Below are 551,438 nucleotides of genomic sequence, written 5' to 3'. Positions count from 1 at the left end.
ATTTCCCAGCCGTTTCCCGGAGACCTGGTTTCAGAAGGAGGACTTCACGTGTTCCTCTGCAGAGTGATGGTGGTGCTGCAGTGCGGAGGGCCTGGTGGTGTTTATTAGCAAGACGTGTGTGCTGAGGGAACAGGTGATATATTTCAGGTGCTGGGCCCCCTGGCGGTCTGGGGAGGGAATTCCTATTTGATGGGCACTCCAAGAGAAAGAGGAGACAAGAGGCTCAGAAGTCAGGACCAAGACCGGCCACGGGTGCCCCGTGTGAAGAGGGCATTTCGGGAGCCGGCCCGTGCTGCGTGCGTGGGTGCTGGTGTCAGGCACCCGGGTTCACAGCCACCGTGCCACTCCCTGACCTGGCAAGTCACTGATACTCTCTGAGATTTCATTTCCTCCTTTCTATAGAAAAGGTTAATTTCCAAGAGGGGGAATAAGCGAGACCGTGGCCCGGCTCCTAGCTCGGGCTTCCCGAACGGTGTCCTTTATGATCGCTATCTCCACACTGACATCTGTGCACAGAGAATCCTTGAGCTCCCAACAAGCTCCTGGAGAAAGGCTCCCTGGTTCGCAAGCAAGCTCATGGTGAGGGCAGAGATGGATAGGAACCTTGCTTATCCAGTGCCAGAGGGCGTGGGGATCTCCTCCAACAAGCCCCATGGAACGAGTCACCGCCACAGCATTTGGACACACTCAGGGAACCTGCATGGTCTGGAGCGACGGTGCCAATTCCAGAGAGGTTAAGCAACTTACCCAAGGGCACACAGCCTAGACTCAAAGGACTAAACCTACACTACAGCTGTCTCACCTCCCGGCCACATGGTGCCGCTTATGACATCACTGGAGGCTGAATCCGGCCTCTCCTTTGTCAGGGCCGCAAGGGTCTTCGGAGACAGTCCAGCTGTGCTCCTGGCTGCAGAGGTGGGAGGCTGAAGCCCAGAGAGGTCACAGAGCTGTGCAGAGGGTTCTGACTGCCCGCTGCTCAGTGCTTTCCCACTGCTGCCTCTGGGCCAGGTGTTCAGTGTCCTCACCTTTCCTGGGATGACATGCTGTCCGGTTGGGCGGGGGGCTGCAGTCAGCCTGCAGGAGGGCCAGTCCCATCTGTGCCACATATAGCCATGGGACATAACCTCTCTGGTCATTCTCGTCTGCTGTAAAAGTGTAAAATAATAGCGCCTGGTTATTTACGAATTTATCTATGCAACAAATTAGGATGTCAGAATTTAATAGGATTTAAGAATTTAATAGATGCAACAATATTAGTTGTAAGCCTGGCACACAGTAAGTAACCAAAGTATTAGCTATTACTTTATTATTATCAGTCATATTTTAGGCGATATTTTCCTACTTACAAACCAATAAGACAGTGCTGTTGTGAATAGCTGTGTGTCTCGTGTCGTCCTCATCAATCATGTGAGCGTGTGCCAATTCCCAGAGAGGTTTATCTATCATCTTTCCCAGAAAAGAGGAGTTGGCACTTGAGATATAAAGCCAGGATCAAGACTGTCCCTGTCCTTCAAAAAGTTACAGGAGGATGCCTACCATTTCTGCTGTCACCTGCACTAGGATTTTACTTAACATTTTGTTTTCCTTTTTAAAATAAATTTATTTATTTTTATTTATTTATTTTTGGCTGCATTGGGTGATCGTTGCTGCACGCGGGCTTTCTTTAGTTGCGGCGAGCGGGGGCTACTCTTCGTTGTGGTGCTCGGGCTTCTCACTGTGGTGGCTTCTCTAGTTGAGGAGTACGGTCACTAGGCACCTGGCCTTCAGCAGTTGCGGCTTGTGAGCTCAGTAGTTGTGGTAGACGGGCTTAGTTGCTCCATAGCATGTGGGATCTTCCTGGACCAGGGCTCGAACCCTTGTCTCCTGCACTGGCAGGCGGATTCTTAACCACTGTGCCACCAGAGAAGCCCAAAATTTTGTATAGGTATATAAAGTTCTAAAATTTTCCTTTTCCTCAGCCACAATAGGTCTTTCCCTGGGCCCCAAGGGAAGTGGGTTTGCTGACCTTTCTTCAGTGGTTTGGGGATTTAATTTTTTAAGGGAGAAGTGCCTGAGCAGAGCTTGAAGCATGCACCCTTGAGGCAAGTTTTCTCTCGTCTTACTACCTGTTCCCAGTATTTCTCACGGGTCCTTGATCGAGGTCCATGGAGAAGGGCCTGTAACAAGTGTAAATTCCCTGTGGGTGTGTGGTTTTTAGGATTTCATACTCTCATACTCGCCCACATTTGGCCTTTAGCCTTTGATTCGAATTTTTAGAGTAATTGTACTCACACATATGGTGATTCCATCTTCTACCTGTGGCCAGACGGTAAGCCAGTGTTCACTTCCCATCTTTCCTCCAAAGTGCCGGTCTTCCCCGAGATTTCAGGGTAATTGCCTTGCAACCTCTTTGAATGAGTCAGAAAAAGTCATGATTTTGAGGATAATCCACTTTTTTCTTTCTGTTAAGGTGGGATTGGCATTCCTTAGAGCTTTCTATATCCCAGGAGCCAGAAGTCACCCCAGGGATTCTGAAAGAGTCAGTTTTCAGGTGACACTTCAGGGACTCACTTCAAGGTGGTCACTGCTTGGACCTGATGTGGTCCAGGCTGCAGAAAGGGTTCAGAGGAATTGCTGGAAGAGACGGCCTCAGGGAGGGGCCTGGGAGGATACTGTGTAAGTTGAAGAAAGAATTGTAGACCTGTGGGAGGGTCAGTAAGGGCCACACAACAGTGCCACAGTGTCACCATGGCAAGTCCCCCTCTTTCCCACTCCAGGTACATCCTCGGTCTGTGCCCCCTCCACGTCTACAGGCGGCTGCACATGGAGGAGAGGGACACTGCACTCTGGTTCCTTCACATCCACTTACTGCAGCTGTTGACGGCCAGAGACATAGAGCAGATGCAGTTTTCCCCTCAGCCCCTCCCAGGGCCCAGCCTACTGGACTCTTCCTGTCCAGAGGCCAAGCCAGAGCTGCCCGAGTCACCTTCCTGCCAGTGGTGGCCTCTCTTATCCTTCTCTCGCTAATGAGGATGACTTAATTCCAGCCCAAGACAAAGACACTGACTTGGTCTCCAAAAGAACATTTATTTCCAAAATTGAGGCCACAGAAACAGAAATTCCCCCTCCCTGACCTCTGCTACTCCCATCAGATAATTCCCCAGCCTCCACAATAAGATGCCTCTTTGGCCCACAAACACCTTCTACAGAATACCCCTGTCTGGGGTCCCACAAGCCCCCAAGGCCAGCTGAGCCTCCCGTTCACAGCTCAGCATGTTTTAACTGGGGTGGCTTCTTTGCCGCCTCCTCGGACAGGAGCTCGTTCCAGAAAGCCACTTCCTTGTCTTTCAGCTTCTCGGCTGCCTGGGTGGTGACGCCAATCTGAAGGTACCCTTCTTTCTGGTCATATACTGGCCAATGGGGAAGCCCCTCCCCGTTGGGATTCCTGGGAACAGAATCACATAGAAATTCCCCAAAGCTACTGTGTGGTCCCAACAACCCTCAGAGATTGTCAGGGACCCCCTGGCTTCATCTCTGCCAAAGGCTCATATGCCTCCAGAGACAGGAGGCTGACCATCTCCTGGGCAGCCTGTCCACTGAGGGAGCTCTCACGTCAGAGGTCACAGGGCGGGGAGTTTGACCATCACACATTGGAAGCTCCTCCCACCCAGCAGACACGCCCTGACCCTTCCCAGCCCTGCTCTATCTTTGCCACCAGCTCACCCGTTCCGAGCAAAGTTGGCCCAAAATTTCATCACCATCTTGCTGAGATCGGTCTCCTCTTCTGAGGCACCATCTGTGGGGAGGAGACAAAGCCATTGCTACTCAAAGTGTGGTTCAGGGGCAGCAGCAGCCCTTGAGAACTTGTTAGAAATTCAGAAACGGAGCCCTTACTCCAGACCTACTGAGTCAAAACTGCATTTTAAGAAGATCTTGGGTAATTCAAGTGCACTTTAAGCTTGACAGTTACTGACCTAGGTCGGGCTCAGTGAAGGGCTGTAGTCAATCCATGAACTGGCTGCCTTGGTCTTCTGTGCCCACCCTCCTGCCCCTGCAGCCTCAGGGTCGCAGGGCCACACCCCAGGGTTTCTGCTACAGTAACCCCACCTCCCAGGATGCTCTCCTTTGGGTCTCTTCTCAATCTCCTTCACCCACACACATTTTCATAGAATCTGAAAAATAACCAAGCTGCAAGGTCCCCAAATAGTCATCCATCCAGAAAGTGCCCAGAGGCACTGGGTGTCATGAACAGCCCTGGGTTGTGTCACACACAAGTTGTCTGTAACTGCTGAGGGTTAAGACATGAGAGACATCTGTGAGAGGTATTCTTTAAAATAGTATAATCCTAAACATATTTAATTTTAAAAGATATGAGTTTTAGATAGATAGATGGTTGGACAGACAGACACATATTAGTCCTGATTCAAGGTTAAGAGCAATTCTAACCTTACTCTCACGTACATTCTGATATGCTCTTGTGAGTGCGAAGTGAGTGGTGGCATTCTAGCCCTGAGCAGGGCCCTGCAGGTGACCCACCTCCTGTCTTACTGATGCCCAGGTCTGGATTCTTAGAGTGACCATGGATGAGGGCACAAGGATACACATTATCCATCATGCACATTAGAGCAAGAGAAAGGTTGGGACTCTTTGTCCTTCAACTCTGTTATGGTGAATTCAGGAAACTAAGACCTGGAGAGAAGGAGGAACTTGCCCAAGGCCACCAAACCAAGACTTGAACCCAGATCTCCTAACTCCAAGTCTGTAGTCACCAAAGGGCCATCACCTTTCAAAAATGGAGCCCCGAAGACCGAGAAGAGCTCATCCCCGTGGTCCCCTATCACCGTCTTGGGTTTCATCTCTGATGAGAAGCTTGGGCGATACTGGAACTCATACATGTAAGTGGGGCCTCCAGCATCTGGAAGACATGGATTCACGCACAGTTCACTTCAGCAGACGCACCCCTGGATGGTATCAAGGGCTCCAGAGGTGGGTGGGAGGGGCGCTGTGAGCAATCAGGAAATTGGGGGCATGCCTGGTCCTGAGTGAACAACAATATTAACAGCAGCTGCCCATTGTGAGAACCAACTGTGTGCCAGACCCTCTGTGTTCCTGCAGGAAGCCCCTGGTTATCAGCATAACAGAGAAAAACAGTTTGGGAAAAGTTCTATGACTTGTTTAAGGGTGTACTGCTGGTGGAGGTGGAACTGGATTTGAGCCGGTTATTGAATGAATGAATGAATGAATGTTGAAACTTTGGGGAAACTGATTCAAAATAACTATCGTTATAGAGGCATTGGGTCAATACATATCAACCTCTTTGCCTACTGATGCATTCACACACCAGAACGTCTAGATACATAGTTTATGTACACAGAAATACCACGACATTTCATTGCTGACAGGTTAGTCTTCATTCCCTTGGAGAATACCTGCAGCCTGACAGGTGCCTTCTATTATGCCCATTTTTGAGCGTTTCTGGTGTTTTTCACACGTATTCCAAGAAGAGTGAAGTAAATCCAAGTTGCCGGTCTGAAAGTGCAGATATTTAAATACAAGCCTATGCAGAAAGTGGACAGTCTATTCCTTGTGTCTCAGGAAACCACAATTCAGCGTTTCCTTTTTCTCTGTCATCTCACAGGTCTTGTTTCCTGCTTGGCCCAGGGAGTGCTAAGGTGGTGGCAGAAGGAAGAAGGGGCAGAGGAAGGGTAAAGTTCCTCCTTCCCCCTCTCCCCTGCCCCTGCTCTCACCACCCCCTCTCTAAGCCCCAAGAAGATGTCAGTTTTCCTGCTGATGCTTCAGCAGAGTTGCCCATCTTGCTCCTTCAGGGCCAACTCACGGGCCACCCGCCTGGGGAGCTCTGTGCTTTGCACTGATCATTAGGCCCAGAGCGAGTGACTCTACCGGGGAAGGGTCAGGCCCCAAGTCAGACTCGCGGGGAAATATCACACGTTTTCCCTTCTTGGGGACAGAATCACATTTGGAAAATGCAGAAAAAAGGAATAAGAACAAAAAGATCATATCTAATCCCACCGCTCAGAGGAACCTCTGTTAATATTTTAGCACTTACCCCGCTTATGTATATAAAATAAGGATACTATTGGATGTGTAGTTTTGTAATGACTATAATAATTTCTTCATATCATTAAATGTTTGTCCACTACATAGTGTAACAATATATGCCATCCTCACAGGAGGATGTAGAATAATTTATTTAATTGCCTCCCTTCCCCCCGCTCACTGCACTCTTGGTTTAGCAAGAGGCGTTGTTTGGAAGAAGCAATCCGTCTGTGGTTCCATAATCCACTTGCTAAACAGCTGCTTCAGGGTCAAGCAGAACTCAGTGAAAGGAGGGTGTTTACCCTTGCCTCTGCTACTCAGAAGTGTTAGAAAGGAACTCAGAACCCAACCATACAAAGAAAGACCTAGTGTGAGTGAGAGAACTTAATTATGGCAGCATGCTGCCCAAAAGATATTCTTCCTTTCATTCCTCTTCTTTTTTTTTTCAGTGTTTTGCCTTAAACCACTGAGATTTATAAAAAAATTCCTACGGGGGGGACTTTTCTGGTGGTCCGGTGGTTAAGACTCCATGCTCCCAGTGCAGGCGGCCCGGGTTCAATCCCTGATCAGGGAACTAGATCCCACATGCTGCAACTAAAGATCCCACATGCCATAACTAAAGATCCCGCATGCCATAAGTGAAGATCCTGTGTGCCACAACTAAGACCCGGCTTAGCCAAATAAATAAATATTTTTTAAAAATTCCTACAATCACAACACACGTCTTCAAAGGAAAGTAGGGAAGAGATTTCAATAATAACAGTTAGGAGCAACAAGAGAAGCAGAGGGAAGGAGAGAGCTAGTAATAAAAAATATGCAAATTAAAACAGTGTGATGTTCTTTTTTTTTGGTGAGGAAGGACTTATATAAAATTGGCAGCATTATTTTTATTCTTTTAATCTGACTATCCCAAGTGAGAGACTAAGAAATCCACACTCTCATACACCAGAAAGCAATTTCACAAAATGTATCAAGAACTTTAAAATTCTCCTACAGCTCAGCTTAATAATTTCACTTCTAAAAACCAACTCTAAGAAAATTATTTGAGACTTGGTTAAAGATTTATGCACATAAGGCTGAGTATGATGTTTTCTGTAGCATCAAAATGAGCAGCCAGGCTAAATACCCAATAGGACAGGAATACTAAAGTAAATTTTAATCCATCATACCATGAAATAATTGATATTTTCCATGAATTTTTATTGACATTGAGGAAATGCCTATAATATAGTTGTCTATGAACATAAAATTAATTTTAAAACTATGTGTAAGACATGGAAAGGCTAATAGAAAAAAAATGTCAAAACTTTATAGCTGATACTTCTAGGTGAAGGAATTATGAGTAATATATAGTTGCTTCTTTAACATGTTCCCATATTTTCAAAACTTTCTACAATGGTAAGTTTAATTTTATACTCAGAAAACTACTCTATCAAAAAGAAATTGAGAGAAATACAACAATGAAAAAATGACATTGATAAACTCTGGGAAGTGCTGGCAATAGTACACTGAATTCAAAGTCACGGGATGTCAGATAAAAAACTCAAGTCCAGTATGGCTGGGAGCAGCATGGATGCTGAAGGGGATACTACAAGTCAGACACGTAGCAAGAGGCAAGACCAAATTTATGAAAGAACAGATTTGACCCCAGGCAGCCCCTCGCTGGTCATCAGGACCCTAGGGAGGAAGAAATGGTAACTAGCGCCTCCAAATTACTGTACTGAGCGCTTGGGGACAGAGTGAGTCAGCCACAGCTACGTTTTATCACGCTTATAAAGTCTCAAAGTTCAAAACCCTTCTAGCACCGTTAGGCAGAGAGGTCTGGACCACAGAACCATCTCCTGGCTTGCAGACTAGGTGAATGAGGTCTCCAAGAAATGAAGGGCCCTGTGAGTAACTCAAAAGGTACCCAAAAGGGACACCTCCTCTCCAGGTGAGCTCATCCATCCCTGACCTCACACCCTACACACAGTCTTGGGTCAACGTTGGAAGGTCCTGTGGTAGACACAGCACACACTGGGAGAAACAACAGCCAGCCACAGACATTGACGTTCTTTAGACCACGTGGCCCCACTCTTCCAATACTCACTCCTTTCAGCTTTCTTGGTCCCAGACAACACTCCTGGTCTTACTCTTGGCCTCACTCTACCCCCAGCTCCACTGGTTAACAAACTAGTTTGCAGGTAGCTCTGACCTTGGAAACCTTCCAAGACCTATCTTCCAAGATTTCCCCTCTAGCCCCACAGACCACCGCAATTCAGGTGAGGAGCCCTGTGGCAGATGCTGTCGGTGCCTCCCCATATCCCCTGCCTCCGGGCATGCCAGCCTGAGTTCCACCTCCTGCATCCACAGCTCTTTGCCTGAGGTCTTTGGCAGCCAGAGACCACTCTGCCCATGTGTGCAGCAGGTCAAAGCACCAGGGAATTAACTGCCCTTGGGAACAGCCTTCAACCAATGACTCGTCAAAGTTGGAGGATAAATACCCCAGCTCTCTTGCCACTCTCTTGGGATAACCCTGAGACATGTGTTCTGCTGGTTTCCCAGCGCTCCCCAGGTCCAGGTGTCCACAGCGGATGCTTTCTTGACAGTGCAGGGTGGACTGGCTTCCTCTCCATTCATGTCACTTCTCCACTCCTCTACTGGTGTTTCCTGGGATCACCCCCCAAATAAAATATTTGCATTTGGATCCTTTTCTCGGAGTCACTCCTGGTGGAAACCAAAATAGGACAGTGCCCCACCCCAGGCCAAATGCAATCAGCCTTGGATGTACGACCCTCAGCAATTTCCACACGTGTTTGTGCTGAGGGCTGGGCAGGACAGTCAGTGAAGCTGGGGCGGTCAGTGTCCCTCTCCCGTCCAATGTCTGGGACTCACCTCTGTGGTGACGGGCCATATTCACAGATGGGACACCAAACATCGCATCTGCAATCAAGTCCAGGAACAGGTCTTTCTTTCTGGCAGGGTCATCTGTTCCTCCTAAATACTTGTCAGCGGCCACCGCGGTCAGTTCCTCAGGGATGCTCTGAAATAGATCGAGTGAAAGTGACCACTGTTAAATATAAAGTGGAGACCAGACTTATGAATTATCTGTGCAGACAAAACCATTTAAGCCATGTAAGCAAAACTAACTCTAGCTCATTTCATGCACATAAGCAAAACCTAACTTAGGTTAATTTTTGTAAATCCCTCTGACAATCACAAAATAAACTTAAGTCATCTCCCTAAAATAGTATGAGATAATCACTTTTAACCAATCCCTTGCCACCTGAAAACCTCTATTGTAATAAGCAATCACTGAAAATGTTAACAACTTCCTCAGTTTCACTTTATAAGCCATCCTGTAACTTCAGGCCCCCGAGCTGCCCACCAGTCTTTGAAGGTGGAAGCCCCCAGGGCGTGAACCCCAGGGCGTGAATTATTTTTTATGTACCATAAACTCTTACCAAATACTCTTCATTCATTTGGTGGTTTTAATTTTACTATTTCTGGATTTTTGACTTCACCACCCCTGGTGAGTGACACAGTTTCTCTTCTTGTGTTAATGGTGAACTTTTTGAGCCCAGTGCAAACTTTCCCCCTCCCTCAACCCTGGGTAGTGATTAAGAAAAGCAGAAAAAGTGGGGCAGAACCCCCCAGCCCCAGTCTTCATTCTGCCATTAGTTGCTTTGCAACTGGGGACAAGTCTCTTCCTCTCTTTAGGGCTCAGCCAGTTCCTGTGATTCCTAGACTCTTACAAGGATGGGGTAGGACTTCCACATGAGTGATGTGGCCGTCTTCTGGTCCAGTTTGCCTTCAGAGAATGAGTAGCCCATGAACTGTTAAAACAAAGGTTAAGCAATTGTGAATCATCCGGTAATGGCAAGAAAAACCGAAGTGACCAACAAACCAAACCAATGCAGGCTGAAGGTCACTGTCATATCTTGATGGGCATGGGTCTTTTTTTTTGAGTCTTTTATTGTTTATTTATTTATTTATTTATTTATTTAACATCTTTATTGGAGTATAATTGCTTTACCATGGTGTGTTAGTTTCTGCTTTATAACAAAGTGAATCAGTTATACATATACACATATCCCCATATCTCTTCCCGCTTGCGTCTCCCTCTCACGCTCCCTATCCCACCCCTCTAGGTGGTCACAAAGCACCGAGCTGATCTCCCTGTGCTATGCAGCTGCTTCCCACTAGCTATATATTTTACATTTGGTAGTGTATATATGTCCATGGCACTCTCTCACTTCGTCCCAGCTTACCCTTCCCCCTCCCCATATCCTCAAGTCCATTCTCTAGTAGGTCTGTGTCTTTGTTCCCATCTTGCCCCTAGGTTCTTCATGACCATTTTTTTGTTTCTTTTTTAGATTCCATATATATGTGTTAGCATACGGTATTTGTTTTTCTCTTTCTGACTTACTTCACTCTGTAGGGCAGGGGTCTTTGATGAGTTGGGCAAAATCAATGAATCAAATGGACTTTTATATCTAGAAATCAAGGAATGCAAAGAAGATAAAGTAATTGTTAAGGGAAGCTGTCCCAGTCTTTGTGTGTGTGTGTGTGTGTGTGTGTGTGTGTATGTATGTATATATATGTATATATATATGTGTGTGTGTGTGTATGCGTGCATATATATATATATATTTAGGCTAGAGTCTCCACAGTGGTCATCAAGACAGAGAGGGAAGGTTTCAGCTAGCCAGGTGTTGAAGTGGAGGGCTCTGGGGCAGATGACACAGACCTCACAAATACCCCGCCTGTGTTAGATAGCAGAGAAAGCCCCAAATTCTGCCATTATGGTTTTGGTCCTTTGGTATAACCTCTGAAATCATTCTGAAGAACTGCAGAACCCTGCACATAATGACTCCATCAAAACTCTGCACTGGGCTTCCCCGGTGGCGCAGTGGTTGAGAATCTGCCTGCCAATGCAGGGGACACGGGTTCGAGCCCTGGTCTGGGAAGATCCCACATGCCGCGGAGCAACTAGGCCCGTGAGCCACAATTACTGAGCCTGCGCGTCTGGAGCCTGTGCTCCGCAACAAGAGCGGCCGCGATAGTGAGAGGCCCGCGCACCGCGATGAAGAGTGGCCCCCACTTGCCGCAACTAGAGAAAGCCCTCGCACAGAAACGAAGACCCAACACAGCCATAAATAAATAAATAAATAAATAAATAAAATTAAAAAAAAAAAACCTCTGCACTAAGTGACTTGACCAAACTCTAGCACAGCTACAAGCAGCTTAAGGCCATGTCCCCAGGATGACCCCAGGCCCCCTTAAAAAGCTCTGCGCTGCCAGGAGATTTTACTGTTTGTTCTAGCCAAAACCTGGTGATAGGCAGGTATGTCCCTGAACCCTTTCTTAGTGCAGTTACTTTAGAAACCTTGTAATTATAAATCCTTTTTCTGCCCTTTGGGATGTAAAACCACTGCTCCAACCTGTTTTCTCAAGGACCTGAGAGCAAACTTTTATGAAAAGCAAACATTCAGGGGATAATTCTTGCTCTCTCCCCCAGTCCCTGTGGAAAGATAATGCCTAACTTCAGTGGGAGACTTGCTTCTACTTACACCATGGTCTCCTGTCATAAAGACAGAAGTTTGTTTCTTCTCCAGACAAATGCCAGCTAACAAATCCAGGTGGCCCAGTTTCATGGACAAATCCCCCTCCCCGTGCCCACAGCCTTAAACAGGCTCCAGCCTTTTGTTTCAGAGATTTGGGTTCAGTTTACAACTGATCTTTTCCCTATAGCAAGAGTGTCACTGAATCAAACTCATTACCACTTCAACTAGTGTCTGGCTTTGTTTATCTTTGGCAGAAGGGAAAGCTCTTCCTAACTTTTAGAAGTCAATTTTAACTCAGGAGGAAGCAGGCTCCTTTGAATCTTTCCAGTTAGACGACTGAGAGTGTGGGGTGTGGGTGGGTGGAATTTATGGAGAAACTATGAAAGCACCAAGCCCAGGGGAGAGGCTGCAGGTCCCACGCCTCACTCTCCTTAACTCCCAAGCCCCTTCCCCTTTCCAGGCCTTGGGTTTCTCATCTGCCCAATGATTATCTCTACCAGCCCTCCTGGCACTGACATTTCAGGATTCTTGGATACAAGGACAAGCAGAGAGTGTGTGGGGATGTAGGTCCCCAGGGCCGCACCACCCAGGTGACAGCTGGGCCATCGTGGAGAAGGTTTCCACAGAAACGTCAAGGTGTATGAAGGCCCCAGAGGGGGGTGCGTAGAAGGAGGGGTCCTGTGACCAGAGATGGGAGGGGTGATGTGACGGGCAGGGGAGGCGAGTCTAAGAGGCCTGCACTTTCTCACCATCGGCAGAATCCAGCCACACTCCTGCTTGTTGATTCCCACGATGTAGGGAACGGGGTGGAAATTCTTTTCAGCCAGAATCTCTTCAGGCACCTTTGGCAGCAGCACTCCGTCAAGCACGGTGGGCAGGAAAGGAAAGCTCTGGGGAAGAGGGCAGCGTCGTGTCTGTGCTTCCCCTTCGAGGTCACACCGGCGTCCCCCTCTCCACCTGCCTGAGCTCACGGCCGGCATCGCAGACCTGCGTGCCCATGGGCGGTGGCCACATATTCAGGGTCCTAACAAAGGGGGCTAAGTCTGTGGACCCCAGAGGGCAGAACTCTGACCAGGGCCGGCAGTGCTTAGGTGATGCGGGCAAATCTTCACTCAAGTTGGTATAAACTATATAACATAACGTGTATTTAATTTGAAGGGTATGTATATCTACATGCATCTCTCCATCTATAGTCAGTTCTTGTAAGCATCTTACCTCTCTGGGGTCTCCATGTAAATCAAGAGCGAAAAATTTCTGTGAAGACAAAGGCAGAGGTTGTGGGTGAGAAGGCTTCCTGGGAGAAAAGCTGATCCTTGTGAGCTGTGCGTCAAAGGTATCAAGTCCTCCCTCCTGGTGCCACCCTGGCTGGGCTGAAAGGAAGTGGGCAGGGCACCAGCTCCCCTGGGCATGAGCACAGGGTATAGGTATGGGACGGGGGAGGGGAGCTCTGGAGAGGACTGTTGCTTGTGCCTGCCCTGCCCTCCATCCATCTCCCCTTCTTGTTCCTCCAGGCAAAAACACCCCAATTTTCCTTTGGGGGACCTCCTCTTCCCCACTCTCATTCCACAATTCCAGGCATCTATATGAGACCTGAGGTTCACCATCTCCCTGAAGACAGGGATTACTTCAGGGATGGACATGTGCCCATGTCAGTTCAAGAGTTTCCCCAAAACTTTTGCTGGAATTATTGGGAAAGAGGGTTTCTAAGCAGATAGGATGTAGGTCTAGAATACTGTTCTTGTCTAACCTCCCCAGGGGACAAATCTGCCTGAGAATGAAGCCAACACAGAGAGGTAAAAAGCTGAGGGATAGAGACAGAGTCTTAATAATATCATATGTGCATCTGGATCAGGACATGCCTGAAGCCATCAACTCCTGGACTTTTCAGTTAGTAACCTGAAGATTCTGTTACAACATACCCCTTTCTAGTTTTCTCGTCTTGCATTAGAAAATCCTGACTCATACAAGCTCACTGAAATTCACCCCACCCCACGCTTCTCTTTGTTGTGAGTTCACCAAGATTGTGCTGATTTTATTGTGACACTGTAGCTAACAGGCCTGACCAGTATGCAGGAAGTCCCAGTAAGGGTCCCTCCGTTATGGGTTGTGGCCCTGCAATCCAGGTGTGTGTGTGTGTGTGTGCGCGCGTGCCCGCGTGTGTTATTGGGGAGAGAGGATAATCATGGAAACACCTCCACGTGATCTCAGAAGATCTCAGAAGGATAACATGGGCTCTTAGGTTCTCTGGATTCTCCCAAAGTCACCGACTCTCCCCTTATAAGCGGATCTCTTGTACCACATGGAGAATTGCTGAAATAAATTTACCTCTTTCCAGGCATCAGGAAACAGTTGTGTTTTTGTCTTTGAACACACTGGTCACCTTATTTGAGCCTGAGAAACCAGGATCCAAGGCTACACTGGACTTAACCCATGGAAATAGGGCAGAGTCCAGTGCTGGAGGCTGGCCGCTGGGGGTCCAGGAGCATCCGCAGGGGTCCAGGGTCCAGACAGAGAGGCCAGGCACTCGGGCTACTCCAATAGCTCCCACTGGCTCTAAATGTGGTGTTCTCTGGGTATCTGTTGTGCTGTAGCTTCCTGTGATGACCCACTACCATAGCCATCCACTAATCCTGAAATGTCACCTTCTCTGTGACATACTTGGAGTATGGGTGAATTGGGGGGATAAGCGGATAGATGGACGATAGCTAGCAGATTAGGTGATGGATGGATCATTGATTTTAGAGAGATGGATGATGAAATACAGATATATGAATGATTGATAACAGATGAATGAATGTTATAGATGAATTGATATTAGATTGATGAAAAGATATTGATGAATTGGATTCATTGGTGGATGGACAGATGTATAATAAGATGATGAATGAATGGATGGATGAATAGATGGATGGATGGTTGGATGGATGAATGGGTAGATATACGATTATGTGAGAATCACTAGAGGCAGACATGCAGAAAATCGGGCCATCACTGGGTTGTAACTGAGGTGGTTTCTAAATTAACCAAGACAATTGTGACAACCTTTCTGAAAATCTTTGTTCTAAATAACCCCATTCCCCAAATTCAGGATGGTAATCACCTCTGAGAATATGTAATGTTTAATTTCTTAAAAATCTATCAGATTCCACTTATGAGAATGAATCTAGGATGGGCAAATTCATAGACAGAAAGTAGATTAGAGGTTTCCAGAGACAGGGGGGAAGGGGAGAATGTAGAGTTACTGTTTAAAGAGGTAGGGATTTTTTGTTTGGGATGATGAAAATTTTTGGAAATAGTGGTGATGGTTGCACAGTACTATGAGTATAATTAATGCCATTGAATTGTACACTTAAAATGATTAAAATGGTAAATTGTATGTGACATATATATATTTACAGTAAAGAAAACAGTCACATATAAAAAAATCTATCAGAAAAACAAGATCGGAAAAAGTAAGTTTTGATAGATATGAGGAGTTATTACACAGTTGTTCATTATGTTATTTTTTGTCTTTGTTAACATCTGAGATATTTCATAATAAAAAAGAAAGAAGGAAATTCCCCATTCAGATCCAGAGCTCTGACACTGCTCTTGAGAGGTGAGAAACTGTCCCAGGTAGTTTTTCCAGGGCAAGGGGACAGCTGAAATGATGAAGCCTGGGGCCAAGTTTACAGGACGGGGAGCTTGTGTGGCCACGAGAGTGGATGTACTTACCATCTTCAGCGTTATCTCCAAGAGCTCGTCCTCTGTCTTCTGGCGCAGGCAGTGAATGAGGACAGCCGAGGTGGTGGTTTTACACCCAGCAAAGACAGCAATTTTCTGCAGAGATCACAGGTGACAGCAGAATTCAAGAGCCATGTCTCTTCCCTCCACCAATAACGAAGTGTTCTGCTCCAACCTCAATTTCTAAAGTCAACACACGGTAGCAGAAGATACTCTCGACGAGTATGTCCTGGATCCCAGACGTGCCAATTATATTCCTCAGCCTCTGCTGCCTTATCTCTGTTCAAGTGGACATAATGATCTCAAAGCTGAACATCTAAAGACAGGCAGCATGGAGTGGGGCTTAAGAGCATGGAATCCAGAATCCACTGTCTAATTTCAAATCTCGGCTCACCCAATTAATAGCCTTTTGGCCTCAGGCTAGACACTTGCAAAGTGCAGCCAGAGGGGAAGATGCAGAAGGAGAGAAGTCAGGCTCCATGATGGTGGAACCATGGAGAGTACACATGGGCTGCCCAGAGCCTGGTCCAGTGTCTGACATACAATCAATGCTCAGTATGTATTTGGTGAAAAATTAAATAAAAAGGCACATGAAGAAGTAGAGGGGAGAGAGAGAGAGAGAGAGAGAGAGAGAGAGAGAGAGAGGGCAAGAATAAGAGTCTTGGATTCTTCATTCTGCCAATTTCTGGTCCTGTTTGATAGCAAAATCCAGCACCATTTCTGCCACCTTTGTTTCCTTTAAATAAACTCCCCCTTCTTGACTTAAGCCTGATCAAGGGGCTTCTGCTGTTAATAGCCAAAGAATTCTGAAAAGCAGTCTCAACAATTGTTTAAATTCTTGGTGTCTTATCTCCTCCCCTCCTGCTCACCAGGCAGTCCCTCTACGTCTGCCTGCTGCCCCCACCCGGCCACCTAACCAGCGCTCACAGCCCGACGAAAACGCTCCACATCAATGACTCCAGCGCACACTCCTCAGCAGAGCCTCCCTGTTGCTCACCTTTCCTTGGCTTCCTAACGCTCTCCGAATAAAGACAAAGTCCTCACCAGGTCCTATGCAGCATGGCCCTGCCGATGGCCCCATCCTCACTTCACTCCAGGTTCCGTCTGCTCTTTCTGCTCTGGCCACAGCAGCCTTTCTCACTCTCTCTCACTTGAGATACCTGCTCCTGTCACAGGACATTTGCACAGGCTGTTCCCTCTTCCTGGATATTCTTTTCTTACCAAGTAATTTACTGTTCATCTTTCACATCTCAACTCGTTGATCACTTTTTTTCATGAAGCCTTTCCTGAAAACCTCCCCCTATCCACTGGACTAAGTGCTCCTTTTGGATTCTGTTATAACATCAGTTATCTCTCCTCTATTGCTCTAGTCACAGTTGACATTTTGTAAGTTGTGCAATTATATAATTATTAATCTGTCTCCTCAATTATAACAGAAGCTTCATGAGGTTGCGAGATGTCAGATTATATCAAAACTATTTGTTGAGTGAATGAATGAATCAATGAATGAATTCTTCAGGAACCCACCCCAGTCACAAGCCCCCAAGGAGAATCCACTCCAGGCCCACATGGTACAAATGAGTTCACCAGACCTCAGATCCTGAGAGAGGCAAGACACAATGACAGTCCACCAGACACATCCAGCCCAGCACCCCTCCTTTAGGAAATATGGTCAGTGGACCGTGCATGGGGCTGGCAGCCCAGAGTCATGAGCTTGAGTCCGGCTCTGCCCTGATCACTCGCTGACCTTGGCAAGTGCTTCCGCTCTCTGCCCCAGTTTGCTCAGCGGTAGAAGGTGGAGGTGGGCTGAGGTGTGCCCTTGCCCTCCCTGCTCAGCTACCCTCACTTCTGTGATTCTTTGAGGATGTCAGCCGGCTCCCACAGTAAGAAAGACCCTGACAACTCCAGGAGAGCAGAGCAAAGGGTGTGGGGACAGGCCAGTGTGAGACCTACCTTAGCTGCAGCCTTCATGTCCGTCTGGACCAGGATAGAAGTGAGGGCCACGCCACTCTCAGAGATGGCCCGGTGGAAGAGGTTCTTGGCCAGGGGAGACAACACCTGGGAGGAGGGTGGCGAGAAAGGGAGTTTATGCTCACAGGAAGGGGTCTTCAAGAGCCACCCCCATCCACAGCCCTGTCCTGGGCTGTTCCCCTGGAGACCTTGGGGCCCGGCTTCTGCAAGAAAACCTCAGCTGGAAGGAGGCAGGAGCAGAGTCAAGGACAAAACAGGAAGTGTGTGGCACACACTGATTATAACAATCAAAGTATCTGAATGGCAGCTCAGCAATTCCTAGCAACACTTTAAAGGCACAGTTCTGATTCCCCGTTTCCATTACTTAGGATTTATTTTAAGGAAAATGATCATGGAGGCACACAAAAATCTCTAAAATGTTCGTGTTATTTATAACAGTAAAAATTGGAAATAACACAAGGTTCTAATATATGACATTGGGTAAATAAGGTATTTTTCATTCTTACAATGAAATACTATACTCGACTATACACACAAAAAATATAAAAGAATAACTAATGGTTAGGGAAATATTTGTGTTATAATATTAAGGAAGTTTTTTTGTTTAAAAATTCATAGATACAGATAGATAGGTAGATAGATGATAGATGATAGATAGATAGATAGATGATAGATAGATTCATGGAAAAAAGACTAGAAAAATAAAACTGTCCATGGTGACAATCCCTGGCTAATGGGATTGTGGATGAATTTTTATTTTGGGGGAGTTATCTATGCTTTTCTTTTTTCTCCATTTTATAAAATAAAAACATTTTCCTCTGAATATTCAACTATGAATCCAACATACTGTTTTAAAAATGCAGTAATAGCACTGACCTTCTGCTCAACTGTGAGGCAGCTGGAGGGTTTCTAACAGCTCCCAGCGCCTTCTAGTCTGCTTGTCCATCTTTGCTTCCCTCAGTGTCTCCTTATTCCCATTCCCCACATCAGGCTCCCAAGTTGTGTCTGTGTTCCATATCCCCGGTCCCATCCCCCCTTCCATCCTCCTTCCTCTCTCTACCCCTCCTCCCCCAGCCCAGCTCCATCCTCAGTCCCAGAGACTGCTGCCCTCCTTCCTGAGCATGAACAAGCCATCAGACCTCCTCAGAGGAGGCCTCTGACCTGTTCTTAGTGCTCGTGTCCCCTTGAACCATAGATCTGGCTTCAAGGCAAATAATGACATTGCACCCAACTTCATGGTTGCCTCTTTTTATTCAGAATTTACACCCACCCCTACTTCCCAAGAGGAGTGAGATGAGTACTAACGGTAAAATGATTAGGAAGGAGAGTAAGAGCTCAACCAACACAGGACAGGAGGAATGTCTCCGTTGCAGCCGTGGCTGGAGATATGGCCCCAGGATGCTAAGCTGAGCTCTGGAGGGCCAAGGAGAGTTTGGCCGTAACTTTCCACCATCTGACACTGCACAGACTAGGGTCAGCCTTGAATCCAGGTCTTATAAGTAAAGGTCCCATGACTAGACTGGCTGGTCTGCAAGGGGTCCCATCGGTAGCCACATCAGGGCCAGGAACACTTACAAGAATAGAGACACTTTCCCCTCCTGCCGACTCTCCAAAGATGGTCACAGAGCCTGGATCCCCTCCGAAGTTGGCAATGTTCTCCTGGACCCAGTGCAGTGCGGCCAACTGGTCCAAGTGACCCCAGTTCCCCCGGCTGTGTTCATCCCCTGTGCTGTGAGTAAGAGAACAGGGTGGGGTTGAGAGCAGAGATGTCACAGCAGGGCCCTCAGGACCACAGATGGGGCTGGGGTTCTGGGTGAGCCTTCTGGAAAAGGCTGGGCTTCCACAGCACTGACACTGGGGTCTTCACCTGCCTCCCATCCTGCAGCATTGTTCCGCTGTAGCGCTCTACACATCCATCCCACATCTATTTATTGAGCATCTACTATTCTACAGTTCCAAAGGGCATTCCAGGCAGAAGAAACAGCACAGGCAAAGGCCCCGGGGTCCAGTGAACAAAAGAGTGAGTCTAGGACATACAGCTACAGAGGGCCCTGAGGGCCTCGGTAAGGATGTCAATGTCATCTTGAGTAAGTTAGGAAGCCATTGCAGGGATGACATGATTCCATTTATGTCTTAAATGATCACTTTGGCTACTGTGTGGATCAGACATGGTGTAAAATAGCAGGGTTATAAAAGTAGGTGTTATGGGACTTCCCTGGTGGTACAGTGGTTAAGACTCACACGCCCATTGCAGGGGGCCTGGGTTCGATCCCTGGTCAGGGAACTAGATCCCACATGCATGCTGCAACCAAGAGTTCACATGCAGCAACTAAGGAGCCTGCGAGCCACAACTAAGGAGCACACCTGCCACAACTAAGAACCAGCACGACCAAATAAAGAAATAAAATGTTTTTAAACAAAGTAGGTGTTATTACAACAATCCAGGGGAGAGACACAGAGTGCTTTGAACAGGGTGACCACAAGGGAGGAGGTGAGAAGTGGCTGGATCCTGAATACATTGTAAAGGTGGAGCCAAGAGGATTTGCTGGTGACTGGATGTGGGGTGTGAGAAAAAGAAAAGAATCCAAGTGCCCACAGGCTTTTATCCTGAGTAACTGGAAGGGTGGAGCTGCCTGCAGCTGAGCAGGAGGCCCTGTGGGGAAAGGAGGAGTGTTTGGGGGGAGGGGCATCGGGAGTCAAGGGTTAAGTTTGTCTGTGGAAGGGAGAGGTGCCCTCAGATGTCCCATGGGGATGGCAGGAGGTAGTTAATGATGTACCTGTGGGTTTCAAAGGAGAAATGGGCTAAAAATAGGGAGCTTGGAAGTGCCCCCAAGGTCACTCAGGGAACCAGTGGGACAGAGAAGAAGATGCACACAGAGGCTGAGATGGGGAGGGCGAGGGGGAGGGCCCGGGAGGGGCCGAGAAGGAGCAGCCATGAGGGAGGAGGTGGCCAGGAGCCAAGAGAAGGAAATTTTTCAAGAAGATTTGAGGGATCACGTGCGGTTGCTGCCAAGGCTGGACCACTGGTGACCTGGACCAGAGCAGTCTGGTGTCTGGTCGGGCTGAAACCCTGACTGACGTGGCAGAGGAGAGCCTGGGGGAGAGGAAGGGGGGAGAGTGTACGCAGTTATACTGTAACTGGGAGCAGCCGTGGGCCGTGGGGGAAGGAGATGAGGAGTCTCGGTGAAGGTGACACATGCCGGGACATGACTCGCCTGGGACAACCCTCCTCCAGCCCATAGGTCTTTCCAGTGAGATGACCACCCCTCCCCCAGCCCACCCACCAGCCATCTGAGGGCAAGAGGTCCTGGGGCTGGTGCATTCAGAGAAGGCTCAGTAACTGTGCCTGCAGGAAGTCCGGTTCCTGTCCCCACGGAGACTCCACGGAGGAGACTCGAGCCTTCGCTCACGCATGTGCCAAGCTCCACGAAGGAAATGGGGTGAGTGGGCCCTACGCTCCTCCCAGTAGATGTGTCCACTGGAGTCAGGTGCTCGTTACAACCTCCCAGTTCCAGCCACCCGTTCCCCCACCTACAAGACTTTACGGAGCTCCCACATGAGTCTGCTCCTTCTTTACTTCCCCATGAGGTAAGATGTATAAGCCTCTAACTGCTGCGCTGCATGTTAACTGTCATCTTAGAGGCATGCAACATGCTGGGCAGCACAGGTGAAAAAGAGATGAGTATTTCAGACGAGGTAACATTTGGGTTGGGCTTTGCAGGCATAATAGGAGCTTGTCAGGCAGATTAGGCATTTTACATGCAAGTAAGTGGACCAGGGTGGCTGGGGAAGGAGAAGGTAGGTAGAGCCCAATTATGAGGGGACTTGCACGTCTTAGTAGGGAACCTAGCAAAGAACCCTTTGAGGGCTTGCATGACCAGAGTGGGGTCCTAGCACTCCCACACTGAGGGTCAATGTGCCGTGAAGAGAGTCCAGTGTCTTACCTGAAGAATCCCCAGATGCCCAGGCGGTACTGAATGGTCACCACCACCACGTTTTCATGGGCAGAGAGGGCCAGCCCATCATAGGTTGATGCCCCGCCCAACATCAGACCTCCTCCGTGGATCCACACCATCACCTGGACGGGGAGGAAGCAACCATACAGGTCACAGGAAGCAGAGCCGGGAAAGACCTCAAGAGGCGGTCTGGTTTGGTCACCTACCCGTTCTCCCAGCTGTGGCCCAGGCCACCACCCCACTCAGTGCACCCTGGCTGCCCTTGCCTGTCTCCCCTGCCCCAGTGCCACCTCCTGCCAGGGCTCTTCATGCTGAGAACATCATCATGGGAACAGCCAAGGCTAAGAGCGTCATCTTCTCCCCAACACTCCCCCCGCCCTCACTCCTGGACCCCTCACGCAGCTCAGCACACTCTGCATGCAACGGCCCTTGCTTAGAAGCTTATTTCAGCTTCACCTTAGTTACCTTTTGTGTGGTGAAATAAACTTCTCACGTGAATGATGATCATGTCATGAAGCACACGCCCCGGGTGGTACCTCTTCTTAATAGGCCTTCCCGCTGCCTCCTCTGCTCCCCAGATTTCACCCATCCTCCAAAGACCAGCCTAAAAGCCACCTCCTCTAAGAAGTCTTCAATCATTTGATGAATATGATCTGAAAACCTACTAGGTGCCAGGGACTGTGGTAAGAATTGAGGCTGAGAGTGGACATGACAATTTATAATGCATGGCCCTGAATTTAAAGAGTTCACATAGCAAGAAAGTGAGAATGGCTAAAATAATAGTATAATGATTTTGTTAGGGCTTCCCTGGTGGTGCAGTGGTTAAGAATCCACCTGCCAATGCAGGGGACACAGGTTCGAGCCCTGGTCCGGGAAGATCCCACATGCCGCGGAGCAACTAAGCCCGTGTGCCACAACTACTGAAGCCCAGGTGCCTAGAGCCCGTGCTCTGTTACAAGAGAGGCCACCGCAATGAGAAGCCCGTGTACCACAACAAAGAGTAGCCCCCCGCTCGCCACAACTAGAGAAAGCCCGTGCGCAGCAATGAAGACCCAACGCAGCCAAAAATAATAAATAAATAAAATAAATAAATTAAAAAAAAATGATTTTGTTAATTAAAAAAAATCAAAGAACTCATACATGAACTATGTGTCAAGTACTGCTCTAAGCATTTAAAAATAAACCATCCACGAGATAGGGACTACCATTGTCCCATTTCACAGACAGGAAAACTGAGGCACTTAACAACCCTGAGGTCACACAGCTAATAGGCGGTGGAGGCAGGACTTGAACCCAGGCAGTCTGGCTCCAGAGTCCACATGTTGAGCTGCCCAGCACACGGCAGCCAATGGCCACGGTGCAGTAGGCTGGCTGTTGGGGCAGGAGGAATTTCTTCCCTTCAACTCTAACTAATGCATCAGCAAGACTTGCCTCGTGTGCTGTGTCAGACACTGACATAAATCTTGATATTCATCATTGAACACTTGTGTGCGATTATCCCTGATTTGAGGAAACAGAGCCAGGTCTCTCAGCTAGTAAAAGGCGGAACCAGGATTTACACCCAGACCCTGCGGTTCCAGAGCCTGTGTCCATAGTAGAGGTTCTCCAGCTTCAGGTTCCTGGAGCCCCTGCTCCTCCTACACCTCTGATCCCTGCCTACCTCCGGGCGGAGGGACTGAGTGTGCAGTCACCTCTGAGTCCAGGCTGAGCCAAGGGCTGGTCAGCAGTGATTTGCTGAAGAAGCTAGTCCAGCTCTGTGCAACCCAGATGCTAAGATCCTCCAAGGCAGGGGCTGTGTGGTCATGGTTTTATGTTCCTCCTTTCTCTTAACCCCCAATTCTACCTATGCATATGGGGGCGCTGAGTATGTACTAGGGGAATGAATGCATGAATGAATGAATGAATTGTCCCCACCTCTTTGAGCCAAGCACGTGCAGGGCCACCTTCTAGTCACAAGTTCACAGATGCCCTCCTCCACATCTGGGCACCATGCCAGGGGTGTTCCTGGGAGATGGCTGGGAGCTCACACCCCTCCTGTCTCTACCCCACTGACCCCTCCTTTCCCAGCAGACCAGCGCCACCCTCCAGCCTGAGTCTGGAAGGCTGCCCCATCTCTGGGCTTCCATTTATTCTGGAAATGCTGACTCACTGGGTCATCAGCTTGTGTCAAAGACAATTAGGAAGTGAAATTATCTACAATAAAATCTTGATAGTTGGCAAAGGCAAAGGAAAGTGCTTCTCTGTTGCTCCAGGCTCTGCATCCTCTACCTGTGACACTGAGACACTGAAAGTTTGTCAGAGAAGGTCTTTGTGTGCTGAGGAAAGGCCACACACAGGCTCCACTTGCTAGTGTGTGTGTCTCAAAGAGCGTGACTTGGAGATCAGGAGACCCGTGCTCTAGTCCTGCCAACCCTACTCTGTGACCTCGCCTTCCCCTCACTGGGCTTCAGTTTCTCTATCTGTAACGGAAGGGTTGGGCTGTTGGCTTACCTCTAAGATTCCTTCCAGCTCTGACTTTATTGGAAATTATGTCTTAGCCACCCTGGGTATCATATTCCTAATCTAACAAGTAAGAGTAATCCTTCTTGTCCATCTATTAGCATGAGAGACCTTAGAAAAATTAAAATGTGCATTACAGATGCACAGCAAACTCCCCCAGAGGCCCTATGTCTGTCACTATGGGAAACTGAGGTGTGGAAAACCTGTGTTCCCTGATGTCAGGTTTGGCTGTGGTGGTAAAGAAAGCCCTGGGGCCCCTGGGGAACAGCCTGGGGCCCCTGGAACAGCCTTGGTCCAAGACGCCCCAACCCAACACTGCCTTCATCCCCTTCCAGTCTACACCAGCCTTGCCCATTTGTTCCCACTACTTACCGGCAGCCTGCTTCTCTTCCTCAAGTCAGCAGGAGTGTAAATATTTAGGTAAAGACAGTCTTCGGAAAACTTGAGATTAATGTTCTCCTTTCTGTTGGTAAAGAGCTCTGAGAGCCTCTGCCCCACCACTGGGTCTTGGGAGCACCTGGGAGGGGCAAGGAGAGAAAAGAATTCTTGAAGTTCAATCAGAGCTGACCAAGGAGATGTCTCCTGCGGTCAGGCCACGTCTTGCACTGGCAGGTTTAGGGCAGTAAATAGAGTTGTTCTCACCAGACTCAAGACACTGGGTTAGGTAGGAGGCTACCAGGGCCATCCGATGGGGGCTTCTCAGGCTCACCAAGGTCTCCCAGGACCAGGTATGGTGAGGCCTGACCCTCTTCCCTTCCTGGGGCCTTTGGGAGGCCCTGAGTCAAGGAAGGAAGCTGCCTATATGCTGATGGGCCTGGGAAAGGACCATTTCCTGCATGCCCTGGGTCCAGACCAGCTCTCCGCTGGGCGCTGTATGATGCCCGCTACAGGGTGACCATATTCTGCCAACAGAGAAACATGTTCTAGTCCACGGGAGACTTCCATAAACCAGGAGAAATCACTCAAATGACAGTTATTTACGGCCTACAACAGGTCAGAGGTGAAATATTTGTGGGGCAGCTTTAGGAGAACTACGTTCTAGTCCTGCCTCAGCCTAATTTGCTGGGTTTCCTTGGGTGAATTCTTTGCCTGCTCTGGGCCCCAGTCTGCTCCTCTGTGTAAATGAGGGGAGTGATTTCCATAAGGGTCCTGCAGCACTGACATGCTAAAATTCTATCATCAACCCATCACAGGCAAGAACTATTGGTTGGTCTAATAGGAGATTTTATTTTTAATCATTTAAATTTTATTTTATTTATTTTTTTATACAGCAGGTTCTTATTAGTTATCTATTTTATACATATTAATGTATATATGTCAATCCCAATCTCCCAATTCATCACACCACTACCACCACTCCCCACCGTGCTTTCCCCGCTTGGTGTCCATACGTTTGTTCTCTATATCTTTGTCTCTATTTCTGCCCTGCAAACCGGTTCATCTGTACCATTTTTCTAGATTCCACATATATGCGTTAATATACGATATTTGTTTTTCTCTTTCTGACTTACTTCACTCTGTATGACAGACTCTAGGTCCATCTACCTCACTACAAATAACTCAATTTCGTTTCTTTTTATGGCTGAGTAATATTCCATTGTATATATGTGCCACATCTTTATCCATTCATCTGTCGATGGACACTTAGGTTGCTTCCATGTCCTGGCTATTGTAAATAGAGCTGCAATGAACATTGTGGTACATGGCTCTTTTGGAATTATGGTTTTCTCAGGGTATATGCCCAGTAGTGGGATTGCTGGGTGGTATGGTAGTTCTATTTTTAGCTTTTAAAGGAACCTCCATACTGTTCTCCATAGTGGCTGTATCAATTTACATTCCCACCAACAGTGAAAGAGGGTTCCCTTTTCTCCACACCCTCTCCAGCATTTATTGTCTGTAGATTTTTTTTAAAAATTTATTTATTTTTGGCTGTGTTGGGTCTTCGTTTCTGTGCGAGGGCTTTCTCTAGTTGCGGCAAGTGGGGGCCACTCTTCATCGCGGTGCGCGGGCCTCTCACTATCACGGCCTCTGTTGTTGCGGAGCACAGGCTCCAGACACGCAGGCTCAGTAGTTGTGGCTCACGGGCCTAGTTGCTCCACAGCATGTGGGATCTTCCTAGACCAGGGCTCGAACCCATGTCCCCTGCATTGGCAGGCAGATTCTCAACCACTGCGCCACCAGGGAAGCCCTGTTTGTAGATTTTTTGATGATGGCCATTCTGACTGGTGTGAGGTGATACCTCATTGTAGTTTCGATTTGCATTTCTCTAACAATTAGTGATGTTAAGCATCCTTTCATGTGCTTGTTGGCAATCTGTATATCTTCTTTGGAGAAATGTCTATTTAGGTCTTCTGCCCATTTTGGGATTGGGTTGTTTGTTTTTTTGATATTGAGCTGCATGAGCTGCTTGTAAATTTTGGAGGTTAATCCTTTGTCAGTTGCTTTGTTTGCAAATATTTTCTCCCATTATGAGGTTTGTCTTTTCGTCTTGTTTATGGTTTCCTTTGCTGTGCAAAAGCTTTTAAGTTTAATTAGGTCCCATTTGTTTATTTTTGTTTTTATTTCCATTACTCTAGGAGGTGGGTCAAAAAAGATCTTGCTGTGATTTTTGTCAAAGAGTGTTCTTCCTATGTTTTCCTCTAAGGGTTTTATAGTGTCCGGTCTTACAGTTAGGTCTTTAATCCATTTTGAGTTTATTTTTGTGTATGGTGTTAGGGAGTGTTCTAATTTCATTCTTTTACATGGAGCTGTCCAGTTTTCCCAGCACCACTTATTGAAGAGATTGTCTTTTCTCCATTGTATATCCTTGCCTCCTTTGTCATAGAACAGTTGACCATAGGTGCATGGGTTTATCTCTGGGCTTTCTATCCTGTTCCATTGATCTATATTTCTGTTTTTGTGCCAGTACCATATTGTCTTGATTACTGTAGCTTTGTAGTATAGTCTGAAGTCAGGGAGTCTGATTCCTCCAGCTCCGTTTTTATCCCCTCAAGATTGCTTTGGCTATTCGGGATCTTTTGTGTCTCCATACACATTTTAAGATTTTTTGTTCTAGTTCTGTAAAAAATGACACTGGCAATTTGATAGGGATTGCATTGAATCTGTAGACTGCTTTGGGTAGTAGAGTCATTTTCACAATATTGATTCTTCCAATTCAAGAACGTGGTATATCTCTCCATCTGATTGTGTCATCTTTGATTTCTTTCATCAGTGTCATATAGTTTTCTGAGTACATGGCTTTTACCTCCTTAGGTGGTTTATTTCTAGGTATTTTATTCTTTTTATTGCAGTGGTGAATGGGATTGTTTCCTTAATTTCTCTTTCTGATCTTTCATTGTTAGTTTATAGGAATGCAAGAGATTTCTGTGCATTAATTTTGTATCCTGCAACTTTACCAAATTCATTGATTAGCTCTAGTAGCTTTCTGATAGCATCTTTAGGATTATCTCTGTATACTATCATGTCATCTGCAAACAGTGACAGTTTTACTTCTTCTTTTCCAATTTGTATTCCTTTTATTTCTTTTTCTTCTCTGATTTCTAGGACTTCCAAAACTTTGTGGAATAATAGTGGTGAGAGTGGACATCCTTGTCTTGTTCCTGATCTTAGAGGAAATCCTTTCAGCTTTTCACCATTGAGAATGATGTTGGCTGTGGGTTTGTCCTATATGGCCTTTATTATGTTGAGGTAGGTTCCCTCTATGCCCACTTTCTGGAGAGTTTTTATCATAAATCAGTGTTGAATTTTGCCGAAAGCTTTTTCTGCATCTATTGAGATGATCATATGGTTTTTATCCTTCAGTTTGTTAATATGGTGTATCACATTGATTAATTTGCATATACTGAAGAATCCTTGCGTCCCTGGGATAGATCCCAGTTGGTCATGCTGTATGATCCTTTTAATGTGTTGTTGGATTCTGATTGCTAGTATTTCGTTGAGGATTTTTGCATCTATATTCATCAGTGATGTTGGTCTGTAATTTTCTTTTTTTGTAGTATCTTTATTTGGTTTTGGTATCAGGGTGATGGTGGCCTCATAGACTGAGTTTGGGAGTGTTTCTTCCTCTGCAATTTTTTGGAAGAGTTTGAGAAGGATGGGTGTCAGCTCTTCTCTAAATGTTTGATAGAACTCACCTGTGAAGCCATCTGGTCCTGGGCTTTTGTTTGTTGGAAGATTTTTAATCACAGTTTCAATTTCATGACTTGTGATTGGTCTGTTCATATTTTCTATTTCTTCCTGGTTCAGTCTTGGAAGGTTATACCTTTCTAAGAATTTGTCCATTTCTTCCAGGTTGTCCATTTTATTGGCATAGAGTTGCTTGTAGTAGTCTCTTATGATGCTTTGCATTTCTGCGGTGTCTGTTGTAACTTCTCCTTTTTCATCTAATTTTATTGATTTGAGTCCTTTCCCCCTTTTTCTTGATAAGTCTGGCTAAAGGTTTATCAATTTTGTTTATCTTCTCAAAGAAGCAGCTTTTAGTTTTATTGATCTTTGCTACTGTTTTCTTTGTTTCTATTTCATTTACTTCTGCTCTGGTCTTTATGATTTCTTTACTTCTACTAACTCTGGGTTTTGTTTGTTCTTCTTTCTCTAGTTCCTTTAGGTGAAAGTTTAGATTGTTTATTTGAGATTTTTCTTGTTTCTTTAGGTAGCATTGTATTGCTACAAGCTTCCCTCTTAGAATTCCTTTTGCTGCATCCCGTGGGTTTTGGATCATCATGTTTTCGTTGTCATTTGTCTCTAGGTATTTTTTGATTTCCTCTTTGATTTCTTCAGTGATCTCTTGGTTATTCAGTAACGTATTGTTCATCCTCCACGTGTTTTTCCCTGTAACTGATTTCTAATCTCATAGCGTTGTGGTCAGAAGAGATGCTTGATATGATTTCAATTTTATTAAATTTACCGAGGCTTGATTTGTGACCCAAGATGTGATCTATCCTAGAGAATGTTCCATGTGCACTTGAGAAGAAAGTGTAAATCTGCCGTTTTTGGAGGGAATGTCCTATAAATATCAATTAAATCTACCTGGTCTATTGTGTCATTTAAAGCTTTTGTTTCCTTATTAATTTTCTGTCTGGATGATCTGTCCATTGGTGTAAGGGAGGTGTTAAAGTCCCCCACTATTATTGTGTTACTGTTGATTTCCTCTTTTATAGCCGTTAGCATTTGCCTTACGTATTGAGGTCTTCCTATGTCGGGTGCATATATATTTATAAGTGTTATATCTTCTTGGATTGATCCCTTGACCATTATGCAGTGTCCTTCCTTGTCTTTTGTAACATTCTTTATTTTAAAGTCTATTTTATCTGATATGAATATTGCTACTCCAGCTTTCTTTTGATTTCCATTTGCATGGAATATCTTTTTCCATCCCCTCACTTTCAGTCTGTATGTGTCTGTAGGTCTGAAGTGGGTCTCCTGTAGACAGCATATATACAGTTCTTGTTTTTGTATCCATTCAGTGAGCCTGTGTCTTTTGGCTGGAGCATTTAATCCATTCACGTTTAAGGTAATTATCGATATGCATGTTCCTATTACCATTTTCTTAATTGTTTAGGGTTTGTTTTTGTAGGTCCTTTTCTTCTCTTCTGTTTCCCACTTACAGAAGTTCCTTTAGCATTTGTTGTAAAGCTGGTTTGGTGGTGCTGAATTCTCTTAGCTTTTGCTTGTCTGTAAAGCTTTTGATTTCTCTGTGAAATCTGAATGAGATCCTTGCTGGGTAGAGTAATCTTGGTTGTAAGTTCTTCCCTTTCATCACTTTAAATATATTGTGTCACTCCCTTCTGGCTTGTAGAGTTTCTGCTGAGAAATCAGCTCTTAACCTTATGGGAGTTCCCTTGTATGTTATTTGTTGTTTTTCCCTTGTTGCTTTTAATAGTTTTTCTTTGTCTTTAATATTTGTCAGTTTGATTACTATGTGTCTCAGCGTGTTTCTCCTTGGGTTTATCCTGTATGGGACTCTCTGTGTTTCCTGGACTTGGGTGGCTATTTCCTCTCCCATGTTAGGGAAGTTTTCGACTATAATCTCTTCAAATATTTTCTTGGGTCCTTTTTCTCTCTCTTCTCCTTCTGGGACCCCTATAATGTGAATGTTGGTGTGTTTAATGTTGTCCCAGAGGTCTCTTAGGCTGTCTTCATTTCTTTTCATTCTATTTTCTTTATTCTGTTCCGTGGCAGTGATTTCCACCATTCTGTCTTCCAGGTCACTTATCTGTTCTTCTGCCTCAGTTATTCTGCTATTGATTCCTTCCAGTGTATTTTTCATTTCAGTCATTGTATTGTTCATCTCTGTTTTTTCTTTAATTCTTCTAGGTCTTTGTTAATCATTTCTTGCATCTTCTCAATCTTTGCCTCCATTCTTTTTCTGAGGTCCTGGATCATCTTCACTATCATTATTCTGAATTCTTTTCCTGGAAGGTTGCCTATCTGTACTTCATTTAGTTGTTTTTCTGGTGTCTTATCTTGTTCCTTCATCTGGTACATATTCCTCTCCCTTTTCATTTTGTCTCTCTTTCTGTGAATGTGGTTTTCGATCCATAGGCTGCAGGACTGTAGTTCTTCTTGCTTCTGCTGTCTGCCCTCTGGTGGATGAGGCTACCTAAGAGTCTTGTACGAGGTTCCTGATGGGAGGGACTGGTGGTGGGTAGAGCTGGGTGTTGCTCTGGTGGGCAGAGCTCAGTACAACTTTAATCTGCTTGTCTGCTGATGCGTGGGGCTGAGTTCCCTCCCTGTTGGTTGTTTGGCCTGAGGTGACCCAGCACTGGACCCTGCAGGCTATTTGGTGGGGCTAATGGTGGACTCTGGAGGGCTCACACCAAAGAGTACTTCCCAGAACTTCTGCTGCCAGTGTCCTTGTCCCTGCAGTGAGCCACAGCCGCCCCCCACCTCTGCAGGAGACCCTGCAACACTAGCAGGTAGGTCTGGTTCAGTCTCCGATGGGGTCACTGCTCCTTCCCCCTGGGTTCTCATACACACACTACTTTGTGTGTGCCCTCCAAGAGTGGAGTCTCTGTTTCCCCCAGTCCTGTCAAAGTCCTGAAATCAAATCCCACTAGCCTTCAAAGTCTGATTCTCTGGGAATTCCTCCTCCCATTGCCAGGCCCCCAGGTTGGGAAGCCTGATGTGGGGCTCAGAACCTTCACTCCAGTGGGTGGACTTCTGTGGTATAGGTGTTCTCCAGTTTGTGAGTCACCTACCCAGCAGTTATGGGATTTGATTTTATTGTGATTGCACCCCTCTAACAGTCTCATTGTGGCTTCTCCTTTGTCTTTGGATGTGGGGTATCTTTTTGGTGAGTTCCAGTGTCTTCCTGTCAATGATTGTTCAGCAGTTAGTTGTGATTCTGGTGCTCTCTCACCAACTGTTGCTTTAAATACTGCTTATATATTAACTCATTTAATCTTCACATCAGCCCCATGATTTAGGTTCTATTATTATCCCCATTTTACAGTTGAGAAACTGAGGCACAGAGAGGTTAGAGAATCTGCCCAAGGTCACACAGCCAGAAAGAACCATACTATGTAGTGTTTATGTTTCCAAGGACATTATAAGCCACATTTCCAGATCTCAGTGTCCCCACAAAACAGCATGACTGCCTCCAGTATGTTGATGAGGTAACTGAAGCACTGAGGTGCTTGGATGACACAGCTGTCAAGTGGCAGAGTCAGAGCCCCAAAGATAAACTCTTGATTTCCATCCCGGGGGAACTTTCCCCAGATCACCAAGGCAAGGGGCATAATATTCATAAAAGAAGACAATCAAAAGTTTAAAAAGAGAAAATAAGTCAATGTCACTAGTATTCAGATAAATGTAGAATAAAGAGAATAATCATATATATAATGATGATGATAATAAAAATTATCATTATTTTGCCTACTCAATAGCCCAAAATCATTTTTAATAACCCAAAACATTGCTAAAAATTCAGTTAATGGAGGTTTTCATATATTAATTAAAGGGATGCAGTTGGAATATTTCTGAAGGGAAATTTTTAAAATACTCTTACTCGGAAATGTTATTACTTAGAACTTATCCAAAAATATTTATGAACATGCATGAAGATCTAGCTACAGGATATTCATCATAGTGCTACTTATATTATCAAAATCATCAAGAACAATTAATAATCCCAAATAAGAGATGCGGTAAATAAATCGTGATTCAATATGCAATGTAATGCAGCTATTAAATGTCAGGGTGTGATATTTAATGACATAGAATGATGTTCATGATATACTTTCATGAGCAAAACAGGCATCTAAAGTATCTGTCTTGGGGTTTCCCTGGTGGCGCAGTGGTTAAGAATCCGCCTGCCAATGCAGGGGACATGGGTTCGAGCCCTGGTCCGGGAAGTTCCCACATGCCGCAGAGCACCTAAGCCTGTGAGCCACAACTACTGAGCCCATGCGCCACAACTACTGAAGCCCGTGTGCCTAGAGCCTGTGCTCCACAACAGCAAAAGCCACTGCCATGAGAAGCCTGAGCACCACAACGAAGAGTAGCCCCCGCTGGCCGCAACTAGAGAAAGCCCGCGTGCAGCAACAAAGACACAATGCAGCCAAAAATAAATAAATTAAAATAAATAAATTAAAAAAAATAAAGTATCTGTATCGTGTAATATGATATTGTGATATAAGAAGAAATATGTATTTGATCTTTGTCCAGTTTCTGCTGAAGAGCTCTTAAAACCCTTGAAATCTCCTGAGTGGTGTATACTGTTGGGTTAATGAGGTGACTTTTGGTTCTCATCTAAGGGCAGGAACTGGTTGCCAGAGGAACAACCATGTGATTAGAGGGTTGGAACTTTGCGTCACAGCCCCCTGACCTCTGGAAAGGGGAGATGGGCTGGAGAGGAATCAATCACCAGTGACCAATGCTTTCAATCATCCTGTCCATGTAATGAAGGCTCCATAAAATCCAAAAGGACAGGGTTCAGCGAGTGTCCTGGTTGTTGAACCAGAACTCTTCTAAGGGCCACCGTGCTGGGTCCCAAACTCCAGAAGGATGGATGGATGCTCCTTTGTTAGGGACCTCACCTTATGGATCTCTTCATCTGGCTACTGGCTTGTATCCTTTAATACCCTTCATAATAAACTGGTAGTCTAGTGAGAAAACTAATTTCCTGAGTTCTGCGAGCTGCAATGGCAAATTAATAGAACCTAAGGAGGGGGTCACAGGAACCTCTAATTTATAGCCAGCTGGTCAGAAGCATAGGTGACAACTTGGACTTGGAACTGGCATCTGAAGCAGAGGGTGTTACTGTGGAGCTGAGCCCTTAATCTGTGGAATCTGATGCTATCTCTGGGAAGAGAGCATCAGAATTAGCTAAATTGTTGGACACACATATGGTGTGTGAGAACTGCTTTTTGGTACGGGGGAAAAACCACACACATTAGAATTGGGTACAGAAAATTATGTGATTACATTTTAAGGGAGAAATTATGCAACAGATAAAAGACTGGAAAAATAGAATCTAAAATATGAACAGCAGTTCTTGCTAGGTGGTGGAGTTGTGTATGATTTTCATTTTCTTACCTTTACTTATCTATACTTTCTCACTTTTATGTAATAAGTATGTATTACTTAGTACTTACAATCAGGAAATAAAATGTATACTTGCAATAAAAATAAATAAAACATATTAATTGCAATCAGGAAATAAAAAGAATGAATATTATTTTAAAAGAATGGAAGAAGTAAGGAAGGAAGGGAGTAAGGACAGAAGAGAAGAAAATTCAGCAAGAGGCAGGACCCTGGAAATTATTAGAAATCTCTTGCTGAGATAAATAAGGTCTGAATCAATGCTTGTAGACATCTAAGGTGCCTTGGGGGACAGTTGTGAGTCTTCTTGCCCAACTTGACCAGCTAACTAGAACACATCAACCATTGTTCTGCTTGTGGCTAGGTAGCTAGACACACTTGGGAGTTGAGAACTTGCCCAGTCAACACCCCAAAGCACTACCCACCCACACATCTCCTGGCCCACCTCACTTCCCACTATGGTAAAGTTCAAGAAGGAAAATGAATAGAACTGTGAAAATTAATAAAGAGAACCCTCACTAAAATGGAATCTGGAGGTCAGGAGGGGGAGATCTCAGGAAGATATCACTCCACCTCAATACAGATACCCCTAGGAAGAGACATACTGTGCACCTCTGACCAGAAGTGACACTTTACTACAAGAAAGATTTCCTCCTTGCCTGGCAACAGCTCAGCCAATCAGAGACTGTCATTACTCAGCCAATTAAAAGCCACTACATAACAAACTCCCAGTTTCCTCCAATGGACTTTTTGTTTATAACAGTGCCTCCTAATTTCCCCTTCGGCTCTATAAAAGAGTTTCCTTTCCTTTTACCAGACTTGCATGTGGTTTGCCATAGTTGCATGTCCCCAACTGCAATTCTCTGCTGCTCCCAAATAAATCTCTGGTTTTGCTGGTAAAATATCTGGTTGTTTTATTGTTTTAGGTTAACAGAATCATTACTTTTGAAGCCCCTCACCTGCTCAACTTTCTATTTTTTTCCACAGCACCTATCATATTCTAACATATTGTATAGTCTATGTATTAATTTGCATATTGTTTACTATCTATCTGCCCCTGCTAGAATGCAAGCTCCATGAAGGTGGGATCTTTGTTCTGTTCACTAATAGATTCCAGGAAACGAGAAAATGCCTGGCAAATTTGCTCAATAAATATTAGTTGAATAAAGGGCTCTAGAATGCTATGAGAGTTCTGGAATGTTTTTAACGATCTACAATATCTTGAGGATTCCAGGATGAAGTATGAACCACTCAGAGGATTGCCTTGGCTCCTTCCTGCATCCCTTTGAGGCTAACATCCCCACTGGAAGATGCCAAAGTCACACCCTGACTTACATGGGAGGGTAAGAGGTGGTATTCTTCACGAAGATCCACGGTTCTGCAGGCTGCGGCGGAGCAAACCTCAAGGATCCAAGAGGGGGCTTGGCAAAAGGGACTCCCAGGAAAACGGCCACAGGCTGTGCAAAACCTTCTAAGCTGACATATTTCCCCAGGACTTTGCCCTGCGCGGTGTCCACAACAGGCGGTGAGGGTGGTTGCCCTGCTGGACATTGAGAGGAAATGAGGACATGTCAGTGGTGAAGGTGTGAACTGGATTCTGGGTGAATTTTGTTACTTTTGCCACGTGATCTTGAATGTCCCCTCAACTCTCTAAGCCTCAGTTTCTTCTTATGTAAGAGAGAATGAAGCTAACTGTCCTTCCTAACTCACAGCTCTATCCGAAGGAGCGAATTGCAATTGGAGGTATAACAGCATCAAATAAGACATAAATGCAAAAAGAAGAGCCACTGGGAATGAAGACGGCATTCGGTTTCCACACTTAGGAGCATGTGGAAACAATCACCGGATGCTGGTGCCGAGCTGCACGCTGGATGAGAGGATGAACAAGAGCCGGCTGCTCTCCTCAGAAATCTGACCTTATGTGGGGGATGAGCCACATATACCTGACCCTACTGCTGGGAGGAAAGTGGTCCGTGTCCTGAGAGAGGTACCAAGTAGGGTGCCATAGGAGACAGAAGAGGGAGCGAGGCCTTCTGACTGGTGGCTTCATGGAGGCAGTGACCTTGGAGCTGGGACTTGCAGTAGTGGGAGGAGTGACAAGGGGAGGTGGAAGAGGGTGGTTAAAGGTATAAACAGAGATGAGATTGTGCAGAGGTGAGGCTCTGCGACAGCAAAGTGCAAGACCTGCTTGAGGAAGAGCGATGGGCCCATTTGGGTCAGGAAGAGTAATGGGGGTGGAACATAATCCTGGATGAGACAGGTTCATGTCTGCGAGGGTCTCAAACGCCAGGCCAGTGATTCGGGCTTTATTTAGTGGGTAAATGAGCAGCAGTGAACCGTCCTGGAGTAACAGAGAGTGACACAATCAGCTTGAAGAGGCCCCTTCTGCTGGCTCTGAGCAGGGTCATCCAGAGGCAGAGAGACTGGGGCTCAGATTCCGTCTGTCCCCTTCTCATGGAGCAGACAGTTCTTTCTCACTGAGCTGAAATGCATCTCCCCGAAGCTGCCACATCAGTCCTGGTCCTACCTGCTCTGGGACATCCTGCACCTTCATGTGACAGGCAGCCTTAGTGACCCATGTTCATACCCATCCCTCAAGTCTTCTCTTGTCCGTCCTCAACAGCTTCAGTTTGTTTAAGCATCCTAACAGGAAACGATTTCCAGCCTCTCATCCTCCCAGTTGTTGCCCTTTAGATATAGACAAAAGGTCAACCTCTCCCTCAAAGTATGTGGCCAGAACAGAAAAGAATAACCCAGATTTGGTCTTACAGACAAATCCGATGATAACCTTCAAGAGAGATGAAGTGGACAGACGTCCAACTGGCGAGGGTGAAAAAGTGGGTGATTGGCTGAGAGGTATAGGCAATCCTGGTAACAGCAGCAGTTACCACTTGTGTTATATGTAATGTTTGTATATTGAGCACTTATTATGTGCCACATGGGCATTCCAGTTCCTTTAAACTAATCTTCACAAAAGCCTTGCTAGGTAGACATCAATATGCCCATTTTTCAGATGAAGTAACTGAGGAAATGGAGGCAGCCAGTATGGACTTTCTTTTTTTTTAAATTTTATTTATTTTTGTCTGTGTTGGGTCTTGGTTTCTGCACGTGGGCTTTCTCTAGTTGCGGCGAGTGGGGGCTACTCTTCGTTGCGGTGCGTGGGCTTCTCATTGCGGTGGCTTCTCTTGTTGCAGACCACAGGCTCAAGGCATGTGGCTTCAGTAGTTGCAGCGTGTGGGCTCAGTAGCTGTGGCACGTGGGCTCTAGAGCACAGGCTCAGCAGTTGGGGCGCACGGGCTTAGTTGCTCCACAGCATGTGGGATCTTCCTGGACCAGGGCTCAAACCCATGTCCCCGGCATTGGCAGGCATATTCTTAACCACTGTGCCACCAGGGAAGTTCCCAGTATGGACTTTCTAAAGGTGGAACTGGCGTGGCCCTGCCAGGGGGTAAACAGCAGTAAGGGAATAACCTGCCCCTAATTTGGTTCTTACTCTGCTCTTACCCTCAGTTCCAGGCCTCTCACAGTATCATAGCACCAGGAGGAAGATAAAACCCAGTGGAGCCTGGGCTGTCAGTGCACTGACAGCCAGAGCACTGGCTCTGGACTCAGGAGATAGAGATAGAATTCAGAGCATGATTTTCCGGTTGACCTTGGGCATGTACATGTCCCTCTCTGAGTCTCAGTTTCCCCATCTATAAAATGGCACAGATGCATTCTGAGGTCCCTTGCTGCACCCTTGTATTAACCAGGTGTTTCATGTTCTGTATTCTGATGCCTTGACATCTGGGGCCTTGCTGATTCTGGAGGGACTGCCCCTCCCAGAGTTCGCCAATCCCTAATGATAGGAATGAACTTCCCCTTCAAGCGTGCCAGAGCCTGTACCCCAACTACCTTCTTTATCAGGCCCTCCACATCTGGCCACTATCATCCTGCCCTAATCACTCCAGGCCAAGTACCTGACAAGTGTGTAGTCCCTAAGCCCCAGAACCTGTTGAAATTGGCTACTTTGCTTATTCTGCTTCACCTCTTCCTTCCCCCCAGCAACCAAGATAAAGCCCCTTACCCCTAGCTCCTCCTTCTTCCCTGTGCCTCATGACCCATCCAGGGCTTCACCTCCAGGCCCACCATGGTAGTTCCGTACTCCTTCCTCTGGGGAAATTGAGTCATAAACCATCTTTTCAATGACAGTTGGTTCCTGATCTGTGGGCCTTAGAATACCCCAAATTGTCTATTAATACACTGTCTTTTTTTTTCTGGCTGCCCTGCGAGGCATGCGGGATCTTAGTTCCCCGACCAGGGATCAAACCTGCGCCCCCTGCAGTAGAAGTGCAGAGTCTTTAACCACTGGACCGCCAGGGAAGTTCCGATACACTGTCTTTTAAAACAACTTCTTTATCCCTTTTTTGCCCTCTCTCCATTCCAGGCACTCTCTCAGAAACAACAGCGCATTTCAACCTCACGACAGCCTAATGATGTAGACACAGCTGTCACCCCCATTTTATAGAGGGGGAAACTGAGGCACAGAAAAAGGAAGTCCTTTGCCTAAGCTCACAGTGCTAGTAAGTGCTGAGCTGGCATGCAAACACACACACTCTGCCTCCAGAGGCGGTATTAATATTCTGGTAAGCCAAGCTCCAGGATTTGGCCACAGTCCGTATTAGTAATCAAGAGGAAAAGATGTGGAGCTCTCCAAAGTCCTCAACTGGGATGCAGGAGGTTAGCTGGTGGTCCCCCTCCGGTGTGGCAGCGTGCAGCCGAGCCTAGGATGTTTATCGTCCCCTGTGTCTCCTGCCGCGGGGGACCGGCTGGGCTAGACGGTCCAAGTCCACAGAGCGTGCGCTGCTGCAGAACCGGGCCTGTCACTCCTTCCCCTTGTCCCCCACAAGGATTTCCAAAGGTCCCCCGCTATTTGAATTTAGGAGGACTCACCCCAAGCCGTGAAAGTGGTGAGGGAGGACAAGACCAGAGCGAACAGCCACATCGTGGAAGGACAGCAGCTCCTGTGCCCGCAGGTCTCGGCACTGCTCAGAGGGGCTGTTCCAGTCCCCGCCCCCAGCTCCCGCCCCCAGCTCTCTGCACAGGCTCCCGCCCCAGTTGCTCAGTAGCCTAATCTGGAAATAACAGAAAAGCTCTCCCACCCTTCCCTGTGGGCTGCTGTTTAGGGCTGTAAGCCATGCCCACCCAGAATTTACCTTCTTTTAAATCAAGAGCCCGGACTTTACTCTCCAATTACAGGTAGCCACCTCCAGGTTCAACGATTTGTTTCATAAGCGTTTCTCCCTTCCCGGACTCTAGCCTTAGTGCGCTGTGAGCTACCCAAGGCAGACACCAGCACACAGAGGCCTTTGGACAAGGGGAGGCTGTGGTCTGGGGTCCTCAGAACAACTTGAAAACTTTCAGAGCAACTCCCAGACCCACAGCTGCCCAGCTGGGGAATTAAGGGCAAATCTTTTCATTTCCCTGGGCTTCTATTTCATAGAGTTCCGTGCTCTTATTTTGGAAACATCTTAAATTTCATTCAGTCTCCCTTCTGATGCCTAAATTAACTTTACAATATTCCTGCTAAGTGACTCAGCCTCCTGTTGCACACCTGCAGGGTCAGGGAACTCATTCCCTCTCCAGGCAGGGATCTTTGGACAGAATGTTCTTACAATAAAGGGACTCCATCTCTCTACAGTCTTTGCCTCTAATTATTCATTCATCCATCCCTCCATTCTTCCTTCCATTTATTCATTATTTCACTTATTCATTCATCCTCCAAACATTTACCAAATACTTGGCACTATGCTAAGTGCAATGGATACAAAGATAAATTCAAGACATGTTCCATCTCCTGGAGGAGCTCACCATGTAATAAATAAGACAGATGCAGGGAGAGGTGATAGGTAGATTGCAATGCAATCTGAAAGCACCAAAGTAAAGGGATACAAAGTGCTCTGAGTACACCTGTGAAAGTGCCACTTACCCACTAGGGACACAAGGAAAATGCTCAAAGCCTGTTTTATAGAATTATTAAATGTTGAACAACAGGACATTCTCTAAATACATTCTGGTACAGCTGCCTAAGGAAATACTATGCTTTCACTCAAACTAGTGATGCACACCTCTATTTATTTATTTATTTATTTTTGGCTGCGTTGGGTCTTCGTTGCTGCGCGTGGGCTTTCTCTAGTTGTGGCGAGCGGGGGCTGCTCTTTGTTGCGGTGCGCGAGCTTCTCACTGGGGTGGCTTCTTGTTGCAGAGCACGGGCTCTAGGCACGGGGGCTTCAGTAGTTGTGGCACGCAGGCTCAGTAGTTGTAGCGCATGTGCTTAGTTGCTCTGTGGCATGTGGGATCTTCTCTGACCAGGGCTCGAATCCGTGTCCCTTGCATTGGCAGGCGGATTCTTAACCACTGAGCCACCAGGGAAGTCATACACACCTCTATTTATTGACAAGGAAAGGCAGTCATGATCTATTGTGAAGGGGAAAAAACCAGATTATAATATAGTTATGGCTGCTTTAGGAAACAGTTTGGCAATTCCTCAAAAATCAAACACAGGGAATTCCCTGGTGGTCCAGCGATTAAGACTCCATGCTTCCGCTGCAGGGGGTGTGGGTTCGATCCCTGAGGATCCTGCATGCCACGTGATGAGGCCAAAAAAATTTAAAAATTAAAAAAAAATCAAACACAAAGTTACCAGATTTCCCAGCAATTCCACTCCTAGGTATATACCCACAACAGCTGAAAACATAACTATACAAAAACTTGTACACAAATAGCTGCATTAGTCACAATGGACCGAAGTGGAAAGAACCCAAATATCCAGGAACTGATGAATGGACAAATAAAATAATATCTATCTATACAATGGAATATTATTCAGCCATAAAAAGAAATGAAGTACTGGTACATGCGAAACATGGATGAACCTTGAAAATACTATGAAAGAAGCCAGACATGAAAGGACATATACTGTATGATTCCATTTGTATGAAATGTCCAGATTAAGCAAACCCATAGAGGCAGAAAGTAGTTTAGTGGCTGCTGCAGGCCTGGGGTGGGGGAATGATGTGCGGCTGCTAACGGGTAGAGGCTTCTCTTTGAGGTGATGAAAATGTTCTGGGATTACATAGTGGTGACGCTTGCACAACTCTGTGAATATACTGAAAACCACTGAAGTGTACGCCTTAGAAAGGTGAATTTTATGGTGCGTGGATAATCTTTTAATAAATAAATATTTTTAAAAATCTAGGGCTTCCCTGGTGGCGCAGTGGTTGGGAGTCCGCCTGCCAATGCAGGGGACACAGGTTCGAGTCCTGGTCTGGGAAGATCCCACATGCCGCAGAGCAACTGGGCCCATGTGCCACAACTACTGAGCCTGCGCTCTAGAGCCCGTGAGCCACAACTACTGAGCCCGCACGCCACAACTACTGAAGCCTGTGAGCCTAGAGCCCATGCTCCGCAACAAGAGAAGCCACTGCAATGAGAAACCTGCCCACCGCAACCAAGAGTAGCCCCCGCTCGCCGCAACTAGAGAAAGCCTGCGCGCAGCAACAAAGACCCAACACAGCCAAAAATAAATAAGTCAATAAATAAATTTATAAAAAAATTTTTTTAAATAAATAAAAATAAAAAATCTAGTCATGTACAATATCCCATTATAATATAAAAAATATCTTTCTTTGGGGAGGAAAAATTTTGGAAGGTTATACCTCTAATTTGTGTTGCAACAGCCATTTCCTGGCTATAATATTGCGAGTGTTTTTATTAGTATTTTTCACTTTTATTCACTCAGACATTCATTTGACAAATATTTACCGAGCACTCACAGTGTGGGAATGACCGTGCTGAGGGTTTTGTATGTAGGATCTCACTTAGTTCTCAAAATAAACCTGTGAATTGATACTATGATCTCCCCGTGCTCAGTGAGGACAAGGAAATGGCCCACAGTCACACAGCAAGTAAGAGGAAGAGCTGAGAATTGTACAAAAGCCGCACAGTGTTATAGACCTTACTCTGAACGTGGTGTTAACCGGAGTCGTGAGATGTGAAATTTGTTCTTGTCCGTGGAGAGGGAGCAGATGTGAAGGGGTTGCCTCTAGGGCAGCAGACTGAAGAGGCAGCTGTGCCTTCTCCATGCCTGCACTGTTTTCCAACTGTCATTTGTCAAAACTGACCTTGTCCAGGCCAGGCCAATATTAACATTAGGAAGAATTGGGCAACCATAAAGCACATGACAATCTTAGAAAAGCTCATGGGTTCTTGGCCAACGTCATAGGTTGTGGCTGAAATGAAGCTTCTGGAGACCCAGGTTCTAAGAGTGATGCTCGTGTGTACCCATTCTAGCCACTGTGGCAGGCCGGTGAGGGCTGAGGGTTTGGGACAGCAGCAGAGTCAGGCCCCAGAGGCGACTGCTTCTACAAAGATTGACCTGGGCTGGGCTCCTCCCTTTTACCAGGAAAGAAACATGGGTCCTAAAGAACACCCCAATAAAGAACACCCCTATCTCTATCCACACGGGACAGCCCAGGTGGTCCTCCTAAGCAGAAAACAAGGCTGTTTCTAATCACTTTGCACTCATACACTCACACTTATGTGCGTACACACACACACACACACACACACACAGTCACACACACACACACACACACAGTCACACACACACACACACACACACACAGTCACACACACACACACACACACAGACACACACACACACACACACACACACACACAGACACACACACACACACACCTGTTAAGGCAAAACCATCCTGCCTTTTGCCCTGGCCAGCTGGCCTTTGCAACTTGAGACACAGACCTGGCTCTTAGACTGTGAAGACTGTAGGATGCTGTCTTAGCAAAATATAAAAGGTAAGGATGAATCATTCTCCCAGCCCCACTGTTCCATCACATGCCCTCTTGTGACACCCACAGTTCCGCAAACACGCGCAGCTATGCCCAGACCTTGGAGTGTCTGCAGCCGGCATGCCCACTCCTGGCTCATGATGACTCTGCAGAAATGGGTGTGGCATCAAGCCAGACCTCAATTTGCTTAACCTGTGCCCGCTCCCTGGGTCGCACCAGCTGTAAGTGATACAGCTCTTGTTTCAGTGGCATTTGATAGAGATTACAGCTTTTAACTTGGGAAACTGCCATATGGAACTAGCCTGAAGAGGAAAATCCTATACTGGCCTTAATGCCTAAGTAGCTGGGCAGGTCTTGGGACAGAAGACACCTCTAAGCTCCAAATCAGACCCCCGCCATCTCCATCAATTCACTCAACAGATACATGGAGAGCACATACTAGAACAATCACTGGACAAGTCTGAGCCCATGTCCTGCTGGACCATTCAGCTGGACTCTGTCCATTAATCATGGGATTAATTAGGCAGAGTCTTCATGGTGGAGAACGCTGCACTGGGGGACCAGAGGTCTGGAAACCCACAGGGTGACTTCAGACGTCCTTTTTGGAAAGGGAGTGGTGAGAGGCAGGGGTGGCGATGGCTGAGGTGATCCCTCATGCACCATCCACCTTGGATCAACATTCTATGAACCTGGAATTCTATGAAATTTTTCAATGCAGCCTAGACATATACAGTGTTTCTGGAATCTGTTATTCTCATGCTAACATCACATTTTTAGCCATATCAGCATACCGTCTGTACTATTATGAGCAGTTTTCTTTTATTTTTTAAAATTTACTTATTTTTGGCTGTGTTGGGTCTTTGTTGCTGCACGCAGGCTTTCTCTAGTTGTGGCAAGCAGAGGCTACTCTTCGTTGCGGTGCATGGGTTTCTCATTGTGGTGGCTTCTCTTGTTGTGGAGCATGGGCTCTGGGCGTGCGGGCTTCAGTAGTTGTGGCGCACGGGCTCAGTAGTTGTGGCTCACGGGCTCAGTAGTTGTGGCTCATGAGCTCTAGAGTGCAGGTTCAGTAGTTGTGGCGCATGGGCTTAGTTGCTCCGCAGCATGTGGGATCTTCCCGGACCACGGCTTGAACCCATGTCCCCTGCACTGGCAGGCAGATTCTTAACCACTGTGCCACCATGGAAGTTCCTATGAGCAGTTTTCTTGAATGAATTAATTCTTTTTGTTTTAATGCAATTGTTCAAAAAGAAAATTTTACCCATTTCCATAAATGGAAGATTATAAATTGTCATAAATTAAAGGTGTTAAAAAAGTAAAAATTCAACTGAGTAAAATTTAAAGATCCTATTGGCTCTATTCAATGATTCATGAATCGGGCAGTATCCCATATAGCAGAAAGAAAGATGTTCAGAGAGCTATACAAAATGAAAGACTCTTATAGGCAGAAGGAGGTGGGACAAGGAAGTTACTAAATTAAGAGTGGATTTTTTTGTGGCATGGTCACCTTACATTAAGGGGTGGCAGGGGTCTATCAGGCCAATGACCTCACTGGTTCTGACCAGGCAATTCCGGATTGACATAAATCTCAGCAAGATCTTTTTTTACCCATCTCCTAGAGTAATGAAATAAAAACAAAAATAAACAAATGGGACCTAATTAAACTTGAAAGCTTTTGCACAGCAAAGGAAACCATAAACAAGACGAAAAGACAACCTTCAGAATGGGAGAAAATATTTGCAAACGAAGCAACTGACAAGGGATTAATCTCCCAAATATAACAACAGCTCATGAAGCTCAATACCAAAAAAACAAACGACCCAATCAAAAAAAGGGTGGAAGACCTAAATAGACATTTCTCCAAAGAAGACATACAGATGGCCAAGAGGCACATGAAAAGATGCTCAACATCATTAATTATTAGATAAATGCAAATCAAAACTACAGTGAGGTACCACCTCACACCCGTCAGAATGGCCATCATCAAAACATCTACAAACAATAAATGCTGGAGAGGGTGTGGAGAAAAGGGAACCGTCTTACACTGTTGGTGGGAATGTAAATTAATACAGCCACTATGGAGAACAGTATGGAGGTTCCTTAAAAACTAAAATAGAATTACCATATGACCCAGCAATCCCACTCCTGGGCATATACTCGGAGAAAACCATAATTTGAAAAGATACATGCACCCCAATGTTCACTGCAGCACTATTTACAATAGCCAGTTCATGGAATGCCCATCAATAGACGAATGGATAAAGAAGATGTGGTACATATACACAATGGAATATTACTCAGCCATAAAAAGGAATGAAATTGTGCCATTTGCAGAGATGTGGATGGACCTAGAGACTGTCATACAGAGTGAAGTAAGTCAGAAAGAGAAAAACAAATATCATATATTAACGCATATATGTGCAATCTAGAAAAATAATACAGATGAACCTATTCGCAAAGCAGAAATAGAGACACAGACGTAGAGAACAAAGGACACCAAGGGCAAAAAGGGGGTGGGATAAATTGGGAGATTGGAATTGCCATATATACCCTACTATGTATAAAATAGATAACTAGTGAGAACCTACTGTTTAGCACAGGGGGAAGAAAAAGAAGGTACAATCCGTTTGTAGGACATATATTAAGTTAACCTTAAAAATGCATTCCAATATACAGTAGGTGCAGACAAATACTGTTTGGTTCCACTTATACAAGGTACCTTGAATAGTCAAATTCATGGAGTACGAAAGTACATTTGTAGATGCCAGGGGCTGGGGGGTTGGGGGGATGGGGAGGGGGAATGGGGAGTTAGTGTTTAATGGGGACAGAGTTTCAGTTCAGGAAGGTGAAAAATGCAGTAGATGGATGACGGTGAGAGTTGCACAGCAATGTGAATGTACTTAGTGCCACTGAACTGTACAGTTAAATATGGTTAAAACAGTATGTTTTATATTATGTGACTTTTACCACAATAAAAAAAAATTTAAAAAGGGGGGGATGGCAGGGGTCTATCAGGCCAATGACCTCACTGGTGCTGACCAGGCAATTCCAGATTGACTGGTTTAACATTTCACTCCTGGGAGAAGTTGAACTATAATTAAGTTAGATATTAAACCTGTTTGGTGACATGTGCTTAGTGCAAGTGATTCCATTTTGGGACCATTGTCTCTTTTGACAATTTTCCGCTTTTGGTCAGAGTCTCAGCTTAACTGAGAGACGTGATAAAAATTTAAGGCATCAGTGCCACGCCCAGCTACCACTCTGAAGTTTCTGATGATCCTCTGTGTGGTATTCACAGGTCATGATGTTCTTTGCTGAATCTCTGTTGTATTCAGAGGTCATGATTTTCGATTCACATTTGTTTAGTTGGTTATTCTCTTTGTTCCTTTTCTGATGTTCCAGTCTTTGGGAGATTAGCTACAAATATGTATTTAAAGATTTTGAGAGGCTACAACACACCAGGGAAATTACTATGATTATTAGAAGCAGGATAATTCCCAATGTCTAGAGTGTACTTTAAAGCCGTGGTCCCCAAGACCTAAATCAATCAAAATCTTTTAAGTCAAGGGAAGACTCCATTGAAAGAGTCACTTGCTTAAGGCATGTGGCTTGCTCAGTGATCTCATGCTCAACTGATGTTCAACTTCCCCAGAAGTGTTAATCCAGGTGCCTCAAGTGTCATGGTCCACAGCAAAGACACCTACTTGTTCAGCTAAAAGATAATCAATGGTAGTTTTATTATCAAAAACAACCTGTCCGATATATACACTACCAAATGTAAAACAGTTAGCTCGTGGGAAGCAGCCGCATAGCACAGGGAGATCAGCTTGGTGCTTTGTGACCACCCAGAGGGGTGGATAGGGAGGGTGGGAGGGAGATGCAAGAGGGAGGGGATATGGGGATATATGTATACATATAGCTGATTCACTTTGTTATACAGCAGAAACTAACACACCATTGTAAAGCAATTATACTCCAATAAAGATGTTTAAAAAAACAAAACAAACAAACAAAAAACAACCTGTCCAGAGAGTCTAAGGATTTTTGTTGGGCAACCATTATGTTAGCAGAAGATCCTGCAATACTTTTAACAGTTGAGGAGAGGTTTCAGATCATAGCCTCATTTGCACTTACTCCTACCCGGGAGAGTAATCTGCCAAAGGAAGCTAATTTTGAATAATGAATGCCTTCTGATAATTCCCACTTGAGTCTGTGTCTCAGGGCTGGAAAGGCATCAGCCATGGAGGTCAGTAAAATTTGAGGGATGACAGACCACACAGGCAGATTTATTCCAGTTATCCTTGCCTTGTGTTCGTCTTTTTGTACACAGTTTGGGATCACAGGCAGGGAATCAGAGACAGGGAAATGGACCCCCAGGGTCACGTTGTCTGACACAGTACAGAGGGGACTGAGTTTGTTCCAGGGAAACTGAGGCATTGGAAATCAGAGTAAGTTTGTGACAGGAAAAACTACAGAATTACCACCATCGTGGCAAATCTATCAGTCATTTGGAGGTTGGATTACCATTATTTGCAATGTCCTGAGGTATTTGAGCAATGGCATTATCTTTCCAGGCCAGAGCAAAGCAAAAGGTGGACAAAAGAATTATAAAATATTTTCATGGTATAAGAATTAGGAAAAGAATGGTCAAATAGCAAAGGAGAAATGGAATGAAACTTTCTGGATCCAGTGTCTTGGTAGGAAGTAGTCTACCTCAATGTTGGCTACTTCTTTTCCTAGTCAATTTGATTTTGAGGTCTCCAGCAGGTGTGCAGTTCCTAGCGTCCAGAGGAATCCTTTTAAGTTGAGAAATGAGGACCCAAAGGACTTCCCTGGTGGCGCAGTGCTTAAGAATCCGCCTGCCAATGCAGGGGACATGGGTTCGAGCCCTGGTCCAGGAAGATCCCACATGCCGCAGAGTCAATAAGCCCATGCGCCACAACTACTGAGCCTGCGCTCTAGAGCCTATGAGCCACAACTACTGAGCCCGCATGCCACAACTACTGAAGCTCGCGTGCCTAGAGCCCGTGCTCCACAACGAGAAGCCCCTGCAATGAGAAGCCCACGCACCGCAACGAAGAGGTGCCCCTGCTCTCTGCAACTAGAGAAAAGCCCACGCGTAGCAACGAAGACCCAATGCAGCCAAAAATAAATAAATAAAACAAATAAATGTATATATTAAAAAAAAAGAATCTGCCTGCCAATGCAGGGGACACGGGTTCGAGCCCTGGTCCGGGAAGATCCCACATGCCATGGAGCAACTAAGCCCGTGCACCACAACTACTGAGCCCGTGTGCCACAACTACTGAAGCCCGCGTGCCTAGAGCCCATGCTCTGCAACAAGAGAAGCCACCGCAATGAGAAGCCCACGCACCACAACGAAGAGTAGCCCCCGCTCACCACAACTAGAGAAAGCCCGCGTGCAGCAACAAAGACCCAACGTAGCCAAAAATAAATAAATAAATAAATAAATTTAAAAAAAAAAAGGAAATGAGGACCCAAGGTTTAAGTCCCTGATATTTGGCTGTCATCTGGGTAGTGAGGAGGACCTGTTATAATGGGTTCCCTTCCAAGGAGATTCAAGGACAGTCTTTGTGCTTAGTGATTCCAAATCAGAAGGGTGAGAAAAAACTTGAAACTTTAGTTTGGAGAGTCGTAGCCAGATATTTGAGGAAACTAGAAAAATTCAGGATCCAGTCCAGTTTACAACAACATGTCTTGGATTTATCTTTGTATCCATTACACTTAGCATAGTGCCAGGCATTTGGTAAATGTTTGGAGAATGAATGAATAAATGAAATAATGAATAAATGGAAGGAAAGATGGAGGGAGGGATGAAAGAATAGAGCCACAGACTATGGAGAGATGGAGTCCCTTTATTGTAACAACATTCTGTCCAAAGATCCCTGCCTGGAGAGGGAATGAGTTCCCTGACCCTGCAGGTGTGCAACAGGAGGCTGAGTCACTTAGCAGGAATATTGTAAAGTTAATTTAGGCATCAGAAGGGAGACTGAATGAAATTTAAGATGCTTCCAAAATAAGAGCACGGAACTCTATGAAATAGAAGCCCAGGGAAATGAAAAGATTTGCCCTGAATTCCCCAGCTGGGCAGCTGTGGGTCTGGGAGTTGCTCTGAAAGTTTTCAAGTTGTTCTGAGGACCCCAGACCACAGCCTCCCCTTGTCCAAAGGCCTCTGTGTGCTGGTGTCTGCCTTGGGTAGCTCACAGCGCACTAAGGCTAGAGTCCGGGAAGGGAGAAACGCTTATGAAACAAATTGTTTGAAGAGTCTCTGGCTACCTGTAATTGGAGGGTTTAGTCCTGGCTGTCAGTATAAAAGAGGGCAAACTCTGGGGAGGGGAGGGTGTGTCTTAGAGGTGGCCGGGGGGTTCGGGGGGGTAGGAGCTTGCAGCCAGAGCTGGAGAGGGCGGGACTGGAGGAGGGCAGAGCTGAGAGGTGGGACCGCACTGCCCCTCCAAACTCCTAGAGACCTGTAGGCATGGGAGCTGCTCTTCCGTACTGTGGCTCTCTGCTCTGGTCCTGACCTCCCTCTCCACTTCCACAGCCTGGCATGAGTCCTCCTGAAATGCAAATAGCGGGGTGACATTTCGAAATCTTTGTCTGGGACGAGGTGCCAGAGATGCATATAGGGCAAAAGTTCCCTAGCAATGGCTCACCCTCTGGACTTGGAGCTTTGAGCCCAGCCAATCTGGTGGCAGGAGACACAGGGGAGGGTAAACACCATGAGACACAGCTGCACAGGCCATGTGCAGGAGGGAAATCAGCTGACCTCCCGCCTTGCTGTTGAGAACTTTGGAGAGTGCCTACTATTTTCCTCTTGATTATTAGTATGGATGAGGCCAAATCATGGAGAGCGGCACACTCACATTAATACCAGAATATTAATACTGACTCTGGAGCCATAGTGCATGTGTTTGCATCCCAGCTCAGCACTTACTAGCTGTGTGTCCTGAGGCAAGAACCTTCCCTTTTCTGTGCCTCGGTTTTGTATTTCTAAAATGGGGGTGACAACTGTATCTACCTCATTGGGCTATTGTGAGGTTGAAATGGGTTGCTGTTTCTAAAATGTGTCTGGAATGGAGACAGTGCAAAAAAGTAATTCATAAATAAACAGGTTGCTTTAAGATACAGTGTATTAATAGACAATCTGAGGTGTGGTAAGGCCATGGATCAGGAGCCAAATGCCACTGAAAAGAGAGTTTGTTACTCACAGTTCCCCAGAGGAGGGGGCGTGACACCACCATGGTGGGCCACGAGGTGAGGCACCGGGTGCATCAGGAGGCAGAGGAAGGAAGGAGGAATTGGGCGCAAGAACCTTTATCTTGGTTGCTGCGGGGAAGGTAGAGGCGAAGCAGAATAAGCAGGTTTGGGATTGGCAAACTAGCCAATTGCAATGGGCTCTGGGGCTTAGGGAGTTCCCACAGTTGTCAGGTACTTGGCCTGGAGTGATTAGGGCAGGATGATAGTGGCCAGATGTGGAGGGCCTGATAAAGAAGGTAGTTGGGGTACAGGCTCTGGCACGCTTGAAGGGGAAGTTCATTCCTATCATTAGGGATTGGCGAACTCTGGGAGGGGCAGTCCCTCCAGAATCAGCAAGGCCCCAGATGTCAAGGCATCAGAATTCAGAACATGAAACACCTGGTTAATACAAGGGTGCAGCAAGGGACCTCAGAATGCATCTGTGCCATTTTATAGATGGGGAAACTGAGACTCAGAGAGGGACATGTACATGCCCAAGGTCAACCGGAAAATCATGCTCTGAATTCTATCTCTATCTCCTGAGTCCAGAGCCAGTGCTCTGGCTGTCAGTGCACTGACAGCCCAGGCTCCACTGGGTTTTATCTTCTTCCTGGGCCTATGACACTGTGAAAGGCCTGGAACTGAGGGTAAGAGCAGAGTAAGAACCAAATTAGGTACAGATTATTCCCTTACTGCTGTTTACCCCCTGGCAGGGCCACGCCAGTTCCACCTTTAGAAAGTCCATACTGCCTCCATTTCCTCAGTTACCTCATCTGTAAAATGGGCATATTAATGTCTACCTAGCAAGGCTTTTGTGAAGATTAGTTTAAAGGAACTGGACTGCACATGCAATAATTAAAAAATTATTAAGAATTTCAAGATAGCAATAGCAGAGTACTAAAGCTACCACGGAGCCTGGAGGCTTCTGAGTGGGTACTGTGTGACAGCCCAGGTCTCACACCCATGACAGAGCTGGTGACAGAGCTGGGATATGACCCTTGCCAGTTTGGCTCTAGAACCTGGCTTTTTTTAGAGGTGACATCTTGAGGGACAAATAGGAATTAGTCAGTTTCAGAGAAATGCACAGGTATGAGGCCCAGGGGGCTGGGTGTGCTTGGGGACACACCTGCAGGTAGTGCAGGATGAGTGGAGCACAGAGGTAGGGTGGACTGAGGAGGGGGAGTTTGGATTTACCTTGAAGGCAATGGGAGCCACTAGAGGGCTTTAAAGAAACATGCAATAGGTGCCCAATAAATGTTTCCTTATTAGCACACCGTCTGTCTTCTCCATTAGACTGAGAGTTCCCGAGGACAGGGTTATTCCTTCTTTGTATTCTCTATTTCCTTCCTGGAATGGCTGGGTATGATTTTCTTCTTTTTTTCAAATTTTTTTAAAAAATTAATTAATTAATTAATTAATTTTTGGCTGTGTTGGGTCTTCGTTTCTGTGCGAGGGCTTTCTCTAGTTGCTGCAAGCGGGGGCCACTCTTCATCGCGGTGCGCGGGCCTCTCACTATCACGGCCTCTTGTTGCGGAACACAGACTCCAGACGCGCAGGCTCAGTAGTTGTGGCTCATGGGCCCAGTTGCTCCATGGCATGTGGGATCCTCCCGGACCAGGGATCGAACCCGTGTCCCCTGCATTGGCAGGCAGATTCTCAACCACTGCGCCACCAGGGAAGCCTGCCGGGTATGATTTTGATCAATGAATGAATGAGTGAATAATGCCACCCAAGATATAACAATACAAAACCCAATGGGTCTTTTCATCCAAACAAGAACCGCTTTTCACTCTCCTGGTCAGGGAGGTGTTGAGGGTTCAGATAGGCTCTGAGACAGGTCAGTGAGCAAAGACCCCTAGTCCTCTGGGCTTCCCTCAGCCTTTGCTTGGCAGCAGGAGTGTGTGCCGGTGCCACCTGGTGGCCACAGTGCTCATGTTCTATTTTGATTGTCTTCCTCCATTGCCAAGGGGCCCCGTCAGGCCAGAGAAGGGAAGCAGGAGCCTGGAGTGGGCAGAAACGCTCTGCTCAGCATGTAACCAAAATTTTGGTCCCTGTTCCCAATGCCAAGTGATAATGAAGCAAGGTTTTGAGAAGAAAGGAAAGAGAAAAAAATTTTTAATATAACAACACTTCTTTTAATGTACACACATCATTCTCCTATCGTTTCACTAGCAAAACCAGGGTCTTCAGAACTCAGTATTAATTACAATACCATCCCTCATGGCTATATATAGCCTTAGAAACACTTTGTGCTCTTTAGATGTGGGGGCAGCAGGAGAAAATGGAAAAGAATAGTGGCTTCTCAGGATAGCTTCACCAAAGTGCCAGTTGATCCAATCCAATTGTTTGGAGTGAGAAAAATTTCTTGTCAAGTAGTTCATCATCCTTTCCAGAGTTTCACAGAGAACCTCGTACTCTTCTGCTCTTGGCACTTAGAAGCATTCCAGTCTTTCAGCTCTTTGATTATTCCTCCATTCAACAAGCATATGTGTTTCACTCACATCACAGTCCAAATGAGTTTTGCCAACTGCAACTGGCCTTCCCTTGTGATTTGGCATCTGGCTTCTCCATCCTGTGATGCTGAGATCTTCCAGAGCCTCCTGAGTCACCTCTGCTGTTCTAGAAGAGTCTCCTGGAGAGACGGGAAGCAATTGGAGCTCACCCTGGGGACACAGTTGCCGGTAGTAGCCATTTTTTGGTAGTTCATTCTACCACAAGCACACTGGTGCTGGCCAGGGCCATTTTGGAGTCCTTGAGATATTTATTTATTTATTTATTTTTTGGTTGCCCCACATGGCTTGTGAGATCTTAGTTCCCTGACCAGGGATTGAACCTGTGCCCTCTGCAGTAAAAGCACAGGGTCCTAACCATTGGACTGCCAGGGAAGTCCCTTGAGAAATATTATTTTGCCAGCAAATGAGGAGGGTAGGAGACTAACATCTTGAAAACTACCGTCCTACTCTCTGAAAGAGGGCAGGTCTATTTAAGGAGAATTTTGAGGGTAGGGGTCACAGGACTATGTGACCGAGACCTCGCTGGGCTGGTGCTGTTTCTTTCGATATATCTGTGATTCATGGCCATTGCAGTAGTCTGCCTCTGGTCAAGATGTTCTGTTTCTCTTCTGCTTGATCCTACACACCTGTGACTCAAATTAAGAAGAACTAGCCAAACAGGCTAGAACTTATCAGCATAGTTAGCAGACAGAAACAGCATGTGTACATTATTTGATTTAATGCATGAGTTAAAAGAGAAGGTCAGTTGTTAAATTTTTAACTCTATATTCAGCTACATATTCCCCACTGTCAGTTATAACCTTCCATATCTATGGGAGTGAGGACTAAAAAGTCATCTGGCTACTTCCTGCTGAAGGGGGCAATGTTAAAAATGGGGAGGATTAGAAGAGAGAAAGTTCTGGACTTTCATTTTAAAGGATTCGCTTGTCCCAAAAGGTGCTCTAAAATCCTGCAAGATAAGCAGAGAGGCTTTTTCTTTCTTTCTGGCCTGATGTCACCTTTTGTTATATTAACACCTTGGAGGGCATAAGGTTGCAGTCGGCCGCCAGGTTCTCAGTAGTACAGAAACGTGTCTGAAACCACATCCATAACAGCCATCCAGCTCTGTATTCAATGCCTGAACCACAGTTACTCTACTTTGATTTTTAAATGTGTACTTTTTCTTAATGGTTAAAGCAGATGTACAAGTATCTGTAATAGGCCACAAACAGGCTGTTCTGGTTAGCCTAAAGTTCAAAATAATGTATAAGCCAGAATGACTTTCCCATACCTCAATATGTGAAAATTTCCTCCATCATTTTCCCCTTTTAGTTTCAAATCTCTCCATAGAAAGCACTGATAATCAATACATTTTTCCATTGTTGCTGGAGTGGTTTAGCTGCCTGCTCCAGGTCCGTTATGTCCCTCAGTGCTAGGCTTACTCTTCGTTTATACCTTTGCCTAGTTCTCCACGTTGGGGGAAAACTAATCAGATAGGACAAACAAATACAGTGAGGTATGCTGACAGGGAAACACTTTATAGGCTATGCATTTAATCAATTATACCAAATTGTCATTCAAACATTGTATATGTGCTTTTAGCAGTACACTCAAAGCAAGCAGTGATACATGTCATGAATAGTTAGACAACTTCACTAGAGAATTTTCTTTCCATCCTGAACATTGGGGTTAAAAGTATGGTCAGAAGTAAAACAATAATTTTCCATTTTGATAGGAAGACAAACATTTGGTAAACAGTTCAATTAAGTTAGCTGGATGGTTCTTCAGGGCTGATACAGATTCTTGGGTCAGCTGCCTACCACTGCTGTTGTCTTCTTATCCTGGTGTGGTTGTCATTTGGGGTCAGCAGTCTTTTCTATAGACAGTTCAATGCAGAGGCCCTTCTTAATTGGGAAATATGAATTTAAGAGTTGATTCCCTTCAGTTTCCTTGTGCATGAGGTTCTTGAGAATACCTGATAAGAAGCCTTTCATCTAGGCTGGAGACAGTCTTTTAAATGATGCTTTTTCCAGTATGCATAACCCCTTGGTTATAGATCATGGGGCACCTGATCTTCATCCAAAGATAGATTACAGTGATCAGCTTCAGAAACAAGCTTAGAATATCTTCTTAATAACTCAGTTAAACTTAACAATAACGTAACATAGTAACAAAGAGCTATTTGGGAAGAGAGTTTTAGATGGTAAATACTGACCTCAATTAACAAAACTAGAATTTAACACCTACTGAAATGTAATCTTTTCTCTCTAAAAGTACCCTCATTTTTACCAAATATAGCCAAATTATGATTGTAGAAAGAATATCCCAAGTGGAAAACACATTTTCTAACCATTTCTTTTTTCATTGTGAGGGCATCAGTCTTGCAGTCAGGGAAGGCTTTAACCCATCAAATAAAAAATGGGGTTTGCCAGGGAGCTGGGAGGATCCAAGTGGCTGTCTTGGGTTTCCCATAGCCCTGACTGTTTAACTCACAGCTATTGTTTACCTATCTTAATTTCTCTGATTTAGGAGCAGACTGTTGCCATGTTATAAAGACATCAGGATGGCAATGAGGAGTTAATTTTCTTTGTAGAAGCAGAATGGACTTTATCTACATGTGCTATAATCTTTATAGATTCTGTTGTTGCCTTTGCATGCAAGTCAGTTAGGGCATTTCCCTAATACTCAGGTTCAGTCCCTTTGGTGTGAGCCTCAGTTTTGATGATGGATAACATTTTATGTCAGGTCATATAAGATTTTAAGGAATTTCATATAATTTCTGTAACACCCACAATATATTTATATAGACATAACAAAAAGAAGGCTTAATGTTACCTTTTATTTGACAATGCTTCCCCTCTAATTTAATCTACCAAATAATCCTAGTTAGTTTAATATTTTTTCTGAGATGCCTCAGGGGCCCTCTGAAGCACCTCAAAGTTAGCTGGAGGTCAGAAGAACCTTAACTAGAATTTGACATTTGGGAAGTTTGTCAAAAATATCAAAAAGTTTCAAAACACTTGGTGAGCAGAATTACATGTCATTTTGAAACAATACTTATTCACTCAACCAAAGTAATAAAAGATTTCAAAAGCAAATACAAGTCACTTAAAGGCAAAGAGATTCACACAATCTGTTTTCAAAAGCAGCATTTCAAGAAACCTTTGTTCTTTTAACAGAGAGAGAAAACCAAATTCTTTTTTTTTTTTTTGGTACCACCTTACTGTTAATAACAAAATTCATTTATTTAATTAAATTCAATCTAATCTTAATCAATCCTGATCATTAAAAAACCCTCCTTTTTTCAAGGTTCTTTTTCTGTAAACCTTCCATAACTTTATGTGTCCGTATTAATTTGTCCCCTTTTTTAAAACTATAAACAACCAGCTCTAGGACAAAATTATTCTCCTTTTTTTTCCCCATGAATATATTTCCAGTCTTCATGTCTTCTGTCACTGACAACATATATCCTACTATCTTTACATATTGAAATGTTTCCCTTATTATTTTAGTAGCTTTAGTTATATATAATAATTTTTTAACTCTTAGAAACCTTAACAAAACCAAGAAACAAGTAATTTAACTGGTTGTGATACCAGCATTCCTTGATTAGCAAACTTAAGAATTTATTTCATAACCTCCAAAAACATAGTTTCCTCATAGTATGATTTCTCTGGCATGTGGTGCAAGATGCATGTCTAATAAACCCAAACGTCTTTAGTTTCCCTCTCGTAAGAAGACAAAAGTAGGTAAACTTAGATTTGTTCAGCAATCAATGTTCCAGTATTTTACCTTAAAAATGATTTTGACATTTAATGTTATCATTTAATTTAATTTAGCAAAACTCTAAAATTTCAAGTTACCAGAAATCTGGAAAAACTATTTTTAAGTAGACATTTCTAGAACATAATTATTCCCAAAGTGTTCACTCAATAGCTTTTATCCCATACCAAGTTAATTTTCTTGCTGACAGATTTTGCAGTAGATATACTGGGCTGGCCAAAAGGTTCGTTCAGTTTTTTTCATAAGATGTCTCTAGTAGCACTTAGTTTTCTTTAACTTCATTCGAAACAATTTTGTTAGACTGTATGTGACAGCTGTCATATCAGCATGCATTTTAAAAAAGACATCAGAATTGGTGAATTTTTGTATAGCCATTTTAATATTGAAGATGGAAGAAAAAAAGCAACATTTTTGGCATACTATGGTTTATCATTTCAAGAAAGGTAAAAACGCAACTGAAATGCAAAACAGATTTGTGCAGCGTAAGAAGGTGCTGTGACTGATTGAACGTGTCAGAAGTGGTTTGTGAAGTTTCGTGCTGGAGATTTCTCGCTGGACGATGCTCCGCGGTCAGGTAGACCAGCTGAAGTTGATAGCGATCAAATCAGGGCATTAATTGAGAACAATCAACGTTATACCATGTGGGAGATAGCCAACATATTCAAAATATCCAAATCAAGCCTTGAAAATCATTTGCACCATCTTGGTTATGTTCATTGCTTTGATGTCTGGGTTCCACATAAGTTAAGCGAAAAAAACCTTCTTGACCTTATTTCTGCACGTGATTCTCTACTTAAACGTAAGGAAAACGTTCCGTTTTTAAAACAAATTGTGACGGGTGATAAAAAGTAGATACTGTACAATAATGTGGAACGGAAGAGATGGTGGGGCAAGCGAAATGAACCATCACCAACCACACCAAAGGCCGGTCTTCATCCAAACAAGGTGATGTATATATGGTGGGATTGGAAGGGAAGTCCTCTATTATGAGCTCCTTCCAGAAAACCAAACGATTAATTCCAACAAGTACTGCTCCCATTTAGACCCACTGAAAGCAGCACTCAACGAAAAGCATCCTGAATTAGTGAATAGAAAACGCAAAATCTTCCATCAGGATAGTGCAAGACTGCATGTTTTTTTGATGACCAGGCAAAAACTGTTACAGCTTGGCTGGGAAGTTCTGATTCATCCGCCGTATTCACCAGACATTGCACCATCGGATTTCCATTTATTTCGGTCTTTACAAAATTCTCTTAACGGAAAAAATTTCAGTTCCCTGGAAGACTGTAAAAGGCACCTGGAACGGTTCTTTGCTCAAAAAAATAAGTTTTGGGAAGATGGAATTATGAAGTTGCCTGAAAAATGGCAGAAGGTAGTGGAACAAAAGGGTGAATACGCTGTTCAATAAAGTTCTTGATGAAAATGAGTCTTATTTCACTTAAAAACCGAAGGCACTTTTTGGCCATCCCAATAGTATGAACTTATTGACTCTCAGTAAGCCCAAGTACAATAAAAGTACTATACTTAATGTTGATGATTCTAAAGATGTGCCTTGATAATTAACATACTTAAACAATGAACTTAAACTGACTTTAATACTAGATATTAATTTAATATTGAATATTCCTCAGATCACGTGAACTTGAAATTTATTTAGCTTAATTTCTCTTGTATTTAGAAATGTTTGATTTGTAAGCGCTTACTTTAAGCCAATTAAATAGAGCTCATTTACAAATTAACCTCAGCAATATTATCCAAAGACAAAGACACATAATGAGACATGCATATATCCAGACAGACCACAGAGATCTCATAGTTTCTGCTTGAGGTTAAAAATGCCTCTTTGCCTTTTTTTCCCCCTTGGCTTGAGGTTCTGTTGCAACAAAAATAGAAATGAAGTTTCCCTTCTCCTAAGAACAAGGAAAATAAAGGGAACAGTGAACAGGCTAGAGAAGAAACATAATCTGGCCTGAAAGAGTTAATCACTCCTAGTTTTTTGTTTTTTGTTCCAACTGTTACTAGCATCTGTAGTTTCTGTAACTAGATTTGTACTTCACAAAGCTAACCTATTACTCTTTAACACTATGTGAATTACATCCTGCACTCCCTTGTAGTAAATCACCCCTGTAGCATTTGCATTTCAGAAAAAAGGTCGCAGGCGGATAACCCAGAGACAAACGGACCCAATTACCGGACTGCCTGACGCCAGCTGTGACTGTTTTGAAATAATGCGGGAAGAAGAAGAATGCAAGACCTTCACTACTTTGATCCTTATCATCTACCCCGGACTGCAGCCCTACATATAAAATCTTCTCCGATTCCCGAAGGAGGTTGGGGGCACAGTCCTTGAGGCGCTAGCCTGCTGTGTCTTCCCTTGTGCCTGGCAGAAAAATCAAGCCATCTCTCTCTTCCTCCAAAATCTGTCTCCGACTTTTCTGTTCGGCATCGGTGCACAGAGAAGCCGAGATTTCGTCCACAAAATGGGGCTCCTCCGGGATCTGCTCGCAGGCAGGCGGCTCCGCCGTGCCCCTCGGCTTGATCGGAAGCTTGCGGATCTCTCTCCACGCCCTTCAGGAGAGCGGAGGGTTCGAGGATATCCCTGAGTCCAGATCGCCAGGGACTCCCTGCCCCAGGGCTGTGCCCCGTCACACCCGGCCCGCCGACTCGGCTGCGGAACTCCGAGGCTGCGGCAGAGAACGCGGGAGAGGCTGACCCAGCAGCTGCCAGGCTTCTTTTGCCTCAAGGACACCTTCTCTTCTCTTGCCCGTGCCGGCCTGGACTTCCACTCTGAGAAAACACTAAATATTGGAGGATCAGAAAGAGGGCATACGGAGGTCGCGACACACCCCGTCAGCGCCTACAGTGAGTCTTCGGGAGTGCACTCCGTGACCTTTTACCGTCCCCGTAGGGGAACTTCGTTTCCAATTTGGGGGATTTTCCTGCAAAGGGAAATCCTGATGTGGAATTCTCCCTGCAAAGGGAGATTCTGATGTAAGGCGCCGCTTTGGGGCAACCGTCCAGGTTGAGTGGGACTCGGAAGTCACGTTTGGGCAGGTCTCTGCCATATGTTTCTCTTTTTTCTTTCTGAGCATCCCTTTGCTGTTTCCTTCTATGGTTTATGTTTATGTGTGACTTCCAGCTGACGAGGTGAAGGTTTATGTTTTGATTTGAGCGCGCTAACATCTAACGTCTGTTACCAACTGCTCTAGCCAAAATGGGAAGCGCTTCCTCTAGGGTTCCTTCCACCCGCATCTGGGAACTTTTAGGGAAAATCTTAAATGACTGGTCGACCTGTAGCTATGATCCAATGACAAAGAAAAATGGCTTGAAAATGGGTCTCCTACAATTAGATCTTTTTTGCCACAGGATGGGGAAAATGGACTGAGGTTCCCTTATGTTCAGGACTTTGTGCCCCTTTTATTATAATCCTGCTCTAGGTGGCTCCATAATCAAAAGCCGGAGGAATCAATTAAAAAACAAACAAACCCCAAAAAACTCCCCTGACATTCTAAATGATCCTCTTCTAACTTCTCCCAACTCTCAGGGCCGGCGGGGAACCAAGCTTCCCAGTCCTGCAAGTTCCCTTACTTCCTCAGATTCTTCTGATCAAACTAACCCCACCTCCCCAGAGGGACAGTCCCTGCTGGGACATTTTATCAGCCAGTCTGCCCCGGTTATCAGAGCCAATCTGAGCACTATCTGGTTTAAATTTTAGCTGTGAAAGCATGACCACAAAAAGAGAAAGATCATTTTTGACAGTATGGCCACAGTATTCTTTAGACTCTGGAGAAAACTGGTTAAAATAAAACTTTTCTTAAAATTGCAAAGCCAGTTCTTTTTGCATGTGCAATTAGAAAAGGCTAGCTTGTTAAAATACTTTTCTTCAAAATTCTGACCCTGAGAGAACAAAAATATGCCTAGGAGGAAGCTTGAAGTTAACTCTTATCCTGTCCTTGAGTTACAAACACAGCCCACTTTGCTTGAGAGTTCAGCCTTGGGTTAATTAGTAGAACTTCAAGCCAAAAAAAAAACAAAAGGAGGCAAAGAGACATTTTAAATCTCAAGTGGAAACTATGAGATCGCTGTCTGTCTGGATATATATGTATGTCTCAGTATGTGTTTTTGTCTTTGGATAATATTGCTGAGGTTAATTTGTAAAGGAGCTCTATTTAATTGGCTTTAAAGAAAAGTAAGCGCTTACAAATCAAACAATTCTAAATACAAGAAAAGTTAAATAAATTTCAGGTTCATGTGAACTGGGAAATATTCAATATTAAATTAATACCTGGTATTAATGTTTAAGTTTGTTGATCTAATTAATCTAGACATGTCTTTAGAGCCATCAACATTAAGTATAATACTTTTATTGTGCCTAGGTTTAATATAAACTAAATAAGATCTTATTATATCTGCCACAAATTTGTCAGCAATGAAAATAACTCGATGTGAAGAAACTTTTAAGGAGAAAAATTGCAAATGAGATAAGAACTTTGGGTGAAGTTTTAGGAATAATTATGTTTTAGGAATATTTACTTAAGCATGATCTCTCCAGATATTGGACAACTTGAAAATTTAGAGTTGTGCTAAATTAAGTTAAAGGATGGAAGTTTATTAAATAACTAGGCCATTTCCAAATAAAATAAGATACTGGAACAGTAATTACTGAACATTGGCTTCCTTTTACAGAGAAACAAAAGGTTTAGAACTATTAAAAAATGTGTTTGGTGCCACACTGAGATATTTTCTATAAGAAAGCACATTCTTCAAAAATTATTATTTGGATGTATGTTTACCAATCTACAGAGTGCTGAATATAAAGGACAGTTCATGGTTGCTTAAGGAAAGTAGAATGTGTGTTTTTAGTAAGGAAGGTATGAGGAATGGAATTGCATTTTATTAAGGGAAAAGGAAGTAGGTCTGACTTACAGGTGGCTGTTTCTGAACGGGAAAATAAAGTGATGGATACAGAAAGTGATAAAAATGGTTTGCAGAATGTGGACCCTTAGGAAAGAGTTTTATGCATGGTACAAGTTTTCTTAAGATGTTGAACTGCCTTGGATGACAGATTTAAAGCTTGCTTGCTTGCTTATTGATTTATTCATTCATTCATTCATTTTTGGCTGCATTGGGTTTCTGTTGCTGCGCGCGGGCCCTCTCTAGTTGGGGCCAGCGGGGGCCACTTTTTGTTGCAGTACGTGGGCTTCTCATTGCAGTGACCTCTCCTGTTGCGGAGCACGGGCTCCAGGCGTGCAGGCTTCAGTAATTGTGGCTCGCGGGCTCCAGGCGTGCAGGCTTCAGTAGTTGTGGCTCGCGGGCTCCAGGCGTGCAGGCTTCAGTAGTTGTGGCGCATGAGCTTAGCTGCTCCGCGGCATGTGGGATCTTCCCGGCTCAGGGCTCGAACCCGTGTCCCCTGCATTGGCAGGCAGACTCCCAACCACTGTGCCACCGGGGAAGTCCCATGCTTCTTTACCTTTTAAGTGATCCGTTTGATATTTGCCTTTAAAATCTTTTATCGTTACTTTGGCTAAGTGAATAACTACTGTTTCCTAGTGACTTATGATCTTATCTGACTGAGTGTTCTAAACACTTTTGATTTTTTTGATAAAACTTCCCAAATCAACTGTAATGAAGTTTCTTTGACCTCTAGGTAACTTTGGGGTGCTTCAAATGGCTCCTGAAACATCCCAAAGAGAGAGATTACACTAATTAGGTTCATTTGGTATATTAAAAGTATGTGGGAAGTATTGTCAAATGTGTAATATATCTTCTTAGGTTATATTGTATGGTAATTGTTACTAATATAGATATTCTAGAAATTATGTGGAGTTTCAAAAAAATTCTGATAAGTCCTGGTAAAATGCTATCAGTCATAATTCTAGTTATTATCTTAAGTGTCATATGTCACAACAGTAACCAAGTTACCTTGTTAATTACATTGTAATCAGATTTTAAATTTGCCTTAAGTCTTTTGTCTTTATAGACACAGTTTCACTCCGATGCCTTTGCAAAAATGCTTCCTCTTCAAGAAGATTTATAAAAAGGACTTTTGGATAAATACAAGTTGCTGACTTTCAGACCATAATGCTAAATTGGATATAAAGAAGCTCTTCTCCTCAAGCTACTTATGGTTTACAACAATTTGGTGATTTACACTTATGGGTAAAATTAAAACATTTATCTTCTCTATCTGCTCCCTCCAGAAACTGGAAACTCTTAGGTCCCCAGCAGCTTTATCAGATAGATTAGGAAGGCTACCTCACTAACAGGTATAGAAATCTCATGGTACTTTCGGGACCTTGAAAAGGGAGGAAATCACCTACATCTGGTAAGCGAAATCTGTGACAAGCCCTTGGTGTGACTTCCCTGAGAGGTCTTTTAAAAGTTCAGTCTGAGACTCCTATAAAAGTTTCAGCAAGCAAAAAGCCTATATGATCAATTACAGTTATATAAATCATCAGGCCAAGTTTATTGATACCAGACTAAAATTTGGTTCTCTCTCTCTGTTAAGAGAACAAAGTTTTCTTGGAATGCTGCTTTAATAACAGACTATGTAAATTTCTTTGCCTTTAAGTGATTTACATTTGCTTTTAAAATCTTTTGTTACTTCGGTAAAGTAAATAAGTATTATTTCACAATGCTCTATAAAGATTATGATGGCACACGTAGATAAAGTTCACTCTGCTTCTACAAAAATTAACCCCTCATTGTCAGACTTTTGCCATCCTGATGTCCTGAAAACATGACAACATGTCTACTCCTAAATCAGGAAATTAAAAATGGGTAAACAATAGCTGTCAATCAAACAGTCAGGGCTATGGAAAATCCAAGACGGCTGCTTGGCTTTTTCCGGCTCCCTAACAAACCTCATTTTTTATTTGACGGGATAAAGCCTTCCCTGGCTGCAAGGTTAATGCCCTCACAGTGCAGGAAAAAAATTATGTTTTACTGAATATTAAATTCTAGTTTTGTTAATTGAGGTCTGTGTTTACCAAGACTCACTTCCCAGATAGTTCCTTGCTGTTATTTTATATTGCTAAAAAGTTTAATTGAATTATTAAAGGCCACTCTTAAGTTTGTTTCTAAAGCTTATCTCAGTAATCTATCTTTGGATGAAGATCAGATGCCCCACTACCTAACCAGAGGATTATACATACTGGAAAAGACATAATTTAAAGGACTATCTCCAAACTGGATGGAAGGACCCTTATCAGGTACTCTTAACTAGCTCATACACAGTAAAACTAAAGGGAATTAATTCTTGGATTAATTTCCACTCACAAAGGGCCCCTGCACTGGACTGGCCTATAGAGAGGGCAGCTGACCTCAAAATCACCTTAAAACAATGCTCAAACAGAGGAGAAACTACACTCACACCAGGATGAGAAAAAGACAACATCAGAAGTAGATAGCTTACCCAAGATCCTGGACCTGATTCATATGCCCATTTATAATGTTCTCTTGACTTCTTGGACCTTCGCATATGAATCAAATGTTTTTCCATCATAGGCACGCTCCTATGCTAGCTTTAAAAATCAATCCAGTTGTTGGGTTTGTGGCCAATTACCTATGTCTAGTACTTCTGGATCACCTGAGTGGATTTCTCCACTCCAAGGCTCTAATTGGTTGACTCTTAAGAAATTAATCTTAAAAGGAAAATTATAATCATGTTCAGGCCACTACTGATATTACTAGATAAGTTCCCCTCACCTGACCAATTAATAATACCTGCTCTGACCCCGACCATAAATATGAATTTTCCTCTATTACTCAAAGTTCAATCAGAGCAACAAGCAAAAATTTCAGCCAAGGAATAAAACCTCCCACAATTATGGGATGGATTTATGTAATTAACACCAGGCTATGGTAATTTAAGGTTAAAGGCTTCTCTATGTTGGGAACAATTAAATCATATTAAGGATAATCATTCTAGTAACACTAGGAAACTGGGCTGAGTACCTTATGGACAATGCCAATATATAATTTCCCTGAAGAATAGGGATTGGTATAGAACAGACTAAGTCAAGACAACCTGGGATATACTGAGCTGCACCTAATGGAAGTTCTTGGCTTAATTCTTACTTATGACTTTATTACTACCAGCTGCTATTTGTATTTTGCCTACTTCAAAAAAATTATTGTTTCTTACGTTACCAAATGTGTGACTGAGCCTCTGATAAAATGAGGATATATAGTTCCATAGGAGATCAAATGATTACCATAACCTAACTCTAGATATGAGAAGAAGCAACAAGAGGGAATATCCTGGACCATAAGAGACTAGGAAGACAGGTGGTCCAGAGACTTCTGGATACGAGTAAAGGCCTAGTCCAGTAATAGCACATGGAGTGGCCTATCAGCAAAATCTTCGCCAGACCTGGGAAAGAGCATTCCTAGTACTGAGGGACAAAATGGTCATGAAATGCCCCAAACCATGGTTGAAATTATGACCATAAAGGGGCCCTGCCGACTGAAAACTGACACTTGCCATCTACTTCTACAAGGATTAAATCATGAGCTTCTGTAGCTGGTGACCTTCAACACCCTCTACAAGGAGTTCAGGGTGGAGATCTTAAATGAGACACTCTGCTCTGGGAAAAACAGACAGGACAGGCCTTCAGATAGTTAAATACTTTCAGGAGAAGATTTTATGAGCCCAAATTCTTGCATCTTCTCATACCTAGAGAAACACTGACATCATTAACAGTGACACTAAGGTGTTATTTTAGGCAAGTCCTTTTATTGCTAAGAACTTGAGTTTTCTGAGCTGCGTTAGATTTGGGATGTTACCAGCCATTCTCAAAAGAACATCTGCTGGCAGCTGGTAACTGCAACCTTACTTCTTAAACGTCTCCTCTGGTAACTATTACACTTTTAGATGAAAAACTTGCTTTAGATCATATGTTAACAAAAAGAGAAAACACATATGTAGTGACCAGTAGCTCCTGTTATTGATATGTTAATACCACATCAAAGGTTAAAACCTACTTTGATGAAACTAGATAACCGGCTACCTAGCTACAAGTCTCCCCAAAGCTCCAGGCCTAGATTGGGTTTCAGGCTTAGTCTCCTAAAAAGAAATGAGATCTATTTTGTCTATTAACGTTTAGGTTGTCACTCCTCCAAATACTTCCAACAGGGTCTGTTACACCTACATCAATCACACTGAGCTAACAGAAGAGGACATAAAATTATATCTATGACCACACCAAATGGCTCCATTCCTTTAGACAGGGTAACCCAAATGCTGATTCTATCTAGACCAGGATCAAAATTACTACCGAACGTAACATGGCTCTTAGTCCTGCTCGGGCCCCCGGCTACAATAATTCTTTTACTAATCTTTGGCCTCTGTTTTTTTTTAAACTACTTGTTAAGTTCTGTCTCTTCCAGATTACAATAGGTTCACATCAAGATAATGATGATGCAAAGATTCCAGCCATTTCTCAGAACAGATCCTGCCAAAACAACAACAGAAGTCACCCCAGGGCCCTTAATAAGACAGGGTGAGAGCTCCGTGACCCCAACTAGGTAGGGTCTACGAGCCCCTTGCCAGCCTAAAGAAGCTACAGAAGACATACCGTCGTCCCCGTCGTCCCTTATCCTCCCAATGAAGATTTCTTGGGGTTCACACCTCTCAGGGGGGATATAAAATAGGAGATAGATGGGCCCCTGGGCCGGATAGCTGGTGTTTGTCAAGTGGAGCAAAACTGAAGTTTGTCCTCAGCCAGACAAGAATGACGCCTGTTTCCCTCCCTCCATTGATATGGAGGGAATGAACTAGCAGTGGGGAATTTGTTGCAGCAAAAATAGAAGTTTTCCCTCTCCTGAGAACAAGGGAACACTGAACAGGCTAGAGAAGAAACATAACCTGGCCTGAAAGAGTTAATCACTCCTAGTTTTTTCTTTTTTTAACTGTTACTAATCTGTAGTTTCCGTAACTAGATTTGTCCTTCACAAAGCTAACCTATTACTCTTTAACACTATGTGAATTACATCCTGCACTCCCTTGTAGTAAATCACCCCTTGTAGCATTTGCATTTCAGAAAAAAGGTCGCAGGCGGATAACCCAGAGACAAACGGACCCAATTACCCGACTGCCTGACGCCAGCTGTGACTGTTCTGAAATAATGCGGGAAGAAGAATGCAAGACCTTCACTACTTTGATCCTTATCATCTACCCTGGACTGCAGCCCTACATATAAAATCTTCTCCGATTCCCGAAGGAGGTGGGGGGCACAGTCCTTGAGGCGCTAGCCTGCTGTGTCTTCCCTTGTGCCTGGCAGAAAAATCAAGGCATCTTTATCTTCCTCCAAAATCTCTGGCTCCGACTTTCTGTTCGGCATCGGTGCACAGAGAAGCCGAGATTTCGGCAACAGTTCTGCTTATTAACCCAAGGCTAAAGTCTCAGGCAAAGTGGGCTGCGTTTATATTTCAAGGACATGTAAGAGTTCACCTCGAGCTTTCTGCTAGGCATATTTTTGTTCCCACAGGGTCAGAATTCTGAAAAAAAGTATTTTATCAAACCAGCTTTCTCTAACTGCATATGCAAAAAGAAACAGTTTTGGCATAAAAAAACTTCATCTTGGCAATTTTTCTCCAGAGTCTAAAGAACACTGTGGCCATGCAGTGTTAAAAAAAAAAAAAAAAAACTTTCTAGGAGCATACTAAAAATCACCCAGTTTTGTAAAATACACCCTAGGGAATAACTACAAGATTGAATAGCGCTCTCATTACTCATTTTCCTTTTAGACATAGGCTTATAGCTGTAAGCTGGTCATTCGGCCATAATCCTTCCCAAGGGACTTTCGGACGGAATTGAGACGGCACCTCCCATGTTTAAAAGCAGACAAACGACAAAGGAACAACAAAGGAACCAAACCCAACAAGGCCAGCTAAACAAACAGGAACCTTTCCAAACTCAAAAGAGAACAAAAGGGAACAACTTCCCCGGGTTCTCTGGTCCCACTCAACCGTGACCTCCATACCAACGGTGCCACAAACACCTCATAAAGGCCTGGAAGTTTCACAACCTTCCTTAAAAGTACGGAATCAAGGATCTCGGTGTGCACACCAGGGGACTTACCCAAATGGCCCAGGTGTCTCGACTCTTACAAAATCTGTTTCCTTTTCCTCCAAGAAGGTTCAAGTTGCAGGAGACGACGTCCTATCTGGGGAGAGAGACCGGAGTTCCCCAGAGTTAAATGGGGCTCCGGCAGCTGCTTGGACAGTCCTTCACTCTCTTCCCGGAAGGGGGCCCTCTTGCCGGCATGGGCTCCAAGTGCAACCTGGGGCGGGGGCGGGGGCGGGGGCGGGGGCGGGCCCTCCCCGGGGCGGGCCCTCCCCGGGGCGGGCCCTGCCCTCCCCTCCCCGCTCCGACATTGTTCCATTGGACTTGGGTAGGGGATGAACACCACCCCACTGGGGAGCCGAGGTGCCTCTGGCTGGCTCAGCCAATTTGTAACCGAAAATTTGGTCCCTGTCCCCGATGCTAAATGAGAATAACGAGGGCAAGGTTTTGAGGATAAAGGAAAGAAGAATTTCTTAATGTGCCAGCAAATGAGGAGGGTAACAGACTAACATCTTGACAACTACCGTCCTACTCTCTGAAAGAGGGCAGGTCTACTTAAGGAGAATTTTGAGGGTAGGGATCGCAAGACTATGTGACTGAGACCTCGCTGGGCTGGAGCCGCTTCTTTTGATACTTCCGTGATTCATGGACATTGTGGTGATCTGCCTCTGGTCAAGGCAAACCAGACTGACTGTTTTTCTGCTGACTGCTTGATCCTACACACCTGTGATTCAGGATAAAAAGAAATAGCCAAACAGGCTAGAGCCTATCAGCATAGTTAGCAGAGAGAAGCAGCATGTGTACGTTATTTGAATTAATACAGGAGTTAAAAGAGAAGGTCAGTTGTTAGAATTTTAACTCTATGTTTGGCTACAAGCAGACATACCTGCCTGCTCAGCCAGTTAGAGGTGCCTCTGTAAATGCCAACCCAGGTCAGTCTGTCCTCACCTGCAAGATCTGCGTCCCGAATCCCCATAACTTGAGGCCAAGGGAGTCATTGATCTCACCCCATAGGACAGAGAAACCCTTTATCTATGGCCACTCAGACCATGGTGCTTTCCACAAGGGCCCCTGCCATTGTCAGCAGATGATGGAATTCAGGTGAGGAAGCCACGAAAGGGAGGTAATGACCAGTGTCCTCCCAATATCCTCATCCTCTTCCTAAGATCCTCTTCCTGATTCTGTCCAGAGAAGCAATGTATCCAGTTACACAGTCTTTCTCCCACCCCAGACTCTCTTACAGCTAAAGTTGCCAGGTTAACATGAATCTGGCCAATGAGATGTAGATGAACATCCAGGTAGGTTTCTAGGAAATCTACTCTTCTTCAGAGTCAAGAGGCACAGATTCAGCAGGCCTCTGCCCTTTGCTCTTTCTCTTTATTTCCCTTCTTCCTGCCTGAAAGTTGGGCAAGATGTCAGCAGGTGGATTAGCCATTTTTCTCCATGACTGTGAGAACCGCATGCTGTAGATGGTAGAACAGGAAGCCAGAAGGAGTCCAAATCCTTGATGACTTTCTTAAGCATCACCAGAGGCATCCTGGGCTTCTGGGCATGTCCAGGAGGAGATCCTCACTAAAGTCCTTCTCCAGAACCGGGGACACCTCTCCCTTTTCTTCCTGCTGAAGAACAATCTTCTCTCTGACTCATTGCCTATTTGTTACAAGAAAATGAGAAAAACTCATTGTTAAGAGACCATGGTTAGATTTCAGTTACTTGCAGCCACTTATCATCCTAACGCATATGAGTATAACATTTTTGCTTTTTGATAGTGAGTCCAGATGGACATAAGAACCAGACAGCATGGCATTGGGGTGTGTATGGAGAAAGCCAGCAAAGATATTTTCCTTGAGATACAGGAGAGGTCTGTTCAAGATGAAATCTCTTACTTGGTGATCTAGGGCAAGTCATTTACTTCCTAGCATCATGTAGGCAAATTATATTTATATATAAATGTATATAGATTTAAGTGCATGCATAGATGCATATATAACATGTGTATATAAAGTATGTATATGTGTACAAATTACAAATGTGTATACATATAAATAAATTTATTTTCATATCTAGTACTTATTTGTAACTGAAGAGGGTGTTGGAACTAGTTGAGGACCCATGCCCCTACCAGCTGGACCATGGTATATGCCTGGATGGCTGGGGACCAAGGAATATGGCACATCTGAGTGGTTAGAAGCACAGACTGCAGCCAGACTTCCTGGCTTCAAATCCCAGCCCCACCAGCTAGTGAGTTGTCTCTTCTCTTTGTGTCTCCACTTTCCCCACTTACAAATGGGGATAATAACACTACCTCATCGACTCATTAAGAGGATTCAGAGAGTTGCAATTTGTAAAGCACTGGGAATAGTAACTGCGGCGGGATAAGCTAATGTGCTTGTTAATTGAATGTCAGCCCAGTGCATTGGCCTTGTCCAAGGTGCTGATGCTCCTAAGGTCTCAGTCCTCCTGGGAACCATGGCCTGTGAGACCTGGATGGCCCCATTTTCTATTTTAACAAAGCCAGGTCCTGCTTGTGCCGTGCTCCCTTCCAATCCCAAAACTCCGGTGGGGAACTCTATACATTCAATTGCTTACCTAAAAATTCTAGTCTTGGCTCTGACACTCCCTGATTTGATTCTGCAGCTCACTTGAAATGTCAGAGTGGCAATGTCCTTCCTTCCTTATCTGTGAAGTGAGTTTGCCTCATTTATCGGCCCTGCCCTCTCACTCTTCTCCATTGATAGGTTATTGTTACCATCAAGTGACTGGAGATGGGAGTCAGGGGTCAATGGCAACTACCAGGGAAGTCTGGGGCGCTGTGGTGCAAGAACAGAAATGTAGCAAGAACCTGGGGATGAACTCAGGGTGGGCAGTAGGCAGGTGCCCTGTTGTTGGCCTGACCATGGCCTTCACGTCTGCCCCAGGCTCACCGTTGCCAGAAGCTGGGTTTTTGCTTCAGGCCTCTCCTCTTCTGACTCCACATCTTCCGGTCCTAGGCTGAGACTCCGGACTGGAGCCTGAAGCTGCAGTAGGTGGGGTAGCTGCTCCCTCTATATTCTTTGCTGTAGAAACAATCAACCGTGGCTCAAGGGTATGTTCCGGCCACGACCCCTGCTGGGCCTTCTCTGGGGACAGAGATGGTTTCCCTTGATTTCCTGCAGCCCAACCCCTTACCTTCATGCCCTGCTAGGGGCCCAGCTCAGCCCCTCCCAGGCCTGATGACAAGCCAGTAGCTAATAAGAAAGACATCAGAAGCCAATCACTTGCCAGCTCTTTCAGGAGCCTCTGCTTACCACACTTCTGTCTCCAGCTCTTCTGGGTCATAGCTGAGGTCAGGGCCTCCCTGAGACATGGCCCAGCTGAGGGAACATCTCCCTTGCCAGCAGCCTAATGGGGACTGACAGCGGAGGGCTTGTGAGGCAGCCAGGTCCTGCAGGAGGTTTGCTGCTGCCTGGCAAGGCCTGTGGAGGCTGGTATTTCCGAAGCTGGAACTTCCTGCCCAGTGGTCACGTGCACTCAGGCCCAAGGAGACTCAGATATGGCTACTCAGACCCCAGTTCAAACCTCTGGGGCAGTTTCCTAAGGAGGGGACAAGGGAACAGAGACATTGTTTCGGCTACATGAAAACACAGCAGTAGCTGGGCTGCCTTTGAAATGGGCAAAGATGGGTGAGAAGGAGAAGAAATAGATCATCATTATGTAACTGACAGGTACTAAACATATAACAACGAGCTGTGTAAGCTAGCACTATTCTGAATCCAATATTAATATTTAATCCTATCTATGATCCCATGAGGTGGTGGGGTCATTGTCATTCCCATGGATCGATGATAAACTGAGGCAAAGGGAGGTTAAGTAACTTGCCCAAGTCTTCACACAGTTGAGTGATGGAACCAGGATTTGGATCCAGGCACTGTGGCCCCAGAGAGGTTGCTCTTAAGTGTTCATCATCTTATTTGATCCTGCAGATCCTCTTGGCAGTCTTATCCCCACTCTTCAGAAGCTAGAGAGACTCAGATTTTACATAACCTGTCCAAGATTCCACAGGAGTAAGTAGTAGAGCTGGTATTCAAACCCAGGTCTAACCTGACTCAAAACCTTTGTTCTTTTCACTAATCCAGGGCAAACCACAGACCTCAGGCCAAATCCAGCCCACTACCTGTCTTGTAAATAAAGCTACTTTTATGCTACAACAGGAGAGTTGAGTACTTCTGACAGAGACCTTTACAGAAAATGTTTGCTGAAACCTACATTAAAAACGTAGAATGGGTGAAAAGCAGCAACTCCTACTTCTGTCTATCAGCAGCTGCCTAGAAAGGTAGTCAGTCATTCACATTTTAGTGTGAATTCACCAATCACATCTGTGGTCGCTCCCTGAGAGTATATCATAGAGTCAAAAACAGAAGGGGGGACTTCCCTGGTGGTCCAGTGGTTAAGACTCCACCCTTCCACTGCAGGGGGCATGGGGTTCCATCCCAAGTCAGGGAACTAAGATCCTGTATGCCACGCAGTGCGGCCAAAAAACCCCCCAAACAAACAAACAAAAAACAGAAGGGACTTTACAGAATCACCTAATCCAACCTTTTCATTTTACCGATTGGAAAGCTAAGGTTTAATAACAGTTGCCAGGAAAACAGATGAGATATTGGATCTGGGGTGGATTAAAATGAAAAGTCAACATAATGCAGGGCGATGGAGATTTAGAAATGAACTCTGTTGTCATACTAATTTCATCTGGGGTGAGGACAGAGAGAGATGCCATGTACTATCGGAAGAAAGAGGCCCCCAAAGGTAATATATACCTGTGAGTCTTCAACATTTGAGAATCTGATGAATGTATCAATTCTCTCTCCCAGAAACGTAGACACAAACTCACGCACACAAAAATTTGCGTTTCATTTCAGAAGGTTCTGATATTTCTGAAGCCTATCCATGAACACTTAGTGTTAATAACCCCTGACCCATTGCACAGATGAACAAATTGAGACTCCACATATCAGGGCCTTTTGGAAGGAGATAAAAATGAACCTCTATCTCTCCAAACATAGGACAGGAGTGCGATTAAAATTGGGACATTTCAAAAGCCCACCAGTTTCTTAAAGTGAAGCCCACCTGTGAGGCTTCTCCAACTACATTTGTTCAGCCTAGGGGACAGAGTGGCAGCCAGCCCCCCAGAAGAGCTGCCCTTTCCCCCTCTGCCCCAGGCTCCCTCCTCTACTCCCGCAGGGCCCCTTATTAAATGTCTGCAGGCGTGAGGGGAGGGCTGGAAGCAACGTGGCTGCCTTTTGTTTGATTCATTATAATAAACCCTAACTCCAATTCTGGAGGTAGAATTCAAATGATCAGATGATAATAATACCCCCTCTGGGATGTCTGCCCAGCTCCAATTCAACAAGCCAAACCCACCCTGACGTCTTCGGCATAAATGTATTTGACTTTCCCAATGCTGCTGTGTGCAAGGTTGGGTTCATGGCTATCCAAAAAAAAAAAAAAAAAAAAATTCCATAAGCTCCAAATGGGAGGGACCTTAGAGGCATGCAACCCCCTCTCACAGCCCTGCCTGACACTGAGTTCCCTCTACAACCTCCCTAAGAGACGCCACTACTTCCGGCACCATCCCATGCTCTGCTTGGCCTCAGTTCAGCCCTGGGGCCCACCACCCACTCCCTGACAGCCTTTACATACTTGAAGACATAGACTGAACTGTTGCTTGTCAATACCTGCCTCATATTGGTGTCACTGTCTATCTGCTTACTTGCGTCAAAAATAACAACGTAAGGTCGCACCTTCCCCAAACAATACAATATAGCACTAAGGCCCTAAGTGTTAGTGTATCCCTCTTCCCAGAAAACTGCACACAAGTGCTAAATTGCACATTCATTTCCATCCAACTGGAAGTTCTGATGCCCTTGAAATTCAGCCCTAGAAACGAAAAAGCAAAACTACTAACTTGGTATCCACTTTCTACTTACATAAAAATGTGTCAATCTCAGAGCTAGGATTACAGGTTTAACTCCCCCCCCCCCCCGCCCCCCCAGTCTTCCGTTCCATAGGTTATCAAACGAGTTGTTTGGGTGAAAGGTGGGCCACTATGAGCAGAAGCTCTACTTTACTAGCTGGAGGCTGATCACAGAAGACCCATTGGACTTAATTTGTAGCATTTTACCTTCACGCCAGAAAGAATTCCACTACCAGATACATGGCACAGGAAATATCCTTTATTATTCTGTACACTTAATTTTCCATGAAGAGAACAGCTTTTAAAATAAACGCACACCAGATATAGAAATCTGCATGACATTGGAACAGTCCATGACACAGGGCGCCACTGAAAGAGTCCTTATTTACATAGAAGTGGAGAAACAGAGGGATGAGGGCGGGAACCCCAAAAGCAACTTCACATTCACCAGAATTTTGGTGACTTCTATGATCGCAGCTATAGCCATGCTGCACATCGCAGAGCTGTGGATTTTGGGCCTCATAAGAGCATGAAAACTTACCCTCAAATTCCGCAAAACAAAAGGGTTGGATTTATTGTTTAAAATACCAAGTGTTTCTGACATCAGTTGAAGAAATGTTGTCGAAAGAGGAACTACTGAATGTCCAGAAAAATCATAGTTCTGATATGTCTCTGCTCAGTAGTAGGTTATTGGTCACTAGATCATTCTGGAAAGTCCTACAGTAAACCATGTGCTTCCTTCATTGTAAATTTACAACAATAACATTGTTACGGAGACAGGAAATTTTTTTTACTGGATGGGACCTTTGATCTCTGATCCAACCCTTGCTTTTACAGACAGAGAACTCTGAAGCCCACGGAGGTGGAGCCCCTCTCCCCAGGTGACCCAGTAAGACAGCCGCAGACCCAGGTCTGTGCAACTCTAAATGCTGTGCTGTTTCCCCCACGCCACACTCCCTCTCTGTTCTTCTCCCTTCCATGGCTTTCAAAGGAAATAAAGAAATGAAATGAGCTCAGTGGGCTTCTTACTAAGAAATGACATCTTTGGTAAGAATGTTCGGTCTCACATTAACGGGATCATTTGGCAAGAGACTGGCTCCCACCTGGGCCGGAACCCCTCTGAGAATTAAGGCAGCTTTGAGGACCTTTATTTGGCACGATATTTGGCAAGAGTTGGCAGGTCCCCTTCTCCTCTGTCTCATTCGCATCTAGAATGAAGACCGACTCACAGGTTGACACTAAATGTTATAATTAGACACTGAGTAGATGTTAACGGGATGGTATTAAACAGATATTTTTACACTTCATGGAAAATAATAATTCTTTAAAAAATCTGGTAAAGTATCAAAAGTGCTCTATCCAGTACACAGAAGCACCCTTATCCGGGATAACCTCTACTATCAAAAAAAAGGCCTCAAATAAGAAGTCAAACATTACTTATGATAAAGCCCATGCTCCCTCTCCATCAAGTGTGGGTGAAAGGTGAACCCAGAAGGTCTGCCAGCACCTCCTCGAAAATGTCCATGGGTGTCCCGGGTCCCCCCCATCTCCAGAGCCCCTCCCCAGGCTCGGGAGCCAACTTCCCCCGCAAGGCAGCACCACTGGGTTGGTTGGTGTTGGTTCAGCTAGCACCGCATCTCTGATTCGCCTTCGGACAAATGTCTGGAGGCAGAAGGGCCACGTGCAGTTGGCAAAGCGCAAACGTCAGGCTCTCTCTGAAGGGTGCCCCTGATACACAGGCTTTTCTGACTCATTTCTGCCAAGTAGACTCAGCTTTTCACAACCCCGCTGTTCCCTAGAGTGACTATTTTCATCAAAGGAGAGCAGCTAAATCATTTCCTCTCTAGCAACCAGCTAGAGGAGAATAAATGACATCCCCCCACACCCCTTCTTCCAACACATTGTTCTTTTGCTAAGAAATATGCCTTGGCCACTTGACTGGATGGATTTTTGTTTATGTTTAATGACAGCCCTGGATGGGGTGAACCATATTGTGCTGGGAATTTCCAAGTGCTCTCAGCTGAGAGTCAGGGGCTCTGACTTGAGGGTCCAACTGGATCCCTTAGTAGCTGGGGAACCTTGAGCAAGAATGACTGAAATGCTGGACCTTGGTTTTCTCACCTGGAGAATGGGGACACAGAAGCCAGCCCTGCAGTACTTGCTGGGCGGATGGGAGTGAACGTGGATGAAAGTGCTTTGTTAAAAACAAACAAACAAACAAACAAACAAAATGTCACACCTAGGGAGGAATTATCCTTCACGGGCGGATTCAGTCACTTGTGAGGCCAAATTCCATCAGTGACGGGTCACCTTGCTCTCATCCCCAGACCCCTTACCTGTTTGTTCCACTCTGTTGGATGCTGCCAGGCCCCATCTTTTTCAGGGTCCAAGACACCTGCCACTTGGGCTGTCTCAGATTGTGAACTGAACTTTTTATATGGAAAGATCCAAAGTCTCCTGATTTTCCTACTTTTCTTTAAAGAATGACATAAGGACCCTGTCCCTGGGAGAAAACCACCTCCCTGCCCCCAGCCGGCCCATCTTCCACAGACTGCATGATTAATAGATTAGGGTCAGTGACACCCCACTTTCCCCAAAGCACCTTTTGGATGTGTGTCACCCTCTACTCCCAGTGGAAATGATGTGGCCTTTTTTTTTTTGCCCAAGATTCTGCAACAGGGGCTCCCACAGTCAGGACGATAACGCACAACTCTAGATTGCCAATGAGAGCGTAAGAAACTCAGACCATAAACAGAAATTCCAAATGGATGCCACCGGCTTACCAAACTACAAATCGCTTCTCTGAATGAGCTGAGACTAGCCACCAGCACCACCAGAGGGCACCACTTATAAGTTTGTATCAGAAATCAACCTGAAATTCTCTACAGCCGCCAACCTGCTCCGTCAATTGAGACTATTCTCCCCTCAACCTGAGTGACCGGGGTGCTATATGCTTGGTTCCATGCTGCCCTCCACGGTGCAAAGTATGGCACATGAAGAGAGACAAAGGGAGTTTTCAGGGCCCACTCCCCATCACTCAAGACTCCTGGTCCGGGCTGGGTGGGATTCCCAGGGACAGGCTTTGCAGGTGTCTGTGAACAATACAGAAACAGACAGCCTGTCGGCTGTGCCCTTGGACACCCACCTGGCCCTGTGAGGACAGCAGAGGATCCCGTAGCGGAGACACGCAGCTGGCCTTGCTGGGTTCCTGTCCTGAGTCGCCCAGGAAGGTCTCAGGAGCCACAGGTAGGTTCCTGAGCTCCGTGCATCTGACAGAGCGAGACCCGCATGTTGTCTCTACAGACTTGTCTGCTTCTTCTGCAGAAGCCACTCACTGCGACACCCATAGCTCTGGACCCTCTGAGCGCCAGAAACCAGAAGAATATTCCAGAACACACACAAATCAAACCCAGGTCAACCAGAGTGAAAACTAATCTATGAAGATTTCTGCTCACGATCCCCCAGAGCTTCTATCCACGGACTTCAGAACAGTGACAAATATCCCCAAGCTCCCCAACCCAGGTCCAAACAACAGAGCACTGACCGGGGCAGACGAGAGAGGCAAGATCTCCGTACCTCCCAAACTCAGCTGGGCTTTTTATTTGTGTTTTGGTTTTACGGTGTCTGACCAAAAAGCAACATCCTCTGTCTCATTTGGTGGACTGAGGATTTCTTCTGCGGCCCAAAGTACCAGCAAACGAGGTGGGGAGTTCTGCCCGAGCCCGTGGACGTCATCTCGGGCCGGCTCCCACACTGGGTGAGACTTCCTCAAAACTAAAGAGGTTCAACAGAAGTCATTTTTTCCTGTTCCCTCCTCTCCTCTTCTCCCACAAGGCTTACCAATCCAAGCTCACAGCCCTCAGGCCAGGTGAACAGAAGGTGAACGAAAACCAGGTCGCTAAATCAGTTGTAACTTGGAAAAGAGGAAGAGGGGGGTCGGAGAGGAATCCCCAGACAGTGTCTGGGGTGGTAGGAAGCCTTTGACCTGAACGTTGGTGCAGCAGGGTTCCTCCTCGGGGTCAGATTCAGATGGCCAGCCAGTGTTCCAACTGCAGAGGAAGACAGCAAGGCTGTTAGGCCAGGGCCAGGGTGGGCAGGGACCGAGGGACAAGGGCCAGCTGAGAAGGGCAGTAAGACACATGGCGGGGCAGAAAACACAGCTGCTTCCTTCAAAGACCCGGAGAACATGCAGGCCAATCCCCTAATTGTCACTGGCACCCAGAAAGGGCAAAGGAACCTTCACAAAGTCACACAGTATGTCTGAAGCAGGGGGGGCTCACTGGGACCCTCCTGGCTCCCCCACCCCCATATTTTACAGGGGAAAAGGGTGGGACTCAGGTCAACACGTTACTGATGTACCTACAGCGCTTCCTTCAAGATAAGAAATCCTCAGCCTAATTTGGGGATACTCCGTGGTCACAACTCAAAGAGGGAGAACCGAGTTTAGGAAAGTCTGGGCATTTGGTATCTCAGGACCAAGGAGTGGAGGGGCAGGTGAAAGCTGGTAGAAGGCAGAAGACAGGCCCCTCTCCTCCGTTCGTAACATCACATCCCCAGGGGCTATAGCGAGCAGCTGCTCTGGGTTTTCTGGAGTGTGGTGTGTGGTCTTGCCTCGCCCCCGCCCCGTGGCCCCCATCAAAATGGTCCAAGCTGCACCTACTTGGAACTGCCTGACATCCCTCTGGGCCACCAGGTGATGCTCGTTCTCTGGGGTGATGCCATAGGCCAGTCTCTGTGAAAGGACGGAGAAGGGGAGGAGGCCTCAGCTTGGCCAAGGGACACCCTTCCAGCAGCCCAGAGGACATCACACATCAGGGCCACCTGCTATTTGGCCCTGAAGTCTCACATGGACAGCAGGAGAGGTTCGTACAAGACACCCTGGTTTGTGGAACTGCTTGGTTCACTTTGAGACATTCATCCAGTGAATGTTTATCGAGTCAATGACTGTAGTCACACACTGGCCTAGGCCCTGGGGATCCAGAGCTGAAGGTCGCCCACACATTCTGCTTTGGGGGAGCTTACAGCTCATGGAAGGGGCTGACACTGAACAGAAACACACACCGGCAATTTTACAACCACGATCGGAGTCAGTGCTGCAGAGGTCAAGTTCAGAGCACAATGAGAACTCAGTGATGGGACCTCAGCCCTGCCTGGGGATTGGGGCTGCCTCCTTGGGCTGTAGACACAGGGTGGACCCAGGGAATGCGTCTGGAATCAATGCCTGATCACTAGAGGGGGATCCCAAAGTGTGGAGAATAAAAAGCTCAAAGCAGGTCCTGGTTCCACGTCCGGGATGAGCTCACGGAACACGGGTCCTCCCAGTGACCCAGAGGCTCCTGGACTTCGGGATTTCACGGACAGGAAACACGTCACAAGGGGGAGGGGGTGGACACAGCCCTGCCTGGGACCCTCTGCCCTAAGTTCCTGTACAGCTCACTCCTTTACGTCCTCCTGTGTCTTTCTGTCCCCTCATGAGAACATGAGCTCCGGGGAGCGTGTCTAGGGCTGAGGATACTGCCTGCCCCGTACAGATACTCAGTAAATATCTGTGAAGGGAGTGGATAAAGGAATGAAGGGATGAGATCTTTATAAGTAAGGACATGAGGAAAAGACTATCACCATTATTTATAAAAGAAAGGGCATTTAACAACCAAAGTATAGGAAAGACATAATTTTAGTTAAAAGGCAGATCATGCGTATATGTATCTGCAATGTACACAGGTCAAAGAAGAAAATGTATTTTGGAAATCTCTGGTTTAGGCTGCTCAGGTATCAGGTTCACAACAGAAGCAGGTGAAAGCCAAGATACAAGGTCACGGTGAGTTTGGATGGGGAGAGTGGGGGACACCTGGGGACATGACAAACCTTAGGAGGTGGGACACAGGAGTGGGCACAGTTAATGCAGATTAACTGCTCCTTAGGGGAATGGAGGGCTGAGCTCCTCACATAAACAACGGTAGGAACAGAGTGGGAGCACACAGTGCATATGACGTTCAACACGAGAGCAGGTGCCGCGTGGTGACCATCTACCGTGTGCCAGGCGCTGCGCCAAGCACTTCCTTTCACCTTTCAAGGTCTGTATGATTACCCCAGGTCACAAATGTGGAACCTGAGGCTTGGGGGTAAATAACGTGGCCAGTGTGGCAGGTCCGTGTGACTCTAGAGTCCGTGTCCTTCTGTCTCCCTCTTTCACCCCAGCGGGAATGACTCGGGATGCCCCCTCCCGTGCTGTCCCCCACCCTCCCCCAGGCTCGGCCCAGAGCTCACCTCGCGAAGGGAGCCCCGCGTGCTGAGGAACTTGTAGACGACGTAGGCGGGCACCAGGACCATGGAGGAGCCCGCGATGCCCCACCCGACCCAGTTGGCCCAGAGTGGGAAGATGTAGTCATCGTAGGTGAGTGGCTTGAAATTGATGATGCTCACGACCACCACAAACTGGGGGGAAGGGACAGAAGGAAGAGGGAGAGAGACAAGGAGAGGGGAGAGAGAGGGAAGGAGGTGGGAGAGAGGGAGGGGTGCAGAGAGGGACCAGAGGGAAGTGAGGACCAGCGTGTGAGACGGATGCAGGAATGGAGAAGATAAGGAAGGGGGGAGATCGAGAGAGAAAGGAGGAAGAATCCAAGTAAGGAAGGATAACAAAAAGTAGACAAAGAAACAGGAGCAATACAAAGAGGAGAAGACTAGAAAGGTGACCTTGGAACTGAGTGGTGGCACAGACAGCCCCCGGCCCAGACCTGGCCCCAGGCTGGCGACCCCGCTCATGTGCAGCCTCCTGGGAATCAACAGGGCAGAGCATCCTGAGCATCTGTCTGCGTGACCAGGGCCCTGCATCCCAACCTCCTCCCCTCAGAAGCAAAGATCCCCACCCCCACCCTCACCCCAGACACACAGCACCCCTCCCCCGAGGATGCCCAACCCCACACTACACACCAGGAGGAACGCAGGGCTGACAAACTTCCAGCAGAGTCTCCAGTACAGGCCCGGCTTGAACCCCATCATCTGCTGGATGTCATTGCTGAACCTGTCCACACCTGCGCACACACAGGGCAGGCCCATCACAGCGGCCCCTGCAGAGCCTGGGGCCACCCCTGCTGCCTTCCCAAGAGGGTCTGTCCCCAGGTGGAGAGCAGAACAGTTATCTCCTAAGACGGGGATACCCTGGCACTTAGGAGACCTGGGGACAGGCACTTGGCCGGTTCAGAACAGGGGAGAGAACACACTCAGAGGTAGCATTCCCTTGTAGGTGCCGCCCCAATTCCTTTTTCAGAGGGAAAACCAGGGCTCGGGGAGGGGAGGGGACTTGGCCCTGGTTACACAGCCAGGGTGGCCTGACTCCAAAGCCCAGCTCTTTCCTCCCGCTCCCTCTCTCTTAAAACAGTGATGGCTGTGTATATAGAGCTTTCCCCGACTTTAATCTGGTAGACGAGACCAGACTGTTTCCAATGATTAGAAAAGAGCGAGTGACACATGGGGAAGAAATGAACAATGACAACACATTTCACTTTCTACCACGTTCTCCCCATTCAGCTCTGGAGTAAGGTTGCCAGAGAAGACAGAGGACACTCAGTTACATTTGAATTTCGGAGAGACAACAAAAGTCATTCTAGTTTAAGTAATTTCATGCAATATTTGGGACATATACTAAAAAAAATGATTCATTATCTGAAATTCAAGTTTAACTGGATGTGTTGTATCCCAGATTTGCTAAACCTGGCAACCCTACTCTAGAATGAATTACATGGCTTGAGGAGCAGCGGCTTCCTCTGAGTTCCTCTCTAACAGCTGACACTGATGCCTTTGGGGCCTTTGTGTCCTCCTTTTAAAGGGAGCTCATGCAAAGGTGAGCTGAGGGCTGGGAGAGCTGCGTCCAATAAGCAACTCATTCAACTCTGGGATCAGCCAGTGACTGCCCTGGAAATGGAAAGCCCCTTTGCACCTCCAGGCGAAAAGGCTCCAGAAGCACACGGGGCCCGAGGCTTTGCCACACGCTCAGGACCCAGCACGTACCATAAAACCAGGAGACGCCTATGGCCTCCATGAGCACAGCAAACAGAATGGAGGTCCCCGCCGCAAACGTGTCCAGCAGGGTCAGCACGTATATTCCACCCTGGGGCATGGACAGAGAAAGCCTGAGGCCATGATGGATAGAAATGGCTATCAACTCTTACATCCATCAAAATTTAGCTGTCCCCTGTCCCGCTCACTCAGAACTCACACCCACCCCCAACACAGATAATGGGATTTCTGGTGCTACTGTGTTGCTGCTATGTATTCTACGTATTCACTGGGTCTGAGGGTGGGGACTTCAGCCAGTAAAAAGCAAGATGGATTTTATCAATAAAAAAAAAATGTTGCCTGCCGTATCAGTAAACAAAAGATGTTGCAGCCATCACATTATAGCCACCGCTCTGAAGGTGAGCTCTGAGGGAATTCAGGATAGAAACAGGATGCCCGCCATCTAGCAGTCAGCAAAAAGCTCGGATACTGGCCCTAGATAGCTGAGGTCCATATCAAAGGAATGATTTCAGTGAGCCCAAACTCTTGCATCTTCCCATACACGGAAAAGCACGAAATTCCTTAACTTGAGATGTCTGGTTTTCTTTAGTCAACAGTAATCTTTTGATGTAACAACTACCTGATCTTTGCTGCAAAAACTCACGTATCCTGGCTCCTCCCTTACCTCTCTGGAGCAGTCCCTCAGAGCTATCTGAGATGCTGTGTCCCAGGCTTAAGTCCTCAGTTCTGTCCACCGAATAAAACATAATTCTCAGCTTTCAGGTTGTGCACTTTTTTCAGCTGGCAGTTTAAAATGGACTTTTGCTGCCCCCCCAAACCAACAAGCAGTTGAAAGATTTGTCTGGATATCCTCAGGCTCAGAAGGGACCGATAACAACGGGGTGTAACCCTAGGGGACTGGGCCACGGAGTTCAGGATACCAGGCACTGCCATGGTTCCCCTGAGCTCACCCTAGCCCTACCCCTCAGCTTCAAGTCTGGGAATATCTGGCTGGATTGAAATGCAGCCTCAGAAGCCCCAGGTGACCCAGAGCCCAGCCCCCCTCACCTTGGTTATGCAAAACAGGGCCAGAAGGAAGGTTCCAAAGGAGACACCAAATGTGAAGAGTTTCCGGTGTCGTTTCAGGACCTGGAAGTCGTCGGCCAGGCCCGTGATGACCGCCTCCATGCCTCCCATCTGAAGGGAACCAGGCAGGTGGGACACAGGGGTGAATGAAAAATGTTGTCCAACATATCAGCAAACAAAGGATGCTGCAGCCATCAAGCCATCAGCCACTACCGCTGCCCCCGCAAAGGTGCACCTGAGGGGACTCAGGATGGGAAAGAAAGGATACTGGCCCTACATAGCTCAGGTGCATATCAAAGGAATGATTTCAATGAGCCCAGACTCTTGCATCTTCCCATATATAGAAAAGCGCTAAATACATTAACTTGAGATGTCTGGTTTTGTTTAATTAACAGTCATCTTTTGATGCTCTGACCACCTGGTCTTTGCTGCAAAAACTCCTACATATCCTGGCTCCCCCCTGACCTCTTCAGAGCAGTCCCTCAGAGCGATCTGAGAGGCTGCCTCCCAGGCTTGAAGTCCCCAGAAAGTCTGCCAACTGAAACATAATTCTCAACTTTCAGGTTGTGCATTTTTTGGCTGCACCACGCACATGCGGGATTGTTAGCTCCCCAACCAAGCAGTGAACCTGTGCCCCCTGCAGTGGAAGCTCGGAGTCTTAACCACTGGACCACCAGGGAAGTCCCAGGTTGTGCATTTTTTTTTCAGTCAACACAGGAGTGAGGGACTCTCTGAACCCCAGTCTCAGGCCTCCCGGCTCCCTTGGACCTCCCACAGCCCTGGACTCATGAGCCCTGGAGGCTGCCTTGCTTCTCTAGAGAAATCAGCAGGTCCTCCCTTCTCCCCATCCTCTCACCCCACTTCTGCCCTGTTCTCAACCAACCTCAGAACTCAGAAACCATGTGGGAGAGGCTGAAGAGTTAACTCCTGTCTCCCCCTTATCAACAGGAACCTGACTCCTGTCCACTCACTCAGCCTGAGTGGATGCCTATGAAATACCATGGGAAGAGTGGTTGGTTAGAGAACAAGCGTTCTAGCCACGCCCTCTCTGAATTCAGTTTCCCATCTGTAAAAGGAGAGTATTGGGCTGGCTTATCCGAGGTCCCTTCTAATGTAGAGTTCCATGATGCCAAGTAGGTTTCTCTTGGTTCTTGGCTTTGGCCTAAATCTTGCCTTTCTGAGCGAGTACTGATTTCCTTGTTTGCATTTAAATAAGGTCTTGTGCAAACAACTACTGATCAGGGGCTTGAATGGGGGGGAGCTTTAGACTGAGTAGTGTGTGTGTATTTAGGGGAGGGAGGATCAGGTCTAGTGGTGTCTGTTGGGGGATGGTATCCCCAGCAAGGTCACTCACTGAGCTGTCAATTCCCAGAGCCAGGAGCATGACGAAGAACACGACAGCCCAGAACGTGGATCCTGATAGGGTGGAAATGGCTTCTGGGTACAGGATGAAGACCAGGCCAGCTCCTGTAAGAAACATCAAGGACCTCATTAATAGCTGGGACTGTTGGTCTGAGCTGCAGATGATACGAGAGCATTTTGAGGCCCAACAAGCCCCAGCCCAGCCCCATGATATTTGGGCAGTCACGTGTAGATGGAGCAAACCAAGGTCTAAAGATGACTGATGAAGCCAGCTCCAGCCTGAGTTCACCTATGCACCAAGGAGGTTGTCCTCAAACAGCCAAGCCAGAGGGCAGTGCCTCTCCTGGACCGCTACAGGCAATGGGCCTCAAACCCCACCTCCTGCACCCCATGAGGGATCCTCTTACTCTCAGAACTTTGTGATTTTCAGAGTCCATCAGAGGCAGCCCCTCCCCAAGTCTCGGCCTGTTTGTGGCCATAAGAATATGAGAAGCAGCGGGGAAGGACACGAGCTGGTTGAACAACTTCAGTCGCCTGAGTCTCAGCTTTCTGATCTTTAAAGTGGGTCTATTACCACTTGCCTAGTGACACTGCAAGAACTAAACCAAGATACGTCAAGTGCTTAGCACAGGGGCTGGTACAGAGTCAGTGGTCCAAAATCTATCTGGTCTGGCCTGACTCAGAAAATGATTCTGCCTGGACTTCCTACTGATGGCCTCAAAGAAAGTGGGCAGCTGGGAAAGCTCCGTGTCCAGTCCTCTCAGTCCCACAGCCACAGGAGAACTGCTAAGAAAGAGGTGAGTTTTTCAGCCCCCTCCTCCTCAGTGGGCGAGTCTGCCCACCCACCTTCAGTGGCAACATCCTCAATGTTGACCTTGTGTTCGTGGGCCATGTAACCAAGGATGGAGAAGATGGCGAACCCAGAGATGAAGCTGGTGACACAGTTGATGGTGCTGGTGAGCAGGGCGTCCCTGAGGGAAAAGAAAGCACTGTTAGTTCAAGTGGTCTGACTCTCCCCAACCCCGCTTATGGACTGCTGGACCGTCTATGGAATCCACGGCTTCAAATGCCAACCCCCTCTTCAGCGTCCCTGCTGCCACATGGACCCCCCAGCACCCCACCATCACAGGGTCAGAACCTGTAGGTGCAGGAAATAGGTCAGCAGCTTCTGGATGAAACACTTTGATACCAGAGCCTGATATAAAACTCTTGTTGGGAAATCGAGTCACCAGCCTCCTTCCTCAACCAACTTTCTGTGGCTCCCCAGTGCCTCTCAACTTTTCACCCAGGCATTCAAGAGCTTTGCTGAGAGGACCCAACCTTCTTTCCAGGCTTATTTCCCGTGACTCCCCAACATGTACTCTCTGAGCAAACCAGTTAGCTTGCTGGTTCACAAACATACCACGTCCCCTGGCTTTGCTCATGCTGTAAGTTGTCCGCTCACTCCGCGTCTGCCTATCGCAACCCTAACTATCTTCCAAGGCTCACCTCAAACGCACCTCTATGCTCTTGCTGATCCCCCAGCAGATGGCTGATCACCCCATTTCCTTAGCCTCCCTAAAGCCTGTCCCACTGGTCTGCATTCATCCTACTCTGTCTTGTACCAGGGAGGTTATGATTCTGTCTTAAGCCTTGGATAGAGAGGGATGGAAGCAGCCCCATCTGTGCCCATGTCTGAAGCCCTCACAGCACTGGGGCTGCAGGAGGCAGCATTAAATGCTTACAGGACCAGATGATCTAGAGCACGGTCTTCTGACTCTACGGCACTGAGCAGACTTCTCATTCTGCTGTGTGGTCTTAAGCTCTGACCCTCCCAGGCCCTCACCCCTCAAGCAACCAGCCTGGATATACCAACCTTGTCTGCCCGGGCATCAGATGGACAGACAGGCAGTGCTGGCTGCTCTGAAAGCCACACAGTTCCCCTCTGTCCCAGCTACCCACCCTCATGATATCCCAGTGTTAGTGGCCTCAACTTTCCCAGCTCCTCACCCTGCATCTATTTGGGAGGTGTTCTGGACTGACATATGTTCATCAGGACCCCATAGGCTATGTTGGAGTTCACAGAACATCCAGAATGGTCTACTGTGCTTCATTTCACAGGGAAAGAAACCCAAGAAGAAAATTTGACTTGTCCCAGACCAGAGCCCTCTCTCCCATCCCTGCAAGGGTTGATTCCCAGGATTTAGAGCTTTCCAGAGCCCCAGGAAGGATCTTACCTATAGCAGTTGTTGTCAAATTTGTTGTAACTAGCAAATGCAATCAAGACACCAAATCCAGCACCCAAGGAAAAGAATATCTGAGTTGCAGCATCAATCCATACCTGAAATGGGCAGATAAAGGCCATCACCCTCTGCTTCCACAGAAGTGGACTACCTCACTGCTCCAGAAGGGCTGGGAAGCCCCAGGGATGCCCTAAGACCTGAGGAAATGAGGTCTGAACTAGAGACGGGGAGCCACGCAACTCCTGCTCTCCCGCAGCCTGTACAAAATCACTGTGGAGAGAGGCTGGGGTCTCTCTAGCACCTCCCAGCCTTGGGTGGTCATGAGTGAGCTCACCCCAGAGGAACTCACTGGCTCAATCTGACATCCTGATTTTTAAAGGAAGTTAATAAACAAAATGTTCTAGGCTAGAATGTGGATAGGGCAAGGGCAAAGGGTTATGACTATCTCAGGGGTTATGGAGACAACATCTTCAGAAAGGGGTAATGATTCCTAGTAGCTTCTACCAACCCATAGACAGTGGTGACTCCTTGGTGGCCAATGGGGTCTACTTCCTTCATCTTTTGGATGATGAAACTGCATGGCTGGAAGCCCGGAGATCTGAGCTCCTCTCCAACCTCTCAGCCTCATGGTCTTGCCCTGGTCAATTTCACTGTCTATATCTCAGTTTCCTCATCTGTACAGTGGGGATAATTTTACCTAGCTCACCAGGACTAAGCCACAATTCGGATTTGTGAGACTTCTGTCATCTCCCCACTCGTGCTATTCTAGACTTCCCCTGCTTTGTAAGCAAAGGGTGTAATGAGAGAAGCAATCTGACGGAGGAAGGTAGATCTGCTCCCTGAGACGGCACTCAGGCTGAGTTTCTACTGTCCAGAAAGACTTAGGATATTTAAACAATGCAGAACAGATAGAACTCTGACTTGCTTCACAATTTACAAGGCTGTTTCATGTCTTACGCTCTGTTATTTTTCTGACAGTTATTAAGGAAATACGTTTTTCTCTTGGTTACTGGGCTATAACACTGAGTTGTGCTGGGACAATGGGAGGTGTGTACTGGGAGGCGTCCGTCCTAATCCTATGTTGATCTTGCCTGCCAGGATGATTATGGGTTCAAGTAGAGTGTGGGGAAGTCTTTGGGGATTATGAGGGGAAATACTGAGGTGTGGTCACTGAGGCAGACGCGAGGGAGGAGGCTGGAAATCATCTCAGCTGTGATTTGAAGATGCTCAAGGCACTAGGAACCTCTAAGATTGTCCCTGCTCCCAGCCTCACTGCGCTACTTTGGACGCCACTCCACATTCACCCCGCCTTCATTGTAATCTCTGCCTCTGGGCAGGACAGTGAGCTCGAGGGGCTGTGAGGGGAGAGTCAGCAGGGTCTGGTCTCCCTGCGGCTGACGCTGCTCCTTATGCCAACATCACAGATGGTACCAGAGGCCAGGGTTGGAGACCAGAGTAGAAATAGGGCTAGGGTGGCTGGGGTGAGGCTGGGGCCACGGCACAGGGCAGAGGTAAGAACCCAGGACAGGGTATTGCTTTCCTTGAAAGGAGGGGTCTGCAAAGGCCACTCAACAGAACCACAGATCCCAAGCCATCAGAGCCGGACAGGCTCACGGAGACTGTCAGGTGCAAATCAAATTGGCCTTGGTCAGGTGGAGAAGCTGCAGCCCAGAGTGGGAAGGATCCATCCCAGGCTACGCAGAGCTGGGACCAGATTTTCTTTCACTGCCTGCACCGAGAACCCTCCCCAACCTGGGCCCAAGGGTGGGTGGTCACTGGGCACTGACCGTGGCCTCTTTGAGACGGTAGAAGTCGATGTGCAGGTAGGCGTTGATGCCATTGGAAGCGCCGGGCAGCGTGATGCCGTGGACCAGGAGCACAAACAACACGAGGTAAGGCAGCGTGGCCGTGATCCACACCACCTGGCGGTGGACAAGCTCGCAGTGAGAGCCTGACTCTGCTGCCAGCGGGGTGGGGGGCTGGCGGGGGGCAGCCAGTCACACCCTCCCCACACCTTCCTTCACACAGTGCACGGGCTAAAAGCTCCACCTCCAGGCCAGGCCTGGGGCACTCCAGGACAGAGTGGACAGACCAAGGCTGCACCCAATGAGAAAGTCAGCACCCTGGGGGCACCGCTGCCAAGGAAGCCAAGGGCAGCGAGGACGCAGACTCTCCTGGTGCCCAGCGCCTCCTGCTCTACAAGCTTCCCGCGCTGACTTGCCCCAGGTGGAACTAGCACCCTCACCTTTACGCCCTCCTTCCTCCCTTCTCTCCCCCGCTCGTTTACCTTCATGCAAGTGTATCCTCCTAAGCTCACCGCCCAGGGAGGGATGTGGCAGAAAGCAGAATCCCTGGCTGCTCTTTATTTGCGGATGGGTTTAGGGCAAAGACAAACTGCCTCATCCAGAAACCCATAAGGGAAGAAACTGTCCCCAGACTGAAAAGAGACACCAGCCCAGCCTGCCCACGATGAAGAAACAGAGAAGAGAAGTGGGGAGAGGAGAAGGTTGCGTAGGCTTCCTCGCTGTTCCTTCTCATCCCTGACTATACATTAGACTACTCTGGGGGAAGTTATAGACAAAAATGTCCAAGTTCAGACTCCATTTTTGGACTTTCTGATTTAATTGGTCTGGGATGGGGCTTGCATTCCATGCTTTAAAAGCTCCCTCAGGTGGATGCAGGGGACAAAGACAGATGAGGATCACTTATTGAGCAATCTCCATCTGCTAGCCCAGCAGTGAGGACCTCTCACCCCATCCTCCCAACTGCCCTGGAGGCGGGCAGGATCAGGAACTGCCCTCATCTTGCGGGTGAGGACACTGTAGCTCAGGGGGCATCATTCACCCCGAGGTCACCCGTTAGGGAACGATGGTGCCTGGGCTCCAACCCAGTGGTCTGACCACAAAGCCATGTGCTTAATCACTCACGCTACTGCATATCTGAGACCCAGGTTCAAGTCCCGGCTCTGCCAAGACGGCTGTGAAACCCTCTCCCTCTCTTGGCCTCAGGCTCCCCATCTGTACAAGCAGGCTGGAGTAGGTGGCTTTGGAGAACCTTCCAGATCAACATTTAGGCGTTCGGTACAGGCTTGTAGCTGCTAAGTGCTGGTTCAGCCAACGCCTGTGAGCGGCGGGTGGGCAGACAGGACTCCAGGGTGGCAAGCGGCAGTGTGTGCACACTTGCCCGACGCCCTGGGGGCTGACTGACCTCCGCCCTCTACCCTGCGGTGGTCGGTGGGCCAGGGTCACAGAGTGTGTGGTCTGCGGTAACCCCTTTCCCTGATTCAGACTGTACCTCGCCCCCCAGTATCCCAGCTGCCAGCTGTGGAGCCATCTTCCCAAGAACAGAGCCTTCACCGGCCAAGACGGGAAGTGTGAACACTTGCAATTCATTTCAGGCCGGCTCTGTGGCTTTGGCAGCCTGCTAAGAAAAGATCCGTGTCCTGTTCCAGACGTAGTCTGGGAAGAAATAAGCAATGCTCTTGGTTTTCTCATGAGCCAGGGTATAAAAACAATTAAAGACAGGACACAGCAATGCCCTGCATGAAGTTCCTTATTCTAGAAAGCCCCTCCCCATGGGCTGCAGGGGTCCTCGCCTGCTCTGGAGGCAAAACGTGGGCAGGGACTTCAGGCGACAAGTTTCCATCTGCGGGGGGCTTCCTAGGGCAACACTCCCGCCCCACTCGTCATTACACTCCTCAGGGGAGGGCGTGAGTCCTCCTCCTCCAAAGGTGACTTTGCACAAAGAAACGGAGCATGCGAGGCTCCACTCCTTTTCTCTTTAGCATCAGTCTCCCCACAGACAACTCAGGCCTGCTCCAGCCAAGTGCTAAACAAGGCGGGGCAGGCTGTACCCCTTTGGCGATGGCTACAGGAAGCTTAATCTTGGGGTGTAATATTAGAAGCCTGTGGTGGCCCCTCACCCAGGCCGGCAGCAGTAGTAAAGCTCATACACCTTCTGCAGCTCTGCTGCCTGCAGAGGCCAGGAAAGCCCTGCTCCTGATACCCAGGAGAGGCGCAGAGAGGCTGGACAAGGCTGGCCTGGGGCTTCTGTAGTTTTGCTTGCAGCTCCTTCCACTGAAAACCCTTTCCCTCTGCCCCATCTCTACCTGACCTAGCCCAATGCCACCTTCTCCATGGTCTTTGCAGACCCTCTCAGTCTGAAGAGTTCCTTCTTCCACTAATGTAACATCTTATGCTTTTTGGACCATGGGCACTCATGGTAAGAAAAACCTTATTTATCGAGACATATGGGTTGCTATAACTGAAACACAAAAATTCCACAAGACAGCTCTAACTTTAGTATGTGCAATGCATGCTGTTATTATCTAGACGATTTCATTTTGAAAAATTGTGGTGACCCACTAAATTGATTTAATGAGAGTTGAAAAACCCACAGTTTGTATCTCAATTAAAGTGCAACCTACCTGATGTAAAACTGTCTTCAAGGTAAAGTTAAGTTTTTTAAAAAGCAAGATCTATAATAGTGTGTATAGTTTGTGACCATTAGTGTTTTTTTTTTTTAAACTTTTGGGTTTTATTTATTTATTTATTTATTTATTTATTTATGGCTGTGTTGGGTCTTCGTTTCTGTGCGAGGGCTTTCTCTAGTTGCGGCAAGCGGGGGCCACTCCTCATCGCAGTGCGCAGGCCTCCCATTATCGCGGCCTCTCTTGTTGCGGAGCACAGGCTCCAGAAGCGCAGGCTCAGTAATTGTGGCTCACGGGCCCAGTTGCTCCGCGGCACGTGGGATCCTCCCAGACCAGGACCCGAACCCGCGTCCCCTGCATTGGCAGGCAGACTCTCAACCACTGTGCCACCAGGGAAGCCCACCATTAGTGTTTATTGAAAGGGGGACACACATATGTCTCTGAACGGAGATGCAAGAAACTAATAACATTGACCTACACCTACCTGGCTATAACACACATAATACTACAATCAATTGAATTTGTCTTATTTCTTCTTGCATCACTAGTACTAGCATCAAGCCTGGCACATAGTAGGTATCCATAAATGTTTAATGAGTTGAATTCAAAAGAACACTTAATGAAGTTCCCCAAACTTATTTACCCACCTACCCTTCTTCCTACCTTCCCTTCTTTCCTCACTAGTCTGTCAATAAATATTTACTGAAGACCTACTATGTGTCAGGTGTTGGGATGGTTGTGGTCCTAGCCTGGTTTTGCTCTATCTTAGAATTCCTCCAAGCCCTGGTCTGCATTTCATTTGGGTTCTTCCTTGGGGCAGATACCATGTCTCCAATACGCTGATAGGAAGTTCCACTTCAGGCTCTTGTCAAATTTTATTCCTGTTGGTTGCTGGTCCCGTCACTATCTTTGCTATCTATGGCATAACCAAGACTTTAGGAGAACCAGAGAGAACCCTGATCCACCCCACTTTTCAAAATCAGTTGCCTAGGGCTTCCCTGGTGGCGCCATGGTTAAGAATCTGCCTGCCAATGCAGGGGACACAGGTTCGATCCCTGGTCAAGGAAGATCCCACATGCCGCGGAGCAACTAAGCCCGTACGCCACAGCTACTGAGCCTGCTCTCTAGAGCCCGTGAGCCACAACTACTGAGCCCGCGTGCCTAGAGCCCATGCTCCGCAACAAGAGAAGCCACTGCAATGAGAAGCCCATGCGCCACAAGGAAGAGTAGCCCCCGCTTGCCGCAACTAGAGAAAGTCCACGCGCAGCAATGAAGACCCAACGCAGACAAAAATAAATAAATAAAATAAATTTAAAAAAATTCAAAATCAGTTGCCTAATGAAGCTTCTCATAAATTCATGCCTACCTGATTATTGTTGCCTTGTAACCCCCAATGAACATACACACTGTGTGTTCCACACTGACTCTGGGCTTTACCACAAGACTTATCTTGTTCATTGGGACAATAGCAAGCATGATGAAAACAGAGACTGGAAGAGCTACTTGTACATTGGGGCTTGTCTGCTTGGAACATGCTCTTGGAACTCAGCCATCATGCTGTGAGATACCCAAGCTACAGCGCAAGGCTATATGGAAACCACCCAAGGTGCTCTGGTTGACAGCTCCAGTTAAGCTCCCAGCCAGTACCAACTGCCATCCATGAGTGTTAGCCATCTTGGAGGTTCCAGCCCAGTCAAGCCCCCAGACATGTAGCTCAGGCAATATCACATGGAGCAGAAGAACCACCTTGCTGAGCCCAGTCAACCCACAGAATCACGAGAGGGAATAAAGTGGTTGTTATTTCACGTCTCTACATCTTGAGGTATTTTGTTACACAGCGATAGCTAACCAAAACACTGGACAGAATATTTCCCAGCTACAGCCTCTTTAATACAGCCAAGCTCCACATGGACCCATAGGGCCCAAATGGAGCTGTTGTTCTCATGATATTCCTCAGGCTCAGAATCAATGTGGCCCATGACCTGAGTATACTCCACCCTGAGGTGCTGACTACGGGGGGCAGTGTCACCTAAGTCAGAATGCCAACTCTGGCAGGCTCTCCTAGGTCATCGAACCCTGTGCTCCTCTCTCCAGGAAACGTAGACCCTTGCGAGCACTCCGCACTGTGTCAGAGGATGCCCCAGGATTCATCTAGATATCTTCCGGAGCGTTCTCATCTACTCAAAAATTCAGAGGTGGGAACAATCAATTTTATAGTGAAGGAAATGGTTATGTGCTAGAGAAGGCTGCAATATTTGCACGCAGTTTTAGTCCAGAATTTAAGATTTATCAAACACACGTCAACAGGTTGCTCTGGGCTTTTTCCAGAGACCCTTGGGGTGTCCCATTCCCTGGTCTCTGCTATTAGGGAGGCTTTGGTGGGAAAGTGTGAAGAACCCTGATCCTCTTGCACTCCCTCATCCTACTGCTGGGGAGTCCTGGGCTTAGGGAAGGGAGGGGATTCGTCTAAAGTCTCCAGCAAGCCAGTGGCAGAGCTGGGGTGCAAACCCAGGTTTTGTACTTCTAGCACCACCTTTTCTTTTCACCAACTACCTGTTTATAGGTAGGAAAAAAACATCTTTTTTGAGGTCAACCTCCCAACTGAAAGAGAAACAAAGATATTACCTTTCCTGATGTCTTCACTCCTTTCCAGAGGCTAAAAAACAGGACGATGACGACGACGATCAGACAGAGCAAGAGCTGCCACTGGGGCAGGCCGAGGTCATGAATCCCACTACTCTCATGAAGGTGCAGGACGCCACGCCTGCGGGGGGGAGAGGGGAGCGGACCGGGGAAGATGGTGTCGTCAGGGAGGATGACCAAGGCCTCGACCACAGGCCAGTCCTCCAAAGTGCACATTGATGGAGACAGGCCCTGGGCTGCCCCGGCTACAGCCCTGCATCACTTGGACCTGCCCTGCACAGTCATGGCCTGTGCCCAGCACCTCCCTGCCCTGGGCCAGCAACTCATCTGGGGAGACGTCCTCACACAAGGCTGCTTTTTAAATGGCAACAGAAGCTTTCAACATAACAAATATCTCTTGAGTGCCACCTGCAAGCCAGGTCCTGGGGAGATGGTGGTAAATAAACAGAGGAAAGGTCTCTGCCCTCATAGCACTCATGGTCTAAAGCAGTGGACAATGGAACATTTGGCAATGTCTGGAGATGTCTTTGATTGTCACAACTTGGGTAGGAGACATCTAGAGGACAGAGAAGTGGGACATCCTATGATGCACAGGACAACCTAAACATCCTATAAGGCACAGGACAGCCTCCAAAATTCCCATGTTGCTGAGGTTTAGAATCCCTGGTCTAGAGACTGAGATAAGAGTAAACTTTTCTCCTATTTGGGAATATCTACCCCAACTAAAGGTATGTGTATCCTCTGCTTTAGCAATTCCACTCCTGGGTATTTGCCCAGTAGAAACATGTACATATGTTCACCAAAAGACATGGTCTAGAATGTTCATAGCAGCATTATTCATAACAACCCCAAATTGCAAAATAAATATCTATAAACAGTAGACTACAGGGACTTCACTGGTGGTCCAGTGGCTAAGAATCCGCCTTGCAATGCAGGGGATGCTGGTTCGATCTCTGGTCGGGGAACTGAGATCCCACATGCCTTGAGGCAACTAAGCCCGTGCGCCTCAACTAGAGAGAAGACTGCACACTGCAACAAAAGATCCCGCGTGCTGCAACTAAGACTCAAAGCAGCCAATAAATAAATAAATATTAAACAAAACAAAACAAAAACAGTAGACTACATAAATTATGATATATTCATAAATTGGAATATTATATAGCAACTAGCTCTGTATGGTTGAATCTCACGCACCTAATTTCGTGAGAAAGAAGTCAAAACTGAAAGAGAACTGCTGGGGGCAGGTGACAAGGCTGTGGACAAGTAGGTGATGGCTCCAGCCACATGGAGCTCCTGGGTGACAATAGCGGGTGCAAACATTCCCCATCTTGAGCCTTTTTCCTCTTCAGTAAAATGGCTCTCACGAGGCTTACATTGCAGAATGTGAGACAGTGCCTAGAACCCAGGAAATGCTCAGCGCCAGTGGTCATTGTAACTATCATTCTGATTGAGTCCCAGCCTTCAAGGGGCAGCGGGCATTGGCAAAGAAGCTAAGGAGTGCCCAGAAAACTCAGCCAAGGGAGTCAGTGTGGCGGGCTCCAGGGAGGGGGTGGCTGGTGCCTTCTCTGCGGGCCTGTGGGAGAGCCGGTGAGTTGAGAAGGGGTGCCCAGGTGTGGTAGGGGCGAGACGGGGAGAGGGAGGTGGGTGGTGACAGGCAAACAGAGGAGTCTGCAGTGAGCGCGCAGGAATGAATGAGCAGAGCTGTGTGGCCGATCAAGGCCCACAAAGACCCGTGTCCCCATCTCCAGAACGGCCTTCATCCCCACTGCCCCCAGGCAGGATGCTGTGGCTTTAAACTACTCACCCTGCATCAGCTTCCCTGAGCAGTCAGTCTCTGTGTCTGGCCCCTCCTAGTCCTATCTCTTGATCTGCAACCAACACCCCCGTCCTCATGGCCCGATGCCAGGCCGGACCCATATTCTGTTCCTCCAGGACTACTGTAAAAACTTCCCCATCCTCCCGCCATCCCAGTCTCTCTGCCTCCACTCGGCCTCCTTAAATCCACAGTCTGTGCTGCCGTAGAACCACCTGATTCATCTGAAGTTGTGTTCTAACTTTGTCACTCTTCCGCCCCCGAATCCTCAGCGGCTCCTCATCACCTAAAACAGTGGTTCTCACTGGGGGCAATTTTGCCCCTGCCTTCCCTGGACACTTGGCAACAGCTGGAGACATTTTTGGTTGTCACAGCTGGAGGGCAGAGGGGTGTTACTGGTGTCTAGTGGGCAGAAGCCCAGGATGGGGCTAAATGTCCAAAAGGCACAGGACAGCCTTCCCACCGCAACACAGAATTATCCAGCCCCAAATGTCAAAAGCATCACCGTTGTGGAATCCTGGTAGAGAGGATAAAAACATAAGCCTTTCAGAATCGGCGGCCTTTCTCAATCGTCCTGTACCAAGTGCACCCCGTGCCTTGCCACACCATGCCTTTGGCTCCTGGCGACCACCAGCCACTTGTCATTCCCGAATTACATGAAGCTCTTGTCACTCTGGGCCTTGGAACTGTCTGTTCCTTTATGCCTAGAACACACTTCCTGGCCCAATGTGTCTGCCTGGTGAACTTCTGTCCCTGCTAGTCTCAGCTCAAAAATGAGGCCCTGGCTGAGGTCCGTCTCCTATGCTGAGAAGGAGGGAGAGAGAGGGAGTGGGAGAGGGAGGGAGAGAGAGAGGAAGAAGAAGGAGAAGGAGGGGAAGGAGGAGGAGGGGGAAGAGTAGGGGGAGAGAGAGGAGAAGGGAGGGGAGGAGGGGGGAGGGGAGGAGGGGGAGGGGGAAGAGGAGGAGAAGCATGGGGTTCGGGAGGGGAGAGGGGAGGGGAGGGAAGCGAAGGGAAGGGAGGAGATTGGAAGAGAAGAGAGGCCGGGCATATCTAAAAAGATGGGAGAACCAGAATCAGGTACTGAGCCCATCTGACTCTTAATCCTGCTTCTTCCCATCTCTTTCCATACGGACCAAGTATTGAATGGTATCAATAACCATTTGGCCAATTTGACTGTTAAAATCATGAAAAAAAAAAAAAAGGCACTGAACCAACTGTGCTTGCCCTCAAACGTGCTAAAATGACTCTAGAATCCAATCAGATGGCCGAAACGCCTCCTAACCAGCCCAGGTGACCCACATGTGTGTGAGGTCCACTTTCAGCCTGGCAGTGGTTGTCTAGATATTTCATCAGTGAAAAAGCCAGACTCCAGAGCTGATTTCCAAGAAAAGTGAATCCAGCCTCTTCCCCCGTAACAGGCCCAAGCCTTGGGGGTTAGTACAAGTAACTTGGGTTTGTTGTAGTTTTCCAGCAGTTTAATGAAAATGAATCATCGTGGAGTACACGGTCCAGACTTTCCGAAGTATACAGGCCAAACGGGCTCAGATCTCACTTTACATTTAAGTGCAAAGGGTTAGTGTTGGGGTGGAGGGAGAGTTCTCTTCCCCACCAGGAACAGGCAGGGGGTAGAAGTTTTCTATTCCCTGAGCGTGTTCACCAAGGGTGCCCTTTTACAGATTAAGTTACAGAGCCTCGGGGTTTCCTTCAGCCTTGGGCTATTTGGCTTCAGGCCTGGAGTCTGGGGAGTATCGAAGTTTTGTTCGCTGGAATGATATGTTCAATCTATCAGCTTAAATAAGTACAAGATGGCAAGAGAATCGGCCAGCAGGCTCCGAGGAAAGCAAAAAAACCAAGTAATCTCCTCAGGGTTGGCCCTGGGAGTCCTACCTGCTGGGTCCCCAGACTGAGAGGGGGTAACTTTTAAAGCAGAAGCATTTAGATAAAAGGGCCATTAAAAACAAATCCAGAGGCAGCTCATGACTTAGATACTGAGAAGCACACAAAAGCAGCTTCAAGGGCTTCCCTGGTGGCGCAGTGGTTAAGAATCTGCCTGCCAATGCAGGGGACACGGGTTTGAGTCCTGGTCTGGGAAGATGCCACATGCCGCGGAGCAACTAAGCCCGTGAGCCACAACTACTGAGCCTGCGCGTCTGGAGCCTGTGCTCCGCAACAAGAGAGGCCGCGATAGTGAGAGGCCCGCGCACTGCGATGAAGAGTGGCCCCCGCTTGCCACAACTGGAGAAAGCCCTCGCACAGAAACGAAGACCCAACACAACCAAAAATAAATAAATAAATAAATAAATAAATAAATAAATAAATAACATTAAAAAAAAAAAAAAGCAGCTTCAAGGTGAGAAAGAGATGCACGAGAAGGGCTCCGATCTCCCCACAGGGACTCCTGCACTCCTGTCCCGAACACACCCCACTGGAGACTCTGATGGGATGGAAGAGAAGACGGGAGAGGCCTGTGGATGGGGCGAGGGCCTTAACTCAGACGGCCCGGGTTCGGATCCCAGCTCTGCCACTTCCCTAAAACCTGTACCACTACATTCTTATCTGTAAAATAGGAGTAATTCCCCCCTCCATGAACTGCGAGGACTAAATGGGACTTGGACGTGAGAAGATGCTTGGTGCCTGGCTCACGGCAGCTGTGAAGCTTGGGGTGGGGATGTACTTCAAAGGATGGAGGAGGGGAAGGAAGGGGGAGGAGAGGAGGGTACAGGAGCTCTGCAGAGCAGGAAGCTGTAGAAATAAGCCCTGGGTTCTGCTCCCCACTACACCCCCCAAGCCCCTGCGGCCCCACGTAAGAGAATGTCATCTCCTTCCACCTCATTCTGCTCACAGACAAGCCGGGAGGAAGTTTCAGGCTGTAATTAAAGCAACCTGGGTTTCAAAACCCAACTCACTTCTCCCTCTGGCTGGGGCAGATCTGCTGGCTATGAAGACGTCAGAGAAGGAATCAAATAATAACTAGACTAGAGACAAGGCTATCATTTCCCATTTTAATTTATAAGGACGAGGGTTGCCAAGAGCAAAAAGAAAGATCCTGTTTTCTTCCTTTATCATGAGATGATAGAGAAAGCACGGAACCAATTACATGTATCAGCAGCACCCTGAGCTCCACTATCCTTTACCGTCTCCTAGTCCAAACCACACTTATAAACTAGGAAGGCCTAAAACCTCCGCCTGCAAGGTCCCTAACGGTTCTGGGAATGTCCGAGGCCACACCCCTAAGGAGAAGAATAAAGGAGGCCCTAGATTTTCCATGACATGATACTGTAGGCATGTTAGCCTGAGCCCACTGAGAATCTTATTCTGTTTGAGATGGGAGAGTGCAGTGGCTAAGACAGGGGCTTTCAGCCTTGGCTGGATATTAGAATCACTGGAGGGTCGTTAATAAAAATCTCCACGCCCCACCGGCTGCACCCAGACCAACGAAGTGAATCTCTGGGTGTGGGATCCAGGCATCAGTGTGTTTTAAAGCTCTCCAAGTGGTTCCAATGAGCAGCCAGTGTTTAGAATTGCTGGGCTAAGAGCCTGGACTTTGGAGCCAGACTTCCTGGATTCAAACCCACTTCAAATGTCACTTCCAAATGCATGGCTGGGATAGAATCTAAGCTGGATAGATGTTAGTTGTGACTATGACGGTATTTTGGAATAATCATAGCCGTTTATAATGGCTAGAATCCAATATAACACAGAAGTTAAGCCTTCAGGCTCTGGAGTTTCACTGCCTGGCAAAGGAGGGGCCAGGGTGAGGAGAGTGAGGCTCCTGGGGGCAGAGTGTAAGGGGGCGCTCACTCTTGGGGTCCCGTAGCTGCAAACCGTCTGGGTCCAAATCTTGGCTCTGCACGGGACTAGCCATGTGGCCTCGGGCCAGTGATTTATTCATCTGCGAAATGAGGCCGCGTCATGTACGCAATGAAGGTAAGAGTTACAGAAACCTCATCAGGTCGGTGTGAGGCTTACACTGAAATAACACATACAGAGAAGTTAGCAGAAAGCTTGAGGCGCACGGTAAGTGATTAGCTGTTGCTGCGATGAGGAGGAAGACAGGGATGGTGGTGTTACTGAGATGCTTGCTTTAAGTAACAGCAGTCCTTCAGATCCGTCTGGGGCTGTAGAAGGATTTCGAATTCCATGACAACTGTGGACCCTCTCCCCACAAAATTCCCAAATCTACATAATTGTGCACATGCCTGCTGGAAGTCTGCAGAAAACACAGATGGGGGCAGGTGGACACACAGGTCCAGGACCCTTAGCAAATTCTCCGCCATGGCTCATTGAGGGTAGTTCCTGGGTCCTGAGAACCCTGACTCCTCTGAGCCCCAGGAGGCAGCAGACTTTCCAGAGGCCACCTTTAACCACACTAAGACTCCTTGGTCATGCTGCACCGAGATGGCAGGAGTGGAAATGGTCCTCAGGAACCCCACTCTCTGGATAATCAGGACTCGTTCCAAGGTCCTTGGCTTAGGGAATACATAGGACCAAAGAAGAGTGGCCCTAAGGTTTTGGTGTTGGTGAATTTGTTGTTTTCCATCCTCTAGACCTGCACTGCCCAATACGGTAACCACGAGCTTTTTACACATAAACGAATGAAAATTAATGAAGTTAAAAATTCAACTTAGTCACGCTAGCCACATTTCAACTGCTCACTAACCCCGTGTGGCACGTAGCTACTGCAGTGGGCTGTGCAGACACAGGACATTTCTATCACGGGGAGTTCTCCTGAGCAGCACTGCGCCAGACCAGCAGTCAGCAAGGCATGCCCCACCACCCCCCCCGCCCCCCAATCCAGCTGTGGCCCATTGAGTTATGGCCTGTGAGCTAAGGATGGTTTCTATCTTTTCAAAGGGTAAAATCAAATAAAGAATATGCAAGAGACCTATGTGGCCCACAAGGCCCAAAATATTTCCTATCTAATTTTTTACTGGAAAGTTTTCCAACCACTACTCTAGACCATGTGTACCTTGAGAGTGAGGTTTGAGTGGGATTTACTTGTCCTGCCCCACAGCTTGTACCAGGGACTTTCTGCTTAGCTGCTAACACTTGCGTAGGGGTTGCTAAAATGGGACTCACCCCCGCCTGAAGCATAAAGACGATAGATGCTACATTCTGAAGAGACCACCATGCAAACATTTGAAATTAGGTGACTGAAAACAAGTTGACTATTACCGACCTCAAGGACTTAAAAGGATGGAGTAGAGGTTGAGAGGATTCTAGGGAGTAACAAAATAAATAATGATGGCTATGGGTTAAAACCACAGAATTAAATAAACACCAATGAGCCCATACTGATACAAATGAATAAATGAGTAAACGAACGAATGAATAAATAGGGGAAAAGGGACTTTTCTCTTCAATTAATCTAGAGGGAATGATGGGAGTAGAAATCGCTTTAGACCAACACTATAAATAATAATCCTCATTTGCAAGACTCATTGAAGGATGGTAAGAACTGTGGGCAAAAGTCTGATGACAAATGAGATATTTGCATAACCTCAAAGTAACTTCCCAGAAGACACTTACTAATTACAGAGAATAATGCTACCTCTGCACAGGAGAAAGCTGGTAGATGGCACTTTAGCCGAGTGATCAAGGTCAACATGCCTAGTAATAAGAGACTGGCATCCTGTACCCCCGATATGATATGCACCGAGAAGGACACAATGTCATTTCCAAGTTATTCTTGCCAAAAATGTTAAACTCAGTCTAATCAGGAGAAAACAATGACCAACCCACACTGAGGGCTATTTTATAGAAAAACTGACCAGTGCTCTTCAAAAGCATCAAGGGCATTACACTCAAGGAAAGACTAAAGAACTCTCACAGATTGGAGGAGACTAAGGAGATGTGACAATTAAATGCCACATGGGACTCTAGGTTGGATCCTGGACCAGGATACGACATTAGTGGGAGAACTGACAAATTCAAAAATAGTCTTTAGCAGGTTAGTTAATCCATGTTAATTTTCTGATTTCAATCATTGCACTATGTTTGTATAAGGTGTCAACATTAGGGGAAACTGGGTGAAGGGTCTACAGGGGCTCTGTGTACTACATTTGCAACTTTTTTCTACCTCTAAAATGATTTCAACATAAAATGTTTCTTTTTTTAAAAGATGTTCTGTCTTCTACCACCAGTCAGTGCCTCTCATGCACATAGTCCATATAATTTCTCTAAGCTGTACACAGCTGGCCTTCCTCCCGCTTCCTAAATTTCACTCACAAACTCTGGCTACTTTCACGCATGGAAGCTCCAGAGAGACAGCAGCACAGGGGGGACCAGGTGACAGCTTCAGGATCAGATCGACTTGGGTTCAAGCTGCAGCTCCATCATCTACCAGCTGAGCCCTTAGGTGTTCCCCTGGCTGACTTCATCAATTCTTACGACACCTCCTCCTAGAAGCCCTCCCTGACCACCTGCACTAAAGTTCCTTTTCCCTACACAATCACTGTGTAGCACTGGTTTTAGTTCCTTAAGAGCACTTATACTCCCTAAAATGTGTTTGATTTCCTGAAGGGCATGTTCACGCCGTACAGTGTTCTTGCTTCCTTACCTTTTTGCTAGCGTGTTGTCTCCCCACCCCCATTCTGTGCCAGAACACAAGCTCCTCAAGCTTTGTCCACGGCTGTATCCTTGGCTCCTAGCCAGGATCAGGCCTGTGGTGGCTGCTGAGTAAACATTACAGTGACTGGCGTGGCCCCCTCCCCTCCTGTGGTTTTCCTTAGCGTTTGGCTCAGGTCCTGCCCAGCACAGGTCTCGATGCGCCCGTGTGAACAGGACAAGGGGTTGATGACTTACTCATAAAACTCTGCTGCCGGCGTGAACTTGTACTTGGAGTACGTGGTATGGTTGCCCAGCACGGAGCTGTTGAGGAGCTTGGGATCGGTGCAGTTGGGGCTGTTCCAGGCATGGCCGCAGTCAGTCCAGGGCAGGTGAAGGGTGAAGGAGGAGAAGAGGTAGTAGAGTGACCAGGCAATGATGACATTGTAGTAGAAGCCAACGTAGAGTGCAATGAGGATCACAGCGTAGCCAACTCCTGGGTGGGGGGCAGAGGGGGTCAGGCAGGGGCTTCCCCAGAACCACCTCTCCTGGGGAGCTGGCTCCAACCATTGCACTGCCCGACCCCCCACACCTCTCTTTTTTTCTGTAGCAGATTGTCAGAGCCCTAAATCCCCTAGGGCCCCACCCCCCATTCCTTTGCCTGAGGGCTCTCTCTTGCCCCTGGAGCCCCTTCTATCCACTCATCAGGCACGGCAAAAGTGCCAGGACCTTTAATGACCCAGGGAGCAGCCGGGTCAGGTGTTGGAGCATAAGTATCCCAGCTCCCCCCACCCCTTGGGCAGGATAACACTGAGGCATGATAACATTCTCTCCCAGCGGAATGAAGCCCCTTGCCCACGGTGGAAAGGCACGTGATCCACTTATCATGTCTGCCATGGGAGCAAGAGGGGAGAGTAGTGGTATGCGTGCTGGGTACTTCTGACACTTCTATGAGTTTTTTCCATTCAGGAAAACAGACTCCCTCTGGTCACTCAGCTGTACAGCCTGGACTGGAGCCCAGATTTCCAGACTTTCTAGGCTAAAGCTGTTCCTGACGCCCCCCAATGCGTTCCATGTTACTTTGAATGGCGGACGCGCTTGACCTTGCCAATAACTGTAATTCTCGAGAGAGTTGGTCTACCGCAGATCCCACCTTTGGAGCAGATTCTCCAGGGGCACACAGAAGTCTTGTAGAACAACCTTTGACTCCCCCAGATTCCTTCTTTACCTTTGAAAAATGGGCAGATCTTCCACACAGTGGCTGCCCCCTCCCGGTTGTACTGGCCCAGAGCCAGCTCCATGTAGAACAGGGGCATGCCAGCGATGACGAGGAACAGGGTGTACGGGATCAGGAAGGCACCTGGAAGACACGGAAGCAGAGCGTGAGCCCCTCGATCCCTGCCAGCCTGGGGCCTGCCCCTCAGCGTGTGTGGACCCATGTCAGCCAGAGCTGTGAGGGTCCTCATTCATGTCACCCGGCCACTTCTCAAGGGATGTCTTGTGGTAGGTAAATCAGAGCAGTTAATACAAATAACCATAACATAATAATAGTTATAGCAATAGTCATAATCATAATCATAATAATGAGGTTCTGTGCTCAAATTAGTAAAATCTGTGTTCATCAAAGCTAAATAGGCTTGGGCTTCCCTGGTGGCGCAGTGGTTAAGAATCCGCCTGCCAATGCAGGGGACATGGGTTCGTTCGAGCCCTGGTCTGGGAAGATCCCACATGCCGCAGAGCAACTAAGCCCGTGCGCCACAGCTACTGAGCCTGTGCTCTACAGCCTGCAAGCCACAACTACTGAGCCCGCGTGCCACAACTACTGAAGCCCGTGCACCTAGAGCCCGTGCTCCACAAGAGAAGCCACTGCAATGAGAAGCCCGCGCACCGCAATGAACAGTAGCCCCCGCTCGCCGCAACTAGAGAAAGCCATGCACAGCAACAAAAGAACCAAAGCAGCCAAAAGTCAATTTAAAAAAATAATTAAAAAAAAAAGCTAAATAGGCTTGTTTCTTGCAGGATTCTCCTAGCCTTTGATACACAAGCACAAGCTGTGACGGGCTATGAGGGAGATCAGGTGCAGTCTTTACCAAATTAATTTCAACATAGAACCCTTCCTTTCATGAATCACAACTCTGGGGAATGCCAATCACCCCAAACCCTTCCTTTTATAGGGAAGGCAATTGAGGCCAGAGAGGGAGAGACAGTGCCCAAAGTTACATATGACTGAGTTTTCATTTTGCTCATGTCTGTATCAGTTTAAGGTCACCTCGGGTTTTCCCAAACATGACCTCACTGGATTGTCCTTAGTCTCACATCAGCTCACAGAAATAATCAGAGAGGGTCATTATCTCCCCCCAGGGGAAACTGAAGGCAGAGAAGGGAGTCGAATTGGTTTTGTTTGCACTGTTGCTAAGTGACAGAAGCAGGATTCGCATTCATGTCTTCCAACCCATCAAGCTCACTCTGTTACTGCTGGCTGAAGGTAAACAAACACTGGAGCAAAGAGGCCAGAGGCTCAAGTCTCTGACCAGGGAAGATGCCCACCCAGAACACTGCCGAAGCTACAGGGAGCCCTTGGCAATGGGCAGCAGAAAATCCCTGGGAAAATTCCTGGTAGAATTAGACACGTCTGAGTTCCAGAGACAGTTCTCGGTATGCCTGGTAGCCTGGGGTGAGCTTAACGGGCTCTGACGCCGTGAGGTGACTCACAGGGGTACTTGCCACGTCAGCCTAGGCTGCTCCTTGGCCTGGTGCAACCGGAGGTGGCCAGGCCAGATCCACACTCCTCTCGCCATTGGCCTTTGGCTGAGATGTCGTAATCTTGGAAACCAAACACTCTCTGACCCGCCCACACTAGGAAAGTGCAGAAACCGGGAAATACGTAACGATGATAATATTAGGAATATAATATTCCCTGCTGTGTTCCAGGCACTGTGTTCCATGCAATGTCTCATTCCATCTTCACAACAACCCTAAAAGTATTACTACCGCCATTTTAGATGTGGAAACTGGGGCTCCAGGCTAGCAGAGAATTGTGGCAAAGTCGCATGCACCCAGAGTCAAACTCCCCCAGCTACTCAGACTGTCAGTCTCCACTTTCCTCCCAGGGCTTCTCCTCAGGAAGCCCAGGGCTCTTAGGGACAAAGCATGAAGTTTTGGCCGCAGTGCTCTGAGACCCAGTCCTTCTGAAGCAGGAGACGGACCAGCAGGGTGGGCAGTAGGGAAGAAACCACTGGAACATGAGTACCTCCTATGTATCAAGCAGGGCACTGGGCACTGGACATCTGTGATCCCATTTACCCTACCCAGAAACCGTCTCAGGTGGCAACTGCTATACCCATTTTTCAGAGGAGGAAACTGAGGCTTAGAGAAATTAAGTGACTTGTCTAAGTTCACCCAACTGGTCAGTGATAGATCTGGGATTTGGGCCCAGGTCTGCCTGGCTCCAGAGCTCCAGAGCCAGTCCCCAAATATTCTGCTGATTCCAGAATATCCCAGCCTCGATGGAGGACATGAGTCTGCATAGAGGCTTGGTGGAGGGTGATCTGAAACTGGGACTCTGGGGCCAGCTGAGCCAGCTGGTCTGCTGGTCATGGGCTGGTCCAAGCCTCCAGCCCCTGCTCCAGGCTGGACTTCTTTGAAACGGCCACATGCCAACCTCTCTCCTCCCCTCCTCATTTCTACTCTCAATCTCCACCCTTCTCTTTCCCCACACAGAGAGGGCTAGTCTGGCACTGGAACCCACGTCTGTTCACGCTGCTGATAGCAATGCTGGTGTTGCTGATGGAGGTCGGGGTGGTGGTGGTGACGGTGGAGCTGGTGAAAGTAACAAGTACCATTTATTAAGCCTCCGTTATATGCCAAGCCACACACTAAGTTTTTGCATAATTATTCCTTTAAAACCATCCCTGAGAATTACCACCAATCCCATGTAAAAGATGAGGAAACTGAGGCTTAGAAAGGTCAAGATCCTTGTCCAAACTAGTAAGTAAGCTTGCTTGGCTCCACATCTGGATCTGTCGGAGCCCCACTCTGCCTTGTGGCCGCCTGTCACTGCCCTTGGGGGTCTGGAGCCAGAGAGTAAGGGAAATAGACGTATTAGAGTATTTAACAGGCCTGAAGACTGAAGTCAGTGGCCCAAGGGACAACAGGTAAGGAAAAAGCCAGGAGTCACGGCTCAGATCTTGGCACCGTGGTTTGCCGCTGTCAACTAGATGTTCTTTTCTACAACCAGAGGAACGAGCAACACCAGCCAATTCACCAGGGATCTCACATTGGCCAGTTTTCTCAACTCTAACCCTCTGGGTGGCACTGCCAACAGGTAGGTAAATTGCCCAGTTTGAGATTCATCTCCTCTTGTGCTGGCTGGGAGTTCCAGTGGAAGGAGAGGAGGAAAGATGATGGGTCTGCACAAGCCCATCAAGCTGGCATTTGATGCGGGCCAGCCAAAGCTTCAGGTGGGAACAGACGGGGAACGTTCAAGAATGATGGAATGGCTGAGTACGAATGAAAACCAGAAAGCTGCCCAGTGGCCAGTGTCTTATTCTAAAAGAGGACATCGACCAGGGAGATGGCCCAAGCCCCCTTGCAGAAAGATCTGGAGGAAGCCAGGACAGAGCTGAAGAGTCAGAAAGAGGTTTCGGGGGTGCCTGAGGTCAGCTAAGGATGCTTCTCCTAGAAACAGCCCTGCAGCAGCTCCTGGGACACCGAGGATGGTTGCAAACTTCCTAGAAGGTACTGCTCTGCAAGGCTCATAACTGCCACATTCCCACGGCCCTGCCTCATCTCCATGCGTGGCAGTGTCAGCTTTATCCAGCCTCATGCAGGGCCAGAGAGCTGAGAACCTAAGGAGCTACAGGCCCAGAATCCTGGCTCTGGAATGCTCTGGCTGGGCTGACAGGGGCAGACCTCCTGAGGGTCTCAGCTCCTAGGAGTCTCCAACATCCACACACATACACAGATGCGCACCTGTACATCTTCATGCAAAGCTACACACGGATTCTGCACGTCAACACACTCACACGAACACAGGAAGAAAAGACTGTCAGCTGCAAAAGGGACTCCGACCCGTGGCCTTCGGATGAATTCAGTGAGAAAAGCATCTGTCTGGCACACACTGCCTGATGCCCCAGCATTAGAGAGGAACCCTGCTGGTCAGAGAGGGGTTCTGGACTCCTCTGTGCAAATGCCAAGTCCTCAGAAAAGGGAAGCCAGCGGTCACTCAGTTCAGAGTGGGAAGTGCTGGAGCAGACCCCTGGTGGGTGAGGAGGACCCCAGGGGAGGGGACGGGATGCCTGTGGGAGGTGGCTCAGCAAGAGGAGGTGCGGGCCAGGCCTGGTGGGGGGGTGGAGAGACTGTGATCAGGGAGGGGCTGCAGGAGGGACAGGAGGGTCCCTTGAGACCTCACTGGACCAGCTTCCCAGTTGGGGGAGGGCAGGATTCCTCAAACTGGCCACATCCTGATACCTTAAGAAGCGAAAACCCACAGAACTGTTCGCCTGGTGCCTGCAGCTCAGCTATGGGTTCTCACTGCCCGTGGCTTTCACCGGAATTCCAAGAAAACCTCGGTCAATGCCTACGGTAGCCAGATTTGTCCCCGCTCCCCAAGTACCCCAAGGGTATAGACATCAGGGTGCAAAAGAAGGTGAGATTTCAGTAGAGACAGGGCTGCCTGCAGCAGGCCCACCCGACTTGCAGAAATGGGGACAAGAGCACCCGTGGAGACTTACCCTGCGATATCTACACATTTAAAGGTGACAACTCAGGCCACAGCTGTTGAACCAAACCTGCTCTATCATCCTACCTTGACAACTCAGCATGGTTCTATTATAAAGTTCAAATCTGGAATCCCCAGTTCTTGGAGCTTTGTGCTGGAGTGTGGAGGCCTGGGGGGGAGGCCGCACCCTGCTTCATCCCCACCTCAGCTCCAACCAGCAGTGTGTGAGGCCTTCTGCACGTACGTGTGGACTCTTGTGCCCACACGTCTAAGCTCTGTCCACAGCCTCTGCAGACAGGGGGCCTCTGGCTTCCCCTTGGGCCTGGGGCTGTGCAGGCCTGTAACACAGCCCAGGCTGGGGAAGCAGGGTCCAGGTAAGAGGACCTTGTAGACTGGGGTGGGTGGATGTTGGAGTGTTTGGGCAGGGAATTCCGGAGTCCAGGTACCTGGAGTTTGATGGGGGTTAGAATCAGTGCTCTGGGTGGGCAGGCCCTCTCAGCCCTGGCCTGGGTGAGGCGGAGAGGAGGGCAGAGCAGGGCACAGGGCCCTCTCTGCTCTCCGAAGCACAGGGTCCAGGGCAGACCCCCTGTCTCTGCTCTGGACTCCTGACACAGAACTCCTAAAACCCCTGCAGCTTCCTGAGTGATGGGGGTGACAGGAGCATCTTACGCAGAGCTCCTAAATCCCTGGGGATTTTCTGGGTGATAGGAGTGTCTTTTGTTCTAATGAAGCCACTCTTGGTGGGCTTCTGGATGGGGGCTGGTCCCCAGAAAGATCAAGCCATGATTAGAGGCTTAGGACTTTCAGCCCCACGCCCACCCTTCAGGGAAGGAAGAGGGGCTGGAGATTGAGTTAATATCGATCATGCCTTTGTGAGGAGCCTTCATAAATATCCCGAACGTAGGGCGTTTGGAAAGCTTCCGGACTGACGCACTGGTGAGCACATGCACGTACTAGGAGGGTGGCGCACCCCATCTCCACGGGCTCAGACGCTCCTGCACTCAGGACCCTTCCATACCTCACCCTCTGTGTACTTCTTCACCTGGCTGTTTACCTGTACCCTTTATAATATCCTTTATAACAAACTGGCAAATGTTTCTCTGAGTTCTGTGAGCTGTTATAGCAAATTATCAAACCTGCAGAGGGGGTCATGGGAACCCCTGATTATAGCCAGTTGGTCAGAAGCACAGGTGACATCTTGACCCTTGTGACTGGCATGTGAAGTGAAAGAATTCTTGTGAGACTAAGCCCTAACCTGTGGGGTCTGCACTAACTGCAGGTAGTGTCAGAATTGAACGGTAGGACACCCACCCCAAAGTTGGAGGATGGGTTGGTGTTAGGAAAACCCCTACAGATTTGGTGTTAAAAGACTGTAGAATGTGTATAAAAATGGAGTTTTCCTCTTACCCCCTTGCCTCGATCTGAGGTAATCCTGGCCCCCAACCATGCTATTTATGGCTTTGTGACCTTGAGCCAATGTGACTTCTCTGAGCTTTGGTTCCCCCTTTGTAAGGGGGGATAATACCTGCATCACTGGTTTGCTGTGATCGTTAGAGATAACGGAGGTGAAGTCCCTGGCACTGAGGTGCTCTGTAAATGGGAAGCATGTCCTGCCATCACATGTAAGAGCAGCTGGGATGCGCCTTTGTAGACTGGAAACCACAAGCAAGGGATCGCCCGTGAGGTTGAAGGTGGCTGGGTCCTCTGCAGAGCACAGCACAGAGGCTCTCAGCACGGAAGGATTTTGAGGCAAGTTGCTTGGGCAACTCATGCCCCCATCCCAAGTGAGGCTGGCTACTCCTCCTCGTGTCCAAACAAGATTGCTGACCACGAGGAGTAGATCCAAGGATTCCCTCAGGCCACAGCCAGCCCCATGAGCAAAAAGGGCTCCGGCGGTACGGCCCAGATTCTCCTTCAAGAATGAAGGACCTGTTCCCCCGCAGCTGGGACTGCTCAGCCCTCGGCTGCAGCCCTTTGGGAATTGCCTCGGCTGAAGCCAGCTGCCTCGCCCAAGGCCACATTCCCTTCCCAGGGCAGCTGGCATCCAATGACCGATGGACCCTGGGGCATACAGTCCTGGCCCCCTCACCCCAACTCAGGACTAGTCTGAAGGGCCATCCCAGCTTCAGAGGACACCATGGTCAGCTGAGGCTTTGCTGACCCTGGCAGCCCAACCTCTCCGTCTGGCCAGCTCTGCTTCCTCCCTTCTCCTAAATCCCTCTCCCTGCAGCCTCCACCTACTGCCTTCATTCTGTCCTCCAGAACAAAACAAATCAGACTTTTCCAAAGCAATCCTTTGTGCCCTTTGGGTGCCAGGCGTAGGGTCCCCCTCTGAGTCTTTGCCAGTGGCCATTTCTGTAAGGAACCATGCCTGTTCCTATAACAAATCACGCCCAGGTCATTCAAGTTTGTCAACACAGACTCTCTGCCGTGGGTAGGGTAGCTGAGCCATGTGGTGTCAACTTGTGTCTTCTCTGCCCCAAGACCGACCTTCTCCTTAGGACCCTCAGCGACCACTGTGGGGCTCTGCCCACTGGCCTCAGAGTTCCCGGGACCTCAGCCCAAGTGGAGTCTTGCACCTCTTCACTCCATCCCCTGCACGCTACTGAGACTAGCCAGCAGCACCTATACACGCCTCTACATAAGCCCCTGCTATTCCAAGAGGGGATTCTACAGAATGATCTACCAAGTGATGAGGACTGGCTTTTCTGGTCCCACAAGGGGTTGCTCCCTCATCTTCACTTTGGGTTCTTCCAGCTGATCTCTGGACCCTAGCTCTGAGAGCAGGACAGTTCCAATGAGGAAACATGCTTGCTCCTCTGGTAGATTAAACCCCGCTCCTCTAAGGAGGTCAGTGGGGGTGAAATTCAGGGAAACTGGAGTTGAGGCTACCCCTCCTCCTGTGACAATTCTCCCTCAGCTGTCAACTTTGCAGGATCTGACTTGATTCTTACTAATGAAGCTCCTCGAAGATTCTGGTCTCCCATCTCTTCCATCCTGGTCTCTTTAAGAGGAACAAATTACAGGGTGTTTGGAATGGTCAGAACTATATTAGAGAAGGAAATATAACTCACAAAGAACAGAGTGGAACCTCACCTCCCTGATTTGGGATATAGTACCTCCAATAACAGAATTGAAAATGACATTAACTCGTAGAGTATCTGTAATAGACTATGAGCTCCCTAAAGGCAGGGATTGCCTTTTGCTCATCTCTATATTCCTGGCATATGACGGGCATTTAGTAAGTGGGTTTTTTGGTTAAATAAATGGATCCCGGCAGTGACTCACACAGAGGATGCAGCTAATGAAAGCCCCGGGGCCTTTCTCCACTTGTGCTGTGGCCTAATCCTTACTTAGGCAGTTGGGTTTGGGACCACAGGGCAGGATGTGACATTTATCCCTATGAAATCCCACCTTGTTGAAAACAGCCCCTCTAGATCTTTTTGGTCAGCTCAGAGCAATGGGCCAAATCATGTTGGTAATGCCAGATCACGGTCTCAGCTCCAGCCCCTGATGAATGCCTCATTCCTGCAAACCTGTTAGCCGAAGGGCCATACCAGCTGGCTGGCTCATGTACATCCGTGCTGAACAATCAGCATCAGGCTTGGCAAGCTCAGGGTGTAGATGGCCCCCTGCAGCCAGGCCCAACGTCAGGGCGATGAGTTTGCAAACTCCTGCTTTTTGTACCCGTCACCGCCTCTCACTTGACCTCAAGAACCCCAGATATTTTGGCCAAGAGGATTCCCAAAGGTCTGTGGGTACCTGAGACCCTGAGCTCACTTGAGGAAGGAAGGGAACCCCATTTGGGACCCAGAACTACATATCTCATGGGACCCCATATAGGAATGTCAATCCCCATTTTCCAGGTAGGGAAAAAACAGTGGGATAAGGTTAGGCTGTTAGAAATCCCAGGCCCAAGTGTGACTACTTTCCAGCCTTATATCCCTTCTAACTTCCTCTTAGAATCAAATCTGCTCCAAAATCAGGACCCTGCCCTACTCCTGTATCTAGCTTGGGTCTAGCAGTTAAAAATCATTGAACAATAAAAGTAACAGCAACAATTTCATTTATTGAGCCCCTACTACGTGTCAGACACTGTTGTAAGTACTTTGCTTATATTATATCTAATGTCATATCACCCTGTGGGAAGAGGCAGTCTCCTTCCTTTTCTGCACAAGGAAACTGAGGTCCAAAGACGACGAGTGCCTTGTCCGAGGCCACACTTCTGGGAAATGTCAGGCTCAGATTCAAACTCAGGTCTGTCTGAACCTAAAGGACATCTCTGACGGCTCAGAACTGTCAGCCGGACACATCTCAAACAGAAGCTGTCATTTACAAAGGATAATTCAGAGTGGCCTCTTCCATGGCAAGGAGACAGACACGGGGACTCGATGGATCTGTCCACTCCTCCCTGGGGACCAACACAGGCCTGGCCCAAGACCACAGGAGCGGAGGACCTTGGAAAGAGCCCCACTGGCATCGCCTCCCTGTTTGAGAAGGTTCTGAACAAAGCCTTGGAATTTCCAAGAGTGGCTTTCCCGGCTGGAAGGAAGCCACTTGCCCCCGTGCAAACCAGCAGCTGGCTTATGGGAAGATGTTCGGACAGGCTGATCTTTCTCAGTAATTCCTTCAAAAAATATTAGCCAGGGGCCTAAACTATTGGCACCTTTATCATTTCAAAACATCCTCCAGTCTGGGCCAGCATGAACAGCTGGACTTGGAGGTTACCGTGTTAATACTGGCACCAGAAGAGAACACAGCCTGTTAAATAACAGGGTGCGTGAGTCCTGGCTTGGGTGCAGTGCTGAGCCAGGCACTGGAGAGGGACAGATCTTGGGGGTCATCCAAGCTCACCTCTAGCTGTAGCGGGGAACTTGAGCTCAGAGAGAGTGACAGAGATGGGATTTGAACTTGGGTCTTTTGGCTGCTTCTAGAATTACAGGATATCCACCTGCCAACCTGCTTGCCCATCTCTAGGGCTGACTTTATACTTGCTGGATGAGAATTGATCCACAAGGAGCAGCCAGGAGGTCTCAGCAGAGACAAAGCCCAGAAGGGGCCAGCCAAGCATCCCCTGGAGGGGTGCGGAGTAAGTTAGAACAGGAGCTGCCTCAGACTCTGAGATGTGGGGCTGCACCACTCCATTGTGCCAGACATAGACATCCTAGGCAGAAATGGAAATTCACTCGTATAACTTCCCCACCCCGTAGCCTGCCAGCCAAGGTCTCCATAGCCTGGCCCCAACTTGCCTCTCCACCCTTATCTCTCCCGGCTTGCCCTTCAGCCAGTCTGCACTCCTAATCTCAGAGACGATCCCTCCTGCATTCTTGCACAACTAGTAGACCTGCTCCCTTCCCCAGGCTTGTCCGTGCTCCATCTGTCCCAAGGAGCTGAGTTCCAACCACACAGCTCACTTCCTCCGAGTCTTTCCTAAGCAGCCTCTACTCAGGCCTTTAGAGCACAACACCTCTCCCATCCATCTCACGCATCATCCCAAGGATGTGAATAAGAGGCGGCAGCTATCTTTACTAAGGCCGTACTTCATGCCAGGCCCTGCAGAGCATTATCACATTGAGTCCTCACAACAACCCTCTGAGTTGAACACCATTGTTTCCATTTGACAGATGAGGAAGCGGAGGCTTGGAGAGTTGCCCAATGTCACACAGCTAGAAGCTGGGACCCAGGACTCCACAGCCAGGGCTTCTGATCTCTAGGTGCTGACCCTGCCTCCCACCAGCACAGGCTGCCTCACTTTGTTAGTTCCTGCCGGTGGAGGCAGGGGTTCTGCTGTTCCTGGGTAGGCATTAGGTCTCTGAGGCCTTGAACCATTTCATTCATTTTTTTCATTCAACAGAAGTTTGTTGGGCACCTTCTACCACATTGCCAGGATCTAGCCCTTATCTTGGGCATTAGAAATACAGGCATGAAAAAGCCACAGTCTCTGCGCTCAATGTGCCCCAGTCTGTTTGGAAGACAGACCCACAAAGAGACAAATCACTCAGCAACTCAGGATGGGTGATGTGCAGGGCTAGCAAGCCTAGGAGAGGGAGCTTCTGGCCAACTTCACCTAAAAATTGGAACGTGTGACAAATGTGCTGTGTTTGGTGCCCTGGGCGCCTGGTACAGACTACCTGGCATACAGCAGGCACTCTCAGTTGGTGGCGGTGGCCAAGTGAGCGGACAGTGTCAGTGAAAGCCCCAGAATATCCATCTAGCTGATGTGTTCAATTGGCCATCTGGGGTGCTTTTAGTTTCAACAAATACTTATAACAATGGAAATGATGTGGAGCGCATGACAATGAAGCCCTTAGATGACTAGAGCTCCTGGCAGGCAGAAGTGGTGGTTAATACATCTAGGTGACCCCTGCAGAGCCTAGCACTGTACCTCATGCCAAGAGGAACCTAATAAATATTGCGGATTAATGATAGAACCTTCTGCTGTCTAGGGACATGCAGCGTCGGACAGTCATGGAGGACATGCTAGACAGAGTGTCCTAGGTTCTCTTAGTCTGTCCTTCATTCCTCATCTCCCTGTCTGCTAAAAATACAGAGAATCTGCATTTCCTCCCTCCTTGAGTCCAAAGGGCCAGAATGCTTAAACCTGACCAGAAACTCTTGAGAAGCTGCAGCAGTCAAACGAGGAAAAGTTTCACCTCTGGATCATGTGTTTTCCATTCCTCACCCAAAGCAAGGGTTCAGAGTACACACTGAAGCAATCAGCAGGGTCCCAGACCCTATGGAACAAGGTCATGAGCTTTCCCTCCAACTCCCAACCCTCACCCTACCTCCCTCTGACCCCCTGGAGTCCTGAGCCAGAGCCCCTGCCAGGCAGATGGCCCAATGGATAGAAAAGTGTTTCAGTTGCTGGTGGCCCCCCCTTTGCCGACTTCTTCCTCTGGGTCATTTTCCCAGGGTCTCTACAGGGTACTCCTGAGCTCATTCCAGCAAAGGGGGCAGGTCTGGGGTGGTTTGGGCAAAAGCTCTCAGGAAGGAGTTAGGGCTTTAGGCCCCAGTATCCTGCCCCCTGGGCTGCTTCCCCCAGGACTCTTCCCCCTGAGTAGGCTACAGTTGATTTCTAGGCTCTCATCCCAGGGCAGACAGTAATTGGTCACCCAGCAGGGGGAGGGGGAGAGAGCCTGGTTGCTGGACTAGGGTCTCCTCCAGGCCCTCCTCCCACTCCACCCTGCAACGTGGCCAGGACCCCGGGAGGTAGAGGCTTCATCCCAATCACCCAGGCCTCCTGTCTCAAGGACTAGGCCAGTTCTTGGTACCCACTGATGCAATCCTGCCTAGGCTGTGTGCTCTGGTCCCTCCAGCCAAAGGACCACCAACCTGAGAGTGGAGTTCTCTCTGCCACTAGCTTCTCTTTATGCGTCTCTGTTCCAGGGTTTCCGTCCCCAAGGGAGCAGGGCCTCCCAAGTGCCTTCAGGGTTCCCAAGTCCTTTATCAAACTTGGAGTGCTGGAGTTAGGGTCACCGTGGGCACTTTTGGCGCCCAGTCAAGAGCTCTCCAGATCTCCACCTCCCTTCCTGCGGACCATCAAAAGGTCAGAGTTCCTCACCCAACCTGGTCCTTCCACGCATGCACCTATCACTGTCCAAAGTCATGCCTCGATTTCCCTGTTCCACAGGGGACTCCTTTTTCCGTGAGCCCTATCCAGTCCCTTCCTGCGTCCCAGACTTGCCCTTCTGCCTCCTCTTCTCCTCCCGTGTGTATCCCAGCTCCTCTCCCGGCCACCGCTGTGGACTTCAGGTAGCCTCCCAAGTACAAACCCCCAGCCCGTCAGGGGGCTCACCTCCGCCGTTCTTGTAGCAGAGATAGGGGAAGCGCCACACGTTGGCCAGGTCTACGGCGAAGCCGACCACCGACAGCAGGAAGTCGATTTTCTTGCCCCAGGTTTCCCGGGGCTGCTCGTCGCCGTCGCGGGACGCCAGGAGGCACTGGACGCCGTTGCGCTCTTTCACCACCAAGAGTTCTGCAGCTTTGCGCTTCCGCTGGGGCTGCTCCGACCCCGGGCCCGCCCCGCTGTTCTCAGGCTGCACCTGCGGGTTCATCCGCGCCAGAAGCATGGGTGCGGCTGGCGAGAGGGGAGTCGGTGATACTGGGACCACGCCGAGGCTCTGCTGGAATCAAAGGAAAAGACGCGGTCACTGAGCCCTTCCACCCTGCCTGCGCCTCCCAAGGCCTCCCGGGAGCGTTGGGATACTGTGGTCGGCGCGCGCTGAGCGGACGCAAGGTTCCTAGAAAAGGGCGCGCGTCTGTTGGAAAAATTTGGAAGCAGAGTAGTGGGGCGCCCGACAGGGACGGCACTTCGAGGTGGAGACCGCCCCTGCCGCCCTAGGGATCCTGCTAGGCACCCCGCAGCTCTTCCCTCATTCACCCGCTCTCTCTTGTCCCCAAACGGCGGAGTTTGGACACGTCCAGGCAGAGGTTTCCCAAGGCGGTGACCCGGCCGGGTGCAGCTGGCTGCCCCCTACCCTCGGCTCGGGTCTGAGCCACGTCCGAGAGCCCCAGGAGTCTCCCCGGACACTTATTACCTCTGCACTTCAAACTCGCTGGCACCCTAGCTCTGCGCATCCCAACCTGGGCCTCCCCGGCACACCTAGCTCGGTTCCGCGCGCAGGGCGCACTCACGTGTTCCGCGGCGACGGGATCCCTGCTGCCGTGCGCCCTGCCTTGCCTGCTCCGGACCCGCCTCGCCTCGCCTCGCCAGGCTGTGGGGCGCGGGCTGGGGCTGGGGCTGGGCTCCGCCGCGTGGCGCTCGGGCGCGGCCCGAGGAGCGCTGAAAGCGCGGGGCGGCCGGCGGGGCGCAGGCTGGCTGGTTCTGACCGTGCCGGGTGGGGGCCGGGCTGGTAATGTAGCCTGCGCCCCAGGTAACGCGCCGATTGCATTAACCCAGCGCCGGGCCCGCTCTGTCTGGAGCCTGTTAGCGCTAATGGAGACTGACAGCGCTGCCGGGGATGGGCAGGGGCGGGAGCGCGGCGCGGGCTCGGGGGACGGCGGGAGTCCCGCTCCCGGCGACTCACGGGACCCGGGCGCCCATTCCCGTTCCAGCACGCACTGGGACACCAGACTCAGCTCCTGGGGGCACCAGGCTCTGACCTCTGACTACGGGAAGAGAGCGAGATTCTCAGAACTAGGATCTGAGTCGCGTTTGAGAGGGGACGGGGAAAGGACTGGGGAGATCAATGACGGTTCAGTACCAGCTCGGTCATCCGCCGCAGGCCACTTAAACTACCTGGCCGGAGTTTCTCCACCAACAAAATGGGAATATTCTGTTCAATGCCTAGGAAGGCACACTGAGGGCCTGCAGGCCATTGGGTGGGTTTTGTTTAGCTGGCTCGAATTGAAAGGTCACAACTGGGCACTTACTCCTTCATCTGTTTGTTATGGGCAGGCTAGCAAGGGATTTGAGGTTGTGACCCCTGTTGTATGAGGCTTAGAGTCGCTATTCATTCATTTATTCACCCATTCATGCACCCCTTTGCTCACGTGTTCCTACATATGCCTTTTATGTGCCAGGCACTGTTCTAGGCTCTTGAGATACATTAGTGGACAACTCAGTCAAAAATCCCTTTAAAAAAAAAAAAAAAATCCCTGACATGATGGTGTTTACAATCTGTCAGGGGGAGTCAGGGGAAAACAAGAAACATAACAAGTAAACACATTATTATATAGTATATCAGAAGGTGATCTGTACTATGAGGGGATAGGGAGTGCTGTGTGGGGGGAGGGTGCAGTTGCAGTGTGACCAGGGAATTTGGGAAGGCGACACTTAAACAAGTAAAGAAGTGAGCCATTTGGACCTGATATTCATTCATTCGTTTACCTATTGGTTAATTTATTCATTCATCAGTAGATGCTGATCACCTGCTATATGCCTGAAGCGTGCTGGCTGGTGGAGCTATGGAGATAGTCCCTGGCTTCAAGGAGCTCTCAGTCCAGTGTGTAAAGAGTTGATCACAAATCAGCGTGGTCAGAATTAGTTGTGACCACAAGGGTGTGGAAATTGGGCGCAGCTGAATTAGCGAGTAAGGGGCGGGGTGGTGATCCAAGAAGGCCTCACAGAGGTGACAACACTTAAGCAGGATAGGTAGGAGTTTGAATAAGCCCAGGCACACCGACCTTTCTTTTGTTTAAACATTCCAAGCTCAAACCCACCTCAGGACCTTTACACTTGCTGTTTCCTCTGCCTGAGTTGTTCAGGTCTCAGTTTGGTGGTCGCTTCCTGACCACTCAAATTGAAAGTGTATGCCCACTCTCTATCACATCACCCTATCATCCTGTTTTATTCCTTTCATTACATCACTACCAAATTTTAAAATTTGTTTATCTATTATATGTCTCCTCTTGGTGGCTTATGAGCTCCATGAGGGCAGGGACCTTGGCTGTCCTATACACTACCATATTCCTAATATCTGGAACATACTAGGGCATCAGTTATGTAAGGTGAATGAATTAATGGTGGTGTATGAGGGTGTTTAGAGCATTTTCATCAGGGCGACCAGCATGACAGATGTCCTCTGTGAAGGATGCAGAGAGAAGAGAAAAGGAAAAATAGTGGGGTGGTGGGTCAGCCTTGGCCTTCTGGAGGCCGATGGTCAGAGAAAGGAGGAGGTTTCAGGAGGAAAGCCTGGAACCACGCCCATCAAGGACGTTCATCTCCTCTGACCCGTGGACCATTTTGATAAGCCTATGAGGAAAGCAGGAATGGAATCATCTTTCCATTCTGGGGGTCAGGAAACTGGCTGTGAAGTCTCACAGGTTGGAAGTGACAGAGTTGAAATGAGAACCCAGGTCTCCTGGCTCCCAGCCTGTGTCTCCTCCACCAGCTTATGGATGGAGACACTCAGAATCTCTCTGGGAGTCATGTTCCCCTCCTGTTTTCTACCCCATGTCCCATCCAACTGGTCCTGAGAATCCCACCTTTAAACCTGCTACGAAGCCGCATTCCCACTGCTGCAGCATCCCCACAGAGGGTGCCCACCCATCGCCTTCCACTGCAGCAGCCTCCTCGCTGGTCACCCCGTGTCCAGTATCTTTCCAGCCACATGATATTCACCAGCTGCCAGAGCCTTTTCTAAAACTCATCTGATCACCTCACTCTTCTGCATAAAACTCCTCTGAGAGACAACAACACATCAACGTGATTTAATTAACCCTGGATTTGAGGTAATTTTATTTTCTTCTTTATACTTCTCTTTATCTGACAACTTTTCTACAATGAGCATTTGATACTTATGCAATCAGAAAAAAGATAATTTCTTAAAATCTTCTGATCTTTCCAAGATAATATCAAAACACCTTCAGCTGTACAGGCAAGATTCTGCCTGCCTATTTAACCACATCTCCTGCTATTCCAATTCTCTCCTCATTCTTCTTAAAATTCCTTTACCATCTCAAAAATGTGCTTTATTCTCCAGCAACATGAGAGATACTCAACTATTAATGGGTCCTTGGACACCTTGTGCCTTTTTACACTTCTGGATTTTTAAGTAGGCTGTCCATCTTCCTCTTGTCTACCTGGAGAACTCCTATTCATCCTTTAAAACCTCAGATGTCACCTCCACTGTAAAGCCTTCCCCGATAACCACCTCCCACAAGAGAGTAAACTCCTTTATATTGCTTTGTATTTTTGCCTAGTACTTTATCTGTGTGACTTCCCTACTAGGGACAAGGACAGTACCTGATATATCCTGTTACATAGCTTGCACTCCAGAAATGTGTACACAACAGAACTAGGAGAGATCTCAATTGTTGGTTGGGTTTGGTGTCTTTGGCTGGGGTTTTTTCTGTTGGACTCTTCCAGAAACAGAACCTGAAACAAAGAATTGAATTCAAGAAGTTTATTTAGGAGGGGATACGGGAAGCACTGATAGAGGAGTGGGGAGGTAAGAAAGGGAAGGAACCCAACAGAGGGGACGTTAAAAAGCAGTTACTACCAAATGTAAAATCGATAGCTCGTGGGAAGCAGCCACATAGCACAGGGAGATCAGCTCGGTGCTTTGTGACCACCTAGAGGGATGGGATAAGGAGGGTGGGAGGGAGACGCAAGAGGGAGGAGATATGGGGATATATGTACACATATAGCTGATTCACTTTGTTATACAGCAGAAACTAACACACCATTGTAAAGCAATTATACTCCAATAAATATGTTAAAAAAAAAAAAAAGCAGTTACGGCTGTGGGCAGCTGTTGGTCAGTCCTGCTGGGAACTTCTGGGAGACAGCATTGCCTCGGAGTTGTCCCATCCCCGGGCAAGGAAGCTGGAGTATTTATCCATGAAGGCTGCTCCCTTCAGCCTTCCCTGGAAGGGTGCTAACTTCCCAGCATTCCCAGCCTGTCTGGTGTGTGGGCTGAGCGACCTCCTGTTGCCAGAAAAAGGCTCCCATCAGAGTCCCAGGTACGGGCAGTAGGAAGCTGGTGGGTCAGGTCTGCGTTGGCAGGAATAGTGGATGACGAGTGGTGTTGGTGAGGCAGTGGAAGTGTTCGCTACAGAGATGGAAGGAGACAGCCCCCCCCATACATGCACATCACTGGAGGGGCCGCCAGCAAGTCCTGAGGGTTCCACTTTGTGGTTTCAGAGACTTCTGGAGGACAGCAGTGAGGATACCAGCCCGCGGCTGTGCTGAAGGGGAAGGCATCTCTCTCCATCTCTGGCCCAGACTCCCTGCCCCTCAGTTCCAAGAGCCATGGGGCCATGTGGCTTCTCTCTGTGCCCTGCCTCCTGCCCCTCCAGGTGGCCTGAGGGCAAGTGGGTGGGCAGGCGGCTGGAGCATTATCAGAGCTAACGGGATCCCTGGGGAGGCGTCACTTCCACTTACCACGGCACTTGGTGACACAGGCCATGGGCACAAGGTGATGGCTGGTGCTGTCAGCCCAGCTCTGGCCATCTCCCTGCAGACACCAAGACCCTGACACACAAAGGCTGGTCTGGAGGTTATTTGGAATCCAAGTGGCTCGGTCCTGGAAGTGTCCTGAGGATACTATCAGAGCCTGCACCTCCATTGCACTGATGAGGAAAATAAGGCCAGAGAGGAGGAGAGGTTCGCCTGTACATTTCCTCCCTTCCTTCTTTCCTCCTTCGTTCCTTCCTTCCCACCTTCCTTCCCTTCCTCCCTCCCTCTCTCTCTCTCTCTCTCTCTTTCTTTCTTTCTGTTTCTTTTTATTTCATCTTTTGATCAGGGGCATTAGACTGATGTCCTTGCCACTGACCTGCCCTGGGTCATTGGTCATTGGTATAGGTTAAACTGCATTTACAAATAGCAAAAAAGTGTCCTCAGTAAAAGACTCCTAGGAGTTGAAATCAGTCTCCTTCAGGACACCTCCCACTAAAGTCCCCCAGGTGTCCTTGAGGCTTCCAACCTACCCAGATGGGACTCAGTCCTTAGACTCTTCTCTACGGAGCTCCTACCCAACCTGGGACCACATCCGGGCACTGGCATTAAAGAGCGTCTATCCATCATTGACGATGGATAAAACCATTTACATCCCCTGCCTGCATCTAAATACAGACCGACATCTCCACACAGGTAATAAACGGCACCTGGAACTCCCATGTCCAAGATAGAATTCTTGATGTCCCCTTGTTGAGCTGCATGCACACCTGCTTCTCCTCATCTCCCTCACTCCAGGTGATGGCATATTTGTCCTTGTAGATCCTCAGAGGCCAAAAACCTTGGAGTCCACTTTCTCACGTTCCCACAACCAATCCTACTGCAAACTCTGTTGGCTCCAAATCAGATCCCACCTCCACACCTCCAAGGTCACCACCCTGTTCCAGGCTATGTCATCCCTCACCTGGATTACTGTGGCAGCCTCTGAATGGCCTCCCTCACTTCTCCCTTTGCCCCCTGAAGTTTAAGCTCTACACAGCCACCAGGAAGACCTTTTGGAAGCGAGTTCAGATGCTATTCCTCCCTCTCTCCAATGGCTCCCATCTCATTCAGAATAGAATCTGAAGCCCTTCCACGGGTGAGATGGATGAATGAGTAAACCATCCTTTTGTGGATTTGCCAACACAAGCCCGGCCAAGCCTCGTGACCCTCTAAGGGACGGACAGAGGCACTGGCATGTGGGGTGGCAGAAAAAGCACAGGGCTGGGAGTCAGCACCCTGGGTCCTGACTCCTGCTCTGCTGCTTTCGGGCTTTCTGGTGAGGGCCAAGTCCATCAGCAAGATGCGGAGGGACAGTCGGAAGAAGAAAGACAGACAGAAGTTATGTCAGGAGTGGAACTGCAGAAGGAGAAAGGAAAGGAGATGTTCGAGGCAAAGGAGCTCAGTCTCCTGGGAGGAGAGGAGGACCTCCCCCTTCTGCATGAGCCACCACATACCTCCTTTGGCCTGAGGTGGTCACGTGAGTTATGGGGACAGAGGACTCACACCTGGTTCATGTCCTGCTCCGAGGCAGAGGGGGGTTGAGGTCAGCTGACCAGGGTGAGCCATAATCAGGCCGACACAAGGCCTCTGTCCATCATGGGAATGAATATCAGAGCAGGATGGGACCACAGAAACCTTCACGCCCGGGTGTACTCTGTTAGAAGACCAGACACTCCTTAGATAATCCGATGAATGTGGACTCTCCCAGAAATATGCATGCACACACAGCATTTTAAAATTTTATGAAATTTCTCATACATAAGAAAAAGTGTATAAAAATATATGAACAATTTATAGTTTAAGTAGCAATAAAATGAACATACAAGAACCCACCCTCTTGGATTAAGAAAGAGACCATTTCCAATACCCTATGAGCCCCTGTGTGCCCCTCCTCTTACTACTCTCCCCCGCTCCAAGGTAACCACTTTCCTGTATTTAGCAGCTCATTAATTTCTTTGTTTTTCTTCACAGTATTGTCACCTATGAATCTATTCCTAACAATATATTGTTTAGTTTTTGTCCTTCTTTGAACTTTATATAAAAGGAATCATACTACAGATACTGTTCTGTGACTCCTTTGGCTTGAATACAATATTTTTGAGATTCATCCGTGATGATGGAGTTAGCTGTAGTTCACTCATTTTCACTGTTGTATATATTCATTCTATTGTCTGAATTATAACAATTTGTTTATTCATTCAGCTATTGAAGGACATTTGGATTGTTTCTAGTTTTTTAAATATTTTGAACAATGCTGCCTAGAAACTTTTGTACAGACAGCTCCTATGCCCATGTGCCAGTTTCTCTAGGCTCTATACTTAGTGAAGTGCTGGTGTGCAGAGATGTGTCTGTTCAGCTTTATCAAATAATGTCAAACTATTTTCTAAAGTGGTACCAGCTGAAACTCTAACAGTGTTATTTCTTCACTTCCAGTTTCTTTACATCCTCACCAACCCTTGGCATTATCTGGCTTTTATTTTCTACCAATCTTTAAGATGTGATTTTGGGAATTCCCTGGTGGACCAGTGGTTAAGACTTGGCACTTCCACTGCAGTGGCCCAGGTTCAATCCCTGGTCAGGGAACGAAGATCCTGCAAGCCGCACGGCACAGCCAAAAAACAAAAAAAAAGATGTGATTTTAACATGCATTTCTCTGACTTCCAATGACCTGGACCATCTTTTCACATACGTGTGGGTCATTTGTGTTTCTTTTTTTCTGTGACATGATGACATGTTGTCTGTGCAATTTTGTGTTGGCTTGTTTTTTTCTTATTGATTCACAGTAGTTCTTAATATCCTGGGCCCGAACCTTTGTCACTTAGGTTGCAAACATCTTGTCTTGGTTGTGTAAGTCTTTTTTCTCTGTATGGTGATTTTGATAGAGGTTATTCATTTTAATGTATTTTAATGCAGCAATGCATTAAAATACATTATGTATTTATTTCAGAAACCCTTCCCTACCTGATATTTTCCTAAACTATAAACTTTGATAGTTTTTCCCTTCATATTTATATCGTTAATCCACATGGAGTTGATTTTGTGTAGGGTGTGAGGTAGGGATGCCACTTCACTATTTTTCATATGAATCACTGATAAACTGTCGTGGCCCATTCACTAAGTACTTCTATCTTTTCTGCTCTGATTGGCAGAGAATGCTCACTCACCAACCATGTCTCCTTGTACAGTTGCGTTTGTTTCTGGGCTCTTCATTCTGCCCCATTGGTCTGTTTTCTGTGTCCAAGCAATACCACATTGTCTTAATTAACATTGTTTTCCAGGTACAAACTTTCAGTCATAAGGTGACTAAGTTCTAGGGCTCTAAAGTACGGCATGGTGACTATAGCTAACAACACTCTATTGTATATGTGAAATTTGCAGAGAGTAGATCTTACATATTTCATCGCACACACATAAAAGGTAACTATGTGAGGCGATGGATGTGTTAATTAACTTAATTATGGTAACCATATCACGATGTATATGTATATCAAATCATCACATTGTACACTTTAAATATATACAACTTTTTGTGAATTATACCCCAACAAAGCTGGGAAAACAAACAAACGACTTTGCCATATAATAAGCTTTTCCATCTGATGGGGCAAGACTCTCCAGCTCTTTTTCTTTGGAAGTGTCTTGGCAAACTTTTCTCTGCAAATTTCAGAATCAGCTTGTTGAGTTCCATGAAAAATCCCATTGGAATTTCAACTGTGATTACATTGAATCTATAGATCAATTTGGGGAGAATTGACATTTTTTACAGTATTCGATATTCGTATCCAAGATAAGTATTCCTTATCTCTGTGTATTTGTCATTTTTAATGCACACAGCATTTCAAATAGAGGTTTAGGGGACTTGCAGATTCCTGCATGGACTCCATCTCAGAATCCCTGACATGACTGCCCACTAGTCTCTGTGCTCTGTTTTCTTTTCCATCAGGAAACACTTCCCAGTGGTTTCACTAGTCATACATAATACATACACATACAGCTACCTTCCCACCCCCTTCCCGCTTGTCTCTCTGGCCCTCTGATATCTATTCCTCGGAAACTTACCAAGTTAACCTTTTTCTGCAGTCTGGAGAGGCAGAATGGGTAAAAGCAGGAACTTAGGAGCCATATTGCATGAATTTTAATCTTGTCTCCACACTTACTATCTGTGAAATCTTGGTCAAGTTCTCCTACTTCTCTGTGTCTCAGTTTCCTCATCTGTAAAATGGATAAGATGGTGATGCCAAATAGGACTTACCTCATAGAACTGTTGAGAAGATTAAATGAATAAATACATGCAAAGCACTTAGAACAGTGCCTGGTACGGCATATGTGTTACTTCTTCTTGCTGTTGTTTCAAAAACTTTAATGTCTCCATGTCTCTGGGAGGCGGGGATCGTCTTCAGAATTTTAAGTTAGGTCTATCTGACTTCAAATTCTGAGGCTGGGGGACTTCCCTGGTGGTCCAGTGGTAAAGAATCTGCCTTACAATGCAGGGGATGTGGGTTCCATCCCTGGTCAGGGAACTAAGATCCCACATACTGTGGGGCAACCCGCACACGGCAACTACTGAGCTCGCGCGCCTCATCTAGAGCCCGCCATACCGCAAACGCTCTGGAACCCGCACGCCACAACTACAGAGCCCACGCTCCTTGGAGCCTCTGTGCCACAACTAGAGAAGAGGAAAAACCCGCGCACCACAACTAGAGAGAAGCCTGCACACGACAGGGAAGAACTTGCGCGCTGCAACGAAAGATCCCACGTGCCGCAACTAAGACCCAACACAGCCAAAAAAAAAAAAAAAAAAAAAAAATTCCGAGACTGGGATGAAGTAGCAAATAAGGGTTAGTATAACAACTATGAGTGTGGATTTGGAGTTAAAAAAAAAAAAAGCTGGGTGGGTTCAAAACTTGCTTCACCATTTACCTGCTGAGTGACTTTGGTTTCTGAGCCTCAGGTTTCCCACCTGTAAAATGGGGATAACAGAGCTATTAAATAAAACAATCAATGGGAAAGACTTGGTAACACTACAGGAAGGGACTCATTTATCAACGCTCTGTGACATCAGTTACAGTCATGTCCTTGAAAGTAATCTGCTTCTTCCTAGAGTTCTGTTGCCTCTTTGCCACTTTCCCAGTTCACATTAGTCTAGCAGATTGTTCAAAGTGCAGATTCCTGGGCCTGCCCCAGAAATTTAGATTCAGTGGATCTGCAGTGGGGACCAGGAATCTGCCTGTCTGTGGCATGTTTAATTCCTGTTTAAAAAATATATAATTCCAGTATTAGTGATATGTTTCATAAGCAGAGTCCCAGTTTGAGAGTAGCTATAGCGATTCACACTGGCTTTGCCCCACCTGAGTGCCGTCTTTCCCGAGCACTGGGGCTTCTTCCATTTGCTCTGGCTACACTTAGCAAAAAACTCGCAACCACTTCCTGGCCGAGTTGTCTTCTCCCTGGGAGGGGTGAAAGGGTGCCCTCTAGGGCATGCAAGGAGAAGAGCTGCTTGCTCATTGTCTAAGGGACAGTTGTAGAGGTACCAGGAGCAGCCATAAAACCCCCAGAGCAGGTGTGTGGGATGGGCAAGGGGAAGGAGGTGGGAACTGCAACCTCATCAAGGTGATTGTCAGGAGGCCTCAGCACAATGAAGCCAAGGGCTGTGGGATCTGCCCCCAGCCTGGGCTGGTCCTGCTCCACCCTCGTGCCCAGGAACCTGAATCTAATATGCCACTTAGTGATGGCAGCACAAGCAGTAGCCACGCTCTGTGGACCACAGACAGAAAACACCAGCCTGAGGCATGCTCTTACGAAGTCTGTCTCCTCCTCCGCCTGTACCCTTGACCCCCAAGATGAAAGCTGAGTGGTTTTAGGGCAAGGGCAGGGGAAGTAGAGAGCAGGGCTCAGGGTAGTGATTTTCTGCCCCTCTTTATGGTAAACACCATCACCCTCCCCTCCTAGTTTCTCGGGAGACCCCTGACACACTGGCCTCCTTTATGTGACAAGCAGACAGAGTGGCACTCAACTTTCATACTAACTGCCTGGGGCTTCAAATCCTGGCTCTGTTGCTTACTAGTTGTGTCAGCCTGGGCTGATGTGTGCCTCAGTGTTCTATACAATGGCGCTCATCATAGTACTTATCTCATAGGGTACTCGTAAGGCTTAAATGCATCATGACTGCTAAATGCTTCGTGTTGGGCACATACTAAATACACAAAAGACATTTGCTATATATTTGGCAATCTTTCCATTCATTGAGCATTTATTGGTTTTAGGTACCATGCTAAGTATTATTTCATATAATACTCACTATTATTATCCCCATTTTACAGATTAAAGAATTAATGGTATTAACCAATAAAATTTTTAAAAATTTTCCAAAAAAAAAAATAATGGTGAAAGTGGTTAAATGCCTTGCCCAGGGTCACATGGGTAGGATGGGACAGAGGGTGGGATTTGAACCTAGAGCTAGGCTGGCTCCAGGGCACACGCTCTTAACCATTGTTCTATGCTGGTGGCTCAGGGTCTCCCTCTTTGGTCCCCACCTTCTTCATCCTCCTCACCTTCTCACCTTCCCCCTTCCCCACTCAAGCTACCCATTCTCAGCAGGGCTCCTCTCGCTTTTTTTCTGGGAACCCGGAGGCAGAGGCTGATGCAGTTCTGAACCCCAGCATTGTCTGTTTGCAGCCACGGTCTTCTCTGGCCCTTTCTCCTCGGAGCTGGAGTCCTTCCCTCTCCAAGGCTCACCTCCTCCTCCCTCCAATCCCTTATGTCCCCCCACCCTCCAGCTCTGGGACCTGCCCCAACACCATCCTGCTTCTCTTCTATTTCTCTTCTCTCCTCCCCTTCCCTCTGTCCTACCCAGGTCTTCTCCATCTGACGGCATCCCCCCTCCTTAGTGCTGTATCACGCTCCTTTCCCTTCCTCCCAGGTAACTCGAAGAAGAACCCCCCACTCACAGCTTCCGTGCCTCACCCCCAACTCCCAAGGTCACACAGAACAAGCGCTCAGACCCTGACTCCTGACATGTGGTCCAGGGATCTTCCCACATGCCACATCCTCTCTGTGGAGCATTTATCAGACTAGGTAGTCTGGGCACACCCTGAAGGGATGAAACAAGGGACGGGGAAGCTGAGATGAGGAGGCTGAGGAGACTTTGAGGTCTTGGTGGAGGAGGGTCTGGGCCGGGCAGAATTCTGGGTGACAGAGTCAAAGACAGGTCATCATTAGGTCATCCCTGCTTATTCCAGGGACACAGAAATGCACACACTAATCCTCCAATGCACTGCTTTCCTTGTGAGGAGACCAGGTAGCCAGTTCATACTGCCCAGGGATAGAAGGGGGCTGTTGAGTTGAAGTCAGTCCAGACACTCGGACACCCCCGCAACTATACTGCATATTTCTGCTTGCGTGTGTGCCGGGGAGTATGAGGAGAGGTGGTGGTAAAGGGGCTTGTGGCCTTAGGAGACTGAGGGACAGACCTGCTGTCCTCACGGGGGGACATGCAGTCAGAGAGGGGAGGTGGCAATTATATTCTCTGTGACCCAAGAGCAGGGTCAAAGCCCATAAACACATGCTGCAGGGAGTCAGCCCCCAGCTCCCCGGAGCACAGGAGGGGGCTTAAAGGGCTGTATCGGGGTGGACGAGGCCACCCTCCCAAGCATGAGGGCCCGGCTCCCAGAGGCGTCCAGGCTGAGCCCCAGTGTCAGAACAAATCACACGGTGGGGATTGTTTGCCTGACAGTTTCCCAGGCACTCTTGAGGCCTGGGAAGGGGGTCGCAGGAGGAAGGGGGCTCTTCCTCAAGGCTTTCCCAATTCTGCCAATCATTGTTAATCATTTTACTAATAATAATCCCTCCTCTTTTGTCTCCCTGTCTCCCAGCCCACTCCTAACAAGACCTACTCCACTCCCCAAACCACTTAGAAGGCAGGACAGCCAGGGCTTAGAGGGACCTCGCTACCCTTTCCGGAAGTAGAGCAGCACAATGGGTCGTGAGATGCTGATGATTTAGGCCCATGCAGCCCCTGCTTTAAATGGCTTTGCCTCATATAGGAAGGAAGTGTGACCCCCTTCCCGCTGTAATAGAGAAGAACAAATCTGACTCCATATTAGATCTGTTTCTTCTGTTTTAACCTTTGTATTCTATTGCTTTTGCTTTCAGTTAAGAATGTTGCCTATAGCCTGAAATATACAGCACAGCCCATTCTCAAGGCCCTGACCTTTAAGGGTATAATACTTTCCCATTCATATAGAGATAAAAAGTTGCAGAACAGAGAGAATAACATTTGCCTCCTTGGAGGTTTACAGGATCATCCTGACCTGACCTACATGGACAGCTACAAAAACAAATGATTCTGACACCAAGAAGTTTGCAAGAACAAGCCACGCCCCTCCCTCACTTTGTCTTTAAAAATGCTTTTCTGAAACCCTATGAGGAGTTTGGGGTCTTTTCGGGCATGAGCCACCTGTTCTCCTTGCATGGCCCTGCAATAAACGTTTCTCTGCTCCAAACTCCAACATTTTGTTTGGTAACACCATGTCCTTTTAACCCTGACTATTGAAGTAGCACCTCTCTCTCCTTCACTGATCCCCATTTCAACAGAGGGAAGCCGGGCTCAGGATCAGACCCTTCTAGCCCAAACAGTGTCAAAGTACAATTGAATAACAGCGTTTCATCTCATTGCATATCTGTTGTTATGCTTACCATCTATTTATAGCATGTTGTAGTGGTTTTCGATTTCTGATATTATATAAAGTTTCTTTCATTATTTATTACTTAATGATTTTAAACTTATGACATATCTCAGACTTACATAAAATTATAGACACTCCTACAACAAACAACTAACTAACTTAAGAAATAAAAACATTAGAAAAATGGTGGAAGTTCCTGAGTCTCTTTCCCAATTGTATTCATCTCCCTCCCACCTGCCCTGGCCTGCCGCCATCCTTATATAATATTGATTATTCCCAAGCATGTATCTATGCTTTCACTAGACGGATGATAGATTGATAGGTAGATGGATGGATGGATGGATAAAGAAGATAGAGATAGATATAGGGATATATAACTAAAATTGTATGTGTATACTCCTAAAATTATCTTACATATACATGTGTGTGTCTATGAGGCTTAACACACACAGAAAAATACAGAAAAGAGCAATAATCACGAGTGCAATTTTTACATAATGAATATACTTTAAAAAAAATGACCAGCACCCCAGAATTCCCCTTTGTACCCCCTCTCCGTCACCATCTCCTCCCTCCTCTCCTCTAATGGCATGGACTAGTTCTGCCTGTCTAAACAACAGAAAGTATTGTTTTGCTTTTTTTTTTTTTTTAGTTTCTGCTTTATAGCAAAGTGAATCAGCTATACATATACATATATCCCCATATCTCCTCCCTCTTGCGTCTCCCTCTCACCCTCCCTATCCCACCCCTCTAGGTGGTCACAAAGCACTGAGCTGATCTCCCTGTGCTATGCGGCTGCTTCCCACTAGCTATCTATTCTACATTTGGTAGTATATATATGTCCATGCCACTCTTTCACTTCGTCCCAGCTTACTCTTCCCCCTCCCCGTGTCCTCAAGTCCATTCTCTACATCTTCGTCTTTATTCCTGTCCTGCCCTTAGGTTCTTCAGAACCATTGTTTTTGGTTTTTTTTTTTTTTGATTCCATATGTATGTGTTAGCATACGGTATTTGTTTTTCTCTTTCTGACTTACTTCACTCTGTATGACAGACTCTAGGTCCATCCACCTCACTACAAATAACTTTGTAGCTTTTTATGGCTGAGTAATATTCCATTGTATATATGGGCCACATCTTCTTTATCCATTCATCTGTCGATAGACGCTTAGGTTGCTTCCATGTCCTGGCTATTGTAAATAGAGCTGCAGTGAACATTGTGGTACATGACTCTTTTTGAATTATGGTTTTCTCAGGGTATATGCCCAGTAGTGGGATCGCTGGGTCGTATGGTAGTTCTATTTTTAGTTTTTTAAGGAACCTCCATACTGTTCTCCATAGTGGCTGTATCAATTTACATTCCCACCAACAGTGCAAGAGGGTTCCCTTTTCTCCACACCCTCTCCAACATTTATTGTTTGTAGATATTTTGATGATGGCCATTCTGGCTGGTGTGAGGTGATACCTCATTGTAGTTTTGATTTGCATTTATCTAATAATTAGTGATGTTGAGCATCCTTTCATGTGTTTGTTGGCAATCTGTATATCTTCTTTGGAGAAATGTCTATTTAGGTCTTCTGCCCATTTTGGGATTGGGTTGTTTGTTTTTTTGGTACTGAGCTGCATGAGCTGCTTGTAAATTTTGGAGATTAATCCTTTGTCGTTGCTTCATTTGCAAATACTTTCTCCCATTCTGAGGGTTGTCTTTTTGTCTTGTTTATGGTTTCCTTTGCTGTACAAAAGCGTTTAAGTTTCATTAGGTCCCATTTGTTTATTTTTGTTTTTATTTCCATTTCTCTAGGAGGTGGGTCAAAAGGGATCTTGCTGTGATTTATGGCAAAGAGTGTTCTGCCTATGTTTTCCTCTAAGAGTTTGATAGTGTCTGGCCTTACATTTAGGTCCTTAATCCATTTTGAGTTTATTTTTGTGTATGGTGTTAGGGAGTGTTCTAATTTCATTCTTTTACATGGAGCTGTCCAGTTTTCCCAGCACCACTTATTGAAGAGGCTGTCTTTTCTCCATTGTATATTCTTGCCTCCTTTATCAAAGAAAAGGTGACCATATGTGCGTGGGTTTATCTCTGGACTTTCTATCCTGTTCCATTTATCTATATTTCTGTTTTTGTGCCAGTACCATAGTGTCTTGATTACTGTAGCTTTGTAGTATAGTCTGAAGTCTGGGAGCCTGATTCCTCCAGCTCCGTTTTTCTTTCTCAAGATTGCTTTGGCTATTCAGGGTCTTTTGTGTTTCCATACAAATTGTGAATTTTTTTGTTCTAGTTCTGTGAAAAATGCCATTGGTAGTTTGATAGGGATTGCATTGAATCTGGAGATTGCTTTGGGTAGTAGAGTCATTTTCACAATGTTGATTCTTCCAAGCCAAGAACATGGTATATCTCTCCATCTGTTTGTATCTTTAATTTCTTTCATCAGTGTCTTATAGTTTTCTGCATATAGGTCTTTGTCTCCTTAGGTAGGTTTATTCCTAGGTATTTTATTCTTTTTGTTGCAATGGTAAATGGGAGTGTTTCCTTAATTTCTCTTTCAGCTTTTTCATCATTAGTGTATAGGAATGCAAGAGATTTCTGTGCATTAATTTTGTATCCTGCTACTTTACCAAATTCATTGATTAGCTCTAGTAGTTTTCTGGTAACATCTTTAGGATTCTCTATGTATAGTATCATGTCATCTGCAAACAGTGACAGCTTTACTTCTTCTTTTCCCATTTGGATTCCTTTTATTTCTTTTTCTTCTCTGATTGCTGTGGCTAAAACTTCCAAAACTATGTTGAATAATAGTGGTGAGAGTGGACAACCTTGTCTTGTTCCTGATCTTAGAGGAAATGGTTTCAGTTTTTCACCATTGAGAACGATGTTGGCTGTGGGTTTGTCATATATGGCCTTTATTATGTTGAGGTAAGTTCCTTCTATGCCTACTTTCTGGAGGGTTTTTACCATAAATGGGTGTTGAATTTTGTCGAAAGCTTTTTCTGCATCTATTGAGATGATCATATGGTTTTTCTCCTTCAATTTATTACTATGGTTTATCACATTGATTGATTTGTGTATATTGAAGAATCCTTGCATTCCTGGGATAAACCTCATTTGATCATGGTGTATGATCCTTTTAATGTGCTGTTGGATTCTGTTTGCTAGTATTTCGTTTTGCATGTTTAAAGTTTATACAAATGGCATCATTCTGCATGAATCTTTCTGCAAATGTTCTTGAGATTTTTTCATATTGATACTTGAGCTTCCTTTTTAAAACAAATGTATTTAATTTAGAAGAGTGAGTTGATTTAAAGGAAACCATCAAGGGCACACAAGGACAAGTTGAACTCGGACTGCCAGAGGAACAATGGCTCTAACTCCACTGCCTTCCCCCTTTACAGATGTGAAAACTGAGGCCCTAGAGAGTACAAGTCATACCCTCAGGTCACTTTGCAAGTTCGGGACACAACTGGGATGAGGGCCCCAGCTCCAAATGCTAGAGGCCAGAGATCTTTTCTACTGTGTCATGTTGGCAAGAACTGTCTCCCTCACCCCACCCCATGGCAACAGATACCAACACTATTTTCTAGCCAGGGTTAGTTCTTAACCTTGAACCGCAGAAAGCAAACTGTTTTTTGTGAGTTGATTGCTTGAGAATTAAGCCTGGGATTGAGGTGTGTCGTGTGGGGGGAATAAGAGAGCTGCCCAGACTTCAAAGTTATGACAAGCCTTCCACTTGGCAGCCCACCTCGGTGACCTATATTTTAATACGTGCTATTAGATTATTGCTAATGAGACATCTTAGGGATAAAAGAATTATGCTCGCTGCCCGGGCTGTGGTAAAAGTACAATTGAATTAAGGGCTGAAATCGTTTAGGACTCTGCTAGACAACCTGTCCCCCAGGCTGGGCCTGAATGGAGATATTAAGCTTTGGAAATTACACAGGAAAAATAAGTATAATTGATCTAAGGTAACTTCACTCGTCTAAATTAAATAATGTGATTGTCACAGGCAGAAAGGATGCGGATGAGGAGCCGGACAGAAAAGGCTCACTATCTGCAAACAAAGTTATAAGTAAAAGCCGTAGGGAGTTGACTTTCCCCTGATGAGCAGAGCACCCTCCCGACGGCTCCGAGTGTCCACTTGGGCATCAGCGGGAGATGGATCTAGTCTGGCCACCAGAGAATGATCTGTGGTGTGGCAGGGACTCAGACCGCCGTCTTTACCATCTCCTACCTAATACCTGAGCACTTCTTGCTCTCCTCGGCCTCCAGGGTGGGAAGCTCCTGCCCCCTCCAGCCCCCTAGTCAAGCTGTCCAGTGTCTGCACTCTCGGTTAAAAGAAATTTCTCTGCTGGTGGCCAGCCAGCTGCTTTTGTGTAGCATGTGTCCAGACACATGAGTCCTGCCCGCTGGAACACCAAAGGTTGGTGCAATGCCACCTCCCTGGAACAAGGTCCCACCCCCTCCTGAGCCACCTTCATCATAGCTCAATTGTGTGTGCAGTGCCCACCTGAGGCCAGGTCTTGAGTGACATACTTCATTTGCATAACTTCAGAAGACCCGGGCCCCATCTCCAAGGACCTCATGGGCTGAAGGAGGGAAATAAATTATATTCCTCGCTCTGACCTAAATATTTGCATTCCACCAACTCTTTCATTGATTCTAGGTTATTTGAGGGCAAGGCTGGTCCTGGTGCTGTTTATACAATGGCAGATGCTACCATCACGAGTCTGCCAGGCAGGGCAGATCCTGCCCACCCGTGAGGGCGGAGACTTCTCCCCTCCTCCATCCACTCCATCCAACCGTCGCACCCCACTGGCAGATCCCTTTACCTCCCCAGCTCCTGTCTGTCCTCCCCTGGACCACAGAGCTGGCTGCCTGGAAGGTGAGACTGAGGGCTCCCCATCCCCAATCTGCCCCCCAATATTGCTGCTTATAATGCATTAAAGCCCATAGTTAATCATTTGTTTTAGCTACTACCCTTTTCAAGCTGGAAACCAACTAGAATATGTAGATATAAGACGCTTCCTTTATCCTTTCTCTTTTTCTTCTCCCGTTCTTCCTCCCTCCCTCTTTCCTTCCTTCCCACAAGTATTTCCTGAGCAACTATTATGCATCAGGAACGGTTCTATGAGCCAGGACTGTAATAATAAAGAAAATAACTGACAAAGGATTAATCTCCAAGATTTACAAGCAGCTCATGCAACTCAATAACAAAAAAACAAACAACCCAATCCAAAAATGGGCAGAAGACCTAAATAGACATTTCTCCAAAGAAGATATACAGATTGCCAACAAACACATGAAAGAATGCTCAACATCATTAATCATTAGAGAAATGCAAATCAAAACTACATTGAGGTATCATCTCACACTGGTCAGAATGGCCATCATCAGAAAATCTGCAAACAATAAATGCTGGAGAGGGTGTGGAGAAAAGGGAACCCTCTTGCACTGTTGGTGGGAATGTAAATTGATACAGCCACTATGGAGAACAGTATGGAGGTTCCTTAAAAAATTAAAAATAGAACTACCATACGACCCAGCAATCCCACTACTGGGCATATACCCTGAGAAAACCATAATTCAAAAAGAGCCATGTACCAAAATGTTCATTGCAGCTCTATTTACAATAGCCAGGACATGGAAGCAACCTAAGTGTCTATCGACAGATGAATGGATAAAGAAGATGTGGCACATATATACAATGGAATATTACTCAGCCATAAAAAGAAACGAAATTGAGTTATATGTAGTGAGGTGGATGGAGTTAGAGTCTGTCATACAGAGTGAAGTAAGTCAGAAAGAGAAAAACAAATACAGTATGCTAACACATATATATGGAATCTAAGGAAAAAAAAAAAAAGGTCACGAAGAACCTAGTGATAAGACGGGAATAAAGACACAGACCTACTAGAGAATGGACTTGAGGATATGGGGAGGGGGAAGGGTAAGCTGTGACAAAGTGAGAGAGTGGCATGGACATATATACACTACCAAACATAAAATAGATAGCTAGTGGGAAGCAGCCGCATAGCACAGGGAGATCAGCTCGGTGCTTTGTGACCACCTAGAGGGGTGGGATAGGGAGGGTGGGAGGGAGGGAGATGCAAGAGGGAAGAGATATGGGAACATATGTATATGTATAACTGATTCACTTTGTTATAAAGCAGAAACTAACACACCATTGTAAAGCAATTATACTCCAATAAAGATGTTAAAAAAACCCCACCAAAACAAAAACAAAAACAAAAACAGATGAGGTCCCTCTTAAACTCAAGCAGGGGGAAGACTAGAAACAAATAAACAAGCAACTAAATCAGCTCAGCTCGGTGCTTTGTGACCACCTAGAGGGGTGGGATGGGGAGGGTGGGAGGGAGGGAGATGCAAGAGGGAAGAGATATGGGAACATATGTATATGTATAACTGATTCACTTTGTTATAAAGCAGAAGCTAACACACCATTGTAAGGCAATTATACTTCAATAAAGATGTTTAAAAAAAAAAATAGATATTGACAAAGCCTTGCAGACAATACCAGAGCGGTGGGTTAACTCAGAAAACCTGGGAAGGGCCCTTTAGTTGGGTGCTGGGCACCGCCTTCTCCAAGGCCTCCCCAATGAGACCAAAAGGTGAGAGGGACCTAGGTCGGCAGGGAGCAGGGAGGGATGACTCAGGTAGGGGAAGCACCGTGTGGGTTGGAGGGAGCGAGCAGCAAGGGGCAGTGCCTCCCAGGGGTGTGGCCAAGGGCAGGGAGAGGAAGTGGAGAGGTGGACGGTGGCCTAATTTTAATCTGCTTCTTGGCCGCCCTGAAGAGGATGGCATTTACTCAATGCAGTGAGAAAGCCACTGAGGCCTTTATACAGTGAACAGCACAATCAAAGTTGTATTGAAAGGGTCTGTCCAACACTGTGTGCAGAGTGGCGGGCAGGGGTGGGGCCGGGAGGTCCTGGAGGCACCGGAAGAGAAGAGGGGGCAGTGAGGAAGGGGGGCTGAGGCCTTCCTCACAGGCAGGCAGAGGAGGACAGCAGGAGCAAAGGGTGGTTTTAACGACGGAGTCTAAATCACACCCCAAAAGAACAGTCTGGGGACATTTTCTGATCTTGAAAAAATGTAAAGAAATACTGAAAGAGTAAATGGACCTGCTCTCTCTAGTTCCTTACGCACGTGACTGCCCTGGCTCAGAAAACTGCCTAACCTTCCCAGTCCTGCTGGGAACCCTGCTGGGCCCCTCTGTGTCTTTCAAAGTGGGCCAAACAGGCTCCATGCCCCTGGACCACCCGGGGATGGGCCGGCTCTCTGGATGGGTCTGTGAACAGGGCAGAACACAGAGCCTGGTGGTTCCTAAGAACATCCCCAAACCTCAACCTGTCAACAGAAACGTGACTTTTAGTGTGTGGGACAGGAGAAATCTCTATTCCTCAGAAGCCAGTTATTGAGTTGGAGAGACTCTCATATTAATCTCCAGAGATGACATTTTTGAACGCAGAAGCGTGAGCTCTAACTTTAGCACTGTGAACTTCTTTTCTATTAATTTAGGAGAGAACCTGAATCGGCTCTTGCACATCTCAATCTTCCCTGTCGCACTTGGTACAGGGACCATTCTTTGGGCCTCTGCTTTGCCTTCTGTACGACGCGTGCAGTGTTTCCCAAAGTCTACTTCTGTTCTGATGTTCTGCGTCCTTACTGAGGGGGAGTGATGAAATGGACTGAACAGCAGTATAAGTGGACGTGAAGGAGATCCCTTGCGCAAATGGTGAGCCCCCGGTCTCACTGGGTCCTGGGGTGGGTGTGAGGGCTGCTGCTGACCGGGAAGGAATCCAGTGATAGGGGAAGGCCGGAGCAGGACGGTCTGGCTGCCGCGAAGCACTCACCTAGCAGGGTGGAATTAACTTTTCCTGACTTCTCCTGTTGTATTGGTCACCAGGGGTCTCTGGAAAGCCTTCATTACTCTCCAAGTGTCCGATTTTCTTTCTTCCATTTCTTATTTTTTCCTGTTACCTTCAGACTTGGAAATTATCTCAGTGACTCAGCCATTTGACTTCTTATTAATTCCAGGATCCCGTGTCCTATCTGCCCATTTTCCTTCCTGTTTCTCAGAAGCCTGGCTTGTACTTTAACTCTTCCCGGCAGCCACAAATTAAGGCACAGTCAGTGACTGCCTGCTACCTTCGCCTCGGAAGTATCGTGGTTCCGGCTCACTTTCCACTCGTCATAGTTCCTGTGCTGAGAGTTCTGAGTCCCATTTCTAGAGTGGAAAGAGAATTCTGAAGTTTCTGCATATCTTCTAAAACGAAACAAAATCAAACCCCAAACAAACAAAAAACAAGACCCCAAATAAAGCAGGTCAATTGAACTGTGGCTAGTAAGATAAATCACAGGATTTCTAGGATGGATGGCACTCCAGAGCCTGTCCAAAGTGATGCTTCTCTCCACCATATAATCTCCAAACGGTGGGCACTGAACGTGTGCTTGGATGCCTCTTGTGACGGAGTGCTCACTTCTTCCAAAGGCAAGTGACTCCACCTTTAGACCTCTCTGATTGCTAGGGGATTGTTTCCCTATAACTTCCACCTGCTGACCCTGGGTTTAACCCTTGGATCCTCACAAAAGAAGCTACTTCCCTCCAACTGTAACAACGGGGCAGGTATTTGAGGACAGGGACAACTACTCCCTCTCCCTCCCTTTCACCACACCCACGCACCTTGGGTTTTCTCTTCTCTGGGCCAGGCATCTAGCCCCAATGCCTTTAAGTGTGTCTTAAGAGACTGATTCCAAATCATAGCTCCTGGAATTGCCTCTGGAATTCAGCAGCTGCTAGGGACATCAACGCTAATTGCTTAAGAGGCCACAGGGACACATTTCTTCCCCTCCCAGCCCTTGACTTTCTCAGGTTTCCTTGATCCAGTTTGTAACGATCGATCGCATCCCAGTGAAATGCAAACATTCACACTGTTTCACTGCCCCAGAGAGACCTGCCCGTTCTCCGCACCAGAGAAGGCCATAACCCTTTGTGATCACTTAGGAAGGTGCCTAAGGGCCACTAAAGCAGCTGTGGCCACGCACAGCCAGATGTCAGGGTGGATGGTGGAAGGAGTTAACCTCTGTTACAGAGCGTCACCAACCAGTGCCTTTACGGGCCCACCTTGAGGTCCCAGTGTTTTACTTGGCCCACCCAGTGCTTTACAGATCAGGAAATTTCACATAAAAATCTAGGTCTCTGCAGAGAAAACAAACTTACTGTTATCAAAGGGGAAGGGATGTGGGGGGAGGGATAAATTGGAAGTATGGGATTGATCAGATGCACATTACCATATATAAAATAGATATACAACAAGGATTTACTGTATAGCACAGGAACTATATTCAGTATCTTGTAATTAACTATAATGGAAAAGAATAGAAAAAAAAATTCGGATAACTGAATCACTTTGCTGTTCACCTGAAACTAACACAATATTGTAAATAAACTATACTTCAATTAAAAAAAAAATCTAGGTCTCTGGCTTCCCATAAAGCTTGGGGAGTTATGTCTGGCCACCCTGAGTTTTGGAGAGGGCAGGAGCTCTCCAGTTCACTCCAGACCCCTTATTTCTTGACGACCGTACTCACTTCCCCCTGTGCTGAGCCTCTGTGGTTTTTGAGTTTGCAACCATGGCCCTTGGCCCTTCCACTTCTTTGTCACCAGTGTTGACCATGCGATGTGGTGCTGCCTGGGAAAGAGTTATTGCTTTGCCTCTACATGGGGCTTTCCATGTGCACTGACCTCCCCAGCCATCGCTGGTCCTCTGTCTGAATTCCTACCTATGTCAGTGTTGCCAGGTGATTCCTGACCAGGTCAGGTGCCTTTGGTCCATCCTCCAGGTCTAGCATTTGAACCTGACCAGATGTTCTGCTGAAATAGGCAGGAGGGATGGGGAAAGAACCATGGGTTACCAGGCTAATCTGAGTGTTAATTAACCAGTTGCCCTGAGAACGTGTGGTCACGTGCTTCTCCGGTGGAGGCCTGGGAATCTGAAGGGCTGTTGCTGAATCTTGTTCAGCGCCATCTTTGGAAACAATACATTTACCAGAAAGGACTGTATGAATTTCCTAGGGCTGCTGTAACAAAGTACCACAAATTGGCGGCTTTAAACAACAGTTACTGTCTCATGATTCTGGAGGCTGGAAGTCTCAAACCAAGGTGTCTGCAGGGCCTTGCCCCCTCTGAAGGCTCCAGAAAAGAATCCTTCCTTGCCTCACATCTTCCTGCGTTTGAAGGTAATCCTTGGGGTTCATTGGCTTGGAACTGTATGGCTCCAATCTCTGCCACCACCAAGTGGTTGTCTTCTCCCTGTATGTGTCTATGTCCAAGTTTTTCTCTTCTTATAGAGACACAAGTCATAGTGGACTTGGGCTCACCCTAACGAACTCATCTTAGATTAATTACATCTGCAAAGACCCTCTTTCCAAATAACTGCACATTCTGAGTACTTGGGGTTAGGACTTCAACATATCTTCTTTGGGGGACCCATTCAACCCACAACAAGTACCAAGATCTCTTCCACTTCTAGCCATTGCTGTCTTCAATCCAATGGCTGAAGGATGTCCTCAATGACAAAGGCAATTGAAATGTTGCCATGAATGACCCAAGACTAACAGTGCCTGTCAGCTACTCTGGTCCACCCAGAGGTCCTTTAAGGGGCAGACAGGGATGCCAGCTGCAGTGTTTAATCCCATTTAATCTGTATGATGCTGCTCTGGCCGGGATGTCTGTGCACGCCTGGTGCTAGATAACGCACCAGCCTACCTGGGCAGTACGAGGTTGGGTTCCAAAGCTCAGGACCCTGAGAGTTGCCATGTACTTTTTCTTCCCTAGAGAGGAGTAAATATTCTGAGTTGTTCCAGATGGAGGCTGAAAGCTTTCTGGTGGCTTCTCCTGATCGGGCTTAGGTGAAGGACCCTGGACCTCTGGTGGCGTCTGAATTGAAGGTTGGTCTTCTTTCCTTATGTGACACAGCCTCAGACCAAGTACATTCAGTTCAGATGATATAATGATATTTGGAATTTTTTCCTAGTACACTAGTTATAAAAAAAAATGAAAATTTGACTGCTATTGGAACGGCTTTATTAGTGGATATTGGGGACAAGCGGGAAGCCACAGCTTAGCTTTCCTTTACGATTCAAGGGGAAAAAAATAACTGGTTTGATTCAAGCTCTAGAATATGAGCTTGATTTTTTTTTCCAGTTTGGAGTTCTGGTTCATGTCACTGAAGTATTTATTCCATTGGGCAAGACTGAAAAGCACGCTTGTTCTGAGGAAAGGAATTTATATTCCTCAGAAGTTGTCAATAGGGTGTTGAGTACCCAGCACATAGTAAGCACTCAACACACCCCCACTTCCCGCACCCCCAAACCCCCATCCGAACTGCATTAAGAGCTATCATTTGACCACACGTGGGATGAATCAAAGAGTGTCCCTTCTCCGCTTCTTCTTGGCTGCCTTTTCGGGGGAGAATGAGCAGCCGTCTCTCCTATTCTCCCTGGTCTTACCTCTGCCTCTCCCCATCCATCTGCAAAATGGGTGTCCCAGGGCATGAGGACAACTTAGGCAAGTTCTTTGATAAGCTCTGAGACCCTTGGGAGAAAAATACCAGATTATATCCACCTGAGTCTCCAGCTTTCCCAAAGCTCAGACAATAATGTCAACTTTCAAGGAAATTACTTTATGTTTGCATGGGATATTACACTTTGCAGGGTTTTCTCTCCCTCTCAGTCTCTGTCTTTGTCTTTCTCTCTCTCTCATGCCCACTCACATGCATGTGGTCTCTGTCACACACACACACTCACCACACGAGTTTGGCCTGAACTGACCCACAAAATTTCAGTAACATTACGTAAATGAAGTAACATCACCATTTTACAGATAAGAAAACCGAGTCCCGGGGAGGGTAAGGGATGTGGCGATAAGTCAGAGGATGAACACAGGGATCAGAAGCTAAGTGTCCTCACCCTGGCATTCTTCCTCCTGCATTACCGGCCTGCTTAGTGGGCAGTGAGCTGAAGCAAAAATGGAGGGTGGGATGGGGAAGTCTTGAGCTCTAGGAAGGGCCCCTCCTGGATTCTTTCCCATGCTGCCACACTCTGCAGCCTTTTCTGCAGTGTGCAGAAGTTCCCACATCCCCCATCCTGCTCAAATGTGCATGGAAGACCTGGCCCCAAGCCTGATTAAGCTCTCTGGGAATAAACAAGTCTTTTCCTCCCACCCCCAGATCACTCCATCTCCCCTCTCCAAGATGACCCCACCCTAGAGTCCCAAGCATCATTGCTGTCAGTGGACTGGGGCTGGGGGATCTCTGCAAGAACTCATCCATAAACACACAGACCATGGCTGAGGAAGTATGGGCCTTTGGTGTGTGGCTCAAGGGCTGCCATGTGAGGGATCAAAGCAAAGGAGGTCTCCATTCAAGGTCACAGTACCACTTCTACCCTTAGGTGGACTTCACGAGCATCCTGAGCCCTCTCCCATCTCTTGTCGCATCAGCTTTCTCCAAAGGCACTGTGTGGTAGACAAAGCCATGATGATGATTTCCTTTTAGAGAGGCAGAAATTGAGCTCAGAGAGATGGAAGTGGCTTCTTGCTGGCGTGTGGGAATCAGAGTTGACCTATGAGTTAGAGGACTTGGAACACTAAGCCAGCTTGGTCCCCAGAACTGTGGGAACTCTGCCCCCAGAGCTGGATCCAGCAGTGACTTCGCCTCATGGGGTCTCAGCTTCCTCATTTGTAAAGGAGGCCTAATGCTTCTTTTGAGACACTGCTAGTAGGATCCAAATAGGTAGCTTCATTTTGATAGTACCTTGAGAATCATTAAAAAAAAAAAAACAACTTTCTGGACCCATCATTCAAATGATCTACTGATTCAATGAATGAATGGAGACAAAGTTAAGGTATATGTGTGACTATTATGAGTGAGCTCAAGGCAGAAAACAAAATCATTCTCCAAAAATGTCCTCTGAGGGTCAGGACCCATGATCTGCTTCCTTCACTTCTGAGCCATTTATGGTTTACGTTTGAATGTTCCCACAACTGTTCTGCATTTGCCAACATTTCAAGCAGGCATTGCAGGGTGATGATGGGGAAAGGGGCAGTTCTGGCAGATTTAAAAGCAGCTTACTAGCAGGTTGGGTTTCTGTTTACACAGAATTTAAACAAAGAGCCAAACTGTCACTGGGGAAAGTGACAGTGCTTCTCTCTCAGGATTTCTGTGTTTTGTTTCTTCACCAAGCAACTCTGAGGTTGAGAGTATTCAGTTACTTATTTGTCCAGAAATATCATGGCAGAGTTGAGGAGATAATGCGAGGCCTATAAATGTGGCAGAATTTGGATGAAGAGGAAATGTGCTATGTAAAGACGACACTGATACGGTATGATAGGGTTGGGGGATTATTGAACAAATGATGGATTCTACTGCAGGTTGAATCTATTGCCTGAGAAAACACCTTTGTTCAAATAAATTTCCTGTATCGGAAATCCGTTTTAGTCTCCTAAACTTTTCCCTGTTCATTTTATTTGACAAATCATTTGTTCTCCTCTGCCCTGTGCGTCTGAAAGGAAAGTAACCCTGAATGGAGTGAAAAGTGATTTCAGCAGGCCCTGTCAATGCTGTTCATAAGGCCTGTGTTTACCTTTCAAAGGAACTTGCTTTTCCGTAACAATTGTGCCGAGCACAGAGATTTTGCTTCAATTATCTCAATTTAATTTGGAGCGCCTTCTAGTTTAAAACACTGACAAGGTGATTGCATCTAAGAAACCTGGAAAAATTTGCAAGTTTATATTATGAATGTTTTTCACTGAAGAAAACTCTGTGTGTGTGTAAAATAAATTTAGGGGAAACTTCAGGCTTTTCTACTATAGAGAAGTGGATTACAATTCAGCAATGCTATTCAAACAACCACTTTGGAAGGGATTCTTTCCTTCCCCCACCTCCCCAAATTATCCCAATAATAATACTCCCCAAATGAGTTCCCCAAATTATCACTCACTTGAACTTTCTCCATCGGACACATATGCTTCATCTTTCTATATGGCAAAAATGCATCCAACAACTTGTGAAGCTATCTACTGGGAAAATCAGTCTGGGTTAAAACTTACTAATGTTAAGAATAAGAAAGTATATCATTAAGATTGTACAGACATCAAAAGGATAACACAGGAATATTAAGAACAAATTTACTCTAATAAATTCAACAACTTAAGTAAAATAAATAAATTCCTTGAAAAATGCAACTTATACTGACTCCACCAAATGCTAGTGAGAATGTAGAGCCTTCAGGGTTCTTATCTATTGCTGATGGGAATGTAAATTGGTACAGCTACTTTGGGAAAAACGTTTTATAGTCTTATGCTTTTGGTGTCAAGTCTCAAAACTCTTTGCCTATCCATAGAGCCCAAAGATTTTCTCACACATTTTCCTCTGAAAGTTTTATAGTTTTGCATTTTACATTTAAATCTGTGATCATTTTGAGTTATTCCTTGTATAGGGTGTGAGGTTTAGGTTGAAGTTCATGTGATACTCTGCAAGTAAATTAACTACCTGGCAGAACAAAACTCAAAACTCTGTTAAGGATGATAGCCAAATCTAGACACTCAGTACAGTGGCATCTATAATGTACAGGATATAGTACAAAATTACTTTCATAAATAAATTGTACACATTTGTGTACAAAATAATTTGTATAAAGACATGTGAAGAAGGAAAATGTGACCTATTACCAGGAGAAGAATCAGCCAATATAAATAGACCCAGGAATGACAGAGATGATGAAATAGGAAACAAGGACTTTAAAACTACTATTATAAGTATATTCCAGAAGGTTAAGAAATCTATGAACATAATGAGGGAAACAAATAAGGATTTCTCATTAGCCAAATAGAAACTAAGAAAAGAACCAAATGAAAATTCTAGAAGCAAAAGTTGCAGTATCTGAAATGAAACATCTGCTGTGCAGATTAGATGAAGAAGAATCAGTGAACCTGAAATAAGAGCAACAGAAATGACCAAAATTGAAGCACACTGAGAAAGACTGAAAAAATATCCCACCACTTGAGGTCCCACTCAGTGACCTGTGGGATAATCCAAGCAGTCTAACATATGTGTAATTGGAGGAGAGAAAAGAGAAATATGAGGGGCAGAAAAGTTATTTGAAAAATATAATAGCTGAAAAATTTTCCGATATGATGAACTCTAAACCTACAGATCCAAGAAGTTCAATAAACCCCTAGAGGATAGCATAAAGAAAATCACACCAAGGCAAATCACAAAATTTCTCAAAAATTTCTCAACGGTAATAAAGAAAAAATGTTAAAAGTAGCCTGATGGTGAAAATACATTATATACAAGAGAGCTGTGAAAATAAATATTTCTAACTTTCATCAGAGACAATAAAAGGAAGAAGACAATGGGATCTTTAAAGTACTGAAAGGAAAAAAAAAGTTAACCTAGAATTCTGTATCCGGCAAAAATATTCTTCAAAAAGGAAGGCAAAATAAAGACATATTTAGACAAAAGAAAGCTGAGAGAATTTATTTTCAGGAGACTTGCACTACAGGAATTGTTTAAGGACACTCTCCAGGCTTAAGAAAAACGATGGAAAGGTGGAATTACAAAGAGAAATAAAGGGTGCCAGGGACAGTAAATATGTAGATAAATAGATGTTTTTTTCTAAATTTTTAACTTGACTATTCAGAGCAAAAATGATAAAAGTGTCTTGTGGGATTTAAAACACATAGAAGATATATTACAATAGCACAAATGATGGGCTGGAGTGAATTGGAGGTATATTTGTAAGGTTCCTATGTTATAAGTGAAAAGTATACTATTATTTGAAAGTAAACTATATTAATTTAAAGATATATATTGTAAGCTCTGGAGCAACCACTAAAAATAAATAAGTACAGCTAAGAAGGCAAAAAAAAATAAGATAATCAATTACCAAAAAATATTGATTAATCCAAAATAAATCGGGAAAGGAGGAAAAAAGATCAAAGAAGATCAAAGAAAGTCAGACAAGATAAAAAAGCAAGACCCAAACAGACCACAAAACACTTATTTAAGAGATGCATATTAAATATAAAGTAAAAAGATAGAAAAAGGTAAACATGCAAACACTAAGAAAGTTGGTGTGGTTGAAGTGGATATGTTAACAGAACAAGTATTACTGGAATTAAAGAGGAATATTCATGATGATAAAAAGGTTATTTTATCAAAACTATGTAACAATTGAAAATGATTATAAACCAATGGCAAACTCCAGACAAACTGACAGTTGCTAAAACCACAATTACAGTTGGAGATTTCAACATCCCTCTTCAATAATTAATAGAACAAGTAGACAAAAAAACAGTAAGAATAAAGAGGACTTATACAACATTATCAAATAACTGGATCTAACTTATGTTTCTAAAACATTACACCCAACAATTGCAGAATACACATTCTTTTCTAGTACACATGGGACATTCACCAAGATATATCATAGGCTGGGCCATAAAATGAGTCTCAAAACATTTAAAAGAATTGAAAGTTTTAAAAAAGTTATCAGAGGAGGATTTTTTCCCCCAACCTAGAACCCAGGCCACGACAGAAAAATTTCCTCATAGTCTTCCTTTACCAGAAGATGAATTTTCGCAGTTCATTCTTTTACTGAGGGTGTAGCCCTTCAAGTGTCTTTTTTTTTTTTTTCCTCCCCTGAGATCTCAGTTCCAAATCCCCACATCATATAAAAACCTTGTAAAAAAAAAAAAACAAACAACCTTGTCTTTTGTTTCCCATAGCCACAAAATATAACCCTTTTTGTTACTAAGACTGATGAATGTCCCCAGGTCAACTGTAACTTACGCCTTCACACAGTTCTGGGTTCCAGCTCCCTTTTCATTTTTGGCCTTTGAGCACTTCCCTTAGTATCGTGCATGCTCAGCTACACATTTCAAATATATTGGTGATATTTTATTCAACATTCTAGGGGTTTTGTGGCCAGAGGGTTCTCAGATTATCTAGTTTCCACGTTTCTGGAACCTGAAGCTTGTCATATAAGTTTTTACTTACTTTATGGGTTCAAGTTACCTTGGCCTAATCGAAAGTCCCTTCACTTAGAGCCAGGCAGCCTTGGGTTTGAATTCCAGCCCTGGTACTCACCAATTATGTAACTCTGAGCAAGTGACAAAACCTCTCTGAGCCTTATTTTCTATATTAGTTTTAGGGATCATAATCCCAGGTTTTCAAGTTTGTTGTAAAGATGATCTCTATTCTAAATACAATACAAGGCACAATAAGTGAAAGATAATGTTATCATTATTCATTCTTCAAATACTGAGCATTCACTGTCAGGTACACCCTCTAAGTGCAATGAATAACAGACAATAAATACACGAATAATACATTATATAAACATATTTTAATATATAAATATATATTTGTTATATATATATATAACAATAACAACAAAAACCCCAGAAGTTTAAGTGCACTACCAAAAAGGATAATGGGATTGAGACTGCCCATAGAGACAGAGTGAGCTTTTTGATTAGGTGATAGGAGATTCCCATTTGATGGTGTGACATTTGATTTAAAATCTGAATGAAGTCAAGAATAAAAAATTTAGATGAGAGGTGATGGTTGCACAACTCTGTGAATAATATGCTAAAAAAGCTGAATTGTATACTTCACACGGGTGAATTGTATGGTGTGTGAATCATATCTTGATGAAGCTGTTTTTCTTTTTTTTTTTTAAGTCTGAAGGAAGAAGAGAAAACAAGGTGAAAATCTTTGGGAAAGAGCACTCCAGCTAGAGGGAACAGCAGTACAGAGACCATGAGGCTGGAAGGGACTTTCATCAGTGGGAGGAAAAGAAAGATGGGGTGGTGGGAGTTTAGTGAGGGAGGAGATTGGAGATGGTGGAGATCTAGACTATGGTAGGGGACAGACCAGGCAGGGCCTTGTAGGTCATGTTGAATACTTGAGATTTTATCCAAAGTGCAAAGGGTAGCCCTTGAAAACATTTAACTGGAAAAGTGATATCTGGTTTATGCTTTCAAACAATACTTGTGCTTTCTGTATGGCAAGAGGATATATAGGAGGGCAAAAAATATAAGCAGGGAGACCAGCAAAGGGAATGCTTCGCAACAGTTAGAACGAAGGTCCTAGATATTGGAATTCTGGCTTTGTCCTCGGTCCCTCAGACTCTCCTTTATTGATCATATACTTTATTCTGAGATGGAATTTATGCAGAGATGTGACGGAAAAGGCCACTGCAGCAGAGGGACCCATGAGAAGTAGAGAATTCATGCTCCACCACTACCCACAAAGGAAAAAGGTTACTGTAGTACCCTGGCATTCACCTCACCTTTGGTTTACAGTAACTTGGACTATTCCTACAGGAAGGTTTCAGGGTTTTCAGCTGACCTATCCTGGGCCACAATGAAGAGGGTCAGCAGGGTTCCCTTTTCTAGGCTGGGGTTGGCCAATCTTTTTCCCCATCTCAGCCACTGCTTGGAACCATTCTGAACTACCTCTGTCTCTCTTTAAGAACTAAGTCAAGGGCTTCCCTGGTGGCACAGTGGTTAAGAATCCGCCTGCCAACGCAGGGGACACGGGTTCGATCCCCAGTCCAGGACGATCCCACATGCCGTGGAGCAAATGTGCGCCACAACTACTGAGCCTGCGCTCTAGAGCCCGTGAGCCACAACTACTGAGCCCCCGTGCCACAACTACTGAGACCCGTGTGCCTAGAGCCCGTGCACCTCAACAAGAGAAGCCACCGCAATGAGAAGCCTGCGCATCACAACGAAGAGTAGCCCCCACTCGCCACAACTAGAGAAAGCCCGCGCACAGCAACGAAGACCCAATGCAGCCAAAAGATAAATAAATAAATAAATTAAAAAAAAAAAAAGAACTAAATCAAAATTTCCCACAAGTAGCAAAATACACGGGCAGATGCTCAATCTATAAATTTTATAAATCAGGCAGCTTTGCTGCTTTATATAAATGATTAGAAGCATGGCCATTGGAATCAGACAAAATTAGGTTTAATTGCAAGCTCCGCCACTTAATGAGTAACTTAGGGAGAGTTCTAAATTTTGTTTAGTAAAACTAGGGACAACAATACCTATGCTTCATTGAGTGTTTAAATGTGTTGATGTCTGTAAATCACTTAGCACAATGCCTGATACATAGTAAGGATGCCAGATTGGTAGTATTATTATTATTACTTATTGTAATAATTAGTAAGTCTGTTACTTTTACAAAGGGGAATATACCTTCAAAAAGATGAAGTCTACTTACCTTTAAAAGACATGAACCTGTTAACTACTACATGAGGTTAAAACTATGGAATCAAAAATAATAATTTCAATTTTTTCCTGTAATAAAATTAGTTTAAAATAAAGTTAATAATTATAAAATCTTTAGCCAAAAAATTTTTCATTTTGGAATTCAGTAAGTATAAATAAGCCCCTTAGCAAACTATTCATAATTATAAACTATTATGGAGTATGGAGTTGGTTATTTTTAATAGTCCCAAAATGAAAATCAAACTCACAGTTTCAATATTTGAAGAATGATCACATATATTATGTTATAGCTATCTGAAGGAATATTAGGTATACTTTTAAAAATTTACATTTCCAGGTAATTTTAATGATACTGGAAAATGTTATATTGCAAGTGAAAAAGCAGTATATAAATACCATCTACATTGTTTATGATATGTATACATGATATGTATGTTGGATATATGTCAAGAACTTTGTGAGGGCCTTTGCCTCTATCAACTCACAGCATGGCATCGATGGAATACTCTGGTATAACAATTTACCAAAAATGGAAAAGTCCATTCAAGTGAACAGAAAAGAAAAAAAGAATTATAAATATGTATGCTTTCCTAGGGAATGGTTTCTTACTAGTGTCTTTTAATCCTCTTTAGTGATTCCTTTATAAGATTCCACAAGGACCTTTGTGGTCGAGAGCCCACTTGTTCCAATACAGTCAATGGTGTATCAATTAACTGCCATCAACTAACCACCTTGCATCTGTAACAGTCTGAAAGGGAGAGCTCCTGAGTCTGGGAATCAGATATCTGTACTGCTGTGCCTCATGCAGACAGCAGACCATGTGTCTTCTAAAAGGGGCTCTTTTAAATATCCATTAGAGGTAGCACTACTAGCGATCACACTCAGCCTTCCAACACTCTAAAAGCATTGGCAAAGGAGAATTAAATATGCATAATGCAAGCAACTTGTTCTATAAGCATTCAGTATGTCGTTATCCTTCAATAGAACTGTTCTGATGGAAATTTTTATGGTGTATAGGTCTTAGGATCTAGTATTTCTCATTTCAAAGAGTAACCTCATTTTTTCAAACTATTACATAAAACCACAGTGCATTTAACTGACTTAGTTAAATTTAATTTCATACTTTAAATTCTAAGAGGAGAAAAAACTCTTTGAAGGAAATCTTTGTTTAGATGGCATAAAAGTAGAAGCCTAGTTGGTAGTAGTACTGACGGTCATGACTTGTGTTATTACATACACCCTACCAGTCAAAAGTCAACTTCTTTAGGAATAATAACTATTGCTGCTTTGGCTAAAATTTGAGTCTTTCATTAGAGTAAAATTATGTCTGACATTTCATAAGGCTTAAATGCAAACAAAAATGATTAATCACATTCATAAATATGCAAATTTACGTTCAAACCACGATATTAAAAAGGTATATTACATTTGAGACAAAATGGCAAAACCAGAATTTTTAATTGCCAAGAATTTTATGTAGCAAGTTTGTTCAGTAACATAATAAAATAGGAATATTACATTGGCATAAGTGGAATTAAAGAACATAAAATATTACTTTAAAACAGGAAAACAATGGGATCACTTTCAAGAGCCTCACAGAAAGCTTGTAATTTAAAATGCTACTTTTTCATGATTAATGGGATTAATATGTGGGTTTTCTATGATAAAAATCATGGTACCTGAGTAATACATACATTCAATTGCATATGACAACCAATATTATAAAGATGTACTTTCCTAATTACTTAAGAAATTGTTTTCAGCTTATTCAATGCTTTGTCTAAATAGCTTAAGATATGTAAAAAGCAAACAATCATACTGTTTCATCCTTCATACTTAAGGATGAAACTTTTTAGTAAGCATGCGTGACATATGATAAAATGGCACTTGAGGGAAATTATTGCTTAACCTAAAGGAAAAAAATATCACTGTTAAATTCCTGCCTTGGGGTTAAATTGTGGTCTTGCATTAATAAAGTAGGTTTTTGGATTCCTTAGCTTTTGGTGATACTTTGGAACCTTTCGTATTTTCCCTGTAGATATTTCAGGCAAGCTCTAAAATTTGAGAGGACACAATAAAACTCCCACTTAGATGATAAAATATATTAATTCTAATAATATATAAATAAAGTAAATCTGATTCATTTACTGGGCAAGGGCTACATTCTAAACTACCCAACTCAAATTAAACTAAACTCTGTGGCAAACAATTTTTCTCATTAGGCAATTAATGTTACCTTCAATAAGGCAATTCCCACATAGCCTTTGGCCATAGCTGTTGTCTTTAAAACAAAGTTCTAAATCTGTAGATCATGCAAAAGGTTATGATCTCCTTAGCAGGTGGTTAAGGAAATCTACAAAAGGGATGCATGGTCAAGAGAATATGAGTTTTTAAGAAGTCTCATCTAATTAGCGGAGCTCTCCCTTCCAATCCCCCCATGTTCAGTGATCCAAGAAACTGAAATGCAAATGGAAAAAATGAATCTGTGAAGTTAAAGGTATAAAATTCTGCAACGTTCCTCAGACTCTTCATTCTTATTTCTAGAATGGGAAGGGATTAAAGCTAACCTTATTTCTTTAGAGGAAAGTAGATGAAAAATTATTTATACTTTTAAAACTTTTTGCAGCATTGATTAATGCTCATCAGTAAAAAAGGGAGACCATTTCATTCATTTGGATATGCAAATTAACCTGGAAAATCCATAAAAACATCTTTATCGCCAATAAGCCTATCAGTATAGTAAAATATAATGTAAAAGAAAATGAATATTACCTGATAAACACATGTGAATAGAAGCATTTCAGTAAGAAAATCTATCTTTTTTTTATAAAAAAGCTTTCATTTTAAACATCATTACTCAATCACAAATAAAATACTATCAATAAACGCCTTTGAAATTTCAAGTAAAAGCCACCGCATTTTCCTTATTAGGAATGTTTGCTTTCAGTCGTCCTTTTTGTCTGAGGTACTCTCTTCATGACTTTCAGGGCTGACTTTATTACTTACGACTGAGGGAGTTGCTTGGACTTCTTTTGGTAATGAAAACACATGGCACGTCTGGAGGTCTAAGTAGGTTGTAAATATCTTAGCATATTCTGGATGCTTTAGGGCAAAACTTTTAAATTCCTCTAAAAGAGGAGAAAAAACAAAATCCAATAAATTGAGGTGAATCTTCTTTTGGCATGATGCAGATTAACATATGATCTTAATAATACAATGATTGCAAAAGTCTATTACTCAACCCCTATAAATTATACAACCACTTTGGGAGATAGTTTTTTCCATTATCTAGTCAAGTTGAAGATATGCATACTTTATTCTAGGGTATATAAGCGAGAGAATTTGTGCATATTGTGTTCTGGGAGACATGTATGAGAATGTTCACAGCAACATTATTCATAATAGGTAAAAAATGGAAACAATTCAAATGTTTGTCAACAGTTGGAATGGCTAAGTAAATCATGTCATATTCGTGGAACAAAGTGCTACACAGCAATGAAGATGAATGAATAGTTGTGTTGCAACAATGTGGATGAATCTTAAAACCATAATGTTGAATGAAAAAAGCCAGATGCAAAAGAACACATGTTGTATGAGACCATTATGTAAAGTTCAAAAACTTAGGCAAAACTAAACTATATTTAAAGATGTGTACTTTTGTGGTGAAATGCTAAAACAAAGCAGGCAGAGATTCCTTTTTAAGTCAGGTCAGCAGTTCCCTCCTTTAAGACCGAGGAAGGGGTTCTATTTGGGAATAGGCACATGGAGGCTTCTAGAGTTATTGAAAAGCTCTATTCCTTGACCTGAGTGGTAGTTACACAAGTGTTCATTTGTAAAACTTTGTTGTGCTCTATGATTATGTTTTATTGTTTTATGTAATTTTATTATTTTTTTGTAATAAAAAATGTTAACAAAATTTATTACCCAGGACTCTCTATTACTGGCTTTTAAAACTATTTTAACCTTTAACTCTGGTAAAGAAATAAACCATCTTGAAAAGCTTAGCCCTGACTTATGACCAGTAAGGGTGAGTAGAGTGTACAATATTCACTAATCATATCACAAGACCCCTGAGTAGTAGGCCTCCTTTTATCTCAGATGTTTGAGATTTAGGAAGTGAGGTAGAGTATAGCAGGCTTACAAAATTAACCATAAGAATTTGAACCCCAAGCCTCCGGTAACCTGGAGTTTCTGAAATATGATGTTACCCTCAAGTTTGACATTTCTCTCTCCTCTTCTGTTTGGATGGAGAAAACTTTATTGAGCTTATATAGCAAAGCGAGCCTGGTCTCTGAATCAGCTTGCTATTTGACTCTATAATAAAAGGCTTTTAACCCAATATCCTATTTCTATCCATTCACTAAAAAAAAAAAAAAAAAAAAACCTCCGATAACCAATTGTCTACTTCATGGCACATTAGACTATCTAGCAACTCTTTAAGATAAAAACAGGTCTTAGTGATGAGGAAGTCACCAGACAGAGCCCAGATCATTCTTTGCAATTACAACATTATTTTGCATTAACAGTGCACTTTATATTTCCAAATTAGGCAAGCTATTAATTGTTCTTTCTTAACATCCAAAATAAAGATTTATCTGCATGAGTCTATTTCAATGACGGAGACACAGAGGACGTAAGTGACTTCTAAGATACGTGGGCAGGAGTGTTGATCTACTGAAACCACGAGCTTTAATTTTAAGACTTGTGCTCTGGTCAAAAGATCAAGGCTCTCTGTCCTCTTTGGGGATGCTAGTGGCATTAAAGAGTAACTCATTTCTAGAAGTGCTGAGAGCTGGCAATAAGTGGAATTTGGGCATTAATTTGGCTAAAGGAAAACCAAGAATGAAAACAATTTAAACAATAACATTTAAATAATGTAAATGTAAACATACATGATACATTTCTATACCTATTCTTTCATAAAATCATACTTAAATACCTCAAACATTCCTGCAAAAAAAAGTGGGCTTGCATAATATTGGGGAAAGGGAGATATTCTGTGTATTCTAAAAAGAAAAAGGTTGAACTCCAAAAAACAGAGTAGATTTCCCTAAAAACATATTAAAACTGACAGGTAAAAATATGACTACCTACAAATAATTCTTAGTATTAGCTTCCATTGAAATAGTTATTCCAAATAGTTTTTCAAAATTTGTAGTTTGGAGTAATACAGAGTATTAACTATGCAATGAAAATGGTCAGAGAATTAGTACGCATGGGGTTTATGACTCTTAAGTTTTATATCAGTATATACTTCCCATTTTATCCTTTCTTTTTTTTTTAATGAACTTAATAGAGTAAGTGCCCTAGGCACTTAATTACCTAAAATAGAAGAAGGACAGCCAAAATGACAGTAATTAAAAACAGAAGAGTAAGAGAAGTCTGTGAACTAATTCCCCCATCCCATGAAAGTTATCAGGTTGAAACTCTTTGAACACCAGAAGGAAAAAGGCATTCAAGAGGAATCCCCCTCTGGCCCACGAGAGAAGACTGGGGAAGATAAGCCACGCTGACATCTACGATCACATCAAAGCTAAGGCAGGGGCCTCTCCACTGAGGTGTGTTTCCCAAGGACACTGTGAAACTGGTGAACCATCCCTTCAGCCCTTAGGGGACTTGTCTTCATGTGTGGACTCGAGCCATCAGGAGAAAGGCTGGTCACCGGTGGACGGACCTGCCATTGGCCACAAGGTCCTCCTCCACGATAGTCCCTACCTCACAGGGGTGCCATCAACATGATGTGAGATAATGAACGTGAAAGCTCATCTAAGCCACTAACAGGAAACATTAATAGATGGTTTAGCTACTGTTATTACTGTGGGTCCCTCAGTCCATATCCCTCTACCGTGGCTACAACTCTGACATTCTCTAGGAGATGATCTTAGGTAAGTCACTTAAATTCTTTGCATCTCAGTAACATAAGGATAATGAAGAGTACTGATCGAATAGGCTTGCTATAAAGAATAAATGAATTAATATATATAAAATGTGTGAAGCGTGCTTAGCATATGGTAAGTCCTCAATAATTAGCTTCTACCATTACACCACTACTACTATTATTACTATCATCATCATTGTTACTATTAATTCTATTGTTAACATATTAGTGGGGGGAAACAACACTCTTGTATGAGGGTCAGTCATAGTCTGGATGTACGCTGTACACTGTACAGTACACCGAATCAGGAGCCAAACTGCCTACTCACCATACGAAACAGAATCCCCCTGGGCTATTTCCTTGAAGAGACCAGAAACATCAAGGTCAGGCACTCCAAGGGAAGCCTGCAGAATGGTGGCGAACTCTTCCTCTGTTATGAAGCCATCCTCATCAACATCAAAGAGCTGAAGGAAAAAGAAAATAAAGTCTAAGAATGAGCTCCTCCAGAGCAATGGTGGTATGGAATAATCTTAAAAAATAAACTCTTTAGTAATTCAGACATTCATTGTGCCGAGGGCTAGGGATATATGTCCATAAGTACGGTATCTGATGCCTTCACAATACTTATAGTTTAGTGGTAGAAAGAGACAGGATTAAAATAGGGGCTACAGGGACTTCCCTGGTGGTCCAGTGGTAAAGAATCTGCCTTACAATTCAGGGGTTGCGGGTTTGATCCCTGGTCAGGGAACTGGGATCCCACATGCCACAGGGCAACTAGGCCCATGCGCCACAACTACTGAGCTCTCGCTCCTCAACTAGAGAGACCCCATGCCACAAACTACAGAGCCCATGCACCCTGGAGCCTGTGCGCCACAAGTAGAGAGAAGCCCGTGCGCTGCAACAAAAGATCTTGTGTGCCGCAGCCAAAAATAAATAAAATAAATAAATAAAATAATAAATAAATCTTTAAAAAAAATAGGGGCTACAACCATAGTAAGTACAAAAGCACATGGAAAAAATAGGCGCTATAACCATAGTAAGTACAAAAGCACATGGAAAAAATAGGCGCTATAACCATAGTAAGTACAAAAGCACATGGGAGTCCTGTGTAGAACAAGATGAATCCTACCCGGAGAGGTCAGGGAAGGCTTTATGACATTTGAGTTGGGTCTTAAAACATGAAGAGATATTCCCAGAACATACAAGGACTGGCAGGCAATTGCCTGGGCTCAAGTCAGGAGAGAGAAAGACAAGCAAGGATCAGATCATGATGGACATATAAGGCCTCATCTATCCCTGCAGGATTATGATGGGAAGGGCTGTGGGGTGATTGCCTGTGAACTGAGGGAGCTCTCTGAGACAAAGTGTGGAGTGTGGAAAGAGGGCAGAAAGTTGAAAAGACAAGAGGCAGGAAAAACAATTAAGAGTCTGGGGTGGAGAAGCAGGAAGGGCAGGAAGAGACAGAATTTATAAGGAAGCAAAGACAGGACTTACATATCAATTAGAGGTCTGTAGTGATGGAAAAGAAGGAGCTAAAGATGGCTGAGGGATTCTAGCTTGGGCAAGTGGGTGAAAGTGGGTTATGTTACCAAGAGTGGGAAAACAGGTTCCCAATGAGATCAAGGGTTAGACCTGGAGAGCTTAAATTTGAGTCAGAAGTGCCAGGAGGAAGTAAGATTCAGCACATCAGCTCAGGAGAGTGATGACGCTTGAGATATGAATTCAGGTAAGGATTGAAGTGAGTGTGTTTGAGCTTCTCTGTGGAAAATACACAAAGTAAGGCAGAGCCCTGGGAACAGCAAGAGTTGAGGTGTGTGCAGGGAAGAGGAACTGGCCAAAAGAACTCAGAAGCAGCAGCCAGAGAGATGGAGAAGCAGAAAGAAAGAGCATGCATCTTGGAAGCTAGGGAAGGTTTTCAGGAAAGAGGAAGAAACTCTGACTGTGGTAATGGCCAACAGAGTAAAATGGCATAGGAAGGCCAAGCAAGAAGCAATAAGGTTTGCTGGATTTGGCAATTAGGAGATACTGGCGACGGATGGTAACGGGAATCAAGCAATGACTAGAGAGGTGAGGCATGGAGGCAACAGGCATGGTTCTTCTTTTAAGAAATTATGGAGTAAAGCACAGGAGATAAATGGGGTAATAGCCACGTACCAAAGGAGGCTGCCTTCAGGAAGGGAGAGACTGAATATGTTTATAGGCAGAGGGAAAAGGGTGGGATAGACTGAAAGTCAAGCAGCAAAGCAGGGGTAACTGATAGATAATTAATATGCCATATTCATAATCCTCACCAGTGTATTAACATTTTTTCATGATATCAACACGGACTCTTTGCAGGCACTGAATCAACATGTTTAAATCACTTTACACACTCATTTAACCCTAATAATAGTCTTATGTAAGGGAGGTGTTGTTATTAGCCCTATCTCACAGATGAGAAAGCTGAGGAACAAGGAAGCCAGGTAACTTTCCCAAGGTCACACAGCTTGTAAATGGTCAAGCTGTCGCCCAAATGCAGGCAGAGATCTACAGTTCCTGCTGTTAAGGTATCCACTTCTGACCAAATACACGATCAAAAACAGGCATCGGATAAGGTGTGATAATCATGAAAAGAACAATAAGCAAATACTGAATAGTGTTTTAATTGTCCACTAGGGTGGGAGGAGAAAAATATAATTCGAACTTGTGATTTGCTGCCCCCAGATAAGAAGGCACAGGACTCTTAGTTCATTTTCTACTACTCAGCCCCTAAATGGACGATAAGATAGCTGGAAAGTGCAAAGTGAATTAGCTAGCATTTGTTTTCACAACAGTAGCCCCGGGGCTCTTTATGGGCCTTGGACTTCAGACATTAACTGCCAGGATTCAGTCACAACCTCCCCCCACCTTCTCACAAACTCTAATTTTTCTGAAAAAGTCTTCCATTCCTAAAGAATTCTCACCAACTTATCCAATCATCTAAATCTGGTGCTTTGATGGCTCTTCCTTCTGTATAAGTTTCCTTCACACGTCCATCCTGGGGACTTTTACTTCCTCTCCATTTGTCCTTTGTCACAACTACCCCACAAAAACCCCTCCATTTCTCTCAATTCCTCATCGCTCCCAATAGCCTCCCTACTACAGAGTTCCCAGATCTAAGGTAAATCTCATGCTCTGGGCTCTGGTAGAACGTTTAACACCCCACTTTCCTTGGAGAATGGGGGAGCGATATCTCCCCAGTGCATGGAATGCTGTGGCACTCTGCATCAAAACATCCTGTCTTTCCTAGCAAGCACATGGTCCAAGACCATTTGGACTCTGCCTGGAATTTGAATGATGAACGGCGTTGGACTTTGCTCACTCTAACGGCAGTGCCCAAGGGAGATGTAGAGCAGCTCCCGCAGCTGGGACCTCTGGAGCTGCCTGCTTTGGAGTCTTCCCTGGGGCCTGCTTGCTGTCCTCACAACTGAGTCCTCCGCCAGAGTCTATGCCTACTGCTTACAACTGAAGAATGCTGACTAATAGTCTGCCTCTAAAGGTCACCGTGATGATGAAATATGATCAAAGATGGGAAGTTAACTGTGAAGTGTTACCCAAATAAAAGGGTGTGAATGCATTCTGTATATATACAAAATGATACTACTAAATGAAAAATAGAAGCATGCCAAAATAATTTTCAAAAACATCACACAGGGACTTCCCTGGTGGCACAGTGGTTAAGAATCCGCCTGCCAATGCAGGGGTCACTGGTTCGATCCCTGGTCCAGGAAGATCCCACATGCCGTGGAGCAACTAAGCCCGTGAGCCACAACTACTGAGCCTGTGCTCTAGAGCCCGCGAGCCACAACTACTGAGCCTGCGAGCCACAACTACTGAAGCCCACATGCCTAGAGCCGTGCTCCGCAACAAGAGAAGCCACCGCAGTGAGAAGCCCGTGCACCGTAACGAAGAGTAGCCCCTGCTTGACGCAACTAGAGAAAACCAGCACACAGCAACGAAGACCCAACACAGCCAAAAAATAAATAAATAAAATAAATAAATAAAATAAAATAGGCAAATAGAGACTTAAACAAAACAAAAAACCCAAAACATCATACACGCCTGAGAAGGTTAAAAAAATAACCAAAGTAAAACATGACACTTGCTTTACTGAAAAAAGAGCTAATTATAGTTTTAGGTCCTTCTTTCCTCTCCCTGTCCCCCCTCAAAACCAAGGTCTAGGCTAGAGAAAAATCTCAGGACTTCTTTAAAGACAGTAATTACTATGATTAAGGGCCAAATTTTCTATCAGGTCTTTCATTGGTAAACCCAAAGTGACCACTTGACCAGCTGACCTTATAATCACACAGACAATCCCAGAACAGAAACAGAAATGTCTGGGTGGGAATAAGTTAGCTATGCGTATAATTTTAGGTTTTATGATGAATAAGTCTGTAAATGTTTTCAGCTTGGAAAGAGTTCTGGCCCTTGCCTTGAGACCATCTGCTAAGCATCAACCTCTCAGGTTCTTTATAGACCTAGCAGTTAACTCAGTTGAAACCAATCTGAAATAAAAAGTCAACCTGGGGACTCCTCTGTCAAGGATAGAACACATGGAAATTCGTGAGGCTATCCCAGGTGGCCTCCAAGACGTAAGAAAGGACTATGGGAGGAAGAAAGTCTTTCTAGATGATAGAGGGGAAAACACTTGTTGAGGACACAGTGGGATATTCTTCTCAGAGAAAATCAGGAAGAAATAAGAGTAGGAAAGAGGCATGGGGAAGGTCCTCAGCTGTTATGGTGGATGAAGCAGAGACTCAAAGAGCTGTACGATAAGATTCCACATACACAGCTTGGTAAGTGAGATCAAGTTTTTGTTTTACTCGAGAGCAGATCATGTAAGATTAGAATATGGAAGGGAACATCCCATTCAAATACTAATTAGATAAAGCACCTTTCATCTCCAAAGAACCAAAACACACTTTGGGAATGTATTCTTCCCTCTCCTTTTTGCATATGTAAGTGATAAAATGGAACCTGAGTTCTCATAATTCAAACCTCCATTAAGTTCTGCTAGGGATGGGGGACATGGATTTTATTCATCTGCCCCTCAACCCCCCATACTGCTGTGACAATATATTGTGATATACAGGAAAACACAGAGAGTGGAAACTTGAGACATTTATGATGGTATTCACCTGACACCACCACAACAAAATAAACTCCATCGGGAAAAGATCACCTAAAATATCTCTGACATACAGAGTGAGAAAATAAGGATGGATCAGAAAACTTTCTGCCTGGTGAATTGGGATGACTATAGACAGGTGGTGTTTATTTATAAACCTCACTTTGGGGCTCCAAAATGGGGAGGCTGAAAAGAAATAAATTTTAAACTAATTTATGAAATCACCTGCTCTTCAATTTTAATGCTGTTAACTAGGCTGCTTCCAAAGACTTTCTTTTTGCTTAAATGGATGCTTGTCTTTTCTTTATTCTCGGTAGCGATTGTCTTAATCACATTGCCCTCGTGTACATGTCACAGCAGATCTATAAACACTCGTAATAGATGCACTGATTTTCAGATAATACACTTAGAGTCAACACTTGTTTACGAGACAGACCAAGATGATTTCAGTGGGGCTGACAGTACCTTAAATGCCACCTGGATGATCTCCTCTGTGTTGGCAGGGTTACACAGGACAGCCAGGCCAATTACATACTCTCGGAAGTCAATACTGCCATCATGGTTCTGTGAAAGGATGGGAGAAATCAGTTAGCAGGGCCACTGGTTGAATGACTATTAATCACAGCCCACAAGGCAAAATTCAGACATGCCACGAAGCTCAGCCTCATCACGCACTGAGCCGATTTGGAAAAAAGTTCGCACTGAGATAGAACAGCTAGTGAGTGGCCCACCCATTCCCAACTCAGAAGGAAGAAAAATATATTCCTGTTGAGCGATCAATATAAACATTTTATCACTGAGGCTCATTTAGAGTGGCTCTATGGCACTTATTGTGGGTTCTTGAGCTCAGCCTTGATGGGAGCCTCTCTGGGAAGCAGGATGGGGGATTTCATCCTAGGTGGGACTGAAGCCTTCATTCCACCATCGATGGTGGGCCTGCCATGATGGCCAACACCAGTGGGTCATCACTAAGAGACTCTCTCCATGTAGGAGATAGAAGGGAAAGGAAAGGGGCAAATTGAGGCAATAATCACAGCTACATTCTTTCTTCTTTCTGTGCTTACTCTGCAATAAAGCAGGAGAAAGTAAGCAAACCTGAGCAACTTCAAGGGCCCCTTAGTGATATCGGGCCTTGGAAGATCCTGCACTTCTAAGCCTTGGAAACTAAACGTAATTCGTATGATGTTTATATCTATACACTTCAGCAGGTATTTCTTGATGGTATTATAAAAAAAAGAAGGGGTTGATAATTCTAATCCATGCTGACCGAACACAGAGTTTTTCCTACACATGAACTACTCACCTAGATGGGAACACTGAGAAGATGAAATGGGGAGAAAGGAGAGAGAGCTTAAGGAAGAGAGGAAGAAAGGGAGAGAGAGGCAAGGCAGAGAAGGAGGGAGGATGGAAGGAAGAGATAGAAGAGAGAGAACAAGAAGGAAAGGGGAAGAGGAGAAAGGAAAAGTGAGGTGGAGAGTGGAAGAGAAAGATGGAGGGGGAAAGAGAGGAGGAGGAGGAGGGAGAAAGGAAGAGAACAATAAGCACAATGATTATAATCCCTGGTGTGGAATCATTTTGGCAGCAAGATCTTCATGTTGCCAGATAAACTGTGAACTAGTAACAACAAAGCTAAGTGTGATACTTGACAGGTTAGCAGACGTTTGGCACTGATAAGAGCGTAATCTTTAACTGTGACTAAGTGTCTACATTTCAACCATCAAGAGTTCCTCTAGGGCAGGGATTGCCTTCCTCTGTGCAGTGTATTCCCATTGCCTAGCACACACAGGTAGGTGCTAAAAACGATGTTACCTTTTCCTCACCTACCCTTACCTACTATTGATACTTTGGGTTCACCTTAAGACACTTAGGCAGTGTTTTTCACTGGGGTTTCATAGATGAGCTTGAAAGGGAAGGCTGTGAATCCCCTGAAAGGGTGTGCTTTTTTTTTTGTTTTTTCGTTTTTGGCCGAGCCACAGGGCATGAGGGATCTTAGTTCCCTGACCAGGGATCGAACCCGTGTCCCGTGCGGTGGAAGCGTGGAGTCTTAACCCCTGGACCACCAGGGAAGTCCCAGCCCTTTTTATATGTACATTTTTCTAGGGAAAAAAAATCTTGTAGCTTTCCTCAGCTTCTCAAAGCAACCAAGACTCACTGTCACCATACTACTTTATCTTGCTGCAGGGTGGGAACTAAAAAGGAATAATTTACCTTCACTTTCTCATCGGAGAAGGTAGAAACAGAGGATTCAAGATTTCCCTAAAGTAACAGGGTTTCTTCCTGCGATTTAAAACTCAGGTCATCCGACTTCCATTTTTGTCCGATTACCAGCCTCTAAGACAGCTGTTTTCTGCCTTTCCTTTAATCGACTTTATTGAGGTATCAATTACAGTCAATAAAAAGCATCCATTTTAAGTGTACAGTTTGATGTTCTTTGAAAAAATGCAGACACCAGGGTAACCACCATCACAATTGATGGCTACGATATTTTCATCCCCCCAGAAGTTTCAGAGAAGGTAGAGTTTTAAGGGACATAATTTTCCTTGTTGTGCCACTAACGTTTAATTTTCTCCTGTGCTATGGAGGGATGTTGTTCATTAGGCCTTAGAGGCTGAACAGCTTATTGAACTGTGAATATATGCTCAATAAAGGTAAATTTATTCTGCAATTGGTTTTCTCCACTAAGCAACATAGAAGTCTTGAATAGAAGTTCTGAAGTATAATGAACCGGTTTGCAGGGCAGAAATAGAGACACAGATGTAGAGAACAAATGTATGGACACCAAGGGGGGAAAATGGAGGGGAGGTGGGTGGTGGTGGTGGTGTGATGAATTGGGAGATTAGGATTGACATATATACACTAATATGTATACAATGGATAACTAATAAGAACCTGCTGTATAAAAAATAAATAAAATTTTAAAATTCAAAAAAAACAAAGTTCTGAAGTATAGATATAAGAATGACCTATGAATATATTCAATATCCTGTGATAAACCATAATGGAAAAGAATATGAAAATAAGTATATATATGTATAACTGAATCACTTTGCTGTACAGCAGAAATTAACACAACATTGTAAGTCAACTATATTTCAATTAAATAAATTAAAAAAAAGAATGATCTATGGACACTGAAGATACGGTCATAGGTAGTATGATTGGAAATATGCCTTTGATTTATTGTGAGGCATCCAATTTTTAATCTATATTACTGGACCCTATGTATAATACAGGTCAAGCATTATAGCTTATTTTTCAGATGGAGAAAGAGAAATGTAAAAGACCCTTAGTATTACTGCTATTCACGAATAAAGGTAATATTCTGGACCCCTGGTTTTCTTTAACAGTTTTATATGAGTGGCTTTGACCGACAAAAGAATATTAAAGCACACTCTTGATAATCAATCACATGAGAAACTATATGTAAGTTTTCATCCTAGTAATGTGAAGGAAAAAAGGCAGCATAGAAATTATTCTGAGAGATTTCATTATAGGACTAAAAAAATAATACATTTTAAGGTTCCAATTTCAGAATAATAAAATTTAGAACTGGAAGGAATCTTAGAAATCATCCATTCAACTTCTTCATTTTTACTAATGAAAAATTGAGATGCAAGTTTTACTTGAGGTCACAAAACTCACTATTGCCATAATGACAATTAACATTTAGGTAATCTGACTCCCAATCATTCAAATTAAAGCAGGCAAGTTGATAAAATATATTCAAAAACAGATAATAAAAAAGTATACAGCAAAATACACTCCTTTAATTTTTCAAATTCAAATCAGTCCCATGGTAAAAAATTATTCCTCAAAGCTGTGGTTCTTTCCTTTAAAAACCAATGGAACTCCTCAGGAAGAGTATTATTATTCAAATTCAATAAATTCTCAGTTATCCAGGAGAGTCAGGGAAGAGGTATTCTGTTTACCTCAATATTCTTATTAAGAGCATATTTCTACCCACCTGCATAATTGTATTATCAATTTTCTAGGAATTAAATTGTTTTAATCCACTTAGCATTAAAAATAAGACATTTAAAAAAAAGTAATTCTGAAAGCACTTCAAGATTAATAGGTACATTAAGTATCAGTGCCCTGCAGGTGCCTCAGCAAATATTTTTTAAGGCCTGACCATGGGTTAGTTGTACAGTATTACTGATGAAATTTGATTGAAGTTGATACATAAATCAACTTTTAAATCACATGCACTATTACTCAAAAAATATTTTAAAAGTGATCTTTAAGATGATATACAAATTTTGAATGTTTTTGGACATTTGCTGTTCTTAGGTACAGAACACACAGTTCTTTTTCCTGCTATTACAGGTTATAGAATTCAGTGTATTATATCAAGACTAAGGTGTTTTTCAAAATCATATGGGATATTTTGAAATTTAAAAATGTAGATGTATAATTTCACATTTAAACAAAATCATTATTATTTTCGACTTACTACATTGATTGTATTGCTTTTAGAAATGTGAAAATGAGATGGAGTTATATTAATGAAAGCCCTTCATCTTAGGCTATCAGTAGTCTTCCATGTAGAAAAGGCAACATTTGAAAAAAATTATCAGGTAAATACTCCCTCTTACACTGAAGATGTGCCTTTAAAACACCAACTAAAACAAACAACAAAAAAAAACCCATTGGATGGAAATTAAGAAATTCAATCACTTGTTAGGCTATTGGTTCTACACAATGCCAAAGTTTTGTTTACTTGGAAAAATCCAGACTTTGGACTAAATTTTCTGGGATCCACTCTAGTGCCTGGGGTTATTTGTCAAATTTTACACAAATTCAGAAAAGAACAAAAGAGAAACTTAGGTAACTTCAGGATGTTTTGCCCTGTGCATGCAGGAGGAGAATCATAAAAGTAGGTAATCCCTTAACTAGAAGAGCAAGACAAATACTTAATACCACCCCTAGTGTGAGATAATTGTCTTAACTTTCACAAAACATTTAAAATGAAGTGAGGGGAGAAAAGTGGGGCTACATTTTCTTTTTCCCAACCATCATGTGGAAAGGTTAAATTATAAACTTAATATTCTGAGACCTTAAAAGGCATCTTGGCAGATTTCCCCTTTCCTGGCTATATTATTGCAGCCATGCCTAACAGACTAGTGGCCGTATTCTAAAACAGGGATCCTGATATTAGTGTGTGGTTGCTGGCAGCAGCCTCATCCTTATATAACCACACCTGTTTTAAGCAGCTCCCCAGACCAAGTTTAAATTACAAGTCCCTTGAGGAAAGCGGACGTGATCTCTGGGCTTGGCTCAATTCAGAATTACACGCATGTGGTATTTCATAAATATTATATGATGGTGATAATGGTGTCCACAGAGGCTAAATGCCAACCTCTTCTATTTTCACTGGGGATCTCTAACAGGCAGCTGAGGGCTGTTAACAGGCCAGTTACATCATTTCAAGAGTTACAGCTTTCCTCTAAATGAGTCAAAAAGGAAGGATTTATCTTCAAACTCAGGATGATCCTCCAAAGTAGATTGGGAGAGAGGGAATGCATTAAAAACCAGAGAAGCAGGAGGGGTAGAAACCAATTAAATAGGCAGATGAACAGAGCACTTGAAAATGCAGCCTGTCTAGCTGAGTCTACTGGCCGGGAATTCCTGGATTCTGTTTGCCCCGTTATCACCACCTGAATCAAAATGAAAAAGCCAAACCAAGGGCCATTCACAAGAAAGGCACAACTACCCCTGCTTTTTGGGTGGCAGTTTCTCCATACTCCTATCTTCTTTCTTTTGGAAGCTAGCAACACTGACTCCTGTGGGGGGGGCCTCAGTTTTCAGCTGAGACTAATATGAAAAATACAGTGAGACAGCCTAACCTTAAAGCTGTGGCTGTCAACCTTGGTTGCTCTTCAGAATCACCCGGGGAGCTTTAAAAAATACTCATCTCTGAGCCCCACCTCTAAAGATTTTTATTTAACTCACGTGGAGTGGGACTCAGCTCCAGCGCTCTCCCGGTGATTCTAAATTGCAGTCAGGGCTGAGAGCCACTGCAATAAAGACGCAGCAACATTTATATATATTTATACATCTCTCTCTCGCTTTAGATACCAAATAACTGGTTATGATTTGTGTACATTTTCTTTGTTTACTTTTTTTCCTGTCTGCAGTTTTCAAACAAATGAAAGAATATTCTTTGCTCTGAGGCAGGGCAAGGCATGACAAGAGCTGGCTAACATCAGCAGGGCATGCCTGATTTTGTGTGAAGTACATGTAAGAGTGATCACTTTGATTCATTAAGGCAACCAGAGACATTTCAACTATAAGTACACTCTTTCATTCCCCAATGCCCTGATCCTCTTTACAATTATATCAAAACAAAACTGTTACATGCTTATTTTGCAAGAGAAACGGGACTAAAGAAGAATTCTAGATTTTAGATAGTTGTTTCACCATTAAAAAAAAATACTACCTTTTATAAAACTGCTTAATTTCACATTTCTGAACCTGTTTCTATACAGTTAAGCAGATTTAAAACACTTTTTTTTTTAATAAATGTAATAGAAAGACCAGATGTGAATTAAGAGAAAAACAGGTTTTGAATTTCCTGCCTCCTCACCTTTTTTAAAGGAAAAAAATATATCTCCTGAGAGCTTTCTTGATTTATTCCAGGATTTTTTTCAAAATTTCATTCTTAACAATAACAACAACAGCTTTCCTGCTCTTTGGAATTCATTCACCAAATAAGAAATGACCTATTAAAATCTACTCCATTAGAGCCTGCCCTGCACTCCCATCACATAAAGTCCATATAAATCCCGTGTCTCAAAAAGCCGACAAACCACTCAGAACATTTTTCATGAAAAATCTGTTTAATTTAGCAGTAAAGGGCAGCACAAGTTCAGAAATAGGTCGGGTTATGAAAGAACTCAGCAGGAAATGACAGCTTTGGATGGGGTAACCGCAACCGTGCAAGAGCATGGCTAAGCTTCAGCACTCCTGTCCCCGGGGGTAGTCCTGACTTAGTGCCCACTTTAGGAATACATGGTCAGCTGCAGCCATTCTTGGGTAGACACCTGAATCAGGCCATCCGCATCTCTATCCAGGGATTTGAAGGCACGAAACATGGCATCCAGGCGAACCAGGCAACCGATGAAGTTGTTAAAATCCGTACTTCCATCCTCATCGGCATATCGGCGGACAATCATTTGGTAAAGTTGTTCCTTTAGCTGGAAGCCTGCTGCCTGCAGAGCCCCCCGCAGCTGAGAACTTCCCAGAGACCCAGAATGGTCCCTGTCATATTGCTTATAAATACGCTGCCATTTCTTGATGTTGTTCCAGAAATACTTAAATTCTTCGAAGCCCAGCTTTCCAGTTGCGTCATTGTCCATGATGGACACGATGCTCCGGCAGGTGTCAAGACTAAAGCCGTCGGACTTCAGATCCTTGTGCTTAGACAGGACTTTGTTGAGAATATTCATTAGGTCAGTGGCACCTACCTCCATGTCTAGTCCAGCCAGCTGTGCAAATTGTTGCCGAAACCGCCTAACTTCCTCACTTTCGTTGGCCTCCACGTTGGTGAAATGCTGCTCAGTGGGTGGTGGTTCCGGGGTATACTGAGCAGCTGCAGCCTCACTGATAAAATTCACAAGTCCTCCAACTATCCCTCCAATATTTCCTCCTCCTCCTCTTCTCTGACCGCCTCCTCCAAGAAGGTCTCCAAGAGCTTGTCCAAGACCTTGACCTTGATCTGCTCCTTCCAATACAGCCTTTGCAAGAAACATGCTTTCGGTTTACCAAGCAAGGGTAAAGGCTGCTGATATCTTGGAGGTGGTGTGAGAGAGATGAAATGGAGTCTAAGTAGTTTACATGTGGAAGAACTGGCTTTTCTGTACTTGCTTGCACTGTACCACACCCTGGGTGCACCTCCTACCCTAGTTGCCTGAATTCCACTGTAGTTGCCTGAATTCCACTAGGTCCTAGCACCTGCCATTTTTCAGAGGGCGTCAATAAAATACTCCTAAGTCACAGTATGTCTGACAAATTAGAAGAAATCATATTTTTAAGTGTAACATATTAAACTATACATTTCCGTATGCTGTTAACTATTTTTAGTTCTCTTTCTCAGCACCTGAAAGATGACGTGGAGTTTCCTAACAGGAGAAGGTAAATGACTCAAGGATATCAAGAATTTCTTTTCTAAGGAATATTTATTGTTAGGGTACAATTGAAGAATTCCGGGGCACTGGAAAAATTTTTACCTAATTCTCTTCCTTTAGCAAAGATTTGCAGCATCCAATGTTCTTAAGAAAAACTTGGAAGGGGGATTTTTAAAATGCAGGGTCCCCAGGTCCCATCCTCAGAGATTCTGATTCTGTATAGTCTGCTGTGGGGCTCATGATTACGTTTTTGGAATCTTTTGGAAGTGTAACATTCACATAGAAAACTGTACAAATCACAAATATATAGCTCAAAGAATTTCACAAAATGTATATACCCACGTCATAACACCCAGATCAAGAAACAGAACATCACCAGGACTCCCGAAGCCTCTTCATGCCTCTTTCCAGTTATTCTCCTCTCCCAAGGGTAACTAACCATTGTCCTGACATCTAACACCACAGATTCATTTTTGTACCTTAAATAAATGGAATCATATAGCATATACTTTTTTGTACCTTGTTTTTAAATTTTTAATTAAAAAATTTTAAAATTGTGGTAAAATACATGTAATGTGCAATTTACCATTTTAACCATCTTTTAAAAAATATTAATTTATTTGGTTGCACTGAGTCTTGGTTGCGGCAGGCGGCTCCCTAGTTGGACTCCTTAGTTGTGGCACGTGGGCTCTTTAGTTGCAGCTCGTGGGCTCCTTAGTTGTGGCAGGTGAACTCTTAGTTGCAGCACGCATGTGGGATCTAGTTCCCTGACCAGGGATCGAACCCGGGCCTCCTGCACTGGGAGCGCAGAGTCTTAACCACTGTGTCACCAGGGAAGTCCCCCATTTTAACCATTTTTAAGTGTACAGTTCAGTGACATTAAGTACATTCACATTGTTGTGCAACCATCATCACCATCCATCTCCAGAAATTTTTTCTTCTTGCAAAACTGAGACTCTGTCCCCATTAAACATTCCTTCCTCCCCTTAGGCCCTAGCAACCACCATTCTACTTCATGTCTGTATGAATTTAACTGTTTTAGGTATCTCATATAAATGGAATCATACAGTATTTGTCCTTTTGTGACTGGCTAATTTCACTTAGCATAATGTCTTCAAGGTTCATCCATGTTGTAGTATGTGTCAGAATTTATTTCTTTTTTAAAGCTAAGTAACCTTCCATTGTATGTATATAACATTTTTTTTATCCATTCGTCCATTGGTGGATGCTTGGGTTGCTTCCACCTTTTGGCTTTTGTGAATAATGCTGCTACGAACATGGGGGTACAAATATTTCTTCAAGTTCCTACTTTCAAATCTTTTGGTTATATACCCAGAAGCAGAATTGCTGGATCAAATGATAATTCTGTTTTTAATTTTTTAAAGAACAACCATACTATTTTCCACAGTGGCTATACTATTTTACATTCCCACCAACAGTGTGCAAGGGTTCCAATTTCTCCACAGCCTTGCCAACACTTGTTATTTTCTGGGTGGTTTTTTTTTTTGTTTGTTTGTTTTTTGATAATAGCCATCCTAATGGGTGTGACAGGATATCTTATAGGGGTTTTAATTTGCATTTCCCTAATGATTAGTGATGTTGAGCATCTTTTCATATACCTGTTGGTCACTTGTATATCAAGAAATGTTTATTCAAGCCCTTTGCCCATTTTTTGATTGGGTTGTTTGTTTTTTTTGTTGTTATTTTGTAGCTCCTTCTACATTCTGGATATTAACCCCTCATCAGTTATACGATTGGCAAATATTTTCTTCCATTCCATGAGTTGCCTCTCCACTCTGTTGACAGTGTCCTTCAATTCACAAAATTTTTGAATTTTGATGTAGTCCAATTTATCTGATTTTTCTTTTATTGCTTGTGCTTTTGGTGTCATATCCAAAAAATCAACAAGAAATCCACTGTCACAAAGCTTTTCTCCTACGTTTTTGTCTAACACAAAACCTAATAGCTTTAGCCCTTATGCTTAGGTCTTTGACCCATTTTGAGTTAATTTTTACATATGGCATAAGGTAAGAGTCCACTTCATTCTTCTGCATGTGGTTATCCAGTTTTCTCAGCACCATTTGTTGAAAAGACTGTTCTTTCCCCATTGAATGGTCTTGACACCCTTATCGAAAATCATTTGTATGCACACACACAGGTTTATTTCTGGGCTCTCTATTCTATTCCATTGGTTCATATCTGTCTTTATGCCAGTACCACACTATTTGGATTATTGTAGCTTTGTAGTAAGTTTTGAAATCAGGAAGTGTAAGACTTCCAACTTTGTTCTTTTGCAAGACTATTTTGTCTATTCAGCATCCCTTGAGATTCCATATCAATTTTAGGATGGATTTTCTGACTTCTGTAAAAAAAAAATGTTGTCGGGATTTTGATAGGGATTGCGCGGACTCTGTAGACCACTTTGGGCAGTACTGACTTCTTAACAATATTAAGAATTCCAATCCATGAACACAGGATGTCTTTCCATTTATTTGCATCTTTTTAAATTTCTTTGAGCAACACTTTGTAGTTTCCAGTGTACAAGTCTTCTACCTCCTTGGTTGTTTATTCCTATTTTATTTTTTTTAATGCTGCTGTAAATAGAGTTGCTTTCTTAATTTCTTTTTCAGATTTACTGTTAGTGTATAGAAACACAACTAAGTTTTTTTTTTTAAATAAATTTATTTATTTTGGGCTGCATTGGGTCTTCGTTGCAGTGCACAGGCTTCTCACTGCGGTGGCTTCTCTTGTTGTGGAGCACGGGCTCTAAGCGCGCGGCCTTTAGTAGTTGTGGCATGCGGGTTCTAGAGTGCAGGGTCAGTAATTGCACTGCAGGGGCTTAGTTGCTCCACGGCATGTGGGATCTTCTCGGACCAGGGATTGAACCTGTGTCCCCTGCATTGGTAGGCAGATTCTTATTTATTTATTTATTTATTTATTTATTTATTTATTTATTTATTTATTTATTTATTTATGGCTGCATTGGGTCTTCATTGCATGCGCGTGGGCTTTCTCTAGTTGTGGTGATCAGGGGCTACTCTTTGTTGTGGTGCACAGGTTTCTCATTGTGGTGGCTTCTCTTGTGGAGCACGGGCTCTAGGCTCGCGGGCTTCAGTAGTTGTGGCACGCGGGCTTCAGTAGTTGTGGCTTGTGGACTCTAGAGCGTAGGCTCAGTAGTTGTGGCTCATGGGCTTAGTTGCTTCGCGGCATGTGGGATCTTCCCAGGCCAGGGATCGAACCCATGTCCCCTGCATTGGCAGGCAGATTCTTAACCACTGCGCCACCAGGGAAGTCCCCACAACTAAGTTTTGTGTGTGGATTTGTATCCTGCAACTCTGCTGAATTAGTTTATTAGTTCTAACAATTGTGTGTGTGTGTGTTGTCTGCAGGATTTTTTTACATATAAGATCATGTATTCTGTGAGCAGAGATAATTTTTCTTCTTCCTTTCCAGCTCATATTCCTTTCATTTCTTTTCTTGCCTAACTGTTTTGGCTAGGGCTTCCAGTACTATGCTGAAGAGGAGTAGTGAAAGCAGGCATCCTTTTGTGTTCCTAATCTTAGAGGAAAGGTTTTCAGGCTCAAACCATTGAGTATGATGTTGGCTGTGGGCTTTTCATATATGGTTTTTATTATGTTGAGGTATTTTTCTTCTATTCCTAGTTTGTTAAGTGTTTTTATCTGAAAGGGTGTTGAATTTTGTCAAATGCTTTTTCTGGATCGATTGAGGTAACTGTGTTTTTTCCCCCTTCATTCTGTTAATGTGGTTTATTACATTGATTGATTTTCATATGTTGAACCACCCTTGCGTTCAAGGAATAAATCCCACTTAGTCATGATGTAAAATCCTCTTTATGTGCTGTTGAATTCTGTTTGCTAGTATTTTGTTCAGAATTGTTGCATCAATATTCATATGGGGGACTTCCCTGGTGGTGCAGTAGTTAAGAATCTGCCTTCCAATGCAAGGGAGATGGGTTTGATCCCTGGTCAGGGAACTAGATCCCACATGCATGCCACAACTAAGGAGCCCATGAGCTGCAACTAAGGAGCACACGTGCTGCAATTAAGTAGCACACGTGCTGCAACTAAAGGAGCTGGCAAGCCGCGAGTAAGGAGCCCGCCTGCTGCAACTAAGACCAAAATAAATAAATAAAATAAATAAAAAAAACAATTCATATAGGACATTGGTCCGTAGTTTTCTTTTCATGTACCGTTGACGCTTGAACAATACGGGTTTGAACTATGTGCCTCCATTTCTACTAGGATTTTTATTCAATAAATACATACTACAGTCCTACACTTGAGCTTGGTTGAATCTGTGGATGCAGAATCATGGATACAAAGGGCCGACTATAAAGTTATACGGAGATTTTCGACTGCATGGGGGTTGGTTCCCCTAACCCCTGTGCTGTTCAAGGGTCAACTGTACTATCCTTTTCTGACCTTGGTATCAGGATAATGTTGGCCTCATAGAATGAGTTGGGAAGTATTCCCTCCTCTTCAATTTTTGGGAAGAGTTTGAGAACGATTAGTGTTAACTCTTCTTTAAACATTTGGTAGAATTCACTAGTGAAGCTATCTGGTCCTGGGATTTTCTTTGTTGGGAGGTTTTTAAAAAATTACTCATTCAATCTCCTTACTAGTTAGGTCTGTTCATATTTTCTGTTTCTTCATGATTCAGTCCTGGTAGGTTGTACATTTCTAGGAATTTGTCCATTACATCTAGGTTAACCAATTTGTTGGCATACAGTTGCTCATAGTACTGTTTTATAATACTTTTTATTTCTGTAAACTTGGTAGTACTGTCCTCTCTTTTCTGATTTTGTGTGTCTGGCTTTTCTTTGCTCAAAATTACATTTGTGAGATTTTATATTTTTAATAAGTATCTTCAGAAGTCAGTCTATGACAGATAGTCCCAGATAATACTTTGAGAAACCTCACCCTTGATACTAGGTAGAGTCAGGGTACAAGCCTTTCAGCAGTCTTTGGAAGTTCTATTGGTAAACTCAGGGAAAAGTGGCCAGGACATAACTAAATCCTTATATCACTCAGCATTTTGGACCTTAATTTCAATCTGCAAACTGATGATAATAGTATCTCCCCTGCCTACTTCATAATGATTCAATTTCTTTTATTATGTTTCAGGACTTGGACTCAATGTTTAGGAGAGAAAGATGAAAACATCAGGATTGCTGTCCTCAAGGATCAAAGAGACCCACAGAAAACTAGGTGTTGTAACTATAATCTGAGGTCTATTTTCACATTTCTACTATTAATACTAAACTATTACATTTGTATATAATATTCTTTGGTATATCGATTTCATAGAATTTCCCTGGAAGACATAAAAGCATTTGAAATAAGGAAAGAAAAACTCAGAGAAGTTAAGCTACTTATAAAAGGTCACACAGCTAATATATTGTACAGGATTACCAAACCAATATGGGTGCCCAAAAGGGGAACAATAAGTTCTGGTGAGGAAAGGAAAGGAGAACATTTACCTACAGAAGAGATAAGGTGTAGACCTGACTATAGGCTAAGTCAGAGTTCTCCAAAATGTAAGATATATATATATATATATATATATATATATATATATATATATATATATATATATATATATATATATATATATAAGGGGTGGTGTAGTGAAAAGATAGAGGAACTAAAGCATGTGTGGTATTCAAGAGATAATGAGTGGTCCAGTGTGATGAGAGTTTACTGCTGAGAATGATGGGAGATAAAGGCAACTCAACAGAATAGAATGAAATTGGAAAGGACCCTGAACTGCCATGTGACAGAGTCTATCTCACAGGTTACTCTGGAAAATACTAAGACTCAAATATGAAGTCAAAAGGAGGTTAAACATAAAATTACTTTATAAACTGTACAATTCTAGAATTAAATAATGATTATTCTAGTTATTATTAGGGAGAGAATAGTAGCTGGGAGACACTGCTCTGTGTAGGACATGAGAGCAATGTCTCCTGCCACACTTAGTGGTTTATAGAAAACTCTCCATCAACTGGTTTTATGGCACAATGACTCCAATAACTGGTCTCATGGGCACCGTGAAATGGTCTCTGTAAACACCAAAGGCCAAATGTCTTCCTTTACCACACTGAAGAAGCACCACAAAAGGACTTTCTTCCCTTTAGGGGATCACAAGGGGCCATCTGGCCTCAGACAGATTTAAATCCATTCATATAAGCTTCTGAGGAAATTACATGGGCTTTGTTTTTATAATATTGCAAATTAACTTGACAGCATCCATTGTCATATAAAATGTGCCTCCTTATGACCATCTGAAGTGTTTTTCGCTGAAGTTTAAATCCAATTCCTCTCATTTATTTTCTGCTAAGATGGAAAGCATTTGGCTAACAGTTTCTCATAAGCCATCATAGAATAAAAGACTGTTATTAGATTAACAAGCCTCTTCTTCTCTGGACTATTTAATCCCCTAAGGCTATTTATTAGAACATTAATAGGAACTTTGGTTGCTGTCTGGGGGAACTCTACTGTGTAGCTCTGGAGAAAAAGGGTAGGGGAAGAGCCCATATTCAATGGAAAATTTAACCTTAATTTGAGGGGGAAGAGTTATTGAACTTAAAAAGTTAACAGTGACACACGAATGCTACTAGCAACACTATTCATAATAGTTCCAAAGCAGAAACAACCTAAATATCCACTAACAGGTGAATGAATAAACAAAATGTGATAAATTCATATAATGGAGTACTATTTGGCAATAAAAAGGGATGAATTACTGATACAGGCAACGACATGGATGGTCCTCAAAAACTATAAGTGATAAAAGCCAGACATGAGACTGTATATCGTAAGATTCCATTATATGAAATGTCCAGAAAAGGCAAATCTATACAAGTCTCTATTCTAGTCTTTATTCTAGACCAGGTCTAGAACAACGCAGAAGGACTTACTATAGTGGTTGCCTAGGGCTGGGGGATAGGTAGGTGACAGGAATTAACAGTTAATGACACAAGGAATCATAACGGGGTGATGGAAAAACTCTAAAACTGATTTATGGTGCTGGTTGCACAACTTGGTAAATTTACTAAAAAAATCATTGAACTGTATGCTTGAAATGGCTGAATGCTCTGATATGTAAAATATGTCTCAAGAAAGTTATTTTTTAAAAGTCCAGAGATGGTTTTTAGTAAAAAGAATACTGAACTAAGAGTTCTCAGTGTTGCAACTAACCAGCTCTGTAGCCTTGAGCATGCAACTTCCTCTTTTGGGCTGGAAGCTTCCTGAGAAATGAGGAAGATGGGCAATTTGACACTAAACATCCTTTCAGCTCTAGAATTCTGCGGGTCTAGATCTTCATGTGCCATGAAGTGGTGACTGCAGCTTCGTTCTTACCTTGCATTCAGTTTCCTTCTCATGCCCAAGTATTTTTATGTTATATATGACTGTAATTTAATCCTTTCCTTGGGTCTGGTTCTACAACTTTTCAAGACATACTTACATACCCTTATCCTCACTTTGACGTATTGTCTGGTTTTCAAAAGTATTCCGGTAACCTATCAAATATGTTGCTCCTCCAGACAGAACTCCAAGGTGGGGGGACTGAAGCAGGTCTCGAATAACACAGGACACACAGCTCCCACTTTCAGTGAGGGCTCTCTGTCAAGTGGGGCTTTCACCTAACTGCAACATGATCTGGACCAGACCTTCCTAATTTGTTGATGAGAATGTCACGTTGGATGAAATCAAAAGCCTTTCTCGAGTCCATATAGATAGTATCTATTTCTTCTTCTTTATCATCTTGGACTGTCACTCTGTCATAGGAGGAAATTAAATTGGTCTGACACAATTTGCTCCTTACAAAGCCCTGTTCTTTACCTCTTTATGCTCTTGGAGGAAGCCATTGCTCACTTGTTCCAATAAAAAATTGAGCTTTAGTCAATGCCCTCTCCTTTCTGTTTCCTCTAAGTGTCTCCTAGGTAGACTTGCATTGAGAAGCCAAAAAGAAAGCATATAATTCTCATGCTTAAAAGGATATTTCTAGTGTAAGAACGCTCAGGGAGGGAAAATATTATGCTGGACTACATGGGGGAGTTAAGTCACCCTGAGAATTGAAGAAAGAAATGGTCAGACATATAGGCCATCAAACTTTCAGGATGACTGGTACAACTGGATAGGAATGTTCATCTAGCCCACTCAGAAAGTTATAGCCTTCTTCTGTTAATTATATCATATAAGCTTTAGAGTTCATGTAACAAATCCTGATTAATTGAGATTGGAATCAAGATGAGTTCTTTTCTCTAGCTTATGAGCGATGAGGAAGAGGAACGTCCCGTGTCATGAGGGGAAATCGAGTGTGAATCGGCAAAATATTCCTGATTTTAGAAACTCGCTTTGAAGCCGCTTGGCGTTACACCACCGTTCGCCTTCTCTTCCCCACATCTCCCACTCCCCCCTCCCGTTTTCATGTCCAATAAATGTAATAGGTCTCTACAAAAAAAAAAAAAAAAAAGATGAGTTCTTTTCACATGAGCTATGAAATACTAAAGTACACATCAAACCTGAACTGGAAATTTAAAGGATATTAGAAAGGGGAAAAGGGGGGTGGAGGAGGGATAAATTAGGAGCTTGGGATTAACAGACACACACTACTAGATATAAAGTAGATAAACAATGAGGTCCTGGTGTGTAGCACAGGGAAAAATATTCAATATCTTGTAATAACCTATAATGGAAAAGAATCTGGAAAAGAATATATAAATATATATAACTATATATATATAACTATATATATAGTTTTATATATATATATAACTATATATTTATATATAGTATATTTATATATATATTTATTTATATATATAAATATATATATTTATATATTTATATATTTATTTATATATATAAATATATATAAATATATATATAACTATATATATAGTTATATATATATATATATAACTATATATATAACTATATATATATATATATATATATATATATATATATATAACTGAATCACTTTTCAGAAACTGACACAACATTGTAAATCAGCTATACTTCAATTTAAAAAAAAAGGATAGAAGACTTCACTGTTGCAACTATTCACCTCTGGCACTGTATTATGAAAGCAGCCATAGACAGTACATAAACAAATGGGCATGGTTGTGTCCCAGTAAAGCTTTATTTACAAAATAGGCGTCAGACTGGATCTGGTCTATCAGCTGTAGTTTGCTGACTGTCACCTGCTGTATTTCCTAAACTGATGAAAATAAAGCATGCTGGTAAAGTTTAAGGACTGATTGAAGGATTGCAGTCAGGGCTTATAGCTACCATCGTTCCACATCTGATTTAAAGGGGGTCACTCTGAATCTTTATTCTCACCAAATCTGTCTACTTCTTATTGACATCCTCTCCATTTCTAACTAGTGGTATATCATTCATCTTCACAGATGACAGAGACTGATTTCTAATAACTCAGCTATAGTCTGGCATGAGCTCACACTCTTTTTACCAAAACAATTATGCACACAACAGACCACAGGCTAAGAAAATTTAGATAGATGGTTACTATTTCCATTCTCTAAAAAATGTGAAAACTGTCCTGATTTTTCCCATTTCAGCCTTCTAACTGGTACTTAGTTCTTCTGGCATTACTATGTCCTTTGTTTAAATATTAGAACAGGAAAGGTGTGTGTATACTTTAGCACTTTGACAATCCAGCATTTTAACTATTCTGGAGATCTTTTATTACTGTTTTGCATTGTGTGGAATGAATGCGTTTCTTTATCCCAAGTTCTTCCTGTCTGCCCTGTTCTTGGCATTAGTTCAAGTGTTAAATCGTGAGCAAATAATGAGCATATAATAAGCATCCTTGCTTGCCCTTCCCTGTTAGAGAAGGTAGGGTGCTGTATTATGCAGATTTTCATGCTGAGAGTTAGGACAGGGCACTTATGTGGCTTAAGTGACTGGAAATAAACAGAGAAATGTTTCTGAGTGGGGTGGATTAACTTTTTTTATTCAGTTGTACAAATTATACTGAAAGTTTAGGACCAAATGTCCCACAAAGTCAAAAACATTTACAATCCGGCTCTTTGCTGAAAAAAGTCTGCTGACCCCTGAAATATAGCTTTGCCACCAGCGAATATACATACCGTTATGGTGATGTGTGCCAGATGGAACATTACCCTGAATGTATCATGAGATGTAGTGTAGACGAGATGACTTGCCACTAGTAAGAGGTAAGAGGCAGATAACATGGTATACTGTCAAACTAGCAACAAAGATGACATGTGTGCTGAAATATCTGAGGACCTTGTCTCATAGGTATGTAAGATACTGCTGGCAGGGCAGCACACGGCTCTGCTCAATAACACAGCATTGAAGAATGAATGAAATAAGGTGATGCTGTGTAGATATTCTTATGACTGTTAAAATGACTGTGTTATAATTATTTGACTTAGCCAGTGTTGTTTCTCACAGTGTTGTCCCATTAAGTGTATTTAAATGCCTTCAAGAGTGTTGGCAAAAAAAATCTAGTCTTGAAAACTGAATTATGAATATAAAAAATGTTGAGGGCTTCCCTGGTGGCGCAGTGGTTGAGAATCTGCCTGCCAATGCGGGGGACACGGGTTCGAGCCCTGGTCTGGGAGGATCCCACATGCCGCGGAGCAACTGGGCCCGTGAGCCACAATTGCTGAGCCTGCGCGTCTGGAGCCTGTGCTCCGCAACAAGAGAGGCCGCGATGGTGAGAGGCCTGCACACCGCGATGAAGAGTGGTCCCCACTTGCCGCAACTAGAGAAAGCCCTCGCACAGAAACGAAGACTCAACACAGTCATAAATAAATAAATAAATAAATAAAAGAACGTGAATTTCTAAAAAAAAAAAAATGTTGAGAAGCCACTGTTTTAAACTACTGTCTCAGCTCTCAACTCTAACTCATGTGGACTTTTGACTAATCCCAGTCAGCCTCTGATTCAGAGAGTTCAGTGTACATTCGGGAAAATAAAGAAGCTGAATGAAACCTAAAGATGAAAAGGGTCTTCTTTTCCTTCTTTTCAGAGATGAGACCTCTCCACAAAAAACTGTCCTAAACCAATGACCCATGCTATGCTTTGGATCATGAATGCCACATTTCTGTTGGACCTTGAAATCATCTGCCATCGCATATCTGACAATCTAAAGGAACACATCAGATTGTCAGAAGAAACTGAATAGACAGCACATTTTTTTTTTTTTTAGGACAGACTGAGACGAAAACCATTATGAAGTTTTTGCAGACTTGCCAGGAATGTATGTGGGAAGAAGGAGTAAGGGAACATGGAGAGATATACAGATCTCTCCCCTTCGCCAAAATACCAACCACAATTGCACCAGACTTGGGGAGAGATTAAGAGAAGAAAAGAAGGAAGGGGAAAAGGAGAATAAAGTGGGAAAGGCACATGGGAGGAGCCCTCTGCCCTGCAAAAATTTATAGCTACTGAAATGAAAGAGCAAGAGGAACACCCCACCCTCTCTCTTTCCCACCCTTCTTCCTCCCCCACCCCTCAGAAGTATTGAGTTTAGCAAGATAAGCTACTCAGAGAGAAATAAACTATGACTGAACTTCTTTTGTCTTTTCCGTGGAACATTTCCCAGCTAAATCCCTCCAAGAGAGCATGGAAGCGGGGATGCGCACAGGGCGTGGCAATGATTGCATAATTCAGTTTCTCAAAACAAAGCAAACCTTCACAGGCACAGACATGCAGGTATGTTAAAAACAAAAAAAAGGAAAGCGAGAAAGACAGAGAGACAAAGAGAAGAGAAAAGGAAGAGGTAAAGAAAGGCCAAATGCATTGGTTGTTAATTCTCCAGATTATTTTCTCTACCTTCCAGTATGTTGGAGATCAAATGTGTTTTAAAGACCAACTCATGGTCTATATCTAAAGCTAAGTCTATACACTATACAAAGAAGTGAAGAAAACTTACAGGTATAATTGATACGTGAGCCCATTGAAGCAGTCCATGCAGAAGCGTGATTGACCACACTGGCCACAAAGGTTCACCAGTCTCCAAACTGCTTGGAGCTAATTGTATTCTTTCGTTCAGAGTGAGTCAATCTGGCTAACTAGGGCTTATTGTAATCCTTGGTTTACACTCCCTTCCCCACTCCCAAATCTTCCCACATATCCCAGTGCTATAGAAACAATGGGGCCACTGGCAGGTATCATCAGTCATCAAAAGACAGAACTGATGTCAAAGCAATCCTGTTATTGCTGTTATGACAGTTTGACACCTGAAAGACAGGGCAACTTCTATAGAGACTATTTTTAATCTTGATTAAAAATCCTGATGAGCATAAAGTCTATGATGTGCTTTGAACTTCCCTCTTGGTCCGTTTCATGTCACTTCCCATTTACCCATCTCCTGTCCTTATTTGTATGTCCCTGCCATATTCCTTCCTGTCACCAAGTTCATATTTATAGAAACTTTATTTAAAATTGCTTGCATGGTTTCCAGAGCCATACTGAAAAATGCTATACAAACCTCACAGAAATACTAGTAACAGTACAAGTGAAAAGTGCCTCTATTTTCCCAACTTGCACTGTTACATCCCATAATTTACATCTCCTTTTCCCTAAATCTTCATTACACTTTATAGTAGCACCATTGCAGTGACACATTACCACTTCACGGACAAGGAAAAAATATTTGTATGCTGCAACAAGCACAGAAGAGAGGCTTGTCCACTCCATACGGAAGAAGGTTGCTTACCTGCATCATGTTAAAGAATAGTTCATCTAAGGGACTTCCCTGGTGGTGCAGTGGTTAAGAATCCACCTGCCAATGCAGGGGACACAGGTTCGAGCCCTGGTCCGGGAAGATCCCACATGCCGCGGAGCAACTAAGCCCACGAGCCACAACTACAGAGCCCGTGTGCCACAACTACTGAAGCCCGCGTGCCTAGAGCCCGTGCTCCGCAACAAGGAGAAGCCACCACAATGAGAAGCCTGCGCACCGCAACAAAGAGTAGCCCCTGCTCGTCGAAACTAGAGAAAGCCCGCGCCCAGCAACGAAGACCCAATGCAGCCAAAATTACAATAAATTTAAAAAAAAAGAATAGTTATCTAAGAGAATAAGTCACAGAATAAGTCATTAGGAATGTTAGTGACCTCTGGGTAAGAAGAAAAAGAAAAGCTCTGTCCTGGTTTCTGTCCGCAGGCTATAATTTCTTTGCAAAATATCTTTTCCCAGTGGTTGATAGAGACCTGGGACTTCTGGGGCCAGCCAGGATGGAATGAGCCCAGTTTAGCCTATCTCTCCTTCTCAATACAATTAGAAACTCTGATCGAAATACAAAAAGCACTACCTCTGGATAAAACACCATGGCAGGAGGAACTTGAAAAACAACCAGATAGGCCTGAAGGCAGCAGGATGAAATTATTAAATTGTTGAAAGGGAAGAACTCTATACAGAATTCCATATATGTACAACAAAAATATCCCTCAGGAATGAATGTGAAATAAAAAAGATCACAATCCTAAGTATTTACCCAACCCTAAGTATTTACCCATGTAAAAGGAAAACCTATATTCACTCAAAAACCTATACATGAACGCTTAGAACAGTTATATTCAAAATTGTCCCAAGTTGGAAATAAACCAAATGTTCCTCAATTGGGGAATGGATACACCAAGTATGGTACATCCACCCAATGGAATACCACTCTGCAATAAAAGGAGACAAATTACAGATACATGCAATAACATGGCTGAATCTCAGATGCGTTATGCTGAGTGAAAGAAGCTGGACTCAAAAGGATATACTAAATGATTCCATTTGTATGGCATCTAGAAAAGGCAAACCTATAGGGATGGAGTGATTGCCAGTGGTTAAAGGTGAGGGAAGGGGTTGACTATAAAAGTCTAGCTACAGGGAATTTTTTTTTTTTTTTGCAATTGTATTTCTTGAATGTGGTGGTAGTTACATGCCTCTACGCATTTGTTAGAACTCACAAAACTGTAACCAAAAAAGTAAACTTTACTGTCAACTTTATATATTAAAAAACAAATTAAAAAGAGAGAACTTGAAATCTTGATGCACTTTTCCTAAGGAAACTTTGACATTTCAATGATCTAACTCCATGTACGTACATATTCGTAAGCAGAAAACTGAATCCCCACTATAAGGACAAACAGTCAAGCTTTAATTGAAAACTTTGTTATAAATAAACTAAAATCTATTTGGTCTTCGGATGTTTTTGGGGAAGTCCAGAAACCTTCAGGATAGAATAGTACCACCCGTGTCATCAATGTATGATTTTGACATAAATATTAAAATTCTTGCTAATTATGTAAACCTTTCTAATTCCATACACAAATATGGGTATATGGTCACAATATTTAATTCTGACCTGGTGTTTAAAATAAATAGACACTATCATAACTGTTGCCACACACATACACACAATTATTATTATATTAGTATTATTATTACTACTACTACTACTGCTACTACTACTATTAAGCGGAAAAACAAAATCATGCAATTAAACTATGGGCTCAGCCTTGCTTCTTCTAACACTGACCTAGCAAGTTTTTCTAATGCCTGCCATACTGATTTATACCCTGTGGGGACTTGCGAAATAAAAACATTTGCGTGTTAAAGATTAAACTTTAACCTACCCTGTCAAAGAGTGCAAAAAGTTGTCTCAAGACATCTGAAACAGGCAGCTTCAAATACTCCGCAAATTCTTCAATTCCGATTCTTCCTCCTTTAGAGGAACTTGCAATAGCGGCATATTCATCCAAATGCTTACGAATCCCATCCCAATCTAATCTAAACAAAGAGTTACGAAGATGTGTTATTAGCGTTTTACAATTCACATGAACATTTTGTGAGCATTGTTTTATTCATCTGTCTGAGGGAAAAATATATTCAGCGTTACATTTGAAAAGGAGAAGAAAACGAATATTTTAAGGCACATTTTGAACATGGATACAGACTTCTAATTTTTTAAAGGATATTAGCATAACTGTAATTATCCCAAATATCTGAGGGGAAGAAAAGTAACTGGGAAAAGGAGCAATGTGGTAAGATAATAAATGACTCATGAGAAGAAAAAAAGAACTCACATTTTAATCTAAATATTACTTAGTAAGTCAACAGTACTTACTGAGTTGTTAAAAAAAAAATACAATTCTTGCTTTCAAGCTTTCCGGATGATAATGAACTCACATTTCACAAAATGTTGTGATGGGGGATTCATTAGACTTTGTACACTTCCTCCAATATTAGTTATAAAACACTTTAAAAAACACTGGAAAATATACTGTGGCTTACATCACATCCTGTAGAATTAAACAGGTGACAACACATACTTCTACATCCAATTTCAGTGACTATCTAATTTTTTCAAATCTATAGGAATACTGTAAAAATATAACATCAAAACATTGCTGTCTAGAAGATATAAATAATGTTTGCTACATCAGTTATCAAAAAATATTTTTTAATATTGAACTTTAATACAGTAACTGGTTCTGCAGCTCCCTCCTAGGGAGGATGCCAAGGTCTACTGAGTTAATAAATTCTGCAGATCCCTGTCAGGGCTGAAAACAATGAACTGTAATCAGAGAGGGATGTGGGAGTTAACACCTTCATACCAGAAAGTTCAAAGGGAATGTTCTAAATGGTTTAAACCAGATCATAAAAATCACAATTTTTTTTTTTTTGCCTTTAAAAAAAATTATGTACCCAGAAGGAGAAGGTTGATCTAGGGAAGTATTTAAAATTCAATGATGGTCAGAATTGCTGCTCTACAAGTCAATTCCTATTTCACATGAGGAGTTCTGACCACCTTGTGCCAGTACCATATAATTATGCCATCTTTCTTATAAGAAGGTGGCAGGACCAACTACTCAGCTGTTTCTGGGTAGGGAGGCAGATCTGCGCTGACCCACGTTTACTGTCTCGTTCTCCTCCCATGACCAACGCACATATTTCTGAGTTAGCTGTTCTTGAAAAAAACAAAACTAGATGAACTAAGTGGGAGATAAGTTCACATCCCTGGCTTTCTTAATAAACACCACGTAGGTTCTAGAGTTTGAGCATTAATAAAACCACAGAAAATAAACATACTGGATTTCAGATCTCTTTTGGACACCTTTAGGAAAGTGTGGTAATTTTAAAATATGCTTACTTCAATTTCCGGCTGATTTTGGTAAATTCCACCAACCCAGCTTCCATAGGCAGTGTTAGCTGTCCTGCTGAAATCATCAATCTGCAGTCTTCATAGGTGTGATCTGTTATTGGAATTCTCAGAGCTCTAAAGTATTAAAAAGCAAACAGATTCAACTTTTTCAAAAAGGTGATGGTTTTTCATTAGGCCTGAATTGGTCAACAAACGACAGTAAATGGAAAAGTATTTACTACTTTTTGAACCAGTGGCTTTGGCTTACTACTGCCAAAGAGACATATTTCTCTACTTCACAGACTTATTGTGGCCCGAGTTAATCTCCTTATGTCTGTGTGCTTCTGCCAGCTAGTCATTTTTGTTCTGTGTTTTGACTACAGTGATAATAATAGTTGAGTTCAGTCCATGGAAAGTAATGAGAAGACTTAGGTTCAAGTCCTATGGAGTCTTTTACCAGCTGGCACTTAACCTAAGCCTCACTTTTCTCATCTGCACATAGGAATAATCACTTCCTCCACAGGGTTATTTTAAGGACCAACTAAGAATGCCTGTGGAAGTGCCATTTAAACAGATAAATGGCACCTGTACATATTATAAGTGAACGGTCTATCCATATTGCTAGCCATCTGTCTTTCCATCTTTTAAGACTGAAGATCACCTTCTTGCTACATAGCAATCTTCAAAAAATACTAATGAGGACTGATTATAAGATCATATTTCTTCCAAACCTAAACACCCTCCATCCTCAAAGGAGTGCACAGCACTGACTACCTTCCTCCTGCTCAGAGATCTACTAATAGTGAACCAGACCTGGAAAAAATACATATTAACAAGAACTTGAAAAAACACTTGAGTGACAAGAAGAAAATCTGTGCTGTACATAAAATAATTTCCTGCAGATCCCTCTTGGCTAAATTTTTATTCACACACATTCAGTGACAATCATAAAATTATGTCATCAACTGTTATTTGATTTTGTTGAATCATGGCTAAGAACATTCAATTTTCAATGAATGCAATATGAATAAACATTTTTTTCCTACCTGCCACTAAGCTGTTTTTGATTAATGACTATTTGGGTGTAAGAATATATAAGGAAAATAAAAATTAAAAACACTTCAGGAATTATAAGAGTAAGTAGTAGAACAAAACAGTTAAGAGCTTGGGCTTTGGTAATAGGAAGTGTGGATTTGAATCCCAGCCCAGAGACTCTCACTATCTGCCATGATCTGGAACAAACCACTTAGCCCTCAGAGCCTCCATTTCCTCACTTGCCTCAGAGCTGCTGTGAAGATTATGTTAGGTAACACAAGCAAACGGCCTAGCACAGGATTTGGTAAATATTTATTAGTGGTCGACCACCGCTACTTACCTCGGCTTTGCTCTTTACCATTTTCAAATGCTTTTAACATATACTTTCCTACTTGACTCTCATAATAACCAAAACTATGAGAAAAGCCAGGCAAGGATTAGAATTCCCACTTTACACATGAGGAAAGGAGCCTTGGAGGGGACTTATCCAAGGTTGTACAGCTAACTGAGGTCTTTCTTACTCTTTATCCAAGGCCCTTCTACCTCCACGCCTCCAAATCCAGGAAAAGCCTGCTTAAACAAATCTTTCCTCTGTTTTTAGGCAGGTTTTGGGAAGTCAAAATATCTGATGTAAATTCTCTCAGTTCCTAATACTTATCTTCCTTCCTAAATTTTGGACATAAGCTAGTATGAAAACATAATGGAAGAGGGAAGCAAACAATCTCAAAGCAAACTTTGTAGCTGCTCTAGAAACTAGGTAAATCAAGTACATGTAGGGACACATAGTAACAAAAGTTTTTCAGCCAAACACTTAAACATTTATTCTTTTTTGAAAATAAAGTTAGTCTCCTGTGAAACATTAATATATGTAATATACATATAATATATATACTCTTGCTTATAATGCCAAATTCAGCTATGAAGCTAAATTCAGAGTTCTCATTGCACTTTTACTAAGAGAATAAATACTGCTGGCTTATTAGCTCCAAACCTACGGTTGGGCATGATTGAGGGAGGTGGTGCTTGGGGAGAGGGTGCACACCTGGAGGGTTCTGAGGCTGCCTGGGTGGTGGGGATAGTATAACACACTCTTTCATTACAGGAGGAGAGGTGATTTATTTAATCAGGATAGTGGCCAGTTAAAACTCCCTTAAGTGCAGGAAAATACTTGCCTCATGTTGTGCAGTTTCTAAATCCTAAATTTATAGCCATCCCCTTAATGAGGGTGACTTTCCCCCTTTTCTATGCATCTATTGCATTCCCTTGCAAACTTTTTCCTCTTTGGTGCTATAATCATTAATGCCTTTGAAACACGTGGCCTTGGCAGCTATATGGAGGCTGAGGGGATAGAAGGCGGGTCACAGCAGGAACCACTCAGACCATCATTAGCTTTGTCTGACAGCGGCTGGCCAGCTTGGGAGAATTCACCCTTTGGAGGTCACTGGCTGGTTTCTCCTGGTTCATGTACCCTCCCTGTTCCCCTTCTGGCAAAGCTACATCTCCATTAGTTTGGGGTTACGTCAGGGAAAATATTTATAGATTGTCTTACCGACCGCATTCCTAGGCACATGATTTTTCCTTACCAAAATGAGTTGGGGAATGAGGCCCTCAGAAAAAAACAAAGACTTCAAACAATGTTAAATGCCATTTACCAATAATTTTAAAACTATTTACTGATCATAATCACATATAGATACTTACTCTGCCATTAAATTCCGGACTCTACTGGCAAAAAGGACAGGATCACTTTTTTCTTCATCATTTGGTATTTGAACAGGCATAAACTGAAAAGCAAATATACCTTTCCATTACAATTGTGAGGCCTAAGACTTTAAATGCTAAATTAATTTATAAGCTGTCATTATATGAAATCCCCTTTCTAGCACACGGGTTATAGGATAGAATGTAAAGAGCACTGGGCTTGGACTCAGGAGATCTGAATCCAAGCTCTGGGTCTTTCTGCGTGTTAACTAGTATGACCTTTAACTTTCTGAACTGTCTCCTCAACTCTGAAAGGAGGGCTATGACCACCCACGTCCCTGGTTGTGGTGAGGATGAAATGAGCCAACGTCTGGAATTCTGGAAGTTGTAAGCTGAAACTACTCAGATCTTACTCTCAAAGCTGCATTTTCTCCCACCTACCCTCTGTGTGAAAACGTTATTAGTGGTAGTACTTTGTTTCTTGTAGTTTATCTTCTCTATCCATTCCTATATCAGCCATATTTTTATCACTTGATCAAGCTTTATGTTTTATTATTTCTTCTGTTTGTTTTTGAACCCTTATATTGGCTTTCTACCGTGTTTTGCTTTATCATTTTAAATTTTACTTTTTTTTCTCCACCTGATATTCTGTGATACCTCATTTGTACTATTCTTGTTTTTAATTATAGTTTCCTAACATTAACAAGCTTTCAGTGCTATATTTAAGTCATTGTACGTTTTTTGAGCACCTACTATATACCAGGCAAGATGAACAGGACCCTAATTCCCGCTCTAAAGAAGATCCATATTTTAACAGGATAGACCGACACAACACACGCTAACTGTCATTACCCCTAATGATAGGGCTTAAAAGCTTAATTAACTTACTTAAAGTTATATGGGCCACATGACTAGGATTCAGCTCAAGGCCTGTCAGACTTTAAAGCCCTTGTTTTCCCCATTAAACCATCCTTCCTGGAGTATGAGCACAAGGGATAGGAAACGATTAATTTGGTCGGGGGCTGGGAAAAGCAACCAAAGAGGTTTTATAGAAGAGCTAATACTTGATCTTGACTTTCTGAGGATAAACATGATCTTGCCAGTTCCTACTGTTTACTAACTGAACCAGGCACCATGCTAGGTGTTTTATATGCATTATTTCATTTTACTAATCCTCCCAATTCTAGTCATAAGGAATTGGGGTTCACAAAGATTAAATGACTTGCTCAAGATTTCATGGCTCATTTCCATTCAACAAATACTGCTTAGGCACACTGTTATATGCCCGGCACCACACTAAGCCTTGAAGACATGACAAGGAAGTTCTGCCCTCAAGGAGTTCTTCATGCAGTGGGGAATAAATGTACGATACAGCGAGCTAAGTCCACCAATAAGGGCTACCATCCTTCAAGAACCTACTGTGTACTGGGTACTTTATATAAGGGGTTTTACGTGCTGAACTCTTTCAACAATTTCTTGAGGCAAATTCTACCATTTCTCTTTGATAGGTAAAGAATGTGGCTCCAGAGAGGTTAAACAATATAGCTAAGCCACACACAAATGGCAAGGTCACAATTTGAAAGAAAAGTAAATATCTGTATAAATAACACCACTTTCAGACTCACATGGACCTGTTTTCAAGCTTGTTAACCATGTTTAAGAAGCCTAGGGGCAATAGTGACTCAGAGATGAAGTTTAAGCAAGGGAGTGAAATGACCCGGTCCAAGTTTTTTTCTTCTTCAATTTTATTTATTTATTTATTTATGGCTGTGTTGGGTCTTCACCTCTGTGCGAGGGCTTTCTCCAGTTGCGGAGAGCGGGGGCCACTCTTCATCGCGGCGCGCGGGCCTCTCACCATCGCGGCCTCTCCTGTTGGGGAGCACAGGCTCCAGACGCGCAGGCTCAGTAAATGTGGCTCACGGGCCCAGTTGCTCCGCGGCATGTGGGATCTTCCCGGACCAGGGCTCGAACCCGTGTCCCCTGCATTGGCAGGCAGACTCTCAACCACTGCGCCACCAGGGAAGCCCCCGGTCCAAGTTTTTGAGCAGTAACTTTGGTGGCAGGGAGTGGATAACCAAAGAGGAAGAGGCTCGGAGCAGGGAAAACCCCTGGAGGCAACCACAATCACTCTGTGAGTGATGGTAAGACCATGAATAGAGGGAGGGAGGGAGGGTGTACAGGCCAGCATGGACCCAACTGGCATTCTTAGGATAAAATGGACAGAAATCACAGGATAATGTGCTATTTGTTATTTTACTTTTCACATTTATTTTATTAACATCCTCTCCAAGAGGACAGTGGCATGCTGCGGAGACAGCACTAGGCCTGGATTGATGCCTTGGCTCTGCTGTGCGATCCTGGAAAAGTCATTTAGCCGTTATAGGCCTCAATTCCCTCTCTTGTCAAAGGAAAAAGTTTGAGTAGATGCCGTCTAAGGTCCTTTCCAACTGGACTTCTATCTTTTCGCTTAGTATCCAGTCATTCTTTAAGATGGAAAAATAAACTAAGCCACCAGAGGTCCCCACATCACTTATATATCCAGAGCAATGAAAAATCTTTGCAAATAAATATTTCTAAAAATTCCCTCCATCCTGTTCTAGTAAAATCTCTTATAGTTCCTTAGGATGAAATCCAAGGAAGAAAATTATGTTAAAATCAATGTTCATAAAAACCTAACAAAATAATACAATCAATTAAAGTTTTAAATTGCCATATAATTATTCACTAAAAAAAGCTAAATGCTCATTTATAATACACTTGATTGGTAGGTCATAAAAGTTCATACTGAAAACCCTAAAAAATAAATTGCTGTTACACTGTTAACCAAACACAATACAATGAACTATGGGTTTGGTTCCTTTTAGTGCAGGGAATATTTTCCATAAAATGATTTTTAATAACGCTCATATTGGCATGGCATTTTATTCTTGAGGAAAAAAATTCCCGAGAGTTCAAAATAGTTAAAAGCCTGGATTTGATACTCACTGGTCTTGAAGGCCCCCATGCCTCCTGAGAAGCAATTCAATGGAAATTCTAATAAAAAGTCACCTTTCCTTGGATAAGATCTTGCCCTCTATATCACATTTCCAATTTGTACAAAGTCATTCAAGGGTCGCAGCATGAACATATCTTTTATTTGGGAAGAAAGATCAGCCAGAGAGAGGGGAATATGATTGTCATTATCTATTACTGAACGCTAATACACACCTAAATACCCCAGTGACCCCAGGACCACAAGTTATCCTCTCTACCTTTATCTTCTCTCGTTATCCCCAGTATCCACATTGATGGCCCATCTTGATTTCACACCCCTTCATCTGGCCACAGATATTTTTCTCAACTCCACCTTGGCCATGGAAAAAACATGCAATTCTAATTCCTCCTCTGACAAGTTCTTCCATGAGAGTTTCCCCTCATTATCTATTAGTGTTTACTTCACCCCTAACCTGGTCCTGCAGAGACCGCAAGAAACTGACGGTCACCCTCAGGACCTATTCATCCCTCTCTATCCACCCCCTCCTGACAACATCTGTCTGCCTATCTACACTGGACTTTGAGAATCAGACACTTCTCTATGACCTTTCTGTCACCTAGAATCTGTCACTTCTGCCACACGCAGGGCGCTAATCACATACTCGGTCACCTCTCCTGATCCCGCCTCCCTAATCCTGTTAGAGAGTGATGCTGAGAGATGCTAAACAAAGGTACAAAATCTTATTGGCTGAGGCTACTACAAATTCATGTTCAGTTCCTTGGAGCTGCTTGAAAAATTATGTAATTTCCCAAGGTGACCATGCTGCCTCCAAACATAAAAAAATACTTTTCTGTTTCTGTTGTCGAAGATCTTCTTTTATCTTTCTAATCTGTGCAGGTGGGCCAAAATATGTGCTCTTAACACTGGGTCTATTTCTTTAACGTGGATGTGATGGGCGAGGATCAAGTTACTTAAATCGAACCTCACTGCTGCTTGGCAGCCCTCTTCTGTCCCTCTTTGACCTGCTGCTATCATATTTTCCTGTTTCAAACATGTTCCTTGCTTCTCAAGTTGCAATTCCACTTTCATCTCAATGATACTTCATTTTCAACTTTAGAAAGAAGACAGTGAAGGAGTTCAGGACCTGTAACTGCAAAATGTGCCACTTGGGTATATCAATTATTTTGAGCTGTAGGCACTTAAAAACAGCACTGCAGGGAGAGGCTTTCTCTGAACTCCCCTTATCTGCCCATGACAGATCCTCCAAAAAGAACTCAATTGTCCTAAATGTGCTCCTGGGGAGTTTCATCAAACAGGGAAGACTGACTCTCATCAGAGGGGAGGAGACTAGAAGTCAACATCACACCCAGACAAACTTTATCACACACCATCATGTCTCCCATCTGTTCTAAGGGCCCACTGGTCTTTCTTAAAAATCATTTACTCTCCCCTAAGTGGCCTATGCCCTCCCTCCCCTGCTTTTTTTTTTTTTTAATTTGAAACTTTTATTTCTGCTATAAACTATGTGGAAGCTCTAATTCATCTTTTTTTTAAATTGGAGTAAAATTGCTTCACAATGTTGTGTTAGTTTCTGCTGTACAATGAAGTGAATCAGCTATATGTATACCTATATCCCCTCTCTCTTGGACCTCCCTCCCTCCCCATCCCACCCATCTAGATTGTCACAGAGCACCAAGCTGAGCTCCCTGTGCTATACAGCAGGTTCCCGTGTATTTACGTCAAACCTAATCTCCCAATTCATCCCACCCTCTTCTTCCCCCAGTGTCCACATGTCCGTTCTCTACATCTACGTCTCTATTCCTGCCCTACAAATAGGTTCATACGTACCATTTTTCTAGATTCCACATATATGCATTAATATATGATACTTGTTTTTCTCTTTCTGGCTTACTTCACTCTGTGTGACAGACTCTAGGTCCATTCACATCTCTACAAATGACCCAATTTCGTTCCTTTTTATGGCTGAGTAATATTCCATTGTATATATGTACCACATCTTCTTTATCCATTCATCTATCGTTGGACATTTAGGTTGTTTCCACGTCCTGGCTATTGTAAATAGTGCTGCAATCAACATTGGGGTACATGTGTCCTTTTGAATTATGGTTTTCTCAGGGTATATGCCCAGTAGTGGGATTGCTGGGTCATATGGTAGTTCTATTTCTAGTTTTTTAAGGAACCTCCATACTGTTCTCCATAGCGGCTGTATCCCCTGCTTCTTTTAATATGGTATATAAGCTCTCAAATCTCACTTTTTTGGGTATTCCCTTTTTATTCCCTGTGCTGCCCTTGTGCATACCATATTAAAATTTAATAAATCTGTATATCTTTTCCGCTGTTAACCTGCCTATTGTCAGTTTATTTCACAGACCCAGGAATCAGACCTGGGTGAGTAGAGGGAAGTCTTTCCTTGCTGGCAGCATCCTGTGTAAACTTCGTCAATTCCCTTTCCCGTTGCACCCGAGACGGGCTCCACAGCTCCTGCCCCCTCCTCACTACAGTATCCCCTCTTCCCTCACCCTGCTTACTCTGTACCGTCCTGACCCAGATGAGAGGAGGAGACTAACTGGCCTGTCTCCCACACCAGCATCTCTAGTTTGCACTTTTGGTCCCAGAGCCTCCTATCTCTTCTTGGGCCTTAGACTGCACACAAGATAAAGCCCAAATTCCCCCGCCTATTGTTTAAGGCTCTCCATTACCCAGAGCCAGTCCTTTACACGAATACTCACTACCAGTGAGACTGGTGTATTCGTTGTTTACTGACCACATCAAGCGCATTCCTTTCTATTAAATAAGTGATGATGAGAGGGAGAAAGATTGACGAGTGATGACGCTACAGTCAACTTTTTCTTCTTCTAAGGAACAGAAAAGGATTTTAACAGGTGAATCTTAAGAAATGTGCAGTTCTGGGAATTCCCTGGCGGTCCAGTGGTTAGGACTTGGTGCTGTCACTGCTGGGCCTGGGGTTCAATCCCTGGTCAGGGAACTAAGATCCCGCAAGCTGCGCAGTTCAGCCAAAAAAAAAAAAGAAAAAGAAGAAGAAGAAAAGTGCAGTTCTAGTTCTGCTCATGATTCTCCTTTACAGTCTTCAAAAGGAGAAATGCAAAAGAAGAAAGGTTTTATGAACAATGTTTTATGAACATTAGCTCCTTCCTTCCCAAAAGAACAGGAAAATCTAGTTGATAAGGTGAATAAAAGTTAATGCCTAACTTACCACATACTAGCACACAAGCAACCTGATTAAATCCTCACAACCCTATAAAATAGGTATTATTATCCCCCTTTGACCAGTGAGAACACAGGCTTAGAGAGGTTTAAGTAATTTGCTCAAGCAAATACAGGTAAGTATTAGCAGAACTGGATCAAAAACCCCAGCTAACGCTCTTCTTATAGCACTCCATTTCTCCACTTACAAATTCCACAATTCTACCAAGTTCCAGAAGAAATGACCTCTGTTAGAACAAATACATATGGGGTGTGTTGTGTGTGTGTGTATGTATGTATGTATTTGTGTGATGGTTTTCTGAAAGGCCCATTTTAGATTAAAAACTACACAGCATTTTAGTGCATTTGGATATTTAAATAAACTATACAAATGTATTTGAACCTTCTCTAAGTAATTAGCTTTAAGAGATTTAAAAAGTGATATATTTCTATAGGTGTTGATCATAACACTCATTATTATAATCCTTTCCTACATCAGAAATTTTTTAATGAAAAAAAAAAAAGACTCTATCACAAGGCAATGAATTACCTACCATTAAGTAATGCCAGCAGCCACTAGAGGCTCACTATAAGCTTTGCCAAGGAATTTTCCTAAAGCAAAATATGTATGTCTACAGACAAATCATCTTTATGTATCTCTAATATAATGGATGGCTTTAAAGTCAACATAGTTTGAATGCAAACTAAGATATAGCCCATGAAGAAGGAAACTGATTGTAGAGTCAATGTGAATGTCATGTTTCCATTCAGAAACTAGCTGTTATCCACAGAGTGCTATATAGTCTGACTTTGCTTATATTCTCTCTCATGAGATTAAACTAGAAGGCTCTTAATTTATGTCATATTTTGGGATGTTCCCTACTAGCTAGCTTATTCCCTATGCCCCTAAGCCATATGCTTATTAAGGAATACTTGTGGAGTAGCTGGCTGATAAAAGTGATCACTAAAAGATGCTTTAAGTACACCCACTATGCCACATTATGATTCAAAGAATAACTTTCAATAGAACCATTCTGTAGACACACATGGCATCATTGTTCAAAGATGCCACAAGACCAATTACATAGGGCATGAGGTTTGGAACCTGTATTTTTAAGACCCAAGAGTCAAGAAAATAATAACCTTTTCAAAAATAAGTCTTTGTGTCGGGGAAGCAGAGAAGGAGTGGGTAAGGAAATAGTCCTAAATATTATATTCCCTAGATTTTTAGCTATCTGATCATTTTGGTAATTAAAGAGATTGATAATCATCATTAATGAGGGGAGACTTGTGAAACTAAAGGATACAGCCTTCAACATACTGAGAAGTCCTCGAATCACAACAACAAGTGTGTCTAAATGGACATTTTAGTAACAATCCCCTCATAGCTCATTTTAAAAACCATAAAGTTAAGGCTATATTCTTGAATAATACATCTTGAATTAGGTTTACCTAATTAATATTCAAGAAGGTCTAAAAACATATGTTAAAAATAATACCTAGGATTTCCATCCATTTTAAAGAAAAAGGAAAGCAGAGGAGGTGCTTTTCAACAACCAGGACAACTGAAATTGTAGCAACTAAATGTACTGAGACTTCTGACTAAGCTGCATTGGGGCAGCTCAAGCTGGGCCTCCTTTGATGTGGTGGAAAAGCTGGAGCCTCAGAGCTAGTGCCCAGCTCCTGAGAGTCTTGAGCCAGGGTGTGGGTATACTTAGTGCCTGGCAGGCTGCTGGGATACATTTTCCAGTTACATCCCAACAGTGGGGAATTAAAATATTCAAAAATCATAAAGTAGTTAGGAATCCCCTGGGTGGAAGGTAGACTCATAAATCTCAAATTAAATTACAGTTAAAATAAGAATACCCAATTTGAAGCCTACAAATTTCCATCTTCTTACCCTGCACCACAATTCTTGTACATCAAATCCCTACCTATTCAGCCTTTTTCAACTGGTTGAAAGCCATTTTGTGTGTGAAGTTATCGAACAAAGGATATATTCTTTTCTTTGCAGAAAATATTATCCAAACAGGTCTGAGAACAGCTTGGAGAATGCAAATATTGTAATTGAAAAGAAAGAAGGACAGCCATGACATGGAAAGGAAATGTGGTAATAGTGGTCAGGGCAAAAGCATGAGAATTTGCATACCTCTGTTGTAACACAATTTGACCACTGACACGTGTGCTAGACAAAAAAATGTACAGTTCTATGTGCATTTCCACATCTATTGCTAGATTTCATCTTAGCTAGAGAGGGGTAAATTTAGAGGAAGGAACAGCATATATATATAAATAATCTTCCAAATTTGCACAGAAGATAGTATGGCTGTTTTAAGTATGGGTTTTCTTATTTATTTATTTTTTTTTTAGAGAAAGAAAACAGGGCTAGCTATCTGAGCAGTTATTCAAGAAGGAAGAGCAGTGCTCTGTCAAAGTACTTAGAAATAATAAGATATTTCTTTCTACCAGGGTTTCCCAAAATGTATTCTATGGAAACTGGCTCTAGGAGGTATCCAGAGAAAAAGGGGTTCAGTGGTCAAACATTTCAAAGGCACTGAGAAGTCTTGAGAAAAGAAATCTGATTCATTTTATTTACCCTGGTACTTCCTAAACTAATTAGGATACAGATTAGTTTTTTTTCTCTAGAAACGTCTAAGTATATTCCAAGATGTAGTGTTTTCTGGTCACACTGAGAGATACTGAGCTGGTTTTAAAAGTGGGGAGGTGTGGCATATAATTAGTAAACAGGTATTTTCAAGGCAGGCAGACAACCTGCAAGTCTCAAGAAAAATTTCACTGAAGTTAAATTCACTTTGACATAATTTGCCCTCCTACATCATTTGGTATTGCTGACAACATCTAAATGGCTGAACAACCAAGCTATCCAACAAAATAAAATAGGATTCTTGTGACTTCCATTCCACAGTCCTGTCACCTGGAGCACAGGCCCCCGCACAGAACTCTGAATTACATATGCAAACTTAAGGTTTTCATTACAAAAGCCATGGATGCAATTGGAAAATCCAGGCAAGAGTCTGGAGAACCACTATTCTGACCCTCTCTCTTCAGAGGTTACCTGAGGGTATCACTAAAGCCAACGAGATTCTGAATTCAGGGGTCCATTATTCCATGTCATTCCTGGAAACTAAGCATAGTTCTTGGAATCAACCTTCAGAGTCTTAAAAATCTGGTCAGAATTTTCAGAACATTCTAATCACTCCTCCAGTGTTACAGCTGCTACTGTGACTTAAACTGAAAAACTGTCCTGTGAACGATGATATGAGCTGCCTTCACGGCTCATACAACATGATTTCCTCAGGCTTTCCATGTGCAGATTGATTCCAAAAGTGAGGGTCTCTCACAATAAAGAGTGAGAGACCCTCACTTTTACCTCTCCCACAATCTCTCAGCTTTCACAGAACATACTTCTTCAAGAAGTTGTGGGGTTCTACCAGCTACTGTAGCTCCTTTGGTCAGGATGTGAAGGCATATCATACAACTTGGCAGAGGTCAGAACTAAAAGGATTAAAAGATAGGAACGGGTGATGCAAATCTGGCCAGCCAGGGTGGTGACATGCTGGAAGTTCCCAGAAGTTAGGAAATTGTGTTTCCTAACACAGTTCTAAGGGCTAGGGTTGACAGACTGGGTTTAGGCACACAATTTGCAAAAGACCAGGGCTTATATTCAAGGTGGCGGATTTAACTTCCAATCTTTCTACATCTGGTCTCTCTAGACTGAAAATTCACAATGAAAGGTAAGGCCAAATCTTAGGCTCCAAGGCTACATTTTGAACCACTTACCTCAACTTCCACCTTTGTGAAGGGCTGGCAGCAAGTGAGCACACAAAGTTGAATGCTGAAGAGAAAAAAAGAGAAGGCCATCTTTATATGGTAATACAAGTACCATCTAATATTACTGAACAATCTTTTCTTTACATACAAGCAACCCCATGTCACTCTTTGTATGTATTCTCCATTTATAAATGCCACACTGTAGCTATAACACTTCTTGGGTTTAGAGAACTATTCTTGATATTCAAAAGTTAAATTGCTGAATGCAATACCAAATATGTATTTGTGGGTCAGAGCCGCAGCTCAGCAGACTAAACCCCAAATTTGAAGTCTTCTTGACAGCTGAGACTCATAGGCCTAGAGAAACTAACCATGGTCACATTTTAAGGTACATTAACGTGTTTATAGAAAAACTGCTGAGTAAAACATTACTAAATTCTTTTCTAATATTAAAAAAAACAAAAAACCAGTGGGCCTTTCCTTAAAAGCAGAAACTTTATCATCACTATCCCAGTTATTAATAAATGTTTTAGCTATGGGGAAATTTTCTGAAAAGTTTCAGATTTCATTGTAAAGCTAGACAAAGGCTTTCTTTAAAGTGGTTATAATCAACCCTCTCCAAGATAATTTTTGAAATGGTTCCTACTTGCAGCTTTCCAGTGTATATTTAGACTCTCTGGATAAGATTTCCATGGGATTTTTATTTCGCCTCATGTAGACGGATGACCCAGAAGTCAGGCAGGGTAAATTAGACTACATGTTTAAGAAAATAACCAACCAAGCTTTTTTTGCTATTAAGAAATTAAAATATGATTTACCTGTAAAAATTGCTTGAAGGAACTTACTTAAGACAAGGAATTTAGGAATTTAAACAAGGAATTTACTTAAAAGAAGGAATTTAGGAAACAGGTTTATTAATTCCATAATTAATTATAAATTGTTAATGTGTCAGTTCTCATATCTTCTGTTTGAAATGGAAAGAATCTTTTACTATCAACTCCAAGCCACAAAGCCAATCCATATTATCTATCATTAAGTAAATTGTTCTTTAATGATTTAAATTGAGCTTTGGAATTCAATGACTTGAATACATATTTTGTTCTGAAAATTCTGAATGCTGTTAAAGAAAAAAAAAAAAACACAAATGAAACCACACACAAGATCTCTTTAAACTTGACTTGTCCACACTACAGACAAACCAAACAACACTTCTTAGACTAACATAAAACAGCTTTTCCAAGGCTTTCCCTTCTTGATGGTTAGTCCCTGAGTCTCCTCTCCGCTAGGACATCTGCTTTGGTGTAAAATCCCTTCCCTAGATCCTGAGTCAGAGTAGTACTCGGAGCCAGGGCAATTGAGAAAACTGATTTAGAAGTAAGAGACACAGTGCTAAATATAACATGAAGATCAGAAGATAAAGGTGGAAACAAGAGGTTACCACACATAAGTATGATGTGGCACTTGGATAAAACAACGTTGTATCTTTAGAATATTTTGTGTTTGTTTATAAATCCTAAGAAATCTTTAACTCTGAAAATACTTTTTTTCCTCTCTTTCTTTGCTGAATTCTATTTTTCCCCCTCTGTCACACATTTCTCAGGTTAGAGCCTAGATTAACTCAATCACTCTATTTACCCCTGATCTCCCTTCCAGAAAAGCTTACTATTTGACCTTCACATCCACCAGCCCAGCTGCAAAACCAAAAAAGGTCACAATGAACCCAAAGTCACTATCTCTATGAGGACTTAACTTGTAAAGGCCCCAAGGATGACACACCTCTGGAAATATAAATATGTTATCCCCTCAATTTTCAGGCACTTCTTTTTCTAAAATGCTCTCATACTACTTGTTTCTCCTACTTTTCCCTTGTATAGAAGTTGAAAACCAGGAATTCATAATTAGTAATGACAGGAAATATGTATTCTAGCCAAGGGAATAGACTGATTTCCTGTAGGGTTAAAGATGGCATAATGTCTAGATACCTTTTACAATTTATGTTCCTTATTTTTGGTGTTGTTTACTTAACTTCAACTACCAGGGACTGAAGTATAACAGGAACATAAATGTCTCATGCGTATCAATGTTTATTAACACATGTAATTGGCCCATCTATTCTGATTTAAGTGTATCATTTCAAAGCAACTTACAAACACAGAAAAATGGAGAAAATAAGTATGTTGTAGTTAAAAAAAAATCTAATTTTCAGAAGTTGTTTGGATTGTCTACAATGTACTTGAAGGCAAATGATGATTTCTTTTAAATATTTCCAAGTGATCGTCACCTATCCATCAATAATTTGAGCTCTGTGTATAACAGTATCAAGAGGCATCACTTCATAAGTCCTGGGAAAGTCCTCAAATCCAAAATATAAACAGGCTGTCTTTTTAAAATTTTTTTAAGTTTGGGGAAGGTTTATTATTTTTTTTTCTCTTCTGCCACCCAAAGCCAGCCAGGTTCCTTGAGGTGAACACAGAGGGATATCGACACTCTCCATGCAGGTAAAGGACCAAAGGAGGCACGTAAATAGGCAGGGGAGCTAAACAAAAGAACTTCCTGAGAGAAAGTTAAGATTCTACATGTTCTGCTCTTTTTAAAAGGTCTATTTCACTTCAGCTAGCTTAACAGTGAAACTGTATTCTTCTCTTCAACATTTATAGAAACTGCTTATCCCTAGGCTCTTAAAATCCAAGAGTGGAAGTGAAAGCTTGGTTAGCTATTTCCTCAACTCAAATCAGACACATCACAACTATTTCAGGACATATGACTAAACTGCTCTGGACTGTTTAAACGAATACAGTAAAATAAAGATGGAGACACCAGATAATGCTAAATTTGCAATGGGAATGAAACTACAAAATGTAAGCTAGGTAGGATGCAAATGAGATCACTGGAATGTTTCTTAAGAATTGGTAGATAAACACTTGAGACCCATTAGAACCTGACAAACAACTAGAATTCTGCACATGGCAGACACTGGGGTTTAATGGGCAAGATAGTTATGCTCTCTGCAGAAACTTATCAGTTACAAGACTTGAGGATCTGATTAGAAATCTTTACTTCTACAAAAATAAGGCTTTTTTTTTTTTAAAAAAAGAACAAATTCTTTTTCTTCGCTCGAATAAAATTTATATAAACTAATAATAATACAAGCGACTTACAATGTATATCCTTGCCATGTCCATGTCACAGTATCCTAGAATAACAATAGTATTTAAACTGTTAGTTCAGAGAAAAAACACCAAATAAAACAAAAATTTTATTTTGATACTGAATATACTTTCTTTCTGAATTAAAAGCAATATGGTGAAAAGTAAGACAAGCATATTATTATTGTTAAACAAGAGTGAACTGATCTATAAATTCTTGGATCACATATCTACATGGCAAAAATCTGCCTTCCATATGTAACCACCTATCTTTTTATGGAATTAAGTTGCTTTGAATCTTTTAAAAAACTTGTGCATGCTTAACTATTTTTCTCCTAATATGAACATATCTGGATAATTAATTGGCTTACAAAAACCAGAATACATCAGTTCTCAAAAAAAAAAGTTTCTTTTGGAGAAAAGACTACAGTAGTGAGGTAGTGCACAGTGAAAGAATTTGCGTAAATGACAAATGCAAACCCACAGGTAGAAGTATGCTGAGTAAAAATTTGATGAATTTTAATTTTTTAACTACAGGTGTCCAAGGTTGAGAAATCAGCTGCTGATAGAAAGTTGCATTGAATAAGAACTCAATCTTAAATGACATAGATCATTAATAATTACATCCTGCCTTTTAATGTAAATTCTCTAGTAAAGAAAGCTCCTCTCCGAAACAGAACATCCCTACCCCTGCCAAGAAACCACTTTCTTTAGGAAAATGGTGACGCAGTCAATACCCAGAAGGTGACAATGCTCCTCGCTGCAGCAGAAGAGTATTTCCTGAGCCCACATGGACTTTCTATAGGATGTTAGGTTCTTTTCAGATATTTTCTTATTTAAGCTAGTTGCCAAGTGTCACACAGCTACTAAGTACTGAGCCAGTAATTAAAACACCAAGCCTCTTCCAAATTTATCTACTACGTCAATCCTTCTCCACCAGTAATGACCATTGAATCAGGAGAAGTTTCTCCTTCTAGGCTTAATGAAAACTACAAATTTATGAGAGTTTTCTCAAGTCCAGTCTAAGAGACCCTGAATCTGAGACTTAACCATACCACCACAGTGACTACAGGGTAGAAGCTAAGGAAATATCTTCCTATAGCTTAGTAATAGCAAAAGCAATATGTCAAATTGGTATCAAACAATATGTGCCTATCTTGCAAATTTTTAAAAACTAAATTGTGGCAAGGAGAATGGGTCTACCCATCTGCTCCCACCATTTATCTATTCATCTATTTTATTTATTCAAACAAAAGGGGTCCTAGAGAATTTGTGCTGTTTGGAATGTTGAGATTCTTCCCATAGTAAACTACGATGCTTACCAGCTTGTTCGGGTATCTGAGGAGAACGGGCTGCACTGGAACTCCTGGAATGAAGGCCCCTATAACCACATAGTGAAATTTTATAACATGCCCTTTATATGAACACAAGCTTTACAGTGAATTAAAAAATTAATAATAAATGATGTAAATATGTTAAATGTTTTAAGAGTACATGTAAACTATTGGCTAAATATTAGTAAATCCCTAGTGTTAGCCAAAATGACAGATTTTTGAATTCAGAATTATATAAGCAAAATATTAAATGTTATGCCTAAGTCATTTAAAATATTACTTATATCTCCATTTGTTTTCATTTGCCAAATACCTATTATTCAACAGGATTAAAAAAAAACAGTAATGATGAAACCAAGACAAAGAGAAAATAAAGAGAAGAAAATCTAGTTGAAACCAAATGCTTGAGCCCTAAACTACCACACTTGCTAGAAGTGAGTTCTAACTTTGGCTCTGAGCATTCTAGCAGCCAATACAAAAACATTTTAAAGTATTAATAATTACTATGAAATGACATATGAAATTACAAATTACTACAAAATTCACAACTTCATAATATTTTAAAAAGGAGTGAAACTTAGAAGGAACTGAAGGTATTATAATGATAATTGAAGTAGGTTTTCTAACTTGATGACACAGGACCCCAAGTGTCTGTGAGGGCTATCTTTGGAGGAAAAGAAAAATCTGCTAGTGGTTTCTGCTCAAACACACACACACACACACACACACACACACACACACACACACACACACACACACACACACACGCGGGACATTCCGAGGAGGAAGGGGTTATGATACCAAAAGAGAAAGTAAAGGAGTGAGTTCTGTGGATCCACATCATTAAAAACATTTTATCAGAAAATAAGAAATGCTCCAAGCAAACGGACAAGTTAGTTTGTATATTTATTATCAGATCATTGAGAAATCTTCCATACTACTTTGTCACAATACATAATTTAATTGATCTCACCTGGTTTAAAAGTAATCAAACAGGAACGATTAGTACAAGTACCTTCTGGGAAAACTAGTATCTTGGGAGAAAAGGAATAGATTTAATATTTCAGTCTAATGAATAGATTAGCTCTTTACTTGCTTTCTTAAGACTTTGCAAATAGTTGCCAATTTTTATAAGGCAAAAATAAAATAAAAGGCTAACACCTGATTCTAGTGAAAGCTAGAATCTGATTATTCGGTTTTGCTCTAAAAGAAGTGTAGTCTGGCCATTAAGATAACTAGAAAATGAATTAAAGCTTTGAAGAGAGAATACACACGTAAATGTTTCTTAATGATGATGCTAATGATCTGAATAGGCTTCGAAGAAGATATAGACCCTGAATCACGTGCATTTGTGTGCATTTTAGGCAATATTAAATGCTTTCTTCTACTGCTGTACATCCTTAACCAAATCATTTCCTACTTCTTTGTTTCAGTTTTCCCATTAAATGATATTCCCTCTTACAACATATAGCTTTGGGACGTACTGAGAAAAAAGGAGGAAATGCCTCCAATATGCTTTATGCTTACTTCAATTCATTGACATATGGAATACAATTTAATGTCCTTTTTTGAGGAGGTGTTTTTAGCTTTTAATATACTTCTTTATGTTTTCCACGCAAAAGATATGCAGTACAGTTCCTCATTAACTGAACAGCATGGCAGCTTCATTTTTCTGAAGCTTTTAGAATTTAGCAATGAGTAAATTGCTAGGCACATAAAACAAAAAAGAAAATCCCTGCACTAACAGCAGTTAGTAATGGGTATTTTATAAAAATTAGAGAAGGAAAACATTATTAAGCTAAATTGTCACAATAACAAGTAATTTGTAAAATAAAAATTGTGAATACGTGCAGTTCCATCCTCCAATTAAAAAAAAAAACAGGTTTCCTATCCCAATCAGATACAATATCAAATATGATTCATGGAGTGGATATTCTATATACTATGAACAATAAATTAATATAGAGTAAATCATAAAATCTCAAGAACTGTATGGGGCATTAAAAGTCATATAGCATCTCTAATGCTTGAATTCTTTTTACAAAATCCCACCCAAGTGGTTGCTTAGCCAATGCCTGAACATTCCAGAAAGAGATTCCAAATCAGACCATTCTAATTCTGGACAGAAAACCTGAGATGAGCAAAATGAACTGAAATCTACCTACTTGTTAACTTTCACCCACAAGTCCTAGATACATTCCTTGGAGCCAAGAGCAAAATCACACCCTTATTCCGAATGTCATTTCTTCCCAGTGACTTTTTAAATCATTCCTTACATGCCTTGGTTTCTAAAACCTCCTGGTTGGTCATATGCCTCTTGGTACTTTTAACAACTACAAATCACCATGAGTGGCCAGATCACCTCAGGACCATGAGTTCTGCTAGAGATCACTTGTTTTCACCTGGGCAAAGATAGAGGGGTACTTATCAGAATCACCCATGAGGTTCCATTTATGCAATAAATGTTGCCCCTTCCACACCTTCAAAAAGCATTCCAGGGGAAGGAGGTGGTGGGATGGTAAAATGTGAAAAAGTTCTGCAGGTGATTCTGAGATGCCCCTGAACTAAAAAGACTATCTAAATATACTTCAGATAAACTTAAGATTTTAATCATTTTCAAAAGAAACCCAACATATTGTTGAGTATAACTGAGCTTCAGTATCTCATCTTTAAAAGGGTAAATAAATTCAGAGGCAGAGAATTACTTTTTATGAGACAAAGTAAAAACCAGTTCAAAGAGTTTGGAGAATAAAAAAGAATGATACATTTAATTCCACAGAGTATCTCATGGGGAAGAGGACTTTTTAATCCTCACTCATTTATTCTGCTTCTAGATGTCTAGCAGAAGGTGTCCCCCAGTATTGGATCTGTGGATCCTAATGAGTATGTATACAAGTGTACAATAAATAAACTTTCAATATATTTAAATAAACATCTACTGTGTTTTACCTGGGGCCATTCCCCTCCTGATGTGGCCCGCCTTATTATTTCATTTATTGTGTTTTTTCGAGAATCCGGATCTACACGGGACACCAACACTGGTTGCAGAGCCTGCAATATTCCTTTAAAACAAATGAAAAGTCACAACTAAGTCATTTTTGGGGCTAAAGCTACTACAGCAATGATACCAGACAAATCATAAAACAAATTGTATGGAAAATTAAAATGATAGCAAATCAAAGAGAACAACTTAAAAAAGCCCTCTAATTCAAAGTTTATTAGAACTTAGCTTCCAGTTTCAAAAGGATAGGTGGATATTTAGACCTAAAAATATTTCACTGATTTAACAGAAGTTAGCAGCAGGAATATGAAAAGAAGCAAATGCAGTTTTCTCCCTAAAAGACTTCTTCCTCAATTGACATTAAACATTTGGAATATACTATAAGATTATCTTGTTTTATTTCAGGAATATCCTGCAAACTGATTATGTGAAGTCATAGTATACGTGGGTAGGAGGCAATTATTAATTATCTTACTAAAATTTTCAGCGCAATAGTCTTTTAAGTAGGTAGCTTCCTAGCACATGCAAAATAAACCTCAATTTACCAAAAGACTATTGCTAAACAACTTTTGGCGAAAATGTCATACTACACAAAGCAAGGTGGTTACCTTAAAAAAAAAAAGAGAGAGAGAGAGAGAGTCTGTCTTTCTTAGATGAATGACAAAGCTGTAAGAACTACTATTATTTCTCCAGAGTACCAAGGCAACATCAGGCAGTTTTCACACGCACTTTCTCACCACTTGATGCTTGGCAATAACCTTGGGACAACTGGGAGCAGTTACTTGGAAACTAATCCCCTGGGGAGAGAGCAAAGCATCTGGTGGGAAAAACATTTCACTTGCTTCATTATTTTTTATGGCAGGAAGCGTTAATTGTTCCACATCATAATTTTCAAAGAGTTACACATTTGCCTCTCATGGAGATCTATCTGGGCAATAATGAAGAAAACAGAGTTAGGAGAAAAGACTTAGTGCATTTATTTATCAGTCTAATAGCCTGAAGAGAAATTCACTGAAATAGCATGTAACCAGTGCTTTCACAGATTCTTAGATTAAATTCTCTCTCCAAAAAATCTACCATGTTTGGTATTTAAAAACTGTTCTTTTTGGCTATATTTAGGAGCAGAAAGAGGTGATGGTGCAGTGACAGAGTTTAGACTTAAAAAGAATGATAAGGGTACAGATAGGGAAGTCTTTAATCTTTTTTCATAAATTCATTCTTGTGATATAGTACCTCATTAAAAGCAAGGAAATATGTTTGAAGTGTTTTATTATTTTAAAGTTTTAAAAAAGCCTACCAATGAACTATACATGATTTTCTAAATTGAAAGCATGAGCGTGAAAATATTTTATCTCTGTTATCTTATAAAGTACTTACTGCCAATCAGAGGCACCTGCATATTCTCATGTCGAGATACTATAGAAGGTAACCCAGCCACAACACAGGCAATTCCATCAAAGAACGTTGAATGAGGGGCAACAACAAAAATTGGTGCTTCCACAGGACTTGCAATCTTGCCTTTCACGGTAACTATAAATCCCATTGAAAAGAACATGGCACGGCCTAGAAACTTCAAGACTGGCTGATTAATTTTCCTTTGGAAATAAATACAAAAAAAGACATAATTAGCTTTGCCAACTGCAGCTAACAGCAGGGTTTTACTCTAAAGCACAATGCAAAAACCAAGACAAGCTGGAGCACTTCATTTTAAAACGTGAGCTAAGAAGAATAGCTAACACTTCAGTGGAGCTCTTTCTGCCAGGCACTGTTCTAAGTAATTTATGCATATTAATTTCTTTAATCCTTAGCCCAATTTTATGAAATAGATAGCATTTACTATTATCCCCATTTTACAGACATGAAAACTGAGTCCCAGAGAAGTAATTTTACCAAGGCCATGTGGCTAATAAGTGGCTCCTTTATTCTGTGACTATAAAGTAATAAGAATGAATCTTCAACATGCATCCACCACTGAGAAATCCAGATCAGTACTGTCCTTCAAAGGAGTCACTTTGGAAATCTATATTTGTGTAACAAGGATGCTGCTACTTCCCAAAACACTTTTAGAACCGGCATGCGGAAATTGTCCTCAGAATTATTTTAGGAATAAAATTTTAAAAGTAAGCCTTATTACCTATATCATTATAGCCCTTAGACATCATCAAGAATCTTAAGAAGTAAATTTACCATCTCACTTCTCTGGAACAAAGAAATTTCAATTCCAGAAATTGAATTGTTTACTCTTTAAAAAGAATCTGTCATTAAAGATTAGTTAATTCATCAAATTGTGCCAGGAATTGTGTTGGACACACAAGACAAGTAAGATCCAGTCTCTGTCCTTGATAAACTCAGTTGAGTAGAGAAACAAAAAAATAGCCCTAGAAGTGCAAACACATGACAGACATCTCAGTATGTGAATAAGCATTATAGCTTTGCATGAAAAATGTCTCCCATAAGACATCCAGTGGGAGTTTTAAAAAATGGGCTTCCTATAGAATTCTCTCAAAATTCATATAATAATATAGTGAGGCACTATTAAGCAACTAAATCCTGAGGAAATTTCTCTAACTTTAATTTCACGGTAAGGAGAAGTGAGACGCAGAAAACCAAAGAACTTTTCCAGAGGGCACAGGGAAATGACCTATCTCTCCTTGCCCTGTAGTTTAGAGTTGAGATCTCTATTTATTTAAAGATAAAGAGCTCATCCTTTCACAAAATTTCCATACCTCCTATTTTTTAGTTTTAGTGACATAGACTGTAACAACTATATTCCAAAATATTCTATATTCAGAGTCATAATTGTTGATCACTGACTAAACTTTGACAAACTCTTCTTTATCTTGATTTTCCTAATATTTAGACATAGTTATTTCTTACCTCTTCCAACCAGTTATTGGGTGGGTCAGCTTTTCAGGACAGCATGCTGTTGAAATTGCAGCAAATGGCCACGCCAGTAATAAAATTAATGCAAGCAACAGGGCACGAATTGGAAGCAGGATAATTCCAAGAAAGAAAATCTGAAATCAAAGTTGATTAAAAAAATAGATGACATTATTTTAATGCTGTAGTTATCAAACAGAAATACATAAGAGGAAAATCTTATGCTATTCATGCATTCACTCAAAGATGAATTGGGCATTACCCTATACCAAACAAGGATCTAAGCACAAAGAAAATAAGACATTGTATCTGACCTCACAAAGCCTACAAAGCAGCAAAAGAAACAGGGAAGAAAACCAAGTACTACCTGATCTGTATATCAATGAATGTGAATAGGGGCTGCTGGGGGAACAAAGAAAAGGTTTGTTGGGCTTAGTAGTCAGGGAAAGCTTCCTGGAGGAGTTGAAGCTGAAACGTCTTGCTTTAAGAAGCAAGCAGAAGCTGGCAAGGTAAGAGGGGGGAAATAGCTTCTTGAGAGCTATAAGTAGGATGAATATTAATAAAGGCATGAGAGTGTGAAGAAGTAAATGTATTATTTTATATACCTGCCAGTCCTTTATAACTAACAATAAGGAGATGGGGGAGGAAATACAAAAAATAATAAAAACTAAACAAGAATAAGAATAAAAACTAAATAAATAAGAACAGCAAATAATACTGAGTGCTTAACTATGTACCAGGCACTCTAAGCACTTGGCATGTAGTAACTTATCTGAGTCTTACAACCTTAAGCTGTTTTACATACAAGAAAGGAGTGGCACAGAGGGAATTAAGTTAAACTGCTTAAGATCACACAGTAAGTGGCAGAACCAGGATTTGAAACCAATGTGGTTATAAAGCTCTTGCTCTTAATCCTATCCCATAATGCCTTTCAAGTGAAATAAACTATCCTTATACATCACAAATTGTCTTCTTTTTTTTTAGCCAATTACACTACTCAAACAGTGCTGCCCTTCTTGTCTCTATTGGCCCATAATGTGAATCTGAGCATCATTAAATAATTTACGAGAAATGCCAAAAATATTGTAGGTATCAGATCTCTATCAAATTATTTGTGTACATGTGTATGACTGAATTAAAAATTACATACAAGGAAATATACAGATCTTAACTGTATAATTCAATGAGTTTTGATAAATGTGTACTCTTGTAAACATCACCTCAATCAAGATACAGAACACATCTCCCACTCAGAAAGTTGCCTCATATCTCTTTCAGTCAATCCTTATCCTCTTAGGCAACCAATGCTGGATGTTTATCATCATATATTATTAGTTTTGCATGTTCTTGAGTGTCATATAAATGGAACCATACATTATGCATTCTTGTGTGTCTCACTTCTTCCACTTAACATAATGTTTTTTAAATTCAACTATGTTGCTTTCGATGTCAGTAAGTCATTCTTTCTGACTGCAGAGTATTATTCCACTATATGACCACATGACAATCTGTCTATTCTCCTGCTGATGAACATTTGGGCTGTTTCCAGTTGTGGGCTATTATGTACAGCCACTACAAACATTCTTCTACAAGCCTTTTTGGGAATAGTTGTTTTTGTTTCTCATAGGTAAATACCTAGGAGTGGAATTGCTGGGTCATAGATGTAGTTTAACTTTATAAGAAACTGGCCAAACAATTTTCCAAAGTGGCTGTATCATTTTAAAGTGTCACTGGTAGTGTATGAGAATTTCAGTTACTGTACATCCTTGCTGACATTTGGTGTTTGTAGTCTTTTATAAAAATCAATTTTACTAAGGCATAATTTACATAAAATAAAATGTACCTATTTTAAGTATGAGGTTTTCAAATGCATAACCCTATGCAGACACCACTATAATCAAGATATAGATCATTTCCATCACCCAGAAAAGTTCCCTTGTGCCTCTTTGCAGTCAATATATCCTCAGTGTATAGCAACCACTGACAGTCAGTCTTTCTTTCACTATAATTTTTGCCTGTTCTATATTTTCATATAAATGAAACCATACAGTATGTACTCTTTGATGTCTGGCTTCTTTCACTTCATATTTCTGAGATTCAACCATGTTGTCATATGTATCAGTAGTACAGTCTTTTTAATTGCAGAGTAATATTCCATTGTATGAACATATCACATTTAATCTATCCATTAATCTGTTCAGGGACATTTAGCCTATTATAAGTTTTTAGCTATTATGAGTAAACATTAATGTTTGAGTCTCTATGTGGCCACACATTTTCATTTCAAGGGGAGTGAAATTGTTGGGCCAGGATATGACAAACTGTTTTCCAAAGTAGTTGTATCATTTTATATCTCCACCAACAAAGTATGAAATTTCCTGTTGCTTCACATCCTCATCAACATTCAGTGTTGTCAGTCTTTGTAGCCATTCTAGTGGGTGTAAAATGATATCTCATTGTGGTTTTAATTCATATTTCCTTGATGAACAATGATGGTGAGCACATTTTTTCATGTGCTTATTGGTCATCCCTTTAACCTAACTGTCTGTTCGAGTTTTTAGCCCATTTTTATTGGGTAGTTAGTCCTTTCCTTATCAATTTGTAGGAGTTCTTTATATGTTCTGTTTACAAGCCCTTTTTCAATACATGTATTGAAAATATTTTCTCCCATTCCATGGCTTGCCTTTTCATTTTCTTTATTTGTTTGTTTTTTTTAAAAATTTAATTTATTTATTTTTGTCTGTGTTAGGTCTTTGTTGCTGCGTGTGGGCTTTCTCTAGTTGCGGTGAGCCGGGGCTACTCTTCATTGTGGTACCCGGGCTTCTCACTGTGGTGGCTTCTCTTTGTTGCGGAGCACGGGCTCTAGGTGTGCGGGCTTCAGTAGTTGTGGCACACTGGCTCAGTAGTTGTGGCTCACGGGCTCTAGAGTGCAGGCTCAGTAGTTGTGGCACACGGGTTTAGTTGCTCCACGGCATGTGGGATCTTCCCGGACCAGGGCTCGAATCCGTGTCTCCTGCACTGGCAGGCAGATTCTTAACCACTGAGCCACCAGGGAAGTCCGCCTTTTCATTTTCTTAATGGTATCCTTTGATGAGAAGAATTTTAATTCTGATGAAGACTAATTTATCAATTTTTATTTTCTGTTTAGTTCTCTTCTGCATCCTTTCTAAGAAATCTTTACCTATCTCCAGATCATGAAGATATTTTATATTTTCTTCTTCTTCTAGAAGATATATGAGTTTTGCTTTTATGTTCAAGACTATGATCCATCTTAAATTACTTTCTGTGTAGTGTGCAGAAGGGATCAAGTTTCATTTTTATCCATAGATTTATCTAGTTGTTCCAGAACCAATTCCATCCCCCCTCCTTTTTTTTTTGGCTGCGCTGCAGCTTGCGGGATCTTAGTTCCCCAACCAGGGATTGAACCCTGGCCCCAGCAATGAAAGCGCCGAGTCCTAACCACTGGACCACCAGGGAATTCCCCAGAACCAATTTTTGAAAAGACTTGACATTCCCTGATAAATTTTCTTGGCAACTTTGTCAAAAATCAATTGAACATACATGTGGGCTCTCTATTCTGTTCAATTGATCTATTCATCTGTCCTTCTGTCGATACTACCCTACTCTCTTAATTGCCGTAGCTTTGTAGTAATTCTTGACATAAGGTAGTGTGTGTCCTCCAACTTTTTCTTTTTCAAGCTTTTTTTGGGCTAATATAGATCCTTTGCATTTCCACATAAATTTCAGAATTAGTCAGTTTCCACACAAACAAAAAGCCTGTTGGGATTTTTGTTGAGATTTCAATGAATCTATAGATCAATTTGGGAGGAATTATCATCTTAATAATGTCGATTCTTCAAACTTATAAACATGGTATATCTCTTCATTTTACGTAAATCTTCATTAATTTCTCACAACGGTGTTTTGTTGTTTTCATTGTAGTGGTCTTGCATGCTTTTGGTTAATATATTCCTTCGTATTTAATGTTATTTTATTGCTATTATGAGATTATTTAATTTCATTTTGCAATTGTTTGCTGCTAGTATATACACAAAGTTGATTTAAAATTTTAATCTTTAAACATTATTAAGATGACAAAATCAATTCTGAGTAACTGTCGAATTAAGAGGATTACCCATTATATTGCCATTTGGTAATATGTCATCTCTGTAGGAAGGCCTTCTTTCAACACTCTGTTGGGATTATTTTCTTCTCTGGACTTTCTTCATAGCACTTACTAAAACATGGAATTATATATTTCTGTACTTGCTTGTTTAACTTTTTCAGTGAAATATAAGCTTTAAATAGGCAGAGTCCTTATTTCTCTTGTTCATTGCTATGTCTCCAGGGATTAACAGTGTGCCTGGCACATAGTAGGCAACCAACAAATATTTTTGGTATGGTAAATGACCCCACAATTACAACCAAACACTCATTTTAATTCTATATTCTATCGAGGAAACAGAAGCAAGGCTAATTTTTTATATGCCACTATGTAGCAGACCCTTAAACGGTCAAAAAAGAGAAGGGGAGCAGTAAAGCTAAGCCCTATAATGAGACGCAAAAGTCACACCTGGTAGTCCTTAAGCAAGACATTGATCATCATTTAAGATTAAATTTAGTCTGATTTAATCATATCGAATCATACTTAAATGCAAGTATATCAATCTTTTAAACTGGATAATACAGACAACATTGTTTTTCAATCATGTCTATTTAAATTTTCCTTTTACCCAGACTGTTCAAGCCATTGAAACTACTTTGGAATCTCTGGTCTACATGCATTTTTAATTTTTAAAAAAATATTGAGACTATATTCATTTCTATCCAATCCAAGTGGTAAATTTTAAGTGCAGTATACAATTGTAGATAACAAATAGCATAACTATCAATATTAAGATCAGCAAACAATACCAGATTCTTTCACACATTATCTCACTTAAATTTTAATCCCTCTTCCATGTATTATTATTCCAATTTAATAGATGAGGAAAGTGAAGTTCAGGGAGGTTAAGTGACTTGGCCAAAGTCACACAACTAATAAATGGCAGGGCCTGAGCAGGTTTTCTGACTAAGACTAGTGATCTTTCCATCATACTACAACTCTTACAGGGTTAATTGAAAGTGTTCTCAAAATGGTTGCAGGCACGCTATTAAATAAAAAAAAAACCTCAAAAACTTAATAATTTACTCCAGGTACAATACAAATACTTATAAATATGCCACTTTGAGCCTCTCTCCAAAACATGAAGCCAAACAGACAGACATGACTTTCATTTAAGTATGACCGATTCGACTAAATCAGACCAAAAGGAATCTTGAACGATAGTCAATGTATTTATTAAGTGTTTCAGAAGTTTTAAGATATAAAGGGAATATCTATCCATTTAAAGACATGAAGATCAAATTTTTAAACATTTAGTTTCTTTACAAAGAGGTATTACTACATTCACTATCTTCCTCTCTCACACCTTTCTTCAACCAGACACCCATCTACCATTATTCTAACCACCATCCCATGCTGCTTAGCCCACCACTTAACCTGCTTCCATCGTAGAGAACAACAGTCTCAGGGCACACAAGTACGCCGTGCAAAAATTACACTATTTCAAATCCAAAGTAAATAAATGGGTGAGATGGACAGGAAAATATTAAAACCATTTTTTCCATGCAGAACACAAAGGACAAACGTAGCTTGCATAGTCAATCTTGTTCTCTGATCACTAACTTCACCAAACAGGAAGTCCAAAGAGCGAGTGTAAGTGCTAATGGTAAATGCAGCGTTTTACAAGAAAAAGGAAAGGACAGGAAACTTCCTTTTTGTATATAGCCGTTTTTAACAGTGAAAGAAAGTCTGGGCTGCTTCGCATCCTTGAACACTTCTACAAGTGTTTGGGTGAAAACTGATTCAGGACCAAAAACTCTTGAATCCCTTCAGCTGCCCCATATTATCCCTTTTCTTAGACTGTGATTGCCCGTCCTCGATGCCCCTGCTCAGCCCGATCATCCCAGCCTTTCTTCTTGTTCTCATTCCAGCCCTGGGCTCTCTGCCTTCTCCCTTGCTCTTCCCATCCCAAACTGACTCCTCTCCTTCCCTGCGGCAAAGCAAAAACTTCCCCAAACCCACTCTCCTGTGCTACGACGACGTCCCACTAAACTTTCACAGACTCAAGTCGAAGTTCTCCCAGAGTCATTCCCTCTTCTCAGCGTGGAATGTTTCCTCCGCCAATGGCCTGCCTGCTCAGCCTCCTCCTGTTTAGGACCTTCCTCCAAGGCCCACATGTTCTCTGCATCTTCTCTTCTCACACACGCCCCCAGACCATCCTCCAAGGGCCCTCACTTCTCAGTCCCGCAGCTCTGTCCCCTGCAGACTCATGGCCCCTTCAAAAGCCCTCCCCTCTCAGATCTACATCCCTGTCTTCCTCAGAGCCTCGCTTCCCAGACTCACGCCCTCCTCAGCCACTTCCCCTTCACACCCGCACTCCCCTCTGACAACAACCTCCCCTGACAGACCCAAGCCCCCCTCAAACTGCCTCCTCTCTCAGACCCACGTCCCTCCCCTGAATCTGCGTCCCCTGTCAGACCCTCGCCCCGCACCTGAATCTGTGTCCCCTGTCAGACCCTCGCCCCGCACCTGGATGCGCCTCGCCGCGCCCAGCCGTGTCCGCTGCACGAAGGGGTTGAGCACGGGCGGCGGGAAGAAGGACGCCTGGCGGGGCACTATGTGCGGCCGCAGCCCCGCGCTCCCGACGCCCGCGCCGGGCCCGGAGGCCGCCACCGCCGCCGCCTCAGCGCACCGGTTCATGGCCGAGTCCGGCGTCTCACTGGAGCGAAGAAACCAAAGCGGTCCGTGCGAGCTACCGCTGCCGCCAAGGCTTGAGGGGGAGCAGTTTTGGAGTCCGGGGTCTCTGCGCAGGCGCCAAAGTTACCTAGCCGCCCTCCGGTCTCGCCCCGCCCCCTCTGGCTCTGAACACGCCCAGGCCCTGGCCCCACCCCCTGAGCACAACCCCCCCCCTCCCCCCCCCCGCCCCCCGCCCCCCGCCCCCCGCCCCAGCCCTTTAGGTTGTCTGGCTTTTACTCTTGGGATTAATACCTCAGCCTCCTTGGGGGTGAATGTTTTTCCTTCAGAGCAAGGCACCCCCAATGAGAGACAGTTTAGGCTGAGTTCTCTGCTTTAGGGTCAGGCGGACCTGGATTTCCTTTTGCTTTTTTTTTTAAGAAATTTATTTATTTTTGGCTGCGTTGAGTCTTCCTTGCTGCCCACGGGCTATCTTTAGTTGCGGAGAGCGGGGGCTGCTCACCGCGGTGGCTTCTCTTGTTGCGGAGCACGAGCTCTAGGCGCGCGGGCTCAGTAGTTGTGGCTCACGGGCTCAGTCAGTAGTTGTGGCTCATGAGCTAGTTGTGGCTCATGAGCTCTAGAGTGCAGGCTCAGTAGTTGTGGCACACGGGCGTAGTTGCTACGGGGCATGTGGGATCTTCCTAGACCAGGGCTCGAACCCATGCCCCCTGCATTGGCAGGTGGATTCTTGACCACTGCGCCACTAGGGAAGCCCCTCCTTTCGCTTTTACTGGCTCTTTTGACTTGGTCAAATCAGTGTCTCCATGAGCCTCCGCTGCCCCCTTCGTAATCAGGGATAAACGGAACTTAGATAAACAACCTGAATCCAGCAATTCAAGGAGCAACCCCTGGGCTGTTCCATTAAGAGGGTTAATTATCCACGGTGGGTTTGATTTCTGGTTTATGTTTTGTTTTTGCTTAAACCCGTTTGGGTGGGATATTTATCAGTTACCGCTGAGAGTCCTCACTAATATAGAAATTAGTGCCAGGAGTGGAATCTCTTTCACTCAAAATATGGACTGACAATGGGGAGATAGTTCTCCAAAGGAAAACTGAGCTGCAATTACTAGAAAATGACAAAACCACCACTGCCCTCTGCACTAGATGAGCAACCCGGCCTCAAAAAGGGAAGTGACTTGGGCTGTGGCTCCACTTCACCCTGAGGAAGTTCAAGGGCCTATCTGGACCTTTTGTCGGTGGGGGTTAGGGGGAGGATTTTCCCAGGACCTGAGACCAGTTGGTCAAGCCCTGAGTGGCTGAGAGGCAGATGGAGATGGTGAATGACTTGTCTTTACTGGTCAACTGCTCACAGCAGGCTGGAGGCATGATGAGAATCTGACTCTGGGCCCTGGGACAGCTGCTCCTTCCAAGGTGTCCACTGTAGAATCTCAGAATCTTCCAACCCTACCAGATAGATGCAGCCTTCAGCTACTCACTTAACCTCTCAGAGCTTGCATACTCATCTCAGAATGGGAAGACTAATTCCTACCCCATAGGATTGTATTGGGTTGGCCAAAAAGTTTGTTCGGGTGTTTCCACACCGCGCTACAGAAAAGCCCGAACGAACTTTTTGGCCAACCCAGTAGTATCAAGTAAGTAAAATAATGCATGTGTAGTGTTCATAGAAAAGCACTCAAGAAATGGCACCTTTTAGGTATTACGTAGTGGAGCAGCTGAATTTTCTCAGTATTTAACAGAGAACCTTAATAACAACATATTACAGCCGTGATATAAAGTGCCCCAGCTTTGGGGTCTTCAAGTAGAGGGTGGCAGACCCTTGTGGCTCTTTAGCACAGAAGGCAGTCTCTCCAGAGCCCTCAAGGACCTGAGCGATTGGGCAGGCCACTGGAGAAAAGAGGACTCCACCAAGGTCACCTCCAGAGAGACCTGTCCACTCCTCATCCCCTTCCCTACCAGCCCCACCATGAGAGGCCTGAAGTAATAGTCTATCAGAGCCAGAAAGGGCCTCTGAAATAACCCCAGGCCTTAAGTTTCTGTTCTGTAGCAGCTCCAGAATTTCTATATAGGAAGGGATTAAAAATGAGCAATCTGCTGGGGAGGAAGGTAAGGAGCTTATCATTAATAGAAGCTGTGTTTAGAAAGCACACACATTTCTCCCCTAGCTGAGTTTACTTAGAGGGTTTTGGGGGAGGTGGAGATTAATGCTGCTGAGGGAGATACTCAGCTTCCGGCTAAAGCTCCTTCTCTAGGTCATCTTTGGCCTTGACTCAGGATGTTACCCAATATCTATGGTATCCTGGGAAAATCACTTTTCTCCAAGCCTTAGTTTCCTTATCAATAAAAGTTGACTAATAATATTCTCCCTTCTTTAGGTTGCTATAAAGCTTAAATGAAGTGATGCATGTGAAGTGCCTGGCATATAGTAAGCATTCTATTAATCGAAGGGGTATTACTATTGTTCACTGTTATTAGTATTAGAATTGGTGTTATTGTCAACGAAGAAACTGAGACTCAGGAAGGGAGGAAACCTTGAACAAGGCCCTGCAATTAAATAACAGAAACGCTGCTGTTCCAGGGCTCTTGCCACAGGACAGAGGGACTCCAGCTCACCCACCCTGAGTCTCTTGCTGTTTATTTGGGCATCTGTGACCTTTCCAGCAGATGTTACCTGTACGCTGCAGGGAGCAGAGATTTAGACTTTCTAAGTTTCCTCTTCTGGCTGGGGCTGGGGCCCCTCTCTAGGCTCTGCTAAAACAGCCGGCCAACATGGCCACTCAATCGGTGTCTTTATTCATACTCGTTGGTTTTTCCCACGGGGAAACTGCTGAAGGGAGAGGAGGGGAGAGCTGGGCGAGGAGCCAGGGTTTGGTTTTCCTCCATCCAGTGGAGTAAGTGACAGAGGAGGGAAACACTAAATAGAGTGACCAAGGGGACCATCACTACGTGGGCTGAGATGCATCGTGCAGTGACTTCAGACAACCTGAGTCCTTCTGTCAGGAAATGCAATTTCAAAGTGGAAAAATAAAAAAGATCAGAACAAAAAAAACAAAGTGCATACAAAGCAAACTGCTAATGTAGGGACGGTTCTAAGGCAGCCAGCAGTGAGAAGGCCAGGTGTCTGGGGTGGCCACCGGGCCGTGCCCCTCTCCCACTGCCCCATGCCAGGCCAGGCTGTCGGGCCACCAGTGCCCTCTTCAGACAGTCTCTGTTGGCTCCAAGGGTGCTGTAAAGCCACAGAAGGTTGTGGAAGGAGAAGAGCCTGAAGTGTGGCAGCACCAGGGCAGCCCAAGACAGGGCTGCATTGAGAATATCAAAGCATCTCTTTGGGGGTGGCTCTGGAGGGCTGGTGAGGTGTGGAGGGGGAGGGGCACCTGGGAGGGGTACAATCAGCACCTTTCTTGGAGCACAGGGCAGAGCCACTCTGTGGTTTCTTAAGTTACCAGGTGGGAGTGAGAATGCTGATTAACTACAGAGCTGAGGGCTGCCAGGCCCATCCGGGTCCTTCCCTGGTGCTCAGGGCCCGGTGTGCAGAAAGTGATAGAGAGGCAGGCCCTGGGGGAGGCAGAGCCAGCTCAGCAGCCCAGCCAGTCGGATTTGATGCTTCCGAACTTCACGCTCTTCAGACTTTGGTTCTCCAACTTCAGGTAATACGCGCCCTTGAAGAAGTAGCTGTGACCTGGGATGAGAAAGAGAAGAGGCTGTGACCAACCCATCCTCAGGCATTACGGCACAGGGAAGGTTCCTGAGAGCTTTACAAGTCTGCCTGCCATAGGGAAGAAGCTTTTAAATCACAGGAGACCCCTGTGAGGCTGGAAGAAGGGAAACGGCTGTGGAATTATGCTCTCTGAGTCTGTTTCTTCATCTTTAAGATGTGGATAACGATACCACCTCTTAAGGCTTCTGAGGATTAAATGAGATGATATATGCTATAATTAAGATAAATAACAGAACTCCACTGAGCACAAGCTCCAAACTAGGCACTTTCCATTTCCAGAGGTGGCAAACCAGGAGGCTGCTAGCCCCATCGGGCCCACAGATTGGTTTTATTTAGTTCACACAAGTTTTTTGTTTTGTTTTGTTTTGAATAACTGGCCAACATGTAAACATCTGGAAATTTCATATGAAAATACAGATTTCTCACTTCCTTTTAAAAGAGTTAGAATAGCTAATGACACTGCTCCCCTTTTCTTGCAGGGCAGAGATCGCCAGAAGCCAAGAAGCAACTGTCCCCTGAAAATGAGCCATGTGCTCTCTGGTGCTCCACAGACCCCACCACTCCCTACTGTCTGCCTTGCCTGCTTCACTTATTCATGCCACCAGCTTGGCCCCTGTGGGCTTTGGAATTTCTTACTTCTGACATATATGATCTCATTTTCTTCCTTTCGAACGCTGGCATATAGTAGGTGCTCAATAGATGTTTATTTCTGAAGATAATCTTTAACCTAGCACCTGATTGTATCCTGCTTTTTCCTGGACATGTAAGACCTTTAGCCCCTGGAGGTCAGGGCCATGTGCTTAGCGTGTGATAGGAACTCAAGAAGCATCTTTGTGAAATTTAATTGAAATATCCTCTAAAAAGCCAAACTGGACTCATTTCCAGGGCCCTAGGGACCTCCCAGAAGCCTCCTCAGGAATATGGTTTCCAAACTCCAAACTCTATCCCTCGCTGGTTTGGTGTTTCATTCAGCAAGGGACCAGGGACAATTTGAGCCGATGGGATATCTCTGCCACCTCAGCAGCAGGGCCTAACAAAGTTTGTGCTGTCTCAAATGGAGCCATCCTTCTGCTAATGGGAAGCAGTCACAAGGCCTCCTGCAGAACCCAAAAGGGCCTGGATCAAACCCCAGAATGAATCCAGGGCACTGAGCCCAGGTTTCTCGCTCCCAGCAGGCCTCCCGCCCTCCCTGCTCCCTGGCTCCAGGCTCTGCAGCTGTGAGGGGCCTTTCTGGGTCTTATTGCCTGGAGCCAGCTGAGTGAGCAGAGGCCAGGGGTCTGGATGCCTTCCCAGCACTGGGTTGAAGGGGCTGGTTTGTTTTCCCGGGGCGCCGCATGCTTTCCTGCACAATAAGGGAGTGTGTGCTTGCGAGAAGCAGGGTCCTGGCTGGGGGCAGGGAGTCCTAGAAAGTGGACAGAGGCCTGGGCAGCTCACCCCCGCCCTGCAGGTCCACCACGGCATCCAGGTTATCAGGGATGGCGTTCCAGGCATCTGCGATGAGCTTGGGGAAGCCGGGATCCATTTTCTTCTTCACCTCATTGTATCTGCAAGGAAATGGCCATGGTGAACCTGTGGGAATCCCTAAAGGCCAGCCCTTCCCCAGCCTGATGGGAGGGCCAGGATGATGGCTCCTGGGTGAGCCTGGGAAGCCAGACCTAGCCCTTCAGGGAGGCCACTGACTGGAGCTGAGGGGCAGGGAGTCAGACCTGGGTGAATCTTAATTCCCCTACTCACTAATTGGGTGACTTTGGACAGTCCCATGAAAACAATCTTGTGATTACTGCTCACGTTTAAGCAGTGTGTTACCCACCTTCCATATACTTTCTCAATCCTTTCGACAACCCTACGACATAGTCACTACCATAATACCCATTTTACAGACCAGAGGCTTAAAAAGGGCACCCAGTTTCTAAGTGGGAGTCCAACCCAGGCCTGTCTGGCTCAGGGCAGCAAACTGCTCTCTGAGCCTCAGTTTTACCATCTGTAAAATGGGTTATATTTAATTTAATGTATTTAATTAACATATATGTGAAACAGAGTAAAACATGCAAAGTGCCTATCCCATTATCTGGTACTGGGTAGGTATCTGGGAAATGTTAGTTCCCTTACAAACTCTGATCCCTGCTGCAGTACAAACAGCACTGGCCCAGGAGCCCAGAGACAGGGTCCTGCCCCATCACTGCCCTTCACGGCTCAGCTTGGACAAATACTGCTTCTTCATCTGTCAAGTGGAGTTGACAGTCCACATCCTGGGCGATGATCTTGGCTGGGACAGTGACGTTACAGTACAAGGTGGTGTGTGAATCCAAGCCCTGTCAGTCACAGGGTGACTTCCTGCCACCTCAGTCCCAATCGCAGTTCTCAGGGCAAGTCGTTATCTTGGGCTCTGCCTTTAATTTGTGTAAATACCTTGAGTATTAGTTGGCGTATTCTTCTTTCTGGCTAGCAACATCTGTGTCTTTTTAATTTGGCGGGAGAACTTTTTAAACGCTGGGGTTATTTTGATTCCATTGCTTCTCCACTTACACTCAATATATTTATTATTCTGTAAATATTTAATGAGCTCCCACTATGTCGCTGTGGATATTGTAATCAACAAGATAAAGTCTTGCCCTCATGATGCTGATTTTCTAGATGGATCTGTGTTTGAATGCCATCCCAGTGACAGCCAAGCATCAGCCTCATAGCTGACTCTCTTCTTCCCCACAGCCAGCCTGACCACCTCCGCCCCAGATGCCAAAAAACAGCTTCCTCTCTGAGCCCCCTTCTACAGGGGTCTTCCCCCTCTGCCCATCACCCTCAGAACTGCCAGAAAATCCTTCCTAATCCCAGTTCTGTCATGAGACTTCTTCTTGCCAAACCTAGCATGCTTCCTCACGACCTGGGGTACCAAAACCAAGTTTCCCAGCTCAAAATTCTAGCAGTCCATCCATGTCACCTGCACTGACCTCCCAAACTACATTCTCTAGAGTGATGATAGCTGAGAGCTATGTGTCCTTGAACTTGCCCTCATTTCTTTCTCACTCTACCCACGGAAGGTAGGGACAGCAGGAAGCAACCCCATTTGATGGATGAGGAAACTGAGGCTCGGAGAAGTGAACCAATTTGCTTCCAAGTTCTTTTCCTCCAGGAAGAATACAGCAAGGGGCCATCAGAACATGTTGGCTCTGAACAGGACCACGCCTCTTCACATTCCTCTCTGTCCCCAGAGCCTCCTCCTACGGTGTTTCCTGCTCGCTGGTACACTCTTTTGAAAGGCTTCTCTGTGACCCTCTGAACTTCTCCCCTCTGGCTGCAGAACTGCAGTGCAGAGCAGGTGTTAAGGACACAGACATTTGTGTCCGAGCTTTTTCAAAGGTATATCCTTGAGGCACTTCAGCCTCAGTTTCTATACTTAGAAAAGGGAGCTAATGATAGCATCTACCTTAAATGAGAAATACAGGTGAAATGCACAGCCCTGGGATGTGGTACAGGTCCCGTCACAAGAGCCATCACTATTTTATTTGTATGTGTTTATATCTCTTCCCCTCACGATATTGTTAAGTTCCACCAGGCAGAGAGTGACTATTTCTTGACCGCTGTCTTCCAGCGCCTAGGTAATTGCCTGGCACATAGGAGATATTGAATATATTATTGTGGGTTTAGTGGAAGCTTCTAGAAGCAAGGGCTGAGCACTCCCTGGCATGACCTAGGGTTTGCCCAATCTGGAAGCAGCTGCTCGTCCTCTGTCATTCTGGAGCGCTCTCTCCTTCTCCAGAAAGGAGGCCTGGGCATCGGCAAACTCCACCAGGACCAGTGTCTCGAGCTCATTAACTACCTCTCGTGGGAAAAAGATCTGTCTCCTTTGGAAACCCCGCCCAGATCCTCCAATAGATGTTTCAGTTCTGCTGCTTTTAAGGAAGATTCACAGAACTTCCTCTGTAGAGCAGGCTGTCCATCCCAGATCCAGGCTTTGTGAGGTGGGCTTGCTGCGGAAAAGGACTGGGAAGCAGATAACTCTGCCCAAAACCCAGCAAGGTACCACCACAGCGTGAGCATCAGTGTGTGTGTGTGTGTGTGTGTGTGTGTGTGTGTGTGTGTGTGTGTGTGTGTGTGTGTGTGTGTGTGTGTGTGTGTGCACGTGCATGCGCACACACACACACACTATACACTCATGATTACGCATGGACACGTCTATTCTCATATGTTTACATTCACAGTACGTGCTGGAGGGTGATTATAAATGTCCTTTCAACACCATGATTCAAAGACAAGGATTCTATGATTCTGCTCTGTGAGGCTGGGCCTCTTGCTGTGCATGATTCTAAGATCTGGAGATTCGGAGTGCCTACTGTGCCGAGATGCCCTTCCACAGTACGTGCGCGTGCCTGGGAGTGTTCCGGAGCCTGTGGGCAGAGTGCCCGCTCCGTGGTTTCCTGGCTGACTGTTTCCTTTCTTGAGGCTTGAGATATCAATCAGCTTAAGTTGCTAAGTATCTTAGCAATATGTCTGGAATTCCACCCTGCCACGGCAGCCTGGGTCATAAACAGCTCCTGAATGCAGGGCAGCTGGGGGCGGGTGGTGGGGAGGAGACGGGAGGAGAGAGGCCTTGGGAGGGAAGCAGGATTGTTCCAGGGGTGGCAGACAAAGGTCCAGATGCAGCCACGGGAGGAAACATGGGGACGCTAGGAGGGAAGGAGGAAGACCACCCCTCCCCCACCGACCCAATGACCCTGAGGGTACAGTGCAGGGGGCCCAGGGTTAGAAGCCAGAAGAAGCGGTTATAATCCTATAATCTGTGGCCAACACACTTGCCTATAAATAACTTAGACAAGTTGGTTCATTTCTATGGGTCTCAGATTCCTCATCTAGGAAATGTGAAGATTTAAAATCAAACTCCTGAGGTCCGGGCTGCCTCTCACTAACCTTTCCTGGAGATCAGGCTCCCTGACCCTCAGGCCTGACCGTGGCCTCTCAGAATCAGACCCTTCCCTTTGGATGAGCTGGAGCAGAGAGCTACCTGCTTCCACACTGGCCCCCGGCCAGCCTGTGCCCACAGCTACTGAGCCTGTGGCAGATGGGCCAGAGGGTGCCGCTGTTTTCAATGAGGCCGGATTTGGATGCTGGCTCCAGTGGACGCCCGTCTCAGTTTCCATCCTATGTTTGCCATCTGCCATCCCTGCCTCCACCACCCCCATCTCTTGGGACCCCACTATCTCAGGTACAGTGTAGAAAAGTGAAGAATGTCCTCTGGGAGCCAGAATTCCAGGGTTTAAATCCCAGCCTGCCACTACTTGGCTGTGTGACTTTAAACTAGACACTTAACCTCTCTGAACCCCTTTCTTCACCTGTAAAATGGGAGGAATAGTAATAATAATATCCACCTCATAAAGCCTTGGGAATGGTGTCTGGCACATAGCATCAGAGTAGCAGCTATTATCTTTATTTTTATCACTCCCTTCTTCAGTGATTCACTCTAAAATATGGGGCTCCAGACCAGACGGACATGGGCCCAATCCAAAGACTTCTGAGAAGGGAAAGGAGGATCTAACCAGAATTGTACCAGTAATGTGCCCAAGAATAGTTCACCCTTTGGTGACTTTTCAGAGGGCCCATAGCCCTGGCAGATTAGAGAGCAGAGAGGGGACATCCATGGTCCACCAGCCTCCAAACTTAACCCAGGAGGCTCAAAGCCAGTGTCTTCTCTCCGTCCACGCAGCTAGAGGTGCTGCTCTCCTTCGCACCGCCCTCCCTTACCTCCAGAACTTGTCTCCAGCGAAGATGTACGTCTTCTTGTTCTTGCTCCAGTTAAAGGCAGCATCCACTTTTTGGACATCAGGGGGAAGCCCCAGGCTGGTCAGTGGCTTGGGGTACCCTCGCTCCAGGGTGCTGGCTGAATAGACCCAGTATTCATTCCCTGGGGTGGAAGAAGAGGGTGGGCTGGTGGCAGGTGCTGGAGGCTGCTCCTCCCACCATCCATCTGCCAGGGACCCCACTGTGGCCTTTCTCAGCAGGGACACAAGTTCTGCTCAGTTCCGCATTCAGTGTCCGGAATCAGGGTCCACATATAAGGTTTTACAAATTGGTTATGGAAGGTCCCTGGCCAAGAAGGTAAGTGGGAGTGAGTCCTAGCCTGGCTCCACTCACCAAGACAGAGACTCTAAGTGCCACACCCATTGTGAAGAGGCACCTTTTTCAAAGTTGCACAAAGGTCTCCTGTGAGCCAGCAGCTGCCCTGATCACTCTGGGATGGAGGAGCTGGGAAGCCGGCTGGTGGAACATGCACCCGTGGCGCTTCAGCGCCCCCAGGAAGCCACCCCTGGGCCTCCACCGCAGCCCTTCCTGCGCCCCCTCATAACAGCCTGGTTTTCTGTCTCCCCCACTAGTTCATGAGCTTCCTGAGAGCAGGGGCTGCATCTCTGGCACATGATAGTTGCTCGAATAAAGATTAAATGAGCAGGGTTTCCCAATGTTACCCATATGACCCTACCTCGATGATTTTTACCACTCATAGAGACTCCTCATATTACTTAACTCTTGAATTAACGTTTTGCTTTGAAGGAATTCATTTTGAAGTCTATAGAAATAAATGTAAACATTAAAAATGAAAACAAATAGGTGTTTAAAAATTTCTAATTAAAATTGTCATCTGCCAAAGGCACTAGCATTAGGAAGGTGTTCAAGACACCAGAACTAAAGTGTCATTTTCCCTCTGGAAAAGGAATCAGAAGGATTGAAAAGGAATTAAAAGGTTACTGAAATGGTCGTTCTGTGGGCCAATGCTAGTTGACACTGGGTGTCTGAACCCATCTCCCAGATGACGGTTGAAAGAGTGGATCCGTAAAAGAGAGGGAGCAGCCGCCAGTGCACAGGAATCACGGTGCAGTGCCGCCCGGGGCCGAGGGCCGGGCAGCTCCCCTTCCACACACCTGCAAAGAACACAGCCTTCTCCTCCTGTGGGGCCTCGTATACAGCATCGATCTTTTCCGGGAGCTCAGGCCAGAATGTGGCCACCAGCAGGGGCCCCATGGGCTTGTCACGTGGTGTCACTGTTCGCCAAATGAACCTGGGTAGGGGAAGGGGGCACAGGAAACCACACCTTCAGTCACTCTGCAGTTGTAACCGCACATGCCTCTATAAGCCCTCTCAGAAACATCCCTGGATGATTCCCTGGGAGGGGGGGAGGTAAGATCAAAGAAAGGGTGGAGAAGGACTGGAGAATGGGCAGAGCCCCCTCTGCAAGATGCCAGGGCTGAGAAGCAACCTTTTGCTCGCCCTCCTGCTCCCTCCTCCAGGAAGCCTTCCTTAACTACTTCTGTCCCTTACTGTGTTCTCCCTCCTCTGAGCCTCTCAAAATCATCAACACTGAGTGCCCAGAAGAGTAGTTTGATTGTTTGTTTTTTTAAGTGTCTTATCTTTCCTGTCAGATTCAAAGCCAATTCAGGCAGAGGCCGATGGCGCTCAAAAGTATTTCCTGAACTGAAATGATGGATTCAGGCACTTTGGCAGGAGTAGTAAAGAGCCATTGTTTATTGAGGGCCTACTAAGTGCCAAGCACTTTATGTGGCTTGTAAAATGTCAACTTCAATGTCAATATTATAAGATAATATGCACTCTCAGTGGTCTACCCAGCATCTATTATCTTATTTCCCTATCATCCTTCCTCACAAAATTCCCACATTTATGGCCCCTCCTTTCCTATAGGTGGACCCAATTCCCATTCTGATGAGTTTAAGCTACCGGTTCTCAAAGTGTGATCTCCAGACCAACACCTGGAACTCATTAGAAATGCAAATTATTGGGCCCCACTCAGGACCCATGAATCAGACTCTCTGGGCTTGGGGCCCAGTAATCTGTGTCTTAAGAGCCTTCCAGATGATTCTAATGCATGCCAAAGTTTGAGAACCACTGATCTAAGCCTATCGGAGCTAAGCATTCCCTGGCAACTGTTATTGATTCAGCAGTGGCCATATGTCCTATGTTGGCACAATAAGATTGAACACATACACTTATATTTCACATCTGGAGATCTGTCTCTCTCTTTCTTTTCTGCTGGATGTTTGCAAGGAAGTTTATAGCCCAAGTTGCCACTGGCAGCCATTGTGTGACCCTGAGGGACCCAGCCTTAGGATGAAGTCAATGCCAAGGACAGCAGTGGACAAAGACATCATTGAATCAGTGACCCTCTTTCTGCCCCTGGAGGCAGCCCTACCCCTGGACTTTGTACCACGTGGGAGTAATTTCTTTCCATTGTTTAAGCTGGTTTGAGCTGGGATTCTCTGTTACTCTGCAGCCAAAACATCCTGATACAGGAAAGTATCACAATCCTTATTTGGCAAATGACGCTCAGAGAGGTAATGGAATTACCAGGATTCAAATCCACATCTGACTCCAAAGTCTGAGTTTAATTATCCTACAATACTGCCTTTCTTGTCCCCCACAATGTCTAGCACCAATTTCTGCATATGGTCAGCGCTTAAATATTTACTGATTAATTCAAGGAGCCCATTAAAACACTCATCAACTTCCTTTTGAAAGAAAGTGTGATGTGCAGGCCAGGGATGGCTCCGACCTGGGCCTAGGCACTGCACCCTTTCCTAACTCTGTACTCAGATCCGCACATGTGGTCAGGGCTTCTTTAGGGAGAAGTGCTCCAGACCAAGGGTGGTGCTGGGGCATGGGGCCCCTGGGCTCACCTCTTCCCCAGCCCTGTAATGGGGGCTGCAGGACAGCACTGACGTCTGTTGTTACATGTCCTGGTTTGGGCATTCATGGCCTGATGGACCTGACTTCTCATTGCGTTTTGGGTCTCACCTCGCTCTGTATTCTTGCCCTCTCTCTCCCTACTGGCATCTGCCCCCCGGCACCTAGCCCAGTGCCTGGAGCAGAGGAGCCCCTTCACAAGAGTTTTTGGAACATCTTCAGCCTCACCAGGCTCTCCCGGGATAAGCCAGGAACTTTCACATCTCTACGGCTTTGTTCTTGCAGTTCCCTCATCTCAAACACGCTCCCACCCTGCCAGCCCCATCACGTCCATCCGCATCTGCTTCTCCTTTAACGTTTCCGCTTGAGTGCTGCTTCACCTGCAGAGCTTTTCCTTCACTTGGATGTGTCCACAAAGCGTTTTGCTAATGTCTCTTGCAGTCACATCTCTTTCATTCTGCCATGTCAGTCCTCTATACCTCTGTTCCCTAAACCAGGCTGGGGGTGCTCAAACTTTAAAGTGCATCAGAATCACTGGGGAAATTTTCTTTTTTTCTTTTTTGGATGTGCCACATGGCTTGTGAGATCTTAGTTCCCTACCAGGGATCGAACCCAGGCCCTCGGCAGTGAAAGCTCAGAGTCCTAACCACTAGACCGCCAGGGAATTCCCATGGGGAAATTCTCTTAAATGCAGATGCCTGGGACCCATTCCCAGAGGTTCCAGTCAGAGGGCCTGAGGGTGGGGACAGAAACCCACACGTTTAACCCTCACACTCTAGGTGGTTTCTGTGTGGGAGATCCACTGACCTCTTTTTGAGGACACCAGTTCAGGCAGTAAGCAGCCCCTCCACCTCTAGAACAACACCTCGCACCCCCAGTTCCCAAAGCCTAGCAAAGGATTTGGCACAGTAGATGGCAAGTAATTATTTGTCGATAATAACAGCTAGTATACTTGAATGCACTTAGTCTGTGTCAGGCACTGTTTTAAGCACTAAGCTCACCTAATCCTTACAACAGCCCTGTGAGATAGGTTGGAATATTAGTCCTATTTTAGAGATGAGGAAATTGAGGTTAAAAAGAGATACACAATTAACTTGCCTATAATCATGCAACTGGTTAGTAGCAGGTCCAGCATTCTAACCCAGGCAATCTGGCTCCAGAACTATTCTCTCAGCTATTATGCTCTATGGATGGACAGATGGATGGATGATGAATGGCTTGATGATGGATATGGACAATGGATGATGGATGGACAGATAATGGATGGATGGATGATGGATGGACCCTTTAACATAGTCCTAGATTCTGCCTGCCTTTAGGATAGTTGGGTGAGTCTCAGCCCTGATGGATTGAGTCGGGGCCTTTATTTATAGCACGAAGGACACCACCTCTTTCTACCCTGTGGTTACTTGCTCCCCATACATAGAACATTTTAGGTCAAGGCCATCCCAGGAGAAGGCCTGTGGTAGACTGGAATATTGTTCCTAATTCTTCCCTCCATCTCTAGTTTAGAAGTATACATCCATGTGTGTTGTCACATAACTATGCAGTACCATCCCCTAGAGTAGGTATTGGGCTTGGCCATGTGATTTGCTTGAGCCAGTGGAATATTCTCAAACATGCTGAGACTGAAGGCTTTAAATGTGCTTGTGTGGTTTGATCTGGCCTCTTGTGCTCCTGCCATCTGCCACAAGTAGCCGCTAATCCCAGGAGAATGAGTGACACGCAGAGCATACCTGAGCCCAAACTGCAGCCCGAAGCCAAGGCACCTAGTAGACCCACAGACTAGGAGAGGGCACAAGAAATGCCTGTTGGGGTAGCCACCAGGATCTATCTGACACGCAGCAAAAATGGTCTCATACAGGCCATTCTGTGAAGCCCACAGTGGGATCCGTGAGCAAGAGATGGGGGCGCGAGAATAACGGAGAAGGGGCAGAGGGCAAGGAGGACAAGAAGCAAGATCCCGCACTTACCGGTCCTTGAAGAAGAAGATCTCCCCACGGATCTGAGAGATGCCATCAAAGACGATGTCCTGTTTGCAGATCTCAGGAGTGATGGGGCCCAGTGTGGGCGTGGGGCCGGTGCCAGTGTCAATGTCAGGGGAGCCCCCTGGGGGAGGACACCTGACCTCAGACTCTCCCCAGCTCCAGGGGTTCTCCCTACCAGGCTGAGCCCCTAGGCTGGCCCACCCAACCTGCGAAGCATCAGAAGAATAGTATTCTGGCCTCGGTGTCAGCCCAGGGAAGACGGGGGACGAGGCCTGGACTTGGAGAGAGGAGACTGAACAGAAACCAGAATCCCGTGGCCCTTCGCCTTTTACAAATGCTCTTCCCTGACATCCTCAGAATCAGTCCTCTCTACATCCCTAAGAGGTAGGCATCATTATTACCCCCATTTTACAGATGAGGAAACTGAGGCCCAGAAAGGTTGTATATGACTTGCCCAAATATTTAAACCCAAAGCTCATGTTAGTAAGCCCACAAGAGAGTCACGGCGGTCAGAGGGGATACTCGTGTGTCCAGCACAGGGGGTGTGGCACTTCCTTCACTCCTTAGGATAACCAGCCACAGTTTAGAGATGAAGAAACTGAGTTGAGAGAGGTAAAGACCGGCTCCATCTCTTGCAGCTGGTGAGTGGCAGAGGCAGCACTAGAACCCACAGCCTCTCACTCTACTGCAGTTCTTCCCCAAGTCCAATGTTCCCCACACTTCATCACTCCAGAGCCAGTTTCATGATTTCAGCTTTATCCAGGTACCACCAGTACTATTATATATTTACTTTTCTTTTTTTAAAATGGAGTTACTTTGTAAACTCTGGCCTCACCGTAAGCATTAATATAAATAAAATCCCTAGTTTCAGGTACTAGTTGTATTGATCCTATTACACGTTAAAATAGAAGAATCGTTAGGAAGACTAGAAACTCGCACCCCTGTATCACTAAGGTCATTCCAGGCACTGGGAAACTCTACCCTGTGTTTAGCTAATTCTCCTGGATTCTAAACCTCACTTGGATGCATAAACCTGGTTGATCTTGGGCCAGAGGGTTACCTTTCTCAGACCTCAGTTGACCCGCCTAGAAAATGGAGAGCCCATTTCTGCCCCGCCTGCCTCACAGTGTGGCCCTGGGGAGCCAAGTGGGGCACAGACACTGGTGTTATTTGGAAAGGAAAGGGCTGTCCAAGGGCCCCCTTGGAGAGTTGCTCTGACACCCCCAGACCAGGTTAGCACTCCTGCCCTTGTCTCCTGCAGTCCTAGACAAATGGGACCTGGATGGTTCCACCCCCTGGGCCTCCATCCCCAGTGGCATGACCTCCCCAGACCCCTGCCCCGGGGACCCCAAGCTGAGGCTTACCATAGAGCTCTTGAATGCCCTTGACGTCATCATGTGACAGGCGGAAGTTCTTGGTGTAGGTGTAAATGGGGGCCATTAGGGCTCCGGGATCCTGTGAGTGCTCCAGCCCCATTGCATGGCCAAACTCATGGGCTGCCACCAGGAACAGGCTGTACCCTGAGGGCCGCAGGGAGGGGAGGGGGGACAGAAAGATAGGGAGAGAGGTGAGAGAGAAGTCAGGCCTGGCCCTGGCGATGGCGACATTCAAGGACATCCCCATGGTGGGGCTGAGAGCGTGGAGGTGACATGTACTGATTTTTCCTTCTCCCAAGAACTCTGGGGTTAACAGACCATGCCTATTGCTTTCAAGGAGAGTCAACCAAAGTCCGCTTGTCCCTTTCCAGGTGGGCTGCACGTGTGCTATAAAGGGGAGCACGTAGCATCGGCAAATCCTCTATGTAGAGTCCCATCTGTTAAAAATCCTATTTCCTGGCTCTTTGTTTCTCTATATAAAGACTAAGGACAAAACCTGCTCTGCGGGGTCTCCAAAGAGGTAACCCCTGGGACCACCATTTCTGCTCCAGGGGAAGCAGTAAAAAGATTCTCACTTGCAGTGGTTGCCCAGGCTCAAGCCAGACAGTGGGCAAACCCTACTGTCACACCCTGTTGTGTGCTGAATTGCGTCCCTCCAAACCCCACGTACCTGTGACTATGACCTTATTCGGTAATAGAGTCTTTGCAGATAAATTAAGATGTAAGTTAAAATGAAGCCATACTGCAGTAGGGTGGACCCTTAATCCAATGTGACCCGTGTCCTTATAAGAAAAGAAGATACTTAGAGATGAACATATATGGCCAAATAACAACAGAGGCAGAGATTGGAGGGATACAGCCTCTAGAGGGAATGTGGCCTTACCCACACCTTGATTTTAGACTTCTAGATGACTCCAGAAGTGCAAGAGAATAAATTTCTGTTGTTTTAAGCCACCTGGTTGGCGGTACTCTGTTATGGCGGCCCTAGGACACTAATACACAGCCCCTCAGGTGCACCACACCTGCTCTGGAGTCTTAAACCACTCCGGCAGGTGGAGAATCCCACCTTTAGGTAGAGACTGCAGCAGGTAAAATCAGGATATGTCTTAGCACGGCACTTGGTGGAGGATGAGAAAAACTCCTTTGGCCAGCCTCTGTCAGCTGGCGTTCTCCAAGTTCCATCTCATTGAGAGTAAAAAAGAAGAAAAGTAAACTTAAAGAGAGGCTGACCTAATTCTGGCTGGCCCAGGACCAGCACTCTCACCTGGCCATCTGGGGCCTTGAACCCAATGACACAGGGCCCTGCAGCCTAGAGTGGGCACAGTGCCCCCCAAGGATTCTATTCATTGCAGTGACCACACAGTATGGTCATGACCTGTCTCCTGGTCACTCTCTCGCTCCAGCCTGTGAGTCCTGGAGGGCAGAGAACTGTCCCAGGTAGCTGTGTTTTCAACACCCAGCACTGACGAGGACCCCTCCATTCACAACTTGGCAAAGGATGGTGCCCACGGGGCAGGAGGGCTGCGGACGCTTCCCCGTGCTGCATGGAGGGTGGGGAGAGCAAGGACGAGGCTCCTCCTGTTTTCCTCTCTTCTGCCCACCTGGCTCCCTGAAGGCAGCTCTCTGTTGGAGTGAGAATGCCTCGCAGGAGAATCATCTCTCTGGGGCAGGGTTCCCTGTGCCCAGCACTGAGACATTTTGGGGTTTGACAGCCCCACCTGGAGGGGTACAGATGTGGGAGGGAAAAGCAGCATCTCCTCGGGAAAGCTGGTTCCCACCCAGGAATCGGGTACTGGGATGGACGGGGTCTTATCTCGGAGGCCATGTCGCTGCTCGGAGAAACAAGGTCAAGGCAGGGACCCTGTCTCCACGAGGAACGGACAGCGTCTCTGCCAAGTGGGCGGGTCTGTTGTGGGCAGTGTCTCTACCAGGGTAGGTGGGTGTCTGGGGGGCAGTGTCTGTGGCTGAGGTGGGTGGGGACTCTGGAAGATTTCCAGCCCAGTCGCGGGCGGGGCGGGGTGTGCAGTGTCTTTGCCCAATGGCCAGGGCTCCTACCTTGGTCGGGGCAGAAGCCCCACTTGCGGTCATCGTCGTAGTTGGCCGTGGTCGCGCACCACAACTTCCCATCGCTGCGGCCGGCGCTGGTGCAGCTCTCGTGCTTGTTGCCCAGGAAGATGAAGGGGAAGACACAGGGGGCACCTTCCGAGTTCCCGCCCACAGTGGACATGGCTGTGGGGTTAGGGACATGGGTCAGCGGGCAGCGAGGGGTCTGGGGCCACCGCCAGGGAGCAATGATATGATGTGGACATGAAAAAACCAGGCTTACTGAGTACTCACTCAGTCCGGGGCACGTGGTCAAGTGCTTTACACACGCTCACCCCCTTGGCCCCCTCCAACAACCCTGTGTGGTTGGGACCCTAGGTTACCCCCCATTTCATGGATGGAGTGACTGGAGCTCAGAGAGATGAAGTAACTTGCCTGGCACATGCTGCTAGGAAGTGGCAGGGCTGGGATGCAAACCCAGGCAGCCAGATTCCAGAGCTTTAATTAGCCTCCCATGGATGGGACCACAGTGGCTAGAGGCAAAGGGGGCTGGGCAGAGCTGAGGGTGTCAACACATTTCCCGAGACCGGGAGCTCCATCACACAGGGTCTCGCAGGAGACCTACCTGTGTCCCCTGCAGAGAGCAGGGACTCAGCAAATGTCTGCTGAAGGAAACGAGGAAGAAAAGAAGGGAAGGAGGGAGGGAGTCCTTATTGAAAAACAGAGACCAGAGGAGATATAGACTAAGACAAAGAAAGGCAGGCAATAGAGACTTTGAGATCAGAGAGGGGAAGAGACAATTGCCAGGGAGGCTGCGAGAGCGCGGGTCATTCAGAGGGTCCTGGGTGGACCTGACCTTAGACGTCACCAACCGATTCAGCTGAACTGGCTGCTGGTGCCCAGCGTCTGTCCTGATTTTGGTGTCCGTGCTGCACCAGCTGCTAAGCACCCTGACCAGCGCCCCGGTCCTGGGGAAAGGAGGTGGGGACAGGGCTCCCGTGGGTTTGCTATCGAAGGACGGGGAGAGGCGTGACACCTACCGGTCTCGGGGCAGAAGCCGTACTTCTTGTCGCGGTCATAGTCTTCGGTGGTGCCACACCAGCGGTAGCCATCGGTTCGGCCCTCCGTGGTGCAGCTGTCATAGGATGTACCCTGGAAGCGGAACGGGAACTTGCAGGGCTGTCCGTCGGCGTTGCCACCCATGGTGAACAGGGCTGGGGTGCAGGAGAGAGGGGGAGGGTGCCAATGTGAGGGAGACCGCCCATCTGCCCACGGGAGCATCCGCTGGGCACCTGCATGGGCGCAGAGCTGGCTTGCTGCCCACCTGCCCGCTCAGAGCAGGGGAGTTGTAGCGTTGGTAAAACGTTAAAAAAAAACATCTATCCTGGCTGGTAAACTGCTGCTCCTCTGAGCTCCCAGGGGGTAATTACCCCTGCCTACCCGGCCAACCCCATCCTTCCCCTGGGACGTTATGGACGGCCCCTCCAAACCAGCAATAAAATAGTTAACACCTGGCACACAGTGGGGCCCTCAGATCCCTGCCCCAGCCCCAGGAGCACTGTCCGCTCTGCCTGGTCGTTGCCCACATCCCTGCGGATGGCTAAATATGTCATCCGTGGTGGGCAGGATGGCAAGAGTCTCTCCATTTGATAGATCGGGAAACTGAGGTTTGCAGAAGCTGGTTCCAGAACTGCTCATGGTCATATAAACGGAAAAACTGGATGAGGGTTGTAACTGAAAACTACAAAACCCACTTAATCGCAATCTCTCCCTTCCTCACTCTGTCACACACGCTCGTGCACACAGAGAAGGCTTCACCTCCTTTCAACCCCAGGCCCTTTCCAGTCCCTGCAGGAGGGAGGAGGAGAGGAGAAGGAGGGCAGGACAGGGAGGTGGTGTTTTGGGGGACCTTTCAAGACACACCCCGGGCTCCCACTCTGACCTCCCCAAGACATGGGCCATGACTGGAGAGTTCAGGGGAGACAGCGGGATTAACAGTCTGGGCTTGTCTGTCTTGGGCTCTTCCCCTGCTCCCCCGTACCCTCATCCACCCCAAAGCTACAAAATTGTGTGTCTTTGGATTTGCCAACTAGCAAAACCACAAGTGCATAACAAGGACCATCTGTGCACTACGGCGCCAGAGGTGACCTCACCAGCCCCCGTTAACTCCGCCATGGCCAGAATTGACCCAGTCCGTGGCGCCCCCATCGCAGGTCTTGGGGCCCCATTCCCTCACTGCTCCCATCTCCCCAACCAAGTGACCTTCTCCTGCAACGCCAGGAACAAGGGGACGAATGGAGGAAGAAACACTGAGGCCAGATGCCTTGGTGGCCTCAAAGTGGGAAAGGCAATTGTTAAATATATCATCCACGGTGGGCAGGATGGTGTTAACCTCAATGGAGGCCAGTCTCCACCTCCGGCCTTCCATCAGCTGCATTTCTACCACCCAGGAAGCCCCCATCTCCTCTCAGATCCTGCCCCCAAAGGGATGGAGAGAAGCAGACGCTGACTCAGCAGTCAGGAGGGGCTGAGTAACCAGAACCTCTGCCCCAAGACCCAAACACGTGCATGTCGTGCGTACTTGCATCTGGCTAAAGACCAAATCAATGGCTAATGTTCAGGGCAGGGAAAAACCCTTCCCTAACTTATGAATTCCAGCTGTTTCCACTTCTATTATCAAGACATTCTGTTCTAAACACCGGGGTTGACACATGGGAGAGTTAACGCCATCCAAATCCCTACGGGGAAATGCAAGATACATTAAATATTTTTGGTTTTAAATATTTCTGACTTACTGATGGTCAATGCCTTGAACTCTTACTTAATACAAAGTATTGCGTGCACTTTGGTACCAAAAGCGTAAACAGGAACACAGTTAACTAGGTTTTTGTTTTTTTCCTTCTCTCAACATGGCTGGTGCTTGGGGTTCAGTTGCAATAAAGTCACAGAGATTCACAAACATGTAAAATTACAGCCAAGAAGACAGAGGCATCTATAGATCAAGGAGTCTTTATGGGATAGTGAATACTTTTAAAAAGTATTTTAAAAGGTTTTGGACTTTCTCCCCTTTTCCCCAAACTTTCTCAGCTTTCAATCTCTAGAATCATTAAACACGATGGCTTGATAGAGTATGAAGTACGTATGCTGTCCTTTTATGATTTCTGTATGAAGTGTGTCAAGGATAGATAGATGAAAAAGGATTGAGTGTGTATGTCAATACCCTCACCCTTTTTCCAAACTTTTCCCTCTACATTGCTTCAAAATATCTGAAGCTTGTCTCAAGCACTGACAAAAATGCACACAGAAATACGGAGTCAAACCTAATGCCTTTGCCAAGACACAGAGATGCAGCCACAAGCAAAGACAGATGGAGACCGAGAAAGGCAGACGCAACACCTCCCAGACACCCACACACACACCCACACACATACTCAGAGTCCAAATCAGAACCAGAAGTGATGGCTGAAATTCCCCAGGTTGGCATCCCCAAGCCAGGCTGGGTACCAGCCTTGGTGTCTGAGTCTTGCCTCCCAATCCCACTGCTAGGCTTCTTATCTACCCCCAAGCCTCTCCTCATGTCCTTGAACCTCCAATCCTGCTGGAGGGTAGAGAGTGGTTCTCTAGAGATCCGCTGGGCATTTTAATCATTCTAAGTTCCTCTAACGCATGTTAGAAAAAAATAATTAGTGCATCAAACTGGTGAGTTCAAAAATATTATTACTAATGATAAAACTTAAAGAAAAAAAAGGAATTGATTTAATGAAAGTATTAAGTGAATAATGGAACAGACGAGAGGGGCACAGTGATGGCTCAGATCAGGACATGGGGCCTGAAGGAAGTTGAGGGGACACTGGTTGACTGGCAGTGCCAGGCCTGGGGAGTGTGGAGGCCGGGAAGGTGGAGGCCTGGGGCCAGGAGGACACTCACCTTCATGGGGGCAGAAGCCGTACTTGCCGTCCTTGTCGAAGTTGTAGGTGGTGGAACACCAGAGGAAGCCGTCGCTGCGGCCCGTGTCCGTGCAGCTGGTGTACTCCTTGCCGCTGAACAGGAAGGGGAACTTGCAGTACTCCCCGTCGGCGTTCCCATACTTCACGCGGACCACTGAGGGGCCACACAGGGTGGAGGGTGAACCTCTCCGGGCCTTTCTTTAGAGACCAGGATTGTGACTCACCGGGGTGTGTGACCTCCCTCCCCCTCCCATCTGAGCAGATGGAGGGGTCCGCGGTTGCCAGGGAAGCCAAAGTCCTTGTTGCTAGGTGACAGGGAGGCATGCAGAGGACCGGCAAGGAGGCTTGGGCATGCGGATGGTCACTTTCTTACCTTGCCCTTCTCCCAGGGTCCACAGCTCATCGTCATCAAAGTGAGAGTCTCCCCCAACGCCAGGGCCTGGGGCGAAGGCGTGAGCCAGAAGCCCGTCTTTGCCGTCAAAAGGGTACCCATCTCCATGCTCTGAAACACACTGGATCTCAGCTTCTAGCTACCCCGCTGGGCACTGAAACCCAAGCACATGCCATCCATGGTTGGGGCCCTTTAGCCCACCTAGCATCTGTCCCCTTCTCTTGTCCTGCTGGGTTATCCAGGACTGGGGACACAGTGAGTCTAGAGTATTGCTGACTTGATTGTCACCATCCTATGGTCTACACTACTCCCTCAAGTCTACACAGCCTTCAGAATCTCTGCCACCAACCTTCACTGTCTACACTACTGCCAATGACACTACAGCTATCCACATACCTACATTGCCATACCAGTCTCCTCACCACCCACCCTCATTGTCCACAGTGTCTATACCATCTACCCTCAAGTCCACACTGCTCTCTCTTAGCCGTATCACCTCCCTTCATGTCACACTATCCCCAATGGCTATAACACTAACCCTCATAACCGCTTTGCCACCCAGGACCACATGCCTACACTGTCTCCTGTGCCTGTGCCACTTACCCTCATCACATACCACTCACAATGTCTACACTGCCTACCTTCGTGTCTACACTACTGCCAGTGTTCCCACCCCAACACACATGGCGCCCTGGATGCTGGGTTCCATTCCACTTACTCTCATGTCTACACTGGTCCATCTGACCCACTCTCATATCTAGAGTTCCTCAGTGTCTCTGAGTGTCATCCAATAGAACTTCCTGCCATGATGGGAATATTCTCTGTCTAACTTAACAGTCTGATGTGGCTACTGAGCACTTGAAATCTGACTAGTGTGACGGAGAAACTGAATTTCAAATTTTATTTAATTTTAACTAATTTAAAAGTAAGTAGCCCTATGGATCCAGGGGCTACCATATTGGACAGGAGATGTGGAGCCATTTGTTTTCAGGTTCACACCGCCTCCAGGGAGTCACGTCACTGCCTTCCCATCAATGCGGCTCTCCAGTGTCTGCATCTTCTGCCCTCCTAGCTAAGCTGGAAAGGAGTCCCCTGTGGCTCTCTAATGTCCGGATCGCCCCCTTGTCTCTGCACTGACCCCCCTGCTGGTCCCTCTTCTGCCTACCCCAGCGGCCAAAGTTGATCATGATGTCAGCTTCTCCATCATGGAGCCGAGAAAACCGCAGTGGAGTCACATCACTCCAGACTCGGAAGGCACGAGCGAAGGCATCGTCCACTGTCTCGGGGTCCAGATCAGGGGTGTAGCCAATAATCCTGGAGGTGGCAGAAGTGCACGTGAGTGTGTACGGGTGTGCAAAGGAACGTGAGTGTACCTATGCATGTGTGTGTGCATGCATGCAAGGGTTTGTATATGCAATTGTGTGTGAGTGTGCAAGGGTGTGTGTGTATGCAAGTGTGTGCATACATGGGAGGGGTGTGCGAGTCTGTGTGCATGAGCATGTGCATGTGAGTGTGGATGCACAGGCAGACAACGTGTGTACATGTTGAGTAGAGCTCTCTGGGAGAAGAGTCCGCCCAGAGTGCCTTGAGGGCCGGCAGTGCCTCAGGTCAGCCTGTATCTTCAGGCCCTGCCTCAGGCATCTCTTCCCTCCCTCTGGCTGAGGGAGAAGGATGGGGGTGTGAATAGTGCATTACGGGACACAGCACAGAGATCTCATCCTTGGAGTCCAACACGAGCCGTACAGAACAGAGCCCACAGCCTAATTAACAACCAATTATAACAACTCTATAATACAATAAAAAACCCAATTAGCAACCAATCATCAAGTTCCCTTTACCCGCCCCAATGACCTCATCTGATAATAATAGTGACTAGCATTTATTACACTCTTACTACATGCTGGACACTGAAAGCCCTTTATACATATGATCCAGTTCCCAAGCCGTAAGTAAGGCTTCGTTTTAACCCCATGTGGCAGATTAGAAAGCCAAGGCTCAGAGCGCTGAAAAGGAAGGAGTCCAATGCCGCACAGCCAGTAAACGTGAGATTCAAGTCCTGGTCTGTCTTATTCCAGGTCCTAAGAATTCTGCATGCAAGCTCCTTAAGAGGCCAAGTCCTCCCAAGATAACTCCCGGGTCCCTGGAGCGGGGAGGCAACGCCCAATGAGACACGGTGTCCCTTGGCCCAGGGCCCTGCCTCCCACAGCCCTGCCCCGGCACCTGTAGGTGATCTGGTTCTTGTCCCACTTGGGCTTGCGGGGGAAGAAGTTGTAGTTGGCCACGTCGGGGTTGCCGCAGCGCGGCTTCCGCATGGTCTCGATGGTGCTCTGGTCCAGTTCACCTGTCTGGGGTAGCCCGAAGAACTTCTGCATCTTCTTCAGTGTGTCCTTCAGCACAAACAGGTTACAACTCTCCTTGGGGCAGCCATAGAAGGTGTTCAGGTATTGCTGGAAGAAGTAAGCACCCCGGCACAGGCAGTCACGTCAGGATGGCACAGTACTGATCAAAGGAGTCAGGGACCCAAGGGCACTGGGTGGAGTCCCAGGTTCCCAAACCAGCTCTGTCACCCACTAGCCGAGTGACATAAAAGCTGTAGAGAGCACGGCTTGGGAGCACATGTTGAGTGTTTACTATGTGCCCAGGCACTAATGTCAGCTTGTGTTAACTCACTGAATGCTCACAGCAACTCTATCATGTAGACAGTCCATCATACAGGAGGAAACTAAAGCACAGAGAGGTTAAGAAACTTGCCTAAGATCACACAGCTCACAAATGGCAGAACTGAATTTGGACCCAAGCAAACTGGCTCCAGAGCCCAGGCTTAGAACTGTACCTCTCTACCACCCCTCTTTACCTCCATCATCTCTTTTAATCCACCAAACTGCTGATGACATAGGGATTACTTTCCTCACTTTTCTTTAAAGAGATTCAAGGGTTATGTGCCTGGGCTCCAGCAGCAGTCAGTCCTGGGTTCAAATCCTGAATCTGCCATTTCCCAGAAGAAAACAGTCCTGTCCTTCAGGGCCTGTGCAGCAGGCTCTGCCCCAAAAGGGAGGCCAAAACCAGACAGGCCCCTCCCTGCAGGGCATCCGGGACCAATCAGCTCATTTATTTGTTGAACAAATACTTTTTGACACGTACCAGGTGCCAAGCCCGGTGCTAGTGCTGGGGGTCAAGTGGTGAGCACGACAGATGTTTCTAGTCTCTAGGGTTCAAATCCCAGTGTGGGGAGGCTGATGGACCACAAATAAGTGAAAAATTAAATATGTGATGGGAATGGTGGGAGGAGCCAGGAGATCTCATTACTGGGGCCCTAACCTTGTTTGAGAGGGTAGTTAGGAAAGAAGAAATAAAGGGTATAATAATAATAATGATAATAACAATATAATGACTAATACTTATTGAGCACTTACCACGTCCCAGGTACCCTTCAAAGTGTCTAAGATTACCTCTCCTCGAACCCCAAGACAGGTACCATTATTGCCCTCAGTTTGCAGAAGCAGCTGAGAGAAGTGAAGTCACTTGCCCAAGATTTACTAGGCCAGTTGGTTGGTGCACCCCCAGATTTGAGGCCAGGCAGACTAAGTTCAAAGCCTGGCTTCTCAAGCCCCCGTCCCCACTGCATTGCCTCTGGGCAACATGGACTTCCATATGCTGTAGAAAGCATGGAGACCCAGGTAGCTTTGTCAGTGCTCCAAAGCTCCACCCTCGCCCTCAGCCATAGCCCCCTCATTATGCAGACCACCTCCAGACCCTTGAGAAAAATAGCCCCCTAAAAATGTAAGGTCTCCCAACCCATTTGTCCAGAGAAGGCAGAGACCTAGATGCTGGAAAAGGGGCAGAGGTGGTGTCACATCCAGAGAAGGGGCCCCCCAGGTAACCAGGAGGCACGAGGATCCTGTCCTGGGAAGTTTGGGGACCACACTGAAGGAGAATAGGGGCTTTCTAAGGTGGCTGAAGCAATAACGTGGCAGATGTCTTGTGTGCTGGAAAGAACATCTTGAGGGGTCCCCAGCCCGAGGCGCTTACAGGGTGAGGGGGAGTGCCCTTCAGCTGCCCCCATCTCTGCTTGTGCAATGTGGTGGCCTGGACGCCCCTCTGGCCAGGCGCGCGCGCGCTCGCAAAACAACATCTGAGCCGCAGCTCGGAGCCCCGCCAGGAGGGAGGGCTCCCTGGCCGCTCTCCGACCCCAGCCGGCCTCGGTCCGCCCCCGCCCCACGCGCCAGGGCCCTCGTGCCGCCCCTCCCTCCGCCCTGCAGGCCAATTCTCTCCTTCTGTCCTCTGACCCCTCTGGAGAAGTTCGAGGAAACTTTCTGAAGTCCAACCCTTGACCCTCCTTGACCAACTTGCTCATTGAGCCATCGGAAAAAGTGCTGTCCTCTTCCCTCCTGACCCCAATACTTGCCAAAAGGTCCCGGGGAGCGGTTTGTCCAAGGCCCCTCTCCAGATGTGTGCCAAAGGTTCCCAGACGTTTGCCAAAGTTCCGCTTTGCCCAGAGCTCCCACCCTCACGCGTGCAAAAACTTATCCAAATTGTGTGCCAAAGGCCCCTCTTCTCTAAGTCCCACAGGGGTTTAAAGGATCCTCCACCGTTTGCAAAAGAGACCCCTTTAGGATTTTTGCCAAAGGCCTAGCAGGATGCTGGCCAACGGCCTCGTTAGCCAACCCCCCAGATGTGTCCAAGAGATGTATACAAAGCCGCCCCCCTTTGCCAAATCCCGGATACTAGACAATGTCCTTGTTATTTGCAAAGGGGGCCCATTCCAGCGGTTTGCCAAAGCACCCCCCGCGCCCCCCGCTGTGTCATGAAAGTTAACAAATTGGGCTTCTCCTCTTACCACAGCTCCCCACCCCCTCCTCCTGCGAACCAGACCACCCCGCGCTGTTTGCTGAAGCCCCTCCCCCACGCTGTGTGCCCTCCGTGGGGATGGGGGGAGGGGTGGCCCTTCCTCCACCTCCGAAGTTTGTCTAAACTCGGTTGGATGAGGCTCGCTTCGGAACTCACCACAGCCAACTCTTTGTCCGTTTTGGGGGCGACATCTCCAGGAAACTTGATGATGGGCGACGGCGCGGCGGTGGCGCGGCCCAACAGGCAGCCCAGGACGCAGAGCGCCCGCAGGGGGCCGGCCAGCGCGCCCCAAGCCACTCGCGCCTCGGTCATTGCGCTCCCGGGCCCCGCGCGTCGCCCGGGGGGTGGCTGGCTCGGTGCGTGTGGCCGCGTCGCCGCCTGGCTGGCGCCTGCTTCCCCGCGCAGCGCTGCGCCCCCAGGGGCTGTTCCACTCGGTCTCCTCGGCTTTACCCGGCTCAGCGGCGCATGGTCCGGCCCCCAGCCCTCGCCGCCGCCGCCAGCTCTCGCCGGTCCTGGCAAAGCCTTTGTATGTTTAAAGCCCCAGATGCGTAGCTCCAGCCACCGCCGGAGGAAGTCTGGATGCAGCGGAAACAAGGGAGGGCAGCCGCCAGATGTGGCCGGCTGGGCTGGGAGGGCGCTGGCAGTGCGGCGCCGGGTGGAGGGGGAGCGCTCAGGCCCGCCCCTCTCCGCCCCATTCCCCCTCTCGCCCTCCTCCTCTTTTCTCCTTTCTTTTCCTTTCTCCGCCTCTTTTCCCCTCAGCCAGAGCTTTGGGCCTCTGCGAGAACCATCAGTGTGGCGACCTTCCAACCTTTACTCCCCAATCCGGGCGCAAAACCTATGGAACCTCTGTTGGGAAACATCTGGCGCGACCACTCTAGACACTTGACGTCCTGAGGCTGGAGAGCAGCGGTTCTTGGAGGGACACGCGGAGGGGGGCCGGACAGCCTGCACTCCCAGGGGCGTAGGTCAGAGATGGGGAGGAAGGGTCAGGAACAGATGATCAGCTGCACCTATAGATCGTCAGAGAAAGAGATTTTAGATGATTAGAGATGGAGACAGAGAGATGAGAGAGATTGGCAGAAATGGAAAGAGATACAGAGATGGAAACAAAGTGAAGGCCCCTCCTTCCTCCCCTCCCTCCTTCCTCCCCTCCCTCCTCCCTCCCCCTCCCCTCCCTCACTCCCTTCCTTCCTTCCTTCCTTCCTTTCTTCCTTCCTTCCTTCCTTCTCCTTCCCCTCCTTTTCTTCCTTCTATGACTATTTAAGCATTTACTTGGCCTCAGGCATAATGCTAGGTGCTAGATAAACACTAGGAAACCCAGCAGTCCTGGTCTCTGTCCCTGAGGAATGTCCCCTTCCTCCCTCAGGAAGGAGAATTCATTAGGTGCTAAGCTGTGATGGGGAACTCCAGCAGGTGTGGGAACACCTGACCTCAGTCCCTAAACTAGTATAGGTGGTCAGGGAAGGCTTCCTGGAAGAAGGGACTTCTGGGCTGACACCTGAAGAGCTACAAGACATGAGAGTATTGGGGTGGGGGGAGGGATGTGGAAGGCACAGTCTAAGGAACAACATTTACAAAGGTCCAGAGATGAAGGACAGCAAGATGCACTGGAGAAGGACGTTCCCTCTATCTGAAAACTGGGGGTGAGGGGGGAGGGTGAGGAGATGGGACTGGGGGTGGGCAGGGACCAATTTGAGGAGCAAAGTCATGGGCTGAAAGGGTCAGCAACAATCTGCCTGTGAGGGCCTTGGAAGTCAGGGTGATGAATCTGGTCTGTATCATAAGAACCAGAAAAGCTTCTGCAGCTTGGGTGTCGGTGGGTTTCAGAGAAGTACAGGCTTGCCTGGCAGGCATGTGCTGCTGGCTGGCCAGAAGTCAACCTGAAAGGCACCCCTTGGGAAGGACTTCGCTCCACAGGAGGAGCCCAGCCCATCATCCTGACCCAGGGAGAAGCCTTGGCTATTTGGGGGAGGGTGAGTCTGAGGTCAGTGCGAGAGGGGGTTGCCTCCTGGCTAGGCCCCATTTGGCTCAGGTCCACGTCCTCTGGATAACCAGAGAGCCAAGTTGGAGAGCAGAGAGCTAGGAGTGAAAATGGAAAAAGTTGTCTCACTGAAGCAGGGCTTACAAACTCGTGGCCTGTGGGCTGAATCCCGCCTGAACAGCACTTTGAAACTTGGGACACTTCATCTAAATATCTGACTTTCTGGTTTTCTTTCAGAAATTCCCGCAAATCTGGCAATACTGGGTGCCAATGTCCACATGGCAACAATTAGCTGAGGCTAAACAGCAGCTGCCTCCTTTAGATGAGGCATGTACTTTGGTTTGCCACAGTCCCCACCATTCTCTATTGCCTTTCATGTGACTCAGCTCAGTTTTGCTCATTTACATCACTTGTCCCATTTGAGGTTTAACATTTTCCCGAAAACCTTTGTAAGACATTGGGCAATTCTGGCACAGGGCAGCTTTGACTGTGCCTCTTCACAATCTGTGTAGTTTTGGCATTCCAAAGGCATTGGTGCCCAGTGTAGGTGCTTGGTGCCCATTTAGAGATGGTGACAGCTGCAGAAGCAGGTGTCCATTATACCCAGCAGAGCAGTGGCAGTGCCCAATAGTGACTAAGGCCCAGGGGACCAGGAGAGCATAGACAGTATCTAGTGGAAATGAACTTGTCGGTGAGTGCATGCGATACACTCCAGGACCCCTGTGTATCCCTTTAGCTCTCTCTGCCTTGGCAACCTACCATGGTCACCCTGGGAGCCATGGTAACCCCGGGAGCCCCATGGTGATGTGGCAGAACCACAAAATGAAAGCAACCAGTCCCACTGTAGACTTGGTAAGTGGAAAAAAAACTTTGACATAATACTATAAACCCCTGAGATCTGGGGATACAGTTGGTATTGCAGCATCTTTCAGCCAATACTAATACAGGTAAAATTTGTGGGCCCCCCCAAAAGGTATGTTCTACTCCTAACCGCCAGTACTTGTAAATGTGCCCTCATTTGGAAATAGAGTCTTTGCAGATATCACCAAGTTAAGATGAGGTCCTACTGGATTAGGGTGGGCCCTAATCCAATGACTGGTGTCCTTATAAGAGAAGGAATTTGCACACAGAGACACACATGTGACCATGGAGGCAGAGTCTGAAGTGACACAGCTGCAAGACAAGGAATCCCAAGGACTGACAGGAGCCCCAGAAGTTGGGAGAGACGAGGAAGCATTTTTCTCTAGAGCCTTTGGAGAGAGCATGGGTCTGACAACACCTTGATTTTGGACTTCTAGCCTCCAGAATTATGATAGAATAAATTTCTGACGTTTTAAACCACCCAGTTTGTGCTACTTGGTTACAGCAGCCCTAGGAAATTAATACAGGCTTCAGTTAAGTGACACCAGGATATGGCATCAGTTTCTGCCATGCATTCATTTATTCATTCATTCAGGAAAACTTTAATGAACACTGTTCCAGGTGCTGGGGTACAGCAACATCAAGATAAAATTTGTGTTGATGAAGAGGGAAAACAAGGATGGGAGATACCAAACATGAGAAGACTGGGCCCTGGGGGAGGTAGTGGCCATCTGTTGTTTATTGCTTCCCAAGATCCTATCCTCCTCCTTTTGGTAGCGGCCCCTTAATTTTCCTTTGAGGAAACCTCCTCTAACCAATTCTTGGTCTATGAGGTTCAATGGATGTGACGTACCTCCTGGATCGTGGGTCCATGTGACCCAGGCCTGGCTATAAAGCAGATCCAATATCACTGGCTAGATGATGGTCCAGAAGGAGGCTTATGAGTCCATTGGAGCCCATGGAAAGTAATTCTGGGACATTCACTGGAGGTATTTGGGATGTAGCCTACACTTTTAGCTATAAATGGTGTGATGCAATGGTGGAGGAGCCCTTAAGGACAGAGGCTTCCTAAGATTGAAACTACACCAAAGAGAACAGAAATGGTGATGCTGAGCTCCTGCTGGCATCGGCTGAACTCCTGGATCCAGCCCTGCCTGCAGCCAAAGTATCCTGAGCTTTTTAGTTTGTGAGTCAATATAGCCTCTCCTCCTAACTTTGTATGTGGTTTGTTTGTTTTTTGCTTAAGTCTGTTTGAGTTGAGTTTCTGTTGCTTGCAACCTGAGATTCCTGACTGATACAGTGAAAGACTTAGCTGAGAAATCAGCACCAGTCAGACCCTCTGCCTGAGGTCACAGCCCTCCCTCATTTTGTCTCTGTCTCTGGTCCCAGGGACATCTGAGAAGCAGTCCTGGGGGCACAGGAGTGTGCCAACACACTCCATCCTAGAGGAGCATAGCAGGACCTTCTCTGGGGCCAGGGAACCCCAGGTACCTTTCGGTTTCCTGCTGGGACCCCAACCCTAGGCCCAGGCCTATAGATTCCAAGACATGTCCTCTCCGTACAGTCAGGAGCCCAGGAGGGAGCAGATGGCACTCTTGGAGGAGGCTAATTCCAGGAGTGCTTAGTGAGGAAGGGATTAAATACAAAGTGTGTGGGTGGAAGGTAGGGGGGACTAATGGGCCAGAAGCAGGACCGTGATCATCTGGCCCAGAAGGTTGACCGGAGGACGCAGTTATGGGAGAGCTGGTGCCTTTAACGAAACGACAGCCCGAGAGACCTCCTGCCGCGGGATCCAGGAATAAACACCCTCCTTTGTTCTCTTCCTTCCCTCCGCTCCTTTGTGGGGCTCCCCAGCGCAGGAGGAGCTGGCCCCAGCAGTCCGAGGGGGAGGGAGGTGGAGCGCCACCTGGAGGAGCAAATGGAAATTGACCAGCACACCCGCCGTCTCCTCCCTCCTGCACTTTTTATCTGCAGCTACGCTGGCTTTCTCTCTGTTCCTGAAAGATGGCAACCTTCTTGTGACAGCCATAGATCTTCTTTCAAGAAAGAACATGCTGTTCAGTGGCAAAGAGTCCAGTGAGCTGACTGCCTACAGTTGTAGGGATCAGCCTGAGCTTTTGAGCCTACACCATGCTCGTTTGGCCAAAGCCCCAGACGATGACTGAGCACAAAGGGTACCAGGGCTCCAGAGCTCCCCTCTGGGGCCACTTGATCTTTTTGGAGGAGCTGTCTTGGAGGCTGAGACTCTCTGCTCCATCCTGCTTCCCACTCTTTTTCTTTCTCTGGCCTTATCCTCCAAAACTCCTTGAACTCCTGACCCCATCCCAGAATGTACTTCCTGGAGGACCCAATTGACATGCCTGTCCTCTTGGCCTGCAAATCTTCTCATCTGTTAGGTCTCAGCTCAGATGCTGCCTCCCCAGGGAAGCCTTCCTTGACTGACCATCCACAGAAAGGATCCACCCCCTGTGTTTTTTCCTTCCAAGCAGCTACAACTGTCTTGAAACAATCTTGTTAACTTTAATTTCTTGTTTGATTATTGACTCCTGTACTAGAATGTCAGCTGTGGCCCTAGTACCTGGAACAGGGTTTGCATGTAGAAGGTATTGAATTAATACTTGTCAAATAAATGGTTGAATACGTTAATGAATTGCCCCTAGATGTGGGGAGATGGAAGGGCAGGCCCAGTAAGCAGAGGTGGGAATGGTGTGGTGGTCCCCAGGTAGAAAGAAAGGCTAGCGGCTCCTTCTGCAGATGGGCTGCGCCATCCGGTGGCCACTCTTGATGAAGCAGCCTCAGGGCTCGGAGCCTGCTGGGTTAGACCGTTATCTAGGCTTGTAGCTCTATCTAGTGGCATTAATGAGCAATCACACTCTATCAGCTTCAACCTCAGAAATCACCCGAGGAGGTTCGTTAAACATTCCAGGACTCTACTTTAGAACTAATGAGCCAGATTTTGGGGGCGTGATTCTGAACTCAAGGAAAGTTTAAGTTTGACAAGCAGGACTGTAAAGGGACTTCTACCAATGTATTTGTACCTGCTCCCCACCTGTTCGGTAATAAAATCATCAACCCACTTCATATATGAGATTCTCATTTTCGCATTTAAAGGGGAGGAAACCGAGGTCCACAAAGTGGCAGTCACTCACCCATGACCACACAGCGAGCCAGCAGACATCTCCCCTCCCAGCTCTAGGGCATGTGGGTGAGCAGGAAGGAAGCATGTCTGCCATCAGGAGACCTGGCATCTGTTACCTGCTATTTGCAAATAAATGAAGGGCTCTGCCAAGGTGAGCTGGATCACTGTGGCAGGATCTCCCTGCCTCCGGTCTTATGATGCTGCAGTTTGTTTGTCTGTCTGTTGGATTATTACTATAACTATCTTGCTTGCCTGTTCTTCATCCTGGTTGGCATGAGGGTGGGATGGGGCACTGATCTGTCAGGGATAAGGACACAGAAGGTCTAGAATAGTAACAACTTGCATTATGATAATGTCAGGCTCTGCCCTAAGCACCTTCTAGGTATTAGTTCATCTGATCCTACAAACACGCCCCTGAGAATATATTATTATGATTATCCCTTTACACAGAGAGTTATCCCTTTGCACAGAGGAAACTGACGTACAGTTAGTGAGCACTGCCCCAGGCAATCTGCTCTGGGCCCATGCTTTTAGCCAGGGGCCATCCTGTGCCCCAGAGCAGGCAAGGTTTGGCTTCTGCACTTTTGAGGATATCAACATCTTCTCTCTGATCATCCTTGGCCAAGCAACCTTCTCTGTCTGGGTCTCTTTGTCCTTATTTGTTTGTTTCCCTGGTAAATGTTTATTAAAGCCTTGCACCGGGCACTGGATATACAGCAGTGATTAACTACAGTCATTGTTCTCAGGGTGCTTACATTCTGGTGGCGGGGGGAACAGACAATACAAAGCAGACAAATTAATATACTAATAAACAAGGTAATGTTCGATGGTTGGAAGACCTGTGAAGATGGGATTGTAACAGGGAAGAGCAAAATCTGACTCCATGTTGGCTCTGTTTCTTTTACTTTAACCTTTGCTTTTCGTTGCTTTTGTTATTATAATCACTAAAAGGATGCTGTCTATAGCTGTAAACATATATGATGGCCTGCCACAGGGATCCCTGCCCACCTGTGAATGGCCGCAGAAAAGAAGAAATTAACACATCCCCTCCCTGATGTGGGCCAAGCGAGGAGATATCTTGCAAGATTAATGGCCACTTTACTTTACTTCCTCTCCTCCTCCCCCTCTCTGTTCTATAAGAGAAACTGGCATCCAGACCCCCGATAAGATGGTTTTTGGGGACACTAGGACTCGGTCTGCCAGCTTTCCAAATAAAGTCATTATTCCTTGTCTCAACACCTCGTCTCCCGATTTATTGGCCTGTCGTGTGGTGAGCAGAACGAGCTTGGACTCCGTAACAGGATCAAGATGATCTGATGGGGAAAACTTGAGAATGGGTGGGCAGGAAGGGCCTTTCAGAGAAGCTGATGTGAGATCTGAGTCCCGAAGGAAGAAAAGGAACCAGACATGTGCAGAACCAGGGGCAGAATGTTCAAGGCAGAGAAGATGACAGGTGCAAAGGCCCTGTGGTGGGAGCAGAGTGAAGGACACACGAGACATTCATGGGTTTGGTCTGCAAACATCTGCCCCCCCCCCTTTTTGGGGATACTTCTCTCCTTCCACTGAGGACAATGTTGCTGTGGAACTTCTCTCTTGCTGGGAAGACAGACTGGGGTACCTGCCTTCCCTCTTCAGAAGTCACATGGGTCCTTGGTGCCTTCTTGGGCCAGGCCCTTCCTCTGGGTACCCTTCCTCTGTTACAAGCAGGGGTGGGCTTGTGATCTGGGCTCAGCCAATGGGACACTCAGGGAATCTTGAATGACATACATATAAACAGAACACTGGGAGCCCAGGCATGCCAACTGTGGGGTCCCACGGACCTGGTGTTCCCATCTTGGTGCCTGCTCTGGTTGTCTAGCTTTTGCCACCACCCCTATTATTATTCCAATAAATGCCCACTTGTTTTAAGTTAGCCAACATTAATTTCTGTTGCTTGCACCCAAATAACCCTAACGAAGCAGTGTAGGAATAAAGGGAGATGAAGTTGGGGACAGATCGTGCTGTTTGGCCAAGCTAAGGAGTTGGATTGTGTTCTAATGACTATGGGGATCCTGTGGATTCTTCTGACATTGCCCTTCTGAGATCTCTTGATTATGTGTAGGTGGCTTCTTACCTTCAGGGATGACCTTTCTTCTAACAGCCCTCATCCAGAATTTCTCCCTTCCCCACCCAAGCCAGGTCCCTACCCCTCTCTATCATTAGCAAGCAGCTGCCCTCAGGCAGAGAGCAGAAAGCCAATGGCTTTGAGCTTGAGATGATTTATCTGTTTCCTGTGTTCCCCCCCCCCCCCACCACCAAAGGTCCCTCCATGGCTCAGATAAATGCCTCTAAGACTTTATCCCCTGCCACATTCCAGTGAAAGCAAAGTCAAGTGAGAAGGAAGGAGAAATGGACAATCAGAACATCCTACATATTATAGGATCCAGGGAGGGGGCTCAGGAGGGGGCCAGGGAGCCCGAGGTTGAGCTGAGGCCCCAAAGTGCCTCCTGCCCTTGAATTCCAAAGCAGCAGGAACCAATCACTGTATCAAACAGCCAGCTGGTGACCCCAATCCTTCTGCCCCAGCAGTAAGCTCTGGCTATTGTTTTTCTAAGAATCCAGTCAATCCCCTTTCCTGTAAGTACCACCCCATCCTTCCCCCTTGGGTCAGCGAAACCCTTCAAAGAGGAAAACCCACAGCTCGGCTTTTGTCTGCTGCCCTCCCAGCTGTAGCCCAGAGACCTGAAAACTGCCATCGCAGGCTGGAGTCCCAACTGTGATGCCCAAGTCAGTCTCCAACTCTGGAACTTTCCCCATGTCCCATCTCCACTCTCATCAAACTCAACTGGTCCTTGGCCTCCCACTTCGGTGACCAGCACTGAGGGGTTGACAGGGAGGTCCCTGCCGACTCCTTCACCTGGTGGAGGCTCATTGTCACGGAATCCAGGAGAGACTTAAGGGTGGAATTGCAGGCAGGCGGCTAGGAGGGATTTCAGGAAGGCCTGGAAAACGGCTGGAGGTTTCCAAAGTGCACGTGTGGGCAGTGCCCCAGGCTCCTGAGGGAATATTCATTTTTCAGGCACATCCACCTGTGCAGAGTAGAGGTGAGGGAGGCCAGCCTCCTTTCTGAGCCTCTAGGTTCCCCTTAACTCTGATTCCCAGAGGACCCCACTCCACACCTCCCTGCCCTTGGAGGAGACTGCGGTCTACTGGGGGTGGCTGCCAGGTGTCGAGAGACCCCCAGGACAAGGCACAAGCTGATGAGGGGGGACTCCCAGGGCGTCAAGGGGCTTGGTCAGGAGAGGGGGTCAGGGAGGTCTTCCCAGAGGAGGCATTGAAGACCGAGGAGGAAAAGCATTCATAGCTGGAGACAAGGGTTGGGAAAGCCTGGGCTGGTTCAAGTTCTGATGGATGTCATGTTTCATCTTGAACCAGGGGCCCTGGCTGGGGGTTGAGTGGGGCTCACATCCAGCTAAGACAAGCCCCTGACCTCCTGTGTCTGCCCATGCCTGCTGGAGGAAGCTGTTTCTAATTCCCATGGCAGCAAAGCCAGGGTGGCAGAGCAGGATCCAGCTCGAGAGCCCACCCCAAGCCCTGTGACCACTGTCCCCGGAGCCACAAACGCAGGGCCTGGAGGGAGCAGGCTGTCTGGAGGCTGGGGGACCTGTGCAGCCTGCCTGAGGGCTTGGTGTGTCCACAGAATGTGCAAACCATGTTGGAACTAAAATGGGAGTGACTTCAGATTAAAATGCTGGGGGCTTCAAGCTCCTGGGTGTCACAGCCTCAGACATACGGAGCTGGGGGTCTAGGGTGAGGAAGAGATGGCTGGATTAGGGTCTGCTGAGTGCAGTTACTACAGGTGGGGAGCTGGGTGGAGGCTGTGGGAGCTGCTTGAACAGGGAGCAGGAGGGCCTGGTGGTCATGCACTAGTGGGGGATCCTGAGACCACGGTGGACTCCACCGTTGGCACAGCCTCCTGTGGGAAGGACAGAGCAGGTGGCAGTGTGTGAGATGTTCTTAGGTCTTCCCTCCTCTGCCCCATCCAGCAACTTAGAACTGAACACTTTTTGATGCTTGCTGAACAAGAAATGCTGAGTATTGAGTCTCTGATCCTTCCATTTTGGGGGGTGGGGTAGGGGGAGACATCAGCACAGAGTTCTTAAAAATACAAATTAGTTACTGTATCAGTTAGCTATGGCTGCCTAACAAATAGCTCCAAAACTTAGTGGCTTAAAACAACAAACATTGATCATTTTACATTAGTCTACAGGTTGGGGGTGGTTCTGCTGTTCTGGGCTGGGCTTTCTCTTTTTCCAGAAGAGCTGGTGGCTCACTGGAGCTGGTCTGGTCTAGGTGGGCCAGGATGGGATGACATGGTTCCACTGCACGTGGTCTCCATCCTCCGCAAGCTGGCCCAGGCTAGTCCTCAAGGACACTTGAGCTCAGACGCAGAACAGACACACGTTCCTTTCTGTCGCATTCAATGGGACATAGCAGGTTCAGTGGGTGGGAAATAGGCTCCAACACATGACGGGAGGTGCTGGGGACTCACCCTGTGACGGGCCTGCATAAGGAAAGAGATGGGGCTTGTTTGCAATCAATCTACCGAGTTGCTGCTACTTCTAGCTTCTCTTAAGAACTCGGAGATCTGGTTCTCCCTGTCCACCGTTGACTGGAGCCGAGTAGCGGTCACCCCTTTAGATAGAGTGTGCTTTCTCAGGCTTATACAACCTCTCCAGGCCTGCATCGCTCATATGCATTACCCGCCTGGCCCCTGTAGACAAGTGATTGGTGACCTCTTCCCCCAATACCACCAACTCATGCTTCTTAACCATCTATGTCTCCCCATTGTCTACAGAAGAAAGTCTAAGCTCCTTAGCTGGGCATTAAAAGCTCTTCCCTGTTTCTATTCCAAGCCTACCTCCTGCCTCTAAGCCCTCTCTCCTGTTCTTGTTTATATCCTAAGCCCTCATTATGCAAGCGTTTGCAAACACAAGACACTTTATTTGTACACCTCAGAATCTGTCTCCTCCAGAGGCTGTTCCTTCTGCTGGGAATGCTTTTCCACTGCCTGGAGCAACCTACTTGTCCTCCAGGGCCTGGCTCAATGTCATGGCTACAAAGTGTTGCTTGATCCTTTTGGGCTTCCCCGATGTCCCCTCCCCATCCCCATCTACATGATTAATTCCTCCTTCCCTTTCTGTGTCTTGGGGAGTGCTATAAACGCAGCCCTCCCACCCCGCTTAATGCCACTGGGACATGCACACTGCCCACCACTCTCTCTCCAGTGAGCCTGTGAGTGCCACGTGGGAGAGAAATGGGGGGCCTGGGGTGACAACATAAACATGGGAGCTAGACAGATCTGTGGTCAGGTCCTGGCTCCATCACTCAGGAACTCAGTTACCTGGGCAGGTTGCTTGGTGATCTCTCCAAGCCTCAGTTTCCCCATCTGTAAGACATGTTTACAATTTTGCGACCTCAGGGGGTTGTTCTGAGAGTTTTTATTGAGAAAACACAGAATGTACTTAGTACGGTGCCTGGAACATAGTAGACGCCCCCAAAAATGTTTGTTGCAGAAACAAATGTAGCCCAGTTCCAGGTTCTTTGAAGCCCCTGCACCTCCCACCCCACCCTCCTTACCAACATCCACGAGACTGTCTCCATTTCTTCCCTGACAACAATATTTCTGTTCTTTGATCCACATCAACTTCTTAATCACTTTGCAAGGATGGGAATGAGGGAAGTAAAACATGCCCGCAAAGTCCTTGAAATTATTGCCATTCAGGGATCAGAAGACGAAGATTAGTTGCCTGTCTCTGTCTCACAAACAAATTAACCAAGTGGCAGCTTTTGGTGCCAAATATGATTCTTGTCGAAAGGATTAGATGTAGTAAATCCAGCTACAATATACTGTGATCGTGTGTGCGCGTGTGGGTTTTTTTTTAAAAGCAAATCTGCAATAATCGTACATTTACAACTAATAAATTGGGTCCTTTAATTCCTCTGCAATAAGCCTTTGAAATATAATCTGTCATTTCAGACTTACAGAACACGACTTTTCATAATTATAATTCTCCAGCACACATGACTACTTATAATTAAATTCACTTTTAAGAAATCCAAAGCTTTTTTTGTGTGTGTGGATTATCTGTTTGTCTGATGTCATAATGGTAAAATGAATGTATAATCTGTTGAATAAATTTGGTTAGTTCTTATATAAAAAACACACTCTGCTATCGATCAAAAGCTGGAAAGATAAGATGGTGAACAAAGTATACACTATTTCTCAGCAACAGGCTCAAACAAAGGCAGAACAAACCCAAGCATGTCTTCTCATCCCTCCCTCCTTTTAGGGCTGCTAACCCCATAAAAGAAGAACGTTTAAAAGAGTTGAGAAAACCCAAATGTTAAATTATGGCCAAATGATCTGCAGGAGACCCATAAATTTTGAAAGGCAGTTGAATAAAAGCCCTAGAAAACAGACCTGAAATGGCCCCAAATCAGCGAATACGTGCCAGAAACATACAGACCCACAAAAGGAAGGATAAGCACACAGGAAAAGATAAGCAGATAAAGGAAATGGGAACCTTGAGCTCAGAGAAACAGACACAGAGTGAGTATGCATTTGTGATCTAAAGATACCATCTTGAGCTTTTAATAAAGGATAGCCTAGAAGCTATGTTGCAGTTTTGCAACTCTTGACATAAATGACTTAATGTTTCATTCTTCAGCCAAAGGCCAAGTCTGGATGCACTTGTGGAAGTGTGTGTTCCCTCCTCGTGCCTCCAGAGACGTAAACACTGCCTCAGAGATGGGATTTCAAGAATGACAGGACAGTTTTCCCCATCAGCGGAAATGTCCTCCCAGGTTGATACCTCTGCCTGAGGTCCAGGAGATCGCTGCCAAGGTAACAATTTTTCCTGAGAGATGCTACTTGAATGAGAGTCAAATATTTAGCATGAACCTGGGTACCTTTTGAGAGGAAGGGCTCCCTGGGAGAAGAGCCCACCCAGAGTGCCTTGCGGTCCCATGGAGCCTTAGCTCAGCCCGTATCTTCAGGCCCTGTCTCAGGCGTCTCTTCCCTCCTTCTGGGGAGGCATTTATGGAGACATTTCTTGTGGCTATGGTCCAGGCGGAGCACAGGGAGGAAGTTGTGGCAGATTCAGGCAGGTGAGCCTGTTAAGACCAGCTTAATGGGTGAGCCTATTAAGACTCAGGTGACGTCAGCACAAAGGTCAGCACAAAGGTTAGCATTGGCCTTGGGCCTGAAATGAGGTTAAGGACCAGACCAGAAGACTTCCCTGGTGGCACAGTGGTTAAGAATCTGCCTGCCAGTGCCGGGGACACGGGTTTGAGCCCTGGTTGGGGAGGATCCCACATGCTGCGGAGCAACTAAGCCCGTGCGCCACAACTACTGAGCCTGCGCTCTAGAGCCCGCGAGCCACAACTACTGAAGCCCGTGCACCTAGAGCCCGTGCTCCGCAACAAGAGAAGCTACAATGAGAAGCCGGTGCACCACAATGAAGAGTAGCCCCCGCTAGCCACAACTAGAGAAAGCCCGCACACAGCAACAAAAGACCCAATGCAACCAATAAATAAATAAATAAATAAAATAAATTTATTAAAAAAAGAAAGAAAGAAAGAAACAGACCAGAAATGGTCACAGGTGACAGCTTCAAGTATCAAAGAAGATTCTCCAGCTTGTGCTATGGGAAAGAAGAAGCCTAAAGAAGGGAAGGCATGAGCCCAAGGTCACATGCAGCTTAGGAGCCAGGATAGGCCTCAAGAACTTGACTTTTGGGACTTCCCTTGTGGTCCAGTGGTTAAGATCCCCTGCTTCCAATGCAGGGGGCGTGGGTCCGATCCCTGGTTGGGGAACTAAGATTCCACATGCTAACTTTTGATCCTTGGTCTGTGCTTAAAACACACACACACACACACACACACACTATTATTTAAAAACTATATCTGGCTGCCTCCCTCTGTCAAGTCAAGATAAGACCAGAATGGGGCTGGAGATAAGATTGGGCTTGGGGGTAGATTTATTTCTGTTTCTATCACATTCCCTTATACCTGGGAGCATTACTGAATATTCACTGATGGATGGATGGATGCACAGATGGATGGATAGATGAATAGATAAATGAATAAATGGTTGGATGGATAAATGGATGGATGGACAGACGGATGGATAGATGGATGGATATTGAAATTAACGAAGGGACAAAACTGAGACCTAATAGTTGCCTCCTAGGACTGAAGGCCAAAGTTCATCCACACAAATGCTTTATTTTGGTCATAGAGGTGACCCACACAAGGGCTTTAATTATTTAAAAATGTTAAATATTTAAATAGTAAGTAGCCACTACAAAACCAGGAGATTTCACATTAAAAAAATACAGACTTCTGGATTTTCTTGAAAAAAAATCAGAAGATGTGGTGACACCCAGCTTGCATCCCACATATAAACAATCCTGAAGCTGAGTAGCAGCTGCCCCTCTCAAGGGGAGACTGATTTTGAGTTCACCACAATCCCCACCACTCCCTACTACCCTGCATCTTCCCCACATCCTCAGTTATGTCCCTTGTCTAGCCCCATAGGTATCTGCATTTTCATCTTCTGAGTTAAAAACATCCCTGTGTCACTCCTGTTTCCCTTGGTTCACCAATGCTTCCCCAGTCACTCTGAGGCTGCGTTTTCTCACTTTCCTTCCCCCTGCTCTTCCACCCCGCCCCTCATTCTGCAGTTCTGGGCTACGTACCCAGGTGATGTTAATCCCTGCCTTCTAACTCAGGCAACTCAAGATACAGGGAAGCCTCAAGCAGGCACCTGCAGCCCACCTTCCTCCAGTCTCCCAAGGGGATGGTAAAGGGTCTGGACAAGGGCTCCCCCATGGCCGAGAAAAAGGGTGTCTGCCCTGAGTGGACAAGCAAGCAGGCTTGAGGGAAGGAACAGCCAACCATTCTAAAGTGAAAAGGGAATGATTCCTGAAAAAGTCCCCAATGCACTTTTGTATTTCATTGACATTTTAATTAAGACTGGAGCACTCTTTGGGGAGCTCTGCTCTGAAGTTGAAATCACTTTAACATGCTGCCCTAGTATAAAGCTAGAGATGAATGGAAGCCTGAGGTTCTCATATGTTTCATGGTATTTAGCGATTCCTTTTCACAATGCATTATGATGTTAAGACGGTATATGAGTTTCTATTGGCTAAGTGTGCCCATATTAAATTATAATTTTGCTCAGTGGATTTTGCTCTAAGAAGATTAAAGGGCACCCAGGCCTTCTCTGGTGGAAAGGAGGTCCTAGGTTCACCTCAAGCTCAAGGCAGGCCCCAGGAATTAAAATTGTTGCTGTAAAGGATGAGGTGGACTCTGGTGTGTGTGTGTGTGTAGGGGGAGGGGGGCAGTGGTGTGATCATGACTGTAGAATCACAACCTTAACAGCATGTTCCTGAAGCTGCCCTCACATGAGAACCTCCTGAACCCTCATGTTACGAATTTTTGTTTATAAAACTATGCACTGTTATGTCTCATTTTGGTATCCAAGTTTTTTTCTCTTGGTGGCTGAAGCCTGAACACAATCAGAGGTTCATGATAGGAAGTATTCGCACCAGGCATCAGTGTGATGCAGCTCTCTGATGGGTGAATGTTTACAGCCCTTGTTCTGTACCAACGTCGTTTTATTTTTATCACCTAGATTTGGTGCAAATGACCCCCACAAGCATGGTGAGTGATATTATCAGTCTGAAATAATGATCTAGCCTCCAAACAATGGAATAACTGAAGAAAGCTGAAATAGAAGCTGCTACCAAAGTTTGAGAATTTCAAATAAGTGGGGAAAAGATGGTTTCTTTAATAAGCGTCTTTGGAATAACTGGATCCTCATCTGGAAAAAAATGGAAAGTGGATCCCTACCTCACAACTTACACCAAAATAAAGTTCAGATGAATCAATGTTTTTATACATTCAATAAAACCTAAAAGAATTGGGAGAAGATAGGGGGAAACTTTAAAATGATCTCAGAATGGGTAGGAGTTTTCAAAATATGACTGAAACACCAGAATCCATAAAAGAAAATATTGATCAATTTGCCTACAAAGAAATATTTTTTAAGGCTGCATGACAACAACGACAGTAGCAACAATAAAAACATGAAAAAGCAATTTAAACGTGGGAAACTATTTGTAATTTGTATCATACAAAGTTGGATTTACTGAATATATAGTTTCTGTAAATCAATAAAAGTCAAACAAGTGAACAGATAAATGTTCTAAGACTATGAATAGGCAAGAAAAATGAGATACTGTTTTTCATTGATTAGATTGGCAAATATGACAAAGTTTGTTAACATATCGTTTTGGGGGGATTCTGGAGAAATAAGTGGTCTCATTGATATATGCTTTCCTTTCTCTGGATGGACTCATGAGAAACTAAAGTCATTGCCTCTAAGGGGAAAAACTGGGTGGCTGGGTGATGAATGTAAGAGAGACTTTTATTACCTTTAATACCTAATTTTTTTTTTTAGTGTATGCATGTATTACCCACTATTGTAGATCTTGATCTTGATCCAGATCTGCATCTACATTTACCTCTATATCTACATACTGCTAGCTGATTTTTTTGTTGTTGTTAGTTTCTGCTTTATATCAAAGTGAATCAGCTATACATATATATATATCCCCATACCTCCTCCCTCTTGTGTCTCCCTCCCACCCTCCCTATCCCACCCCTCTAGGTGGTCACAAAGCACCGAGCTGATCTCCCTGTGCTATGTGGCTGCTTCCCACTAGCTATCTATTTTACATTTGGTAGTGTATATATGTCCATGCCACTCTCTCACTTCGTCCCAGCTTACCCTTCGCATTCCCTGTGTCCTCAGGTCCATTCTCTACGTCTGTGTCTTTATTCCTGTCCTGCCCCTAGGTTCTTCAGAACGTTTTTTTTTTCTGCTAGCTGATTTTCCATGAATCGTTGCTAATATAGGTTCTAGCTCAAGAACAAACATTTTAGAACCAATTATACCTTAACAAGTACTGTTCTCCCTTCTCCTTCCTCCTCTGCCCTTCAAACCCCTCACAACCTCAGGCCTAACAGATAGTAGGAACTCAGTAAATGTAGAATGAACGAATGAACATGACTCCACCTGAAGACGAACCAGGAGGAACACCTTCCTTTCCACTTTTTTCAAGGGTAGGAACTGAACACTCATTCTCCCCAGTTTCAGAAAGAGGAAAAATTGGGTAGAATCAAATGACAGGCCACCTGGGCCAAAGGATGGCAGGAAGAAATGGTCAGGTCTAGCCGTACCACTTTGGACAAGTTACTTAAACTCTTTGAGTCTCTGTTCCCTGGTCAGTTAAATGAAGATAATAACAACCTCCTAGGAGATCAGTAAATGTGAATTGAATTGAATAGAGTTTTTATTAGCAAAGGGAAGAGAAACTTCTGGTCACAATTGAGACAAATAAGCGTGGGGGACAGGATAAATGGCCGATGTGGTGGCCCTTGGGTGGGAGATGAAAAAAAAGAGAGTAGAAAGATTGGAGGGAGGTCGGGAAGGCAGCTTATTTGATACATGGCTTAAAGATTTGTGGCCCAGGGAGCTTTTGATACTTTTATGTAAAGTTGACTCAAGACAGGGGTCATGTAAGGCCTACGAGGGTTTGTGACTTTGGTGGCTTTTAGATCCATCTGTTTATTTATATCTCTAGATATCTGTATTTCTAATAGTATAAGTACGTGTGGGTGTGCTGCAAGCATATACATGTGTGTTTCGTAGAAAAACTTCTGAACTGGGACTCAAATTCTGTCCCAATTCCACTACTTAGTAGCTGGAAAACCTTACATAAATGTTTCTTTAGGGGGAAGGAGCTGTTTTTTCCATTCATAAACGGACATAATTTTCCCTCCTCGTTTTACTCCTTGAGTTTTTTTTTTTTTATTGAAGTATCGTTGATTTACAATATTGTGTTAGTTTCAAGTGTACAGCAAAGTGATTCATATATATATATATATATATATATATATACATATATATATATATTCTTTTTCAGATTCTTTTCCATTATAGGTTATTATAAGACATTGAATATAGTTCCCTGTGCTATACAGTAAGCCCTTGTTGTTTACGGTTTTTTATTTTTTAAGAATCTAATGAGGTGATGGAGGAGAAAGTGGTCTGCACATTGGAAAGAGTTATGCATGTGAGTAATTATTAGGGCTTTCATGCCTTTGGCTGAATTCAGGCTTTGGGTCCCGTTCAAAATGTCAACTCCCTGGTCCTTCTGCTTTGCTGTTCATACTTCCTCTGTGCTTCATCCTTTGTGCCTCAGGGTAAATGAAGAAGTTTGGCCAAGGAGAATGTGGGCAAGAATAAATAATAGTAGGAGAAATAATAATAATAACAGTAACAACAATGATATTATTATTAGTGACATATATTCCTTGCTAACTCTGTGCTGGTCTCAGCAGAGGCCTGTCTTGAGGTGTGAGAGGTACAAGAGAAGAAAAGATAAATTGTGGGTCCTTCAGAACAAACATGCTGATGGAGAGCTCTGACCCCCATTCATGGTGTGTGCATGTGTGTGTGTGTGTGTGCGCGCATGTGTGTGTGTGTGTGTGTGTGCATGTGTGTGCATGTGTGTGTGTGTGCATGTGTGTGCATGTGTGTGTGTGTGCATGTGTGTGTGCATGTGTGTGTGTGTGTGTTAGATTGTGGGCTGTCCTCACCTCTTGCCCCTTCAACACAGCCTGAGGGTGAGGAAACCTGGGAAGTGGGGAAAGGACTTTGGAGCAGGCTCCGTTGAGCAGCCTGGGGTGGTTGGAGCCCTGGGGATTCAGTCCCACCCACCACCTATTCTGGCAGCCTGGTGGTGTCGTAAAGGGACCCAGAACTGTGAGACATCTGGGTCAGTGTCTTGGCTTTCCCAGTGACTGACTGTGCGATCTTGGCCAGATCTTGCCTCCTCACTTAGTTTTACCATTCCCTCTGCTGAAATGAGGTGGTTTAGCTAGATCACCATCGTAGCTGACTGAGTCTGTCCTCAGTTCCAGGTGGATATGTAACCTTGACCACTGTGATTGACTCCGGAATGGGCAAGTGACCCCATCAGAGCCATAGAGGTGCTCAATGGCTTTTTTGGTGACTTCTGGGCAAAAGCAAAAGCTGTTTCCCAGGGGTCCCAACCCCAGAAACACATAAGGCTGGAGCTCTGGCAGCCATTTTGCTACCATGAGGGGAGCGTCTGTTTGAGTATGAAACCAACACAATCAAAAGTGAAGCAGAGACATAGGACAACCTAAGTCCTACAGACATAGTCAGAACACCTGGATCCATTTGATCCTGACCAGACACCTCTGTACTTTTATGTTACATGAGCTAGGAAACTTGATTTTTAGTGCTATTATTTGCTTAAGCCTATTTGACTTGGGTTTTCGTCACTTAGAGCTGAGCGTCTTGACTTACGCAATGATCATTATGGGTCTTTCAGTTCAGGAATCCCAAAGCTTTATGGCTTCTAGGAGCCTTCCTATAATGAGCAGGGCTTGCTGAAGGAAACTGGGTCGCAGGCCTCAGCCACGGCTGTCCCACTTCACCAGAAGACACAATTGGGGGTCATTTGCATTCCTGCCTCTGCCAGCATGGTGGGGACTGCCTGCCCTGGGTGTCCCTTGGGGAGAGGAAGTGGTGAGGCATCCTAGGATGCAGGGATATTCATGAGTTTGACTGTGACATGCTGCCCTAGGCTCCACTTGGGAGGGTCAGGTAGTAAGTGGTAGTAGCACCATGTAATCTTTTTAAATCTGAAAATTTCTGAATACTGAAATACATCTGGCCCCAGCAGTTTCAGATAAGGGTTTGTGGTCTTCTAGTGACCTCTACTCAAAACCAGGAAGTATTTTTAAGGTTAACTTAATCTATGTCCTGCAAACAGATTGTACCTTTTTCTTCCCCCCTGTGCTATACAATAGGCCCTCACCAGCCATCTACTTCACACATAGTAGTGTACATACATCAATGCCAATCTCCCAAGCCATCTGCCCTGCCCACTTGGTGTCCATACGTTTGTTCTCTACGTCTGTGTCTCTATTTCTGCTTTGCAAATAGGTTCATCTGTACCATTTTTCTAAATTCCACATATATGCGTTAATATACGATATTTGTTTTTCTCTTTCTGACTTACTTTACTCTGTATGACAGAGTTTCAGTTTAGGAAGGTGAAAAATTTGGGAGATGGATGATGGTGACAGTTGCACAACGATATGAATGTATTAGTGCCACTGAACTGCACAGTTAAATATGGTTAAAATAATATGTTTATATTATGTGACTTTTACCACAATAAAAAAGCATTAAAAAAACCTCAGGAAGACTTTCACATAAAACTCAATAGTTCCAGCTTCCTCGAAGGGGTGGCAAGAAGGAATTCCTGGCAGTCCAGTGGTTAGGACTCCACACTTTCACTGCCGAGGGCCCAGGTTCGATCCCTGGTTGGGGAACTAAGATCCTGCAAGCAGTGCAGTACGGCCAAAAAAAAAAAGAAGTGGTGGAAGGAGGGCCAGCCTTTCCCCACAGTGCCATTGGCATGCACCCCTGGGGTGACAACTGTTGAACTCTGAGAGGCCCCTGCCCCCTTGGAAGGGGCCTGCCCTCTGCATTCTGGCCTGGTCCCCACAGCTGTGCACCCATAGCCCAAGATCAGCCAAGGTTAGAGAAGATTCGGACAATCCTCTTTCAAGGGGTGGTGGTGGGGTGGTGGTAGGGACCGTGGCAGCCCGCAGTTTCCTAATGTCATTCCTGGGTACCTCTGTGTCCCTCAGGCCCACTGTTTGTCATCCCTGTGGAGCTGTGGAATGCTAAGAGCAGAGCTGGACAGTCTCTTCCACTCTCCAGCATCAGCTCATATCACTGTCACAACAGCCCTGGGCGAGCGTTATTCTGTCCACTTTCAGGTGAAGAGACAGAGGGTCCAACATACTCTGTGTCTTGCCCAAGGCCACGCCCTTAGGAAGCGCCGGGGCTGGACCCAAGAGCATCCCTTGACCATCATCTATGGGTCAGTCTGGAGAAGTGACTGGAGCAGGGGACCCCTTGACCTGGTCCAGGTTTGAAAGGAGGGAGAGGAAGAGAGTCAGTGTCAGGAAAGCCCAAAATTAGAGTAAATGGAGGATGTGAACGTGAGGAGATTTCCGGTCGTTTGGTTCAATGCTCTTGTTTTCTCCATGGAAGAAATGGGGGAGGTGGTGGCTTAAAGGAGACACAGCAGGCTGGGAATAGAGGAAAGGGTCATCGTAGTCACAGTAGGGACCTTAACTCTGGACTTTGCCATTTAATATCCCCCTCCCCCTGCAACCTCTTTAACTTGCTTAGCTAGAGGGAGGGGAACTCTGGTCTGTCCATCCGTCCAACCATCGGTGCCCGGGGGTCTTTGTTCTTTCGCCCCCTCCTCCAGAGCATGCCCATGGGTGATCTTTCCATGACACTTTCCCTCTTTGGACTTTGAGAAGTAAAAACTGAGCCCCCGCTGTTGTGCAGTCACTCTTGAGCCTGGAGGAGTGTTAAAATTCAGCTGGAGAGGCGCCTAGTGAGATAGAAGCATAGATTTAAAAAAAAAAAAAAAAAAAAAAAAAGGGATTTCAGGCAAGAGGAAAAAATAAAAGAAAGAGGCAAGACTTAAAATGTCCTGTGAAATGGGGAGCATTGGCCCCTCAGCACAAACGTCCGCGGGAGATGACTCCTTTGGAAAGCGGTGAGTTTTGTGTGAGCACAGATGCATTTTGTTTTCCTAGGAGGAATCGATGATTAAATTATCAGAAACCAAGCTCAAAACCAGGCTGCTTGCATATTCCCCCATACCTCCCCAGTGTCTCCTGCTTATGAGGTGCCAGCTTTATCTCGGAAGCTTTAGTTTAAATGCCCAACACATCTTATTAATGAAAGTAATAAGCTGTTGTTTATATATGTCATAATGGGGAATATGACTATTTAATATAAATCTGACATTTAAATTCCACTTAGTTCTGAGATGTGGACCATATCAAGGCGTAACTCTTTACCCTGGAGTAAAAACTCCCTGGGTCTGCATTTTCCAGCATTGAAGTTTTCGAAGTAATCAGGTTCCTTTTTTTTTTTTTTTTCCAGAGGAACCAAATTGTGAAGACATCTGTTCTGTTATTAATTTCACATAAATCTTAAGCTCCTCAAGGCCAGAAATGAGGCTTCATTCACGTCGAATTAATGAAACATGATTGTAAGTCCCTTGCATGGAAATGCTGTCACACAATTCTGAGCTGCTTAGAGCACTGAATAATCTCAGAAACTGCCAGGGGACAGCCACGTGAAATCCGCCCTCCCCTCCCCCCAGCCACCCGAAGACAATATCTGAAAATATCACAACACTAACCATATCCTGAAAGATTAATAGAGAGATGAAAATTTCTGGGAAATGAATCAGACTTTCTCGGTAAAGGATACACATATCCCGGGCAAAAGCAGATTGCACAGTGTAAGAGCTCTTCAGATACAGTTTAATAACTGTGCCCCGGGAGGCCCTATGTACACCCGAAAGGAGGGGGGTTCCTGAGATGCCCTGCAAAGATGTCTTTGGAGAGGATGTTGGAGATATGGGTCAAATCTAGGTGGCATAGATTTGAGATGGGAAACCTGGGCTGGCCGAAGCATGATACATGTGTTGGGTGTGAGAATGTGTGTGTGTATGTGTATTTATGTGTGAATGAACATGTGTGTGAGTGCATGTGTGAAATCAAGTTTGTGTGTGAAAATGTGTGCGCTGTTTATGAGTGTGCATGAGAATGTGTGTGGGTGCCTCTGTGCAGGAATGTGGGTGAGTTTGTGTGAGAGCGCGCATGATCTTGTGTGTGTGTGTGCATGTGTTTGGTGTACGTGTGAGGGTGTGTGTATACAGAATGTGTCTGTATGAGTTGGTGTGTGTGTTGGATGTGTGAGCATAAGTGGAGCATATGTCCGGAGAGCACCGGTGTGTGTAGGTGTGTGAGTTTACACGAGTGTGTGAGTGTGTACATAGGAAACCTCTCTGGATGGACATGAATTTGTCAGTGGGAGATGCATCTCAAATAGCTCAGCACAATCTTGTACCCGGCTGAGCTATTCTTGAAAGAAACTTGCTTCTGAAACTTGCTTCTGGGCTTTTGCATGTGTGGGGCATGATTTTTTTTGTCAAATAACTGAGATTTGCCAGCAGAAAGAGTGTCTGGAGGGAGACAGGGAAGGGGGGGGGCCTGAGATTTCTTAATCAAACTTCCAAGTGTTATTTTTGGTCTTCCGCTGAGCTGGGACCCCAAAAAAGAATCTGCATATGATATTTACATCTCAAATCTTCAGAGCCTCATTAGCTTTGATATTTATTTATTTATTTATTTGCAAAAAGGAATTTAAATCAAACAGAGAGGCACAAAAGCAAAACCTTTGAATACAGGGCAAAATTAATTAAAACAGGCAGCCAATGGGTAGAGTGGAATACAACAGAATTCAGAGAAAGGACAATGAAAGTAATTAGACTCTGATGGGAAAAATCCCTTGTTTAGAATCTCCTTTCTACCACCTCTCCCCCCACAGCGATGTTTTAGTGATCATCTACTGGTAATGAATAAATCACCAATATTGACATTGGAAGAAAAGTTCAGAATTTGAAACCCTGTTCTTCCAGAAGTTTCCTTCTTCATTTCCCTAAGACTCTGGTCTTCCAAACTAAGCCAATCAAATTATTGGAGGTTGTGTTTATTATGTTTTGGAGAAAACAGTCTAGTCTGTACCAGCAACCGTCCATCCCCAAAATAGCATGTAGGTGGACTGAATTTAACTGACAGCAGGGAAAGCCACATTCAAACGCAAGCGATGTTGAACTCCAACAGTTAGCATTAACCCAAGTGGTGGAACCAACTTGTGTATATGAACAGATACAGTCCCAGCCACATTTTGCCCCTGGATGTTTTGAGGTTTTGTTTTACCATCCATGCTTTGTAGATCTGTGAAAAACATTTCCATCCATCCAGTTGAAAAACCCTTGACCAACAATACAAGAAAGACTTTTAGCTTTGTTTAGCATAATACTACATCAAGGGGTCTGGCTTTCTTGTCGGAGTTCTTTTGAATGAAATAATCAGTTAGTCTTTATGCATTTTGTCCTTCTGTATTATGCAATAGCACAAATGTACAACTGTCATAGTGGGACAATTCAGTGCATAGCCAGGCTGTCACAAAGTTTTAAAGTTGGCCACATGTGTCTTTGGCAAGTCCTAGGTCCCCTTTCAGCTTCATTTAGAATCTCCTTTCTACCACATCCCTCCCCCCAAGCCCAGCACTTAAGTCTCTCAGGTTGACCCTGGGTCATTTCCAGCTTCAAGAGAGTGGACTTTGAGAAATACCATGATAAGCCTTAGTTCAATTTTAAAAGATGGCAAAAATGCTAATGGGGAAATTTTAGGCTTTGTGGCCGTTGGATGAAAGAGATGTTTTTGAACAAAAAAATCGTTCCAACGATTCCTCAAAACAATTATTCTCCAATGCATAGAGATAGGCTTGTTTTGATAAGTCAGTAAATTAAACCAGATCTCAGTTTTCCTCTGTGTAAAGTGGAAGGAGTTGAATTGGAACTAGAATGATCTTTAAGATTTCTCAAAGCAGGTATGATTAGTGATTCTGGCACACACACATACACATATATATGTATGTGTGTATATACACATATAAATATATATACATATAAATTACATATATATATAAATTACATGTATATATATATATATATATATATATATATATATATACACATACAGAGAGAGAGAGAGAATAACTTTTCTATGTACAAAGAAAATCAAGGGTCTCACTTATAAGTGGTATATGGATTCATTCATTCATTTATTCATTCATGTGTGTCTGTCCGCAGTGGGCCAGGTCCTGTATCCCACAGTTCTTCTACATCATTTCATTTAATCCTACAACAACCTTTTGAGCTGGGTTTTCCTAATGGGAGTGATAGTCAATCTATTTAACTATCAATGCACTACAATAGGGGCCAAACAGAAAGGACACCGAGCAAAGCCCTTGTCTGTGTCAGCTGTTCATTGCAAGATGAGAAGAGGTGTGGCTTTGGAGGAGGTAGGGGGAGCCAGGGTGGCTGGTAAGATGGAGGGGGGCTTGGGAGGCTAATTAACAACTGACCTGGGAAGGGCTTTCTGTTTTAAACAACCAGGACGAGCTGGACCACTCACCATATCTGCATATGGTTGAACATCAGCCCTGATTTTCAGTCTCCAAATTCTGCATTGGACAGAGATGAAGCTCTGGGAGGCCAAGTAACCTTCTAAGGACAACCCACTAGGCAGTGACAGGCCTGAGTTGGAAGCCACTTTAAGTCTTTAAGACCCCAAAGTTCACGTTCTTAACCATCGTGTTGACTGCAGAGATGTCTGTAAGCTGACCTCAGTAAGTCCCAGGGTGGCCCAGAGTTTCTTTCCCAAGATCCCAAGGAGGTGTTCCGGAATCCAGTTTGAGTCAGTGTAGAGCTGCCAGATTTAGCAAATAAAAATACAGGACACTCAGTGAAATCTGAATTTCAGAGAAACAGCCCTAATGTTTTTGCATATTTTAGCATATTGCACGGTACAGAGTTATACTAAAAAATTATTCATTATTTATCTGAAATGCAAATTTAACTGGACATCTTGTATTTTATCTGGCAAATCTAACTGGGGGGTGAGGGAACAGTCACAGGGATGCCAAGACATTTCAGGGCAGAAATATTTTCTTTTCTAGGAGCTCCCTTCTCAGAAGCTGTTAGGTCTCAGGGCAGTAGGAAATCCTTCTAACCTCACTCCTTGTACCTTCTTGATTCTGAAGTCAAAATGCCAGGGCAGAGGTCATGTAAGCTAAGACACTGCCTCTTCCGGTCCTCCCTCCACACAAGAAGGCAGAACCCACGGCACAGTGGCTTGGCTTTGAAGCCAGGGAACATTGTCCACGAGGCGTGTCCTCCTTTCTGAAGCACATGGAAACTATTGCCTTCCAGAAGATCTTCATGGTTAGTCTGCTGCAAGCCTCATGGTTTTTCAGCTGCAGTTATAATTTCTGTAGCACCCCCTGCCCCAGCTCAGATGGTATTTATTAGAACACATTGCTTTTGAAAAGAAAACTGCATCTTAATTAAAGGTTGGCAATCCAAAGCCTGTTTGCAGATGAGAAAAATTAAACAACTACTATGAAGGGGGCAGCGCATCTCCTCTGTCGGTTAAAACCCCAGTCCACATGCTGAGGCTCTCCTGCATTTCAGGCCATCCCCTCATCTTCATCGGATGCTGTATGTACAGCAAATAGAAATGAACCACAGGGCTAAAGGGAGGAGCTTTCAGAGCAAAAACGGGCTTGTCTTCTCTGGTGATCATTCCCCTTCAGGGGCTGCAGCCCAAACACAATGCCTGGGGTGGGAGTGGGGTTAGGGAAGGTTGTTTGGTGTCCAGAAATCAGCCCCATTGTGCACCCCAGTGCATCGGAAACTGAACCACTGGTGTGGATAGTGGGCCGGTTTCTGGGGCTAGGTGGAGGCTGGAAGGATCTGGCCTTTGCCTCACTTCTGAACCAAGACGGACATAAGCTGGTGGAGAATAAAAATGCCCCTTCTCTGGGGTGGAGGGCTCCTTAACTTGGGTCCCATGGAACAGAAGCCCCTTAAAGGATCCATGGGGCAGAATTCAGGGAGTCTGTGAACTTAGATGGGAAAAATTTATACACACACGCACACATACACACACATACACTTTTTTTTTCTAATTCCTAACTGAAAGTTAGCATTTCCTCCAATTTTGAATGTAAGGTAACAAACCATAACCATATTGGCACTACATGTGGCTTCTGTCATCAACAGAAATCACAGATATTTAATGTCACATTTATAGTTGCTCTAGGATATCTTAAAATAGACTCATTATATCTTGAAATTATAATAACTATTAGATCCACCTCTATGTCTTGTTATTTAAAGGTTAATAGAAGCACATGAATTCCTATATCTTTTAAAATTATTGGAATAACTGTCATTTAATATGTTTTTTCTTTGTAATCCTATTTTTAAATTTTATGCCTGTAAAAACATGATCTGTAACAAACCTTGAAGATGTTAAGTGAAATAAGCCTGTCACAAAAGGACAAATACTATGTGATTCTACTTATTTGAGGTACCCAGAGGAGTCGAATCACATTCAAAAAAAGACATTGTTCTGTAAAGGGGTTCATGGGCCTCACTGGATGGGTCCATGGTACAAACCAGGCTAAGACACTCTGATTCTGGGGGAACTGCCCTTCTTCATACCTGTATATCTTCCCAAGCCTGCTCTACCTGGAGGAATCTTCCTCCCTCCTCAGGGCTCAGCTCAAATGTCACTGGCCTGTGGCTCTTGTTCTGTCCCCAAGGCTCACCTGGGGATAAATTCTTCATATCCCTCCAAGCATCCCTCTAGCATCCCAGCTGGACCCTGCTGCCTACCAAGAGCCTGAGGCTTTGCTCTCTGCTTTAGTTAGGGGTTATTAGGCAAGTATCAGAGAAGTGTTCAAGCCATGTTAGTACCAAACTGAGACTCCTCCTTGGTGCAATGAGGAAACTTGCTTTATGAGTCGATATCACTTAATGCTTTGTCCACATACCATTCACATACATCTCAAGGTAACTTCCCACATTTTGTGAGACATGACATAATCTTAGTGAATCTATAGATCCTAGGAGGTTCGTACTATCAGGAACAGCATTTTACAGAGGAGGAACTAAGACTCAGAAAGGTGAACTTGTCTGACCCCAGAAATTTTTTGCATCGAACATCTTTCTGTAGCGATGTTTCTTAGGAGAAGCCCAGGGCTGCATTAGATGAAGATCACTTCTCTTCAGAGAATCTGACTTTGAACCTGACAGAGAAAAATGACGGACTAAACAAACAAGGATTGTCAGATCCTCAGAGTGGGAAGGGCCATCTAGTTTGTCCTACCTGTTTTAGATGAGGACACTGAGGCATGGGGAGGGCACACAGAAGAGCTGAGGCCAGGCTGGTGAGCCCCAGTGCCCTGCCACCAGCTCGAGTGCTGGTCCAGGCTTCCATCCTCACACAGTTTTATACAAACTATGGTTTCTTCTTCAATCTGCATCCTGGTGATGGAGGGAATGGGAGAGAGGGTCTGGATTTGGATCATGTCCTGCTTCTCAGAACCCATGTCACTTCTTGGGTTGATACCAAAACCATAGTCACAGTCACTGTGTTAACCACTTGATGTGGGTTTTCTCAATGATTCCAAACTTCCATCACTTGTGGCTCCCTTTATAACTTTGGCCATATATGAGTGTCATTGGAACTTATCTACTTAGTGCTCCCACCCCCCTTAAATGGACCTGCTTTTATTAAAACTTAAATCCATTTACTTACAAAGTGAAATTTGTATCACCAGTGTAAATAGAAAGCCAATAACCATATAAATTACTTCCATCAAAAATTTGTTCTTCAATTCCACCTCGGTATTGCTGCCTAGAATAGACTCAGCACCTTAAGTCTTCTCTCTCTTTGTTAAAACTCAAAAAAAACACTTGTTAGGTGTTAAAGACACACTAGCATCAAATGGAGACTTTCTTGATGTAATTAGGAGGGTCAAAAGGGAATTTACAAGGACATAACGTACTAACTGTGCGAATCAATGATATTTACTTATCTGAGCATCATCTAAAACCCTTTTGGGTGTCATCTGTGGCCTCTGTGCATCTCCAAATACTCCATTATCCCAGTTCCTCTTCGAAACAACCCTATGCTGTTAGTACTAGTACTAGTTAGTATTACTAGTAGTACTAGTAGCAGTTAGTACTAGTAGTAGTTAGTTAACACTAGTACAAGTTAGTACTACTAGTAGTTAGTACTAGAACTAGTTACTACTACCCCATTTGATGGATACAGAGAGGCTGCTCAGTTAGCCTTAGGTGGCATAGCCGGCAGGGACACCCCTGCTCTCTTTGACTCTGCAGCTGGGGCTCCTCTCCCCCAGGCTGCCTGACCACAGTGGTGTTCTGTTCCATGGCTACATCTGCCCAGGAAAAGAGCATCTGGCAGCATCCTGTGACTCCTCAGGAGCTGCCTAGGCCAGGCGTCCATCCAAGCACAACCTCCACTGTACAGGGCCCCGTGCTGAGACAGAGTGCCTACCCACAGCCCTGCCTGTGCAGGACAGAAATGCACGTGCACAATGCTGGACCTCCTCAGACTTAGCGAATGAGGATGACACTGATGCAGGAGAGGAGGAATGGACAGAGGGGGAAGGAGATGAAGGCAAGGGATGGAGAGGAGGAGAGGAGCCTCAGGGTCTTCATCTGGAAAACAGGGATAATAAATCCTACTTCAAGTCTGTTCTCTATGTCTGTGAGTCTGTTTCTGTTTCTTAGATAAGTTCATTTGTGTCATATTTTAGATTCCACATATTAGTGATATCATATGGTATTTGGCTTTCTCTGTCTGATTTACTTCACTTAGTATGATAATCTCTAGGTCCTTCTGTGTTGCTGCATTTGGCATTATATCATTCTTTTTTACGGCTGAATAATATTCCATGGTGTATATATGTACCACATCTTCTTTATCCATAATGGAAAAGAATATGAAAAAGAATGTATATATGTATAACTGAATCACTTTGTTGTACAGCAGAAATTAACACAACATTGGAAATCAACTATAGTTCAATAAAATAAATTTAAAAAACCTCCCTACTTCATAGGATAGGTGATTGTCGGGAGGATTTGAGCACATAGTAGGTGCTTCACTCTCTGTCTTCCCTCCCTTCCCCTCCCCTCCTCTCTCTACGTACACACAAAACACACACATAAGTGTGTATATTGTTTTAAGTGAAAATAGGGATTTTGTAGTTGAGCACATGAGAATAAATGTGACATGTGGGACAAGAAAGACACAGGCAGATACAGCCCCTTGAGTTTCAGGGCAACCTTACCAGAAGGTGGAGTAAGGAGTCCCTCAAGAGGGATCGTCTGACATGGACCAGGAAGTCCCTCATGGCCAGCAGCCTGTAATTCCACCATTGGAATCTCACGCCTTTGAGTTTGGCTCTGGCCTCGCTTCTGTAGGTTCCCTAGAGAAATGCAAGAGCCAACACATAAAGCAGAAATGGGTGTGTCAGGTGCCTTCTTTCAAAAGCGACTCTGGGAAAGGGGGGACCCCAAGAAATGGAAGGAAGGGGCAAAGGACTGGACCTATCCAAGGGGCTTGCCTTTCCCTCCCCCGTGGGCTGAGAGGTCCTGAGGCTTCGCACGTGCCTAGGAGTGGGTTGGGTGGCCAAAGCCCGCAGATTGTAAGAGGGCAGAGGAAACCATTCTCAGGGTGCGGGGTGCGTGCTTGCACGTCAGTTTCCTCCACGCCGGCCTCTTCTCTCCTGCGGGCAGAAAGGCGAGGCTGATGCGAAGTGTCGATTACACCCAGACCAGGCCTGCTTCTCATCGCTGGCAAACCACTTCCTCGGGCTCCCTTGAGCTCGGCACATCTGGCAACCTGGTGGGCTTTTTCTCGGGACCAGGGAAAACAAACACAGCGGCGCGGGTGTGCACGCTGTATAAATACAGCCGCGGTGTGCCAAGAAGGGGTAGAGGTCGAGCCTGGGATCAGATGTTCTAAGTTGCTCTGTGCGCTGCAGTAAGCCTGTCTCCTCCGCGGGGCCTCAGTTTCCTGAACTGTAAACTTGTGGAGGGGCGAGAAGGCTAGTTGATGTCTAAGAACTCTTCTTGTTCTTTAATGATATGGATACTGCTCTTGGATAAAAATACAGATACACAAGAATGCACAGAGAAATCCTCGTGAATTTTAGTACGTACTGAAGCCCCATCTCTGCAGGGCCAAATACCTAGACAGTAAGAAAAATCCAACTCGACAGAATCTCAATTATCAGCCAAAGGGAGGGAGTCATGCAGACTTAAGGGTCATATTTTTTTGCTCTGAGTTAATGAGCTTAATCTGAACCCAGACATCAGAGTTCAGCCAGCGGAGGCCTTCTTTCTTTTGCACTGTATGGTATTTTTTAAAACCGAGTAAACATTTGAATAACAAGATTTCCCATGAAAATTCCAATATCTGACATCTCTACAAAAATCAGCGGATCTGAGACCATCAGCTGGAACTGAGTCTGCCTGCCACGGCCATAGTCTGTTCATCCTTGTCCCTACTGGGTGACATTAATGTCACCTACCCGGCCTAGGTGTTTGAGTTTGAGACTTTGTTTTACAAGGAGAGTGTCTGATGCTCAAGGCAGAAAGACAGACACCCCGGTTGGAAGTGTTATTCTCTTCCCTGGTGACCGGTAAGGGCACAGCCCTGAGTGTGTTCCGCCTTAACCTGGTGGGCTTACCTGCCTCATCCCAGAGCCAGCCTTGCCCAGTCCCCTCTCCCTCGTTGGCTGTGAACAAGGCTGGGGACATGTGGCTGTCTGAGCCCTTTGGAAGACTGGCTGCCCCGCCCCTCAGAAGCAAGTATCAGGCTGAGCAGGGCTGGGGCCCATATGCGTGTCAGAAACGTCCCAACCTCCCATTTGATATGGGTTTCCTGCTCAACCTTGCAGCACCTACCGCCAACTCGTGGCTTTCATGTCTCCTGCCCAGGGCCTTTTTCCAACGTGTGAAATTGCATTCTCTTTTTTTCCTCAGGTGGGTCTCCATGCTTGCTGAAGGGGTTTTGAGATTGAGGCTTTTGCAAAAAATGACTTTCTGGGTTAAGGCTTTTGCAAAAATGACTTTTCGGAGAGACTTTTCCCTCCCTGACTTTCAAGACCCCTCCTACCTCGCCTGTCTTAACTCTCCATCTCTGTCCCCAGCTTGCTGTGCCCCAGCGGGGGCCGGAGAGGGACGGCTGGGGGTGATAGCCAGAGAAGGCTTCCAGAGGAGGGACTGCTTGGCCATGGCTGTGGGTCGACTGCTAAACATGGCAGGTGAGTCACGTGAGGAAAAGAGAGTAGCCTGTGGCAGGTCACGGAGGTAGGAAAGTGTCAGGCATATTCTGCGGAGCATGTGGTGGGAGGAATCTAAGGCACCTGCGGGCATCTGTTTTAGGGGGTTACGGCCTAAAGGATGGTGAAGGAGGAAGAGTATACAGGGCCCAGAGTGCCAAGGGCCGTGGATGTCATGCTACACTTTGTCCTGCTGCCAGTGGAACCATTGGAAGTTTAAAGCCACAGAGCAATGCAGTCAGATCTGGTTTTTGGAAACAACGATGGACCGACTGGAAGAGAGACGAGAAAAGCAGAGAGAAAACAACAGCAAGTGTCCACACAGGAGACAGTGGTTGAACTGGATGGTGGTGGCCTGATGGCGGGCAGTAGGTGAGGACACCCACTTGATTGGAGGGACACTTCTCTGGATCGAGTGTGGAGGAGGAGGAAGAGGGAAGAGTTGGAGGTGATCCCAACGTGCCTGACCTGGGCTCCTGGACATCGTGACTCCAGTAAGACTAAGGAGGGGGAGTAGCTCAGGGGAAAACCCAGTGAGTCTGGTTTTACACTTAGATAAGTAATTCATATATAAAACAGAGATGCAGTTTTGGATTTGTAGTACCAATTTGCACACTCTCCAAGCTATTTATGGGCGTGCATGTGTGATTTTTGAACTCATGAAAGATTCATGCTGTGTTGGCACACAGAGCACTTTGGTTTCAAGGAAAAGTCCTCTTCTTTCTGCCCTTGCTGCTAGGGAACATCACTTCAGCCTTCCAGGCCTGGCTAAAATGTCATCTGTTCCAGGCAGAACTCCTCCCAGGTTCTGATTTCATAGCAGACCTCGTTCCATGGACCTAGAGTTCACTGTCCCTGACTCTCTCTCAGTGATGAGCATATTGATTTAATCTTTGAACCTGCCATCTGGCACAGGGTTAAATATATAGAAATTGTCACTAAAAGTTGAAGAATGAATCCATGATATTTTTTATATCCTTCTTACAGCTTTGGATTCAAGGCACAGAGAAATGCAGTCACTGGTCCCAGATCACACAGTGATCTTAGACCAGATCCCCAGGGACTTTTCTGCAGCTTTGGTCTTTCCCAGTGACTTCACATTCACATTTTACAAAACACTTATCTGCCCCACACAGTTATTCAGAAGTTAGAGCCCACATGGAAATTGGGAGTTTTCACAACTAGGTCTGAATTTTTTGTCTCTTTGGATAAGTCAGACAATCTGGAGACATTGAACAGGCTTCCTCTTCCCAATTTTCCACACTCCCCACCATTCCCCAAGGTTCCCCCAACACTAGGGAGGGAAGACAGTTGCTATGTAGTATTGCGATTGTATTGTTGTTGTTGTTGTTTTTTCCTGCATAGAGGAACATTATTATACAGTCATGGCCTTAACAAATGTGGATGCAAAATGAAGCTGGAGTGGGCCTTGTGTTTGGAGAGGATGAGAGAGGACATACATATTTTTTGGTGGAATAATGACTATTTGTATGTGCTATCTTTAATATGCAAATGACCCCCTATTTCCCTCACTTTCACTGTTACTCCTGTGCCTAAGGACCCAAACATCAAGGCCCCTCCCACAGAGGCAGTCGGGCACAGTGGTTAGGAGCATGGCTTTCTGGGTGAACTTGGGCAACTTCCTTAAACTCTCCCTGCCTCTGTTTCCTCATTGCAAAACGGGGTGATGATGATAATCGTACTTCCTGGAGATGGTTGTGAGGACTGAATGAGTCAAGAAGTGTAAGGAGCTCAGAAGAGCCCCTGATCACTAGCAAGTGCACAGAAGAAAGGAGCTATTTTTGCCACTGTGATGCGTAGTAACATATTGACATTCACTTACTAGCTAATTGGCTTGGTAAACATCTATTGGTAGATGCTTTTGAAAAATGCCAGACTATAAATTTTAAAGGCTTCTTGGTCTAGGTCTATAACTCAGTGGTTCTCAATCATGATGTTCATGGACTCATCTGGAGAATTCTGGCAAAATACTGATTCTGGGGGCCCCACCTAAGACCAAACAGCAGATATTCAGGAGGCAGAATCCATGGCTCCCATATTGATGACAAACTATGTCAAGTTATGGTCAAGATGGGGCACTGTCTTCAAGCCAGGGCCAGGTCGTACATGACCTTGATAGTGGGTACCTCCTTAAATTTTGCACCCTGGTGCCTCATTTGCCTCGCCTGATCCTGGCCCTGCCTGAGACCTCTAGAACAGAAACTCCATGAGGGCAGGGATTTTTTTTTTTTTGGTCTATTTTCTTCCTCCTGCTCTATCCCCAGTACCTGGAAAAGCAGCGACCACAGTATGCCCTCAATAAATATTTATTGAAATAATAGATGAATGAATGGGCCCATCATCCTAAAATTCGAGCTACAGCTGCCTCTTTGCTGGAGACAGCTGCGTCTGCTCTACACAAACCAGAGGAGCATAGTTCGGATGCTGAGTGTTTCTAGAGGGAACCTTGGAGGTCAGTTGGGACAGGAGCTCCCAAAGCAAAGGCGTTCGGTCTCACTGTCAAGATGTTTGCCTTACCTGCATCCCTCTTGAAATATTATTTCTTTACATCAATCCATGTTTACTTGTCTACGTTTGTCTGATAAAGAAGCCTTAAAAAATCAGTTCTGTAAAGGAAAAACTATTTTTACTTGCCATAAATGGGTAACTGTAAAAATAAGGACAAAAGAAAGAAATCGTGTTATTAACTTTAGTTGGATGCCATTGCCTGTGGAGGGATGGGAGCCTGAGTCCTCCTCTCTTATTATTATGAAGGGAGGTCTAAGAACAAAAGAGAGGTGTTCAAGACATACTAGTTTTGGACTGGTGACTTTCTCTCGGGGGGAAGCAGAAAGCTTGAAAGAGAGCTCAAAAGTGATACCTTTCTCCCTCTGTGCCTCAGTATGATTTAATGCTGTATTCATGTTTATCACCCAATCCCATCCATATGGTACCCAACCATCATTGTACCCATCCCACTGGGGAAATCCTCCGTTAGTCCAACCCTCTCATTTTACAAGACTTAAGCTCAAAGAGGAGAAGGGTTTACCCAATGTCACATTCATTTATTCATCCGTGCATTCATTTGACGTCTATCTACGGAATACCTCCAATATGCCTGGCACTGTGAACCAGACAGGCCCAGTCCCTGTTACCATGGAGCTACCATCCTAGGGCCAGAGGAGGGACTCTATCCCAGGTCCCCTGATTCCTTGTCTAGTGCTCCTTGCCTGCCCCTTCCCATCCGGTAGGAGGTGTTTTCATAATTCCCGTCCATACCCTGCCTGCATGGATGACTTGGACCCTCAGTGTTGCATTAAACATCTTTTCATTTTAATAAAGCAGCTACATTTTCACTCCATCCCGGGCTCCCCATCCCTGCAACACACACTTTGAGAACGCTGCTAATTTCAGCGTCTGGCTTCCAGACCCAGACGTCAAAACAACTACCTTTCATCTCAGGTTTGTAACACAGAAAACCTTCAATATTGGGAACAGATAGCCTCGAAGGTGGGTTCATATCTCTCAGCAAGATTGCTGTAACTTAACTCTCCCGAGTCCGATCAAGGCTTTCTCTCTGCCTCGTAGGTATTTTAATACAAATGTTCCTTTCATTTGACTGATTGAAGGTCTTCAACCTGCAGTAAATGAAACATCTGATCCCCTTGAATCCAAATCACTTTTTCTTTGATTTTCTTTTACTTCTATTTCTTCGTCCTTTGTTCTACAGCTCGAGTCAAATTTCCCTTTAGAAATTGAAAGAATGTGTGTGGCGTTTGCCTGCCTTTAAAAAAAAAAAAAAGCAACACCAGGCTCTAGTGAAACTGCAGGCTCATGGACTAGAATATTAAAATCGGATTCAATGGCTGCCTGTCGCCACAATGTGCTTTACGTGCCATTGTCCCCCCAGTTTCGGGCAACGGCCACACACATTGGCCTCTGTGTAGGAGTCACCAGAGCTGACTTCTTGAGTAACCCCTAGGTTTGGGAGAAAATATGACTAAAGATTTTTAACCCTGCTCAAAGAGCTAAGTTATCCGTGCACAAAGCCCTACATGTTGGCATCTAGCTATGGAGGTGAGCATTTAATTGCCTTTATAATGACTTATCCCATCCACATAGTAACGGGTCCCCAGTTTCAGGCAAAGAATGACCGTACTTCGTTATGTCATCAGCTGGAGACCTTCACCTTCCAGCTTTGCTGGCAACATGGGCAACACTGACAAGTACAAGTTCAGGCAGGTGCCAAATCCAGGTTACTCTGATATCATTTTCAAGGAACATTTAGGGTCAACATGACTCTGCTTTCACAGATGGCCCACATGGCCGTTTTAAGATGAATATGTGTGGATATTATCTGAAAGGGCTCAGGCTTTAAAATCAGACAGCCTTGGGCTGGATGTCGGGCTCCATCACTTTGTAGCATGTGGTCCTCAGACAAGTCAACTAAATTCTCTGAGCCTTTAGTTCCACCATCTATAAAATAATGACAGTCGAATTGTTGGGATATTATGATTTTTAAAAAAATCATGCCATAAAGGATTCAGCTAAGAAAAGGGATCTTACTTCATTCCCCTCTCTCTGGAAGGAAAAAGCTACTGCGATTTCTTGTCTGGATATATTTCTTCCACGGTTCCTAAATAATTTTTGGTGGCAATGTGGTAAGTGAAGGCAGGAAGGTGTTTCAGTGCTACAGGACCTTTGATCTTCAGTTGGTACCTTGGAATGGCCCAGAATTACTAGTGCTACAGGATAAGCCCAAGGTGATTTAGACAGAAATTAACTACCCACCTCATTGTAACAAAAAGTTTGAGAGAATGAGAAAGCGAAGAGAGAGAAAGAGAGATTGACTGGTGCTTCACTAAATGCCACCACGACTGGCACATGTCCCAAGCTGAACCACAGATACCTGAGTTGGGCGTGAGGATATCAAGGTATATTTACAGACCCAGCGCCATGGCTGGTGGAATTGACTATGTGAACTGGAGTCTAAACTCTGGCCGGTGGCAGCATCCTGGCCCTGGGCTTTTAGAAATCCCAGCCTAGGGAGGAGGCCTTGGCGTCCCCATCCTGAATGGGCCCAGCTGAGCTGCAGGAAGGCCCGAGCTCAGGCTGATTCCCCTGTTGATACATCCCTAGGAGCTCAGCCCAGGGTTGTGTTGGGAGAGTGTTTGTAAGCTCTTTAACGCGTGCTGTAGTTAGTTTTAAAGGGCCTCGTTGTCCTTAAAGCTCTCTCAGCAACCATGTCTCTCTCTTCCTTCTTTGCTCCCTTTCTCGGTTTTTCATCTCTGCATTTGTTTCAAGCATGATTGGAAACCTGATGTTGTGAGTTTGCATGGAGGAGGTGAAGGCGTCTCCCGTCCTTCTGCTTTGCCTTCTTGCAGGAAGGCAAACATCAAAAGGCCCTGCGCCGTCTCCCCACGAGGCCCAGATCTTCCTGTATAATGTGGAGAGGAAATTGGGGCCTTTGTGCTTCCCTTGCTCAGATCATATCAATTCAGTTTCCCCTTCACTTAATTTGTAGTTGGAGTCATCCTTGCAGGCAGGGCAGCGGTGGGTGAAGTGGAAGGTCAGGAGGGGGAGAGGAAACGGGCTGGAGGCTGGGGCTGGTAAAGACTCCCGGAGATTTTGGAAATGAGGATGGAGCAGAGGGTAAACCTTTGGTCAAGGGATTGGAGAGGGGCTACGGTATTAACCCCGAGTGTCCCCGGCCTCCCCGGGACTTGGCTACTTTGTGTTCTGAATCCATAAAACAGGGAGCTGGGAACAGATGAATGTTAGATGCTTCTTCAGCCATGATTTTGTGATTCTACACTGGTTCTGTCTCTTAAAATATGACTTTGGCCATGTCACTATCTCTAGGCCTCCTTTTAATCATCTCTGTGCTGGAGGTTGTGAGGTGACTCAACAAGGTAATATCCACGAAGGTGCCTAGCTGGCGCCTGGAGCAAAAGGGGAGCCTGATGGATACCACTTAAACATGCATCTCTTCTCTGTGACTCCTGTGTCCACATGGGGAGTGCCCAGGGAATTCTTAATTTGATGTATTTGTTCTCTTAACCATTTGAGGCTTTGTGGGCCATGTATGGTCTCTGTTGCATACTTTTTCCCTCCGACTTTTTTTTTTAAGTCTTTATTGAATTTGTTACAATACTGCTTCTGTTTTATGTTTTGGTTTTTTGGGCCCAAGGCACGTGAGATCTTAGCTCCCTGACCAGGGATCGAACCCGCAGCCCCTGGCTTGGAAGGCGAAATCCTAACCACTGAAACGCCAGGGAAGTCCCTCCCTCCGACTTTTAAAAAATGTAAAAACCTGTCCTAGCTCGCAAGCTATACAAAAACATATAGAGGACCGGAGCTGGCCTGTGAGCCATATTTTGCCACCCCCTGCCCGAGAGAGACAGACTGTTGAGGTTCAAATGCCAGCTTAGTCACTTACTAGCTGTGTGACATTGGGCAAGTGATTTAACCTCTCTGATCAGCATTTTCTTCATCTATCAAATAAGGCTTATAACTACCCTTCTCATAGTAGTACTATAAGAATGATGTATACAGATACAACACTTAGCAGAATATCTGGCATACAGTTAGCCCTTAATAGTGGTTTATTATTAATGTTATTAATTTGCAGCTGGGAATTTAGGGCCTGCTTGGATAAGAGCTTGGTTGGGGATAGAACTTCATTTTTTTTTTGCCACAGGGTCAAGGGAGAAGGGGGTCTCTGAGCACACAGCCCAGGGCATCTCTGGGCCTAAGATGCATGCATGCGTGCATTCATTCATCATCTCACTCACTCACAAACCTTTATTGAGGGTTTACAACATGCCAGGCGCTGTAATAAGAACTGAAGACACAGCAGAGTACAAAATGGACCAGATCCCTGCCCCCAACGGGTTCATATTCTAGTGGAGGGACATAGATGATACACATACAAATAAGGACATACCTAATATGTCAGAATGTGAACAAGACTATCAGGAAAAATAAAGCAGAGTAGGGAGGGTTAGGAAATGCTGCAGGGGGATGATTGTTTTATGTGGGGAGATCAGAGAAGGTGTCGCTGGGAAGGTGTTCTATGAACAGAGACCTGAATGCAAGGAGGGAGGGAGTCAGCCACGTGGATGTTTGGGGGAAGAGAATTCCAGGTACAAGGAGCCGCAGGGGTACAAAGGCGCTGAGGCTGGAACATAGTTGTCCTGTAACAGGAACACAGTGGGAGCCAGAACACCAGGAACATGTGATGAGGCCAGAGTTAAGCGTCCTAAAGGGAGATGGTAGAACAGATAGCGGAGAAGGACGAGGCTGGGGAAGGCGTGCAGACCGTGTTAGGCCCTGTAGGTCCCTGTAAGGCCTTCATGCCCGAGGCCGCCTGGGAGGCAGCCAGAGTCTTTGCTCATGCCCTTTGCAGTTACTTCTTCTTTCATCCAGTATTCATATCCGCACAGCACCCACTCTGTGCTCTCAAGGAACTCAGAATCAAGTGGGGGTAGACAGGCATTCATTCAATAAACCCTCCCAAGTCAGACCACTGCCCTGGAGAGTGATGGGGAGAAGAGTCTTTAAGGGACACTGAGCCGGTCTGGCAGTCAGGGAAGGCTGCCTGAGGAGGGAGTGGAGGAAAGAGCTGGGCCTTTGGCAGGTGGCAGCATGGCCCCTTCTAGGAGCTCAGAGAAGCCAGTGTGGCTGCAGTTCGGAGAGTGAAGGGGAGCATGGCGGGCATGTGCAGCTGGAACAGTGGGCTGGGGCTCCCCACACCTTGTGGGCTGGGTAGGGCTCCTCCTTTCTCCTGAGTGCAAGGAGGCCTCTGAAGTGGGCAAAGCAGGGAATGACACAATCATATATGCAGTTGGACTGGATCACTTTGGCTGCCCCCATGGAGGGGGAATCAGAGTAGATTTGGGGCCACCTGTTAAGGGGTTATTATATAGTTATCAAGCTGAAAAATTATAGTTGCTTTGCCCTATTTACCATAGCCAAGACATGGATAAAGAAGATGTGTTTTATATATATGTGTGTGTGTGTGTGTGTGTGTGTGTTATATATATGTTATATATATGTGTTATATGTATATATATATATATATATATACACTACCCAGCCATAAAAGAGAATGAAATAATGCCATTTGCAGCAACATAGATGGACGTAGAGATTATCATACTAAGTGAAGTAAGCCAGACAGAGAAAGACCAATACCGTATGACAACACTTATATGTGGAATCTAAAATATGACACAAATGAACTTATTTACAAAACAGAAATAGACTCACAGACATAGAAAACAAACTTATGGTTGCCAAAAGGGATAGTGGGGGAAGAGATAAATTAGGAGTTTGGGATTAGCAGATACAAACTACTATATATAAAATAGATAAACAACAAGGTCCTACAGTATTGCATAGGGAACTATTTTCAATATCTTGTAATAAACTATAATGGAAAGGAATATGAAAAAGGATATATATATATATAACTGAAGCACTGTGCTGTACACCAGAAACTAACACAACATTGTAAATTAACTATATTAAATTAAAAAAAATAAAATTATAGTTGCTTTGATGAGAGTGGAGGAAGGGAGGCCTAAGGTTGGTGGATGGACCCAAGAATATTTTGCAGGTAGGATTGAGAAGACTTGGTAGAAAAATGAGGCAGGAGGTGTAAGGGAGAAGGCAGGCAGCAAAATGTCTCTGAGGTTTGGGATTTGTGCCCCCAGATGAAGGGCAACCAGGGTGCTGGCAGGAGGGTGAAAGCCTTGGCAGTTCACACTGCTGGGATCTGCTGGAACAGGTGCCCTGTTGGTAAGGACCACAGCTTAGTTCCCTCCCCAGCGCCTGGCTCCTGACCTGGTCGACAGCAGGTGCAGGGTCAGTGCAGCGTTGAGGGTCCCTTCAAGCCAGTGTCCCCCGAGAGGGTCAGGAGAGAGAACCTGACAACAAACAGAGCTGGCCAAAGTGGAGGGCCATCCAAATTCAGTTTGGAAGTGATGAGAATAAGGCTTAAACTATCTGGGGTGGGGTGACGTTTCTGCAACGAACAGTGAAAAAGTGGCCATGACTTTACCCATCAATCTCTCAAGGTGACTTTTGACTGCCTGAGTCCCCCTACTCCTTTCACGCCTTCCCTCCAGCCGCTCTCTCGGTGATGATCACTCCTTTCCCTCTAAGAGCCTGTTTCCGGAGTTCACTTTGGAAGGGACCCTCCAAGCTCCTTCCTACTTAAAGCCGCTGCACATACTGTCCTTTGTGTTGTGAGTGCCTGTGCCTCCGCCCTACCCCACCTCGGTAACTCCTTCTCGTCCTCCTGTGCCACTTGTCACCTGCTCAGGTAGTCTTCCCAGAGCCCCTGGCCTAAATTATTCATTCCCACAGCATCCTGTACTTGTCCTGTGCGGCCCTTCTCACCGCTGTCATGAATTCCTTATTCTTGCCCTTTTCTCTCCCTCTCAGTAGTTTATGGTCCCCTTTTCCTGGAACTGGGCCAGCACAGAGATGTGTTCGATGGCCCGTTACTGAATGACCAAATGAATGAATGGGCTGGGGTTATCCAGTCTTAGGGCTGGATGAGCCACCAACAAACTCATATTTTCCAAAAGTGTTTCGGAAAGAAGAGATTTTGCTTGACACTCCCTAGGCATATCTGCATTTTATGAGATGAAGTAAACCTTGGGCTAAAAGAATGCTCCTCTTGTAATGGAGAGAGTATTTTAAAAATATTAAACGCCTGTGGTTTTCATCCAACTCCTCTATAAATAATGTTGTCTACAGCCATTCTCCTGTGATTGCTCCAGTGAAGGGTGAATGTCACCTTGGGAACGAATATGCTATGAGGTAGGAAATGCCCAGACTGGGCAAGAAGAGGAAGGAGAAAGCCCCTTCCTGGCAGGTGAGAGGTGAGAGGAAATTGAAGGGCGTGGTCGCGTAGGGGATGCGAGCGATGTGCCACCGGAGGACCACCCTCCTTAGGGCTGGGACAACCGCCTCTACATAAGCAACAGTGTGAACGTCCAGATGGGATAGATCGTTGGGAGGCTGTGGTTCTGGGAGCAAAGCAGACACCAGCAGCTGCCTTGCAGAAGACACTAGCGAGTACTCAGAAGGCACAGTGCGGACAAGGGGTCCCCTCTCCCCAGTGTCATAAACATGAAGACTAGACAGGACTATTTGAACTCAGAGGAGATGCTTCAGACTGAGGAAACGGAGTCGTCTTTAAATAGCAAGCTTAAAATATCCATTCCTGAACCCACCACCCAACATGCATCCCCAGTGGCAAGAGGTTTGGGGAAAGGAGAAGATCAGTTATACAAAATAAAGCTGCTACATTTTCTTTGTACATCTGAGTAGCAGTATGATTGAAATGGCAACCCCCCCCTGCCTCCACACCCTGTAATGGTAGAACCTTAGGTTGGCCTTAATATTACACCGAAAGATGTTTGCCTGTTGGCACCATCCCAGCCACCCAACAATTCCAAGCCTGTTTTCTTCTTCTCCATGATATCCTTTGCCTCCTCATCCTCTTCCATCCCTTTTGCAATGACGATGCCCAGCACTGAATGACTGCAGAAGTCCAACAGCAAATATGAAGTGGGGGTCTTGGGGCTGAGCTGGACAGGTTCTTAGTCTTCCAGCTCAGCTTCCCAGGCCCCCAGACTCTTTTACCTGAGACAGTGATGCACAGGAAACACCAGCGACCATGGGTGTGTGTGTGTCTGCATCTATCCATCCTTCCTTAGGTCCGAGATGGGCTGTCTCAGCCTCACCTGTCCATGTGCAGTTGCCAGAGCCTTGGCTCCATCCAACCATCCCCTCACAGGTTCTGTACTCTTAGGCTCTTTAAGTGAGTACACTGACTCCACCATTCTCTTATGCGGACACTCTTGCCTACAGATCCCACTGCTAAAAATTAATACCCGGTCTTTCAGTTCCTGGCTCATCCTCTGGTTCACTTCAATTACTCTCTGCTCCTACTAGGAGTTAAATATTCCTGTCATGGCTTGACCCCTTTGAAAATGTCTGATGGTCGTATCATAAAACAATGGCAAGGCAGTTTAATTGAATCCTTTTTTTTTTTAACTGCATACTCACATCTGATGCAGAATAATAATGCTTAGCACTCACAAGAGAACTTTTCATCTTCAAAGCACTCTGCTACCATTAAAGGCCACATTTGCTGAAGATAGATTCGCTTTCCTTTGTGTCACGCTGAATCACATCAGATTGAATTTAGAGGGGACAAGGAGCAGGGGACCGCCTTAAAGTGCTGAGTTGTGCTTGAAAACAGGCTGAAAATAAGCACTGGAGAGCTCTCAGGATAATTGTCATTTCCATCTCAATTCCTCTCAGTTGTGTCCCAGTCATGCCTTCTTCTTATTTCCTTTTTGGGGCAAGATAGGGTATATGATGCCGCAGTAACAAACAATCCCCTGATTGCAAAGGCTTAAGATGTCAGAAGTTGATTTCTGACTCATGCTACATATCCAGTGGCTCACCTGGGGTTTTGCTCCATTTCTCCTCTGCAAAAGGGACCCGAGATGTACGTGTGGCCAGCATTTGAAATGACGACACATGTCATTCAAAGGAAAAGAGAGAGTGTGGGCAATCACACACTGGTTCTTTAAAGCTTCCATCTGGAATTGGCACATGTCACTTCTGGTCACAATTCATTGGCAAGCAAGTCATATGGCCACATCTCTCATAAGCCTGAGACCTGTCACGACCTCCTAAATCTCTCTCTGATCACTTTCCTTCCTCTTCATTTCTACCAAACCCACCAGCCTCTCTCCTTGCCTAGACTTCTGCAGGAGTCCCTATCTGATTTCCCTAGATTCACTCTTGTTTCTTTCTCTCGATCTGCTGTCCATACTCCAATCCGAGTTAATTTTTCAGTATGCAAATCTGATTTCATTGCCCTCACCTCAAGTTAAACCATTTCACTGGCTTTCCATTGCTCTTAAAACACAGACCCTCCTGCCCAGTGGCCAACAGATGAATGGATAAAGAAGATGTGGTACATATATACAATGGAATATTACTCAGCCATAAAAAGGAATGAAACTGGGTCATTTGTAGAGACATGGATGGACCTAGAGACTGTCATACAGAGTAAGTCAGAAAGAGAAAAACAAATATCGTCTATTAACGCATATATGTGAACTCTAGAAAAATGGTACAGATGAACCAGTTTGCAAGGAAGAAATAGAGACACAGATGTAGAGAACAAATGTATGGACACCAAGGGGGGAAGGGGGGGGGGCTGGATGAACTGGGAGATTGGGATTGACATATATACACTAATATGTATAAAATAGATAACTAATGAGAACCTGCTGTATAGCATAGGGAACTCCACTTTGCTGCACAGTAGAAACTAACACAACATTGTAAAACAACTATACCCTAATTAAAAAACAAAACAAAACACAGACACCCCCCGCCACTCCCTGCCAGCCTCATCTCAAGTCACACTTCCTATCACTCTCTTTCTATGGCCTTGAATTCCAGGACCTTTGCCCTTGCCATCCTCTCCATCTGGAGAGACCCATCTCCCCTCCTCCAGGAAACACCTAATCATCCTTCATCTCCTAGTCCGGCATGCCTTCTCCAGAGAAGTCTCTCTAAAGACCCTTGGCAAGCCCACCATGAGCCTCTCTTGTATAACACTCCCTGCAGTCAGAACTGTGTTTGTATATACAGCTCATGGACTCTAAGATCCATAAGGGCATGGGCCTTGCTTTGTTTTTGTTCAGCTGTGTATTCCCACAGCCTAATCGCATAGTGCTTGGCACTCCATACGTATTGATTGATTCAATGAACAAATGAATGCATGAATTTCTCTCAAGTTTGTCTCCCATTTCTATTTGCCCAAATATCCAGTTCAGGTCAAAGACAAATCCCTTTGTGTACTTTCCTTATGATGTTTATCTTATGCTTCCTTGGTCTACAATCATTGTGAATTTGTCTCTCCTTCTCCCGTGGTGCCTAGGACTTTCAGAGCCTTGCCCATCATAGATACTTAGCATATGGTTGTTAAACAGACCTGAAGTAGCTTAACTCACCCTTTCTGGTTTTGATGCAGAAGGAAGTCTGCACGGTGTTCCTGTCATACCCCACGGGGTCTGGCTCTGCCCGTCTCCCTGACCTCATCCTCATCTCTGCCTCTTCACCCCATTCATCCCTCTCTAAAAGACGCTCTAGCCCCAGGTCTTTGCATGATTGTCTCCCTCAGTTAATTCAGGTAACTACTCAAATCTCTCCAGAAAAGTCTTCCTAATCAAAAATGGCACACCCTTTTTTCTATTTTTAAGTCATTCTCCCTTTCTAAATTGTTTATTACAGCTTTTATAAGGGCATGTTATATAAATATAAGGAAATAAATATTTATTTTCTGACCCTTCATTGGGATGTATATAGTCCATGAGGGTGGAAGGCATTGCTTATCATAACATCTTCAGCCTCTGGAATGGTGCTTGGCACAGAGGGGATCAATGAACACCTGTGAATGATGAGTGCTTATTAATTATGATGTCAACTAACTGTCTAGTTTTGTCACTGGGGGAAATAATTAAGAGATTGAACTTGATGGTTTGATATTTTGGTTGTAGTGTAACAGGTATTTTCTAGTTGTTCTCGTAGGAATAGTTGGGATTGTCTTCCAAATTTCAATCTATTTCTCTTTCCACTTCTGTCTCTCTTTCTGACTCTGCCTCTCACTTTCTCAACCAAAAGTCTTATACAAATATACACATACATCTCCTCAGAACAACTTTATTAGATCATTAGCTGAGGTGATGGAAAGTTGACGCTCTTTGATTTCATTCGTCACGTGTTGTAGATTTCAAATAAATTAAGCTCACCCCGAGAAAACAAAGTATTAATTTTGCAGTTTTCTGAGAATTATTGGAACCAGGTCTTCAACACGAGATATGAGTCTATAAATATTTCCAATCCTTAAAGCAGTAATTACATTTTGGTGCTGATTCACACGTAAATGTTTTCATATTTCCACCACATGCATGTTAGAGTGTACATATTTTTCTTTTTTCTTGTTCTTTTTTTTTTCTTCAGAAAAGCATATAAAATACAAATCTTTCTACTTCAAAGTGGCAGCAGAGGAGTTAGAGTTCTAAATATTCTCTGATTTGGAATGGTGTTCCACTAGCATGAAACCAACATTTCATCAAAGTGGTTTGCTTCAATCAGGGTTGTACCGGTGAGATATAAATTATAAATCATATCTTCTGTTTTACATGGGAAACAGGAACTCTGAGGTGGATCGTGCTCAAACAGATGGACTCGAGGTGGTTTCATGTTTTCTGCTGCTTATGTTTTGCTTCTAATGTCATTTTCAAAGATTCCATCATTAACTTCAGAGGCGCCCAGGCAAATAACTTTCAACAACTAAATATGGGTTTTGGCAAAGGTTCCAGCTGCCAAACAAGGCAGGGTGGCGTGGGGTGCCTGAGAAACACAAACAGACCAGAGGGGTGGGCACAGGGAAGGGGGAACAGCAGGGGACAGAGAAGGGACACCCCCCCCAACTGCATTCTCAGTTCCCCTCAGGGAAGTAAAGTGGGACTGACTTTGAGGTCCAACTTTATCTGCATCCCATTAATTACACTGGGCTCCGGTTTCCTAGCTATTCAGTATTCAGAATCATACTGAATAGAGTTTGGACTGAATCGGGGCTGATATGCTGTGATTCTGCTGTATAAGGTGTTAAATGTTGAAATACTATTTGTTAAAAAGCCCCCTCTAGGGACTTCCCTGGTGGTCCAGAAGTTAAGACTCCGCACTTCCACTGCAGGGGGCGTGGGTTCCATCCTTGGTCGGGGAACTAAGATTCCCACATGCCTTGCGGTACGGCCAAAAAAAAAAGCCCCCTCTATTGGTTTGCTGGAGCTGCTATAACAAATAACCACAGGCTGGGAGGCTTAACACAACAGAAATGTATTCTCTTACTGTTTTGGGGGCTAGACGTCCAAAATCAAGGTGTGAGCAGGGTCACACCCTGAAGCCTTCGTTCCCTCTGAAGGCTTTAGGAGAGAGTCCTTCTTCGCCTCTTCCGATTTCTGGTGGCCCCAGATGTTCCTCGGCTTGTGGCAGCATCAATGCTGTCTGTGCCTCCATCTTCACGTGGCCTTCTCCGTGTGTCTCTGTGTCCCCTCTTCTTCTTATAAAGGGCACCAGATGATTTCATCTTGTGATCCTTAACTAATAACATCTGCAAAGACCTTATTTTCTAACTAAGTTTGCCTTTCTGAGGTTGTGGATGAACATGAATTTTGGGGGGGCACTATCTAACACAGGACACCCTCTGAATGCCTCTGCTGCGCTGGCTTTCTTGTCTCTTTCTTGGACTCCCTGAACCTGCCTTGCATCCAGCAAGTAAAGTATTATTTCCTGGCACAGCAGGGCACCTCAGGACCCTGCTCCATGCCTCTGGACAGGACTAGAGGATCTGAAGGGCCCTGTCTGCTCTGGCAGCCTGACCCAGTCAACAGCACAGACAGTACAAGGGGAGAGCAGAGATGAGCCCGGGGAGGACCAAAGAGGCTTCAGACGTAGGTGGAGGGAAGATGTGACTGGGGAGCATATTCTGGGAAGACTGGGACCCAGTGCTGTGGTGTGTACACGTGTGTACGTGAGTGTGTGTGCATGTGTAGCCGGGGTGGAGGTGTGTGCTGAGAGCAACCTCTGCTTAGCCAGACTGGATGCCTTCACTATGTGACCAGGCAAGATGGTTTTTGCACACTGAAACTTTTACCCGTGTTGTTTCTTCGCCTGGAGCGTTCTTCTTCGTCTTCTTAGGCTGCATTCCTCATCCTTCAAGGCTTTCTGGAATTTGGTTCATAATGATTGTGCTGAGGAACCATTCCTTATATTTCCCCTGCTCTGAACTACAAGGCAAGGAGAGGTGGGGCCAGAGCCCTGCAGGCTACCTTTCCCAGGTCCTGAGTCAGCTGGATTCAACCAATGGGAGGCACTGCTGAGCCCTGGAGGGTGGGAGGAAGGGAGAAGCCAGGGCATTTCTCCCCTCCCTCTCTGCCTCTGGTGGGGTCTCCAGCAGCAGCTGTGTCTCCTCCAGAGTTCCGGTTGCCCTGGGGCTGACCTTCAGTAGTTCCATCTTTCTCTGGGTCACGCCTGGCCCCTGGGTCACATAACCCCCCTCCTCCCTTTGTCTCTCCAGCTTAAGGGTGGTAGCTGCATCCTGCTATTGTTAAGATCTCAGCTGCCTCACAATCCCATGTTTGACTTTCTCTACCATTGGTAACCAATTCCCTGTATTAAATTCCTTCTGTTTTAAATACTCAGACTATTTGACTGAAGTGCCTTTGTTGTAGCACCGTCCACACTGGATTGCCATTCAGCAATTTATCTCTCTGCCTCTCCAACGAGATGGTGAACTTGAAATGAGCAGAACCTGTTTTCCTGATTTTTGGACCCTCTCCCAGATCAGAGCCTTCTTCTCCCATCCTGCCCTGTCCAGGGCTTTTCACAGAGTAGGTTTCCATTACCTGTCTGTTGGTTTAATGAAGAAATGGTAGACAAGATCAGCTTTCCACAAGCCTGAAAACTGGAGGGATTGTCTTCTATTTCCTTGACACAATTTACAGGAGTCTCTTCTTTGCCTAGCACTTGTCACAGTGTATCGTTGTAGCTGTTTGCATGTTCATTTGATTAAGGTCTCTCTTTTCTCTTTATCCTCAAGGAGCAAAGCACAGAGCAGCAGCTGGCTGAGCCCACTACATTGTGCTAGCACGGGGCCTAGCAGATAATAAGCGCTCATGAAAACTTTGTTAAATGAACTATGGATAGTTCAGGTGGGCTTTCAGAATTTCTAATTGCTTTGATCTTAAAAGAGAAAACTTTGCTTACTTTGGAATAAAAGGGAAAATATATTGGAAATAAATAAAGTTGAAAGACAGAGAAAGTATTTAAAAATATTTTTGCTTGCATGACCAAAATAATGTTCCCTTTCACTCTTACTGACTATTATAGATTTTATCTCAGTTGACTTTAGAGATCTCTGTTAAACAGGGAAAGAGAAAGATTATTTCCCCTCCTGCAGCTGCAGAGACATGGGCAGGGCCTCTCTTCCCCATCATCCCATGACTCTCAGGGTGGCCTTTTGCTGAACCCTGCACTTATCAGACTCCAGTATTTTGTAGGTTACACATCTGAGTCTCTCACAAGCAGGAGGGCAGGAACTGTGTTGGGTCATTAGTGCTGATCACAAACGCTCCAGTTCTTCCCTTCTTCCAGCACGTGGTAGGATTGCATTTCCAGGCCCCCGTAAAGGTAGGCATGGCAATGACATGTGAGCAAAAGGGACACGTGTCACTTCCAGAAGGAAGCTTAAAGAGTGAATGTGTGATTTACTACATCCTTTTCCCACTCCTGCAGAAATGCAGAAGCTCTGTCCAGCCTGGGTCCCTGAGAAATTAAGAGGAGCAGAGCCCCCTGCTGACCTGTGAAGTCAACTCCCTGTTTTACCGTTCTGAGATGCTTGTTTTTGTAGCATAATCCAACATCTCCTGACTGATATTCATACCTTATTCACTTTTCTAGCTCCTGGATCCAGGATAGTACCTGACATATTATGGGCCCTCGATAATTATTTGCCAAATTAATAAATGAATGAAGACAGAGTCCTTACCTTCCAAAGGAAGAGTTTTCATGTGAGCCAACTGAGTAGGAAGGAGGTGAGGGTGGGAATAGAGATAATGCCAAAGGTGAGTTGGTTGTAGAAGTAGATGGATTAGTTCCCAAACTGGAATGCTAGCACCTATCCAATCCTGTTTCCTTGGCAGGCTTAAAGATTAAAATATAACTCTTTTGATGCTGACTTTAGCAGTGCCTTGGTAGTTAAAAATATTTAAAAAGGCAGGAAAAAGAATTAATACTTGACTGCTGAGCTAAAACGAGACAGAGGAATCAGCAGGTGGTGAGTAATCCACTCTCCTCCCCTCATTTCTCTTCTCATGGCTTAATTAATTAATTTTAAAAAATTGAATTAATTTACAATATTATATTAATTTCAGGTGTGCAGTATAGTGATTCAGTATTTTTGCAAATTATACTCCATTAAAATGTATTACATGAGAATGGCTATAAATCCCTGGGCTGTGTAATATATCCATGTAACTTGTCTATTTTATACATTGTAGTTTGTATCTCTTAATCCCATACCCCTACCTTGCCCCTCCCCTATGCACTCTCCCCACTGGTAACCACTAGTTTGTTTTCTTTATCTGTGAGTCCCTTTCTGTTTTGCATATACATTCGTGTTTTTAAAAAATTTTTATTTTATTTTATTTTTTTGGCTGCGTTGGGTCTTTGTTGCTGCGCACGGGCTTTCTCTAGTTGCAGCGAGCAGGGGTTTCTCTTCATTGCGGTGCACGGGCTTCTCATTGCGGTGGCTTCTCTTGTTGCGGAGCACGGGCTCTAGGCACGTGGGCTTCAGTAGGTGCGGCACGTGGGCTCGGTAGTTGTGGCTCGCGGGCTCTAGAGCGCAGGCTCAGTAGTTGTGGAGCATGGGCTTTGCTGCTCTGCGGCATGTGGGATCTTCCCAGACCAGGGATTGAACCTGTGTCACCTGCACTGGCAGGCGGATTCTTAACCACTGCGCCACCAGAGGAGTCCCTGTTTTATTTTTTAGATTCCACATATAAGTGATATCATACTGTATTTGTCTTTCTCTGTCTGCCTTATTTCGCTAAGCATAACATTCTCTAGGTTCATCCACATCAGGACTTAATTTAGATGGGCTAATTTATCTGCTCTCCATTGCTCTTATCTATTCACAGATTCCTCCTGCGGTTTAGTCTGCAGATCTGGTGAGTAGTTACTAGACGCCAGCTCCTGGCTTAGGTAATAGGCGATACAATGTGATCTATTCTCTTTAGAAACTCACAGTTGCATAGGGAGAAAGGCCCACGGTAAGTGCTGTCACGCCCAGGCCCAAAATGCTTGGGGGAACCCCACTCAACACCTGCAAGAAGTAACTGTGCATTTTCCCCTAAAGTCCTTGGAACTTTGATTCCTTACTCCTCCAAAGTCCTTTAAATTGCTGCCCCATCCTTGACCAGCACAGCAGCTCTTGGAAGGAGAAAAGGCAAGTCGTATTCTCTTTATTTGCAAGATGGGGAAGCAGAGGCACCGAGGGAGTAGGACATTCAGCCAAAGTCAGTGTCGGAGCTGGGGTGGGGACTTTGTGCTCAAGATTTCTAGAGTCAGAGGAGACCAACCCTTCCTTTCTAGGCAAAGAAACCAGTCCGGCGCAGACCAGTGGCTTCCTCAAGGCCACTTAGTGAATAGGTGTCAGAGTCAAGACTATGAATCTAGTTCTCTGGGTCTGCAAGATTCCAGGATGTGTCTTATCCAAGCCACACAGGCTATTTAAAAAGCCAGGTTCATGTTGATTGGTTTTGCTTCAAATCAAAACCAACTAGATACAAGAGTCAGAAACATCAGGCAGACGACTGCCTTCTCAAGACCCTCCTCGCCCTGACATGCGTGGATGAAACAGACCTGATTCTGGCCCGCATGCTGAGCGGACTTCCTAACAGCCCGGTATGCTGGTTGCACTTAGTCAATGTTGTTGGTGTTTGCGCCAGCGTCCCTAAACACCAGAAGCCGAGGAGGCAGGTGGAATTTTGCACTGGGGGAGAAGGAAAGCAGGCCTACCAGGTATCTGTTACTCGGAGAGAGATGAAAGAGAATCAGCAGGCCCTTTTCAAAGCTGAAAACAGCCCGCATCACGCGGATGGCCGGCCAGCTGGGCAACAGGAATTTCTTCCACTGTGGTTGACCGGACCAGGAAAACTTCTCTGGGCTGCTTGTGTTAATAGGTTGTTAATGATTGATGCGGGGGTCTTTTATGTCACCAAATGAAAGGCAGAAACAAGGGGCCCGACTTTGGAGTTGATGACTAGACCAGTACTTGTTCCGAGCGAAGGCGGAATTTTAAAACATTTATGTTGGCTGAGCTTGAGCTGGGCTACACAACAGCTCGTTGGAGGAATGAAACGATCTTGTCTGGTGTTCGCCTTCCTTTGTTCTTTCACTCAGACATTAAAAATACAGCAGGCTAAAAGGAGAAAATAAATTTCAAAGATCCTGCTAGATGTCAGGCGCAAAGAGGAGGCAAGATGTGGGGTGAGTTTGCTAAACAGATAAAGCAAGTGGGTAGGGATGTGTAGTAGATTCTTCGGAGACAGAGACCTCACGCTGTCCTGGCTCCTTATAGCCTCCTTGGGGTATTTCTTATACACGGACCTAGTGCACCTGCTACCCTATTTCCTGGGTTAGGGTTTTTTACAGAGCATTCTAGAGTGCCATAGTGAAACAGCTTTTTTCTGTGCTCTTGGCTCTGAGAGTGGCTTGGATACTTCAAAACAATAAACTTATTTATTGAGGTATAATATAAATACAGAAAAGTACTTTCTGGAAATCACGAATGTGCACCTTTATATATATATATATATATATGTTCACTAATTGAATACACCCGTGTAACCCCCACTGGCATCAGTGAACAGAACATTAGTTTGGACACATATTATTGCTTTGGAACTCTCTTCCCATTGCAGATCAGATTCTCACATACTTTGATAATAACTAGGGTGACCATATAATTTATCTTCCCAACTGGGAAACCTCTGAGAGTAAAAATGTACAACAGGCATAAATTGGAATTGTCCCAGGAAGCTAGGATATGTGTTCACCGTACCAATAACAACAGTACACATTTATCAAGCACTGTGTTCTTGAGTCTCCATTTGGTACTGCTGTGCTCCATCCTTTTGCTGCCTTCTCTCCCTGCTCTGTGATCCAGGACGTGGACTCTTGTGTACCACATATCTGCGTTTCATTGCCCTTTGGCTTCAGCCAGTGGGAAGCCCAGCAGGAGATCATAGGTTGGGAGGAGAGAGAAGTGGGAGTATTTCTTCCTTGCTCCCTCCCTACACTGGTGCAGCATCTCTGGCCGTGGCTTCCTCCTTCCATGGCTACAGCTCTTGCCAGGTTGGCCCTCCTCCAAGCCCCAGTCCTCTCTGGCCTCCACTAGCACAATTTCCTCTCCTTGACTTTCAGGGCTAAGAGATGGAAGAGTTTTTCTCTACTGCTAGTCTTTAGGCGCTTCAACATCCCACCTTGGTTCCTACACCTGCCCAGACCTCTGTGAGTAGTTTCTTCATTGTAGCTTTCTCATTGGAACCTGCGAAGTGAATTGTTTCCTGCTAGGATCCTGACTGATACAACTGCTTGCTATGAGCCACTACTTTATCCACATCAGCTCACGATGTCCTTACAATACTCCATGAAGTGATGACTATTGTTATCTCCCTTTCGTAGACGACAGACTAAGGACAGAGATTTTAAATCATTTACTAAGACGTACAGGTAGAAAGTAGTGTAATTGATTCTTATAGGAGTGACTGGAATCTAGGGACAGTGTGATAGGTCTTGCTCAGAACGGCACTCACACTGATGACTTCGGGGCCTCTCACCCTCTGGTCCCATAATGACCAGGCAGCTCCTAGCAGTTCAGTGCAAACCCTGCCATTCAGAGAAGAGACTCAGATAAGAATAAGACTCACGCTGGCTTTCACTAGACAGGTAAAGCATCGACCATCTACATTTTTGTCTTTTTGAGCCATTGCTTTAATATTGCAGAGCAGTAAGGTCACCAGAACTGCAGCATCAGCACCTCCTGGGAATTTGCTAAAAATGCAAAATCCTGGGCCTCACCCCAGACCTACTGAATCAGATTATCTGCAGTGGGGCCCAGCAACCTGTATTTTAAGAAGCCCCTCAGGGGATACTGATGCCCTGGCCCTTGGGCTCTTGCAGCTTCTTGCCTGAAGCCTGGTACTCTCTGGCTATCAGAGTTCCTTGGGATTTCCCAAATTCTTTCTTTGTCTGATGGGATTGGGAATAAGTGAGCAGATGACATGAAACCCTCAGTATCCCTGCCTTCCTGCTTCCCCTGTGGACCCCATCTCTATTTGTGCAGCTGTTAAAATCACTAAAGAAGTTGTTCATGAATATTTCAGGGCCTCAGACAAATCCCGAGTCTGATTAGAAGAGCACAGAGAGAAGAAACCCAGAACTGGCCGTCCTTACAGGCTGTTGCAATAGAACTAGTTATTTATGCATTGAATCCTTGTGGGGCCCCCAAATCTGGAAGGAGGAAGCCTTGGTCAGCCTCTTTCTGATGACGGGTAGAGGTTATGAAGGGTAGAGGTTATGGCTGACCTTCTCAATGGCCAGAAGTTTCTAGAGGAAGACTGATGGAGACTTTCTCAACACTGTGATTTAAGTGGGGCTCCATTACTTGGCGATAAGTAACATAAACTAAATTAAAGAGAAACAAAAGAAATCTATTAGAAGGTGTATCAGTTAGGGTTCAATGAAAGAATCAAAACCAGTAGAGGATATATATTAAGAGGTTTATTGCAAGGAATTGGCTGGCTAGGCAAGTCCTAAATCTGTAGGATCGCCATCAGGAAGTGCAGGCTGGAACTGTCAGACATGGGCTGAAGCTGTTGTCCACACGCAGAATTTCTTCTCTTCTAGAAAGCCTCCATTCTGCTCTTAAGGCTTTTCACCTGATTGAATCAGCCCTGCCCAGATTATCTAGTATAATCTCCCTATCAAAAGTCAACTGATTAGGGACCTTAATCACATCTACAAATTCCTTCATAGTAGCACTGACGTTAATATTTGATTAAATAACTGGAGACTATAGCCTAGCCACATGGACTCATAAAATTGACCATCAGAGAAGGGCATGGAATAGTTCCAAGAATAAAGGAAAAGCCACACTAAAAGAATCAAGGACTTCTGTAAAATCCAAGTAGCAGGTGTGCATGGAATTCTTCTTCTGGGAACCATATTTAGGGAGAAGAGTTCCAAACAATTTTGACCTCATATGATTTCTCTCCCAGTTACAATTCTTGGATTGATGTGATACCTTCAATTCAATTCCTTCATTCCCTCTATACATTTGCCCTCTCTCACAAGGAGAACACTGGCTCCCAACAATATTGATATATTGAGTCATTTGCCCTATCTTACAATACACACAAAATCATTTCAGATTTACTACATGGATACTCCTATGGACAAAAGATGCTTTAAGTAAAGTTCAAGATTTCTTTATACTTATTTTGTTTTTAGACTATATCCCACTATACGTGAACAGTCAGAATATTACGTTCAGAAGTTGCTAGAAGTACTTTTTGTGTGGGTGTGTGGCTATATTATCATTGTGGTATATAGTTCAGTTCATTCATTTCTCTTTGATTTCAATGTTAGGGTTTGCTTTCTAGACCCTTTTAAATTTAATTCTGTTCTTTTAAAATATTCACAAGGTTCAAACGTCAGAGCCTTATTTAAAAGGGTGTATTCAGTAAAGTCTCCTTCCCATCCCCCTCTCTTTTGCCCTTTACCAGCCCATCATAATAGAAAACCATTTTCATTTACTTCTGGTTTATCTTTCCTCAGTTTCTTTTTACAAAAATACTACATATATATGTTCTCATTTCCTCATATTTCTTACACAAAAGTTAGCATATTATATACGTTAAATTAAAAAAAATTGTGGTAAAAAATACATACACAAAACTTACCATCTTAACCATCTTAAGTGTATGTTCAGTACTGTTAAATATAGTCACACTGGACTGCCTGGGGGGGTGGGATGGGGAGGGTGGGAGGGAGGGAGATGAGGGAGGGAGGAGATATGGGAACGTGTGTATATCTGTAGCTGATTCAATTTGTTATAAAGCAGAAACTAACACACCATTGTGAAGCAATTATACTTCAATAAAGGTGTTTAAAAATATATATATATTCACACTGATGTGCAACAAAGCTTTAGAATTTTTTCATCTTACCAAACTAAAACTCTATACCCATTCATTTCCCTCTCCCTCCAGCCTTTGGCAGCCACCGTACTTACTGTTTCTTTCTTTTTTTAAAATTAAAACTGATCATATTCTTTATTTTATTTTCATTTTTAAATTTTTAGCTGTGCCGCGTGGCTTGTGGGATCTTAGTTCCACGACCAGGGATTGAACCCGGGGCCCTGGCAGTGAAAGCACTGAGTCCTAACCACTGGACCTCCAGGGAACTCTCCATGCTTATTGTTTCTGTGAAACAGAGTAGCAGTCCTGTTGAGACAAAGGAGGGGAGACCAGTGAGGGTGGTTGGCCTTCAGTGTCTCAATTGTCACAGCAACAGGCAGAGTGGAAATGTTATCATAATGATGCAGATGAAGAAACAGAGACTTGGGCTCTAGTTGGGGAATCAGACCCAAAAAAGTAAATAAATGAAAACATGGCCAGTTGTCATAAAAGCCATGAGAAAAGATAAAATGAGGCTGAGATGGGAGTTGGGGGAGAACCTAGGGAGGGCTCTATTCAAAAGAGTGAGAAGGAGTTAGCTAAGAGGAGAATGGAACAGGAGGGGATCATATCGGGTGGTGGGAACAGCATGTACAAAGGCCCTGAGGCAGGAATGTGTGGACTATGCTGGAGAAACTGAGGGAAAGAGTTTGGGTTTTACTCTAAGTAGCTCCCTCTGTTTATCTCCCATTTCACTTGCACATGCATGTGCTGCGTTAGCTCCAGTTCAGCTGTTTCGTTCTTTGGGGTAGAATGTGGAGCCATTTCTTAATTGCTCTATATTTAGCTTTGTTTAAAAATCTATAATTTAAAAACCACCAAGGGTTGGGCTGGTAATTGAGTTTCCATGGTCCATTTACTCCTTGGCCTTTGCTCCTGAGCTGGCCTACCAAGGTGACAGCGTGTGCCAGTCACAATGGAAGTATTTGTTAGCAGAACATCTGCTCCCCCAGAGCTGACCCGGGTCTAGTTGCCAAACCCCAAAACTAATCTCAGGGCCTCTTAGTTTAGTTTCCTGCAAAGGGGGGCTGGAGAGGGACAGCAGAATAGCTGGGGCTTAGTGGAGTGGGTGACGAATAGCATCACAGGTCTGGTATCAATTTAAGCCTAGACTGTGCTATTTATAAACCACATCGCTTCCTCTCTCTGGACCTCAGTTTCCTCACCTATCAAATGGATTAGATGAAATCAGGTGCCCTGAATCTAGAAGGTATTCTTATATACTATTAGTGGGATTGTCAATTGGCACATCTTGTTGTAGGGTTGTTTGACAATATCACAATTTTAAAGACACTTTCCCTCTGTTCCAGCAGTTCCACCTCTAAGAATCTTTCTTCCAGATGTGCTCACACATTTCTACAGATAAGCATGCACAAGGATGTTCATATTAGCACTGTTTGTAAGAGCAAAGGATCGGAAACCACCTAAATGTACATCATTAGGGAACTGGTTATATAAATTACGGTGCAGCCGTGCACAAAGGAATATTATGCAGCCTTTGAAAAGAGGGCAGCGGCTCTCTTCATATGGATAAGATAGGGTGCCTAAAATATATCATTATGTAAAGTGGCAAAATATTAGTGCATTTGTGTTTTTTGAAAAGGTAATGACGTAATATGCTTGCCTGGCATATCGTATCCCTAGAAAGAGAAGGAACTGGTAACAGTGGTTGTCATGGGAGCCTGCAGGACAGAGTGGAAGGGAATGTCCTCTTCACTACATATGCTATCGATGCAACTTGAAGTATTTTCCAAATGCATGATTAAATGAATCAATTAAATAAAAAATTTTAAAGTTTTAAATGTCTATAGAACCCAGATAGGTAACATAAGTGACTGAAACAGGCTAGGAGTGAAATGCCAGGGAGCAGTGAGGATGTTGGTGACCTGGAGCGCTCAAGTCCACCCAAAGAGACAGCTGTCAACCTCACTCGACTGTGCCCATGGGGCAGGGGACCAGTATAGCCAGACCCGATTTCCCAAGAGAAATAGAAATTGACATTTTAATGTGAACTCTTCTGATGCTTAAGTGTTGGCAACTGATTAAAACTCTGATAAACAAAACAAAACTCTGTGGGTCCAAAAAGTCTGGGGCCAGCATTGGTTTCTGGCATCCAGTTGGTAGCTGATGTATTAGGCGCTTTTTAAGTTTCCTTTCAGTTTTGACAATCCTCTGCCCGGGGCACCTGCAGCCACTGCATACATATTTGCAAGCATAAAATGGGTTCTTTTCAGGTTGTTACTAGTAACTGTGCAAATGGTGGCCCTGGCCAGTGAGGTACAGTGATGGCTCCACACCAGCTGCCGTGGTAAATGGAAAAGGCACTGGGCTTCAGTAAACACGGGATGCTTGACTGGAGGCCGGCCTCGGTTTTTTCATCTGTGAAATGGAGACAACCACCAACTTGCCCTGCCTGTAGTTGTCGGGATCATATGAATTGTTGAATACAAGAGTGTTTTGAAAGCGGCAGGGTGTGGGTACGACGTTGTTTCAAGGACACAAAGCCTGGGCGGCCAGCATCAGTCTTCCTGGTCACTTTCCTTCCTTCTCCCATCCTCACGGGACCTGGGAGAGTTTTCAGTCCCATAGAGGAAGTTCAGCGAAGCCAACGTTACACCCATCCAGACCCCAATCCTACTCCAGCAAATTCACCAACCCTCAATGGATAGACATGCACGCCTGTGTTCAAGCTCACATCCTCCCAACATATTAGAATGGAAATGCTGTTTAGTAAGAACTGTGTTTGAGCCCAGAAAGAGGTTATTTTCTACCACCTGTGAAATGTCTTGACCCAGAAACAAAAAAACGTTCCCATTAGAGCAGTACAGAAACCTTCTACAGCAGAGCCAAAATTTCTTAAGTAGTCCCTGTTTTTGCCCTAATATCAATACGCATTTATTGTCTACATTTATACAGTGGTGAGTAGATAAGAGCCTCCTTTAGTGTGGCTGAAGTTCTGAACTCCACAAGAAACATGTTAGCATTGAGCAGGCGATAAATAATGTATTAAAAAGCAATTATTTATTTCTTTCCCTCTAATGGCTAGTAGCTGCCTGTTTCCCCTTGAATGGATCTGTTTCCTAGACTATAGCACTCAAAAAATAATAATAACAAAGCTGGCCTTTCTAAATAAGAACACTGATTATGGAAGATGCTTTGCCAGGTTAGCAGGGGCTGCAAAGTGTCTGGTCAGGGCTGTGCAGAGAATGTGATTACCTCCTCACACAAGGCTCCCCCGGAACAATCCAGAAAGAGAAGCCTCAAAGACACACTTGAAAGATGATGGTAAGAGTGGAATGCATCAGCCAACTTGTGAGGGACACCATCACCGTGTTTCTCCAATTATGGGACCCATGCAAGTCTGAAGAGAGAGCTCCTTGTATAAAACACTCGAATGCAAATCAACACTGGAGCCTGCAAGCTCCCCGCGCCCTCGCCCCTCCTGATCGACATGCTTCTGTACTTCAGCAGAACCTGGAGGCCGGAATGACGCTACACTTCACATCACTAATGAATTCGCGGCCGGGCGTCTCAGACTCTCATCTCCTCTGCCTGCGTCTCCTCAGTCCCTGTCCAGCCAGCCTGGGGACCATCGAGCAGTCGCTGCTGTGCTGAGTGTCAGGAGCTGGGAGCTTTCAGGCTCCAATCAGCCAAACCAGTGATTTGGAAACAGAAAGAGGCAGTTTCAGGATTTGAACCCAGGACTTGCTACCTCCAACGCCCAAGTTCTTTCCACTAAGGAAACCTCCTGGGCTTCTAATTGTTTAGGAAAAAAAAGATAAGTCCGTAGTGTGGCATTCAAGGTCTCAGTTCCCCTGACCCTTCTTATGTCTGCCAGCATCTCCGATCCGGCACAGACAGCCTCTGCGCTTACCATTTCTGGAACGCTCTTTGAACTATGTTGCAAGTGTCCTTTATCTGGGATCCTCGTCCCTCATCTCTCCTCTCTTATGCTGCTCGTGGCTTAACATAAGCTCTGGGAAGCTTGCCCTCTCCTCTTTGTTGTGGGGTATACAGCCTGGTCCTGTGCTAGACCTTCTGCACGTCTGAATCACCCTTCCCCCACCCCCATACATCACAGAGCACATCTATAGCAATATCCCATTTTCCCTATAGTTCTTCTCCAACTATTACGCTTGGCCTAGAAGAAATGCTTTGGTTCTAGCCCCAGTTTTACTATTTGTAAACTTTGTGATGTTTGGCAAGTGATAATCGCTTCCCAGCCTCACTTTTCTCATTTTGATGGAATAACAATCCGTGGTCTGTTAACCGAGTTCTTGGGGGTGGGGAAAGAGACAATACGATAATTGAAAACCATGTTTTAAACTTGTAAAATAAGTTGTATTATTATAACTATTACATGTTTTGAAGTTTTCTCCGTCACATTTCGCCCATCAAATGTTCCTGTGAAAAGGAGGTAGAAGGAGGCATTTTCCCAATTTTTATAGATGGGAAAACAGGAAGCTATAAAGGCGGAGTGACTGATTTAAAGACGAAACAGAATAGAAACAGAGCCCTGAGAGGGTCTTTAACTTCCTAACTTTTTGCCTTTTCGTTAGATTACAGGTCTCTTTAACAACCCTCCTGTTCTTATTCTCAGAGAAATAATACTTTTAATGACTCAAATTCAGAAAGCTTTTAGCGAGTATGTACTTTGCACCAGAAAGAGATTCAACGGTTCGGGCTGGCTCAGGGAGCCTTAGTTTATTAGTTTCAGACCAAGAGATGGAGCTACAGTAAGAGCTTAGAGAGGAGGTAGGATAGACCAGTGGTCGGGCATGTGGGCTGCCTGCCCCTTCGTGCACTGCATCACTGACCAGCTGGGCAACATTGGGCATGTTGGTTACCTGCACATTGTCTCAGTTTCCTCATCTATTAAAGAGTATCCCTGAAGTCTTAATACTTGTAAAGTGCTCAGAGCAATGCCTCAATTACTACTACTGTTCCTTTGCACAACAAATATTTGGTAAATGCCTACAGGGCACTAGGCATTGTTTTAGGCATTGGGCATACAGCAGTGACCAGAACAAAAAGTCCCTGCTCTCATGGGGCTTATAGTCACAAAGGCAGGCAAAAATAAACACATGGATGAATACAAACATTTTAAAGTCATTTGGTTAGCTTTTCTTACAAACTGTCATTTTATAGATTATTACCTTTTTCACTTGATTTTATTGGCAGAGAATGTGAACAGTTATTGGGTCATTGATTCTAGACGTCTAAAGACTCATTTTCTAAAGATCCTGATTTTACATTGGCGTTTCATTGCTGATTGCTCACTGGAAAAGAGCCACCCAGGAGACAATCCTACTGTAGCCTGGAACTAAAACCAGTTTGGTTTTTTGATACTAAATGGTATAAACTCTGGGTTTGCTTAAATTGGGGCTTGCAAACTTAAATTACTGCTGAGGTCAGGTAAGTCACATCAAAGGAGGCAGCTGGCTGGAACTGGGACTGCGAAACTGCTGTCACACGGGGAAGTGGACCCAGTATGGCCAGATCTTCTGATATTTTTCTGAGATGGGACGATTCAGAAATTTTTGTCTGAAATTTCCAGATTTTTATTTAATGGCAACACATTCACCTTTAAGATGAAGCTGTTGAATTAGGCCTAGTGTGGATGAAACAGAACCCTTCTGTAGGCCAAGTTCAGCCTGAGAACCACCAGTCTGCAAAGATCCTTGGTTTATATCATTGCATATGATTTTCGACTTTGTCCTATACTGTCCTGCCTTTTGAAGACACTGCAGTTTCCTTCCTTTTGTCCGTCTCTTTCCCCAGCATCATCTGTGGCAGCAGTCCTTGTAAACAGATTTTCTGTGCCAGATCATTGCAGCACCGGAGAGGCTGGTGAGCTTGGGTAGTGCAATCCTCTCCATGGCAGCCTGCTTTCTGGAGGGTCTTAAAGTCCATCTGAGCTTGGGGAAAAGAACCCAGTCCTGCTTTCCCAGCTTTAATAATCACTGACTCTTTGTACTTTCCATCTTTCTGGTGATGTTTGTTTTCTTTGCATATTAATATGTCCCACAGAAGAATGCTTAAATCCAAGAGGGAGCAGGCGTGGGGAATGTGTACAGACACATTCATAGTCCTTCTGGCATAATACAGATGAAACCGGAACCCCTTGGGCCTCCTCTGCTTACCCCAGACATCCAGGAGACTTTGGCTCTTTGTTTTCCAAAGATTACAGGATTAGAGGCACTGGTCACCCTGTCCCAGAATATAATCAGCCGCATGGCTGAGCTGGGCTCAATTCTGCGCCAATGGTGAGTGACTGGCAGAGAATTTGGGGCCAGGCCTCCATATGAGTGTGAGTGAGTCTTTATTCCTGCGGTCTCAGAGCCAAGGAAGGCAGCTTTGAATCATAACAAGCTTTTCAGGGCTTTGGACTCTGGCCTTCACTAAATGGAATTCAGAGGTGATGAGTATGAATTTTGACTGATATTTTGAAGCAGCCCTTTCAGCAAACCCACAAAACACCATCAACTTCGATGGGAGCCGTTCTGAAAGTTGAGCGTGCATCGGAATCACCTGGAGGGCTTGGAAACACAGGTTTCTGGCCCCTCTCCCAGATTTGATTCAAAAGGTCTAGGATAGGACCTACCCTACCTCCGGGAAACTTGCGTTTTTGGCCAATTTCTAGGTGATGCTGAGGGGGCTGGCCCAGGGATCACACTTTGAGAACCAGTACTCTAAGGAACTGGCAAACAGGTGTCTAAAAAATCAGGAAATGCTTCCCCTTAAAATACCTGCTTGTCTTACTATTTAGAGGCTGCCAGTCCTAGTGGAAATCAAGTCAGGAAACCTGGGTTCCAGCCCTGACCCTCTGTCACCAGCTCTGTGGTCTTGGGCAAGACACTTACCTTCTCTGAACCTCGGTTTTCCCACCTGGAAACTGGAAATAGTAATTCCAGTCATGCTTCCTTCCTAGGGGTCTGGGGAGATGCCAATGACCTTGGGGGTGCATGTGCTCGAGACCCTCCATTCAGGCATGAGGGACTCTTACTGAGAGTGTGGAACCTTAGGAATTAGTTTTCCAGTCTGTTCTTGTTTTTCACTCTGGGGAGACCTCATCTGTAAGACTATTTTAAGGTGAGAGACCCTCAGAATTGTGAAGATCAAAAGGTTATTTTGCTGAAGAATGAATCCTTTCTGAGAGAAAACACTGTAACTTCCTCCATCTCCAAGAACACTTTCCAACCTGAGAAATGGGTTTACTTAGTGGAGTAGGCGAAGCCCTCAAAATGATGGCAACTTGTGGATGTTCTAAACAGACAGCATTCCTGTTCATGTTGGGGATTCATTTTAAAGATTATAGACATATAAAAAAAGATTGCTGACTTGGAAAATTTAGCATCAAGGAAGAGCTTAAATAGGCCAAGACAATAAGTAGATGTTAAAATGGTGGAGAGCAGAATGGGGTCTCTTCAGAACGACCGGGACTTGCCTCACTGAGCACAGTCTCAAGGCTTCTTCCCCAGCCCAGTGGATAGAAATTCTCTCACAATCCACTCTGGATTTCTTTCCTGATTACAAACAAATTTCTTTCACCTGTTGGCCCAGCCCATATCCATACTGGGCAAAACAAGAATGTTTACTCTTATACTGCCCAGGCCTTTTTGCAATATCAAAGCTAAATCCTGTGCTGAGTTGTCAGTTGACTGTCTGGCAATCTGACAAGGGCTGCAAAAGGATAACAGTCCAGATGAAGAGGGCAACCTGGGGCTGTGAGATAAGATGAGCGTCCCACCTTCCCTGTTCCTAGGCATGAAATCCCAGCATCTTCCAAAGAAAGACTAGAGAGACCTTATCATGCAGCTTTAAGCTTTCATCCAGTTTGTTCCTTAACCAGCCAATTGATTACAACAGCATAGCGTATGCCTACCATGGGCCATCTGTAAAAAATCTAGAGCCAGATTGATGATAAGTTTAATATCGTCCCTCAGCTCTCAGCTGTGAAGTGGGCAATTTCATCAAAGCAAAGAGGAACAGAATGTGAGATGACCCCCACTCTGTTCCCTCCTGCCACTAACAGTCCCACATCCAGTGTCAGCCATTCTTTGAATCAAAGATTAGTGGTGTGATATTGTGCATTCAGAGCGAGCCCAAGACTTCCCAAGGGTCTGATAGAAGTTGAGGCAGGAAGGACTGAGTTGGAAAAATGAAATCATGGCATGTTCCAGTCAAAAGAATGTTTATAGAGCATCAGGTCCAACTTTACAGATGGGGAAACTGAGGTCCACAGATGGGAAAGGACATGTCCAAGTCACTTGGGTTTTAGTAGAAGAATTACAGAACTAAAGTCAAAGCCAGAAGGGCTTTAAGGTCATCCACCCTATCTACCCATTCAATGGGTACCTATCAGGAGACAGAATTCCCCTCTGCTGCTGGAATACCTCCTGTGACAGAGAACTTCCTGCTCTCAGGGCCATCTCATTACTTTTTCCCAGAGCTGGGAGCAATAGAAAGTCAGTGTTTTCTTTCTGTCTTCCCATGGCTTCCCATTTCTATCTTTGGGGATATGTGATTAAATCCGAATATTTCCTTTAATTGCCATTCCTGTGGACATTTGAGGTCATCTATCATGTTTTCCATAAACATTTTTTTTTTTGGCCTGTGACGAGCATCCCTTATGCCTCTTGTGATTCACCATCCAGGCCTCTCACCACCTAAACACTCTGCCCACATTTATCCGAATCCCTCTTGAAAGTATGATGCCTCAAACTGAATGCAATCTTCCTGTGTCTAATTTACATGATTATGTCCTTTGTTCTAAAGACTTTATATCTGCTAATTCATCCTAAGATCATATCAACTGCTTTCAGAATAAACCATTTAGGGTTCCTTTGGTTGTAAATGATGAAAATTAAATTCTAACCAGCTTAAGTAAAAGTGGGAATTTAATAGCTCACATAACCAAAAAATCAGGGATAGAACTTCAGGGATGAATGGCTCAGGCACCATTTGCCTGAGGTAGGTATCTCTGGAAGTATTTGCTCAGCTTTGCAACTGTTGGCTCCATTGTTAAGTAAGATAAATGCCTGCCATGCTCTCTTAGTCCGTTCGGGCTGCTATAACAAAATGCCACAGGCCAAGTAGCTTATAAACAGCAGAAATTTATTTCTCATAGTTCTGGAGGCTGTAAGTCCAACGTCAGAGTGCCAGCATGGTTGGGTGAGGGATGTCTTCTAGGTCAGACTTCCCATTGTGTCCTCACATGGTGGAAGGGGCTAGGGATATCTCAGGAGCCTCTTTTATAGGATGCTAATCCCATTCATGAGGGTTCCACCGTCATGGCTTAGGCACCTCCCAAAGGCCCCACCTTCTAATACCACCATCTGTCGGGGTTACAAGTCCAACATATGAATTTTGGGAGAACACATACAGACCATAGCACAGGCCAAGCTTAAATTTCAAAGTACCCAGTACATGGGAATAAAAGAGAGTGGGCCTCTGTATTAGGCTGCTAGGGCTACCGTAACAAAGTACCATAAATTGAGTGGCTTAAACAACAGAAATTGATTGTCTCATGGTTCTGGAGACTAGAAGTCTGAGATCACAATTTTGCCAGGGTTGGTTTCTTCTGAAGGCTGTGAGGAAGAATCTCTTCCATGCCTCTCCCCCAGCTTCTGGTGGTTTGCTGGAAATATCTGTTGTTCTTTGGCTTGTAAAAGCCTCATCCAGTCTCTTGATCTTTACATGGCGTTCCCCTATGTGTGTGTCTGTCTGTGTCCAAATTTCCTCTTTTCATAAGGATGCTTGTCACAGTGTATTAGGAGTCCTACTTACTGTGGTAAGACCTCATTTTAACTAATCACCTCTGCAACGATCCTGTGCCCCAATAGGGTCATATTGTCAGGTATTTAGAGTTAGGACTTCAACATATGTATTTTGGGGAGGACACAGTTCAAACCATAAGAACCTCTTTCATAAGAGTACTGCCAAGAACACCCAAGGCTGCATTTCATGGGCTCTAATGAATCACACACCCATCCCTGAACTAATTAATCACAGTGATGCCAGGACAGAGACACATGTCTTTCCCTAGAACCACTGGTGAAGCCAACACAACCTAAACCACAGGGACTGAGGGTGGGGGAGGGGAGGGTCTCGAGGAAAATGAAGGTGCCCTTAGAAGAGGCAGTAATGGGTGCTGAATGCACAAAACCGGTAGACATTTACTACACAAGGGAAACTGAGCAAACGCAAAACCATGGCCCAGGACTTGGGCAACAGCTGAGGCTCCAGAAATAGGCAACTTCAAGGATGCGCTTGACTCTTGCCCATTAAAAAAAATCGTTGTGTGTGTTGTCATGAATCAAGCCGGGAAGTTGAGCGGCCAAACTGTTTTCAGTTCTTACAAGGCATCATGGAAGCCGCTTCGGCTCCTGGTAGCTTTGTGTTTTGCATTCATTTCTTTTCATACTGGAAGATTAAAACAATAGCTTCTGGTTATCAACCCACATATTATTGATTAAAATCCTTGCCTGAAGACCTTCCATCTCACTTTCCAGCGTGGCATGATTTACTTTTCTTTTTACTCCCTGTAACATATGATTAATGCTGATCTCCGGAGTCCCGGTGAGATGAAGCTGGGTGTCAGGTACAATTTGTCAGCTTGGAAGTATAGATTATTTTATGTTTCTCGAACTTTGTGGCCAAGGGAACACGGCTCTTGATGGTTAAATCCATCCACACTTTCCCCTGGGCTATGAAATGCCAGAAACATTAAATAGCCCACTTAATACATAACCTCATTCTGTATGCTTGACTATTTTGTTTTTAATTTTTCTTCCCTTTCCCGGCTGCTCACATGAAATGGGATCAAAGAAAAAAATTATCCTCACTGGATTTTGTTAAAATATTAATAGGTTAGGGTTGACTGGCTAAATTGAATATCTTTGCTGATCTCACTTGCATGTTTAACTTGTGCTTAGGAAAATATGTTTCCTAGGTGATAACCTTTTATGTACCAGCCCGACTTCATTGAAATGCATAGAGATAAAAATATGTCACGCTCAGCAGCTATGCTATTCTTGTGTGGCACTGTGATTATTCAGATGGTAATTGACCCCCACCTGTAGACAGCTCTGATTCTGTAGTCAATCATTTCATTTGATGTTAAAATATGTGAAAGTACAATTATATAATTTACATTACAAATCATGCTGAATGCCAGGGGTCTCTGAACCGATGACAAATGCAAAGGAATCGGGGTTGGGGGAGAGAACTCTGGTCAATAAATGAAGTGAATTACACCAGGCGAAGGGTTCACTTTTCTTATTTGTGTCCATAACAAGAGCTTTTGTGCATGTGTCATTGAAAGAGTAGCTATGGCCTTCTCTCTGCACCATAAATGGCAACGTTTTGGACGCCTTTCTAAGGATGTTTCCCCTTTTTCTGGCAAAGAATCACTCCTCCTATTAGCTAAAGAAGTGAGAGCTTGTCCAGGCCAGAAGGGAAAGCAGAGAATCTAATAAAGGAAAGACGGCGTCAGGTCTGGGAGGTTGCGTGGCTATTTGGTGCCAAAGCCAACACAGGTGTGAGTGGTAGACTGTAAATTACGCTTGCACGTTTCCAGACTTCAGATCTCGGCCATCAAACTTGAAACATGTACTACTATTATTAGGAGTCATGACTATTATTTATCTAGTATTTCATATGTTCCCCGACACTGGGATAAACGTTTTAGATACATTATGTAGGTAACCCTCCCAACACAGTCATATGACTTGGATCTGCTGTCAGTGCCGTTTTTAGATGAAGAGAACGGGCACAGACTCGTTAGCAGGCTTGCCCAGGGCCATTCAGTTAGAAGATGGAAAGCGGCTTGTGGCAGAACCTGGGCCGGTGACCACCCTCCCAATTCTGGATCAGGCATCAAATGCTTATGGCGGCCATGCAGGACTGGAAGGGAGCACAGGACACGGTTTCTGCCTCAGTGGGGCTTTTGGGAAAGCAGGTGGGTTGGGGTGGGAGTGGGCATCCTGGGTGAGGGTGGTTCAAGTAGGGAACTCACCAGCCACAGGGTTCCGATGGAGATAGACTAGCCACTGATGTAGTGGAGGACCGTCTCCCGTCCTGCTGCGGCTCTCGTAGGTCAGGGGAGGCGGCATCATTATGTCTCCTGTGGATGCCTAATGCTTCCTGCATCAGAGCCATCCAAAGCCAGACTCTTGCTCTTCCGTCTACCACATTCCAAAGCAGCTGGGCTGGGCTGTCCCCGGGGCCTCTGGCTTCCAGAGTGGGTGCAGTGCTGGTCCGGGCACATGAACGAGAAAGCTTCACTCCCCGCAAAGTGATTTTGGGCAACTAGAGCTGGGTTGGTTTCCGATGTGGACACCTGATCCTTGAAATGTGCTGGGAGTCCCGCCCTGTTGGCTAAGGAGTGCAGGTTTGCTGCCAGCGCCTCTCCCAGGGGCAGGGGCCAGCTTCTGGGCCACATCCCCCTGCAGCCCTCGGGAAGAGTACGTTCGTACAACATCACCTGGAGCAGATGCCGGACGTCAGACAACCGCCTCCATGATGTTCATATCCCATCCTCCTATCTCTTAATCACTTCACTTTGTTATACAGCAGCAACTAACACACCATTGTGAAGCAATTATACTCTGATAAAGATGTAAAAAAAAAAGTGCACAGGCTGGAGATAAACAACTGGGTTCCAATCCCCGCTCTGCCACGTGCTGGCTGTGAGATCTGCATAAGTGAACCTCAGTTTGCCTCAGTTTCCCTAATTGTAAGTGAAGTGAATAATAGTACCCACCTTATAGAGTTGTTCTAAGAATTGAGTTAAAATGCAAAGCACTTAGAACAATGACTGATACATGGTAAGAGAATATGTAAAGTGTTAAATAAAATGTCCTTTGTTCTTGAGGAAGGATGATCTTTTTTACCCGATTGTATATGAGAGCTAAATATATTTCTAATAAACTTAAAACATACACATAACTACTAAATATTGTTTTAAAATCTGTTTATGGACTCCAAGTGGTCTGGGCACTGTACTCTGTGAACCCCCAAAGAGTCAAGTTCAAACCCTTGGGCCTGGCATTCTAAGTGGCCCCCAAAATTGTCCCCCACTCACCTTTGCAGCACTGTTTTCCCTAACAACTCACCACATACGTTGTTTTCTGTTGGGTTTTGTACTTAAACAGCATGAAGTCGATTCATTATTTTATCAAGAGGCAGTACAGCTTAGTGGTTAAGCACACAGCTCTGGTGTAAATGACATGGGTTTGAATCCAGCTCTGTGCCATCTTGGCTGAGTAATATCAGTTACTCATCCCAGCTTTCACATCTGTAAAATGGGAATATAAATAGAATCTACTTCCTTAGAGAGTTAGGAGAATTCAGTGAGTTGATTCATGAAAGCATTTAGTACAGGGCACGGCTAAAGTGAGTGATCTCTAAATGTGAGCTAAGCTAGTCATTGGTATTTGGGTCACCTTTTATGTTACATACAAGTCCTTAAGCCTGCACGACGGCCCAAAGAATGAAGCAGCGACTTCCTTGCCCAGGCTCTGGGACTAGTATTTGAGGAGCTTGAGGCCCTTTCTCCCCGACTGGAAGCTGTTGTGCTGAGGAGGGAGGGAGCTGACCTGGGGGGAGTGAGCCGACCATTCCTCCATTCAGTCAGAAATCCCGGCAACAGAAATCACCCACTTGGTGAACGAGCCAGACGCTCTGGCCAGGGAAAATTTCCCAGGCGCTTTCTGGAGGCTCATTTTGAAAGTGAATTGAGACATTATTTTTAATTAAAGTGGCAATCTGCCCCCATGAGTTTCCCGTCCCTCGATGCTCAAGTGATGGTCTCTGTTTTGTCCCTTCCCTGCCTTCTCTTCCTCCTTTTAATTTCAAGCCCATAAGAGGGCCAGTTTACTAAATTGGTTTTAATGGAAATTTAGCCAACATGAATAATAATGAAATGTAAAATTATTCCTTAGCTAATGAACAGCCAGTGGCTTTGCGGTTAATCGTTTGCTTCTGGTGTCAGCCTATTTATATTGAAATAGAATTGTAATAGGATTCCAAAGCTAAAACTGTTTCATCTTCTCAATCATCACTTACCTTAGGGTTTATTCTTTATCATTTGTTATTGTTTAGCAATCGCTCTCACTTTGGTCCTACTTGTGAATTAATTAATTACCTAGTTAAACTTGGGTGATTTTTTTTTTCCTTTGAAAGATAGGAAACTTGTCTTATTTTACCTTAGCATTGTGCTTTTATTCCAAAGCCCTCCATACACATGGAAACATCTTCTTCATTGGTTTTTACATCAGATGGTCATCTTGACCAGCCAGGAATCAAGGGGTTCTCCCTTCATCAACCATGGCTGATCCCCTCGGGGGCCTCCAGACAGAGTACGAAGGGGCAGGCAGCAGAGAGAACAGCCACTTCTAGAAACTCATTTTCCTGCCCTAGGACTCAGTGTCCCATTTAAAAAGGTGGGGGGTTCGATCCCTAGAACAACGCTTTTTAAACCTGTGGAGGGTCTTCTGAAGTTATTGCTGGGCGATATTGGTGGTCTGGGGATCAGGTACTCATTTGGAAGAGAACTGTTCATTCAAGAAGTTCTCTCTCTCTTTTTTTTTTTTATTGTATCTATTTCTTTTAAATTAATTAATTTATTTTTATGGCTGTGTTGGGTCTTCGTTTCTGTGCAAGGGCTTTCTCTAGTTGTGGCAAGCGGGGGCCACTCTTCGTCGCGGTGTGCGGGCCTCTCACTTTCGCGGCCTCTCTTGTTGCGGAGCACAGGCTCCAGACGCTCAGGCTCAGTAGTTGTGGCTCACGGGCCCAGCCGCTCCGCGGCATGCGGGATCTTCCCAGACCAGGGCTTGAACCCGTGTCCCCTGCATTGGCAGGCAGATTCTCAACCGCTGAGCCACCAGGGAAGCCCAAGAAGTTCTCTCTTTTAAAGGTAGATTTTTCTGAGTGAGTTTTTGTTTGGAAAAACCAAAAGAGAGGGAGGTGAGGGTCACACTGTCTAAATAAAAAAAAGTTTAGACTATGGACCAGATTTAGGGTTCCCAAATTTGGCTGCATCAAAATCACTCAAGCTCTTTTTTTTTTTTTAATTTTTAAAATTTATGTTTGGCTGCATTGGGTCTTTGTTGCTGTGCGTGGGCTTTCTCCAGTTGCGGTGAGCGGGGGCTACTCTTTGCTGTGGTGCGCGGACTTCTCACTGTGGTGGCTTCTCTTGTTGCGGAGCATGGCTCTAGGCGCGCGGGCTTCAGTAGTTGCGGCATGCAGGCTCAGTAGTTGTGGCTCGTGGGCTCTGGAGCGCAGGCTCAGTACTCGTGGCGCACTGGCTTAGTTGCTCCGCAGCATGTGGGATCTTCCTGGACCAGGGCTCGAACCCGTGTCCTCTGTATTGGTAGGCGGATTCTTAATCACTGTGCCACCAGAGAAGTCCCCCAAATCACTCAAACTCTTGAAGTGCAACAAAAGCACAGGCAACAAAAGAAAAACAGAAAAATTGAACTATCGAACTTAAAACTTCTGTGCATCAAAAGACACTATCAACAAAGTGAAAAGGCAACCTATAGAATAGGACTGCAAATAATATACCTGAGAAGGGATTACTATCCAGTATATGTAAAGAACTTCCACAACTCAACAACAGAAGAAAATCAAACAATCGATTCAAAAATGGGCAAAAGACTTGAATAGATATTTCCCCAAAGAAGATATACAAATGGCCAAATAAACACATGGAAAGATGCTCAACAGCCCTAATCACTGGGGAAATATAAATCAAAACCACAGTATGATGCCACTTCACACCTACCTACCTAGATCTAAGGAAGATTATGAAGATTAAATGACAAAATACATGGAAAGTATTTAGCACAGTGATATCTAGATAAATTATTAATATATCAATTAGTTCTCCTGACACATATTGAACACCTTGCCAAGGCACAAGGTGCTCTAGCTTATATGGACCATGTCCTACCAATGAGTTTGCAAGAGGACTGAGAAAAAAGTTAAATGGTACTAAAAGATTAAAATGTTTAAAAGTAGGTTGGTTTCTGATGACAGGTATTTATATCAAGCAGTTCTTAATTTGTCCTTGTTTAGAAAGAGCAGGATATTAAAAACAAAGCAAACAAAACAATCTTATTTTTCAGTCTTTAAGGCTGTCTAGTTTCTAAAACGCCTGCCTGTGAAGTTAACACCGGCCATCCTGGATTAGGCCTGCTCCTGTTACACCCATCTGGAATTCACTAGAAGGCCAAATCAAGGCACTTTACCCAGGCCCTTCCTGCAAAGCAGAATTAGGTTAGACTTTCCAAGGTGAAGTCAGGACCAGCCCAGCAAAGCTGCCAAGTGTTATGAGCTGTAATGTCAGAACCTGAAGGTGCCTTTAGTGTCTAGTTCAACTACTGCATCCTGTAGTCTGTTCAACTACTGCACTCTGAGACCCAGAAGCGGGAAGGACCCCTGCATCAGTCAGGTCTTAGGGCACAGAAGGGGGTGCACATGTGATATTCTAATTGTCTCTTGGTCTGTCTTTGCACCATTCCCTACTGGGCATCTGTCCCCCCGTGGGGCCTCTTCCTCTCCCATCCTCAGGTGACCTTCCAACCCAATCCTTGTTAAAACTGTTGAAAATGATTAAAGAAGACCATATAGGTGATAAACAAACTTGAACGCTCCATGAAGTGGGCAGTGTCTGTTCCCAAGGGTCCAGAGAACTGCAGAATGGGGCAGGAGGCAGGAAGCTTTTCTAAGGCAAAGAATAAGGAACAAGGAAGAGGTAGATAGAAAACAGATAAGGAACAAGCAAGTAAGTATAGAGCCCAGAGTTGGCTTGGCATCTGGGGGCTGGCTGACTGGATACCCTGTGTTTCTGGTCCAGCGGGGCATTTACAGGAACAAAGAAGTTGCCTGAGTTTCGGTTTGCTGACCTGGCACCCCGGGCAGGAGTGGCTCCATCTTGAGTCTAGAAAGTTATTTCAACACAACCCTTGCTCATTCAGCATCACATTGAAGCGTGAACTGTGGCCTCGATGGGGATGTTTGCAGCACCGTGGTAGACTGGTTGAAAGAGCTTTCTTAGGCTGGGGACCTGTGATTCCTCAAGTAGCCCCACTCAGGGAGCCCCTGCCTTCTCCCACTTTGCACTGCTTCAGAGCAAGGCTGGACCTGAGTCTGTCAACAGCTGTGGAAATTGAAGGTCCAAAGATGCCAAAGTAAGTGTTTACTAGACTTACCGGGTACGGATTCCCCGCGGTCCAAAGGTACAACATTTTGTACTTTTGTATGAAGAAGCAATTACTTCGTGACACATCTTTCTAACAGATGCACGAAATAAATCGAGATAAAGCACAGATGCTCACAGATGCATAGTTCATACTATGAGTTCATAGCTCACAGTTCAAAGCTATGGCAGCCTGATGCTGAGAGGCCGAGTGCAGTTCTTGGGAAGGAGCCTGGCGGCAGCACTCTCACTCTGCCAGGTGTCTCCGTACTGCCTCCTGCAAAACAAACTCTGAATGTTACTTTCGCTTTTTGCCTTTTTTTCCCTAAAGGCTAAAACCTTCTTCGAATTTCTTTCGGTTAGTGAAAACAGGTACTACTGGAGGTCTTTCCTAAAAGCGAGGTGGTGTTAAATTCGAATTTTTGAATAGTGGGGGAAGCCTGTACTCAGGACCCCCTAGTGTGCTTTCATAAAGGGCAGCATTCCTAAGCCCTTTCCTTGGAAACTCCAATTCAGTCGATCCCACATGGAAACTGGGAATCTGAATGTTTAACAGCATCCAGGTGATGTTAGGATTTATCCAGCTGAGTCAATATTTCCTGCCTTTCCTTCCTCCATGGATCTTGCAGATAAGAAACTCGAGTCTCAGAGATAAGAAGTAATATTTTCAAGTGTGGAAAACATAGTTCTAGAGCCCACCTACCTTTTTAAAAATAATTTGTCTTTGTCCGCAAAAGCTTGGAGGAAGACCTTAAAAGGATAACCGTTCCTTTGTTGTTCACAACCTTGACCGTGGAGCAGCTCTTTCTCATCTCACCTTCAGGATAATCATTGTCATTTTCCTTTGGCAATGACTTCAGAGTCACCCCACCAGTGAGTCCTCTGTAAAAACACCCCCATGTCAGTTCACAGAGAGGAGTCACAATGTGCCTGGGAACAAATCTCTCCTAAAATTATAAAAGAAAAACATCAGCCTCTAAATATATCAACTACGATGAGTCTTCTATTTTTGATCCATTGTTGTATGGCTTGAGATCCTGAGCTATTAGCGTGCTAAGCTTGGCCAAAATTAGACCGGAGATATTAAAAGCAATTAATGTTCTTCCCTTTCGTTTTATTTATTTATTTTTCAGTTTCACAATGCAATTACTTAAGAGGCTTTCAGGAGAAACCCTGAGAATCATTTTCAATCAGCAGAATGAAAACGTCGCGTTTTGTGATTTGGCAAATAAACGACGGGGTGAAATGACGCCCTTCTATGTCACTGTATACTATTCATTAAAGGCTAATTGCTGCGGTCTCTAAATGAAATACGGCAAACTGTTCCACCTCTATGCCAGTTTGTTTAAAATCTGCAAGAGCTTTATTATTAACACTATTTAATTATGAGAATGTCAGCCATGGAAAATTCCAAACCCACACTTTCCCTTCATCATTAGTAACAGGGCAAAAATGAAACACTTTCAACAATGAAGGGTTCATATTTCAAGCTTATACAGTAGCTGCTAAAAGGCTATACTCAGAAAATCAATTTTATTAAAGTCCTTCCAGCACTAAAGGGACTTGCATGCAACTAAGCAATTTTAAAAACATGTCCAGGAGTCGTGACTTTTTGATTCATGTTTTTAGTGGGGTGATTTTGGACTGTTTTCAATATTGTCTCCTAACAGTGGGTTCAGAAGTGATTTGGGGAAGGGCTGAGCAAGGCAAAGGGAACACGTTCTCACAATTCCTCCCTGCCTCAATTTCCATCAGACACGGGGGTCTACGGACTATGCAATCCAGGAGAGAGAGGCGTGACAACTTGCAAGATTGAGAATGGAGGAGGAAGGGCAGCAGGGGGAGGAGACAACATCTTTCCTCTTTTACTTTTGTTTTTCATTTTAAACTCAGGAAAATAAGATTATATATGGATCTAAGTCACAGATATACAAGCTTAGGCCCTGAAGCCTGCGTGAGATCTCCCCAGCTTCCCAACTTCCACTAACCCTCCCAGTATCATGTTTTGTTCAAACTCCTCATTTGGCAATTCATTTACTGCCTTCCTACCAACACTTACATTATTTACTTCTATCTTTGAACTTGTCTCTTCATGATTTGTGTGTGTTGCCTCCTCAGAAAGGTCTTGAGTGTTTTGAAGGCAGAGACCACCATCCATCTCTTGGAATCATGAAGCCAACCAACTCTTTTCCCAAACTACTACTTTCATCTTTAAAGACTACTTACCAGTTGTCTAATTATGTCTCTTCTCCCCAGCCTTTTTGCAAACTCTTTGGCGTGATGTGGCTATGTCACCAGTGTCCAGAACATTGCTTGGCACACAGCAGGAATCAACACCAGTTGGTTGGGTCCATTGCTGTATTAATAATCAATGGATCCATCTCTGTGGTACCCAGATACCCTAGCCTGGTGCTTTTGTTTTTGGGTAGGCTCACAATGATTTCTTTCAGCATTATTGTTTTAGTATTTTAATAGCATTTAGTATTTCAGTATTATTGTTTTTGGACTAATTGGCAGAATAACATGGGAACGAAAGTACAAGCCCCCAGATCAGACAGACTGGGTCTGAATCCTGGTGATGCCTAGTCTCAGGGGTGGTATCTTCCCAAGGGACTCCCAACCACTTTAAGGCAAGAATTGGGCCCTTCTGCTTCCCAGTTTCTCTCCTGGTTTAGAGAAATGGCAAAGAACCTGGGCTTTGTCATCACAAAGGCCTCCATTTGAATAGGGATTTTGTTCTGTTCCCTATGACCTTGGGCTTGTTATTTAACACTTGGTTTCCTTAGGTATAAAATGTGCACAGTAATGTCTAGTCACAGGATTGTTCTAAGGATTAAATGAGATGACACATGTGCAGCATTAGCGCTGGATTGGGTACATGATAAGCTCAGTAAATGGGGGCCTTTGATGACAAGAACAAACACCATGGCTATTGGTAGTTTGGATGCAGGGGGACAGGTTTAAAGTTTCAGTGTAAAGATATAGTGGAGAAGCCAGGATATTTGAGCTTAACCCAAGTCTTTGTGGCTGTAGGCAATGCCTTCCACATCTCAGTTTTATCGTCTTTGAAATGGGTACAATCATATTTACCCTGTTTGCATCCTAATGTTGTTGTGAGGCTAAAATAAAAGAATAGATCTCAAAGTAATGGTGCTATACACAATTACTCAGCTTCTATCTAAAATAAGTATTTCTTGAGGGCTTGATACTGGCCCAGCACCTATCACTGTGGTGAAGACATGTATGATCTAAACCCTGTCTTCCAGGATAAGGTAAGGCTAACCCTAGCCTATAATAAACTTACCATTTATTGAGCACTTGCTATAGAGCTGGCACAGTTGCCAGTACTTTGCAGGTTAACTCATTTTATCCTCAAACCACTAGGACAGTGTTAGTTCCCTCTTAATTTACAGCTGAGGATCCTGAAGCTCAGAGAGGGGAAGTGATTTGCCCAAAGTCACACAGCTAATCAGTGGCAGAGCTGAGCGTCAAACCCAGGCTGCCTAGCTCTCCACTACAAGCTATCTGTTATTAGATGAGCTGCTTCCTTTCTCTGGGTCTTTGGTTTCCCTTTCTCAAGATGAGTGAGTAGTTTTACCCTGATGTTCCTTGGAACCTGGAAGGCCTCGGGGACAGAGGGAAGGAGTGGAAAAGGGATTTAAGCAGTAAGAGTCGGGGAAGGCCATGAGTAGCAGGGCCCTATTTTAATTAAAACAGAAAAATATTTCGTCGAATCATTAGTATTTTCATATACAGCTCCCTTCCTTGTGTGGATATTTACAACGATCCTCTCCAGTTCAAGGTCAGATAAAAAGCTCCCTATCATTTGGTCTATTTCTTGTATTGTTTTAGTTTTACATTTATGTGTTTAATTGAAATGGAATTCATTTGAGCAGGGAGAGTGAGGTGAGGCTTTAACTTTGTATTTTCTAAATAGTTAATCAATTTCCTTGGCACAAGTTCATCAAATCATTATTAATTTCCTAACTTATTGGAAATACCTCCTTTATCAAACAAATGAATATGTAAATTTGTGTTTGTTTCCAAACTTTCTCTTAATTTGTGGATGTCTATCTACTCATGTTTCAATACCACAGTGGCCGTTGCTGGTTGATTAAAATAAATCCATACCCGATGACTGCCCATTAATAATATTTAAAAACTGAGAACTTTGGATGTGAGGTCAAAGACAACATGGACCCATTACCATTAGGACTTTACAGCTGGGCAGCCTTCCACTGGAACAGTGCAGTGATCTATCAAGACTCTGATTGGAAACATTGTGTTTGCCAATTAGTCATTTGATATATTGTCCACATGGTCGGTGGGAAGTCTTGGCAACCATCATTGAACATTTGTAAAAGAAAAGGACAAACTAGTTGGTCATGTGAAGTACGAAGAATATGGTGAGCGTTCCTTGTTTCCTAGAGCCTGCAGAGGCACTTAGAGATGGTTTTCCATGTTCACTCAGTGTCAGCCCATGATACCCATTTGGGCAGAAGAAGCCACTGCAGTATGTGGAAAAATCCACTCCATGCAGGGGAAATGTCCAGGGGGAAATTGTCTGGCTCTCCGGCTCACATCAGTGCTGTGTGCATTCATCCCATAGCAAGTATGCATTTGGAAACATTGGGATCCCTTCAGAGTTTAGAGCCAGAAGAAATAATGCTGTGTGAAGGGTCACCATTTGCTTTCTAAGTAAATTTGGACCAGTCTCTACTCTCTCTGACCCTCCATTTCTTGTTCTGTAAAGTGGAGATAATTGTCCTTGCCATCTTATATAGCTGTGAAGATCCAATGTGACGATGCATGTGAAAACACGATAACTTGCAGTCTTTTAAACAACTAAACAATGATAGTTATGACTACTACACTTGGGTCATGATTTTTTTAAATAGATGAATTGTTGAGGACCAGATATTTTTCTTTCCCTGTTGATTTGGAAAAAAGCCAGTTTGTTCAATAGTCTCTAAATGTTTAAGTGAGAGGTACAGAATCCTCCAAACCTCAATAATAAGGAATGTGTCCAGCAGGGGCCATTCACTGGACAGCTACATGGTTAGTTTCATTTGTGTTATAGGATTTTTTTCCTCCTGAAAAGAGGGTGCTAGAGACGCTGTACTTTGTATAAAAGCCTGTCTTTTTTTTTTTTTTTTTTTAGTACTTGGGACACTTGGTAAATTCTCAAGTGTAGGCACGCAGCAATGCAACGCCTAATGAGCAGCTGGTGTCTTGCACTTCCATGGAAATCCATGTAGGCACTGGGTACCTTTTCATCACCCCAAGCTTTAAGGTTATGGAATTTCACAAACTAATTATTTCTTCTCATTATCTTCTTCTACTTCTTCCACTCTCTTTTGAACCTGGTTCAATCAGACTCCTCTCCACGGAGAAAGCTCTTGTCAAGGTCATGTTGTTAAATATCACGGTCAAGTCTCAGACTTCATCTTATTCAACTTCTCAACATTGTTGATCATTCTCTCCTTCCGGAAGCACTTTTGCCCTTGGCTTCTAGGGTACCACACTCCCCTGGATCTCCTGATACTTCAGTGAAAACCCTTTCTTAATTGGAGGTCTTCCATATCTCCCCAATCTTTAAATGTTGAAGCATCTCTGGGCTCAGCCCTCAGATTCCTTTCCTTCCTTTCCTATCCTTCTCTTCCCTCCCCTTTCCTTTCATTCCCCTTCCCTCCCTTTCCCCTCTTCTCTGCTTTTATTCATGCCTTTGGTGATTTTTCTTCTCTGGCTACTCATTTAGTCTCATGGCTTTAAATACCATCATAAAACGTATCTCCAGATGAGACCTCTCTCTTGAACATCAGACTCTCTACCCACTTAAGTGTCTAAAAGGAATCTCAAAATTAGCATGTCCAAAACCAAATTTCTAAGTCTCCCACTGCTTATGACTTGGTTCTTTTGTAATTTCCCCATTTTGGAACATACCTCCATTTCCCCAATCTTGTAAGCCAAGCCTCTCCTACTTCTTACAACCTCCAAGCTACTAACATGGTCCAAGCCACCAATATCTCTTGCTTGGATGACAACAATGGCCTCCTATCTGGTTTCCTTCCTTCCATTCTTGTCACGTATTTACTGAATTAAGTCTGAGTGATTCTGTCAAAATCTGAATCCAATTATGTCATTCTTCTTCTCAAAGCCCTCCAATAGCTTCTCTTACTTGAAGGAAAAATCAAATCCTTACAATGGCCATAAATAATCTCCTTTCCCAATCTAATTTCCCATTTCCCCCCTCACTTATCCTGCCAGACGTGCATTTTTGTTACTCCGGTCTCAGGACTTTTGCACTTTCTGTTCCCACTGCCTGGACTGTTCTTCCATCAGATAGCTGCATGGTCTACACCCTTCCTTCCTTCTGGTCTCTGCTCAGATGTCACCCAACCAGTGAGGTCATCCTTGCTCACCACTTACACAATAACAAATCCTCCCCCTTGCCTTTGCTATCTTCTCTGCCTTGCTTTATTTTTCTTTCTTGAGCTTATCATTACCTGATACACGCTTGTGAAGGCACATAGTTGGTCCTTATGAATACTGTCAAATGAATGAATGAGTGAGTTCTGGCATACACAAATTCCTATGGAAGTACGGTCTGTTCAGTGGGCTTCTTCCTTCTGGGGTGGAGGGATATCCACTGGCCCCCAGTCCTTGCAGCCTCATGTAGGAGGGGTTTGCTCTGTTCCACGAGTCTCCAAGGAGAAGGGAGGGAGGGTAAAGCTTTGCCCAAACCTCTGAGGTCCAGATCCTGGTGATGGGCCAGGCTGGATGGGAAGGATTGAGGGTGTTATGGGCATGGCAGGCATTTGGAGTCTTGAAAAACGAGACAGAGCTACTTCACAAGGGAGACCAAAAGCCAAGCCGTCTCCCATCATAATCTGCCGCGTTTGCTGTCCTAGGTTTGTAGAGGATTTGCCTGGACTGATTTCCTCCAGGGAAACAGTAATGTGTGTCAGCAATTACTCTTTCAAGTCGAAGCACTATCTTTATCAGAGGGCACTCATGCGCTTGCTCCGAGGGCTGTAGGACAGGGAGAGGGGCGATAAGGGAGCCAAATGGCTTCGGGAGGCCTCCTTAGTCCTGTGGCAGGGATGGGGGTGGGAGCGGACACCTCCCCACCCCAGCCGTCTGGAGGGACCCCAGCCTGGGGAGCTCGCTTGAGACTCCAGAACACCCCTGAGCTGGAGCTCGGGAAAGAGAGCCAAGCCACACAGGGCCGGTTTTACGCTTTTACTTCTGAGATAGTGATCGTGGGGGAAGATTCCCTGCGTTTGTGGAATCATAAATTTTTTAAAGTCTCTTGGCTCCACTTTTAAATTTAGTGCCTGAATAAAATGTTGGCTGAGCTCCATATTCGATTATTAAAAATCATACTCAGGCCTGGGAGACGAGTATTTACACATCTTCCTGCTCATCTGAAGACCCACATATCAAAATATGGCTCGCATCAGAGTGCGGTTTCCTGGGAAAAGAGGCTCCCGAGAGCCGAGTGCCACATTTGTTAAATGAGGGAGTTGCGCTAGAAAGCCCTTAAAACTCTTTCTTGTTCTAACATTTGTAAGTATTCTTGGTTATGCTTTCACCAAATTCATTGTTTGCTTTTTCCCTTGATTTTTAAAGAAGAACATGAATGCATATGTATGTGTGTGTGTGCACACGCGCGTGTGTGTAAATTAATAAAAGATAGTTCTAGAAAGATACAGACTAAGCTGATAACAGCGGTCACCTCTAGAGAAGGAGCCAGGGTGGGAAGGGGTAGAGGTCAAAGGAGACTTTAACCTTATATGTAATATTTCATTTTTTTCAAGGAATATGTATTCACATATTATTCAATTATTTTTTAAACTAGCACATGATTGCTGTAGATAATCCAGAAGCCATAGAAAAGTATAAAAATGAAAATAAAAATTTATCATATTTCTCAGACCCCGAAGATAACATTGTTGGCATTTTGGCATTTTTATTCTAGGAAAAGTTTTCTAATTACAGGTCCACTCATACCAGGTGTTCCCATCAGGGTTACAAGGACATAGCTTTTAAAGACAGGCCGTAGCTTTGGTTTCATTGCCAAAAGGGATGATGCATCTTTTCCCCTAAATAAAAATCAGTAATAAAATACCCTGAGGAGTGAGATACGGAAAATGTCCATTTTGGCCCATTTGAACAACATCTGTACTTTTTATTTTTGGTGGATTGTGGATCATAAGAATCCCAAGCATGGTAAGTATTTACCCAAATGAGGGAGAGGGGATAAGTCACTAACAGAAGAAGGAGAGAAGAGAGATGCTGAGATAAAGGGAAAGCTTCTCATTTCTTTTTTTAAAGGAAGTTTAGTAAAAAGATAGCTTCCTCCCAATGGCTCTATTAGACCTACAGAAAGGTCATAAAAACACCTGTAGTGCAGGTATGGCTGACACGGCAAAATAAATAGATTCTTTAAAAAAGAAGGAGCCTATAAACAGCTAATCTGTATCTCGGAAATTTTTTTTTGCATGAACTTTTTAACTGGACTTGAACAATAGCAACGAAGTATGCATGTACGGGCACACACTTGCACACACACACTTTAAAAGTATCAAAATGAAAAAACAAGCACCAGTAACTAGAAAAATTTTTTTTAATATTAAATGATTCTCAAAATAATGCCCCAAATATGAATGTACAATATAATGGTAATCTATACTATTAAAAAAATAACAAAAACTTGAAAGAGACATAGCAATGCCACTTGCGTTAAGAGCACGGGAGGGTGAATGACTCAGCTTCCATTTTAGAAAAGAACAGGTGGTTCTGGGTTGAGAGGAGGAGAGAGAACAGCAGTGGGATCAAGAATCCCATATTTAGTAGGAACTGACCAAGACAAGAGCCCTTTAGCCATCGGGGCCTCCTGACACCCAAGTAAGGCAAACCTTGGTGCAGTGTCCAGATATCAACCCTGCCCCCACCCCATCTACCCAGCCTGCAAATCTGGGTCTCTGGGGGCTAAGTTCCTTTTCAGGGAGCCCCCTAATGTGTGTGTAAGTGTTGGGTAACAGGAGAAGTTGGCAAGGGTTTGGGGTCGGGTGTAGGAGCCATAACCTTAAGGGCAATTTCTGTTCCTTGCTTTATGCATTGACTCTGTCATTTTAATCATCTCCGTAGCATCTCTCTACCTTCATAAACATAATTTCCCTGCAGGAAAAGCTGGGTCACAAATGAGGAAGACCTGATTCGAGCACCAGCCTCTGCATCCGGGAAACAGATGCATCATGGCTCAGGGTTAGCGGGAACGTCAAGGGTATCTATCAATAGTTCAACCGGCATCTGATCCTTGAATCTCTCCAGTGACATCCTGTTAGGCACTCTCCTGTTATATGCTCCCAGGGGATAGGAACTCACTACCTCCTCGCATCTGAGAGTCAGTAACTTTTCCTCATATTGAGTTAAAACCCAGCTCTAAAAATCCTTCATCCAAGGGTCTATGCTGTGGGGTCTCCATGACAACAGGCTGTCACATCTCCCTGGAGTCCTCCTCTGCTTTCTTCAACTATTCCTCACATACGTTTCCAGGTCTCTTTCCTAGGAGCTCACTGGGCTACCAATGCCCCCCACCCCGCCCACACACACACTGAACTGGGACATCCGGAACCTCATCTGGGTTTGGGTTAATGGGTATCGACAATTCAGCTGTTCAAGGCAGAGATCCAACTGATGGGCTAGATTGTATTATTTAGGACTCCTTCCACAGTCAGTGATCAAAACCCAACTCAAAAGTGCTAACTTTAAAATAGGGAGTTGAGTGGCTCACATCGCTGAAAATCTAGGCGTGGCTTCATCCATGGGCTCACTAATCCCCATCTCTCCCCTTGGCTTCTCCCTATGGGCTCCCAGGATGGCAAGATGGCCACCAGCAGTGCCAGGCTTTCAGAGCTCTGAGCCCCGAAGGTTTGGGCCAGAGTGCTGGGTTTGACTCTCATTAGCCTGAATTGAATCGTGTGCCCATCCCCACACAGATAGCTGAGACCACAAGTATGGCACAGCTGTGACTGGCCGAGAGTGGGTCAAATCCCCACCCCTCGAGCTGATTTTGAAGCCAACTTTCCCTCAAACACATGAACCAAGAATGGGATTTGCCAGAGGGAAATGGGGGTCCTGTCACTAGAAGGAGGGAGAGTAAAGCTGGGGGCGTGAATGTCCATCACATCAACTGAAGTCACGATGTGGCTCCTGTTCAGAGGTCACCCGTGGGGCCGATGAAGAGATCCTTGAAGGGTTAAGGAAGAGTCATGGTGGGTTATCTCTGCAGGCTGGGGAGGTCCTTTGTAAGCACAGAAACAGTCAGCTTCCCCCCTGGGCTTTTGATAAAAGCTTTTCCTCACAAGTTCCTTAGCTTTAGCACCATCTTTCACGGCTTTCAGGTTGTTGCCACATTGTTCAGAAAGGAAGTTGATTTTCTCACTTAAATTAGTTTGCTTAAAAAACCCCAGCTGTTACCCTTCCTTTCGTCCCCGCTTCCGCTTCCCCCGCTTTATTCAAAGACAATATCCCTTACCTGGGACCCATCAGAGCCTTTGGGTGTTAGATGTATATCTTGGGAATAGGGAATGAGGAGTCCAAGTGCAGATACCACCACGCCCTAAAGATGGTCTTTACCAGAAGGTGGGTGGTGCTGGGGCTCCAGGGGGTGCTAAAGAGAACTCAAATGGTCACCAAAGTGAAACCCTATTGGAGCGACTCCCACATGGATGACAGTTTGGGGAACAGGAATGAACGGGAATGAGATTGTCTAGTCACCAATGACTAGATATCAGACCCAAATGCACATGATGCCAAGCTTTTGTTCTTCCAAAGTTTTGATTAAAATACCAAATGCCTACAAGCAAAATACGGCAGAAACAGTTCAGTCAACACTGTGACAGAACATAAGGCATCCCAATTATACAACATCCTCTTACAGACTGGTTCAACTAAGGTGTATTAGTTCAACTAGTAGAAAAATAGGTAAAAGACTTAACTAAGAAGTTCCTAAATGAATCAATACAAATGAAAGTTCAACCTTCGTAACTTCATATCAATCAAGAAATTTAAAACAACAAGATGCAATATTTTGGGCCTATCTAAAAAGTACATGTATTTAAAGTGGTGCTACCCAGGGTTGGTGGAGATGTGAACATAAACTCTTGTACCCTGCTTAGGTGGGTTTGAAGTGATCCAAACTTTTTGGAGGGCGCTTTGGCAATCTCTATCCAAAGCTTAAAAAATGTGCATGCCCTGTGACCCAGCAAGTCAACATTTAGGGATTCTCCTGAAGAAATTACCATAAATATTTATCAAGATTTATGTATAAGAATAATTACTGAAGCCCTATTTGCAACAGCAAAAAGTTGACAAACCTGAATTACCAGTGATAGGAGATTGGTTAAAAGACCCCTGAAAATCATATTTTTGCAAGAATTTGATGACATGGGAAATGTTTATTATATATCTGAGATTAATGAAGAAAGTATGAAATAGTGTATATATTATGTGTAACATATATATGCTTATATGTCATATGTATTATGTAAGCTTGGAAGAAAGACTGGAAAGATAGTCTCCAGAGTATTAAGTATGGTTATTTCTAGGTTTGGGATAATGGGTGATTTTTTTGTATGTGTGTTTTCTATATTTTCTATCATTAAAAAAAAAAAAACAATGTTGACAATGGCTACTATTTATTGAGGACTTAATCACATGCCAGGCATGTGATAAACTTTTTGTAGATTAATTTACCACACTACTACCTTGTAAAATAGGTATTGTAATTATACCCACTTTACAGATGAGGAAACTGAGGGGGTGTGCCCATCCAAAGCTCATGCCCCTCTTCTAGTCCTTGCCCTAGAAATCCCATACCCTGGAGTTTCCTGCTGAAAGGCCCTATTATGGGACTACAGATCAGGGCCAGTGAGGAAAGTGAGAGAGATTTCTACCTGCCGTTCAGGTCCTTCTTTGTTAGTTAATGCTCACAGGTGTGTGTTCTCCATCAATTTCTCCTGCCCTTCTTTATCCTAAAAGGAGGAAGCAGAGCACACTGGAAGGAGCACAGTGTAGAATTCCAGTCCTGGTTTGGCTGTGTGACCTTGGGCAAGTCACTTCCCCTCTCTGGGCCTCAGAGTTTTCAGCTGTGATTAGACTTGGTGCTCTGATGCTTCGTGACTCCACTCACTAAAGAGGATCTCTAAATAACTCAGGGGAATTGCTGAGAGCTGGAATAAGGGAATCCTTTCTCTTCAGGCAGCAAAGCAGGATATCTAGGCCCAAAATTCTTGACATCTTCCGAGGCACAGATGATGAAATCCATTCATTCATTTGCTCACGTATGTAACGAATCACTCATTCATTTGCTCATGTATGTAACGAATTCCTGTGTACTACTTTCACACATGTGTTCTTATTCAATCCTCCACGGGGGCTATACTTGCGTGGTTATTAAATGACTCATGATTGGCCTTTTGATTTCTGGAAAGAAATACATTTTTATGTGCCTTCATCAGCCATGGGATGAGAGAAGTCAAAGACAATTACGGTTTTGTTGGTGTCCTCTTCGAACCCTCCAGGCGAGTTTAGTTTCAGAATCAGCTCTCAATTTATTTGTCATCATCCACCAACCTGCTGAGCCTAAGTGAGGTCTGTGGGTAGCACCCAGAATAAGTGGGCGTTCACAGTCTGCATATTCACCTAAATCCTGACCCCTTTTCAGTTCCGTGCGCCTTGATGAGGTGGCTGCTGTGGGTGTACATTGCCTGTAAGCACCGGGTCAGAGGTGAGAAACCCAGAAAGAAGGGCCCCTGTGAATACACACAGCTCTGTGCAAGTGAAGGATCACATCAGCTCCATGCTTACAACCCTCCAACAGAGACCCCAATTCAAACTCCTCACCTGGAGTCCACAGATCCCATGTGATGAAGCCCCACCCACCTCTCTGATCTCACCCCCTACTCCTCCCTCCAGCAGCCTCAGCTCCAGTGCCCTGGCTTTCTTTAGCCTACAGAGTTACACCAGCCTTATGTCCACCCTGGGAACTTTGCCATGACTGGCCCTTCTGCCTTGAATGCTCTTCCTCTGGATTTTCACATGCCTGGCTCCTTCTGGAGTTGACATTTAGGTGCCCCCAAAAAGGTATGGACCTGATTTGTTTCAGTCACCTCGGAGAATCTCCAGCACCTAAAACAATGTTTGGCCATAGCAGGCCCTCCATAAATATTTGGTACATGAATAATTCTTCCAGAAGACATCCTTGAGGTCTGCCTGGAGGAGGGGCATGTGAGCTGGGCCCAAAACACTAAGTAGCTCATTGGGCCTCCCTTCCTCTGGCCTGCTTCACATTTTTTCCATGCGGACACACACTCTTTCCCAGGATGACCTCATCCATGCGTGCACTCGATTTCAGCTACTATCTTTGCTGAGGCCTCTCACCGCGACGCCGGTTCACCGTCCCTCCCTTCCCCTCTCTTTGTCTGTTCTCAGCTGTCCTATTTCTGGTGCTTAATTACAGTCCTGCTATGCAGACAATGACGATGCCATCATTCTCAAAAGATGATTGTGTCTGCTCGCTCTTCTGTCCCAAACAGAAAGACGGCAAGACTGTCTAGGTCATAAAAATGAGTGCGGTGTTAGTTAGAAACCAATTCAGAAAGCACTTGTGTGATGCTGTCTGTCACCACCATGCTCGTGGGGCTCACCCACATGGCACACAGAGCTTCTGAGCTGCTCTGGGCAGGATGTCTTATTAAATTAATTACAACTTTTAGACCTGAACTCTTTTTTTTTAGAAGCTTTTAAAACAGGTTTTGTTTTGGTTGGGTTTTTTTTTGGTTTGTTTGTTTGTTTGTTTGCTTTTGGTTTAAATGACAGGAACTAGAGTTCTTCCAGCCAGGAGCAAATTTAGATACTAAATAGTTTGGGTGGGAAACATGCTTTTGGGTTCAAGTCCAATTTAGGTTTTGGTAAACAGAGCTGTTGCCTTCACTGGACAAACTAGGCAAAAGGCCAGAGGCCCAAACTTTTCAAGGGCCTTCGAAAATGTTTGAGACTCGGGGAAAAAAAATCACTGGCTGCAGAAGGAGAAAAGAACACTATCCACTGAAAATGAATAAATAATGTTATACACAGAGCTAGAAACTTCTTTCCCATTTTGTGAAGCAAAAAAAAAAAAAAAAAAAAGTACATCTAAGGTGGGATTTGAGTGTGTTTTAGTATTTGATACAACACAGGAAGGAGCAAAGCAAAGTAGAGAGGTCCAGCCTGTGGAAACTTTTCAAAGGCCTTGCTGCTAAATACGATCACCATTTTCTGTCTCTCCACCTCCCTAGAAGCCGCTTGAATGGTCGAGGGGGAGAAAGCTTTTGTGGGAGAGGCTTTTTATTCCTCTATCATAAATCGGAGAGTTTAAACTTGACTGGCAAGAGGAAGATTTAAGAATTAAAACGATGAAAACTTATAAAATCTTTCCAACAGGACGGTAATTGCGGTAATAATCCCCTTTGTTATAGAAGCTACTGTATTATGGGTGACCTTGACTTCTATTATGTAGTGTTACCTTTAACTCAGAATCTATAACTCAGGGGACTATTAATTATCTCGCCATAAGTGCCGGCTGGAGTGGGGGACTTTCTGGAGAAGTAAATGCCACGTCAATATGAAGTGGAGCCCCTCGGTTGCTTGATGGCTGTTATCAGTGATTAGGGCTCAGCAGCCCACGGTCAAAGCCAGGAGATTATTCCTGCTGAGGATCCCAGGCTGCCTCAAACTTTTCTCATCGCTGTGACCTCTATCCGTGATTTACCCCAGCTTGCAAAACAAAACAAGTTTACATATAACGTTTAAACACTCCTACTTTTTCATCAACCACATCCTTGGGGTGTGCTCTGCTGCTAAGAGTTGCACAAAAATAAAACACTGTCTTCAAATATTTTCTTCCTTGGGGTATTTTTTTTTTCCAGTTTATGGTTTGATCTGTGGAATTTGGTATTCTCATCTTCCACCATTTATGATCATCAGGATAGAGAACATTAAGGAAACCTGTATCTAGCTCGGTAAATGTTGAATATGTTATGTTGGGGGAGACACAAAGAAGAGAGTTTTTAAAATGAGCTAGAAATCAGGTAAAAGGAGGGCATTTCCTTTGCCATCTTTTCCTTAAAAGGGCGAGCCCGAGCCGATATTCTGACTACTCGGCATCCGCTGGAAATTGTATCCTTCGATTTCAATCTTTGGTTACAGCCAAGGAACTATTCCGAGAAGTTCCCAGCAGTCTTGACTAACCCCAGAACAAAATTTCCATTTTCCCCCTAATGCCCTAATTGAATTTAGGGGGTCGGTTATGTTTTGGATAGGCATCTATCCCACATCAATGGCATACATTCAAAAAGAGTCTTATGGAGTGGATCAGATAAATATGGGCTGCAAATGTGCTGATTTACCCCAGCTTGTAAAACAAAACAATTTACGTATACAATTTAAACATTCTTTCTAGTTTTTCATAAACCACATCCCTTGGGTGTATAATTGAGATTTCCTTGCCACCCAGAAGATAGCAAGATAGTCCGCTGGGCTTTGTTCCTCTTCTGTGGGAGGGTGGCTGGAGCTGTGAGCTGCTTCTTAGAAAGGAGCTGCCGGCAGTTTCAGATTGGAGGCTGTCAGATGCTGGACCTGGCCGGCAACACTAGGGAGCAGACTGACACAAGGATTACAGATGCGCCGCAGATGCCCCTTCTGAAGAGGCAGAAGCCGCTGCAAATAAAAGCGTTGTCCGTTTCCTTCTTTATTTTGGTTCTGTCTATTGCCACAGAGCGGGAGAGAAAAGAGGGAAGGAGGGCACGTTTCATGCTCAAAGGCTCCTGCCAGCTTGAGCCAAACGGATCGGCGTCCTGGCATAAAATTCAAAAGCAGTGGCCAAGGAGGAGGAGGGGATATTTTTGTACCTTGGATCTCCCGTGGTTGAGCCGTGGAGGAGAGGAGGTAGATCTTCCCATAGATGAGGCTGTGTGGCCTGTCCTAGGACCTGAATGAAATCTACATCTATAACTAAGGGATGTGGGCACCTTTCTCCTAACTGATGACGGAATAACCTTAGTAAGTTGGCTCCTTCCAATTGCCTGACAGTAGAGGAATGAATGGAGGAAAAATAAATAAAAAATTAAAAAAGTCACAAATTGGAATATTAAAAGAGATGACTTAGGGTGTCAAGTGGGAAAAGCCAGTGGTAGAATTTCACAAACACATCCAGTGATACTGTGCTGAATTATGGAGCCCTATGTATTTAACAAGAGTACAGAACTAAGGGCAAGAAGGAAACACACAACATTCAGCCCAGCCTCTGGGGAAGGAGAAGGAAAAGAATAGAGGTTGAGACAGAGAGGGGGACAAAAAACACTTTTGTTTTATGTGCATTGATTTATTTGTATTAAAATAATCCGATGCAAATCTGACGTTAACAAATATTTTTTTTCTTTTTGGGTTGTGAGAGCTTGTTTTTATTATTCTCTGCATTTTGTTTTTGTATTTAAAGCAATATTTTAAAAAGAAAAATAATTGGAAATGTAAGTGTGGAGACCACGGACAGAAGTCCACTTTCAGCATAGCTCAGGCCTTGGTTCCATAAGCCCCTAAGTCAGAATATAGCTCAGAAGTTGTAGAAGTCAATCACCTTTATAATTTTAAATTGCACCATTTGGGTGTAATTGAGTCACTCCTCCCCTCCCCCCAGCCCGTCTCCTTTTAGTCAAATTAAACTTATTGATTAGAACCCATTAGTATGTAATGGATTGTTAATTTGACTCTTTTTACAAATCATATTTATCTGCACCAATAAAATATTTGGATTTAATATTCATCTGTCACATTTATGGTGATGTTGATTGAGGGCCAGGCAATTTGAAGTGAAAGCAGGCAACTTGTCCTTTACTCACACAAGGGAAAATGCACAATTAGCTCCATGAACTCTCCCAAAGGTGGGAAGCTTAAATATAAAGGAAATCTGAGAAAAGGAGAGAAAGGCCCCACACTCCTGCCTTTTCTTGTAAGCTTGAAACTCCATCTCATGTTTTCATACTCCTCAGCAATAGAACAGAATTGGGGTGCCCCATTGTGGTATTCGATTTATTTGTAATGTGGTTGCAAAGTCTCTGTTAGGAAGAAGAATCAGATTTTTGGTAAACATCAGTAAAACTGTGGCTTCCTGTGCTCATTTCGCCTATTAAGGAAAACAGAACCCAAAGAAAGATTGACTCCTTGCCTTCTTTTGCTGGCAGAAGGCACTTAGCAAGCAGCTGCTCAAAGGGAAAACGTGAATATATTTTCTGTATATTGCAAATATATATTAACTGAATACTGCAGGTGATATGGCTGCTGGGAATGCAGGGCAAAAGTATTGAACTGCTACCAGTAATCGAGTGCCTCTTCTCTGCCTGGCTCCTGGGGTGATGATAAAAATATTTAACAACTAGTACAGCATGAGCACTCACCAATTGGAGCGGAAGCCAGCTGAAAACAAAACAGCTGGTTAAGTCTGGTAAGTCATCCTGGTATCCCAGCTGAGTTTCTGTCCTGCTTGTTTCTTGAACAGGAAATACTACATCTAAGTTCATTTAATGCTCAATTATAGGAGCTGTATTTGCCTAGGCTAATAATGTGTTTGATTATTTTCTTACCTTCCTTTTTTTCTTGCTTTTAAAACATTTTATTTTTATATTCGTACCAGTCTTAATGCAGATAGTTTTTCCGTTGTGTACTGGTTTTTGTTTTTGCAGGAGATCCTAAACCTTTTGAGAAGCAGGAAGGCTATATGTTTTAAATAAATAAAAAATAAATACATGCTTTTCCTGATCCTGGCCAAATCCCATTACAAAGAGAACCAAGGCACCGTCAGAATTCCTTTGTTGCCCAGGGGTTGCCCTATCAATATTGTATAAAGCAAGCAGGTCATTGGCTAGGCCTCGGAATTCTTTTTGTTATTTCAAGGGTTTGGGGTGATAGTTGTTGTAATGAGAGCAAATCTTTAAAAATAAAATTTCTTTTTGCAAGGCGGCAACAAAAAAGGCTTGCACAGCCAGTCCGGGCTATGTCAATGTTTGGTCCATGGTCTTTGCAGACAAAGAGCTTGGCTGGTCATCATTAATGATGGAATGCATGATTGCTACAACTTTTTTGACAGCCAGCTTCGGTAGAAACTCTACACAGCCTATTGTCAAGTCATTTTACTGAGCTCGGGAAATTTTTCCATTTGTCGCTTAACAGGCATGTGTCAGAAGTAGGATGCTTTGAACACAATTGTGATTTTTTTTCAGTATCTCTTAAAAATGTATGTTCTTTCACCAGTATGAAATGACCTAGTTTTTGAAGCAGTAATCTTTATTAAAAAAAAAAAAACCGAACTCTTAACATTTGAGTTTTCATATTGAATACCAACATAATTTTTTTTTTCTCTAAGAAACCCAACCCCCTTCATAAGCAGTCATTATTCTAGATAGGTTATGTGGTGAGCCAGGATATAGAGAGGAAGTGGGAAGTTTCCCTGGACTCAGCAGAAATTTGGTGTCAGAAGCAGAAATAGCCCCTTGTAAGTGCTAGGTTAATAGTCGTGTAGTTCTTCCTTTACTGGCCAGGTTCTAGGGGATAGATTTTTTACACGAATACATTATGGCTCAAGACTGAACTGTAAAATCCTAGAGGACAGGGAATGGATTCCATTTGTTTATTTCTCTCTGCAGGCCCTAACAAAATAAGTATTTGTTGATTATATGGTAGACTTGGGGATGAGAAATGTCCTTAAAGTCTTGACCCAGTTACTTCAAACTCTGGCAATGCTGAGATAGTAATATTTTGGACGGAGATAGTAATATTTTGAGGATTATTGGAATGTTGGGCAATTCTTGTGCTATTTGGCTGTTGTAGGAACCGAGTAACAAGGCAAAAACATTTATAAAATACATAATAATGATTTATATAGTAAGTTATACTCCGTTAGGCAAAGATGTTATATAAACCACAAAGTATTTGGCCACTGCAGCTTTTAAGACATCTTAAGATGCTTAAATACCATGAGATTTATAAATATTTTAATAGTTAAATGAATTTAACTTTGAAAGTTACTTAATATTCTATGATGTTTGAGGTTGGAACTTGTTTTTCTTTTTTGTGTTTGAATGTGCTTCATTCAGGTTGATGCAAGCACGTTAGTTTGGGTACTTAATGGCATATCATAAAGGATTTAACTTAATTCCACCATAATGAATTAATTCTCCCAGTGACACTGTTTTCATTATAGATTTAATGACATCACCTTGGCCAAGATTCAGGAATTCAGAACTCTAAGTTCCCTGAATTATCTGAAAACGAAAATGGAAAGATGATTCTGCTTTGTGCCTATGTGTACTCCAACTGCGGATAAGAGTACGTGGGGAACGTCTATTATTTTGAGTAGTTGAGTTAAAAATAAAACTCCTAACACCAGTGAGGAAATTGGATTCCACATTCTCTTAAATTGTCTTCGGGGACATTCATTTTACAAAACATGAAACCCAGAAGAAGAAGAAAGCCCGAGCGTTTCTTTTCATTTGCTTATGTCATGATATTTGTTGTAAACATAAAAGGATAAATACGCAATCTGAAATCATAATTCAAGAACAAGTTTTCACCAGCTAAGGAAAGGGGGAGTGGGTGCAAAAAATATGCGTTTTCAAGGACTGTGTTTGATTTCCTTTTGGATTTGTTTATTTTGTGGAATTAGAGGGATGGTGCATCCTATTTTTACAGGCTTGTATTGTTACCCCAGGAATGTTTTGGCAAATGCGAAATTAGAAACAAATTTTGCATGTTCTCCAGTGCCCTTCAGGCCTTAAAGGACAGGAACAAAGTGTGGTGGTTTGTCATCAGAACTCCAGGAAGCCACAAGGAAACAGATCTTAGGAACCAAATTGTTCAAAATGGGAAAGAAATGAAAAATGTACAGCAGATGCTCCCAGCCCAGAAGTGTAAGCCTCAGGAAAAAGGGACCACCAGTAATGCTAATTGGTCTTGAACAATGGCTGTTTGCATGGAGACATGAGAGAGAGTCCTATTTCCCTCTGATTCTGTTCTATAGACATCGTTCCAGGATTTGAAATTGATAATTGCAGACACAAAGATACACTTGGCCTAATTTGCCAGCCTATTGGAGTCATAGGTGTCAGCCTGCATGTCTGCATGTGTGCAGATGGTTCCTGCTGGCTCCAATAAAATTGGAAAACACAGAATCTGTATTTTTTTTTTTCCCTTCAGACTATTGAAAGGGGCTGGTTGTCAGTGCCCTGGGTGTTGAAATGAGAAATGTTATGCTGACTTTTTAGAAGTGTTCCTTATGCTTTTAGACCAGCAACACCATCAAATCTGGTTATTTGGGCTAGAATCAGGGGTAGGAAAATAGAGCCAATCAGTAGATCACTAAATAGAAAATAAAGTCAATCACTAAATCAGATCTGAATTAGTGAATGCTTTAGCAGAGCAGATATAATTTCTAAATTCCATTTGTGAACAGGCCTTCTGCTTTAATCACTTAAGTATTTATTAACTCAGTGATTTCCAAACATCATTCATTCAAGTTCCAACTTTATGCTTTTTGTCTGATCCAAATACAGCTTATCCTATCATTTACCTATTCTTCCATTCAAACAGACTTAATTTTTAAATTAAATTTATTTTTAGGAGGAAGTTTGTATCACTTCTATAAATGGAAAAAAACCCCACTAACTGCACCACTTACCACCAATACAAAGTAACCACCAAAATAATTGTTGCTTGCCTAAGGCTTTCTGAGCCCCAGGCCTTCTCTTTCTTCATTAAAAAGGGAGATTATGCTGTGTCCTTTGTCAGAAAGGTGCTGAAGGTGTGCTAGTACCAGTGGACACCATTTCTGTGATAATCAGAAGGATGTAAAAAGCAGTGAAAAAAGGAATAAATGATTTGACTTCACTCAAAGTGCTCCCAGTGGTCCCATTCCTCTGGGTTAGAACCAGAAACTGGTTTTGCTTTCAAGATGCTTGCCTGTTGGGTGAGAAGATACTTGCCCATCAGAATGATTATCTTATCTATTGTTTTTCTAGATATGTGCTGAATTTTGTAGTATGCACTCTTAAGTTGTGTAGGAGTTTAGAATATGCCAGGCTAATTAACAGCTACCTTTTATTGAGTGCTTGTTACACGTGGGCACCGTGTTAAATGTTTCTCATGCACTCTCAGATTTAATCCTGACAGTCAATCTAATTACACAGGCATCCCACTTAACAGATGTGGAACCTGAGGCCAAGAGAAGTTAATTGGCCCCAAATCATAAAGGTGACAACCCAATTTAGGCTGCCTACCGTGTAGGAGGTCTTAATGTCTATATTTTACAACACATAAAGCTTATTTTTATTTGGTATTTTATTCGTAGGCAAATGTAAACTCCCTTCTATAACAAGCTCCCTTCTGTATTGGTTAGCTATTGCCACAGCAACGCTGCAAAACAAGCCATGCCAAAACTCAGTGACTTGAAACAATAATCATTTATTATTGCTCACACATCTGTGGGTTGATTGGAGAGATTCTGCTTCAGGACGCCACAGCTGAGACAGCTCTGCTCCATGTGTGTCTCTCTCTCATTCTCCTCTGGAACCAGCAGGCTAATCAGGATATGATCTTAGAATGATGGCAGAGAAGCAAAAGAGCAAGTCTATCTTTGCAAGCACAATCACGCAAGCACATTTCAAGCCTCCAATCACATCTGTGAACATCATATTGGCCAAAGCAAGTCACAGGTCTGAGCTTAAAGCCAAAGGGCAGAGAAATATACAACAAATATGTGATGAAGGGCATGGACACAGGGAGGGGTGACGAATTAGGGCCAATAACATAGACTCCACGCCCTCTTTTTAAGCACAGGAATATATCCCTTTCTGTGACTCTATCGGTTACCTGTTTATCTTCTTAGCTGCAAGGAGCATCTCAATGCAATCCGAGTTCAATAGCAAGAATATTGAACTACAGAAAGGAGGAATGTCCTAGTTCTAAGTACCTAATATCGTCCTCTTGGTTTTCATCATGAAGAAACTAAAGTCCAAGGAGGGAAAATGCCTTTCCCAGGTCAAAGAATGAATGGATGGCAGAGGGGGCGGTGGACCAAGATTTCCCCACTCCCATCTCGCGAGCCTCCCTCTCTGCAAAATCAATGAGGTCAGAATCGGGGAGGTTTTCTTGAAGATTTTTTTTAAGTAAACGAGGGAGGTATTTCACTCCACAGAGAACAAGATGTCTTATTTGAGTTAAAAGAGAAGCACAATAAAAAGGTTTGGAAAAGTTACCATAGAGACATTTTGGATTCATCCCTCCGTTGTCTCTAAAATCAGATGTTACACATGAACGTAAGCTTACATTTAATTTGAGATTGAGTTGTACTGCTTTAAAGTATTTTAAAAACAAAAATATTAGTGAAATCATTTACATCATGCCATTTCAAACATGTTAGTTCTGTTTACATTTGGGCATGGAAATATTTTCATTTCGGGTCTTGATGATATAGCCTTTTATTTTCATGGATGAATAGAGTTCAATTTTACTTGGGTAGGATTGACTACTTCCAAAGCTAGAGAAGGAAACAGCATGCCCATGAGGGAAGAGACACCTGTCTCTCCCAAGTACTGAGTCTGGCTTTGCAGAGAAAATCATGGACCGAGAGTCTGAATGTCAAGTGTGTCCTTGCCCAGGCAAACCCTCCGCACTGTATGGCGGCTCATCCCAAGTCTGGAGCTGGCAGAAGGGTCATTGGCCTGCTCTGCCCACTGTACTCTTGGTCCCATCTTTCACGTACCCGAGTGCTGAGCGCTCAATCTGCGCAGTAAAGCTCTTTGGACTCCCTGCTAGAAGACACAGACTACAATTTGGGGGAGAATCAGAGAACTGCCAGAGCTGAAAGGATCTAAGAGGACATCTGGTGTGAGATTCTCATTTTTGGGTGGGAACAGAGGCCCAGAGAGATGAAGCGTCTGGCCCACGTTAGCACAGCTCCTAAATGGTTGAGCAGAGGCTGGATCTGCTGATGTTATTTACGAAGATATTGTTCTGTTTTCCATCGTGAGGGCTCCTTGAGGGCTGGGTTTCTGCTGATTTCATCTCTGTCATCCCTGTTAACTTCTTCGTGTCTTTAGGACTGACACAAGGATTCTCCGCTGCTCCGTGAGTTATTCCCGGGTTACTGAGGACAGTCCTGTGCCTGTTGCAGGAAAAACTTGAAAATATGAGCTGTAACCAGTCCTTCCACTGCATTGCATTTTGTGGTTTTAAATAGCATTTTACAAATTGGAATTGTGTGCTGTTGACTCAGTAATTCCATATTCCCTGGGAATTACTTTAAAAGAAAAGAAAAAGTACAAATAAATTTAAAATAGTAAGGCACAAAGATGTTCATGACAGTGATTTTTATAATAGCACAAGGTTTGTAGCAAAGCAGGGTCCAACAAGAGGGGACTGTTGAAGTAAATGGTGGTCTTGTGTAGCCATTTCAAAGATGCAAAAATACAGATGGGATAATATTAAATAGAAAATAAAGTGTAAAACTGTAGATACCCTATGATCAGAACATGAGAATCAAAATTTTTTCTTCAAAAAGCCCAACCCCAAATCATGAATGTTAGGAAACTAGAAAAAAAAGCCCATATCGTTGTCTTGGACTGGGTAGATTATAGGTAATGGATTTTAAAAACTGTATCTGGGAGTTTCTCTGTTTTGTTTAATGAGCATTTATTGTAGAAACAGCCTCTATTTCAAAATGAAGATCATACTGACATTTATTATCTCATTTGATCACTGCAGCCTACTAACAGCCCAGATAAATCACCCCCCTATTCAATATAAACAATGAAACTGAGGTTCGGAGATGTTTTTAAAAGCTTAATTCTTCTAGTAAGTGTTGGAGCTGAAATTCATGATAAGATTTCCAGACTCCTGAACTAATGTTCTTACGCAGCCCCCTCTGCCTGCTTGGCATATGTTCTTCAGTTTCACCCAGCAGCACAGCGCACCTTGTGGCAACTATGAAAAACCAGCACTTGGTTCCATCATATTGGTTGGGTAAGAGGACCTTGTTCTGTTTTCCTGTTCCTTTATATGCTGTATTAACGTGCCTTTCTTAGTAGCAGGAAACTAGCTGTCTTGGCTAGGGAACTCACTAGGAAAGCTCTTTTTAAAGATACTTTTCTCAAAACCTGGAGCAGACAGAGTCTTAGAAACCCTAGGAGGTAGTGATTATTATTATTCCCATTGCACAGATGGGGAAGCTGAGGCCCAGAGAGGTTAAGAAACTCTCTCAGGGTTACCACTTAGGAAAATCTAGCACTGGCAACCCCCAAGTCCACTCCCTTGACTACTATGCCAGGGTCCCCCAAACTCATCTGATAGTAAGAAACCCATGTGGTCATGTAAAAATACAGATCTCCACACCCAACAGTCAGCAAACTCCAGTGCTGGATGCCCCATGCCAAACAACTAGCAAGACAGGAACACAACTCCACCCATTAGCAGAGAGGCTGCCTAAAATCATAAGTTCACAGACACCCCAAAACATACCACTGGACACGGTCCTGCCCACCAGAAAGACAAGATCTAGCCTCATCCACTAGAACACAGGCACAAGTCCCCTCTACCAGGAAGCCTACAAAACCCACTGAACCAACTTAACCCACTGGGGACAGACACCAAAAACAATGGGAACTATGAATCTGCAGCCTGTGAAAAGGAGACCCCAAATACAGTAAGTTAAGCAAAATGAGAAGACAGAGAAATACGCAGCTGATGAAGGAGCAAAGTAAAAACCCACCAGACCAAACAAATGAAGAGGAAATAGGCAGTCTACCTGAAAAAGAATTCAGAATAATGATAGTAAAGATGATCCAAAATCTTGGAAATAGAATGGAGAAAATGCAAGAAACGTTTAACAAGGACCTAGAAGAACTAAAGAGCAAACAAATAATGATGAACAACACAATAAATGAAATTAAAAATTCTCTAGAAGGAATCAAAAGTGGAATAACTGAGGCAGAAGAACGGATAAGTGACCTCGAAGGTAAAATAGTGGAAGTAACTACCACAGAGCGGAATAAAGAAAAAGGAATGAAAAGAATTGAGGACAGTCTCAGAGACCTCTGGGACAACATTAAACGCACCAACATTCGAATTATAGGGGTCCCAGAAGAAGAAGAGAAAAAGAAAGGGACTGAGAAAATATTTGAAGAGATTGTACTTGAAAACAACCCCTAATATGGGAAAGGAAATAGTCAATCAAGTCCAGGAAGCACAGAGAGTCCCATATAGGATAAATACAAGGAGAAACACATCAAGACACATATTAATCAAACTATCAAAAATTAAATACAAAGAAAAAATATTAAAAGTAGCAAGGGAAAAACAACAAATAACATACAAGGGAATCCTCATAAGGTTAACAGCTGATCTTTCAGCAGAAACTCTGCAAGCCAGAAGGGAGTGGCAGGACATATTTAAAGTGATAAAAGGGAAAATCCTACAACCAAGATTACTCTACCCAGCAAAGATCTCATTCAGATTTGACAGAGAAATTAAAACCTTTACAGACAAGCAAAAGCTAAGAGAATGCAGCACCACCAAACCAGCTTTACAACAAATGCTAAAGGAACTTCTCTAGGCAGGAAACACAAGAGAAGGAAAAGACCTACAATAACAAACCCAAAACAATTAAGAAAATGGTAATAGGAACATACATACTGATAATTACCTTAAATGTAAATGGATTAAATGCTCCAACCAAAAGACATAGACTAGCTGAATGGATACAAAAACAAGACCCATATATATGCTGTCTGCAAGAGACCCAATTCAGACGTAGGGACACATACAGACTGAGAGTGAGGGGATGGAAAAAGATATTCCATACAAATAGAAATCAAAAGAAAGCTGGAGTAACAATTCTCATATCAGACAAAATAGACTTTAAAATAAAGACTATTACAAGAGACAAAGAAGGACATTACCTAATGATCAAGGGATCAATCCAAGAAGAAGATATAACAATTGTAAATATTTATGCACCCAACATAGGAGCACCTCAATACATAAGGCAAATGCTAACAGCCGTAAAAGGGGAAATCAATAGTAACACAATCATAGTAGGGGACTTTAAAACCCCACTTTCACCAATGGATAGATCATCCAAAACGAAAATAAATAAGGAAACACAAGTTTTAAATGACACATTAAACAAGATGGACTTAACTGATATTTATAGGACATTCCATCCAAAACAACAGAATACACTTTCTTCTCAAGTGCTCATGGAACATTCTCCAAGATAGGTTATATCTTGGATCACAAATCAAGCCTTGGTAAATTTAAGAAAATTGAAATTGTATCAAGTATCTTTTCTGACCACACCGCTATGAGACTAGATATCAGATACAGGAAAAAAACCTGTAAAAAATACAAACACATGGAGGCTAAACAATACACTACTAAATAACCGAGAGATCACTGAAGAAATCAAAAAGGAAATCAAAAAATACCTAGAAACAAATGATGATGAAAACATGATGACTCAAAACCTATGGGATGCAGCAAAAGCAGTTCTAAGAGGGAAGTTTATAGCAATAAATCCTACCTCAAGGAACAAGAAAAATCTCAAATAAACAACCTAACCTTACACCTAAAACAATTAGAGACAGGAGAACAAAGAACCCCAAAGTTAGCAGAAGGAAAGAAATCATAAAAATCAGTTCAGAAATAAATGAAAAAGAAATGAAGGAAACAATAGCAAAGATCAATAAAACTAAAAGCTTGTTCTTTGAGAACGTAAACAAACTTGATAAACCATTAGCCAGACTCATCAAGAAAAAAAGGGAAAAGACTCAAATCAACAGAATTAGAAATAAAAAAGGAGAAGTTACAAGTGACACTGCAGAAATACAAAGGGCCATGAGAGATTACTACCAGCAACTATATGTCAATAAAATGGACAACCTGGAAGAAATGGACAAATTCTTAGAAAAGCACAACCTTCCGAGACTGAACCAGGAAGAAAGAAAATATAAACAGACCAATCACAAGCACTGAAATTGAGACTATAATTAAAAATCTTCCAACAAACAAAAGCCCAGGACCAGATGGCTTCACAGGTGAATTCTATCAAACATTTAGAGAAGAGCTTACATCTATCCTTCTCAAACTCTTCCAAAATATAGCAGAGGGAGGAACACTCCCAAACTCATTCTACGAGGCCACCATCACCCTGATACCAAAACCAGACAAACATGTCACACACAAAAAAAACTACAGGCCAATATCTCTGATGAACATAGATGCAAAAATCCTCAACAAATTACTAGCAAACAGAATCCAACAACACATTAAAAGGATCATACACCATGATCAAGTGGGGTTTATCCCAGGAATGCAAGGATTCTTCAATATATGCAAATCAATCAATGTGATACACCATATTAACAAATTGAAGGATAAAAACCATATGATTATCTGAATAGATGCAGAAAAAGCCTTTGACAAAATTCAACACCCGTTTATGATAAAAACCCTCCAGAAAGTAGGCATAGAGGGAACTTACCTCAACATAATAAAGGCCATATATGACAAACCCACAGGCAACATCATTCTCAATTGTGAAAAACTGAAACCATTTCCACTAAGATCGGGAACAAGACAATGTTGCCCACTCTCACCGCTATTATTCAACATAGTTTTGGAAGTTTTAGCCACAGCAATCTGAGAAGAAAAAGAAATAAAAGGAATCCAAATTGGAAAGAAGAAGTAAAACTGTCACTGTTGGCAAATGATATGATACTATACATAGAGAATCCTAAAGATGCTACCAGAAAACTACTAGAGTTAATCAGTGAATCTGGTAAAGTAGCAGGATACAAAATTAATGCACAGAAATCTCTTGCACTCCTATACACTAATGATGAAAAATCTGAAAGAGAAATTAAGGAAACACTCCCATTTACCATTGCAACAAAAATAATAAAATACCTAGGAATAAACCTACCTAAGGAGGCAAAAGAACTGTATGCAGAAAACTATAAGACGTGGATGAAAGAAATTAAAGACAATAAAAACAGATGGAGAGATAGACAATGTTCTTGGATTGGAAGAAACAACATTGTGAAAATGACTCTACTACCCAAAGCAATCTCCAGATTCAATGCAATCCCTATCAAACTACCAATGGCATTTTTCACAGAACTAGAACCAAAAATTTCACAATTTGTATGGAAACACAAAAGACCCCAAAAAGACAAAGTAATCTTGAGGAAGAAAAACAGATCTGGAGGAATCAAGCTCCAGGACTTCAGACTATACTACAAAGCTACAGTAACCAAGACATTATGGTACTGGCGCAGAAACAGAAATATAGATCAATGGAACAGGATAGAAAGTCCAGAGATAAACCCACACACATATGGTCACCTTATCTTTGATAAAGGAGGCAAGAATATACGATGGAGAAAAGACAGCCTCTTCAATAAGTGGTGCTGGGAAAACTGGACAGCTACATGTAAAAGAATGAAATTAGAACACTCCCTAACATCATACACAAAAATAGACTCAAAATGGATTAAAGACCTAAATGTAAGGCCAGACCATAAAAAACTCTTAGAGGAAAACATAGGCAGAACACTCTATGACATAAATCACAGCAAGATCCTTTTTAACCCACCTCCTAGAGAAATGGAAATAAAAACAAAAATAAACAAATGGGACCTAATTAAACTTAAAAGTTTTTGCACAGCAAAGGAAACCATAAACAAGACGAAAAGACAACCCTCAGAATGGGAGAAAATATTTGCAAATGAAGCAACTGACAAAGGATTAATCTCCAAAATATGCAAGCAGTTCATGCAGCTCAATATCAAAAAAACAAACAGCCCAATCCCAGAATGGGCAGAAGACCTAAATAGACATTTCTGCAAAGAAGATATACAGATTGCCAACAAACACATGAAAGGATGTTCAACATCACTAATCATTAGAGAAATGCAAATCAAAACTACAATGAGGTATCACCTCACACTGGTCAGAATGGCCATCATCAAAAAATCTGCAAACAATAAATGCTGGAGAGGGTGTGGAGAAAAGGGAATGCTCTTGCACTGTTGGTGGGAATGTAAATTGATACAGCCACTATGGAGAACAGTATGGAGGTTCCTTAAAAACTAAAAATAGAACTACCATATGACCCTGCAATCCCACTGCTGGACATATACCCTGAGAAAACCATAATTCCAAAAGAGTCATGTACCACAATGTTCATTGCAGCACTATTTACAATAGCCAGGACATGGAAGCAACCTAAGTGTCCATCGACAGATGAATGGATAAAGAAGATGTGGCAGATATATACAATGGAATATTACTCAGCCATAAAAGGAAACGAAATTGAGTTATTTGTAGTGAGGTGGATGGACCCAGAGTCTGTCATACAGAGTGAAGTAAGTCAGAAAGAGAAAAACAAATACCGTATGCTAACACATATATATGGGATCTTAAAAAAAAAAAAGATCCTCATATATACACCACCAAACGTAAAATAGATAGCTAGTGGGAAGCAGCTGCATAGCACAGGGAGATCAGCTCGGTGCTTTGTGACCACCTAGAGGGGTGGGCTAGGGAGGGTGGCAGGGAGGGAGACGCAAGAGGGAAGAGATATGGGAACATATGTATATGTATAGCTGATTCACTTTGTTATACAGCAAAAACTAACACAACATTGTAAAGCAATTATACTCCAATAAAGATGTTAAAAAATATATAGATTTCCAGGTCTCTCCCTTGTCAATTATGATTCAGTGGTTCTGGAGGGCCTGGGGATCTCGATTTTTAACATGTGCCTTTCATGATTCTCTTGATCATGTAACTACACTGCCTCATTTTAAGACACCAAACCTAGAGTCTGCCTGGCAAACGCAAACTATTCCTGTTTCTCTTTTCTCTATTCCTACACCTGAACTCAGGTCGTGCCTTTAAAATGTGAACTTAGGGCTTCCCTGGTGGCGCAGTGGTTGAGAATCTGCCTGCCAATGCAGGGAACACGGGTTCGAGCCCTGGTCTGGGAAGATCCCACATGCCACGGAGCAACTGGGCCCGTGAGCCACAATTACTGAGCCTGCGCGTCTGGAGCCTGTGCTCCGCAACAAGAGAGGCCGCGATGGTGAGAGGCCCGCGCACCGCGATGAAGAGTGGTCCCCACTTGCCGCAACTAGAGAAAGCCCTCGCACAGAAACGAAGACTCAGCACAGTCATAAATAAATAAATAAATAAATAAATAAAAGAACGTGAATTTCTTAAAAAAAAAAAAATGTGAACTTAGCTAAACACAGCCCCATCTTTATGTCCTGGGGGACAGCATGGTTGCTTTCTTCTCAATCAAAGAAAATGGTAGGTTGGGAATGCACTGTGATTGGGTTTTTTTGAGAATACATATGAAAAAAAAACCCCAAACAAATTAAACCCTTGATTCATAATTGCCATTGGGCATCGTTAAAGTTCTACTCAAATATATCAAAGTTTCAGAACATTCCTTAGCCCTCATGTCTTAGGAGAAGGAATGCTGTTATTGGTGCTGCTGTCTTTCATTTTTAAAAAAATTCTCATCGTATTACCGGGATTATGATAAATAACTTGTCTGAGACAACACAGTGTGATAAAAAAGTGCTGGACTGAGACTCAGGAGATCTTGCTGCTCCTGCAAAATGGCTGTGTGCCCTGTAGAAAAGCATTCCCCATTCCCTGGCCTCAGAGTTCCAGTCTGTAGAATGGGAGGTAGGTGGACACGGTTCTCTCTAAAGCCCCTGCTATCCATGAATTAAACAAACAAACAAAATCAAACAAAATAAACAAATAAATAGAACCAATAACACAAAAATAAAACCAAAGACAGCTGTTCTAAATTGCAGTATGCCCAGCTCAAAAACCCTTCCCGGTGGGTCGGTGCTGATATATTTTTCTGATAAGATATTCAACAAATGTTCTTTGGGCCCCTGTTCTGTGCCAGGCAATTGAGGCAGGAGCTCGGGATAAAATAATAAGCCTCCCTAATCCCACTGAAAACCAAACTAAACCAAACAGAATATTCTGACCTTAGAGTGTTTACAGTCTAGTGGAAGAGAAAGACAATTAATGAATTGCATAATAATGATATGCTTTATAATATACAATATTATATATTATACCAATAATATACTGATTATTTATATAATAACGGAACAGGGGCAAGTGCCATGAAAGAGAGGGGTTTCCTGGAGGAGGTAAGGATGGATCTGAGAATAAAAAGTGAAGTAGGAACTAAGGGCTCACTGGGCCTTAAACCATAATGGTTGTCAGTCAAATCTGATTTTAAATAAATGGAAAATCCAAAAAGAAAAAAATAATCCCAAACAGCAATAATCTTTGTTTATAATCAGTAAACTTGCTCCAATTCCAGAAAATCTGAACAGTTGCACTGGCCTGAGCCCTGTACCAACTCATGAAAACTAATGGCTACATTTCTGGGAATTTTGCAAGCTGTTTGATAAGCGCAGCCGTCATTAAAAATGAAACAGTTTAACCTTTCCATTAAGTAAATCATATTCAAAACAAAGGTAATATACTTTTAAAGGTCATCACTTCCTAATTATTATTACTGTATTGCTGATCATGAGATTATTTATACATCTGTGGGATGGAAATGCTATGTTGTATGTACTATTCCAACTATGCCTCTTTTCCCAACTTCATGTTCTGTGATATATTAGTAGCTGTCAATTGACTAGGGTTAGGGGTATTTACCCTCCAGAAATCAGCCAACACGAGGAATCAGGGCTTCCCTTTTCTCCACCCTGCCGAGCCAGCCAGTTGTTAAACCAACGCATCACCGCCTGAGCTGCCCTTCAGAGCCTCTCCCTCCAGGTGGCCATTGAGTCCATGAAGTCCAATCGGTCCACCCACTGCTGTGGGAGGACCAGGTGGAGGAGCTTGGTCCCCAAGGACCCACAGTGGCATCGGGTTGCCTTAGGAAGGCAGAGCTGAACCTCGGTGAGGATGAGCGTAGGATGGAGATCACTGCTGTGCCTCCAGGGCATTTGAAGCTCTGTCTGACTCAGTCAGAGCTGACATCGCTGGACACTTCGCTGCATTGCAGGCGGCCCTGCCACAGAGGTGAATGAATGAATCAACGTTTCCTCTGTGCTTGGAGGCCCACGGATGAGAGGCAAAGAGGAGGGAGGTGGAGAGTCTAAGGAGGGAGAATAAAAGGAGAGGTCTGTGGCAATTTCTTCCTGGGGAAGCTTAATAACTACTATTAAAAAAAAATGTAGTAATTCATTGTCATGATTTAAAAAATTTGAAACCAGGATTTATGAGGAGTGAAAAGGAGAGTCATCTTCCGCATCTATTCCCCAGCTGTGGTTTCCTAGGTAGCCTTCCAGACATTTCTATGCAGATGCTAAATTTCTTGTTCCCGCCCCACACCAACTCTCTGTGTGCAGTTCAGTAACTTGTTTTGTTGTTGTTGTTGTTACTGCTCACTTAATGATGTAGCCGGGCTCTGCAGAGAGGCAGTGCAGCCTGGTGTTTAGAGCACCACTCTGGAGCCAGACAGCCTTGGCTCACCAGCTACCAGCAATATAACCTTGGACAAGTTACTCCCCTTTCTGACTCCGTTTCCTAATCTGTAAAACTAGAACAGAGTAAAAGCACCTATCTCGGGACTTTGTGAGCCTTCTGTAATGAATATACATCAAGCATAAGAGAGGAAGTGTGTTAACTTTCTATACCAGATCATTTCTCTCACATTTTTTTTTAAGTCACCTACTATTCCATCATATGAATGTACTAAACTATATTTAAGCAGGCTCCTTTATATTGAGGTTATCTCCAGGCTTTTTTTTTTTTTGCTGCTACAAACAATGCTGCAATGTAATCACACAAATATATTTGCACAATTGTGTGAGTTTATGTATGGGAAAAAAATTCCTGGGAGTTAAACTACTGAGTCAAAATTTGATAGCCATTACCAAAATTAACTCCAAATCAGTTTGCAACAAATATATGCTCTGCAAACAGAACATCAGAATGTCTGTTGAATTTCAAAGGCAATAACTGTAGTCATTATCCAACCTTCTCATGTTTGCCAACGCAGTGAGTGAAAAGTGATGTCTTATTGTTTACATTTTCCAAATTACTAATATGTTTAACCATCTAGTCATATTTTTATTATCCATTAGTATTTCTTTAAAAAACATGAAATGTTTACGTATTTTGCCCTTTTCTTTATATTTTTGCAGTTTGTCTTCTGATTTTTTTTTTTTTAACCACACACAATATTTTTATGTAGTCAAATTTATCAATCTTTAACATAATAGTTTCTGGGTGGTCTGCCATATATGGAATAGCCTTCTTCTGCCCTTTTATTAAAATGCAATTATTTGGCCTCACTTTCAGTTCTTTCATGGCTTCACATTTTATATCTAAATATTTGAGACATCTGTAATAGTTGTAAAGTGCATTAATGATTAATTTCATTTTTTCCCAAATATTTAGCCAGTTTCTCCATCAATTTATTTTTTTAATTATTTTTTTAACATTTTTATTGGAGTATAATTGCTTTCTCCATCAATTTAAAATGACACTTTTATTATATGTAAGATCCCCATATGTATTTAGCTTGAATTCTTTTAATCACTGATCTGCCTCCCTAATTCTGCAGCAGGATCATACTGTTTTAATTACTGCTGCTTCATAATATGTCTTAATATACAGTAGTGTTAGTTCCCCTCAATATTATTTTCAGAATTTTCATGGCTATCTTATAAGATTGTTTTTCTGTATGTATTTTGATACCCTAATGACAAGTTGCTCCCCAAAATCTCAATGAATGTTTAATTAATAATCACCTCCTTGATGCATGTAATTAACTCAATGGCAGAGGTCCTTTTACAATGTATACATATATTAAATCATCATATTGTACACTTTAAATATCACAACTTTAAAAAGTTATACCTCAACAAAACTGGTGAAAAATAATCACCTCCTTCTTTGAAAAGTCCTTCCTGACTCATTTTCTCTTTTATTCCTCATAATAATTCTGGGAATCCCTCTTTACAGGTGAAAAATCTGAGACTCAGAGAAGTGATGACATTTGCCCATGTTCACCCAGCTGACACAGGGGCAATGTCCTAAGACTCAAACCCAGGTTTTCTGATTCTAAATCCAATGCTCTTTCCATCATGCCCAGAGAAATATAAATGAAGGAGTAAGTTTGGAAAAGTGAGGGAAAAACACAGTTATCTTTATCAAGAGCCTAAAAAAGGAATCGGCCAACTTGAACTCTCCTGGAATCCAGGTGTATGTTGAGCTGTGCCATGTGTAATGTCAGATGAAGCCCCTGGTCCACATACATTGTATGATTCTAACCTTCCTCGTACTAGTGCCTACGGCTGACTGTGGAGAAATAAGTAACAGAAAGTGCTACAGAACTTCTTGCTAATATTATGTATTAAGTACAAACACACTGCTGCTTTGGGCTGCTTCCTTAAGAATGCAGAAAAAAATAATGCTGACACTTTGATCTCATGTTTTAAATCTGGCTGTTATAAATAGATAGAATTTCAGCTTAAATATACTAATGATTTTTTTCGCTATGCAAATTATATTGGTTACTTAGCAACAGAATAAATAAGTGTTTCTCCTCTAATTCTGTGTATGTTAGTTTAGAGAAGGCACACAATAAGTTAATTAGAGAGTGGTTGGGGGTGATTTGTAAATGTCATATTAACATGCTACTTGCTTTGTAGCGCCTGAAGACTTTAAAATAAATGGATGCCATTTTCTGGCATGGTTGATTTTTTTTTTTCGTCTTTGGAATCTTTTCCCAACTAATATTTGGAATAAAGATTTAGAAGTGATATGCAAACCAAACATACCTTTGGTTGCAACTTCTAATTACATATGTGCTCAGTTTTGAGAAAAACAGATATATAAAAATCTAATCTGAAAAATGAAGATAAATGGGGCATGATTAGAATCCTAGTGTATTAGAGGTAGTCCTTATAGCCCTTTCATTTACCGAGGGGACGACTTGGGCTTAGATGGGGCAAAGGCTCAGCATCTGTGCTTGGCTGCGAGATAATAGAAAATATCTATTGGTCTCTGCCCCCGGATCCTGGCAGAGAGCTCCTGAAACCCTCGTACTTTCCTAAGTGATAAGAACGCTAGGAGCATCTCTTGTTCTAGTATTGGTCTTTGACCTCTGTTCCTGACACAGAGCTCCTGAAACCCTTGTGATTTCCTGGGTGATAGGAGTGTCTTTTGTGCCAATGAAGCAACTCAGGTGGGCTCCTTGATGAGAGCTGGTCACCGGAAAGACCAAGTCATGATTAGGAGTTTAGAATTTTCAGCCGCACCGCCCTCTGCCCCCATTCTCAGAGAAGGGAGGAGGGATGCAAACAGAGTTAATGATTGATCATGCCTACGTGATGAAGCCTCCATAAAATCCCTAAAATATGGGGTTTGGAGAGCTTCTGGATTGGTGAGCATGGGGAGGTGCTAGGAGAGTGGTGAGCCCGGACAGGGCAGGGAAGCTCCGTGTCCCTTCCCACAAGCCTTGCTGCCCTGCACATCTCTTCCACCTGGATGCTCATCTGTATCCTTTGTCATATCCTTCAATAAACTGGTAAAGATAAGTGTTTCTCCGAGTTCTGTGAGCTGCTCTAGCAAAATAATCGAACCTAAGGAGGGGGTCATTGGACCCTCCAACCTAAAGCCAATTGGTCAGAAGCACAGGTGACAGCCTGGGCTTGCAACTGGCATTTGAAGTGTGTGCATGGGGGACAATCATGTGGGACTGAGTCCTTAACCTGTGGGATCTAATGCTATCTCCAGGTAAGAGGGGTTCAGAAGTGAGTTAAATTGTAGGATACCCAGCTGGTGTTGCAGAGAATTGCTTGTTGTGGAGCAAAAACATATTGGTGACCAGAAGTGTCAGAAATGAAGTGTCTGTGTGAGCGTGGCATTAGTGTGAGAGAAAAGGGAACACAGGAAAGAAATACACAGTAAGAAAGAACTGGGTTTTTCCCACACAGGTGGGAAGTTGAGTTTTCCCTTTACACTGGTGAAGCTTCTACTCAAACCCAGGACTCCCTCTTCTGTCTGCCATCTCCCCTCTCATTCCAAGGCTTGCCCTTATAGTCCTTAAGTAACCAACTCTTTACTGTTTGTTGGTAAGGCTGTGTTTATATTTCTGTCTGTTTTGGACTCGATTTCTGCCAAAACTTACCCTTCTGTCCCTTCCTCCCACCATGGGTGAGCTGTATTACATCTGATTAATGAACTGTTTGCAGGGAGAACAGAGGGTGGTGGTTGTGCTGGGGTGAGGAATTCTGTACTATCCAGGATAAATCGTGAGGCATAAAAGCTGAAAAGAGCATTGAGAAAATACAACAAATTAATTCATTAAAATAACAACTTGCCTCCTATTTTGATTGTTTCAATTGCACAATCATAGATTTGTTAAGTCTCAGCATATTTTTACATCGGTTTAAACCACCACCCTTATTCTGATTATTAAAAAAAAATGTAAGGGACTTACCCGGTGGCGCAGTGGTTAAGAATCTGCCTGCCAATGCAGGGGACACAGGTTCGAGCCCTGGCCCGGGAAGATCCCACATGCCGCGGAGCAACTAAGTTCGTGCACCACAACTACTGAGCCCGTGTGCCTAGAGCCTGTGCTCCGCAACAAGAGAAGCCACCGCAATGAGAAGCCTGCGTACTGCAATGAAGAGTAGACCCTGCTTGCTGCAACTAGAGAAAAGCCCTCATGAAAAATGAAGACCCAATGCAGCCAAAAATAAATAAATAAAATAAATAAATTTTAAAAATCTATTTTAAAAAAATGTAAGGAAATTCCCTGGTGGTCCAGTGGTTAGGACTCTGCACTTTCACTGCCAAGGGCCTGGGTTCAATCGCTGGTTGGGGAATTAAGATTGGCAAAAAGAACCCCAAAAGTAAAACAGGTAAACGGACAATGATACAAACTTCGTATTCTGAGACAAAAGCAAATTTTGTGTCAGTTAAGAATGTATTTAGCTGCAAGTAACAGAAAACTCAACCAGTAAGACAGTCATTTTTTACATTACATTCAGTCTGGGTATATGCAGCTTCAGTATTGGTTCAGAATAGAAATGATGTCTGGGTTGAAAATGTGGTCCCAGTTGGTGCCACTGCTTCATGCCTCATGACCTCACATGACCTGTCCAAAGGCAGGAAACACATGGAGGCCCTTCAGTGAGTAGTTTCCTTGTGAATCTCTTTCCTTTTAACCGGAAAGAAAAATCTTTCCCAGAAGCCTCTAGGGGGTGTTCTGTTACCTCTCATCAGCCACAAGAAAGCCAACCTTAGCTGCAGAGATAGCAAGGAAAGCCTCTTTGCTGGGAGGTGGGCAAGGATGAAGGGATTGGGCGTGCTGCTGACTGGCACCGTGGTGCCTACCATGTACTGGTTATGCTAGCAGAATCCCCGGGGCACTCACCTTTCCATACATGCTAATTTTGCTCTACTGTGAGGGGCTGAGGGTTTTCTCTTGCCTGCAAGTTGGCAATTCCTTGGTGCTGGGGAGTTACACCTCTGAGAGCAAATTGGACATGGACATTGGGGATGAAGGACTCATACCCCAGCTCCGTTGCCCTTGAGTGGGACAACCCTACGACATACTTCATATCAGTTCCCAGTGGTTTCCAGTGGGATTGAGCTCCCGTTGCCCACAGAGGCAACTTGTTTGTCCGTGCACTCCGAATTGGCTTCTTTGCCTTCTCTGTCTTGCTTCTCGACCCTCGCACTGGTATTTCCTGAGACCATCTTCCAAAGAAACCACTTGCATTCAAGCCTTGCTTTTGAATTAGCTTCCAGGGGGAATCCGGTCTAAGATACTAGCTATGTGAACCTCTTTAACTTCAGTTCTGCTCACTGTAGAAAGGAGATAATAATCTCCACTCAGGTAACCACTTGTGAGGGTCAATGACAAAACATATGTGAAAATACATTGCGACCTATAAGGCATTAAACGGACACAGGGATAATGTGGGCTGGAAAACACAATGTGTTTTTCACCCAAGCCCTCAGTTTAGATTCCATTTCTGTAATTTCACCCAAACTTGCCAAGGACTGAGTCTTTGGGCAGAGATCCCTCCCTTTGACAGGTAAAGGAAGTGTAATGGCTAAAGTGGTGCTTCCCCTCCGTCTCGGCTGAGAGCCTTGCTTTTATGACTGTTACTGCACTGGGATTCCAATTAGCTCTTACTCTTTAGAGATGGGGGGTTGGTGATAAAATGGTCTGCACGGTTGCATTACAGTTTTCAATATTCAGTATGTTGACAAAGATAAACAGTTAATTCTCTGTTACAGGTACTTAACTGGAAATCTGTTGGGACTGCCTCAAAAAACTTTACCCTTGGTTTCATTTCTCCACGGGGGAAAAAAGGGCATCTTGATGCATTGAATACAATCCCCCTAATGAAGCCACGCTTTTCAAAATAAGAAGCAAAGTCATCTACTTCCATGTAGTGGAAACCCTCATCCTTTTTTATTTATTTATTTATTTATTTTTGGCTGTGTTGGGTCTTCGTTTCTGTGCGAGGGCTTTCTCTAGTTGGGGCGAGCGGGGGCCACTCTTCATCGCGGTGCGTGGGCCTCTCACTATCGCGGCCTCTCTTGTTGCGGAGCACAGGCTCCAGACGCGCAGGCTCAGTAGTTGTGGCTCACGGGCCCAGTTGCTCCACGGCATGTGGGATCTTCCCAGACCAGGGCCCGAACCCGTGTCCCCTGCATTGGCAGGCAGATTCTCAACCACTGTGCCACCAGGGAAGCCCCCCTTCATCCTTTTTTAAAAAAATATTTGTTTAATTGAAGTATAGTTGGTTTACAATATTGTGCTAGTTTCAGGTGTACACAAAGTGATTCAGTTATACATACATATATATTTTTTCCAATTCGCTTCCATTATAGGTCATTGCAAGATATTGAATATAGTTCCCTGTGCTATAGAGTAGGCATAAGGGTGAGAGCCATGGTCCTTTCAGGGTAGGGTTGAGGTAAATGTACTCTGTATGACCATTCATGCTGTGACCCCCATCAGTCTGATTATATTAAACCCTAAAAGTCAAACCACTGCTGTTTGAATTTAAAGCTGAGACAGCAGGGCAACTTTGGTGATGTGAATACTACAGTCAAGAAGCCGAAGATACTAGAAAAACTATGCCAAGAGGAAGTACATCTCTATCTTCACGATACTGTGAAGTGTCATATAGACTTTCAGTGTTTTATAAATGTCAAATTTGACCCCAGAATTTTTACTTCTTATCATGGAACTTGGCCCCTGCTCCTTGGGGGTTAGTGGGCTGGAGAATGGGGAGATGGGGAGCTCCTTGTTAATTCTAGAAGTGGTTTTCTCCAAAAAGTGCTATCCAGGAGGGTTGGAAATGCTCCTTTGGGATATGGGATGGAAATATTAAAATGATCTTACTTTCTATATTTTTTAATGTCTATTTTATATATACTTAGGTTGTATATATTATATATACTTAGGTTGTATATATATAACACATGCATGTAATTTACAAACAAACACACCTATATTTGGGGTGCACCTTTAAAAAATGTTTACTACTAATAATAGACATTTCCTGGTCTAGAAGAAAGGTCCTTTTGGGAGATCACTGGCGCCTCTAAGAGTCTGATGAAAGATGAGGATGCCCTCTCCCCAGGACACTGCACGTGGACACAGTTCTACAGACGGTTTGAGGGAGGTTCAGAGCCCCCCAAAGTCCAACTGTGGATCCCAGGGAAAGAGTTCTTGCTTCCAAATGTCCTCATCAGGAATTATTCCAGCGTGTCTTTAGGCCACTGTAACATCTGGTCTCCCAGCAGGGCCCTCAGGTCAGGAGCTGCCAGCCGGCTCTGCAGAGCCTCTGTGTTCATGCTCTTGCAGACTTCCCGAGCCAAAAGTAAGGGACCCAAACTAATGGGTACTCTCTTGTCACCCACCTCAACAGGACAGCCCCAGGGAACACAACCGTCCCTTCTATCCATCTCTTATTGTTCATATTTGTGTATGTACACACATACACACACACACAGATTTATTATGTATTTTTCATGATAAAGCACAATCTTGCAGAAAATTTGGAGATATAAAAATGTAAAAACCAGAAAAATGAAAATACCCATAATCTCATCTTCCAGAGAAAACCACTGTTCTCATTTTGGCACATGATCTTGCAGTGTCTTTTTCTCTGCGTGTTTGTACTTATGAAAAGATGATTTTAACAGCTTTATTGAGGTATAATTGATACACAAAATGGCGTATATTTAATCTATACAATTTGATGAGTTTGGACTGATGCATACACTGGGGAAACCAAGACCACATTCAAGGTAACAGATATGTCCATCACCTCCCAAAGTTTCCTTGTGTCCCTTTTCGTGTGTGTGTGTGTTTTTAAATAAATTGATTTATTTTATTTATTTATTTTTGGCTGCGTTGGGTCTTCGTTGCTGCGCGGGCTTTCTCTAGTTGTGGTGAGTGATCTTCTCATCACGGTGGCTTCTCTTGTTGCGGAGCGTGGGCTCTAGGAGCTCGGGCTTCAGTAGTTGCGGCACACAGGCTCAGTGCTTGTGGCTCACGGGCTCTAGAGCACAGGCTCAGTAGTTGTGGTGCATGGGCTTAGTTCCTCTGCGGCATGTGGGATCTTCCCGGACCAGGGCTCGAACCTGTGTCCCCTGCATTGGCAGGCAGATTCTCAACCACTGCACCACCAGGGAAGCCCTGTGTGTTTGTTTTTGTTTTGCGGTAAGAAGACTTAACATGAGATCCACCCTCCTAACAGATTTTCAAGTGCACAATGCAGTATTGCTAACGATGGGCAGGTTTTTCTTGAACAGGAATGAGGCAGGTAAATCACACTTTAGCCAAAAATAAATAAGCAGATGCATATATACGGAGGTTCCCAGGATCTTGAACTCAAGGGCAGAAATCTGGGCTCTTTTCTTTTCATATGCTTTTGACTTACTCGCCAACTCTCTGTAAACCTCCCCTTCCCCCTGCTTTGTCCCTCTTTTCCTTTTCTGGCCTTCCTCTCTCCTTCCTCATTTATTCACCTTTCCAGGTTGGTTTTTTGGGCATTCTGCCTCTGATGGGTCACTGAGCTTGGTGTAGGGAGCAAGGTGGACAACACCGACTCCTTTCTGTCCCTCCCCCCCATCCCCCGACTCATCCTGCCATCTCGTTTTCTTCTTTTTTGTCCCGAGTCACTTTCTATCATTCCATGCCACCTGTAGGCATTCACTTTTCTCTTTATAACTTACCCCTCTAGAAACATTCACATATTCGGGTACCTTCTCTGACAGTCAGTACTCCATAAACTGTCAGCACCACACAAGAAGCCTCTCTCCGCTGAATTTATGGCTTTGGCAAAGCCATTTCATAAAAAATGATTAATGATAATTAACATTTTAACTTCAGGCCATTTAATGGCACCCAACAAAGGGGTCAAGTGAAACTCATGGGTGTCATATGTCAAATGTCACAGTGAAGGGATGGGGCTGAACAGGAGCTGAGAGTTGGGTGAAGAGAGAGTGGGAGGAACTGCAGACAGAGCTTCTGCTTCCTTGCCGGGGCCTGTTGCCTCCTTGCCCACAGTCAAAGGGCTACCGCCTTCACCCCACATTAGAAGTATCTCTCCTTCAGTTAGAATGTAGGTTGGAGTATTTGGTTTTGCATAAAATGTAATAATAGCCCACACCCTTCTGCTGCATGTGTTCAATGCACAGCGTGTTGCACATTAAGGGAAATCTGCTGGATGCCCAGCATTGAGGGACTTCGATTCTTGAACATCCCAAGCTGCTCACCCTACAACCGGCCCCTCACTCTCTGAAGTCTCTGAGCTGACATCCTCCACGCCCATTCATCTGCACGTTCTCATTTCACTTCCTCCCCCCCAATCCTGGCTCCATCTCTGCTTCTCCCCCACGTACTACTCCCCCCTCTCTTTTATAACAAATTTTTATTGGAGTGTAGTTGATTTACAATGTTGCATTAGTTTCATGTGTACAGCAAAGTGAATCAGTTATACATATACTATATCCACTCTTTTTTAGATTCTTTTCCCATATAGGCCATTACAGAGTACGGAGTAGAGTTCCCTCTGCTATGCAGTAAGTTCTTATTAGTTATCTGTTTTATATATAGTGGTGTGTATATGTCAATCCCAATCTCCCGATTTATCCCTACCCCCTCTTACCCCCTGGTAACCATAAGTTTGTTTTCTACATCTGTGACTCTATTTCTGCTTTGTAGATAACCCTCCCCTCTCTTCTTGCTCTCTGAACGTTTACCCATCAGTGCTTGGGAAACCCCTCCCCGAGGGTGGCCTCCTCCCGCTGCTCTGCCCTCACCCCACAGACGGGACCTAAACACCAACCACTACCAACAAGAAGTTAAGCATAAAGTGAGGCCAAGAACCAATGCATTTCAACAATGGAAGGTTGGAGACCTCCTGGAAGGTAATGAGATGAATGATCAAGGACTAGACAACATGGCAGACACTAGGTACTAGATCTGAAGCCCTGGGAGGTAGGAGCTTGGTATTGAGATAATAGCTGGTAATGAACAGGAACACTCCCTTGGGTCAGTCCCCAAGAAGGAGAAAAGTGTGGTAGTGAAACAGTGCTTCCGTCCGAGGGTGACATCACGTGCCCAGATTCCATCTTTGGGGAATGGCCCTTTGTCGACAGAATTGGGACCTCACAGTGGGGTGACACATGAGACACTCAGGACTACAGTCTATATCATGATCATAGCAGGGACATGTATGGCAAGCTAAGGCAGTTTGTCACTTCCCTAGGGAGCCCAACTATAGTGGAACAAGTTAATTCAGTCATAACCAACATTTATTGAGCATGTGTGTCAGCCCCTGAGCTATACACTTAACATTTCTCAGCTGAGTTCATCGTCGCCATCACCCCACGAGCTAAGTTCAAGTTCTATCCCATTTTATTGATGAAGAAGCTGAGGCTCAGAGAGATTAAGGCAGAAGCTCACCATCACCGGGTACTAAGTGCTGGGGCCAGAATGTGAATCCAGCTTACCCTGCCTCCTATATCTATGTTCTTCATCACACTGCCACGCCACCTCTTGACCAGCTGAGTGTGTCATGGTGGCCACACTGCAGGGGAAGGGCAGACATAAAGAGTGGGTAACCACACAATGTTTCTTTTTCAAAAACATTTAGTGAAAATGTAAAAGTGAATCTATTTAAAGAAAAAAAATCAAGAGAAAACAGTACAAGTTTGGCTATGGCCTGAATCTTGAAGGTGAAATAAAAACTAGCGGAGGCTGATAGCTCTGACATGGACAGAGCAGAGTCCAGTAAGTGGTGCTAGTGGGGTGTGTTTAAGGAGCAGGAGGAAAAAATAAGGAATTTTCCAGTGTAATAAAAAAAAATCCCCACCGTTAGGCTCAGTGACAGTCCCTTGATCGGCAGCGTTCTGACCTTGCCTCGTGTGTCAATGTCAATAGCTGTTGTCACCAGTCAATGGGCCTCCCGTTTGGTGCTTAGAGATTCTCTTTATGCACTTAAAAGGCATCATTAGTACCAAGTGGCTATTAAAGCAGTCTTGCTGTTCAGAACGATTTTCTGAAGCAAATGCAGAGGAAACATGTTGAGGGTTGAAGTCATTAGCTGAGACCACAGAAGGACTGACCGTGGGCAATGGTGCCATTAATCTTGATAAGGGGAAATGTGAGCAATTCATAAAATCTGCTGGGTGAGGTTTCTCCCTAAATGGACACCCGAGAGAGTGACCCCATGTCTTTGTTCCAGGTAAGAGGGACATGTGTGAACTGTGACATCGACTTGGCAGAATGAGCAGGGCAGGCAGGGCTGCCGGGGGTGGGGACACAACAGTGATTTCAGGCTTCACTGGAGAGGCAGGGACCGCTGGGGTGCAGTAGTGGGAAACGAAGTTGCAGCTGGCATTTTACATAATGTATATTATGGACCGGGCACACAATTCTAATGCTTTACATATTAACTGTTTAATCCTCACAACAGTCCAGGGAGGCAGGCACAGGCATTATCATTATTCCCATTTTAGAGATGAGGAAACTGAGGTCCAGGCAGGTTATGCTACTTGCTTCAGGTTGCACAGCTAGTAAATGGCAGAGCTGGGATTCAGACCCTGGTAGTCTGGTTTCAGAGGCTGTGCTCTTGCCACTTGGCTCTACAGCATGATCTTAGAGTGGAGGCACTCAGCCTCCTTCTGTCTTCCCTTGGAGGACAGCAAGGGCTTTGGAGTCACACAGACTTGGATTGGAACCCCAACTCTGCCATTTTCCGGATGGGCAGCTTGGAAAAAGGACTTTGCTTCTTAAGACTCAGTTTCTCCGTTTATAGAGTGTTATGAAATCATATGCAGTGTCAGGTACTTAATGGCTCTTGAATATATGTCACTGCCTTCTTCTTCCACATTGAGGTTACAGACACATTGCCAGGGCAGGGCATTTTTTAAAAATATATTTATTTATTTATTTGGCAGCACTGGGCTTTAGTTGCGGGATGTGGGATCTTAGTTGCGGCATGTGGGATCTACCTCCCCAACCAGGGATGAAACCCGGGCCCCCTGCATTGGGAGCACAGAGTTTTAACCACTGGACCACTAGGGAAGTCCCCAGGGCAGGACATTGATGGGGAAGTATGATGGGCAGCTAGACGCCTGCCCCAGCCAGCACCTCTGTGGCTAGGGGCTGGCCTGGACCATTGGTGAGAGAATCAGCACCCTTTTCTTGGTCACCTACTTCCTAACTGACCTTGTCCATCTTGAGTTCTGGGTTAGCGTCTGTTATAAACTAAATGTTTATGGCCCTCCAGAATTCCTATGTTGAAGTCCTAATCCCCAATGGGACTGTATTGGAAGACAGCACCTGTGTGGAGGTGATAAAAGTCAAATGAGGTCATAAACGTAGGACCCTGATCCAATAGGGCTGGTGCCCTTATAAGAAGAGGAAGAAACACCAGAGCTCTCTCTCTCCACCATGTGAGGACATCATGAGAATGCTGCCATCTGTGAGCCAAGATGAAAGCTCTCACTAGGAACCAAATTGCCTGGCACCTTGATCTTAGACTTGCCAGCCTCCAGAACTGTGAGAACATGAACGTCTGTTGTTTAAGCCACTCAGTCTGTGGTATTTTGTTACGGCAGCTCTAGCTGACTAAGACAGAACCCCAAGTCCACACGTTGAATGGGAGAGTAATAAAGTCTGGAACGGCATTCAGAACTGTGCCTTCAGCGATGATCTCAATTTGGGTAAACATGGCTACAGACTCTATGCTACGCCTCCCATTAAATGGTAGAGTTGAATTCCTCTCCTGTCTCTGGACAAGCTAAGCGACTTGCTTAACCAATGGAGTACAGTGGAAATGACATCCTGGGACTTCTGAGGATGGGTCATGAGAAACCTTGTGACTTCCACCCAGGCCTCTTGGAACACTTGCTCTCGAAACCTGGCTGCCATGATGTAAGGGAACTCAAGCAGCCCATGGCAAGGGTGGAAACCTCTGCAGGGGCTGGAACCCCACATCCTCCAGCTCCAGTCAAGTTACCTCTTCTAATACCTCACGGACCAGAAACAAATCATTCCCACTGAACCCTGCCCAAATTGCAGATCTGTGAGCAAAATTAATGACTGTTGCTGTTTTGAGCCATGAAGTTTGAGGGTGGTTTTTCCCTCTGCAATACATAACTGGAACACCAAGAAACACTTCCAGAGGGCTCTTACCCCAGCTCAGGGCCACCTCTGAGCTGTCCCAGGGATGACTTGGCTCATGTACCTAGGGTCTTCCACTCTGTGTACAGGCAACTGGCATATGAGGTGGGCAAGGCTCAAGGAGGTCTCCCTGGCTTGACACTGGCCTTCGATGTCCAGGATGACATCCATCTTTGGGCTCCTTTGTGAATGATGTGCTAAACTGTAACTATCATATCTCATTTTACCCTGGGGAAAATGTGAAGTCCATAGACTGCAGGGAGAAGCCACAGCCTTCTAGACTTTGTCTGCCAAGCCCCATCCCTTACTCCAACACCCTTCTAGAAAATACTGGGGCTGGAAGGAGAAACAGCCTAGTTGTAGTTCGCTGGTTCTCAACCTTGGCTGTACATTGGAATCACTTAGAAGCTTCAAAAATACTGCTGGGTCCCACCCCTAGAGGTTGGATATAATTGGTCTGAGGTACAGCTTGGAGGTTGGTATGGAAAATCAAAACAAAGCCAAACACCTCCCTGGTTGATTTGATGCACCACCAGGGTTGAGAACAAATACTCTAGACTCATCACCATTATCATTGTGGACATTGTTGTTCTAAGGCAGGTTGTCTAAGACTTTAAATAAAGCCAAGTTGGAATTTGGAGACAGACCCAGGCAATGAGGGAAGACCTCAGTCTCTGATGATCTCTTGAATAATAATCACCCTTTACATTGATACAGATTAACTCATCAAACACTCGAATGTGTACAAGCCGTGATGTGAGCTGGTCATGGTGTTAAATAATGCTGAATCTCAGAGTGACACAAATGATTCCCTCTTCCACTTTCTGTCAATCCTCTGATTCACAAAGGAGAAGCCTCCGTTGGTGCTAGCTTGTCTTTAACATCTCTCCAAGTCTTGGCAAAAATTAGGGGTGTTGCCTTGCCACTGATCAACATTCAAGTAACACTGATCTAAATCTTTGTCTCCACGGCAGCTAGAGCAATTATGAAAGAGCTACATGGTTTAACATGCTCTCACCTACCAGGAGAAAGCTGAATCTCAGAGGCATTTGGTGACTTGCCCAAGGACTCAGGTCACTATTTCTCCACCCTCTCCAACTTAGTGTTTAATGAAAATCATGCCAACGGAGGGGGTCCTCCACCATATAACTGGGAGACAGCCGTTGGACTCCATTCTTACTCTGATCTCAGAGGAAGGACCAAGCAAGTCCCACTGAGAGGACGAGGGGAAGAGGGGGCATAGAGGGTAGGACAAAGAAGAAGGAATCATGGAGAAGAGTAAGACTTGTTGGTTCAGGAAATTGATTTCAGAACAGATGCGGAGAAAGAATTTGGTTCAAAAAAGAAAGAACTTTCTATTGCAGCCAAGGCTGCAACAGGAGACAGAGAGAGACCCACCCCCTCCATTACTTTTTTTTTTTTTTTTGCTTAAGATACAGTCTTCCCTTCCTGGTGTTGGCTTTCCCCAAATATGTAGCGATTCTGGACTGCATGCTTGTGTTTGGGCACAGAATTCTCTTACATGCTGAAGTGCAGGGGACTCCAAAGATGCTTCCAAACCTGGAATCCTAGTTAGTCTTCAGACTGCTCGGAGAGGCAAGTTCGTCTCCTAGGTCACCTCTTCCCCCTCCAATAACAACAAATCTTTGTGCTTCAGGATGGGGCGTGGGGAGCCGAACCAGATGAGGCGATTGCATGCCAATCCAGATTAAATCCTGGAGGAAATGTTTGCGCCTGTTACTGGGATGTGATTTATTCTTGGCCAACAGCAGGCATCCTAAGGTCTCAGGCTGAACTTAGGGTCTGGCCACTTGAGGGTCAGCCACTGCTACTCAGATTAGAGGCCCATGAGGCCTCCTAGGGTGCTTGTCACACAAGCAGATCTTCCAGGCAACCTCCCAGTGGGATTCTTTAGTCATGGGCTGACTTTGATGGTGGGGATCCATGGGCTACATTTTGCCAAACACTGACCAGGGGTGTCTCAGACAGCCATGTCCCAGGGAAATGTGGGCAGTGGGATGGGGGGATGCTCTCAGCCAGGATATGGGGGCAGGTCCAGGAGGCCCCAGAAGTCCTTTTCCACTGGATATTCCTGAGAAGGAAGAAGGGCAACCTGGAGTTCCAGAGGCATGAGACAATAGACTCATAGAGTATCAAAGACATAGGCTCCCACCACGTGGGGACACAGCCATCTATGAACCAGGAAGCAAGCTCCCGCCAGACACCGAATCTGCTGGCACCCTCATCTTGGACTTCCCAGATTCTAAAACTGTGAGAAATAAACCTCCCTTGTTTAGAAAAAAAAAAAAAAAAAAAAAAAAAAAAAAAGAAAAAAGACATAGGCTCTTATTCATAATGGAATAAAAGAATTTTAAAATAAGAGAATGCATTAACAGTAGAGCTTAGTGGTTTAGAATCAGTCCCACTTGGGGTTTGACTTCTTTACTTGCTAACTGGATAACTGACATCAAGTTATTTTACCTCTCTGAGCTTCTGTTTCCTCATTCGGTAGATGGACACACTAGTAAGTATAATATAATGGTCCCTGGGACCCTTGCGACATATAAATGAGTCCGTGCATTTAAAGGACATGGAATTGAGGCTGGCACGTGGTAAGGGCTCCAGAAGCTCTTATCGTCATTACCGGGGTCATAGGATGTTTGAGCCAAAAGTGATCATAGAGATCATCTAGTGAGTCCAATGCCAATGTCGTGACTCCTGGTGGGAAAGGAATCAATAAAGGAAGAAGACACGTGTTGTGGCTCCCTCGGCTCAGCTTCTTCTCTCTACCTAGTCCCCTAATGGTTCTCCCCAGCTGAGGGAAGGAGCACGTTAGCCATCAAGGGAGTTTGGAGGGCCACTCCTACAGTCTCTCCAAACCTGAGAAAGTCACCTTGCTGCCTTGACTGCCACTCACTTCGCAGGGCTCACAGGCCAGCTGTCTGCGGGCCCCAGCAGGCTCAGCTGACAGCAGGGTGCTTCCTCCCTCCCCTTGCTCTGGTGTTTAATCAAAACAGTATTCAAAATATGATTCTGGGAGATTATATTGGGAGATTTGCAGGAGGCTCTCAGTGGGGGCAGAGATGGTGGGAACAGATTGCCGCCGGGGGCCGGAGGCTGGGATAATCACAGGCTCAGACTCGCCATTCTCAGGCCTTCACCTGTACTCCTGGAGCCCACCATCAGCTCCGGAGCGGACACTGAGCCCCAGGATGGAGAACTAGATCATCTCTGTACCTGACAGCTGGGGAAACGAAGAGAGGGTAAGGGGGCTGTCCACGGCCACGTAGCAAGGTAGTAATGGGATTGAGGTGGTCAAGCCATTTCCTGGGATTCAAGGCTACTCTTTTTGGCCCTTCTGACACGCCTCTGCCTCCAGCCAACCAGGCCCAGGTCTTTGGGACAACCCTGGGCCGCAGGCTCCTGCTCTGGGTTGTGGTGGGGAGAGGCTGGACCTCCCAGACAAGAGAGAGAGACAACCTCTAGAGGTCCTGCTTGATAGCTGGGCCTCCTTTCGCAAGGCTCAGTGTCCTATAAAGGCTGAATGGCTGGAGGCAGCGTGCAGGTAAACCCACTACCATCCTCCACTGTCCCGCTTCAGCCACGTGACCTCGGGCTTAGGTGGGTCCCTTCTCTCCGGCCTTCACTTTCCCATCCGGAAGTCTGACTCGATGTGATGCTAAGGGCCTCGATGTGATGCTAAGGGCCTCGATGTGATGCTAAGGGCCTCGATGTGATGCTAAGGGCCCGTCTCCTCTCCACTGAATGGTTAGGGGGAGCCCCGCTCCCAACTGGAGGCCCGAGGAACAAGCTTCTGCAGCCTCAGCCGCCTCCCGAGGGGTTTACCTGGCCCCCGAGGAGGGGCTGGGGTCGAGAGCGCCTTGAAAGAAACCTCTGGCTAATGCGCTTTATTACAAGCATTAATCCCGCAAAGCCGACTGGAAATAATGTTTATCTTTTCGCAGTTTAATTTCCCGGACCCTAAGCCGCAGGTCAGTGAGGGCGACTGGAGGGTCCCCGGGGAGGCTGGGGGTAGGAGCAGCTGTTGCCCAGAAGCAAAACCAAAGCAGAGAGGTGGTTTCCTAATAGGAAGCCAGGGAGGGGAGCCAGAGCTAAAAGGGGCCTTGAACCCGCAGTGGAGAGCTCGGTCCCTCTTCACCATCGGTTCTCTGTGACCTTGAGCCAGTCCCTGCCCTCCCATCTGGCCTCAGTTTCCTCATCTGAGGAAGGGGTTTGTGCTTTTGTAATTCATTATCTCTGACTATTCTATAGAAAAGAAGGCGGGGGGGTGGGGTGGGGGGAAGGTGGCCTGTTCCCTTCAGGTTTTTTTAACCCCCTCTTTTCCTCTCTGCAGCCTTCAAGGTTCTTAAAATCTCCTCCCAAGGATGCGGATCCTTCCCGTCCCAGACTTCAGCGGCCCGTCAGGTGGCAGGGTCTGGAAGGCTGTCACTCAGCCACCTCTGGCCGGGCTGGAGCCCAGCAGTGGAGACGCAGCTTCCCGAGGATTCAGCCCCTAGGCGCACACCCCAGCTGCCCTCCCTCCTGCCTTCCCGTCCGCATCAGCTGCCCGGACCTCCCCACTAGGGCGCTGTCCCGGGTTCGCCTCCGTCTCTCCTTGCGTGCAGCGGCGAACGCACTCGCTGGCTAAAGCCGAAGCCACTGCGCCGAGGACACGAACTCAGGGCTGGCATCGGCATCTTTAGATCTCTCATCTCCGCCCCCGCACTCCCCAGCCCTACTCCAGACGCTGCTAGCCAGGGGGACAAAGCCCCCTTCCTCGCTCGTCAGCTCCCATTGGTTGGCCTGTACCGGAAGTGTTTGCTGGCACTAGATTAAATGGAAAGAATGCCCCCTCTCGCCTCTCATCGACCCGGCAAGCTGTCACACTTGGCCGCTGGGGCAGAGGGGAGGAGCGCGGGGGTCCCAGCGGTGCGCCCAGGGACGGACAAGAGGATCCCCATCGCCCCTCCTCCCAACAAACTTAAAACCCAAGTACGAACCCGGAAACAAATGCAGCTTCCACACAAATATCCTGACGGCTCCACACCGCCCCTTCCCTGCCCCCAGTTGCCGCCCCCCTCCCCAACTCCCAGGAATCGGCCGGGTGTCTGCCGGGCTCTGCGAGTTGGCCGGGGCCGCAGTTCGGTGGGCTAAGCCGCAGGCGCCGTGGCCTTGACCATTCCCTTGTCAGTTTCTCTCCCAGCTCCGAAAGGGACTGAAATCTGCATCCTGTCCCCAGAACCACATTTCATCCTCCCCTCCACCCCGACCTTACCAGGCTCCCCTGGCGCAAAGAGGCCACACAGCTTGGGTTCGGTTGGATTATTTTTAAGGACACAAGGAGTGGGGAGGGGGAGAAGACCCACGTGGTCCTTAGGGGCCAAGTCAGCATTGAAGTTACAAAGTGAGGGTGATGGGAGTGAGCAGGAGAGGGAGTGGCTTCAGACCCCGAATCCAGAGGGGAGAGGGAGACTTGGATGCTGAGTCGGTGCACGGTGCAGACTCGCCAAGCCTTCCCACTTGACCTTCCCCAAGGTGCCCTGCCACCTCCTCCGTGGGATCTGACAAAATGCACGTCTGCCAGCCACTCCCAGCTCTGCGTGCGAGGAGGGCCGGTAGGAGGGTTTCTGTGTGTCTGTCTCTTAGGCAAAGTGAGAGCCCCGGACCCTGGGGAGGTCTCTCAGCTTCTTCGTGTGGAGGTGAGTTCCAAAAAGTAGGGCTTATTTCCAAGATTCTTCTGCAAATCGCAGCCTTTGCGCTAACCTGCTGAGAGAGGAAAGGTTGATTAAAACCCGGAGGGCCACTTGGTGGTGATTCCTAGGAAATCTGAGGTCAGTGATGTCTCATCCAAAGGGAATCAAAGGTCTAGAGGCAATTTGCTTGCCAGAGGTAACATTTGGACCCCGTTATGTGTAAATTCAAATAACAGTGTAACCCAATTTTCTAAGCCAGTAGCTAATCCTGAGAGAAATTACTTCAAAGAGCAGAATCTGACAGTAATTGCTGGAGGCTGCCAAATGCTTCGGGAATGTCCCTTTGTGGGGTGAAATTCCCTTCCACCAAACACAGCCACAGAACCAACCAGGGGCAGGAGACACTGATTGGCGGTCCTGCCCTGCTTGGGGGTGAGCTCTTGGTGGGGGGTGCGGGGCTTTCCAGGGACAGCACCCACCTGAGCTACGCCCCTAGGGATTTAGTGAGCGGCACAGAGGGCTGCAAGCTGAACTTAAGCACTGGCCTTGAACCGACTGTAGGTATCTGGCCCTTCCCCTCAGACTTCCGGGAAAGCCCTGGTACCTGCCTAGCCCTAGCAAAGTCTTGGTACCCGAACAGCAGGAGCCAGCTGGCTTCCTCTGAAGGGCAGGCAGGGGACAAGGGTGCCTGTGCCGGAGAGGGTCATGGTGGTGCCCACCTGGCACATTGGGCTGAACAGTGGTGAGATATTAGCTGTCCATCTCTTCAATGACTTTCTAAGGGTTTTCTAGGCAAGTTACTGTCTCATTCTGAGCTTAGTACTATTATTTGGTTTTAAGATTCGGTAACTAGAACTTTTATCTCTAAGCTTCTGTTTCAAGGAGTGCTGTGAGACAATCTTGTGCTAGGTCTGAACCTGGGCGTGCTGGAGAGGCAGAGAGAGTGTGCAGCGGCTGGGCACCCGGGGGGTGGGTGGATGGATGTGTGTGTCGGGGGAAGGTGTCTTTTGGACAGACGCTCCCAGCGCCGTTGGGGGCCCACTACCTTCTGCACCCGACTGGTACTGGCACCGCACTGCTGGCGCCCTCCTCCGCGGGCACGGCGCACAGTCCAGAGGCAGGCCCTGTTGTGCAAACGAGGGGTTTCCAAAGGCTTTGGCTACTCGGGAAGACTCTTCGCACGCGGAGTCTCTGGGGACCGCGGGTCGCGCGCCGGGGCCTGGAGGCTGTCCGTGAATCAGATGGCACTCAGGACTTCGCGGCCTGGACAGGTTTGGAGGTGCCCCTTCGACGCCGCTGCCTGCCGCAGTGTGCGCCAGAGACCAGATGCGCGGTTTCTCGCTGCGGGGGTAGTGCATGGTCAAAGTGCGGCCTCCTGGCTCGGCCCGCAGGAAGTCGGTTTCTCCCGACCTGGGGGGCTCAGTGAACGAGAAGCGGGGCGCCGCCAGACTGCACTCCCTGCGCTCCAGCCGGCCCTCTCGAGCTGCGGCACATTGTGCCGCCGGTGGCGACTGAGTGTCTTGATGGAGCTCAGCCAGCCTGTCCGTAGCTGTGGCCACTGCCTCCTCTTCATCCGCCTCCTCTTCCTCTTCTTCCTCCAGGTCTTCCAGGTCACTCAGCCCCCGAGCCTCCTGGCTAGCAGAAACGTCTGCGGGAAATCAGGAGCGAGTGAGAAAAGCCCCAGGCCCCAAGGGAAATCCTCGGGAGTGCCCATCCCTGAGAAGCTTTTAGCAAACGCGCTCTGCACTCAGGGCATTCTCGGTGTAATTCACCAGGATGGCCACACCGCCTCCTACATTTGCCCCCGGGGTGCCGGCGTGCCGCAGGAAAAGAATTCCCGCCCCTAGACCTGCCCCCACCCTTTGGAAGACTCCTCCCCTCCCATACCCCAAGGAAATGTCCACTTTTCGCTCCCTAAGACCTGGATCTCAGTTCCTCAGCCTTAAAAAAGCAAGGGAAAGTTTTTATCCAGTTCCAACACCCACAGGTGGCTGGTGTGTATTATTTAATTGAGAAAATATTTACTGAGTACCAACTATGCGCCAGACATCATTTAGGCATTTAGGTATTAGGAACTTAGAGAATACAGCAGTGGATAAGACACTTTCTAGGGGAGGTGACATCCCTGAGGGGGTAAGTATGGCACATAAAGTAGGCTGACGTGATAGAGAATAACTTGGGAAGCTAGTTGGCGTGGGTCGCCAGGGAAGGCTTTTCGGAGGTGGCACTTTCAAGTCGAGAAGAAGCCGGCTCTGTAGGGAATTCCAGGCAGAGGGAACCACACAGGCAAAGGCCCTGAGGCATGCAGGGGTTGCATGTGCAAGGGTAAGCAAGGGGGTGCCTTCATAAAAGCTACCCCACGGGGTGGTTGTGAAAATCCAATTAAACTGCTTGATGGCTGGAAACCCACGCAGGTTGGGGCAGAGAACATTCGGTACCTTTGGTGTCACCATTTAGGCAGCCCAGCAATTCCTCTGCTCCACCCTCCTCCTTCCTCTCCTCCCCGCCTTTGTTCTTGGGCGCCCAAGTCATCTTGTTCTCCTTCTTGAGGCGCCGGCGCGCGTTGGCGAACCAGGTGGACACCTGGGTGAGGGTCATCTTGGTGATGATGGCCAGCATGATCTTCTCGCCCTTGGTGGGGTAGGGGTTCTTGCGGTGCTCGTTCAGCCAGGCCTTGAGCGTGCTAGTGGTCTCCCGGGTGGCATTCTTTCTGCGCCCAGCGCCACCCAACTCCACCGCTCCGTACCTGGGGGAGAACTTGGCTCACAGTTCTGGGGTGAGGAACCTGGGGCTGCAGTCAGGAGACTGTTTACGTCCTGGAAGTGAGGTTCTGCTCCCCATCCTAGCACACAGCCCCCCATGTTCTGTGGATTGGTCCTACCTTGGCCAGGGAGGGGGTAAAGGACTTGCGATGCCAGCCACCAATGCCCCATGCCTTACCGGTCATACTGGTACTGCCCCAGGCTCTGCTCATAGGGATAATAGGCTGCTGGTTGCGCCAGGCCGGGTGTAAAGTTCCCTGCAGCCTCCTTAAATTCATACTGTGGATTCTGGTCGGGGAGGAAGGAAGAATTCAGAACTACATCTGGGGAGGAGGAGGGGTGGGGAGTTGCTAAGGGTGTGAACTCTGGAGTCAAGTCTGGTTCCAATTGCAGTACCACCACTCGCATTGGCTGGGTGATCTTGGGCACAGTTGTTTAACCCCTCTATGCCTCAGTTTCCCCTTGGTAAAATGGGATAACAATAATGCCTAGAGGTTATTGAAGAAGAATGCTTGACAGAGCTCCTGGTGCAGAATAAGCAGTAGTTAAATATTAGCTGTGAAGATTACTGTTACTACTTGTGCCCCCCAGCCCCTCCCCCCTCCCACCAGCTGGGGAACTTTCTTTACTCCCCTTCCAGAGCTATTCCCTGACCCTTTCTATCTCTGTGACTTTGGGTAAGGTTATTCGAGCCCCTCTGCACCTCAGTTTCCTCATGTGTACCCTGAGCCTAGTGATGACTTGTCTACTTCACGCAATTAATAGAGGTACAGATGCTTTCCAAACAGGACAGACTCCTGTAAACTGTAAAGATTTTTTTTTCTTTATATACAATCCTAACCTTTTCCTTTCCTCGGAGTTGTGCGTCCTTCCTAGATGGAGATATCACACTGGATTTCGCCCCTGCCGCTCCTGCCCCCAGGACGGTAGGTTTTGACGCACAGACCCAGGCTCCACCCCAGCTACTCACCAGCGCCCCGTACAGCGTGGGCGGCTCCGGGCTGTAGGGCAGGTAGCCTGCGTAGCTCTGGGCAGCTGCAGCGGCCGAGTAGGGAGCTCCATAGATGCCCAAGGCCGCGCCCAGCTCGGGCCTCGCACTGCCCAGCAGCCGACTGTCGTAGGGTGCGAAGCAGAGCGCGGCCGCCGGGGTGGAGCCTGAGGCCACATCTGGGACCGAGCGCGGGGCGGATTCGCAGCAAGTGGCGTTGGAACTTGCAGACACCAGAAACTACGGGGGCGAGAGAGGGGGCACCGGAGGTCAGAGACCGGCGCCTCGGGCTGGCGGGAGAGAGCGGCGGAACTGCCAGATCATTCCTTCATTCAATATAAACTAAATGCCACCTTGTACTTGTGCTGACCGTTCTGCTGAGGACTGGGTCAGGAATTATCCGTAGACGCAATTTATCCAAACTGCCTTCATAAATACTCCTAAACCTCTGCTAAAGCTCCAGAGTTCCAGGGGCTCCGGGTCATGGGAAGGTTCTAAAACCCAAATTACAGAAGCCAGCCTCGGCCAGTTCCCTCGCGAGCCCTCCCTCCCCGGAGTCACAGGATCCTACAAAGGCCGAACTTGAAGGTAGTCTTGGAGACCACGTCTCACTCCTGCTCCCATTTTATAGATAGGGAATGAGGGCTAGAGAGAATAGGAGACTTATCCTAGAGCACAAAGCGGGGCAGAGGTCAAGTGGGACTAGCCCTCTGGCACTCTGCAGAGAAACTGAACAGGGGTGGGCTCTCCAGAATTTCCCCAGGAAACCCTGTCACTGTACAGTACCCACCCAGGTCTGGAAAAATCGAAGGAACCAGAAGCAGAGCGCCTGGACCTGCCCATGGAAAGGGAAGGAAAAGAACAGAGGACAACAAACGAACAAGCCCAGAATAACAGTGAGACGGACAGGGCTCTGGACTGGAAGTCTGAGACTCTGCTGGCCACCTCGGATATCTGTACAATAAGGAGGCCTCTCTGTAAGACTCCCGAGATCCCACCCACCTCACGCAGCTCGCGTGGCCAGAGTGCCCAAGTTTCGGGTCCCACGATTTTCCAGCTTACACTGGGGAAGTTGAACGTTCTCAGCCAGGGATTGGGGCTGTCAGAGGGGTCGGTGGTACATTACCCAGGTGCCCGCTCTCTCTGACTTCCCCGGGGACTCGTGGGAGAGGGGGGCGTTTAGGAGCAGTCTCTTGCACTAGGCGCTCCCTCCTTCCAGCCTGCCCCCATCCCCCAAGGGGGCGGCTCTTACCTGGGAAGCGCTGCCATAAGGGTGTCCAAAGTGCGGGAAGGACATGGTGGCTGTCCGTGACCCACCTCCCTCTTCTCTTGCGAGTTCCCGCCTCTGCCCCGCGGTTCTGCGCCTCCAGCCGTCCGCGGCCTCGGTTCCTTACACGGTTGCCGGTGCCCAGCGCCGGCTCCTCCGCCCGCTTGGCGCGACTGGAGGCAGAGCCGAAGGCAGCCCGGCTGCCGAGCCCTGCGCTCCAGAAGGCTCCCCTCCGGCCCGCGTGGTCCGGAAGACAGAAGGGCCCATGGATGGGCAGGGGAAGGGAGAGGATGCGGGTTTCCAAAAGCGCGCGGTGGCGAGGCAAGGTGAGGCGCGGCGCGGGGCCGTGCAGCTCCCGAGGTGCCCCAGTCCAAGGTGGCCAGAGGCTCAATGTGACGTCACGGTAATCCCGGGCTGCCAGGCGGGCCCCCGAGCCCTGCGGCCCCGGGCCACCAAGCCTGCCAAGCGCAGCCAGCCCGTGCGCGCGCGCGCACTCACCACACTCACACTTGTTCCTGGAGGTTTGTGCAGCTGGTGAGGAAAGTCAAAGACCCTGACCCTCTCTGCCTGGCGCAGGATCCTACCGTTTTCGCCTTAAACTCACGCGCGCGCGCACATACAATCTCACCAAATTACCCGGGAGAAGTAGCAGAAACGCCTCCCACTGTGCCGCGCAGGCCCCGGGCGCAGCGCTCTTACCTCCTCCCCTGCGGCCCGGAGGAGGAGAGAAGCACCGGGCAGCGAGGGAGGAGAGAATACAAAAGAAGAGACTGGAGAAACTACAGGAGAAAAGTGGGGGAGAAAGGCTAGAGGGAGAAGGAGGAGGGGAGAGGAGAGAGATGAGAAGTCTAAGTGAATAGAGGCGCGCGGGGGAGGGGAGGAAACAGGGGTGGGCGAAGGCTGGGCGGAGGTTGAAAGCTGGCAGGTGGAGGAGAGCAGAAGCTCGGGGGAGAAGCCTCCAGCCCGCCGCCCCCGCCCCCGCCCCTCCGCTGCAGGAAAGTTTGTTCGCGCCACAGGCCCCGAGCTCGTTGGGGCAGCGCTGGGCAGCGTCAGTGGATCCCATTGTTCCGGCCGTCTTTGTCCTCGGGGACCTGGCTCTCCGCCCCAGTCTCCCTAGGACTCTAGCTCGATGCACGCTCTCCATGCCCGGGGCTTTGCCAGGGCCTTGACCCCGGGGCTTCTCTGCGGCTTTCAGGCCCTCCAGTAGGCCGAATAGCGCCCCCTCGAGGTCAAGGTTCGATACCCCCTTCGGACTCTGCCAGGAAAGGCGCCAAGTCTGACCCCCCGGCATCTGCAGGCCACGGGCTGAGACTCCTGGGCGTCTCCTCCGAAGGCGAGACTCGGCTGCCTCGTGCGCACGGCGAGCTGTGTCCACGGGGGAGCGGGGAGCCGCAGGAAGGCGCTGGGGCCGAGCTGCAGCCGCTGCGCTCCGCTGGGGGTGGCGCTGGCGAGCCGCGGTTCAGCGCGCGGGGAGGGCGGCCCATTCCCTGCGCTCCACTGGGTCGCCTGGCTAGGCCTAGCGGTCTGACCACCCCCTCCATCCCAGGGGCTCTCAAAAGGGCACTGATGGGCGGACGAGCTCGTTGGTGCCTGGGAGGGGGCCGCGTCCTCTAGGCCTGGCTCCCGGGCAAGCGGCCGCCAGTTTGCAAGCACCGTAGATCCTGCACTCCCAATGGCTCAATCCCCAGGCCCGGAGCCTCCCCGCTGAGGGCCTCTGACCTGCGACGTCTGGGGGTGTAAAGGGGCTGCCGGCCTGGTGGTGGTGGTGGGTGGCGTTTCGGGGGATGCTACCGGAATCGAATGCCTCGCCTTTCACTCACGGGGTCACCGCGCTTTACAGTTTACAGAAACGTTCCCCCAGGCGCTCTCTGCACCTCCCCGGAGGAATCGGGGCGGCTGGGGTGGTTCAAGGGCCCAGCTTTATCTTCTAGTTGAAACGCAAGAACGTGTGGCGCAGAGGTTAGGAACAACCCGGATCTCTGCCCTCGGTTCTGGCGAGGCAAGGAGGGAGCCCGACGGACAAGGTCTGGGGCCCTGGCCCGGAATCCCTGGCCGCGAGCTTTCCTCCGGCACCTTTCAGAGGAGACTGGTAGGCCCGGAAGCCAGCGACGTCTTTAGAAGGATCGGCTTCTTTTTTCTTTACATATTCTGCAGAACGCGCACCGAGCTTGGATAAGTGCAAACCGAAGACTCCTCCGCCTAAGAGATTATTAACATGAGGACAAGCTCCATTCTAAATACGAACAAACCCAGAGAGGTTTCCTGGCTGCTGCTACAGTGTCGTTACCTTGGAGAAACCTTGCTTTCAACCCGGGAAACTCCTAGTTAGAAAAAGAATTATAGTTATCGCCAGATTGATTTAGTGATAAAAATTAACCGTAATAGATAAGATCCCTCGATTTTTCAAAATGCACTTTGGAGCCATCTACACGTTTGCAGCTTGGATACATCTAAGCTATTTTTTAAACGTAAGAATTGGAGAGAATTCATTAGATTAGTCCCTTGGGGAAGATTACTGCTAATTAATTAATTGCAAACATTTCCAGAGGGAAGGTATGTCAATTGTAAAGTAATAAAATTAGGTAGTTGAAATACTTACTCAGCAACTTTGATTGCCCATTCGTTCCTAAGCAGATTTTTTTTTTTCTTCTTATGACATAAAAATGGGGAGGGTGGTGAGGAAAAAGCATTAGTTCTGTCCCCTGGCAATCTGATTGCAAAGGAGAAACTACCATATAGAATTTATTGATTTTCAGCTGATTTATAAGACCTCTGCGGTATCAATGCTGTGTGCAGGGCCTCCAGGCCTACCTCTTGTCTTTGCTCTCTAGGATTTGAGAAAAGCAACAAGATTTTTCAAAAGAGAAAGAAAAGAGGAGGAAGAACAGTGGTGAAGTGGATTGGGAGCTGAGACTCTGAAGATGCTTCAGCATTTTTTTTCATCTGCAGAAAAGAAGACAAACAAAAGAGTAGGTTTTCTGTTAAGGCATCTTTCTATTGTGTCCAAAGTTGCTTTAAGGTATCAGGATGTCTTGGGGAGGAAGACTGCAATTTCCAGGCACGGGAGACCTTGATTTAACATTTCTTTCCTGGGGAGAGGCTGCACCCAAAGCAAACCTACCTGGTGCCGCTGACATTTGATTGTCACCACCTTAAAAAGGGGTCTATGTTCCCTAAAAAGGGGTCCTATGAAGTGTGCCTTTTCCCATTATTTTGGGGCCCTCATTACAAAACCAAACCATCAGGTTCAACCAGTACCAACCTCTGACTGGCAGAAACCTCAGGTGAAAAGAGGTCTTTCCTGGAAGGTGCTTCAGGGAAACTGCCGTGGAATTTGCTCTCGTCCTCCTGACTGTCGACAGGCACTCGCCTCTGCAGCCAAAGTGCTCTGAGCTTCTCCACCGTGCTGGCTTTTCATTGCTTTATTCAGCGCCGACTAATTTCGTTTCGGGAAAAATGCCCAATTGTCTATGTGTACGCATTGAATTTTACTGAAGCAAGTAAATAAGCCTCTGAAGTACAGACCCTCCCAGTTATATTCAAGGGAGTCATTCCACCTAACGTGTTTTATACAGATGATACAGATTCTTTCGTTGTATAATGCCACATGCCCTGATAGTTCCTCTAGCTGCTCATTAAAACAAAGTCAACAGTCAAAGGCCTGTTTGGAGGAGGGAGAACACTAATCCACATCGTTTATTTGAAGTTCATGTTGCTTTGCTTGAAATGCACTGAAGGTCCTGAGCCGGCAGAGTAAAGGATGTGTCTTGACAGTAAAGCTGAGTGCAGGTACCACACACACAAAAAAATCACATTGCACTATTTTGAGTTAAATAGCCATCATTTCCTAATGATTTAGAAAGACAGCACATTTTACAGGGAGGGGATGATCACTCCCAAATGCCCCAAATCAACTTCAAATGCCTCAAATCACAGATGGAATGCGTAAGTATATGGATAAAGTAACACCGATGAAAATGTGCTAAATTATATTTTTTAAGTATGAGATTTTTAGTGACGGTTTTTGAACTGGGAAGAATGAAATTTCCTCAAATCTATGCATGAATGAACAAGTGCATCTGGACAGAAGCATCTATAATTTATACTGATCAGTCACCGCAGGTCTCCCCGAGTAAAACCGAAATGAACACTAATTGTTTTGACGGAAGTAGTGTGCATGGCATCTGATCGTGAAACACAGCGAGCCCCCTTGCCTGAATACATATTGTCAGCAGCAGCTCTGGCATCAGGAGGGGAAAATAAAAAGGCAATAATTCCCAGATGAGGGAGGGTGCTGCTGTTGCTTGTCAGGAAGGTGGCAAATAGAAATAAAGAATGAACTTCTGGATAAAGTAAAAAACGAGACAATGCAGCAATCCTGGTGTATCAGTGAGCCAGATACAAACCTGAGCTTGGAGTTAAAAATCATAGCTTTTGCTATTTGCTATTCTTTTGCATTTGTAGCATGCTTGGGAGCTATCCTAAACACCACTGCTTTACCTTACTTAAGGTTCATGATAAGGAAACTGGAGAGGTGGGAAGCAAATCTAAGATTACATAACCCAATAGATGAGAGAGGAGGAGCCAGAATTCAGACCTCCCCACTTTGGGTCTTTCCACAAGACCTTATTTCAAACATACATAAAGCCAGATACAGCTGGAGATGTCGTGCCCTGGGATAACACAGTGTAATTTAGCAGAGAAAATATCTAAAGAGATGCTACAGTAAGCACACTCGTTCAGGGTCTCTACTATGTGCTTTTATATCAACTTGTATTATGAAAGAGCTTCTGTAATACTTTGGGAGTTTTAGAAATTTGATGATGGTCATTAATTAAAATAGAAAACAGCAAACAGACCCAGCTGTGATGGATAAGAATATTAAAAAAAAAACCTAAAAACACAAAAAAACACAAAACCAGCAACAACAAAAAACCTCTAAGAAATTCAGCCAAGATTATGTCTATATATCTATGACAGTTTATAAAACAATTAATGGAATTTGGTTAGTGACTATTTTCAGAAAGATATACATATATATGACCGTATATATATAGTCACTAACGAAATTATATATTTATATATATATTTATATACATAATTTAATCTTTGTTTTTGCATCAGTAGACTGGGGGAGGGGGTTGGTACATTAACTTCTCACTTACAAAGCAGGTTTTATGTATAGAAATTCTTGATTATTTTTATCTTCTGGATGGTGATATCTTTCTAATGATAAGCTCAAGGCATCTCAAGGAATTAAAATTGAAAGTTAATGACAGATGTATGGATTTGAAGGCCAGGGAACAGCTTTTGAAGCCAAAGTCTTTGAGAAAAAATATGCATGTAAAAAATAAAAACCTGAAAGAAGCCACACATAAGGACTTGCTAGGATAAGATGCCATGTCTTTTTTCCCCTTTGCGACAGGGCCTAGGAGAGGTCTTGAGTGTACACTTAGGGGACAGAGTCATGGCTTAGACAAGTGGGAAAGGGAGCTGATTTGGTGCTGGCTCTGACTCTAGCCAGGGACTGTGCGTTTTTGCATACAGCAATCTAACTGGACCGTTGCTAACAGGCAATTTTTAAAGATGCTATTTTGTCATTCTTCTTCCCAAAGGATTTCACTGTCGTAGACTTTAAGGCTTCAATTAAAATACGAGCAGCTTCAAGCCATATACATTTTGTCTGATTAGCTGCATTCTGCTGGTATTCTCTTTCACTGTGGTTTCTCCTACTTTTAAAGCTGAGCATTAGAACTGGCCAGGAGCCTTCTTTTTTTTGTGCCACCTGGGGCCCACTACTTTAGGGAAGCTGGGACCATTTGTGATGTCACGTGCTGGCCAGAGTAATTTATGACAAATCTTCTCAAATCAATAAAAATATGGGAAGTATATCATTTCTAAAGGGGGGAAAAAAAAGAGAAACACATGAGACATGCCCATTAAGGGCATAGCCATTCTAATACCTGCATGTCTGCTTGGGTCTGCAATTAAAAACATTCTGATAATAAATCTCCTTGCAGTCTCTTTTAATGCTTTTAACTTTCCTGAAGGTTCAAATTGGTATCCCAAAAATGTGCCAGGACCGTCACAAGGTATTTTATAGACTCATAAATAAATACGGCAATTAATCTCTGCTATATTTCTTTCATATTTGATGACAATTTATTATGGCATTCACCCATTCGGTGCACAAAAACTCTAATGCACTTAAAATCGGATTTCAAACCAAACATTTTATGGGAAAATATAGTATTGATCATCCATTTAAAGATATCATGAAGATGATTCATAACCTGCTGTAAAAAAAAGATCTCACGAGAATCTTACAAATGAGTGGGGTGGTGGAATCGTCTATTCATAAAACCGGAGCTGTTGGATCTGTTCCTCTTGTTTTCTTCATCTATCTTTGAGCTTTCCAGCACTGATTGCTTTCATAAGTTGCTGTTTTATAAGAAAAATCCTTTTCCATGACATTTTTCATAGTGACAGAGGTTGTGGAATTTCTCAGTGAGTATTTTCTCATGCAATTTTTTCTCTCGAAATTCTGTCTGCAGGAAGAGTTTCAGGGGTAATAGAAGATGTTTCTGTTACTTGGAGTCCAAACTATTGTACAGCCCCATAACACTTACGTGTAATTGACAGATGGTGGTGGTTCTAAGCAGTCTTGAGCCCCTGATAGTCTGCAGTCCTCCCATGCTATGAATGCTTGTGTATCTTTTGTGCACACACAGTCCGGGTGAGAATATAGGAAAATCCCGGTGCTGGTCCTTCTCTTCAACTAGCACGTGGTCTGTCTGGGAAGAACAGCCCATATCATTCATTCAACAGATATTTACTGAGTGTCTACTGAGTGCTGGGCATGGTTCAAGGAGATGAGGATTCAACACTAAACGAAACAGGTTCCTGCCCTCATGCACGCTGCATTTGAATGAGTTAAATATTCTAGCATCGTCCTGAAATCACTTATCTAGCACCGTAATAATTTGGGAAAGCGGCTTAATGTTTACTGAATGATCACAAGACTCTAGGCATGAGGTTAAGCACTTTTTATGTTACCCTTCCTTCATTCCTTCACCAAGCATTCGTTGAGCGCTTGTTATTTAAGAGCACTGACTTAGGGGCTGCGGATTTAGTGCAGCGAGACAATGAAAATCCCTGTCCCCATGGGGTTTACAGTTGAGCTATAATGTATACCTGAAATTAGATATCATTTGTTTCGTTTTACAGAAGTTTGAGCCTAAGAGAGCTTAACTTGCCCAGTGTAATAGAGCTAGTTCTGAAAATCTGGGGCTTGAACTCAAGCTGCTGGCTTTAAAGTCTGGGGAAAATAACATTTCCAATTGAATGCTTAATTGTTGAGATGATGCAGTTTCAAGAAATAACCACCTCACCTAATAAACAGATGATCTGAACTGCTGCTATGTTCTTTTTTATAGCAGGTGGTTGGCTTTCCCTATGTTTTTAAGTCTATGTAATACCAAATATCTGCATAGAAATGAAAAAAAATGGAGCAGCTAAATAGATATTTTGGTCCTGTTGACACCAGCACCTTGGATTCTCAGCAGATATTTTTTACATTTGTCTTTGACTGAAGACTAGAGCCATATATAATGTCTAAATGGCTAGGAAAATACATCTCTTATAAATATTGGCTGATGGGCATAGGGGAGGGAGCAATACAGAGCTGGAATTTTAGGGCACCTATGACTCAGTTGCTTCAAATCTACCCATATTACGTGGGTATTACATTACCCATATTACCTGTATTACACGTTCATAAGTTGCTTTATTCTGTTCTCCCAGTCACTCCGGAGGTTAAATAGGGGAGGTTTTCTTATCCTCTTTTCATAAATGAGCAACTGGGGTCCAGAGGGATTAAGCCTCTGGTTCAGGTCACATAACCAATTAGCATTTGAGACAACCCGGGAACCAACGGGTCTCTGAATTGATGCTTGTTCCTCTCAGGGGTTCTAGCACCTTTTGCAAGAAAGCATGAAGTCTGACCTTGGATTTCTATACAGGCTTTGGGAGGTAGCCTGGCAGCTCTTCCCATCTCTGTGAAGGCGGTACCTTGCTCTTTCATTTGCCTTTTGCTATATCAGATTTCCCCTGGCAGTTTTAAAGCCACGCATGCTTCTGCTTTCTGATTGTTCAGGTTTATTCTAACAGAGAGCTCAGAAGAGAAAGTTTGCACTGTTCATAGCAATCACACAGGCACGGCGCCGAGTATGAGGCATTTAATCAACAGTGAAGAATCCACCAACAGGACCTTGGGTCTCCTCACCTGCATTTCTGAAACTCTCTGCCCTAAAGCTGGAGTCCTTCAAGGGGGGGATGCCTATATCTGCTCCAGGCACATGCTGCTTCGAGTCTGCAGAGATGGAGACATTGGGCACAGTAGCCGAGAGAAAATGGACTTGACGGAGACAGCATGAAATACACAAGCGGGATTAGACTGTCAGTGTAGACCGGAGAACATAAACCATTTCCTGTGTCACTCTCTAGCTCAAGGGCAGGGGCAGAGCAGAGGGGAAACCTGCAACTATAATTATGAAATATAAATTTATACATATATAAAGGGGAAGACTGAGAGTGGATATTAACCACTAAAACTCCTTTTACATTATAAACACCACAGGGATATGAAAAAGCAGTGTGGGGATTAAGGGCATCTTTTTGCCTGGGGACTAATTTATTACTGTAGATTATGCAGTTAACGGAGAAAGGGAAAGTTGATACTTGGTTGTTTCTCTGTAAAAGTTAAATGTGAGTAACGGCAGGATCCCGCCCCTGGCTGTAAACACTTGATGATGGAGAAAAAGGTGGCCAAGAGTTTATGGGAGCAAAGCACTGGTTTGAGAGACAATGCTGGAATCTAGCCCTGGCCCTGCCACTGATTGCCTGGGAGGCTTTAGACAATTCTCTGTCCCTCTGGAAGCCTCAGTTTACTCAGCTGCAAAATGGAGAGCCTGAGTTCCATGATCTACAAAGGTCCCTTGGGCTCCCATCTCTCTGGGAGTCAGGTCACACTTCCTTTTCCAGGACTTAAAAACTCCTCTGCTACCTATAAGTACAGACTCTCTGGAAAGTTCTTTTTATCATGGATGGTGCATCGAAATCTTTTGAGCATCTTTAAAAAGCACACACGCCCAGCCTCGCCCTCTGAGAATTTGAGTAAACCTCAAGTGTGGCCTGGACATCTGTATTCAAGAAGAATGTAAAATATAGCAGTGTGTACATGTCAATCTCAAACTCCTAATCTATCCCTCCCCCCACTGTCCCCCCACCCCGGAACCATAAATTCGTTCTCTAAGTCTGTGAGTCTGTTTCTGTTTTGTAAGTAAGTTCGTTTGTATCATTTTTTTTAGATTCTGCATATAAGCGATATATCATATTTGTCTTTCTCTGCCACACTTACTTCACTTAGTATATGATAATCTCCAGGTCCATCCATGTTGCTGACATGTACACATTACTGTATTTAAATTAGAGAAACCAACAAAGACCTACTGTATAGCATAGGGAACTCTGCTCAATATTCTGTAATAATAACCTAAATGGGAAAAGAATTTGAAAAAGAATAGATACATATATATGTGTAACTGAATCACTTTGCTGTACACCTGGAACTAACACAACATTGTTAACTATGCTCCAATATAAAATAAAAATTTTAAAAAGTTAAAAAATTAAAAAAGAAAAAAAATTGAAAAAGGAATATATAAAATTAAAGTAGAATATTCATGTGGTAAAAAGCCAGACTACCTGTGGGAGATACAATTGATTGTCTAATTGATACCCACTCCTTGCTTCTTCCTGGCTAAGCACGTCCTGATGTTGGCTGGGGTGGCCATGTGAAGTTGTAACCACTGGCTCCTGGATTCTAGCACCTTTGGATGGGGAACAGGAGCATGCCGTGTGAACCAATTCCGGCCAATAAGATGTAGAGGAAGTCTGTGTGGAGGATTCTGGGAAAGCACTTGTTTACATGATAAAAGAGGACAGAAGCAATGGTGGCACTTGCCCTCTCTTTTCGGTCTTGAACATGCATGTGATGACTGAAGCAGCAACATTCATTCATTCATTGGTTCAACAAATGTTTATTGAGCACTAACTCTGTACCAGGTAGGATTCTAGGGTGCTGGGGTACAGCTGTGAACAAAAAAGGTTCCCATCCTCATAGAGCTGACATTCTGGTGCAGGAGACAGAAAATAACCAAGGTACACAGGTAAAATATAGAGATGCTAGACGAAGATAAATGCTGTAGAGGAAAAAATAAAGCAAGGAAGGAGAGTTACCAAGAGTGTAAGGTCAAGATAATTGCACAAAAGTAGCCCTGTTATCAGGGAGCCAATAAAACACTACCTCTGGACTTCTGGTTATGTCAGACAACTAAACTGGTTTTGTTTAAGTCTCTGTTAATTGGGTTTTCTATTACTTACAGCTGAATGAATTCCTGAGAGACAGTGTAGTGGGGTTGCAAAGAGACAAGTAAGTCATCTGATTATTTCATCCCCACTCTCCAGAGGCACAGACTCCTAACAGTTTCTTGGCTGCCTTCCAGAAATTTTCTGTGTTAATATAAGCCATATAAGTATAAACTATATATAATCTCTCAATCTCTCTCTGTCTGTCTCTCTGTCTCTCTCTGTCTGTCTCTCTCTCTCTCAAACACACACACACACACACACACACACACACACACACACACACACACACACAATTAATGACACTATAGCATGGGGGTTGGAGGTCTGGATGTAGGCAGCCTATATGTATTGCATGATATACAGGCCGCCTATATTGTGGCTCCAACATTTTCCAGCCATGATTATCTTGAATAAGTTTCTTAATTCCTGTTTTTCAATTTCCCCATCAAGAAAATGAGAATAACAAGCTTACCACACTTTCTTCTGATGATTTAATAAATTATTAGGTAGAGCACAAAGAGCTGTCCCTGGTACATTGTGACCACTCAGAAATGTTTGCTACTTTATACACAATGAGTATCCTTCTATTCACTTGACCAGCTACTTGTACCTCTTTCCAACATGCACATAGGTATTCCTCTTTTGGACACGTGTGTATTATTCCTCAGTACAGAGATCAGTATTCTTTTCTCTTAATGTCCATGGGACATTTGAATGAGCCCTCCTGATGGAGGACCATGTTCTAAAAGGACTTATGTCACACAGAAGCTGGCTAACAGCACAAGGAGAAGCTACTGAGATTGACCTTCTTTCTTCTTTGCTAGCCTTCCCTTTACACGGCTCCCCATCTTCTACTCTCTCTCACCCCACTCTGTACACTTTCCCCTTTAGTTATGTGCAGAGCTAGGCACACTTACAGGGCAGCATTTATGATACATTCTACTTAAGCATTTAAGAACTGGACCTTTGCAGACTTTTCCTCCATGAGGTTGCATCTCTTGTTTTAGGATGGATGGAGAAAGAAAGAAAGAAAGGAAGGAAGGAAGGAACCTAGAAGTCCTCTATCTACATAGACACATATTAGGTAATTTGGTGGCATTAATCCTATGAAGGAAGACGTATTTAAATAACAACTAGTCCAATGGGGGCACAGACATGAAATAAATCAGAAAATAATACCATAACACGTTAAGTGTAATGAGGGAGAATAAGCATAAAAGGCAATGGGAGTGACTAATCTTAACTAATTGTGCCTTATAGCTTGTGGAGAAGATCAGGAAATGATCTGGCTGTGACAGGCAAGCTGGATTTTTGATCAGAGAAGGAGGAGGGGGCATTCCAGGTAAGAGAGGAAATCAGCATAGGCAGAGCCATGAAGTGAGATATTGGGGATCATAATAGGGTATATGGGAAGGCATGGATGGGATGGGGTCAGAGAAGGTGATGGGGGCAGACTGAAAAGGGTGTTGGGTCCCACTGAGTCTCTGATTAGCTGCTCTGGGATCTAGCAGTGTCATAAATGACAAAGCCAATGAGATGCAGCATCTTCTAGAGCTCTGACCCTTACCCAGTACACACTGTCAGCTTCTTTCCTATCCCATCCTGCAAGGGGTACCATTCTGTAGGGCTCCAAAAGAAAGTGACTAAAGTTGCTGAGTTTGGGAGAGAAATACAGAAAAGTAGGTCATGGGCAGTGGGAAGGCTGAAGATGATGTGTCTCTGTCTTGAGGGTGGGTGCTTAACACAGGTATTAGTCAAGATTCTTTAGGTTGCTGCAACAGATGGAGCCTGGCTCGGTTAAGAACAAAAAGGTAAATGAGCAGTGGATGAAAGGATGAGTTAGAAATCCCACTTTAGGGAAACATATCCAGAGGTCTCAGCAAGAGGCTCAAAGACTTTCTCTCCAGAAGGCTGCCATTAAGCAGTCTCGGCCTCCAATAGCTATGTCCCTTTTAATAAGTGTCATATTCCTGAGAGAGAGAATCTGATTGGTCCATTTTTGGTCTAGTATTACTATGGCTGGACCAATCATCTGTGGCCACAGAATGATGGGGTGATGGTCCAAACTTGGGCACTGAGGCTTGAGGGGTCACCTGTTATGAACCAAGCAGCACCACCCTCCCCAATCCAAAATGGTGGATCAAAGAGTAAATCAGGGCAATCCCCAGGAGTGAAACAAAGCTGTCCTCCATTCAGGGCTTGGAGGTGGGTAGCTAGGACTACCTCTGCTGGATCCAGGCCCCAAGAAATTTGGAATTCATAATTTACGAAGGCAACAGGGAGCCAACAAATCCATTCAGCACACATGAAATATTTCAAGTGAGGCACAAGGGACCTGGAGCAGGTCTTAGAGAAGACGGATTTACATCTGGCAATAAAATCCCAACTCCAGTAACCTTTGCACTTAGGTCTGGATTTTGTCTGGATCTTAAAGCTTTTATAAGTGTTTAAGAGCATGAACTCTGTAAGGTTTGGAATGTCTCTTGCCTTCTCTCCCCCCCAGTGATTGGGCTGCCATGATAAGGTTGGGGGGTGCCTACCTTTCATTCTCCCAATCCTGGGACTCTTGGGTGATGTACTTAACGTTGCTGAGCTCCAGCGTCCTCACCTGTGAAATGGGGTTGCTCCTACCAACCTTATAGGACGGTCATGAATAAAAAATCCAGAACACATTTGGAAGCATTTTGTAAAGCAACGAATGAGTGAATGTGATTATTTGTGATCTTGCTGGAGTTTGGTTTTGGAGGTAGAAAATCATTGCTTTGGGTCTCAGCTTTGCTTAGGAAAGTCACCTTGCCTCTCTGATCCTCAGTTTCCTCATCTAGAAAATGGGGACAATAGTGCCTATCTTGTGATGTTATTGTGAGGGTTAGATGATAATGCATGCAAGTGGTCTTGGATGGGTCTGAGCACAGGGTCTAGGCACAGCACGTGATAATCCTCCCCAGCTCTCATGGAAGTGTTCAAGAAGTCGTATCTAACATTCATGGTGAATGCGGGTCTCTCCAGGCACCAAGAGGCCTTTGGAGTCCCTATCTGTGGTAGATATTTCTAGCACTCACCTATATACTTCTCCTTTCCTTCTTGGTATACTGGAGACAACACTTCCAAGCCTCCTTGCCATTAGACAGTGTCATGTTATTAATCTGGGCCACAGAATAATGAGTAATGTGAGTCACTTCCAGGCTGAGGAAATGAGAAGTCTGTATGAGATGCCCATCATTCTCTTCCCTTGAGTCTGCAAATATGCAGGCCTCAGGTGGACATGGTGGAGCTGCTAGATCTCTGAGTCACTGCATGGAGGATGGTTGGCTTTAAGATTCTCAAACCTGTCACAAACTTTGCAAAAATTAAGCCACTGAGATTTGGGAGACATTTGTTATCGAAGCATATTCTAACTTATCCTGACGAATATACGATTCTATTTCTTACTACCTATGTGATCTTGGACAAGCAACTTAACTTCTCTGAGTCTTCCTTTGCCTGTAAAATAGGATAAATAATGGCATTAACTCATAAGGTTATTAAATGAGATGATGCATGTAAAATGCTTAGCTCTGGGTTTGGCCATAGAATATGCTTGATGATCATGGCAGTAGTGATGGTAATAATGGTAGTGGGGTGATGGTGATGATGGTGGTGATTCAGAAGCTGGATATAGTAACTGGATTCAAACCCTTTTACTTAAGTAGAAGAACCCAGATAATCTCCAACTCTAGACAGTGGGCAAGCATTTTCTTTGGCACACGCTGGTGCATGGCTTACTGTATCATGTGAAACCAATTAAGTGTCAATACCTGTGGTGGTCTATGCAACTGCCTAGTCTGTATATAAAAGGAGAATACAAAAACATTTGCCTTATTTGGAAAGCTATTAGCCGGAGAGCTCAGCTGACCATATGCTCTTCTATTCTTAGTGTTATTACTTTTTTCATTTGACAAGAGTGTGAAGTCAGGCGTTGTACTGAGCGCTGCCGCTGTAGGGATGAGGGAGAACTGGTATGTGCCCTCAAGGAGCTCATAGTCCATACAACATTTATAGTAACTACACTGAGATACTATAAGAACAGGAGTACGTGTTTTATATCTCCATCACCACTTTACCCCAATACCAGATTGCACACAATGTGATTCCATGGAAAGAACCTGGGCTTTGTAGACAAAGGGACGTGAGTCTGAATTCCAGCTCTGCTACTTCCTGGCTGTGTCTTTGGGTAAAATTCTTGACTTCTGTTAGCCTTAGGTTCCTTTTCTTTAAAAAGGGGATGATAATTGCTATCAAGTTGTGAGAATTAATTCCAATGTATGTAACATACCTTCAGCAGAACTTAGCATTTAATAGGTGCTGAATAAATATTAACAGTTCTTAAGTTCCTTGAGGTTCTACATTATTCTGTATACCCAACATCTCGAACATAGAAAGTGGTCCATATGTATTGATGGAATGGCAGGCAGAGAAAATGATTTTCAACAATAAAGCACTACTTGAGGTATTTGTATATTTTGAATCCATTTTCTGTTTATACAGGGACTAAAGTTGTTTTTAATTAAAAAATTCTTAGCCAATTATTATCATTGTTTGAGTGAAGCCCTTCTTGCTAACTTTATTTCCTTCTCTTTTTGTGATACCCATTTCCACTCCCCTTCGTATGTAAGGATAAATATGATATATGTAAAATATGTAATGTGGTTTTGTGTGTGTGTGTTTAATTTATATGAATTGGATTGAACTAAACATTTTTTTAAAAATTTTATTTATTTATTTATTTTTGGCTGAGTTGGATCTTTGTTGCTGCACGCGGGCTGTCTCTAGTTGCAATGAGCAGGGGCTACTCTTTGTTGCGGTGCGCGGGCTTCTCATTGCGGTGGCTTCTCTTGTTGAGGAGCACGGGCTCTAGGCACACGGGCTTCAGTAGTTGTGGCTCGCGGCCTCTAGAGTGCAGGCTCAGTAGTTGTAGCGCACGGGCTTAGTTGCTGCAGGGCATGTGGGATCTTCCAGGACCAGGGCTCGAACCCGTGTCCCCTGCATTGGCAGGCAGATCTTTAACCACTGCGCCACCAGGGAAGCCCTGTACTGAACATTTTGCTCTCCTTCCTACTTATCTCTTGAAGCCTTCTGCTTTGTGACCTGTCCACATTGTTTTATGTACGTCTAGTTCATTGTTCCTTACTACTGTATATATATTCCACGTCGTCCCTTTTTATTAGCCAGAACATTGGATTTACCAGAACACCTTTATTCCCCAGCCAAGACTACTCTACTAGAAATATTGTTTTCATTTTCTACTGAGTAAATCAGTCATTAAATTATGACCTTATGATGCAATTATAGCAATAACGATGGCCGTGCCCACTTGCCCACATTGAGAATTATAGTAGGAAAGAACTGAAAGCAAGCTCTTTGATTTTATATCTCACTGTTATGTGTATGCTTGCCCATGTGCATGTGTGCTTTTGGCAATATGTACTTTCCTGTGTTTTAAATAAATATTCCAATTTCCATAATTTTAGCGAATTTCCATGGTGCATGAAAATATAAACTCAGGGCTATGATGTCAATTAGGACAATTCATATCCCATAATAAAAGCAGCCTTGAGTTTAGAGGCAGGCGATCTACATTCAAGTTTGGGTCCTGCCTCTTGTTAGCTGCGTGATTTCAGCCAAGCCATTTAACCTTTTCTGTAAAGTGGAGAGTAATAAATACAGGGTTGTCACAAGGATAAATGAAATGACAGTTGGACATGCTATAGAAATGCAGCATCATATCATATTTTGTTGTTTCAGATATGGAGTTTTAAAACTGAATGTAATTGGCAAACATTCAAGGGCCTGATCTGATGGTGCCCCTTTCCCATTTGTGCCCATGAAAGATGTTTCTAATTGAGCTGGATGCAGCCTCACAATCCTTTTCAACTTAGCACTCCTGGAAGACTACCAACTCATTAGGGATGACTTGCACCCCAAATTTTAATTTTTAGTTTTTGCCATTCCTCATTTGGGCACTGTGTTGAGTCCACTAGGGAAGAGCAGAGATGAACATGTCCTAGGCTTGCCTTCAGAAAGCCTAAAGTCATGCAGGGGCAGCAGGCATAATTAGGTCCAAAACAAGACAAAGTATAATCTTATGATGAATCACCCAAGTGCTATGGATACACAGAAAAATGGGAAATGGATTCTACGATGGACATCACTGAACGTTTCTTGGAGCTGATAGCATTTCAGCTAAGGCTTCAAGGTCAGAGATGATTTGGGAGGTGCACACGTTGTGAAGAACATTCCAGGTAGGAGGAAGGGTCTAATCAAGTTTAAGACATAAGAAGTGCAAAGTGTGTGTGGAGAGTAGCTAAATCTGGCTTAAATCCAGGTACCATACTGTAAGATAGACAAGATACACTGAACATTATGATAAGAAGTTTAGAGTATACTCTTCTACTTTTGCTACCACTATTAGTAATGTTACTAGTACAAATTGGTATTTATTGAGCACTTAGGCTGTTCCAAGCACTGTGCTAAGCATTTTAGATACATGATCTCATTTGATAATCATAAAAACTCTATAAAATAGTATATCAGTTAGCTATCACTGTGTAGCAAACATTTACAAAATTTAGTAGCTTAAATTTACAGTTATTTGTTATTTATCATGAGTCTAGAGAGGTTCTTCAGATCTGGGTCAAGCTTGGCTGATTTCAGCCTCACTCATATGTCTGTATTCAACTGATGGGTCAGCTTGGGCCTGGCAGGTCTAAGATGACCTAAGCTGGGCAGCCTCTGTTGAATGCTTTCACATCCTTTCAGCAGGCTAGTTGGGCTTGCTCACATGTCTTTGGTAGGATTCTGAGATAGAGACCAGAAACATTCAAAGCCTCTGAGGTCTAGGTTTGGAACTGGCACAGTCACTATTTTATCTGGCCAGCCCAGATTCTAGGAATGGGGAAATAGTCTCCACCTCTTGATGGGAGCTGCTGTGAAATCACATTGTAATCAATCTACCACAAGTAGTAGCTACTATTATTATCTTTATATTACAAGTGAAGAAACTGTGGTCACAGGAGGTTGAGTGTCTTGCCCAGGTTCATGTAGCTGGTAAGTGAAGAACCAGAACTTGTACTTAGCTTAGTTAGCAGGGGGAGCCAATGAAGATCATGTGCATAGGAGTGATGCTTTCAGCAGAATGGAAGGAAGGAGTATTTCTATGGCTGAAAGCTGGCACCATGGAGAATGCAAACCTTGATTATTCCAACATCATTCCACCCCACTTTCAGCTCAAGTTGGCTTTGGGACATAGCATTCTCTCGGAGCACTGCGTGGTTATGGTATTGGCTTTTGAAAGACACTCTTACTGAGCCTCCCTTTGCTCCAGTCCCTTAATCTTCTGTGCCTTTCAGGAAGCCGAGCGCTGTCCTTTCAGGGCACCTTCCCAGTATGTTCTGTGATTATTAGGCATCTCCAAGCTGAAAGGACCTGTCATTCCCAGGACTCATGTCACCCCAGCATCCCTGCATGGCAGCTACCATTGGCTGAGCACTCCGGAGACTGTGGAGAATTAGCGAGGACCTAGCATTCCAGTCGCCTCACTTGCCATCATTCAGAGATCTGGGCATGGTAACACGGGACTCTTCCTGGAGCCAGAAGCAAACCTGAAATCTAACCTTAATCAGATGTGGGCTTCAGAACTGGATACCTGCTAACTCTGGTGACTGGACGTTAAAAGGCGTAACGTGGCTTGATTTTCTCCTAGGTCAAGTGCAAGAGACCTTTCATAAGTAAAGTTATTCAGAGATCACAAATTCAGAGCCACGGTTCCCATTACCATTGATTCCAGGTGGCAATCTGCCCAGGAGAGTCTGTGTAGCTTAGTGGGAGGTTAAGAGCACATGCTTTGCAAGAAGACAAACTCAGGGTCGAATACTACAGCCCATTTCCTTTCTGTGAAGTTCCTAGACAAGGGACTTAATCTCTGTGGGCCTTGGTTTCCTCTTTATAAAATGAAAACAGTAATATCTGCTTCTCAGGGTTGGCATCAGAATTAGGTGGGCTGGTGAAGACCTCCCAATGGCCACTCTGATCAAGAGCAGGGTTGCATCATCGGAAGAGGGGAATCTGAAATCTTGCAAAATCACCTAGGAAGAAGCCAAGTGCATGCAAAGAATCTGACCATTTCTCTTCCAAGCCTTGATATTCATAATTAACAGTTCTGCCCACTACTAATGTGCTCTGCTTGATGAGACCCTCTGTATCAGTGGTTCTCAACACTGGCTGCACATCACAATCACTTGTGGCGCTTTCAAATACCTCAATGCCCAGGTCCATTGCGAGGCCAGTTAAATCAGAACCTCTGGAGTGTGGCCCAAGAATCAGTAGTTTTCAAATTCCTTAGGGTCGGAACTAGGGTAAGGTAGGGAGCTGCCTAGTGTGCAGAATTTAAGGAGGCGCCCCTGGTCAGGTGCCAACTCTGTGCTCGCAGGACCCTGAGAGTGAGTGCCTCCTTAAATATTGCACACTAGGTACCTTACTCTGCTCACCCTGGTCCTGGCTCTTTTCCCAAGGTGATTTCAGTCATCAGCCAAAACTTTAGGAATTGTTAAATCTGTGAACTTATGTCATATATCCGTGGGCCACAAAAGTGACCCTGTTCCATTCTGCTTTCTGCTTCTGTCTTCCTTCCTCTCCACCACCCCGTCTATTATTCCCTGACAAATGGAATGAACTATTTGCCCCAGACTTCCACATCACCGAAGTGTCCAGCAAACACAGGGTCCTTGAGTTAAAAGGACTTATTCTCTTAAGTGTAGAGTTGAGCACATTTTTTTTCTTCATCATTTTAGGGGACCCCCTCCCCACTGCACCCTAGTGACTTACCAAGAGTTTTAATAAATGATGTATCACTAACACTGGGCTTTTATAAGAATGGTCTGCTAAAACCCCCCCAAACCCTCTTTATGTTACAGCCCTGATTGTTACATTTATTATGTTATGTTGTAGTAGGCTCTCCCTGTGAAAATAAAAATCAAGTTCATTCATTGTTATGGCACCTCATCACATAGAAAACCACCTGGCGTATATAGTAGGAACATTCAAAAATGAATGAATGAATGAATAGTCCAATGTTTAGACTCCATTTTAGCTTTTCCCTTTGGACCAAGTGGTCCAATTTCATCACTGTTCTCTCTTGGAGCTGCTTGAGGGCGGGGACGGATGGTCAGAATCACGTTTTGCACACAGTAGGAGGGCAGGAAACATTTAGTACAATGAGACAAAGCACCAGTGCCCCTGGAACCCATGCCCTCTCTCTCAGCCGGGGAGTAGCTTAAAAAAGCTTCCCAGAAAAGGTGCTGACAATAGCTCAGGATTCTAAGAAGAGAAAAGCCTAGCGCTGGCAACAGGAGCTGCTCTTGACCTGTAGTGGGGAAGGCTGGCCCAGGCTGTGGCTTGAGAGTGGGCCAGCAGAGGGGGGCAGCTCTGGGGCTCTCCTGCTTGGGGAAGGCAAGCCATGGCTTGGAGGAGAAGAGAAAGGAGACTTCTTCTTGGCTCCCCAGTTGGCATCTTAGGGTCTGAGGTTGAGTTTGGAGAGGGAGGGTTGGAGGAGAGGCCCTGAAGCTCAATGTAACATCAGCTATGCTCCCAGCTGCCTCTCTTTGAGGACATACATCTAGGAAAGAGGCCTGCAATTCAGACCCGTGCAGCAGCCAAAATCTTTTTTTTATTAAAATGCTTTGTGCTGCAGGATACCGGGGAGTTAAGCTGATCTGTCTCTGAGAGTGTGTTTGCCTAGAGCGCACTATTAGATACTTTGTCTTCTTTAAAATAATACTAAGAGATGGGCTTTATAAAGTCTCTCTGTTCCTGCCCTATATTGCCATCTGCAGAAACGGGGCCAGGAGAAGAGACCATTGGCCCTGCTGGGAAGGGCCTTGGCGTACCACAAAGTGAGGGCTTTCCCACTGCCTGGATCTCCAGCAGTGGGCAAGCTGGAGTAAACAAACTGGTTTGATTCTGGAGATGTAATTTGTGAAAACACGGCGTTATCCGCCAGGACAAAGATAGTGCTGCAGCATCTCCACCTTCTGTTACAGATGCTATCAAATCGTTCATAGTAGCATTCCTCTTGGATAAAAGATTTTATTGAGATCATTTATTTATAAAGAAAATAGTGCCTATAATGGCATCATTACGTCCCCCGTTAATCAGCCCTCTCGTCTTTCACACTGTGTTCAAGCTCATTAGTATTTAGAAGATAAAATATATACACTTGGTTATCCTTGGGCACCTCATGATTTAAAAAGGAAGAAGAAAAAAAACTCTGACAGCAAATCCTTGAAAGTGATTGCTTTTTATGGGCTCCGTGCACGGAGTTTTGTGTTTCTCTGAGCATGTAAAGGCGTTTCATAACACATATTACACTGGTAGCCTCGGCAGGTTTTAGTCATAAATATAACCACTCTCTTAAGTGGTGCAATATGTATTATTTTTCTCCTGTGAACTTGGGGCCTCACAACATGATTCTCCAATTGCAAATAATAAAATGTGGGCGAGATCGGTATTCCTAATTCAAGAATAAACTAGAAGAAATGTCGTGTTTAAAACTGCATGAACATGGAGACAGACTGATACACTGGTGGGTAGCAAGCGACTTCTCTTTCTGCCCCAATTTGAAGAACTGCCTAAGCCCTGAATTTCTCCATTTAAATATCTCTTGCTTGGGTTGCCACAAAGAGCCTTTGTACTTTATTCTGAAAAGCTGTAGGCATAGGATTATGTGTTCTCCCACATCTTATTTTAGGTACCAGCAGCAAAGCATACCAAAGGCAAATTTATGGTTAGGGCTATCAATAAAATATAACTGAGAGTCTGCTAAATTAGTAATCATGAAAAACCTAGCCAGATCGCTCTTTCTCTCACTTCCTCTCTCTCTCTTTTTAATATTACAAAGCAACTTTTAAAGTATTTGCCTTCGGTGTGAGGGAGGTCTCCTAAGACAATGTATACTTAAATATCTCAGAGGTACCTGCAGGCCTTATTTTTGGACTAGGGTATCAAGGGAGAGCTAAACTAAAATCTAATAATGGTTTTAAGTTAAATGCCTTCAAGTACTGCCAAGGGCCTTTACTATCATATGTCCATCACGAGAGGCATAATTTATCAGCAAGATGGAAAAGATAGTGTTTGTCAGCAGTTGTTATTAACTCAAATGAATAGATAGTTTTGCCCGGGCCTCTAAAAGCTCTGTTTCAATCTCACGGACACCAAAAAACTACACATGAAACCATTTAGCCAAGAGGGAAAATTACTCCCCATCTTACCACAATGACTCTGGATTTTCTGAAGGGAACATAAACAGTAAAGCAGAAAGGAAGATGCCCGCCATGAGGCAGTGTCGGGGAGGGTGAGGTCCAGCCCAAGAGAGAAAGCTCTTTCTTTATGATGGGTTTTATATCCAGAGGGAAAGCTTTTCTCGTTATCGGGGGTCACAGAGCCATCTGGTACCCCCAGAAGGCGGCATGCAGACAGGAGTCTGGGTGTGGTTTCTTTTTGGTGCCTAAATCATTTGCAAGAAGTCGAAGGACTAGAAAACACAGACAATTATCTCTCTCGGCTGCTAGGATATGAGGGCTGGAAGGCCTCCGAGTTCAGTTGGCAGAGTGGTTTTCATTTTCTTTTTAGCCTCAGAACTCTTTCTTCTTTCAAAATATCATACTGAACTCTGATTATAAAAGAGATAAAAGCAGAGTGCTCTGGTTAAGGTGCGGATGGGGGTCCAACATCCCACCGCCTGAGCCCCAGACCCTCCTCCTACAATAGCTTCTGTGAAGTGCCTAAGGGCTCAGCAGAACATAAATTTAAAACCACTGCTTTAGGGCTTCCCTGGTGGCGCAGTGGTTGAGAATCCGCCTGCCAATGCAGGGGACACGGGTTCGAGCGCTGGTCTGGGAAGATCCCACATGCCACGGAGCAGCTAAGCCCGTGAGCCACAATTACTGAGCCTGCGCGTCTGGAGCCTGTGCTCCACAACAAGAGAGGCCGCGATAGTGAGAGGCCTGCCCATTGCGATGAAGAGTGGCCCCCGCTTGCCGTAACTAGAGAAAGCCCTCGCACAGAAACAAAGACCCAACACAGCCAAAAATAAATAATAAATAAATTAAAAAAAAACAAACAAAAAAACACTGCTTTATTAGCTTTGCTCGCTCCCAACCCTGAGACTCAGAGAGGGGAAGGGACTTGTCCAAAGTCACACAGCTGACACAAAGGGCAGAGAAGAACCGAGTAATGCCAGTCATGCGCTTTGCCTGCTTTAGTTATTAAGATTCAAAAGCAGATAACTTGGACTTCCCTGGTGGCATAGTGGTTAAGAATCCGCCTGCCAAAGCAGGGGACACGGGTTCGAGCCCTGGTCCGGGAGGATCCCACATGCCACGGAGCGGCTGAGCCCGCGAGCCACAACTACTGAGCCCCCAAAGCCACCGCTATGAGAAGCCCATGCACCGCAAGGAAGAGCAGCCCCTGCTCTCCGCAACTGGAGAAACCCCGCACGCAACAACGAAGACCCAACACGGCCAAAAAAAAAAAAAAGCAGATAACTTGCTTCCTTGGCCACACCTTGCCTGCAACATGCTTTGCCAGTTTCAGAAGCCGTGCATACCCACGTGGTTCTGTCTTGCGTATTTCTTGCTTTATTCTTCCTGGCAGTGAGCAGGCAACCTTATCATCAAGCAGTTTTAAAGATGACATATAACCCTCATGATGATTTCCACCTCATCATTTTTTTTTTTTAACATTGGAGGCTTGCATGTATATTTCATCTCTTCAGTTTACCGAAACTCTAATAGAGAAGCTGGGACTTTCGCGACTGTTTGGAAATCCATGGTCTGTAGGTTCAGCACCTACCAATAGTTTTACTCACTTCAGCCACGTGGCTCCAGCGGGAGCAGCCTGGTTTTCACAAAACCCCTCCCCACTGACCTCCGTGGATCAGCGTTGGACGCTGAGTGGAACTGTATGATATGAAGCGCAGAAGTTGTGACTCAGCCATGTTCCCTAACAAGGGGGATTCTCATTTGCGGTGAGGGAAAATGAATTCCGTCCGCTAAGTCTGAGGAGGAGAGAGCAAATCTCTGGATCCAGTTGTTTAGCTTTTATCAACTGTAGAGCAGGTCCAGCTGTAACATGGTCCCTCACGTGCTCTGGCTGTTTCACCCATCCTTCAATCCCGGACAGTGGACCAGGTGCTGCAGATTAGAGGTTGAGGGTTTGGGGTGTGGAATCATGTAAACATGGTGACTAACGCTCGATCTAGGGCAAGTCACTTAGTTGCTCTTTCTGTCTCAGTTTCTTTATCTATAGAATGAGGAAGATAATAGCACCTATCTCATAGAGTTATTGCAGCTAAACACTTGATAAGAATTCAATTTCTAGGACTTAGTCCCAGAGAATCAACTTTCAATTCACTCAGTGTATCAGTTCAGGAATGTGTTGGTGTAAGTGAGCAGGGAAGTGGCCAGATGCTGCAAAGGGTAAGGGAAGATGAGAGCCGGAAGGGTATTAACCATTGACCTTTCTCGTGAAAATTAAAACGGAAATCCTTCATCCAAGCAGGTGGTTTCGGTCTGGGGCCCTGATGGGCGCATGCTGTTGTTATCTTCTGCTTGGTGTAGCATCTCTGTAAATTTCTGAGTCCCTTGATATGATAAAAATCTTAATATTCTCTGAGTCTGTGAGCATCTTTCCATCAATAGCACCCTCATCCCATTGTGACAACAATACTCTTATTCTCTTCTTTCCATACACTCTGCTAGCTAGTTTGAGTTGAGATTTTAGCCCTGGCAACCAAGGGGGCCCACACTTTTAGATACATCTAGGCCCTGATTCCAAGCCCAAAGATTGAATTCCCTCCTGTTGACGCATGTCTTTTACTGAAGTACCACGATTGGGTTGATCTACAGGCAGAATTTAATACATCGTCTCCAACATTTTCTAAGTACCTCCTGGGAAATAAGGGGTAAATAGCATTATACTGTGGTAAGGGTTCCAAAAGAGAGAGGAGAAAAAGATCTGTGGGAGTGTGAGGCCAAGGGGGATTGCTTCTGGCTTGGGGAATTGGGAAAGGGCTCACAGAGAAGGTGGCTTTTGCTCTGGGTCTTGAGGAGAAGGGGAACATCAGTGACAGAGGTACTGGGTCAAGACAATGCAAAGTATGCTAGAGGCAGCGACTTTTCCTTAATGCGACGCATCCCTGAAGCCACAGATCGAGGTCTGACAGTACCAAGTGATAATAATAATGGATAGCATCTTTTGGATGCTTCCTATCGGCCGGATTTCTTTTGTGTGCTTTATAGATATTCTTTCACTGGATGCTCACAGCACCCTGTGATATATCCTGAATTATTCCCACTTTGCATAAGAGTTCCCATGTGTCAGTGGTAGGGCTGGGATGCAGCCTCCTACCAGGTCATTGGACAACTCATATCCACTAACTATACTTAATGGTCCCAAATGCATAGTTCCACGCCCTGGGGAGATGCCGGTGAATAGGAGAAACGTGGTCTCTGTCCTCTTAGAGTTCACAGTTCAGCATGTGTTGGTAAGAATCCAGGCTCAGCTCTTTCTCATGTCATTGTTTTTCTGGATACTGGTTAGATATGGCAGAATCCTCACCCTTTAGTGTTGTGTTTGTGTGGCTTTTAAGTTTGGCTGAGGACCTTGGTGGTTACATCTCTAGCATGCATTTTCCCACCATTCCCCACTTTCCCAACAGCCCCTGATTTTTGTGATTCTGGGTAGACTGATAGCACCCCTGGCCCAAGGTGGAATGTGCGTGAGACCAGGCTAAGCCAGTCAATGCATTCCCTCTGCTGGCTCCAGTTATTGGGTCAGGAGTGGAAGGGTGAATTCAGTTGGCCTGATTATATTGGTCTTCAGGTCTTTGGGAATGCTGAGATAAAGGTTCTCTTTCTTCCTCTCCAGGACATGAACAAAGAAATAGGAAGCTCTCTAAACTACTGAAAGCCATCTTAGGACTGGGTGAAGAAACTCTGGCTGAGGTTGGAGTCATAACCAAGCAAGTGGAGCTGAAAAATCAAGAGAGAGAAGCTGGATCCTGGTGACATCGCTGGGCTCCTGGATCAAGCCTCACCTGAAGCCTCAGTAGTTCCACCTCTGGATTTTACAGTCACAGAAGATAGTTTGAGTCAGGTGTCAATTGGACTCCAAAGCCTACAGCTTAGGAGGCTGTGGGGGCCACTGTTGGCATGGAAAAGTCTCCTGTGAGTCCCAGTCTGCTACCCAGTCTTCATGTGACCTCTGTTCTCCAAGTCTCAGTTTCTTTATCTGTAACTGGAGAAGACCAGATTGAAACAACAGCAGTGATGAGGATGGTCGTGATGGCCGCCGCTTATCAGGCACTGTCTGCTTCCATCTGCTTTGCTGAGGGTTTTTATACACAACATCTCATTTAGTTGGTCCAAGAGCCTCATGAAGTAGTAATATAGGGAAGCTGATGACCAGAGAGGTTGAATCACAATGCAATTAATAAGTGGCAGAGCTGAGATGTGATTCAGGCATCTAACAATGACTTTTTTTTTTTTTTTGAGACCAGCTTTTTCATTGCAAAACTCCTCGTATGTCTGTGAACATCTAGGGCTACAGCTGTGTTAGTCACACTTTATTCCCCCAGCACCAAGCATAATGCTTGTTAAAGAGTAGACATCTAATTCATATTGGTTGAATGAATGAATGAATGAATGAATGAGTGGCCAGAGGAACTCCAAGAGCCCATTCAGCTCTAAAGTCCTTTGAAATCTGCCTTGTGCTTTTTGCCTAATGAGAGTTCCCAGAAGGATTTCTCGAGTGAAGGGCAAACTCCTTTCTCCTCCTCTGAACTAGTGTTTGCTCCACTGTCTGTCTCCCACTAATGAGGGGACACAGCCCAAGGGGACCGTGTCTCCAGGCTAATGATTTTGTGGTTGCTCTGACCACACAATTCAGAATATTCAGGCTATTGTTGGTGTTTTACATCTTGCCACTGTTGCCCTTGTCAACTTCCAAGGGCATGAAGCCATGGCCCAGTGGGCTGGCCCTTCCAAGGTCAGCTTGATGGCAAACACAAACTTAATTGAGCTGGAATAATAATATTTTTCCTTTGCTTGATGTGCAGGTGACAATACTTAAAATATCAACATGCCTTAATACTTTTAAATTCAGTTGTTTGCTGATCAGCCGCAGCTACTTAAATTGACCAATCTATCTTGCCCAGCTGGAGATCAAGGGATCAGCACTTAATTTCATTCCCTGAATAAAGAATTTTTTTTTTATATCCACATGGAAATATCAGAACATGAAAGGTTAAATCAATATGGAGTTTTACATTGCTTAAAGGGCATTTGCATCAAAGCAGCCCTGAATGCAATTCACTTGTTTAATGAATTTTTTATGCTTATTTAATGAATTTCACAAAGGTTTGGTGTTTTTCATAAAATGGATAAGGACTTCCAGTTTTATGAAATAATAAAAATGGAACTGAAGTTATGAAATGAGCAATCTCATTAGTTAGGCATGATATATTCATATGAAAATGTACATGTCTCTGTATTATTGCCTGGGCACCATTATGCGAACAGTGGCTTGTTATAATAGCATGGCAAATATTCCTCTAGTTAAGATATCAAGAAGTGACAGAAGGAAATTGCATTTTCTCCCCATTTCTAATAATGACATAATTAATGCTCATTTAAAATAATTACCTGGGCATTGTTTCCCAAGAGTGCTGAGGCCTAACTCAATGGTAAATGGGTCTTGAGATACTTTTGAACCTCAATAACTCAAATGACATCCTTTGCTTTATAATTTGTTATTTGTTGAAGTGACAGTGATCTCCTGACTTTCCATTTTGATGTCCTGGTGCACAAATAGAATATTCCAGATGAAATTGATCAAACTGTCCACATACAGGAGAAATATCTTGTGTCCTAATGGAGAGAGAGGGAGAGAAAGAGAGAGAGAGAGGGAGACTGATTGATTGTGTAATCAATTCCTCAGCTTTTTGGGGGGGGTTGTATATTTCCTTGGATCTTAGGCTTTTTACTGGGTGTCCAGAGTTTGGTGACCTGGTTAGGTACTGTCCTATTGACTCATCTTTGATTTTCAGAGGTTGGAAAGCATATAGGTTACCGACTGAGGCTTTGAAACACACCTCTGTGCCTTACAGCTGTTTGACCATCAGCCAGTTACTTAACCTCTCTGAACCTCAGCCATAAAATAAGGATCATACTTGGTATGATCCATGGTAGTTCCTGCCTCAGAAGGTTGTGGGCAAGACTAAGGAAGTCTATGCATGAAAACTTCTTAGCATGGTGTCAGGCATCTGGTAGACACCCTGTAATATCAGCTGTTGTCATAGAAGCTGTTGGTAAGAAGCTGCACCTTGAGTTTGCTGCCTGTTGTGGTGTGGAGTCTGAACAGAGGTTATGAATCAGTGCTAGGCAGGCCCTCAGTGGGGAAACTCGGAACTGTTTCATCACTCTTTCTTTGCCTATTCAAGAGGACAGGCAGCTGGAATGCTCCTCTGGCATTCAACACCGGTATCAATCTCAGCAACATTAATAATACAGTGCAACCGAATTAATTCTGGCTCCTCTGATTTCACAGAGCGGATACATTCAAATGAGCACGTCAGTGAGCGTGTCTGGGGCACCCACTGGGTGCTGGGCTTTTCCTAAGAAAAGGAGAGGGCAGAGCTCCCCATTCTCAAGGAGTATGTAATCTTGGTAGGGCAACATGGGAGAGCCAGGATACAATTTTACTACCAATAAAACTTCTTATATCTGTATAGCACTTTGTAGTTTTCAAAAACCTTTCAAGGGACCAGCTTATCCCTTAGGACAGTTTTGACAGTAGGTTGAAATAATTTCATTGGATGCAGAGAGGTACATAGCACTGCAGTTAGCAAATTGGTCCCTGCAGTTAGAACTGAGTTTTGGAACCAGCTCTGCACAGTTCTAGCTGTGTGGCTTCCCGCAAGTCACTTAACCTCTCTGAGTGTCAGTTTCTTTGTCTTTTAAATGGAGATGATAAGAAGACCCAGTAAATTTGTTGGCATTTAAGACACATCGCCCTGACTTTCCTCCACACCCTGAAAATTACTGTGTGTCCAATGTGCCCATATTCCGGGTGGAAATGAATGTTAAAGAGAGAAGGTAATGGAAGATACTACCCCCCAGTGGTGGAGTTAGGGAATTCAACACCTCCCAGCAAAGGTAAGAGTACCATTGCCTTTTGGTAGTGGGGACAGTTGGTAAATAGTTACTTTGTAAAATTCTTTAAATAAAAATTTAAAAAAACACGTCACATGAATGATTAGAGTTTGAGTTATTTCTGCTGTTTTCTAGATACACTGACATATTATAATGTGTATGTATACATATATATACACACAAACATATGCACATGTGTAATTTTTAAAGCTGTGTCATTTTATACTCTTTCAAGAGTATAAAATGATTACTGAACATCCAGAAATTATGACTTTCTACTGAATTCCAATAAGTACAATAAGTCTATTGTACTTATAATAATAAATATAAAATAGTAAAACTATAGAGTAATATTCTTTCCCATATAAAATCACTTTAATATCACCTTTAATATAGACAGTAAAAGTACTCAGCTTCTTCCTCTTCCTCCACATTTTCTTCTGGTATTCGGGGGAATCTTAGTATAGAGTGTTAATAATAATAACTCTAATGATATTTCTTTAAACTCAGGTCTTAACCCCCAAGATCAGAGACCCTTCTAAGACAGGGCACTCTCTCTCATCTTCACATGTTTGCATCTTCACTGAAATTTTACATCTTCAGTTCTCCATCAGAGCACACCTGGAGACCTTTGTGACCTACACAAGCCCACAGCTCTAGCCAGAGAACTCATAGGTCAGGGGCAGGCCCAGGAATTACACTCTTTATCTGTGTAATGAATTACACCCCCCTTGTAATTCTGATTTGTCCCTTTGAGAGAAACCATGATTCGAAAGCAATAGGTAAGAAACCCTGAAAGAACGCAGCACAGATTCCAAACAAAAATGATGAGGGAATAAAGATAACCTTTATATAGCAAGGCTAGGTATAAAATCTGCCTTCACCCACATCTCTTTACTCATCATTTTAGATATCAGCCCCTCCAGTATGACAATGGCCTCATTTTACTTTACACGAGAAGATGCTTAGATTTACAGGTAAGCTCACCTATCCCACCCCACACCTCCATCTCCCACACTGGCTCTCCAGGTGTTCAGGCCCACATCTGGGAGTCACCCTTGACTACCCTCTGACTCTCATCACAGTCAGATGGGGGCTTCCCCTCAACACCCCCGCCCCACCCCGAACACACACAGCCCACGTCAGCAAATCCTGCTGGCTCTACCATCGGTATCTACCTGGAAACTGACCACTTTCCACCGTGTCCATCACTCCAGGTCACCGTCATGTGCAGCCTGCATCGTGCAGCAGTGTCGTACCTGCCTTTCTCTTTCTTACTGCTGCCCCCTCAGTCTGTGTCCCAGAAAAAAAGCCAGAGTGACGCTTTTAAGATGTAAACCAGATCCCTTTATCCCTCTGTTCAAAACCAGATCCCTTTATCCCTCTGTTCAATAAAAACCCAAGTCCTTCTGGCAGCCTGGCCATCACACAGGTCTCCTTCCCCAAACTCCCGGGCCCTCTTCACCTTGCACTGGCCCGGCGCTCTGCCTGGAACTCTCCTTCCTGCTCTCTGTAGGTTTCATTCCCTCCCTGAGAGGCTTTCTTAGCCCCCTCTCCTAAGGAACTCTCCACCCTTACTCCCTCGATCTGCTTGATTTTTCTTTGCAGTTCTTAGAGTCACTTAACATAGCACATGTTTACACGTTTCTTCGTTTGTCTGTCTGCCTTCCTCACCAGAACTTGGGGGCTTAGTGCTATATCTTTACTGCCTAGAGCAGTGTGTATAGTAAGTGGTGGATGAACATTTGTTGAATGAATGAATGAATGAATGAATGAATGAATATCTAGGCCCCAGGACAACCTATATTCATTGTCTGAAGCTATCCCCCTGTCTCTGCCCCAAACATAATTCTGGGACAAAGAGGAACTCACTTCAATCATGCCTTCATCTGACTTACTCTCCAGGCCTGGGGAGGGGAAGTACCCAGTGTAGAATTAAACATGTTCAGACCCCAGGCCAGCCCTTAAAAATGTTTCAAAGACAAACGCCCAAACAGAACAGAAACCATCTAATCCTTGAGCTTTTCCCCTCCTGTTGGCCTTGTCCTTCTTCGAGGAGAGAGTCATTTATAAAATTCAGTTCAATGAGGTTTCCAGCTAATTGAGGCTTTCCTGAATATCCTATTTGGTGCATTGATTAAGCACCTCTCTGTGCTTTGTGCCACAGAGGGCTGGGAAGTAAAACAGTGAACAAGACGAGGCCTGTGCCCTCCAGGTGCTGACAACTCCAGCGGGGAGGAGGACAGACACACAAGTACTCATAACCCAGGGCAGAGAGAAGGGCAAGTTAAGCAGAGCTGACAGCTCTGTGCTTGGGGCCAGGAGGGTCCGTTCCATCAACTCTTGTTCGGTCCAATTTATTACCAGCGCTATTACTAATCTAATAATAATAATAATTTCTAGTAGGCTTGCCTTCTTTGATATCAAAGGGTAATTTTTCTACTGCCAAAATGAATGATAAAAGAAAACAACTCCTTGGAATTAAAAGCAGTTGTGCTTGCTGATGGTGGAGAGAGGCATGGGCTCTTTCTTCTTGGGAGAGTGGGGAGGGGGGGCTGGTGACTATCTCTTTAAGGACCCACTCCCCCCAGGGACCTCCTCTAGCAGAGAGGGTATCATGGCGTATGCAAAAATCAAAGTCACATTGGGTCGGTCTCTATCAGCTCTGCCATTTAATGTTTAACAGCTGGGCGGGAAAATGTCCTGAAGCTTTTCAAAATAAATGAAGACATGCATTCCAGGTTTGTGGTGAGAATGGCGACAGGGCTGGCATCTCACACTTTCTGGGGGCCCGAGTCGGCCAAGGCGCACGGCGGTATCCAGGAACCCCATACTACCCGCAAGAAGACCTCAGGGGGGATTTCTTGGGGCCTGGCTTGCCTGGGCATGGTTTCTAGATTTCAAAGACTGCTTGACACAGGGGATGGGTCAGGATTTTCCAACCTCATTTTCTGTCATATTCCTTTAGCCCTGGATCCACATCACCATCTTTGTCAAAACCATTCTCGGTTGTTCGGCGTGATGAATCTGCTATTAGATATTAGGGCAAACGTTGAACATAACTATGGATAGACTATAGTAGAAAGCAGGCATTTGTCCTCTCCTGTGACTCATGAGTAATGTGGGCATGTTATATTTCAGGTGTACCGAGTGCAATTGGCCATGGGACGGTCAAGTAACGTGCGCGAAGTGGGCCAGGTTTTAGCACACGCATGCATTTGTGAGAAGTGGAGTGCTGGCCGAACAGGAGGCCCTGTCTCCGCAACAGAGGACAACCATTACTCAGCCCCGTCAGCTGCTGCCAGGCGGGAATGCAGTGGGCCCAGGCAGGAATTTGGATTTTCATGGGATCCAACAGCCCGGTGAAACATGCCTGTGGGCCACTAGGGTTGCAGTTTGCAAACACTGTCATATATCAGTCAAAGCTATCTCTAAAAGCTTGATTATGATTCTTGGCACCCAGTAATATAGGTGGCATTTCCATCTATGAACGTTCTGCCTTGTTGGGTTATATGTGGGGCTTTTAACACAAATAATTCTTCATAGTTGTGCAGTATTTGACCATGTAGGAAAGTACTTTCATAATGATTACAGGTCCCACTTTACAGATGAGGAAGAGCTTCTTTAGTGATATCTGTGTGGTTAAGAAGTGAGGCAGAAATCCTGAGCCTAAGTTCTTTCTCTAAGTATAAGAGGCTTTGTTTTTTTCCCTGCTGTTTAAATATGCCATCATGGGGTGTTAAACATGGCCACAAATTTTTGGACCCTTCTCCTGTCAGAGATTGGTCTGTTTCCCCTCACTTTGCATCTGGGCTTGTCTGGAACTCTTTGACCAATAGAATGCAGAGGAAGTGACATTCTGCCAGTTCTGGGTATAGTCTTTAAGAGGATTGGCGGTTTCTACTTCCTTCTTCTTGGAGTCTTGAGCTGCCTTGTGAAAAGTCCGACTAGCCAGCTGGAGAAACCATGTGGAGAAACCCTGAGACCACACAGAGAAGAAGCGAGCCTGGCTGAACCAGCCTTCCAACTACCCCACCAAAAGACCAGACTATGAGTGAACCTTCTTGGTCCCTCCAGACCATCCAGCTGCCGGCCGAACACCACGGAGGGACCCTTGCAGTCCATGGCGTACGGAACAGAAGCATCTCTCATCTGAGGTCTGCTCGGATTGCTGACACATAAAATAATAATCACATTAAATAATAACTTGGTTATTGTTTTAAGCCATTAAATTCCAGGGAAGTATGTCATGCAGATAACCAAAACTTACCTACGTAACTGCCACAGCACATCTCTGAATGCGGTACTATTGTATCTATCTATTTATCTATCTATCTATCTATCTATCTATCTATCTATCTATCTATCTATCATCTATCATCTATCTAGCTACCTATCTATCATCTATCATCTATCTATCAATATATCTATCATCTATCTATCTATCTGTCATCTATCTCTTATCTATCTATCATCTATCACCTATCTATCTCTTATCTATCTATCATCTATCTATCTATCATCTATCTATCATCTATCTATCTATCTATCTATCTATCTATCTATCTGCTATCTATCTATCATCTGTCTATCATCTATCTATCTCCTATGTATCTATCTATTATCTATCTATCTATCCTCTATCTATCTCTCTATCATCTATCTATCTCTCTATCATCTATTTATCTCTCATTTACATAATATATCAATATCAATATAGTAAATTTGAAGAGGGCAGAAAAGTACAAAAAAGAATTGAGCTATCTGAAGATTGTCACCAGGAATACCTATCCCTTCAGACCTTTTCCTTTTTCGTTTTTTTCTTAACAAAATTGAGATCATACTGGGCTTACTGCTTTGTATTCTGCCTTTATCACTTAGCATGTTGAGACCATTTTTCCATGTGAGGAAACATTTTTTCTGATGTGATTTTTAATGGCTGCACAGAAAATTTGTGTGATGGATATACTATGATATATGTAACCAATTTCATATTGTTTGAATATTTAGATTGCTCCAAACTTTCTGCATTATAAATATTGTTGCAATCAATGTCCTTGATCATAACCACTAATTCATATCACTGATTATATTTGAGGATGCACATGTGCAAATGAAATGGTTAGGTATAAAGTTTATGTATATTTTTCAAGCCTTTGAACATTGGGAAGTTGTTCTGTGGACCAGCAGTATTTGAAAAGGACAATTTTTTAAAATGTATTTTCAAATTCTGAGTCTTATTATTATTTTTTTACAAAATATTAAGTAGAGTTCCCTGTGCTATACAGTAGGTCCTTGTTGTTTATCTATTTTATATATAGTAGTGTATATATGTTAATCCCAACCTCCTAATTTATCTGTCCCCACACCCCCCTTTCCCCTTTGGTAACCATAGGTTTGTTTTCTATATCTGACTCTTTCTGTTTTGGAGATAAGTTTATTTGCATCTTATTATTTTTTTTTTTAGATTCCATGTGTAAGGATATCATATGATATTTGTCTTTCTCTGTCTGGCTTACTTCACTTAGTATAATAATCTCTAGGTCCATCCATATTGCTGCAGATGGCTTATTGCACTCTTTTTTATGGCTGAGTAATATTCATATATATATATATATGCATATGTATCTATCTATCTATCTATCTATCTATCTATCTATCTATCTATATCTATATATATATATATCTCACATGTTCTTTATCCATTCATCTGTCGATGGACATTTACATTGCTCCCATGTCTTGGCTATTGCAAATAGTGCTGCAATGAACATTGGGGTGCATGTATCTTTTCAAGTTATGGTTTTCTCCAGATATATGCCCAGGAATGGGATTGCTAGATCATATGGTAGCTCTATTTTTAGTTTTTTAAGGAACCTCCATACTGTTCTCCATAGTGGGTGCACCAATTTACATTCCCACCAACAGTGTAGGAGGTCGTCTCTGTCCAAAACTGCACAAATTCGGATCCTTGATTCATACCGAGCAGCACTCCCACAAGATATTCCATGAAAAAAATCTGTCTGGGTCAAATATGTTTGTACAATGATGCATTCTATACTTCCCTCTTACAGACTCACTACACCCATTAGCTTATTTAAGGTTCTGGAAAGTTTTGCCTAATGAAATCTCATTTTATTTAATTCAATAGCTTCCAATTATATTTGACTACCAGAACTCTTTTGTTTTTCTTTTACATAATGCTGTAAAATACACAAATTTCACTCAAGCCACAGGTTCAGGTTGTGCAAAAATGTAACGTTCAAAGATGTCTTGCGTCAGTCTAATTTATACCTTGATCCCTCTTTCATTTAATAACACAAAACTTTATTTTTCCTAAAAGATTTGTCACTGATTTTTAATGCATTGAATAGATTATCTTTATACAGCAATACAGTCATAGAGTATAATTTTAAAAATACAGTGAAAAGTTTTTCTCTCACCCTTTCCCCAATCTGCCCAGTTTCTATCATTACTCTGAGCATACATTTTTGTTTTGTTTTGTTTCTTGTGTGTCCCTTAAAATATCTTCTTGCACACTCAAACAAATACGAATTTATTTTCTTATTCCCCTTTCTTTATTCCCCAGTAATAAAATACTGCACCTTGATCCTTTTCACTTAATATATTTTGACAATCCTTCTGTATCAGTGCATAGGATAATTTCTCACTTTCTTACTGATGCATAGTATTTCCTTGGATTGTAAACACTTGCGTTATTTTTACTCTTTTGCTGTTATGAACTATGCTGCAATGGATAGCTTTGTTTTTATGTCATTTCTCTCCATGAATTTATATTTGCAGGATAAGTTCTTTGAAATACAATTGCTGGGTCAAAAGATATCTTCATTAGTAATTCTGATAAATCCCGCATCCCCATAAGGGTTGTACTATTTATTTTCATCCCAATAACATATGAGGCATGCCTGTTAACCACTGTCCTTGACAACAGAACGTGTTTTAAACTTTTGAGTTTTTGCCAGTATGATAGGCGAGTAACAGTAGCTCAGGGCAGTTTCAGTAAAAGTCACTTATATTAATCTTGCCTATTTTTCTATTGGCTGGCTGGCTTTTTTCTTATCTAGTCCTGTAAATAGTTATTACTTGTATTTTGCTTTTTTGGGGAACTTGCAGGATTTAAAAAATTTTTTAATCAAATTTATCAATCTTTTCTTTTATGCCATCTTGGTTTTGAGCCATCATTAGAAAGATCTTTGAGCTTCCCAGGTGATAAAGAAATGGTTCCATGTTTTCTTCCAGAACTTTTACAGCTTAATTTTTAAAATTTAAATATTTGATCAAGTTTTAATTGTCCAGGTGTGAGGTATGGAACAATCTTACCCCTTTTTTTCTTCCCATTGTCTGTACAGTTGTTCCAGCCTCACGTGTCAGAGAGCCCATTGTTCCTCCGCTGATTCCAGATGTGGCGGCAGCCATTAGTCAAGTGAGGGTAAATTCGGTCAATTCATATTTTCCCTGGGAAACAATAAATGCCTTGCTGTCTCCCTGGTCTCCACCCAGGAACAGAGCCACAGGGACTCCCCTCTGGGGTCCCCATCCCTCTCTGGGGATCTATTGCTCCCCCCAACTACCTCCACCCCTCTCCCTCCCCAGCCCCCCCCCCCCTCAGTCTTGACTTGCTTGGGGCTGGGGGCTGGCCCTGGCTGATCTTGTTTTCTCTTAAAACACGTATCAGGACATTTAGAGCTGCACTTTTTGATACTCAACTTGAAAACCTCAGGTTTCAGAGACTCAAGACCTTTCTCTCAAACTATTGCTTTTGTTTTGCATTTCCAGTGTCTATTTTGAAACTCGAAAGCTGAGAATGTTTCCTTTCTCCCTTCTGCCCCCGGAGGCCAGTCCCCTGGAATGCTGGTCACTGCTGTCACGGTGTGGTAGGGTGGGCGACCGGAGCGGGGGCAGGAAGTCCTGATCAAGGAGACCTGGGTCAATATTTCAAAATACAGCTTCATCGCGCCACCACACGGAGTAACTTGGTACTTGGGGAGCGATGGTTGGAAGTTTGAGATACTTCTGTCATTTGAACTATATTAAGGGGAGCCCTGCAGGCCCCATTCTCGTCCTGGTTCTACCAGCTCACCTTGGGGAAACTGTGTGACTTAACCTCTTTCTGCCTCAGTTTCCACATCTGCATTGTCCCTCCCCAGGCTCCGCGAGAGACTCCAAATATGTCACAAATGCAAAGCACTTTGTAAACTTAAACACACCATACACATGTAAGGCATTACTACTATCTTCCTTCTCATCGAAAACATTTTTCCCGGGCCCCCCTGTGTTCCAAACACCATTCCGACGCATGTGTTCTAACACATAACAAATACCTCTTTGAGATGTTTTTAATTGCACGTTAGCTCCCTTTCAGACCTGATTCATTTCTGATCTGAACAGCAACAAAGGGAGCTTTTATTGCTGAGGTTCATTTCTGGAAATTAAATTTCCATTTTCAACACTAATGCTACTGTAATTCGCAGTGGTTTCTGTCTCTTTTTATTGTGTCTGACAGCGACCAGCCTATCAGCGTAAGTGGCTGAATACGAGTATGTAAATGTACAACATAAAAAGACATTTTTGAAAAGCGGGGGAAAGAAAAACATTTAAAGTAGGAAATTAGAGCAGTTACTGGATCCCACACCATGGTTAATGAGTGTGCAGAAAGCAAACAGTTTCTGGCTCGGAGACCTCAAGCGTTACAGCCAGGGCAACGCTTCTCCTGTTTTTGGAAGGAAATCAGTAATAGCCTCCACACATGGGAAGCCTTCAGTTTGCATTTTTTAATGCCTCCAGGGAGGACAGGGTTTCTAGTTTCAAATCTGTTAAATTTTTCTTTAAAAGACGGGTTTTGTTCAGAAACCAAAACAAAAATTAGCATATTAAGAATATATGCAGGTCACGCATTTGCACCGGTGCTGGAAGATTTCATCAAGTGTGGCTTGCCAAACATCAGTGGGTTCCTGAGAAGCAGGGTGGGACTCGGTCACTTTGCCTAATTAGGTAAAATCTCTTAAAAGCCCCACACCCCATTTTTATTAATAATTAAGTATGTAAAATCTGGCCAAATGCCCGTCTATGCATTAAAAGTGGCCATTCAAAGGTGTTGAGTTGGGAGAGATTTTCATTTTCTTCCTCTTGTTATCCGTGTTTTCTAAATTTTTTAGAATGGAAGAATATGGCTTTAGAAACAAGAAAAATAGGAGGTACTTAGGAGAAAGCAAAATGAAAACTCACAAGTAGTTTTGCTTTCTTATTTTGCGCCTGGAGTCCAGGATATAACCTGAACTCAATTCCAATTAATAAAAACCCTTTCACTGAGCACCTAAGTGTGACATGGTGCTTTCCTTCTGTCTCCAGTATTCAAATTTGTTTTTCCTTTTACAAGAGAGTCTTTCTGAGTAACCCTTTATGCCATCCAAAGACTGAATGGCTATGAGAAAGTTTGAAATGGCTGGTTTGAAGGTAACAAAGAAAATCATGAAAAATAAGAAAACTTACCTCCCTTATGTAAATACAGGCTGTTTTGTGCCTTATTTATACTATTCTAAGTGTTGGAGATGTTACTCCTAAAAACTGCCTATTCAATTAAACTTTGGAGCATGGCGGTCCTGGAGTCAGGATTGAGTCCCATCTTGCTGTGTCAACTTGGGCAAATCATTCTTTTTGCTGTGCATGGACATTGGCTTAGCTGTTGGGATTAGGTTCCGAAAACTGGAACCTGGAGTGGGAGTGTCCAACTAGGAAAAAAGACAGGAGTGAGTCAAACCGAGTCACTAGGGAGGGCTGAACCTCTGCTGGAGATTGCTTGCCGTTCACCAAAAATCAACTTTTCTTCTTTTCCTTCTCCCCCTCCTCCTTGTCCTCCCCCTCCTCCTTGTCCTCCCCCTCCTCTTTTTCTTCTTCTCCGTTATTATCGTCTCCATCTCCTCTATCATCAACATCATCATTACCATCATCACAGAGCTAGACCCCATTCTCATTCCTCGGTCTCCCCTACACTTAGGTCTGGCTATGCGACTGAGTCTAAGCCAATGGAATATAAACAGAAATGCTCTCTCCCCTTCCTCCAGCTGTATGTTGATTATGACAAGACCCTCACCCCCAGCAGTTGGTAGAGCCACACAACAGAAAGAGGTGAGGTTCCTGATTCATGACACGGAGGAAACCCCAGTGTTTAGGAACATCTGCCTAAAACTATTACATAGGGACTATTATCGATGGTATTTGAGGCATCATGTTTTGGCGTCCATTTGTTATGACAGCCTGGATTGCTTAATGGATGCAGAATCAAACACCACCACCAAGAGCCTGAGGCAGGAGCAGTAGTGTAGAGCCAGGAGTTGGGTGCCTGGGGTCTGAGTGACCCACTATACTGACGTATATGTCAATAATAAGTGAGATGAGGACAAGACTCTCAGGGCTCCATGGCTGGCCTTTATTAATCTGTGGGGATTCTTAAGAGTCAGGGGTTGCTCGGTACAATTAGCTTCTCTGGGCTTTCTTTTCTCATCTGTACAGTGGGGAATGTTGGATGAGATTAAGAACAGCAAGAGTGCTTCATTTTAAGGGCCAGCTCCGATAGACTGGGCAGGGCTGCTTGGAGCACTGTGTTAAGAAAGATTCTGAGGTTGAGTCATGGATCTGCAGGAGCCAATTATTGGTGCAGGCACAGGAAGGGAGAGAAGGAACCTGCACACCAATGGCTGCCATGGCACGTTGTTCTCTGACATCTATGAGTCTCTTCATGGCAGAGATTTCAAGGGCTGCAGTAGCATATGTGTCCAGCTGAGGGTGACCTCAGAGACTGGGCAGCTGGAGTCAATTCATCGCTAGTGAGTCCCTTAGTTTAGCAGTTTTAACATCAAAGATAGCAAGCTGTCTGCCTTACGGATGCCTGGAAATTCTATCCAGGTTTTTCATTTTCTTTCTATTTTGCATGTGCATGTGTGTGTGTGTGTGCACTAGGTTATTCTAAAAGACCTCAATGAAAAAGAAATACCAATGAATTTGACCCTGGAAAAGAGTTCTAATTGGGTTCTTCCCAGGTCAGACTGATTCAGACAAAGACTTAAAAAAAAAATTGAGATGATGTGGTAAGAGGCCTGGGAATGAGCAAGTTTTGCTATAACTTGGAAAGATAAGCCATTCCACCTACATGGCCCAGAGGAAGGAAACTAGCTCATTTTTTCATGCCCAGGGAGAGTTGTATCATGCAATTAGGCTTGGTAACCAGGGATCTAGGAGGTAGGATTCCAGTTCCAACCTTGTTGTCAATTTGCTGTATGGCCTTAGACAAATGACATTCCCTCCCTGAGCCTCAGTTTCCTCATCTGTAAAATAAGGATTTGGGACTAGAAACATGGTTTTCGAATTGAGTCCCTTGGATCCCAAAGATTCAGAGATGATGTTTGGGGGCAGGAGGGTGCTGCTGAGCTTGTGGGGTCCTGGGGCCCCCTTTCTCATTTCCATCAGAGTGATCTTCCTTGTATCTATTCTATACGTGGGCCAAAGTGGCGCTCTGGTGACTCCCTGCCCACTCCCCAGCTAGGTGTGTCCTCCCTGTTGAGAGGTTGACCCGTCTGGCTGCAGCACGCTCCAGGGGGCCGGGAGGAGCTGAATGGAGGACGGAGTGAGCCGGGCGCTGCTCCAGCATCAGGGGCTGCCATCTGAACGCTGTGCAGCTGCCTAAATATTTTGCCTCCAGATTCTCCCTGCAGCTGCCCATGCTCTGGTTCATCTTAATTAAAGGGGCCTCTCTCATTCTGCCTCTGGCTTTTTGTCAGTTCTTCCCCACCACCTCGACTTAATGTCAAATCTCCAAGTTTGGCTGTGGTTTTATTTGGACTTGATTTTATGAGTGTAATAGTAGTGGTAGTAGTCACATATTCATCATAATAATGAATATCGTCCTAGGTTTATAAACCACTTCAACTTTGAAAACTACTTTGACCTACAATAACCCATTTAAAGACAGGGAACCCCACCCCCATTCTACCTTTTCTTTTTAAAGTTTTTCCTTGCACTGCAAATGTGATAAACAGTTATGTTTCATGAAGAACACCCACTTTGGACGTAGGCTGACATGGTTTGAATCTCGGCTCCATCACTTACCAGCTGTGTGAACTTGGGCAAGTTACTTACCCTCTCTGAATCTGTTTCCTCATCTGTAAAATGTAGATTTTACAGGACCTACTTCATAGGATTTTACGAGGATTAAATGATAAACATGTATAAAGTGCTTAGAATAGTGCCTGGCATGCAGGAAGTGCTATATAAGTATTCACTACTATTTTCCAATTAAAATTTTTTTTATTGAGGTGTAGTTGATTTATAATATTATATTAGTTTCAGGTGTACAACATAGTGATTCAAAATTTTATAGACTATACTCCACTTATAGTTATTATAAAATATAGGCTATATTCCCTGTGCTGTCCTGTAGCTTTTTTATTTCATACATAGTAGTTTGTACCTATTAATCCCCTACACCTATCTTGCTCTGCCCCCCTTTCCTTGCCCCTCTGGTAACCATTAGTTTGTTTTCTATATCTGTGTATCCGTTTCTCAAGATTGTTTGGCTATTTGGGGTCTTCTGTGTTTCTCTACAAGTTTTAGAATTATTTGTTCTAGTTCTGTGAAAAATGCCAATGGTATTTTGATAGGGATTGCATTGAATCTGTAGATTGCCTTGGGTAGTATGGTCATTTTAACAATGTTAATTCTTCCAGTCCATGAACACTGTATATCTTTCCATCTGTTTGTGTCGTCTTCAATTTCTTTCATCAGTGTCTTGTAGTTTTCCGAGCACAGGTCTTTTACCTCCTTAGGTAGCTTTATTCTTAAATATTTTATTCTTTTTGATGCAATTGTAAGTGGGATTGTTTCTTTGATTTTTCTTTCTGATAGTTCATTGTTAGTGTATAGACACACAAGAGATTTCTGTCTATTAATTTTGTATCCTGAAATTTTACCGAATTCATTGTTGAGCTCTAGTAGTTTTTGGTGACATCTTTAGGATTTTCTATGTATAGTATCATGCCATCTGCAAACAGTGATAGATGTCACTTTCCTTTCCAATTTGGATTCCTTTTATTTCTTCTTCTTGTCTGATTGCTGTGGCTGGGACTTCCTGTACTATGTTGAATAAAAGCGGTGAGAGTGGGCATCCTTGTCTTGTTCCTGATCTTAGAGGAAATGCTTTCAGCTTTTCACCATGGAGTATGATGTTAGCTTATTATATATGGTCTTTATTATGTTGACGTATGTTTCCTCTGTGCCCACTTTTTGGAGAATGTTTATCATAAAAGGATGTTGAATTTTGTCAAAAGCTTTTTTCTGTGTTTACTGAGATGATCATATTGTTCTTATTCTTCAATTTGTTAATGCCATGTATCATACTGATTGATTTGTGGTTACCGCACCATCCTTGCATCCCTGGGATAAATCCCACTTGATCATAGTGTATGACCCTTTTAATGTATTGTTGGATTTGGTTTGCTAATATTTTGTTGAGGATTTTTGTATTTATGTTCATCAGTGATGTTGGCCTCTATTTTCTTTTTTTGGTGATATCTATGTCTGATTTTGGTATCAGGTTGATGCCGCCTCCTTTCAAATGACTGCTTCTGCCCTGGGTCCCAGAGTATGCGAGATTTTGTGTGTGCTCTTTAAGAGTGGAGTCTCTATTTCCCACAGCCTTCTGGGTATCCTGAAAGTAAGGCTTGCTGGTCTTCAAAGCCAAATGTTCTAGGGGCTCATCTTCCTGACACAGGACCCCTGAGCTGTGGACATCAATGTGGGGTTCAGACCCCTAGCTCCTTGGGGAGAACCTCTGTAATTATAATTATTCCCCTGTTTGTGGGTTGCTCACCCAGGGGTATGGGACTTGACTATATCATGACTCCACCTCTCCTACCTGTTTTGTTGTGCTCCTTCTTTATATCTTTAGTTGTAGAAGATCTTTTCCAGTAGGTACCAGTCTTTTTCATTGATAGTTGTTCTATAAATAGTGGTAACTTGGATGTGCCCAGGAGGGGAGGTGAACTCGGGGTCTTTCTACTTCACCATCTTGAAAGCCTCTTTGACCTGATCTCCTACTTCTCTTTCTCAGATTCACTTGCTTCAGCTTTCTCTCTGTATGTAGGGACTTTGCTGATGCTGTTCCCTGTGCTTGCAATGTTCTTCTAGAGCCCACTATCTTTTTTTTAAAATAAAAACTTGAGCCATTGAGAAGCAAATAATAGTAATAAGGAAAAGCCTAACGTGCTTTCTCAAACTATGCATTCTCAACGGGGGTGATGTAACTTCTAAGGGGGCAAAAATTGGTTCTTGGTGGGATCTTAAAAAAGCTAACTCTTTTATGTATAAAGCACAGATACATAGTACATGAATAGATATGTAATATATCTGTGATTTTAACATTTCATAGGTGGAACATTGAGGGGCAATAACAAAATGTTGAGAAACACTGTTCTGATTCCTCTCCTAAGATTAACACGTGGCTCTGTGAGTGTCCTACCACAATTTCTAGTTATTGTTTTATTGTGCAACAAAACTGTTTCTGTGCTCTGCAGTGCCTTAGCTCTTTCCTAATTTATCATGGCTATCCTTCCGGGATGCGGAAGCAGAATGGATGCACCTTATGATGATGCATCATGAAGAATCATAATCGATTCACTGATTCCTCTGCTTATGAGCACTCAGGCAACTGTGGTGAATGTGTTTTCCTGAGCACAAGGAGAGATTCCTAGAAGTGCAACTGTGGGGTGGGAGCGGCTGCGCTTTTAGAGTTTTTATAGCTCCTGCCAAGTTACTCGTGTGGTCTTCACAAGTATCATGAGTGTGACCTTTGGACGTGGAAGCCAGCTCTGAGAGGCTGAAGCATGCCTGGCAGAGAGCAAGCAGTCCAGCTGGGTTTAGACTTCGTGTCTCCTGTGCCATGGGGAAGGTACGTTTTCTTGGGAGCCTCTTTCATCTGCGGGGTGAAGCCTCCCTTGCTGGCCCAGGACTAGCTCATGGGGGATCTTCATTGTGCAGCTTCGCAGACCCACCCCACCTTGTTGCTTGAGGAAGCCACTCTCTGCCCCAAGAGGTTTGTAGCCAAATGCATCCTAACTGACTTAGTGAGGCATTGGTGGAAGTCTAAATCTGAGTTGTTCAAGGGTTTCTTCCTCTGCCAACATTTACTAAACCCTGAGTGTGTCTCTTCTGAGTAACTGTGGTCCCACAAGAGAGAAAAGGATTGGTACTTCCTGATCATTAACTCTGTGTCACATACTACTGTAAGCTCTTTCCATGCATTACCTCATTTAATGCTCCCTAGTGCTCTACGAGGTAAGTACTATTATTATGTCCATTTTAAAGATGGGGAAACAGAGGCTCAGTGGCTTGCTCAAGTTTCATAGCTGGTAAAGAACAGGGTAAAGGATTTGTACTCATATTTGCCTAACGTCAGGGTCCATGACTCTTGGACTCTCTCTTCTCTTGCCCATTGTGGGAGATCGAATTGTTGTCCCAATTCATTACCCCTCTCTGTACCTATACCCTTTGTCAAGTGATTTTTTTTAGGGCAAAGTGACCATGACAGGTGATCCCCCTTTATAAAATTGAACTGTGGAGAATGCGGGCATCAATACCGCTACCTCTCACATGCTAAGCAAGTGCTCTACCACATGAGCTTAATTCCCTAGCTCCTGTTGTAGGATTTCTTTTTTTTTGCTTTTCCCACTAGAGGTATAATGTCCCAGATCTTCACTTTGGCTTTGGTCATGTGACTTGCTTTAGCCAGTGAGATGGGGGCAAGAATGCCTGTGAGCTAGCTTAAGCCAAAGCCTTAAGTGTAGGCACTTGGCCATCATCAAGCTTCCCAGGAAGTCGCTTCCCTGTGGCTGGGGCCCCAGGATGAGCCCAGGGCGAGTAGATCTCAGCCTGTGCTACAGCGTGAAGCAGCGGAGCCCAGCTGATCCACTCACGTGGGCAATCTATTCTTGCTTTGGTGCGTCTCTGGCAAGATGTGGTTCCTGGTCGTTCTGAGTTAATGTTGAATGAAAGGCGAACTGACACCCTCTGCTTCATGTTTGAAGTTCCCTGTTCTGCAGCACCTGCCACAATCCTGGGGAACGTCGTGGATGAAATTAGGTGGCAAATGTGCTTTAGCGTCTCAGCACCAAGGGTCCATGTGGACTCAGGCCCGCGTCCTGGGTTTTAGCTCTGGTCCTGCCTGTTACGAGGCTGGGGGACCTTCTCCAAGTCCCTTGCCTTCTCTGTGCCTCAGTTTCCTCATGCGTGAATGAGGGGCTGTGACTGGGTCTCCTCCAGCCCTAACACGAATGGGATTCCAGGTGCCTGAAGACTTCGAAAGACATCATGTGTAACTTTATATCGAAAAAGGGACAACAAGTAGAGATCAGGGCTTCAATCCCAGGCCGAGTGAAGAAGCAAACATAAACACCTGGAGAAAGATGTTTGAAAGTCAAGGAGTGAATTCTTGGAAGGATATTCGTTTCTAGCAAATGGTCATGGAGAAAATGAGCCGTCAGGGGAGTCTGATGCTGTGCCATGTTAGATCTGTTATTCCTTTTTGATCTAGCAGACCTTGAATTACCCAAGGCAAGGCGCCCTCTGTAGTTGTTAAATCTTGGAGCAGCGGCAATTATGAGCAAATCAGGCAGGCCTGGGATGGAATCTGGATTATTTCAGTTCGTAGCTTTGTGACCTTGAGAAACTGGCCCACCCTCCCTGAGCCTCTTCCACTTCCTTATGTGTAAAATGGGACAATAGGAGCTTAGGCACATTGAGTTCTTACTAACGGCCAGGACTGATTTTAATCACTTTGCTGGAATGAAGTGATTTAGTCCTCACAACAGCCCATGGAACAGATCACTAATTATGACCATCCCCATTTTGCAGATAGAGAAACTGAGGCTTAGAGAAGTTAAGTAACTTACAGAAGGTTGCACAACAAGCAAATGCTGGGGTCTGAGCCAGGACAGCTCTTAACCACTACCCTGCATTGTCTGCCTCATAGAAGCCATAAGGTTAGGTGGCTCCACGGTGTGCCTGATACACAGAAAGTACTCAGAACATCCTAGGAAAAGACCCAAGTAACAAAAATCAAAATCACCAGGGGAAACTTCACCCATTTCACAGCCTTTGGGTCTTGTACGCATCAGCCTAACTGAGTGTCTTTTTGCCTCTCTCTGAGCTGATTCAAAAGACAGAGAATTGGGCTGGGTTTTGCTCCATTTTTTTTTTTTTAACAGCCAAGAATGACTGAGTGACCAGGGAGTTTCTGTCATCTGTGATAATGAATGCCCCCAAAGGGCAGAAATAAAGAGAGGTGCCATTATCGGCCCTGGGTCCTTAGAGGAAAGTTGTTAGATGGTGGCTGGTACAGGGCAGATGCCCTGTTGGGGTGCAGTGCCTGCAGTGGAGATCTGGGTACCCTCTCTGGCTTCACTGCAGGTGTGAGAGATAAATTCCCGAGAGAAATGTCAGTTGTCTCATGGTGGGGGAGCCAGAACAAAGAGATGGCAAAGTCGAAGTGGCTTGATTTGGGGGCAGGGAAGAGGCAGCTCTCTGCCGTTTCTAAGCGTCACTGGAGACAGTCCTTCCCTGTGCGGGGAGGCTGCCATGTGGGGAAATCTGCACTGAGCATCGCAGAGGGGTCCAGCTGCGAGCTCGAGTTTCCGGGTCAGATGGTGAGTTGGGAAGGACTTGTATCCAGAAGTTAATTAGATTAAACTGCTGTATCACGGGAATGAAAGGGTGAGTATCAAGTAACCAGTACGTCAGAAAAAAAAACAAAACACAAAACCCACTGGAATCAGGCTAATGCTGAAATTAAGAGAGGTGAAAGAATAGTAAAGTGTGATTTATGGGTCAATTTCTCTTTATTACCCCAGACTCTTGTGTGCTCCTTCATTCATTCTTATATTCATTCTTTCAACCAGTGTGAGATCACCCAGTTGTAGATTAAGCGTGTTTGGGCACCAGCAAGTAGGGGAACTCCCTCACTCCAAGGTTCAGCTTCAGTAGACTTTTCCTGAATCTCATAAACTGAAAATTTAGAAATATGCTTTTAAAAAATTTTAGCACACATATACATTTTGTGTTTTGTGTCTTATTCTTATTATTAATTTGAATTACATATGAAGAGTTGGGGACGCCACTATCTCTACAAGGCTCAGAGTCTCAAAAACATCTAAATCTGGTCCCACATTCCATCAGCATTAATTGAGTGCTAAGTACCAAGTATTGGGCTAGGTCCTAGGATATAGCTGTTGTATTAGTCAGGGTTCTCTAGAGAAATAGAACCAATAGAATACATATATAAAGAGATCTATTATAAGGAATTGGCTCACACGATCGTGAGGGGTGACAAGGCCCAAGATCTACAGCTGGTAGCTGGAGACCCAGGAGAGCTGATGGTGTAAGTTCTGGTCTGAAGGCCAGCAGGCTGGAGACCCTGGAAGATGTGATGTTTCTGTTAATGCCCAAAGGCTGGAAAGAACCAATGCCTGAGCCTGAAGATAGGCAGGAAGAAGTTCCCCTTACTCATGGGAGGGTCAGCCTTTTTGTTCTATTCAGGCCTTCAACGGATTTGATGAGGCCCACCCAGATTTGGAAGGGCAATCTGCTTTACTCAGTCTATCAATTTGCCCAGAAACCCCCTCACAGACACATCCAGATTCACGTTTGATCAAATATCTGGGTACCCCATGGCCCAATCGAGTTGATAAAACTGACCCTCACAGCTACGAATGCAACTGCTTGTTAATCATGTGCTGTGGTTGTCCAGGTGAAAGGTAGTAGAGGCCCAGATGAGGGTGCCCCTGAGAGAAACAGGATGAAGGACACATCTGGGGAAAAGAGAGACAAGTGAACGGATCTTGCCCAGTGAGATGGATGCAGACAGAGAAGGGGAAAGATTTGGAGCTTTTGGAGTCAGAGGATTGCTGGTGGAAGTTTGCTGATGGCAGGAACAGAATTATTTCAAGCCAAAAAGTGGGTTAAGGAGCAGAAAATCGTGGTAAGTCTTCAGTAGCGTGATCACCATCCTGGTTTGTCCAGGATAGTCCCAGTTAACACCTGGAACTAGACCTGTGGTCTTGATGTCCCACTTGTTTACTTAGCTTCAGTCCCCAACACAAGTGGGTCCCAATTCAGATGATAAACTGTACTGTCACCTCCAATCTTCAGGTAGGTTGCTTTTGAGCTGCCAACATATTTCTCACTGTTGGAAAAGGTTGCTTATTGTCTAACTTCTATCCTTCCAGCTGCAACGAAAACCTGCTCTTATAGTCCTGAGGTCAGTGACATCAACAACCACAGAACAGCTAGTGTTAAGTGGTTCCAGAAACTACCATGTGCCAGGGGCTATCCTGGGCACAGCGTGGGTGGTGAGCTACAGCGGTGAATAAGACCTAGCCCTTGCATCTGGGGAACTCTGTGCTGAGGGAGTACAGACAAGTAAGCAGATAATTATAGCACAGTGTGATTAGAACTTTGAGAGGAGTGACTCAGGGTCTGAGGAAGCCCCACTGAGAAGTCTTTTTATCACTGGCCATTGCTGCAGGCAAGTCTTTCCGAGGTGTTCAATATTAATTAATGAGCTGTAATTGAGCACCTGGTCCCCTGCTTTCCACCCTCGCTCCCTGCGGTCCTTTGCACGGCCACCGAGAGAGATCCATTTAGAAGAGAAGCTCACGAGATTGCTGCTTCTTCCAATATCCCCGTGCCTCCCAGTATATGAGACCAGCATTCCAGTCTTTCATCATGGCTCCTTCTCCCAGCTCTGGCCCTGGGCTAACTCTCTGAGCATCCCTCCCTTGCTCGTGGCGTATAGATACAGCACCCTCCATCTTCCGGGACTTGGAAGGCAGAGCTAAACCCAATGGGCAGAAACCAGTGGGAAAAACTGGTGCACAAGTGAGGAATGGGCTGACCCATAAAGTAGTGAACTCCCCGTCACTGGAGGTGTGCAAGCACAGGGAGGAAGCCTGTAGGAGCTGAACTTTAAGGTCCCTTTTAATGTCATTCTATGCTAAAGGTCTTTTGCTTATAGGTGGGAGAAGTTCTCGCTTCCTGTCTCCTCAACCCTCCCCCAGAGAAGGGAATATGCACTGATCTAAATTGTCTGCTCTCAGGACCTCACTGGGTGATGGAGCAGTGGCCAGAGTTACAGGGCTGGCTTACCCTCGGGCACATGGTCTCCCCAGACTGGAGAAAGGGCCATTGGAGCCCCAGGCTGGCTTGCCATCTGTTCTCTCTCTCTCCTATGTTATTTATTTATCAGATTCGCACACAACACTTACTGTGTACTCTGTACACAGCACTTACAAAGTCCTTTCCAAACATTAACTCGAGTAACCAAGTAAACTTAAGTAAAAAAACTCTAGATGGTAGCTCCTGTTATTATCCCCATCTAACAGAAGAGGAAATTAAGGACAGAGAGATGGCGGAGCTTGCCCAGGGTTACCCAGCTAGTCAGTGATCAGTCAGGATTTGAACGCAGACAGTGTGGATCTAGACCATGCTTTGAACTACTGCAGCCACGCCGCCTTCTTTTTTTCCTGAAAGGTTCTGTTTTTAATGTCTTGCTGGTGGTCAGATTAGGTCTCACTGGAGAACGAGTGTCTCCCTTTTCCAAACACCCCCCAGCCATGGGCTCATTTTGTCAGCCTTTGGGACGAGGCTTGCAGGGCTCGCTTCTGTGGGCTGTGCTCTCTTACCTGACATCAGCCAGTGCAGAGACCGGCCCTGGGTCACAGGAGACCACGAGAGAGACTGTGGATGACTCCATAGCAGCAGATCTACTTTCTCTTGTACAGTAAACGCCTATTCATCCTGGAAATTTCAGATGAATTACCACTCCCTTGGGAAGTCTTACTCGACCCCTTGCCCTGTCCCGTCCTAGGGGTTTTAGTTAGGCTATGCTGCATTAACAACCAACCTCAAAATCTCAATGGGCCATCACAGCTAAAGTTTATTTCTCAATCATGTCAGGTCACTTGCAGATCCAGGCAACTCTTCAGAGCCCTGTTCCTCCATGTGTAACCCTAAGTTATTTCCATCTTGTAGCTCCACCTTCTCAACACATTTGCCTCAAAGGGGAACAAGAGGCTGGAGAGTCATGGAGAGGTGTTCCAGTGGGTCATTTATCCCTGTGTTTTTGGCCAGAACCAATCACACGTCCCCACTGGGTTGGGAAGCTAATCTCCTGAATGCCCAGGCAGGGTGAACAGTCGTAACATCCTCCACACTAGACCAGATTTCCTTCTAATTGCTCGTATGTCCACATGTACCTTCCTTTTGTATATCAGTTTGTAATTACACATTTGTACGATTATATGATGGATGTCCAACTTTCCCCCAGCCTCGACTGGAATGTAACTTAGAATGTTGCTTATTGTTAAATGAGTGGATGGATGGATAAATGGTTGGGTGTTTGGATGGATGAAAGGGTAGTGAGCCCTTTGTATGAAAGACGACACATTCACGATTCAGTATTACTTGGATGTGTCTGATATTTCCTCCCAAGTTTCAGAACCAGTATAATCCTAAGAAGGGTTAATTAAGATTTCCTAGGGGATTTACATCTGAGATCTTTCAGAGAATTAATTAGTTTGGTGTTAAAGTTGCAACCAAAATCCCCAGGAACAGTTGTAATCCCTGAACTGAGACCCTGCTTCATTCTCCGTTCCCAGGCTTGCTGACCTGTTGGTCCTCACCATGGCTGTGAAGGGTGATGGGAGTACGTGAAGCCAGAGCTGGGAAATGTTCCTTGCCTCAGTCATATTACAGCTGCAGCTTCCGTAGCTCATAATCTCTGGGCATAGATGGGAAACAAAGAGACACTAGGACATTAGCAGAAAAGGTGCCTACCACTCTAAAACAGTACATGGCATTGAAATGTATCTGCTTTTTTGATGACTGAGCCTCCAGGGGGCCCACTCCAGGGCAGAGCTGGCTTTGCAATATGTTAAAGGGGGCCCTTCAGAAGGTGGGAGAAGATGTTAAGCTGTCATCCTTTTTCCTTCCAGGACTTCAGGTTTCTCTTCAATCTCATCTAGAGCTTCATTTAAATAATCTACTTGTCCCTATAGCTCTGACACTAAGAAATCACCACAGAGAAAGATCTAAAATTAGTCATAATAGTCTTGTCGATTGGTTGACACACCTCTTCCTTCTGCTGTCCCACCGGAAACATGGATCCCCTTGTCATGTCTTTACTAAGGAGATTCGGAGGCCCAGGCACTCGGCTCAGGAATACCTTTTCTCTGCTTTTGCTTTCACATCCTTTCCTGGAGGCAATGGATGCCATATGGTGGAGCTGCTGAAAAGGTACGAAGGGGTCATGGGGTAACAGGAAATACCAGGGAAAAACAATAATTGGTAAGTATTTAAAATTATCACCCACATCATTAGCTATTACTATAATTGTTATTACTATAATCGCTATAGACATATTGAGTTATGGGTTCTTTTATTAATAAGTGAACTCCCTTCACCTTGTGCCCCCCTATCCAAATAATGCCCATTTAATTAAGGCTTAACTTTTGCTTTACTGCCTCAAAAATATTTCCTGACCTCCAGCCAACACGTTTCTTCCCTCCTCTCAACTCCTGTCCTGACGACACTCTGTGCTACGTATCCACGTATATTTTCTTTTTTTAAGGCTGCGCCGGGTATATTTGCACCATGCGGGCTCTTAGTTGCAGCATGTAAGATCTAGTTCCCTGACCAGGGATCGAACCCGGGCCCCCTGCAGTGGGAGTGTGGAGTCTTAGCCACTGGACCACCAGGGATGTCCCTCCACGTATATTTTCAGTGAACTTTTCACGTGTATATCTATCTCATTTTGCTTTCTTGTTCTGGTAATCTATTGCTGCAACTACTCCCAAATTAGCACCAAATGCAATCATCATATTATGTTTATGGAGTTTTGGTGTCAGGAATTAGGAAATGACAGAACTGAGATGGTTTGTGTCTGTACCAAGATGTCTGGGGTCTCTTCTGGGAAGACCCCCAAGGGTAGAAGTGACTTGATGGCTGGGACAGGAATCACATGGAAATGTCTTTACTCATATGACTGGCATTTTTAAAAAAATAAATTTATTTATTTATTTGTTTGTTTGTTTATTTTTGGCTGTGTTGGGTCTTCGTTGCTGCATGCAGGCTTTCTCTAGTTGAGGTGAGCGGGGGCTACTCTTCGTTGTGGTGCACGGGCTTCTCATTGCAGTGGCTTCTCTTGTCGCAGAGCACGGGGTCTAGGCCCACGGGCTTCAGTAGTTGTGGCACGCGGGCTCAGTAGCTGTGGCTCGCGGGGTCTAGAGCACAGGCTCAGTAGTTGTGGCGCAGGGGCTTAGTTGCTCTGCAGCATGTGGGATCTTCCCGGCCCAGGGCGTGAACCCATGTCCCCTGCATTGGCAGGCAGATTCTTAACCACTGCACCACCAGGGAAGTCCCATGACTGGCATTTGATGCTGCCTGTTGGCTGAAACACCTACACACGGCCTATGCACGTGGACTGGGCTTCCTCCCATCATGATGGCATCAGACTTCTTACATGACAGCTCAGGACTCCAAAGGCAAATGCCCCAAGGGAACCAAGCAGAAGCTACTGCCTACTATGAGCTTGCCTGGATGTCACGTATCACCGCTTTAAGTTCCAAGCCTGCTCAGATTCAGGGAGGAGAAACATAGATCCCACCTCTCAGTGAGGAATGTCACAGACCCACCGTAAGAGCATTTGGGGTGGGAGGTACTGTTGCAGCAATCTTTGGAAGGTATCATCTGCCACAGTCCTAGAAACATTCCCTCTGGGATGGAGACCATGACTTAATTTCCTTTGAATCTTTTCCAGACCCATTACACAGTATCTTGAAAAAAATACATGTGTAACAGTATTTACTGGTTGATTAACTGGCCTCTGATGGAGGCAGCCACATGAGTATTATGGATTAAGACAATTGGGATTGAATAGCATTTTCTGATGGACAAATCACTCATATATATGCGTCATTCAAATATCATTTAAATATCACAAAAGCCCTGTCAAGGAGGTGTTGGTAGCCTAATTCATGAGTTCACAGGTGCCTCAGAGGGTTTAGACAACTTGTGTAATGTCAACACAGCTGGTGAAGGACAAATTTGAGTCCAGGATCTGCTTCCCAGTGTAGGACTCATCCTCAGAGTGGCAAATGCCCAGTTGAAACACAGGTGAAGAAAAAAGGCAGGTAACTAAGACTCTCCAAATGTTTGTCCTGAAGGCTTTGCCAGTCTCTAATCCAGCATCTACAAGCTGTTTCTACTTCCTGCTGTGCCCCTTTCCAGGAGGCTCAATCAGGAAAGGACTCCAAGTTCAGTGTCGAAAGCCAGGCTCCTGGTAACCAAAGATGGTTGGCAAATGGTCTTTGAACAAACTTGTCTCGTGAAATGCCGGGTCGGTTTCACAAGTACATGAAATAACAACGGAATCAAAGACATAAACAAGAACAAGCCTGTAATCGTCACAGAGCTGGGCAGGCATGGGGGAAGGAAGGCAGCTTCTGATGCCTTTGCCTCTCCTGCTTTCTTTGCAGGCGATTCCAGCGCTCCGGCCATCTGTTCCTTGTTGTGGGTGGTTAAGTGAAATGGGCTGCCAATACAAATAGCCCCACTTGAGGTTTGTTTGCATAAATTGTTTTGAAAGCTTCATGACGAATTTTCAGGATTACTTGCAGTGGTAGGGACCTCGGTGGAGGCGGAAATATAAATTTAGAGACGCCAGTTGGAATCTATTAATTTGCTTGCAGCCCATTACCCTAGCTCTGTTGCTTAACTGGCTGTGTGACCTTGGGCCAGTGAATTAACCTCTCTGGACTTTAGTTTCCTTATCTGTTCAATGGGAGGTGATAGGCATAGTAGCTACTTTATGGGATTATGAATTGGAAACAAGATGATGCATATAAAATGGAGAGCATAGGGATTGGCATGTGGTATGTACTTAATAAATGGAATTGATTAGAGTCTTTTTGCTGAAATGAGAGGAAGAACAGCCCCCCATTTGGTGCTCAGAGTCAGACAGCCCTGGGGTTGTGTCCCAGCTAGGTAACTTGCTACCTGGGTGACCTTGGGAGAGTTATATTTTCTCTTTGGGCCTCAGTTTTTAAATTTGGGGAATAGGACTAATAACAGATCATGAAGACTACTTGAGGCAACATATGTAAACCACGTAGCTCTATGTCAAGTGCTCAGGATGGCTGTCCTTGTGATTATTCCGTGCCGACTATGGTTGAGCTACTTCTGGATGAGTTTGAGCCCTTTACTCTCTACGTCTGGGATGGCACATCCATCCTGTCTCCTGTGTCTCCTGTATTTGTTCTGATCTTGGCTGGAGCTGCCTGGAGCAGTTTCTTCAGAAGGAGCTACCTGGGAAAGAGCGATTGGCTCATTGGGAAAGAGCAATTGGTGCTCTCTGCCAAAGGCAAGGAGCGAGGAATAGGGTCACCCGAGTGAATCTGATGACCTTGCTCTAGACTCTGGCAGGGAAGACATTAAGACCACTGCCTGCACATATTCAGCTGGTAAAGAAAGAAGATGCACAGAGTGAAGGCGTCAGATGGAGAGATGCCATAGCCCATGACTGCCAGCCACCAAATGTTACAAATCTTGAGCTGGAGGTTTGACTCCCCTGCGCTGCTAGTATCTTGGGGAACATGTTGGGGGAATCCCCAGGGAAATAGTTCATTTGGGGTTGATTCCCTGGGGCTAAGAGAGAGAACGAGACAGAAAAATGAAGAAGAGAGAAGTAACAAAAACATGGGACTAAGAAGGACAGACAGAGAAGCAGACAAGAGACAGAGAGATAGAGAAACGAGAGAGGAATGGGAAGACGAAGAGACATACAGTCAGAGAGACATGGAGGAGAAGGAGATAGAGATGGAGACAAACAGAGAGACAGATAAGGAGAGACTCAGAGAAGGTGAGACAGAGACCAAGATGGAGACAGAGAGAGACAGAGACAGCCTACAGGGAGAGAGGAAGAGAGATACCCCTACAGAGAATGGAACAGAGGCAGAGAGAGATGGAGTAGGAGAGATGGAGAGATCAACAGAGACAGAGAGAGAAGAGAGAGGAGGAAGAGACCAATGGCTACCCCTAGCTCCCACAGCCAGAAGCAACAGGGAATGGCATCCAGTTTCTTCCATCTGGATAGTCCAATCTGCACACCCAGGGACCATCAGAAGTGTTGGTGGCCCCCATCTTGTCCCCGGGACACCAGCTGCCCATCAGCCCTCAGCCTGGCACACTGGCAGGACCTTTCCAGCTCCCAGGGGCCTGACCCAGTTCTTTCATCTTCTGGCTCCACAGTCCCATCTCATAAATGCAGACCAGGAGCTGCCCAGATGGAGCGAAGGGCCAGGGCTTGTGGCCGTGCCCGTCGAAGCATTTCTGTCGATGACAGTTAAATTGTCGAGGCCTCTGGTCTTCATTTACACCACAGACACGAGAGTCCTCTGACGACCTCCCCCAAATGAAAGCCAGCTGCCCCCCGTCTCATCCACCGTGTGCTTGCTTCACTTCAGACGGTCTTCTGACTTTCAACTCAAACCTGCCGTCTGCCTTGACAGGCTATAGCGCTTAATGATATTTTATTGTGTGATTTCACCAAACCCTAGAGTTTTGCACTTATTTTAAGCTAATGGACTAAATCTGGACCCATTTGCTAAAACAAGTTCTCTTTTAGTAAGGAGTAGAGTGGTTACACATAAATCAGGGTTTCAGGTAAAATATTAGGTTTCTATTGCATCAAACCTAGCAACAGGCTGTTCTTTTATGTGATTGGTAAAGCAGCTGACACAAGGCATGTTTAAAACTTGCTTTCCTACTGGGAGGGATGCACGGCAAACAATTTTGTCCAATGCCCTCGGTCATTTGATAAATGTTTGCCCAACTTCTATTATATGTAAGTCCTTGAGGCATATGCAATTGAAAACCATGATCCAAAGGAGATTACATGCTGGGTGGAAATAGGTATGAAGAAGAAAGGGCTCAGGGCCTTAATGGTAGAACAGAGGGCATAGCTCTGCGTATATTCCCTGGCAAGTGAATATACTCTCAGCTTTGTGGAGCATGTGGCTTTGAGGGTTAAGCTTCAAATTTGGGTAAGATTTTAGAGCAGTGGCTCTCAACCAGAGATGATTTTGCCTTTGATGGGACCCATGACAATGGCTGGAAACATTTTCAGTTGTCACATCTGGGAGGACGGGGTGTCAGGGGTGCAGCTGAACATTGGACAGTGTACAGGAAAGTTCTCCACAACACAGAATGATCTGATTTAAATGTCAATGGCTCTGCTATCAAGAAATCCTGCTTTATTTTTATTTCTTGTGTTGTGATTTTGCTTTCTTAAAATTTTTTAGTAAAGTATAGTTGATTTACAATATTATATTTGTTTCAGGTATACAACATAGTGATTCAATATTTTTATAGATTTTACTCCATTTAAAGTTATTCTAAAATATTGGCTATATTCCCTGTGCTGGACAATATATCCTTGTAGCTTATGTATTGTATACATAGTAATCCCCTATCCCTACTTTCCCTTCCCCCTTCCCCTCTCCCCTCTGGTAACCCCTAGTTTGTTCTCTATATCTGTAAGTTTGTTTCTGTTTTGTTATATTCATTAGTTTGTTTCCGTTTTTAGATTCCACAATAAGTGATAACATACAGTATGTGTCTTTCTCTGTCTGACTTACTTCCAAAAGCGTAATACCCTCCAGGTCCACAGGTCCATCCATGTTGTTGTAAATGGCAAAATCTCATTCTTTTTAATGGCTGAGTAATATTCTATTGCATATATATATATACACACACACATATATATGTATATATATCACGTCTTCTTTATCCATTCATCTGTTGATGGACACTTAGGTTGCTTCCATATCTTGGCAATTGTAAATTATGCTGCTATGAACATTGTGGTTCATGTATCTTTTAGAATTTGTGTTTTCATTTTCTTCAGATATATAGTCAGGAGTGGAATTGCTGGGTCATATGGTAACTCTATTTTTAGTTTTCTGAGGAACCTCCACACTGTTCTCCATAGTGGCTGCACCAATTTACATTCCCACCCACAGTGAACTAGGGTTCCCTTTTCTCTATATCCTTTCCAACATTAGTTATTTGTGGTCTTTTTGATGACAGTCATTCTGACAGGTGTGAAGTGATATCTCATTGGGATTTGGATTTGCCTTTCTCTAATAATTAGCAATGTAGAGAATCTTTTCGTGTGCCTGTTGGCTATCTGTATATTTTCTTCAGAAAAATGTCTATTCAGGTCTTCTGCCCATTTTTCAATCAGGTTGATTTTTTTTTTTTGATATTGAGTCATATGAGCTGTTTATATATTTTGGATATTAGCTGCTATCAGTCATATCATTTGCAAATAGAGAAATCCTGCTTTAGATAGAAGGAAATGAGTGTGGCGGTATATATGATCCAGATGGGCAGGTGGTCAGGTGTAGCTGTGCAGGCTGTGCACTGACCAAGTCTAATAGATGCTAGTCACATTGCCTCTGATGAAAGCGGGCCTCTTGGAGCTGTACAGTGTAACAGCCTTGCAGGTAGAGGGAAAAGTACAAGCAAAGACCCAAAGGCAGAACAGTTTGTGTGAGGTTTGGCTTGAAGATAAGGTGCTTGGAGGGGATTGGAAAGGAGTGAAAAGTTAGGGTTGGTTCTAGGATCTAGGACTTTGTTCTGTAAGCACTGGGGAACCACTGAAGGCTTTGGAAAATAAAACGAAAAGATCTGGGATGTGCTTTGGAAAGACACAGATCATGGACTGAGCCCTGTCATCTTTCTCTTGCCCAGGCTACCCTGAGGCCCTGTTTTTGTAACATGTCATAAATGAAGCATGGTTCTTTAGCATTATAATGATTTTTCCATTTGCGGTGACAATGAAACCAAAGGAAGGGAAAGGATTGGAAACTGGAAAGCTTCCTGAGGATGACTCTCTGAGAGCAGAGAACAGAGATTTAGGTATTTGCTGTCAAGGTGACGGGACCACGATCCGGAGGCTGCTCTGGTGAGTACCTGGGCGGCTGACAGGCAGGGTCAAGGGCATTACACTGGGAATTAGCTGTGCTGGGCCCTAGTCTCTCCCTGCTACCTCTTGTAGCTGTGGGTAGTCCACACCCATACCCTGGCTCCCAGTCTCCTCAGCTTTAAACTGTGTGTTTCCCCATCTTGTTGTGGTGAAGTCCATATAATGGGTAAAAGTGAGGATGGACTAATCAGTTATGGGGTGAGGAGCTGCAGGTGTTATTTACTATTAAAATGTATTTCGTTGGTTGATGACTTAAAAGGCGGTGCAGCGTGGCTATCTAGCAGGTAGCCTCTGGAGCTGCCTTCCCAATTAGAAACCAACACTGCTCCCTAGGAAGTGGGTGACCTTCAGCTGAAGAACGAACCCTTCTGTGCTTCAGTTTTCTAAACCTTTTTCTTTTTTAAAAAAAATATTTATTTATTTATTTGGCCGCACCGGGTCTTGGTTGCGGCGCACGGGATCTTCACTGAGGCATGCAGGATCTTTAGTTGCGGCACGTGGGATCTTTTCGTTGCGGCGTGTGGGATCTAGTTCCCTGACCAGGGATCGAACCCGGGCCCACTGCAGTGGGGGCGTGGAGTCTTAACCACTGGACCACCAGGGAAGTCCCAAGTTTTCTAAACCTTTGCATCAGTGGGGATAGTACCACCTTGTAGAGTTATTATGAAAATCAAATGAGTTAATAAATGTAAAATACTTAAATAGTAGCTGGCAGAAAGCAGATGCTCAATAAAACATTTGGTATTTTGATCATCATCATCATCATTATTTTCATTAGTCTCTTTTCTGTGCTTATGCTTTAGGGTTTGAGAGGTGACCCTTGAGAACCAGTTGGTGTGTCCTGTGTAAAAGATACTTAACAGATTAAACACAGGGAATGATTCTGACCTAGTCTCTGAAGAAAGTTGTTTCTTTATCTGCTGTTTTTATTCGTCATCACCATTGTGCATCTTCTCTGAGTGTTTATTGAACACGAGGGTCATTCTCTGGGAGTTAACGTTTCCCCGAAACGAACCCATTAGAGATGAGCTGCCCTCTCATTTCTGCATCTGGCATTGGGGGTGCAGCAGGGGGAACCCAGTCAACTCAGAGTGGAAACTGCCATTGGCAGCTGAGTACCAGCAGGCTGGAGGGAAATGCCTTTGGTTATGCCCAATAAGTATAAAAAACTAAAACAGAAAAAAAAACCACCCTAATTTGGACAAAGTGATTTAAATTTGTGTGTTTTGAAGGGACCTGGAATAGGTTAGAGGAGGGAGCTGACAAATCTGTTTCTGGAAAATATGAGCTGAAGCTTTATCCACTACTGTAGGCATTCACAGCGCTCCCTGCAGGAGGAAGCTTGTCACCTCATCTTGCTGTGCTTAAGTCCATGTATAATGGATAAAAGTGGTGCTGGACCAACCAGCTGTGTGTGGGGCAAGGATCTGCTGGTTGTATTTACTACTAAAGTGTTTATTTCATCAGTCGATGGTTTACACGAGTGGCTAGAATACAAAGCAACTGAAAAAAACCATCTCTCCCCCTCAAAGATGAAATATTTGAACCCATTGTCCAAAGGTTTTGGTAAACCCTGGGTGACCAACTGGAGTTGTCACCTGTCTTGGGTGAAGTGTAAACGAGGCTGAAGGGAGTTCCTCACGTGGACTTTGGAATTGCCTCAGTAAGACCCAGCTGTTACCTGGCCCTCCACTGCTGTATCTCATTTAAATCCACACAGGGCAAACTCCCCTGCCGCAAAACTGGGTCCTTTCTGGCAAATCTTGTCAGCATTCAGATGGCAAGATAATGCCAGATTCACCCTGGGAAACTCTCCCGGGCTGGCCTTCCTTGAGTCAAGCCCTATATGACCCCACCTTGGGGCCATGACCTTACATGGCCACTGGGTGTCGCTGTGCCACTGAGCTGGGCCACAGAGAGCATTTATCTGGCTGTTAAAAAACCCTGCCTCTTAAGGAAAACAGCGGAACGTGACAGTTGGGTAACTGCTCAGATGGGTCTTAATTATAATGCAAACCTTGTCAAAAATATGATGTTTACTGTAGGAGGCATTTTACATGACTAACTTTCACATGCTAGGAGATATTTTAGATCCAGTTTCAAACAAAATAAAAAGAAGAAAAGAAAGGCAAGAGAAAAGCCGAATGAACATTCCTGATTCCTAATCCCCCAAATTGTGATATTCTGATATGTTATGTGGTTGTATTGTGGGATGATGAACACCAGGATGGATTTTTTTCCTTCTTTTTTTGTCTTGTTTGTTTCTGACAGCTTTTATTCCGCCCCCCCCCCCAGCCTCTTCCAAGAGCCACAGAAAAATGTTTTTCAAATGAACACAGGCAAGGATGTGTCACCCCGTGATGGATTGCTCACTCCGGTTCAGCTTTTGATAATTAAGTTCTACTCTTCACAGACGAAGGCTATTCTGCCAAATCCGAAATACCCTGGAAAATGTAGAATTCGAACCTTATGAGAGAAAAGATTAAAAGAGATAAATATATATGCATGTCGTTTGGCTAGGTGGTAGGGTGGGCTGCAGAGAGGGGGTGTGATTCGATATACTAATCCCTATAGGGACACATGGCGAGGAAAAATGGGGAATATTTACATTATAGGGACAAGGTTGAATTAAGAGTAAGTAGATGACAAATAAAAAAGAAGAACATTTAGGACAAACATCACTATAATAGCCCTGACTGATGGGGGCTATCCTTCAATTAGGGTTTCAAAGGGGAAATATTAGATACTCCAAAGCTTGAGACATTTCATATAGGTTTATCCTAAACACAGGTTGGCAGTACTCTACAGAGACTAAAAAAACCCTCCTGGTCCCCTAGGGGTGGGGCAGGTTTTCTTAAAACTCTGATTTCTGTCTCTATAAGTCTTCCGTTTGGCGCCTCAAGGTTATACACCATTAAATACAATTTGCTAACTGGAATCTTCAACCCCTGAAGACTGGTTCTGAATCATGAGCTGGGGAATCCATGTGGCCGCTCCAAAAGTCTACCATGAAGTCCTGGCTGAGGTAGAGCGAGCCTGTGCAACCCCATGCGGATAGCATTGCACGCACGCACATTGGCCTGGAGGCCACCATCTTGTTTTGCTGCATTTGTGGTTCAGCTGCTACACTCAGGCTGTGACTGGTGGAGACTAGCCCATCCTTTCACCATGGATCAACACCACGGACCACAAAAGGCACCAGGAGTGGCTGAGTGATTTATTAGAAGAGACTGCAAAAGATACTTTAAAAGCAAACTCCCTCACTCCGCAGTGTAATGTACCAAGGCGGGGGGTGGGGGTGGGGCAGAAAGGCCAATAACCGATGTAGCCGTTATATTCTTGGCAGGAAGCCCCCTCTTAGCTGGCTCGCTCAAATGGGCAGGAGCTGGGTTTCACAAACCGTTCGTATCTTGAGGACTCCTGGTGTTCATTTGATCGCCCTGAAAGCTGGATCCTTATCTGCCCCAGTAATTTATCTCTTTGGAAGGAGAAAGCAGGGGCAAAGACAGATACAGTTGATAAATACACTATTTTGCAGGGTACAATTAGCCTCAGTTAAATGTTAAAGTGCTACCGACGAGGGCTGCCTTTTTGCTGTGAAACAGATATTTTAAACTAACCCCAACTGGAGCTAGTTCTCCGCCAACCCAACCACTTTCTGCCTGCGGTGGTGGTGGAGAGACACTTACGTTTGGCCAATGGGAAATTTCTCAAGTCTGGAGGGAGGATGAGGGGTCTAGAGATGAAAGAGGGCACGGTCAGGCCAGGTCTCTTTCCTCTTTGCCAAGAAGCTCTTGGATTTTGTATCCAATTTTTTTTTTTTTTTTTTTTTTTTTTGCATCCGATTGCAAACCTGGCCTTAAGGGCAGTCTGGCCTGACCCTGGGCTCAAGGAGAGTGAGATAGCTTAAACCTGCTTTCTGTCAGAACTCCCTCCCCACCGAGATGGCTTGGTGGGAACCCAGAGATAAAAAATGGGAACTGACTTCTTGCATGGGGCAGGAAAACAGCAGGAGGAAAAGAGGCTTCCTGCCCCTCTCTGTCAGCCGATAAGCCTAATTGGCCAGGTCTGCTGCTGCGTGTTGATTACACCTCCTAACGAAACACCATTGATTGGCACATGGTGTAACAGTGGCCCCCTTGGGCAGTGTTCCCACCCCTGTTATTTGGACAGCAACCTCTTCCTGTGGTACGGCTTCCTAGCGTTATAAATCGGGTCAAAGGTGGGAAACATGCTCTCATCTTGGGGACATCAGAGCAATTTCTGACTACTTTAAGACCCAGCATGTTACCTCTTTGGAGCAGAAAAGATGCCTTAATTGGATTCAGGAAGTACTGAGTTATACTATTCTGATGGTGGTTTATGTTTTCATTAAGTCTCAGAATTAAGACTAAGGCTGTTCAGGGATCCCAAGCCCATGTGGCCAGGCTGGGGAGCAGGCTGGGCTGGCACAAGACACACACACAGGCTCTCAGGGCCGAGATGGGAAAGCAGAGGAAGGGATGATCAGTGAGCTGTCTCAAGCCATAGAACACTGTGGTTCTAGCTGAATGACCCTGGGCAAGTCACCTTACTTCTCTGAGCCTCCATTTCCTCATCTGTAAAATGGAGATAGTAATAGTACTTACCTAAAAAGACTGTTGCAAGAATTAAATTATACCTCCCCCTGTCCCCTGCCACACACACATAAGGCTTAGAAGAGTATGTGGTCCAAAGCAAGTGTTCAATGTATTTCAGCAAATATTAGGATGCTATTTCCCATTGTCATCCCTGTCATTCCTCAACTCAAGACCAGATTTTGATCTATGGGGGTGCAAACATTGAAAACATTATGGATATGGGGACTGGAGAGGGAACACAGAGAGCTTCTTGCCATGTCTTGAGATCATTCTGAAAGCAATATGGCACCACTTGGTCAACTTAAGTATACGTATAACCCAAGGCCCAGTTGTTCTGACATTAAACTATGAACTAAGTGGAGAAAAGTTTAATAAAGTTATGCTTTTTCCCCATTTAAAAGACTTTTTTGGGAATAATTTTGGAATAATCCAAAAGATTATTTTGGAATAATTTTAGATTAATAGAAAAGTTGCAAAGAAAGTACAGGCACTTCCTGTAGACCCTTTATCCAACTTCCCCCAGTGATAGCATCTTACAGAATCATGGTATATTCGTCCCAACCCAGAAACCAACATCAGTACGTTACTATTAACTAAACTCCAGACTTTATTCCAATTTCACCATTTCCCCACTAATGTGGAATATAGGAGACTGCATTATGTTTAGTTGTCAAGTCTCCTCCAATCTGTGATAGTTTCTCAGTCTTTCCTTGTTTTGCTCGACTTGGCGGTTTTGAGGAGTACAGGTCAGGTAGTTTGTAGTATGGCCCTCACTTTTGATTTGTCTGATGTTTTCTCATGATTAGACTGGGGCTATGGGTTTTGTGTAAGAATATCACAGAGGTGAAATACCCTTCTATAACATGATGTCAGGGGCATACGATGTCAATGTGATTTTTTCACCTGGGATACTAACCTTCACGTGGTAAAGGTGGTATCTGCCAGGTTTCTCCACTGTAAAGTTAATATTTTTCTTTTTTTATACTCTATTCTTTGGAAACAAGTCACTGAGTCCAGCTCATACTCAACAAGGAGGGAATTAAGCTCCACTTCACGGATGGGGGCAAGTTTCTACCTACATTTCTCAATGCATTTTTTTCTTTTTTTATTGTGGTAAAATACACATGACACAAAATTCACCGTCTTCATCATTTTTAAATGTACAGTTCTCTCAATGAATTAAAAAATAGCTTTATTGAGACATAATTCACATACCATAAAATTCATCCCTCTAAAGCTTTTAAATCAATGATTTTAGTATATTCACAGGGTTGTGCAACCATCACCACTAAATATCAATAAGTTTAGAACATTTTCATCACCTGCCCCCCGATGAAGCCCTGTACCCATTAATAGTCATTTTTCATTTCCACCCTCCCCCCAGATCCTGGCAACCACTGACTCTAGATCTGTCTGTTCTAGACACTTTATATAAATGGAATCATCATTTATCAGTTGATAGATATTTGTGTTGTTTCTATTTTTTGGCTATTATGAATAATGCTGCTATGAATGTTCACGTATAAGTTTTTTTTTTTTTGTGGAGGTATGTTTTCATTTCTTTGGGGTATATACCTAGGAGAAGAATTTCTGGGTCATAAGATAGCTCTGTGTTTATCATTTAAGGAACTGTCAAATTGTTTTCCAAAGTGGTTTCGCCATTTTGCATTTCGACTAGTAGTGTATGAGGGTTCTGATTTCTCCACATCCTGGTTATGAGCTGTCTTTTGGTTATAGCCCTCCTAGTGGGGGTGAAGTGATATCTCACTGAGGTTTCAATTTGCATTTCCCTGATGGCTTATGATACTAAACATTTTTTTCCTGTGTTTATTGGTCATTTGCATATCTTCTTTGGAGGAATTTCTCTTGAAATCCTTTGCTCGTTTAAAAAATTGGGTTACTTGTGTTTTTATTATTGAGTTGCAAGGGCTCTTTATATATTCTGGATACCAGGCCCTTATCAGATATATGATTTGTGCATATTTTCCCATTCGTTTGATTGTCCTTTCACTTTCTTGCTGGTATTATTTGCAGCACAAAAGTTTTAAATTTTGATTGGTCCAATTTATCTATTTTGTTGTCATGGTTGCTTGTATTTTTCAGGTCGTATCTAAGAAACCATTGCCTAATCCAAGGTCATAAAGATTTACTCCTATGATTTCTTCTAAGAGTTGTGTAGTTTTAGTGTTAACATTCAGGTCTATGATCCATTTTGAGTTCACTTTTATGCATGGTGTAAGGAAGGGCTACAACTTCATCCTTTTGCCTGAGGATATCCAGTGGTTTCCGTACATTTGCTGAGAAGACTATCCTTTCCCTCATTGAATTGTATTGGTACTCAATGCATTTCTGAAATGTCAACATTTTTCCAAAAAAAATTGTTGGGTGTCTCCACTTTGCCTGCCCTAAGCCCAAGCTGTCCAGTCAACCATTGTTGCCAGTAGCAATTGAAAGATGTTGTTTCATGGAAGAGCACTTGTAGGAATTCCCTGGTTGTTCAGTGGTTAGGACTCTGCACACTGCTGAGGGCCCAGGTTCAATCCTTGGTTGGGGAACCAAGATCCCACAAGCCTTGTGCCGTGGACAAAAAAAAAAAAAGAAAAGAAAGAAGAAAGAGCACTTGCTTTTGGTGGATCAGACAAACCTGAATTTGTTTTCCACCCCTACGCTTACTGACCTCACCTCTCTGGAAAGTCACTGAACTTCTCTGAGGCTCATCCCTTTATCTGAGAAACATGCCAGGGGGACCGTAGGTGGGAGTGAGAAGACCTAGGAAAGTGCTTGGTAAACTAGCAAGTGAAGTGTCCTGTGTATTTTTTACTGACTGCTGCGTAACAAATTACCCCCAATCTTAGCGGCTTAAAACAATAAACATTTACTATCACAGTTTCAATGGGTGAGGAGTCTTGGCATGGCCAAACTGGGCTCCTTGGCTGACGGTCTCTCCCAGGCCGTGTTGGAGGTATTGGCTGGGTCTGTGGTCATCTGATGGCTCCCTTGCAGAAGGATCCACTTCTAAACTTGTTGGTGTTGGCAGGACTCAGCCCCTCATAGGCTGTTAGGTGGAGGTGCCTTCAGCTCCTTGCCTTGTGGGTTTCTCCACTGAGTCACTCCCAACATGGCAGCTCGCTTCATCAGGGCAAGTAAGGAGAATCATAGGGTGTGTGTACAACGGAAATCAGCCTTTTATAACCTAATCTGGAGTGATAATCCATCACTTTTGCATATTCTATTCGTCATAGGTCCAGCCCACACTTGACAGGAAGGGATGATACAAGGGTGTGAATACCAGGAGGTGGGGATCATGGAGGGTCGTCTTAGAAAGCAGGCTACTACATCCTGTCAGGGCAGCAGGAACAAGGCATTTCTAGATCTCAGAGCTCAGAGTTGTGTCTTGTACATAGTGGGTCTTCAGCCAATCTTTGTTGAAAGAAGAACTCATTTCTGTAAAACTTGTTCTAACCAGCTGCTTTGTATCATCAACTTCAACCATTAGAAATTCAGTTCCATGTGTAGTTAGGCAACTAAAAACATAGCCCTGTCACTTGCCTGCCTCATTTCCTATCCTTCCCCTGAAAACTGCATTTCCCAGATTCCCTTGCCAACTGGCTTCTGGTTAGGGCAAGCCAATGGCGGGCACTGGTTGAGACTGAAGAATAGGAGAAGGGGAGAAGCTAGGGCATTTGTCTCCCACCCCCTCCTGCTTTGGGTGACTTCTCTAGTGGGCTCTGAGGCTCCAACTCCTGCCATTTGGGCTCTTCCTGTGGTTCCAGCTCCCAGGCTTGGTAACACTGCCTTTGCCCTTCCAGCACTGCTGTCGTCATCTTTGAGCTGCTTCACCTTCCCCTGTTTGGCTCTTCAGCTCTCCTCCACCTTTGTGCCTAATTCTCTGCATTAAATGCCACTGATTAGAGACCCTGGAATGGGCCCAGTTTCCCAAGTCAGACCCTGACCCACGCATCCCTTTAAAGTTTAGAATATCCTGTCTCCTTTGATGACTTGATCTCATTAGGTCCTAACAAAATCCTTCTGATTGGGTGGGAGAGGTAGCAGATGTGTCTTCACCTTACAAACCCTCAGCTGCACTACAGCTCAGTTTGGGAAGAGGACCTACGTAAGGTGACACCATAGTGTTGAGACCCAATCTCGAATACCACACCCTTCTGCCCTGGGCCCCTTCCAGATGTCGCTCCAATTTCTGTCAAGATCCTCCGATGCCCAAGTGCTTTCATGTTCCCTTATGAAACCCCTGGCTTGCTTCACATTCAGCGGTGGTTCTTAACCCTATTTTTGTTAAGGGAGCTCCGGGGTAGTGACCCTATAACTTCGGCCCAGTACAAGAGCTTAGGAAGAGAGTGAAGAGGGGCTGAAACCAGCTCATGCTCTGTTTGCTAAGCTGGGCATCTTGGCTCAGGGCTGAGCCTTCCCAGAGGAAGTGGCACCTTTTTCTAACTCATTATCCCAAAAGGAGTGCTTTTTTCTAAATTTCCTGAAGGCATAATATAGATTAGCAGCAGCTCTGGTCAGAAACCCCTTTCAAATGAGATGAAAGCAACATGACCTCTCCTCAGAAAAATACACATATTCATACAAAATTGTGCATGATTTTAGGGGTTCACAGGCTCCCCTAAATGGTGCAGCCTCTAGGAATCCATGGCATTAAGCTTCATACCAACTTGTATAGTGTTTCAGGATCTCCCAAATGCTATTCACCACCTAGAAAATGTTTAACACATTGTCACACCAAGTTTACTATTGTTTATTTAATATTTCCTTTATATTAACTTCCCATAGTTTAATTTAACTGTAAAAGCATACTTGATATCACTATCATGATAACTGTGAAGTCACAGGTTTGGTGTAGTGGTTAAGAGCTTGGCTCTGGAGCCAGCCTGCCTGGGCTGGCATCCTGGCCACCACTTTTAGCTGTGTGACCATGAGCAAGTTACTTGACCTCTCTGAGCCTCGATTCTTTATCTGTAAAATGAGGCTAATAAGACTACCTTCTGCATAGGGTTGTTGTGAAGATTAAATAATTTTGTGTATGGAAAGTCCTCTGAACGGTGCCTGGGACATAGTAAGTCCTCAATAAATGCTATTATTATGACACCAATATATTATACATTTTCCAGTACATTTAAAAACAGACACAAAACATCAAGATAAAAAAGCATCATGTGTGTGTCACCCCAAATGATCTTATGTACCCCAGTAGCTGACACATTTTACGCTTTGGAAAATGCTGCTGAATAGTCGTGATCTCTCAAGAGAAAACATGCATGTGTGCGCGGGTGCGTGTACACACACACACACACACACACACACACACACACACACACTCCAGCAAAAGAAGCAGGAAATCCCAAAGAGGAGATAAAGTAACTGATAGTGGCTTTGGGAGGATACTGAGAGGGCATCTGAGGGTGTGTTTGTTTCTGGATTACGGTGACAGAGCAATAAGGAAAAACAGACTCTATTTATCCTGCTCGATGCCACCTTCCAGAGAGGCCAGGAAACACATCCGCCCCTATCTAGTGACTGTTGCCGTGGGGCCCCCCTTGGTCCCTATCCTGCTAGCTGGCTACTGTGGGCTGCTGTGAGCTGTTGAAGGCCTTCCACTCGGGTGTGGGAGGTTCTGCTTTGCCCTCCTCTGTGGGGGGCACTCGCCCCTGGAGCCTGGATCTGTGCACAGAGAGGTCTGCTTTAGCAGGAGGGTGTGCTGCTTCTGTGGCGTAAAACATCTGCCCACAGTGGCGAATGGGAAGAATTTGGGCCAAGCCTCAGGGGAGAATCAGTTGTAATTTTGTTCATCATTTCCTACATCTTCTTCAAAAGCACCCTGATTGTGTTCTAGGGAGGCTCACCCTACTTCCCTAATGGTCCATGTGCTTCAAGTTCCAGGGGAGGAGCTTGTGACTGAAGCTAAACCAATCAGCTCTGCCCATCCCTCCTACCATGGTGTTTGGTTTAGGAATGGGCACATGACCCGAGTGGGTCCAACCAGAACCAACCTGACTCAACACTGGGACCTTTCTTTGAGCTATCAGAGAAGGAGCCTCTGTTCCTCGGAACCAGCAGTGGGAATAGAGGAGCCTGAAATGGCCAGAGGTGCCTGAGGATGGAGCCAACCCATGGGGAACAGAATCAAGGGCTGGATCCTGCTGATATTGTCTGAGCCTGAATCACACATTGCCAGAAGTCCACCTTCCTCCTAGATTTGTCTTTTGCAAGTGAAAAATACAAAACCTGATCTTCAGACTCACCCCTGGGAAGATTAACCATTAAACAGTTCCAGCTGGGGAGCTGGGGAGCAGCCTGCTGGGATGCAGCTGGGGACTGCTGGTGGGTGTGACTTTAAGTGTTGGAAACCAAGGTTATTTGCTTCTTCACTCTGTGGAAGAAATTATGGCCATGAGCTATACGTATGTCACCTTTATTCAAGATGACCATTCAACCTTAGCCTGGGCCGTTCCACTGGAGTAACAATCTCTTAGATTCATTTGGTATCCCCAGCTTGTAAAGTACCTTCAATTGCATTGCCTCTTTGGATGTCCCCGTAGGGACCCTTGGAGGAAAGTTGAATGGGAATTAGTAGCCCCAGTTTATAGATGGGCAAACTGAGTGTTAAGAGTTGAAGGTCCCTGTCCAAGACAGACATCTGATTAGTAACAGCCAAGGCTAGCACCCTTGTTCTACCATGAAATCACTGCTTTTCCTAATTCACTAGTAGGAAAGCTAAGTATACTTTGCTCAGGAGGTCACACTGCATGGGGGGGGGGGGTGGCAAAAGGGTGAACTCTGGACTACACAAGCTCCCAGCTGCTTACTAGTGATGTGATTCCAATACTAGTTTTCCTTTTGCGCCCCGGTTTCTGCATTTGTCAAAGGGGATGGTAATAACACCCACTACATAGGTATCATCCTCTTTTGACAACGTTAAACCACATTGTTGTGAAAAGTAAAAGAAATGATCCATATAAAGTATTTACAGGATAAATAATCCAAGTGAGTGCTTATTGTAATGATTCATTATGAATCAGAGTGGTGTCATAAAGCCTCAGGCTTGGCTGGAAAACAGCAGAGGGACAGTTCCTTGGCAGGGTAGGGGAGGCGATGCCTACAGCTCTTGGCAAATCCACTTTTGTCCAAAAGACTTGATGTAGAAACTGATACTCTAAACTGACTGGTGATCAGTTTTGAAGGAGAGATAACTTGTTGGTGTGAGAAGGGAGGAGAGGGAAAAGGAGGTGTGTGTGACCGGGGAGGTCTGAGCTCCAATGCTAAAGATGGTGTATCTGTCAGTTGCATCCATCCCCTTTCCGCTGGGGATGAGCCCTCATCCAAATCACCTGCAGGGCTCGATAAGACACAGATTGCTGAAACCCACCCCCAGAATTTCGGATTCCATAGGACTGATTCCACAGGGACCTGAGAATCTGCTGCTGGTTGGGGGGCCCTGCTTCAGAACTTGCCAGGGACACCCCATTTTTTATTGAAGTATAGTCGATTTACAATATTGTGTTAGTTTCAGGTGTACAGCAGAGTGATTCAATTATTTTTTTTCAGATTATATCCCATTGTAGGTTATTACAAGATGTTGAATATAATTCCCTGTGCTATACAGTAAATCCTTGTTGCTTACCTATTTTATGTATAGTAGTTTGTATCTGTTAACCCCATACTTCTAATTTGAGGGACATCCCATTTTTAACATTAGAAATGGTCCGGAAAATTTGGTGGAACTAATTTCCCATTGACCTATATTTTAATGTTAAGATAATATTTTGTTACTCTTGGTGATCTTTTAGTAGGTATTCTGATTCTTAGAACTAGATGTTCTCTGTTTTTCTTTTTTTTTTTTAATTTTATTTATTTTTGGCTGCGTTGGGTCTTCGTTGCTGCGTGCGGGCTTTCTCTAGTTGCAGTGAGCGGGGGCTACTCTTCGTTGCAGTGCGCGGGCTTCTCGTTGCGGCGGCTTCTGTTGTTGCAGAGCACAGGCTCTAGGCATGCAGGCTGTAGTAGTTGTGGCACGCGGGCTCAGTTGCTCCACGGCATGTGGGATCTTCCTGGACCAGGGATCGAACCCATGTCCCCTGCACTGGCAGGCGGGTTCTTAACCACTGCGCCACCAGGGAAGTCCCTAGACGTTCTCTGCTTTTCTAACTCACCTCACTTAACTGATGCCACATGCCAGGGGAGAGGGAGTATTCTATGTGTCATGTGTGGGTATGAATTGTTTTGGGGAGGTCTCCCTAAACCTGGTCTAGGCTTGCTTCTCCTACTCAACATACACATCCTCCTTCCCAGACAAGTCCAAGATCGCCCTCTGGACCTCCTCTGGCTTTTCTGGAAGAGCGTCTCTGTGGCTGCTGGTTTTAAAAAAGCCCCAGTAATAGCTCATGATTATTGAGTTCACAGGTGACACCAGGCTTGTGCCGTAACTTTACTAGCATCACCTCATTTAGGCTTCAGGCAGTCATGTGAGGTGGACGCTAGTACTACTCCCATTTTACAGATGAGGAGACCGAGTCTGGGAGAGGTTAAGTCACTGATACAAGGACATACAGCTGGTGAAGACAGGAATCAAGCCCAGGTACTCTGATTTCAGAGATATAAAGTCTTTGCTGGCTTTATATTGCCTTTACTCACCAAAATATCACCAAGGAATATTGCCTTGCGTTTTAAAATTTGATTTTAGTGCCCCTTCACGTATCACACTTGACCTTCACTATCACTATAGGACACGCGACTTTATCCTCATCTGACAGATAAGGAAACCGAGATGCCTGAAGTTTAGGCAACTCAAGCATGGACTTGGAAAGAGTAAACGAGTGGGGCTGGGGTCTCTGGCCTTCTTCAGGGCCCGAGGGTTCGAGTTCATGTGACATTAATTATGATTCACTCACATGTTTCCAAGGATTAGTTGCGAGTTGTGGTATGGTTTTCCACAAACCACAACTATAAATGGACCGTTCAAGTACAGATTAGCCTGGAGAAACCATCACAGATTCCATCTGAGTGAAAGCAATCAGCCTTCGAATATCTCCAGGGATTCCAAGAATTTGAAATACAGGTAATAATAAACATAAGAGTATTCACAACAATAATAACAGAACAACCAGCACACTAGGTGCTTTTCTAGGAGTCATGAAAACTTGACCCCAGGAAGTGCCTACAAGGGGTCCCACACCCATTTTAGAGATGAGGAAACCAAGCCTTAGAGTTGTCAAGTTATTTGTCTAAGGTCACACACCTCGCATGTGACAGATCCAGGACTCAAACCCTTGCTCCACATTCTCGGCACTTACTTGGGCTATGCTGCTTCCTTCCATTCACTTCATCCCTTTAACCTTCCTGACCTCCAGGACACCCCCTTTTGCTATGGGCTATCTTGGCTGAGGCTCCCCTCACCTCTAAGTGGTTCTACTCCCTGCCCATTAATCCTCATTATCACCTTCATAATAACATCTCTTCATAAATCTTTCACCACTTGGCACTTGATTGTAATGTAATAAAGGACCATAATCTAAATTGATATCTTACATTTATTGTTGTTTAAATGATGAGAGGGAAGAAAAAGTTCATACAATATTTAAATATTTCTTTTCCCTCGAGGGCTATGAATAGAAGGCTCTTTCAACTCCACTGTCGGTAATTTTTTTTCCCCCAGTTTGAGGCATAACAGGCAACTGAGAACATTCCAGTGCTGTTGGTCTATCTGCAGATACCAGCATGCTATGAAGTATAGTCTCATTTCTATACGGTCCCTATTGATTTGGGCAGCAATCGCTTGGTTTACACTAACTAACTTAAGCCAAAAAACAGGGAGTTAATCTGAAGGCTGTGGAGGTGTCTTATGGGACCTGTATCGGTCATCTATCACTGCAGTAATGCTGCATAACAAAGCAGCTAAAACGTTATTTAGTTTAAAACAAAAAGTGTGATTTTGGCAGATGGATTTGTGGATTATCAATTTAGGTGAGCTTCAGTAGGGGTGGTCTCTGCTCAGCTCACTGACATGTCTGGGGTCAGCTGCAAGGCAATTGATCTAGAATGGCCTTGGGTGGGCAGCCTGAGGTGACCAAGCTGTGCTCCATGTGTCTTATCCCCCAAGAGGATAGCTTGGACATGTTCTCATAGTCAAGGCTGAGAGGCAATAGCATACATGGAAATGCTCCAGTGCTTTCTCAAGCTTCTACTGTGTCATGAGCTAATGTCCCCACAAGTGTTTCATGACTTAGTCCAGAGTCAAGGGGGTGGGGCAGAATACCCGACCCAGATTGGGAAGGCACTACAAGTTACACAGCAAAGGGTATGAATACTGGGAGGGGCCATTAATACAACTGATTTACCATGGAGCCCCCAGCAGGAAGGAGAAGTGGGCTTGTGTGGATCAGGGATCAGACTGCAAGTCGTCACACACCAAGGCAGAGCTGTCGCCCAGCAACTACTCAGCATCTCATTTGTATAGCTCTCTGAGTATCTTTTCCCTCTTGCCACCACTGAGTGCTTCCTCTGCTGCCTTTGTCCATGTTATTGTGTGTCTTTGTGCCTTTGCTGGAACATCACTGCCCTGGCTTACAAGACTGTCCACATCAGGCACTAGCCCAATAGTGTGTGTCCTAACCTCACATTCCTGGGACAGACAAGCAGTTGATTCATCCCAGCCTCTGGAATCAAGCCCCTGTGTTCGGAATCTTGATTCTTCCCTGCATTATTTTGTTAGGGCTGCTGTCACAAAGTACCACAGGCTGGGTGGCTTAATCAACAGACATTTATTTTCTCACAGTTCTGGAGACTAGAAGTCTGATATCAAAGGTGTCCACAGGGTTGGTTTCTCCTGAGGCCTCTCCCTTTGGCTTATAGATGGTCATTTTCTCCCTGGGTCTTCACGTGATTTTCCCTCTGAAGACATTTTTGTCGTAATCGCCTCTTCTTACAAGGACACCAGTCATAATGGATTAGGGACTATCCTAATGATCTCATTTTAACTTAATCATCTCTGCAAAGACCCCTATCTCCAAACAAGGCCACATTTTAGGTACTGGGGGTTAAGATTTTAACATATGAATTTGGAGAGAATACAGTTCAGCCCGTAACATTCCATTAAACTTGTTCTTTTTCCTTCTTCCCCAGTTTGGTCAATGGCACCATCAACCATACACGGGTCCAGGGTGAAAACTTCAGAGTCAACTTTCATCCTTCTTACCACCCGCCTCTCATCCAACCCATCATCAAACCCAGCAAATACTACAATCAAAATATTGGTCAATTCACTTCTTCCCATTTCCACCATCCCCACCATCTGTGTCCAAGTCACCATCCTCTTTCTGGATGCCCATAGTTGCCTCCTCCTACCTACCAGTCACTTTCAATCCCATTGCCCTGTTTCGTTTTCTCCGTAGCATTTACTACTATCTAAGGTCATCTTCTTGTATACTTGTTTATACCTGTCCCGTTGTAGCAGTCGGTAAACTCCGCGAGGACAGGGGACTTTGTCTGTTTCGGTTAGTGCTGGATCCCCGTGCCTAGCTGTCTACTGTGACTGGCGACTGGTAGGTGCTCAGTGTTGAATGAATGAAAAGGGGTGAATCATGTAATACAGACATGGCGGCAGGCTCCCCACTTCCCCACTGCCTCCTTGTTCTGCGTTGGTGGCCGGTTCTGTTAAAAAAAAAAAAAGGAAATGAGAAGAGAGCAGCCTGGAAAGGCACTGACTACAGCCCCAGATGCCATGTCTGGGTTAAGAACCCTGGGCCAAGGGGCTGCCCTGGCTGAGCAGGGCCTTAGCTGAACCCATGAAGTCAGGGCTGCTTGAGGCATGCCCTGTGTGAACAGGACGAGGAATGAGGCAGACCCTGCTTCGACCTACTTAACGATGAATAGCGAGGATTCCTCTGTAATGAATACAACTGCTGACCTACAATTAGTATGGAAGGCTGTCCTCTAATTTAGTCCACAAAGCGGTCCCAGCAGGACCTCAACTTAGAAGTAATTTGTCAGCAGTTAGAGTCATAGAATGGCAGCGCCCAATACTTAAGAGTAATAAAGCTGCATCCACTTAAAAAATATTCTGTAATTCTGCCTTCTCCCTGGCCTGCTCCCCAGTTAATCTAAATGTGTTTATTTATGATGTCTAGGCTTCCTACTTCCCAAAAGGATTTGATGTGGCTTCCATTAAAGGCGCATTTCAAATAGGGAGAATGATTTAAAGAGAGAAGAGATCAAGACAACTCCAAGAGGCTGCCCTGCAAAGCCAGAGGGGCAGTGAAGGGGGCCCTCTGACTGAGGGGCGGAGGGAAGCCAGGAAGCGGGGTGGACATGGGGGTAGGAGGTGCAGACCTTTGAGATCTGAGGATGGGAAAGGTCGAAGCCCATCCCCTCCCCCCAGGCATGGGGGGGAAGGTGTACCTGAAATCTCTACTCCCCGGCTTAATGCTTGATGTTTCCAGTCTGCTGACCTCTTGAGCTTCCTTCTCCAAAGTCATGTTCTCATTTTGCCAGTGAGTAGAGCCTGTCCTAACCCTCTGGGCATGTTTTCCCAGGTGCAGGGGGTGAGGAAAGGGAGTTGAAGTGTGTGTGTGTGTGTGTGTGTGTGTGTGTGTGTGTGTGTGTGTGTGTGTGTGTGTGTGTGTGTGTGTGTGCGTGTGTGTAGAGAATGGGGGTCGATCAACACCAAACAAAGCTAATACTTATATAGACCCCACCGTGTGCTAAGTACTGTTCTAAGCACTTTGTATGAATTAACTCAATCTTTAGATAGTGATCCTATTATTATCCCTACTTTATAGATAAGGAGTGGAGGCGTGGGGAAGTTAAGAAACTTGCCCAAGGGCAGCACACAGCAGAGCTAAGATAGGAACCCAAGCGGTGTGACTCCTGGATCCCAGGTCGCAGTAAATGTTGTCCTCCATGACCACAGAGCTTTTGGATTCTACATCTTTCCACTGTGAAGAAAGGACTTTGAAATGGTCAGTTTTTCTGAGAATGTGCCATAATTATAATCATGGCAATAATGACTCCTTTTCCTCTCTGCACTCAGACCCATAACATAATAAAACATTTCCCAACTTTCTCTCTTCCTTCAGTTTCCCCTTGTTAACCCTGCCAATGACCCCCAATTCCCCATCCACCACATTCTAGGTCTTCTGAGATTCCTGGAGCTCAGCACAGATCGGCCATCTGAACTTGGGCAACTTATTTCAGTAATCTGTGCCTCAATTGACTCATCTGTAAAATGGGGATCATAATAGTCCCTAAGTCTTATGGTTCCTTTGTGACTTGAATGACTAATATGTACAGAACAATTTACAGGGCAGCTGGCAATCAGCAAGAGCTCAATAACATTAGCTACTACTGTATTAATTGTATCAGCTCACTGGGGCCATGGAGATTTCAGGTAGGATTCTGGAACCTGAATTTTAATAAATGCTCTACAAGGGCATCCAAATGACAGGGAAAGTTGGGGAACACTCTTTTAAGGCAATATATACTTTTTTTTTAAGATACGAAGACTGAGACCCAGAACAAGGAAGTGGCCTGAGAAAGGTCACCCAAAAAGAAAGTTCTAATTGGGGCTAGAATTCAAGTGACCTAACTCCCTCCTGGCCTAGTGTCTTTTCCAATATACCTAAATGACTAGAAGTTTCTATACCTCAACCATGCCACCAGAGTCCTGGTGGGATTCACTGTCTTAAGAAAAATAAAGTCGACCTTGGTTTAAAATGGCCCTTGATTTACCGTCTCTTTTGAACAAAGACTCTCAGAGATCAAGTTTAACATATGATGACATATAGATACCCTCTCGTGACATCTTGAGGGGTTGTGGTGGGCTTGGAAATGTGCTGCCTAGACGTCTCTTCCGGGGCAGACTTGCTGCCCAGTTGTGGGAAGTGAGGTCAGCAGGCGGCCTGCAGCTGCCTTTAGGGTCTACCTGAGCTGCAGACCCTCCTCGCCCAAGGTTATGCCCTTCCTGATAACTAACTGGGTGAGGTAGGGGTACCAGGGTCTGATGCCCCCTAAAGGGCAGTTCTCACTCCAGATCTCCCTGCTTGGTTGCCTAGGTCTTTGTTGGGCTGCAAAATAGTTCATCTTCTTACTGTGCCTGGTCCTGTTTCCTCTCATTCCCTTCACAGGTGTTGATTCTTAAAAAAAACATCTTGCACCCCAAATTCCGTCTCTGCAGCAAGGGTCAACGACAATGGTGGCGGTGTGGAAAGGGGGATTTTGGCCATGGAGATGAATTTTGCCAAGGGGCACACGATGGGGAAACAGACGGGTGTATCACATAAAATGCATGCTTTTAAGGAAGCCTTGGGCGACAGAAGTGCAGGAGACACCTAAACATTTAAATCACCTTTTCCTATTGATTAAGGTAAATACTTTACTGATGGTTTTAATCAATACCCCTATAAATCCTCCATCTGTGATGGGTTTACTATGCATTTAATGTTTCTGTCTTTAACTGACTTACATCCCCCTCAGCCCAAAATGATGAACTGAAAGTTAGAAATCATCTTGGCTCTGACAAAAATGGGGAGTATTTTTCTTTTCTTTGTTTAACTTGAAGAACTAAACCCTTTGAACATAAGTCAGCAAGCCTGATTTGGTCACCAGTGGTTGGTCTCATTTCTTTATCTCTCTGGGTCTCAGTTTTCTCATCTGGAGATGGGGGAAATGGCTGCTCTGCCCATGAAAGATAACAGCTGAGAAAACCCTGAAGCTGAAAGGGAGTCTTATTATAAATGACTCAAAGCAGGGATCCGCAAGAAAACTCACAGAATCTTCCACGGTATCCACAGGGAGTGACCATGGTGGTCTTGGACCCTGTTAATTCCTCCCACAGACCTCTTTCTGCACTGCCATCCACTGATTGATTTGCCCATTTAGTCAGCTGAGTGTAAATATCCACCTGTCAATCACTCCATTATGCTAAGTGCCCATCGAGCCCGGAACGGTGATTTACACCCCTCTGTGGAAAGCCCTGGCCCTCCTGGCAGCTGTGCTGTGTACACGGTTAGGTGGAGTGGGGCACACGCAGCGTGTTGCATCCCCAGGTCTACACTGAAGACCATCAGAGACATGGTCTTGTCCTCAAAGAGAGATCTTGATGACAGATGTGACCTATTCTCACATCTCTTTTCCATCCCCAGTTCTGCTGAGGGGATGACGTTAAGGCAGACCTCAGAATCGAAAGGAACTAATTTCTGCCCCCAGAGAAGAAAGATCTGCAACAGTGGTGCTCAACTAGAGGCCACTTTGACCCCCAGGGGACACTGGCAATGTCTGGAGATGTTTTAGATGGTCACAACTAGGAGTGTGTCCCTGGCATCTACTATGTAGAGGAGGCTAGGGATACTGCTAAAAATTCTGTGATGCACAAGACTGGCCCCCATACAGAGAATTATCCAGTCCAAATTGTCAACAGTGCCACTGTTGAGAAATCCAGATCTACAGGGAAGAGAGAATGTTGAGCATCACTAAGCATTAGGTAGCTCAAGGAAATGCCCACAGACACAATGATTTGTTGCAAGATCGCTTTGGGACAGACAGGCAGGAGTTAGGGGGATGGATGAGCATGATGGTGATGTTAGGAGAAGAAACAGCTGGTCAGAATTTCTCAGAGCTGGTACAGTCTTCCGTAATCTTCACTTTACAGAGATGGGTTCTGAGGCTCAGATTGGGGACCAACTTTCTCAAGTTGGCGGCAGATCTAGAATAGGAATCCTTGTCTTTTGATTAGCACTTCAGGACTCTTTTCAACATCAGAGAAGGGAAATCGCTTGAAGTGCTTGATTAGCAGTGGCTCTCCAGATTGCTCTTGCCTGCTGAGCATCTAAGCCTAGCAGATGCTGGGATTGATTTGTGATGTCTGCCACAGGCATAGGAAGGGAAAGTGGTAGCACTTGGGCAAAATAGTTACCTTCCTTGCACTTTACCATTTTTCTTATCCTCAATCATCACAGTTAAGGGCAAACACATATAAGGACACTTAAAAATATTTAGAATCTTGTTAAGCTAAACAAAAAGAGATATTTTAAAATATCCTACTTGCTTAAAAATGTATTTTTCTGGTTGTTTTAGTAATACATGTTTATTTTGGAAAATAAGAACGAATAAAGAGAAAAAAAATTAAAATTCCCAATATTCCAAAGATAGCTACGAGGATATTCTTATAGACGCCTTTAGACTTTTATTGAATACCATATGTATTCTTCCCCTAAGTTTTCTTAAATTAAATTTATCATGATTCATTGCTGTTTTTTTTAAAAATTAACATATGTTATATGTGTGTTATTCATGTCATTAAATATATTTGTAAGCATTGTTAGTTCATGGCTGTAATGATATACCACGCTATGGATGTGTTAACATTTTTAAAATAAATATTCTGTAGTTGGATGCTAGGGTTTTTTCTAGCTGGGTTTTTAAAATATTAATTAATTATTTTGCTATTTTTACATGGTAAACAACTTGTATGTAATTTTTTTGCATATGATGATTTTTCCACAGAATTAAATTTTGTAATGCAGTAATGACTGGTTCAAAGGTTATGAGAATTATTAAGGTCCTTGATACATTTTATCAGATTTCTTTCAGACAAATGACTCTGGATTTACTTCTATCAGGAAGGAATATGAAGGCCAGTTTCTCTGAATTTTCATCAAAAATGGCAATTTAAAAATGGTTGTATTTTTAAGCAAAAGCATAGTGTCTTGTTTTAAAATTTGTATTCGTTAGTGAGGTTGAATTTTTAAAAATGATTTCAGTTATTTGTGTATTTTTCTTGTGTGAATTATCTGTTCATGTCTTTTATCCATTTTTTCTTTGGGAAATTTTTTTCTGTTTTTCTTTTGTATAAATTCTTTAGATTATACTAGCCTTTTAAAAGATTTGTATATTTGTTATAAATATTTCCATCAGTCTTGTTGGACTTTTATGTATGTGTGTATGTATGTATGCATACATGTATGTATGTTTACATTAAGAAATTTTAGTGTGTTTTGTCAAATACTTTTTTTTTCTTTTGGAATTTATCCCACTGCTTTTAAGGTCAGTTATTTCTTTTCTATCTTAATCATATATAAATATGATTAGTATCCATACATGCACACATATGCAGAGAGAAGCTTTTATTTTAATTATATAAATATGATTAAATATACAGATATAGTTACATGTACAGAATTTCCTCTACTGTTTCAATTTTTTGTTTTGGTATATTTAGCATCTGAAGTTTATTTATGGGGCAAGGTAAGAAACTAATTTTTTTTACCTCAAATATTTACCAGTTTTCCCAGTGGTTTTTAATACCTAATTCTGCCTTCTCTCCCGGACATGATGCCATCACATATGGTATTCTTCTACTTAATAGAGTTTGTTTGTGGGTTAGTTGCTCCTTTGCATTTTTCTGCCAGTATATGTAGTAATTATTAATGCTATTCACCAACATTTCTGGTTTGCTGGCTACCAGGAGTATGGTTAGATTGCACTACCTAGCAACTGTATTCCATAAGGTTGCATGGAGTCATATGACTTGCTCTGACCAATGAAATATGAGCAGATATGAGGTGGGTCTTTCTGGGCTGGAACGTTTACTTGCCAATGGGATATCTTCCAGAACTCTGTTCTCCACCACTGATTCCATCAGCAGGAGTACAGAGAAGTGGAGCAGAGCCCCCAGTGAACCTCTAGTGAACATGCATCAGAAACAAGATATAAATCTTTGTTTCAAAGACACTCATATTTTGGGGTTGTTACTACAGCAGAACTGAGTGTGTGCTGACTGAGATGTATTCTGCTGTTTTAATTATTGTATTTGTAATACAATACATGGTCAAGTAAATCAGCCCTTGTTGCTTCTTTCCCACCCCCCCAAATGTTCTGAATAATTTTACCGATCTGTTTTCCTAGAAAGCCTTTTGATTCATTGCATCAAGTATTATTACCTCTCCTTGCATTCCCAGATGAAACAGTGAGATTTTGTTTGAACTGTATGAAATATATTACTAAATTTAGAAATAATTGACATTCATTCAATATTTCATCTTCCCATCCAGAAACATGGCATCTTATATTTTGTTTACAAATTATTTTATGTATCTCCATAAAATATTTTTATGGAGAGATCACTATATTTATCATAAACATTATTCTTAAATTTTTACGTACATTGTTGCTTTTCATCTGGGGTCATTGTATCATTACTATTTTCTAACTGGTTTTTGCTGTTATTTAAGAACACTTTTTATTTTGTACATTTCGTTATGAATTCAGCTACCTTACTGGATTTTAATTGGTTTTAATAATTTTTCAGTTCATTGTTTTAGATTACTTTTCAGCAATTTTCAAATTTAAATAGTACATTCTAATTTAAACAGCTAAGCTTTATTATACCAAATAGAAATAACATTGTGAATAAATCAAATAAGACAAATTATTTTTACAATTATTAATTTGGAACTATAATTTCTATACTATTAGGTTTTCTCTAAACTCATATTCATTTTTAACGTTTTATAGAGACTAGTATAGTGAACTTACATATACCCATCTCCAAGCTTTAAAAAATTTCGAACATGATCAATCTTGTTTTACCTGTACACCCCAATCCCTATCCACTCTTCACACACATTACACACACAAACACACACACACACTTTTTTCCACTGAATTATTCTGAAGAAAATTCCACAATATCATACCATTTCATCCACAAGTATTTCATATATTCTAATTTTTAATCTAAATCATGACTTTTCCCTCTTTAATTTTCCAGATTATACATATTGTACTGAAAACCTGTTGTTGGCTTGTCCCAGTCTGGTTCCATCTTTCTTTTTAATTGAACAGATAATACATGCTTATGATAAACAATTTTTTAAAGTTCTCAGGCAGTAGAAAGGGATATACAATGCAAGGTGAATTGTTGTCTTTTCCCAGGTCCCACGTACCTCTTCCTCAGAAGTGTTGCTCATATTTTTCTCTTGAATATTCCAGGTGGACATCATGTCATCTGCAAAAAAAAGTCTGATTGAGGCTAGAACTTCCAGCACAATCAGGGTTATGCTGTTTGTCTCTAGTGAGTAGGGGATGTCAGGATGCGTAGCCATGAAATTTGGTACCAGAATCTGTTTTTAACCACTATACCAGACTTTAACACAGTAAAGAAGTGTGCTTCTTTTTCCAGCTTATTAAGAACTGGATGTTGAATTTGATCAAATTCCTTTCTGCTATCTATTGAAATGATTGGATGGTTTTGTCCTTTGATTTATTGATGTAAAATTTCATCTTAATAGATGTTAAAGCCATTGTTTAATTCCTGAGATAAGTAAAATTTGGAATTTTATTTGGTTAGTTATATTTTAACATGTTGCTCATTTCAGTTTGTTAGGTTTTTTTTTTAATTTAGAAAATATTTGTATCTATATTTACAAGTGTGACCGGGCTATAGATATCTGTGCTATTTTTGTCATATTTTGCTATACTATCAATCAGAAAGCTTTCTAACTTCTTCTAATTTTGGAAAGATTTTGGAACTAATTTGACCCCCTGGAAGTATGAAAGTATCCATAGTAAGACAGGATAGTCCTGGAGATTTTTTCAAAGGCAACTATTTGATAGTTTTGAAATGTCTTAAATCAATTTTGATGAAAAATGGATGAAACCATCCATTTCATTGACATTTTTCAGGGAAATTCACTTAATATTTACATTTATAAAAGATAGTAGCTACTTTTTAACTTGATTTCAAAGATAAATATGTGTTAATTTTAGAACATTGATTTGAGAAACAGAAAAGCAAATTTAAAAAATAAAAATCACATGTATTTCAAGTTCCTTTTAACATTTCAGTCTATAAACTTCATATCTATTTGTCAGCCTAGCTTCCCATTTTGCTTAATGAAACATGAAAGATTTTGTATGTCATTAGTTTTCAAAAATGTAATTTTAAGCATTTTAAGTAGAATATCCTATGCTACAGAGGTAACGTAATTTACTTATCCAATTTCCTATTGTTAGACATTTAAGTTACTTCTATTTTTTCCTATGAATAATACTGGGATATATAGCTTTGTAAATATACATGTGTATACTTATGTGAATCTTTCCTCAGCATATATTTCTGGAAATAGAATTAGTAAGTCAAAGATTATGAATATGTGAAAGCTTTTTGGTCCTTATTTCCCAGTTAGTTGTCTATGCTTTTACCAATTTTGGCTATTATATTTCAAATATCTTGTTTTATTTTTTATCTTTTTCATTACTATTCAGATTAAACATTTTTTCAAATATGTATTGGGCATTTTTAATTCTTATTGCCCATTCTGTTTATCTATTCATATTCTTTTCCTATTTTCTATTAGGTGCTCATATTATTCTTATTAATTTAGGTGATTTGTTAACTCTATACATCTAAAATAGTTTTTCCTAGATTGTCATATACTTTTGATTTTTAATTTCTTGAGAGTACAGAAACTTTTCTTGTTTATGCAGTCTATTAATTTCTTTCCCTGTATGCTTTCTACCTTTGCTTTTATACTTAGAAAGGACTTCATTATTTCATTTTATAAAGCTCTTATCTCTTGTTACATTCCCTTTCTCATTTCTCATTTTATTTGGGTTTTTTTCTTGCTTTCCTTTTTATTATTAAATTTGCCAGAGTAAAGCCTGTTTTCTTATAGCTTTAATGAGTCATCTCATACATTTATACTCTGCTTCTCTTTCTCAAATCAATCATTTTTCGTTTTTATCTATTTAATTTTTGTCCAGCTTTCCTTAGGTTTATTTTGCTGTTCATTTGCTATGTTCTTGAAGCAAATATTTATTGATTTATTTTTATTCTTTCTCATTTAATAATAAAACAATTTATGGCTTTAGATTTCTTTTCTCTAAGTGTAGCTTTGGCAGCTTTCCATAATCTTTGACAAAGCGTTGTTTTGTTCTCATTTTATTATTTTCTAAATAGTCCGTAACTAAAGTTTTTATTTCCCTTTTGACTCAATAACTATTTATGAGAATTTTTCAACTTATTTATTTATTTACTATCCAGGTTCCTATTATTTTCTTTGTGGCTGTTAGAAATGTCTCCATTTATTTTACTTCTATCAGGGAATGTGGCCTGTAAACTTCTTTTTTTGGTTGAGGTTTTCTTGACAGTGCAGTACGTGGAAAGCTTTTGAAAATGTTCTACTAACAGTTGAAAAAGTATTTATAGGGAACAAAGTTGGGTATACTATATATCTCCAGTCTTATTAACTCTATTATTCATGTTTTCTTGGTCTCCTTGAAGTACTGAAGGCATTGAGGTTTGTTAACCCTCTGACAGCTATGTCTCTGTCACTTCTTCCTGACATTTCTGAAACAACTGAAATATTTCGGAGGTTTCATAAAGGTCTATTATATCTTCATTGGAGATTTTATTTTTCTCATAAGAAAATGACACATTTAAATTAAGAGACTCAAGTTATCATTTGCTTTCATTTTGCATGAATTTGTCTTGTTTTTCTCTATAACACCTCTTCTTTTTTTTTTTTATAAATTTATTTATTTATTTATTTTTGCTGTGTTGGGTCTTCGTTTCTGTGCGAGGGCTTTCTCCAGTTGCGGCGAGCGGGGACCACTCCTCATCGTGGTGCGCGGGCCTCTCACCATTGCGGCCTCTGTTGCTGCGGAGCACAGGCTCCAGATGCGCAGGCTCGGTAGTTGTGGCCCACGGGCCCAGCTGCTCCGCGGCATGTGGGATCCTCCCAGGCCAGGGCTCGAACCCGTGTCCCCTGCATTGGCAGGCAGACTCCCAACCACTGCGCCACCAGGGAAGCCCTAACACCTCTTCTAAACCCAGTCTCACTTTTTAATCATGATCTGTGGAAGTAGAATATAGTCAAATTTTACTTTTACTCCCATCTGTGAGTCTTTTAATAGGGGATTTAAAGTCATTTACGTACACTGGGAGCCATGGTTAGCTATAGCTGGGTCGAGGCCCACCTGCACCCTAGGGTGTGCATTCAGAGGACTGAGGGATGCCCTGGGGACACAGTCCCTCTCAGGAAAAGAGAGTCACTCAGGAAAAACTACCTACAGGCAAAGCCACAGAGGTTGGGGAGGGGAAGTGGTTTTATTTAGGACAGTATGATCTCTCTAACTTGCATATTTCTCCATCTTGGCCCACTATGGGTCATGTGTGATACGGAGAGACAGGGGAGGAATGGGATGGGGTTAGAAGACAGAGGAGGGGCACTAACTTCACTAGCAGCTCTTTGGGTGCATAACTCCTCAGACAGCATGGTCTCAGAGCCTGTCTAACACTTTGTAGCTCAGAAGAGAAAAGACGAACCTTCTCCCATTGTTGTCATACCCACTCGGTGGCTCAGACACCTCAAGGATCTCAGTGCCCCTGAGGTCCTTGATGGATGCCCGGCGGAGAGCTCTGGAGCCCAGGGCATGTAATCTGGCAGCTGGTTGGACTTGGTAATGAGCCCACGAGGGACTCCCCCAGAGGGTTCAAGAAAGCTTGACAACCTGAAGGGTACATTTCTGGAACCTAGGACCCTGCATGTGGAGACAGAAGCAAACAAGTGAGTAATTATTATAACCAGCACCCTATTTGCAGCCCTCATAGATAGGCGATGTCGGGAGTGGGGTGTGTGTGTGTGTGTGTGTGTGTGAATTTATCTTCAGAACTAGCATACATGTTCTCATTTCTTTCATTTTATTTTGTGTTTTCCATTTTAAATGGTGTATTCATTGATCTTCTGCTATAATCCCCAAAGGTCTTTTTTTTTTTAACTTCTTCCTATCTTCTTCTTTTATGATTTGGAAAGTTTACTTTTTTTCTTTTTTTTTTTTAAATTAAGTTTTTACCATTCAATTTCCAAGAAAGAGCTCTAGTTTGAGTTTGAACCATAGGCTCCACAGGGGTTCACACAAGTCTGGCGAGCTTTAGGGAAGCATCTGCCAGGAATCTGTTTTTGTGTGAGGCTGAGGAGTTTCCTGGGAAAGAAAAATGTGTTTTCTCCACAGTTATCACCTTCCTTGCATCATTTTCATCTATTTCTTTTCTTCTACATTCTAGAGAGTTTCTCCAGCTTATCTCTAGCCTATTCCATGACTTGATATTCACATATCAATTCTGCTCTTTTTTTCTGTATGAAATCTGGAATTTAATTCTGCGATTGCATTTTTAGTTTCTTTATGGTTCTTCTTGATCTCGTTTATCTTTATTTGTATCTCATTCTGTTGGTCTTAACTTATCATCCTCTTCGGGCTCTCATGCTGCTCTTGAGAATATCAAACATTGCTCTGTAATTATTATCTCCTTCTTGTAGGTTGTGTTTTCAAAGTCTGGCTCATCCTCTGTATCTTCAGGATTTATTTATTCTCTTTCCCTCTCCACAACATAGGCTTTTCTCTCCCTGTTTTTCAGGAAAGTTCTCACCAGACATAAGGACATATTAAATATGTCTGTCCAGTTCTCTGTTCACCAGCCTACTGGTCCAATCCCATTCCCAATCCAAGCTGAATGGCCCATTGATGTGCCCAATTTTAGCCTGACCTACCCTAAGTCACAACTCCAGCTGGCTTTCATCTCTTAAGGCTCCAATGAATCAAGATGGGGCTGTCTTCTCCTCCTTCTGTCTGAGCCTCTCTCCCGATCTTAATGTCTGCAGAGTTCTTCTTGTCTCCAAGTCTTTCTCCCACACCCTTAGGAGCTTCATTTCAACAGGTAGATACGAAGTTCTAGGACTGGGAAAACAGATGAAGAAACAGTCACTTGATGAATAAATGAACACACTTCCTCGGCAGAGAAGTAAGCATAGGAGTTCAAGGGAAGAGCTGATTACAGGCAAATTCCACTCCGTTCTCTTTCCTAATACATAACTCTTTTTTAAAAAATTAATTAAGTAATTAATTAATTTCTGGCTGTGTTGGGTTTTTGTTGCTGTGTGCGGGCTTTCTCTAGTTGCGGTGAGCGGGGGCTACTCTTTGTTGCGGTGCACGGGCTTCTCATTGCGGTGGCTTCTCTTGTTGCGGAGCAGGGCTCTAGGCATGCGGGCTTCTGTAGTTGTGGCACATGGGCTCAGTAGTTGTGGCGCATGGGCTCAGTTGCTCCGCGGCACGTGGGATCTTCCCAGACCAGGGCTAGAACCTGTGTCCCCTGCATTGGCAGATGGATTCTTAACCACTGCGACAACAGGGAAGTCCCATAATACGTAACTCTTTACTGTAGGCGAAGGTTTTAGATGCTCTTGTGTGCATCTTTCTGTTCACCACTCCCGAGCACATCATGCTACATCACTTCTCCATGCCTTTGCTTGTGCTGTTCCCTCTGCCTGGAATGCAGGCATTCTCTCTCTTGCCCATCACACAGTACACTTGTTAAAGTCCTGCTTATTTTTCCAGGCCCACTTAAATGTCATCATCTTCCCTCTTTAAACTTTCCTCCTATGTTCTCATCCCTGTTTGTGCACCCGTAGTGCTTACCCAGGTTTCATAGAGCTTATTACCGTCTCTATTTTAGTTATCGTTTAGTTGCCATCTGTCCCTTTGAAAGACGGTCAGTTCCTCAAAGACAAAAGGTTGGCTTTATTCACTCTTGTGTCCCCATCCCTGGCAAGTGCAGGCTTGGCACAGTGCCTGACACAGACTAGGTCACATGCATGTTTTTTGAAGGGGTTGATGATGCTCTGGTTGGATCTTGCAATTGACCAAACGGCCCAGGGTCTCTTATCACCTTGGTGTCAGAAGCACATCTCAGGTCAAAAGATCCCAAATGTCATTAAGACCAGGCCTTGGTGTACTTGTTTGTGGTTTGTTGATGTGAGGGTGATGCTGGCACACTCGGGCCATGTGGGTGCTACCTATCTCTTTGGATAGCTCCTTAGATGTAGTCTGTTTAGCAATATCAGTGGTGTGTTTCTGGGGAGAGTCTTGTGAATCACAGAAGGCCTTGAATGCAGCATTCCGGAGTTTGCATAGCCTAAGAATGCACCACTAATCCGTTGTGTGCTTCTGGTCCTATTTATTTATCTCCCTGTTCCCTGGTTTTCTCCTCTTTAACATGGGGATAAGAATAGTACCAACCTTGTAGGGCTGCTGTTGGGATTAAATGAGTTACTACATGGAAAGCACTAAGTACAGTGCCAGCTCATCATAGTCACTGTATTAGGGATGCATTTATTGTTATGTTTATCAATGAAGATTGATTGATATTATCTACCTGTGTTAAGAAGGATTCTGAGGCCTCATCTTGGCTCAGTTAGAAAAAATATGCTGTCCAGTGTGCAAGAAGAAGAGGTGGCCCATATGGCAAGTATTTACTGGCTTTGCTATAGGCACTAGAAAATGGAAAAGTTTTTACGTTAGTAGGTACTAGGGGAATATGGTGTAGATCTGGCAGCTTCTAAACAATTTCCGGAGTTTAGTTCCAAGGAGAGGTCAAAGGAGTTCTTAACCCCTCAGAGGAGAAATGACTGAGTGTACAAGCACAAACACATTCACACACCTCATGCATGCGTGCAACACACAAGGGGATGAAGGCATCACATTTAATTTGTGACCCATGTTTTCCTACCCTCTGTGCCCTTTGCCAGCTTTCTGTGTGGTGAAGTAAAGGGTTAAGTGTCTCCAGAAAGGCTCCTGGGCCCCTTTTTGCATATGAGCATTTCCATGTTAATAGAACATTTTAGAGAAAACGCTCTCTGTCAATTGATTGTATAAATATTTTATCTGGAGTAAGTGGCAGCCAGGAAGGTCTTTCTAAAGATTTTCCCAGAGAGCAGTGTGAAGGATAAAATTAGGGTGTTATTGTGGAAAGAAATAAGACACAACAGGGAGTTATAAACACTTGATCCAAAGTGTAAAAAATGGTCCCCTCACCTCTGTGCAGCCTGGAGCCTGGGCCGATTAAATCCATAATGGAATGAGTAAGTTTGGGCCACATAAATTTGTCTCCCTTCCTCAGGAATCCTGCCCGCCGACCAGCTAGATTAATGGCCAGAAGCCTCGCACATAATGAAGTGCGCTACCCTGGCACCCGCTCATGAATTTATTATGGTGTCCACAATTGGGCTGGATGGTGGAGGCATCTTTATAAATCCTGCATTTAGCGCTGCCGAGATGAGCACTTCACTCCTAATGGTGAACCTGATTTATCACCAGGGGCCCTGCTCCTCAGCCAGGCCCCTCCCTGGCACTTCTCGAAGGAAATCCAGGTCATCTTGCTGATGGAAATGAAATGTGAAGGTAATTAGAGGATGCCAAATGGAGATGGGAAAGGGGGCACCGTGGACGTTTTAAATATGTTGGTCATCTTTTTCCTTGGAGCAATTATATCAGGCTGATTTATTTTTACAGTTTATAATCACTTAACTACCTGTGGCTGGGGAGTTTTTTACTTTAACCTCAAGCTTTGGAACAAGAGACAGGCTTTTGATTTCTCTTTCTTAGGATGGTATAAGGGGAATTCATTCCAAGTGCCTCGGGCTCTGAGTTCCTTTGCAGTTCCGTAGTCAGAGTGGCTGGCTGCTGGGGGTGTCCTAGTCAGTCCCTCTCTGGGGTACCCTAGCTGTGCATAGCCCTCAGCAGCTTTCGGGACCCATCTCCAGGTGAAGATGTAACAACATCTACTTTTTCTGGAAGGTCATGGGGACTGGCCCATGACAGGTGGAAGAAGAGTGTTGTCCAAAATGTCACGGACTTCAATCCCGGCTCTTTCACTTCCTGGCCAGCTGACTCTGGATGTCTTTCTTCTCTAAGCCTCAGTTCCTCTATCCATAAAATAGGTATCGTAATCACAGTATCTTCCTTAGGCTGCTATGAAATTATACGGGAAAATGTTTGCATACTCTTAGTGTAGTGCCTGGTACGTACTAACCACCCCAAAATGTTCGATAATTATAAAATATTCAGGGCCACCACACTATAACTAGGTCAGCCCATATTTACTTTGAGAATTAATTATGTTTTAGATACTGTGAATATAGCCTGAAGGCTCTACCTGCCACCTGGGCCTCTCTGTTAGTGGGGAAGGTAGTGCAGTAAAGACGATTTCAGTACAGAGTGGCAGGGACAGGGGCAGTAAGAACAGGTAACGTGGGAGCACCGTGGAGGAGTCCTAAACCCTGAGAGTGGTTTCAGAGGTGCTGTATCACGAAGGGCTTCCTGGAGAAGGAGAACCTTACCTTTAAAGCATGAATTACAGTGTACACAGCATTTTTATATGTAGTGTCTTACTTAATCTTCATGACAGTCTTGTGGGGTAGACAGTTTATAGGTGAGGAGATGGGGAAGAGAGAGGCAAGGTGACCAACAGAAGGCAGCACAGAATACCAGAGAGAGCACTGGACTCAGGGTCTACTCACCTGGATTTGAATCTTGGCAGGGTGTAGGCTTCGTACTAGTTGGTGGTGCCCGTGCCACATAATATCATATGCATTAAAAGGCATACTCATTTTCCATTTAATATAAATTAAATATAACTGTCTAAGAGTTTGGTTGAGATGCAGTTGGCTGGGTGACACAGTGTGTGTTTGTGTGTGTGTGTGTGTGTTTATCACCCAGATGCTTTTAAGATTTTTCTCTTCATCTTTGGTTTTCAACAGTTATTTTATGATATATGTTTTTCTTTGTATTTAATCTGTTTGTAGTTCACAGCACATCTTGAATGTATCTCTTGATGTCTTCTGCAGTCCTGCCAGATTCTCTGCCATTATCTTTCCAAATATTGTTTTCTCTCTATTCTCTATTAGTCTCCCTTTCTGGATCTTTTCAGACTGGATATTTTCTACCCACATACTTTCCAGAACATCAATCCTCTTTTTAGCAGTATCTAATCTTCTGTTAAATCCATTTATTAAGTTCTTAATTTTTGTTATTGTATTTTCCACCTGTAGAGTTCCTATATGATTTATTAAATACAGATTCTAGTTCTTTGATCAAATTCTCCATTTCTAATTCTATTTTCTTTAACATAAGAATCAAAGTCATTTTAAAGTCCATATCTGATAACTCCAATATCTGGATTACCTGTGAATCTGTTCTATTGTTTTTCTTATTCTTTTGGTCCAGCCTCCTGTATGTCTGGTTATTTTTTAACAAATTATCAGATATTGTGTATTAAAAATTGTAGAGGCATTGACTGCTGTTTTCTTCTTTAGAAAGTTTAGCTTCTGGCAACCAATTAGAGTCGAAGCAGATCACCTTGGTCCAATAAGGTACTGAGATGACTTGAGGTTGCGTCTCAGCCTCTCCATCCCTGCCACTTGAGTACTAGCTGATGCCTTCAGGGGAAAAGAGGTAGAGAATGTAAATGTGGTAGATCTTTGCCTCAGTGGGTTTCTCTTCTCTTTAGATCATGGTTCCTCAGGTCTTGGGTGCTTGGTGTTTCTCTGAATCCTTCAAACAGAACTTTAAAAAATATTTATCCAGTTTTTAAAGTTATTCTTATGGAAGAGTGATCTGCTACAAACTCATAACTAGAAGTAGAAGTCTAACATATATTAATTATGACTCTGCAGTTTTCTTTTCACATTTTGGTGCATACAATTTTAATTTTTGTCTAAACTTATTTTCATAGGCTCTTTACAAGCTTGTAGGGCCTGTACTCTGCAACTTACCAACTGAACAGATTAATAATAACAATAACTAATGTTTATTCAGTGCTTATTATATGCCAGAAACTATTCTAACTGCTTTAATATATTAACTTATTGGATCACCACTAAGTCCATTTCATAGCTGAGCAGTGAGGCACAGAGAATATGGCAGCCAGCCTCCAAGATGGCCCCAAATGCTCCCTGTCTCCTGCCTGTCACACCGCTGTGTAGTTCCCTCCCACACTGTAACAGGCTTGATCTATATGACCAATAGATGACAGCAGGGGTGATGGTATGTCACTACTGAGATTATGTTACAAAAGACACTGTGGGTTTTGTCTTGATTGCTTGCTGACACCCTCCATATCTCACATATCACTTGCTCTCTCTCTGGACTTCTTGCTTTGAAGAAGCCATCTGCCACATCACAAGTAGTCCTATCTTACAGAGAGGCTCACCTGGCAAGGAACTGAGTGAGGTCTCTTGCCCACAACCAATGGAATGAGCTTAGAAGCATGTACCCCAGGCCCAGTCAAGCTTTCAGATGACTGCAGCCCCAGCAAACAGCCTCAGAAGAGACTCTGAGCTAGAACCACCCAGCTAAGCCACTGCTGGATTCCTGACTCTCAGAAACGGGGTGAGATAACCCATGTTTGTGGTCTTCAACTGCTAAGTTTGGGGATAATTTGTTATGTAGCAATGGGTCATTAATCCAGAGAGGTTTTAAAAAGTTCACATAAATAGTATGTGGCTGAGTGGGATTAACTTGGGAAAATCAGGCAAAATATTGTGGAAAAATAAAAGACTACAATCTGAGCATTTAAATTGAAAAAATTTAGAATTTAAGAACAAGATTCCGTTGTTCTTAAAGGCTGAATTATGGGAAGGAAGAAGGCAGAACTCACCCACCAGAGGCTGGGGACTTCCTCACCCCCTTTTGGACATTTTCTTTTTGGACAACCTAAGATCTCCTGAAAGAAACCCTTGGCTGACAGCCAACAAGAAAACAGAGACTTCACTCCTATGACTGCAAGGAACTGAATTCTGCAAACAACCTGGACCAGTGTGGAGGAAGACCCCAGACCAAGCTGGGGCCAACACCTTGACTTCAACCTTGTAAGACCCTGAGCATAGAACCCAGCTATGCTGTATCCAGACTTTGGAGCCATGGAAACTGTGAGATAATAAACATGATAATTTAAACCGTTATGATTGTGGTAAGTGCTATGTAACAATCAAAACTTAATACAAAGTTAAAATGCACCACTTAATTTTTAAAAATCAGTCAACTAGTATAATAAGTTTCTTTTGATGGATTCCTTTCCCCATTTGAAATCTTAGATGGTGGCTGAAAATAAGTTTTATCGTAATCCCACGTCTAGTTTTGTCCTGAATATTTTTGAGTCTCAAGAATATCCAGATTCCCTTAGATAAAGTAGCTATTAATAGCTCAGTTTGCAAATTCTCGGTGCTCTTCAATTGTACAGAGCTGGAAAGAGAAGCTTAACTTCAGGGTCTGTCCCGAAGTGATTTTTCCTGGCAGCACAAGTTAATGATTTGGTGGTCCTGGGTATATTAAATTTGCTATCCAACATCTTGAGAGTTGTAGCGATTTCTAAAACTTACAGTCTTAAAAATATCTAAAACTATGCTTTAAAAAGAATTTTAAGTGAAATGTTTAGGTAATCTTGAAGGGCTTCTCTCAAATCCAGGGCTCCAGAAGACACAGGCAAAATCCCAGGTTGGCAATTTACCCAAAGACCTTCCAGCTGCACGTTTTTAATTGATCTGAAATTATTTTAGTCAGAGTGCTTTGGTCCTTCTTTCACACTGCCTTAGAAAGTCATTAGGTTACCAGTATTTATACACACACACACATATGTGTGTATATATATATTTATATATGGTATTATATATGTGTATGTGTAAATATATGAGGCATTACATATGTGTGCATACGTATGTATGTATATGTCATATATAGTATTATATATGTGTGTGTATTTCTGGAAAGGGAGCCAAGGTCTGAGTAGGAGGCGGAGCTAAGGGCACTGAGGGGCACAGGTTAATGTGTGTGTCTATATATAATTATTTGAGAATTTGTTACTCTATTCAAGTTAAACCTTAATCCTCTGCTGAATTTTCATTTTGTATTTGGTGAAGAAGATCATCTCACCAGGGAGGCCAAAGAGATCTGATATCGGTTACAGCTGCCCTGTAAACCCGATTCCAGTTGTGCAGTCTGAGAAGGGGTCTAGAACAGGGTCTTTCACCCTCGGGATTATTGACACTTGGGGTCGGATAACTCTTTGCTGTAAGGGGCTGTCCCGTGCATTGTAGAATGTTTGGCAGCACCCCTGGTCTCTACCCACTAGATTCCAGGAGCACTGCCACCCCCCTCACCTCCACCCCACCCCCTGGTCGTGATCATCACAACCACCCCAGATAAGAACTTCTGCTCTAGGGAAAAAAACCAAGCTTCAGGCTTATAGCAGCTGTTCTAGAAATGACAAATTTTCTTCTTATCTTAGACCTGTCACCTGGCTCTCAGTATTTAGGAATCTTCAGTTCTCTTAAGCAGGAAAGTTTTGTTGAACTCTAGACTACAGTAGACGTATTCCAGAAATCAGATGATTTCAAAAATTCCAATTTCAGGAATGGAGAAACTGAGGCCCAGGGAGGGGTGGGAACTTATACAGGGGGACACAGAATCAGGGACTGGGATTTGAACCTTTCCCTGGTAGATAAGTTCCTCCACCTTCTCTGTCTCTCTGTCTCTCTCTGTCTCTCTCTCTCTCTCTCACACACACACACACACACACACACACACACTTATCCTCTCCTTGCCACCCCAGGAGTCTGATGGATTGAGGCTAACACACATTCAAGGCAAGAAGGAAGGCGCTGTTCCATTGACTAATCAAATACACATAAAAGCTCCTTCTGAACTATAATTACGTTTGTTCACTCCTTGGGTTGATTTATTTTTTATTTTAATTGTCAGCCCTGCTCCACCATGATGCTAATAGAAATGTTATTGCAGCCAATATGTGCTAAAATGATGTCTAAAGATTATTAATGAGAGCAATAAGAAGGTGTCTTCATAATAAGTCAGCATTAACAGAGTAATTCATTTTACCTGATGTAATTGGATTGTAGCGTTTCAATAGCCTGGGACTTCCTCCTAATTGGGATTAGCTGCAGCTTCCTCCTTTTAGGAGGACATTTAACTCTTCCTCTTCTACTTTCCAGTTTTTTATGAAGTAATTCAATGTGAACTGTGGGCCATTTCTGAAGAGGGAGCCAAGATCTGAGGAGATGCTGGGTGGAGAGGGGACGGGGTAGAGCTGAGAGCACGGATGGACGGCCGTTGGCTGACAACCTAGTCCTCCCTGCCTCCCTTCTGCTCTCCTCTCTCCCCTCCTTCCTTCCCCCTCCTCCCCGCCAGCTCTTCTTTCTCTCCCTCCTCCTCTCTCTCCTCCTCCTCCTTCTCACTTACCTCTTTTTCCCTGCCCTTCCCTCCTCCCCTTTCTTCCTTCTCCCCTTCCTTCCTCCTCCTCTCCTCCCCACTTCTTCTTCCTCCTCCCCTCCCCTTCCTTCCTCCTCCCCTCCCCCTCCCCTTCCTTCCTCCTCCCCTCCCCCTCCCCTTCCTTCCTCCTCCTGTCCCCCTCCTCCCCTTCCTTCCTCCTCCCCTCCCCCTTCCTCCTCCCCTCCCCCTTCCTTCTCCCCTCCCCCCTCCCCTTTCTTCCTCCTCCCCTCCCCCTCCTCCCCTTCCTTCCTCCCCCCTCTCCTTTTCCCTCCCTCCCCCTGTTCTCCTCCTCCCCCCACTCAGTTTCCTCAGCTCCTCCTCTTCCTGCCATTCGGATCGTCCTCTTCCTTCCCGAGTGAGTTTGGGGTCTTAGAGCGTGGGGCAGAGAACCGAGGCTAGCACTGTGCTGAGAGAGACAGGGTTTAGCCGTAGTCGCTCGGAAACATGTTGCCCGTGAGGAGGGAAATTCATCCCTAGGCCCTACTTGGTACCAGAATTCAGGTCAGACCCTCTGCATTTACTATTTCACTGAATTGTCTCGATCACTGTGGAAATGCTCAGTGTCCTTGCTTTTCTGGTGAGGAAATTGGGACTCAGGGACAAAAACCATGCCGCCCAGCTACACCGCCTGCCACCCTACTCAGGGATCCTGCAACATGGGGGCACATTTCCCCAGATTGTGGGCCTCATGGTACCAGGAAAGGACTTTAGGGGGTACCAGCCAAAGAGTTTTTACTGAATAGTCATGTGTGACTTCAGTGGGAGTTAAGGAAGAAAATGGGAATTAGCACATCAAGCCCTTTCAATGCAAATTCATTTAAGTAAAAATGTGAGTCAAAAGGTAAAAACTAAGGAAATCTTTAGAATGTATGGTCTTTAGTTAATAATAATGTAATAATATTGGTTCATACAATTTTAACAAGTTTACATTTTAGTTTTAACAAATGTACATACTAATGTAAGATGTTAATAGGAGAACTGAACGTAGGGTATACGGGAGCTCTCGGTACCATCTGTGCAATATTTGTAAAGTTGAAGTTTTCCTATAAATCTAAAACTTTTAAAATTAAAAGTTTACTTAAAATATTAAAAAAGTACTTACGATTCAGAAAAGAAAAAGTGAGTCAGTATAAGGAAGAGCATTATGTAAATATATAATATATGTAATATATGGGCAAATCTGTCTCTTCATTGGGGACTGTGGGTGCCATACAGCCTGACATCTTTCACTGGATCAATCTCTGTTCTCTCAGTTGCATCAACAGAAACCAACTCTACCTTATTTAAGGAGTAGAGGAATAATTGGAAGGATATTCGTGACTAGGGCCATGTACACCTTTGCACTGAGCACCAAGGTCAGGGATGGGGCCTCAGGGTCCCCAGAGATCGTCATCAAATGACTCTACAATGAACAGCAAAGCTAGTGGCAGTGAATCATCACAGTGATAACAGTCATCTTCATCATCATCATCTGAATAGCAACCAAGACATACTGGGTTGTTATCATGTGCCAGGCACTGAGAACCTGACATTTAATCTTTACAGTCCTTACAAAAATTATCTTTATTATCTGATCTTGATTATGTCCACTGAGGCACAGAGAGCATAAGCAAGTTGCCCAAGCTTACACAGCATTGCCAGGCAGCCTGGAGAAACAGGCTGGGTTGATGGCTCAGAGCAGGGAGGCCAGGTGGCAGCCAGGACAGAGCTGAATCATGCCACAGCCTCAGTCCTGGTCACCACTGCAGCCCCATGGCCTCTGCTGACCTTTGATCAGGATGCGGCTTCCACTACCGGAAGACCTCTTTACTCTGTGCCCTACTTGGCATCATGCGCACCCCCTCCAAGGATACATCTCTGTTTGGCTAGTCCTAAATCATATGGTCACATCCTAGACACAAGGGAAGCTAGGAATCGAATGTCCAGCTTCTACATTGTGATGTGGGCTCTGCCCCATGAGCGTGCATAAGGTGCAGAATTCCTGAACACGGCTGTTCTCAAACTTTTTGGTCTCAGGACCCCTTGGCGCTTGAAAAAATTATTGTTATTGAGGAGCCCAAAGATCTTTTGTTTAGGTAGTGTCTATTGATATTTAGCATGTTAGAAATTAAAAATGAGAAATATTTAATTATTATTTTAAAATAACAATAATGAATCCACTGTATACTTACATAGATAAGCTAATTTAGCGAGTCACATTATTTTACATTTTTGCACATCTCTTAACTGTCTGGGTTAATGGATTCTCATTTTCTTCCGCATCAATCTGTTGTAACATCCCAACATCATGTAGCCTGTGGGAAACTTCCCTGTATACTCATGAGAAAATGACAATTTAAAAAGGCAAGTGATGTTTTAGTATTATATGAAAACATTGGCTGGGTTTCAGGAACCCCCAGGGGTTCCCTGACCTCACTTTGAGAACCACTGCCCTAACACACAAAGCAACTCCAGTGATCAGACAAAAGCTAATACTTAGGTCATGTCCCTGTACCTATGACCTTCTTGAGGCTCAACTCCTCCCTCCTCTCTTCCCTAAATGTGGGCAAGGCTTTCACAGTATATAACCCTGACACCCTGGGGAGTTGTCAGCAGAAAGTACTGGACAAGAGGAGGATTTTCCTGATCCCTTGGTATCCCATTAATGCTGGGAGGAAGCTTGTCTTTTATTCACTGTGGTCCTACTGTGTTCTGGGCACAGAGCTGGCTCTGGGGACAGGATAATGCATGTGGCATAGGTCCATCCTCTCCAAGCAAACAACAGAACTCACCTTTAACTGCAGGTACTGCAGTTAAAGCAGGGGGTGCTGGAACCCCAAGGAAGGAGGGGCTTGTTGTGCCTGGGGAGGGGCACAGGCTCCCTCTGCGGGAATACTCTTCCCCAAGGTCCCCTTCAACCTCAGGGCAGTCCCAATGTCCCCCTCAACCCAGACACCTTCATCCCCTCTGCACGCGGCAGGCTGCTTAAGCATCTCTGTGATTTCAAGTCCACCAGATGAGGGCGAGCAAGAAGGGCAGGTGACACAATGCTCCAGGGAGCAGCCCTCCACCAATGACACATGGGGAGCTGATCCCTCAGCCCCCTCCCCCTGGGGTGGGATAACTCTGAGGGTCCCTAGAGGACCTCAGGGTCACTTGCTGGATTACACACTTTTGGTGGGGTCCCTCCCTTCCCTGCCTCACTTCCCACTCTCCTGCTGGTACTTCCTGGGACCACCTCTTAAATAACTTCCATTTGAACCTTCATCTCAGGGTCTGCTTCTGGGGGAACCAGGAGGTACAGTTTAATAACTTTTTGAATTCTCCAGTACAGAATGCAGCTCAGTTTAGTGCGGCACATTTGCGTGATGATTTGTTTAACATCTGTGCCCCAACGAGGCTGTAAGTACCTTGGTGAGGAAACCGAGACTCTGCTCATTCTCAATTCATAAGTACTGAGCACAGGTCTTGGCACATGGCTGTCCCTTGAGAAATGTTTGTTGACTGACTGAATAAGCGAATGATTGAACGGATGAAATCTTTCACACCATATGCCAGCTGTCCTAGAAAAATCCAGCCACTGTTGTTACAGAAATATTGTTTCTAGGTCAGGGGTTGGCAGACATTTTCTGTAAAGGGCCAGATAGTAAATATTTCAGGCCTTGGTGCCATACATTCTCAGTTGCTATCATACCCACTCAATACTTCTGTCGTAGCATGAAAGCAGCCATAGGCAATGTGTAAACAAACGGACATGCCTGTGGTCCAATAAAACTTTATTTACAAAAACAGATAGGCCTGAGGGCCACAGTTTGCCGATCTCTAGTCTAGGACAAAAATGTTAATTGTTCCCTGTAGGGTATTATTTAAAGTATTATGTTTGGTTGTTGTGGGGAACACTTGTCTTCCTTTTGAGAACCCACCCCCATCCCACTCGGGAACCCCACCTTTCCCCTCCCTCTGTGTCCATGGGGCTCTTCTGAAGAGTGAGAGCAGATCACCTCAGGGCCTTAGGACCTTGGCTCTGCCCCTTTCCCCACATCTGGTGACTGGCTGCCTGTTGGGTTCTGCAGCTGTTCTTATGGTCTGTTTGCTGACCTTGGTCAGGGCCTGGGATCCACCCTTGCTGACCCAGCCAGCCCTATGTTGTCTGTGTTGCTCTGTGGAACCTCAAGTCACACCCTCCATCTTGCCCTGCACCTGTGTTGCTCACTTGGAGGCCGCCCCAGTGAGATCACGTTGCTCCTTACCTGGCAGCCTCACTGTTAGGTCTGTATTAGTCAGCTCAGGCTGCATAACAAACACTATGGGTGTTTGGGACTGGGTGACTTAAGCAACTGAGATTTATTTTTTCACAGTTCTGGAGGCTGGAAGTCTAAGCAAAGTGTTGTCGGGGTTGATTTCTTCTGAGGCCTCTCTCCTTGGCTTGCAGATGGCCACCTTCTCCCTTTGTCCCCACATGGCCTTCCTCTCTGTGTGGGAATCCCTGGTGTCTCTGTGTGTGTCCAAATTTCCTCTTCTTATAAGGACATCAGTCATATTAGATTAGGGCCTACCATATGACCTCATTTTAATTTAATCACCTCTTTAAAGACCCTATCTCCAAATACAGTCACTTTCTGAGGTACAGAGGGTTAGGACTTCAACATATGAATTTTGGGGGCTACAACTCAGTCCATAACAAGGTATGTTGTCCACATCTCCCACTGAAAACTCTGATCCCTGCACTGCCCAATGGAGATAAGGGGACCCAGCATCTAACTTAGGCCTCATCACCTAACGACATCAAGCCTGCATTTTAATTCTACTACATTACTCCACATTGGAACAGGACCACCCCTGTTTAGTGATCTCTGATTTCCAAAGGGGAATTGGAACACCAGCCCTCCCAGTTTCACCTTTCTCCTCAACCCAATACCCTCACCTCTGGGATTTTGGTCCAGAGGGAGGAATGCAGGCATATCCTACTGTTTTTCATTTTCAGAATAGCATTGTGGATAACAGCATTTGGAACTAGTGGGCCTGGCTTCTAATCCAGCAAGATCTTTAACCTTCGAGCACTTTAGTCTCCTCATCTGTAAAATGGGATAACAATGATAACTATCCCAAAGTTTGTTGTAAGGATTAAATTAATTAATACATATAAAGTGCATAGAGCTTTAACATATATTAATCAATACATATGCATACATTTATATACATTTATGATATCTTTAAAGATAGCCCTCAGTATGTGTGACCACTGGTATCCTGACCTCTGTCCTTCTGCTGCTCACCTTGCCCAGGGCGAGAAGGGCTGCCCTTACTCCCCTTCCTGTGTGTCCTCCTACCTCATATCTGTCCCCTCCCAGAGGGAGCATTAGGTCCTCCCCACTCCTGTGGGGCCATAATGGTGTGGTAACTTCAGGGGAGCATGTTTAATGGTGGGGCAGCATATAAAAATATGTTGATTTAAGATTTTAAAAAATCATCCCGTTATATATGAGTATTCCAGGCACTGGACTGATCCTATGAGAAGACACAGACATTTAAGTATGTCTGTGTTCCTCCTTCCTAGAGTGCCATGTAGAGCGTTTTTCAGTGCTGGAGGCATGTCAGAGAGACCAAGTTCAAATCTTGGCTCTGACCTTAACTACCTATGTGTCCCGAGCACATTGCTTTGCCTCTCTTAGCCTCAGTTTACTGATCTGTATATTGGGTTAATGCCAGAGTTGATAAGACAATGCATATAAAATGGGTGCACGTATAATGGGTGTTAAATAAGGTTATAGATAAGTTCAACAGTCTGAAGGTACACCTGATCATGTAGATAAACAGGCTGCTACAGTGCCTGCTGTGCACATAGTAAGCACAGCTTCTGAAATGCTTGCGGGGGTGCACACAAGACGGGGCTTATGGAATGCTGAATTGGTACTAGCCACTTCTGTTGCAGGGGAGGAAATTGGAACAACGCAAATGTCAGATGTAAGCCTGGAACTGAAGTCACTGCCCTGGGGAGATTAAATCCCACCCCTACCCGCCCTCACCCCAGGGAACCAGGGGAGCTGGGGCAGCATCTCTTGGTTGCTGAGCACACGGAGGACAGAAGCAGCCTGTCTATCTGTCAGCTGTGCTTTTAGGATGAAAACCAGGATTTAATGTTTGGGGCCATCAAGATGCCAAGGAGGATTCACTGCCAGGCCAAACCTGGGTTCTGTCCAAAAGCCACTTGCAAGACAGCAGGGAAAATGTGATGGTCACAAGCCAGGCCTTGTGATGATGGGGGTTTTGCCTTCCGTTTTCCATCAACCTGGGGTGTCTATGGCGGCCTTTCTCTGGAGTCTGGCTGTCGGGGGGCTTGGGGAGTGGGGAGTCTCCGGTTTTCCACCCCGAGAAGGATTTCTTTCTTAAGGGTTGCGGCGAAAATCAGCAGTGTCTGGGCCGGGAACACAAAAAAGGAAGCGGTCCTCCCCCATCCCGAGTCCCCCACGACCTCCCCTGACTGCCACAGCTGTGACGCTGAGCCTCGCATTGTCCCGCTATTGATCCCCCCTCCCGTAATAAACTGTAACAACAACTCCATTACTCTGTGCTCGCCCATTGGCTAAGGATAATATAAAATTAGCCAGCGTGCATGGGGCCTCTTAGGATCGATTTCCCTACTCAGATTACTTGTTACGAAAGAATAGAGCTGTCTCCCCCGTAATTGAACAAGTTAACTCCTTGTCTCATAAAATGTAAGCCAGTATTGATTGGCTGTTGTTGGCGTACAGAGGGGGACTTGGAGAGGGGTGGGAGCGCCAGGGCGTGGGGATGCTCTTCCCCTCCCCCACCCCTCCCTCACGGCCCCGCCCCCCTTAGCTTTAGAGGTTAGGGCATCAAGCCTGTGGCTGGATCCTCCGTCTGAATAGTTATGGGGAGGGGGTCTCTGAGCCCCGGTTTCACACCCTCAGTCCCCGTCTTTCTAAGCCAAGGATGTTTATCCCTGTCAGAACACCTGGGGCTCTGGACTTACATGGACCTGGGTTCAAATCCTAGCTCTGTCAAATGCTAGCCATGTGACCTTGAACCAGGTACCCAGCCCCTCTGTTTATGGGGATAGTAGCAGTAACCACCTTAGAGGTTACTGAAGAGGGTCAGATGAGCTAACTCATGTACAAGGCCAGGCACGCAGGCAGGCGCAGGCAGCTAGAAACAGGAATGGCTATTAGTGTTCTTGTGCTTGTTTTAATTTATGTCAGTAATAGAAACCCATTAAGGTAACATATGAAATTAAGACACACATGGTTTTCTGTTGGGTGGGTGAATGGAGCCTTTAAGGAGTGGGGGCAGAAAGCCTGGTTTTAAATACCTCTGACCATCTTTCATGTGCGGTCAGAAACCACAGGCGTCGCGATGGGCAGGATTATTCTGACATGTTTTCAAACTGGAGAGAAGACTCTGTCATTCCGGAAAGGCAGGGGCTCGCCTTGCTGACCACATCAGCTTGCCAACCCCAGCTGACCCCCAGCCCCCTTCCCCCGAAAGCGTTGCCGCCCCATCATCTCACAGCCTCGGTGGATGTGGTCAGGGAGACCACCTGCTGCCAGGAGAGGGCTCGCGTTCACTGGATTTGGGACCATTTCCCAAGGCCCGCACATCAAACGGCAGCGGGCAATGTGTGCCCAGGAAGGCTAATTTTCAAGGCTATCATCTCCCTACTGACTTTGGCTGGGATGTCAAAGGCAGAAGGAGGCAGGAGGCAGTGAAGAAAGGAAGTAAACAGCAACCTAGGACCCAGGTCTGGGTTCATGGTGTAGGCTCATGGAAAACAGCAGGCACCAATTACGGTATCGACAGATTTTGCCTTTACCTAGGTGTGAGGTATAAGGCTCGTTCTATAGCTGGGAAGAATAGTGAACTCACTCAGGAATGACCTCTATATTAGCCATGCAATTTGGGAATTTTTTTCCAATAATAATATGTCAGTAGTAATAATACCAACATTTACTGTGTGGGCTTACTATGTGCCAGGCTCTGTTCTAAACACTTGACCAGGGTTCCCTTACAGAAACCTGCCGGCAACCCTGTATCTAGGTGGCATTATTACTGTAACGGGCATCACTTGGTTGAGACCTACTCTCTGCACAGGCTATGGGGAGGGTACTGTACGGTCATCTCAATGACGCTCGCCATGTGGGAGATAACCTCTCCATTTTCTAACGAGCAAACAGGTTAATCACCTTGCACACAACTATTAAGGAGACGTGGGTTTAAAACTTAGGAATGCCAGCCTCAGAAGCCGGTGCTTGAAGCTACTTCACTTCACTGTATCTCTCTGATGTGAAAATTAAGACTGATGAAAGTGAGGGGGGGAGGAAAGAAGGGAGGAATGAAAGAAAGAAGGAAAGAAGGAAGAGAGGGAGGAAGGGAGGGAGGGAGGAAGGAAGGAAGGAAAGACTGCCAGGTGTGTCACAGGCCGCAGGAGACTCTGATTCCAGTTCTTAGATTGGCTGCTGAGTGACTGTGGCCCGAGCCAACCCCGTGGTTGAGCTTTCTTAACTGAGTGCGGTTCTCAGGTTCTTGCTATGACTTTAAACAAACAGATTTATTCATTTCAGAGAAGAATTTTGCTTTTCCTATGGAATGAATTCATTTTTAAGTATACAAGTAATACATGCCTATTATAGAAAAAGTTGGAAAATAGAGACAAACGAAAAGAAAATTAAATTATCCACAAATCCACACTCTCACCCTTGTGATGACCACTGCTGTTTGTTTTGTTGTATGTTATTCCAGACTGTTTTCCTATTTGGATGAAACATGCACGCACGTGTACACACACACATTTAACCCAAATGGGACATTATTCATCCTATTTTGTGACCTACTTTTTACTCAGCACTGTACTTTGGACACCTTATCTTGTCAATGACTGAAATTCTAAATCACCTTTTGTAAAAACTACACAGGGCAGTTTTTTCAAATTGCAGCTTAAGACACATCAATGTGTTCAAAAATCAGCTTGGTGAGTCAAAATCAATATTTAAAAATAAATGAAACAGGGACTTCCCTGATGGTGCAGTGGTTAAGCATCTACCTGCCAGTGCAGGGGACATGGGTTCGATCCCTGGTCTGGGAAGATCCCACATGCCACGGAGCAGCTAAGCCTGTGCGCTACAACTACTGAGCCCGCGCACCACGACTACTGAAGCCCACGCACCTAGAGCCCATGCTCCGCAACAAGAGAAGCCACTGCAATGAGAAGCCCGTGAACTGCAATGAAGAGTAGCCCCTGCTTGCCGCAACTAGAGAAAGCCCGTGGGCGGCAATGAAGACCCAACGCAGCCAAAAATAAATAAATAGATAAATTTATATAAAAAAAATAAATGAAACAGAAAAGAATATCATTGCACAGAAGAGAAAAATATTAGTGTGTATTGCATTAGTGAAGATCAGTATTTTTATAAACATTCTGTGTATTAAACATATAGGTATATATTGGGTTGTAATATAATATGTATCTCTTATGTGAATTCCAGTCAAAATTTTTGAAAATTTCTGATATGCTCTCAGTAGAATTTAGCAGAATCCATTTAACCCATCTACTATTCTTGAACATTTATGTTGTTTGTACACTGAATTTTGCATGTTTGTCTATTTATTTCCTTAGGATTTCTAATGGGATTAGAATGGGTCATAAGGGTGTGTCCATTTTTAACGTGTCTTCCAGAAAGAATGAGCCAAGGTATATTCCCACTGGCTGGGTATGAGGGCGCCTGTTTACCCATACTCTGACCACCACTAAGTTTATTATCATTTAATATTTGCCAGCCTCATATTATGAAGAATAGTAACTAGCATGCTTTACAGTTTACTCTGTTCCAGGCTCTGTGTGAAGTGCTTCATTAACTCATTATCTCCTTCGATCCCATGTTAACCTTCTGAAATGAGTGCAACTATTATTCAGTTTTGCAGATGAGGAAGCTAAAGCTCCAAAAAGTCCAAATCCTGACAAAGGAGGCTTTAAATTCAAACCCGATTGCAAAAGCCATGCACACCTTTCACTGCTCTCATCGACCTCTCTCATCGTCCTCATTCATAACAGAGCATACCTGGCGAGACTGAGGATCTTCCATATGCTTATCAAACAGTGCTGATTACAAATATTTTCAAATACATTTGAATGATTCTTCAAAGTCCTGGCATTGCATCATCTAGGTTGCCGTGTCCAAGGTTTGGCCCCAGGATTTAAAAAAAAACAACTTCTTAAACTGGGTATGCATTCAGCAGGGATGATCTTGGAGGATCTGGAAAGCACAGGATAAACAAGCAATGTCTTTGTGAAGCCTTAATTTAACTCACCAATTTGAGGGGAAATGTTATTTTGATATCAACATAAGCACTGATTTGATATGGAGTACAAAAATTTTAAAGTTAAAACACGAAACTTCGAAGAAATTTAATCTTGCTGCAGGGAGTTGTAGCAATCAGTATAAGCTAGGTTCTGCTGTGGTAACAAAAGATCCCAAAATTTCAGTGTCTTAAAACAACAGATATTCATTTCTCCCTGACCCACCGTATCTATTGCCTATGGTCTGGGGCTCTGCTCTGTTGCATCCTCCCTCCAGGATCCAGGCCAATGGAGCAGCCTCCATTCAGAATAGTGCTTGTCACTGTGGGAAAGAAGAAAAGTGAGCTTTGGAGGGTTTCATGCCAGCAATTAAATGCTTAGCCCAGAAGTGGCATATGTGACTTCCACTGGAAAGTTTTTGGCCAGGACTAGTCACATTGTCCCACCCAACCACAAGGAAGCAGGAAGCACAATCCTACCCTTTACTTGAAATGTAAAGGGTCAGACGTATTTGGGGAATGGCATAATAATTACCATGGTTGTTCAGGCTCTGCCTCCATTTTTCTCTTGTTCTCCAATGGTCTTCTGAGGAGGAAAACAAGGTTATTCATCAGAAGGTGAGAAGACAACATCAGAACTTCTATATCTCCTATTTAAAAAAAAAACAACAACAAGGTAAAAGATTATCTCTCTATCATGTAATAGAAGCATGGAGGTAAGCAGTCTGGAGCTTGTGTGATGTTCCATGGTGATGAGGATCTAGGGTCCTTCTATCTTCTTGTTCCACTATCATGGTTCTACCTAATGGTTCAGGAAGACTGTTCAAACTCCAGCCATTATGTTTGTATTCAAGCCAGCAGGAAAGAAAATTAAAAAAAAAAAATTAACAACTTTATTGAGATATAATTCACATGCTATACAATCCATGCATTTAAAGTATACAATTCAATGGCTTGTAATATATTCAGGAGTATGTGAAACCTTTATCATAGTCCATTGATTTTAGGGCATTTTTGCCATCTCCAAAAGGCACCCTGTGTGCTTTAGCTGTCACCCCCTCTACCCTCAACCTCCTCCAGCCCTAGGCAACCACAAATCTACTTTCTGTTTCTATAGATTTCCCCGTTCTGGGCGGTTCATATGAATGGACTCATGTAATTATGTGGTCTTTTGTGATTGGTTTCTTTCACTTAGCATAATGTTTTCAAGGTTCATGCATGGTGTAGCACGTATCAGTATTTCATTTTTTTACTTGACCAAAAATATTCCCTTGTATGGATATAACACATTTTGTTTATGCATTCATCAGATGAGAGACATTTGGGTTGTTTCCACATTTTGGCCATTATAAATAATGCTTCTATAAATATTCATGTACAAGTTTCTGTATGGACATATGTTTTCATTTCTCTTGGATATATACCTAGGAGTGGAATTGCTGAGTCAAACAGTAACTCTATGTTTAATTATTTGAGGAACTGCCAGACGATTTTTCAAAGCTGCTGCACCATTTTACATTCCTACCAGCAGTGTATGAAGGTTACAATTTTCCCACATCGTCACCAATATTTGAGTGAATTTTTGATTATAGTCTCCTAGAGGGTGTGAAGTGGTATCTCACTGCAGTTTTGATTTGTATTTCCTTGATGACTGATGGTATCCTGAAGCTTTTCATGGACTTATTGGCCATTTGTATATCTTTTTTGGAGAAATGTCTATTCATCTCCTTCGGCCACTTCTTAAATTGGGTTATTTGTCTTTGTAAGAGGTCTTTATACATCCTAGATACAATCCCTTATCAGATATATAATTTGCAATCTTTTTTTCCTATTCTGTGGGTTGTCTTTTCACTTGCTTGATGATGTTCATAGAAGGACAAAAGTTTTTAGTTCTGTTGAAGTTCAGTTTATTTTTCTCTTTCACTGCTCATGATTCTGGTATCATACCTAAGAATCCTTTGCCAAGTCTAAGGTCGTGAAGAATTTCCCTTATGGTTTCTTCTGTGAGTTTTATGTTTTAGCACTTACATTTTGGTCTTTGATCCATCTTGAGTTAATTTTTTATGTGGTATGAGGTAGGGATCCAATTTAATGCTTTTGCATGTGGCTATCCAGTTGTCCCAGCACCATTTATTGAAAATACTATTATTCACCATTGGATAGTCTTGGTATCCATGTTGAAAATCAGCAGGGTTGCAGGATACAAGATCAATATGCCAAAATCAATTGTATTGATGCACCTAGAGTGAACAACCTGAAAATGAAATTAAGAAAACAATTCAATTTATAATAGCAACTAAAAGAATAAAACACTTAGGAATAAATTAAGTGGAATAATCAAGTAATAAAATTAATAATAAAAGGGGTTAAAATAAATAAATTTGATAAATTAATAAAATAAGTGAAAGATGCATCCTATGAAAATTATAAACATTGTTGAAAGAAATTAAAGAAAATGTAAATAATTGCAAAAAGATCCCCTGTTCATAGATTGGAAGATTTTACATTGTTAAAGTATCTCCACTCCCCAAACTGACCTACAGTTTCATTGTAATCCCTATTAGAATCCGGCTGAGTTCGTTACAGAAATTGACAAGCTGATTTTAAAATTCACAAGGAATTGCAAGAGACCTCAAATAGTCAAAACAATCTTGAAAAAGAAGAGGGAAGGAGGAAGACTCGTGCTTTCAGATTTCAAAACTTACTTCAAAGCAATGATAATCAAGACAGTGTGGTTAATATATGTATATGTATAACAGATTCACTTTGCTGTACACCTGAAACTAACACAACATTGTAAATCAACTATACCCCAATAAAAATTAAAAACAAAACAAACAAAAAACCAGTGTGGCACTGGCACAAAGAGAGACATGTCGTTTAACAGAATGGAATTGAGAGTCCATAAGTAAATCTATTTTTTATCTAAAACTTGGGAAATAAATGAGAGTTTAACAATTTTTAAACCTACAGACTGCCACTGATTCTTTCATTCTGTCCTATGTCATAAAGGCTGTATGTACCATAAACTCTAGAAGGCATCCTTAGTGGAAGAGTGGAGGTCACCACGAGGAGGGGTGGACAGTTTCTCTCTTACCCATTTTTTGGTTTGTTTTCAGTGCATTTTGAGGACATGTGCATGTGTCCTGTTAATTGGATGTACAGATGATCTTATCTTGTTTTAGTGAAATCAGCCTTCACAAAAGGGACAAGTGGCTGAAGAAGATTTCTGCAAAGAAACCAAGATTAATGTTAACAATGATGATGCCAGTAGAAGAAAAGAAGAACAGGGCCATTCTGTCATGTCCTCTCCTCACACAGGCTTTTGACCAGCCGCCTTAGGAGATGAAAACAATGGTTACCTAATAAGATCTGAAATGAAATCCAATTGTTTGGCCAAAACCAATTGAAATTATCAAAAAGATTTACATCCCTATAGTTGATAACAACCTATCCCTAAGGGGATATTGTGCTGTGAGATATTAGCTAATGAGAGTATGTAGCCCTCACAACTAGAAAAACATTTTAAAATACTGCTCATTTCATCATCTCATTGTTTCAAAAATTTATGTTTTGTGTATAGGCATGCTTTATAATGTTCATGCATTCATTCCTTCACTCAACAAAGCATGGATCTGGAGACCCTGGGGATATAGTACTAAAGCAATCATGTGGCTCTCATGGAGCTGATATTCTCATGGGGAGAGGCCAACAATAGAGAAAAAGCAGAGAGAATATAGTGTCCACTATAGATTTAAAAAATTTGGTAACCACATGCCTAGATATTCAAACATGCTCCTTTGTCGTGGATGTTATTTTGAAGGAAAAGTTTGAGAGGTACTAAGATTAAACCTAACTCCAAAATAGTGATGGCTTAACACTCACTATCCTCCCAACCCCTGCCAATGCTCACTTCTGTTCACCCTTCTTCTCTTGTATTATCTTGAATAAAATAAAATTCCAAGAACCAGCATTTTGGTGGTTTTGATATACATATTAGTTATCAATTGATGTGTTACAAATTACCATGAATTTAACAGTTTAAAACAACACCTACTTATTTTATCACAATTTCTGTGGGTTAGGAATCCAGGCACGGCTTAGTGAGGTTGTCAACCAAATCTGCAGTCAAGGGGTTGGCCAGGCTGGAATTTCATCTGAAGGCTTGACTGGGGAAGGATCTACTTCCAAGCTCACGTGATCGTTGGCAGAATTCAGTTCCTTGGGGACTGTTAGAATGAGGGTCTCAGTTTTTGACTGTTGGTCTCAGTTTTTGACTGTTGACCTGAGACCACCCTCAGTTCTTTGCCACATGGGCCTCTCCAACATGGTGGCTTGCTTCAGCAACACAAGCAAGCAATAGAGAAAGTCCACTAGAAAGATGGATTCACATTCCTATGTAACTTAATCACAGAAGTGACATCCTGTCATCTTTGCCATATTCTTCTTTCTTTTTTAATTAAAATTTACTTTTGAGATAACTGTAGGTTCTCATGTAGTTGTAAGAAATAATACAAAGAAATCCCGTGTACCCTTTACACAGTTTCCCCCAATGGTGACATCTTGCAATATCACAAGTAGGATATTGACATTATGCAGTCAAAATACCAAACATTTCCATCCTCACTAGGATCCCTCATGTTGCCCTCAGTGGCTCTATCTGCTTCTCTCCCATCCCCACCCTGTCTGTAATCACTGGCAACCATTTAATCTGTTCTCTATTTCTATACTTTTGTCACTTTATGAATGTTATGTAAATGTAATCGTATAGTATATGCATACATTTATATCCTTCCTTTTTTTTTTTAAACAGACTGCTTCAGGAATCAGAGCTAAACTCATAGATAATATTCCTAAATTGACACAGTGCCACATTTTTTTGTGTCACATGAGTCTGGCATATTGGTCTGATTTTTTTTTTTTTTAAATTATCAAATCACCCCTTATGTAGTCAACAGTTTCATTTACAAAAGCTCATTCCAACTTACTGAATTAGATTGGATTCCCTGGAAACTGACTCTGAGGTGGAGGCTTGTGTATAGATGGGCCTCTGGGGTTTGGACCCAGTAGACACCCCTGTAAGGAAGTGAGGAAGGCAGGTTTGGGCAGAAGGAGAAACTGCCCCAAGGTGCGGTTGCAACTGAGGCTTCAGCAGTTCACCTTACAGGGAGCTCTGAAACCAGACAGTTTTTCAGAGTCGTCCCAAATTAAGGAAGGAGGCTGGACCCTATATATCTCCATTCTAGTTCCTTTGATTCTTCATATACATTTTATTTTATTTATCTTTTATATTTATTTATTTATATTTTATTTTTTAAATTTAATTTAATTTATTTATTATACAGTAGGTTCTTATTAGTTATCTATTTTATACATATTAGTGTATATATGCCAATCCCAATCTCCCAATTCATCCCACCACCACCAGCCCCCCTCCACTCTGCTTTCTCCCCTTGGTGTCCATCCATTTGAGTGAAATAAGTCAGAAAGAGAAAAACAAATATCGTATATTAATGCATATATGTGAAATCTAGAAAAATGGAACAGATGAACCAGTTTGCAAGGCAGAAATAGACACAGATGTAGAGAACAAACATATCATATACATTTTAGAATCACCTTGTAGATTCCTACAAAGCATGCTGCTGAGATTTTGATTCGAATTGCATTTAATCTATAAATCTATTTGGTAGGAATTGACACATTCAGAATTTTGGATCTTATCGTTAAGCATGATTTATTTGGTCCTTGATTTCTTTTATCAGTGTTTTACGGTTTTCAGCATACAGATCTTCACTTTCACCGTATTAGAAGCAAAGCAAAAGTCCCTCCCAGACTCCAGGGAGGAGATTACATCAGGGACGAATACCAGGGGATGAGATCATTGGAGGCCAAGTTAGAGTTTGCCTGCTGTACATCTTTGGGTGGTAGTGACCCTCATAACTTCCTGGCTAAGAGGGCTGTGGTGTTCATGGGCCCCAGTGCTCTGAGACTAAGTCCTCCGAGTGGTTCAGAAGTAGGAGAGATAAGTGGGGGGAGCCACCATGTGTGCGTGACCTGGTCCTAACCTCCCTGCCCACCTCATCTCTCTCAGTCCCTTCACACTATGCCTTGTACACACTCCATGCTCTCCTGCTTTTGCCCCTTACTGAGCCTTCAGCCTGGAATTAGATCACCCACTTTCTCCATGTATCAAAAACCTGACACTCATTCTGAGCCTAGGCTCAAAGACCACCTCCTCCAGGAAGGAGTCCTTGAGTCCTTGGAAGACTCAAGTTCTCCTCTGAGTTTCTACTATATTCTGATCATACCCTGTGCATGACACATTTCATTCTGCCTTGTTTTTTAATCATTCGTGCAGGAATGAGTAACATTCTTTCTCTTGTGACAGTAGACCAGTTCAGGCAAAAACGTGCTTTATTGGCTCACAAAATGGAAAAGTCCAGGGGTAGACTGACTTCAGGCAGTTGGATTCAAGGGCTCAGACAGCAGTATCAGGACCCAGTCTCTCTCCATCATTCTGCTCCATTCTCCCCTTTGGGCCCTTCTTGGCACCCAGGGGCAACAAGGTGCTTCCTGTGGTCCCAGACCTAAGCCAACGAAATCTACCTCCAATCAAAAGAGGCAGGGCCCCTTTCTGCCCACAGAGGGTCCCGGCTTGTGACTCACGGCTGTGACTAAACCACGTGTCCATCCTTGTACCAATCATGGAGGCCAGGTGACATGGCATGAGTCAAGGTGAGGCTAATTTCCCCGAGAAAATCCAGGACACTGGAACAAGAAGGCACAGAAACGGATGTTCGGTGGTGTCCCCACAGACTGTGCGACCTGGAAGGCAGGAACTTTGGCCCTTTGTTTATTGTTCCAGCACCTGGCCCAGAGCTTAGCACATACTTAGACTCTACATGTTGAGCCAATGTTTGTCCAGCAAATAGACGCAGCCAAACGGACTAGAATAGGAGTTGGCCAGCGTTTCCTGTAAGGGGCCAGATAGTAAATATTTCCAGCTTTGGGGTCTGCCTGTTGCAGCAGAGAACAGCCACAGACAACACAACGGAGGGATGCGGCTGTGTTCTAATAAGACTTTATTTATGCACACTGACCTGTGAATTTCATGTCATTTTCACGTGCGTGTCCGGAAATAGACCAGGCTCACAAAAGGCGCAGTAAGCTTCCTTTTGCTGCTTCCGGGAATGAGGAGCGCCAGGTCAGTAGGCAGAAAAATAACCCACCATGGGCGTCACACCCTCCCGCAGTTTCACACCTTGCCGAACCGACTTTGTGTGAGGCCCGTGAGGCCCATTGTTGTGCCATCAACACGTGAAAAGGTAACATTTAATTTAGGTCGCGCATCTGGAGCGGGCGAGGCGCCTTCATCAGGCGGTATTTAAATTTCTGTGTTCCACACCAGTGCCTCTAAAATTGTTAAACTGCGTCGCCCTTGCAGCTTTATTAAACCTCGTCCGTTCTAGCCAAGCTTGACGAACGAACGAGCAGAGTTTCTTCCGAGTGGAGGAGATTTGCCGGGCGGGATACCGCTCCCTCCCAGCCGCTCCCTCCCAGCCGCTCCTGGGAAGCCAGCGCGGTCGCGGCCCCCGGGCCCTTTGTGCGGGGTCCTGGCGCCCAGCAATTGTGTCTCTAATCAACTGCCTCTAAGCAGGTGAGCGTTTATCTCAGTCAGTTACCCCTTATAATTACTGTATTGAACCTAGTTGTCTATAAAATGAATGGTTTGTTCAGACACTTTACCCAAAGAGTTCATTAGGGGTTAAACAAAATGCAATCCCATTTGCAAAGAGTATAATAAATTGTTTCATCTGTGAATTTAGCTGTTCTCCCTAATGCAGACATGGGTGTTACAGTGGCTTTCCCTTGATAGGGTTATGGGTTAATGAAATGCCTTTTCTGTTGCTTATTTTCCTCTCTTCTGTGCTGAGTGATAAGTAGCTAACCAACGAAGCTTGTAATTACAATCTTACAGAAACCGGGCCGATCTGTATATAAATCTCACCATCCAATTACAAGATGTAATAATTTTGCACTCAAGCTGGTAATGAGGTCTAATACTCGTGCATGCGATAATCCCCTCTGGATGCTGGCTTGATCAGATGTTGGCTTTGTAATTAGACGGGCAGAAAATCATTATTTCATGTTCAGGAAAAAATTAGGTTGGTGGGAAGTTAATTTTCTCACCGCTCTCTGAAGCGTAGACAAGAATTTAATGATTTAATCATGATTGTTAGCTCTTTTGCAATCAATTTGTAATGATTGTGTAGCAACTCTCTTCAAGGGAAGCTGCTTTGGAGAGGAGTTTGCAAACAGCTGTCCAGGGGGGCTGGCCTTCGAGGGATGCTTGACGCCAGGCCATTAAAACTGTCTTCAGCGTGACTGACAGGATGTGGGGAGGCCCAGCCTTCCAGCTTGCAGATGTGCGCCCCTTCCAGCAGGGTCTGAGGAGATAAAGCATCTTAGCACTAGAGGCTGCCAGGGTTCTGACTCCATCCTCAAGGAATGGGATGCAGGCTCCTTAGCTGCCCAAGCCTGGGGAATAATTTTGTTGCTGTCATGCGCTGTAGATCCCGGTTTACAAACTCAAGTGTGCAAGCTACAGCGTATTTTTCCGCTTTTTAAAAATTTACTGAATTCTGACTTGGAGACTCATGCTGCCCGGTTGGTGGGAGCTATAACTTACAGATACATTGAGTTCTCTACCCCACCTCCCGAGAAAGGTTGACATCCAGGACCGTGCACAGTGCAAAGGCCCTTCCTGTCTCAGCCTGCACAGTCCCTTCAGGCTCTGAGACCATGCGGTCCCCCTTCCAGGAATGAGACACAAGAACCTTTGGGGAGGCTGAGAGCCGTGGGCCTAAGGTCCAGCCTCCGGACCTGGGTCAGTTAGGCAGGCAGGCCCTGTGAGGTTTCACATCCATGGGGACCAGGAGCCAGGTTCTGACTTACAGCAGTTTCCCTGCCCAGGCCTCAGGCCAGCTCACTGTTTCCCAAGTTCAGGCTCGTCTGAGAGGCCGCCAGCTCACCCCAATGACCCCATCCCATCCCTTCAATAACTTTGCCTTTTTCAAAGGATCAGAAGTGCCTTTAACTTCAGGCATCTTCTGTGTGCAGCCCTGCTGAAACTCCTGAGGCTGAGAATTGCAAAGCCTGCCTACCTGCTTGAAGGAGAAGACAGAGGGAGAACAAACTCTAATTAATATTTCAATAAATTATTTTCCTGTATTGACTCAGACCTCCTCCTGCGTGTTCACTGGATGATTTATTTTCTGAGTGCCCCAAACACATTTTCCCTCCCGATATTGGATGGTGTGATTATCACTTGGAGGTGTCTGATTGTTCCATCCAGTTCAATTCTAGAAGTTTTTATTATGCTCTAGCTAGATGCCTAAGGCTGAGCAGAGGATATCCTGTGTGTGTGTGTGGTGGTGGGGGGGGCAGTGATAAACAGTATTAACATTTATTACTCATTGCATTTTATTGAATTTCCTTGACTCCATCCATTGTAAAATGCATCATTATTTTACGTACTCAGAAAGTAAAAAGTTATTGCCAAAGAAGATACGTATAGTGCTTCTTTAATCACTTAGAATTTTCATTTTGTACTTAATGACAGGCTCTTTCATACTTATATAAACATAGATTTTTATCACAGATCATTCATTTGCACACATAAAAAGAAAATATGAGTGGAATAAATTGGCGAAGATATTCCTGAACCGTCTTCATATTCAGAGACCAGATTTTCTGAGCTCAGTGTCTTTGATGTCTGTGTTTTCTTAAAAGAAGGCTGCGCTATTATCTTCAGGAATTTCTTCTAAGCAATGACATCTTCGTGCAAATTTTGGTGACCATGTGCAGGTAACGCCAGTGATGTCATGATTGCTCCTGGCCAACACCCATCCCAATCTCGATGTTAAGATGTGTAACAAAAAATGCTCATCTCCAAATTGATGAAATACAGTAAGTATCCGGCCTTGGGCAAAAGTACAGTTTTTCAACTAGGGCAGGTGGAATGAAGACAGAGAGACTCTGGGGCAGGCTGTGCTGAGTGGGAAAGAGAAAGCTCAGGTCCGGGCTAGCATGTTTTCAACAGAGTAAGAGGTGAACTCAGTTGTGCAGCTGGGGCGGAGGGCGGTAGGGCTGAACTCTGAGTTCCAGAAGCTCAGAGTCACTCTAAAGCCTCCTTATGGGATGAGGAAGGTGGCTAGAGCCCTTGAATGTCCCTGGCTAGTTCTGGCGACACCGGAAGCCCAGAAGAAACGAGGAGGAAGCTGATGTCGGTGAGCCTCTAGCGCTGAAGGCAGGCAAGGCAAATGGGGCATGAGAGTGGGTCCCATCGAAATGGTTGGCTAGAGTTTCCACCCCAGGCAGGTGGACTTCCTGGCTACTCCATGCTCATTCCCTCTACTGGGCCTCTGCCCATGCTGTTTATCCCACCTGGATGCCCTTGTGCATTACTTCTCTTTCTCCAAGTACCGCTATAACGCCGTTTACCATCCCTAGGGAGTCACTTGGCTTGAGGCATTGCCCCCTATTAAAATATAGCTTCCTGAGAGGCTTTTCAGTTTGAATTACCCTGTCTGTCACTCTCAGTGCCCAGTCGCCCTGTGCTTGTTTTCCATTTCCTTGTTTTTGTATGTTCCCTCTCACCAGAGGACCTTTGCACATGCTTATCCTACTACCAGGACATCTCTTTCTTTCCAAGAAAAATCAGGATGGCGGAAAGAAATATAAGCAAAAGCCACTGAAGAGCATACATCCCAGGAGGAATTACTCTACATAACAGAAGGAGAGTCGGACAAATCGTTATCCATAGATTCAAAGAAATTACACACAGTATGGTCTTTCTACAAAAGGAACTCAGAGAGTTGATGAAAGGCCAGTTAGCAAAGCTCAGGAAAGAAATGGGAAGTAGACGCTTGACAATGGAGTACCACACTGAAAGCAGCAACCCCCCAAAATAAACATGACCAAAAATTTAGCCGGGGCGGTGGGGCGGAGAACAGGTCAGAGAAAATTATAGGCGTGGAATGGAAGAGAATGCAAAATATAAATATGAAAATGATAGAAGCTGATAGACATGGAAGACCAAGGAGATCAAACATGTCCATAAATGGTGGACTTGAACATGAGAACAGAATGGTGCATAAATAAATACTCAAAAACATAGTTAAGCAAATCCTTGTGAAATAAAGGCTTTAACTGTATGTGGAATGGGAACAGGAAAAATTATGTAGAAAAATTGATGAGTTTCCTAAAGTTCCCAAAAAACAAGCAACCAAAAAAGAGAGTTGTATTAGCATCTTGGGTGAAAGGTACTGGGGGGGGGAAGAAAGTCATGTATGAGGGGAAGAAAGTTGGGTAGGTGTCAAATTTCACAGCAATTTGCAATTCATAAGATAATGGAGCAGTGTTCATGCTCTGATATGAAAAAATAAGACCCTCAAATTTATGCCCCAGCAAACTAGCGCTCACATATGAAAACCACACATATTTTCAAGCATGTGAGAAGTCAGTTATGTAGGACCTATGGACCCTTCTTGGAAATTTAAAAAGAGAAAGAAAGAAAGAAATGCTTAATGAAATCCAGCCAACCTAGAGATGAATCAAATAAAGTAAAGAATTCTGGGGTGAGAAGTAATAGAAAGGACTGAGGTTGGGGTGTGTGTGATTTACCCCACTGTAATAACCTAAACTCAGACTAAAGTACTATAGAGATTGTGGGTACAGAAGAGAGTGTGCGTGGTGTTAACCTAAACTATAAAAATAATAAGTAAAAAAAAAATCAGTGGTGTATTAGTTTGCTAGGGTTGCTGTAATCGACTACCACAAACTCGGTGGTTTAGACAACAGAAATGTGTCGTCTCCCAGTTCTGGAGGCTAGAAGTCCAAGATCAAGGTGTCAACAGGGCTGATTCTTTCTGAGGGCTTCTGGTGGTTTGCTGGCAACCTTTGGTGTTCTATCTCTGCCTTCAGCTTCACGTGGTATTCTCCTTGTGTGCGTCCTTCTCTATATCCAAATTTCTCCTTTTTATAAGGACAGTGGTCATATTGAATCAGGGCCCAATCTGTTGACCTCATTTTAACTTGATTTCCTCTATAAAGATCCTATTGCCAAATAAGGTCACTTTCAGAGTTACTGAGGGTTAGGACTTCACCATATGGATTTGGGGGAACCTGATTCGACCCCTAACAAGTAAAGAGGAGGAGAAATGAGAAGAATAAGCGTACAGGCACTTATACAGTAAATGGGTACTATGTAAAATTGAAATTTGTAGCTTAAGAAACAAAACGAATCCAACCTCTTAATGTTTTAGTATCTTTTTTCTTTTTTTCTTAACTTTAAATAAGTCTTAGAACAAATAGGTCTTGTAGCAAATGAACAATTAGCTGGAAGTATAGCAACTCCTTCCAATTTGCTTCTTTTTTCCTGTTGCATTACGTTAAAATAGATTTCTTTTAATTAAGACAAAATTTGTAATTTAAAGAATTGCTTTAAATTGAAAAGAGAGGAAGCAGATCCACAATGGATAATTCTAGTATACTCTGGGAGGTGTTCGATCAGAGCAGTGGTTCTTAACCAGTGGTTCTGCAACCTGAGGCAGGACTGGGGGGCATTTGGCAATGTCTGGAGTCACTTTTGACTGTCGTGACTTGGCGAGTGGTGTGCTACTGGCATCCAGTTGGTAGAGATCAGTGATGCTGTAAACATCCTACAATGCACAGGACAGCTTCTCCCCTCCCCATCCAAAAATTATCCAGTCCAAAATGTCAACAGAGCCATGGCTGAGGAATCCTTCACTAGTGGGATGGACATCAAACAAGGCACTGCAGTTTCCTGACACCGCCCAGAATTCATATACATTTGACCTCAGTGACTATTACGCTCTGTCTCTCAAAGGAATTTTTATTTCAAAAAGCCTGCTGGGATAGGGCACTGCTTATCTGAAAGGGATCATCTCTAATGGGACCTGTAGGCACCATATCAAGCAAATAGGGGAGAAAACTTGGGGCAGGGAGAATTTTCTGGATGGTTCCAAGCAGTACCAGCGGGCAGATCACCTCTCTCTGCCGTGCGACCTTGACCAAGACATCTTATTCTCGAGGGCTGTCCCGTTTTGCGAGCCCTTAAGCCCCGCCCCCCAAAACTCCTACAACCCCTTTCTGTGGCACCCTTTCCCCGTCAGTTCCTGAAGCCTCCTGCTTGCCCATGTCATGCCATGAAGCCCCCTCCCCTGGAACTGCTCTCACTTGGCCATCCTTCTGGAGTGCCTTTGAAGATTTCTGGCTTCTCTAGTTTGGAAGCCTCACACAGGGTCAGGCATTTGAGCCCGATAATCACTCTGTTCTGCCAGGGCCCGAGTGCCACGAAGCCTCTTTTCATGCCTATTTAAAGCCTCCGAGGGGCTCTCAAGTGCTCTTTGATAAATCATAGTAAGTGTTATTCCGGCCACTCCAGCGCGGTACCTGCTCGCGCCCTTCCCGTCTCCCGGGCAGCTGCTCCCCATCGCCACATTTCACTGGCGACAGTAATTCATTCCACTCGAGCTGACGAGCTTAGTTCCCATTTATCTGCACATTATGAGCTGTGTCACTCCACTTACCCTCTAGACAGTAAATGGTTTGAAAAATGCAACTGTAACAAATATTCAGGAGAGGATAAGAGAGAGGAAAAAAGAGTGAGAGAGAGTGAAGGCGGGAAATGAAACCTTTGAATTCAGAGTCCAGAAACCCAGATAACGAATAAATAATGCTCTTGAATTATCTCAATCAGCAACAGCAGCAGGGATGCCATAGAAACTTCCAAGCCTTCCTCGGAAATCAGTCTCATTCTCTCTCACTCTGCTTTTGAGTCTGAATTCTCTGAAAGTGGGGCTAAACCAAATACCATTCTCAGGTCAGGAAAATAATTAGACTGCTGTATCAGCTTTTACCTTTAAAATCAGAGAGGCCTGGGCCGTTTTCTCTGCCTGTTGGAGGCCAGGGGCCCACTCTGTAGCCCCACTTTCCTTGTGATGATTGGGATGACTTTCAGGGAAACTGAGGCAGCTCGGAATGGTAATGCTTCTTCTTCTAGGTCTCAGATCTTATGCAAACCAGGACTTGAATCCAAGTCTTCTAAAGCCCTGGTGTGACTTGGCTAATGTAGCCTGCATAGCACCTTTGTGAGTAGCATAAAAAGCTGCCCCATCACTCCTAACTTGTAGCTAGGATATGGCTTGGTTGGCTGATGGTGCCTTGTGTGAAGAGAAGGTGCCCCTTCTTCTGGGGAGATGTGGTGTCATGCTAGGACAATGGTCTGGCTTGCAGTGTGTAGGCTGGAAGGCTTTGTGCAGTGCACAGCCTGTACAACCATATGTGACACCTTGCCATGATATTCCAGGAAAGTCCACTTTCTGTGGGATGTGGGGAGTGGGTACCAGAATGTTTAAGGCTAAATCTAGGCTGTATCTAGGGAGATGGCAGCATGTGCCAAAACCAAGAGCTGAAGCCGGAAGGGAGAGAGGCTACAGAATGCCAGGGCCAGACCCCGGAGGCTTGTCTGCACTCAGGCTTCAGTGGGAGGAGCAGATCCAGGCAAGGGGCTCAGGGCTGAAGATGTGCAAGTGGAGTGTGCCTGTGGTTGGCACATGCTGTGAGGTAGGCCAGCCACTTAGAGGAAGCAGGTGGGGCTGAAAGCATGGCCTGTCTCTGAAGCCACGACAACTGCCTGGAGGCTAGGATTTGGCAGTAGATACCCGGTGATGGCGTGACTAAAATCATGATTTGAACCCTGGCTCTATCACTGTGGTAGATGAGATCTTTGATCAGCAAGTATTTACTTCTTCCTCTACCTCGACGGTCAGAAGGTACTTGCCTTTGATGTTGGCTGAGCCATATAACTTGCTTTGGCCAATGAGGGGTTGACCAGCTGTGATGCAAGCAGAGGCTTGAAATGTGCTTGCAAACTTGTCTTCTCATCGTCCTGTCGTTGCCCTGGGAACATATGCTGGGGAGCCCAGTGGCCTGCTAGGAGAAACACATAGAGCAGGCCTGAACCAAACCCAGATCCAAGCCCAGCTGAGCCCAGCCTAGATCAGCCAAACTGGAGCCAAGCCTCAGATCACTGTGGTTGTTTGCTATGCAGCAATAGCTGACTCAGAAAACTACTTGCTGTGCAGTCTTTGGAAAATTCTTTTATCTACCAAGGCCCTCATTTCTTCATCTATAAAATGGGCAAATGCAGAGCTACTGTAAGAATTTAATGAAATAATAGCATAAAGTACTTCACATATGGTATATAGTCAATAAATATTAAATATGATTGTTATTATTATTTGAAAGCGATCCCTACTTCCTTCAGCCTTCCCTTGCTTCCTTCCCAGGCATCTCTCCCCACCCCAGGCATCACGATCACCACAAGTTGGGAATGCACTGGGGAGGATGAGTTGCCAGCTCCTGGCCCATCTTATCAACTACTGCTTTGTGGGAAGAAAAAACAACATAGAGCCTACTCACGATAAGATTGAACATACGGATTATCTCCTTGTGCAGGATCAGGCCCCAAAAGGAGGTGCAAGAGGGCCTAAAGGTGAGCTTTCCTGAGCACTGGCCCAAGGTCTTTGCCCCAGTGAAGCATGGGAACAAGCCTATCCCATGGATGGAGACGTGCACCCAGAACTCCAGCCTCAGAGCGACAGTGCTGGCCCAGGAAGTCTTAAATGCAGAAAGGAACTACGTTAATTAAGCCTTTGTGTGTGCACCACCCTTCACAGTTTACAAAACACTGATGCTTATGATCTCCTGCGTACCTTGCAGTAGCCCCAGGAGAGAAGGTTATGATCGTTTGCACTTTGCAGATGCGGAAGTGAGGGCAAGGAAGTGGCCAAGCAGATGTCAGTGGTCCTCCACTGACCAGGCCTCTCCCACTGACCCCTGGCCCTTGCTAAAGAGGCTGCTGGGAACAGCTTCCAGGGCGAGATCAAGAGAGGCTGTCACGCTCAGCAAAGCTGAAACCTGCCAAGGTTTGCAAGCACATCTGTTAGTGAACGTTCACAGGCGTGAAGAGAATTTCAGAGATTGTCGGGGGCAGCGTCGTCCCCAGACTGAATCATTTGTACAATATCCTGAGGGTTTCTGTCACGTCCATGTGACTTTGTTCCTTACTTTGATGGCTTTTTCCTTAATAGACCCCATGTTTTTACTTGAATACCTTTTTTTTTTAAACGTTTTTTTGTTTGTTTTCTGTTTTTGTTTTTAATATTTATTTATTTGTTTGGCTGCACCGGGCCTTAGTTGCGGCATGCAGGATCTTTGTTGCCACGTGCGGGATCTTTTAGTTGCAGCCTGCGAACTCTTAGTTGTGGTATGTTGGATCTAGTTCCCTGATCAGGGATCGAACCCGGGTCCCCTGTATTGGGAGCACGGAGCCTCAGCCACTGGACCACCAGGGAAGTCCCTGAATACCTTTATTTTTAAATAAAATTTTATATATCTGTGAAGTCACGGATCTAATGTGCTGCTCTATTTTTTCCAAATACACATTAAAGTAGATCTATGCCTATTCAAAATGTTGTCCACAAACCTCCTAAAACAATCACGCTCATGCTACCAGGGAAGTGTTACTATGGGAAATGCTGATCTAGTCTAAGGCTCTTATTTTTTGGAGGGAAACTGAGGCACAGAGAGGCAATGGGGTTCACCAAGGTCACGTATCTGGATAGAGGCAAAGGCAGAGCCTGGTCTCCAGATGCTTAGCTTGGGCCCTCTTGCCTCACCAGCAGGTTCCCAGCGTGTTCCCTCAATGCCAGTTCTATTCACAGCTCCTGTTCTATGTGATAAAGGATTCTGGGCCCAAATGAGCTTGGGAAATGCTGGGATAAACCCTGTCAAGAAGGTTTGCTTGGCACACACTGATGTGACCCCAAGAGGGCCAATCATGATGTTTCCAAACTTCTCTGGCCATGGAATACTTTTTCCTAGATCAGCTTGCATAGGCTTCTGGAAAGGTAGCATGCTGGTGAGCTTGTCTGAGGCTCTGGGCCCAGCAGTTGAGGCCCAGGGACCTCCGTAGAGACCCAGGTTCACCTTGTCTAGGAAACCAAGTCCCATCCTGAGTCCTGAGTCAGGAATGATTCTTGCCTCCAAAGGGGGCAAGAAAGGTGGCTACGGCTGGGAGGGCTGGGAACCCCAGGGGCTTGGATCCTGGAAGCATCAGGGAGGCTGGGGAGGGAGAGGTGGGGTGGCTCCAGAGAGGGGCCTGTCTGCGGGGTCAGCTGCTGTGGCGTGTCCTGGGCCTGAAGACCACCGGCCCCATCCTGACCCCACTCCAATCACGCCAGGCTTCTAAGACCGACTCATCAGGGGATTTACCATGGCTTTTCCTCTCACCAGCTGTGTGACCTTGGGCAACCTATGAGCTCTGAGACTCAGGTGCCTCATCTATAAATTGGGATAATACGTTTCACATTATTGTAATGAGAAAATGGACATAAAGTACCCAACGCAGGGCCTGGTGGTAGATGCCCTGTAAATGGTAATTAGTAATATTATTACCATCATTATCAGCAGCAGCAGGCTTGAACTTGCCCCATCCCCTCCTAAATCTGTGATTCTGGTCATCCTGTCTCTCCCTTCCTCATTTCCTGGTTATCACATATCCCATGGGAATGCCTCCTTGGCTTTCAAAAGTACAAGAAATTGTTTGGTAGACAGAGAAGGTACCTTTCTCTATTTTCTATAGATCACATTCATTTCTCTTTCAAGCACCACTGCCCTGGGCAGGTGGGGTACTTGAGCTCATCACTTTGGAATCCTGCCCTGTGTCTTCCGGTGGCCAGGTCAGTCTTGCCGGATGTGAAGTCATTGAACTGGTGTCCTCAGTGGTCCACAGAGGTCCCTGTGGAGGCTTCGAGGCAGACACTGTGAGTTGCCTGCTCTACTGCACCACCCTGTAGCTTTCTTCAAATTATCATTATCAAATATGAAAATGTTGAATACATACTTATATCTAAATGTCCCCTGGGAGGTTTTGAGGAAAAATGTTTTCTCACCTTACCAAACAAGGAAGGCATCCCAGTAGTTACCTCTTTGATATTCTCTGGCCCCTCCCATCTTGCGCCATACACTGTAGTGTGAAGATGTGATGGCTGGGGCTGCTGCAGCCAACTTGCAACCACGAGAAAAAGACCAAGAGAATCCTATGCCGCTGACCAAGATCCTTGACACCCCTGAGTTGCCAAACCACTACCACTGAGTAGACACAGGTCATAGGAGATGGGTTCAGTCAGGGACAAGATCAGTCTTCTAGGGCCAACAAGCACATATTGCTGGGTCCTGGGTGCTGAGTACTATGTTAGACCCAGAGATAAGGAAGAAAGAAAAACCACCACAATGACTTCCCTTCCTCATAGCATCTGCGCAGCTAAATGACATCTTAAGCTTGCAAACTTCGATTCAGCTCATCTTCCCAGGACGGGGTTCCAGACTCAAAATCTGGTGGTTCATCCTGGGGCAACTTATTAAAGTGATTCTGATCCGAGTTTCCATTCATGGAAAATGAGGCTAGTTACCCCTAGCTCATAGGGTTCTTCTGGGATGATGGCAGTAAAGGGCTGAGCACACTTCAGTTAGTTCTTGAGTTAATGATCTGACTATTGCAGTTATTAATAAATATCATTGCCCTGGTGTCAAGAGGCCTTTGCTGGAACCCTCTTAACAGTCACTCATGCCTAGACTTCCCTGACTGGGCCCACGTCTCGGGTCCTGGGTCCCAAGGCCCATGTGGGCGTGTCTGGAGGTCAGGGTGACCTCACACAGGGACTCCACAGCCTTGTGATGGAGGCACTGAAAGGAAATTAATTCTCTCCATTCGGGGCCCTCCTCTCTATTACCTATTCATCAAAAATTGCCCAGCGTTTGTGCATTTTTCATTACAAGAGTCAACATTTGCCACGTTAATAAAGCAAGGGGCTACTTTTCTCCCCTCAGAAATAGAATATGTAACAACATGGCCCCTTTGATGTTTCTCGGCCAATACAATATGTATCTGAATGAGGATGAAAGCCGTCCTGTTAGGGCCGGGCCGCAGAGATGCCTTGATGGAGGGGAGCCGGGGAGGGGGTGTGGTGGTATGTTTGCAAGAGGCTCAGCAAGGCAGGAAGTGGGCTGGGCTTCCTCGCCATCCCAGCTTCTGAGAGGCCTCGCCGGGTGAGAGAGGTAACAAGAAGATTCTCTTTCCCGCTAGGGATCCCCGCTGCGGTAAATCATGACATCCAGAAGCTAGGAGGTGACATGGGGTGCCCGAGGAGGGTATGGAAGCCCAGTTCCTGGACCAAGGGCGGGAGTGGAAGTTAGTTGCCAGGTCAGCTCATGGTGTCTTGGATGCAGGACAGCCGGGGGTGGCAAAGAAATCCTTCTCTCCAGGTAGTTTGTGTGCGTCACACGGAACCACGTACGTGCACGTGCCTGTGATGGGGGTGTGTGTCTGGGGGGCCAGAATTATTTTTGTCCTCAAAAGCCACCGCATGTCCTGAACACCAATGATGCCAGCGCTGTGGAAGGCACTCGGGGTGATGAACTGATGGGACCCTCCCTGTCTTTGCCCACATGGAGCTGACAGTCTAGTTGGGGAGAGGCCCCCATGATGAGACGTGAATATCCAAGGTTCCGTTCAAAATTTGGATGGTGCCGGGAGCCGGGCCACAGGGCAGGGTGGACAGAAGCCCCAGAGGACCCAGCAGCCGGATCCCAGGCCCTCACCCTCGGCAGTGAGGCAACTGCAGACCGGCTCCTGACGGGGCCCTGGAACAAGTGACCCAGGCAGGAAAGCAAGTGGGGAGCTCTCCCCTCCCTTACGAACCCCGTGTTTGCCATACCCCATCTTCAGGGAATACTCTGACCTCGGAACCATAAAAAAATCAGCCTCTTGGGTAAACTACACCCGCCCCCATGTCTTCAAAGAACCCACAAAGATGGCATGAAAAGGAAAGCCATCGATTCTCTGTCCCATCAGCTTGTCTCTCCCCATCCCTAGCCAGTTCTCTTTCTCCTTTTGGATAATCCCATGAAATGGCTCACAACAAAGGCATGGGAGGGTGTACTAGCTTTTCTAGTCACTGGCTGTGTGACCTCAGGCAAGCCACGTACCATCTCTGAGCCTCAGTTTCTTTACCTGTAAAACAGAGATAACAATAGTGCTTCTCTCACAGGGCCGTTGAGTCCTGAGTGCGATGCCTGGCATGCAGCCAGCCCTGGGTGGTGATGAGCAACCACGGCCTGCTTCTCCCTCCTGAGCACCCCTGCCGTCCTGCCCCCCACCCCTACCCTGCAGGTTGGGGCCTGTTGGGCTAAACTGCAACCAGAGTCTCCCAGGGCCTGGGAGGGCTGTAACACTTTAGGACTGTCTGGTGGGACCTGGTCAGACACTCACAGCCTTAAAGTAGGCAGAGAGGCCTGTTCCAGGCTCTGGGCGCACTGTAGATGCTCTGCTCAGTGCAAGTTTGCTGCTGTAAGGAGCAAACCTGTTTGCACCCTGGCTCCTTGTGGCTCTAGCCTGCTTCAGCAGGTCCCTTGTCAAGGCTCCCCATCCTCTCTCCAGAAGGTCACTGATACCAGTAGGAACTGTGGACAGTCAAGGTGGAAGGAAGGAACCAGAAAGCTCAGAGAGAGGCAGTGGGCTCATTGAAGAACTAGAAGCCATAGTCTGAAGACAAGGCTCAAGCCGCTTCAGGAAGCCTTTTCACCGTGCCAAGCCTCAGTTGTCTCATCTGTAAAATGGATCTGCTGTTACCCACTGGCCCCTACTCTTGATACGCCAGGGTCAATTGAGGTAATGGGTGTGTAAGAGGTCAGTGGAGTGGCTGAGAGTGCCAAGACCAGAAGCAGCACTGCCAGCCTCTAGCCAGACTCTGGATTCAGTTACTGGGGAGCAGTATGGGATGGCCACAGAACCTTCTCGACAGAGCTGCCGTGAGGATTCAGAGAGCGCCTGTGCACGAAGTGCCCGGGGCTATTCCAGGCACCAGCGTCCCCCTCTGCTCTCAGGGGCTCCCACTGAGTGGGGGAGAAAGACAATGACCAAATATCTATGGGGTGCTGTGGACAGAGTGACCATGTGTCTCCTGATTATATCGACTGTCTCCGCACAATTACTAGGAGTACCCCCTTCACACTCAAAAGTCTTCTGGTTTGGAAGATCAGTTCTATACTTCCCTTCACTATGAAGAAAATGGATGAGAAGGATTAGTGAAAAAGTGACCTAGAAGAGCATGTTTAGATGGGTTAGAAAGGCCACTCAGAAGATATGACGTTTTCATCAGACCCGAGTAAAGGGAAGGAGTCAGCTGGGTAATAATCAGGTCAATGAGCATTTCAGGTGGAGGGAAGAGCAAGGGCAAAGGCCCTGAGGCAGCACCGAGCTTTGGGTGTTGGAAGAACAGGAGAACTAATAATGTTGTTGAGCAGAGGAGAGAGTGGTGCCAAAAAGGGGGCCTGGGGTAGGCGGGGCCTGATCACAGAGAGTCTGGTGGGCTTTGGGAAGGGAATTTAAATTTTGTTCTCTAGGTCAGAGGTCAGCACATTTTTTTCTGTAAAAGGTCATAGAGTAAAGATTTTAGACCTCATAAGCCATAAGCTCTCTGCTGCTCCTACTGGCCTACTCAACTCTGCTGTTGTAGCACAAAAGTTGCCATCTTCAATATGCAAACAAATGAGTGGGGCCGTGTTCCAATAAAACTTTATTTATAAGAACAGAGACAAGGCCCGATTTGACCTCAAGCCGTAATTTGCCAACACTGCTCTAGGTCATGGGAGACCATGGATAGATTTTAAGCAATGGCTTGATCATTGTATGACACCATCTGATTTACATTGTTAAAGTAACCTCTCCGATTGCTGTGAGGATAATGAATGGCCGTGGGTCAAGAGAGATAACCTGCTTAAAAAAAAAAAAAACTACTGCAAAAATCCAGGTAAGTGCTGATGGACTCAGGAGCTAGCAGAGGAGCTGGAGAGAAGTGATGGATTTGGGAACTGTTTTGAAGGGAAGCAGCCCAGAAGGGAGGTCTGTTACTGTGAAATGTGGCTGAAACACAAGGTGTGATCATCAGCATTGTCATCTGTACCTTTTTGCTCGTCCAAGGGGCTGGCTAGCCTGGCAGCCACCAGGCCTATGCAATAAGCTTTGCAGAAATTGCCTCCTTAGTTCAAATCACTTACAAAAGCTCGGGCTGCAATTATAAAGCTTCATAGCTGTGCAGCATCCATAAAAAGAGGTAATTTTAATATTTGGTTCAACTTCAAAGCAATAACTTAGAATTATATATACCCCATTAAAATATAATGTTTCTCCCCCAAACTAATCAAATGGCTAAATCAATTGTTGGTGGATTGCCAGTGGCCTGAGGATCAATGGGAATAGAAAATGCATTCTATATTTTCCCTGTTACATAGAGTTAGAGCACATATTTTATTAATGTTCATCCCTTAGAGACCAGACTTGTGCGTTCGCAAAAATAAACACTACAATCTTTAGGGTTTGGTTGGATGGAGAGTGCCGGAGAGTGTAAGGGCAAAGAATGCTTCACAGGGAAGCAGCCATTCCAGAGCCCTCGTGGGGTGGTGGGAAACACCCAGAGCTCGGATCCTGGGAACTTGTGTCTTGCATCTCCCATTCACATGTTGAATGACTTTGGAATATGTCCTTTCTCTTCTTAGTCGCTCCATTTGTCAAATGACGAGTTTGGACAAGATCTGTGAAGGTAAACAGAATTTGGGCTAAATTAGCTCAATTAGTAGGCAATGCATGGAGCCTTGAATGGGGAAGGAGTCTGAGTCTATGGCTGGGTTCAGAGGGAGGAAGTGCAGCCATTGATTAGTAATGTCTGTCATAGGCATGGGTTAGGCATCCTGCAAGCCAGGGGTTTGTGATCCTTGGACTAAATGGATTCTAAGGTCCCTTCTGTTCTAACAGGTTGAATAAAGGTCTATTAGTCTGAGTAGGTAGTCCCCTCTATGACTTGTAGGATCTTCTCAGGCCCTCCATGAATGGTCTCTCACCCTTCCCTATGGCCAGCTTTGGCTAGACTGGGAACTCACTGAGAATAATAGATTCCAAACTCTGTGTGCAATAAGTCAGTTGCTACATTTCAATGATGCTTACTGTGCACCAGGCACTGCAGAGCTAAAGGTCCACAAGCCACGGCTGCAGCCTTATATGAGCAGGGACTATGGAGAAGGGCATTCAATTGAAAGAAGGACCAACAAGTAACATAAAACTCTAAGGTGGCCCAAGTCTCCCTGAATTTTCCATCCATACTTGGGAAGACCTAGTCTAGAGGGTGGGTCACTCCCCTCATCTCCTGAGTCTCTCTTTTCTCTTGGTGAGCTGTCGCCTCCCCGTTAGCAGTTGCATTGTTTGGTTGCAAGCAACAGTGACTGACCCAGGCAACAAAGAAATTGATTGGAAAGCTATAGGGAAGAGCTCACTGAGTTGATGGAAGGCTGGAGAATTGGCTCAGAAAAAGGCAGCACTAGGAGTTCAGGGTGCTGGAATTGAACAATCATGTGTGGCACAGCCTTTGAAATGTTTTCCACTCACGATTCTATGTCTTGGGGGAGAGAGTTCAGTTGACCAGCCTTGGACTACATGCTCTCTTCTTGGTAGGGAACTACAAGCAGCCTTGATTTATAGGCTGGCACAATGGAGTAAAGAGAATACCCCAAAGAAGACATAGTACAGACACAGGAGAAGGGGGATATGGATACTGGGAGGTCAAAACCAGAACACATCTGGAGGAACAGCTCTGCCATTCTGCCTTGGCAGCTGTTATGAGCCTCTTCTAACTCTAATCAAGGGTCAGCTTAGGCTGCTGTTTCTATTTTCTGATGGCAGAAGCTTGGTCACTGTATTAGTTTCCTGTGGCTGCTGTAACAAATAACCATCAGCTGGGTGGCTTTAAAACAAGAGAAATTTGTCCTTTCACAGTTCAGCCAGAAGTCCAAAATTAAGCTGTTGACAGGGTAGCGTTCCCTCTGGAGGTTCTAGGGGAGGGTCGTTCTTTGCCTCCTCTACCTTCTGGTGACTGTCGACATTCCTTGGCTTGTGGCTGCATCGCTTCCATGGTCACGTTGCCTTTTCTTCTGTCTGTCTCAAATCTCATCCTGCCTTTCTCTTATAAAGTCACTTGTCATTGGACTTAGGGCTCATCCAGATTATCCAGGAGGATGTCTTCATCTCAAGATCCTTAACTTAATCACACCTACAAAGATTCTTTTTCCAAATAAGGTCACCTTCACAGGTTCTGGAGATTAGGATGTGGACATATGCTTTTTGGGGGTCACCATTCTGTCCACTGTACCTACACCAACATTATTGTTCCTTGTGATCTGTCTGCTTCTCCCATGATGCCAGGGGCCAGGGCATTCTTCCCTTCTGCTACAATTTTTTAAGAAGTTTTCTATACAGGGTAGACATGTTTGGTAGAGTTTTAAAATGTCCAGAGTTTCTATCATGTGCTGGGCATTTTTACATGCAAGATTTATTTTGAGCCTTACGACCACTCTTCAAGGATAGAATGGCCCCCTTTCTTCTCTTCCCTGCGGCTCCAGATGGGACCTGACTCAAGAAGTGGTGGAGCTGAGATTCACATCCAGGACTCTCTGGCTGCCACGTCTGCACATTTTCCACTGCAACCACTCCTATTTGACTTAATCCTTGCTGGGTTTTTTTTTTTTTTTTTTGCCCACTCCTTTAAGAAACGTAGAGGGAAATCCCCTGAAGACTGGGTAAGAGGCCATTATGAGTGGTACCCTTGATATCATGCCTAAAATTGTCCCTCACTGCCAAAAATAAAGGCCTGCCTTTGCAGGTTGAGCTGGAACCCTGGGAGTCTCCCCTTCCTCTCACAGTGATCTCAAGGGCATCATTCGTGGGCTACCTCTGCTTCCAACAGTCATCCTGGGCTCCAAGACCCACAAATGCATTTCGTGGTAGTCCTCCAGAGACCGTCCAGAAAAGTGGGAGCCTGGGACCCCTGTTGAAGGCTGGCTTTCCTCCCAGTGCTGAGTGGTTGACCATCAACCCTTCAGTGCAGAAGAACTGAATTACAGGTCCCTGTTCTCCCTCGAAGTGCTGTGACCAAGATCCACAAGGAAAACTCGGTCTGTGCACAGACTTATGGCCTTGGGCTTTGCATTCACTCCAAAAGCAGAGCTGTCTTACCAGTTACCGTACTCCGAGGATTTGAAGTATTGTGGGCCCCTGAGCCCCAGCAATGATGGGAGTGCATAAGGCTAAACAGCACAAAGGCAAAGACCTTCCCAGAACTGGGAATTGCCCAACTTTGAGCCAGTGGCTTCCTTTAGAATTTGGAACTCTATTAGCAAACATCTAGTCAAAACTTTTCATATTCCACATGGGAAAACTGAGGCCAGGGAAAGGCAGTGGCCTTCCCGAAGCCCCACAGAACTCTTATCTCCTGGTTCCTTTCCTGGGTGCTTTCTCTGACACCCCAAGTGGGCTGCACTGAGCAGTGGACAGGTCAGATGAGCGAGAGCCTGTGTAGACAGCTGGGGGAAAGGAGCCTACCAATTAGTCTGGGAAAGTGACAAGCACATGAAAAATGACTGAGAAAAGAAACCTAGACATTTCACAAGGAAAATTACACTTCCACACAGCCTGAAAATATTCCCCATAAAATATCCCAGCAAAATATCTCCAAGAACACGCAACATGTTGGGATTCTGTCACAGGCTCCGTTTAAGTGTTTTCACCTGGGGAAACGTTTTGTTTTTCCACTTGAAAAATAAGAAGGATTAACTTACAGGCTCAAAGGAAATGCCTCCTCAGAAGGAGAACAGTTGTGTTTGCAGAGAAGCATTTATTCATTTAATAAGCATTTTCTGAGTCTTATTATGTGCTAAGGCAGCAAGGATACAGTGGTGAACAAGAAAGACACAGTCCTGGCCCTAAGGATGAAGAGGACGACGCTGATGCTGACGATGGAGCTGGTGGTGGTGGGATGACGATGGAGCTGGTGGTGGTGGGATGACGATGGAGCTGGTGGTGGTGGGATGACGATGGAGCTGGTGGTGGTGGGATGACGATGGAGCTGGTGGTGGTGGGATGACGATGGAGGTGGTGATGGAGGTCATAACGTTGGTTATAATTTTTAACTTCTATTAAGAATTCACCCTGTGCCTTGCTCATTCACTGATTATCTCATTGTATTTTTGCAACAAGCTTGTGAGGCAGGGACTTTTATTAGCCCCTTCTTACAGATATGGAAACTGAGGCACAGAAGTATTAAAGAACATTCCAATGCTACTCATTTAGAAACTGATGGAGCCAGGTTTTGACTTAGCCAGTCGGGTCTGATAAAGAAGATAGACGATAAACAACTTGTCTCTTAAAAATAAATATATGATCACAAACTGTGATGACTTCCACAAAAGACAAGTATGATTATTTTAAGAGAATGAAAAGGAAAAACTTCTTTGTGTAGGGGTTTTAGGGAAAGCTTGAAGGGCAAGTAGGAGTTAATTCAGCAAAGAGGATGGGGAGAGGGGAATGTATACCATGTTTTTATTTTTTTTATTTTTATTTTTATTTTTTTGGCCGTGCCACACGGCATGAGGGATGTGGGATCCTAGCTCCCCGACCAGGGATTGAACCCGCGCCCCCTGCAGTGGGAGCGCGGCGTCTTAACCACTGGACCGCCGGGGAAGGCCCTACCGTGTTTTTAAATGGACACTGAAATCCTTTCTTTGCAGTGGAATTCCACATAACGTTCTAGATAATAAAACAGGACAAGGGCACAGCCTGCATGGGGGAGCCTGGAGGTACCCCCAGTCCACTACTGTCCTGACTCTCCTCTCTAGGGCCTCCCCCTACCGTCCCCATCCTGCAGTGACCCAAAGCCCCGCAGGAGACAGGGTGGGACCCACCGACCTGGAGGTTGAGATTTCAGCCAGGGCTGGGTCTGCGCCTGCGGCCAATGGGCAGTGGCTCTGTGGGCCGGGGTGTGAGGAGTGGTCAAAGTCCTCTCCTCTAGCCTGAGACTGGCACTGGCTGCAGCCAGCACAGTGTCTGGCAGCTTCTCATAGTGGTGAGCGGGGAGAGGGTGAAGGTGACGGGGGACAGCAAGACACACCTTTCAGCCTGGAAGCCAAGTGATGTCTGCTCCCACCGCTGTCCTCAACTGGCCCTACTGCTTGAGCCTCCCAAGTGACCCCAGAGTATCTGCTAGTCGGTTACTGGCCATCAGTCCATACCCTTCGTTTTCTCCCACCTCTGCGGCTTTGCTTTGACCACCTCTTCCATTTGGATAACCATGTTTTCCCCCCGTCACATCATTCCCATTCACTTCCATTTTTCCCAAACTGACGTATCAGCTAAGACTCGGGCTGGCTCCACTAACCCTGCCTTGAACTCCTCTGGAAGGAAGCCGAGGTGCAGCTCATCTGAGATGTGGAGTTGGGGGAGGGAGAGCTGGGGGTGGGAGGAGCCCAGAGGCTGAAGGTCCATGTTTGTTGACCCCTCCATCAAAGGCTGGCTCGGTGACCCTGGCAAATCCCTTAAGCCCTCAGAGCCACACTTTTCCCACCTGTAAAAGAGGACTAATAATGTCTATTCCACAGGCACCTTTGCTGGTGGTTCCTGGATGCATATTTAATCTTTGCTTGTGGACTGTTGGGTCGTGCCAACCACATCTGAAGTGCCCACCCCTGTGGGTACTGGATATGCCTACTGTGGCCAATATCCCCTTCTTTGAGGAATCGCCCCCATCACAGACAACTTTGTAAAATCAGATCCCCCCCTCCACCTCCCCAGGTTGATTGGCTTCTGTCCCGAGGACAGCTTGGCCATGGGCTAGCTTGGAAAAATGGACGAGGCCAATCAGATCCCTGCACCTGGAAATGACCATGAGCCAGGACGACCAGAACCCCACCTGTGGGCATCGAGTTAAGAAGTGGTGAGTGAAGGAAGCTCAGGGTCAGAGTCACCATCAGGGGTGGGCACAGATTGAGACTTGGAGGACACTGGTGGGGGAGAGAGGAAAATGGGGGCAGAGATACATGGAAATGCCTGAGAGGAGACCACACTAGCTGTTCCCATGACAATAGGGTTACTCTCAGTGACCTAAGTAAAGCTCTCTGCCCAGGGTCACCGCTGCCTGCAAGGGGATGTGAAGGAGGGATTGACTTCCACTCACTGCCATATCTCCAAGGAAGGCCCCAGGGGTCAGTAAGGAGCCTGTGAGGAAATCGCAGTGGTTATCACTAAACATGTGCCAGGCATCCTTCTGTGGTCCATCCTCAGAACAGCCCTGGGAGGTAGATACCATCAACCTCTCCATTTCACAGATGCGGAAACTGAGGCAAAGAGTGGTCACATGACTTGCCTCATACGACAAGATATACGAGTGAGTGACCCAGGATTCAAACCCAAGTAATCGTCTCTAGAGACTCTGAACTTAATCTCTGTGTTATCCTGTCAGCTACTGTAATCATCCAGAAAAGGCAATGAAAAAGAGATACAAGAGTCCATTCACAGGAATCTCAAAAATAGTCACCAGCCCAACAAGAAAAGGGCAGGAGCTTCATGAAGAAGAGTACAAAGCTTTGCTGAGTCACAGAAAGCTTGAATGATACACAGACACTGCTCCTCTATGGAAAGATTTAGTATTAAAATTGCCAGTTTTGCCCACAGTGATTTCAAAGTTTAAGACAACCTAAATCACGAAGCTACTTTTTAAGGAGCTTGATAACACGATTCTACGTTGCACCTGGAAGATTTAATGGGCGAGAAGGGCCAGGAAGTTTTTGAGAAAAGGAGCATAATTAGGGGGAATTTGCTCATTACCATGTTTGGGGCGCATATTATGAAGCCATGGTAATTAAAACAGTGCAACACTGGCTTTGAAGAGCAGAAAGATAAAAGATATGCAATTAAATATTTGCTATACGTTAAAGGAGGTGTTTCATGTAAGTGAGAAAAAATATATCATTTATACCCAAATTAATTCCAAATGGATTCAATGTTTTCATGTGAAGAAATGAAACTGAGATTTCCTCTCAAAAATGCATAACCTGAATTTAATCAAAAGGGAACATCAAGCAAACCTGGACTAGGGACCTCCTTCTACAAAATGGTTGGCCTGGAATCTTCTAGCTATCAGCAGCAAAGCAGGCAGAGGACAGAGAATGAGCTCTCAGGGCTGGGGGAAGAGACCCCAGTGTGGGCAGAGCGGTGACGGCACCCGCAGCAGAGAGAGGGGTGGGTGTTGCAGGAGCTGGTGACGCCACAGGAAGAAAAATGGATCCCTGGGACTCCCCTGGCGGTCCAGTGGTTAGGACTTGGTGCTTTCACTGCAGAGGGCCCGGGTTCGACTCCTGGTCAAGGAACTAAGATCCTGCAAGCTGCACGGTGCGGCCCACTGCCCGCCTCCCCCCCCACAAAAAAAAGAAAGAAAGAAAGAAGAGAAAAATGGATCCCGAAAGAAGGTTCTGGGAGCAACCTGTGTCACCAACAAGAAGCCTCGTCCTTTGTCTCCCTGGTTTTCTGAACTCCCCTCTAGTGATCGCTGATCCATGCCTTAATGCAACATTGTGTAAGCTCAGAAAAACATATTTGCGAAGAACTTTTAATTACAGTTAAGTCCCCTACATACGAACGAGTTCCATTCCAAGGGTATGTTCGTAAGTCCAACAAAGTTAGCCTAGGTACACAACCAACACAATTGGCTATATAGTACTGTACTGTAATCGTTTTATAACATGATACTTTTCAGACAAATAATAGATAAAAAACAAACAGAAAAAATAAAGAAAACATTTTTAATCGTACAGTACAGTACCTTGAAAAGTACAGTAGTACAGTACGACAGCTGGCATACAGGGGCTGGCATCGAGGCAACAGGCAAGAAGAGTTACTGACCGGAGGAGGGAGAGGAGGTGGCAGATGGTACAGCTGAAGGATCCTCAGCAACAGGAGGATGTAGAGGATGCGCGCACGTGACAGTGTACGCCAGACATACGAAGTAACGTGATCGGACATGTGAACGCACCTGAAGGTTCACAACTTGAAGGTTCGTATGTAGGGGACTTACTTATATGTCAAAACAGACGTTGAATATGAAGTTAGGCAAAAACCTTTTGTAGCGTTTACTATGTGCCAGGTACTAGTCTAAGTCCTTTTAGATTTAGTCCTCATATTTACCCTGTAAGGCAGGTACTATTATTATCCCCTTTAAATTTGAGGAAATTGAGGCAGGCCACAAGAGGTCAAGGGACTGCGTCCAAAATCACATGACTGTATATGCTAGGACTGAGGCTTGGTGGTAGGTAGTTGAACCCCTAAAACTGCACTAATAGCCACTATGCTCTACTGTTCTGTATAAAATCAATAATATGCCCAGGACAAGACTGAAAGGATGCTCAGAGACTACCCACCTTGCCCAGAAGCTGGGATTATGGTTATTTGTCTTCTGGATGTATTTGCCTTTGCTGAACTTTTAGAATATTCCAGGGTAAGTCACGACTTTTTTTTTTTTTTACAATTGGAAAAGTCAACAACTAAATGGAAAAAATTCTACCCACCCTTCTAGTTCGTTCTATGGGAGTCAGTTCTTGGCCCCTCCAAGCCCACGCTGACAGTCCTCTCTGAAATCCCACACCACTTAGGTCCCCTTTATATTGCTAAGGACTTCATTGTTGGCTAAGCGGTTGGTGGGTTTGATTCATCGCTAGGACATTGTGAGTTCCTCAAGATGGTCTCTACTTGGTTCTCCGGGGAAAATGCAGATGCTCACATCTCAAGCCTTTCTTGCTTGTTCGCCCTCTGTAAGATAATATGTTTGTGTTAAGCCACTAAGTTTATTGTAATTTGTTATAGCAGCAATCAGAAACTAATACATTCCTAGTGAGGATGGAGTCAGTACATGAACTTGTGCTGTCTGGCGTCAGAGCTCAAAACTCTTAACCATGATATCTGACTGCCTCGATCAGTGTATACAGAATATGGGTCCATGGAGAAATTATCTGGGGTCCTAGGAATTCAGGAGGCCTTGAGGATATGCTGAGTGAGGCTTAAGGTAGATCCCAATGAGGGCAAGGGTTTGGATAAGAGAGGGTAAGAGGGAGCAGGGCAGAGAGAACATTCTGACTGAGGAAACTGTGTGCAAAGTTCCAGAGGCAGCAGACAGGAAAGCAGAGGTGGGTGAGATGAAGGGCCAGGTGGAGTGGGGAGCAATAGGAGGCCCACAAAGGCCAACAGAGAAGGTGCCTGGATGCTGTGGGTCCTGCGAGCAGCCATGGGAATGACGAACAGGTGTCAGTCCATAGCCTGGGGATGCTGAGGGACCCAGGAGCTGGCCAGGTCTCTCTCCTCATTGGCAGACATGAGGCTGCTGTATTCTAGGGGGCATCTGGCACCATGGTTTTGGGAAGACATTTCTCCCCAGGTCAAGTCCAGCTCAGGCTGAGTCTTCTGGGCCCTGGAGCACCAGACCTGTGGGAAATAGGATTGTTGGCAGGGCCCAGCCCCTGAAACCTCCCCTGGCTGAAGGAAGATGCTGGAGAAAAGCCTTGTTCCTAATCCCTCTGGTCTCACAATCCAATGCTTATTTCTACCCAAGCTAGGCTGCCGGCAGAGTTTGTCTCAGGTGTCCCTGCCCTAAGCCTTGATCTTCAGCTTCCTGGGACCCCATTCAAGACTGAATGCCATTCATTCATTCATCCCTTTATCCATCACATACTTATTGAGCCCTTACTACGTGCCAGACACTGGACTAGGTTGTTGGTGAGACAGTGATGATCAATGTCCTGCCCACAGGGAGCTCAAGTCATGTCACTCTTGTCGCTCTGGCCAGATGGGGCTGGATGGGGCACGGTGGATCTCCCAGTCTGGAAGATGCACATGGTGACCCACAGTCCTCACACAGCCAACAGGTACATTTTGTTTGACATGCACAGTTATTTTTTTTTTTCTTATTTACTTATCAACGTCTACAGATCAGAAGATTTCAAATATAATAGATACCCAGCTTTCCAGTTTCCCATGAAAAACTACAAGCTCTGGCAAACCAGGCTCGTGTTTGCACACAACCAGTGCTGGAACTGAGTAGCAGCTGCCCCCTTTGGTTCAGCACAATCACCCTCTTCCTGGTCCCTGAGTCTCCCAGCCTGGAGAACAGGTGTCAGGACCCACTGTCATAGTTGTATTGCTGTTTGTTACTTGGAAACCTCCACCTTCGGAGACAGTTCCCAATATATGTGGCCTTTATGATCTCTTCAGAATCAGTGCTTGCCTGACCTGAGTCCCAGAAAACACTGCATGCTGCTCTGGTGAGCTCAGTAGGCACATGAATATCCATGCACCTGCTGTTGTAGCTGGTGCAGATGAGAGAGCTCCATGCTGGGACACAGGACCTGCTGATGAGTCTTATATGGGTTTCTATGCCTCAGTGTCCTCACCTGTACGATGGGGAAGTTAAAAACCCTCCAAGCGTTCTCCTAGCTCTAAAACTCTCTCCGCGATTGCACTTCCTTCCTTCCCCATGGCACTGGGAGGGCCTACTCAGATCATAGATGCGGAAGCATCTTGAAAATTCAACAGTTGCACACTGGCTAAGAGTACAGGCTTTGGAGGCCACCAACTCAAGGGTTTAACTCTCAGCCCAGCCCTAACTTGTTGAACCTGGGGAAACTTTCTTAGGCTCTCCATCTCAGTTTCCTCATATGTCAAAAGGGTATAATAAAATTCACTCACATTGTTGTGAATATTAAACAAGTCATTGTAGGGAAAGTGCTTAAAGCAATGCTTGGCGCCAAGAAGTGCTTAATAAATATTAGCTCTGTGCCAGGAGCCACTGTTATTGTAAAAGCCTCTGTTCTTGAAGAGTGTCTAAACTCACGGGGAGACAAGGAGTGCCTAAAGTACAGTCTGGGGACAAGAGGATTTTATGGCATTCAGCATGAATTCAGGGAGTGTAGTGGAGGCTTTCAGACTTGTAGGAAGCAGAGAAGGGTGGTCTGGAAGAGTTCAGAAGGCTTCTCTAAGGAAGGTGTTGATGGGAGGATTTGGCTGAGAAATAGTGGGTGTCAGTGGGAGGGTGTTTTGTGGGTAACCCTATCCCAGGTGGGAGAAAGAATGGACCAGGCATTGCTTCACTTGGTCATTTATATTTTTAATGATGCCTCGTGTCAGGCTCAGTGTTTGGTGCCAAGGACACAAGTGAATAAGGCAATTCAGTGTCGTAGCTGAGACCACAGACATTGAGTCAGACATACTTGGGTGAGAGTCCCAGTGCTGTTGCCATCAAGCTGTGTGATCTTGGTCAAGCTATTTAACCCCTATGAGCTTTACTTTTCCATTCTGTAAAATGGGGATGATAATGACACTTCGCCAGGGGGCCTGTGAGGATTAAAGGAACTAATGCCTGAAAAAAAAGTCAGCCCCTGGTAAGTGATGGTCATTGTTGCTCCCTTGTTTTGTATGTCTTTTGCATTGTAACATGGTGGGGAACATGGCCTGTGTGAGAAATACAGCTTCTGACTGGGAATTGTATATAACTCAAAGGATAAATGATCTAGGCTGCATGCAAGACTTCCCAGACTATGGGATGGTCCTACACATGAATAAAAACAATCCAGAACAGTGCTACTCAAAGTGTGGTCTGTGTTCCCACGCCAGCCCAAAAACTCTTTGTAGGAGATCTGTGATGAGACAACTATAGAGGTTGAGGGTAAAAGCTTAGAAACTTTTTCAGCAGTTTCACATTGACTGACGTCCAAAAGCATGCTTGGTAGACGTGTCTCACTGAACAGGATGTAGAACAGTTCAGTTATTGTTGAATTTGCATGGTACAGTGCATGTGGCTCAAGTTGCTTACCAGTCATGTGCAGTAGGACCAAGTGTCAATCCGTGATGGATTGGAAATATTTAAAAATGGTCCTTTGCAACAGATAGTTTGAGAAACAGTGTGTTATAGTCAGGCAGAGAGCTTAATTTTGAGTGAGTAGATTTGTCAGTCAGGGCCCACCATGAAAACAAAACGTGCTCTAGGTGTTTCAAATATAGAGAATTTAATAGAGGGGATTGATTACACAGGCAATGGAAGATCTGGGAAGCCAAATAAAGGATGATGATACAACCCAGAAATTGGCTACAGCAGGAATCTGCTACCATTCCTGGGGCTGGAGGGACAGCAGAAGGATGTGGTGCAACTAAAATCAAGATTCAGGGTTGTCCAGAGAGGGCTAGACCCATGGCTAGGGTTTCTCAGCAGGAGCTGGGGCCATGGAAGAGACCTAGGTTCTGCTTTAGATGACACTGGAAAAAAGGAGAGATAAAGAGAAATACCCTGACTTTTATCCTCTGTCTATCTCCCAGTATTCTGCCAGTACCTTCTATTGGTTGGGACCTATGCAGAAGCCAGTTGGTAAGGGAGCTTGGGGATAGAGAGCAGGGGAATGACAGTGAATGGATCTGAGAGCAAAGAAGCCAATGACTGTCACAGGGGGCGAGAGAGGGCAGGAAACTAGCCAGACAGAAATGATTTTCGATCAACTTCTTCTGACCATGGTGGTGGAGCTGGTGACGGTGGATTAAGACTTCTCACTAGCTCTCTGTCTCTTGTTGTTGAGATGACCAAGTAAGATGGTACTCACTTGATACTCTGGAGTGGGGATGGGTGGGGAAGAAGATGGAGTTTCTGTACCACCAACCTCAAGGGCAGGATTAAGAAACAGGATTAATGTCTGCTTCTCTAGATTATCTTCCCTCCAACCTCCTTCTTGTAACTTCCAAGTGGGAAAAAAAAAAAAATCCATGAAGTCTGTGATGTCTTCCATTTTTTAAATGGAGCTGTTAGAGCCCAAAGATGTGTGCATTATGGAGACGATTTGAGAGAATTTCTTAGAAGACGGAGAAAGAATTCCAGAGAAGTTAAAAAAAACCCAAAAAAACCAAGCAACAACACCAAACCAAGAGATTGGGGGAATAAAACACTTGTGAAAAAACCTGCCAGGCTATGATGCAGGGAGAAAATTGATATTAATGAAACATCATGAGTGAATTAAGGCAGCCAAAGTACTCTCAGATGTCTGTGGGGACTGCTCCTCTCACTGGCTTTTGGAAAAAGTTAACATGTAAAACTTCCTCATAAACAAAAGTATTTTAAGAATTTCAGCTTGGAGACATTCCTGGCTAGCGTCACTCATGCAGTTGGGAATACCTTGGATTAATTCCGGCTGGTAATTAGGTTGGAGAGCATTTGTGCCAAGCTTTCCTAAGAGCTGCGTGAAGGGTGAAAAGGGAAGGAAGGGCACAGTGGGAGAGCCCTCACCTGGCCTTGCTGCCCTGAGATGAGCTGGATGGAGACTTCTGGTTTTAGGAGTGAGACCAGTATATTAGCTCTGGTCATTTATAAGACTGTCATTGAAACCACCCTGTGTGTTGACTATAGAAGATACCAACCGGGGTGTCTCTCCAGCTCATGTCTCCTTTCTCTGAGACCAGCCTCTCCCTACCCTACAGCCATATTGAAATCACGAGATCCCAGCCCTGGATGTAGCAGATTGGACCAGGAGTGGTCACCTGACTAAAGCTTAGCCAATCAGATTCTTCCCCAAATCCCAAGCACTTGGAACTAGCGTTTGCAGATGCTAGTGAGTTTCTTCTTGTTGCTTCAACTGTGGACGTATAAACTCAACGAATGCTGGCTGCCTGCCTTTCGTAGAGAAGCCTGTTTACAGAGAAAGAAAGATGAAGAAGATCCAGAGAAAAGAAGCGATTCCAGGCAATGAGGCTTGAGAGAGAACCTGTTTATGGGGTCCTGGTTTCTGTCCTCCATGAGGCCCAGTTTCATGGTGTCTCCTTCGGTTTTAAGAGATACGTCCAAAAATAGTCCCCTTTCTATTGCTTGTGCAAATCTGGGTATCTGCTCTTTGCCACCAAGACACCAACAGTATGAGAAAATGGTGGTCGCTATGTCGTGGCCTAAGATGGCACCAATGCCTACAGATGAGACAAGTCAACGATACTTTCTTATTACTCACTTCAATTTAGGAGATGTCTGTGCAATGTCTCTTAATTCTGTCTCCCATTTAGGGATGCCAGTAAAGAGAGAAGTGGGGGAAGATGCTGCACAATTTGATGGCTCTCCCAAACCTGCCCTGAACAAAAGCAGCCCTTGCCCGCCTGCCTTATGTCCTACCATTAGTCATCCCACTCTATGTAGGTCAACACAGGATGCTACCTGGAGAGGGAGAGAGCCCATTGTACAGATGATATGACTGAGGCTCACAGCTTAAGTGGCTGCTCTTTGCAGCATCTAACAGAGTTCTAACACCAGGTTTGTACTTGATAGTACCAACTTAGCATCAGCACCAAGCTGAGGCCTGTGATCCAGATATGGTCCTTGGAGAAATCATGCAGCTGTCTTGGGGAAATGAAAATCAGTGTTTCCTGACTGTGGCTGCACTTTAAAATTACTAGGGAAGGTTTTTGAAAACAAAAAAAAGTCTAATGCTTGGACCACACTCCAGACCAATTGAATCATAGTCTCTTGGTTTGGGACCTGGGCATTATTATTTTTTAAAAGTTCCCAGGATGATTTTAAGATGCAGTCAGGGTTAAGAACTACTGAGCTTGGTGAATTACTTTTGGGAAAAAGGAGAGATTAATTGAGCTGATGCGTGCTGGATCTTCATTGTTGAGCACTGAGCATGAACCCCCTGAACTCCTTGCCAGGGATGGGTGGGAGAAAGGGGAGAAAGGGGGAAGACTGGGCTATTGAGTTCAGATGTTTCCTATCACGATTAAGGTCAAACCAGCTTGGACTGTCTGAAGTTCATCACTCATTATACTTCATTAATTTGGACTCAAGGTAAGAATTTATGAATGTTCTCAAACTCTTAGGAAATAGCTTTGTTCAACAGAGGAAAGATGTAAATAAGACAGCCAGCCCTTTGGCCTGCTTAAGGGAATCAGCCCTACACACACACACGCACACACACCCCAACAGTGAGTTTGCTAATAATACATTGGATTTTAGTTAGTCATTCAAGTAGGTCCTTGGGGACCACTATTTGCCAAACACTGTTCCTGGCATATGGTAGAGACTCAATAAATATTTGTTGAATTAATGAATAAGTGAACATATTGTCACTGTAGAAGTCACCACATGCTGTTTGGATTATAGATGGCTTTGAAAGAAATGGAATATTTTGAGGTCCAAACAAAAATGAACAGACCTGCCTCCATCTGGAACTTGGCAGGGGGTGGGGGTCATAGGTCAGAAATCCCAGATTTTGGATGGGCAATAATTTCTATTGGTTTTGCTTTAAAGGTTCCCAAGCTCTAACCTGTCCCCTCTGCATACTCCAAGGCTGGGTTTAGCCTGGCTCAATTTTGGCCACTAATAAAGGGGAGCAGGGTGGGGCATCGGCACCTCACATATGTCCTGTATCGGGGAGGCAACTGCCCCCTCCACTGGGCTCCTCCTTTGGGCATCACCCTGTCAGTGGACACATTGAGAGCCCAGACCCTCTCAGACTTGCCAACTGAAACACCAATGAGGGCAGAAGAGCATGAACTCATAACCCCCATGATGTAGGGACATTTGCTTGAAGCAACCAGTTGCAGCAGGGCTGCTATGAACTAAACTGAATTGTGTCCCCCACCCTTCCAATTCCTACAAGGAATCTATAATCCCCAGTATGGCTGTATTTGGAGGTAGGACCTATAAGGAAGTAATTAAGGTCAAATGAGGTCATAAGGATGGCACCCTGATCCTTTAGGATTAGTGTCTTTATGAGAAGAGACACAGAGAGCTCTCTCACACTCAGAGGAAAGGCCACATAAGGACAAAGCTGGGAAAAAAGCACAAGGGACTTGAACTATTTAAAAAATTTATTTTGATGTTGTAATCTACTGGACAATAAAGTCCTTGTTTGTTTAATATTAAAAATAGTTGTTATTTAAAATAACATTTTTCCTGAAGTTTCACCTAATCCCTACCTTATCTCCAATGACCTTCCCAGGTGCACGTGCCCAGTTTGAAAAGTACACGATAAGCTGAGTTGAGAAGAGGCTTAAATTGAGAGGGAGCCATGATCCAGGTCAGAAGAAGTGTTTGCAGGAACTGGGGGTAATTGTCCCAAAGAGGAGGGGTCTGAGGGTCAAGCATGACAGTTACCTTCAGACGTCAGAAAGGGAACCTGAAACATAAATCAAACAAAGGTCTTCAGTCTTAGCAAACACCATATCCCCTTTTGATAAATATAAAAATCTTGCACATTCTGGGTATTATCAAGCTCTTACTTGTATCATGGAAAATAGATTTTTTTTTCATTTTTCAGCTTTAAACATCATAACTTGAATTGTGTGTTTTCAAACCATTTTCACTGCTGACCCCCCTTCACTCTGGAGATTCTGATATTCCCATCCAGCCGGCTTTCTTACCTCCCTGCTGAGTTTTGCTATTTTAAGTGTGTAGCTCCGCAAAGCAGAATCCAGCCAATGGGGATGAGTTACAGGAAGGTAGGTTTCAGCATAGAAAGAAAGACATTGTAAAAGAATCCAGAATGGATTGATGTTGTAGGTAGTAAGCCCCTTGTGGCTGGAGGGATGTAAGAAGAGGCCAAGTGACACTGTGATTACCAATTCTGACTTTGTGCTTCAAAAACTGAGATATACGATGTGGAAACTCCAGGTCTCTGGACAAACAGCCACACCTTTGTAGGTTAGACATTTCAGTGTTTTAAATTCTGTTCTCCATACTTTCAAAGAGGGGCCACTCACCTCTGATTCCTTGAGATCCCTAATTCTTTCTCCCATCCAGTTAGGGGAGTTGAACTCAATTTGTCTGAGGACTGGAGGGCCCCAGGGGAGACATCGGGGGTGTGGAGGCTCCAGCGGTGAAGGTGGAGAAGGTGGCACAGGGGTGCCATATGAAAAGGGCACAGGGAGTTCTCTTTGTCACTTCAGCCTTTCTAGGCCAAAGAGCCAGGGTCCATTCATTACACACCTGGAGGTCTCAGTGCCCTACCATGAAAAATTAGCCTGGCCCTGGATCACTCCATGCTGCCCTACCATGTACATGTTGCCATCCTGAAAAGTGCCAGTTCACCACTCCCTCCTCACTTTCTAGTCTTAGGCCAGAGGTTACCTTACCACAGGCTAATCTTAATGCATTTGGTTTCACCAGGAGGGTGTATTTTGTGAGCCCTCTCCTACCAAACAGAACAAAATAAGGGATTTCATATAAGGAAACCAGATTTCCAGTTTCTCCGTAACACTCGGATCTGGGAACCTGGACCTGCATCCCCCAGGGCACAATTCACCTCCTGTGCTGCCCGCCCCTTCTGTCACCAGCTGTCCCTTGTCTTAGTTTGGCTTCTTCCTAGAGAAGATCCTGGATCAGAGAGCAAGTCAGTTTTTTGGGAGGTGAGTCCAGAACATACGTGCAGAAGGTGGGGAGGTGGGCAGGGAGGGAAGAAAGCCTATATAGTTACTACTGTGGGCAGCTAGAGTCTAATCCTGCTGGGGTCACTCTGAGAATCAGTGCAGATCGTGCCTCTGTGTCCATCCTGAGGGGAGAGGGAGCTGGGGTATTTGTACACCAACTCCTGTCAATCACGGGTGGAGGCTGCTCAAGCAGAGAGAGAGCCGGTGGCCAGAGAGAGCCCTGGGGCAGAGAGAGGCAGGTCCTGGCAGCAGAGAGGCCAGAGTGCACGGAAAGGGTGAGGCCTGCACGGGGTGGGCGTTGCGGGGGGCAGTGCTGGTGGCTTCTGTAAGAAGTTTGACTCCGCTACTCTGCTTTAAACCATTTTGTCCAGCCTTGTTAAAAAAGGACATCTCCTCTCCTTGCTGTCCGTATCTGACTCAATTCCTGTTCCGTGCTACGTGGGCATGATGGCGCATGCTGTGGCCTTGGGGGGAGGTGCAGATCCAGGCAAGTTGCTTGCTGTCCCCTAAGACAAAAGTCACCTGCCTTGCATGGCCTTGTCCTCTCAAATCCGCTGATGGGGCTGACCTTGATGGGGTGTCCTGGGTTCTCTCTTTCCTCGACCCCATCCAGCCAGTCTTGCTTTTGCCGTCTGAAAGCTTTAAATTCCTCAAGTCCCCTGCTCTGTTGTTCATTCTAAGTGAACCAGCCAACTGGTTTCCATGGCGAGTTGTGGGAGAGATTAATTGGAGGGGAGGGATTCACAATCCTTTTCTAAGTCAAATCTCCAGATCTGGGTCATTAAAAATGATGCCTTTTTGAGTACTTCCATCTTTGCTGGCATCCCTTTGCTGACCAAAGGAAGAACGGCAGACACTAGACAATGGGCCCCCATCTGCCCTCATGGCCACAACATTTCCTGGAACCAAAGGGCTGGTAATATTTACAAATGAGAGGGGCAAGTTCTCTGCCAGGCGCTCCCCAGAGGGGAGTTAATCTTCACTGTAGACGTGTTTTATTCTGAGAATCTGTCTTGTAAACCCCGTGCAGACAGCTGTTGTTTTCAGATTACAGAGCCTGTTGATGGTCTCTCCTTCAAAGGATCTACAGTTTGGGGTTTTTAAATGTTGCAAACCATGCCACCTAATCCCTGCTGGATTTGTTTTGCCAGAGGTGCCCGCCAAGGGCTTCTTTTTTCTGTGCCTTTGTACACCAGGGCTTGGAGTCAGAACTGGCTGTAGCCTCTTCTGGATCAAGTGAACTTCTTCTGGCCCTTTCTCATCTTTTTCAGGCCCTTTTCTCCGTTCCTCTTTCTCAGATGCTCTAAACCGAGACTGGGTGAGGCCAGCCCATCAAATGTCCCCATGGGTCCCGCCTTCTGGGGTATTTAGTTACACCAAGCTGTGGTGAGTGGTGGGAATGGGACAAGTACACAGAGGCATTGAGCCAAAGGTATGGGCCTTGAAATGTATCACTTAGGGCACCAGGCCCCGACCAGTTACTAGCTGGGAACCCTGGGGCAAGCCACTTAACTTCTGTCTGTTCCTGTTTCCTGGGCTATAAGATGGAAATAATGATAGCACCTACCTCAGGGAGCTATTGTAAAGATAAAATGAGATAATACACAAAAAGCTTCTTGGTTGGCACACAGTAAGAGTTTGATAAATGAGAGCATTTTTTTTATTATTTAAAAAAATGTTTTTATTGAAGCATAGTTGATTTACAATAGTGTGTTAGTTTCAGGTGTACAGCATAGTGAGAGCTTTTTTTTTTTTTTATAAATTTATTTATTTATTTTTGGCTGTGTTGGGTCTTCATTTCTGCGTGAGGGCTTTCTCCAGTTGTGGCGAGCGGGGGCCACTCTTCATCGCGGTGCGCGGGTCTCTCACTGCCGCGGCCTCTCTTGTTGCGGAGCACAGTCTCCAGACGCGCAGGCTCAGTAGTTGTGGCTCACGGGCCCAGTTGCTCAGCGGCATGTGGGATCTTCCCAGACCAGGGCTCGAACCCGTGTCCCCTTCATTGGCAGGCAGATTCTCAACCACTGCGCCACCAGGGAAGCCCCAGTGAGAGCTTTTTTGCTTTCATCCTCCTCCTCATCATCTGGGCTTCCAGAAATACCATCACTGGCTTCCAGAGGAGGACTGGGTCCCATCCACTGCAAAGAAACAGGGTAGTTTCTCAAATTGCAATGTCGTAGAGGGGGATGGCAAGTCAGAACAGAGAGGACGGCATTCCAGGTGGTGGGAACCAAGTGGAGTGTGGAAGTCTCTTATATTGACTGCAGTCAGTATAAGAGATGCAAAGAGGAGAAAATGAGGCAGAAGAGGTAGGCTGGGCCCAGGCCAAACGCCCAGCTTAAAGGTGGTGGGCGCCATGCATAGTTTTAAACTAGGAGACCTGTTTCATCAGAGCAGGGAGTGTCCGTGCTCAGAAAGAACAGCTGCTTTCTGGGAGAGGCCAAACTTCTCAATTAAGAGAATTCTCCTTTGGTCTTTACAAAATGGCCAACAGGAACCACACGCTTGGATGTTCCATTTGTCAAATGACATCCTTTGCTTCGACAGCAAAGCTGAGGCCCCGTGTGACGTGCCGGGGATGGGAGGGTTGGACATTTTATTGGAGAGTATTGAATTTGTTCAGACCCCTGCAATTCCCCTGGAAAGGGCCATGGATACGGGGTCAATTTACCCTCCGACCCGAAGCCACAAAGTTGATAATCAGCCGCCACCGTCTATGGGGGAGATGAACTCCGTTGTGGAGCTGTTCAATAAATCTGCTATTAGCAGGGAAAGTGCTTACATGCACTTAAAAAGAATTAAACAACAAAATAAGAGCTGCTGATTGACAAGGCATCAATAAAGCTGTATGTGTGCACTGCTGACCTTCCCTGCCCCCAGCTGCCAATCTGTGTTTATTAGAAATCAGTTTCTATAAATAGCTTGTGGCAGGGAGAACAGTGAGCTGCTTCTCAGATGTGGGATTGTGAGTGCTAACTCTTTAATACTTGGCTCTTGGTTTGATTTAGTTGATGGTTTGCCGCAGCTGAAAGGTGGGGCATCAGTAGTGAGGGGCTAGTGTCAGGAGGTGGTTAATAATTTTTTATCCCCCCCACCTTCGAAGCAGAATTGCTAGTTCCCCACCCCAGATCCGTTCTTCCTTTTCATTGACCAACTGAACCCCAATTTGTTTCCAGGTTGGCTATGTTCTATGCTAAAAAAAAAAACAATGGCTTTCCCAAACTTCTCTGAAGCTTGGGTTGTGAACACAGTTCTCGCTGATGAAACACAAGCTGAGGGTTTCAGGGAAAGTGTTTGCCAACCTGATACATGTACTACCTCTTTCTCTTTCTTCCTTCCATTTTCTTCCTGCCTGGAATATGGATGTAAGTCTGGAGGTACAGCAGCCATATTGTGACTATGAGGTTACAAGCTTGAGGATGAAGACTGCAATGCTAAGGATGGTAGGGCAGAGAGATGGATGTGACTGAAGTCCCTGATGTTGTTGAGTCACTTATAGCTCTAGGCTGCCTATTCATAGACTCTTTGTTGTGTGATTAAAAACAAAAAACAAAAACCTCTCACCTGTTTAAGCCTCTGTAGAAAGGTTGCCAGTTAGTTGCAGCCGAATACATCCCTAACTGATGAAATCTTATTCCAGACTCTCATCTCAAATTTATACTACGAAAATGTGAACATCACATGCCCAGCTTTGGCTCCACTGGGTAATTAAGAGTAGAGTGTGATGGCTCTTGAATCAGCTAGACCTCGGCTCAAATCCAGAAGCCAGATGCCACTCACTAGCTGTGTGACCAAGGTCAAGTCTCTTTACAGGTCTTTGCCTTATCTAGAAAGTGGAGTAATAATAGTACTTAGCCCATAGGTTGTTGTAGGTATTCGATGGTGAATGAAAAAGCTCCATCTTGCAGGGAATAAGAGGCCCTTGCCTGAGGATGGATGAGCCACTTTACTGGGCCAGATGGGCATAGATGTGGCTTAAGAAGCTCCAAGAAGTGGGCAGACACAGGAGACTAACTACCATGGAGGGCACTGGGCAGGGAGCCCAGAGGCCCGGGATCTGGTTGGTCATATGTACACACCTTCCCATGATCCGAGGAAGAAGTCCCACGATGTGGGTTCAGCCGTGAATTATTTTCCCGGGCATTTGGCATCTCACTGCACCTTCATTCCACAAACTTTACTGGGTACCACCAGGCCCCAGGCGCTGTACATTACTGTCTCATTTCTTTTCTCATCACTCCTCTGAGTGGGTGTTTTTAACCCCATTTCACAGGGGAACAAACGTAGGCTCATAGAGTTTATCCATTTGTCACCCTTATTTATTCAGTCCTTCAACAAATGTTTCCTGAGAGCCTGCTATCTACCAGGCACTGTGCTAAGCCTTCTCTGAGTTAATCCTTGAAACAATATTATGAAATGGATACTATGAGCCTTAATTTTCAGGCTCAGAGAACTTATTGATTTCATTCCTTCTCTCAATGAGTTCTGAAATAGGCCACCTGATTGCTACATCAAGAAGCACAAGTGGCCCAGAGCACAAGCCAGGCCAGCTGTCTCTGTTGGAGGCTATTTGTACATTGCCTTTCCTCCTGGGGATGATTTTTGGTCCATCTTTTCACATCTGCAGGCCTGAAGGTGGCGGGTTAGTGGGGCAAACCTTCAGGTGCCTGTCCCACTGGCCCCTGCCCAGACCCCTGACCTCTGGCCTGGCTCTCAGCTTTGCAGCGTCGGTGGCCCTACAGTAGTTTGTTTCAGATTCTCATTTGCTTTCTAAGGGGGACTTTTCCCCCCCATTTCACTGATGAAGATTGAGGCAAGTCCTGTGCGGTCTGAAATCGTGGACTAAAGTGTAGTGATCCTACGGTATCCCGCCCACATCTCTTTATTAGGCTGGTGCACTCAACCTTCAGTGACTGTGGGTATTGGCTGCTAATGGCTCACAGGTGCCCATGAAATTGTCCAGACAATTTTCCTTGGCCAACGGTAAGCACCCTTGCCAGGGGGGTTAAACTCCCTAATTCCTGAGAGCAACCAGCATACAGCGACTGACTGATCGGAGGGGACCAAAGCCTGGACACCTTGCCTGAGGGTCGAACCGCCCCCTGAGTTGTAATTCATGCTCCAGGCCTCCCCTGAGGCTAGACTGCAGCTACGACCAAGTTCTCTCATACCTCCTTCCTCCACTCTACCCTACTCCCCTCATTCTCTTTCTTCTGAGAAACATGAATCACCCAAGTCCCTGTTCTGGGCTCTGCTTCTCAGGAACCTGACCTAAGGCATCTGGGTAAAACCTTGGAAATCATCTAGTGTGGGTCTTCTTTTTATAGAGTCCTACCCTGCCCTGATCTCAAGCCAGGATGGGTTACTGACGGCCACTGAAGCCCTTACTGCTCTGTCTTGTAATCGATTGTCTGCTTATGCATCTGTTTCTCTTGATTGACTAAACGATACTCTTTAAAAAGTTGAGAGAGAATTTGTTCAAAGATTCTTAAATAGCATTTCTCATCTCACCCTCGGGGTAAAAGAAAGTAGCAGTGATGCTTGAAAAAGCAAACCACAACAAAGCTAAACATCCTGGTCTCGTAGCGTGAATCATGCAAAAATGGAAAGGAAAGATGGATTAAAGAATGATGGATCTCAGTTTCCATTGATATTTCACCAGCTTACGAAATGAAGGCACTCTGGGAGTCCACCACACGTGAGGAAGGGGAGGCGGCAGGAAGGAAACTCAGTCCTCTTGCTCTATAGCTGTTCACCCCCTTGCAGTATTTCTCCCTCCACCGGAGACACGGCAACCCCTCAGACACACGTCTCTTTGCTCTTTCCTTTCAGGATCTGAGCTTCCTAGAGAATCTCGGCATCTCAAGGCTCTAAGGGACTTCAGGGGTCATTGAACCCACTCTCAATTCAGGAATGAGAATAATGGTTATAAGATTCATTAACATGTTATGAGCGTTTACTATGTAATGGGCATCCTGCTAAGTGCTTTATGTATTTATTTCTCTCAACCATCCTAGGAGGTAGGTACTATAGATAACACCAATTTGAGGAAGAAGAAATGAGGTACAGAACATTTAAGTTACTTGCTTAAATTTCTATAGAAAGTAAATGTGTTCGTTAAGGTTGCGTTAGCTCTGTAACAAATAATCCCCCAAATGTTAGTGCTTAACACACTAGAAATTCACCTCCGGACCGCCACCTCAACATTCCATTGCAGGTATTTCTGGTCACTGGATGGTGCCTTCTACGTGGTGCTTTGGGGACCCAGGCTCCTTCCATCTTGTAGCTCTGCTGTCTCCTAGAGCCTTGTCTGTCAACCTTACCCACCCAGTGAAAGGAGAGAGAAAGCACGGAGAAGGCATACCTACTTCTTAGACTCTTGGCCCAGAATTGACATGTGTCTGTTCCTTTCATGTCCCATTAATGAAAGTCAGCGATGGAGGCAAATCTAGATGCAAAAAAGGAAGGCAGATGCTTCTCAGGGGCAACTCTGGAATAAAAGAGATGAATTTGAATGACCACTAGCCGTTTGTCACAGTAAGCCCTCCCTGAAGGTTGGAAGAAGAGGGAGGGGGAAGAATTAGACACTGCCACCTTATCTGTTTCCTTTAACCAAGACTGCATAAGCTTTCCCAGAACCCCTCAGCAGACTTCCACTTAGGTCTCATTGGCCAGAACTGGGTCACATGTCCCTCCCTAGCTGCAAGGGATGCTGGGAAAACAGAATAGGATTGTCACAGTTAGTTTACATCCGTCATGTTTCATCACCTGAGACTGGGTATGTTGCCTTCTGGAACTAAAACAGGCTTCAATTAGCAAGAAAGAAAGGAGGGGGATAGGAATCGAGTAATAAGCTCCTTGAGTCTGTCACACATTCATTTATTCAAAATCTATTCCACAAACTCCAGAGCACCTGTTCTGTGCCTGGCACTGTTTTCTATCGTCCAAGGCCATCCTGACTGCTACCTAACACTGCACTGAAAGTTTCTTCACCAAGCTTACCAAGAACCTCAAAGTAAATAAATCCCAGAGACACCCTCCAGGGATCAACCTCATGGCCCATTAGAGGCTTTTGCCAAAGCAAGGTCACCTCTCTTCTTTGGGGTTCCCAAGAACAAATCCCAGTGCCCCAGGGTCAGACATGGAAATAGTATGCCTACCTGTGGAGGTGGTCTCCCCAGCAACTCCATCAGCAGAAGGGATGATGAAGAGCCAGGAGCCCTACCCACCAGCTGTCCCCCTGCCTGGCTCTCTGGAGGGCAGCTGGAAGGGGGCTTTCCCATCATTTCTGATGCCTGAACCAAGTTCATGTTCAGCATATATATAAAGTTATTTGGGCCAAATTTCCATGTTAACTGTTCAGATCAGAAATGCTCAATGTCAGTTAAATTTGGTTGGATTATAAGACAACACAGTCAAGATCAAGAACATGTGGCCTGATTTGATTTAACCCAGAGAAGAAATGCCTTTTCCCTTCTGCTCAGCTATAACATTATACATATAAAGATACAGAACGCGCTTGCTCTCTGCCAGAAATGTCAACTGCTTTTGATCTCTCCCTTTAGATATTAAAGTTTCCCTTGCTCGCCCCTCTGCTTGGCAGGCCCCTTAAGGGCTTTCAAACCAATAAACAAGCCCGGAGCTGCTGAGAGGGTGGAAGCTGTTTGCCTTTTTGAGCTGGAGCCCCGTGGCCCGAAGGTCGTGTTTAATCAGCCTCAAGGTTTTGCTTAACATTGACTTGGAGTTTAAAATAGCATTTCAATAACCTCAGCCCCTTCCTGCTCTCCCCCATCAGCCATGGGAGGAGGGAGACAGAGGCCCACGGGTTTGGGAGTTTGTGTGTTTGTTGTTAAGGTTCTGAAGCAAATGAGCTGTGCTTGGCTGGTGGCCATAGCAGAGAGCTGCCCTCCTTGTCTCAGGGAAGGGTTTGGCCCCAGTGCTAGGACCTGGTCCTGAGTGCTTGAAATAATAGGCTTATTGTAGCAGAATGCCAGCTGGAGATTGGAGCTGCATTTTTTTCTTTTCTTCTTCTCAGACTCTAAAGATAGATAATACTCTTTAGAAGAGGGCACGGGGCCACACTTGTGTGTTTCTGTTATGCCCATAATATCGAGTGGAAGGTGAGAGCAGGAATTACAATCTTACCTACAAACTGACTGCAAACTCTCCCAAGACTGAAGCTGGTATAAAGCACTTACTGCTGTTCCTTCCCTGGGAGGGGTCTTTCATGCCACACAGAGTCTCCTGAGATGGGCATTGGCTGCTTCTACTCGCTTTGTTTCTCCTCTCTCCAACCTCCCCCTACTTCTTGACCTTCCCCCTGAAGGATCCTGGTCCTCCCCTGGTGGCATGATTCCTCACCCCATCCTTGGAACCTGGTGTCATCTAAGACAATTTTTGTTCATTTTACAGAATCTGCCTACTAAAGCATTCTTTCAATGCATTATTATACTTAGAAATACCCTCCTCATCTGGCCAACCAGTGAGTTCACGGACTCATCATCAGTATAGTATCAAATAGTTCAGCCACCCAGTATTAATCAGGATGGGTTAGGCTCTGTTGCAATAATAAAATAACCTCAATATCTCCATGCCTCAACTCAACAGAAGTTCATCTGTCACCCATGAAAAGTCCTGTGCAAATGAAGCTGCTCTCCAGTGCATCTGGTTCCCCTGCAGTGGCTTAGTGACCCAGACAGCTTCTACCCTCTTGACATGTGGCGTCCATGATCACTGAAGAGACAATTGGAAGGTTGACAGTCAGCTTTTAAATGCTTTGGCCCAGAAGTAACACTCACCGCTTCTGCTCACAGACCAGTGCTAATCACATGGTCCTATACACTGCAAGAGATCTGGGGCAACATAAGGATATTAGGTGAGCAGGAAATTCCTCTGCCACACATACCCATTCTCCACATCTCTGAACACTTGTAATCCCTAGGATAATGCCTGGACTCTTCCCAGGTTATGGGGAAATTTACTTCTGAACCTATGGATAGCCATGAGACATTACTATCAGGACCCCATTTTCAGGGCAGGCTGCTTTGTATTTTTTAATGAGATGGTCAGTCAGGTGCAGCAACAAGAGGAGACACAAGAGAGGCTCGGGAAAAGAAAGTTTATTATACTCACAGGTCCTAGAGACAGGAGACACGGCATGCCACGCAAAGCCACATGGGAAAGTCACCAGGGTGACAGGATACAGAAGACAGGAGGCGGCAGGTAACACTTAGGCCACAGCCTTTATTGGGGTTTCCAAGGGAAAGGCGAGGCAGGACATAGTGAACCGCCTCAGATTGGCCAGTGTGAATCATTTCAGCTGGTGTGAGCTATAGGGGTGGCCCCTGGTGACAAAGGCAGAGGAATATTGCCTCTTGGAATGCAAGGCCAGATAAAGAAGAGACGGCTTGGACTGGTTAATTTGCATAACAAAGTCCTGTTCCTGGCTGGGCCTTTGCTGTCTCTAGGAATTGGCTACCAGGGAAAGGCAGACTCAACCCAGTCAGAAAGGTTTTTTAAGATGTAAAAACACCATAATATACAGAAAGTGAAAAAAAAAATTATATATATATATACACACACACAGTACACAGGCCCTAGTTAAAGCAGGTAGTCAAAGCTCAGACAGTTAAGACACAAGATAAGGGACATCCCCATTTTTTACAGAGGTGGAAACTGAGGCCCAGATATACTAGGAGTTGTGCACAAGCTCAGAGTTGGTAAGGGACAGAAGGAAACTTGTCTTCTATTTGTTCACTCGGGTCCCTGGGCCTCTCCCATCTCCGTTGGCTGGGTCTCTTCCTTTGCCTCTTTCCAGAAACTCTGGGGACCCCAAGCCTTCCTGTCAGAAAAGAGACCCCAAACTCACTCCCTGGTGAGTACCTGGGGACTTGATGTACTGCTCTGATTAGGTGGGAACAGAGCGATTCTAAACCCAAAAGACCGGGCAGTGCTTACCTCAAAGGATGCACAGTAAACCCCGCAGATGGCTGGAAGGCCACGAGGGAGGGAGAGAACTCTGGGAGGAGAGCAGGGGGCTTTGCTGCTGCTCCAAAACCACAGCTCACCTCTCTTGGACTCCCCTCAAACCCTCCACCCGAACTGAAGCTCTTAGTGTTCCCTTTGTTTCTGAACCTACTTTCTTTCCCCATTCCCAGTCAATTCCGAAATATTTTCTTGAACTATTTCAGTGATTCCATACGAGATGAGGGACAAGCGTCTGGGGTTACCACCCTGAATTACCTCATTGCTTGAGGCCACACCATGGGCTCTCTAAAGGGCCTGGGTCGAGGAATTCGCTAGAAAGCCTGGAAAAGGAAACTCCCACCCCTTGCCCTCACTGATGAGTGAGCCCCATCCGAGTCCGGGCAGGCGCGAGCTTTGGTGCCCAAGTGGAAGGGAGCTAGTAATAGTCCCTCTGAGCATCTGGAAACAGATGCCCCTGAAAGCCTGCGGATTACTTGCCTGGCACACACAACCTGCTAATTAAGTTTTACTATTTACCTCTGGGAAGAAAAGGGGCTTCTTGGACTCTGGAGAGGGCCTCCCCTCTCTCCTTTCCATCCTCCACCTCAATCTGGCTCCCGCAGGGAGGGTGGGTAAATCTTTGGGGTCTGGAGAAGGGGAGAAATTACATAATCCTCTCCCCCCTCCCCCCAGGCCACCCCTGAAGGTGAAGAGCAATACTAGAGGGTAGGGGGCAAGAGAATGAAGCAGTTCAGCCAAAGCTAATTTGCTCCTTCTTGCTATTTGACCTTGATCTCTCTAAAGGTCATTTTCCTCATTCGTAAAGTGGAGGAAATAATCACATCTACCTGTGAGGATTGTTGGGAAGATGAAAGAAGAGAGTGTTCGTGTGGGAGAGTCTGCTAGATGCCCACCCAATGTCCATTTTGCCCTTTCTCATTACCAATAGGCCTATGAGTCTTCATTTGGGCAGCAAAGTGCCCAGATAAAAGACTATACTTCCTGGCCTCCCTTGGAGCTAGGGATGACCTGTGAGATACGAGTGGAAGTTATTGGTGGTGGTAGAGTTTCCAGGAACATTACAGGGGTCTGCCTTAACGGAGAGACAAGCCTATTGCCCTTCCCTCCCTGCTTCATTCTCCTTGTGTGGAATGCAGACTTGATGGCTGGAGCTCCAGCAGCCATTCTAGAGTATAAAATCTTGAGAATAGACCCATGTGCTGAAGATGGTAGAACAAAAGATGGAGATGTTCACTGGCCCTGGACTCTCTGCTTCTGGATTTCTTCTAAGGGATGTAGAATTAACCTCTATTTTTGTTCAAGTCAGTGATTCTCAAGCTCTAGCATGCACTAGAATTACTTGGAGAGCTGGTTAAAACAAAGATAGCTGGGCTCTAGTCCCAAGAGTTTCTGATTCAGTAGGCCTGGGGGTGAGGCCTCAGAATTTTATTTCTAACATGCTGCCAGGTGATGCTGATGGTGCTGGTATGGGTACCACACTTTGAGAATCACTGGTTCAAGCCACCATCAGTCAGGTTTTCTATTGCATGAAGCAGAACCCAATCCTAACTTACATAGCAGGGTAAGGGCTTCACCCTCAATAAACGTGATTAATGTTTTTCTACAGAGATGAAATGATAGTGAGGGGACTACCTGTTCCCCTCCTGGGACCCAGCCATGGGAATAAATAAGAAGCTCAAGGGGCTGGAAGGCAGGGCTAAGCTGCCATGATGGCCAGCCTTAGCCCCCACCACTGAAGGGCAGCCTTGACCTCAAGAACCCCAGGGAGACTGGTCCTAAGGCCTATGTGTGGGGAGAAGTTGAGGCCCCACCTTGCACAAGTCCATCGTATAGCATCTCCTATTCCTCCAAGTTTTCCAGAAACTTAACAATATGCTACATGACGAGAACACTTTTTTTTTTAAAGTGGGGCCATGTGTAGATCCAAGCGCTCTGTGTGTATTATCTCATTTACTCCTCCTATAAAGGGGAGCAGTAAAAAAAAGAGGAAACTGAACCTAACAAAGGATAAGTAATTTGTCTATAGTCACAGAACACTATTGAGCAATGGAGCCGAGATTTGAACTGGAAAGGCCACACTCCAAATAGCCATTTAAAGCTGGGGTCAGCCCTGCCCTGGCATTGGGTTATTCTCAACCATATTTCCAGAAATAAGAAAGCAAGAAGGCGTTGGGGCAGCTCTGGGCAAGGGTGGGGAGAGAGTCTGGGCCACCCTCCCACCCCTGTGTCTGTGAACCCTCAGTGGGGACTGAACACCAAGCCCTGGAGAGGTTGAGGGGTGGCAGCCCCTCTTCCGGGCAGGTGGGCTGTGTTGACGGATTGGAAACCATGCCTCTCCTGAGGTGAGGGGGTCAGTGGCCCTGCGCTGCCAGCTGTTCCAATAAAATATGAAGTTCAGAAACTCCAAGCAATCTTCTCTCTCCACTGAGTGATGACCTTGTAATTGGCTCTCAAGCTGGCTTGATTTATCAACTCCAACCTGGGCAGCCAGAAAAGGATGAATTAGCTCCTGGGGCCTGCCGATGAGAGCAGGGTCCCTGGGAGCAGTGATGCCATGGGCATGGGGCCATTTGTCACCACCAGGCCCTGCTTAATTGTGGGAAGATGAAGCGAGGAGGTGTCGGATTGCACTGTATAAATCACGGTCTTTTGTAGTACAACCTGGGCCAAGGCGGCCAGAGGCATGCTCCTATTTGGAGGGAGTGTCCGGACACAGACCTGCATCTCTGCCCCCGACCACTTCATGAAAGAGGCAGCTTGGGCATAGGCTTCAAAGAGGGCCCTTTAGGGAGAACTGGAGAGCTAAGTGGTGTTACAGCCTCAGGGGAATCCCGTGTACTTTGCAGTCAGAGTCCTGGGTTCAAATCCTGATTCTGCCATTTACCAGCTGAGGGACCATGGCTGAGTCATGTAATCTCTCCTTGCTGGACATCATGGTTAAGAGCACTGAGTCTGGATTGGAATCTGGGCTCTGCCCCTTACTGGCTCTGTGGCCTTGGGCAAGTTACTTAATTTCTCTGTGCCTCAGTTTCCTCATCTGAAAAATGGGGATAATAATAGTACTTAACTTACAGGACTGTATTAGTTTCCTGGGGCTGCCATGACAAATTGCCACAAACTGGGTGGCTTAAAACAACAGAAATTTATTCGCTTACTGTTCTGGGGGCTGGAAATCCAAATTCAAGGTGTTGGCAGGGCCATGCTCCCTCCAAAGTCTCTAGGGCAGAATCTTTTCTGGCCTCTTTCATCTTCTGGTGGCTTCAGAGTTCCTTGGCTTGTGGCTGTGACACTCTAGTCTCTGCCTTTGTCTTCACATGGCCTCATCCTCTTCTCTGTTTCCCTCTTCTGCCTCTTCTAAGGACACTTGTCACTGGATTTAGGGCCCACCCAGATAATCCAGGGTGATCTCATCTCAAGTCCCTTAACTTAATTACATTTGCCAAGACCCTTTTTCCAGATAGGTCACATTCACAGATTCCAGAGGTTAGGACTTAGACTTATCTTTTTGGGGGTTACCATTCAACCTACCACAAGGGCTATCGTGAAAATTAATGAATTAAAATATTTGTAAAGTTCTAAGAAGAGGATCTGGCACATAGTAAGTGCTATACAAGTACCTGATACATGAATGCATGTATATATAAAATTATTTATATTACATAATGTATATTATAAATTTAAATATATATTTCTATATTTAATATAAGTAATATATAACATATTAATGCATGTATTAATATATCTACATTAGCACATATAATCAATCTACATGTATATGTGTAGAAAATAACGGCACACATTTGTAGTAAGTCAAGTTATTGGAAGGGTTAGAGCTGATGATGAGCATGCAGTAGCTGTCACTCTGCTCAGGGCACAGTAGATACTCAATAAACGGTAGCTTCCATTATTATGACATCGTGCCGGGCCCAGGGGTGGGAAGGGTCAATCTGTCAACTATTCCACATTTATTGAACATCTGTTATGTGCCAGGTGCTTGTCAGGCACTGGGGAGAGAGAAAGGGATAACAAAAAAGTTAGTCCCCTGCCCTTACGGAACTTTCATTGCAGTAGAGAAAACAGACAAGCAAATAAATGTAATGTCAGTGATGAGGAGAAAGGAAGGGAAAATAGCTATGGCAACTGTAACCCTAAATCAACCCCCACTCAGGCAACCTGGGATTCTGGCTGCAGCTGTCGGTGGCTCTGGGGCAACCTGGCAGCGTCTCATCCCAAATGCCACCTCACTCCCCAGCTTTTCTGACTCCAGCGTTTTCAAAAGCCTTGGCTGATGCCCTATCTGTGTGTATTGTGGGGAGTGACAGGGGGAAGTTCAGGCAAGTTAATGACCCACTCAACCAATGAGGGACAGATGGAAGTTGGTAGATAAATGTCACAACGTCCTAACCTTCAGTGGGACAATCCTGAGGCATGTCCTTCTCAGTTCCTCAGAGGGTCCCCAGGGGGATTGGGTCCCAGTGGTCCACAGAGGTAATCCACTCACTGAAACAGCCTTTTTTTTTTTTTGCTTTTCTTCCTTCTCCATCTCATTTATCATGCCTCTTTACTGCTTCCTGGGTTATTTACCAAAGAAGGAAAAAAATACATATGTTTACATAAAAACAGGTGCACAAATGTTCATAGAAGCTTTAGTTGGAATAGCCAAAGAGTGAAACAACCTAAATGCCCCACATGTGGGGAATGGATAAATAAACTGTGCTTCATCCAGATGATGGAATACTACTCAGCAATAAAAAGGAATGAACTGCTGAGACAGCAACGCGGTACATCCTGGATGCATCACGTTAAATGAAATGGCTACAATATGTAGGATCCCATTTCCACAGCGTTCTGAAAACAGCAAAACTCTATGGAAAGAAAACAGATCCCTGGTTGCCAGGGGTGGGGAGGGGTCGACTACAAAGGGTGGGGCGGAGGAGGGACGGACTTTGAGGGAAGCTGAATCTCTTCTCTACTTTGTGGTAGTAGTTACACAACTGTGTTTGTTAAACTAGCAGAATTGTACACTCTACGGGTACATTTTACTGAATGTAAATTATACCTTAATTTAAAACTGAAAACAAAAATCATCTGAAGAAAAGGTTCTGTTGCTACAGAACAGAAGCTGGAAAATCCCCAAATTGGGGCAATCTAAAGGTCTTTCCCAGCGTGCCAGTGTGGATTCCTGGGAAGATTCAGATACTGCCCTACCCTGCTCTGAGTTGAGGCCAGGGGCTTGGTCTGTGGGTCTGACACCATGTGGCTAAGTATCTGCTGGGTGCCCTGCCTGGGAATCACTGGTTCTCCCCACCCCGCCGCTGTGTGGCCTCCGCTGAATAAACACTGACCCCTGCTGTCTCCATCAGTTCCTCCTTCCTTCCTGCCTGGTCTCGGGGCCGGAGAATTGTGGTCCATCCCCAGGTCTGGGGGAACCTTGGGTGTAGAGGCGGGGAGCTGAGGCTGGAGCAAGAGCTGGCAACCAGCGCTTTCAAGGGTGGAGGAGGTGCTAGAAAGGGGCTTATGTCCCCTCTGGGCCTGGAGCTGGCACAGGGCAGAGCCAGGGCCGGAAGCCAGGGGTTCCCAGGACCACTTTGCTGCCGACTTGCCTAATCCGAGTTTCCCCGTCCAGGACTGGGTGTGAGGAGGAAGAAGGCATCGGGGGGTTCCACAGATGGGGGCAGCCCTGCGGGACAGACCCACACCTCTCTGGACCTCAGTCTCCCTAGCTGTTAAGTGGGGATACCAATCCCCGCCCTTCGACTTCGCCCATTATTCATTTATGTTCTAAGCACAGGCACCACAGTGCATCCTGGGCATAAAGGGATGAACATCACTCGGGGTCCCTGGCCCCAAAGAGCTCATAGACCCACAGAGACTGGGAAGTTCATGGCAAATGTGGTACCAACGAGCTGTGGACACGGCCAGACCCAAACTATGGAAGGACCTGGAATTGCTTTACTATTTACTCCTTCCTGGGGATGACTGGAGAATGAGGTGAGTCGAGGCTGGCTGGGAGCTGGGGTGTGGGCTCCAAGACAAGATAGATTCTGGACTTCCTTGGCAACTTCTCCCTGACCCTCCCATCCCAGAGCCCCCCCTAAAGCTGTCCCTGGATGCTTCTTCAGATGAGATGACACCAGCCCTCTGGGGCGAAGATGGCCCAGCTACCACTGGGTGATCATGTCCAGAGAAAGAGGAGGCCCATGGGGCCAATGACTACGTGACTAAGATTGTGTGATCGTGTGTGTACACTTGCCTACCTGGGTGTTTGCCTGTGTGTAGCTACAAGTGCATATGAGTGTGTGTGTGTGTGTGTGTGTGTGTATGTGTGTGTGAGGATAAGTGGACACGGTTGTGTAGATCTCTGCAGGTGTGTGTGCGGGTGAGGGCAGGTGTGTGTGCATGCGTGTGTCTGTGTGCATGTGCGTGTGTGCATGACATCGTGGCCTGTGTGTGCCTCTGTGTTCCTGTGTGTGCGCACAGCCTGAATCTGTGCGCATGGCTGCATGAGTTTACGTACGTAAATTTCTGGACCTGCAGGGGCATGCCCTGTGTCTGTGTGTGTCTGTGAGGGGGTGTGTGCTGTGTGCCGGCGACTCTGCGAGGGTGTGTTTGCGTGTGCATGGTGGGGACAGGGCGACCAGCGTCCGGATCCCTTCCTTCTCACTCCTCAGGGCCCTTGTCTGAGGAGGGGGCTGCCGCCCCAGCTGCTGACGGCTAAGAGCCCAGGCACGCACACCCCTCCTTTCTTCCGGGGCGCAAAGGCGGAGCCTCCCCGGGTAAGAGCGGCCACCCTGCAGGGCCGAGCAGGCGGGGCACCGTCAGCCATGCACTGATGAGCTCCCTTCATGTGGTGGCTCGGGCCTATTTCTGTCTTGTTTGGCTCACCCTGGCCTGGTGTTCCCGTCCAATGATGCCCTGTTGCTCCGCCCGGCTATTTCAGCTGAGGAATGTGCAGCTTGTGTCTCAAGCAGAAAACCAAAAACCCCCATTATGGTTAGCTGTCCTGCGGCTCCGAGCAGCCACTCACTTATTTAGGTTTCTCCGGGTCTATATTTGTCGACGGATGACATGTTGAACTTGGACGGCACGGCGTAGGGGGGACCAGGGCCTCTTTAAGGAGGTGGACGCATCATCTCAGCCCTCCCCCACGGTTCAGGGCAGCGTTTGACTTCTCCGCTAGGGGGAGCTGCCCTTTTTGCTCTCCTCACCCCACCCTGGGCCGCCCAGCCGCCCCTGTGCATGGGCCCCCAGACCTTCGGGCTCAGCGCGTTGTCCAGACCAGGCCTCCCCTCTCCCTGCTGGCCTCAGCTGCGAGCCTCCGCTCCGCCACCCTCTCCACCCCCGTAGCACCTTCCCCCAGCCCTGCTCCACACACCCAGAGCCCCATAGGGGTGGGTAGGGCACAGGATCTAGAACGAAACTGTCTGGTATAAACCTTGGCTCAGCCATCTCCTGGCTGGGTTACTCAGCAAATTCCTTGTCTTCTTCCTGTCGTCACCCCTTCATCTAGGAAGTGGGAGTAATACTCGATTTCGCTGATTTAAGACACACGTTTTCACGCTCTGACGCTGGCCTTACAATCAACAGCATGGAATCGTTTAATTGGCCACACTTTTCCTGTGACTTCATGGTACATAGAATAAGGTGTGTTGTGTATTTTTATTTTATTTATTTATTTATTTATTTATTTATTTATTTATTTATTTATTTTTATTTATTTATTTGCCGCACCACGTGTCATCATGCAGGATCTTAGTTCCCCGACCAGGGGTCGAACCCATGCCCCCTGCAGTGGAAGCTCGGAGTCCTAACCACTGGACCGCCGGGGAAGTCCCTGGTTTGGTTTATAATCAACGGCATTTAGGGTTCTATGAAATATGCTAGTATGAACACTAGTGCTATAACAGATGGCACTTTCAAATTAAGATAACATGAGGAGGTTTGAATAAAGGAACACAAGGTGTGGGCAGGATGTAGGGGAACCACAGGCTATAGTAGGATACCTGGGACTAGTAACAGAGGGGTTGTTACGATCCCAGACCTGAAGACAGAGGTTGGGGGAGTGGTTCCCAGAACCTTGAAGGAGGCAGTTGGTACAGATGACCACTGAGAGCAGTGACCTTTAGTGGGGGACACACAGCCAGGCTGAGACAGGCTACTGGCTCTCCTATCTGTTAGCTGTGTGATTTGGGGCAACTTATTTATCTGTGCTTCAGTTTACTCATCTGCAAAATGGGCATAATAATGGTCCCTACCCCATAGGACTGTTGCCCAGGCTTAAATAAGAAAAGACACATCAAGTGTTTAGAATACCTCAATAAAGACTGCCTATCATTTCTTTCTGTCTTGGTGTTCCAAGCTGCTCTGGTTCCCATCCTAACTCCATAACTAGCTCACTCTCCACTTTCCTGTCCATTTTATGATGTACTTGGTATCCCTGCAATAAGGTTGGGTTTTTTGTTTTTGTTGTTGTTTGTTTGTTTTTTGCTTACTTTAGCTCAAGTTGACTTCTGTTGCTTGCCACCAGAAAACCTTAACTCTACAGTGACACAGCAGTGAGATAGGATTGAGCCAGGGTCCTCCCCAGCAGACACTAGTGATGAAACAGTCTCTGCTTATTGCTGAGTGCCAGCTCCCACTCTACCCCACCCCACGCAGCTCCCACAGGACAAGCTACCATGGAGATTCTCTGATTGACATGGCAGTAGAGGGTCAAGAGCCCTGCTCCTTCCACTTTTCCCTCCTCCCTTTCCCCTTCTTCAACCCCCTAGCACCTCAGTCCTAGAATCTTCTAGAACACTGGCTCCCCAACAATTGTGTCCACAGCCCACCTTGGCCAAACCAAAGCCCCCAGACTCTGTCTTATCCTATCCCATAGGCAGAAGGAAAAAGAAGGTGGTGACGACATGGAAGGGCCCCATGGGAGCAGTTGCAGGAGCTTTACGGATGCATCTGCTAGAGGAATAAGAGCATAGGGGTGATTCATAACCAAACTGCAACACCTACATGTTTCAGAGTCTGGGAGTTATTGGAAAATGACGGGCCCCACACTCCACTGGTGCAAATATGCATCCCTACATGCTGTGGGCTTAACCGACCACCCGCCACAAGCTGCAGTGATGACGAGGGAACAAAACCAACAGTGATTCATAATTAAAATGTAAGAATAGCAGCAACTGAAAACCAGGACCAGCCCGAGGCAGCCCCGCCGGGGCCCAAGCATCTTGCGTGTGACATCTCCGCCTCTGGGAACATGTGGTAGCATTTTGCCATGCTGCCAAGCCTTGCACGGCAGCCCGACTTCTTCGCCAAATGCTGAATCAAGTCCTCAGGAAGCTCTCCTAACCTGCTAATTTGGGGTTATAAATACCAAGTTTTGGTAGTCCTCGTTGACTCACTGGATCTGTTAGTGAGTGGCTATTTGTAGGATTGGGTACCATTTGCTGGAGAAAGGCTCTTCCCTTGGAAAATCATTCAATCTAGAGCCTTGAGTTGTAGGGAAAATAGCCTGAAATAGTCATGTAAAAGTTGAAAGACCTGGGTTCAAAATCTGGTCACGGGAAGGTCTGAGCCTCCAAGCCTCATAGGAGATCACGATGGGAGGTTGCATCAGCTGCAGCAGGTTGCTCTGGCTGCCCTGGGCAAAGAACTTGGGGCTGGCTTATAAGGAGCTTTGCATCGCACTGGTGCGGGAATTTCACCAGACAAACAGCAGGACTGGATTCAACAGCCCAAGGAAATTTTCAAGAATCCAGTTCCTCTGTCTCTCTGCTCTGTCTTCCTTGGCAAGGCTCTTCCACGTGTTATTCTGAGAAGCAGATGCACAAGGATGTTATTAGGGAATGGCCAGTCTGACCCTGATTGGGAGAGAGGGCGGCGAGGTCGGGTGGGAGTGTCCTGGACCTCCAGGCGGGTCTGGGGAAGGGTCAGCAAGGCTGTCGGGGAGTCCTAGAGCCACAGTCACCTGAGTCTCCATTGGAGGAGTCCTGTGTCTCCCTGGATCCAGCTCAGCTTGGTATCCCTGCCACATTCACTCATTGGCTGGGAGCAGCCCGTGGGAGGAGCGGCCTGAGTGCAAGGGTGGAGATTGAATTCAGAGCACAGCAGCTGTGGCCCTTGGACTAGCATGGTCCCTGTGGTTAGAGGTCGGCAGGGGAAAGCCTCCACTGAACTTCGTAGTGATGCTGCTTCCCCGAACGCCAGTGCTTTCCTGATGGCCTTGGTGGACGCTGTGCCCGTTGGGCCCTCTCATGGAGCCGAGCCCTCCTGTGGGTCTTCTGGCCTCGCATGAGATCCACTTCAGTACGCCCACCTCCCTCAAGCTCCATCCCTCCCTCCACCTCCTGCCTGGGGCAACTCAGACATTTCCACTTTGCTGGGACTCACACATGGTTTTCCCTAGGCTTCTCGTAACCACCCTGGTAGTGAGTTTGCCACATTCTCTGGGGTGTGAAATCCCCAGAACCCAAGAAAATGCCCTCGATCAGTGAACTCTTGTTTATCTAGTTTTATATTCCAGCCTTGTTGAACAAGAACACTTAAGCCCCACCCCAGGCTGCTGCCTGTGCCACGACACACCGCTAATTCTCGCATTCTTTAGCCGCATAGCCCCTTCCCTTCATCTCAGGCTTAGCACTAACGTGGGATTTCACCCTAGTTATCAGCTGCCCGGGGAAGCGTTTGTTGCCTGGTTGGGGAGAGGCTTCTGTGGCATCTCCCAGCATAGAAGTGCCAGCTCTTTTTAGGGAAGGGCAGGTCACCTCCACAGACCCCGAGGGCCCAAGGAGGTTGTAGGATCCACATTCTCGAGGACATCCATCCCAATGCCCCTGTTCTATATTTCAGGGTCCCAGGTTTCCCCAACCAGGGCCCCGGCCTTTGCATCACCATTTTCCAGCTGCTTTAGCACTGCATCCAGACGTCCCTGGAGTCGTGCAGAACTGAACCCTCCACCTTTGCTCAGCTGTGTCCACCCTTCCCGGGCAGGTGATAAAGGCCTCTTTGTGAGCTACCGCCAAAGCCCTCTGGTCCTTATACTTGCTATGAACTGCCCAGGAATTGCCCTCAGACTTTCATTATCCATCTGCAGGCTGCAGGGTCAGCACAGCTTAGCACCAACCAGCCGGCTCCACTGTCTTTGGGGGCATTGCTCAGCTCATATATTTCAAAGCCCTGTGCCATCGCACCGGCCTTGGCATCTGCCTCCACCAGTATGCTTTCCCAGGTCATTCCAGTAAAATCTTTGACAATTGAGCTGCCACTTTGTGCCAGGGATTATCCTGCTCCGCCCACCGACCAGGACAACATCCTCTTCTCCCAACAGGTGCCGGGAGTGTCAGTCCCAAATCCTCATCTTAGCGTCTGTTTCTTCAGGCCACTCCTGGGACCACAGAAGTTAGTGTCTGAAAAGATGCCAAGGGAAGAGAGAGGAAAGGAAAGGTGAAGAAGGATCGTCGACAGCTGTGCAGTCTCAGCACGGTTTGTCACAGGCTGAGAGTAGCCGGTGGGAAGCACGACTTTGGCCCAAAGGTGGTGATGGATTTCAGAGCAGACAAGAACTATGGCCACTTCTAGAGCAACAAGAATCCCGTGGAATGCCATGTGCTAACTGACTCAGATAAGCCAGAGTCCCCTCCTGGAGCTGGGAATGGGATGTATGGATTCTGAACAAGACCTGTGCTGTTAGGAGGAAGGAAAGGGCGGGAGTGCCGGTGAGGCCACCGACCGCATCCGCTACAGAAGCGACATTAGAAAGAACAAAACCCCTTCCTCTTGCAGATGGAGGAGGCAAAGGTCTAGAGTGGAGACGAGAGAGATGTGCCCAGGCTCTCACTTTGAACTGGGGCAAACACAGGATAGGGAGCTATGTCAGGCCCCTCCCAGAATGGTTTCACACCATCTCTTTCTGGCAGCCTTGAAGTGCCCAAGTCTGCACCAAGCCAGGGGATCTGGTCCTTGCTCCTTATGGAGCTGGCCTGGTGCAAGCCCTCCCTTCTCAGAATTCTCAGCTGTTTTTGTTTCTTGAGCCCCAGCTGGGGTCTGACCACTTCTCCCTGGAACACTTGATCAGCACCCAGGGGGGAACTCACAGGCAGCTCTCCTGAGATATTTTTAGGGCAATTAAATACAGCAATAACTCCTCACTTTCTCTTAAGGCTCATTTCCTATTCCTCTATTAAAGGGAATAAAAGCCCATCCTGGAAGGATGCCCAATACCCTCTTTGGGGAAGGAGGTAGGACCGGATGCCAGACAATGCTGGTCAAAGTCAGATGGAGTTTGCCTGTGAAGCCCCCGGGAGGCTTGTCTGACAAGCAGCCACTCCCACCTCGGCTGGCTCTCCTGAGGTGATGTCTGAGTTCCTTCCGCTGTGACCTGGGCACCAGAGATGGTTCGACAGTGCGGGCCGGCCAGCTGACTTTCCTGGTCTGGCTCAGGAGACAGCATTAGCTCCATCGCAAATGCACCACCTAAATCATCCCCACCTTCCTGCAGGCCTGCCAGAGAGTCTACACTTTGGCCTTTTCTCTTGTTGGGTAAGCAGAGGGTTAATTCCACCCTTAAACATTTGCTCTTGGGGGTTGTCTCTCTGCAAGCCACCTACTTTAAAAGAGAAGTACCCCTGGGAAAGAAGATCCAATGTCAATGTATACTTAGTTGGGAAAGAGAGGTGCACCCAGGTTTGGAGGCCTGCGTTTCAGTCCTGCATCTGCCATTTATAAGGTGAATAATCTTGAGCAAATCATTCCCCCTCTCTGAGTCTCAGTTCCCTTACATATCCACTCTGAACACTTATCTCTATAGACCCTCTCTCCTGGGGCTCTTGTGAAGATCAAATTGAATAATGATTAAAAAAAGTACTTTAGAAGCTGTGAAGTTGTATTAGTCAGGTTAGGTTAGGCTGTGCTACAGTAACAAACAAACCCTGAATTCTCAGTAGCTGAACACATAATTATTTCTTTCTTTTGTCAACGTCTCTGGTTCCATCTTTTGGCTCCACTCTCTCAATTCATGGCTCCCCAAGTCACCACAGTAGGGGTGTAAGATCAGGGGGGTCCACACCAACCTTTACATGATTTGGATCTGAAATGACACGTGTCACTTCTGCTCATAGCCTATTGGTCAGAATGAGAATATGGCTCTGCCTGGTAGCAAAGGGGCTGAGAAATGCAGGGGGCGTATGTGTGTTTGGTGAGCTGTCAATGTCTCTGTTGCAAAAGAGTTTTATAATTCAGAAGAATTATTGTTTGCTGTTGGCTTTGTTTTGTTTTTTTGTTTTTTTGTGTTGGCCACGCTGCACAGCCTGTGGGATCTCAGTTCCCTGACAAGGGATGGAGCCCAGGCCATGGCAGCGAGTGCCGAATCCTAACCACTAGACCGCCAGGGAACTCCCTGCATTATTATTATTTGGAATGAGGCTAGCAAGAGCAACTGTCTCTGACTCTGGCTCATTTATAATGGGAGCAGGAACAGGGATGGTGGAGCAGTAAAACTGCATATGGGATAGGATGAGGGTCCTGAATGCTCAGAGCAAAAGGAAAGGAGCCAAAGAAAATATTTGCCCCATTGTAGACTGGGCAAGTATGGGGTGCCAGGCAGCAGCCCACCTGCAATGCCTTCTCTGCTACATGTAAGCCAGCCAGCACCAGGTCGCCACAGTCCACTGGTTCCTGCCCAGGGTCTCATTAGCACCCCCAGGTCCCCATCAAAGTAAGCCAGGATCCCTTAGTTCTCAAACTCTCTGTGGCTAGAGATTGGTTTTGTTTTTAATCTCCAACCTGTCAAGGACTTTTGTAAGATACGATGAAAGAAAATTACTAGAGGAGTTAAGCAACCTAGAGATTAATCTAGAAAATAACATTGATAGCCTAGGATGAAATACTGTAGACAATAACCCAGTTACCACAAAGATAATTTTGAAAAATTTCTCAAAAATAATAAAATCCAAATAAAGTAATCTAGAAAATAATCTAGAGACTAAAGAAATGAAATAATTTGTTGTGAACATTTGCAAACTATAATTTAAAAAGCAGGATAAGGGAGGGAGGGATAAATTGGGAGATTGGAATTGATATATGCACACTACTATATATAAAATAGATAACTAATAAGGACCTACTGTATAGCACAGGAAACTCTACTCAGTATTCTGTAATGGCCTATATGGGAAAAGAATCGAAAAAAGAGTAGATATATGTATATGCATAACTGATTCACTTTGCTGTACGCCTGAAACTAACACAACACTGTAAATCACTATAGTTTAATCAAAATTTTTAAGAAAAGCGTTACTAGGAAAATGAAAAGAAGGGCATCCTGACTTGTCTGCCTCCTGTTCAGTGAGGTGAGCCCATTGATCAAGCCCTCAGATGCTGTGCCTATATCACATTGCTATGGAAGTGAAGGGTTCCCCTTGATTTCCATACTTATCTCGTGGTGGACCAGTTTCCAAGGTGTGTGGCTCATCACTGGTCCCTGAACACACTTCAGGGGCCCTGCTAGATGCAAGCTCTTGGGGGGTAGAGCCTGCATTTCCCTAACAAGGAATGTGTGGGATCGCTCAGTTCAGCAGCCCTCGATGTGGGAGATACAAGACCCTGGCTGATGAATCATGGAGACCCCCAGCCATGGCCAGAAACATGCCAAGGAAAATCTCCCCAAACCGTTAATGAAATGCTTACCCCCAAGTCAGAGCCTTGCCCCTGTGGAGTGGTGTGTTTTAAATTTTCCTCTCTCCAGATTCCGTGTGTCCCCCTCTGCCACCCCACACCCACCCTCCTGAGTCACTCACACGCATTTATGGCTTTCGACTACTCGAGTCTATGTTAATTACAGAGCAGACTTGAGATAGGAGAGCCAAGTGTCTTATTTCATAACGTAGATAATGTTAGAGATTTTAATTTACAAGGAGAGCGGAGACCAGGGTCTGTCTGTAACAGAAAGAGCTGCAGAAAGCTTCTTAGTTTCTGAATCTGATATCTCGAGACTCTCTGAGTTGCCATAAATTCTGATAAAAATGTCTTCCCAGCGGCAAAAGATAATTTTTATAAGCTTTTGGAAGGGACTAATAAAGCAGTAATCTACCGTCTTCCATTATTTAAAGACCTGGCTTGAGGGATGTGATTTGTAAGGGTTTTCATATATAAATATATAGACGTACATTAATTATACATCTCAATCCATCACCCTCTCTGGAAAAGAACTGTGGCAGAGAGCTCTGGTTTTCCCAGGACCGGCCTCTTGCCTCAGCTGGAGCTGGAAAAATCTGTCTCTGAGACCTAGCCCAGCAGACCTCCATGCCTCCAGGAGAAATGATCAAAGGTGATGGTGCAAACGCTCTTCATCCCTCCCCTGGACCCGTGTGATAACCTTAGGGTTACAATTCATGTCTGACAAACATGATTCCACCATGACAAGGCCTGGTGGCGATGAGGGAGGCTTAGTCATCATCTGACAACAGACTCACGTTGGGGATTTTCCCATCTACCCCTTGCCCGAGTAGTCTAGCTCTGGGGTTATCGTGCAGACACCAGCCTGAGCATCCAATAACAACAAGCTTAAGCTAAGAGCCAGAGAAGGCAGCCCTTGCATCTGACTCCAGGAGGCCGGGACCCCTGCTGGGTAAGGCAGAGCAGATTTTCGAGACTGTGGGATTTGTGTGGCTTACTCTGTGAGAACACTCCATGCCCCCGTAAAGCACTTTACATGCTACGGGGCAAATATATGGTCCAAGTCCCTGCTCATCAGCCTCCTTGCCTCAGTCAAGCCAAGAGGCCTTTGGATGGTGGCAAAGAGCTGACTGAAGATGCTCCTTAAAGGGACAGAGGTTGTTCTGTATTGGCCACATTTCCCCCGTGTCTTTTTACAATCTGAGCGTGCAAGGGGACCCAACACCAGGAAGATGCCGGTGGGAGCAGTGGTGTTTCATCCCCGATCTCTTTTCCCTTCAACCTCATGATCCGTGACCCCCAATATATAGGCGAAGAAAGTAAAGCACAGATTAGTGAGGTCCAGAGGCAGAGCCGGGATTCAAATCCAGGTCTGGCTGACCCCATATGTTGTGTGGTTTTATCTACAAATATTGACTTATAGATAAGGAGAATAAATTTCTAAAAGGAAAAGAGGGAAGGAGGGAGGGCTTGGCAAATTTGAATTGGCCACCTGGATTAGTTGCAGATTGCTGTGCTAAAAAGGAGGAGAGAGTTTGGGGAAATAGCTCACACAAGTGAAGGGTAGGAGCAGAAGACCCTCTGAAGCCTGCAAAAACTCTGCAGGAGACCCTGGATAAGCAGCTGGCTGGAGATCCCAGGGCTGAAACCAGGAAGATGAAATTAGAGTGAATGTCCGGCAGTCAGTTCCAAAGCAAGCGGTCTCCTCGGCTCCATGGGAGAGAAGCATCCTCCAGGGACGCCTGCTGGCCTCCTCCCAGCCAAGACTGGACCAAGAAATAGTTCCTCTCTGGCTGGACCTGGAGCCTGGACCAAGTTGCAGGCCTGGCCACTTTAGTTGCAGCCCCTGCTCCAGGAGCCATGTTACGGCTCCAAGGCTTGGGTATTGAGACCTTGAGGGGCATTATGATCCCCTGAGTAAGATGAGAGAGGGGAGGCAAGGATTTTCCGGTTGTGAAACCAGCAGCAACCGGCTTCCCAGGATGTCCAGACCTCCTCCTGTAAAGCTCGCACGCTGGGGCCACATGCGGCTGAGGTCGCGGGCAGCAGCTTCCTCACGATTTGTGAATGTCTAGATTTCCTGAAAGTCAGCAGCAGCTTTCCCAACCCTTGCTTCCACCCAACCCCCACCACCTTTCAGGAATTGCACCATTTCCCAAGGCCCTGAATTAAAATCCTCCCTCTGGGAAATACCCAGAGCGACTCCTGAGTGAGACAGGAGACCAACTGGAACTGCCTGGCAGGAAGCGTCTATCACACAGAAGAACAGAAACTTAATCCAGTTTTGGAAAACGAAGAGACCTTTCCAAGCCTCTTTGCCCACCTGAATATACAGACTGATAGTCATAACTTACTACATGTTTTTGAGGTAGCTGGGGTCCTCAGGGTGGTCAGCACCTCCTACCCCATCTCAGGTCTCGACATTTACAAGGGACTTTCTCGGCCACCACTGATCCCACCTGCAAGCCTGCAAGGTGGGCATGATCCCCATTTAGCGGATTAGAAACGTGGGTCTCTGGGACAGGAGCAAATAGAACCAAGGGCTTAGACCCTGCGTTAGTCTTCTCGGGCTGCAAAAAAATGAAAGAAAACAAAACAAAACACCCTGACAGACTGGGTGCCTTAAACAACAGAGATTTATTTTTCCACGGCTCTGGAGGCTGGAAGTCCCAGATCAGGGCTCGGCACAGTTGGTTTCCAGGGAGAGTTCTCTTCCTGGTGTACATGTGGCATCTTCTCTCCTTGTCCTCACATGGCCCTGCCTCTGTGTGTGCACAGGGAGAGGGAGCGAGCTCTCTGGTGTCTCTTCTTATAAGGACACTAATCCTATAGATCAGGGCCCCACCCTTAGGACCTTCCTTAACCTTAATTACTTCCTGAGAGGCTCCACCTCCAAAGACAGCCACACTGTGGGGGACAAGTCTTCAACACAGGAATCTGGGGTGTGGGGGACACAAACATTCAGTTCATACCATACCTCTAGCCTGGTGCTCTTATTATGACCCTAGGAAACTGAATGCATTAGGGAGAGGCATCCAAGGAGGGTGAAAAGAGAAGGAAAAAAAGATGGAGGTGAAGGTTTTGGCCTAATTTCAGCCTAAATCAAAAAGTCACACTGATCTCCAAGCCTTGAAGCAGACACCCTGCAACATATTGAATCTGGAAAGGTTGTCCACAGGCAAACTGCAGAGGCTTTGGCTTGGCCTGCATAATATCTTTTAGAAATTAGAATTTGTCGCCCATATTTAAAGATTGGAAGACTTCCCATAAAAACCTGGGTTTCTGGCTTCTCTTAAAAATCAGAAGGTGACTTCTCACTGGGGCTGCATGTCAGTATAACAACCATTGGCCCGAGTTCCGGAGTGGCCACTCCTGATGGAGCATCTGACTTATTCCCTTGGTCACCCAGGTCCCCACCACTGGCCTGGGCCCCCCTGGCCCCTCTGGGCACACACTGGCCCCATGGGCCTGGGGAAGACGGGCCACCACGGAGCAGCCGGCCTCCCTGAGCTTCTTTGCAGAGGTGACTGCACAGCGTGGGTCCTCTTTGACTCCAGGGCTGCTCATCCAATGTCCAGCTGCTCCTTCCCCCATGACAATATCGCATAATTCACATGAAAGCGGATTAATATATGGTCAGGAAATTCAGACACTTGATATAACTTCTAAGGGCCTCTTTATTTGTAGGAAAAAAGGGAGCATCCCAAAATATTCACTTCTCCTCCCCTCTGGGGTTTGAAGATCGTTCCCCAAGACCCTGTCCCACCGACCATTTGGACGATAACCAGAGATTCCTGTGGGCTGAAGGTGGGCGGATTCCTGGGTACCCCATGCTGGCTTCAGGAACCCCAAGCCTTCCATGTAAAGGGTCCGATCTTGGAGTTTATTTATTATTGAAAACACAATCTCTAGCTCTGAATCCTTTGCTATTTTTTGGCTCTTGCCTGAAGCCTCTCCCACAACCCAGCTCCTCTGATCATTTGTGTCGGAAAGTTTCCTCTCTTGGCCCAGGATGAAGCAGGCCTGTTACCCCACCGTGCTGTTCAGCTCTGAAAAAAATGGGCTGAGGAACTGGTAACGGTTCCTCATCCTCCCACGCGGCTCCCCGCTCCTTAGCTGCGTGACCTTGGGCAAAACACTTTACCTCTCTGAGCTTTTGATCGTTCTTCTGTTAAGTGGTGTTTTAAAATACCACTCAGGGAAAATATACTGTGATCGTGGATGAGAAAAAAAAAATCTTTGAAAGATATAAAACACTATATAGAGCTTAACCACAGTGAATTGGTCAGGACCCCTGAAGAGAAACAGACAATGCTTCCAAACAGGGTAACAGAAGGCAAGGTTAATGAAAGGACTATTGACAATGGAGTGGGATGGTTTGAGGACACTGACAAGGGATGGGGCAGCGCCCTGAGGATGTATCTGTGAAGATACAAGCAAAGGAGTAACTGTCCCAGAACCCAGGAGTGGGGCTGTATTAAGAGGGCCACCTGGGAGGAGCAGTGGCCTTCAGTACAGGGTGCAGTCAACTCATGGTGACCTGGCGAGGGTGGGGGAGGTGGAGGAATAAATATCCCAGCATGCTTCACCCCTCACCCTCTACTGTCCTGTTGGGGTCTTCCATTGGTTAAACCCAACCAGAAGCAAGAGAGTGAGGGAGCTCCTTGCTACTGTCTTCGGGCATCAATCTCTGAAGCCCCAGAGCAGGTTGTGGGAGAGTGGACTTTGGATCTGGAGGGGCAAACGGAAGATGTTTGGAATCACTTGGAGCAAACAGTCGCTGTGTTTTTAAAGTGCACCAGACACCGTGGCAATGCTTTGTATCACCATATCACTGACTTCCTACCAGCCCTAGGAGGTGGAGACCCTACTATCCCCATTTTACAGATGAGCAAACTGAGGTTTGGGCAGACAAACTGACCCCTCAGGATCACTCAGCTACTAACTGGTAGAGGCAGGAATTGAACCTAGGAGCCTGGATTCCTTGAGGATGCTGCTGCGTGGTCTCTCAGGGAGAGAGAGATGCTCATTGTATCATCATCCCGGGTCACAGCACAGTGTTGTACTGATGTTTTCTGCCTTGTTCAATATTCAGGGGTCCTGTCCTCAGCACCATGGAGATTTGCTGTGCTGGCCTCAGGGGCTCATAACATAACCGTGAGCCCTGTGAAGGCAGGAAGCACGCCACGAATGCAGGCACATGGGGTGGATGGGATGGGCAATGCAGATGGAGAAGAACGTAAGGCTCAGAGGATAATGAAATCAGGGGAGTGAGGAGGCAGTCCCCCGATGACCCCAGGGCTCCCCCAGGGTGGAGCCTCTTGTCGACAGAAGTAGGGGCGGTGGGGGGTGATGAAGATGAGGAGTTCCTTTTGAGGTGCCTGTAGAGCATGCAACTGGACATGTCTAGCCAGCTGTTGTACTGTGTGGGGCTTTGAGCAGGTTATTCAGCTTCTATTTCCCAAGGAACCAAAGAAGCAGGGCTGCCTTCCCTTTTTTTGGTCATCCATGAATTAATATAGAGGACAGCAAGGCACTAGGGAGACTGAAGCCAAAATATAGAAAGAGCTCCGGTCCCTAATCACTAAGGAGAAGTCATCTAGGTACCAGGCACTCCTGTCTTAGACTAATATGTGAGTTAGCAAATAAATTTTTATCATGTCAAGCCACTGACATTTTAGGGTTTGCTTGTTACAGCAGATACAATCAACTCACCAATACATGGAGCTTTTCTGTGGATCACATCCTGTTTGTAGAAAGACTCAGTAGGATGGGAAGCTCAGAACTGCCTCCAGAGGGACCCCTGGCTTCTACGAGTGGCTTCTTCAGGCAAGATGTGCTTCAGGAGAAGCACAACTTCCTCTAAGGAGCCAGCTTTAGCCAGGGTGAGGAGAGCCCAGGCTGAGAAGGTATTTATTCCCCAAAGCTGGGGACACCCGAGGGATGGGCTTCTCTTAGGGGATCTGTGCAGCTGGGTCCCCGTTCAGCAGAGACGTGGAAGTGGTTGTGGTCCGGGGGCTCCACATATAACTGCTCTGGCTTTGACAACAGGCTTTGGGGTGCAATGAGGATCTGTAGAACTCAGTCGGCAGGAAATTTATATCTCATCCCTTCACTTTCTTATTGTATATATTGATTGAAGCAGTTCTTATTTAGCTTAAAGCCTCCAATGGCAGGGTGTTTTTTTCTTTTTTTTGGTCTTGGTTTTTTTTTGGGGGGGGGAGTATTTTTTTCCAAAATGAAGCCACTTTCCGTTGAGTAATTGAGACCCATCTTGCTTCCTCCCCCTCCACTGCCTGCCCCACCACTGCTCTCCCAGGAGCCCCAGAAGAACCAGTGGGGCGGCAGCCAGGGCTTCCCAAACCATGGCCTAATTCAGTGCTATTTGATATTCCTGCAAACCCAGGACCCACACGATGCTCTGGGACAGTTTGTTTGGAGAACACATTTCTGCCCTTTTGTACTGCAAGCCTGGGACCAAATGACATGCATGTCTTTTCTGCAAATCTGGAGTTTGCGAGTGTGCTGGAGGGAAGACATCTTGCGACCACGTAGACACGCTACAGTTTCTCTATCCATGATATGGGCACGCTGCTACGTGGCCTGGCCACCTCAAAGGGTAGTTAAGGAATCGTGTGGGGAAAACGTCTTTGTCAGTCAGGAATGCCAGCTTCAAGGAACAGAAAAGTTTACGACTATGATCTAAATTAATAGGGGTTTCTTTTTTTCCCACTACAAGCTATCTGGAGGGTGGCAGTTTGGGGCACTGGCTCGGTGGCTCTGTGATGTCATCAGGGTCTAAGGTCTGTTTCATCTTTCAGTTCCCTCATCTTTGCCATGTTGACTTTGGATCTCGTGTGATTGCTTCCTGGTCCCCAAATGGCGAGTGACTCTCTAGATCCCACGTCAGCAACCAAGGCAGAAAGAAGGAGTCAAGGCCAAGGCCCTCTTCTAATGAGGCCTTGTCTTTTTATTTGGTAAGGTAAGCCGTCCCTGCTAGATTGCCCGGTTACCTCTCACTGGCTGGGACTGGATTAGAGGAAGGAAGGGGGACTGAGTGATGGCTGCTGGGTGGGCAGTGGGTAGCATCTGTGGCAGAAGCACAGACCAAAGGCGAGAAGAGCTGGAGTTTAGGCCTGGTTCTGCACTCAGGGTGAACTGTGTGTTTTTGGGTTCTGTCCCTGCCTCCTCTGGGCCCCAGTTTACCTTTGGTCCCAGGAGAGAGTTGAACTCAGTCATCTCCGGGGCACTTCCTGTGTCTGTAGTTCTGGGGCTGTGACCTGGAAGTGGTGACTGGACTGTGGCAACCTCAGCAGAGGAAGCCCCTCCCATCGCAGTGGAGAAGGCCCCACCCACCCCTCTGCTTATTCCTCCTCCTATACTGCAACGGCACATTCACCTGCTCTGGGGTTCTGCCTCCAGGATCAAATGAATTGTGGCTAAGAGTGTGCAGGGGCTGCCTGGGACAGAAGAGTCCCCATGTGCATGTTTGGGCTCCAGGAGTGCTGGATTCTCGTACTAGTGATGCTTCTGATTGGCTGGCTGACCTCGGGCCAGTCTCTGGCTTTCTCCGTGCCTCGGAGTCCCATTTATTCTGGGAGGGAGCTGGACAAAATCATCTGTGCTGGGCTTTATAGTTCTGAATTGCATCTGAGGGGTCAAGGAGGAAGATGGAAGGGAAAGCTGAGGTCTGGATTCCTGGGTCTGCAGGAAGCCCTGGAGGGGGAGGAGCAGTCAGGACTGCCGTAGAGAGGAGGCCCCCCTTAAGGAGGGGGCCAGCGCTTCCTCCGGGCTAATGTCCTAGTTGCAACCAAGACGAGACACTGATGGTTCTCAGAGCCTCGGGGAAGGGACAGATTCTCTGGCTTAGTTTTTGTTTCACAGGCATCTCAAAGCATGGCCCAGAGATGGCTCTGTTCTCCCAAACTTAAGGTTTAAGGATTCATTATAAGAATACTTGGCAATGACCTGTCTCTCTATACTTCTCTTGTCCCTTGTTTGTCTCTCCCTTCTCCCCTCCCTCCCTCCCTTCCTTCTTCCTTTCCTTCCTTTCTTCCTTCCTTCATTCCTTCCTTCCTGGAGTATTTATTGAGCAACTACTATGTACCAGGTGCTAAAGATATAACAAGGAACAAGGCAGACACAGTCCCCGCCTTCCTGGAACTGACACTAATGGAGAGACAGGCACTGAATAAGTTACTATCTGTATGTTGGGGGTTAAAGCTATGAGTGCATAGATAAGAATCAACAAACATAGCCAAAGAGAAGGAATCAAGGAAGGAATCCTGAAGGATAAGGAGGGCTTAGCCAGGGGTAGTAAACACTGGTGCACCCACTCTGGATGCTGTAAGCCAGACTCTTAATGGCCCACTACTGCCCCTTCTCCAGAGATTCATCAGCTGGGGGAGCCACTTCACCTGGAAATGCCTAAGAGATTCCACGTTCCCCCCACTACCCTCATGAGGGGGAGGACGCCAGTCAGTAACTGATGTGTGGGCACAAAAACCCAGACCCCTTGCCTTAAGGAGGGACAACTCTGGTGTCATCAATCTCTAGAGCTCCCCGTGGGTCAAGCTGAGGATTGACTCTTGCAGAACCCACAGCTTTGCCCAGTTTCTTCCCCTGCCGTCTCCTTTCATCACTCTCTTGTAGGGTTCTCCTGGGAACAAGTCCTCAAAAAGCCACTTGTATAAGAATCCCCATGTCAATCTGTTTCTAGGGAACTTATCCTAAGACATCAGGTGACCGACTACTCCAGCACAAAAAACAGCTTATATAAAGCTTTAGATAAACCTTTAGTCTCTCCCAAAGCAGACTAAAGTTTGCATAGCTCCAATCCAGCCTTCTTCCTCATCCTCTTCTCTCCTTTTGAATCAAGTTTATCTCCTCAAAGGTCTTTCATCATCGTTATCTTATGGCCTCAAGACACACCTGTGAAATAGCAGGTCAGAACTGTAATTGCTAACCCTATGTGACAGAAGGGTAAATTGCATCCGAAGAGGTTAAGTGATGTGGCTAAAGTCCCCCAGCCAGAACCCAGATCTCCAGATTCCCAGCCCGGAGCCTCCCGGGTTAGGACTATTAGGAAGTTTTGGGTGCGAGGCCAAGAATTCCATCTTTGCTGTCCAGGACTTGGCACGTCAGCTCATTGTCTTCTGCTGGAATCCCATTTGAGTTCAGCCTGATCTCAGACTGTCCAAATGAGACGCCCATTCTAATGCTCAGAGAGGATTTTATGAATAACACTCAGCACTGGGGACATTTATTTAAAGTTGCTAATATTAATCTTACAGAAATAAAATCTAATTGAATTCCTCCTGGCTTTCCCCATTAACTTAATGTTATGGACTTTTAACGGATGCTTTAATTAGACATTCCTAGTAATGGGAATATGGCTCAGTTTTCAAATGAGGGCCTAAGCTGCCAATATTCCCATTTGGACTTTTAATTAAGGTGAGAAAATATTAACCAATTATACCGGGTTATTGCCTGGGCTCTTTGTAGGATGGTGAGGTCACAATAGAGCAGGCACTGCAAGGGCCTTGGGGTAAAGGAGGATGAGTATTGGGGTTGGGACAGCAGGGAAGGGCAAGCCAGGACCTCTGGAGAAAGGAATCCTGTATCAGCTGTTTCTCCATGTGAAGATGCGGATGTGGAATCTGGTTTCAAATATTGATACTTCCCTGCATTTCCCTCTGATTTTTCTGGGTTCGTGGAATACTCAGTTGGCAAATGTATCAACTTGCTTTTGCTGGGTAACAAGACACCTCAAAATGTAGTGACTTTAAAAGCAACGTTTTATTATCTTACAATTCTGTATGACAGCATTTGGACTGAGTTTAACCGGGTATTTCTTCTGCTCTAGGCTGGATTTGGCTCATCTTGGCTGGGCTTATTCATGTGTCTGTGGTCAACTAGTGGACCAGCTGGAGCTTGGCTGGCTGATGATGGTCTTGGCTGGGATAAGTGGGGCCTCTCTCCCAGTGCGTTCTCATCCTCCAGCAGGCTAGCCCAGATTACAGGGTTTTAAGAGCTACCAGAGGGTAAACCCCTATGCTCAAATGCTTTTCCAGTCTTTGCTTGAATCTCATTTGCCACTGTCCCATTGGCCAAAGCAAGTTGTGCGGAGAGCACAACCCAAGGATGAAGACTTTATAAGAGGCATGAACAAATTGGGATGTTCCTGCAACTAACCCACCACGGCAGGTTAGGTGAAAAGCAGCTGAGACGCTAAATCAGAGGTCCCAAATACAAATGCCTGCAGGGCATGACACAAGAATGAATGAAGCAGGCCTGGCAGTAGGCACTGAGGGACACCATTGACCACACCCTGACTAAAGGGATTCTTCGCTGCTAAGCCGCAGCTGATCACTGCCATGCAGGGACAGCGGCCACTGGTGGCCAGAGAGTCTCTGTTCTCTGCTGTAACCAGATGTCTGTATTTTAGTATAGAGTCTCTCAATTTTTGAAAGTTGGAAACAAAATTTTTAAATGCTATACAGCTAGGAGAGAAATGAGAAGAAAGTTTAAACAGGAACTCTACAAGAGGAAATCAAAATGGCCAATAAATATACTAAGTGGTTGTTGACCTCATCAACCATCAAAGAAATACCAGTTAATCCCAGGATGAGGTATAATTCACACCACGATCTCAGACGCTGCTGGTGGGAGTGAAAGCTGGCACAAGAAATTAGCAATAAGAGTTGAAGATCTGCATAGACCGTACACAGAAATTCCACTCCTTGGCACATATTAAGAAGTGTGAGCCCATATTCACTAAGTGACAGTTAAGAATGAGCATGGTGGCATTGTACCAAACAGCCCAACATTGGAAACAACCCAAATGTCCATCAACAATAGAACTGATAAACACATTGTTGCGTAGCAATACAATGGAGTACTATACAGCAATGAACATGACCAAGATACCAAGATATGCAACAAAGTGGCTGAATCTCACAGATGTGATGCTGAGTGAAAGAAGTAGGACACAAAAGAATGCATACTGTAGATTCTCTTTCTAGAAAGTTCAGAAAGGAGTACAATTAAACACCACATTTACATAAGTATGCATAAATGCTAAAATACATTTTAAAAGACACGACAGCATTATGAAAAAGCCTAGACAGTGGTTATCTCCGGGGGCAAAGAAAGGGTGGTGATTGGCTAGGAACACCCCAGGGGCTGTCGATATTCTCTTTCCTCACCTGGGGGGTGGTTTCATGAGTTGGGAGTATGAGTGGGACTTGGCTGGACAATTCTTTTGCTCCAAGTGGCCTTGCCTGGGGTCACTTGGGTTATTCAGTGGGTGTCTGCGCTAGTTTGGAGGATCCAAGATGCCTTAAGTCACATTTTTTTGAAAGACTGCGCTTGTCTGGACCCCTGTCCCTCCCCATGTGGTCTCTGCAGAAGGGTAGTTGGAATTCTTACACGACTGCTCAAGGCTCCAAGAGTGAGTGGACCCAGAGACAGGAGGTGGAAGTTGCTGGGGTTGGAAGGCCTGGGCCTGGAAACTAGTGCTTCTACGATATTCTATTCATCACAGCAGTCACAGCGCACCCAGGTTCAAGAAGAGGGAACGTGGCCACATCTCTCCATGGGAGGGTACCAAAGAATCTTTGGCCATCTTTAATCTGCCATCCTACAACTACATTACTATTATTGCTATTATTATTATGTATTCATTGTTAGTATTATCCCAGGGTTAGAGATTTGAGGAGGTAGCACCAGAACCAAGATCTTCCCACTTCTCTTGCTGAAGGAGCAGCCCTGACCACCAGCTTCCTCCTTCATCTGGGGCAGGGGCCCTGGATCCTACCCACCCCTCTGGGACTGGTTAGATGGAGGGAAATGAGTGGGTTTCTGGCAGATTTGTGTCCCCAAGGACATTTGTGTCCCCCCCCCACCCTCCAATTTCTCTCCCACTTCCTAGAGCCCACATTTCCAGTGCCACCTTCCCCTCCGCCGTCCCCATGCCCACACGTTGGGGGTCCTGGCCTGCCCCACTCCCTATTCCCCGGGCAACGGTGCGTGAGTCTCATGGTGAGTCTGCCAAAGGCTCTGCAGCCAAGGGGAGGCTATGTGTGACTCAGCGTCACATCCGTTCCCTTTTCCACCCCAGGATGCGTCTTTTTCATTTCTTATTTATCAAATAGCTTTTTATAGGGTGGCAGGTTAATAAAGAGGTGATATGCCTGCCCTTTGGAGCTGAGCTTTCAGGGTTTGATTTTCAGTTCTGTCATTTACTGACTGTGTGACGTTTAGCAGGTTATTTAAGGTTTCAATGCCTCAGTCTCCTTGTCTGTCCAATGGGGATACTAATAATAATATACCCCTGGCGTGGGGCAACTATGAGGATGAAGTGAGTTATCATAAAAAGCAATACGAACAGTACCTGCTTGTAGTAAGGACTACGTAAATGTTTGCCCTGATTTTTATTATTGCAGAGTGAAAAGGCGCCTAGTAAGAATTATATAGAAGAGCATACAATGAAAAGTCAGTCTGCCCACAATTGTGTATCTTCTGCCTTTCTCCTCAGCGACAACCTCTGCTAGTAGTTTCTTGGATCCACAGCCAAAAATGTTCATCCAAGTGTGCGTGTGTGTGTGATTTTAAATATCGTATATATATATATACACATACACAGATATATATTTTGCAGAATACTGAATACTTTTAAACACTTGTCTATACTTTTCTTTCTTTCCTTAACTCCGTATCAGGAAGATTTTTACTGGCACATCTGGACTCAAGGACTAGAGCTCTAATGGCAGAAGTTCAGGATATTCGGGCCTGTAGGGAAGAAATTCATGGAAGAAAACATCCTTTAGAGGTACTCCCAAATCCTACCACGTAGGTAGTTCCTGACCCTGGTTATGGCTTTTAAAGATTTTGTCTCAAATTGACCGTGTAACCTCAGAAAGTCCCTTCTCTCTGGCCTCAGTTTTCCTATCTGTTAAATAGGTACTGGCTAGTATATAGGCTAGCTCCAAACCCTTCTGGAGCAGGACGTCCAGGGCTTCCAGGGTACGAGAAGGCTCTGCCTTGGCGGGGACCCAGAGCCTTCAGGGTGTCAGCCTTCTTTTGCAGCCTAAGTGTTGCCTGGCCCCATTTCATACAGCCTCTGTGAAGGCGCTGGGGATGGATGTGTGTCACTGAGGCGTGGAGAGTCGGGTAACGAGGCCAGAGCGGGAACAAGGCAAATGTCCTGGGACTGCCTGAACCGAACCCAGGGCATCTGGAGACGCCAGGCGGGCGGCCTCGGTTTGTGTTGGACGCCT

The 551,438-nt window shown here is 44.9% G+C and overlaps 6 protein-coding genes and 4 long non-coding RNA genes across 20 annotated transcripts; 1 reads left to right on the top strand and 9 right to left on the bottom strand.

Moving 5' to 3' along the window:
- Nucleotides 1-3,046: 3,046 nt before the first annotated feature.
- CES1 (carboxylesterase 1) lies at nucleotides 3,047-38,312 on the bottom strand. Of its 2 annotated transcripts, none has more exons than XM_082436999.1 (14): nucleotides 38,204-38,312; nucleotides 34,607-34,814; nucleotides 24,104-24,248; nucleotides 21,221-21,354; nucleotides 18,852-19,005; nucleotides 17,259-17,363; nucleotides 15,297-15,401; nucleotides 12,798-12,836; nucleotides 12,332-12,472; nucleotides 9,771-9,851; nucleotides 8,911-9,058; nucleotides 4,763-4,894; nucleotides 3,703-3,775; nucleotides 3,047-3,424 (listed from the first exon to the last, which is right to left on the bottom strand). In XM_082436999.1, exons 1-14 carry the CDS (start codon nucleotides 38,253-38,255, stop codon nucleotides 3,241-3,243), a joined length of 1,701 nt encoding a protein of 566 aa, XP_082293125.1. In that variant the 5' UTR covers nucleotides 38,256-38,312; the 3' UTR covers nucleotides 3,047-3,240. The 2 variants fall into 2 exon arrangements, with proteins under 2 accessions (XP_082293125.1, XP_082293126.1); XM_082437000.1 differs by having other exon boundaries at nucleotides 34,607-34,811; nucleotides 38,204-38,311.
- Nucleotides 38,313-67,015: 28,703 nt separating this feature from the next.
- LOC309648417 lies at nucleotides 67,016-72,731 on the bottom strand. Its single transcript, XR_014256661.1, has 3 exons — nucleotides 70,009-72,731; nucleotides 69,646-69,777; nucleotides 67,016-68,371 (listed from the first exon to the last, which is right to left on the bottom strand). It is a non-coding gene; the product is annotated as an uncharacterized lncRNA (long non-coding RNA).
- A 3,512-nt stretch (nucleotides 72,732-76,243) lies between these two features.
- Nucleotides 76,244-134,350, bottom strand: SLC6A2 (solute carrier family 6 member 2). Of its 7 annotated transcripts, XM_082436965.1 has the most exons (16): nucleotides 123,429-134,350; nucleotides 118,176-118,307; nucleotides 114,285-114,612; nucleotides 101,999-102,130; nucleotides 101,029-101,266; nucleotides 92,394-92,532; nucleotides 87,127-87,261; nucleotides 85,334-85,437; nucleotides 83,964-84,088; nucleotides 83,110-83,222; nucleotides 81,738-81,866; nucleotides 80,682-80,781; nucleotides 79,605-79,705; nucleotides 78,942-79,109; nucleotides 77,335-77,406; nucleotides 76,244-76,723 (listed from the first exon to the last, which is right to left on the bottom strand). In XM_082436965.1, exons 1-16 carry the CDS (start codon nucleotides 123,579-123,581, stop codon nucleotides 76,700-76,702), a joined length of 2,193 nt encoding a protein of 730 aa, XP_082293091.1. In that variant the 5' UTR covers nucleotides 123,582-134,350; the 3' UTR covers nucleotides 76,244-76,699. The 7 variants fall into 7 exon arrangements, with proteins under 7 accessions (XP_082293091.1, XP_082293092.1, XP_082293087.1 ...); XM_082436966.1 differs by lacking the exons at nucleotides 118,176-118,307; nucleotides 123,429-134,350 and adding an exon at nucleotides 115,124-115,461 and having other exon boundaries at nucleotides 114,285-114,609; XM_082436961.1 differs by lacking the exons at nucleotides 76,244-76,723; nucleotides 77,335-77,406 and having other exon boundaries at nucleotides 78,948-79,446; nucleotides 123,429-123,581; nucleotides 124,290-134,350.
- A 14,458-nt stretch (nucleotides 134,351-148,808) lies between these two features.
- On the bottom strand, nucleotides 148,809-212,748 carry LPCAT2 (lysophosphatidylcholine acyltransferase 2). 3 transcript variants are annotated; one of them, XM_082436957.1, is made up of 14 exons: nucleotides 212,401-212,748; nucleotides 205,764-205,903; nucleotides 204,264-204,481; nucleotides 202,835-202,947; nucleotides 200,859-200,919; nucleotides 199,874-199,932; nucleotides 198,564-198,598; nucleotides 195,415-195,469; nucleotides 185,415-185,497; nucleotides 182,688-182,813; nucleotides 181,171-181,324; nucleotides 158,859-158,957; nucleotides 153,576-153,711; nucleotides 148,809-150,497 (listed from the first exon to the last, which is right to left on the bottom strand). In XM_082436957.1, the coding sequence occupies exons 1-14, from the start codon at nucleotides 212,569-212,571 to the stop codon at nucleotides 150,313-150,315; spliced, it is 1,635 nt and encodes a 544-aa protein (XP_082293083.1). In that variant the 5' UTR covers nucleotides 212,572-212,748; the 3' UTR covers nucleotides 148,809-150,312. The 3 variants fall into 3 exon arrangements, with proteins under 3 accessions (XP_082293083.1, XP_082293084.1, XP_082293085.1); XM_082436958.1 differs by lacking the exons at nucleotides 200,859-200,919; nucleotides 202,835-202,947; XM_082436959.1 differs by lacking the exons at nucleotides 200,859-200,919; nucleotides 204,264-204,481; nucleotides 205,764-205,903; nucleotides 212,401-212,748.
- Nucleotides 165,214-166,297, bottom strand: CAPNS2 (calpain small subunit 2). Its single transcript, XM_082436960.1, has one exon. The coding sequence runs from the start codon at nucleotides 166,142-166,144 to the stop codon at nucleotides 165,395-165,397; it is 750 nt and encodes a 249-aa protein (XP_082293086.1). The 5' UTR covers nucleotides 166,145-166,297; the 3' UTR covers nucleotides 165,214-165,394.
- LOC309648415 lies at nucleotides 205,911-217,011 on the top strand. Its single transcript, XR_014256660.1, has 2 exons — nucleotides 205,911-206,275; nucleotides 216,760-217,011. It is a non-coding gene; the product is annotated as an uncharacterized lncRNA (long non-coding RNA).
- Nucleotides 212,962-399,239, bottom strand: LOC309648414. Its single transcript, XR_014256659.1, has 2 exons — nucleotides 384,589-399,239; nucleotides 212,962-213,161 (listed from the first exon to the last, which is right to left on the bottom strand). It is a non-coding gene; the product is annotated as an uncharacterized lncRNA (long non-coding RNA).
- On the bottom strand, nucleotides 215,181-240,204 carry MMP2 (matrix metallopeptidase 2). Its single transcript, XM_082436956.1, has 13 exons — nucleotides 239,712-240,204; nucleotides 236,928-237,154; nucleotides 235,873-236,021; nucleotides 234,690-234,818; nucleotides 234,297-234,470; nucleotides 231,410-231,583; nucleotides 230,382-230,555; nucleotides 228,315-228,470; nucleotides 226,936-227,071; nucleotides 223,189-223,325; nucleotides 222,017-222,176; nucleotides 217,715-217,824; nucleotides 215,181-216,241 (listed from the first exon to the last, which is right to left on the bottom strand). Exons 1-13 carry the CDS (start codon nucleotides 239,865-239,867, stop codon nucleotides 216,138-216,140), a joined length of 1,986 nt encoding a protein of 661 aa, XP_082293082.1. The 5' UTR covers nucleotides 239,868-240,204; the 3' UTR covers nucleotides 215,181-216,137.
- Nucleotides 280,606-307,531, bottom strand: LOC309648413. The gene is made up of 3 exons (XR_014256658.1): nucleotides 307,452-307,531; nucleotides 293,009-293,081; nucleotides 280,606-291,612 (listed from the first exon to the last, which is right to left on the bottom strand). It is a non-coding gene; the product is annotated as an uncharacterized lncRNA (long non-coding RNA).
- Nucleotides 363,669-370,567, bottom strand: IRX6 (iroquois homeobox 6). Of its 2 annotated transcripts, none has more exons than XM_082438148.1 (6): nucleotides 369,214-370,567; nucleotides 367,944-368,201; nucleotides 367,152-367,261; nucleotides 366,650-366,957; nucleotides 365,257-365,859; nucleotides 363,669-364,284 (listed from the first exon to the last, which is right to left on the bottom strand). In XM_082438148.1, the coding sequence occupies exons 1-6, from the start codon at nucleotides 369,256-369,258 to the stop codon at nucleotides 364,277-364,279; spliced, it is 1,332 nt and encodes a 443-aa protein (XP_082294274.1). In that variant the 5' UTR covers nucleotides 369,259-370,567; the 3' UTR covers nucleotides 363,669-364,276. The 2 variants fall into 2 exon arrangements, with proteins under 2 accessions (XP_082294274.1, XP_082294275.1); XM_082438149.1 differs by having other exon boundaries at nucleotides 363,669-364,281.
- Nucleotides 399,240-551,438: the final 152,199 nt, after the last annotated feature.

Source organism: Balaenoptera physalus (assembly GCF_965194825.1).
Source record: "Balaenoptera physalus genome assembly, chromosome: 19".
Taxonomy (NCBI): Eukaryota; Metazoa; Chordata; class Mammalia; order Artiodactyla; family Balaenopteridae; genus Balaenoptera; species Balaenoptera physalus.
The sequence above is the reverse complement of the archived record's forward strand: the minus strand, read 5'-3'. Positions and strand labels throughout refer to the sequence as shown.

Bases quoted from the DNA above. Each gene is read 5' to 3' on its own strand.
- MMP2 (XM_082436956.1), bottom strand. From the start codon at position 239,867: ATGACCGAGGCGCGAGTGGCTTGGGGCGCGCTGGCCGGCCCCCTGCGG. The intron at 230,556-231,409 runs GTAGGTGTCACG...CTAACCCCACAG, and splicing joins CGGCTTCTGCCCCGAGACCG to CCATGTCCACTGTGGGCGGG. The intron at 227,072-228,314 runs GTAAGCCTCAGC...GTCCTCCCCCAG, and splicing joins GGGCATTCAAGAGCTCTATG to GGGGCTCCCCTGACATTGAC.
- SLC6A2 (XM_082436961.1), bottom strand. From the start codon at position 123,581: ATGAGGAAACTGAGACACAGAGAAGTAGGAGAACTTGACCAAGATTTC. The intron at 81,867-83,109 runs GTGAGTGACCTT...GGTTCCCTTCAG, and splicing joins CTCTGGGAATTGACAGCTCA to ATGGGAGGCATGGAGGCGGT. The intron at 79,706-80,681 runs GTACGTGCTGGG...GTGTGTGCGCAG, and splicing joins AGGCGTCTCCTGGTTTTATG to GTGTGGACAGGTTCAGCAAT.
- IRX6 (XM_082438148.1), bottom strand. From the start codon at position 369,258: ATGTCCTTCCCGCACTTTGGACACCCTTATGGCAGCGCTTCCCAG. The intron at 367,262-367,943 runs GTGAGTAGCTGG...CTCCCCGACCAG, and splicing joins CCACGCTGTACGGGGCGCTG to AATCCACAGTATGAATTTAA. The intron at 366,958-367,151 runs GTAAGGCATGGG...GTTCTCCCCCAG, and splicing joins GGGCAGTACCAGTATGACCG to GTACGGAGCGGTGGAGTTGG.
- CES1 (XM_082436999.1), bottom strand. From the start codon at position 38,255: ATGTGGCTGTTCGCTCTGGTCTTGTCCTCCCTCACCACTTTCACGGCT. The intron at 34,815-38,203 runs GTGAGTCCTCCT...CTCAATGTCCAG, and splicing joins CACCACTTTCACGGCTTGGG to CAGGGCAACCACCCTCACCG. The intron at 21,355-24,103 runs GTAAGTAGTGGG...CTCCCCGTCCAG, and splicing joins GGAAGAGAAGCAGGCTGCCG to GTGATGGTGTGGATCCACGG.
- LPCAT2 (XM_082436957.1), bottom strand. From the start codon at position 212,571: ATGAACCGGTGCGCTGAGGCGGCGGCGGTGGCGGCCTCCGGGCCCGGC. The intron at 205,904-212,400 runs GTGCGGGGCGAG...CTTTGATTTCAG, and splicing joins GCGCGGCGAGGCGCATCCAG to ATTTTCTTTCTTGGAATTAT. The intron at 204,482-205,763 runs GTAAGAAATAAC...TTATTTCCAAAG, and splicing joins CCAATAACTGGTTGGAAGAG to GAAAATTAATCAGCCAGTCT.
- CAPNS2 (XM_082436960.1), bottom strand. From the start codon at position 166,144: ATGTTTCTTGCAAAGGCTGTATTGGAAGGAGCAGATCAAGGTCAAGGT.